The 576,716-nt window shown below is 44.0% G+C and overlaps 3 protein-coding genes across 11 annotated transcripts in view; 1 reads left to right on the top strand and 2 right to left on the bottom strand.

Annotated features, from left to right (window-relative positions):
* slco5a1 (solute carrier organic anion transporter family member 5A1) overlaps positions 1-201,689 on the top strand; it is a 212,685-nt gene extending 10,996 nt beyond the window's left edge. For both annotated transcript variants that reach the window (XM_068031976.1, XM_068031975.1), the window contains 8 exons: positions 105,723-105,855; positions 121,855-122,072; positions 161,928-162,092; positions 172,714-172,912; positions 175,645-175,804; positions 182,154-182,395; positions 191,944-192,008; positions 199,955-201,689. In XM_068031976.1, coding sequence (XP_067888077.1) covers positions 105,723-105,855; positions 121,855-122,072; positions 161,928-162,092; positions 172,714-172,912; positions 175,645-175,804; positions 182,154-182,395; positions 191,944-192,008; positions 199,955-200,412 — 1,640 coding nt within the window. In that variant the 3' untranslated portion in view covers positions 200,413-201,689. The remainder of the gene's footprint in view (positions 1-105,722; positions 105,856-121,854; positions 122,073-161,927; positions 162,093-172,713; positions 172,913-175,644; positions 175,805-182,153; positions 182,396-191,943; positions 192,009-199,954) is intronic.
* Positions 201,690-216,837: 15,148 nt separating this feature from the next.
* sulf1 (sulfatase 1) lies at positions 216,838-570,141 on the bottom strand. 8 transcript variants are annotated; one of them, XM_068031971.1, is made up of 21 exons: positions 570,043-570,141; positions 443,993-444,236; positions 402,307-402,546; positions 392,646-392,797; positions 370,448-370,617; positions 337,851-338,001; positions 337,149-337,324; positions 332,957-333,085; positions 330,868-330,924; positions 309,157-309,286; positions 264,154-264,364; positions 253,083-253,326; positions 249,888-249,984; positions 249,156-249,250; positions 247,068-247,142; positions 245,460-245,632; positions 241,479-241,621; positions 236,390-236,513; positions 233,435-233,468; positions 230,503-230,556; positions 219,057-219,175 (listed from the first exon to the last, which is right to left on the bottom strand). In XM_068031971.1, exons 2-21 carry the CDS (start codon positions 444,162-444,164, stop codon positions 219,145-219,147), a joined length of 2,658 nt encoding a protein of 885 aa, XP_067888072.1. In that variant the 5' UTR covers positions 444,165-444,236; positions 570,043-570,141; the 3' UTR covers positions 219,057-219,144. The 8 variants fall into 8 exon arrangements, with proteins under 8 accessions (XP_067888067.1, XP_067888068.1, XP_067888069.1 ...); XM_068031972.1 differs by lacking the exon at positions 230,503-230,556 and having other exon boundaries at positions 219,057-219,178; XM_068031973.1 differs by lacking the exon at positions 230,503-230,556.
* On the bottom strand, positions 517,534-520,468 carry spice1 (spindle and centriole associated protein 1). The gene has a single exon (XM_068031965.1). The coding sequence runs from the start codon at positions 520,385-520,387 to the stop codon at positions 517,805-517,807; it is 2,583 nt and encodes an 860-aa protein (XP_067888066.1). The 5' UTR covers positions 520,388-520,468; the 3' UTR covers positions 517,534-517,804.
* Positions 570,142-576,716: the final 6,575 nt, after the last annotated feature.

The following is a 576,716-nucleotide window of genomic DNA, read 5'->3' as shown; positions in this document are numbered from 1 at the left end:
AGGGCTCATAACACCTGTCAGGAACCCATGTGCAGATGCTGAGGTGGGATACAATCATAGCCAAGTATTCACTAGAACCCTAATGAGAAAATTGTCAACATGCACAAGCAATGCATCTGCTGCTTGGATAGGTCAGAATGTGTCCTGTTGTACAGCCCCCAGAGAATCTCTTGGATCATCGTTTTGTGCTGAATGCTCCACAAGTTTGCCATGCAAAGTGGCCAACCCATGGAGTCACCTGCAGAGGAAGACTTGGAGGTGGAGGGGCATGAAGAACAGGAAGACACAAAGGATGATGAGAAGGAGCAAGGTTCCTGTCAGCCGCAAGAGCTCTTGAACAGCACTTCATCGAGTAGTATTCAGCTAAATAATTCCTATTTCCTGCAACAATATTCATTCCCTATGTCAGTCTGACTACGTCCACTATCCTTAGGACGGCACTTAACACAAACACCAGTTTGGAACTTTCAGTCAAATCATGTTGCCTGGTCAACAGATAATCCCCAAACAAACCCTGCACCCCAAGAAATCTGTAAACAACTGCAATTGACAATAAATATTAACACATTAACTGGTGATTGCCCTGGTGCCTGACTTTAGTCTTATTCTGGTACACTTATGAGGTGCATCTCTGGTGACTTCAGCATGGAAGTGGAAGGCTGCTGAGCTTCTGAGGGCACTTGAGCTGGCTGTGGTTGGCACCCTTGAGAAACTTGGACCTGACAGGTTTTGGCTATGGACTTCAGCATCATGCAGGGGTTGGAGAGGGAACAGGCTTGCTGTCATTCTGAGAGGGGGTCATTGCCACTTGCATGGGGCTGCGCATAGCAGTTGCACTGATCTGTAGGTGAGCAGACTGCAGGAGGGCTGTGATAGCACAAAAGCTTTCATTTAACTCAGGAAGCTTGAGATTTTGGAGACTAGATTCTGAACGGCTGAGCTATCTGGCAGGGGACTCAGCACCCGTCTGTGGCTCCTTTCTCTGGTCATCTCCTCCATCCAGACTTCCGTGGCACTGTCTGAAAAACAAGGGGCTTTAGCAGCATCTGCACTTCTGTCATTCACCATTCATGAAAGGTACTTCCCCTATAAGAAGCACAGCTTGCCGTTAAATTGTGGGAGCCCTACCGAATATCCTACCCCTGCCAATCGGTGAGCTGCCAATTACAAGCACGAGTAATGCAAACAGCTCCCTCTCTTTGGAAATGAAGCATGCAGCTCAAAGTGGTAAATGCATCATGCCAATGGATTTGGACAGGCATAGCAGATGCTTTGCCCACTTTGTGCCCGTTTGGGTGACTTGAAAATCATGTCCTTCTGTCCTTTCAGCAAAGAATCTGGTGCATTAAGATTAATGGACAGAAAATCGTGGCAGTGTAACATTGGGCTCTTCTAGGGCACCTAGAACATGGAAAGAACATATTATAAAATGCCAGCAGTAAGACACCCTTGAAACAACACTTCACCTGGCAAAAGTGTGCTATGCTGCAGTAGTCCAGAGTATGCCTATGTGTGAGTAAGTGAATGTAGAGGTAAAAAGGATGATATCTGCCATGGGTTTGAATATGTACATAGAACATAGAACATTACGGCGCAGTACAGGCCCTTCGGCCATCGATGTTGCGCCGACCTGTGAAACCATCTGACCTACACTATTCCATTTTCATCCATATGTCTATCCAATGACCACTTAAATGCCCTTAAAGTTGGCGAGTCTACTACTGTTGCAGGCAGGGCGTTCCACGCCCCTACTACTCTCTGAGTAAAGAAACTACCTCTGACATCTGTCCTATATCTATCACCCCTCAACTTAAAGCTATGTCCCCTCGTGTTTGCCATCACCATCCGAGGAAAAAGACTCTCACTATCCACCCTATCTAACCCTCTGATTATCTTATATGTCTCTATTAAGTCACCTCTCCTCCTCCTTCTCTCTAACGAAAACAACCTCAAGTCCCTCAGCCTTTCCTCGTAAGACCTTCCCTCCATACCAGGCAACATCCTAGTAAATCTCCTCTGCACCCTTTCCAAAGCTTCCACATCCTTCCTATAATGCGGTGACCAGAACTGCACGCAATACTCCAGGTGCGGCCGCACTAGAGTTTTGTACAGCTGCAGCATGACCTCGTGAATCCGAAACTCGATCCCCCTACTAATAAAAGCTAACACACCATATGCCTTCTTAACAGCCCTATTAACCTGGGTGGCAACTTTCAGGGATTTATGTACCTGGACACCAAGATCTCTCTGCTCATCTACACTACCAAGAATCTTCCCATTAGCCCAGTGCTCTGCATTCCTGTTACTCCTTCCAAAGTGAATCACCTCACACTTTTCCGCATTAAACTCCATTTGCCATCTCTCAGCCCAGCTCTGCAGCCTATCTATGTCCCTCTGTACCCTACAACATCCTTCGGCACTATCCACAACTCCACCGACCTTCGTGTCATCCGCAAATTTACTAACCCACCCTTCTACACCCTCATCCAGGTCATTTATAAAAATGACAAACAGCAGTGGCCCCAAAACAGATCCTTGCGGTACACCACTAGTAACTAAACTCCAGGATGAACATTTGCCATCAACCACCACCCTCTGTCTTCTTTCAGCTAGCCAATTTCTGATCCAAAGCACTAAATCACCTTCAATCCCATACTTCCGTATTTTCTGCAATAGCCTACCGTGGGGAACCTTATCAAACGCCTTACTGAAATCCATATACACCACATCCACGGCTTTACCCTCATCCACCTGTTTGGTCACCTTCTCAAAAAACTCAATAAGGTTTGTGAGGCACGACCTACCCTTCACAAAACCGTGCTGACTATCTCTAATGAACTTATTCTTTTCAAGATGATTATAAATCCTATCTCTTATAAACTTTTACAACATTTTACCCACAACCGAAGTAAGGCTCACAGGTCTATAATTACCAGGGCTGTCTCTACTCCCCTTCTTGAACAAGGGGACAACATTTGCTATCCTCCAGTCTTCCGGCACTATTCCTGTCGACAATGACGACATAAAGATCAAGGTCAAAGGCTCTGCAATCTCCTCCCTGGCTTCCCAGAGAATCCTAGGATAAATCCCATCTGGCCCAGGGGACTTCTCTATTTTCACACTTTCCAAAATTGCTAACACCTCCTCCTTGTGAACCTCAATCCCATCTAGCCGAGTAGTCTGAATCTCAGTATTCTCCTCGACAACATTTTCTTTCTCTACTGTAAATACTGACGAAAAATATTCATTTAACGCTTCCCCTATCTCCTCTGATTCCACACACAACTTCCCACTACTATCCTTGATTGGCCCTAATCTAACGTCTGACCTCTTTGTTCCCTGCTCTCTTCTTTGCCTTCAAGTCCTGCTACCTGCTTTGTGTAGTTTTTTCCTGAAAGCGCAAAGAAAATAGATATATGGTAGAATGATGAATCTGAGAAACAATGTGTTGCCTAATTACCCTGTCCAACACCATCTTGTGTGTAAATGAAAATACAACATGTAGGGATGTTGTATTGATGTTTGTTGCTTGCCACATTTAGTGGCCCACAGAACTAATGTGTTAGCATGGCAACAATACAGAGCGCTCTATGCGTTTGTAAAGTAGCTGAATATTCAGACTATTCAATCACATGGGCCATCACAACTGATCCTGTTCCTTGCTCAGCAGCCATGCATGCGTACTGGCACTAGGTGGAGCCATGGTTCATTGTTACCTTCCCCGAACATACGCATTGCGGTTAATTGCAACAACTCGGACCGGGGTTAAACCTAAACTTTCTTTGCTTGTATGGCTCAACTACTCACTGGATAAACCTCCTATTGGCAGAGGACTGCCCAAAAATTTTATCAGGAAAAATTATCATGATATCTAAGGTGGCCTGAGAAAGCAATCACAGAGGGTTGTGATCAGAAAAAACAGGTGACATCTGTAAAATACTAGTAATTAGGAAGGTTAAGTGACATTATTATTGGTCACAAGCATTTGACTTGTGTGTAGTTCTAGTCCTTTGCACTAAATCCTTTGATAGGGCCTGAGGGGAAAGTGGGATTCAGTGCTATTGGCAGCCTATGCCAAAATCAAACACACTTGGTTACTTTTTCATAGTTTCAAAGCATAAACAGCAGTACTTGTTTAGATTATGCTATCTCTTTGAGAGCAAATCTACTTTTTGAAGGGGGAAGCTGCATAATTTTAAAGTTTTTTGGTGGATGAAAGCAGCTTAATTCTTAGATTGTTTGAGTAGCACTTTGTAGCACTGAAAGGAATAGATTTTCCCCTGGACACTCCAGGCACTTGAACTTAGCTAAAACAATTGCAGAGAGAACACACACTGTCATGTGGCATTCAGCTTTCCATCCTAGCAATTTAGGGGGTGAAATTGTGAAGCACAGGCCTTGTGCCAGAAACACATTGAAAATCGATTTCCTAGAGTTTTCTGACTCATCAGGGCTGGGATGCAGAGCTACTAAAATATATTTAAATTAAGGCAGGACTTTCCTGCCCCAAAAATCATTGCTATGCGCCAGTATATATTCTGTGACTTTCAAGCTGTGTCTTTGCCCTACCTGCTTATCTAGCTACATTGTATTCTGAAACTCTTGGCCCACAATTGCTTGTTCCAGTGGACTCTTAAGGGGCAATTTTAATCTAACCCACCCATCGAGAAACGGATAGGATCGGGTGTAACAGTGGTTTTTCACTCCGTCTGATTTTACTTTCAACTGTGCATAAAACTGGCATTCCACCTGATCCCATCAATTTCCTGACTGGGGGACTTAGTTTAAAATGGCCCCACACTGTAACTGGATTCTACCGGAACTGAAGAGGCCCTAAAACTGCCCAAAAGTTAAAATTAATAGTCATCATTCACTTTTACTTTGTTTGCTGATGGAAGTCTGCCTTGGTGAAACAGGAGGTAGTTGAGGCACTGGATGGGCTCAAAATTGATAAAGAGGAGGTATCAGATAGCCTGGCTGTACTTAAAGTTGATAAGTCACCAGGACCAGATGAGATGCGTCCAAGGATACTTAAGGAAGTAAGGATTGAAATTGCTGAGGCACTGTCTGTAATCTTCCAATCCGATACATAGATACAGGTGTGGTGGCAGAGGACTGGAGAATTGCAAACATTACACCCTTGTTCAAAAAAGCGGGAAGGACAAGCCCAGCAACTGCAGGCCAGTAAGTTTAACCTGGTGGTGGGAGAGCTTTCAGAAATGATAATTCGGGACAAAATAAATAGTCACTTGGGCAAATGCAGATTAATTAAGGAAAGCCAACACAGATTTGTTAAGGGTAAATCGTGTTCAACTAACTTGCTTGATTTTTTTGATGAGGTAACAGAGAGGGTTGATGTTGGTTATGCAGTTGATGTGGTGTACATGCACTTCCAAGAGGCATTTGATAAAGTGCCACATAACAGGCTTGTCAGCAATGTTAGAGCCCATGGAATAAAAGGGATCGTAGCAGCATGGATATGAAATTAGCTGAGTTACAGGAAACAGAGTAGTTGTGAATGGTTGTTTTTCGGACTGGAGGAAAGATATAGTGGGGTTCCCCAGGAGTCAGTGTTGGGAACCCTGCTTTTCTTGATATATATGAATGACCTAGACTTGGGTGTACAGAGCACAATTTCAAAATTTGTGGATGATGCAAAACTTAGAAGTATTGTGAACTGTAAGGAGGTTAGTGATAAACAGGTTAGTGAGGACATAGACAGGCTAGTGGAATGGGCAGACATGTGGCAGATGAAATTTAATGCAAAAAAGTGTGAAGTGATTCATTTTGGTAGGAAGAATGAGGAGAGGCAATATAAATTAAAGGGTACAATTTTAAAGGGGGTGCAGGAGTAGAGGGACCTGGGGATAAATGTGCACAAATCATTGAAAGTTGCAGGACAGGTTGAAAAAGCAGTTAATAAAGCATATAGAATCCCAGTAGGAGCACAGAATACAAAAACAAGGGTGTTATAATAAACCTGTACAAAACACTGGATTGGCCTCAACTAGAATATAGTGTCCAATTCTGGGCACCACATTTTCCGAAGGATGTGAAGGCATTAGAGAGGGTGCAGAAAAGATTCATGAGAATGATTCCAGGGATGAGGAACTTCAGTTACATGGATAAGTTGGAGAAGCTGGGTCTGTTCTCCTTGGAGGAGAAGATTAAAAAGAGATTTGATAGAGGTGTTTAAAATCATGAGGGGTCTGGACAGAGTGGAGAGGGAGAAACTGTTCCCATTGGCTGAAGGATCCAGAACCTGAGGACACTGATTTAAGGTGATTGGCAACATGACAAAAAACGTTTTTTATGCGGTGAGTGGTTAAGATCTGGAATGCACTGCCTGAGAGTGTGGTGGAGGCCTCCAAAAGAGATGGGATAATTATCTGAAGAGAAAAACTTTGCAGGGCTATGGGGAAAAGGCTGGGGAGTGGGACTAGGTGATCTGCTCTTGCACAGAGCTGGCACAGACATGACAGGCCGAATGGCCTCCTTCTGTGCTGTAACCATTCTATGTTTCTACGTTGGTGCATTGTTGTATGATTCTCCCTGAGAAACATTTACATTGGTCACCTGGACATCAGCAATTGAATGCTAATCCATCTGCTCCCAGATGCTGCAGTTCATGTACAAATTGTTGAGCCTGTATACTGGCTACAATCATGGCACTGCTACATTAAATAAATCTGTCTTTCTTACGTGTGTGGCAATGCTGGCACAAAAACCACACAACTACGTGGGAGTGGAATTTCAGCTCTATTGTTTTGCTGTAGACCGAAGCCTATTATTAATCGGGTCAAAGCAGTTTCACTTTTTTAACTGAGATACCAAATTTCTAACTATTGAACTGAGGAGGTAGATCAAGAAGTAGTGATTGGGTGACTCCAGGATTGCAGTTGGAAAGTGTGAAGATTGGAAGATGAGCCACAGGCTGAATGAGAGTGGTAAGGGCTTCATTGTTTTGAGTTCCTGGGAAAGAATGAGACTGACATAGGATGCCAGTCTCCACGTCTGTGTGTCTGGATGTTAAGTGCCAGCAAGCTACTTGACATCACGTCTGAGCCCAAGTGTTTCTTCACCCAACATCTAAATATGTGGACTTCCAGCAAGGGCCACTGAATAGTGCTGCAGGAACAATAATGCTGATCAGCTTTTCCATCCCTACTTGCCGATTTTGAGACCATTTGTAGCAACACTCTGTTCCCCAAATCAGGAATAGTAAATTCAACAACTGCTTGCATTTATATAGCGTCTTCAACATAGTAAAGACCTCAAGAAAGATTTAATGGAGATAATCAGAGGCATGGTCAAAGTAGAAGGGGGTTGATTTGGATACCGCTGAAAACAGGCATGGGGATTGTGATGCAGCACGTCAACTTGGTGCTGCTTCTCATTTTAATGATTTCTGCATGCAACCAGTGCTACTTGCACTGTTCGTTGGCCACATGCATCAGCAGGGGCCCATTATTAACTTATGCTCCTTAAAGCTAGCCTGAAACTCTTAAAGGGGAGGTGCATTGTGTCCAGAACAGGTGTTGGGAATTGTTGTGCAGCTGAATCTGACCTGGGAAGGAGTGAAGATGGCTGACCGTGGGAGAACTCGGGTACCCAGGTTTTCGGACACTGCACTGGTGGTCTTAGTGGAGGTGGTGGAAAGGATGAGAGATGCCCTGGATCCTCAGGGGGCCGGTGACCCTCCGGACACACAATTAGAAGGCAGTGGGAACAGATATCTACGGAGATCAATACTAGGGGTTTAACAGCAAGGACCTGGATGCAATGCCACAAGAAGTTTAATGACCTCACACAAGTGGGTAAAATCAGTGAATGCATCTTCAAATGCCATATCCCACCAGCTGCAGCAATAGCCTCACACACTGCACAATTCATCACACAAAGACCTACAAAGAAACTCTCAATCAGGACTCATGCCTGACATTCATCTGCTTCACCTCACCCTCAGACACTTAGCATTGTTGCAAGCCTCACACTCACAGCTCACACACATTGCCAGCTATTCAACTATGACACTCAAACATATTGCACAATACTCAATGACACACATCCCTCTCTCTTGCAGAGAAGATGGCGCACAACCTGAGGCAACAGGGATTAGCCAGTGGGGGAGAGGTGCACCTGCACATTTTAACCCTGTGGAGGAGATGGTGCTGTCCATTATCCGAAGGGCTGTTGCTGAGGCAACAGGCATCTACGGGGCTGAAGCCATTGAAGATGGTGGTATCCTCATACCTAATCCTCCTCCTCACATCCCACTTCTCCCTCATCCCACAATCTCCTCTGATTTACAAACTGCTGATGGTGTATGCATGTACTTCTTACTTTCTCATCTTCCCTCACCACAACCCAACCCTTGTCCTTTTTTCATTACTGATAACCAAGAGCTGTAGCCTGTCCAGGCAGTGCAGAAAGGGCAATAAGACAGTCATGAAGGCACACCATCACTCGACTTCACAGTTGCCGCCACCAGCTCAGATACTGATACTGTATGTAATTGAGGAAAGCTTAGAGGGGGGAATCTGCATGTGGTGAGACACTGGGCACGAGTGTGCTGCAACCAGGGCAGGGGGAAGGTAGCATAGGTGCCAGCTTACTGGAGGACAAGGCCACACACAAGTTCTGCTGCAGAGAACTCAGAACTTTGATGGGTCAGGCAACAGAAGAAGACTTATGGGTGTACACAACTAAATGCTTGGTACACTGGAAAGCCTGCCAGAAAGCCTGCAGAGAGTATGGGGGAGGAGCAGGAGTCCAGCATTAATTTGGCACAGGGTTTTGCGCAGAGCTTGGAACTAGCTCATCCTTTCCAACATAGAATGGGTGGCTACCTCCATCAATGCACCTGTAGAGCCAACCAAGAGGCAAGATTTGATGACCTATTTCTCAGCTCCCATTGCAGCATGAGCAGCATCCACCCAGCATCTGAGTGCTACAGTGCAAGCTTGGACTGTTGTCATGCAATCTCAGCTTGCAGCCAGGGACGATCAGACTGCTGGCATCATGGCTTTGGATACCAGTGTGTAAAGGGACTTCCAGGGCGTCACAGCACTCCAGCGATCCATCCTCCAACAGATCAGCTTCCTAAAGTCTCCTGCTGAGAACCCTTCTCCCCTTCCTCTTCTAGCAGCTTGTCCTGCTCTGCATGACCTCTGTTCATTCTCCCAGTCATGCACAGTGCCAAAAGGAAGCCCTATTGGACCACCCATGTCTGGAAACAACTGATTTGTATATAAGCATTTAAGCCATCAAAACAGTACTTCAGTACCTAGCAGACCACTCGCTGTAAATTATTGAAACTTATACAGTTACAGAAAAGCAACCTAACTGAGTAAAATTGCTTTATGTATAGAGTTTAGGAATAAAAAAGGGACAGCCACGTTGCTAGGTGTTTATTATAGACCCCCAGATAGTCAGTGGGAAATTGAGGAGCAAATATGTGCGCAATTCGCAGAGGTGTGTAAAAATAATAGGGTAATTATATTAGGTAATTTCAACTTTCCCAACATTAATTGGGATAGTCATCGTGTTAAGGGCTCAGATGGAGTGGAGTTCTTAAAATGTATACAGGAGAACATTTTAGTTCAATATGTAGAGGATCCAACAAGGGAGGGTGCAGTGCTGGACCTAATTCTGGGGAATGAAGCCTGACAGGTGGTTGATGTGTTGGTGGGGGAGTATTTTGGTGATAGTGACCATAACATGGTACAGTTTAAGCTTGTTATGGAGAAAGAAATAGACAAGTTGCAAAAGAAGGTTTTGGATTGGGGGAGAGCAAATTTTAGTAAAATAAAGCAGGATCTGGCCAAGGTAGATTGGAAAGAGTTACTTGTCGGGAAATCTACAGAAGAGCAGTGGGGGGCATTCAAAAAGGAAATGGGGAGGGTACAGGCCCAACATGTTCCCTCTAGGGTAATAGGTAGGAGCAACAAGCCCAGAGAACCATGGATGACCAGAAACATTCAGGGTACAATGAGAAGGAAAAGAGAGGCTTTTAGCAAATACAAGGAGAGCAAATCAATGGAAACATTAGTGGAATACAGAAAATAGGAAGGAGCTTAAGAAAGCAATTAGGAGAGCAAAAAGGGGATATGAAAATGCTCTGGCTGGTAAAAGTAGGGAAAATCCCAAGATATTCTATAAGTATATCAATGGGAAGAGGATAACCAGGCAAAGTGTAGGACCCATTAGGGACCAAGGGGGAAATTTGTGGGTGGAGCCAGAGGACATTGGTAGGGTGTTGAATGAATACTTCACATCTGTCTTCACCCAAGAGAATGAGGATGTAGATATGGAACTTAGAGAGAGGGACTGTGAGGTTCTTGAGCAAATTGTCATAGGGAGTGACAAGGTATTGGAGGTTTTGGAAGGCTTAAAAGTGGACAAATCTCCAGGTCCGGACGATTTGTGTCCCAGGATGCTGTGGGAGGCGAGGGTGAAGATTGCAGGGGCTCTGACCCAAATTTTTAATTCCTCTCTGGCCACGGAGGAGGTGCCAGAGGACTGGAGAACAGCTAATGTGGTCCCACTATTTAAGAAAGGTTGTGGAGATAAGCCAGGAAACTATAGACCAGTGAGTCTCACGTCAGTGGTAGGGAAACTATTGAAGAAAATTCTGAAGGAGAGAATCTATCTCTAATTGGAGAGGCAAAATTTGATTAGGAATAGTCAGCATGGCTTTGTCAGAGGGAGGTCATGCCTAACAAATTTGATTGAATTTTTTGAGCATGTGACCAGGTGTGTAGATGAGGGTAGTGCAGTTGATGTAGTTTACATGGATTTCAGCAAAGCCTTTGACAAGGTCCCACATGGGAGACTTATCAAGAAAGCAAATGCACATGGGATACAGGGTAACTTGATAAGGTGGATTCAAAATTGGCTTAGCTGTAGGAGACAGAGAGTGATGACAGACGGCTGTTTTAGTGACTGGAAGCCAGTGTCCAGTAGCGTACCACAGGGATCTGTGCTGGGTCCCCTATTGTTTGTCATTTATATAAATGACATAGATGACTATGTGGGCTGTAGGATCAGTAAGTTTGCGATGACACAAAGATTGGCCGAGTGGTTAACAGTGAGGTGGAGTGTCTTCGGTTACAGGAAGATACAGACGGGATGGTCAAATGGGCAGAAAAGTGGCAGATGGAATTTAACGCTGAAAAGTGTGAGGTGATCCACTTTGGAAGGAGTAATGTGACACGGAAGTATTCAATGAATGGCCTGACACTGGGAAGTTCTGAGGAACAAAGGGTCCTTGGCGTGTTTGTCCATAGATCTCTGAAGGCAGAAGGGCAGGTTAATAGGGTGGTGAAAAAGGCATATGGGACACTTGCCCTTATCAATCGAGGCACAGATTACAAAAGCAGGGAGGTCATGTTGGAGTTGTACAGAACTTTGGTAAGGCCACAGCTGGAGTATTGTGTGCAATTCTGGTCGCCACATTATAGGAAGGATGTGATTGCATTGGAGGGGGTGAAGAGGCGATTCACCAGGATATTGCCTGGGATGGAATATTTAAGCTATGAAGAGAGGTTGGATAGGCTTGGGTTGTTTTCGCTGGAGCAGAGAAGACTGAGGGGTGACCTGATCGAGGTGTACAAGATTATGAGGGGCATGGACAGAGTGGATAGGGAGCAGCTGTTCCCCTTAGTTGAAGGGTCAGTTACGAGGGGTCACAAGTTTAAGGTGAGGGGTGTGAGGTTTAAGGGGGATTTGAGGAAGAACTTTTTTACCCAGAGGGTGGTAACGGTCTGGAATGCCCTGCCTGGGAGGGTGGTAAAGGCGGGTTGCCTCACATCCTTTAAAAAGTATCTGGATGAGCACTTGGCACGTCATAACATTCAAGGCTATGGGCCAAGTGCTGGCAAATGGGATTAGGTAGACAGGTCAGGTGTCTTTAATGCATCGATGCAGACTCGATGGGCCGAAGGGCCTCTTCTGCACTGTATTATTCTGTGATTCTGTGATCAACCGCCAGAAGAAATAATCCAGCAACTAACTTGTAGGTAGTTCATGATCCCTTTAAATTGCACTAGTGCCGGAGGCAAGGTTGTCGTTCATGCTATTTAACAGTGAGCTTAAGAGAAGGTGCAGGCTGATGTGGGCTGCTGCAAATTGGCAGCACTGGTGCACTGATTGATGTTATGATCTGCCTGCTCTGTATACTTCCGGTGGACATTAGGGACACATGCGCTAGCCCCTTTACCAATATGGTGCCTGGGACACTTTGCATCAGAAGTGTGCATGCTTCATTTTGGGACCTTAATGGGTGCTACCGTGCCCAATTTCACCCCCACAAAGATTTTAATGAGGAATATGACGATGCAAAGAGAGGTAGCAAGTTGGAGAGGTGCAGGAAGGGAGTTCCAGAGTGGGGTCCAAAATACTGAAGGGTTGGATGTAAACCAGTCCAGAGCTGGAAGAGTTAGAGGGTTGGGCTGGAGGAAGCTGCAGAGGTAGAATGGTGTAAAGTCATGGAGGGTGTTGTAGACAATGACAAGGACTTCAAATCAGTGCATTGTGGGTAATCAACGGTAGGAATTGTAGGGAAGCAGAACTTAAGATGGGATTTGACATTGGTAGGATAGTTTTGAATGGGTTGGAGTTTGTGCAGTGCAGAGCTTGGAACACAGTGAGGATAGTTTTGAGAAACCCAGCATGGAGAAAACAAAGGTGACTTCAGTACTTGTGAACCAGTAGTTCATTTAAGCTGCAAATTTAGAAACCTCATAATCTGTATGTCTCAATGCCACATTAAATGGTGCATTTAACCATCGAGTCGCTGGGGTGGTGGGGGCGAGTGCAGCTTTTATACAAGAATTCTGGGGTGGATTTGAACTCTGGATGTAGATTTGGAAAGAACGTGTTCTGATGCACTAGCTATCTTGTTCTGGTCCATCCAAGTTATTGGGTTTACAAATACAATTTTTCTTTGTTTTCATGAAGGAAGTGATTGAAGGATTTTTATGGTCACTTGATAGTAGCATATGTCATATAGTAGGTGGGTACTGAGAACCAACTGTTTCAACTTGCCAACTCAGAAACAAACACAAATTGCATTGTGATGCAGTACTATAACTCTTCGAACCACCTTCGAATGACTTGCTGTTTGACCTAACTAACTCTCTATAGCATAATAATAGCCAATTCTTTCCTGCTATTTTACAGCTTGTCTAATTCTTAGGTGTAAAAGAGTTAGAAATAATATGAAAGGCCGCATTTAGTTCAGTAGGAATTAGCAGAATAGTTGTAACACTCAAAAAGGAGAAAATAATTAAAGATTTGATTTTCTCCAAAGACTGATATGGTAAGTTATTAAGTTAGCTATACATGCAAATCTTAATACTTGAATTTATATGCCATTAATGTTTTTCATGTAAAGCTCACAAAAAACTAAATGGAACATTCTTAATTTATGTTTCCTTTATTTTTAATTTACTATCTATGCTCCAAAGGAATAACATCAATAAAAAGGTGCAGATGAGCCAATGGGACTTATGCTATTTCAGGAATAGTTCAGTTCATTTTATCTTGTTGCTGTCGTATCATTCAGAGATGTACAATAGGAAGGTTAGAATTGCACAATGACTTTCTTGTTGTTCAGTAAGTAAATGCACACCAAGTGTCTCATTAATCCATGCAGAACAAGAAGGTCCCTTGTTCAATCCATGGTCTGTGTTGAGATAGCTGTTTTCTGTCAAGTCAGGTGTTGGGACGTCTATAATTGGCTGGGCTAGAGAGTGGTAAATCTCAGCCAGGAAAATGTTGCTCCTGATTGTCCGGCAGTCTTTGCTGAAATGTATGAATGAATGGAGGACAGAATTGGGCTTTTCTGTGATGTTTTGTAAAGTCAATTTGTCCATGAAAATCAAGCCTAGTTTTTCCGCAAGGTATTATAACTCTCATCAGCAGTGAGCTCAAAAATTGGCGGCCCACCCATGCAGGCCACACACCAAAGAGCCATCGTGATCTTAAGCGGGGTGCCTCATTTAAATAGCCTGGGCGGCCCGCGCCCTCTAATCTCGTGGAGGGGGCTGCTGTCTGTCCCCGGCGATGGTGTCAGCTGCCTGTGCGCAGGCTCTGGTGCCGTTTTTAAAGGGTAGCCAGACCTGCCGGCACATTTAAATTTTTAAAGGCAGACCCCAATATTAAATAAATGCATTTCTAATGCCCCTTTCCCACCCACTATAGCAATTACAATAACTATTTCCCCTTTCCCCCCAAAGAACACTTTCCTTTAACATCTGACCTTTACCCCTCCAAACTGCACAAAGTTTACAGTTCAACCCTTCCTACCATCCCCTACACCATTACATTTAATTGACCCCATTCCACCTTCCCCCACACTGAAAAGCTTTCCTCCTTCCTCCTCCCCACCAATGTGGCACCTCCTTTCCCCGGATGGGGATTTGAAGGTGCGGGAGTGCCAGCCGCTGAGCTGAAGATCATGGCGGGCCCTCAAGATTGCAGGTAAGTGTATGTTAATTCATTCATTTTATTGATTTAAAAATGTTAATTGTGGTCCCGTTGCCCAGCGGGGGGGCCACCATGGTGCCTCGCCGCCGCTGGGAGGATCGGGCTGGGCCCTCACGGCATCGAGGTCCATGGCGGCCTCATCCGGAACCATCTTCAGGTCCTCCCCGACACGGAACCCACGCCTGGCAGAACAAGAAGAATAGAAACTTGGGTAAGTTGTAATGTAGGGCTACTTTCATCTATGGAACTGCACCTTAGTGCTGGTAAGGGGTGAGAAAAGATAAAAATGGAAATGCACAATGAAGGAAAATCTATGATAAAGTTAGAGACTAACAGCAAATATATATTTATATATAATTAAAACTTTGCATACACATGGACCTCTTGTCCAATTTGCTGTTGTGACAAATTTTGGTCATGCTTTTATTACCAATTATTATAATTGAAACTGCCTATGTAACCATTTAAATAGGAATTTCAATTGAGGCCAAACTAGTGTCTTATACAAGGTCAACATAACTTCCTTGCTCTGGTACTCTATGCCCCTATTAATAAAGCACAGGATACTGTATACTTTATTAACCGCTCTCTCAACCTGTCCTGCCACTTTCAATGACTTATGCGCATGTACAGCTAGATCCCTCTGCTCCTGCACCCCCTTTAGAATTCTACCCATTATTCTATATTGTCTCTCCATGTTCTTCCTACCAAAATGAATCACTTCACATTCCTCTGCATTGAACTTCATCTGCCACCTGTCTACCCATTCCACCAACTTGTTAATGTCCTTTTGAAGTTCGATACGATCCTCCTCACAATTCACAATGCTTCCAAGTTTCATATCATCTGCAAACTTTGAAATTGTGCCTTATACACCAAGGTCTAGGTCATTAATATATATCAGGAAAAGCAAGAGTCCCAACACTGATCCCTGGGGAAGTCCACTACAAATCCTCCTCCAGCCTGAAAAACATCCATTAATCACTACTCTTTGTTTCCTGTCACTTAGCCAATTTTGTATCCATGTCCCTTTTATTCCATGAGCTACAAGTTTTCTCACAAGTCTGTTGTGTGGCACTGTATCAAACTCCTTTTGAAAGTCCATGTACACCACATCAACAGCATTGCCCTCATCAACCCTCTCTGTTACCTCCTCAAAAAACTCCAGCAAGTTAGTTAAACATGATTTTCCCTTAAAAAATCCAGGCTGGCTTTCCTTAATTAACTCGCATTTCTCCATGTGACTATTGATTTTGTCCTGAATTATTTTTTCTAGAAGTTTTCCCACCACCAGACTGACTGGCCTGTAGTTCCTGGACTTATCTTTACACCCTTTTTTGAACAAGGGTGTAACCTTTGCAATTCTCCAATCCTCTGGCACCACTGCCAAGTCAGGAATTATGGTCATTGCCTTTGCGATTTCCACCCTCACTTCCCTCAGTATCCTTGGATGCATCTCATCTGGTCCTGGTGTTTTATCCACTTTAAGTACAGACAGCCTATCTAATACTTCCTCTTTTTCAATTTTAAACCCCTCTAGTGTCTGACGTACCTCCTGTTTCAACATTGGGCACTGCTCAGGCAGAAAGGAGAGAGCGAGGGCATTTAAAATTTTTTAAAAATTTAAAAAATAAAGAGGCCCGATGTGGGTTGGGCCATTGGAGTGAAGGGGAAACCTCTCCGGAGGATTTGTTTCAGCATGGGTGTAGTATTTCATCCCTATGGCCCTGTCATTGGGCATGGAGCCTCCGGCTCTGATGGCCCCCTGGCTAGTCCTCTAGCTTGATGGTAATAGTAGGGTGAGGGATATGAGGTTACAGATTGTCGTGGAATACAATTCTGGTGCTGCTGATGACCCATAGCGCCTCATGGATGTCCAGTGTTGAACTGCTAGAACTGATCTGAATCTATCGCATTTAGCACAGTGCTAGTGCCACACAACATGATGAAAGGTGTCCTCGGTGTGAAGACAGGACTTGGTCTCCACAAGGACTGTCTAATGGCTACTCCTACCAATACTGTCACTGCCTGCCGCAAGCTCAGTCTTTCAGGTATGTGCTTCAGGACTCGGCCAGCTCGGTCAGCAGTGGTGCTACCGTGCTACACTTGGTGAAGGACATTGAAATTCCCTACCCAGAATATATTCTGTGCCCTTGTTACCTTCAGTGCTTCTTCCAAGTGGTGTACAACATGGGGTACTGATTCATCAGCTGAAGGTGAACAGTAGGTGATAATCATCAGGAGGTTTCCTTGCCCATGTTTGACCTGAAGCCATGAGACTTTAGAGTCTAGAGTCAATATTGAGGATTCCAGGGCATCTCCTTTCCAATTGTATACTACTGTGCCACCACCTCTGGTGGGTCTGTCCTGCTAGTGCAACAAGACATAATGAGAGCTTATGTTGGAGGAGACTGGGACATTGGCTGAAAGGTATGATTCTGTGAGTGTGACTATGTCAGGCTGTTGATTCACTAGTCTGTGGGACAGCTCTCTCACTTTTGGCACAAGTTCTCAGTTGTTAGTGAGGAGGACCCTGCATGTTTGATTGGCTGGGTGTGCTTTCATTGTATCCGAATCAGATCCTAGGTGGATGCCGGGTGGTCAGTCCGGTTTTATTCTTATGCTTTTTTGTAGAAGTTAGGTAGGCTGATTCAGAGGGCAATTAAGAGTCAACCGCATTGCTGTGGTTCTGGAGTCACATGTTGGCCAGCCCAAGTAAGGATGGCAGATTTCCTTCTTTAAAAGGACATTAGTGAATCAGATGGAATTTTGCAACAATCTGGTAGTTTCATGGCCATCCTTACTGATACTAGCTCTTTCATTCTAGATTTATTTAATTAATTAACTGAATTTAAAATGGCCAGATGCTGTGGTAGGATTTGAACTCATGTTGCCAGATCCTTAGTCCAGGCCTCTGGATTATTAGTCCAGGATACTAGCACGATACTAGCATACCTGATTTATGAGCAGATTGAGATGTCAGCTCATCTACTGGCAGAACAAAATGGCAACCCAGGAGCCAGCAATTTGCATCTAGAGGAAGACAGGAAAACTGTAATGTTTGGCCTGGACAATCTGGTTTTAGAGTGAGTTATACAAACCTTTCTCAAATATTATCAGGAGTGTAATGGATAAATTCACCAGAAGGTGTTTGAGAAGTTAGTGTCTGCTGTAATATAAATAGAGTCTGACACAATGGCATAAATATAGGCCTAATTTCCCAGGGTCCTCAGTCTTCTTGAGCTAACCAAGGTGTGAGGCCGAAGCCTAACACTCAGCCGAAGCTGAGCTTCAGGAACCTTCCCTTCTGTCCTTCAAAGACTAACTATTTCCCTCCCAAGCTCCTGTTTATATACTTTATTTCTAGGGACTGGTAGTTCACCCTATGTCAATCACTTGTTCGAACCCTTCTAATCAATGAAGACAAGACAGGTACCCGAGGTGTCAGGGCCGTCACCTCCCCCTTGCCCATCACTTCAGCTCAAGGTCAAATGTTAGTTTTCATTAGACACTTGTACAGATAAGAGGGTACACAGGCACTAGAAGACTCCCTCATATCATCTTAGGAATGTCTATGGTGTCTGGTGGCTTCTATAAGACCCCCTTGGGAATGATATGCTCTTCTCCCCTTATCTTGTTTATACCAGTGATGACCCTGGTGTTCGGAACTGCTTCTCTGTCCCTTTTGAGAGAGAAAGGAAAACAGCTGCTCTGTGGGTCTGTTTCATATTATGCCGACTGTTTCTGTAAGAATTCTATATTACTCTGAGAAGTATTATTTCTTAAAGGATCCCATTTCTTACATTGGGACCAACTGGTTTGTGTAGAATCCTTGAAGTCAGGACAAATCTGACTGCACATGGCACACCATTCCCTGTCTACTTTAGCAACTTCAGGCAACCTCTCCTACATTTGCAGTAAGAGCCAGTAGAAATCAATCAGCAAATAACCTAAAAGTAATTGATGATCCTTTTAAATAGCTTTACATATTCTTTTAAATAGGTGGTCTTTTCAGCTGCTGAACACATGTTCAGCTGGGTGTGTTTAAGAGCTGGTGTTAGCTGAAACGTTCCAAAATGGCTATGCTGGTGTCACATCAATGTACAATCTGCCTACTCTGCATAATTACGGCAGACACTTCCTCTTTGCACGTTAACGCCCTCGCCAAAATGGTATCCGATGCCTCCAGTACCAGAAGTGTGCACGTGTACCATGGAAGCCATTTTTGAGTCAAAATGCACCAAAAAATTGGGTGCTAGGCTAGGGAGCTGCATTTCACAATGCTAATATGTGAATGTTTACTGGGATGTTTTTAATGAGTTTCCATTGTTTCAAATGCTGTGGATGTATGCTGTGGCTCATTTTTATTACACTTTCCCAGCAAATGGATATCCTTTAAGTTTAACCTCTTGCAATCTGAATTAATTTAATGTTGCCATTTTATTATAAATCACACTAAAAACCATCTGTATCCAAGTAGTCAGAAATACTAAGAAGTGAATAATGATAAGCCTGGTACTTCGGAGATTGACTATTCAGGGTTTTAAGTTTTTATGAACATTAGCTGATCTGTATTTGTGTTGCACAGTCAAGTGATGTGCTGCCTTGTAAAGAAATGTGTGATGCACTACATGCAAAGTTTATTGTGGAGAACATGTATGTACTGGAATCTTGTCTGCAATATTTGGAACAAATAATAAATCAGAGAGATCAGGTGACTGCTACAGGTGCTGTACAGCTGTTGTTAATACACACAGAAAACGTCAAGTCTGAGACCACAGTTAAATTACAATGATTATGGTAATTATTATAATATACAAACAAAATGACTCTTAAAAATCTTGAGTTAGAGTTTTGGCTTTGGTTGCACTTGATGAAATGGGCACAAATTGAACCAGTGCAGTTGGGCAGCATTTTAAAATGTGCTATTTTTAAAAACTGTTCCTTTAAAAAATATTCCTTGACATATTTAAGAGTGGTAACTTGGTGCAGTTTGATTAATTCCGTTGAAAATGGGTTTATCACAAGGAGAGAAGCATTTTTAATCTGTGAGTAACCCAACTGGAAATTGCTTAAAAAAAATACAGAATCATTTTCCAGTTATGTTAGGGTACAGTAGTCAGTTTCTTCATAAATTAAAAAATATTATATTCAAAAGCTTTTAAAACATTCCTATTAATCTCCTTGCTCCCAGAAGTTCCAGTTTAATTTTTAGAGCCCCCTTCAAGGCTCGCAACATTGCAATTAGCAGAAACCTTAATGGTGATTAATTCACCTTGGGGGTATGGCTAGTTTTGTGGGTGGGGCCTGCTTCTAGACCAATTTTTTTAAACTAGTGCAAGTTGTGCTCAATCTAATACTCACGTAAAATTCTGTGATCTCTTGCGCTGATTACGCTGATTTCAGGCAAATTGTGCCGAGCAAACCAGTGCAACCAATGGAAATTCAAGGCCCTCGTTTTTGTTACAAAAGAGTTCAAGTCAATTCTAATGTTAAAACCAGAAAAATCTCTCTATATATATTTATATTTTGTAGGATGTTTTTGTGAGTTTCCTGGAAAAATATGTTGCGGAACCAAACTAAGGATAAAGCTATTTTAGATCTAGTATTGTGCAATAAGGCAGGGTTAATTAGTAATCTCATATAAAAGATCTGCTGGAAAAAATTATCATAATACAGTTGAATTCCATATTAAGTTTGAAAGCAGCATACCCCCAAGTCCCAACCAAGAATCTTAAACTTAAACAAAGCCAATTACATGAGGGGAGAGCTGGCTAAGGTTGATTGGGTAAACAGGCTAAAAGATGAGAAACACTTAAAGAAACAATTCAGCAAAAATACATTCCATTAAAAAAAACAAAAGCTGAGCAAGAATGATCTATCCCTGGCTTACTAGGGAAGTTAAGGATAGTATTAGATGAAAAGAAGAGGCTTATAATGTTGCAAAGAATAGTAGTATGCCTGAGGATTGGCAGTGTCTTAGAAGAAAAATATTATATCAAAGGGTGACCAAAAAGTTAAAAAAGGAAAAAAAAATACAAGAGTAAACAAGCCAGGAATATAAAAACGGATTTTAAGAGCTTTTATAAGTATATACGAAGGAAGAGAGTAGCTAAACTAAACATTGGTCTCTTAGAGACAGGAGAAATTATCATGGGGAAGGAGGAAATGGCAGAGACGTTGAATAAATAGTTTGTGTCTGTCATCACAGCAGAAGGCACAAATTACATACCAGAAATAGAGGGTAGCCAAGGGGCTAATAAGAGTGAGGAACTTAAGGTAATTAATATCAGCAGAGAAAAAATATTGCAGAAACTTAAGGGACTAAAATATGATAAATCCTCAGGACCTCATCACCTCAAGTTTTTTGAGGATGTAACTAGTGAGGTAGATAAAGGGGCACCAGTAGATGTAGAGCCCTTGGATTTCCAAAAGGCATTCGATAAGGTGCAACACAAATGGTTATACACAAGATAAAGGCTCATGGAATTGGGATAATATATTAGCATGGATGGAGGATTGGATACTGCACAGGAAGCAAAGAGTATGGATAAAAGAGGCATTTTCAAGTTGGCAGGCTATAACTAGTGGAGTGCCGCAAATGCTGGGGCCTCAACTATTTACAATCTACATTGATGACTTAGACCAAGAGATCGAGAGTAATGTATCTAGGTTTGTTGATGATACAAAGCTATGTGGGAATGTTAGCTGTGAGGAGGACACAAAGAGGCTGCAAAGAAATATAGACAGTTTAAGTGAGTTGTTATGGTCAAGTGAGGAGGGGGTGAAGGGCTTCCCTCTTTTCCCTCTTCTTGTTGACCACACCAAGTTTAATTCTGTCTTAAAGTGGATGTATTGGTTACAGTAGGTGTTTGATTACTTACTTGCTATGATCATAGCAAGCACCAATCGGACATGTTTTCTTGAGTTTAACAAAGAAAGAGGTTAACTTTATTGTACCTAAACCAAACTACTGAAAATAATAAACTATGCACTTTCACTCATACACACACACACACTAGATGTTTACACACGCACAAATAGCATACAGAGTGGGGAAAAGTAGATTGGTTGAGTTAGAGTCCACAGAAAAAAAGGGTATACAGTCTGTGGGGTTTGGTGGTTCAGCTGACTTCCAGCTGAATTCGGTGGTGCTGAGGCTTTTAGTTTGAAGAGGTAGATGAATGGTTCGGTGGGTCTCTTGGAGACATCGATGTGGAAGATTTCCTCCAACGGGGTTTCTGATTGAAGCTGAAGTATGCAAAGGTGGTCAGTCAACAGGCAGGATTTGAAGCTTTCAAGCTGGAATGGAGAGAGAGAGAGGGAGGCTCCCCCACTTGGGTCTGCATGTGTCAGAGTTTAGAAGCTTCTCCTTGCTGCTGTAGAGAAACACAAGCTTAAAACCACAGATGGGGACGGGCTTGTCACATGACAGTCACTCAGTGATTTAAACATAACAGTTAGCAATATTTCTCCTCGCTAAAAGAAAAAGAACAAACTTCCTGGGTCTTGGTTCTTGCTGGGGAATGAGCAGACATTTTGTCTCCCTCTTCACATGCCTTGCAATGTAGGATATTGTGTTGCAAAATAGGTGGCCATCTTAAGCTGCTAGCAAAGTCATCTTCTATCTGTTCTTTTTTAAATGTCTTTGAAAAAAATACAAATTCAGATCTCCAGTCAGTGGATTAAAGAAAATTATCATTCAACAAAGCAAGTTGGCATGACACAGCGGACAACTAGGTAGCAGATGCAGTATAATGTGGGGAAGTGTGAGGTTATTCACTTTGGTAGGAACAACAGAAAAGCAGAATATTTTTTAAAAGGCATGATACTTGTAACTATTGATGTCTCTGGGGCACTTGGGTGCACTCGTACTAGGAACACAAAGTTAGCATGCACCACCCTCCACCACAAAGTTAGCATGCACGTCCCTCCACCACCGACGCACAGTAGCAGCAGTGTGTGCCATCTACAAGATGCACTGCAGCAATGCACCAAGGCTCCTTAGACAGCACCTTCCAAACCCGCGACCTCTACCAACTAGAAGCTCAAGGGCAGCACATACATGGGAACACCACCACCTGCAAGTTCCCCTCAAAGTCACACACCATCCTGACTTGGAACTATATCGCCGTTCTTTCACTGTCGCTGGGTCAAAATCCTGGAACTCCCTTCCTAACAGCACTGTGGGTGTACCTACCCCACATGGACTGCAGCGGTTCAAGAAGGCAGCTCACCACCACCTTCTCAAGGGCAATTAGGGATGGGCAATAAATGCTGGCCTGGCCAGCGACGCCCACATCCCATGAATGAATTAAAAAAAAAGGTGCAGTAAGAAATTAGGAAGGCAAATGGCATGTTGGTTTTTATTGCAAGGGGATTGGAGTACAAAAATAAGGAAGACTTGCTACAATTGTATGGGGCTTTGGTGAGACTACACCTGCAGTACTGTGTGCAGTTTTGGTCTAATTTTTAAGGAAGGATATACTTGCATTGCAGACGGTACAGTCAAGGTTCACTAGGTAGGTTGCTGGGATGAGAGAGTTGCTGTATGATGAGAGGATGAGTAAATTGGGCCTATATTCTCTGGAATTTAGAAGAATATGAGGTAATCTCATTGAAGCATAATAGATTCTGAAGGGGCTTGTCAGGATAGACACTGAGAGGTTGTTTCCCCTGGCTGGGGAATCTAGAACATGGAAACAGAGACTCAGGATAGGGGGCCGATCATTTAGGACTGAGATGAGGAGAAATTTCTTCACTCAAAGAGTTGTAAATCTTTGGAATTCTCTACTCCAGAGGGTTGTGGATGCTTCATCGTTGAGTATATTTAATGCTAAGATAGACAAAGTTTTGGTCTCTGAGGGAATCAAGGGATAATGGAGAGCAGGCAGAAAAACGGAGTTGAGGCAGAAGATTGGCCATGATCGTATTAAATGGTGGAGCAAGCTCAAGGAACGGTATGGTTTACTCCTGCTCCTACTTCTTGTGTTTTTATGTTTTATTACAGTTTGCAATGGTTGCTTTATTTCCAGGTAACGAACTTTTATTCTTGCTGGGTAAATGTTCAGTAATTAAGTAAAAATTAATAGTTCTACAGAGTGGGCCTTGTCATTAGTAGTGCAGAGTGCACCTTGACAACCCATTGTTAACAAAAAATACAAAACTAAATGAAAGAACCAATGAACTTTACAGTATAGTTATATCTATCTATCTATCTATCTATCTATCTATCTATCTATCTATCTATCTATCTATCTATCTAAAAAAAGAAAAAAGAAAGAACAACTAAAAATGAAAGTAAAATGGGGGGCTGTCATGCTCTGAAATTATTGAACTCAATGTTCAGTCCGGCAGGCTGTAGTGTGCCTAATCGGTAAATGAGATGCTGTTCCTCGAGCTTGCGTTGATGTTCACTGGAACACTGCAGCAATCCCAGGACAGAGATGTGAGCATGAGAGCAGGGGGGAGTGTTGAAATGGCAAGCAACCGGAAGCTCAGGGTCCTGCTTGCGGACTGAGCGGAGGTGTTCCGCAAAGCGGTCACCCAGTCTGCGCTTGGTCTCCAATGTAGAGGAGACCAGATTGTGAGCAGCGAATATAGTATACTACATTGAAAGAAGTACAAGTAAATCGCTGCTTCATCTGAAAGGAGTGTTTGGGGCCTGGGATAGTGAGGAGAGAGGAGGTAAATGGGCAGGTATTACACCTCCTGCGATTGCAGGTGAAGGTGCCATGGGACGGGGACGAGGTGGTGGGGGTAATGGAGGAGTGGACCAGGGTGTCGCGGAGGGAACGATCCCTTCGGAATGCTGACAGGGGAAGGGAGGGGAAGATGCGTTTGGTAGTGACATCATGCTGGAGGTGGCGGAAATGGCGGAGGATGATCCTTTGGATATGGAGGCTGATGGGGTGGAAAGTGAGGACAAGGGGAACCCTGTCACGGTTCTGGGAGGGAGGGGAAGGGTTGAAGGCAGAGGTACGGGAAATGGGCCGGACACGGTTGAGGGCCCTGTCAACAATAGTGGGGGGGAATCCTCGGTTGAGGAAAAAGGTCATACCAGAAGCACCGTCATGGAAGGTAGCATCATCAGAGCAGATGCGTCGAAGACGGAGAAACTGGGAGAATGGATTGGAGTCCTCACAGGAGGTAGGGTGTGAAGAAGTGTAGTCGAGGTAGCTGTGGGAGTCGGTGGGCTTATAATGGATATTAGTAGACAACCTATCCCCAGAGATGGAGACAGAGAAGTCGAGGAAGGGAAGGGAAGTGTCAGAGATGGACCATGTAAAGGTGAGAGAAGGGTGGAAATTGGAAGCAAAGTTGATAAAGTTTTCCAGTTCGGGGCGGGAGCAGGAAACGGCACCGATACAGTCATCAATGTACCGGAAAAAGAGTTGGGGGAGGGGGCCTGAGTAGGACTGGAACAAAGAATGCTCGACATATCCCACAAAAAGACAGGCATAACTAGGACCTATGCGGGTACCCATAGCGACACCTTTTACTTGAAGGAAGTGCGTGGAGTTGAAGGAGAAGTTGTTCAATGTGAGAACAAGTTCAGCCAGGCGGAGGAGGTGGTGGTGGATGGGGACTGGTTGGGCCTCTGTTCCAGGAAGAAGCGGAGAGCCCTCAAACCATCCTGGTGGGGGATGGAGGTATAGAGCGATTGGACGTCCATAGTGAAGAGGAGGCGGTTGGGACCAGGAAACTGGAAATTGTCAAAATGACGTAGGACGTCAGAAGAGTCACGGATGTAGGTGGGAAGAGACTGGACCAGCGGAGAAAAGATAGAGTCAAGATAGGAAGAAATAAGTTCAGTGGGGCAGGAGTAGGCTGACACAATGGGTCTGCCGGGACAGTTCCGTTTGTGGATTTTGGGAAGGAGGTAGAAGCGGGCTGTCCGGGGTTGCGGGACTATGAGGTTGGAAGCTGTAGGGGGAAGATCTCCAGAGGAGATGAGGTCAGTGACAGTCCTTTGGATGGTGGCTTGATGTTCGGTGGTGGGGTCATGGTCCAGAGGGAGGTAGGAAGAAGTGTCTGTGAGCTGATGTTCAATTCTCTGTTCATTTATTCAGTTTCATTGCAAATATATTCATTAGGATTCACTCATAACAAAGCCAGTCAAACTCATTAAATTTACTTGCAGGGAACATTAACTGGTCCTCATGCTTGGCATGCTAGCTCATAGATTGTGAAAGGGCTTTGGAAGATTCCAGGTCGACTATTACTACATGCTTCTTATTACTTCAGAGATGTAGCAATAATTAGTTATAGAATTAGTTATAGAAACAGTCACAGAAATGAGGGAGAAACAAAGAGGTAGATTTAATCTGAAATGTGTTATTTGTTTCTGCATTTATTTAGCAGAAAGCTTGCAGAACAAAAGAGAAAAATATTGACCTTTGACGTAAACATTTTCAGATTGATTTCTGTGCAAACAGCTTCTCTCTGTTTGGTCTTGAGAAAAGGTAACAGAACACTTCTGCCTTAAAAAAAAAGGAAAGTTCTGGAATGTGTTGGAGGGTCCTGGCAGGGCCAAAGCTAGTGGTATATTGGTCAGAGAGAAGGATAAGAGGTAAAAGCATGCTTAGGATGTACCTGAGGGGCATGTCAGACCATGTTGTTCTGCAGCCCTCCTCTAAGTGCTAGCAACTACTTGCCTTTGTATTAGCGTTTATATTGCAGACTCAATCCAACCTTCCTCAAAGGCTCCCAGACTCACAATACATTCAGATTCTGCTGCCTCCCATCTTGGATCTTCCTCCCAGCCCTGCCAGACTCTAGAACAACCTTCTCCCATGGAATGTTCTCCCTTGCTTCCAGATTCCAAGGTACTCTGGTCAGTATTTACAGATCCTGGATTCTCTCATCCCAGTGCTCCTACACTCCTGTACCACATTCCAGCTTCTCTTGATTCCAGGACTGCTCTCACTGCTGCATACCCAACCCCTTTGCTCTTATAATTAGGAATCCCTCAGAATGCTCCTAAATCTTGGACCTTTTTCCTTGCTCTCAGACCTAGGGGCCACCCTCCCCGTGCTCTTTGACTCCAGCATCCTAGTTGCAGCACTTTCACAGCCTACGTACCCATTTACACTGCTAACAGAACATGACGTCTCATCTCAGTACACTCTGATCCCCAGTACTATCATGCTCAGGATCTCTCCCACCCCTGAGTTCTAACAAACAGTCAACCTCCTCAGTTTTCTGTACACTGAAAGCCCCCTCCCTTATGGTGCAACCTTCTGCAACCTTCCACTCTCAATGCTGACAGATCCTGTTAACTCCCCTAGTGTTCCGAGGCCCTGGGAGACCAACCGCCCCCACATGACCTCCACCCACCCCCCGCTCCCACAAAGAACAAAGAACAAAGAACAGTACAGCACAGGAACAGGCCATTCGGCCCTCCAAGCCTGCACCGATCTTGATGCCTGCCTAAACTAACACCTTCTGCACTTCCGGGGCCCATATCCCTCTATTCCCTTCCTATTCATATATTTGTCAAGATGTCTCTTAAACGTTGCTATCGTATCTGCTTCCACCACCTCCCCTGGCAGCAAGTTCCAGGCACTCACCACCCTCTGTGTAAAAAACTTGCCTCGCACATCCCCTCTAAACTTTGCCTCTCTCACCTTAAACCTATGTCCCCTAGTAACTGACTCTTCCACCCTGGGAAAAAGCTTCTGACTACCCACTCTGTCCATGCCGCTCATAACTTTGTAAACCTCTATCATGTCGCCCCTCCACCTCCGTCGTTCCAGTGAAAACAATCCGAGTTTTTCCAACCTCTCCTCATAGCTCCAGACCAGGCAACATCCTGGTAAACCTCCTCTGTACCCTCTCCAAAGCCTCCACGTCCTTCTGGTAGTGTGGCGACCAGAATTGCACGCAATCCTTCTGGTAGTGTGGCGACCAGAATTGCTACTGGACCACATTGCTACTGGACCCCAGGAATCATCCAGTAAATCAAATCCCACATTCCAACTCCACTGCCACCAAACCAGAGGTTCCCCCTCCACAGCATTGCCATACCTCAGAAGCTTCCCCCATCCTACCAAAGCCCAGCACTCTGCATAGCTGCTGCTATCAAATATTGCTGCAAAGAATGGCACCATTCGTGCATTCTGGGGCATATTTTCACTGAGGCTGTGCAGTGTCCTTAGGTTTTCCTCTCAATGCTCTTCAGTGAGATACTACTGAATTTTCCTTCGTCATCATTGTCCAGTTCCACTATCTCCTCTCATTTCCTTGTGGATCACCCAGTGTCCACTCCTTGCCTAAACTGTCTGTACCACACTGTCTATCTGGGCCAGTGAGTGGGACTAAGAAAGTGAATGACCTTTTGGGTGACCTTTTTGAACTGTCACTGCTGCTCCATGTCCCGCCATTAGGTTACATTCTTTATCTATGCCTTTCTTGCTCCCAACTCTCGTAGAAAGAGAAAACAATGAGAAATGCAGTTTTGTACTGTCTCTTTTTCTTACTGCCCTATTCATGTCATGATTGTCTCACAGTATGAATTTCAGAAATTAAAATCTTTCTTTATTGTTTAACATAGGCACTATTATTGCACAAACAACTGTGGGCGTGGGACCTTCCATGTCTCCTTTCCCTATCAACACTGCTGAGTTGGGTCCCAGTACACCCATTGCATCCTCCTCCTGCTGGGTTGATAGATGAATGTCTGTAGTTTTCTCGAGTCGCTTGTCATTCGTGGGAATTATGTGCCAATTTTCCCTACATGAGAACAGAAAGCATTTAATTTTCAGACACAGACTGGTTTATTTCACGACTGTTGCAGGTCTCATATTACTTCTCTGATGGAGTTCCCAAAGAGAAAATTATGCCTTAAATACCACGCTTGCATTGCAGGATATGCCAGTGATATAATTTTATTGTTTCATTTGAAAGTGTCTGTTGAGTTCATTGAGTTCACAGGGTTATACCATCATGTTTGCTGCTGCACTTTTAGAATTAATATCAATTTGCAGTCTAAAAAGTTTAAAATCTAGATGAATGACAGCTTGCTCCCATCACATGCACTTTTGCTGAGCTTGTGGTCATTAAATTTCTTCCTACACTAGTGACCTGGGGGTTAGAGAGTTGCCACTCACTGACTGTGCCATCTCATTCCATGTGATTCTAGCTACTGTGTTGATAGGTCTCTTCCCACTCACTCCAAAAATCCACAATTGCTTTGCTCTTGTACCTTGTTTCTGTAAGCAGATGATTAATATCGCTTTTTAAACGAGTTTGCAGCTCTCCTGTTAGTAGTTCTTATTGAAACAATTTCTTCTCCTTGCTTCAAGAAGTTGGCCTGAAAATTATATTTGGGAGAGGGCAGAGGAAGTAGTCCAGCTTCAAATCTTGTGGTCACATCCTTGAGGACTACTTCCTCTGCCCTCTCCCAAATATAATTCTCAGGCCAACTTCTTGAAGTGCTGTAGTCATGTTGTGTAAGTATATCCACAGTGATATTTGGTGGGGATTTCCAGGATTTTGGCCCAGTCACAATGAAGGAGCAGTCAGAGTGATGTGTGACTTGGAGGGGACCTTGCTGGTGATGATGTTCTCATGAGCCTGCTGCTCTTGCTCTTCCAGGTGGTAGAGGTCGCAGGCTAGAAAGGTCCTGTCGAAGAAGCCTTGGTAAGTTGCCTCATCCTCTCGATGGCGTTATATAGGTGAATACTGGGCAGTGCGAGTTAACTCTGGAAGGCCAGAGATGTAGGATCCACTTACAGGAATGACCAGTACTACAGAACCTGAGAGACCATCTACAGCAGATATGAAATTTGTTACAATTGTCTGAGTAAACTGGATCTGTTAAAGGGCAGCTAGCAACTTCCTATGAAGTTGAAGCCTTTTAGAAGGCTCAAAGCCAGTTGGTGGTAATTGATAGATTTTAAAACTCAAGTATGATATTAATAAATATAAACATTTCAGAATGTAGCCTGAATACAGACGTTAAAAAAAAGATATCAATTGCAAGTGTAAATCTTAGGAATCATTGTAACAGATGGTCTAATGGAAGTGTGGGACAAAAAAACAGCTTGTCCGGGGGAGGAGGGATAGGAAATATTTTCAGGAAGCCAGTAGTTAAGATTTAGAGAAAGTAAAAATACACAGGAGGGAAGGAAATAGATTTTTCTTATTCTCTTTTTCTAATACATTATTTTGCCAGTTTGCCTTCTCTGCTGCAATGAACTGATACCTATAGAGGGTCCGCTTCCTTGTAAAAGTTCAATGCCCCGTATTTGCAGGGAGGCGGGGAGGGTACAGGGCAGGTGAAAAACGACTGAAGATCCACAAGGTTGAGGACACAGAGATTCTACCAAACGTAATGCCTTATTATCGTTTTATTATCATTTTTTTCTTCTATTTCCCACCTGGCAGCTGGCCAAATTGACAGCCCTTGGGATGGTTCCCAGCAGTCGAGAAGGGGAAGTTTGGCATTTGCGGCTTGGGCGGGGGAAAATGGCCACAATTGTGTCATGGAGAGGTCAGTGATCAGGGCTTGGTGTGGGGGAGGGGGAGAGAAATTATTGTGGAAGGGGGGAAAGTCTGTGATTGGCCTTTGGTGCTGGTGGATTGGCCATGATCAATTGGAGGGAGAGATACTGCAGGAGCCTGATTTGAATACATTAATGAATTGTCCTGCCTCTCCATGATGAGACACCTAGATGTCATGAAGTCCGCTGTTGTACAAACAGCAAAAAATACTTCCACGATGGTTCGGAGATATATTCCCCGTTTTTTTCATTTTTCCCTCTGCTATCCGTTGTGGGCTTGAATATCAAGGTCAGTTCCTCTTGGCAGGAAAACAGCAAACTCTGTTATACTCCAGGACTTTATCTTCACACTGGGCTGGATTTAGTGGAAGTGGTAGGGGTCTCACCACCAGGGCCGAAAGCGGGGAGCGACCTGGTGGTCTCCTCACGTGGTGGCAGGCCCACCTGCCACTGGTAAAATGCCAGCAGAGGTGGGAAGAGGCCCTTAATTGGCCACTTAAGTGGCTCAATTGGGCTCCAGGCAGGTGGGCTGTCTGCCAGCTTTTTTGCTGCTGGCAAAATGGCGTGGCAGGGGAAGACATTAGGCATGCCACCTGATGCCTTTCCTTGTTATTTTGCCAGCCTTTCCCTCCCTCCCAGCCCATTCACAAGGGCTGGTAAAATTCAGGCCATTGTTTCTGAGCCATATTTAAAACAACTGCTTAAATTCTCTGTAAAATTTGACCACCGTCTGAGTAGACTGCTGAAGGTTACTATGTGATGAGAGGTTATAAGTGAGCAGATCAATATTGTGCATAAAGGGGAAATGTGTAAAAGATAGATCTAGCTTATGAAGCTTCAAAGGGTGTTGCCTCTCGGGGTCTTATCATGCATTGCCTGTGTAAGATAACAATTCCAAACAAAATTGATGGACACTGCATCCAATAATATTCAATCTTCTAATCTGTTCGTTAAAATTTACATTAATAAAAGTACCTTTTTTTGTTGAAAATGCTGTTGTTTCTTTTTGATTACCTTTCTAAAGTAACTACAGCTAATGGTATTTGTTGGAATCAGTAATTATCACTCCTGAGTAGGAAAGAAAATGGACTTCTCTGTAATTTTCCTTTTGCAAGCTCATCAGTCATTATAGGGAGCTTGTTATATGGATTTGTGTGAAGCCCTGGCAGATAGTTGTTAGTGGAAGGCACAATTTCAATTTATTGTGAACACCTGAGCACATTAATTCTTTTCTGGAAAGTTGATTTTGCTATTGATTTTAGTTAAATACAATACATTGCAGGATTTAGTTCTTTTGTTGGATTTTTGTACCCTATTTATGTGCAATTATGGACAAATAATTCAACAGTTAAAGCTTATTGACACAGAACTGAATGTTAGGCAGTGTCATGCAGGCCCCCACCTGCCAAGAATGAGGCATATTAATTTTGCCACATGAACTTTGATTTTTAAACTTTCACTAGAGTAAAGAAAGAACTTGCTTTTAAAAAAAACGCCAGACCCTTGACTGGAGGTACATTTGCATAGTGACAGACAGTACTTGGAAAGGATGAGGGGGCCACTCACTGCTCCAATTGAATCCACAATGGACTTTTGATTACCAGACATTGAAGATGGAGAAGCTAGCATTCCAGGTTGACTGCTAAGATGTTCCCAAAGCACAAAAGAGACCTTGTCAAACCAGTCAGTCATGTGACCACCTGCTGGCCAACTAGGGGAGTTTTAAATTGGAGAAACAGTGTTTGAGGACAGAAAGCTGTTTGCTCCTGGACTAGAAAAGACCTCTCTCCTGTCTGCTCTCATCTTGTTCTCACCAGTTTCAGAATCCATTGAAGACATAGGAACCCTGAGAGAGAAAAGTCTCCTACAGTGAACAAGGTTTTAGAAGAATACTGGGCCCCAACAAAAAGCAAGCTCTACCTACAAGCAAGGTCTACAGCGAGCTTGAAGCACAGTAACAAAAACCTCTCTTCAGAGATTGCCTCATACATCTCCACTATTTTTCTTCCGCTCTTTTCTGTCTCTATTTGCATGTGCATATCGCGTATGAATGCGAGCGTGGGGCGCGGCATGTATCCGTAGGCATTAACCGAATTAGAGTTTAAGTTTAAGTTTTAATAAATTTCACTTTTCTTCTTTAAACCTAAGAAAGCCTGTTTGTGCTCATTCCTTCGCCTTATAATTGGAAAGTGGTGAAGATTCACCAAGGGGGAGCTCAAAATGCAGTGTGTTTAAAAATTAAATCCTGTTACAGTAAAACCAGGTGAAGGCTGAAAGAGACCCCTAGACACCTTTCTCAGCTGTTTGTAACAGTAGTAAATTATTTAATTATGACATATCTCAAGCTTGTGAAAGGACGTAAATTATGGAATTCTTTTCAACTTTGGCATACTCATCTCTTGGGAATCTCCAAAATATCCAATGACTTACTGTACTTGTGTTTTAAAAGATGCATAGAGTATTTAGAAGCTTTTTACCAATTTTGGAGTTGTTAATAGATTCAGTTTATAAATGCTCTATTCATTCAGCTTCGTACTATGAGTAATGATGTGAAATCAACATAGATCATTGTTATGGACAGGTAGGAAATGATAAAAAGTAAAACTGTTCTGATGAAAGGTCACTGACCTGAAACACTAACTTTGCTTCTGTCTCCACAGATGCTGCCAGATGCTGAGTATTTGCAGCACTTTTTGGTTTTATTTTAGGAAATGATAGGGGTGGTCTCCCTTTTCATCTTTCAACTGACCATAGACAGTGTTTTTATTAGAATTATGTTTTAATCCCTTGAGCATTTTAGTGATCAATAAACACAAATGGCAGGTTTTCTCTTAGGTTAAAAGCAAGATAAATAAAAAAACGTGAAAATTTGGAACTTCACGCACACACAAGCACACACTTGCAAACACACCACCTTCTCAAGGGCAAATGTGGATGGGCAATACATGCTGGCCTAGCCAGCGATGCCCACAACCCTCGAATGAAAAAAAAAACACAAGATAGAAATTAAAGCATAGCATGCATTCAGGTCTGGTGTTTTTTTAAAAAGAGTTCAGTGTGAAACCTTGTTTGTTTTCCTGGGAGGAAAAGTTAAATGGTGCAGGCCTATTCTTCCTTTTCTCCTGGTTCATGGAGTCAAGCTTCGGAGAGTTTCAGGTGGACGGATGCTTGGCTGCAGAATTCTTTTGTTAAATCTCAGTTACAGTCTGAAGACAAAGATCTTGTTTCAATTTCTCAGATGGGGAGCTTTCAAAGGTCACCTTTTCGTTTCTACCCCTTGGTAGTTTTTAAGATGGTATTCGGCAGGGTCTCCTTCTTGGCTGGAATAGATCTTTCTCAGCCTTCTGGCTGACTGGCTTTCCGTCTTCTGCTGTGCTGTGCTCTGTATTACTGTACAGAAGAGTCTCTTTTTTTAAAAGAAAAAAAACCTTATCAGGCTTGGTTCCTGTGCTCTCCCTCGTGTTTTCATTCAATGTCTCCAATTCTTTGGCCATTATTAGACAATGGTGTTTGAATGTTGCTCATCTTGTTAAAGTGTTTTTTGGTCATGCCTATTATCCAGAATATGGGTCTGGAGACGCTGTGTCTGCAAAGATCATTGTTAGTCTAACCGGTTAAAAAGGTAGCCATTAACATGGAATAGGCCCATTACCATTTCTAGTGCTTTTTTCAAGGCTGGTCCAGACGTCACGATGGTTTCAGTCTCCAGCAGTTACTATGTATATTCACAGTACAGGGGAGGTCACCTGACTTCTTACTCCATTTTGTTTGGTAACAAAGGTGTGTTCATTTTTTGGGATGTTAATTCATCAGTTCATTTTTTATATAGTTCATAATTGCTTCTTGCATGAACGTGGCATCATGGCAAGGTTCCCTGAGTCATCATTTGGATTGAACATTAGATTTGTGCATACATATGTATTTTCTTTTAAAGGCGATAGTCTCTGTCAAATAGAATCTGATGTGTTTATGAACATAAAAATGTAATCCCATAATTGACAGAAGTAGTGGAGTCACGAATTTTGGTTTCCACCTGACAATATTGGAGTAAAAAATAAAACTGAGAAGTACAAAGGAAACATATTTTCATGTTTGACGCAGAGTAGTTGTGCTGCTATGCTGTCAGGGACAATGCACTAAATGTGGGCTGACTGCAGCTGTGGATTCCCATGTTTTGGCATTCTGATTCTGTCAGCAGGCAGTGCGAGGGACAGTGACAGACATGATAAGATCATTATTGTGCTGGACAATCCAACTGATTTGAAAGGAGATTGGACCAACTGGTTTAGGATTTTTCTAAAACAATTCTATAAATAATAAAGAGAAAATGAAATAAAAGTACTTATAGAAAATTGAGAGCAGAATATACCATAATTTAAAATATAGGAATAATGCAAATAAAACATCTTGCACCTTCAATTTAAAATATGACTGCTTGTATTCATGTTCTTAAAGGATGAATTAAATGATAATTTTTACACTATGTGCATTATGTTAAATGCTGTGATGTCTGATGTATGGATTACTTATACTACAGTGGACATCACTGCAGGAGTTCCTCAGGACCGTGTCCTAAGCTCAACCCTTAGATGCTTCATCAATGCTCTTCTCTCCATAATAATGTCAGAAGCGGGGATGTTTGCTGATGTTTGAACCATGTTCATTCATAAATCCTTGCATACTGAAGCAATCCGTGCTCCTGTGCAGCAAGACCCGGACAACCTTCAGGCAAGGGCTGATGAGTGGCAGGCAGTATTCCTGCCAGGCAATGAGCATCTCCAAAAAGAGGTCAAACCACCTCCCCTTAAGATTTAATGGCATTACCATTATCAAATCCCCAACTATCAACATCCTGGGGGTTACCACTGACCAGAAACTTATCTGGACCAGCCACATAAATACTGTGGCTACAAGAGCAAGTCAGAGGCTAGGAATTTTTGTGGTCAGTATCTTACCTCCTGACTCCCCAAAGCCTGTCCACACTCTACAAGGCACAAGTCAGGAGTGTGATGGAATACTCTCCACTTGCCTGGATGAGTGCAGCTCCAACCAAATTTAAGAATCTCAACACCATCCAGGAGAAAGCAGCCCACTTGTTTGACACCCCATCCAGCACTTTAAACATTGGCTGCATTTGCTGACAATGCAACCACTAGGTGGCGCAGAACTAGCACGTGCACAAATGCAGCCTTTTCCACTGAAACGTCACTGTCTGCAATGTTCAGGCAACTGCCAGGATTAAAGATGGCGCTGCTCAATTTATCACAGTAAAACAACATCAACCCGAAAATCCCCTCAATGGCTGCCATCGCCGCCTCCATCCCACCCCCAATAGTCCCCTGCTCCCTCTTGCCATTGCATTTCTTTCCATCGGTCCCCCTTGGTTGATTGTTCCCTGCTCGTTGCTTCCTGCCGCGCCCCCCCCGCCCCCCAATCACCCCGTTCTTTGGTCACTCGCTCCCTGTTCCCCCCACTGCCAGATGCTAGCTCCAGGCCACGCCACGTCCCTCCTCTCGGCCACTCGAACCCACGTTTGATCGTTCTCCGTGCGCCACCCGAAGAAGCAAGGCGGGCTGCGAGGGGTGACGGGGCGACATAGGAGTGAGTGGCCGAGAGGAGGCAAGCGGCATGGCCTAGAGCTAGTGGCTGGGTGGGGGGAAGGGGGGAGCGAGCAGCTGCAGAGTGGGGTGGTGAGGGGAGCGGGAAGCGAGGAGCGGGGAAAAGTCGGCTAAGGGGAATGGGGAGAGCAGTGACGAGGTCTGGAGCGAGCAGCTGAGGGGGGGAAGCATTGAGGCCTGGAGAGAGCGGCCGAGGGGGGGAGAGCTGGCAGTGAGGCAGGAGAGAGTAGCTGAGTGGAGGGAAGTGGGCGGGGGGGGCGGAGCGAGAGGCAGGGATCGAGCTCCAGCCTCAAAGTGTCCCATTCAGCCGCTCAATGACATTGGTGTTACACAAAGACTTTTTCCTGCGCATGTGCCAATTAGTCCTGGCAAGATGTAGGCTGTGCATGTGCAGCATCTCACTGAGAGCAGGAGACCGTTTGTACATGTGCGCAGCTTGGGGCGCTCTGATGACATCGGCGGGCCGCTGCATTGTCAGGAGTTGCTTTGTTAAACATTCACTCCTTCCACCACCGGCACATTGTGGCAGCAGTATGTACCATGTACTAGATGCATTGCAGAAACTCGCCAAGACTTCTTTGACAGCATCTCCCAATCCTGCGACCTCTACCACCTAGAAGGACATGAGCTGCAGAGGAATGGGAACATCACCACTTGCAAATTTCCCTCCAATTCACACACCACCCTGACTTGAAAATATATTACTGTTCCTTCATTGTCACCGGATCAAAACCCTGGAACTCCCTACCTAATAACACTGTGGAAGTGCCTTCACCATACGGGCTGCAACAGTTGAAAAAGGTGGCTCACCATCACCTTCTCAAAGGCAATTAGGGATGGCCAATAAATACTGGCCTTGGCAATAATGCAAGCATCCCATGAACTATTAAAATAAAACAGCTTTCCAGACATGAATTTATTGTATTTGTTTTTAGACAGCAGCTTTACAGCAACAGCCAATTAAACTATTGATGAAAGCAAACTATGAGACAATGCCCAGCACATACTGTGACTCAGGCAATACATTTATAAGTAGCAGTATACTACTGTATATACAAGTGTCAGTTTGCCTCACTTGAATCACTCTGATTTCTGAGTCAAAAGTCAAATCCAACTGGAGCATATAATGGAAAATGGGGTTAGAATAGATAGGTGCTTGATGGCCGTCTCGGACACGATAGGCCGAAGGACTTGTTTCTGTGCTGTATAACTCTATAATCTAGACAATTCATTGCACTATGTAGGGAGTGCTAAATCATTATTGGGGGAGTGCAGTGCCATTACCTGGGAGTACTACATCACTCCCCCATACTCCCCAGTGATGAAGTAGCACTCCCTGAGTAATGATGTATGTTACGACCAGGTGAGAAAGATGTCTAGGGGTCTGTTACTATCTTCACCTGGTCTTATTGTAACAGGGTTTAATTTTAAACACACTGCTTTTGAGCTCCCTTTTTTGTGAATCCTTGTTCACAGCTTTCTAATTATAAGACAAAGAAACCAATTCACACAGGCTTTCTGAGGTTTAAAAAAGAAAGATGAAATTTTATTAAAACTTAAACTTAAACTGTAATATTTATAATGCCTACGGATATACGATGCACCCACACTAGCATGCACACATGATATACACATGCAGATAGGGACAGAAAAGAGGAAAAAAGATAAAGTGGAACAGTTTGAAACAATATCTTGTTACTGTTTTTCGAGCGCACCGTAGTCCTGATTGAAGATATGGTCTGGCATTTCGTTGGGGCCCAGTATTCTTCTTAAACCTTGTTCACGTAGGAGACTTTTCTCTCTTTGAGTTTACGTGTCTTCAGTAGTTTCCGAAGCTGGTGAGAGCGAGATGAGGGCAGACAGGAGAGGAGGTAATTCTTGCTTCAGTTCCAGGAGCACACGGCGTTCTGAGTTCAATTTCTATTTTTTCAGTTTAAAACACTCCTAGTTGGCTAGCAGGTGGTCACGTGACTGATTGGTTTGACCAGGTCTCTCCTGTGTATTGGGGTGGGGACTGGTTCCTTTGTTTCAACACTGTCTGTTACTATACAAATGTCCTTCCAGCCAGGGGCTTGCAATTTTAAATTTTAATGTTCATGTGGCGAAATCATGTGTGCTTCGTCTTGGCAGGTGGGGGGTTTGCCTGACATGTAGTACTCCACAGTGATGATATAACACTCCCAGAGGTTCCTCCAGGGATACAGACCAAGTGCTGGAAAATAGGATTAGACTGGGTGGTTCGTTTCTCGGTAGGCACAGACTCGATGGGCAGAGTGGCCTCCTTCTGTGCCATAAATTTTTTTCACATTTTCTAAATATTCTAAATATCTGAAGAGGAGGAATTTGCAGGGATGTGGGGAGAGGGCAGGGGAGTGGCACGATTAGAATTGCTCCGTAGGAGGGCCAGCATGGACATGATGGATCCAATGGCCTTCTTCTGTGATCTAATGATTCTACAATTCTATGATTCTATTCGATGATTACTAGGGAGTTTTTAAAAATTCATTCATGGGATGTGGGCGTCGCTGGCCAGTGCAACATCATCACAGGGAAGTACAACATCATTACTCTGGGAGTGCTACATAATGAGTAGGAGAGTGTTACCTTGTCAGAGGTACATTTCATTGAATGAGATGTTAAACTGAGGCCTTGTCTACTTATTCAAGTGATGATAAAAGGTCTTATGTTGCTAATGAAAGAAGAACAGGGAATTCTCCTGGTATCCTGAGCAATTTCCTTCCCTCAGCTACTGTAATAAAAAATTTAACTGGTCATTCAGCTCTTCTGTTGCTTGTAGGACCTGTGCTGTGCTGAATTTTCGGGGGCCCCCGAAGTTGGGAACGGAGGCGGGCGGTCCATAAAAATACCAACGCCGAGGGGGCATGTCAATTTCAAGATGCTGTTCCTGGCGCCGACAATAATCACCAGGACAGGAATCCCACTCTCCTCCTAATTCAGTCCAATTAAAACTGTTTAAAAGCTGTTTAAGAGCTTGTCAGGGTTTGAGGTTTACATTTTTAAAGGGGTGCATGGGTTACCCGGGCCTCAGAAACAGGTTAGCTGAAGGGGAGCGGGTAAAGAGTGGAGAGTCTGTCATGGCTGCCCCAGGGCATCACCCAGGCCCCATAAGAGGATCAGCAGGGCAATGGGGTACTGGGCACTTCATAAGGATGTGCCCTTGGCGCTGCACAGGTGACAGGGATACTGGGTACTCAGTGACCGGGCTTTGAATGGGGTCGGCACTCCTGTAGCATCATGGGGCAGAAGAGCAGGGGGCAACGCTGCCAAAGACAATTGGGAGGCCACCTACCTAGAAGGAAGGCTCCAGCTGGCAATGGGGGCATGACTGTCAGATTTTGGGCCCAGTGGCGATGAGAGGAAACACCCTCCGCAGGAAGGGTGGAACACTGAGCATCAGGAGGGCACAGGAGAGGAAAAAAGGGCAGGAAGGCAATGGAGGCTAATCCTTCAATACAGGATCTGCTGCTAAAGACAGAGATACCTGGAGATGACCGAAACCCGGTGCTGCAGGAGACTGTGACTCTCCAGGCAGATGGTCACAGACAGCTGTGCCCTTGTCGCCAAAGACCTCACATCTCGTAGCCCTGGTTGCCATGCCCTGCCAGTGGACAGCAAAGTCACTGTGGCCTTGAGCTTCTTTGCTTCTGGCTCTTTCCAAGGATCAACTACCAAGGTTAGTGGCATCTCAAAAATGGCTGCACACCACTGCATCTGATGCCCTCTTTGCCAGAACTGGACAGCATGTTCATTTAACGAAAGACACTGCCTCGCAGGGACAGAGGGAATTGGGTTTCGCCTCCATCGCTGGATTCCCCCAGGTGCAGGGCATCACTGATTGCACCGCTGTCACCATCAAGGCACTGAGCGACCAGCCAGTGAGATTCATCAACAAGATGGGCTTCCATTCCCTCAATGTCCAACTGGTCTGCGACCACAAGACGAGTTTCCTCCATGTTTGCGCTCTCTTTCCTGGCAGCTGCTATGACTACTTCATCCTCTGCCAGTCCAGGCTGCTTCGGATCTTCACTCCAACCCCAAAGTGCATGGATGGATCGTAGGGGACAAGAGATATCCCTTGAAAAGATGATTACTCACCTCTCTACAGGAGCCCCAGACAAATGCACAGAGGCGACACAATCAATGCCACCTGCTAAGTAGAACAACCAATGAGCTGACCATTGGGCTTCTGAAGAAGCGATTCCGGTGCCTGAACCAGTCGGATGGCACCCTCCAGTACCTTCCTGCAAAGGTCTTGGTCATTGTGGTGGTCTGCTGCACTCTCCATTACATGGCCTTCCAGAGTGGTGTAGACCTTGAGGACTATGAGGCCCTGGAAAGTGACAGATCATCAAGGGAGGATCAGGAGGTGAGAGAGGAAGAGGAAGAGGAGGTGGAAGGAGATGATGCTGAACACAGAGGTGACCCAGCTGCATGATAAAGTGGCCTCCTCCTGCCACCCTCCAGGAAGAGGACCTCCCTCCTCTTCCTCACAGCCTCAAGCATTAGATCCAGGTCTGGATGGAGCGAGGGGCAGCCCTGCCCCCGGTGCCAGGCCTACGGCTCTTCTGTGACATCTCACTTCCCTCTGGGGCTGTGGAAGGCTTTGACACAATTATCAGATCTCTCCCTTAGGACAAGCAGCAGCCTCAGTGATGTCTGACATGAGAGTCGAAATCAGTCCCACTCTTCATCTGACCCACCTCCGTTCCCACCCCCACTGGCTCCAAGTGGATAGGAAAGCCGTCTCCATACCAATTAAGGGCTTCCTCATGTGAACATCTTAACTTTAATCAGTTTCCCCCAGAGGCTGGTTTCTGACCCGAAAACAAACCCAGCTCCTGTTTCCCGCCTCCATGTCAAAAACTCAGCCTTCTATATTTGATTAAATGACAACAGTGAAATTTATTTTTAAGTTAATCCATTGATTGTAAAGCACTTGAGGATATAATAAGGCAAGTGTGAAGGGGTTAATAAATGCAGGTCACAGGGTGTTGATAGGTGTGGTCCAAATTCCTTAGAAATCATTGGAGGTCATTTTCACCATCACTGGTGGTGAAAAACTGGCAGTTTGGGCATGGCTGCTCTTTACACAGCCCACAGTATTTTCCTTTTCGCTGATTTCAATAGAAAGGAGAATTGGGTGGGATGTTTATCAGTTGGTGGGTCTGATACTGCTAGTGTTACGGACAGGTGAGAGATGATAGGGATGGTTCCCCTTTTCCCCCTCTTGACTTACTGAAGACAGCGATTTTTTTAAAAGGTGATTTTTAGCACCTCCTAGAGCCTGCTGGGAGGTCACCAGGGTTTACTCTGGGCGGCAGGCCCACCCGCCACTGGTAAAATACCAGCAGAGGTGGGAAGAGCCCGTTAATTGGCCACTGAAGTGGCTCAATTGGGCTCCGGGCAGGCGGGCCATCTGCCAGCTTTCTTGCTACTGGCAGGAAGACGTTGGGCAGGCCACCCGATGATTTCCTTTTCCGTTTTCCCAGCCTTCCCACCTTCCAGCCCATCCCCAAAGGCCTGGTAAAATTCAGCCCATTGTTTCTGAGTCACATTTAAGATAACTGCTTTAATTCTCTGTAACATCTGACCATCATCTAAGTAGACTTCTAAAGGTTACTTTGTGATGAGGGGTTATAAGTGAGCAGATCAATATTGTACATAAAAGGGAAATGTGTAAAGGATAGATCTGGCTTGTGGAGCTTCAAAAGGTGTTGTACTCTGAATCTTACTATACGCATTGCCTATGTAAGATAACAATTCCAAACAAAATTGAGGGACACTGCATCCAATAATATATTTTAGCCCCTGAGTGCTTAATTATTAAGAACAGACAAATGATAGGTTTCCTCATAAGTTTAAAAAGGAAGATTAATGTTTATTATTACAACTCCGAAAATATAAGCAACAACACCCACTCTCACACTCATACAATTACACGCACACTCAAGGAAAGATAGAGATTATAAAGATAACATGTGTTAGGTCTGATGATTTGTAAAGAGTTCTTTGTTAAACTTGCTTTTCCCGGGGTGAAAACTTGAAATAGTGCAGGCCAGTAATCTTTTCCCTTGTTCACTGAAGAAAGACTTGGAAGGTTCAGGAAGACAGATGCGCTGTGCAGACTGCTCTTGTTATATTCCAGCCAAAGATCAATGGTGAAGTCCTGGTATGAATTCTCAGGTAGGGAGTTTGAGGCCAAACCTCCAGTCCCTGCCTACGTGTAGTTTAAAGATGGTGATTTTAGGCAGGGTCCTTCCTCTTCACTGGAATAGATGGAATCCTCAATTTTGAACTAATAACTGAACTAACCAACACTGATTCTGCTCTGAATGTTCCAGAGCATGCTGCCATAATCCTTTCTCCTGATTGGTCAGTTTGAATCCAGGCCACTTTGGCACACGTTCATTATGTAGTTTATAATTTCTCCTTGCGTGAGCGTGATACCAGTCTTACCCCCCCAGCCCACCCACCGCCCCCCACATGCTGAAAATGAAAACCGGCTGTATTGTATCTGTGCTTGCTGTCCATTCCTGAACACCCCTTTCTCAACCAAATCATACAATGTGTTCAGGCCCCTTAAAAGGAATTCCCATTCACATTACTTTGTATTAATTTAAAGGGCAGCTGCAAACAAAAATCATGCAGGTGGGGGGTGGGGGGAAGAAGGAAGAAGCCAAAATGCAAAATTGGTGGATTAGCCATCAAAACTTATTAATGTATGGAGCAAAATGCAGTGGAATGCAATTGCAAACAAATTAAAAGAGAAACATTTGGAACCATAACTCAAACTGATATTCTTTCAAGAAGCCAACAACAGCAGGCCAGTGCAACTATTTTGAAATACACATGAAAACAATTGGGGCAGTAACTACTGTCGGAAAGAATGGGGTACAATGAGATACCATGGAAAAGAGTACATCACTCCTTTAAGGCTTATACTTAAAATGCTGGCTTATGCTTTATTAATAGAGACCCTATTTTGGGAGAATTACGTATTGTATCATTTATCATTATACAGGTGTATCCATCTGTTTACTTGAACAACATAAATGATGCAATGCATGATCTGCAAATTAGTAATCAGACTGCTCCTCTTGGTAATTTGTTGTAATTCTTTTTGACATTGTTGGTAATCAGAGGATTGATTAAGAAAACATACAGTTAGCAACTTTGATTGAACCTGCTTATGCATAGAATCGTGGAATCATAAAATGGTTACAGCAATTTTGGCTCGTTGTGTGAGTGCTGGCTCTGCAAGAGCAACTCAGCCAGTCCCACTCCCCTGCCTTTCCCCATAACCCTGTAATTTTTTGCTCTTCAGATGCTTATCCAATTCCCTTTTGAATAGCATGATTGAATCTGCCTCCATCACACTCTCAGGCAGTGCATTCCAGATCGGAACCACTTGTTGCCTAAAATGGTTTTTCCTCATGTTGCTATTGGTTTTATGCCAATGACATTAAATCAGTGTCCTCTGGTTCTTGACACTTCTGTCAATGAGAACAGTTTTTCCCCATCTACTCTGTCTAGACCCCACATGACTTTGAACACCCTATCAAATTTCCTTGCAACCCTGAGGAGAACAACTCACCTTCTCCAATCTATCCATATAACTGAAGTCCTTCATCTCTGGAACCATTCTCATAAATCTTTTCTGCACCCTCTCTAAGCCTTCACATCCTTCCTAGTGTGGGGCCCAGAATTGGCTGAACTAGTTATTTTATAAAGATTCATCACGACTTCCTTGCTTTTGTACTCTGCCTCTATTTATAAAGCCCAGCATCCCATATATACCTTTGTACCAACTTTCTCAACCTGTCCCGCCACATTCAATAATGGGCTGAATTTTCCCTGTCCTGTGGAGACATGTTTGGAGGTGGAACCAGGAGCAAAACACCAGCGTGATCCTGCCTCTGAGTGATCTTGCTGGAGATGGGGTCTAGTCGGCACCGGCTAACTGCCCAGCAATGGTGAGTAGCTAATTAGGCTCAATTAAGTCCCCACATGGGAGCAAGTTGGTTAATGCGCCAGGATATTCCTGAAGGCAGACGTCCACCGCCCACCCTCGTCCCCAACACTCCTGCTGAAGCTGAAGCCCAGGAGTCTTGAGTCAGCCTCCCGTTGGCAGGCCAGCAGGCCATCGAGGCCTCCTTTAAATCCACCACCCCCCCAACCCCCAACCTGGAGGGCTCCTCCTCCGCACTGACAGCTCTGGCCACGCTTATTTTCTACAGCTTTATTTTACAGAGGCCTTCTCCATCTTGAGATACCCTCACGTTCTCCTATCTACATTGGCAGCGCCCATCTCTCACAGTGGGGCTACCAGCCAGACATCGCTGTGGGCCCTCAGATTGGGCATCCCAGTTCCCTGGTCTGTCCGTTGTCCTTAAATGGACAGGGCTCCCAGAGGTGGCTTCTTAATTGGCTACTTCCAGCAAGTTTGCAACTGATGTCCCACCACGGTCCGTTCCTGATTCCCGACCCTGATGTCAGGATTGCGAACTAACTGGGAAATTTCAGCCTGATTTGTGCACATATAACTCCAGGTCACTTACAATTGTACACTTTATTTTATATTGCCTCTCCATGTTCTTCCTACTAAAATGTATCACTTCACATTTCACTGCATTAAATTTCATCTGCTATGTGTCCACCCATACCACCAGCCTGTCCATGTACTCATGTAAACTATTATTATCCCCCTCACAGTTCGCAATCAGTCTGTATTCCAAGTTTTGTGTCATCTGCAAATTTTGAAGTTGTGCCCTGTACACTCAAGTCTAGGGGCTGGATTTTAAATGCTCGCCGCCAATCTCGACAATGAGCTTCAAAGATGGCGGTCCGCCCGTGCGGACCGCTCGTTGCAGAGCCGCCGCACTATTCAATGCAGCAGCTCATTTAAATGGCCAGAGCGGACTGCCCACCCTGATGACATGGAGGGGGCGAGCTGTCCGTCCCCAGCAATGGCATCAGCAGCCTTTGACCAGGAGCCAACACCATTTTTAAAGGGCTTCAAGCCCTTACATTTTGTTTAAATATTTGAAGGAATAGGCATTTTAGATTTAATTTAAAATCTTAAAGAAATGTTTCGATCCCCTTTCCCATTCAGTTCATTTCTTGCCCTCACCCTCACCAACATACTTCCTGTGTACCTGACCTTCCCCCCTCCAAAGTTCATTAACTTTTAGGTTCTAAATGTTTTCCAAGCACCAAGATTAAACCAACTGGCTTGCAGTTGCTGGGTTTTTCCTAACACCCTTTTTTAACAAGGGTGTAACTTTTGCAATCTCCAGTCCTCAGGCACCTTCCCAGTATCTAAGGAGGATTGGAAGATTATGGCCATCACCTCTGCAATTTCCACTGTTACGACCAGGTGAGAAGGGGTCTAGGGGTTCCCTCTTAGCCTTTGCCTGGTTTAACTGTAACAGGGTTTAATTTTAGAAACACCATGTTTTAGCTCCCGCTCAGTGAATCCTTGTTCACTACTCCAATTATAAGGCAAAGAAATCAGACAGGTTTCCTTAGATTTAAACAAGAAAGGTGGAAGTTTATCAATCTTAAATCTAATCCAGTTAACGACTACGAATATGTGACGCAACCACGCTAGCATGCATACACGATAAAGCACACGCAGGTAGAGACAGAAAACGTAGAAAAGAATAAAGGGGAAAAGTTCGAGGCAATATCGGGATTATAATTACAGTCCTTTAAGTTCAATGACGAGTATTTGGTTGCTGGAAAGTGCTGCTGTTCGTTGGGCCCAGTTGACGCTTCAACTTGTTTCGGTGTCGGAGTCTTTCCTCTCTTGAGGTTTACGTGTCTTCCGTGGGTCCGGTGGCTTGGGAGAAAGTGAGAGAGACAGCCAGGAGAGAAGTTTCCTTGTTCCAGCTTCAGTTGCAAACTGCCCTCTGAAATCAAACTGTCCTGTGTCTCATTCAAAGCCTGGACCAGCCGGTTAGCCATGTGACCAGTCCTGTCTTTGTGCATTGTATCATCTTAGCAGTCCCTAGAATGCTCTTCCTTACACCTTCAATGTCTAGTGATCAAAATCCATTTGGATCAATTGGATCAGGGAGTAGTCCTTTGTCTCCACAAGCACCATCTCTTAGTATGCAAATGTCCTCCAGTCAAAGGTTTGGTGATCTCTTTAATAAGTCATTTTTTCCAGCAATTTAAAATCAATGTTCATATGATGAAATTAATATGCCTCATTCTTGGCAGGTGTGGGGGTCTGCATGACACCACCCTTACTTCCCTCAGTATCATCAGATGCATCCAATCCAGTCCTGGTGATTTATCAACTTTAAGTGCAGCTAGCCTTTCCAATACCTCCTGTTTATCAATTTTTAGCCAATCCAGTATCTCAACTACCTCCTCTTCAATTATGACTTTGGCAGCATCTTCTTTCTTGGTAAAGACATATGCAAAGTACTCATTTAGTACATCAGCCGTGCCCTCTGTCTCCATGTCTAGATCCCCTTTTTGGCCTCAACCCTCCTTTTACCACCTTTTTACTCCTTATATACCTGTAGACGACTTTTGGATTCCATTTTATGTTAGCTGCCGGTCTCCTCTCATACTGTCTCTTTGCATCTTTTATTTCCTTTTTCACTTCCCCTCTAACCTGTTTATATTCAACCTGGTTCTCACTTGTATGATCAACCGGTTATCTGTCATACGCATCCTTTTACTGCTTCATCTTACTCTCTATCTCTTTTGTCAACCGGTGAGCTAAGTCTTTGGTTGTCTTACCTTTCCCCATTGTGGGAATGTACCTCGATTATACCCAAACCATCTCCTCTTTAAAAGCGGCTCATTTTTCTGTTACAGTTTTGCCTGTCAATCTTTGATTCCAATTTACCTGGACAGATCTGTTCTGATCCCACTGAAATTGGCTCACCTCCAATTAAATATTTTTACTCTAGATTTCTCCTTGTTCTTTTCCATCACTAATCCAAACCTTATGATACTATGATCACTGTTTCTAAATGTCCCCTGCTGACACTTGATCAACTTGACCCACCTCATTCCCAGAACCAGATCCTGCAATGCCTCCTTCCTCATTGGGCCAGAAATGTATTGATCAAGAAATTTCTCTTGAACACTCTTCAGAAACTATTCTCCCACTCTGCCCTTTGCACTGTTATTATCCCAGTTTGTATCAGGCACTGGAACCCCGGAACAGAGATAGGTGAGGTGGGGCCATGGGGGCCAGTCCGGAAGGCCCTGGCAAGAGGAGGTGGTGTCGAGAGGGTGATTTTGTAGTCCAAGTAGAGGAGTCTCCTGGAGGGTGAAGTGATTCTCAACGGGGGTCCTTCATGGGCTACAGATTGCCCATGGAGAAGGGACCTGCCACCGCACCCGCCCCCCCACCCCCAAGCTTGCCTTTTACAAGACGCTCTCCCTGCATGGCGAGGCCCCCCTGCCACTGGCAAGATCCCAGTGGTGGCAGGAAGAGGCCCTTAATTGGTCATTAATAGGCCTCTTAAGGGCCTTAATTGGCCTCTAGGTGGGAAGGCTGTCATCGGCCTATCCCGTTCCCAGTAAGATCGCTTAGTGACAGGAGGCGACGGGCCCTCCGCCCCCTGCCACCGTCGTGATTCTCCATGGCCCTCCATCTCCAGCCCCGCCTCAGAGTGGCCCATAAAATCCAGTCCATTTTCCATGGCAAAAACACATTGATTACAGACAGTAAAGGGAAGGGAACTGGGGTTTCAGTTCTCCCTTAGTTCTGTCCGTAACAGTCGTCACAATGAGGATAGTGAGCATCCTTGCCGATTAGCTGGAGGGAGATGGGGCAGTGAGCGTCTGTCCAGATCCATATCGGTAAATCTCACAGCCAGCAAAGTTCAGGTAGACGAGGTGGTACCAGTCTACAGAAGAGATTGGCATGAGGAAGTGTAGGCCAGATCTCATCACTACCCAGGCACAGGGGTCTACCTCCTGAAATTCGACAATTCTTATTCACTGTGGAGGTCAAAATCCATTTATTACAGAGTATACCAGGTAAAACCAAGCTTGCCCATGCTTGGTAAAAGCTTTTTTTTTGTTTTCTTTTGTAAACTTTAATTTGCACATTGTGCATTGAAATAATTATCTCCGTCTGTATCAGCCTGAGGTGTGGTCAGAAGAGTGAAACCTTCTCTAAGGTGGAGAAAAATTCATTTGGCCTGCTTTCAGGCTCAAAGTGTTTGCCACACTTGCAGCATGCACCAGAAGTTAGAGGCCTGAGACTCTTCCGAAATTGGGCTTTGGATTTCAGTTGGATAAATCATCTGAGCTGCGGGCACCTTTTGGACCTCCTGAGGCTGCTTACTGTTCTTTTTTGGACCAATTTGAGTCAGCTATGGTACCAACAGCGGTGCTCAGATAGGACCATGAACGGGATGGGACACACCTCTGCACATCTGCTCCTCCTAGCTCCACATTAAGTAAGTTAAAAAGAAAAAAATGTACCTTTCTCTTGGTGGTTTCTAGCAGTTAGCAAAGGGAACTGGAAAAAATGAGTAGAGCATGGCCGGTGTAATCGGAGGGGTCCTTAAACAGGCATTAGACCACTCATTAGCATATGGAAAGAGCACAATGGTTGTTTAAGGCGGCCACCAGGGATGGCTGAGCCAATATGACTTTGGATGTATTTCAGGCACCCAAGGGGCATGAGATATCGCCCCACAAAACTGAACCTTTTTGGCCTCATTTCACACCTGAGAAATAGGTGAAATGAGATTCAATTTCAACCCCAATTAGTATTAAGGTACAGTCAGATGTGAACCTCCCTCTAGATGTGAACCTCCCTCTAAAGTCATAGAGTCATAGAGTCGTACAGCATAGAAACAGACCCTTCAGCCCACCGTGTCCATGCCGACCATAATGCCTATCTATACTAATCCCACCTGCCTGCATTAATTCCATATCCCTCTATGCCTTGCTCATTCAAGTACCTGTCCAGATGCCTCATAAATGTCGCTACTGTTCCTGCCTCCACCTCCTCGGGCAGCTCATTCCAGATACCCACTATTCTTTGAGTGAAAAATTTACCCCTTTGATCCCCTTTAAACCTCCTCCCTCTCACCTTAAATCTATGCCCTCTAGTTTTAGTCACCCTACCATGGGAAACAGACTCTGGCTATCTACCCTATCTACGCCTCTCATAATTTTATATACCTCTATCACGTCCCCTCTCAGCCTCCTTCGCTCCAGGGAAAACAGACCCAGCCTGTCCAATCTCTCTTTATAACTCAAGCCATCCAAACCAGGCAACATCCTTGTGAATCCTTTCTGCACCTTCTCTAGCTTGATCACATCTTTCCTGTAGTGCGGCGACCAGAACTGCACACAGTACTCCAAATGCGGCCTAACCAACGTTATGTACAACTGTAACATGACGTCCCAACTCTTGTACTCAATGCCTCAGCCGATGAAGGCAAGCATGCCATACGCCTTCTTCACCACCCTGTCTACCTGTGTTGCCACTTTCAGGGAACTATGTACTTGCACCCCAAGATCTCTCTGCTCAACAACACTCCCCTGGGCCCTGCCATTCACTGTATATGTCCTGCCCTGGTTTAACTTCCCAAAATGCATCACTTTGCACTTGTCTGCGTTAAATTCCATTTGCCAATCCCTTGCCCACTTTCCCAGTTTATCTATATCCTGTTGTAACCTTAGACAACCTTCTTCACTGTCCACTATACCACCAATTTTGGTGTCATCTGCAAACTTACTAATCATGCCCCCTACATTCACATCCAAGTCATTAATATATGTGACAAACAACAGAGGGCCCAGCACCGATCCCTGCGGCACACCACTGGTCATCGGCCTCCATTCTGAAAAACAACCCTCCACTTTTCAACACACCATTAACATATTGTTTGCCTTTGCTCCGTGACCTTTTGGTCAGCTATGTGGCCTGGTCCAATCTGCACCTTCTCCTTTGTTATCTCTTGCCCAACCCCCACCTCACTTGTTTATAATCTGTGACTTTTCTAATATTTGTCAGTTCCGAAGAAGGGTCACTGACCCGAAACGTTAACTCTGCTTCTCTTTCCACAGATGCTGCCAGACCTGCTGAGTGAATCCAGCATTTCTTGTTTTTGCCTCCACTACCACCCTTTGCCTCCGATCACCAAGCCAATTTTGTATCCAATTTGCTCTAGATGTCAACCTCCCTCTAGATAAGTCTAATTGACAGACAGGATAGCAGAGGTGCCTTTGTTGTTAGCTGAAAAGGTCTTAATTTTCATCTTTTGAATTTGATCAATATTGTGGTTCCAAGACCAAAATTTGACCTGAAAGTTAATCTCTTCTTATTGGTAAGCAATAAGAACACAGCTTTTTCCTACATATTTACATGTTCAAATAACAACAGTTCCCCTTAAAGCTGAATTTTTGGATCAATATTCCACTTTCACTAATGACTCAGATTTATGCACTCATAAAATATGTATTTAGTAATCTGATGAGAACTCATTTAAGAAAATCCATACATGTTTGACTTGGAAGGGAATGTTGATACAGCTTTTTGTTTGCATTGTGTAATTCATCAGAATTTGATTTTCAAATTGGTTAATGCAAGCTGAAGTCATACTGAGGCAAAACATTAAAATGGCAACAACACATTTCACAGAAGAAAATTGTTAATGATGGAGTTGTACTCTTGAGAACATCTGCTTGGAGTGGCACTCAGTTGACACAGGGCTAATGATTCATGTGTAGCATCTGGAGATATTTCTGATTGCACTAACCAGTACAATCACACTATATATTAGAGAATCTCCTAAAACTGTGATCTTTCTGTTCAGTACATTTTATTATTCTAGCTGGCCTCAGGCTCATTTATGAAGAAAGTACAATGCACGGCTCCATTCAATTGTAGTATTCGCTAGATTTCCATTGTTTGTGGACAATGTTCTACGCTGCATTTTGTTTGCGGTTCTATTGTTTTTGAGTATAGCTGTAATTTTGCTGCAAAGTTCATGACCAAGGTCAAGTGTAATTCTTCATTTTACACTGAAAGCTATAGATTTCAGCCATTTTGTCTTTCTCTTTGGGCTGCCTTGGGCTTTTTCTTTGTGCAATCTAAGTTGGTCTGTCTCTTTTGTCACCCCATGGACTTATTCTAGTGCATTTTCCTTTCTTTAATATTTCCTTTATTTCTTTTGTCCCTCCCATATCCACTGAATGATAGTAACAGTGGTTTGCTTGGAAAATTTGCAGCTGCCTCCATATCACAACTGTCCCCTCTGCCTCCTCTGTAATCATCTGATTTCTGTTTCTGTGGATTGCTGTCTGTATTCCTCCCAGATTCTACTTCTGTTGGCTGGGCCTCTGCCTTTCCTATGATCTCTCTTCTGGGACTTCTCTGCAATCCTTACAGTGTCTTGCCTCCTTTCCCAACAATATTAAAGGGCCTTTATTTATGTGGGTCTTTTAAGTCTATACTGATGTATCCTGGTTGGTACTTTTGATCTGTGGAAAGTGGAGAAAAGCAAGAAAATTAAGAAGGAAAACAGATTCTGAAATTGGGATTTTACATTTTTCTGAATGTTGAATACCTACTTGAAGCTTAGTGGAAATATATTCCTTTAGTTCCCCAGGGATGGATCTTTACTTCATTACTATACCTGAATCACATCAGCGAGCTTTCTAAATGATCAGACACTGGTGATACAATCACAGTGATGCAATCACAATCTGTCTCTAATGTTGAAAAATGAAATGGTAAATGAAGGTATTTCTCACTAGATACGGTAGACAACAGCCTGTTTAATGCTAAACACAAACCAAGCAGACACTGACTCTTTTTTCATTCCAAGGTTTTGCCAGAGATCTTCAGATAATCAGCATAAATAGCTTTAACCTTGAGAATGTTAAATCTATTTCAAAAAATGCAGATATGTTACATATGATCCTGCTTCAGTAATCATATCAAGTTTATCAGCAAGATGCCGGCAAATATAATAGCTTGTAAGAGTGCATTAGATCCTCGAGAATAAGTGGCACAGTAGATTAGAAAACTTTCATTTCCCTTCTGGTACCCCGGCTCAGATCTAACCCAGATAATTAAATGCAAGCTTCTTCTCTCTGCCAGCTGTAAGGGTCCTATGTGAAATTAATAAGGCTACATCCCAAAGTTACCCATAATTTGCTACCAACTGGCAGTCTTACTCAAGCAAGGCATAAGAATGGCTTGTGTTGGGCATGTCATGCTGGTGCTGTAGAAGGATGGGGTTCAGGCATACTGGCCAAAGTAGATGGAGCTTTATGATATATCTGATACATTAGACATTCAGTTGGAAACCAGAATATTCCAAAATTTGCCATGCAGTCTGGCTCCTAATTGCCAGTAAAACTATAACTGGAAATAAACTTGATGCCTTTTGAAGCATTGGTAAATTCATGTTATTTTGAGTATATGATGTTTGATAATCATTTCAAATGCAGGACAGTCCGAAGTGTGGTTTCTGCATTACTCCAAAATACATTTTGCTCAAATTGGAGTTGTTTCTAATTAGACAGTGAAAGATTGGGCTGGATCTTAAGAACCCGGCGCCTATCTCAACGGTGAGCTGAAAAAATGGTGGAAAGAGCCGCCGCAATCTCCCGTGTGGCCATTTTTAAGAGGCAGCCAGCCCTGCCGGCACATTTAAATTTGAAAAGATACATTCCCCCCAAAATTTATCAAGTAAGTTTTAACACCCCTTTCCCACCCCCAATAACAATTACATTAACTATTTTCCCTCTCCCCCTACAAAAACACTTACCTTTTAAATCTGAACTTCTCCTGCCCCAACCAGACTGCACAAAGTTTAAAGTTCACCCCTTCCCACCATCCCCTACACCCATTATGTTTATTTGACCCCATTCCCTCCCCCCACCCCCCCACCCCGCACTGAAAATCTTAACTCTTCCCCCTCCCCACCAGTGTCATGCCAGCTTTCCCGAGACGGGGAACTGAAGGCGCAAGAGTGCCATCCACCGCACTGAGGATCGCAGCGGGCCCGAAAGATTAAAGGTAAGTGTATTAAATTAATTCATCCCATTCATTTAAATATTGTAATTCAGTTCCTGTCGCCCAGCGGCTGGGGGAGGGTGGGGGCCACCATGGAGCCTCGCTGCCACCGGGAGGATCGGGCCGGGCAGCATCAGCTTCCGTGGTGGGTCTCTGCTAGAAATATCTTCTGCCACCCCCCTCTCCCCGCCCCCTGCCACGAAGCCCAACATCATGGGCTTGGTAAATGCCAGTCCCTTGGATGCCTTTTATCCAGAGATATATCTTCTGCACTTAGTCCCTGCTGGAACATTGGAACCATTTTCAGGTAGGGAGCCCAATTTACTAATGGACAGGTTTAGCTGTGGCTTTTTAGCTCAGCCACAGCATTAGCATGCCACCTCCAAGTTGCCTGACTAATTAGGGAGGGTGGGCAGGATGACACGTCCATACTGTCAAAAGAAGGATTTCTAATTAAAGGGACCACGGCATGGGTTACAAGGGATCACCAACACTTGGATTTTTGAGGCTGTAGCAACCACAGGAATGGAGAGGCTACTCCCCGAGTCTCTCACTCGTACCTGGAGATCCTGCTGTGGGATCTGAGTGGCCTTAGTCTTTTTTCCCCATGGTTTTGCTTTTGGACTGCAGCTGTTCATCATTCTGACATTCACACCTCCTCCAGACACATCTTTTGTTTCTTTACTTCTCCCATTACCACTCCCTTTGGCTCTGCCTCATCAACAACTCTTTTGTCATTTAATCTCTCCTGTCTTCCGCCCTATCACAGACCTTTGCTTTTGTTCTTTTACCGACCCTCCACCTATTACATTTCTACCTTTTCCCAGTTCTGATGAATGGTTATTGACCGAAAACATTAACTCTATTTCTCTCTGCACAGTTACTGCCTGACCTGCTGAGTATTTTCGGCATTTTTGGTTTTTTATCTCAAAATAATCCTCATCCTATTGCCCTCTTGCACCCATGCCTCACAGTCACCCTCCACAAATGTTGTCCTCACCTCCTCACCACACAAGCCATTACAAAAACTCGCACCCCTCTGCTTTCTCTCCTTGCAGGAGGAGAGATCACACAACTTGGTGAGAGGCAGAGACCCCAGGGGCGGTTGCCTTACAGTGACAGGCACCTTGTCAGCTACCGCAATGCATCCCTATATGCTCCACTGGGTAAGAAGACTTGTTCCAGGAGGCTTTTTTAAAAATTTGTTCATGGGATGTGGGTGTCACTGGCTAAGCCAGCATTTATTGCCCATCCCTAACTGCCCTTGAAGTGAATGGCTTGCTAGGCCATTTCAGAGGGCATTTAAGAGTCAACCACATTGCTGTGGGTCTGGAATCACATGTAGGCCAGGCAGGTACGGACGTCAGATTTCCTTCCCTAAAGGACATTAGTGAACTAGATGGGTTTTTATAACAATCGACAATGGTTTCAAAGTCACCATTAGGCTAGCTTTTTAATTCCAGATATATTAATTGAATTCAAATTTCACCATCTGCTGTGGTGGGATTCGAACCCATGTCCCCAAAGCATTAGCCTGGGCCTCTGGATTACTAGTCTAGTGACATTATCACTACATCATTGCCTCCCCTAAGATGTCAGCAGTGACCTGCGTGAGAGCTTGAGCCTCCTGAGGTACTTTTGCTCAGACATATCGGGAGAGCTGATCCTCTGCCTATAGAACCTGTGTTGCAAGTCTCACCTCCTTCCAGTTGGATCTCTGTGTCCAACCCCTCTATACTGTGGAGTGGCATATGGCTGAGGAGAAGGTAGCTGGTGTTGCTGCTGCTCCTGCTGCTGCTGGCGGTGGTGTGGCTTCTGCTCTTGCCCCTCAGAAGAGGTGGAAGATGGAGCTGCATAAGCTGCTCCATATCGTAGTGAAGCTGACAGCAGGAAAGTCCAGCTGAAGGCGAGTGAAGTGCTGAACAGGTGAAGAAGTTCCAAGAAGTTACCAATCCCCTGTCAAACAGTGAAAGCATTTTCTGAGAGAAGAAGTGCTTTGAACAACAGTCACTCAGTAACCATGGCTGGGCCCCTTCAGTGTAACTGATCAAAGCCTTCCCAGCCTGTCAGTTTCACTGAAGAAGCTCTTTCCATTGTGCACTCACCTCATTCACCCTGGCAAGTTGCTGACAGGTTGGGAAATAGGTACCCTGGCTAGGAAATCCAGAAACAAGGGTTACAGCAGGTCTTAATTGGATTTTAATTACCTTAACTTACCTGACAGATCCAAGGGATTCCCCACTCACCTTCAATCCGCCCCGCAGAAACCCGGGAGAGGGTGGGATGATGTCGGGATCCTGACCTGTTGTCAATTTCTGGGGATTTAACTCCCTACATGCATGTAAACCTGCCTCCTCTTGCCTGCAAAACTTTCATCCTTAGTCTTAACCCTATTTTTTATTATTCTAACCCCAAGTTTATGCTGCTTGTCTTTTACCCAAGCAGTGAGCTTGAACTCATGAAAAGCTCCTAATGATCTGCCAGTCTGAAGAGATGTTGTTAAAATTGTTTTGCAGATTCCTCTTTAGCCTGATTTGGGCTTCCTGTGCCTCGTTTTACCATAGCACTGTACCAGTTATGGCCTCTTCAGTGGGATAGATATCTCTGTTGCACTTCTATAGGCACAGGATGCCCACTCCAAATATTTGAATGGCCCTGTCCCTGGGGTTGAGGCAGATTAATGGCTCTCCACGACAGTAGTTGCATGTCCCACCCTACCACAATATAAATATCAAAGTATCTTCAGAAAGTAGATGATAAGAATATATCCTTCTTACAGAAATAATCTTACTTGTTACCTTTTTCTTCTACTGCTGTTGGTTTACCCTGTCCTATCAACAGTTCCACAGCATTTTTTGATGGTCCTGCATCACATATTTTTTTCGGTTTCTCATAGCAATAGCAGATGTTCCTTTGTGTCTTGGCTCATTGACTCACAGTTTTGTGACAGCTCTTGTTCATTTTGTGCTATTTCCTCTGACTTTGCTTATGGTCTAGAATGACAGTCATACATGGGTTGTAAAGGTCCAGGTCACAAATAGGATAAACTCAGTAATCCAATCTACACCATACTAATCTCTCATGATGCCACACAGGTGCACATAGAGGCTATTCTACTGAAGAATACTGCTCTAATCCAGAAAGTCAGGTGGTGAAGGATAGGACTGGAGCCAATATTTACACACTTTTATAAGCATTTGTTTTCAGAGATACACATTACCAACATGTACTTCCTCACCCAGCAGTCACAGTTTCAGTCTGTTCCTTTTTATCGGGGCACAAGTGAATCCTCAGTTAATGCCCATCACTTGCATACAATTAAATACAATTAATATACAAGTAACATGTACTTACATTTTCATGAATGGTTTTAACAGGGTAACATCGTCATCAGAGGGCAATATGGCATTTAAAGTATAAAACATATGCTATAGCCTACTATATAAAATACAGTTTCCATTATTTTATTTAGAAATCTTGGGAGAAATTAATATATCAGGATATCTGGGTTGTTTGATTATCCTTTCAGAGAAAGAAAGTTTTGCTATGTGAAAGTTTTGATGGTCTTCCAGAAGACATTAAGCTTATCATTAAGTCTTCCACCACTCACCATTCATTCAATGGTTTATCTCATCTCCTGCAGGCATAAGTTAAACATACTCAAATAAGCTGTGAGATATGACAGCAATATCAAACTCACAATCAGATCCAACTCTCGCTTGAAGGGATTCAGTGCATCAGAGTCCACCACACAAGGAAGCAGCCTGTTCCACAGGTTCACTATTCTCTAGAAAAGTAACACTTCCTGATATCAAACCTAGTTCTGGCCTTAATTTAAAATTGTGACTGCTGGTCCTCTCTAACCTACTGAGTTGAAGCAAGTTGTTTTCACAAACACAATGGGCTGGATTTTAAAGCCTCTCCGCTGCCAGTAACGGTGGCGGGGGTGGGGGGTGGGCAATGAAGATTGCAATGGAGGAGGCCCGCCACTGACCCTGACAGCGGCAGGCCCCATACCGATCTTAGCGGCGGCGGTGAGGCCTTGTGGCGGCCGCCCTGCTGCTAGACAATGGGACCTGCATTAAAATATGTTAATGCCTACTTACCATGCAGGCCACAATAATTCAGCCACCACGTTACATTCTTTATTCGGGCGGCCAGCAATGCTGCACCTTCAAATCCCCGTCCGGAGAAACGAGGCGTGACACCTGTGGGGAGGGAGGAGGAGATAGTTTTCTCTCTGCGGGAGGGTGGGAGCGGGGTCAGAACGCTGCGGATTAGTTGGGGGGGGTGATAGAAAGGGATAAAGGACAAAGGTTCTGAACTTTGGTGGGGGAAAGGTCAAATTTTCAAGGTAGGTATTCCGGGGGGAAATGGGCAGGAATGTTGTGATATGCCATTGTTGGAGGGGAAGGGGGTGGGAGAATGCATGGAAAGATTATTTTATTTATTTTTACAAAACTCTACAGTAACTGGCTCTTTAAATTTCAAATGCTCATTGAGGGCTGTAAACCCTTTAAGAATGGCGCCAGATGCTGTTGCTGGCAATGGCTCACCTGCCCCCTCCATGTGATCGGGTGGGGAGGGGGGAGGCGGCAGTCGCCCCCTGACATGGTAATGAGCCGTCGCGTTTGGAATCACAGCGGCTCCGCGATGTTGTCCCCGTGTGTGCGGGCTGCATTTTCTACGACGCCACCTACCTCGGCGGCAGAGTCTTAAAATGCAGCCCAATGTATTCCCTTAATCATTTTATAAATATTGCTCAAATCACCCCTTCACTAAAATACAAAGTCCCAGCTGTTGGAGCCTATATTTACAACCAAGATGCTTCAAACTGGGAATTAATCTGGGAATTGTTCCTCCTCTGCATCCTTTCCAAAGCCTCAATATCACCCACCATGTGAGGAGACCAAAACTGGACGTCGTTTTCCAGTGTATTCTAACTGAGAACCGATCAAGATTTTGTACAAGGGCAAATAATATGCTTTGTTTTACAGTGAATTGTCTTATAAGTACACTCCAGCACCCTATTTGCTTTTGCCATTAAAATTCACAACATTGTTCATGAAGCTTTAGCAATGTAAATACTAGATACCCCAGACGCGAAGAGCTGAATGGCCTACTCCTGTTGCTATTTCTCATGTTCTTGAGTCCCCAGCACGTCTAGGCCTGCACATCTATTTCTTCATTGCTATATCATAGTCTTCATGACTATATCACGTTCTTCAGATTAATATTTGAAATGCATACATATAAGTTTTTGGATGTGGTGCACAATTAGAGGCAATTTTCCTGTCCTCTGCCACTTGGGAATAATGGGCTGAGCTGTTTCTACTGAAGGTCTAATGTAGGCATACAAATGAGATGGGAGGATGTTCCCAGCTTCCTGGTTCATTTTCCTGGGACTCCTCCTCCCACTCAGTGCCCCAGCATAGGGGTTCCCAGTGACAACTGGTGTTACCCGAAGGTGATGAAGGGTCAACGGGGGTCCAGAAGAAGGCCAAATATGGGAAAATGAGCATTTTAATTTTCTCCACTTCCACGATGCTTAAGACAAATGGGGCCTTTTAACCCTGATCTTCACCTATAGAAGAGCCTGCTGTCAGCAGCTGAGTGGCATGCAGTTGTTTTCAAAATAACTTCCCCGTCCTACTGACACTACGCACAGGTTAGAAAATAAAGTGCTACTGGGTCTGTCCAAAAGCAGCCCACTTTGGGTGCTCTGTTCCTATCCAGTACTAGAAGGCAGAAAGAAAATCTCCCCGATAACTTTAACACCAGATCCAATATTTTTCTCCCACTAATTGACGTAACTCTTCACTCTCCTAATCTCTAGTAGGACACACCAGTTGTCTTCTCCCTTGAAAATTCCACAAAGTAACACATTGCTCTCTGGCATTTCCAACAGTAATGTGCAATAGTTGCCAATCTTGCAACATCACTGCAGCCAGTACTATGTCCAGCTGTAACATCTTCTCCAAGCCTACTCTTTGCATTGCTGTGTTATAAGTTGCCTTTTGCTTGCTCCATTTTCTACTGCTAATTTGACAAGTCACTGAACTAGAAATTGGATCAAACCAAAAAAAAATCCTTGATGTATTCTCCATCCATAATAGATTTTCCTTTCTGACGAAATAATAAAATCAGCCTTAGTTGCAGTCATTCCTTTCACAGATCACACAAATGCACTGCTTTGTTTGCTAAAAGTGGCAAAAGCTTTTCACATGGCTTCCTGCTTTTTCAGCTCTGTCTTTCAACAAATCTAATGCAACCTCAAAGTGTTTACGGTAGAGTTGTTCATTTTTACACAAGAAAACACACCAAGCAAAATCATTCCTAGCATCAAAAGCAATGTTCTGAATCCAGGGTTCTTGAAACTTTCAAAGATCTATATTTTGTTTCCTCTGAGATATTTGCGGTCAACGAAACGATAATGGACGTTTGCTGTAAAAACAGACAGGAACCAGGATGTAGCATTACAAAGAATAAGCAACCTGCGCAAAGGATTGGGAGAGAAAGATAGTATTAGAGTAAGAAATAGTAAGGTATTAGGTGGGGTCAGACTAAGAGGAAATATAGTAAAATCTAATTCAGTTTACAGTGCACAGAGCATGGTGAATAAGGTTGGTGAGCTGCAGGCGCAAATAGCCACAAGGGAATAGTATGTTGGTGATAATGGAAACCTCGCTCAAAAAGGGGCAGGAATGGGTACTAAATATCCATGGATACAAGGTGTTCAGGAAAAATAAGGGAGGAAAGAAAAGAGGAAGGGTGGCAGTATTGATTAAGGAGAATATTACAGTGTTGGAGAGAGTGGATGTCTTGGAGCAGTCAAGGACAGAACCTATTTGGTTAGAGTTAAGAAACAATAGTGGTGTCATTACGCTACTGGGTGTATTCATAGGCCACCAACCAGTGGGAAAGATATAGAGGAGCAAATTTGCAGGGCAATTACAGAGATGTAATAAATATAGTGATAATGGTAGACTTTAAATATCCTAATATAAACTTTGATAGCATTAGTATAAAGGGTAGAGAGGGAGAAGAGTTTCTGAAGTGTGTTCAGGAGGATTTTCTTGTGCAGTATGTTTCTGACCCAATGAGGAAGGAGGCATTGCTGGATCTGATTCTGGGGAATGAGTTAGGTCAAGTGGATCAGGCAACATACCATTCTGGAATCATGTCTGTGGCCACAGAAACATCTGTCTGTTCCTCTAACTATAGAATTCCCTATCACTATTGCTTTTCTGTTCTTACTCCTGGCCTCCTGTACAGCTGAGCCACCTGTGGTGCCATGGATTTGGCTTTGGCTGCACTCCCCAGAGTAACCATCAACCCCACCAATATTCAGAATTGAATACTTGTTGGAGAGCAAGATGCACTCAGGGGACTCCTGTACTATCTGCCTGGTCCTGCTTTATTGTCTGACAGTCACCCACTCCCTCTCTGCCTGCACACCCTTAAACTGCAGGGTGACCCCCTCTAGAAGCATATTATCCGTGAAGCTCTCAGTCTCGTGGATGCACTGCAGTGACTCCAGCTGCCGCCAAAGTCTCTTAAACGGAGAACGACTGCAGAATTCCGAGGTGCAGAGGGATCTAGGTGTTCTAGTGCATGAGTCACAAAACGTTAGTATGCAGGTACAGCAAGTCATAAAGAAGGCTATTGGAATGCTATCCTTTATTACGAGAGGAGTTGAAAATAAAAGTAAGGATATTATGCTTCAGTTATATAGGACATTGGTGAGACCACCTCTGAAATGCTGTGTGCAGTTTTGGTCTCCTTATTTAATGAAGGATGTAAATGCGTTAGAGACGATTCAGAGGAGTTTACTAGATTGATACCTGGAATGAGCGGGTTGTCTTATGAGGGAAGATTGGACAGACTGGGCTTATTTTCACTGGAGTTTCGAAGAGTGAGGGGAGACTTGATTGAAGTTTATAAGATCCTGAACAGTCTTGACAAGGTGGAATGGAAAAGATATTTCCTCTTGTGGGTGAGTCCAGAACTAGGGGGCGCTGTTTTAAAATTAGGGGTCACCTTTTTAGGACAGAGAGGAAGAGAAATGTTTTCTCTCAGAGAGTTGTGCTTTGGAACTCTCTGCCTCAGAAGGTGGTGGAGGCAGGGTCGTTGAATATTTTTAAGGCAGAGGTAGATAGATTTTTGTTAGGCAAGGGAATCAATGGTTATCGGGGGTAGTTGGGAGTGTGGAATTCGAGACACAAACAGATCAGCCACGATCTTATTGAATGGCGGAGCAGGCTCAAGGGGCCGAATGGCCTACTTCTGCTCCTAATCCATATGTTCATATATCAAGTGTCAGTAGGGAAATATTTAGGGAACAGCGATCCTATTAAAGTTTTTATTAGCTATTGAAAAAGACAAAACTCGAGCAAAAATATTTAATTGGAGGAGGGCCAATTTCAGTGGCTTGAGAACAGATATATCTCGGATAAATTTGAATGAAAGATTGGCCGGAAAGTTTGTAATGGAACAATGGGCTGCCTTTAAAAAAGAGATGGTTCGGGTACAGTCGAGGTACATACCCACATGGGGAAAAGGTAGGGCAACAAATGGCAGAGATCGCTGGATGATAAAAGAGATAGAGAATAAGATGAAGCAGAAAAAGGGTGTGTATAACAGATGTCAGGTTGATAATAAAAGTAAGAAGCAGGTTGACTGTACAAAATTCAGAGGGGAAGTGAAAAAGGAAATAAGAGAGGCAACAAAAAGGGGAATCTAAAAGTCTTCTATAAGTATACAAATAGGAAATGTGTAGCAAGATGAGGTGTGGGGCCAATTAGGGACCAAAAATGGGGCCTATGCATGGAGGTTGAGGGCATGGCTGAGATACTAAATGAGTACTTTACATCTGTCTTTACTAAGGAAGAATATGTTGACAAAGTCATAGTGAAAGAGAAGGTAGTTGGGACACTAGACGGGCTAAAAACTGATAAACAGAATATTTTAGAAAGGCTGACTGTACTTAAAGTTGCTAAGTCACCAGGACTGGATCGGATGCATCCGTGGATGCTCAGGGAAGTAAGGGTGGCAATTGCAGAACTACTGACCATAATCTTCCAATCCTCCCTAGATACTGGAATGGTGCTTGAGGACTGGAGAATTGCAAATGTTACACTTTTGTTCAAAAAAGCTGATAAGTATAAAGCCAGCAACTACAGGCCAGTCAGTTCAACCTCGATGGTGGGAAAACTTTTAGAAATGATAATCCGGGACAAAATTAACAGTCACTTGGCCAAGGATGGATTAATTAAGGAAAGCCAGCGTGGATTTGTTAAAGGCAAATCATGTTTAACTAACTTGATTGAGTTTTTTGATGAGGTAACAGAGAGCATTGATGAGAGTAATCAGTAAGCAGTTGATGTGGCATATATCGACTTTCAAAAGGCATTTGATAAAGTGCCACATAATAGGCTTTTCAGCAAAGTTGAGGCCCATGGAATGAAAGGGACAGTGGAGGCATGGATATGAAGTTGGCTGAGTGACAGGAAATAGAGAATAGTGATAAATGGTTGTTTTTCAGATTGGTGTAAAGTATACAGTGGTGTTCACCAGGGGTCAGTACTAGAACCACTGCTTTTCTTGATATATATATTAATGACATAGAACTTAGGTACACAGGGCACAATTTCAAGATTTGCAGATGACAGAAAACTTTGAAGTATTGTGAACTGTGAGGAGGATAGGTCCTATCAAGAGGACATAGACAGGCTGGTGGAATGGGTGAACACATGGCAGATAAAATTCAATGCAGAAAAATATAAAGTGATATATTTTGGTAGGAAGAATGAGGAGATGCAACATAAACTAAAGGGTACAATTCTAAAGGGGTTGCAGGGACAGAGAGACCTTGGGGTATATGTGCACAAATTGTTGAAGGTGGCAGGGCAGGTTGAGATAGTGGTTAAAAAAGCATATAGGATCCTGGGCTTTGTAAATCGAGGCATGGAGTAAAAAAGCAAGGAGATTATGATGAATCTCTATAAAACACAGGTTGAGTCTCAACTGGAGTGTCCAGATCTTGGCACTATACCTTATGAAGGATGTGAAGGTTTTAGAGAGGGTGCAGAAAGGTTTTACAAGAATGATTCCAAGGATGAGGGACTTCAGTTACGTGGATGGATTGGAGAAGCTTGGCTTGTTCCTTTTAGAGAAGAAACCATTGAGGGATTATGAGGGGTCTAGACAGAGTAGATAGAAACTGTTCCCTTTGGCGGAAGGGTCAAGAACCAGAGAACACAAATTTCAGGTGATTATGACCTGAATGCACTGCCTTCGAGGGTAGTGGAGGAAGGTTTGATTGTGGCTTTCAAAAGGAGAAACAAAAGGATAGCACCTGAAGAAAAGAATTTGCAGGGTTATGAGCAGAGGGCAGGGAGGTGGGCCTAACTGAATTGCCCTTGCCGAGAGCTGGCCTGGACTGTGCTTTAACCATTCTGTGATTCAGTCAGACTTTTTGGTTATCAGCAGATGTCATGTTACCACTTTTGTTTGCAGCTTTGACCACCCTACCTAAAAACACATGGTGGTGGATTAGAGAAGAGCAATAAGGGGAATTCATTAGTTTGGCTACAGCTAGAAGTACTGCGTCCAGTTCTGGTCACCATATTACAGGAAGGATGCGATCGCACTAGGGAGGATGCAGAGCAAATGTATGAGGAAGTTGCCAGGAATGGAGAATTTTGGCTATGAGGAAAGATTGGATAGGCTGGAAATGTTTTCCTTAAAACACAGGAGGCTGAGGCAAGATTTAATTGAGGTATATAAAATTATGAGGGGGTCTCGATAGAGTGGATAGGAAGGAACCTCTCTTAGCAGAGAGTTTAATAACTAAGGGTCATAGATTTAATGTAATGGGTAGAAGGATTAGTGGGGAGTTGAGGAGAATTTGTTTCACCCAGAGGGTGGTGGGGGTCTGGAACTCTCTGCCTGACAGGGTGGAAGAGGCAGAAACCTCATCACATTAAGAAGTTCTTGTATATGCACTGAAGGTGGGATTAGATTGGACAGATTGTTTTAGCCACTGCTGATATGATGGGCCAAATGGCTTCCTTTTGTTCTGTAAATTTCTATGCTTCTATGATTCCAGAAAATAGAGCTCAAAGAGAGATATTTGCAGAATTAAATATATTTAATGAGTAAAGAGGAGATTGAGAAAAATGATCCATGTTTTGAAATATTTAATATTTAATGCCAAATGGCCTACTCCTGCTCCTATTTTCTATGTTTCTGTGTTTGAATGAATTATATAAAGAACAAAAGAACTTTTGTTTATATACTGCCTTTCATAACTTCAGAAAGTTCCAAAGTGTTACACAGTCAATTAAGCACTTTTTGAAACTGTTGATTCTCAGCTTATTACGTGTGCTTCTTTGGTTATATGCAGGAAGTAGATATCTTACCCCGTGTATATAGGAGGTACATGGTATAATCCTTCTGGATTCTTTTATCAAGAGTGGCCATTTTGTTTTGAGGGCATTTTTATTGTGAGACTATCTGATTAATTTTGGTTTTAGTTTCTGACGCAGCAGTTAGTATTATAGTTTCTAGGGGTTATTTAACAATGACTACGTGACTGGTTCATGGAGGATGATTGTAGTAACTTAAAGTAGCCTAAATCTTCTATGCTTGAAATGATACTATGCCTACTCCCTAGTCACAGACCTGCCCGCTGTGTTGTAGGTAAAACAAACAGACTCTGCACAAGCTCAACATTGTAGTTCCAGATGAATCAAACTGCATATTCCCACATCTTCTCTAAGAGTAACACATTTTTGTTGTATGGTGCAAGAAAAGAAATTGGCTGCTAGTGCTCAGGCTCATAGTTATGTGCCTGGATGTTTACTGCAGTCTGACATTGAAACCAGTTAATAATTTGATACTTACTTAGCGCTTTATGTGAACAAAACTTTCAAATACAGAACATTACTGTCTTTAATATTTGAGACGAAGTAACTTTTTATGTGACGGTCTGTTGTGTTTCCTTTATTTATATTGTTTATTGCAAATTATTTATTTCCCTTCCTTATTCGGTCACTCTGCCATGTGTAGTTCTCTATTCAAGAGGATAAACAGCAGGCCGATCAATTCTTCTGCATTCAAGGGCAAATTCATACCTGAGATCCCAAATTTCTGTCTGAGGATTACAGTCGCCTGTTTTGCATGTTTTGATTGTCTCAGTAATTTCTGAAGGTGCAGATATGCTGGCATCTACAGCAGTAGTGAAAATCCTCTATTAAAATGATAGACCTTAATTAGTCCATTAAATGTTGGTGATTTTAGCAGACAAACCCAAAACAAATTTGGATGACATTCTTTTTTCAGGTTTGCACTTGCTGCTGTTCAATATTCAGTGTATTAACATCTAATCTGTACTAATGCTTTGTCTTTCAACACACCATTAATATATTGTTTGCCTTTGCTCCGTGACCTTTTGGTCAGCTATGTGGCCTGGTCCAATCTAGACCTCCTTTGTTATCTCTTGCCCCACCCCCACCTCACTTGCTTATAACCTGTGACTTTTCTAATATTTGTCAGTTCCGAAGCAGGGTCACTGACCCGAAACGTTAACTCTGCTTCTCTTTTCACAGATGCTGCCAGCCCTGCTGAGTGGTTCCAGCATTTCTTGTTTTTATTGTATGACATTCTGTTGTCTGCTATTTTAATGCAGGCATTAAATTGTTTATTTTAAATGAATTAACACCTCTGCCTAAGTAGCAGATAACAAATTGTTGTTGAACATTCATCCATGAACATTGGCAACAAGAAATTGATAGACAGAAAATCACAGGCTGCTGAGAGTGCAAAATTGGCTGATAGAACTCCACTTTTAAAATGCAGTGCTGAGGCAGGAGAGTTGCTATGAAAATGGAGCATTCTTTAGCAATGGGTGCATTTGCTGAGCACCCCTGGTTGGATTGGCGCAACATTTTGGCTGTCATGGAGTAGATTTGAACTTTCGCCGCAGGTGGTACTTTCGGCATTGTGGATTGGCCACCCGTTGTACACCCGGCAGAGGTTTCCTTTCCACTGACTTCAGTGGCCTAACCATTTCCGTTAGTTTGCTGCCTGGCAGTGAAAGTTCAGTTCTACCCCCAAGGATTCTGAAGCATTAGCTTCTGCTCAAAATAAAAGAAAATTATTTTATATCAAACTAATTGAAGGAATCTATGCACCAATTTGGAGCAGCATTTTGTGATAAATGTTCCCTATTCATAAAGTTCAAATATCTCTTTATGTAATGTTCAGCTGCAAGAAGATAAGGTTAACCTTGTGGTCTCATCCTTTCCTGTGCCTGGTGAAACAGGATTATTTCTGTAACATTACTCCTCATGATATTACAGCTTTTGGGAGAAGAAAGTAATTTACAGTCAATGTTCAAGGGCATTGGAACATGGGGAATGATGCCAGTCACTGAGAGAACAAATGCCACTGGTGGGAAAATATCTGCCAACCCTGAGAGTGGGAATATAAATTAATAAAGGAAAGAACTGGTGAGAATCAAGAATTTGGAACAAAGGAACAAGAGTAGGCCATTCGGCACCTTCAGCCCATTCAATTATTTCATGGTTGATATGTGTCTAAACTCCTTATTTCAAAAAATAATAAAATGAAAAGAATAACGGTAACTTAACATCAATGAGCTCAAAATATACCACTTTTTGTCCCAAAGGTGTAAACATTTACAGATGTAGAAAAGAGATATTTTGTTGAGTTAACACTTGAAGTTAACCTTCCAATACAGGGCTGGGTTGTTTCTGAGTGTTTTCAAGGCAGAATGAGGTAGCGATGCATAATGCTGAATCCTCACATAGCAACGGTGATGACTCTTTTCCATTGACTGTGACAACAGCTGCAGGAAGCAACCACCCAATTACATGTGGGCATCATAAAATTCAATGCAAATTATGCCAAGCATCAGATTTCTTAAAGTTTATGCTGTCCAACACTGAGTGATCATTTATTGCTTATGAGGAGTCCAGAATAGCTAGCCATCAGCTGACACACAGAAGTCAATTTAAAGGACCGTTGAAATAAAACTTTGCAGCGCCCTCATTTTGTTGCTTCTGTACCATTTGCATTAGTTTATTTTCTTCCCCTGCAGAATTCTGTTTCAGTTTCACCTTGTGCTCTAGGGTTTCAGGGTTTATCATTTGATGCATTCTACAGAGCAGGCAATGAGATTTCACTTGGAAGTACCTAACTCTTTCTTTCTAGGAGGAAGGAGAGCTGGTTGAGGAGGGAGAGAGCTCTTGAGCATCACTGGAGGCATCTGACCCCAAGCTGCTGGTATCCTGACACATGCTTGTACTGCTCAAGGCACTTTTCATTTAAGCTACGTCCAAGACTCTATGGAGACTACATTTCACTCAGGAAACCATCAGGAAATTATGCCACAGTTATGGACCACTTCCACTACAGGCATCGTCACGCCAGTATCTCTAAAGATTGATAATATCTGAATTTCTACTCTATAAAGTCAGTGAGCTGTGTGGGGATTGGTGGAGGTAACACTGACTGCCCGGTCCCACCTTCTCACACTCTACTTGAGTCCTTCCTTTCATTCCCTCAGTCTTAGATAATTGCTTTCTTTCTTTTAAATAATAGACTATGATAACTTTTTTTTATATTGCCAAGGAGTGCACTTGCTGAATCATCAAGTTTCTGTGGTAACGAAGCAGAGGAATATTATTTCTACTGTCTAGGTTGGGGTCAGCAACCCGCGGCTTCGGACCCGCATGCGGCTCTTTAACATTTCATTTGCAGCTTCCAACCTTATCCAATCGGAATGCATTATCATGAAAAAAGACTAAACAAATCAAGCCAAGAAAATGACAAATCAAAGAACCAGACAGTGTCATGCCAACGTGCTATGTTGAATGATAATTTTCTTTAATCCACTGACTGGAAAACTGAATTTATATTTTTTTTAAAGAAATTTAAAAAGGAACAGATAAAAGATAACTTTGTGAGCAGCTTAAGCGGGCCACCTAATTTGCAACACTGTATCCTACATTGCAAAGCCTGTGAGGTGGAGACGAAATGTCTGCTCATCCCAGCAAGAACCAAAGTTTAAGGGAACTGCCTTTTCTTTTTAGCAAGAAGAAATGCACTGCTAACTAGCATGCTTGAGTCACTGGATGACTGGTGACATGTGAGAAGCCCCACCCCATCTGTGGTTTTAAGCTGGTGTTTCTCTGCCTCGGTTGAGAAGTATCTGTACTCTGACACGTGCAGACGCAAGTGGGAGTCCCCCCCCCTCCCCTCTCTCTGTCTCCCCATTTCAGCTTGCAAGCTTTGAACCCTGCCTGCTGACTGATCACCTCTGCATATTCAGGTTACAATCAGAAACCCCTTTGGAGTAAATCATCCGTACTTCTGTCTCCAAGAGATCCACCAAATCAGTCATTTATCTCTTCAAACTAAAAGCCTCAGGACCATCAAATTCAGCTAGAAGCCAGGGGAATCATCAAACTGCACAGACTGTATACCCCTTTTTTCTATGGACTTTCTATCAATCAATCTACCCTTCCTCACTCTGTAACCTATTTGTGTGTGTGAACCTCTAGGGTGTATGAGTGAAAATTGGTGCATAGCTTATTATTTTAATTAGTTCAGTTTAGGTACAATAAAGTTAACCTCCTTCTTTGTTAAATTCAAGAAAAGCTGTCCAATTGGTTCTTGTTATGATCAAAGCAAGTAAGTAATCAAACACCTTGGCCAGTACATCCACTTTAAAAAATAATTAAACCTGTTGTGGTCAAACAAGGAGAGGGAAAAGAGGGAAGCCCTTCGATCCCTCCTCGCCTGACTGTAACAACAGCAACACAATGTTCCGTATTGAGTTATTCATTTGTTTAATCAAAAATTTAGGTTCTACGCTGTTGGGCTTCGGAACAGCATTTTTAGGGATTATTTTAGAAAATATATGGCAATTGTGGTCTGAAAAAGATAAATTAAAAGTTCAAACCGCCCTTAACAGTGCAGTCTCCTAGTTGTTGACAGTTTATTTCATGATTCAATTCAGATTGCTACCAAGCCAAACAGGACTCGTGTATGTCTGATATGGGATGAAATGTTTCATGTTGACAAAAAATTGAATTCTTTCTGGCAATTGTTAGCAAAGCTCAAAACAGTTGCTGAAAAATATCCATCTAGAAGTGAAAGAAAACATGCAGTTATAATTCTCCAGATAAGAGATGATAAAGCCAAAGGCAAATTTAAGATTTGGGTAACATCAAGATTCGAGTTTGAAAACAAAAATAATGTTTTTTTTACCTATTTTACCTCGTAGAAACTGGATTTTTGCCCGACCTATATACAAGGTTTAAATCACATGAAATTCAGGAGTAACTGCGATCATTCTTATAAGCACAGAGAGAAGTCAAAGCAAATGACTTTTTTACAGCATCAAATAAGTGCATAATGTTCTTTAGATTCTCAATAAACAGTTTTTTTCCTCTTAAGACATGCTTATGCTTTTACTCCGTTCTTTATTTTTTTTTGTCTTGCAGCTCCTGCTAGTTTTTACTTTAGGCAAATGTTTTAAAAAGGGTTCTTCAGGTAATAAAGGTTGCTGGGTCTACGTCATATGATACACTTTCTTTTGTAGCATTGGAATAAATATGCTAACATCAACTGCAACTTTCAACTAACTTTTTTTTTCAATAGCAAATCTTAGACTTCTTTCTATTTGTCTTCCAACAGGAATAGCAGGGCTGAACTTGGACAGCCTAGTAATGAGTTAGAATAGGTCTTCAAATACTATAGCCCGAATTTGAGCCACAATGTACAGCTAACTCTAGGGTCTGCTGTGGTTGTGTATCTTATTCCTCATTGGTTATCCTTCACATATATCAGGATTAGTTTAGGTCATCAAATAAGAAACAAATAAGAACATCACTGCAGGAGTTCCTCAGGATAGTGTCCTCGGCCCAACTATCTTCAGCTGCTTCATCAATGACCTTCCCTACATCATAAGGTTAGAAGTGGGGATGTTCACTGATGATTACACAGTGTTCAGTTCCATTTGTAACTTCTCAGATAATGAAGCAGTCTGTGTCAGCATGCAGCAAGACCTGGACAACATTCAAGCTTGGGCTGATAAGTGGCAAGTAACATTCATGCCACACAGGAAATTCCCTGTGGTGGGGAGGGGGTCTTGGATTGAGCTCTCTTCCTCTCCCAAAGGCATTTATTATGGCTGGCCATTGGTTGGCACTCTCTGGCAAGTTTCCAAGTAGCTAATCTTAATACCTGAGTGTTGGCAGGCTACCAAAATGTTGGAGTATCACAGCCAAGCCTGACCCTGTGCACTTTCCAGCAGGATTCTATGTAATATTATGCTAGATAGTAGTCAGTAGTGTGAAACGTAGCTTGCTAGCCCAGTAGAGTGCGGCCAGTTGTACTGCCAATACTGCTGCACTACTATCTTCTATCATTTGTGCCGTGTGTCTTTGTCATCCACAATTGCTAAGGTTTGAAATCCTAAAAATGGTTTACCAGAAAGAATGAATTGTAATAGGGAAACTGAAATATTTAAAGGTGGGGTGACTTTTTTGGCATGCTGGCTAGGACTGCTAACCTGCTTACACTATGGCAAGGCGCCTCAGTGAAATCCCTCCCTGAGATGGGCACACCATTGGCGCTATAAATGGTGCTGGTGCTGAGCTGATATATGTAATTATCCTTGACCTTGGAACATGGGCAGACAGAAGTACACTCATGAGGTGAGTAGAAGTTCTGCCTTGGCCAATATCTATCCACTAAGGACGGCTCCAGAGATTTCTAGGTTCAGCTCTTCATTGATTTTAAGGCACATTTTACTGAAGTTTCACCAATTATTTTAGTGGATAATTTAGGACTGAAATATTAGACCATACTACTGGCAAATGCAAATCTTATTTTACTAACAAAATTCTTTTCCCATAGCCCTGCAATTTTATCTTTTAATGTATTGTTACGACCCGGTGAGAAAGAGGTCTAGGGTTTCCTTTCAGCCTTCACCTGGTCCTACCGTAACAGGGTTTAACTTTAAACACACCATGTTTTTAGCTCCCCCTCAGTGAATCCTTGTTCACCACTTTCCAATTATATGGCAAAGAAACCAGCACAAACAAGTTTTCTTAGGGTTAAAGAATAGACGGTTGAAAGTCATTAAACTTAAACTCTAATTCGGTTGACATCTACGGATACACGACGCACCCACGCTAGCATGCATACACAATACGCACATGCAAATAGAGACAGAAAAGAGCAGAAGAAATGAAGTGGAAAAAGTTTGAGGCAATATCTGAAGAGTTTTTGTTGCGGTTCTTCGAGCTCACTGTAAAGTCCTTGATTGTCGGTAGATCTTGCTTTTCATTGGGGCCCTGTTTTCTTCTTAAACCTTGTTCGCTGTAAGAGACTTTTCTATCTTGGGGTTCACGTGTCTTCAGTGGATTCTGAGGCTTGTGAGAAAGAGATGGGAGCAGACAGGATAAATCTTCTCAGTCCAGGAGCAAACAGTCTTTCTCAGTTCAAACTCTGTGGCTAGTTCAAAAGACTGTGGAACAGCCAGTTAGTTGTGTGACCAGCTGGTCCAACCAGTCCTGGATTGTACCACCTTAGCAGTCTCTGGAATGCTCCTGTTACACACAATACTTGGTGATCAAGGTCCATTGTGGGTTGAATGTGTCAGAGAACAGTCCTTTGACCTTCCAAGCACTGTCTGTTAATAGGCAAATGTCTTTTCCAGCCATAGCCAATCTGTTTAACAAGTCATTTCCTTGCTCCAGCAACAGTTTAAAATCAACGTTCATGACAAAATTAAGGTGCCTCATTCTTGGCAGGTGGGGGCCTAGCATGACAGCATATATTCAATATGCTTTTCAAAGCTGCCATTAAATCTGCTTCCTTAAACCTTTAAAGCAATTCATTCCAGACCATAACAATTCGGAATCACAGCTCCCCTCTGGTTCTATTGCTAATTACCTTAAATCTGTGTGCTCTGATTACTGACCTTCCCTACCAGTGAAAATAATTTCTCCTTACTCTGCCAAAACCCCTTATAATTTTGAACACATAATACTACGTTATGTAACATTGCATAGTATTTACAGTATAGAAACAGCCCATTCGGCCCACCTGGCCTATGTGGTATTTATGCTCCACAGGGACATTCTCACTTTACTTCATCTTAGCCTATTAACATATCAAGTTAGTACTCCTCTATCAAACATTGCATTTATTAAATCTCCCCTTAATCTTCTCTGCTCTAAGAAAAACAATCCCAGCTTCTTGAATCTGAAGTCCCTCATCCCTGGTATTATTCTAGTTAATCCCTCTGCACCCTCTCCAAGGCCTCCTAAAATCTGGTGCCCAGAATAGACACAATACTTCAGTTGAGGCCTAACCGGCAATTCAGAACTGTTCAGCATAACTTCCTTGCTTTCCTAGTCTGTGGCTCTGACTTTTACAGGGAAAAATCTGGAAATGTCCAAAATGCAGAGATCCTGTTGAATTTAACAGCAGCACCTCTTGACCATTCTTGTGCTTCATCTCCCACCTGGCAGCTGGCCAGATTGACAGGCTGGCTGGCTGCCAGGCGGGAACATCAGCAGTAGAAGGCTGCAGCCATGAACAGACCCCGGCAACCAAGAGAGATCATGGATTGGTGGGACTGTGGTGGAAGAGTAGGACCAGCAATTGAGAGGAAGGGCAGATTGGGAGAGATGGCAGGGTTGGTTGCAGAAGATTATCTTGAGGGGCTGGGGTATGCAGTCCTGCTTCGCGTGGCCCACATAATCTAAAAAACACTTAGCTTCTTGATCAGCTGGGTTCCCAAGCGTTAGGAAACATGACCAGCCAGCATTCAATTTAAATGGCTGCCAAAATATGACGAACAGAGCCTTGTTAACATAATGACAAACCCACCTCTCCAGAGTGGGTTACTCAGTCACCCCCAAACATGCCGTGGTTAAAACAGAAACAGGTTCGTTGACAGCAGGTTGGGGTTGGGCTTCACATATTTGACAATTTAACTCCCCCCACTCCCCAATGCTCTGCTGCTCATCGTGGGACAGGGGTTGGGGTTAAAATTCCCCCGTGTCTCTATGAAGCCATATGCTTTTTTAACAGCCTTATTGACTTGTGCTGTCACCCTCTAAGATTTGTGAATGTGAGCACTCAGTTCTGTTGCTGCACCCCTCTAAAATTGTACCATTGTTCTGCATTTTCCGTTAAATGTTACTACATTTTGCTCCATGCATCAGTTTGTTTTAATTCACTATTTTTATATGTTTTTTGTCCTGTCACTAATTGATCATTCTTGTCTGCTGCTTCTATTTAAATAGCACCAGACTAAGTGGTGAGTATGGCAATTCCTTTGGGGTTAATCATGCTGCATGGTCCCAACGATAAAGATGAGTTCATGAGAGGCCAATGAATTAAACTACAGCAACACCTGAGGCATTTTGTCTGCATTTGTCGCAACACTTTATAGAATCCACCATATCTTTTCTGAACATGTCAGAGCATTATTGACTTTACTGCCTCATAAGGGCAGTTTCCAGCCAGGAAATCAGTTTGGTTTCATATGGCAGCAATTTCAACCTTTGACCAATGATGGTAATCCAGAGTTAGCATCCTGTTATCTAATTTCATGAAGGCAGCCTAGAACTATTGTCTTGAATGTAACACTTCCATCCAAGTGTGGTTCAAATTTATTGCGACCTTTTGAACTTGTGCATCCACATCTGTAAATTCCTCCAATTGAAGGCAGCTACTGTTATAGCACTGGTGTCAGAAGAGTGAATGCATTCCTCCAAATTTTGGTGGTTGACCAGCCTTATCTCAATTGCCATGAAGACAGATCAGTTCAAAAGCCAATGCAAAAGTTCTTCTCAAATTAGTTTTTATATTTTATCTCTTAAGATTACCTCCTGTATAGAATGAATGAAAAGTACACTTCTGAAATATAACACAAGCTCCAAGTGTACTCAGAGGAGAGAACAAAACCTATTTTTAAATTGAAACAGTAGTTTGTTCAGATACTATCACTAAACAGATTTGTTAAATGGTTAGTGGAATATCTCTAGGATTGTTGCCATTCGTTGAAGTGAAGATTATAAAAGCAAAATACTGCAGATGCTGGAAATCTGAAATAAAAACAAGAAATGCTGGAAATACTCAGCAGGCCTGGCAGCATCTGTGGAGAGAGAAGCACAGTTAACGTTTCAGGTCAGTGATCTTTCATCAGAACTGGCAAAGGTTAGAAATGTAATAGGTTTTAATCAAATAAAGCAGGGGTGGGGCAAGAGATAACAAAAGTGAAGGTGTTGGTAGGACAGGGTCACAGAGAATAACTGACCAGAAGGTCAGGGAGCAAAGGCAAACTGTATGTTAATGGTGTATTGAAAGACAAAGTGTTAGTGCAGAGAGGGTGTTAATGGACAGAAAAAGAAACAGCCCTGGCCCCAAGCACAAACATGAAAAAACCAGTGGGCAGGCACATGGTAAGAAAAATTAATGATGAAACAAACTAAAATAAAATAAAAAGAAAAAAAACCTGAAAATAAAAAGGGTGGACCGTCATGCTCTGAAATTATTGAACTCAATGTTCAGTCTGGCAGGCTGTAGCATGCCTAATCGATAAATGAGATGCTGTTCCTCGAGCTTGCGTTGATGTTCACTGGAACACTGCAGCAAGCCCAGGACAGATATGTGGGCATGAGAGCAGGGGGGTGTGTTGAAATGGCCAGCAACTGGAAGCTCGGGGTCATGCCTTCAGACTGAGCGGAGGTATTCCGCAAAGCGGTCACCCAATCTGCGTTTGGTTTCCCCAATGTAGAGGAGACAACATTGTGAGCAGCGAATACATTATACTAAATTGAAAGAAGTACAAGTAAATCGCTGCTTCACCTGAAAGGAGTGTTTGGGGCCATGGATAGTGAGGAGAGAGGAGGTAAAAGTGCAGGTATTACACCTCCAGCGATTGCATGGGAAAGTGCCATGGGAAGCGGACAAGGTGTTGGGGGTAATGGAAGAGTGGACCAGGGTGTCGTGGAGGGAATGATCCCTTCGGAATGCTGACTGCGGAGGGGAGGGCAAGTGTGTTTGGTAGTGGCATCATGCTGGACATGGCGGAAATAGCGGAGAATGAATCTTTGGATGTGGAGGCTGGTGGGGTGGAAAGTGAGGACAAGGGGAAACCTGTCGCAGTTTTGGGAGGGAGGGAAGGGGTGAGGGTAGAGGTGCGGGAAATGGGCCGGACATGGTTGACAAGGGCCCTGTCAACCACAGTGGTTGGGAATCATTGGTTGAGGAAAAAGGAAGACATATCAGGAGTGCTGTTGTGGAAGGTTGCATCATCAGAGCAGATGCGTTGGAGACGGAGAAACTGGGAGAATGGAATGGAGTCCTTACAGGAGGCAGGGTGTGAAGAAGTGTAGTCGAGGTAGCTGTGGGAGTCGGTGGGCTTATAATGAATATTAGTAGACAGTGAAGATTATGCCTGCAGCCGGAGTGTGGATGTTCAGCAAAGTGGTCACCTCAACATAGTGAGACCGTATTATGAGTAGCAACTACAGCCTACTACTTTGGAGGAAAGACATGTAAACCATTGTTGCACATGGGAAAAAGTCTGAGGCTCTGGCTATTACTATTTTACAGCTGTTATCATGTAGTGAAAAAGTGCCTGAGACAAGAAGCTGATAGTGGGGTGATGGAAGAGTTGCAGCATTCCCACTGGAATGCAGAGAGAGGGGAATCGCTTGGTGCCAGCAATATAGCATTGATGGCCAAAAAGAATGTGATGGCTGCAGAATTTAGTGGAGTAGAAGGTGAGAACCAGAGTAAAAAAAAAGGCGTAGATTTTTATGGAGCCTTATCGAGCATCTCAGAAATGTCTCTGTACAATTTGCACTCTAATGGTGAATAGGATTCAATTTATACACTGGAACTTATCTGTAATCTGTTAAATAGAAATGAAATAATAAGTTAGTAGCCAGAAATGTTACCATGTGTTTGCTTAGGGTTCAACTCCCAAGCCCAAGTTTTTTGACATGGGTGCAGATTAGACCCGAATGGCAAATGGAAGGCTTTAGACAATCTCAAATGGAGGTGAGTTGTTTGAAAACAATTCTCCACGGTTAGCTTATTTGCATTATTTCAGGTTCAGTTTTGGACAAATACGGGGACCAAGTTAATGGTGGAAGTGGAAAATTGCATTGTGTGAAATTTAAAGGGATGAGTTCAATTAAAGTGGAGTGCCAAAATAGTGGCACAACAAGTCTGAAGACTTGGAAAGGTACAGAAGTCAGCTCAACCCATTAGTAGCCTTTTCCAAGGTTGAAGCGGACAAAGAGGTGATGAGTCAAAAATGAAGGGATTGGAAACCCAAGGTGCAGGCAAATGATTATGCTGTTCAGCACTTGAGCCCTTACAAACATTGGAACAGGAGTAGGCCGTTCAGTTCCTCAAGCCTGTTGCACCATTCAGTTAGATCATGGTTGATCTGTACCTCTACACCATTTACCTGCTTGTGTACCATATTGCTTAGACCCTCTGTTTTATGGTTATTGAAGTAGAGGTGGTACTGCATGAGATTGGGGCTGGATTTTGTTCTCCTCCCGACATTGGGCTTTGTAGCGGGGGGGAGCGGAGCCGGAAGATCAGAGTGGCTTGCCAAGGAACCCGACGCCGGGATTGCAGGGCCTGATCCTCCTGGCAGCAGGGAAGCTCTGTGGTGGGCCCTGCGTTGCTCTGCGATATTTAAATTATCTGTTTGCATTAATTAAAATCGAATCCACAGCAATCTTACCTGCAATTCCAAATCTTCAGCGTGACAGGTGGCACTCACGCGGCTTCACTGTCCTGTCCAGGGAAAGCTGGCGCCATCGAGGTGAGGAAGAGGGGAACTGTGCATTTGTTTTGTATTTGGGGGAGAAGGAATGGGGTGAACTCTGCATTTTTAGTGTAGTTGGGGGTGGGGGGGAAACAGCGTGAACTCTGCATTTTAACTGTAGTGGGGTGGGGGAAGGGGTGAAGTCTGCACTTAGTGCAGTTGTGGTGAGAAGGGGTCAACTCTGCATTGATAGTGTTGTTGAGGGGGATGGGGCAAATATACATTTTTGGTGTAGCTTGGGTAGGGGAACGGAGGCAACTCTGCAATTTGTTCACAGGGCTGGTAGCCCTTTAAAAATGGCGCCAGCACCTGCACAGAAACAGTTGATGCCATTGACGGCGTCGCCGAGTCTGCCCCCACTGCAGTACCGGGGGGGCGGGGTGGGTGGGTGGCAGCCACCCTGCATATGATAATGAACCACCACACTCAAGATCGCGGAGGCGTGGCGACACGCGGCTGTTGGGGGAGACGACTTACCAGGGGTAGGCAATGGGATACAGGTCTCTGGCGCAGAGTCTGTCCCTGTTGCTCAGAAGGGAAGGGGGAAGAGGAGCAGAGCATTAGTCATTGGGGACTCCATAGTTAGGGGAACAGATAGGAGGTTTTGTGGGAACGAGAGAGACTCACGGTTGGTGTGTTGCCTCCCAGGTGCCAGGGTACGTGATGTCTCGGATCGTGTTTTTGGGATCCTCAAGGGGGAGGGGGAGCAGCCCCAAGTCGTGGTACACATAGGCACCAACGACATCGGTAGGAAGACAGATGGGGATTTAAGGCAGAAATTCAGGGAGCTAGGGTGGAAGCTTAGAGCGAGAACAAACAGAGTTGTTATCTCTGGGTTGTTGCCCGTGCCACGTGCTAGCGAAGTGAGGAATAGGGAGAGAGAGGAGTTGAACACGTGGCTGCAGGGATGGTGTAGGAGGGAGGGTTTTGGTTTCCTGGATAATTGGGGCTCTTTCTGGGGTAGGTGGGACCTCTACAAACAGGATGGTCTTCACCTGAACCAGAGGGGTACCAATATCCTGGGTGGGAGATTTGCTAGTGCTCTTCGGGGGGGTTTAAACTAATTCAGCAGGGGGATGGGAATCTAAATTGTAGTTCCAGTGTGCAGGATGTTGAGAGTAGTGAGGTCAGGGATAAGGTTATAAGGACACAAGAGGGCACTGGCAAGCAAGAGCTTGGTTTAAAATGTGCCTACTTCAACACCAGGAGCATCCGGAATAAGGTGGGTGAGCTTGCAGTATGGGTTGGTACCTGGGATCTCGATGTTGTGGCCATTTCAGAGACATGGGTAGAGCAGGGACAGGAATGGATGTTGCGGGTTCCGGGATTTAGATGTTTCACTAAGAACAGAGAAGAGGGTAAAAGAGGGGGGGGTGTGGCATTGTTAATCAAGGAAAGTATTACAGCGGCAGAAAGGACGTTTGAGGACTCGTCTACTGAGGTAGTCTGGGCCGAGGTTAGAAACAGGAGAGGAGAGGTCACCCTGTTGGGAGTTTTCTATAGACCTCCGAATAGTTCCAGAGATGTAGAGGAAAGGATAACAAAGATGATTTTTGACAGGAGCGAGAGTAACAGGGTAGTGGTTATGGGGGACTTTAACTTTCCAAATATTGACTGGAAATACTATAGTTCGAGTACTTTAGATGGGTCTGTTTTTGTCCAGTGTGAGCAGGAGGGTTTTCTGACACAGTATGTAGACAGGCCAACCAGGGGCGATGCCACATTGGATTTGGTACTGGGTAATGAACCCGGCCAGGTGTTAGATTTAGAAGTTGGTGAGCACTTTGGTGATAGTGATCACAATTCGGTTAGGTTTACCTTAGCGATGGGCAGGGACAGGCATATACAGCAGGGCAAGAATTATAGCTGGGGGAAAGGAAATTATGATGCGATTAGGTAAGATTTAGGATGCGTAGGATGGGGAAGGAAACTGCAGGGGATGGGCACAATCGAAATGTGGAGCTTATTCAAGGAGCAGCTACTGCGTGTCCTTGATAAGTATGTACCTGTCAGGCAGGGAGGAAGTTGTCGAGCGAGGGAGCCGTGGTTTACTAAAGAAGTTGAAGAGCTTGTCAAGAGGAAGAAGAAGGCTTATGTTAGGATGAGACGTGAAGGCTCAGTTAGGGCGCTTGAGAGCTACAAGCTAGCCAGGAAGGATCTAAAGGGAGAGATAAGAAGAGCAAGGAGAGGACACGAGAAGTCATTGGCGGATAGGATCAAAGAAAACCCTAAGGCTTTCTATAGGTATATCAGGAATAAAAGAATGACTAGAGATAGGTTAGGGCCAATCAAGGATAGTAGTGGGAAGTTGTGTGTGGAATCGGAGGAGATAGGGGAAGGGTTAAATGAATATTTTTCGTCAGTATTTACAGTGGAGAAAGAAAATGTTGTCGAGGAGAATACTGAGATACAGACTACTAGGCTAGATGGGATTGAGGTTCACAAGGAGGAGGTGTTAGCAATTTTGGAAAGTGTGAAAATAGATAAGTCCCCTGGGCCAGATGGGATTTATCCTAGGATTCTCTGGGAAGCCAGGGAGGAGATTGCAGAGCCTTTGTCCTTGATTTTTATGTCGTCATTGTCGACAGGAATAGTGCCGGAAGACTGGAGGATAGCAAATGTTGTCCCCTTGTTCAAGAAGGGGAGTAGAGACAGCCCTGGTAATTATAGACCTGTGAGCCTTACCTCGGTTGTGGGTAAAATGTTGGAAAAGGTTATAAGAGATAGGATTTATAATCATCTTGAAAAGAATAAGTACATTAGAGATAGTCAGCACGGTTTTGTGAAGGGTAGGTCGTGCCTCATAAACCTTATTGAGTTTTTTGAGAAGGTGACCAAACAGGTGGATGAGGGTAAAGCCGTGGATGTGGTGTATATGGATTTCAGTAAGGCGTTTGATAAAGTTCCCCACGGTAGGCTATTGCAGAAAATACAGAAGTATGGGATTGAAGGTGAATTAGTGCTTTGGATCAGAAATTGGCTAGCTGAAAGAAGACAGAGGGTGGTGGTTGATGGTAAATGTTCATCTTGGAGTATATTTTCTAGTGGTGTACCGCAAGGATCTGTTTTGGGGCCACTGCTGTTTGTCATTTTTATAAATGACCTGGATGAGGGTGTAGAAGGGTGGGTTAGTAAATTTGCGGATGACACGAAGGTCGGTGGAGTTGTGGATAGTGCCGAAGGATGTTGTAAGTTACAGAGGGACATAGATAGGCTGCAGAGCTGGGCTGAGAGATGGCAAATGGAGTTTAATGCGGAAAAGTGTGAGGTGATTCACTTTGGAAGGAGTAACAGGATTGCAGAATACTGGGCTAATGGGAAGATTCTTGGTAGTGTAGATGAGCAGAGAGATCTTGGTGTCCAGGTACATAAATCCCTGAAAGTTGCCACCCAGGTTAATAGAGCTGTTAAGAAGGCATATGGTGTGTTAGCTTTTATTAGTAGGGGGATCGAGTTTAGGAGCCACGAGGTCATGCTGCAGCTGTACAGAACTCAGGTGCGGCTGCACCTGGAGTATTGCGTGCAGTTCTGGTCACCGCATTTTAGGAAGGATGTGGAAGCTTTGGAAAAGGTGCAGAGGAGATTTACCAGGATGTTGCCTGGTATGGAGGGAAGGTCTTACGAGGAAAGGCTGAGGGACTTGAGGTTGTTTTCGTTAGAGAGAAGGAGGAGAAGAGGTGACTTAATAGTGACATATAAGATAATCAGAGGGTTGGACAGGGTGGATAGTGAGAGCCTTTTTCCTCGGATGGTGATGGCAAACACGAGGGGACATAGCTTTAAGTTGAGGGGTGATAGATATAGGACAGATGTCAGAGGTAGTTTCTTTACACAGAGAGTAGTAGGGGCGTGGAACGCCCTGCCTGCAACAGTAGTAGACTCGCCAACTTTAAGGGCATTTAAGTGGTCATTGGATAGACATATGGATGAAAATGGAATAGTGTAGGTCAGATGGTTTCACAGGTTGGCGCAACATCGAGGGCTGAAGGGCCTGTACTGCGCTGTAATGTTCTATGTTCTATGTTCATGCATGCCGGCGACCATTTTCTACGCATGCTGCCACTCCCTGCGATGGGACCACAAGATTCAGCCCTTAGTGTGAGGAGTGTTGCCATCTGTCCCACATCATGCCACCATCCCCATTACTTCATGTGTGCAAGGAAGCGGAGCCAATTTTCAGGCCACAGTTCACACTGTCTTTGGAGGTGCCAGTCCTATTTTGTGGTAACTGCAGGAATCCTTCCACAGTTGACACAACTTTATTAACATGGAAAAGGACAAAGATAAAACAGGAGTAAAAGTTCTAAATTGGGGGAAGGCAAATTTTAAGAAACTGAGAGGTGACCTGGCGAAAGTGAACTGGATACAGCTACTTGAAGGAAAATCAGTGGCAAACCAGTGGGAGGCCTTCAAAAGCGAGATACTACAGGCTCAGTGTAGGCATGTCCCCACAAAAATAAATGGTTGTACTGCCAAATGTAGAGCCCCCAGGTTATCTAGATGCTTACAGGGTAAATTAAAGCAGAAGAAGAAAGCTTATGACGATCACAAAAATCTTAATACTTTAGAAAGCTGAGAGGAGTATAGAAAGTGCGGGGGTGAAGTAAAAAAGGAAAGTAGAAAAGCAAAGAGAGGACATGAAAATTTATGAGCAGATAAAATTAAACAAAACCCAAAGATGTTTTATCAGTACATTAAGAGCAAGAGGATAACTAAGGAAAGGGTAGGGCCTATCAGAGATGTACAAGGTAACTTATACATGGATGCAGAAGATGTGGGCAGGGTTCTTAATGATTTTTTTGTCTCTGTCTTCACAAAGGAGAGGGTTGATGTAGACATTGTAGTTAAAGAGGAGGAGTGTGAAATATTAGATACAATAAGCATAATGAGAGAGGAAGTACTAGAGGGTCTGACATCCTTGAAAATGGATAAATCGCCAGGGCCAGATGGAATGCATCCCAAATTGTTAAAGGAAGCCAGGGAGGAAATAGCAGATGCTTTGAGGATCATCTTCAAATCCTCACTAGATACAGGAGACATACCAGACGATTGGACATCTGCGAATATTGTACCATTGTTTCAAAAGGGTGCGAGGGATCAGTCAAATAGTTATAGGCCGGTCAGTCTGACCTCGGTGGCGGGTAAATTGTTAGAATCTATTATGAAGGACAGGATGAACTGCCACTTAGAAAGGCATGGATTAATCAGGGATAGTCAGCGTGGATTCGTTAAGGGAAGGTCATGTCTTACTAACTTAATTGAGTTTTTTTAGGAAGTAACAAGAAGGATTGATGCGGGAAGTGCAGAGGATGTGGTCTACATGGATTTTAATAAGGCATTTGACAAGGTCCCACATGACAGATGGCAGACTGGTCAGTAAAATGAAAGCCGTGGGATACAGGGGAATGTGGCAGGCTGGATCCAGAATTGACTCAGGGCCAGGAAACAAAGGGTAGTAGTCGACAGATGTTTTTGTGAATGGAAAGCTGTTTCCAGTGGTGTTCCACAGGGCTCTGTGTTGGGCTCCTTGCTGTTTGTGGTATGTATTAATGATTTGGACTTAAATGTGGGGGGCATGATTGGGAAATTTGCTGATGACACAAAATTTGGCTGTGTATTTGATAGTGAAGAGGATAGCCGTAGCAGAAAAGTGGCAAATGTAATTCAATCCTGAGAAGTGTGAGGTAATGCATTTGGGGAGGGCAAGTAAAGTGAGGGAATACACAATAAACGGGAGGATATTGAGAGAGGTAGAAGAAGCGAGAGACCTTGGAGTACATGTCCACAGGTCCCTGAAGGTGGCAGGACAGGTAGATAGGGTGGTGAAGAAGGCATATGGAATGCTTTCCTTTATTGGCCGAGGTTTAGAATTCAAAAGCAGGGGTGTAGTACTGGAACTGCATAAAACGCTGGTTAGGTCTCAGTTGGAGTATTGTGTACAGTTCTGGCCACCGCATTACAGAAAGCACATAATTGCTCTGGAGAGAGTACAGAGGAGATGTTGCCAGGGCTTGAAAGTTGCAGCTATGAGGAAAGATTGGGAAGGCTCGGGTTGTTTTCCTTAGAACAGAGGAGGCTGAGGGGTGACTTAACTGAGGTATACAAAGGAAGACAAATGTGGGTCCCTTATAGTCAGAAACAGGAGAATTTATAATGGGGAACAAAGAAATGGCAGACCAATTAAATACATACTTTGGTTCTGTCTTCACAAAGGAGAACACAAATTACCTCCCAGAAATGTTGGGGAACATGGGGTCTAGTGAGAAGGAGGAACTGTATGAAATCAGTATTAGTAGGGAAATGGTGTTAGGGAAATTGATGGGATTGAAGGTCAATAAATCCCCAGGGCCTGATAATCTACATCCCAGAGTACTTAAGGAAGTGGCCCTTGAAATAGTATATGCATTGCTGGTCATTTTTCAAAATTCTATAGACTCTGGAACAGTTCCAGCAGATTGGAGGGTAGCTAATGTAACCCTACTATTTAAAAAAGGAGGCAGAGAGAAAACAAGGAATTATAGACCGGTTAGCCTGACATCAGTAGTGGGGAAAATGCTAGAGTCCATTATAAAAGATGTAATAGCAGAGCACTTGGAAAACAATGACATGATCAGACAAAGTCAACATGGATTTATGAAAGGGAAATCATACTTGACAAATCTACTGCAATTTTTTGAGGATGTAACTAGTATAATAGATAAGGGAGAAACAGTGGATGTGGTGTATTTGGATTTTCAGAAGGCTTTCGATAAGGTCCCACATAAGAGATTAGTGTGCAATATTAAAGCACATTGGATTGGGGGTAAGGTACTGACATGGATAGAGAACTGGTTGGCAGACAGGAAACAAAGAGTAGGAATTAAGGGGTCTTTTTCTGAGTGGCAGGCAGTGACTAGTGGGGTACTGCAGGGATCAGTGCTTGGACCCCAGCTATTCACAATATATATTAATGAAATAGATGAGGGAATTAAATGTAATATATCCAAGTTTGCAGATGACACAAAGCTGGGTGGGAGTGTGAGCTGTGAGGAGGATGCAGAGAAGCTCTAGTGTGATTTGGACAGGTTGAGTGAGTGAGCAAATACATTCCAGATGCAGTATAATGTGGATAAATGTGAGGTTATCCACTTTGGTGTCAAAAACAGAAAGGCAGATTATTATCTGAATGGCAATAGATTGGGAAAGGGGGAGGTGAAGTGAGACCTGGGTGTCCTTGTGCACCAGTCACTGAAAGTAAGCATGCAGGTGCAGCAGGCAGTTAAGAAGGCAAATGGGATGTTGGCCTTCATAGTGAGAGGATTTGAGTACAGGAGCAAGGATGTCTTGCTGCAAATATATAAGGCCTTGGTGAGACCACATCTGGAGTACTGTGTGCAGTTTTGGTCTCCTTTTCTGAGGAAGGATGTTCTTGCTATGGATGGAGTGCAGCAAAGATTCACCAGACTGATTCTTGGGATGGCAGGACTGACATATGAAGAGAGATTGGGTCAATTAGGCTTGTATTCGCTAGAGTTTAGAAGAATGAGAGGGGATCTCATAGAAACCTACAAAATTCTAACAGGACTGGACAGACTAGATGCAGGAAGGATGTTCCCGATGGCGAGGGAGTCCAGGACCAGGGGTCACAGTCTAATGACAAGGGGTAAGCCATTTAGGACTGAGATGAGGAGGGATTTCTTCACCCAGAGAGTGGTGAACCTGTGGAATTCTCTACCACAGAAAGCAGTTGAGGCCAAATCATTAAATATATTCAAGAAAGAGTTAGAAATAGTTCTTAGGGCTAAAGGGATCAAGGGATACGGGGAGAAAGCAGGAGCAGGGTACTGAGTTTGGATGATCAGCCATGATCATATTGAATGGCGGAGCAAGGTCGAAGGGCCGAATGGCCTATTCCTACTCCTATTTTCCATGTTTCTATGTATACAAAATTATGAGGGGCCTGGATAGAGTAGACCGGAAGTACCTGTTTCCCAAGCGAAGAGGTCAATTACCAAGGGGTACAGATTTAAGGTGATTGGTAGAAGGATTAGAGGGGACATGAGGAAAAACCTTTTCACCCAGAGGGTAGCGGGTGTCTGGAATTCACTGCCAGGAATGGTGGCGGAGGCCAAAACCTTCAATTCTTTTAAAAGGTACCTGGACATGCACCTGAAGTGCTGTAACCGGCAAGGCTATGGACCAGGTGCTGGAAGGTGGGATCAGATTCAGTGGCTAGTTTTTTCAGCTGGCACAGACACGACGGGCTGAATGGCCTCCTTCTATGCCATAATTTTTCTATGGTTCTATGGACACTATGGAAAGAGCGCCCCATAGTCATTGTCAGGTGAGTGTCACAGGCCCTATATGTACAGTTGTCGGCATCATGGTAGATGCCACCTGTTGATCATCCTGGCATGTCTTTATCATGCATGATCACTGAAAGCTTGACATGCTATGATTAGTACTATTCTGAGAAAGCATCTAACATTACTGATAGTTAAGCATTCACAGATCTCAGTTGTATCATTGAGTTTACATACAATTACAATCCATCTGCCCATATTTGGATTGATTTTGTACACCAGCCATTATTTCCACAGAAAATCTGGAAGTGACATTGATTAGCTAAGAGCTGGTGGAATGGATTCCCACTCAATTTTCTTCTCCAACCTGCCTGGCTGGGTTATGCTAATTCACCGGAACAACTGATAAGGAAATTCAGGGCCTTAGCTTTGGGAAACTTTGCACAGAATGTTTTGTCTGCCAGGTTTAAAATAGTAGGGAGGGCAAGGAGTTATTGATTGTTTTTAAGCAATGTTGGGACAATTCTAATTTTCTTCTACCATAGTGGATATTGTAGTGTATTGGGAATTTGACTCCAGCAATGGATGCAATTCGTGTCAATAGGGGAATGTGATACTGCCTGTTCAGGTGAAGATGCCTGTAATAGGTGACAAAACGAACAGTCATGTATATTTCCGATATCCTGCTCAAATTCTGGTTCTCCTTTTTCTGTCTGAGGCAACAACAACCTTTTTGCCCTCTGGTGTTGGTCTTGGCTAAGTGGTAGCGCTCATGCCTCTGAGTTAGAAGGTTGTGTGTTCAAGTGTTACTCCAGAGAGACAAAATCTAGGCTGACACTCCAATGCAGTACTGAGAGTGTGCTGCTCTGTAGGAGATGCTGTCCTTTAGATGAGATGTCAAACCTAGGACCTGTCTGCTTTCTCAGGTAGATGTAAAGGATCCCATGGCACTATTCAAAGAGGAACAGGAGCGTTTTCCCTGGTGTGCTGGTCAATATTTATCCCTCAAACATCACCGCCGCAACAGATTGACAGGTCATCATCTCATTGCTGTTTGTGGGACCTTGCTGTACACAAACTGACTGCCACATTTATTATATTACAACAGTGACTACACTTAAAAAGTACTTCATTGGCTTTAAAGTATTTTGGAATGTTCTGAGGTTGTGAAAGGTGCTAAAAAGATGCATTTTTCTTTCTTGGCATTGCTGCTGCTCAGGTCTTTGTGGATTTGTAGTATCAATTCTAATTTCTTTGTACTTTTCTAGAAACAGGATGCTGGATTTTAAGTTGTAGGTACATGCAGCTTTTGATAGCTGGCCAAACCACTGACACAACTTCCAGCTGACTTTGGCTATTCAGAAGTTTTATTGTGTCCTCTTCTACTTGAGATCCTGGTGCTGCAGAAGGATTTTGCAGCTGTGCTGTTTGGAGAAAAGCTCTTAAGAGCCATCTTCAAGCTTGCGCTAAAACGCTTGCAACAATGTCTGCAAAAGCTCTGTTTTTTATTTTTGATTTCACCTAATTAATTTTGGCCCCTTTAATTTTGGAATTATACCACTATTGCTGTGTTTGGCCACTCCTGCTTGCGTAGTTACCTAGTAGTGTTTAATGTGGCTTTACACCTAGTTTACATCTCCTGAATTAATGCACTTCAAAGTAAATTTATATTTTACGCTACTTGCATAAATGCTATTCAGCTTCTGTATATAGAACATCTGCAAATCTGAGAAAGGTTTGCTGATTGAGTTCAAGGATACCACAAGGAGGCCTCTACAAGCTGCAAATGTTTCTGTTGTCCTATTATTATCACCAGAACACAAACTAGAGGAAACTGTTATAATCAGGTGTAGGAGGGGTCGCAACCTTCCTCTTGTTTGTCCGCAACAGATTTCATTCTTTTTTAAAAACAGTGGATGTGCTTACCATTTCAATGAATGTTTTACCTTTTACCTTTGTTGTGATAGTAAAGAACCAATCGAACATGTTTTCTTGAGTTCAAACAAGAAAGAGGTGAGTTTATTATACTTTAAAAAATCTGAACCTGATCTTGATAAAATAATAAAACTATACTGCACTTTCACTCAGACACGCACATGGGAATCACACACACAAATAGAGTACAAAGTGATAAGAAATAGCTTGGTTTGGATTAGAGTCTATAGCAAGTAAAAAGTAATATACAGTCTGTGGGGGTTGGGTAATTCCGTTGTCTTCCGGCTGAAGTTGTGATCTTGAAGTCTTTGGCTGGTAGAAGTGCACTTTGTGGCTGGCCCACCTGGCTCAGGGTTTTCTTGAAGACAAAACTGTAGGTGACTTTCTTCCCCTGGGGTTTCTGACTGTAGTAATCTGTAAGCTTGGATAGTCCACAGTCGCAGACGGTTTTCAAACTTGCGATGTTATCTGGAGAGAGAAAGAGCGAGAGAAAGAGCAAGACACACACACTGCTCCACTGGGGTTCTGCATGGTTAGCACTTGAAGCCTGTCTGCTTCAAAGTCTCAGGAACTTGTCTGCTGTGTGTAACAAAACTCCCAGTTTACCTGGGGAGACTGTCACATGGTTTTCTTAATCCCCTTTGTTTTTAATGAGGTGCAAAGTCTAAAACCCAAACCTGTCTCAGGCGGTATTGTCGGTGTTTCCCCCTTGGAGGGATGTATCCACTCATGAATGCTTTGATGGCTTTGAATATCCTGCTAATGAGGGTGATATGGATAATCTACTGAGTTAGTCAAAGCAATGTCCTGGATGGGATTCTTGTTAGACATGTGTCTCCAATTTGATATCCTGGAATGTGAGGTATTTTAGATGCAATACAAACAAGAAATGCTGGAACCACTCAGCAGGTCTGGCAGCATCTGTGGAAAGAGAAGCAGAGTTAACGTTTCGGGTCAGTGACACTTCTTCGGAAGAAGGGTCACTGACCCGAAACGTTAACTCTGCTTCTCTTTCCACAGATGCTGCCAGACCTGCTGCGTGGTTCCAGCATTTTTTGTTTGTATTTCAGAATTCCAGCATCCTCAGTATTTTGCTTTTATTTTAGATGCAAATTGTGGTGGCCTTCTTGACTGTCAGCTTGTTAAAAGTTAACTGTAGGATCCCAGCTCCTTTTATAAAAGTTTAATGTAGGTTTCCAACTGATGAATTAAAAATCCTCATTTGATACAGCATGTTTTCTTGACAAAACTAACAAAAATATTCACATAATCACAAACAAAGATTTTAATAATACAAGTGTGATCCATTGAAAATTGCTTCAGTGTTTCAATTTATAATCTATTAATGTTTTTTGTGATATGATAAGGGAATCCTTTACAAGGTTTGAACCATAATCAGCATCAAACTTTTTCAGTTTAGTTATAGTAAGGTCAAATGTAGAATAAAGTTTACAATAGTCAAACTCAGCGAGGTGTCTTAACCCTGATCTTAAAAGAGCACTTGCTACTGCACCAATGTGATTTTTTCTGTTCTTCCACCTTCATTTGACCTCCAGATGCAAACAGAAACTTTTGTCATTCTGCAAAATCAAGTGTTGTCCCACTATCGCCTGAATTGTTCAGCTTGGTTCTGATTTATTGTGCTTCAGCACTTCATGATGTTTTTTCATTTTCAAGCTATATTTGACTCACATAACACCTGCATATGCTGTCGACATTATTGGACAACGTTTTGCAGTGTGAGCTCAAGAGCAATCCAGAGCAAGAAAAGGTCATTCAACCCAGTTAACCACTCCATCCAGAGTCCAGGTATATTAATGTCGTAGACTTCCCTCCCATACCAACTGCTGATCCCCTACTTTGAGGAAAATTAAGTTGCTTTCCTGACCTCCCATGAAAAAAAAGAAGCATTCTTTTTAAATATCACAATCCTTCTTCTATTAGCACTGATCGAGCACCTTTATAAAAGTGGCAAATAACCAGGAGTCTGTTGCGCTTATTAACAATCCTGTGGAAAAAAAGAGGTCTTTAAATCTCTAACCCTATTTGAGGCTTGTGAATTATATACATGTTCCCTTTAGTCCTATGCTTGTTGTCCACAATTAATAGCTCCATTAACTTGCACTTCATCTCTATTTTAATTATTTTTAAAACTGATGTGCCCTCAGTCTTCTTTCCTCTAGCAAAAATATGTTTAATTGCTGGATCTGCCTTCATAAGTGTGATCTGGAATGATCCTAGTCACTTTTCTCTGAATCTTTGCCAATGCATTTATATCTTTTTGAGATACGGTGGTCAAAGCTGCACGCAGTGCTCAAGAACTGGCCTCACCCTTCTTCAGTACAATGTCATAACTTGCACTGACTTGTAGTCCAGTGATCTCCAGATAGATTCCAATACCTGATCTGTATTATTAATAACTGCCTCACACTGATCAGATGATCAATGATTGCTTCTAAATTCTTCTCTTAATGTATACAGTTTCATATATATTTGTTTACTGGCAAGAAAAAACATAAGGAATATTAATTAATCAGTTGGAAACTTACATTAAACTTTTGATGGAAAAGATCCTGCAGTTAACCTTTTAAAAATTGGCAGCCAAGATGGCCACTGCAATTTGCATCTGAAACACCTTTTTACATTCCAAGGCCCAACAAGAGACAGAGGTCTGAGGAGCATGAACCCAGAACAATGGCTTGCTCTAAGTGATTGAATTACCTAAGATTGCTTCATTAGCACAGCATTCAAGTCAAGCCTAACATCTTGACTTTGAAACAGCAAACCTCTCCAAGTATAAATATTGGCATCTTGGGGCCTGGGAAGCCAATTCTGAACCTTGAATCTCATTAGAAGGTTCCAGAGAATACACTGAGGCAGTCATGTGACCATCTGTCCATCTCTGTGAGAGCTGGGAGTTTCCTTGAACAAAGAGAGTCAAGCCAGTAACTCAGACTGTGCAGCAGCAGAAAGGCTGTGTGCCTCCCTCTCTCTCTGTCTTTCTCCACCCCCCAGATAACACCACAAGTTTGAAAATCGTCTGCTACTGCAGACCCTCCAAGCCTACAAATTGCTATAGACAGATACCAGGGGAAGAGAGCCACCAGCAAATCTGCCTCCAAAAAAGCCCTGGGCCAAGCAGGCCAGCCACAAAGTACACTTTGACTAACCAAAGACTTCAAGAATACAGTTTCAGCCAGAAGGCCACCGAATCATCCAACCTCACAGTGTATTTAATTTCCATTTATGCTGGACTCTATAATCCAACCACAAAATCTACTTTTCACTCTGTAATCTATTTGTATGTGTGTGATTCTCGTGTGAATGTATGTATGAATGTTTAGCGTTTTAAAAAAAAATCGGCTTTAGATTGTTATGTATAATAAACTCACCTCTTGTTTAAACTCAAGAAAACCTGTCCAATTGATTCTTTCACGATCACATTAAAGGTAAAAGTTAAAACACTCACAGAGGTGGTAAGCACAACCACTGTTTAAAAAAGGAATAAACCCTGTTGCAGTCAAATAAATGGAAGGGCAAGAGGGAAGCCTATGTCCCCTCCTCACCTGGCCGTAACATTACTTTTAATTTACTCTACCTGATTATCTACATCATTAGTCCATATCTACTCATTACTTGCCCACAGAGCTGTGCATCATCAGAAAATGCAATACTATTACAACAGACTCCCTTTCCTATATCATTTAAAAAATTCTAAGTATCAGAGATCCCATAATAAATCCAAAGTGATTCCTGACAACGCAGCTGGCCACTGACGTCATCAGGCTGCGCCAAGGTGCGCACATGCGCAGACGGTCCCTTGCTCTCTGTGCGTGCGCCACGTTCCGACTTGCCAGGACTGGTTAGAGCATGCGCCGATGACGTCATCGCGTGACGTGTGCCTCTTCGGGCAATGCGCTTGGTCGGCCTATGCGCATGCGCTTTACACGTACAGAATGCAACGCTAATGGGTATTTACCCATGCGTCAAGCTCCGCTCTCCCCCCCTCCCGCTGCTCTCTTGGGCCGCTCCGCTCCCACCCCTCGCTGCTCTCTCCGGCCGCTCCGTTCTTTCAGCTGCTCCGCTCCCCGTCGCTGCTCTTTCCGGCCGCTCCGCTCCCCCACCACCACCCCCCCCCCACGTCCCCGGCCCGCTCCGCTCCCCCCTGGCCCCGGTCCGCTCGCTCACTCGCTCTCTCACTCCTGCCATTGTGTGCTGCCATGTGTTTAGGTTAGGTTGCCTTCGTGTGATTATTTGAGCATCACCATCTTTAGTCTTGGCAGCTGCCTGAAGTCATGGACTGTGACGTTTTAGTGGCACATGTTGCATTTACGCATGTGCCACTGCAGCGCCACCTAGTGGTAGCATTGTCAGCAAATGCAGCCTAATAAATCTCTGTGGAACTCCATTGATTACCTTTCCCCAAGCAGAGCATTTTCCATTTCGTGTGAAGCCTAGTCCAAACTCAAGACCTTAATCTGACTGATGCATTTGGCTCAAAGGTTGACCTGGCTGACTTCAGTTCCTTCTGGCGTAAGGAGACCACAAGTTCCACATTGTTGCAGAAGCTGCCCCACCCTCTACCAGGTCATATAGGGAGTATGTGTTAATAGGGAATGTCCTTATGTAAACTTCAATAAAGATGTGCTGTTTACGACATGTCCCATTTTGGCTTGCACAGTCAGGGAGGAGTGTCAGTCTCTGGTACTCAAACAGATTTTTCCAATATTCACCTGAATTCTGCTGAATTTTCAATTTTATTTCCCTTATTGAACCCTAGCCAATGCTAACTCCAGTTGTGATACCAGAGCATTTAAGTTTTAGGTTAGTTCTTAAGTGATTCCTTTATATCCATTGGCATATTTTTCAGTATTGTTACCTTGGTTTCGGCTTTGGTTTGGATCCAAGTTCACTCTGATGCTGAGATTCTGCAAGAAATAGTCATGATTTCTGAGCCTACCCATTGGTACCAAACGTCCTACAGGAATCTAAGTCAAGCTTTACCTTTGGACAGATTTTATGAATTCACACTCATAACATGGAGCTGCCCATGTATATTATAATGTTGACAGAAAATCCTGCGAGACTTAATGCTCTCTGAGGCTGCATTCCCAAAATAGAGCCCTGCACATGAAGCACTCTACCGAGAGATTCAGTATGTAAAACCCACCCTCTTATGCCAATATAAGAATAGCTTTCTAAATTTGATTCAATTTATTCCTGCCACAGCATCAGATCAAGTAGGGTTGACTTATAATAGTTTGATTCCAGTGCCATCAGACTGTAGGGTCACTTAGTTTCACCTGACGTGTGAGATCATTTCGTTTAATTTCAGGTTGGTGCCTATTTTCCAGATTTGTAGACAGACTCTCCACATTTTTCTGAGGAGAAATGATAGTATAGAGAAGGCAGAAGGGAGTGGTCTGCTTTTCCAGGAGTTGCCTGAGCCAACAGTTTCTCTATCCAGGTATGCAGCTGACTCAATGTGTATTTTTTTTTGATGAGCACAGTACAATATTGGTTCTCAGAAGAGGGTTCAATTACAAACACATGCATGTTCCAGAAAGTTATTGACTTTGTCTGGATCTTCAAACATTTGCTTACCCACTGTTTTTTTCAGGTTTTTTTTTCAGGTTTGCACTTGCTGCTGTTCAATATTCAGTGTATTTACACCTAATCTGTACTAATGCTTTGTCTTTCAACACACCATTAACACATTGTTTGCCTTTGCTCCGTGACCTTTTGGTCAGCTATGTGGCCTGGTCCAATCTGCACCTTCTCCTTTGTTATCTCTTGCCCCACCCCCACCTCACTTGCTTATAATCTGTGACTTTTCTAATATTTGTCAGTTCCGAAGAAGGGTCACTGACCCGAAACGTTAACTCTGCTTCTCTTTCCACAGATGCTGCCAGACCTGCTGAGTGATTCCAGCATTTCTTGTTTTTGTTTCAGATTTCCAGCATCCGCAGTATTTTGCTTTTATTGCTTTGGGGAAATGGGTTCAAATCCCACCACAGCAGAAGGTGGAATTTGAATTCAATTAATAAATCTGGAATTAAAAGCTAGTCTAATGATGGCCGTGAAACCATTGTCGATTGTTGTAAAAACCCATCTGATTCACTAATGTCCTTTAGGGAAGGAAATCTGATGTCCTTAGCTGGTCTGGCCTACATGTGACTCCAGACCCACAACAATGTGGTTGACTCTTAACTGCCCTCTGAAATGGCCTAGCAAGCCACTCAGTTGTATCTAACCGCTAGCATTGTGGGTGTACCTACCCCACATAGACTGCAGCGGTTCAAGAAGGCAGCTCACCACCACATTCTCAAGGGCAATTAGGGATGGGCAATAAATGCTGGCCTGGCCAGCGATGCCCACATCCCATGAATGAATAAAAAAAAAGCCCCTGATAAAATGTTGGAAAGCAAAGTTGCCTAGAAGGCAGCAGGCTACAATAATCTTCAGTTTCCTGGATGAATGTACTGCAAGATTCTCTTTGGTCAGTAAATGCACCAGAATCCTGTTATAACATCTTGATGGCTTGGTCTACCAAGACCTGAGCAGCTGCATGTGCTTCATTGTATCTCTCTTTAGGTCTTGTCTGTTGGTGGTCCAAATGATCTTATGAGCCAGAGCGAAATAAATTAAACCAATATTCAGTCAATTTGCTGTGCCAACATACATTATATGCCACAACCACCAAGCAAGAGTCCACAGCATGGCTAAATAGGGCAACGGTGCAACATCAATAATATATGGGCAATTAGCATTTATCATGCTTTTCAGGTGCTGCAAATACGTTATGAAGCCAACAAGTCATTTACTTAATTTTCTGGGTCTTAATTAGCTTTGAATTCCAGATGTGCAGGCCCTTAACACCACAAGCATTTTGCAATTAAATAATGGTCACTGTACACAAAGGGCACACAGCAGAATGCAGGCCGAGGTGTCTGATAGTACAGATCAATTGCACCCCAGGATGCATTTATGCTATGATGCATAGAATCACAGGAATGGCTCATAGTTTGCTAAATATTGTTTTTTTTTTAAGTTGAGGGATGTCATTGCTGGTTAAAAGTTATTCATTTTTTTTATCACCCACTGCTAGCATCATTTCTGATGAAAGGTCACAGACCTGAAACATTAACTCTGTTTCTCTCCCACAGATGCTGCCAAACCTGCTGAGTATTTCCAGTATTTTCTGTGGCAATATAAATGCAAGCTGTTGTTGTTAAGACAGTGTTTATACTCCATACAAACTTCCTCCCACCCTGCTCCAAATTCCTCTATTCCCTTCTCCCTTGTGTTTTCATCAATCCTCCTCCTTAAATGCATCAGTGCTATCCGCTTCAACTGCTCCATTTAGCAGTGAATTCCACATCCTCACCACTCTCCTACACAAAGAAATTCCTTCTAAATTCTTTACCTGAGTTTACAAGCTATCTTACATATATTCCCTGTGTTCTAGATTCACCCACAAGTCGAAATAGTTTCTCCACATCCACCCTATTAAACCCCTGCATAATTTTAAAGACCTCTATCAAGCCTTCTCTTAATCTTCTTTGTTCCAGAGAATAGATCCCAGCCCGCTCAATCTTACCTGATAGTTGTATCCTTTCAATCTGGTAACGCCTTTGTAAATCTTTTCTGCATTTTCTCCAGTGTTTCAATATCCTTTTTGTAGAATGGTGGGCAGAACTGAACACAATGTGTGATTTATTCAAGGTTCTATATAAATTTCAAACTAACTCTGTGCTTTTGTATTCTCGTCCTCTAGAAATGAATCTCAGCATTTTCTTTGCAATCTTTATGACCGTAGCAACTTGCGTTATTACTTTGTGATTTATGTATCTGTATTCCCAGGTCTCTTTGCTCCTCCACCCTATTTAGTTTCATACCTTCCAAGGAATAAGTGGTCTCCTTATTCCTCCTTCCAAAATGAACCTCACACTCTGCAATATAGAATTTAATTTGCTATTTATTCACCCAATCTGTAAGCCTTTTTATGTCTTTCTATATTTTGGTGCAGTCTTCCACTTTATTAGCTACACCCCCAATTTTGCATCAGCTGCAAATTTTGACTCAATGGGGTGAAGTTTAATTTCCAAAAATGGGTGCATTGGGAGTCGGGTGAAATGCCAAAATTAAAAAAATTTCAAACCCACCCACTTCCAGGTTTGACGGATTTGAGAGATGAGGAAGGCATCCAACCCACTCCCAGGAGGAAGGTTGGTCATTTAGCTATTATAATGAGGCTGGGAGCCTCACATTTAACTTCCCCGACAGGTTTAATCCTGGCAAGCTTGGTGTCCTAGGTCTCTGAAAACCTGGCAGCTCAATGGAGGCGAGAACAATTTGGAGGAAAAGATAAGTGCCTTTACAGCACTGCTGTGGGCCTGGAGAAGCAGGAGTGCTTCCTCCCAACCTTCCAAGCTATCTACTTCCCTGGGATCTCTCCCCCTCCCCCATCCCCCTCTCATGTGGTCAGGGATTGGACAATCCCCCACCATGCTCCCACTAGCAGCTGCGGGCTCCTTACCTGCAGCTGTGCCTGCTTCAGAGTGCTCCCCACCTGACTGGAAGCCAATCATGCTGACTTCCGGGTAGGGATCCTGTCAAAAAAAATATGCACACTGTGTTTTTAAAACTCTACAGCGTGCGTGGAAACTCTGCCCCCTGCTTGGAAAACCAGCCCCTGTCAATATTGGACCCCATACCTCCAGCGATCACCCTAGAAGCCACTCTGTACCCACCTTCCCTCACCCTGGATCTCTACAACATGAACTTACGTGCTGTTCTGCTGTAACGTTCCATGCCTGACAGGGAGCCAAGCTTGTAAATCAGGCTGGCATCCTGGCAGTTATCCTGTTTAAAAAAAAAGCACCTATGCTGTAGAGTCAAAACTCCTAATCAGTACTCCTTACCCCTCTCTTGGAGATTTCACCCTAGTAAACATCAGAGCCTAAGTCTCTACAATATGATCTACATTTGTGACAACTACTGTCATATTGATACAGAAACTTCTGTTTGGCATGTGTGGGGGAAAAACCTGTTTGCAGCACTACGCAAACTGCGTTGACTCCTTGGGGCAGGCACCGCTGCTGGCCGCTACCGGCACAGCCTACATGGCATGCTTCAATGATATCAATGGATGGATAATCACAGGCCGGGTTACACAGTTTTGTGAAATGTGCTCTTTGGTGCTCTACTCCAGAAAGCCAGGTGGTGAAGGATAGAACTGGAGCCTAATCTTTACGCACTTTTTAAGCTTTTATTTATTGAGACACACATTACAAATAAGCACCTCCAAAACCCAACAACTGCAGTTTCAGTCTGCTCCTATATATAGGAATCCTCAGTGAATGCTCACCACCTGAATACAATTAAATACTCAATTATACATAATTAACACTATGCACAGAGGAATTTTTATCTCATAGTAATCTCAGTGTAGCATTGATAATTACATTCAGTTTGCACTATTTACAGGAGGGTACATATTTTTAATTTGCCAAGTCATGGGTATGAGGCACATGATGCGTGCTTTATTGTTCTGACATTTCAGCAGCTGATTCCATTATGTACTCATACAGAAAGATGACAATCTTTGGAAACTGGCTAAAATGACATACTCCACAGCACTGCCTCATCAAATGAATTATGTAATATTTATTTTGCTACTTACATTATTATGTACAATTTTTTCATTTGTCCCGCCCCCACGCTTCTCCTGAAGACTTGCCTGTATCCAGCCATTTGGATACTGGCAGACCTTTAGTACTTTGCCGAAATGGTCAGTGTTCCTGTGTGAGCCTGGGCCGTGAGTGCTTTAGCTGTAGAGGCATTTTACAACCAAGCAAGATTTTGACCTCAGATGGCACCCACACAGGGTTAGTTTTAGCAAGCATCTCTGCATAGTGATCAGGAATGAGAATTTTTCTCTTATGTAGCCCAGGGATCCTATTGCCATTTCCAGCACATTCATCTCTTGACTTACTATTCACTGACCCAGCTGTATTCACTGCACCTCATTATATTTAATTAGCTCCTTTCAGAATTAAGTAGAGCTACACAAATGTGCTTAAAAATAAGAAGTCAGCATACCTCACACGATTGCTCTGTCAGTGGAGACTCATCTGTCAGAAGCAATTAAGGTTAGGATTCAAAAGTTCATTTTACCATTCTGTGGAATTTATAATGGAATACTGAATTAAAGCTGTACTGTCCCTCTCTCTGGACCATTTGTAGACCTATATTCAATTCATTTCTCTGGTAAGTGGAGACTAGAATATGGTCTCTAAATACAGGGTTGACATCCAGTGGGATACTCACATCCAGACAGTGACCACACTGTTCAGCGGTAATTACTTCCTGTTCTGAGTCAGCAGGATTGGGTCTAGACCTCACTGCAAGCAGGCTGAAGGATGTCCAGTTGGGGCACTTGTGTCCGATGAGTTTATGTGCCTGGACATCCTCCTACCCCTTCAGCGCAAAGAGCAGTCTTGATTGCAGCCCACCTAGGAGAAGGCACTCCAAAGATTAGCTCTCAGTGAGACTGTTTATTTTAGAATGATTAAGGACTGTTTTTTTCTTAACTATACTTTCTGGTGAAATGTGCAGACACATGGCAGATGGAATTTAATGCAGATAAGTGTGAAGTGATGCATTTTGGAAGGAAAAATGAGGAGAGGGAATATAAAAATGGTGACTTCAAAGGGGTGCAGAAACGGAGACACCTGGGGGGTTTCAGTACACAAATCTTTGAAGGCGGCAGGACAGGTTGTTAAAAAAGCATATGATATCCATGGCTTTATAAATAGAAGTATAGAGTACAAAAGCAAGAATGTTTTGCTAAACCTCAGCTGGAGCATTGTGACCAATTCTGGCACCACACTTTAGGAAGGATGTCATAGAGAGGGCGTAGAGGAGATTTACTTCAGGGATTTCAGTTATGTGGAGAAGCTGGGATTGTTCTCCTTAGAGCAGAAAAGGCAGATTTAATGGAGGTGATTAAAATTATGAAGGGTTTTGATACATTGAACAAGAAGAAACTGTTTCCACTGTCAAGGGTTTGTTAACCAGAGGACACAGTTTGAAGGTAATTGGCAAAAGAACCAGAGAGGAGATGAGTTTTTTTTTACATGGCTAGTTGTGATCTGGAATCACTAAAAGGATGGTGGAATCCGATTCAATAATAACTTTCAAATGGGAATTGGATAAATTCTTGAAGGGGGAAAAATTAATAGGGTTATGGCGAAAGAAAAAATGAATGGGACGAATTGGATAGCTTTGCCAAAGAGCTGTCACAGGCATGATGGGCTGATTGGCTTCCTTCTGTGCTAGATGATTCTACTTTCAGATGTGGCTAGATGTTTTCAACTGGCTTGACTGCTAATAACAATGAGAAAGGTGTTGGGTTGAATTAAACTGTTTTCATGCCTAGCTGCTTGTTTGTTGTATCTGACAGGAGATCACTGCCTCTGTGTAAGCTACAGCTTCTCATTTTCCTGGCAGAGAGTGACATAATGGAAGACAAGTGATAGCTGAAAGAACTATGTAAAAACATTCATAATTAACATACTGTGACTAATATATTAACTACTTTAAGTTATATCCATCTCAGACTCTTCAGTCCTTATTCTCCATCTAACTGAGATTTTAAAGTGCTCAACTACAAATCCAGTGTTGCATTTCGGGAAACTCTGCGACACGGCAGCACCAAAATAAAAGGCGTAGCAACACTTTAGTAAAATACAAGACTATGCTGAAGAAATAGGTACACAGTTTCTCCACCCCCACAGCCCCCACTCTGCAAAAACCCTATTTTTAGTTCCTTCTCTCTTAAAAGTATTGAGTGGTGCGGGATTGTGGTTTCACAGGTGCCATCCAGCCTTTGGTACCTTATTGTTATGACCAGGTGAGAAAAGGGTCTAGGGGTTCCCTCTCAGCCTTTTCCTGGTTTGACCATACCAGGGTTTAATTTTGAAAACACCGTGTTTTTAGCTTCCCCTCAGTGAATCCTTGTTCACTGCTCTCCAATTGTAATGGCAAAGAAATCAGCCAGGCAGGTTTTCTTAGATTTAAACAAGAAAAGTGTAAGTTTATTAACCTTAAAACTCTAACTCGGTTAAAACTACTAAAAATATGCACCGCGACCATGCTAGCATGCATATGCAATAAACACACATGCAGATAGAGACAGAAAAGGAGAAAGAATTAAGGGGAAAGGTTTGAAGCAATAGCTGGAGTTCATTTAGTGTCTTTTGAGTTCGTTGTAAAATCTTTGATTGCAGTTAAATCTTTCCGTCTCATTGGGGCCCAGTACACACTTTCAAACTTGTTTTGATGGTTTTCTGTCTTGGCTTAGTTTCTTCCGTGGGACCCTGTCTTTGCGTGAGAGGGAGAGAGTCAGGGAGAGATGCTCTTTCTTCAAGTTCAGTTGCAGTCTGACCCAAACTGTTCTGTGAGCACTATTCAAAACTCCAAGTTGGCCAGCAGGTTAGTCATGTGACTAACCCCTTATTTGGAACAACTGCTCCTGTGGTTTGTGGATTGTCCATCTTAGCAGACACCCTCACTTGGAGGGGGAGGGGGATTGGAATGCTGGCTTTTTACACATTCAGTGTCTGGTGATCAAAATCCATTTGGGTTAATTGAATCAGGGAGCAGTTCCATTGTCTTCTCCAGGCAGCTGTCTCTTAGAATGCAAATGTTTCCAGCCACTGTCCTTTTAGAATGCAGGTGCCGCCATGTTTTCAGTCCAGTAAGAGTTTAAAATTAATGTTCCATATGACGAAATTAATATGCCACATTCTTGGCAGGTGTGGTTTTCCTCACACTTACCCATGTGCTTGCTGTTCAAGTGTCAGCCTAGATGATGGTACTAATAATACAATGGCAGACACCAATATTGTCAGATTGCAAGCTTACAACGTACCCGAGGACAAATATATTTTATACACAAATTTTAGGGCTTCCACTGAGTACCTGCGGCGGGCACCCTTCTCCGTAGGTGTTAAAATAGAACTGCAGTACTTACTAAGCGGTAGGATATACTTTTCACCTCCAGCCACGTTCAGAAAGGCACCTCAGCTGCCCAAGAAGACAACACATTAAAATAGCTGCAAGGCAACAAATGAGGAACACCTATACCTTTTGGATTTTAACTCCTAATCTGCCTGGTATCCAATAGGCAGAGGAATTAAAATTCATAGGAATATAATAACAGGAGTAGTTCATTCAGCTCCTCAGCCTATTCTGTCACTCAATTAGATCATGGCTGATCTGTTCCTTAACTCTATTTAGATACCTTTGCTTCGTTTCTTTTGAGACCTTAGCAAAGAGAAATCTGAAAATTTCAACTGACCCAGCATTCATAGCTCTTTGGGGGAGTGAGTTCCAGATTTCCACGACCCTTTGTGTGAAAAAGTGCTTCCCAATTTCAATCTTAAACGGTTTAGCTTGAATTTCTTTGTCAGATGCAAAGGCCTCACGTTGAACTTCATCTGCCATAGTTTTACCCACTGCGACTATCTGTCTATCCCCCTTTGTAAGTTAGAGCCTGATTTTCCTTCCAGGCTCAGGAAATGGATGTTGGGACTTTTTCCTGATCCCAATCCCGACCCCGGGGGAGATGTAGTCACAGGCCTCGATTTTCACGTAGGCGACCAGTAACCCATAGGTCAAAGTTCCCTGAGGCAGTGCAGTGTCATGGGTTGAGAATGAAGGTGTCCATCCAGCTCATGTGCGCCACCATGGCTCAGGGCTATCAGCAAAAGTGCTCCTCCATTGAGACAGTGGCCAACCTCATGGAGAGCCATATGCGGCAGCTGTTGGAGTGCATGCAGGAACTGTGCACTGATGTTCACAGGATGCATACCACACTCTGTAGCATGGACCAGTCAGTAATGCTGATTGCACAGAGATGGTTGGAGGGGATGCCACTTGTGCCCCAACTGGTGGTCTCCTCCAGCCATTCAGAATGCCAGCCAAGGGATGAGGCAGTCACCAAGCAGGATGAGGGTATCACACCTCATGGTGTGCCATCATAATTGTTGGCCTCCATGCCTCTCTGACTGAGGGATCATCTGTATAGCAGGGTCGTGTGACAGAGGCTGTCCTGCATTGACACGGGTGCAGCAGCCTCTGGAGGTCTCCCCACTGGCACCTCCATGACGAGGACGACTGCCACGAGCATCTCAGCTGCAACCAGTGACAAGTGAGCAGGCTGCCTCCAGCTCATCTGAGGCCACAAGAGGAGGTGGCTGAGAAAGGAGGCCACCACATCAGGCAGAACACTGACTGGGTCACTGGGGTGTCTCCTATCTGTTACTGTTCTCTTAGTTTTCAACATCATGTAAATATTGATACATGATACCAGAAATGTGAGCTTCCTTTTATTAATTGTGGGACAAGAAAAGAGGGGTGAAGTGGTGAAGGGGAGCAAGGGTCCTTGAATGGAGACAGTGAAACCTCTGAACAGATGTTCATCCTTCATTGGCGGTAACAGTGGATCTATTCCAGGCTGCGCCTTCAACGGAAGTGTTCCCACTGGTAACTCAAAGTCAGTTCCAGACCATGTTGTCTTCCTGTGTTAGAGGAGCTCAGCTAAAAAGTGCCAGGATCCTGGCACATCCCTGACGTTGATGGCATCCTGACGAAATCCTTGAGTCCCACGCTGGGGCCGGCCACCTCCTTGTGCAGCGGGGCACCTCGGTGTTCTGCAAGTTCCTCCTTCTCTCCTTCCTTCTTCTCTTGCATCTCCTCATTCTTGGATAAGCCGTGTCGACCTAGCACATCAGCTTCTTCAAGGCCCACAGCTCTCTGGAAAAGCATATAATGGAGAGTGCAGCAGACCACCACAATGCACGAGACCCTTTCAGGTGTATACTGCAGGACAGCATTCGGTGGGTCCAGGCAGTGGAACCACATCTTCAGAAGCTTGATAGCCGGTTCAATAGTGGTCCTCGTGAGCAGATGGCTTCGTTGTAGCACCTCTGCGCCTCTGTCTCGGGTCTCGTAAAGGGGTGAGTAGCGATCTCTTCAAAATATATGCCTTGACCCCTAAAATCAAACCACGTATTGTGCGGGATGGAATGAAGAGCTGCAGCAGCCTGGACTGCTGGAGGATGAAGGAGTCATGGCAGCTACCAGTAAAGTGAGCGCTCTTGTTGTGGTCGCAGACTAGTTGAACGTTGAGGGTGTGGAAATCCTTCCTATTGATGAATCTACTGGCCAGTCCCTGGATGCCGTGATGGTTGCAATCGATGATGCCCTGCACCTGGAGGTGAAACCCAGTGCCATTTGTGCCTGTGGGACCCCATCTGTCTAGAATTGAATGTACTGTCCAGCTCTTACCAATAGGGTATCAGTAACCTACGAGATGCAGTGGTGTGCAGCCATTTGCGAGATGCCAACAAGGTCCACAGATGATCCTTGGCAGGAGCCAGAAGTGAAGAAATTCAAAGTCACGGTGACTTTGAAGGCTACTGGCAGGGCATGTCGAGATGCGCTGCGAGGTGTAATATCTTCCGCGACTAGGGCACAAATCTCTGTGACCATCTCCAGGTAGCTCTGCCTTCAGCAGTAGATCCTATGCTGAGTGTATGGCCTCTTTTGTCTTTCTGCCCTTGTCCCTCTCCTCTGCCTTTCTCATATCTGGGCCTCTGCCCTTCTTGCTGAGGATGTTGCTCCTCATCGCCACTAGATCCAAAATCTGAGAATCGTGCTCCCATTGTCAACTGCTGCCGTCCTTGCACTCAGGTGACCTCCCATTTGAGTGTGGAAGCCTGATCCCCCTCCTCCTCTTATGCCCCCATGATGCCAGCATGGTGACGACCCACTGCACTACCTGAGCACTTGCAGAACACTCTCCCCTTAACTGTGCAGACTTGAAGGCATCTGATTAACAATGGCTGAGTCACCCTCTGAGCCGTTCTCTCTTTTATGCACCCACCTAATTTTTTGGAGTCGCCATGACTGCCTCCCTGCTGTGTTGCTGTCTCTATGCACCAGGCCTGCCCCTGACCTAGCGTGCAGTCTATGCACCCCCACCAAAATGTCAACATGTTCATCTCTGTGGATTGAGCGGGTTCTTGGGGCCGGCCTCCCCCTGCCCTGATTAAAGTTGCTGGCAGCGGGAATGGCGCCACTATTTTCATCATCCGCCCGCCTCTGTTTCCGTCCCTGGTGGGACCTAAATATCCAGCCCCTTATTGCTGTCAAGGCAAAGCTCAGTGATAGGGAGTAATTTTGTCTCTGCAATAGTGTCAAAAGATTGATAGTTGACTTCAATGTTATTAAAATTTAGCAGAGATGTAAAATGGGCTGCCAACTTGCTATCATCTGCTTTACACTATAGTGTCAAATGTGTGTAAAAGAGAGAGAGAGAGAGAGACAGCTTCTTAAATCTTTGAGCTCAGTGGTGTGTCCCATCCAAGCTATCAATCACTGAGAATTCCAGGTTGGGTCTATCCTTAGAACTGTGGAAAAACAAAATACTTTTGATTGTTTAATTAACCCAGAATGGCATCTATCACGTGCTTGTCCATAATGGGCCATTTCAGTTCATTGATCATTGAAGTGTTCTCATGACCTGAAATCCACATAGGTAAGCAGCATCAATGCCAATGTCTTGATGGACAAGTTTTGACACCCTCTGTGGATATCTAACATTTCAGAACACCATAGTTGACCTGCCTTGCTTATTGAGAAAAAATGCTGACTTTTAGATATTAGAAATGTTATAAATTGAAAAAATCTTAGTTCAGGTAATACAAGAAAGATCTTAATTGTTACAGTGTCCAACATCAGGTCCTTGTACTTCCACCTTCACAACATTGTACTCCTTTGTCCATTTCATCTCTTTTTCACTGAAACATTGATCCATTCTTTTCTTATCTAATGAGTTAACATTTTGAATGCAATCCTTGTTAACTTCTCAAATTCCTCCTCCTATGTTTTTATGATCTGGAATGCATTGCTTGAAAGGGGAAGTAGATTCAATCGTAACTTTCAAAAGGGAATTAGATAAGTATTTGAAAGGGAAAATAATTTCAGGGTCATGGGTAAAGAACAGGGGAATAGGGCTAATTGGTTAGCTGTTTCAAAGAGAATAAGGCAGGGATATTTCCCTCAGTGGACAGGAGCCATCCGCCGACTGAAAAGTTGGTGGCGAACCCGCTTCCGCCTGGCCTGGGGATCCGACCCACATTTTGTGGTTCCCCGGCCTTTAATTGTTCTGAGGCGGGACTTCCACCCACTTGAGGCAGGAAGCCCCACATAATGGAGCTGCCGGCCAATCAGCGGTCCAGCAGCTCTGTGCCACCGGGAGCAGTGGCCACTGCTGGGACCGCAGCCCAGCTTCGCGAAGAAGATGTCGGGGAGCCCAGAGAACAAAGGTAAGTTTTTGTTGCCTCGCCAGGGGTGATCAGTCAGGCCCCAGCGAGGCAAGGGTGGTCAATTGAGGGGACGGGGGTGGGGGGGGGGTGCGTGTTGGGTGTTGCAGGTGGTTGGGGCAGCGGAGGCGGTGCTTTATTGGGCACAGGGTGCGCGATCATGAGGGACCCCCCCAGGCCATCAGAAAGCCGCCTGTTTTGTCAGGCGGCTTCTCCCGCGCTTGGTCCGCCTTACCAGTCAATGGTAAAATTCCTGCGGAGGCCCTTAAGTAGCCGTTAGATGGCCACTTAAAGGCTGTGATTAGCCTGGGGTGGACGGGCCGTTTTTCACCGCCACCCTGCGTAAAGTGGTGGTAGAGGCAAGAGCAGGTTGGGAAGGGCCGCCCCGAGCCTCCTGCTCCATTTTACGCCCCCCCCACCCCCGCCACCTTCCCACTCTTTGGGGGGGGCGTAAAATTCCAGCCCATTTGATTCTATGAAATCAAAGCACTCTCAAAATCACACCAGTATAAAAGTAGTTGCTGTATAATTGTTTCACTTGCTGTTTCACAATAATTTTTTGAGTTAATGATAGCTGTTAATAAATCCTCTTCTAAAAATATAAAACTTGCATTTACATTACACCTTTTATATCCTCAAAACGTTAAGAAACACTTTACAGCCAATTAAGTACTCTTGAAGATTCATCTCTGTTGTTTTATAGGATAATGTAGCAGCCAATTTGCACACAGCAAGGTCCCACAAACACCCGTGAGATAAATGACTACATAATCTGTTGCAGTGTCATTAGTTGAGCAATAAATGTCTGCCAGGCCACCAGGAGAATTCCCTGCCCTTTTTTAAATAGTGCCATGAGATCATTTAGACCTATGTAAGTGGGCAGACAGGGCCTTGGTTTAAATGGCTGAAAACTTCAACTTCACTGGGAATGTAAAACAGGTGATATTGGATCGGTGCCCATTATACATTCCAGCTGTTTTCTTTTCCTTGCATTGACTTCAATGGAAAAGAAAATCAGGCAGTTGAATTAGAAGATGCAGCAAACAATTCCACAATGAGTTGGACAAAATATGTAAGTGGGCAGGGAAATGGCAGATGAAATTTAATGCAGCCCAAGTGTTAGTGCTGCTTATAGGAAGACATTCACACGGCATGAATGGTGTTGAAAAAGCTGAACGAGATCTAGCAATCTTAGTAGCCGTGATGCTAAACATGTCCAATCTGATGTCGCCTGTTTTATGGCCCCAACAAAGTTGAAAGAACCACCCAATGTCTCATCTGATAGACGACATCTCCAAAACTGCAGCACTCCCTCAGTACTGCACAAAAGTGGCAACCTGGATTATTAAATCCTGGAGTATGGCATGAATCGACAGCCATCTGGCTGAAGAAATAGTACTACTACTGAGCTAATTTAACACTCTGAAAGGTTATCTCCAGTGCAATATATAATGAAACTAACACATCGCCATTGTACACAGATTAATTTGGACTTTCTCTTTGTGCAAGTTGTTTGCAGTAATTTACTCAATCTATTATCTCTGCTTTCCAGCCGTCATGTATGTAATGGGAGCACTAGGCCCTGCAGCAGGATATCTTCTAGGGGGAGTATTGATTGGCTTCTACGTAGATCCCAGGACCATAGTTCAGATTGACCAGAGTGACCCACGCTTTATCGGAAATTGGTAAGAAAAGTGAACGACTTTAATTGTCATATATCACTTTGACTGCACTTTTTTCCCCATGTACTTTCTGTGCCATAAAGAGATCCATATTTTACCATGTGTATTTGGTGATAAATGCATATCCAGGACAACATGAAAGACTTAGTAGTCTTACTTCCATTCCATGTAAAAGAATGGAATTGATAATCAGCAGTAACCTTGAGGATTATCTGTACAACAATAATGTGGTAAACATTGGGCTGGATTTTACCAGCCCATTGGAGAAAGGCTGGGAGACAGGAGGAATGGTAAAAGTGAAGTGGAAAACATCGTCTGGGAAGCCCGACGCCGTCACGTCATGACCGGATATTACAAAAGGCAGCCAGGCTGGTGGGAGCAGATCGCGCTGGAGTGAGGTGGGAAGGTAAGTAAGCCTGTTAAACAGGTAATTAACAAAACTTTTACCAGGTTGTTCTAATTTTTTGACAGGTGCACAGGAACAACAGCGCTTCAGAACCTCGCCTGTTATAATGAGACAGAGGCTTAGCGGGAGATCAGTGTTGGCTGCAGTTGGTAGCCATTGTGAGCAGGGGCTTGGCAGGGAGGGTGGAGCTGGTTGGACAGCAGAAGTAGCACTCAGGAACAGGGGCTAACTTGCCTAGCACAGCAGGAGCATTCTGCTTGAGTGCCCTCTCAGATTTGGCACCTGTATCTATGGAGCAAGGTTGGGGGAGAGGGTGAGAGGCCCAGAGAACTAAGCATAGCTATTTGCCATGGGCCTCATTCACTCAGGCATCGAGACCTCCAGTGAGGAGGAGTATCAGAGAGGGATAGAGCTGCAGCCACAGGCAGTGGGGCAGCAGGAACCAGAGAGGCACTAGGATCAGGAGTCTGTAAAGGGGCAGGGAGGAGGAGGGTGCAGATGGGTACGCAACCAGCAACTTGCGCACGACAAACCCCGCCCCGACCGAAAGGGTCTATCGTCGGAGGCTCAACTTCCTACAAATGTCGGAGAGGCTGTGTCACAGCAGACTGCACCTCTCCAGAGAGGTCGTGACCGAGCTGCATGTCATGATGGCAGATGAACTGAGCCCTATTGGGCGGGGCTGGCACCCAATGCCTGTCACGTTGAAGTTCACTGTGGTGCTGAATTTCTATGCCTCAGGATCATTCCAGGGATCTTTCGGAATATCTATGGGATCTCTCAGTCTGTGGCTCATCACTGAATCAAGATGGTCACCAATGACACGTTCAAGATGGCCAGCCAGTATGTGTGCTTTGCACCGATCCAGACAGTTAGGCTGAGAGGGCTATAGGATTCTGAGTCATTGCTAGATTCTCCCAGGTGCAGGGTGTCATCGACTGCACACATGTGGCCATCAAGGCTCCCACACACCAGGCAGCAGCTTTCATCAACAGGAAGGGTTACCATTCACTCAATGTACAACTGATCTGTGACCACTGCAAATGAATCTTTCAGGTGTGTGCAAAGTTCCCAGGAAACTGCCACATCGCCTACATACTAAGGCAGTCTCAGGTGCCCGACCTTTTTAGGCCCCCTGCGACCTTCAACAATGGATACTGGGTGACAAGGGCACCCACTGAAAAGATGGCTGCTGACACCTATGAGGAACAAAAGCACAGATGCAGAGGAGTGATACAACAGCTGCCATGGGACAATTCGAGCAACCATTGAGCAGGCCATAAACCTTCTGAGGAGAAGGCTCAGATGCCAGGATAGATCTGGTGGAGCCCTTCAATATACCCCAGCAATGGTCTCATGTATCGTGGTGATGTGTTGTGCTGTGCTCAACCTGGTGCTATAGAGGGGAGAAGCTTTGAATAATGAGGACATCCTGCAGCGCGATGCCTCCTCTGATGATGAGGATATCAAGGGGGGATGGTGACCAGGTGCAATGGGATGAAGATCCCGAGAGACCGCAGGCAAGGCGGGATGAGAGACATGCAAGGGAAGCTTGCGCACAGTGTTAAATTTAGGCACGTTTCACATGAGCCTTATTTACACACCCAGTCAACCCAATAAATCTTCCAGCTTCTGCAGGCATTGTCGTGTCCCTTACCATTTTCCTGCAGCCATCATAACAAACAACATGCTGTGCTCCTTATTATCACATCCTTTGTGGTAGCCAGCAAACCTGTTAATAGCCCAGTAGTGTTTAAAGAACTAAACGATTCTTTCAGTGGTGCACAACATCACATTTCATTTCAGACAAGTACACATCAAGGTGACATCTAACATCAGGATCTAACAGGCTTTTTCACGCGCTCGTACTTGGTGCTCCCCCTGTGCTGTCAGCTAAGGTGGAGGCTGGCTGCTGACCTTTCAGCTCTGTGGCTTTCAATGACAGTAGCGGGTGTCCTCTAGCTGTTTGAGGCCCGGGGGGTGGGGGGGGGGGGGGGGTGGTTGGTGGCAGCATATTGAGGGCCTTCTCCACAGGTGCAGGAGTCCTCTTTGTCTTGCGGCTTTGTGAGACGCTGGTGTCACCGTCAGACGGGCTAAGGGGCTACAGTCCAAACCAGAAATGCCCCAAGAGGAGCCCTGAGATGCATTAGGCTGCCGCTCCTCCATCCTTTCAGGGCACATTCAGCTTTGCCTGCTCACTTGAGGAGTCCAAGGACCTGGCGATGGCCCAGGAATCTCAGCCCCCTCTTGCCCAACCATTGCTCCACAGAGCTCATGGAGGTGGCAACGATTTGCAGGTCCGTGTGCATCTCTGGTATGCACCGCGTGAAATGCTGGATATGGCTCTCCATGAGGGTCACCAGTCTCTCGATGGAGGAAGCATGCATGTACATGCCAGAGTCATGCCAGCACTCATGGCCTGAATGGACTCCTCCATCATCCACAAATGGGTGCACATAGCCTCTGGACTCTCCACCAGATGTTCCCTTACTCCACGCTGCAGCTCCAGCACCTGCCGCCTTGTGGATGACTCCAGAGACATGTGATCATTCTGAAGCTGAGCATCGCCAGGCCCTCCCACAGTCCTCCAAGTGTGAGTGACCTCGGCTGTGACTACATCTGTCAGCTGCTTGGGTGCGTCTGTGCTGTGCTTACCAAATTGTGACCCCATTACTAATCATGAGCGAATACCCACCGACGTAACAGTAACTTCGCTGGCGGAGGGTGTGGGAGAATGATGTGACGGTGCACCCTCTGAGGTCTCCTCCTCCTCCTCGGAGGTGGAGGGGCTCTCTCTTAGGCTCAGTGGCAGGGCACTCTTTTCTGTGACCTGCAAGAGAGATAATACTGTTGAGAGGACGATGCGCTTTCCAACACATCCTTCTAACTACTCATCATCTAGATCTCTATGCGAGCGGTGGTGCACAGATGGGCACCTTGCCATGATTTTTTAAAATTCATTTCATGGGATGTAGGCATCGCTGGACAGGCCAGCATTTATTGCCCATCCCTAATTGCCCATGAGAAGGTGGTGGTGAGCTGCCTTCTTGAACGACTGCGGTCCATGTGAGGTAGGTACACCCACAGTGCTGTTAGGAAGGGAGTTCCAGGATTTTGACCCAGCGACAGTGAAGAAACGGTGATATAGTTCCAAGTCAGGATGGTGCGTGGCTTGGAGGGGAACTTGCAGGCAGTGGAGTTCCCATGCAACTGGTACCCTTGTCCTTCTAGTTGGTAGAGGTCGCGGGTTTGGAAGGTGCTGCCTGAGTATCCTTGGTGCGTTGTTGCAGTGCATCTTGTAGATGGTACACACTGCTGCCACTGTGCGTTGGTGGTGGAGGGAGTGAATGTTTGTGGAAGGGGTGTCAATCAAGCGGGCTACTTTGTCCTGGATGGTGTCTAGCTTCTTAAGTGTTGTTGGAGCTGCACCCATCCAGGCAAGTGGAGAGTATTCCATCACACTCCTGACTTGTGCATTTGGGGAGTCAGGAGGTGAGTTACTCGCCACAGGATTCCTAGCCTCTGACCTGCTCTTGTAGCCACGGTATTTATATGGCTACTCCAGTTCAGTTTCTGGTCAATGGTAGCCCCTAAGATGTTGATAGTGGGGGATTCAGCGATTGTAATGCCATTGAATGTCATGGGGAGATGGTTAGATTCTCTCTTGTTGGAGATGGTCATTGCCTGGCACTTGTGTGGCACGAATGTCACTTGCCACTTATCAGCCCAAGCCTGGATATTGTCCAGGTGTCGCTGCATTTCTACACAGACTGCTTCAGTATCTGAGGAGTCGCAAATGGTGCTGAACATTGTGCAATCATCAGCGAACATCCCCACTTCTTACCTTATGATTGAAGGAAGGTCATTATGAAGCAGCTGAAGGTGGTTGGGCCTAGGAACTCCTGCAGTGATGTCTTGGAGCTGAGATGATTGACCTCCAACAACCACAACCATCTTCCTTTGCACTAGGTACAATTTGAACCAGCGGAGAGTTTTTCCCCGATTCCCATTGACTCCAGTTTTGCCAGGGCTCCTTGATACCATACTCAGTCAAATGCTGCCTTGATGTCAAGAGCAGTCACTCTCACCTCACCTCTTGAGTTCAGCTCTTTTGTCCATGTTTGAACTAAGGCTGTCATGAGGTTAGGTGCTGAGTGCTTGCCAGAGGGTCTCTCACATCCTTCCATTAGGTTGTTCACTCTCTCGGGGCTCCACACCTGTCTCACTATCCACAATAGCCTGTCCTGCCACCTTCCAACCAGCTCCAGCACCTCTTCCTCCTTTGGAGTGAGGATGGCCATGTAGGGCATGCTGTCTCCAGTCCTGGACATTTCCCGAGCATTATGAGCTGCCTTCTGCACACACATGCATACCCATTCTTCGTCACTCATCAAAGAAAGGCACAACTCCTGTATTGGTGGACACCTGACTGTCCAACATGGTGCTACAGGCAAGCCTGCAGAATGTGGCCATTGAGCACTGACTGTGTAGGAGTCACTTCTGCCCGGAAGGTGTCCTTCACAGAGATAGTGAAATGCATCTGACAGCCAATGCTGATGCCTGGGCATCGCCACTGACAGGATGGGCACTCCTTTCTCCTATTTCTTACTCATTTTCAGTCACATTTAAACATGTGAGCTTAATGTTATGTGCTGCACTCACCTTGACAGATCTCATTGGGTCGTTGATCCTTTTTCGACAATTCAGCTCGGTATGAGGGACTACCCACAGCTGATGACCTCCTCTGCAACCTCTATCCAGGTCTGCTTGGTCTGCGGTACCGGTCTCCTCCTGCCACCTTGGAGGAGCAGGACTTCCCTTCATTCCCTTACAGCCTGGAGGAGTATCTCCAGAGTTCTTGTCGAATCTTGGGGCAACACTTGATCGAGCTGCGGCTATTTCTTGGACATGCACTCTTGCCAGAGCTCTGTCAACACTCCCTCCATGCTGCTGCATTTTCCTGTGGTGCTGCCTGGCTTTTAAAGTTGGCTCCAGTGATTGAAGCTCCGGAACTTTCCCCTGCTCGCCCTTTCTCACTGGACGCTTACCCCGCCTGCTGGCCCTTAATTGGCCGTGCCTGATATAATTGCAAATGAAACCCCGTCCCCACCCAAGTGGCCTCGCCACCCACTTTTGGCCCCAGCGGCAGGAGTTGCTGCCTTCATGTTAAATCCTGCTCATTGATTCAGAAAAGGAGGATACTCTCTGACCAACCTCCTTGAATTCGTCAAGAAAATGAGAACCCAAATGGAATAGGGTAATCCCTATGACAGATGTATCTTAACTCCCAAAAGGCTTTTGACAAGGTTCCACAAAAAAACAGTTAATTAACCTCAGGGTAGATTCAGGGTAAATGCTGAGAATGGTTAAGAAACTGGTTGAAGGGTATGAAGTAACAAGTAATCGTTAGCGACGTTATATCAGAGTGGTTGGGAAAGTGCTGGTTTGGGTACCTCAGGGCTCACTGTTGGGACCATTACCATTCTTAATTTACATAAATGGCCTGGATTCAGAAACCTAATGCAAAATGGTTAAATGTACATGTGATACCAAATTAGGAAGGGCAATTGTTTTTGAAAGAGACATCTCAATAATTGCACTAATGCTGGCAGGTTGGCCTAGTGAAAGCCACTGTGGTTTCACCATGCTGGCCTTCGGTTAAAATTGCATTCGGGACTTGTCATCGCAGCCCAGTCTGCATGCTAAAAGGACAGCTCTGCCTTCTGGAAGGTGTCTCTCTCTGACCTGCTCAAAAGAGCAACTTACGTTTGCAACTCACGGGAAGATAGCAGGATCAGTGAGCGCAAGTTATTGGGTCCATTTTAACTGCCTGTTTGCCTCGTCTCTGCTGGTGGGGGGCGGTGGGGGGGAGGGCAAAGTTAAAATTTGCCCGATAGTTTCTACTTTAATTGGAGGCAACTCCTAATATAAGGAACTCTAACTTTTGTTGCACCTCTTTTCCTTCTTGTGGGATTACACCCAAAGGTCTCCTGCTGAGAGTTTTAGCTGCCAATTTTTCTTTCCTGTTTGTCTGGTTTAGTTCCTGCTGAATGTGGATGTCTAAAAGGTGTCATCGGCCAAGCCTGTAGGGGATTCTGCTCTCTTCAAACAACCCAATACAGTGTTCATGCACAACAATGCAAGGATGCTTGACTGACAAAGTGTAAATGAGAAGATATTTACAAGAAATATTGTGTGATTAGCATTACTCATTAGCTGCACACTAATTAAATGGAACCCTTTCTGGTTAATAAAACTGAAGGGTTATCAAATAGGACCTTCAATGCTACGCTAGTACAATCAATGCACCCTGTGCCACGAGGAATCCTGCTAGTCTACAAAACTAGCCACTCTGTGTGCTTTGCAGGATGCATTAAGAACATAATAAATTGAGGTGCTCGCCTGAGCAGAGCATCTGTTGCTCTCTCAGTACAATATCACAGCTGTTGTAATCGAGGTTGCCTGAGGCTGCTTGGATTCAGGGCTGCATTAATTATAACAGCCACTGACAAGGCTGAGATCTTTGTTGAACTGGTTTGAAAGTCTGAGGCCAACATCTTGTAGAATTCCCCAACAGCCTTTGGAAAGTAAGTGCAGCCTTCTCATGCACATTGATTGGAGAAGTTTTGGTCTGACCTCTGAGGTCATTAAATCCTGTTGAATTGGTATCTGCAGCTCAGCTGGAGAAACTTTTCATAGTTATCTCACTCATGGACACTACATTGACTTTCACATTTAAAACAGTGTTGTTTCCTAGGTGTCGTACAGGAATGAAAATAGAGAGGCCCAATGAACCATCCCTACCTGTGTCTATTTCGAGGTCTGAAATCACTGTTGAATCCTGGTTGTGGCAGACAGTTTTAGATATCTCACTGCCGCATTTCCCTCCATTTACTGCTGAGAAACAATCCAAAAAAAGGAGACAAGTTCAGCCCACTGTCGCCAGTCTCTGGGTTGCAATCCACTTTTGAGAATATATTGAGACAATTGAGTTGGGCTGGTCATGTAGCCAGAATGCCTGATAATCGCTTACCAAAGCCAATCTTCTATGGAGAGATTGATTCTGGGGTGTGCTGTCATGGTGGTCAAAGGAAGCGCGACAAGGACACTCTGAAGGCTTTGCTTAAGAGTTTTGCTATTGACCTCCAGTTCTGGGAGAAGCTCGCCCAGGATCGCTGCACCTGGCACAACCAAATAAAAAAGGCCTCCTTCAAAAGCATGTCAGAGGCAGAGAGAAAATGCAAGGAGAGGAAATCCCAAGCCAGCAGCTCATCCAAAACTCAACTGTCTGCAGTATCCTGCCCTATTTGCAGCAGAACCTTCCAGGCACAGATTGGCCTTAGCCGTCATCTGCGTACCCACTGGAACCCTACCAAACACCCCAGATGATGGACGTGATCGTCTTCGCCTAGAAGGACGAATAACTATTTCTTACTGATTATTAACGTCCCTCTTCAAATTTAGCTGTGGATTTCAACTGCGCTAATATGGACAGTGTAGATTTTATCCCTAGTTATTGCATAGAAGCAAAAAGGAATTCTACAAAAAAACAGGCCAATGGCACAAATTATACATCACAATAGAATATTTCAGTAAAATTACACCCAGAATCTCTATAATTTAAAAAATGAACTAAAACTCCTCATTATCCCAAACTCACTTGCTATTTCGTTTTCAAACACCAGCAATTCTGCAAATGTTTTGTCAAAAATGCATAAATAAAGCCAGTTAATGCCTTCACATCAGGAAATGTCCTCCTTATATTAAAAATAGCAGCTGCAATCAGTCTTGAAATTTTTTTCATATTAGCTAACAGTTGGATATGTCTGTGTAGCTATAGAGTCATAGCGGCACAGAAGGAGGCCATTCGACCCATTGAGTTCATGCTGGCTCTCTGCAGAACAAACCAATCAGTCCCATTTCCCAGCTTTATTCCAATACCCTGTAAGTTTATTTTCCGCAAGTGCCCATCCAATTTCCTTTTGAAATCAATCACTGTCTCTGCTTCCACCACCCTAGTAGGCAGTGATTTCCAAGTCATTACTACTCGCTGCGTAAAAAAATTCTTCCTCACATACTCCTTGCGTCTCTTGCCCAAAGCCTTAAATCTGTGTAATCTAATCCTTGTACCATCAGCTAATGGGAACAGCTACCCTATTTAAACCGGTCAGAATCTTGTACACCTCTATCAAATCTCCATTCAATCTCCTTTGCTGCAAGGAGAACAACCCCAGCTTCTCCAAATTAACCTTGCAGCTAAAATCTCTCATCCCTGGCACCATTCTGGTAAATCTCCTCTGCACTCTGTCAAGGACCCTCAAATCCTTCCGAAAGTGTGGTGACCAGATCTGGACACAATACTCTAGTGTGGCCTAACCAATGCTTTATAAAGGTTCAGCATAACTTCCTGCCTTTGTACTCAATATTTCCATTTATGAAGCCAAAGATCCCATATGCTTTGCTAATTATTCTCTCAATGTGTTCTGCCACTTTTAAAAATCGATGCACATGAACCCCCAGGTCTCTCTGTCCCTGTACATTCTTTAGAACTATACTATTTAGTCTATATTGCCTCTCTCTATCCCTTTCACCAAAATACATGACCTCAGAATCACAGAATCATTACAGCACAGAAGGAGGCCATTTGGCCCATTGTATCTGCACTGGCTCTCTGAAAGAGCAATTCCCTCAGTTCCATTCCCCTGCCTTCTCCCCATAACCCTGCACAATCTTCCTTTTCATATAACTGTCTAATTCCCTTTTGAATACTTCAATTGAACCTGCTTCCACCACGTTCTCAGGCAGCACATTCCAGACCTTAACCACTCGTTGCGTGAAAAAGTTTTTCCTCATGTCACTTTTGCTTCTCTTACCAAATACTTTAAATCTGTGCCCTCTCATTCTTGATCCTTTCAGGAGTGGGAACAGTTTCTCTCCATCTATTCTGTCCAGACCCCTCATGATTTTGAATACCTCTATCAAATCACCTCTCAGCCTTCACTTCTCCAAGAAAAACAGTCCTAACTTCTCTAATCTATCATCATAACTGAAATTCCTCATCCCTGGAACCATTTTCGTGTATCTTTTCTGTACTCTCTCCAATGCCCTCATGTCGTTCCTCAAGTGTGGCACCCAGAATTGGATGCAATACTCCAGCTGAGGCTGAACTTATGTCTTATACAGGTTCAACATAACTTCCTTGCCCTGTACTCTATGCCCCTATTAATAAAGTCCAGGATACTGTACGCTTTATTAACTGCTCTCTCAACCTGTCCTGCCACCTTCAATGACTTATGCACATATACACCCAAGTCTCTCTGCTCCTGCACCCACTTTAGAATTGTACCCTTTATTCTATATTGTCTCTCCATGTTCTTCCTACCAAAATGAATCACTTCACATTCCTCTGCATTGAACTTCATCTGCCACCTGTCTGCCCATCCCACCAACTTGTCTATGTCCTTTTGAAATACTATACTATCCTCCTTACAGTTCATAATACTTCCAAGTTTCGTATCATTTGCAAACTTTGAAATTGTGACTTATACACCAAGGTCTAGGTCATTAATATATATCAGGAAAAGCAAGAGTCCCAACACTGATCCCTGGGGAACTCCACTACAAACCTTCCTCCAGCCCGAAAAACATCCAGTAACCACTACTCTTTGTTTCCTGTCACTCAGCCAATTTCGTATCCATGTTGCTATCGTCCCTTTTATTCCATGAGCTACAAGTTTGCTCACAAGTCTGTTGTGTGGCACTGTATGAAAGTCCATGTACACCATATCAACAGCATTGCCCTCATCAACCCTCTCTGTTACCTCCTCAAAAAACTCCAACAAGTTAGTTAAACATGATTTTCCCTTAAGAAATCCATGCTGGCTTTCCTCAATTAACTCACATTTGTCCATGTGACTATTGATTTTGTCCCAAATTATTTTTTCTAGAAGTTTTCCCACCACCCAAGTGAAACTGACTGGCCTGAAATTGCTGGACTTATCTTTACACCATTTTTTGAACAAGGGTGTAATTTTTGCAATTCTCCAGTCCTCTTGCACCACCCCCGAGCCTAAGGAAGATTGAAAAATTATGGCCAATGCCTCTGCGATTTCCACCCTCACTTCCCTTAGTATCTTTGGATGCATCTCATCCGGCCCTGGTGTTTTATCCACTTTAGGTACAGACAGCCTATCTAATACTTCTTCTTTATCAATTTTAAACCCCTCTAGTGTCTGACTTAACTTCTCTTTCAACATTGCTTGGGTTGCATCTTCTTCCTTGGTAAAGACATATGCCCTCTGTCTCCATTTGTAAATCCCCTTTTTGGTCACCTATCGGCTCCACTGCTCCTTTTACCACCTTTTACTATTTATATGCTTATAGAAAACTTTGGGATTTCCTTTAATACTAGTTGCCTGTCTCTTTTCATGGTCTCTCTTTGCTTCTCTTATTTGCTTTTTCACTTCCCTTCTTTCTATATTCAGCCTGGTTCTCAATAGTATTTTCTACCTGGTTTCTGTCATAAGCACACATTTTTCTTCTTTACCTTAATCTCTACCTCTTTTTTCATCCAGGGAGCTCTGGATTTGTTTGCCTTACTTTTCCCCTTCGAGGGAACATAGCTTGACTGTGTCCGAACTATCTCTTCTTTGAAGGTAGCCCATGGTTCATCTACCAGTTTTCCTGCCAGCTTTTGACTCCAATTTATTCGCCCTGGCTCCATTCTTACCCCACTGAAGGCCTTCCCCCAGTTAATTATTCTTACCCTGGATTGCTCTTTGTCCTTTTCCATCATCAGCTTAAACCTTATGATACAATGATCACTGTCTCCTAAATGCTCTCTGACAGATACTTGATCCATTTGGATTTGGTACTGGGTAATGAACCTGGCCAGGTGTTAGATTTAGATGTAGGTGAGCACTTTGGTGATAGTGATCACAATTCGGTTAGGCTTACCTTAGCGATGGGCAGGGACAGGTATATACCGCAGGGCAAGAATTATAGCTGGGGGAAAGGAAATTATGATGCGATTAGGCAAGATTTAGGATGTGTAGGATGGGGAAGGAAACTGCAGGGGATGGGCACAATCGAAATGTGGAGCTTATTCAAGGAGCAGCTACTGCGTGTCCTTGATAAGTATGTACCTGTCAGGCAGGGAGGAAGTTGTCGAGCGAGGGAGCCGTGGTTTACTAAAGAAGTTGAAGTGCTTGTCAAGAGGAAGAAGAAGGCTAATGTTTGATAAGGTTCCCCACGGTAGGCTATTGCAGAAAATACGGAAGTATGGGGTTGAAGGTGATTTAGAGCTTTGGATCAGAAATTGGCTAGCTGAAAGAAGACAGAGGGTGGTAGTTGATGGCAAATGTTCATCCTGGATTTCAGTTACTAGTGGTGTACCGCAAGGATCTGTTTTGGGGCCACTGCTGTTTGTCATTTTTATAAATGACCTGGAAGAGGGTGTAGAAGGGTGGGTTAGTAAATTTGCGGATGACACGAAGGTCGGTGGAGTTGTGGATAGTGCCGAAGAATGTTGTAGGGTACAGAGGGACATAGATAGGCTGCAGAGCTGGGCTGAGAGATGGCGAATGGAGTTTAATGCGGAAAATTGTGACGTGATTCACTTTGGAAGGAGTAACAGGAATGCAGAGTACTGGGCTAATGGGAAGATTCTTGGTAGTGTAGATGAACAGAGAGATCTTGGTGTCCAGGTACATAAATCCCTGAAAGTTGCTACCCAGGTTAATAGGGCTGTTAAGAAGGCATATGGTGTGTTAGCTTTTATTAGTAGGGGGATCGAGTTTCGGAGCCATGAGGTCATGCTGCAGCTGTACAAAACTCTGGTGAGACCGCACCTGGAGTATTGCGTGCAGTTCTGGTCACCGCATTATAGGAAGGATGTGGAAGCTTTGGAAAGGGTGCAGAGGAGATTTACTAGGATGTTGCCTGGTATGGAGGGAAGGTCTTACGAGGAAAGGCTGAGGGACTTGAGGTTGTTTTCGTTGGAGAGAAGGAGGAGGAGAGGTGACTTAATAGAGACATATAAGATAATCAGAGGGTTAGATAGGGTGGATAGTGAGAGTCTTTTTCCTCAGATGGTGATGGCAAACACGAGGGGACATAGCTTTAAGTTGAGGGGTGATAGATATAGGACAGATGTCAGAGGTAGTTTCTTTACTCAGAGAGTAGTAGGGGCGTGGAACGCCCTGCCTGCAACAGTAGTAGACTCACCAACTTTAAGGGCATTTAAGTGGTCATTGGATAGACATATGGATGAAAATGGAATAGTGTAGGTCAGATGGTTTCACAGGTCTACACAACATCGAGGGCCGAAGGGCCTGTACTGCGCTGTAATGTTCTAATTCTAATTCTAATTCTAATTCTAATTCTAAAAACTTCCAGCAACCTTTGTGTCGTCCGCAAACATACCAATCAGACCAGCTACATTTTCCTCCAAATCATGCAAGGTCAGGTTGCTACCATGAAAGATCAGACTGCTCCAATCATGACTGTTTTCAAAAGGCTTTGTCTGGTGTCACAGTAGACCCAATCTTTCCTCTATCAGCCTACTAATGTTGCTGAGGCTCTGTTGGGTGGATGGCAGTGGCTCCATGGAGCATGAACCTGTTGACCTCTCTTAGGGTGACAGCACTAGTCCTCCCACCCCTGCCACTCCACTAGTGCCCTTGCTGTGCCACCACATACGGCTGCCTTTCACACCAAGATGCTGCAGTCTGAAGACGGGCCTTCTAGGCCCAGAGTTGCTCAAGGTTATTCTCCAAGACTTCCAGCAGCCATGCTGCAGTCACTAGGGCAGCACTGCATAGAAGCACAAAGACAGGCAAAGGCACATGGAAGACAGACACCAAGGGAATGCACAAGGGTGATTAATTTAAGTTTGTATGCAATATGGCATGATATAATTTATAACTTTGACTTGGAATGTGTATTTTGTCTTTGCCAAGAGAATGATGTGATGGCCAGTGACAGAGGAAAGCTAAGGAGTGTGGGACTGTTGGTGATGAGGAATGATGTTCCTCATCCTCCTCTTGTTCCTCCCCTTCCCTCTTCTAGCAGCTTGTCCTGCTCTGCATGGCCTCTGTTCATTCTCCCGTTCATGCTCGATTCCACAAGAGAGGCTGACTGGTGCACCCATGTCTGGGAGCAACTAGTTTGCACAGAAGCCTTGAAATCAACAAAAAGTAATTCAGCACCTTTCACACCGTGTACACCTTTGCAACTTGAAACAACTACAGAAATCACAAATAACATGCAGAATTGTAGCAACAGTCAGAAGAAATAAACCACCAACTAACCTATAAATAGTTGATTCTTTTAAATAGCACTGGTGGAAGGTCCTTCATGCTGCCTAACATGTGTTCCGCTGTATGATGTTAAGAGAGGCTGTCAGATGGTGCATGGAGTCCCAAAATGGCAGTGCTGGCGTCAAATCAGTGTTGCAAGCTGATTGACATTATAATCTGCCTGCTCTGCATACTTCCAGTAGACGTTAACAATATGTGCACTAACCACCTTACCACAGTGGTGTCTGGTGCAATTTGCATCAGAGTTGTGCACGCATGCTGCAGACGCCAATTTGGAACCTTAATAGCATTCTTAGCACCCAAAAAATGGGCGCTAAAAAGTCTAATTTTTCCCTTACAGTATTTTCTTATCTGTATCGTGTTGCTATAATGGGTTATAGACAAGGGTGACCAGGGTGACTGCAACAACTACCGTGGAATCTCCCTGCTCAGCATAGTGGGGAAAGTCTTCGCTCGAGTCACTTGAAACAGGCTCCAGAAGCTGGCTGAGCATCTCTACCCTGAGGCACAATGTGGCTTTTGAGCAGAGAGATCCACCATTGACATGCTGTTCTCCCTTCGCCAACTACAGGAGAAATGCCGTGAACAACAGATGCCCCTCTACGTTGCTTTCATTGATCTCACCAAAGCCTTTGACCTCGTCAGCAGACGTGGTCTCTTCAGACTACTAGAAAAGATCAGATGTCCACCAAAGCTACTAAGTATCATCACCTCATTCCATGACAATATGAAAGGCACAATTCAGCATAGCGGTGCCTCATCAGACCCCTTTCCTATCCTGAGTGGCGTGAAACAGGGCTGTGTTCTCGCAACTACACTGCTTGGGATCTTCTTCTCCCTGCTGCTCTCACATGCGTTCAAGTCTTCAGAAGAAGGAATTTTCCTCCACACAAGATCAGATGGCAGGTTGTTCAACCTTGCCCGTCTAAGAGCGAAGACCAAAGTACGGAAAGTCCTCATCAGGGAACTCATCTTTGCTGACGATGCTGCATTAACGTCGCACACTGAAGAGTGTCTGCAGAGACTCAGCAACAGGATTGTGGCTGCCTGCAATGAATTTGGCCTAACCATCAGCCTCAGGAAAATGAACATCATGGGACAGGACGTCAGAAATGCTCCATCCATCAATATCGGTGACCACACTCTGGAAGTGGTTCAAGAGTTCACCTACCTAGGCTCAACTATCACCAGTAACCTGTCTCTCGATGCAGAAATCAACAAGCACATGGGAAAGGCTTCCACTGCTATGTCCAGACTGGCCAAGAGAGTGTCGGAAAATGGCGCACTGACACGGAAAACAAAAGTCCGAGTGTGTCAAACCTGTGTCCTCAGTACCTTGCTGTACGGCAGCGAGGCCTGGACAACGTATGTCAGCCAAGAGCGACGTCTCAATTCATTCTATCTTCGCTGCCTCTGGAGAATCCTTGGCATCAGGTGGCAGGACTGTATCTCCAACGCAGAAGTCTTCGAGGCAGCCAACATCCCCAGCGTATACCACCCTATTGAGCCAGCGGCACTTGAGATGGCTTGGCCATGTGAGCCGCATGGAAGATGGTAGGATCCCCAAGGACACATTGTACAGCGAGCTCGTCACTGGTATCAGACCCACCGGCCGTCCATGTCTCCGCTTTAAAGATGTCTGCAAACGCGACATGAAGTCCTGTGACATTGATCACAAGTCATGGGAGTCAGTTGCCAGTGATCGCCAGAGCTGGCAGGCAGCCATAAAGGTGGGGCTAAAGTGTGGCGAGTCGAAGAGACTTAACAGTTGGCAGGAAAAAAGACAGAAGCGCAAGGGGAGAGCCAACTGTGTAACAGCCCCGACAACCAATTTTATCTGCAGCGCCTGTGGAAGAGTCTGTCACTCTAGAATTGGCCTTTATAGCCACTCCAGGCGCTGCTTCACAAACCACTGACCACCTCCAGGTGTTTACCCATTGTCTGTCGAGACAAGGAGGCCAAAGAAAGAAGGATCCTGTTGCTATAATGTATCATTTACGGAACTTATTGTATCTTTGGTTTTTTGGGGGAGGGAGATTATCTTTTACCTACTTTTGACCTAGCCCATTCTATATTTATTATGTCGGTTTGAGCTTTATGTGTTTTGAGATAATAACATTTTCCCATTCTTATGTTATTAATTAAATTCTAGATCCAACACGATATTTATTGAACAATTGATTTGTGTCTCACAACAATCCAAAAACAAATTCTCATCATGTTTTTGCCTTCTATTTTCTTCTTCTTCCTCGCCGTACCCCAAAAATAATCTTGCAGGTGGAGTGGATTTTTGCTTTGTGCAATTGCCATGCTCTTAGTTATTGTGCCAATGTTCACTTTCCCCCAAAAACTACCACCTCGACAGAAGAAGAAAAAGAAAATGGGTTCAGGTGATTTGAGTAACGATGATGAGATGATGAAAGAGAAATCTGACAACAGAGAACATAGAAAGAGCACTGTTACTTCATCTATGGGCTTTGGAAAGGACATTAAAGGTGGGTGTACTCGGCATGTTATTTTGTGCAATTATCAAAACAATTTTAGCTTAATTGGGTTGTATTCTTTTAAGTGACAATCATATGCATATCTTTCATTAAACATATCTAGTAATTAATTTATTATAAAGATGTCTATAGTAGCAGGAGTTAGTGCAATAATTTTATATCATGATGTAACTAAATTACTAATTATTGAATAAATATTAGCTGTTTAACATACTCTTATAATGAAAAGTCACTAATTATAGCTTAAAATTGGCTGTTTAATATCCTGCAGCAATTAAAACACAGATTATTGCATAACTAATAGCTTATCAGATGTTGCTGTAGGCGATGTAAGCTGACCTCTAATCAGCAGGGACTCATATTTATGAGACTTACTATTTAAGTATAGGCATTTTTCAAAAGAAATGGCAGTGCAAAAATCCCTCACAAATTAAATGAAGAAAAGTGCATCTGTGACAAACATAACTGGGTTTGATTCACAGGTAAGAAAGACAAATGCTTCGCAATCTCCACTGGCGTGAATAATCTTTGTCATGTGAAGTTAAGCCCATTAATACACCACTATAGGCATCGCATTTGTGTTATACTGTACTATGTCACACAGAGGGTGGTGAATATGTGGAATAGACTGCAGAGGGAGACAGTTAGGGGTGGCACAGTGGCGCAGTGGTTAGCACCGCAGCCTTACAGATCCGGCGCCCCGGGTTCAATTCTGGGTCTCCACTGCCTGTGTGGAGTTTGCAAGTTCTCCCTGTGTCTGCGTGGGTTTTCTCCGGGTGCTCCGGTTTCCTCCCACAAGCCAAAAAGACTTGCAGGTTGATAGGTAAATTGGCCATTATAAATTGCCCCTATGATAGGTTTCTTTCTTTTTTTTCTTTTGGGCCTCCTTATCTCGAGAGACAATGGATACGCGCCTGGAGGTGGTCAGTGGTTTGTGAAGCAGCGCCTGGAGTGGCTATACAGGCCAATTCTGGAGTGACAGGCTCTTCCACAGGTGCTGCAGAGAAATTTGTGTGTTGGGGCTGTTGCACAGTTGGCTCTCCCCTTGCGCCTCTGTCTTTTTTCCTGCCAACTACTAAGTCTCTTCGACTCGCCACAATTTAGCCCTGTCTTTATGGCTGCCCGCCATAAGACGTCTGCAAACGCGACATGAAATGATAGGTAGGTGGTAGGGAAATATAGGGACAGGTGGGGATGTGGTAGGAATATGGGGTTAGTGTAGGATTAGTATAAATGGGTGGTGGATGGTCGGCACAGACTCGGTGGGCCGAATGGCCTGTTTTAGTACTGTATCTCTAAACTAAACTAAACTAGAGGCAAATTATGTTGGCAAATTCAAGAGGGAGTTGGTGAGACAGGACAAGTGATTGTGTGATGTAAGAGTTGTACTGTAATATAGTATTTTTTGATCTTTGGGACCAGTCACATGTACTGCAATAATCTTTTCTTATCCTGTACATTTGTGTTCCCAGGAACATTTCAGTGTGTAAAAATGTGCTGTAAAAATGAATTTTTAGGACATTCATTGATTTTGAAACATCCATAGAAGACAGAGCACATTTTTTGAATGTCTGAAGCCAGCATCTCCACGATTCTATGTATAATCACCACTGGAAATTTGTGTGTATGAAGTCTCCATTACTGCACGAGACATTAACTGCTGAACTCTCAGGTTTACTATAACTCCAGAAATTACTGTCAAGACCTAAAAATTCCAAGACCACAAAAAACTTATGGTTTTTTTTCCTAAATGTTTCTCACTGTATTTCTTTTAAACTTTCCAGTCTCTCTTTCACCCTTTCCTTACTCTCTCCTGAGTTTCTTTTCCCCCCTCCTCCTTTCTTGGCCTCGATTTCTCTCTCTGCCTCAAATACCTCATTCTCTTTTGTTTCTCCCATGATGTTCCTTTGCTTCCATTCTCTTTCACCCATTCATCTCTCTTTCTTGCAGATTTTTTTTTTATTAGCTCCTTCTTTATTTTTCCTTTTTTCTGCATGAGAATGTCCTCATACAAGTTACAATGTTGCTTTCACAGGTAATGCTATAACATAAACAAGGTATGTGAAAAATATGTTTGCCAGAGTAATCATAGAATCATGGAATGATACAGCACAAAAGGAGGCCACTCCGCCCATCGTGCCTGTGTCAGCTCTTTGGTAGACGTATCTAATTAGTCCTACTTCTGTACTCTTTCCTTATAGCTCTGTAAATTTATTTATAATCATAGAATGGTTACAGCACAGAAGGAGGCCATTCGGCCCATCATCTCTGTGCTTGCTCTCTGCCAGAGCAACTCACTTAGTCCCACTCCCCCCACCCTTTCCCCGCAGGCTTGTAAATTTTTTCTCCAGATAATTATCCAGTCCCCTTTTGAAGGTCTCGCTTGACTCTGCCTCCACCACACTCTCAGGCAGTGCATTCCAGATCCTCGATGTGTAAAAAGATTTTCCTCATGTCGCTGTTGCTTCTTTTGCCAATCACCTTAAATCAGTGTGCTCTGGTTCTGGATCCTTCGGCCAACAGGAACAGTTTCTCCCTATCTTCTCTATTCAGACCCCTCATGATTTTGAAGACCTCTATCAAATTTCCTCTTAATCTTCTCATTTCCAAGGAGAACAGATCCAGCTTCTCCAATCTATCCATGTAACTGAAGTTCCTCAACCCTGGAACCATTCTCGTGAATCTTTTCTACACTCTCTCTAATGCCCTAAAATCCTTCCTGAAGTGTGGTGTCCAGAACTGGACACAATGGACTGGATTTTATGGGCCCCCTTGAGGCAGGCTCTGAGCAGGCCTCCCCCTCCCTGACCCCACTTCCCAATGCCAGGTCCCTCATTCAGGCACTAAGTGCCTTTTAAAAAGGGACCCCCCACACCGCCACCACACCCCACCCCCGCCACGCCCCAAGCCGGGAAGCGGTCTGCATGGTTTTTCGTGTCGTGCTTTGCATGTAGTGCTGGGGGCTGTCCGCTGCACAGCTAATTGGGGTTAATTGCCCAGTTAAGGATCACAGCCTTCCCACCCCGGACTAAATTTTGGCGGAGGCTGGATGGTGGCAGGAACCCCCCACCCCCTCCCGCCACCATCATTTATGCTCTCCCCACTTCAAACACACCACGGAGGAGAGCATTAAATGCCCCTCCCCCATATGTTTTGTTAGTAGCCTTCTCAACTTGTCTTGCCACCTTCAAAAGTTGATATATGTACACCTTCAGGTCTCTCTGTTCCTGCGTCCCTTTAAAATTGTACCATTGTAATATTGTATTTGTAATAGATGACATTTTAGCTTTCAGCCTAACTTTGTAAAGCTTGTGGATTTTTTTGCATTTTTTTGCTTAAAATGTTTCCCAGAAGCACAGATCATTGCAAACACAACGTTGGAGAGCTACTAAATATTACAACATTTTGTATTGCTGTGAAGTTTTCAATCTATATTTCACAAAATGTTACATGTTGGATATCTGCAAATGAATATTTCAAATGTAATAAGCTGTTGCTATGCCTAAGTAATTTACCATTTATTTCAATTGAAATTCTTTCATAAAATCTATTTTCAAACGTATGTAAACAATGAACGGATTTGAAATTTCATAAAATGCAGGGAGTGTACATGCATTTCTCCACATACTTCCCATGAAGGGAGGACTCAGTTTTTAATATTATCTCCTTTCCTGGGAGGGATAGCCCAATTTATCACATTTCCTGATGATTAGATTGAAATCAGGAACACACCACGTGAGGAATCAGAGAGGGGAGCAGCATTCTCCCGTTCCATGGCACAGCGACTTAGAAATTATTCTGGTTGCTACTGGAGAGATTTCCTGTGGTCGCTATGTGTAGCAAAATTGTAAAGGAGTTCTAAAAGATTTAGAAGATATAATGGTCAGAAGAAGCCTTCTTGCTGCATTTCTGTTGTTACATTTGTTTATATTGCACACGGGTCTCCTCTCATTTCATCTATCTCATCTCAGCCATTCAGCATATCTTTCTATTCCCTTATCTCTCATGTACTTTACATAGGATTATATTACACTGGATATACGGCACAGAAACAGTCCATGCTGTTATTTATGCTCCACTCAAGCCTCCTCTCATCTTTCCTCATCTAAATCTATCATTGTAACCATCTATGCTCTTCTCCCTCATATGCTAATCTAACTTCCCCTTAAATATATCTATACTACTCCCTGTGGTAGCGAGCCCCACATTCTCACCACTCTTTGGGTAAAGAAATTTCTTCTGAATTCCCTATCGGATTTCTTGGTGACAATTTTATATTGATAGCCTCTAGTTATGCTCTTCCCACAAGTGGAAACATTCTCTTTGTATGCACTTTATCAAAACCTTTCATAATTTTAAAGACCTCTATGAGGTTGCCCTCAGCCTTCTTGTTTAAGAGAAGAGACCCAGCCTGTCAATTCTTTCCTAATATTTATAGTTTAGTCTAGTTCCTTTTTGAAAACATCTAAGCTATTTGCCTCAACCGCTTCCTGTGGTAGTAAGTTCTACATTCTAACCACTTTCTGAGGAAAGAAATGTCTCCTTATTTCCCTGTTGGATTTATAACGACCTTGCATTCAGGGCCCTAGTTTTGAATTCTCCCACAAATGGAAACATTGGGCTAGATTTTTAAATCCCGCTGGGGATGGGAGCAGGCGCGCGCGCAATTTGATAATTGCATTCTTGGAGGTTGGAACTGGGTCTCGCCGAAACTGGAACGCGAAGCCATTTTCAAAGGGAGACTGGGAGGGAGGGAACAGCAATGCCGCACGCCTCCAATTAACCACCTGTTGAGCTCATTGTGGAGCTCATTAACAGTGGAGCTGTCAGCTGTAGTTTGGGATTTTCAAAGGAAGGTCTTGGGGAGAACGCCATGTTGGGAACACAGCAAGGTTTAGAAAACCTGAACAATGTGGAGGACCATGAGGGCTATGGGAAGAGCTGATTAAAATAATGCAAAAATCCAAAATAAAGGTCAGCTGCTCTAAAAGTGCACTGCTGGAGTTGTAAGACTTGCTTTTCTCAATGGTAAGTGGTAGGAATCTGGAGAGGGACATGACGCCACTGGCATCACTGGGGCAGCTGGGGTTGGCAGGGGAAGGCCTGGTGAATACACAAAGTGCAGCAGAGGGAATTCAGATGGGAACAGGCTACTCTGACATTAGTCAGAGCAGCCAGGATGAGCTTCAGCAAATGCAACCTTCTGGACAACAGGAGGCCAGAGGAGCACAGTGGGCAGCTGCAAGGGGAAGAAGGTGTTACCCAACACAACGTTTCTATCGTCCAAGAGTCAGCTACCTGCAAATAACAGAATGCCAGTGCCGTAGGAGGCTGCGCCTATCCAGGCAGATGGTCTTGGACATATGTGCTTTGATCCACAATGACCTGAAGCCTCGCAGACCCCAGGGCAATCCCTAACCTGCAGCTGTCAAAGTCTCCCTCACCCTGAATTTCTATGCAACTGGGTCATTCCAGGGATCAGCTGTGGACCCAGGTGGCATCTTGCAGTCGGCAGCTCATCATGCCACTGGCAGGTCACCGATGCCATATTCAGGAGGGTGGGGGCTTACATCCACTTTGACACAGATGCGTCTGCGCAGGCGCAGAGAGCATTAGCTTTCGCCTCTATCGCTGGATTCCCCAGTGCAGGGCATCATCAATTGCGCCCATGTGGCTGTTAAGGCACCCAGTGATCTGCCAATGAGATTTATCAACTGGAAGGGCTTCCACTCTCTCAATGTCCAACTGGTCATTGACTACAACAAGAGCTTCCTCTATGTGTGCGCTCGCTTTCCTGGCAGCTACCAGTCCAGGCTGCCTCGGAACTTCACTCCAACCCCAAAGTACATGGATGGATCCAAGGTGACATAGGATACCCCCTGAAGAGATGGCCCCTGACCCCTCTACGGGAGTCCCAGATAGAGGCACTGAGGTGATACAACAAATGCCACCTGCTCAGCAGGCCAACCATTGAACAGGCCACTGGGCTTCTGAAGAAACAACTCTGGTGCCTGGTCTGGTTGGGTGGCACCCTCAAATACCCACCAGCAAGGGTCTCTGTCATTGTGGTGGTCTCCTGTGCTGTCCATAACATGGTCCTCCAGAGAGGTGTGGATCTTGAACAGTCAGGAGGTAGAGGGAGATAACATTGAATAGAAAGGTGCCCCTGCTGCATGACAAGGTGGCCTCCATCTGCCATCCTACAGGAAGAGGACCTTCCTCCTCTCTCTCACACCCTCCAGCATTAGATCCAGGTTGGCATTAATGAAGCAAGGGTCTGCCCTGCCCCTAGTGCCAGGCCTCCAGCTCCCCTGTGACATCTCACTTCCTGCTGGCACAGTTAAGGGCAGATTTCTACCTCAGGACAACCAGCAGCCTCAGTGACGGCTGCCATGGGGTGTCTACGTGACACTTCATGTGACCCACCTCCATCCCTGGCCCCACTGGCTATAAGTGGAGTGGAAACCTGTCTTCATTCCAATTAAGGATTCACCCATTTGAGAATCTGAACCTGAATCAGCTTCCCACCAGAAGCAGATTTCTGACTGCAAAACCAACCTGGCTCCTCGTTCTACCTCTGTAACAAAAACCCAGCATATTGTCTCTACTGTCCAACTCATTCATAATTTTAAAACCTCTATCAGGTCACCTTTCAGTCTTCTGTTTTCTAAAGAAAAAAGCCCCATACTGTTCAATCATTCCCAATAGCTGTAATCTCTCAATTCTGGTATCACCTTTGTAAATCTTTTTTGCACCCCCTCCAATGTTTCTCTGTCCTTTTTATGGAATGGAGCACAGATTGTGCACAGTACTCTAAGTGTGACCTGACCAGGTCCTTTACAAGTTTAACATAACTTCACTACTTTTGAATTCTATACCCCTGGAAGAAAAATCTCAGTGTTTTGTTTGTATTTTTAATTCTTTTGTTGACCTGCGATGCTGATTTTAATGATTTGTTGACCTAGATCCCCTTTGCATTCCATCCCATTCAGTTTTTTATATTCTAACTAGTTGGTGATGTTTCTATTTTTCCAACCAAAGTTCATTTGCCATATAATGGTCCAGTCTGCAAGTTTTCTAATGTCTTCAGTGTGAAGTTGCTTTCTTCAGTGTTAGCTACATCCCCAGTTTGGTATCATCTGCAAATTTTGATAGTGTGACTTGTTCCTAATTCCAAAACGTTAACATAAATTATGAGTAACAGTGGTCCTACACTTATGTTTATGGATCACAGCTTTCTACGTTCCTCCAATCTGAATAACTACCCTGCTACCCTTTACCACTACTCTCTGCTTTCTATTTTTAACTCATTTTCTATCCCTTCAACTCTTTTTCCCCGACTCCACCTTCGTTATGAGCCTACTGTGTGGTAACTTACTGAAGGCTAAAATAAAAGCAAAATACTGCAGATGCTGGAAATCTGAAATAAAAACAAGAAATGCTGGAAATACTCAGCAGGTCTGGCAGCATCTGTGGAGAGAGAAGCAAAGTTAATGTTTCAGGTCAGTGACCTTTCATCAGAACTTATTGAAGGCCTTTTGAAAATCCAAGCATATGACATCTACTGCATTACGTTTGTCCACTCTTTCCAACTGGGGAAGCAGAGTTTCAGCATCAACTGAAGAGTGTGAGAACCTGAATGAACTGAGGCCGAGGCAGAGAGTATCATAATCAACTGTTGCTTGCAGTTTTAGAGAGGAGCCAGGGAGTGCTCTTCTTGCTAATTTTGGTAACGGTCTCTTTTAAGGTCCACCAGTTTGGCTATTGTACACCTGAGAAAACGGAGAACCTGATGCACTCAGTTGTGCTGCAGTTTGGCAAAGGGGCCTGAATTAGGCCCCTGATTTGCATAGGCAGTGGGCCTATCGCTGTTTTAGCTAGGCATGCTGATTGACTAAGGGCACCCTAACCAATATTGTACTGTGGATTTCTGGCACAAATGTAGGGCTGGATTTTACCAAGCCCACGACGTTGGGCTCCATTTAGGGAGATGGAGGGGGCGACTGGAAGATGGTCATGGCAGAAGCCAGCCACAGAGCTCAACGCTGGGAGGGCCTGGTCCGATCCTCCCCATGGCGTGCGGCTCCGTGGCAGCCACCTCCCCCCCACCCCCCCCACCCCCACTCCCCATATGCATCTACATATTTAAATCAATTAAGTGATTAAATTTAAATGAATTTACTCGCAATCTTCGGGGCCCACCACGATCCTCAGTGCAGCGGCTGGCACTCTCATGCCTTCAGCTCCATGTCTGGTTAAAGCCAGTGGTGACACTGGTGGGGAGGGGGAGGAGTTAAGATTTTCAGTGCAGTGGGGAGGGACAGGGTCAAATAAACGTAATGGGTGTAGGGGATGGCGGGAAGGGGTGAACTTTAAACTTTGTGCAGTCGGGGTGGGGGGAGGTCAGATTTAAAAAGTAAGTGTTTTGGGGGGGGTGGGAAGGACAAATAGTTAATGTAATTGTAATTGGGGTAGGATAGAGGCGTTAGGAATTTATTTGATAAATTTTTTGGGGGGGTTGGATCTTTAAAAATTTAAATATGCCAGCAGGGCTGGCTGCCCTTTCAAAATGGTGCCGGCACCTTGCACAGGCAGCTGATGTCATTGCTGGCGTTGGACAGCTCACCCCCTCCATGTGATTGAGGGGTGGGGCGGGCCACCCCGGCTGTTTAAGTAAGCTGCTGCACAGGAAATCGCAGTGGCACTTAGGCGTGAGATTGCCGCTGGTAGCAACGGTGGGCTCTTAAAATCCAGCCCATAGTGTACACACGTCACACGCCATATTGGCCCATTCAGCACCTGTTTCTTGCCTGTAAGATGAACATGACACAATTGAATTTCTAGGCTTTTGTGTTGCTTTATGGCACAAAGCAGCCTAGTTACCAGGAGCTACAGCAGAACATTTATGTATATAAGCTGTTCAGTTTCTGCAGAAATTAGCTAGATCAGTCTACATATTATATATATATATACTGTATATGATTTAATATGTTATGTCCCATCAGTTTTCATAAGATTTTCCCATTAATGTGACAACTTGTGATGCTGAAGTTCCATATTTTGACCAGCATGTGTTACTGCGGAGGCTGCAATATTTGAACAAGGGCAAAATACTGCAGATGCTGGAAATCTGAAATAAAAACAGAAAATGCTGGAAATACTCGGCAGGTCAGGCAACATCTGTATGGAAAGAAACAGAGTTAACGTTTCAGGTCGATGATCTTTCATCAGAACTGGGAAAAATTATAGATGTACCAGACTTTAAACAAGTGAAAGAGGGGAGATTGGAAAAAAGATCAAAACGGAATGTTTGTGATAGGGTGGAAGACAGGAGAGATTAAGTAACAAAAGGGTCAATGATGAAAAGCAAAAGGGAGTGGTAATGGGACAAGTAAAGAAACAAAGATGTGTCTAGTGGAGATGTGAATGGCAGAATCATGAAGAGCTGCTGTCCAAAAGCAAAAAACAAAAAAAATGAGGGAAGAAAAAAGGGGGCAGAGGTTAAAATCTTAAATTGTTGACCTCAGTGTTAACTCTGGAAGACTGGAAAGTGCCTAATCAAAAGATGAGGTGCTGTTTCTCAAGCTTGTATTGAGCTTCATTGGAACACTACAGGAAGCCAAGAACAGAAAGCCAGAGTTGGAGCGAGTTGGAGAATTAAAATGACTGTAAGCTTGGGGTCATTCTTGCGGACTGAATGGAGGTGTTCAAAATGGTCACGCAATATGCATTTGGTCTCCCCAATGTAGAGGAGACCACATTGTGAGCAGCAAATACAGTAGACTAAATTGAAGAAGCGCACGTAAATCACTGTTTCACCTGCAAGGAGTGTTTGGGGCCTCGAGCAGTGAGAAGGGAGGAAGTAAAAGGGCAGATTTGTATTATCTGTGCTTGTGTGGAAAGGTGTCGTGGGAAGGGGAGGGGGTATTGGGGGTGATTGAGGAGTGGACCAGGTGGATGATGGAATCCTTGGTTGAGGAAAAAGGAAGATATATTGGAAATGCTGGTAGGGAAAATTGTATCGTCAAAATAGATGCAATGGAAACGGAGAAATTGGAAGAATGTGAAGCAGGGTGTGAGGAAGTGTAGTGAAAGTAGCTGTGGACGTCATTGGGCTTATAGTGAATATTGGTTGACAGCCTATCCCCAGAAATGGAGACAGAGATGTCGAGGAAGAGAAGGGAAGAGTCAGAGATGGACCACGTGAAGGAGAGAAGGGTGGAAATTGGAATAAACATTAACGAAATTTTCCAGTTCAGGGTGAAAGCAGGAAACAGCACAGATACAATCATTAATGAACTGGAAAAAAGAGGTGATGCAGGGGGCCTGAGTAGGACTGGAACTAAGAATGTTTCACGTATCCCACAAAAAAGTAGGTGTAGCTAGGACCCATGTGAGTTCCCATAAAAATCTTTTATTTGGAGGAAGTGAGTGGAGTTGAAGGAGAAGTTGCTCAGTGTGAGAACAAGTTCAGCCAGGCGGAAGAGGATGGTGGTGAATGGGGACTTGTTTGACCTCTGTTCAAGGAAGAAGTGGAGAACCCTCAGACTGTCCTGATGGGGGATGGAGATGTAGAGAGATTGGACATCCAGAGTGAAGAGGAGGCAGTTAGGGCCAGGAAACTGGAAACTGTTAAAGTGACAGAGGGCATTGTAGGTGGGAAGAGTCTGGACAAGAGGAGAAAAAATAGAATCGAGATTCGAAGAAATCAATTCAGCAGGGCAGCAACAAGCTGAAACGATGGGTCTACCAGGGCAGTGCTGTTAATGGATCTTGGGAAGGAGGTAGAAGCAGACTTTTCAGGGTTGGGGGACTATGAGGTTGGAGGCCTGAAGGGGAGATATCCAGAGGAGATGAGATTTGTCGCTCTGCAGGGAAAAAATTGATCAGCTTCTACTTCCTTCTCTGATGCCATTTTGTTTTTTTTAACTACTCAGGTATATTAATATTTAATAACTTTTTAAGCTTTAATCATTTTTTAATCAAGAGTTGTTGTCTGATGCTCCTTACTTACAAATCATTTTCCACCATTTCCACCACCTCCAGGGCAATCCCAGCAAACACATCTTCCCTTCCCTTCCCAACTGTCCAAAGGGACTGTTCTCTCTGACACATCCTGGTTCACTCTTCCATTACCTCTACCATCTGCTGTCATTCCCCTGATAACCTGCCCACTCACCTCCTTCCACACAACTGGCCAGGGCCCCAAGCACTCCTTCTGTTTGGGAGAACATTTACAAAGAAGTATACTTTATTTGCAACTCACAATATGGTGTCCTGTATGTTGGGGAAACCAAATGCAGATTATGTACTTGCTTTACCGAACACATCTGTCCTTAACCTTTTAGTGTAAGCTCACGGGAACAGCACTTCATCTTTCTCAGAGACATTTTGCAGCCCTCTGGCCTTAACATTGACTTTAACAACTTCAGACCTGAACTATACTTACATTTTTCTCCAACAGTAGCTGCTGGCAAAGTGAGATGGCCATGTAGGCATTTCCAATATTGGGGTGGTAGGAGCGGTGGCTGCTGCTGAACAGGAAGCAGGTTGTTACTTGGGGTGGGGGCACTCCCTTCAGATCACTACGTTGACCTGCTCTTTTGTTCCACCAGACTCCCAGACCACTGGAGGCTGCTCTGCCTTTCTCTTTTGACCTGCCTCCTTTTCTAACTACTCCCCCACAAACCAATCATTCACTCTGCATGTCACCTATATATCTTTTATTTGATTTCTCTCATTTTGCCCTCTTTTGTCTCTTGCTAATATCATTTCCGCCATTTAACTATTTCCTGTTCCCTGTCCAAGCACTTCACAAGTCATTCTATTTTCATTCCTATGTGTTTTCCCCTTCCCCCTTACCCTTACTCTGTTCCCTTTACAATGCTGCTCATCTGTGATATCTTCCAGTCCTGAGGAAGGGCCTTGGACCTGAAACATCAGCTGACTGATTTCTGTTTCTCTGCAGGTGCTGCGCAACCTCCTCAGTATTTCCAGCTTTTACCTTAGGAATGTGATTTATCAAATTCAGAAGACATTACTTAATGTCCTGGTCTAAATTCAACCACTGTGGCAATTTTAAACATTGAAATATGTAAAGGGAATTGCTTAAGTTGTAGATAAGTCATATTTGCTTCTGGTGAACTCAGGCATTTACTTTTGGGCCTCCTTATCTCGAGAGACAATGGATACGCGCCTGGAGGTGGTCAGTGGTTTGTGAAGCAGCGCCTGGAGTGGCTATAAAGGCCAATTCTGGAGTGACAGGCTCTTCCACAGGTGCTGCAGAGAAATTTGTTTGTTGGGGCTGTTGCACAGTTGGCTCTCCCCTTGCGCCTCTGTCTTTTTTCCTGCCAACTACTAAGTCTCTTCGACTCGCCACAATTTAGCCCTGTCTTTATGGCTGCCCGCCAGCTCTGGCGAATGCTGGCAACTGACTCCCACGACTTGTGATCAATGTCACACGATTTCATGTCGCGTTTGCAGACGTCTTTATAACGGAGACATGGACGGCCGGTGGGTCTGATACCAGTGGCGAGCTCGCTGTACAATGTGTCTTTGGGGATCCTGCCATCTTCCATGCGGCTCACATGGCCAAGCCATCTCAAGCGCCGCTGACTCAGTAGTGTGTATAAGCTGGGGATGTTGGCCGCTTCAAGGACTTCTGTGTTGGAGATATAGTCCTGCCACCTGATGCCAAGTATTCTCCGAAGGCAGCGAAGATGGAATGAATTGAGACGTCGCTCTTGGCTGGCATACGTTGTCCAGGCCTCGCTGCCGTAGAGCAAGGTACTGAGGACACAGGCCTGATACACTCGGACTTTTGTGTTCCGTGTCAGTGCGCCATTTTCCCACACTCTCTTGGCCAGTCTGAACATAGCAGTGGAAGCCTTACCCATGCGCTTGTTGATTTCTGCATCTAGAGACAGGTTACTGGTGATAGTTGAGCCTAGGTAGGTGAACTCTTGAACCACTTCCAGAGCGTGGTCGCCAATATTGATGGATGGAGCATTTCTGACATCCTGCCCCATGATGTTCGTTTTCTTGAGGCTGATGGTTAGGCCAAATTCATTGCAGGCAGACGCAAACCTGTCGATGAGACTCTGCAGGCATTCTTCAGTGTGAGATGTTAAAGCAGCATCGTCAGCAAAGAGGAGTTCTCTGATGAGGACTTTCCGTACTTTGGACTTCGCTCTTAGACGGGCAAGGTTGAACAACCTGCCCCCTGATCTTGTGTGGAGGAAAATTCCTTCTTCAGAGGATTTGAACGCATGTGAAAGCAGCAGGGAGAAGAAAATCCCAAAAAGTGTGGGTGCGAGAACACAGCCCTGTTTCACACCACTCAGGATAGGAAAGGGCTCTGATGAGGAGCCACCATGTTGAATTGTGCCTTTCATATTGTCATGGAATGAGGTGATGATACTTAATAGCTTTGGTGGACATCCGATCTTTTCTAGTAGTCTGAAGAGACCACGTCTGCTGACGAGGTCAAAGGCTTTGGTGAGATCAATGAAAGCAATGTAGAGGGGCATCTGTTGTTCACGGCATTTCTCCTGTATCTGACGAAGGGAGAACAGCATGTCAATAGTCGATCTCTCTGCACGAAAGCCACACTGTGCCTCAGGGTAGACGCGCTCGGCCAGCTTCTGGAGCCTGTTCAGAGCGACTCGAGCAAAGACTTTCCCCACTATGCTGAGCAGGGAGATTCCACGGTAGTTGTTGCAGTCACCGCGGTCACCTTTGTTTTTATAGAGGGTGATGATGTTGGCATCGCGCATGTCCTGGGGTACTGCTCCCTCGTCCCAGCACAGGCATAGCAGTTCATGTAGTGCTGAGAGTATAGCAGGCTTGGCACTCTTGATTATTTCAGGGGTAATGCTGTCCTTCCCAGGGGCTTTTCCGCTGGCTAGGGAATCAATGGCATCACTGAGTTCCGATTTGGTTGGCTGTATGTCCAGCTCATCCATGACTGGTAGAGGCTGGGCTGCATTGAGGGCAGTCTCAGTGACAGCATTCTCCCTGGAGTACAGTTCTAGGTAGTGCTCAACCCAGCGGTCCATCTGTTTGCGTTGGTCAGTGATTATGTCCCCCGATTTAGATTTGAGGGGGGTAATCTTCTTGATGGTTGGCCCAAGAGCTCTCTTCATGCCATCATACATTCCTCTGATGTTTCCGGTGTCTGAGGCCAGCTGAATATGACTGCATAGGTGTTGCCAGTAGTCGTTTGCGCAACGCCTAGCTGTTCTTTGTGCAGTAAATTGCTTAAGTTGTAGATAAGTCATATTTGCTTCTGGTGAACTCAGGCATAGTGGCCCCAATATTAACGTAAAGGCAGATTCCGAGCAGGACAAAGGGAAATGCATGCACGAAACCAGGAATTAAATTCAGAGCATTGAAATCTATGATTTCAAATTGATTGAGGGAATGAATTTTGACTTCCGGGTGTCCGTGAACATGATGCACACCCGCATGATTTCATCTGAAGTCCACTGTTTAATGGTCTAAAGCAGAAATAGAATTTAGAGGAGCCAGGAGATGTTTAGAATGGATGCACAGAGAACAAGGGCAGCCCCCCAGATTTAATGACACATCCCTGGAATTACTGCTGGGTGCAGTCTGGAGCAGGAGGGACATACTTTTCCCCAGCAATGGGAAGAAGAAAATTGCATCGCTTACCAAGGAGGTGTGGTTGGAGGTTGCTGAGGAGATGAGCAGCAGCATCATTGTGCCCAGGTTTTGGATGCAGTGCAGGAAACAGGTTAAAGACCTAACCAGGTGAGGAAAAGTGAGTACATTTGCTGATTCACCTACTTCTTGTGGCTTAAGCCCCTGCTTTCTTTTACTCTGTCTTGTCAAGAATTGTCCATCACATCATTCCTCACAACATGTATCCAGCCACCACTACTACTCACTCCAATCCTTACACAATGGGATGCATCCATCAGGTGTGTACCTCACCTTCAGTCACAGGTCTGTTCTTTCACCAATTGTAGGAGAAGAGAGTGCAAAACACAAGGGAGAGGCCAGGACGTGGGTTGCTATAAATAGTCTGGCTCACAGGTGCAGTGGAGGTCATGGAGATAAGTGGCACATGTGCGTCCCACTGAATAGGAGATGGAGAAACTTGGAACTCACTGGTGCCAGAATTAAAAGTATCTCTGCCACACGTACGCTGACTTTATTTCATCAGTGACTGAACTATGAATATGGTGAATGTCCAGATTGTTACTTTGCCATGACTAAATCATATCCCATTCTTTTGTCTGTCTGTCAGAGCCTTCACACATACAGCATGTGTTGCTCAAGATGCATGAGGACAACTTCTCAGAGGACCTCATTCCTTGTGCAACTTCTCAGAGGACCTCATTCCTTGTGCATTGTCACAAGACATACAGCCATGCATCAGCACAAATACTCGTACTTCAGCAACTCCAGTTAGACAGTTAGTTGGATTTTCACCTGGAGATTCATAATTCACGAGTGAGGACAAGCAGATACGAGTGGCACGAACAGCTGTGGAGAATCAGCATCAGGGGATGCAGACCTGTCCAAGCTCTGCTCAGCTGGACACAGAGGTGGAACTCTGGGGACCATCATTGAGCAGGAGAATGCTAGAGGCACATCAGCAACTTTGCAAGATACTGACAGGTGTGCCATGCACACTGTCCACAAAAGCAGAGATGATGGAGGAGAGGTGCAGGTAATTGTGAAAATGTCTGCCATGGGGAGAGTGAGTCCTCAATGGATCTACCTGCACAGTTTTCAAATGAGTTCATGCAGGCCATGACCATTGCTGTGCAGATTTTGGATGCCAACATGTCTGCCACCCTAACAGGCACCAATATTTTATCCCCATTTCTAGTCATCTTGGTTGGTGTAAGACAAAATATTATTTGTCAAACCACACATATGGAGCTCGATTTAGTGCGGCCATTGAGGCTGAGATTGCAGGCAGGGGGAACCAAAGAATCGCAATGCAGTCACCCACCTGGAAATACGGCGTTGTGACATCAGTTCCAGATTTTGTCAGTGACGGCACGATGACAGCATTCTCACCGCAACATGACGGGTCACTATTTCATCTGCTGATTTAAATGTATTTTAATATCATTAAAAGTGATTTTATATCCGATGGCTGATTCTGTGAATGACAGGCGACACTAACGTGCCTCCGCTTTCATGACCAGTGAAACCTGGCAGCACAAAGGCGAGAGGACTCTTTGAAGTGACGGGTAGGCAGTCTTGAGCAGTGCTGCAAAGGGGAAGAGGGGGGTTTGGAGGCCATTGTGGGAGCGCGTTGCTGGGTGGCTCTGCAAAGGGGTGAAATCTGCGTTTGGGCGTGGTGGTTGTGGGGGATCAGTATGGGGTAGGCAAACAGCTCTCTGGTGCGTCTGTGTGATCATACAGCTGGAACAGAGGTTGGGCCTTTATTTAGGCAGGGATCTGATGTCAACGAGCAACACGCTGACATAATTTGCACATCCTCATGTACCAAGGCAGGATGTCAAACGTATAGAGCTACGAGCGAAGGAGGCAGCAGAGAACCTCACAATGAATCATTTACAGCCATCCTGGTGGCCATTCACAGAGAGTGAAATAATGCCTGAGCTCTTTCCATTTGTCGTCCATGTCTTATGTGTGGATGGACAATGTGCACTAGTACCCACGGGAGAGCATCTGTTAACGAAGGGTGAGATCTACATCTCACAAATAAGGCATAATGGCGCATGGTTTTCAAACAAGAAAGCCTAAAGATTTCAATGAAGCATCTTTTAATTATTTAACAAAAAAGGTATAATATACAGCCCGTGAATCCCAGCATGTTGCTATATGCTCTTTTTAATCTGTTTGCGGGAGTTCCTATGTGATGTGATCCCGGCAGCAGCAGCTGGGCTGGAAGCAGGCTGCTGATCAGGCTGCCCCTTGCCTGTGATGAATTTGGCGGGAATCCTCCGGCTGCCTGAGGCCTGGAAAGCCCCGGCTGACTGGAGTTGTCCTGGACTGGTGCAGGACTCTCCTCAGGCGTCGTAGCTGCTGGAGCTGGGCTCACTGGTGGAGGGGCCGAGGAGTGGTTGTCACATTCAGAACGCCCTGAGTTGAGCCCTCAGATGTGGCTGTCAGCCTCTCCTTCTCCCTTTGAAGTCTTGCTTGAACCTCCCTGTTCGCCAGAGAAGGACCAGGAGCAGCAGAATCATCTGGGTTCCTGTTCCATCTCTCGCCTTGCCACTACTGCATTGCACTCATGGCCAAGGCGATGGTGTGCAGGCCAGCATGGATCTGGGAGCTCTGGTTCTCCATGAGGGTCGCCAACCTGTCGATGGAGGAAGCCATGTGCTCACACACCTGAGTTATGGCTGCTATCATGGCATAGATGAATATCTGCAGCACATCACACCTGCATAGCCAGGCACCACTCTTCCTGGAACAGCAAAATGTTTCTAGGGTTCTGCAGACTCCTTCCTTCCCTCTAATAATGTCCTTGGGTGGTTTGCAAACCTGTGGTGTGTGTTATCTTCCAATAAGTCTATAGTGTCTACTTTAAATATATCCATCAGTTTTACATCAGTAGATTACAACAGTATTGCTATTATCACAGGAATCAGTCCAAAATAATATAACTATGATTGCAGGATTCCTGACAAAATACACCAATCCCAATCGTCATTACGTACCCTAATCCATATTTCCATTTAATGTCTAAATTTTCATTTATTTGCCCAACATAAAATTTGGTATCCAATTGTTTCTGTATCATTTAATCCCTGTTTGGATCTGAATTAAATGGAAATTCCACCAGACATACTATGGGCTGAATTTAATGAGCGACAGGTCTGGAAAAGGGGCCATTCCTGTGCGTCAAGTGTGCAGCCATTTAACATAATGGAGGCGCTGGTTTCCCCCATTCACGTGGTGGGGGCGGGAGGCGAGACGCCAATTCGGTGCTGGCGGATCAGGTGCTGGCGCCATCTTTAAAAGCCTGTCAGCCCTGCAATCATTCCTGCCTTGCAGTTAGTAGAAGCTTTATGTATTATGAAGCACAGAAATTCACAGCACTGTTTCCTACAACACCCAACCTCCCTAGGAAGAGTGGACAGGATGGCAGAGGGTAGATAAGGGTGGCCCCACGCTTCAGTGATGCCTCCCTGCAGATTCTCCTCCAGGCTGCAAGGGAAAGGTGGGCGGTTCTCTTTCCTAGCGATGGCAAGAAGTCCTCCCGCCTGACCAAGCAAGTCTGGGTGGAGATCACAGAGGAGGTCAGCAGCCGTGGGGTCACCCGACACAACTGGGTCCAGTGCAGAAAGAGGGTGAATGACTTCCTGTGTGCAGTCAAGGTGAGTGCTACATTCCAGTGCTCTTTTTGGGGTGTTATGACCAGGTGAGCATGGGGTCTAGGGCTCCCCTCTCAGCCTTTTCCTGGTTTGGCCATAACAGGGTATAATTTTTAAAACACCATTTTTAGCTCCCCCTCAGTGAGTCATTTATCGCTGCTCTCTAATTGCAATTGCAAAGAAATCAACCAGACAGGTTTTCTTAGATTTAAACAAGAAAGGTGTAAGTTTATTAACCTTAAAACTCTAACTCAGTTAAACTACTAAAATTATGCGACACAACCACACCAGCATGCATACACGATAAACACACACACAAATAGAGACAGAGGAGGAGAAAGAATTAAAGGCGGGGCAAGGTTTGAAATAATAACTGAAGTTCAGTTACCGGTTTTGGATGGATGTAAAGTCTTTGATTGCAGTTATGTCTTGCAGTTCTCGTTGGGGCCCAGTGCACACTTTCAAACTTGTTTCGCTGGTCTTCTGTCTTGAAGCTTAAGTTACTTCCGTGGGTCCCTGGAACTTCACGTGAGAGAGAGAGAGACAGAGAGAGAGGTGCTCTCTGCTTGAAGTTCACTTGCAGTCTCTTCCCAAGCTGTTCTATGTAAGACACAATTCAAAAAACCCCCTGGTTGGCCAGCAGATTTGTCATGTGACTAGATCCTTGTTCAGAGCAGCCTCGCCAGCGAGATTTGTGGATCCCTTCAAGCTCACAGACACTCTCAGTGTAGGTGGGGGTGGGGTGTGGTAGTGGATGCTGGCTCAATGACTCTTAATGTCTTGATCATTACTATGGATAAAATCTATCTGGCTAATTGAAACAGGGAATACTCCCATTGTCTTCTTCATGCAACTGTCTTTTAGAATGCAAATGTGCTACCATGTTTTCAGCCATTGTTGTGGTCTTTTTAAACAAGTTAATTCAAGTCCAGCAACAGTTCAAAAATAATGTTCCATATGATGAAATTAATGTCTCATTTTTGGCAGGTGTAGTTTCCGTCACAAGGGTTTGCATGTTACTACGTGGCAGGGTGTGTGACATGGTGAGGGTGCCACTACCAGCATGATGACAGAGAGGTTACAGCCTCATTATGACAGATGCATGACTGCATCTAGGCCACACTCCACCTTCAATCATAACTCACCTTCAGTAAATCTCATGACAGCATGGATCATCATGAGATACATCAAACCCCCAGTTGGAGACAAGGGGCCCATACTAGCAGAACTGGCATGGTTTGTACTTATGCCAAATGATAATTTCTCCATCCTCACTCTTGCAGGAGAACAGGGCCCATAACAGGAGAGAGGTGGCCAGGACTGGTGGAGGGGTCAGGGGTCAGCAATGTGTCCATACATGGACAGCAGTGTCCGTGGTAAAAATTTTGAGGTCTGTGAGTGCTAATTTCAGGGATGAGAAATTTCCCATTGGCTTCTTCTTTCAGCGTTGTCCGACTTTTAAAAAATCGCAGCCATCAGGTGCTTAGCACAGAGACAATGCTCCCAAACTTCGGACAAGCACTTGGTTTTCCAGCAGGTTCCAATATTTTTTAAAAAGCCTGCTGAAAACCAAGAATTTGTCCAGGTTTCAGAAGCGCAGTCTCTGCTCTAAGCAGCTGACAGGTGTGAGACTGATAGCTGCGACCTTTTAAAAAAACTGACTGCCCACAAAGTTGCTCAGCAGAGAGTTCTCGCTCCCTGCAACTGTCAGCGAGAGAGAGGAGGAGAGAGAGGGGGGAGACAGAGAGGGGGAGAGGGAGGGTGGGGAGAGGGAGAGAGAGAGAGGCGGCAGAGAGAGAGGGCAGTGAGAGAGAGAGGAGCAGTGAGAGAGAGAGGGGCAGTGAGAGAGAGGGGAGCAGTGAGAGAGATAGGGGCAGAGTGAGAGGGAGTGGGGCAGAGTGAGAGAGAGGGGGGCAGAGTGAGAGAGAGAGGGGGCAGAGTGAGAGAGAGAGGGGGGGGGACAAAGAGAGAGAGGGGGACCAGAAAGAGAGAGAGAGAGGGGAGGCAGAGAGAGAAGGGACGGGGGGCATAATGAGAAGGGGAGTGAGAGAGAGGGGGCAGTGAGAGAGAGAATGAGGGCAGATAGAGAGTGAGAGAGGCAGAGAGAGAGGGCAGAGTGAGAGAGAGGGCAGAGTGAGAGAGAGGGCAGAGTGAGAGAGGGGGCAGAGAGAGAGAGGAGGTAGAGAGAGAGAGGAGGTAGAGAGAGAGAGGGGACAGAGAGAGAGAGAGAGAGAGCGAGAGGGCAGAGAGAGAGAGAGAAGGGACAGAGAGAGAAAGAGGGGACAGAGAGAGCGAGGGGGATGGCACAGGGAGAGGGGACAACACAGAGAGGGGAAGATGACATGGTGAAAGGGAACAACACAAGAGAGGGGGGAACATAGGGGGACCCAGAGAGGGAGGGGGAGAGAGAGACACAGAGAGACAGACAAGCAGACAGAGAGAGAGAGAGAGAGGTGGGAGAGAGAGCGATCAAGGTCACTCCTGACAGATGGACATCTATCCGGAATACTCTACATCGCAACAGTAAGTCTGCAGGTAAACATTGACTACTTGTGCAAGTCAGGTATCTCACTAAATCACTATTCAGCATAGTGACCAGAAAGTAAGTCAATAAATTCATCTTCTCATTTAAAGTTTCTTCACAAAAATCCATCTTTGTTGTCATTTTGATTAAAAGTAAGATAAATTTTTAATGCCTTTCAGATTCCAAAATTGTCTCACCAGCTCCCCACATGAAGATTTTGGACACCCCTGCTTCAAGCCTTTAACCTTGTCTTTTAAAATAACATAGCAGCTAGGTTATTTTAAACCGCAAGTTTAAAGGCTTGTGTTATGTAAACTCATTTTAAAATGGCAAAAGACACTTAGGGAATGTCTCGATTCCTACGCTGTGGCACGCATTTCTTTCACCTGAGACACAGGCTCAGTGACATGTTGAAAGTATCTGGACTTTTACTTCTATATAAATGTTGCAATTTCGGTGCTAGCCACTCGGAATCACATTGTTTCAGAACTTGTATTGAGAGGAGAACAGGAAAGAAAATCCAAGGAATCTCCAGAAGTCAGCATTATAAGTTACTCATGAATACAACAGTGTGGTGTAATGGGGCTGAGTGATAATGGCAAAAACAGGATGCCGCTGACCCGTATGCAATAGTTAATAAATACAATGTAATGGACAGATTTAATAAACCTTAATCTATGATGAACTGTCTACGATTCCTTAACAAAATCTATGCTGCATTTGCAATTTAAAAATCAGTTGGGGAAGTCATAGGGCTGAATTATACCAGGCCCCCAACATCGAGGGTCATGGCGGGGGGGGGTGGGGTGCAGGTGTGGAAATTACCTCCAGGAGAGGCCCACCATGGGCCTTGATACCAGGAAGACCCCGCCCCATTTTACCGGCGGTGGCAAGGCCTTGTGGCGGCATCCCCCACCAGCCCCCCCCTCCCCCCTGGCTGCTTGGAGCCAGGGATATTAACGTATGTTAATTAAATCAAATGAATGAATAAATACTTACCTTTTCATGCCGGCCATCCTGCTGCGATATTCCAGCCAGTTGCCTGAACTTTCGTGCTATCCAAGATGGAAAAATTCAGCCCATAGTAAAAATTTATTATGTTTCAATGGCCATGTTAGAAACAGTCATTAACTGATTTTTTTTGGCTACAAATTGGATTAAAGGACATGTTTTACAAGTCTGTCAAAGATTGGTAATTGTAATGTGTATCATTTACTATCCAGTTTGAGGGCTGATAACCTGAGTGGCCAATGTCATTTGAAAGTTGTCTATATCCTATAATTACATTGCGTTAATAGTGCACCTTTGCTAACAGGTAATAGATTTGACTTGGTCATAAATTGGTTAGGCTGGAGTACAATCTTACAGATAGTGACTAAACATTTTGTAACTGATAATACATGCAGTAACAACCACTCAACTTTTTGCAGAAAAACTTTTTGTTAATAATTATCTTGTCAGAGCTGAATCAGAATCGGCAATGATAGACTGAGATATCGACATGTAAATTTAAGAGAATTGCTTTATTGGAAGAACTGCAGGGCGCTCTTTATTTGTAATTGTGTTTATCTAATTTTGTCACTAGCTTTGGTGAGCAGACATTTCATCCATGAGAGATTCTGTTGTTTCTGTACTTTCGAATCCAGGACCTAGTTTACCAGCTTGTCAAGATGAATAAACTAATCTTGGCTACCTTGATTAATCTCTCTGTCCCTTCCTGTCCCACTCTGCTTTTCTGTTTTACATGACTCTTCTGAAGTACTATCTGCTTCATCCTATAAATTTCTTCTGATTTGGAGATCACTGCCCTTTTGTTGGATGTCCTGTCTTCCGCCACCTATTACAAGCATTTGGAGAAGTTGCACAAACATTGACCATCAGGGGTTAAATTGTCTTGTGACAAAAGCAGTGTGGAAATGGTCCATCTTCCTATTGCTGAGTTTTCTACAGCTTCACTTCAATAACAATCCTCTCCTTGAGTTTAATGGTTTATTGGATGAATTTGCACTCCAGACACAGTGTGAATCCATAGTGGTCATCCAATAAGGTCCCTCTACCACCCTGTGACATGGTGTAGCTAGCTGTATTTTGTCAACAAAAGTAATTCACATTGGCATTGCATTCTGTTTTGCTTGTTAGCTAGCTAATACGGTTGTGCTTCTCTCCATTGATGTTTGTATGATTACTTTAGAGGGAGAAATGTTTTTTAAATTGGACTGTGTTTTGATGGCATTAGATTGGCTATATGCTTTATATCCAGATTAACTGCTCCCATGTCTGTGGCTGAGTCAATAATTTTGTCAAATGTCTGTGGTGCAACATGTCGGTGCCTATCCTTGGGAGGGATTCCTAACATTCGTTCTCTAAGCCAGGCCAAGGAAGAGGCTTTAGATCTGGCAGGGAGCCAGGGCGGACGTGCAAGATCTGACGGGGAGACTGAAGTCCCTGCAAGGGAGAGTGATTATTGCCATTTATCAAAATATTCATGAGTTACGGAGAATCCCATCAGGCATGTTTGACATTACGGGATATGTGCAGCCTGACCCACACATGTGGGTTTTTGTTCTCTCATGCGGCTCGGCGTTGCAGGTGACTGCAGCCACAAAGGGACAGCTGTCAACCTCTGAGGACGAGGACCACTCAGAGGATGCACCATCCCATGACTCTCCTGCACCTTCCACCAGTGCAGATACTTTCATCTCAGTGGGTAATCGATCGGCATTAGAATCAGGGCCAAAGGCTGGTGAGACCACCACACACATGCCCGAACAGCTGGCTGAGGCGGAGATAGCTGAGGCCTCCAACAGTCAGAGGACTGTGGGTGTCCAGGCACATGCTGAGCCTTAGGCTGATGTCGAGCCTCAGGCTGATGACAGCACAAGGCTGGAGTTGCAGAGAGAGCTAAGGCAACATTTGGCAGAGATGCCAGAGGCCATGAGCGGATGATGGAGGAGTCCATCCATACTATGACTGCTGTCATGTCCCAGGCATATGAGAGCACGGTTTCCTCCATTGAGAAGTTGGCAACCCTCATGAAGAGCCAGATCCCACAGATGCGCAAGGACTGACACAATATCGCCTTGGCCATGAACTCAGCGCAGCAGTGAGAATGACCAGGAGCCTGGAGACTTCTCCTGCTTCTCGTCCTTCTCTGGTGAGCAGGGAGGTTCCAGTGAGCCTTGAAAGGGAGGAGGAGAGGCTGTCCTCCACATCTGGGGGTTCCCCTCTGGCCTTTTCGAGTGTGGACACTGGCTCTCAGCCCCTCCGCCAGCGAGCCCAGCTCCAGCAGCTGTGATGCCTAAGGAGAATCTTGCGCCAGTGCAGGAAACACAGACAGCCGGAGCTCTCCAGGCCTCACAGGCCGAGGGACATCCTGATCAGCAGCCTGCCTCCAGCACAGCTGCTAGTGCATGGGTCACACCTTGTAGGAGCCCCTGCAAACGTATGAAGAAAAGCACCTGGACACACTTGGGGATTCACGGGTGTTGCATATATGTTCTTTAGATTTAAATTAAACACTCTTTTGTGTCAATAATTAGCCATGGTGTGAAACCCATTTTCCATCATGCCTTAATCGTGAGCTTCGGACTTCCACCCTACCTCTTAGTGCAATGCCAATGTGACGACAGCCCTCATTATCATAGCAATGTGACTGCAGACCTCATTAACATATGTTCTCCCATGAGCACCAGCGCACATTGCAGCTGGTCGGTATTCAGGGAACACAGATGGAAAGGAGGTGGAAGACTACATGCATGAAGGTGAGTCTTTATTGGATTCTCAGTGAGTGGATGTCAGGGTGGCTGAAAGCAGGTCATTGAGGTTGTCTTCTGCCTCTTTTATATGTCACTCACTATGTCTGGCCTCCATCGCCGTGTTCTCATCATCGATTGCTACTTGCCCCATCTCTCCTCTGTGTCCTCCTTGTCAGAGGAGTGTCACTCAGGCATATCTTCCTCATGTAAGACCTCCTCTCACTGCAGTGCTAGATTGAGCAGAGCACAGCAGACCACCATGATGCACGAGACTCTCGCCAGGGCATACTGCAATGCTCCACCAGATTGAACAAGGTAGCGGAATCTCATCTTCAGCAGCCAATGCCCTGCTCAATAGTCACTCGGGTGAAGCCGTGGCAGGTGTTGTATCTCTCCTCCGCAGCATTGTGAGGGTTCCTCACAGGCATCAGAAGCCATGTCTTCAATGGGCATGTCCCAGAGAATCCACCCCGAATGCGAGTGGAGAGATTGAAAAGCTGAGGCACCCGGGACTGTCGTATGTAGGCATCGTGGCTACTTCCCGGGTAGCGGGCACATACCTGCAGAAAATGGTTTCGGAGGTCACAGACCAGTTGAACGTTGATTGAATGAAAGCCCTTCTTGTTGATGAAGGTGGCTGGCTGGTCCATGGGAGCCTTGATGGCCACATGCGTGCAATCTATTACACCTTGCGCCTGTGGAAATCCAGATATCGCCCCAAATCCAATGGCCCTCTCAGCCTGTCAGGGTCAGTCTGATAGCATGCATAGTCGTCAACCCTCTTGAACTCCTTAATGCAGCCATGGCCTGTGGCCTGGGAGACCCCACACATGTCCCAGTGGATCCTTGAAAAGATCCAGATGTGTAGAAGTTTAGTGCCACAGTAATCTTTAGGACCACTGGCATAGAGTTACCCCCAAATCTCAGAGGACGCAAATTGTCCTGCAGAGGGCCACATACATTGATGACGGCTTCCCTGGAGAGCCATAGTCTTCACTGACAGCGTCACTCGGACAGCTGATGCGAATCCTGTAGACTCTTTGGCGCATGTGGACCCTTCTTGGCCTGGCCAGCTGCTGCTGCTCTCGTCGTGGACTTTCAGGATCAGGCACAACTGCCTCTTGGGCCCACCTCCATGGGACGTGCCTCAACACATCAGGGTATATAAAACACAGGGTATATAAGACCCATGCCAGGTAACCTGGGGCGTTCGAATCGCTTCAGATGCAGAGACGACCCTGCCTTGGCAGCTATGCTTATCACTATTTGCTCGGCGGAATGTCTGATGTACCTCAAAACTCAAACTTACTGATGGGCCACCATCTTTTCCAGCAGTGTGAGCCACCACAGAGTAACACAACAGTTATGAACCTCTATAATGCCCACCCACACCCAACCTAACCCCTCGCAGAGTCCCCTATATACACAACCCCTTTGCAGAACCCCCGCTACACACAAGCCCCTTGCAGAACTCCTGATACACAGAACACCTGCAGAGCTCACATCAACAGAGTGACAATGGCCTCAGAACCCCCCGCTTCCCCTATGCTGCAATGGTCAGGATACCTCTCTCCTCGGTGCCGCCAGCTTTTAATGGTTGCAAAGCTGAAGGCATGTAAGTGCGGCACGCCATTCACAAAATCACCGTCCAATCATTAAATCGCAGATAATTCCATTTAAATTCATGTCAAACAGCATTTCAGCAATTTTAAATAGGTTCCCATCACATCAGGGCATCAATTCCACCTGGGCACTTCCCGCCTCTGACAAAATTGGGAACTTACATAACGAAGCCGGATATCAGGGCGGACTGCTGCGCTGCAATTCTCCATCCCCCCATGCCACCATACCTTCCTTAAATGGCCACACAAAATTCAGCCCCACCTGTGCGATCATTTGTTCTTAACAGTGTTTGTTGTTCGGATAATATCCCACTTATTCCTGCCTACTTATTCTTTTAAACAGTCCCTTTAATTACTTGCACTTTAGGTCAATTCAGCTGATTTTCTTTCCAAATTGCACATAGTAAAACAACAACATCAACCACAACAACTTATATTTATATAGCACCTTTAACATAATTAAATGTCTCAATGCACTTCACAGGACAGTTATAAAACAAAATGACACTGAGTCACATAAGGAGATATTGGGCTTGATTTTCCAATTCGGGCCCCGTGCTGCATCTGCATCACTCACATGACACTATCTTTAAATGTAAATGCCCTAATGGGGCTGCAGGCGAGCTCGGTGCCCAATTAGCAGCACCAAGTGGTACCAGGAGGCGGGAACTGCCCGCAGAGTACAAGTGGCAAAGGCAGATGGCAGTCGTAATGGGCCTGCCGCTGCCTTGCAGAACAGAGCCGGCAGCACTGCGGAGGGCCAAATGGGAGGTGATGCACACACTGTACCACCTCTCAGAACCAGACCTGCAGCCTCAGAGCAGGGTGAGGACTGTTTCTGCTGGATTACGGGGTTTAATTCCGATATCTGATTTAATCTCAGGGCAATGCCAATATCACACTGTGTCAAATAACCAACTGGTTTATTTGAAGCACATTAACATTAACTATAAAGGTCTTATAAATTGCAACACATGTCTTAACAGCAGCCTGTGTCCTGTGAGGCAGATCCAAGCTGTGTCTTCTGGAAGCTTCTGCTCTCTCTAGCGCCCCCCCAGAGGCTTAAGCAATCAAACCAGTGAACAGACCAAAACCATCAAACTCTGATCAATCGAACATTACAAGGACAGCACTGACAGTGACTGTGAAGGTGACCGTGACCTTGAATTTTTTCATGAGTAGACCTTTCCAGGCTGGAACAAGCAACCTAGCTAACATCTCCCAGTTTGCCATCCATTGCTACAGCCAAGAGGTGACAGAGGCTCTGTATGCCAGGAGAGGGGACTTCATTGTCCTCTCTAAGAAGAGGGAGAAGTAGGAGGAGGAGGCACATGGCCTCGCCAGAAGAGCCGGCTTCGCTATGGTACAGATGCCATCGACTATCTGCAGGAGCGGCAGAGTGGTGCAGTGGTTAGCACCGCAGCCTCACAGCTCCAGTGACCCGGGTTCAGTTCTGGGTACTGCCTGTGCGGAGTTTGCAAGTTCTCCCTGTGACCGCGTGGGTTTCCGCCGGGTGCTCCAGTTTCCTCCCACAGCCAAAGACTTGGTTGATAGGTAAATTGGCCATTGTAAATTGTCCTTAGTATAGGTAGGTGGTAGGGGAATTGAGGGAAGGTGGGGATATGGTAGGGAATATGGGATTGAAGTAGGATTAATATAAATGTGTGGTTGATGGTTGGCACAGACTCAGGGGCGGAAGGGCCTGTTTCAGTGCTGTATCTCTCTATGACTGCCCACGCATGACTTTCTGTGTGCTTCAATTCAATGGTGAGATGTATCAAAATTGCAAAGATTACCACTCACTCACTGCGCAATTGGTATGCGACCATGCCCAGCACATCATGCTGGTGAATGCCTGCTATCCTGGCAGCAGTCATGATTCATTCATCCTGTGCCACTCTGCTAGTGTGGCAATCTTTCAGCTTCCATGTCAAACCAGAAGGAGGCTACTCAGTAACAAGTGACCTGGCTAATGATTCTCCTCTGCATTCCAACCACAGTGAGACCAGCAGCCATAAAATGACAGTCATGCTGCCATGAGGAGTGTCATCAAGCAAGCTATTGAGTGCTGAAGCAGCAGTTCCATGGCCTTGACCATTCTGGAGGAGCCCTCTAGTACTCGCCAGAATGTGTGTCCTGATTCATGGTGGTCTGTTGCATCCTCCACAATATGGCCATGATGAGGGCACAGCCCTTGCCACCACAGATTTGGCAAGTAGCTCAAAAGGAGGAAGAAGGGGGAAAACAGCCAGCACATCCACTGTCGGTGGTGCATCATACTCTGGTTCCCATGGAGAAAACCCCAGATCCCTGTTGCTCAACAGTTCCACACATTACCAGCAACAATTCCATACCAACTCTATCCAACAACAAATCCAATACTCAGTACAAAACTCAATTATTCATCCGTGTGCTTTTCCTTAATGCCTGTTTTGTGGGTCCCTTTGCCTGTCCTCATGCCCCTATACAGTGCTACCCCAGCGGCTACTGCATGGCTGGTGGAAGGCTGATGACTTTGAGTTGGGGAGACTGCAGATAGCCTTACAGGATTCCCTCGAGCAGCTCTGGGCCTTGAGGGCCTGGCTTCTGACAGCATCACTTCAGAAAGGGCAGCAGCAGTCTGGACTGGCTGTCTGTCAGGCAACAGCAAGTACACTGGTGGAGTGGCAGTTGTGGGAGCATGGAAATGGCCATCCTGAGAGGGGTCAACAGGTTCAAGCTCCCTGGCACCACTGCCATTCCCTGAGTCTCAAGCTATCCAATGAATCTGTTACAGCACAGATTGTTGGACTGCTGCAAGACCCTGCAAGCTCCTTTGAGCACTGGTGTTTGCGGCCACTATGGCAGCAGTCTGAGCCTGCATGGCAACAAACTGGGCTTGCATGGCAACAGGCAGAGATTTCATGATCTCAGTCTGAGCTTCCACTGCAGCACTCAGATGTTGAGTGGTTCTGCTTGTGCTACAATGGAAGTTAAGGCATTAGTCATCTGACACTGCATGATGGTTGCATTTGCAAATGTTCTCATGAAGTTGGCCACCACTTCCACACTGGAAAAGATGAACTCCAAGCTTTGCACAAAATCCTGTGCCAAGTTGGAGCTGGACTCCTCCATGCTGCTTGACAGTGACAGCAGGCTCTCTGGCAGGTCTGCCAATGCACCAAACATTTCTGTGTGCATGCCCATCAGCCTTTTCCTGTGCACTGCACCATCAAAGTCCTCATCTGCGTCCTCTGCAACAAAACCTGTGTGTGATCTCGCCCTCTGGGGAGTTGGCACACGCGCAATCCTTTCCTTCTGGTGTGACTGCAGGCCATCATGCCCGATGACTTATCATGTGCAGATTCCACCTCAATGCCACTGTTTAAAGTATGCACGGTGCCAGTATCTGAGCTGATGTCTGTGAGTGTGTGATAGAGTGACAGGGTTTCTTCCTGCTCAGTCACTTCTTCATCTAGCCCTTCAGCCTCCTGCACCACTGACTGGGAAACTCAAGCGATGCATGTTTACACCATCTGCAGATTGTCATAGAGTTTACGGCACAGAAGGCAGCCATTCGGCCCTTTGAGTCAGTGCCGGATCTCCATAAAGCAATCCAGTCAGTCCCATTCCCCCAGTCTATCCCAGTAGCCCTGCAAGTTTATTCCCTTCAAGTGCCCATCCAATTTGCTTTTGAAATCATTGATTGTCTCTGTTTCCATCACCTTTGTAGGCAGCGAGTTCTAGGTCATTACCACTCGCATGTAAAAAAACATCTCACTCACATTCCCCCCTTCATCTCTTGCCCAAAACCTTCAATCTGTGTCCCCAAGTCCGTGTACCATCAGTTAAGGGGAACAATTTTTCTTTCTCTACCTTATCCAAACCTGTCATAATCTTGTACACCTCTATTAAATCTCCCCTCAATCTTTGCTCCAAGGAGAACAACCCCAGCTTCTACAACCTAACCTTGTAGCTAAAATCCCTCATCCCTGGAACCATTCTAGTAAATCTCTAGGACCCTCATATGCTTTCTAAAGTATGGTGACCAAAACTGGATGCAATACTCTAGTTGTGGTCTAACCACTTACTTCAACTTGCTGTTTTCTGTCCTTAAGCCAATTTTTTTTTATCCAATTGGACACTGACCTTCCTATTCCATGAGCCTCAATTTTGTTAACCAACTTTTTAAGTGCTACTTTGTCAAATGCTTTGTAAAAATCGAAATAGACAACATCCGTTGCATTTCCTTCATCCAACTTCTCTGTTTTTCATCAAAAAATGCAGTTAGATTGGTTAAGCCTTTTACAAATCCGTACTGACTATCCTTAATTAGCTCAAACCTCTCCAATTATCTGTTGATTTTTCCCCTAATTATTGTTTCTAAAACCTTACCCACTACTGATGTTAAACTAACTGGCCTTAGTTTCTAGGATTGTCCTTACACCCTTTCTTGAATAAGGGTGTCACATTTGCCACTCTCCAATCCTCTGACACCTCCCCTGTATCGAGGGAAGATTGGAAGATTATGACAAGCTGTCACACTATCTCCACCCCCACTTCCTTTAGCAACCTGGGATGCAAACCATCTGGACCAGGTGACTTGTCCACTCTAAGTATAGCCAGCCTTTCCAGTACCTCCTGCTTATCAATTTTCACCCCATTCATTACCTCTGCCATCTCCGCTTCTACTGACATTTTGTCAACATCCTCTTCCTTAGTAAACATCAATACAAAGTCTTCTTCTCTTCTTTGGCCTCCTTATCTTGAGAGACAATGGACAAGCGCCTGGAGGTGGTCAGGGTGTGCAGAGCAGCGCCCGGAGTGGCTACAAAGGCCAACTCCAGAGTGACAGGCTCCTCCAAAGGCGCCGCAGAAAAATTTGTTTGTCGGGGCTGTTACACAGTTGGCTCTCCCCTTGCGCCCCTGTCTTTTTTCCTGCCAACTGCCAAGTCTCCTCGACTCGCCACGCTTCAGCCCTGCCTTTATGGCTGCCTGCCAGCTCTGGCGAATGCTGGCAACTGACTCCCACGACTTGTGATCAATGTCACAGGACTTCATGTCACGTTTGCAGACGTCTTTAAAGCGGAGACATGGACAGCCGGTGGGTCTGATAACAATGGCGACCTCGCTGTACATGTGTCTTTGGGGATCCTGCCATCTTCCACGCGGCTCACATGGTCAAGCCATATCAAGCGCCGCCGACCCAGCAGTGTGTACAAGCCGGGCACGTCGGCCGCCTCGAGGACCTCCATGTTGGAGACACGGTCCTGCCACCTGATGCCAAGTATTCTCCAGAGGCAGCGAAGATGGAATGAATTGAGACGTCGCTCTTGGCTGACTACGTTGTCCAGGCCTCGCTGCCATAGAGCAAGGTACTGAGGACACAGGCTTGACACACACGGACTTTTGTGTTCCGTGTCAGTGCGCCATTTTCCCACACTCTCTTGGCCAGTCTGGACATAGCAGTGGAAGCCTTTCCCATGCGCTTGTTGATTTCTGCATCCAGAGACAGGCCACTGGTGACAGTTGATCCTAGGTAGGTGAACTCTTGAACCACTTCCAGAGCGTGGTCGCCAATATTGATGGATGGAGCATTACTGACATCCTGTCCCATGATGTTCGTTTTCTTGAGGCTGATGGCCAGGCCAAATCCATTACAGGCAGCCGCAAACCTGTCGATGAGACTCTGCAGGCATTCTTCAGTGTGAGATGTTAAAGCAGCATCGTCAGCAAAGAGGAGTTCCCTGATGAGGACCCTCCGTACCCTGGACCTCGCTCCCAGACGGGCAAGGTTGAACAACCTGCCCCCTGATCTTGTGTGGAGGAAAATTCCATCTTCAGAAGACTTGAACACATGTGAGAGCAGCAGGGCGAAGAAAATCCCAATAAGTGTGGGTGCGAGAACACAGCCCTGTTTCACGCCACTCAGGATAGGAAAGGGGTCTGATGAGGTGCTGCCATGTTGAATTGTGCCTTTCATATTGTCATGGAATGAGGTGATGATACTTAGTAGCTTTGGTGGACATCCAATCTTTTCTAGTAGTCTGAAGAGACCATGTCTGCTGACGAAGTCAAAGGCTTTGGTGAGATAAATGAAAGCAATGTAGAGGGGCATCTGTTGTTCGCGGCATTTCTCCTGTATCTGACGAAGGGAGAACAGCATGTCAACGGTCGATCTCTCTGCACGAAAGCCACACTGTGCCTCAGGGTAGACGCGCTCGGCCAGCTTCTGGAGCCTGTTTAAGGCGACACGAGCAAAGACTTTCCCCACTATGCTGAGCAGGGAGATTCCACGGTAGTTGTTGCAGTCACCGCGGTCACCTTTGTTTTTATAGACGGTGATGATATTGGCATCGCGCATGTCCTGAGGTACTGCTCCCTCATACCAGCACAGGCATAGCAGTTCATGTAGTGCTGAGAGTATAGCAGGCTTGGCACTCTTGATTATTTCAGGGGTAATGCTGTCCTTCCCAGGGGCTTTTCCGCTGGCTAGAGAATCAATGGCATCACTGAGTTCTGATTTTGTTGGCTGTATGTCCAGCTCATCCATGACTGGTAGAGAGAGGCTGGGCTGCATTGAGGGCTGCAATACAAAGTACTTATTAAGTATTTTAGCCTTGCCTTGCGCCTCTGAGCATATGTTGCCCTCTTTGTCCCAATAGGCCCCATCCCACCTCTTATTACCTGCTTACTAGTTGCATGTCAGTGGAAGATTTTTTGGTTCCCTTATATGTTAACTGCCATTCTATTCTGATATTCTCTCTTTGCCAGTCTTATTTTCCTCTTCACTTCCCCTCTCAACTTACTGTATTTGACCTGGTTCTTACTTGAAGAATTCACCTGGCATGCATCATACACCCTCTTTTAGTGTTTCATCATATTCTCTATCTCCCTCCTCATCCAAGGAGCCCTGGCTTTGGTTCCCCTACCTTTTGCTCCTTGTTGGAATGCACCTAGCCTGTACCTGAAGCATCTCCTCCTTAAAGATCTCCCATTCTTCCATTATAGATTTTCCTGTCAGTCTTTGGTTCCAGTTTACCCTGGTGAGATCCCTTCTCATCCCATTGAAATTAACCTGCTACCAATTTAGACGTTCTACTTTAGATTGTAAATCATAACAGATTGTGGAATGAGGGTGAAATGGGATATGAAAAGGTGCATTAAGCAGGAACATACCATCATTCTGGATGGGTTCAGCACCACAGCTGGCCAGGGCTTCAGTGACAGCCGCTTCAGTTATTCCCAGCACCACCTCCTCCATGGAGATCAGCACATGCAGCCCTGCCTGCTCCCCGCCGGTTAGCTGCTGCTGCTGCTGTTGCTGCTGCTACCTATGATGGGCCACCTTGTCCTGCAAAAGAGAAGAAAGTGATTCAGTGAGTGTGGTGCAATGTGTTTTGGTGATGTGCTTGCCATAGTTGACTAGCTGACAGTGTGTGCAAGTTGTGAGATGTGCAGCTTCCAGCAGTACTAAGTGTGAGAATGAGGTGAAGCATATGAATGTGAGCTGTGGTTGATAGATATGGTTGGTAGGTGAGTGAAAGTGCGGGTGGGGGGAGAGTGTTGCTGTTGAATGGAGCAGTGTGTGAAGCTAGTGGAGCAGTTGGTAGGACCTGCCATGTGAGGATGCATTCACTGACCTTGACCACTTGTGTGAAGTCACTAAACTTGAACTTCTTTGTACTGCATCCAGATCCTCAGGGTTAGACTGCTGACATGGATGGTTATGGTTACCTCCTCCCACTGCATTCTCAGTACTCATCCCCTGAGGGAAGTGATCCTCTCTCCTTCTGTCCACCTCCTGCATTAAGGTCTCCAGAATTGCATCCAAGATCCTTGGGGCAAGCTCTCTTACCTGATGTGCTATTTCTGTAGCTTCCTCTTTGTCTTCTATTCTTCATTGAGCTGTTTCACCCCCTGCTGTAGCCAAAATGCACCTCACTTTTAAAAGGTGTAGGCTGGCTTTAAGTAGTGCAGACTAACTTTAAGTGGTGCTAGCCTCTTGTACTTGAGCCCCCTGCTGAGTGCTGCCTGCATCACTTTGAATGGTGGGTGGCAATCGAACATCACGATCCCTGCACCCGATTTCGGGGACCATCCTATTTAGCTCCCTCTGTGCTGTTTGTCACAACAGGTGATATTGATCTGTATTAGATTAGATTAGAGATACAGCACTGACACAGGCCCTTCGGCCCACCGAGTTTGTGCCAAACATCAACCACCCATTTATACTAATCCTACCCGAATCCCATATTCCTACCAAACATCCCCACCTGTCCCTATATTTCCCTACCACCTACCTATACTAGTGACAATTTATAATGGCCAATTTACCTATCAACCTGCAAGTCTTTTGGCTTGTGGGAGGAAACCGGAGCACCCGGAGAAAACCCACGCAGACACAGGGAGAACTTGCAAACTCCACACAGGCAGTACCCGGAATCGAACCCAGGTCCCTGGAGCTGTGAGTTATTTATTTTTTGCAGCAGCAGTAGCAATAAATCAAAATTGAGTCCTTAATCAAAGTAACAGCACAGTTTAATCTATTACATATTAAAAATACTGAGAGGTTGCAACTTTCTAATGGTCACTTTATGTGCTCCAATATGTACACTGGTGCTCAACTAAAGTTGTGTAACAGTCCCACCATACTTATCCTGAATATCCACCTTCTTCAACATTGAAGCAGATTTAGGCTTACTGAATTAATTTAAAAATAAGTAGCTGGCTTTAACCTGTGATTTAAACTCCCAAATAGTGTAAATAAACTTGTAGGTAGCATAGCAGAGGTAAAAATCTTAGAATCATTTCAGAAACTATTGTACGTTGCAGTGGGGTGAGTTTAGGACCTCTCTAGAGGAATGAATCAAGATGGGCCAAATGGTTTTCCTCATCCATAATTGGTTTCTAATCTTTGTTAGCAATTAAAAGGATGGTGCAATTCGAGCCAATAGCATACCAGCTGTCTCCCAATGAATAATGAATAGTAAAGATTTTCTCAGAAAGAGCACTGCAGCATGGTGATTGTGGTATTGGACTAGCAAAGTAGAAGTTGACCATGGAAAATTGTGAAATTGAATTCAATTAACCTGGTAATTTGCGAGCTGGCACCAGTAAAATGACTATGAAAGCTTCTGGATTTCAGTGTATAGCCCAACAGATTCACTAGTGTCCATCAAGCAAAGAAGCCTGCCTTTTCTAGCCAGTCTGGCCTAGATGTGCCTCCAGTCCCACACTGGAGGTTGATTCGTAATACCTGCTGAATTGACCAAACAAGCCACTCAATTGTAAACAACTGCAACAAAGTTCAAACCCAGGAATTATAATCGGACTTAGAGCAAGTTGTGTCAAAGTTTCAAGGAAAGTCTAAATGAAATTATTGGTTCTGCAGCTTTCATAACAGTGAAACCCAGGATGGCTGAAGTGACAACTCCCTTTGTGGTTTATCAAAGAACCTCTGTGCATTACCTCAAATTAAAATAAGCTGAGATGTATCAAGAAGGGAAGCAGTTGGGTTTGACCCATTGGGCAATATTCTGCAGTAATATATATGTTTGCTTTGATGTTAGTAACTGCATTAGCTAAGTGTATGCACAAATTCTAAAACTGTGTTTTCACATATGTGTTTGTTTCCCATGGTGCCACAGAGTAGTTAATCTGTAAAACAGAGTGGTACAACAAGGTGCTTTTTTATCTCAGGAGGTGAGTGACTCACCAAAGCCTTTCCACCACCTACAAGGCACAAGTCAGAAGGGTAATGGAATACTCTCCACTTGTCTGGATGAGTGCAGTTCCAAAAACTCAAGAAGCTTAACACCATCCAGGACAGAGCAGTCCATTTGATCGGCACCCCATCCACCACCTTAAACATTCACTTCCTCCACCACTTCTGCAACTTGGCTGCAGTGTGTACCATCTACAAGATGGATTTCAGCAACTCACCAAGGCTTCTTCACCATCACCTCCTAAACACACAACCTCTACCACCTAGAAGGACAAGGGCAGCAGGCACATGAAACACCACCTGCAAGTTCTCCTCCAAGTCACACACCATTCTGGCTTGGAAATAGATTGCCATTTCTTTGTTATCACTGGGTCAAAATTCTGGAACATCCTAGCTAACAGCCCTGTGGCAGTACATACACTACACAAACTGCGTTGGTCCAAGAATGTGGATCACCACCACCTTCACGTGGGCAATTAAGGATGGACAATAAATGCTGACCTTGCCGACGTGCCCACATCTCATGAATGAATAAATAAAATTTTAAAAATCTTTGTTCTTAACAATGAGAAGAATGAATGCCATCTATCTCATACAGTGAAAGTATCGTGCAATATTTAGGTCACATCCACAAACCCTTACCAAAGGGATTTGTTTAAGTTACACGTCGCAAAAAATCATTCCAGCATCCATCTTTTCTGTTGCTCATAAATTTAAAATGAACACGATCCCTCTTGTGTGACAGTGTTGTGAGCTGCTTTGTGTAAACCTGTTATCAAAGATGGTTCATTAATTAATAAGCTGCATTTTATATTTTTGCCAGCTAATAGGTAGATTTTTTCCATGCAATGTGATAGATTAATGTGTAAAGAATTAGTTTTAGACATGTTATATTGAAAGACACCTGCAAGACAGCTACAAATAAGCTTCACATTCACAGCAAATGCTGCCATTTAGATGTGGTTGTAAAGAAGGACATGTATTTGGTGGAACTCTGACTTGTACTCTGCTTGTATGATCTTAAGCTGGCAGGTTTGCCTTCTTCCTACATTAGGAAGATGATCTATGGTATTTGTAGGATAATACATTAAAAGGAAATACTTTGTACACACTTTTAAGTGTCATATTCACATTGTGTTATCTTTCATATATCATATCTTGGTCTAGTGTTAATTGGGATTTTCTGTTTGGACTTTTGCATTTTAGTATACCTAAATTGTTAATTAGGTATACATATGTGCTTGAAACATAATATGGTGGCCCCAGTATTTATAGGGAGGTGGTGAACGTGCAGGAAAGGCTGCAGACAGCGGAAGAACTCGGCAAGGTTGATGATGCAGAGGTTCTGCTGAACCTCACAGCAGGACCTCATCAACCTTTTTCGGATCTATTTCCCACCCAACAGCCAGCCAAATTGACAGCCTGGCCGGTGGTTAGGAGAGAAAACCAGCAGCAGCAGGCCACAGCCAGGGATCCTAGGGGACGGTGCCTGGCAATCTGGTCAACTATCATGGCAGGGGGGCGGTTTAAGAGAGCACACCTTGGCCAGAGGGGAGAGGTCGGCGATTGCAGAAGTGGGGGAAAGAGAGATTGCAATGGGCAGAGGGGATGCCGAAGGTTTTCTTGAGGGCTCTGTGGGGAGCACTCCTACTTCTACTGGATAACAATCAGAACTGGAAAAGGCAATGCCCTTGTGGAGCCAGCAGCTCCCATCTCCCTTTCACAGCTGCATTTCCTGACCCTTGGGAAACCTGTGCAGCAAAAGTTAATTTTAATTCGGGCTCCCACTTGTACTATGCAAATGAAGTTTTCCAGCTCTCCACATGGAAGCCATGAAACCTGCCACTGCAAAAGCGCCAATGTGCGTGGCAGGTTCGGTTGTATTTCACCCATTTGACGGTTTAACACCAGCCCCTGGCCGCCTCCCTCCTGCCTTTGGGGGTGGGGTGGGCGGGGTTAATATTGAGGCTAATTGTCCAATAGAACAGTCGTTCTATTGGTGAAAACAATTCAATTGTTTGTCTTTGATTGGACTAAAAACAGGGTGGGTAGATTTCTGAGTTGTTCATTTATCAATGTGTGACTGAGTCTTCTGTGAGGAAAAGTCAGATAGCCACTTGGGCACAGAGTGTGCAGCACTAGGAGGGAACTGTAGTGCAGGTATGAGATCTCTTAAAAGGACAGACATTGGCAGGATTCTATAGGCCCTCCGCTGAAATAGGCGGCAGCGAAAAAAATGCCGGCCCAAACACACGGGGCGCACGTCGCGGAGCCGCTGTGATTCCAAATACGGCAGCTCATTACCATGGCCGGGGCAGCCGTCCCCCCTAATGACTTGGAGGGGATGGGTGAGCCGTCCCCGGCAATGGTGTCCAGCACCACTGGCGCAGGCACTGGCGCCATTTTTAAAGGGCTTGGCTCTCTAAATGACAGGTTGAATTTTTAAAACGCCAGTCCATTAGAAAATAATCGAAAAACTCTTTCCACTCCCTCTCCCACCCCTCTCAATGCCTTACATTTAATGCCTTGCCCACTCACCCCCCAAAATACTTACCTTGACTACGTGACCTTCTCCCCAAAGTTCATTTACTCTAGCCCTCAACCCCTTACCATCATCCCCTAACCAATCCAAAGTGTTTGACCCTGCTCCCCACCTCCTGCACTCAGAAAATCACCTCCCCCCACCCTCCCCACAGGTGTTGCACCTCGTTTCCCCAAACGGGGATTCGAAGGCGCGGCTGTGCCAGCCACCAGAATGAAGATCTGTGTGGCAAATCAGGAGGCAACGGGACCTTCATTAATTCAGGTAGGTTAATTTATTTACATATGGAAATCGTGGTCCCGTCGCCGAGCAGCGGGGGGCCGCGTCGAGGCCTCTCTGCCTCCTTTGAGATTGGGCCGGGCCCTGCCAGTGTCAGGATCAGTGGCAGGCCTCATCCGCAGCGATCTTCATGCCTCCCCCGCCACCGTTCCCAAATTTCAGCCCAATGGAAACCATGTCAATTTGATTTGTATTATCAATAATGTTTCAATGGCGTATATTCTACTGCTCGTTGACTAGTTGCCTAAAACATTGAACCCTATCTGTTTAATGTAAAAGGTATTCTGCTCATTAAATAGCATTTTAATTTACACCATACGTTGTACTCTTCAGCTGAGCACAAATTATTTTTGAGGAATTATGTCAATTGCTTAAATAGAGGTACTAGCATATACTGAATGTTTGAACTGCAGAAACTGCTTTGCGTTTATCTATGCTCTGCTAAAATCCATGCCCAATATCAAATATTGTCACAGCAACCACACTGTCATCAGTGAACAGTAAACATAAATTGTTCAGTTAGAACAGTTGATACACAAGTGTGGCAATATTACAGAACTGATGATTTTCATACAAGATGCTATGTCATCTTGAACCTTGGTAAGTCTACTTCACTCTGGTCTATTTTTTGACTTATTCTAAGCTCTAAACTTGACCCGTTATGTTTGTTGATATCCATATTAATGAAAATGTACCCATTATTTAGACAATGTGGAGGCCCGACTTAACAAGCTTATGATTGCCTACTCATGATATCTGACTGATTCTGTCTGTTGATTAAGTATATTTACTGTGTTCCCTGCGTGTTTTATCTGTTGTTAGTTGGTTTAGTTGGTTTGAACGAGATATTCTTTAGAAAGGAATTCCACAGAATTGTATGGTAAAGTACAAACATTCCACCTGTTCTGAGAACAGTGCACACATTGCTTTGCTCACATTTGCCATCTGTGTTAAGAAGAAATACAGACATTGCCATTTACAATGTGTGAATGGGCTGCTTTACATTAGCTGTAAAGTTTCTTGGTGTCTCTAGGTGCTCCTCTCCATTGTGTTTTATTCATGGTGAAAGTGTTTCTCTTGTCATTTTTATAGACATTCCCAAAGCTGCTGTCAGGATCTTGAGCAACATGACATTCCTGTTTGTGAGTTTGTCATACACAGCAGAAAGTGCCATCGTCACCGCTTTTATTACCTTCATTCCCAAGTTCATTGAATCTCAGTTTGGCATCCCAGCATCTAATGCAAGCATTTACACTGGTAAGATGTGTACATTAACCTTATGGGTTGCAAAGTTACTTTTAGCAACAAGAAATATGGATTTTACTCACCCACGGATCAGATTAAAATGGTTGAATTATGGACCCATACCTCACATGTAACCAAATAGGTCAGGTTGTTCTGTCCCTGTACCTGGTGTATATGATCAGGTGTGGAGGTTTACATGCCCATAAGGAAGCCTATCCAGTTTTCCATCCATTGATTTAAATGGACAGAAAGTGAAGGTGGCTCTCTTGCAGAGGCTTGATCCTCCCTGACAAATTTTCCTCTATTCACTGTGCTCAGGCAGAAGAAAATGAAAATCTGCCCCGATATCTTGGAAATAATTTTAGAAGTTTATTGTAGGTATCTTTATTACTAGAACATTAAACCAAATATTTAGAGGAAAATGTTAACCGCTAAAGGTGCTCTGATGAGATTTGTAAATAATAGCAGTTATGATATATCTTCTAACTTACTGAGCTGTTTACATCAAAAAGAAAAATTGAATGAAAAATTTGCACAGGGAGGGTAACAGGAGATCACGCTGGAAGTGATCAAGTTTTCCCCTGTCTAGTTTTCCTTTTATCCTGAAAGAGTGTGATTCCATGCAAGCTTGCTGACTGGCAATTCCTTATGGATAAGCCTACCTGGACTGTGAATACCAGTCAGCTATTTGACCAAAGCAAACATCATATCTGAGCCTGAATCTGTCTTCACTTGACATCCACATAGATACACTTTCCCATATGAGTCACTGGATAGCTATCAGGAGCAAGAACTTTTTGCTGATTTTCTTTCCCCTCTGCCTCAGGCCAGGGCCATTGAGGCCAAATATAGCAGACCCATGATCAGCCCATTCAGTTTCATACCAGGTGGTGCACTTACCTCCTGACCCATCAACTGAGCTAGAGAGGTTATGTCACCAGAAATGTTTGCAGATGTGCCAACAGAGGCTAAATGTAGCGTATGTAGAAACTCAATGGAGTAATTTCTAAAGATTATGGGGACAATTACTAGTTTTTTCAGCATTTTACATTTTTCATAAGATCCCATTGATTACCCTTGTCCGATAGCTTTACCAAATGCTGTAAGAAGGTTGAATAAGGCAGTTACAAATGAGGTCTTAGAAAATTAAATTTCACAGTTATAGATTGGTTTTAGTAAACGTTTAAACTGAAATATTGTGACAATATCCAATGCATTTTTGAAGAATCTGAGTTCTGCTGATTGCTTACAGCTCAAATTAATTTTAATTAATTTTAGTTGAAGTTTGCATAGCTGTAATCATTATAGGTGACTGCATAAACCATACTCATTCGCTATTTGATATAACTTATATACTAGTACGATAGTGTGCTACGTCTTTCCCAGGTGCGGCAACACAATACACATAGTATAAATATAATTTGTTCATCATCTTTCAGCAGGCTTTTAGTATGAGGTTTATCTATTATGTTGGCTTTTGTAAATAGCCAACTTGTGAAGATAACTCTGGTTTGGTAAAGAACACCAATCTCATCCTTGTCTTTTTCAAGAATTTTTCTATTTTAATATAAACACGAGGTTAGATTTACCACCCCCTTCTCTTGTCACTGTCTCAGATTGAACCAGACCGTTTGTAACCTCAACATCCTATTTGGCCTTGAGCTGAACTTCCAACCCCGTATTTTCTCCATTATGTTACGACTGAGGTTGGAGAAATGCACTGTCATTCTCTAGTTCCAAGTCCCCACAGGTTACAACATATGTTTAAATGTTTTACTCAATTACCAATATGGTCAATTATATACTTTATCTATTTTAGTTTCAGAACAAAAATCCAACCAGTTCTCTTTATTGAATAAGTCTTGTTTCATAATAAATCAATAATTTTGTTTATTAAAGATGCAAAGCTTTAACACACAGTTTGAAAAATGAAAGAAAAAACATATCTCCTTCTGAAATAAACTAACATAGACATACCAGTTAAAGAGAAAAAAATAAAGTGAAAAAACTGGTTCTGCAGAGATCAACTTGAAGAAAAATACTTTGGCCGTGTTATTGTCAATTCTTGAAGAAAAGGGATAAGATATGAAATGTTCCAGATGGCTCTTTAGTCTAGCATCCAGATACACGGAGACTGCTGTCACTGGGATATTTCTGGAGCAATTCTTTTCAGGCGACATTGAGGATTATCTGGCAGATGTTTCTGGAAAATCATTGCATCAGGGGTTTCAGCTATCACACAGGATTCTCAGGGTTTCTAAAGAGATGAAACAAGATGAGTTGTTGCTTCTCTGTCTTAGCAGGCTTACACCCCAATTGAACTCCAAACAATATCCAAAAACACAAGCAAAACTCCTGAGCCATAAACCCAAACATGTGACTTCTCTGTAAACAACTCCAATAGCCAGCAAGGCTCCTTTATGTTGATTTAACTGCATTGTCTCTTCCAGTAAGTGTTTGTTTTTAAACAAAGTCCCAAGTGTCCTTCCAGTGACTTTTATTAAAAAAAAACAAGTCCAGCATCTCTTCAGGTATTTTCTAGTCTTTTAAACAGGAGTCCTCAAAAAATATTAATAATGGCAGCACCTTCATAACAATTACCAAGACCACCTATTTTCACCTTCTTAATGTCATGCATCTCCACCCCTCCCTGAGCCCATCTTCTCCTGTAAGCTTCATCCATGCTTTTGTTACTTATTCCAATGCTCGCCTGACTCCCAACTTGCACTCTCCATAAACTTCAGTTCATCCAAAACTCTGCTGCTTGTAACATAACCCACACCAAGTTCCACTCACGCATCACTCACTACTCACTCATAAATACTGACTATTGATCCACAAATATCTTGATTTTAAAATTCTTATCTTTGTGTTCACACTCCTTCATGACTTTGCCGGCCCCTATCTTTGTAGCTTTCTTCAGCCCTACAACTCTGCAAGTACTCTACATTCCTCCAACTGTAGTTTCTTGTACGTCCCTCACTCCATTTGCCCCACTATTGGTGGTCGTGCCTTCAGTTGTCTAGGCTCAAAGCTCTGTAATTGTTCCTTAAACTTCTCTGAATCTCCACCGCTCTCTCCTTAAAACATATCTCTTTGACCAAGCTTTTAGGCACCCATCCTAATGTCTCCTTCTTTGGCTCTGTGTCTCGTTTTGTCTGATTACACTCTTGTGGTGATTATATTAAAGGTGCTATAAAAATTCAAGTTGTTATTAGGATGTCGGAGTGGAAATGGACTCATAGCCCAAAGTAGAGTTGTTTCCCATCCTAAGCTGCAAGAGAAAATTGTTATTTTAAATCTGTAGAGAGCACCAAGACCATTTTAGACACTTGATCTTGTAAGAATGTTTAATAAAAATAATAATTTTATTGGCCATTGACTGCATATATTCTCAAGTGGAATATATTTGGCAGGTGCACGACCGAAGTTTTAGTTCCTGCCACTGCACCGTTCTGAACTGCAAGTCATGAATCATGCCAAATAGAATGAATTCCATTTTCTTGTCATCCGATATGAAACTATATAGCAGAGCTCAACAGTCATAACAGTTGCCAGGGGTTGTTGCCAAGGGTAACAGAAGAAATAAACTGGGACAGAACTTCAATTGGGAAAACTCACCAACAGAAAAATAAATGGAAAAACACTTTTTAAGGATGGCTGAAACATTTTGTGACTGATCATTCACTCATATGTAAATATTTATGTATAAAAGTTATGGGCTAAAAATTGGTCTGCTGTGTTCTTTAGCTGTGAGGGGCACGACTCACTGCTTATTGTTGTGGAGGTGGGCAGCACGCAAACTTGATACTGCTTTCTTATTTGTACCATTGGTGCAAGCAGGGCGCAAGCTGCTCGCTACCTGAACAGTCAGGAGGGGGCCAAACAGCATTCACACAGAGCACATGGTACGGAGGCCTGCTCCTCTTAAAGGCAGTCCTCCCCTCTTAAAGGGGAACTGCAGTTAGTGGAAGAGAGCTGCTGCTGGCTGCATGTAGGGGCTGCACAAATGGAGCACCAGGGAAGAGAGAGGGCTCATAGGGTCACGGATGCGGCGCTGGAGGCCTTAGTACTGGAGATGGATAGGAGCAGAGAGGCCATGTTTCTGCAGAGGGCCAGGAGGCCCTCAAAGACTACGCTGCAAAGGGATTGGGAGCAGGTGGCCAGGAAGGTCAACTCCCGACGTCTGGACCCGAGGACACAAAAGGTCTAATGACCTCAAATGGGTGATCAAAGTCAGGGAATGCATGTTCACATGACATTATCTACTCACCGCTCCACCCACCTGTCACACTACTCAATGTACTGCATTCCCATCACTCAACCATTAGCAGTCACTGACCCTCAGGATTCACACCTAACATCCAGATACCCCACTCCAGCTTCACACACATTGCAGAGATGCCAGACTGACTCCTAGCTCCTGCTGTTTCTACATACAAACATAAAGGGATCAAAGGGTATGGGGCGAAAGTGGGAACAGGCTACTGAGTTGGATGATCAGCCATGATCATAATGAATGGCGGAGCAGGCTCGAAGGGCCGACTGGCCTACTCCTGCTCCTATTTTCTATGTTTCTATACATCCTGCTATTCAGCTGATGCAGGCACAACAACCAGACACAGTGCTACACAATCATTGACAGTCTTGCTTCTTTCTTGTAGGACAAGGTCACCCGATAACTGCTGGTAGCGGAGCAGAACCTGAACCCTGTGGAGGACATATTTCTCCACATCATAGGGCAGCTGCAATAGAGCCGGTGGCATCTGCTGAGAACATTGAGTGTGATAGTGTGTTCCTGCCTTATAGCCTTTCTCAACTCCCAGTTCACCCTCATCCTGCTATCTGACATGATGAAAAAGCTGCAGATGATGTGACCCTGGACCTTTTGCTTTCCAACCCACTGCACTTTCCTCAAACAACTTTCCATTTTCTGATTTCCTGCTTCTAGATTCCCAAGAACTGCCACCTGCCCAGCCACAGCTGCCCCACGAGGAGGAGAATGAGAGCAACAGCACAGCACTGATGAAGAGACTCTGTCACTTGATTTGACACTCACAGACACCAGCTCAGATACTGGCACTGCACATACCTTAAAGGCAGTTTAGAGTTGGAATCTGCGCTTAGTGAGTCACCAGCAGCAAGTGGCCTGCAACCAGGCAAGGGAGAAAGGATAGTTGTGTGGCAGCTCACTGGGTGACGAGTTCTGCTGCAGGGGTCTCAGATGAGGATCTCAATGGGCAGCATACAGGACTGCACTGATGAGCATGCTCACCGAGGTGCTGGATGCATTGGCTGCCCTGCCAGTCAGCCTCCTGTCACTGTTCAGGAGTATGGAGGAGTCCAGCTCCAACTTGGCAGAGGGCATCATGTAGAGCTTCCCCTCTCCACAACTGTTGCTCCATTTCCCTGTTGTGCTGCAGACCCAGAGGTACTGCATTTGCAGCTCCCATATCTGTTGCAGCCTTTGTATGGACAGATTATCAGATCCTCAGCCCTCCATGTGAGGATACAGAAACACACCCTGCCAAATCCAGGACCTCACCTCCAAAAGCACTTCACAGTACTTCCAGAGCCTTTGTAAAAGCAAAGTTATTCTAAATTACAAAAGCAAATTACTGCAAATGCTGGAAATCTGAAATAAAAACAGAAAATGCTGGAAATCTTAAATGACCTTGCCTGCAAGTTGGGTACCTGGCCCTTTAAATAATACTAGTGGTGGGTCCTTCTTGCAGCTGAACTCATGTTCTTTGGTGAGTGACAGTGAATATGTTAACTGGATCTGTGTGGTCCAAGTTTGTAATTAGTGTATAAAATCAGCTGGTACAGCTGTTTGACATGATGACAGCACCAATGAGGAGGCTTCTGGCACATGTAGGGCCAGAATGGGATGTCATGCAGGCCATGTCAGAAGTGGCTGGAGGCACTGTGTGCCTCACTCAGAGGGTCTCCAATTTCTGTAGTATTGTCTGTAGTGGCGCAAACCTCACACCCAAGATGTTTTGCTTTTACATTACAAATCTTTACATGATACAAAATCTGTGTTGCCTGGTTGTAAAGCCCTGACTGAGTAGGATGACAAACATGCTTCAAAATAAGTAGAGCTCTGGCTGAAAGCTGTCTGTCAGTGCTGACCATCTCTTGCATAGAGATTAAAAGATGAATCAAGAAGTTAGTGCAGCAAAATATTGGATGACAGGAATTTGCTGATCACATCCATCATGTTATAATGCAATTTCACAGGAGGAAATTATTTATTAGATACCAAGCTCTCACAAGTTGCACTGCATTGTCGGAAATCCTCAACCTTTTCTATCTTTTCCTGTGAAAGGATATACACTTGCCTGCCTCCAAAATCACTGTGATTTTTGAGGTTAATAAATTGAGCTGGGCCAGGTTACTCGTATAGTAAACTGGAGAATGGATCAGCCCCAAAATTGTTAGCAATCCACCTTCAATATTCAATTAAACATTTGAAGGGTGTGGGAAAAGCTGGGATGTGGGACTAAATTGGATAGGTCTTTCAAGGAGCGAGCAAAGGCGTGATGGGCCGAATGGCTTCCTCTTGTGCTGTAAACGTCTATGATTCTATGGGCCGAATTCCCCCTACCATGCTGTGGAGATTTAAGTCCACAGCATGTCAGTGACATCCGTGATCCTTTCCCTGCCCAGAGGTCCTGCGTGATTGACAGCTGCGCCTTCACTTGGGTTGGGAGCGGGTCCATGACTTTTGCAGCAGCAGGTAAGTCTGTGCTGGGACCAGGGTTCGCTGGATGATTGGGGCAGGGTGGTCGTTTTGATTGGAAAGGGCTTTGATTGGGGATGGGGTGGGTTTCAGGCAATTGGGGGAGCAGGGAGTGATTGGGGGTGGGGGAACGATGGTGTTGGACAGAGGGAGCTGCCAATCTCACGGTGGGGGGCAGGTCAAATCCTGAGGGAGGGAAGGCCTTGTGGTAGGGGAGAATCGGAGGCCTCGAGAAGGGATAGGGCCTAGTGGGGGTAGGGTATTGAGGCCTGGCAGGGGGCTATGCTGGAGATTGGAGCCTGGTAGGATGGGGTGGGGAGGAGGTAAGAGGCCTCGGTCGAGAATCATTTGGGGGCGGGGTGCCTGATCATGAAGCCTCCTCCAGCAAGTACCAGGATCCAGGAGGTAGGTGTGAAGGCACTGACCTCCTGAATCCACAAGGCCTTGCTTTGAGGAAGCTGCTGAGCTCCCTAGTAGTTTGGGAAACCTGGCCAGCGGCAGTAAAAGATCAAAAGTGCTGGAAACTGAAGCTCACAGCCTCATTATTATATTTAACGTTGCAATTTGCTTCTTGGTTGGGTTGGTTACAAAAGCAGGGATGTAATGCTAAAACTGTACAAAGCACTGGTTAGGCCACAGCTGGAGTTTTATGTACAGTTCTGGTCATCACATTACAGGAAGGACATAATTGCTCTGAAGAGAGTACAGCTGAGATTTTCAAGAATGTTGCCAGGGCTCGAAAATTGCAGCTATGAGGAAAGATTGGACAGGCTATATTTGTTTTCCTTAGTATAGAGGAGGCTGAGGAGTGACTTAATTGAGGTGTACAAAATATGAGGGGCCTAGATAGAGTAGCCAGGAAGGACCTGTTTTCCCCCAGCGGAGTGATCAATTACCAGGGGCACAGATTTATGGTGATTGGAGAAAGATTGGAGGGGACATGAGGAAAAACTTTTTAATCGAGAGGGTGGTGGGTGTCTGGAATTCACTGCCCGGATCGGTGGTGGAGGCAGAAACCCTCAATTCATTTAAAAGGTACCTGGACATGCACCTGAAGTGCTGTAACCTGCAAGGCTACGAACCAGGTGCTGGAAGGTGAGACTAGATTGGACGGCTATTTTTTCAGTTGGCACAGGCACGATGGGCTGAATGGCCTTTTTCTGTGTCTTATCTTTTTTATGGTTCTGTGGTTGTCCATCCAACTTCTGGTTTCAGTTAAAGTCAACAATAGGTGGGTTGGAGGTGGGTCGGAAAACAGATTTATCTGACTTTAAACCCCCAACCGACCCAAACACGCCAATAATTCAACTTAACGGACTGGATTTGATTTTGGCAACAGGCATCCTGGCGATGGTTTGGAGGACGGGGGTGGTGGGGGGGGTGCACCCACCTGGGCCCTTTATCAGATCCCCAGCTGAATTCAACAGGAGAAAGGCAATTAACTGGCCACCGTCGGGGCTGCCGCCCCTTTAAGGGACAAGAACCTGCTCCGAGCTGCCAGCCAATTACAGAGTAGGCAGCTCAGCAGTACCATTGAGACCTTTGGCCACTGCTGGTACTGCAGGAGGCCTGGAGCAGGGAAGATGGAGGAGGTCCTGGGATCAAGGTAAGTAGGGTTGGGTCACAGGGGCCGGTCAGGCAGTCCCTTGCGAGGGGGTGGGGGGTGGTTGGTAAGACCAAGGGGGGGCGTCTTTCTACAGGGTAGCCATTGCCATTGGGGGGGGGCCCTTCATGGGCCAAGGATTGCCCCTAGAGGAGGTACTCCCCCCTTACCCAAGCCTGCTAAGAGGCTGCCAGGTCTCACCTGGCACTGTCTGCAAGTGGCACTGGGCCCCTCTGACATTGGCTAAATGCCAGCGGTGGTGGGAGGTAGCCCTTAATGGGCCACTTAAGTGGTTTAACTGGCCTCCCAGCAGACTTCCTGTCTGCCATGGTGCCTGATGCAGACAAAATAGCATGGGGACAGGACAACATCGGTCATGGCACCTGATGCCACCCCACCATCCCCCACCCACTTCCCAACCCATCTCCAAGGGCGGGATAAAATTCAGCCCAATGTCTTTGTTTTTTCTGCCTAATGAGCATATTTTAGGCAGTATATATATTATACTATATATAGTATAGTATATTATACATGTAAGTCACTGTGCCATATTAATTTGCAGGTAATTTTTCCCATTTAGCCCTGCCAATTCCCTAGATTCAGCTGTCTTTTTCATGTGAGAGTGAAACATTCCAACTCACAGGCCACTTCACGGGCTCTGTTGTTCCTTCTCTTTGATCCAGACTATCTCTAAAACCACTTGAGTTGTGTGGGAATCTGCCTAGATTTCCTTTGATGGATGAGCCAGCTGTAACTAACTGAAACAAGAAGCCAGAGTTCCAATGTCAGGGATACAACCAGGGTCTCTGTCCTGTGTAGTAGTTTGCCCTCATCACAATTGGCTATAAAGCACTTTGGAATGTCCTGAGCTTTTGGAAGGCGCTATAGAAATGCAAGTCTTGCCTTGTCAAGCTATAATTACACTATCTGGTGAATGGTGACATTGTGCTCTATCTATGAACTTCTTCAGAAATTCCAGCTAAATTAATTCCTTAGTATGTAATTTTTAGTTTCAAATTTTGGGCTTTTCTTCATTTACTTAACATTAATTCTCATTTTAAAAACATTTTGATGCCTTTATAGAGTGTTTCACCCTCCTTTGTGATCACTCATCCTAGCTATCGCTGCTTGCCTGCATTCATATTTCCTGACAAACCCGATAGTCCGAACTATATGCTACAGCGCTTGGGATTTTTAAAAATATAATTTTAAATGGAAAATAAGTCAGCTCCCTGGAAACATAGGCTTTTTTGCTGCCTCGCCTCCACAGAATCATTCCTGACGATACCAGAAATTCCTGCTGACTCCATAACCCGAATGGGGCAGGCTGACTCAAAGACCAAACTTTCAGTCATGGCTCCAAAACTCTTCCTTCCATAGTCAGTGTTTGTTTTCCTTAGGCTTATAGGCATATTTGTGAAGCACCTTTGGTCATTTTAATATTTAAAATAGTGCTATACAAACTGAAACAAGATGGGTCTTTCTCTCTGACCCAGAGGGAACGTGCAGAAGCAGATTTTATTTCAGTTCTTTAGGCACAGGTACCATACAGTAACGTTGGAAGATAGCTATTGCTATTCAAATTTTCAAAATGGCATTCCTAGGAAATCTGGAGTTCAACTTAAGAACTGGGTGAAATAAAATGTGACAGAAATTCATTCAAGAATGGAAAGGCAATAAATTCAAGCCAACATGAGTCTTTGAAAGGCAGATAAAATAAAAGTTCTCTTCTTTCACATTGCGTGGTTTGTTGTAGAAACTCTCAAGGTGGGAATTTTGAATTGGATAGTGTATTGGTTAGATGACATGAAACAAAGAGGAATAATTGAGTAACTGTAACCAGCACAATACCTTAATATTTGTCCTGGGACCCTTGCTATGTACATTTCTTGTGAATATGGTTATTGGTCTAGTCCGCAGATGATACTAAATTGTGTGGGAAGGTTGTTGTAAGGAAATGCAGAGCTTAAAGAGATCTACAGGTTTAATTTGGGAATGGTAATAAGAGGAGGCAGGATAAAAGGGAGGAAATAAAAATGAGGAAAATATCGATAAAATGCTGAATGATCTCATCCACCTTGCTATTCCAACATTTAAGCATTGCAGGCACTTAATGTGCACATAAGAGTACATATTTTTTTATAAACTGTCTGGGATGAAATGCAGTAAACTATGGTACTAGCAAACATAAATCACTCATGCTTAGAGTTTTAGAGTTGCTTTATGAAGTGTGTTTTTTTTGTTCAGTAAATCATTTGTAAGCTACTGGTCTGATTTAATTCCAGGTGTGATCATTGTTCCCAGTGCTGGTGTTGGCATTATCCTAGGGGGCTACATTATTAAAAAGCTCAAGCTTGGTGCCCGAGAATCAGCTAAGCTTGCTATGATCTGCAGCGGGGTTTCTTTGTTGTGCTTCTCTACACTCTTCATTGTTGGCTGTGAAAGCATTAACCTTGGGGGCATTAATATACCATACACCACAGGGTAAGAATGATCTTACTTTATGTTTTGGCCTTCTGTTTTGTGGTTGTAATGTTGTACTGCCTTGTGAGGGTGAAATTGGTCTTCAGCGGTAGTGCAAAATAAGTGGTAGTAAATTGAGAGGCAGATTTACACCACAACTCAATTTTCTTTTCTGTTGAGTTCAAACAAAAAGAAAATTGGGCACAATGCAAAACGAGTTGCCAATTCACTATCACCGAAGACCAGTTTCACCCTCTATGTGACCAAAACAGATCACATAATAGTGGTTATATAGCATCAAATATGTAAAGTGCTTTTATAATTATAATGGTAGATTCAAATTGAATTACAGATTTTGGGCTATTTTTGTTAAAATGCTATGGTGTGATGTAGAGAATTGGCAGTGCTTTATTCCACGGTTGTTGCACCTTCATTGTAACAAGATTATTTTGCAAAATGGCATCAGCTGATGAATGATTTCACATTCTGGCAAATGTTGAGTCCTTATTAAAACAATGAAATCCTGTGTTCTGAATGACGCTGTTCCTAGAACAGAAGAAGTAGGAGCAGGAGTAGGCAATTAATCCCCTTGAGTCTGTACCGCAATTCAATAAGATCATAGCTGATCATCTACCTCAACCTTCCTGCTCTATCTTAATGTCCCTTGATTTCCTATTAAATAAAAATACCTAAGTCCATTTAATGGCTTAATTCATTTTTAAATATTGGCAGAAATAAACAAAATTTTGCTCCTAATATTGGGCAGATCAACAGCTAGATTTGAAGACCCACAGAGAACTCTGGTCTAATTATATTTTCCATTTTTGGGATAATTTATACCAGAATGGATAATGGTAGGTTTTAGAGTAGCTCAAAGGTGGGCCGTTTACACCCAGTATTCTGTGGTCAGCTCATTAGCATAGCTCAGGTTGCAGATTCAATGAAGGTATACAATATTAGATTTAGTAATGAGCTGGATTTAGTTATCAACTTAATGGTGCATGAACATTTATCTAGTAGCAATCATAATATGATCAAGTTCAATGTAGTGTTTGAAAGGAAGAATGCAAAATAGCTACTAAGGATGGATTTTAAAAGCCTGCCGCCGCATACGGCAGCGGGCGAGAAAATGGCGGCCCTCATGTGGCCACGGGAATCTACCGCATAACGACTCATTTAAATACCCGGTTTGGCCCGCCACCCCAATCTCTTGGAGGGAGCGGGCTCTCCAATGCTGGCAATGGCGTCAGCTGCCTGTGTTTGCCAGTGAATTTAAATTTTAAAAGTCAAACCCCTGCCCTGACTGTTGCAATTAAAATTCTATCACCCCTTTCCCACCCCCCAATACCAATAACATTAAGTATTTGCCCTTCCCCCCCCAAAAACACTTACCTTTGAAATATGACCTTCCCCAACCCATACTGTACAAAGTTTAAAGTTCACCCCTTCCCACCATCCCCTACACTAGTGCTGATAAGTTGACCCCATTCCCCCCCCCCATACTAAAAATCTTAATTTCCCTCCCCCCCACCCACCAGCATCATGTGTTTTCCCAAACGGGAAATGAAGGTGAGGGTGTGCCGGCTGCCACACTGAAGATTGCAGCAGGCCTGTACGATCCCAGGTAAGTTTATTTAAATGTATTCATGGTGCTCATTTCACTATGCAAAGCCGAGTCCCATTGTCCAGCGGCGGAGGGGCTGCCACGGAGCCTCGCCGCCACCGGGAAGATCAGGCCCGGCCCTCCTGGTGTTGAGCTCCATGATGGGCCTCTGCTGGAATCATTTTCTACCACTCCCCTACCATGGAGCTCGGCACCGGGAGTCTTAGGAATCTTAGCCCTAAGATTCTAGATTTAGGTAAGACTGACCTTAATAGGATGAGACAGAGACTGTCCACAGTGAACTGGGCAAATCTGTAAATTGTAAAATGACAGAAGAACTGCAGGAGGTGTTCAAAAAAGTATTTAATATGATGCAGCTGTATGTGCCAGAAAAGACAGCCAAGGACAACTGAAGAGACATCATTAAACTAAAAGACAAAGTACACAAAACTGCAAAATATAGCACAGATACTGGTGAATATGAAAGATACAAAGAACAGCAAAGGGTGACAAAACAGATAGTAAGAGCTGCAAGAAAGAAACCTGCAGGGGATATCAAAATCAATGCAATATATGTTTACAATTGCATTAGGAAAAAGAGGGTAGTTGGAGAAATGTGGCCCCTGCAAAAAAACAATAATGGTGATATTGTCAATGAAAATCAGGAAATGGCGAACATGCTGAATAATTACTTTGCATTGGTATTTACATTAGAAGAAGAGATAAGCATGGCAAACTTCCCAAGGAAACTATACTGAGTCAGGGACTCACCAAAATTAACATAAGCAAAATAACAATAACGAAGAAAATAATGGCACTAAAGAATGATAAATCCCCAGGCTTGGGTGGTTTTACTCCCAGGGGTTTAAGGAAGTAGGTGAGAACATTGCAGATGTCCTAATTATAATTTTCCAAAGTTTTCTCAATTCAGGAACTGCTCCTTTAGATTAATGGAATAATTAACTGCCACCTATAAACCCGGGGCTTAGATTCACATGCCCATCACTAATGTCTGCCTAAACCCATCTCCCGTCAGCACAAAAAAAGTCTTGATTACTATCGTTGTATTTGAAAGGCAGAATGAGATAGCAAGCTCAGTGTTTTTGTAGATGAAAGATGGCTGAGACAGCTCTTTTTGTTTTCCTTTCAGCCCTTCGCTTACAATGGCACACAGAAATCTAACAGGTGGCTGCAATGTTAACTGTGCATGCAGAATCCATGAGTATGAGCCTGTCTGTGGATCAGATGGGATCACATACTTCAGTCCTTGCTTGGCTGGCTGCTCAAATGTTGTCAATGAAAGCACAGGGGTGAGTAACTTTTACCACACAGCTGTGAACGTAAAAATAAGATTCCCATACACTGACAGAGTATCACTGAGGGTAATTTTGATTTTGTGTGAGAATGTAAAATGGGTGAATTTCATTGACATTAAAGCTACAAAGTATCACTAAACCATCAAAGTAAAATTATAGCAAGAATTCAATGGATACCAATTTCTAAACATTGCTATGATAAAGGATGGGTGCAACACTTACACTGAGACACTATAAATCGTTATAATACAGAAGTAAAGACTGCAGCAAATATCGTTACAGCAATAACTTTGACTTCCTCTGATTTTTTAAGAAAGATGAGAGAGTGAAACCAGGAATTATAGACTTGTTTGCTAAGATCTCTTGTGAGAAATTTTGCAAATTTATTATTAAAGAAGGGGGAACAGTTCACTTGGAAAATCACAATGTAATTAGACAGAGTCAACACGAATTTCGGAAGATGGTAACATAAGACTTAGGAGCAGGAGTAGGCCATTTGGCTCTTCGAGCCTGCTCTGTCACTTGATAAAATTATGGCTGACCTGGTTGTGGTCTCGACTCCACTTTCCTTTCTGCTTCCCATAACCCTTGACTCCCTTGTCTATCAAAAATCTATCTATAATTTATGGAAGGCAAATCGTATTTGACAAATCTATTAGAGTTTTTTGAGGCTATAACTAGCAGGGTAGATAAAGTGGAACCAGTGAATGTAGTATATTTGGATTTTCAGAAGGCATTTGGTAAGGCGTCACGCAAGAGGTTATTAGACAAGATTAGTGCTCGGAATTAGGGTAATATATTTACATGGAATGAGGATCAGTTAACAGACAGAAAACAGAGCAGAAATAAACAGTTTATTTTCAGAATGGCGGGGTGTAACTAGTGGAGTGGCATAAGGACCAGTGCTTGGGCCTAAGCTATTTACAATCTATATTAATGACTATCGGGTCCTGCTCTCATCTGCTAAGACTGCTCACTATTCCAGAATCATCCTGGAATGCAAAGGTAAACCCTGGCTTCTTTTCTCTACTGCAAATTGGCTTTTTAAATCCCTCTCCCCTGCCCCCCCCCCTCACCCTCATCTCCAATAGTAAGTACAAGAAGCTCATGGATTTTTTGTCACTGAGATCAAGACCTGATTTTGATCAGCTGTCTTTGCTGTGTCCCTCCCTTCCACGTGCCCAATTGGCCAGACTTCCTATAATGCTCCCCAATGCCCTAGCCATGAATTCATATCATTCTCTACTTTCTCTCCTATCTCCCCTCATGCCCTCTCTGAGCTCACGTTGTCCATGAGACCCACCTACTGCTCCCTCGATCCTATTCCCACTAAACTGCTGATCAGCCAACTTCCGCTCCGGGTCTCCAGGTTAGCTGATATTGTAATTGCTTCTGTCTCTTCAGATGTTGTCCCTCTATCCTTTAAATCTGCCATCATCACCCCTCTCTACAAAAAAACAACACTTGATCCCTTTGTCCTTGCAAACTACCGCCCCATCTCTAACCTCCCTTTTCTCTCCAAAGCCCTTGAACGTGTTGTCGCCTCCCAAATCCGTTCCCATCTTTCCTGGAACTTCATGTTTGAATCCCTCCAATCAGGTTTCCACCCCTGCCACAGTACCAAAACAGCTCTCATCAAAGTCACAAGTGACATCCTATTTGACAGTGACAAAGGTAAAGGGCTGAATTTTACCAACACTCCGACGTCGGGGTTCGTGGCAGAGGAGCTGGAAAATGCTTCCGGGTGAGGCCTGCCACGGAACTTGACTCGGGGAAGGCCTGACCCCATATTGCCGGCGGTGGTGAGGCCTCATGGTGGCCGCCCCCACCCCCCACCCCCCGCCGCTTGGCGACGGTAGCCCAATTTACATAAGTAAAATAATTTACATGCCTGAATTAATGACTGTTGCACTCCCGCCGTTCGTCCTGGAGCAATATTGGTGCTGGTGGCTGGCACTTCCACTTTTCACTTTATTTTTTCTTCTACTTTTTTCTGTCTCTATTTGCATGAGTGTATCGTGTATGCATGCTAGCTTGGGCGCATCGTGTATCTGTAGGCGTCAACCGAATTAGAGTTTAAGTTCAAGTTTAATAAATTTCAACTTTTCTTCTTTAAACTGAAAAAAACTTGTTTGTGCTGGTTTCTTTGCTTTATAATTGGAAAGCAGGGAACAAGGATTCACCAAGTGAGAGCTAAAAACAGTGTGTTTAAAATAAAGGCTGCGTTTGCTGACAACGCTACCACTAGGTGGCGCTGCAGTGGCACATGTGCAAATACATGTGGAGCGGTCGGAGAGAGCAGTGAGGGGGGGAGGGGAGCGGTCGGAGAGAGCAGTGAGGGGGGGGGGGGCGGAGCAGCCAAAAGAGCGGAGCGGCTGGGGAGAGATGTGAGGGGGGGAGTGGAGCTTAATGCATGGGTGAACACGTTAGCTTTGCATTGCTGTACGCGTAAAGCGCATGCGCAGAGGCTGACCAGGCACGTTGCCTGAAGATGCACACGTCACGCGACGACGTCATCAGTGCGTGTGCTAACCAGTCCTGGCAAGTCGGAACGCAGCGCACGCACAGAGAGCAGGAGCCCGTCTGTGAAAGTGCACACCTTGGTGCAGCCTCAAGACGTCAGTGACTGGCTGCGTTGTCAGGAATCACTTTGTAAAATAAAACCCTGTTATGGTAAGACCAGGTGAAGGCTGAGAGGGACCCCTAGACACCTCTCTCACTGGGTCGTAACGGAAATTTGGTGGGGAGGGGGCAACAGGTAAGTTTTTCAGGATGGTGGGCATCATTGGTGGGAAGGGGTAAAAATTAAAGTTTATAAACTTTGTGGGGGGGGGGAAGGTCAGTTGGGCAGGGGAAGTGTTTTGTGTGGGAAGTGGTCAAGTAATTGATTTTATGGTTATGGCGGGGTGTGGGAGAAGGGCAATTTAAATGGATCTAAATTTTTTATTGCATTTACCTTTAAAAATTTTAATTGAATGGAAGGGCTCGAAGTCCATTAAAAATGGTGTCAGCACCTGCGCAAAGGTGCTGGCGCCATTGCTGGGGACAGACAGCCCACCCCCTCCATGTCATTGGGGTGGGCAGTCCGCCACGGTCATTTAAATAAGCTGCTGCTCTGAATATCACGACGGCTCCGCGATGTGCGGTCCACATGGGCGTACTGCCATTGTTTACGTCCACTACCGATTTCGGTGGCGGAAATGTAAACTGTAGCCCATACTTTCCTTTCTCATCCTTCTCAAACTGTCTGCAGCCTTTGACACGGTTGACCACACCATCCTTCTCCCACGCCTCTCCACTGTTGTCCAGCTGGGTAGGACTGCTCTCACCTGGTTCCATTCTTAACTGTCGAATCATACCTAGAGAATCACTTGCAATGGCTTCTCTTCCTACTCTGCACCGATACCTCTGGTCTCTTTCCGCTCCTGCACTGTTACCTCTGGTGTTCTGCAAGGATCTATCCTTGGACCCCTCCTGTTTCTTATCTACATGCTGCCCCTGGGCAGCATCATTTGAAAACACAGCATTAGATTTCACAAGTAGTCTGACAACACTCGGCTGTACCCACCACCTCTCTCGACTCCTTCACTGTTGCTAAATTATCAGACTCCTTATCTGATATCCAGTACTGGATGAGCAGAAATTTCCTCCAATTAAATATTGGAAAGACTGAAGCCATTGTTTTTGGTTCCACTCCCAACTCCATTCCCTAGATACCAACTCTATCCCTCTCCCTGGTAACAGTCTGAGATTTAAAAGTCTGTTCGCAACCTTGGTGTCACATTTGACCCCGAGATGATCTTCCGACCTCATTTTTGTGCCATCACTGAGACCGCCTATTTCTACCTCAGTAACATTGCCTGACTTTGCCCCGACTCAGTTCATCTGCTGCTGAAAACCTCATTCATGCCTTCATTACCTCTTGACTATTCCAACGCCCTCCTGGCTGGTCTCCCACATTCTACTCTTTGTAAACTTGACGTCATCCAGAACGTTGCTGCCCATGTCCTAATTCACACCAAGTCCCGTTCCCCTGTAACGCCTGTGTTCACTGACTTACATTGGCTCCCAGTCAAGCAGCGTCTTGATTTTATAATTTTCATCCTTATTTTCAAATCCCTCCATGGCCTCACCCTCCCTCCATGGCCTCACTCTCCCTATCTCTGTAATCTTCTGCAACCCCACAACCCTCCTTGATATCTGCGCTCGTCTAATTCTGGCCTGTTGTGCATCCCTGATTTTAATCGCTCCACCATTGGTGGCTGTGCCTTCAGTTGCCTATGCCCCAAGCTCTGGAATTCCCTCCTTACACCTCTCCACCTCTCCATCTTGCTTCCCTCCTTTAAGACATTCCTTAAAACCTACACCTTTGACTAAGCTTTTGGTCATCTGACCTAATATTTCCTTTTGTGACTCGGTGTCAAACTTTGTTTCATAATGCTCTTGTGAAACGCTTTGGGATGGTTCATTACCTTAAAGGTGCTATATAAATATAAGTTGTTGTTTTTGTAAATGAGGGGACTGAGTGTAATATATCCAAGTTTGCTGATGATTCTAAATTAAGCTGTGGGGAGGATGCAAAGAGGCTGCAAAGGGGTATAGATCGGTTAAGTGAATGGACAGAAAGTGGCAGATGAAATATAATGTGGGGAAATGTGAAATTATCAACTTTGATAGGAAGAATAAAAAAGCAGAATATTTTTAAAAGGAGAGAGACTAGAAAGTGTTCACGTACATGAATCTTAGAAAGTTAACATGCAGGTGCAGCAAACAATTAGGAAGGCAAATGGTATGTTAGCTTTTATTGGAAGGGGGTTGAGTATTAGAATAGCGTAGAATTGGACAGGGTTTTGGTGAAGCAACACCTGGAGTTCTGTGTACAGTTTTGGTCTCCTTACTTACGTGGGGAAATTGATGGGATTGAAGGCCGATAAATGCCCAGGGCCTGATGGTCTGCATCCCAGAGTACTTAAGGAAGTGGCCCTAGAAATAGTGGATGCATTGGTGGTCATCTTCCAAGATTCTATAGACTCTGGAACAGTTCCTACAGATTGGACGGTTGCTAATGTAACCCCACTATTTAAAAAGGGAGGTAGAGAGAAAGCAGGGAATTATAGACCAGTCAGCTGGATGTCAGTAGTGGGGAAAATTCTAGAGTCCATTATCAAAGATTTTATAGCAGAGCACTTAGAGAACAGTGGTAGAATCGGGCAGAGTCAGCATTGATTTATGAAAGGGAAATCATACTTGACAAATACTTGAGGTCAAAACATTGAATGTTTTCAAGAAGGAGTTAGATATAGCTCTTGGGTCTAAAGGGATCAAAGGATATGGGGCAAAAGCGGGAACAGGCTACTGAGTTGGATGATCAGCCATGATCATAATGAATGGCGAAGCAGGCTCAAAAGGCCAAATGACCTACTCCTGCTCCTATTTTCTATGTTTCTATGAAGGATATAGTTGCTTTAGAGGGGGGTGCAACAAAGTTCACTAAATTGATTCCTGGGATGTGAGGGCTTTCCCGTGGAGAGAGATTGAGTAGAACGTGCCTATATGAAATGTACAAAATTCTTAGAGGGCTTGGCAGGGTAGATGCTGAGAGGTTGTTTTCCCTGCCTGGAGAATCTAGAACTAGGGATCGTGGTCACAGAATAAGGGGTCAATCATTTAGGACTGAGATGGGGAGAAATTTCTTCACTTGAAGGGTTGCGAATCTTTGGTACAGGCTTGAGGGGCTGAATGCCCTACTGCTGTTCCTATATTCTCAAAATCACTATTGAGCACAAGTCTGCAGAAATGTATATTTTTAAATCCTCAATCTAGCAATTTTATGTCAGTGTCCAGTTCAAAGGTTGGCATTGACCTAAGAACTCATATGCTATCCTTTTTATACTGCAGAAACCTTTCTTACTTTGCTCTCTGAACTATAACGGGATATTGGTTTCCTGCTATCTGGAGATCCTGTCAGGTGGATCTGTGAAAGTACTGCCTTTAGTTTATTCAGTGATGTAAAGGGGAATAACTACTGACACAATGTAAAAGAGTTAACTACTCACCGGTGCAGTGTAAAGGGGAATAAATATTAACTGATGGAGTGTAACAGTGGATATCCCACCAGTAATAGAGATTTTATTTTGCATCGGAATAATGTCAAAAGTTTCTATTATTTTCTTAAGAAGATGGTCGACTGATGTAGATGCATTTTGTAGGAAAGGAGTTGAATGATATAATACAACAGCTGTATTAGGAGTGCAATAGCTGACTCATGATTTCTTAAAGTGACTAAAAGTAGACTTTAATTTCAAGCAGTGCTCCTTCCTAAGCATCAAATATATTTTTACAGATGAGGAACTACACTGACTGTGCCTGTGTTCAAAGCCGGCAGGTGATAACCCCGCCTACAGTCGGACAGAGAAATCAGCTCCGATTGGTTATTGTGAAAACGTATTTGAACGAGAATGGCTATGCAGTTTCTGGCAAGTGTGAGCGGACGTGCAATACACTGATCCCTTTTCTGATATTCCTGTTCATCGTCACGCTAATTACAGCTTGTGCACAGCCATCAGTAATCATAGTAACACTCAGGTAAGAGCCTACTACAGCCAAATGGAGCCAACTAGGCATGTCATTTCAGGAGGTACTGGAAAACTATTCAGCAATACTTCTCATTTATTATTACATAATGTCTTGGTGCAGTTTTTGGTGCTGATCATGTGACAGTCATTTAATGATGTCGTTATGTGACACAAAGCAAGCAGCATCCATTTTGAAAATTCCTGAAGTAAATATTCTAAGACTAATTTTAAATATAATGACCAAGCTGTGTGTCTCTCTGTTCAGATCGATCTCATCTACTAGCATTTGCTACTGACTGCAGTGTCATGAAGCAAGGACATAAGAACAACAATTACTGTGTGCCACTCAATGTATCCATGGCACTGGCCCTGTTAAAAATTGCTGTCACTGAGATTTCATTCTTAACCATTAATTTTGTTTTAAAGAGTGACCCAGGACTTATACAGGGGCAAGTATTTCCCATTCCTAGTAATTGCCTAACACTAAGGTTGCTACAATCTACAGGCCATTGCTCCTTTAGTGAATTATGTCCATGAATTTCCTTGAAGTTTCTCCCGCTGGTGTAACTCCACCAGAAGTGCCGTGGAAACTTTGTTTATGTATGCCATGAGTATGTCCCATTCATTCCCAAGTATAAGTATTACTTGGTCCATGTGATATCCTTGTCTGGTTTAGATCACCTGAGGTTGAGTGGGGTGGGATGATTGCCATGTCAGAGAGGAACTTTACAGAGTCTTTTTCTCTTATTGGCCCCTGTTTTTTTCTGGGTTTTTTCTCGTTTACATGCTGTGAGGGTGGATGTGAGGTGGTGGGTCAGGAGGGATTGAGGTGTGGGAAAGGAAAAACTTTTTTAGCTTGATGGTTCAGCCATTATGGTGTGGGGCAGGCTCGTCTTTTCCTGCCTGTCATTTTCGTATGTTATATATATGACTAACATGTTGATACATCCATACAATGCATGCTAATTGGCTCAGATCTTACATTTCTGGACAAGCAACGAATCAAAAACACTGTTCATTTTCTTTCAAAATATAATCATCTCCTTAAAAATATTTTTTAAACTCCTGCAGAAAGAATATTGGTTCCCTACCAAATGTTCCTAAAAGTAACATTTATGGAACAATAATTATAAGCAATTCAACGGTTTTGAAAAAAAAACATGAAACATATCCATAATTATACCCATTCCATCTTCTAGTTTCTACAACAATTTCCCCTTGCTCAGGCACTTCAGGCTTGTCTTCTGCTTTGTTCAGGAACTTTCAGCGTTACCTCACTCCTGATATTTTTTTCTGCTCGATGGATGCACGTGCTTGATGACCTATAGGCAGGTGTATTTTACCCCCCACCCCCCCACAGGAGCAGGCTGGTGGGGGCGGGGCCATAAAATTGAGTGGGAGGCGGAGGGTGCCATTCCCAATGCCTTCCCACCCACCCCCGCTACAATTTTACGAGGGACAGCGGCGGTGAGAAATGGCCCACCCGCCCCAGGCCAATCAAGGCCCTTAAGTGGCCAATTAACTGCCACTTAAGGGCCTCCTCCTCCTTCCGCTGGTATTTTGGCAGCTGAGGACCCCAGGAGGCCGCCAAGTAAAACCTGGTGGCCTCTTTGTGGGCTGGGAGAGGGGGGCCCTCCTGATCAGGCACCCTATGCCCCACAGAGGGCCCACCCCACGGCACAGCCACCCCAACTACAAAACACTCCCCCGCACCACCCCCAACTGATCCCCCCCCGTGCCTTGCTGGGGCCTGGCCGATTGTCCCCGGCGAGGCCCCACCTTGTTTCTGGGGCCGGTGTCCCTCTTGTTGCTGAGGCTGAGTGCAGTCTCAGCCGTGGCCACCACTCCCTGTGGCGCTGCTGGGACTGAGAGCTACCGGTCTGCTGATTGGCTGGCAGCTCTCGGAGGCGGGACTTCTTGCCTCAGAGGGGCGGAAGTCCTGCCCAGGCCAATTAAGGGCCTGGGGGGCGTAAAATCCTGGTGTGGCTCCCCAGGCCCAGTGGAGGCGGGCTTGCCCCCAACATTTTGGCCAGTGGGCGGGGCCTCCTGCTTAATGTAAAATTCTGGCCATAATTTCAGTTTAACTGGGCTCCACACATACCTGCAACAGCAGTGCTTCTCAGTAACAGTTGTTGTTCTGCCCTGTGATCTTTCTTATAGTCTCAGCAGTGGCAACAAGTGGAACAAAGCAGAGATACAGAAGAGAAAGAGGGACACAGTTCTTGTTTTTTTTTGTCCATTAGCAGTACCACAATATTATCTCTATAGTATAAATACATTGCACTGCTTGCTACCAGGCAGTAAACATTTTTTAAAAATCCAGCACCTCAACCTAAGCACTAACTTCGAATGATGTGATAAACATTAGCCAATACAACAGGGGGCAGAGGCAAGCACCCCATCTGAATAAATATGACCAGTCCAATGGAGTATCATCTAGCTGATCTATAAAAGGCTGTAGTAATTGTGTTTTTTTTTTTGGTTATTTATTAAAGTTGTGCATCTTTGAGAAGCAGCAGGAGTTTGGGGGTGTTAGGATTCCATCTTCAATCTCTATGGGTTATTGAAAGAAGACTAATCCTTAACAAAGTGATTTCTGACAACCTCGCGGCCAAGCTGACGTTATCAGAGTGCGCAAAGCTGCACACATGCACAGCTACATCTTGCCAGGACTAAGTAGTGCATGCACGGGATGACGTCACTGCGCAGCACCAACATCATTGAGTATCCGCGCCTAGTCCATCTTTGCGCATGCGCAATACAGCATCATCGGGTATCCAGCCCCCCACTGGGCTGGAGGAAGCAGCTGAATGGGAGACTATGCGGTTGGAGCTCTCTCCCCGAGCCGCTCGCTCTGCACCTCGCTGCTCCCCTCCTCTCCACTCCCCTGGCCAATTGTTCCTGGTTTCACGCCACTCCGCTCTCCGGTGGTTCGCTCGCCACTTCACCACCCCCACCCCCCCACCACCCTCCAGCCGCTAGCTCCAAGCTGCGCCGCTTCCCTTCTCTCGGCCACTTGCTCCTATGTCGCCCTGTCACTCCTTGCATCTACGGGCGGTGCGTTGAGACCACTCAAACATGGAAGCGAATGCCCGAGAGGAGGGAAGTGGCGCGGCTTGGAGCTAGCGGCTGGGGGCGGGGGTGGTTGGTGGTGAAGAGGGGAGTGAGCGACTGGAGAGTGGGTGCTGAGGTGCGGGGAACAATCGATCAGGGGGAGCAGTGAGGTCTGGAATGAGTGGCTGAGGGGAGGAAGCGGCCAGTGGGAAGGGGGAGAAAGCAAGTTGCTGAGGGGCGAGAGCGGGCGTTGGGGTGGGAGCGAGAGGCGTTCAGGTGAAATCGGTCCTGGTCAGTCATATAACTGAATCACAATAAAGAATTGCCAGCACATTTTATACTCTGCCCGATTGCACAGAATCACAGAGTAATACAGTGCAGAAGAGGCCCTTCGGCGCGTCGGGTCTGCACCGATGCATTAAAGACACCTGACCTGTCTACCTAATCCCATTTGCCAGCAGTTTGCCCATAGCCTTGAATGTTATGACGTGCCAAGTGCTCATCCAGGTACTTTTTAAAGGATGTGAGGCAACCTGCATCTACCACCCTCCCAGGCAGGGCATTCCAGACCGTCACCACCCTCTGGGTAAAAAAGTTCTTCCTCAAGTCCCCCTTAAACCTCCCGCCCCTCACCTTAAACTTGTGACCCCTCGTAACTGACTCTTCAACTAAGGGGAACAGCTGCTCCCTATCCACCCTGTCCATGCCCCTCATAATCTTGTACACCTCGATCAGGTCACCCCAGTCTTTTCTGCTCCAGTGAAAACAACCCAAGCCTATCCAACCTCTCTTCATAGCTTAAATGTTCTATCCCAGGCAACATGCTGGTGAATCGCCTCTGCACCCCCTACAATGCAATCACATCCTTCCTATAATGTGGCGACCAGAATTGCACACAGTACTCCAGCTGTGGCCTTACCAAAGTTCTGTACAACTCCAACATGAACTCCCTGCTTTTGTAATCTATGCCTCAATTGATAAAGGCAAGTGTCCCATATGCCTTTTTCACCACCCTATTAACCTGCCCTTTTGCCTTCAGAGATCTATGGACAAACACGCCAAAGTCCCTTTGTTCCTCGGAACTTCCCAGTGTCAGGCCATTCATTGAATACTTCCGTGTCACATTACTCCTTCCAAAGTGGATCACCTCACACTTTTCAGCGTTAAATTCCATCTGCCACTTTTCTGCCCATTTGACCATCCCGTCTATATCTTCCTGTAACCTAGGATACTCCACCTCACTGTTAACCACTCGGCCAAACTTTGTGTCAGCCGCGAACTTACTGATCCTACCCCCCACATAGTCATCTACGTCGTTTATATAAATGACAAACAATAGGGGACCCAGCACAGATCCCTGTGGTACGCCACTGGACACTGGCTTCCAGTCACTAAAACAACCATCTGTCATCACTCTCTGTCTCCTACAGCTAAGCCAATTTTGAATCCACCTTATCAAGTTACCTTGTATCCCATGTGCATTTGCTTTCTTGATAAGTCTCCCATGTGGGACCTTGTCAAAGGCTTTGCTGAAATCCATATAAACTACATCAACTGCACTACCCTCATCTACACACCTGGTCACATGCTCAAAAAATTCAATCAAATTTGTTAGGCATATACTCCCTCTGACAAAGCCATGCTGACTATTCCTAATCAAATTTTGCCTCTCCAAATCGAGATAGATTCTCTCCTTCAGAATTTTCTTCAATAGTTTCCCTACCACTGACATGAGACTCACTGGTCTGTAGTTCCCTGGCTTATCTCTACGACCTTTCTTAAATAATGGGACCACATTAGCTGTTCTCCAGTCCTCTGGCACCTCCCCTGTGGCCAGAGAGGAATTAAAAATTAGGGTCAGAGCCCCTGCAATCTCCACCCTCGCCTCCCACAGCATCCTGGGACACAAATTGTCCGGACCTGGAGATTTGTCCACTTTTAAGCCTACCAAAACCTCCAATACCTTGTCACTCCCTATGACAAATATGCTCAAGAACCTCATGGTCTCTCTCTCTAAGTTCCATATCTACATCCTCATTCTCTTGGGTGAAGACAGATGTGAAGTATTCATTCAACACCCTACCAATGTCCTCTGGCTCCACCCACAAATTTCCCCCTTGGTCCCTAATGGGTCCTACTCTTTCCCTGGTTATCCTCTTCCCATTGATATTCTTATAGAATATCTTGGGATTTTCCCTACTTTTACCAGCCAGAGCTTTCTCATATCCCCTCTTTGCTCTCCTAATTGCTTTCTTAAGCTCCATCCTACACTTTCTGTACTTCACTAATGCTTCCATTGATTTGCTCTCCCATGTATTTGCTAAAAGTCTCTCTTTTCCTTCTCATCATACCCTGAATGTTTCTGGTCATCCATGGTTCTCTGGGCTTGTTGCTCCTACCTATTACCCTAGAGGGAACATGTTGGGCCTGTACCCTCCCCATTTCCTTTTTGAATGCCCCCCACTGCTCTTCTGTAGATTTCCCGACAAGTAACTCTTTCCAGTCTACCTTGGCCAGATCCTGCCTTATTTTACTAAAATTCGCTCTCCCCCAATCCAAAACCTTTTTTTGCAACTTGTCTATTTCTTTCTCCATAACAAGCTTAAATTGTACCATGTTATGGTCACTATCACCAAAATACTCCCCCACCAACACATCAACCACCTGTCAGGCTTTATTCCCCAGTATAGGTCCAGCACTGCACCCTCCCTTGTTGGATCCTCTACATATTGAGCTAAAAAGTTCTCCTGCATACATTTTAAGAACTCCACTCCATCTAAGCCCTTAACACGATGACTATCCCAATTAATGTTGGGAAAGTTGAAATCACCTAATATAATTACCCTATTATTTTTACACACCTCTGCAAATTGCGCACATATTTGCTCCTCAATTTTCCGCTGACTATCTGTGGGTCTATAATAAACACCTAGCAATGTGGCTGTCCCTTTTTTATTCCTAAACTCTATCCATAATGGAAATGCAATCATAAAATTCCTTTTGCATTTAATAGGATTACTGGGATATTAAATGGATATGAGGATTAGTTAGTATCCTATAACTACATAGTAGCATATTACTGGGCTTCCATCCAACTTAATGTAAGGTTAGTTTGCTGGAACGATCTAGCCATAAGCATTTCCTGTGATTAATTGAGCAGCGCCATCTTTAATCCTGGAAGCTGTCTGAACGTTGCAGACACTGACGTTCCAGTTGAAGAGCCTGCATTTGTGCACGCGCAAGTACCGTGCCACCTAGTGGTTGCGTTGTCAGCAAACGCAGCCAATCCTTTATGGTGCTCTGAATTAGGAATAGACCAGCAGTGCTATATGGGACTCAAGCAAGTGATTCAGATGAGGTGCTCATGAGTGCTATCCAAGAGAATGGTCGAATGTTTGCACAATCAGTGCATTTAATCTAATTCAGATTTAAGAATCTTAAGAAGGGACATGTGCAATTATTTAAATCATAGTGGACACCAGCCACTTGCTGCTGCCGTCTGTCTTCAAATTTTGCATAATCTAATTGGAGCAAATGATTTATTCTCACTCAGAAACCTGCAGTACTGAAATTCATGGGATTTGTCAAAGGATATCATACTGCCCCAAATTGAATATTCTCATTGTCATACTTGATGCAAGGATCTCCTATATATCTGACACTGAAGACAGGAATAAGATGTAAACCCAGTTCATGTATAATTTTCCATGCGACAGAAAACTCATTTAACCCGTAGATTTCACAAGAGTTTAAAATGTAAAAAAAAAAGGGCCCAGATTTTGAGGTCAATGTGAAGTAATGGCGCTCGTCACTGAACTCGAAGAAAGCTACCTGCAAAAATCTAGTAATCTCTGTGGCACAGAGTTCCCTTTTCCCTCAAGCAGTTTAAATCTGATGCCAAGTCAAGAGGATCTCCAGATGTACAGCAGCAGTGATATCAAAAAGCCGGGTAAGCGGCCAAACGCAAAATAAATGATTTATAGTTGGATTAAGATAGAAGCTAAAACAAAAATAAACAAACTTTAAACAAAATATTATTTTAAAAAATGTGGATTTTTTATCATAATGAAGAAATGTGACATTCTCCAAACATAAAATAAGCTTTTCAGGGCCAGTGAGGGTGTTTAGCAGTAATTATGAAGTTAGTATGCCTCATTAAAGAAGGTGTAACTTTCTTTCAATGCTTTTTACAGCGAGGCTAATAGTGTAAGAGTGGAAGTTTTCATGAGTTCATAGATCTCCCATTAATTGCAGTCTCGGGACCTCAACAGTGCACCCTCTGAAAAACGTAGAATCACTGACAGAAACCTCTAGACTTCAAACTCCTGAAGTTAGTTTTAGTGGCACAATGACAGTGAATGGTGACAATTTTACTGTCATTCCCACTGCAAAATCTGGGCCTACATGTCTCCTTTAAGTATTAAAAATTATGCAGTCTTTATTGGGTGTAGAATTGTTTAGTGATCAACCACAGGTTATCTGTAAACGTGAATCACTACACAACCCTCATTTACTCTTCCCTTTAAATGTCTTCCTTCTGTATTCTCAGCTGCTTACTATGAAATTCACAATAGAATTAGAGAACAATTTAATGAAAGAAGCATAGCACAAAGAAATAAAACCACAGAAACCTCATGTTGAGGAAAGAGCAGCTTAGTCACCAACAAGAGCACAGCAGCCACAGCTAATAAGAATATACTGAAATAGCTGAAATACAACACGTCCACGAGTTCCTGATCTACCACAGCTTCCAGCTACAGCACAGTGGCTGAATGCATAAGTTATGTGGCACGTACTATAAATAACAGCTGAGAACGCTGTCATTTTGGCTTTGATGACATTTATAAACCTCACTTGTGATCTTGATTTCACCTGAAAGCCTCTGTTATGAAATTACAGCAAGCTATTTATTATTCACTATATCAACAGGCAGTCAGAATTCTCAACGTGCTTAATCTTCCAGTTGGCCACCCATGGTAGCATACTGGTAATATTACTGGGTGAGTAATCCAGAGAACATGAGTTCAAATCCCACAGGAGCAGTTTGATGTTCTGGATTTAGTTTAGGAAATATAGAAATAAAAAGCTGTTATCAGTTTAAAACAAAAGTGACTATGAACCTGTTGGATTGTTGTTAAAAACCCACTGGTTTGCTACTGTTCTCTCGGGAAGGAAACCTTCTGTCTTTACCCAGTCTGATCTATGTGTGATGCTCGTCCCATACCCATACGGTTGACTTTTAACTGCCTAGTGACCCACTCAGTTGTATCAAACTGCTCTAGAAGAATGCCCAGCACCGCACAAGTCACCTAGGGGTGGCTTTCCCAGTGATACCCTCATCCTGAGAATGAATATTTTAAAAAATCGTTTCACTTGATATATGCCACTAATTTCTTTTTTTTTAACGGGGATGTCAGTAAATATTATAATTGCTATTTGGAGCATCTAATTTTGTAATTTCTAATCTGGTATGCCACTTGGGCACAATTACATTTGGTTCAATTTGGTTCTGTACTCACTGCCACATTGTTACTATCTGATAGTTAATCACATTCACCAGCTGTAAATCAATGTTTGGACACATTTTCGTCACAGACTGCAATGAAGGGAGATAAATAGGAAAATGAGTTATTTTGCTCACACATAGGGCATAATAGGTATCAATCAGCCCTGGGGTTATCTAATATTCAGTGAGTAAATGACATTTTTAATAAAATCTAGTCTACTACATCTGTGTCTTTACTTTCAACATGTCCAGGGGTTTAGCAACATATTATGTTCCTTCTATTTTTCCGGGGAAATGGAGAAGGACTAAAGCATTAGTAAAGCACTGTGCAACAAGCACATACGTATATACGAATTAGGAGCAGGAGTAGACCATTCGGCCCCTCGAGCCTGCTCCGCCATTTGATAAGATAATGGCCGATCTGATTGTGGCCTCAACTCTACTTTCCTGTCTATCCCTTATACCCTTTAATCCCATGTCAATGTATAATCTGTCTAACTCAGCTTTAAAAATATTGAATGATCCAGCCTCTACTGCTCTCTGGAAAAGACAATTCCACAGATTAACGACCCTCTGAGAGAAAATAAATTCTCCTCATCTCTGTCTTAAATGGGAGACCCCTTATTTTTAAAGTGTGTCCTCTAGTTCTAGTCTTCCCCACAAGAGGAAACATCCTCTCAGCATCCACCTTGTCAAATCCCCCAAGTAGTGAGGCAATATCACCTCTCCAACCCCATCCTCAGCTATAAAAGGGAATGGTGGAGACCTAGGAACTGGTCATCTGCCCTCCTTATTAGCAGAAAATTGGTGGAAGAAAGGAGTTACTTTAAAAAGTGGAGGAGAAATATGTAATTATTTTTTTAAAGTCTTTTGTCATGACCACCAGTGGTGGGCTGTGTGGTGAAATGAGGATTAGAGACAGGCTTACAAAATAACGTCCCTGTGCCCACAACACAAGTTGAACAAATTAAATTAAATTAAATATTTTTGTATTTTAGATCTGTAGAAGATCAGGAGAGACCTTTTGCACTGGGTATGCAATTTGTTCTCTTACGAACGCTTGGTAAGTGACTAGCTTCTTGTATCATCTGCTAATGAATACTTAGTAAAGTTACATACATTTAAAAAAATTTTAAAACACGTTTTGACTGAAACAGTGGAACACCATATGTTTAAGTTCTACAAGAGCAGGCTTTGGGTCTGGTTCACTGGTTATTCTGGCAGATTTTCTAATTAATAGAGCCACATTGACAGAGGTTGGGAAGGCCCGAGTCATTATAGACCCATTAAGCTAAAAAAAGGAAACAGTTGTATTTATACGCGACTGTTGTTATGTAGGCATATGGTCCATCTGTAAATATTGTTTCAGTACCATCATATTTTTGGACTACTATGGGATGACCTTCTGCGCGGTTTTCTCACTTGTTCACAAGCTTTGCTGGAGGGGCCACAGAACTCCATGTAAATGGAAATCCACCTTCCCTATGTCTCTGGCCAGATGGGGTAAAATTTCAAAACCAAACAGAAGCAAAGAAAGGTCTAGCTGACACTTTCACTATTGCTTCATGCATAGAAGTAATTGATTCTTCCTATTCAATTTATGGCCATCAGCAATTATATTCAATTACAGAATTGGAACTTTTGAGCATGCATTTGTTTATTAAGTCCATAAAGGTAGGTTTTCATTTGTTCTTCAGGTGTAAAGAAGAAAGAAAGATATTGTATTTCTGTAGAGCCTTTCATAACCTCAGGATGCCCCAAAGTGCTTTACAGCCAATTAAGTACTTTTGAAGTGTAGTCACAGTTGTAATGTAGAAAACATGGCAGTCAATTTACACACAAGGTCCCAAAAACAGCAATGTGATAATGACCAGATAATCTGTTTTAGTGAAGACGATTGAGGGATAAATATTGGCCAGGACACTTGGAGAACTCCCCTGATCATCTTCAAATAGTGCCATGGAATGTTTTGGTAGGTTTCCGACTTGGCCTTCTAGACGTTAATTGCTGGGCGGCAGGGCACAGAGAGGGAAATTAAGTTGGGAAGACTGCACATCTTTAACAGAGGCTGCCCAGTTTTGCACCCGCTAAGCCAACTGAAAGAAATATCAGGTACCTTGAAAGTGTGTGATCCTCTGCGTTTGATTTTCCTCCCTGCACTCCAGATGATGTTTTACGCCCAGGTGGTAAAGTCGAAAACCTACCCCGTAGAGTTTAATTATTTTGATTTACAGGTCTGTTTCTGAAATTAACAGTTCTGTGTTTAACTATCTTCAGTTATGTGGATAAACTGAGAAACTCAGATTCTTCTCCTTAGAGTAGAGAAGGTTCAGGGGAGATATGATTTTGAACGGTTTCGACAGAGTAAATAAGCAGAACTTGTGTCCAGTGGCAGAAGGGCCAGTAACCAGAGGACACAGAAAAAGGTAATTGGTAAAAGAGCCAAGTGCCCTCATAGAATTGGCCACCACTTCCACGTTGGAAAGAATGGGTTCCAAGCTCTGTGCAAAGCCCTCTGCCAAATTGGTGCCAGACTCCTCCATACTCTTTAACACTGACCACAGGCTTGCTGGTAGGCCTGCCAATACACCAAAGATCTCAGGAATCATAACCATCAGCCTTCTTCTGTCGGCCACCCCATCAAAGTCCTCATTCAGTCCTCTGCAGCAGAACTTGTGTGCAGCTTCACCCTCTGGAAAATGCGCTACCCTTGTTCCCTACCATGGCTGCAGCCACTCTTGCCTGGTGTCTCACCACCTGCAGATTCCGCCTCTAAGCTACCCTGTAAAGTACATGTGGTGTCAGTATCTGAGCTGGTGGCTGTGAGTGTGGGAGTGAGTCACTGTCTTCCTGCTTTTCCACCATTGCCTGGCCAGGTTGAAGTTCTTGTAAATCAGAAGATATTGTGGTAGGAGGGGAAATAGGATGTGAGAAGAAGGATTAGATATGAGCATACTGTCATCTTTGTCTCCCTACTGGCCATGGCAGTCATGGCTGCTGCACTGATGGAGAACATCATCTCCTTCATTGGGATGTTAACATGCAGCTGTGCCTGTCCCCTGCCGGTTAGGTGCTGCTTCTTCTGGTTATGCAACACCTTGTCCTGCAAAAGAGAGAGGGAGGCGTGTCAATGAGTGTGGTGCAATGCGTTTGGCTGATGTGACTATCATGGTTGTATAGTTGGAAGTGTGTGCTATGAGATGTGGGTGTGAGCCTTCTAGCTGTGTGTGAGGGTAAAGTGAAGCTATGGATGTCAGGTATGAGTCGTGATTGATAGAAATTGTTGAAAGGTGAGTGGTGGGGGTGTGTGGTGAATTGAGCAGTGTCTGAGACTAGTAGTGCAGTTGATGGGACATAGCATTTGAAGATGTATTTACTGACCTATACCACTCGTGTGACGTCACTGAACTTCTTGCGACACTGTATCCAGATTTTCGGAGATAGGCTTATGGCATTGACCACAATAGCTATCTGCTCCCACAGCTTTCGCAAAGTTTCTCTAGAGGGCTTCCTGGCCCCTTATGGATAGAGAACCACCTTTCTCCTCCTGTCACCCCATCCACCAAGTGCAGCATCATAGAACCTCAGAGCATGCATTCTGCCCTGTTGTGCTATAATTCAGTGTTCTTCTTGCTGCAACCAGTTCTAGTACCTGCTCCAGTCAGAATGTACCTCCACTTTACGAGCTCCAGGCTAACTCTAAGTGGTGCTAGTGTCACACAAAATTGGGCCCCTTGCTGTGATATGCAGCCATTCAACAGCATGTTTAGTGCTGGCTGTAAGCAACTGTCATGCAAATCGGCAAGTAACACAATGTTTGCATTTTCGGACCCTGTCCAATTTCGTGGCCAAAGCTTCTGTAATCTCACTTGCTGCTGAGTAGAAACTACAAGGTACAAATCATCCATGTGTTTGTGTACTACGACAGTGCCATCATCTGTCAAACAAATGCTACTGCATCCTATGTCAGGGATTTTCTTCATTCATTCAGGGATCTGGGCGTCACTGTTATTGCCCATTCCTGATTGCCCTTGAGAAGATGGTGGTAAGCCGCTTTCTTGAACCGCTGCAGTCTGTGGAGTGAAGGTACTCCCACACTGCTGTCAGGGAGGATGTTCCAAGATTTTGACCCAGTGATGATAAAGGAACAAACTGGATGTGGCAGGACTGCAGATCTTAGATTTGATCCGTTGGTTGTGGGATGGCTTTGCTCTGTCTATCACATACTGCTTCCACAGTTTGATCCCCTGCTTGATGGTAATGGTAGACTGGGGATATGCCAGGCCATGAGGTTACAGATTGTGGCTGAATACAGTTCTGCTACTGATGGCCCACAGTGCCTCATGGAGGCCCAGTTTTGCTTTGCTAGATCAGTTTGAAATCTATCCCATTTAACATGATGGAGGGTATCCTCAATGTGAAGACGGGACTCAAACTCGGAGGACTGTGGGAGGGCCTGGCAATGCTCAGCTTCAGACTGATGATATGCCTCTGGACTGGGTGGCACAGTGGCGCAGTGGTTATCACTGCAGCTTCACAGCTCCAGGGACCCGGGTTCGATTCTGGGTACTGCCTGTGCAGAGTTTGCAAGTTCGCTCTGTGACCGTGTGGGTTTTCACCGGGTGCTCCGGTTTCCTCCCATAGGCAAAGACTTGCAGGTGATAGGTAAATTGGCCATTGTAAATTGTAGGTGGTAGGGAATATGGGATTACTGTAGGGTTAGTATAAATGGGTGGTTGTTGGTTGGCACAGACTCGGTGGGCCGAAGGGCCTGTTTCAGTGCTGTATCTCTAAATAAGTAAAAAAAAACATGTCCAATTGAGGATGGTGTGTGATTTGGAGGGCAACTTGGATGTGGTGGTGTTCCCAGGTGCTTGCTGCCCTTGTTCTCCTGGGTGGTAGAGATTATGGGTTTGAGGAAGAGCTGTCGAAGAAGCCTTCAGGAGTTGCTGCAGTGCATCTTGCAGATGGTACACACTGCAACCACACTGCACTGGTGGTGGAGGGAGTGAATGTTTGTAGATGGGGTGCCAATCATGCAGACTGCTTTGTCTTGGATGGTGTCGAGCTTCTTGAGTGTTGTTGGAGCTGCACCCATCCAGCCAAGTGGAGAGTATTCCATTACACTCTTGACTTGTGCTTTGTAGCTGCTGCAAAGTTTTTGGGGAGTCAGGAGGTGAGTCACTCACTGCAAAATAAAGGCCTGCTTGGGTCTGCAAATGAGACCCGACCTGAGCCTGACAGAACCCCATCCGACCCCGAGCCCAACCTGGCCCGAGTGCTTCCATTTTTTCCCCGCGCCCGACCCGACCCAACCAACTTACCTTCCGTTTTTCATTTTGTTCCTTACCTGCACAAGCTTAAAATAACTGTAGCAAAACCATCTATAAAGTCCAAAAAGTAAATTAACATTAAAGTCACTTACCTGAGGTGGTGATAGAGTGTGTCTGATCTGGTCCGGTCCGACCCGACCCGAGCCTGAATGCCGGACCCGAAAGTGCGACCTGACCCGACCCGAACCTGACACATGTCGATGGGTCCTGTCGGGTTCGGGTCAGGTAGCAGGCCTTTACTGCAGAGTACCCAGCCTCTGACCTGCTCTTGTAGTATTTAAGCAGCTGGTTCATTTAAGTTTCTGGTTATTGGTGACCCTCAGGCTGTGGATGGTAATGTCATTGAATGCCAAGAGGAGGTAGTTAGACTATCTCATTAGAGATGGTCATTGTCTGGCACTTTATGGCATGAATGTTACTTACCACTTATCAGCCCAAGCCTAGATGTTGTCCAGGTCTTGCTGCGTGCAGCCACATACTGCTTCATTATCTGAGGAGTTGCAATTGGGACTGAACACTATGCAATCATCAGCGAACATCCCCACTGCTGACCTTATGATGGAGGGAACATAAGAACATAAGAAATAGTAGCCATATGGCTCCTCCAGTCTGCTCCGCCATTCAATAAGATCATGACTGATTTTCCATTTCAACTCCATTTTCTCACACTATCCTTTGATTCCCTTGGTGTCCAAGAAAAAATTATTGATGTAGCCGCTGAAGATGGTTGGGTCCAGCCACTGCCCGAGGAACTCTTGCAACAATGTTCTGGTACTCAGATGATTGGCCTCCAACGACAACCACCATCTTCCTTTGTGCTAGGTTTGACCAGCTAGGTCCACCAGCCAGTGGAGAGTTTTCTTCCTGATTCCCGTTGAATTTATTTTTACTGGAGCTCCTTGGTTCCACATTCAGTCAAATGCTGCCTTGATGTCAAGGGCAGTCATTCTCACCTCACCTCTGGAATTCAGCTCTTTTACATGCATGGACCAAGGCTTTAATGAGGTCTGGAGCAGAGCGGTCCTAGCGGAACCCAAACTAAGCATCAGTGAACAGGCTGTTGGTAAGTGCCACTTAATAGCACTGATGGGGTGGTAATTGACTGGATTGGAATTGTCCTTTTTTTGTGGAAAGGGCATACCTGGTCAATTTTCCATTTTATCGTATAGATGCCAGTGTTGTAGCTGTGCTGGAAAAGCTTGGCTAGAGGAGTGGCTAGTTCTGAGGTACATACTACAGCTATGATGTTGAGGCAGCCCATAGCCTTTGCTGAATCCAATGTTCTCACCCATTTCTTTATATCACGTGGAGTGAATTGAATTGGCTGAAGAACAGCTTCTTTGTTGGTGGGGACCTCAGGAAGAAGCTGAGCTGGATCATCCACATGGCACTTCTGGCTGAAGATGGTATAATCATTTAAACTACTTGATTTTAAATATTATTTAAAAGATTGATAATATTTGAAAATATTGAAAATATTAGTAGAACTCTTGTGACCCTTCCCAGATCTGGATCATTTCCTCCTGATAAGTTCTACATATTTAACTTGCTGCATAATGTTAGTCACCAGGTGCATGAACTGATTTGTGTTTTCAGTGTTAAGTCTGGATAGTTGTGACCGACTTTAATAGCCATATATGAATATTAGTGTGGCTTATTTGGCAGCAATCTTGCTTCTGTGTCAGAAGACTGTGGTTCCAGCCCCAATCAGGATGTGAAGGCCTGATCCAGTCTGACAGTCCAATGCAGTCTGAGGGACTGCTGAATTGTGGGGGATGCTATCCATCACATGAAACATAAAGCAGAGGGTATTCAAGATCCAACAGCAGTATTTGAAGAGGAACAGAGAACAGGGTGTGAGCAACATTCCTCCCTTAACCAAATACCATCAAAAAAATATTATTTGTCACATTGCTATTTGTTAGACTTTACTGGCGCAGGCCTGCACTTCAAAAACAATTCCTCGAGTGAAGTATTTTGAGATGTTTTTATAAAGGCCCTATATATGAATGTAATTATTCTTAAAGAATAACTTGTGGAAGAGTTGCTTTGAGCACAGCAGCCAGCAGTTGTTTTTCTGAGGCTGCAGCTATTTATATATCTTTAATGACACATTCTATTACCATGACAGCATAATTTTTGATATGGCTCCCAGCTCCTTAAAATTAATTTGCACTTGGTTGTCCTATCCTGATATTAAAAATTGCGCAAAAAAAAGCAAAGCTTTGAACATTTCAGTACCCAGACTATAAACAAACATTTACCAGTCATTTTTTAAAAACATTACTTTATATTTTGGCATGGCGTATTTAAAGTTTTAGAGCATACATATAGGGCACGCAATTCAGATTTGTAGTGCCGGGTGAGACGATGCTACAGGGGTGGGAGACCCTCCAAGCGGTGAATGACACTCAATTGCATTTCAATCAGTATGTAAAAGATTTAAATGATGATGCCATCGCATCGGGCGTCAGTGTCAGCACGGTACTTCCCCACCTCCGACAAAATCGGAAAAGAGCGTTACGGCGCCGGGTTCCATGGCGGATGGCTCCGCAGGGATTCTCCAGCCCCCCACGTCAATGATCCCACCTTCAACAGGAGCATAACATTCAGCCAAACATTTTAGGTCAATGACCTTTTATCAGAACTGGGAAAAGTTTGAGATGTAAAACGTTTTAAGCAAGTGAAAGGGGGGGAGGGTGGAAAAAGAACAAAAGAAAAGGTCTGTGGTAGGGTAGAAGACAGGAGAGATTAAATGTCAAAAGAGTTGGTGGTGTAGAGCCAAAGGGAGTGGTAATGGGAAAAGAAAAGAAATGTGTATAGAGGAGGATGGCAGAAGGATGAACAGCTGACATCCGAAAGCAACAGCCAGAGAAAAACAAGAGTAAAACTGAAACCTAAAAAGAAAAAGGAAACAAAATGGAGGAAGAGACTGAACAGAGGTGTTCCACAAAGCGGTCACCCAATCTGTGTTTGGTTTCCCCAATGTGAAGCAGATCACATTGTGAACACATGCCTTTTTACCTCCTCCCTACTGAACATCCAAGGCCCCAAAACCTCCTTCCAAATGAAATGAGACTCTGAAAGTAGCAGTGTCAGCAGCCACATACTGAAGAATGCAATTCAGTCCCTTTCAGTTTCGTGAAGTTATAACTTATTGGTTTCTGCACAGGGCATTTATGGAAGTCTGCCCCTCAAATTAGCATGCTAATTGTTTCAATGCACTTACAGTTTGTCAATGTGTAGTGCTTTGGTTGTATAATTATTGTCTAATTATATGCATCAAAATGGCTCAGGATAGATTGAAAGCTCCTTTGTGATTCGGATATGATCTACTTTTCTAACAAGGGGGTCGATTAGCTCAGTTGACCAGACAGCTAGAGTGTGATGCCAAAATACACCAACAGCATGGGTTCAATCACCGTATTGGCTGTGGTAGTTCATGGAGGCCTGCCTCCTTGCCATGCCCCACACTTGCGGAGTGGTGATCCTCAAGCTATACGTTACCAGCTGTTCCCCTAATGGGGAGAGATGCTTATGGTCCTTTGGGACTTTGGCTACAACAACAACAACTTTTCTAACATCATTTAGGTATATGCATTATGTAAATGTTTTTTTTAAAATAAATTCCACAACATACATGATATGAATGTAAGTTTTTTTGCTCCCCTTACAGCTTACATTCCAACTCCAATCTACTTCGGGGCTGTGATTGACACAACCTGCATGCTTTGGCAACAGGAATGTGGTGTTATTGGCTCCTGCTGGGAATACGATGTCACTTCATTCAGATTCGTCTACTTTGGACTGGCAGCAGGCCTCAAGTTTGTCGGCTTTATTTTTATCTTTGCAGCCTGGTACTCAATTAAACATAAAGAAGACCACTTGCAAAGGTGGAGACGTCGAGCCTCACCCATAAGCACGGTCAGTGAGCTGATCAGTAATCCAGGGACTCAGCATAACTATGCACAGACTCGATCATGTCCTACCTTTCAAACAAGGGCTGAACACAGTGAACACCTAACAAGGTCTGGACCGGTCCAGCACGTAGCACAGAAATTTCCTGGAACGTTCCAGGAAGCAGTAAAATTCATAGCCAAGAACACACTGGACGATATGACAGTTGACATTTAGGTGAATTTATATATATGCCGCCTTAGGGATTTAGTTGTCAAACACAAATACTGATGGTTGTTTTGAAGGTTAGTTCTTTGACAAAAGCGCCCTTTGGGAAGTTTCTCCAGGTAAACAACAAAACCTGTGCCTTTTTAATTTAAAATAGTGACATACACTGACTAATAGAAACAAATATAACAACCACAGCATGCTAGAGGGCTGGATACCTCAAAAGATTTGAATTCTCAGATACCTTGTATCATTTTTAATCTTATGGAGTGACCATTTGCACTCATGCTTTGAGTCAATTTAAAGTTGGTATTTGGAGGGATAAAAAACAGAGGTGAACAAGCAGGGAGATGAAAATAGCATCAATGTAAGTGAGACATTTTGTTTTGACAAGCTTCCATATAATTTTTAATGAAATGCTATTCTTATCTGTTCTAGGTGATGTGTTAGAAATCTCTGCTGTTCAAGCTGCGAGCTGTTACAAGATCCACTGGGGGTAGATTTTTAACTTGGTGCTGGGGCGTAAAACTGCCATGAAGATGAGCAACTCATGTTCAAACCTGCCTGCCTGTCAGCTCCATGGTGCTTTCTAAAAAGGGCAGCCAGTCTTGTGCCAGATGACAAGTTGAAAATCTACCCCATTGTTTCTGACTTGGGCCTAATAAATGATGCGCAAATACCACTTAAATTATGACATCTTGTAAAAGTTAAACAAAAAAATTGCAAATGCTGGAAACTTGAAAAAACATTATCAGATTTTGACAGACCAGCTTTGTATTTGCAATATTTTCTGTTCTTATTTCCGATATCTGTAACATTGATATGCCTGGATCTTGTGCCTTTGCCACAGAGAGGGTGGGCAGTAGGCTTAAATGCCAGATCTTGTCAATGCCCACCTTTGGCAGCCTCGTAGAAGATGGTGGTAATGACCCAGTTCTGAAAAGCAGCACCTATGCTCAGAATAGGGTGCCAAACCTGTAAACTCCAACACTAAGCATTATTGGGGCAACAATCAGTACTGCTATGGCCACACAATGCTGGAAATATTCGGAAAAGGTTGGGAAAAGAACTTGCAGATGCTGCAGATAAGAAGAAAAAAATCTCTAAGTGCTGCAAACTAGAAATTAAAACAGGGAATGTTGGAAGTAGACAGCATATTTTTCAGCATCTGTGAAGAGGAAAGAGAGAGAAACTTTTCAGGTGTGAGCTTTTCTGGTTCTGAAATAATAATTTATCTTTCTCTTTCAGATCCCAACTGACCTGTTGTTCATTTTGGGCATCTTTCTGTGTTTTTTATAAGTGGATATTTTGTGATCTATGGAAAACCAGTTGGTTACTTTGTGTGGAACAAAATGAAGGATGCTAACTGCAGAATTAAATGAAAATGGGTTCAGGCTGTTAAACTGTAGCTAATCTACTCTGCTTTGCCCATGTGTGTAATCTGTCTCATTGATGCCAGCCTGGCACTGAGACTTGTTAGGTACAAATAGAAACCCTGGAACCAAATTTCCTCCACTGTTCCAGTAGATTTCTGTGGCAAATCTGGTGGATGAGCTTGGAAAATACACTGGGTTCAGTTGCCCTTGTAAAGGAGGAAGCCTCCTCTTGTCTCTAACATGGCCAGCCATGTCAGAAGAAGCAAGGACTCCATACACTTGGGCCCTGATATTTACATAGAGCCGGGAAGAGAGTGTGATGGAGGTTGGAGAATTTTCGGACGAGGATCCTAGAAGGATGGGTTTCCTGCACCTCCTGCCAAATTTAAATTTTTTCAACAGTTTTCCCAGCCAATAGGCTGGCTGCTTGTGGGGCGGGATTGGTGGGGGGGGGGTGCGGGTGCGGGAGGGTAGTGGCAAAGGTCAGGTGTGGCTGACATTGCTGGGGTGGGGCTGTTGAGATGAATCAGACATTATCAGGGAGATATGGATAGCATAGCTGGGGAGGGAGGGTGTTGGAGCGAATTGGACGTTGTTGGTGGGGGTGGGGGGTGCGGGTAACGGGGGGTGGTGGTAAGGCCATACTCTGCTCTTTTTGGCCTACAGGCAATTCACTAATTGTACGTACCTCACAGATTCGGCTGTTAACGCATCTTTTTACCTGCTGGGAATTCTGACCTGCATGCGTTAAAAATAAGAATTGAGTAAAAATGGAGACACATACCCTCCTTAAATGATTTTAATGACTGACCTGCCTCCTGAGAGCAGATTGGCTGCCTATCCCTCCTGCTGGCCCATCTCTGTTAAAAGTGGGTCGGCAGGATGGAGTTGGGTTCGAGAATTTTAAATTTTTTACCTTCCTACCTGCTCGTCACCCACCCATTCTTGTGGACAAAAACTCCCCCCATGCGTCTCTACTTCTAGCATAACAATGAAGGCAATCTCCTGAAGGCTGGAATTGGAGGCCCAGGTCAGAGACAGTGCCTGGCCACCCAAAGGTAGACAGAGTTTAAAAGTTTGAGGATAGACCCACATACACAAGGTGCCATGAGGGTAATACATAAGGTCTACAGGCTTGATGGTTGCCAGGCACTGGAGTTCCCAGCCATTGCTGTAGGTAAAAGTTGCTCTTTAACATATTCTAACGCAGCACCAGCTAGCTTCATACAAATCCTTCCACTAACCCTGAAAACTCTATGGGGGTAGGGGGCTGCTAAAAGGCTCCCTGTGGGAAATTGAACATCATGGTGCATATCTGGCAGGATTACATTCTGTGCATTTTCACAGCCCATGAGCTGGAATTGCTTTCAGCTTATTTTCAGGCCTGGAATGGTGACTCACACACAATGCTCATCACCAACCAGGCCTTATTAGCATTATTTGGGTGAGCTGTCAGCATTTGTCGTACAGGCAGCTCACCCATTTTAAAAGATGTATTTCAGGCCACTTGCCCAAAGGTTAGTCCCAGGATGGCATATTGGAGTCACAATGGGGTGTTGGGTGGGGTGGGGGTGGATTTGCCAATTGGGATACTGTGGAGTGAGGGAGGTACCCCTGCTCCTCCTGGCTCCTCAGGAACTTTGTTTTTAAAAACTCATCATTTGTCAACAGTCGCTGAAGAATCCAGAGTGGAGCAAGTCCAATTCCTACTCTGCTCTGCAATGTCCTATTTCCCACAGGGAGCCTAAAACAGGTGTTGGGCCTCTCATTTACAGATGTAAGGGCTCTAACACATGTTTTAGGTGGCCTGAAAATGGTTCAATCCAATATCGGGCCAGACCTTGGTCCCTGAAATTGGCCATTGTGGTACCAGTTTTCTGTTTATAAAAAAGGTGCAACACCATTCTATTCCTTCCCCCATGTTTCTTGAAAAAATACTGGATGGTCATATAGCCACATCAGTGATGAACTGTCCAGAATATTTTCACTGTGATCATTAACAGGTTTGAAGTATTTTCTCAGCTAAATTAAATGTTTTTTTATTTCTTAGAAGTATTTGCCATTTTTTTTGTTAGCTTGAGTAATGTGCTGATGCATTTTAATACAATTCACATTGTAGCGCAATGTGTTTGTAAACAAACAAGGAAAAGGTTTGCCATGAATCATGTTATGAAGTCAGTGTTTCTTTAAACAGAAAAATGTGAGATCAGAACTTACTGTTAACTAATATGTGTTTTAATGCTTTAATATTACAAGCAACAGAATGACAAATGGGTAATCAATGGTCCTAGAAATGCCTATTGGCTATTTTAACAGATGAGCATTTAACATGTCAAATTTCATCCCTTTGATCACTATTTTAACACAGGTGTTAATGTGTTTATCTTAACTTGTTTAACATCTCTGACAGATGAATGTCATAAGAGCATGTTAAGGATTCATCAGCTGATATTGCCATAGCAATTTCTCAGCTTAGATCAGGATCAACTTGGTTTTGGTCAGTTATTACTGAGTTACATATCCAAGGTACCTATCAAAAGGGTGCACAGCAATATATCTTACAACTGTATTAAAAGCAAACACTGAGGTGAAATGTATTGATTTTCAGAAGTGAGTTCAAAGCAAAGGTAAAAGTTTGCAAGAACTGGTATACAAGTTGCTTTTGGTCTCTTTGCAGCTATTTCATTTAGGACTCTGCAGTCACTCTTGAAGTACTGTTCACTGGTAATTATATATAACCACCTTGTTTGCTAGGTTTTGTTACTTAGCAATGGTGTCTTGATAATTTTTAACTTCAACTCAGAGCAAATAGAATAGGATTTAATAAGAACTCCTTAATGCACTTAATAGCAGAGAAAACAATTGGATTGGAACATCTAGTATATTTCCAAAGTTTTTTTTTATAATTGCAACTCTTTTTTGTTATAAAGACATAACTGATGCAGGAAAACTTTGAAATACTTGAATATTGAAGCACAATATTGCATGCATGTTTACTACTATTTCATCTGCATGCACTTTTTACGTTTGCTTTCCTTTAGGACGGGAAGCTGCCTGGACAGGTCTCATGCAGTATTACACAGATTATAATTTATCCAACACAAATTGTCTCAAATTATTTAACGTACCTGTAGATTAATAATTCAATTGTACACTGTCACACTGATATAGTTTCTAAAGGCTGGAGATGTTTTTCACACTTCTACACTTTAGATCTAATAGGTACTGTTGAGGTTAGTTGAATGTAGTTTAGGGAGCCCACAGTTGAAACTGTACAGTAAAAGACACCGAGTGAGATGAAAATGTATTTAACGATTGCTGAAACTGGTAATTGGAGCTGCTCTTATACTTGCAGCTCATCCTGTATTACCGATAGCCCTTCCAGCATCAATTTTTAAAATTATTTTTTCCTTGCCCACCTTTCACTGCTTCTCTCTGCTCTCAATTCTACAAAGTCCCATTTGCCTCTCTTTTATTTCTTGTATGTTTCAACATCTAAATGATCTAAATCTGACCTGTTCCTTTGAGTTTAAAAATATTTTAAATAAGAATGTGATAAATTGAATATGAGGTCGAGACGTGTGTGTAGTATTTTGACCCATAACACAGCCTGTCACTCAGGGCAACGTACTCATGACATACATCGCACATTACACCCTCTCCAGACAGCATATTCTACATGCTATGTTCAACAGCAGCTCTTTTGTATAAATATTGTAGTTCAACAACAAGGTAATAAACAAAAAACAATGACATAAATAGATTTAATAGCAAATCCCTTTACTGCTCTGTTTTTCCTGTTTGGAGAATAAAATGTCACTGATCTGAAATTCTCGGAAATTGATTTGATCATTAGTATATATTTATCCAGGTTGAATGAGTGATGGTTTAAAGGATGATAAATTTCTAAATATAGTGCAACTCCACTTTTGAGCTTAGTTTTAAACTGTAAGACTGGGTAATTGGCACTGAGGAAAAGTGGCTGCTGAAGGCAGGTGATTATCACTTCCGATATCTATTAATACAAGTAATACTGTATTTTAAATAGCTCACTTAAATTTAGTTAGGATCACTTCATGCTTGTGATTTTTAGAAAGGCGGGCTGAGAATAAGAAAGATGTGTTAGTATACTTTATATAGAGAGCAATTCTTGGCCTATAGCCATGGCCTGCAATATATGCCTAGGATTAACTGTGCCAGAATTCCATAGTATCTTGTTCCACAAACATAAATTCGGTTATTTTTTAGCTACCTGCTTGTTTTTGGCAATTTTTCTTTGCCAATGTTATATCGGCCCCGCTATCCAGAAGGTGGCGACTCCTTGCTGAGATTTAATGGGTGCTTGTTCCTCTCAGGTATCTCACCCAATTATTCTTGCATGAGTATTGACAGTGAATGTTGGCAGTTATTCAACCAGCAGAGCCCACAGCTGAGCTCAATCCATCCTGACTGAACATGTCCTGCAGGGGTCACTGGATAGAACCTGGGACCTGTGACCCGGAACTCGGCAGGTTATTCACCTCCCTCACCCAAAGCATTGTAGCACCTTTACTGCTGTCCTGGATAAACTCAGCTAACCAAGCACACACCATATGCCTCAGCTACTCACTGGATTAAAGGCAAGAGGAATAAAAGTCGTAAAGGTTCATTGAGTGCAGATAAATTAAATTCTTATACAATTTTTGGAGTGGGCATTTTTAAGCAACCACATACCTCTATCAGGAGCAGCAACATCCTCCTTCCACAGGTGGGAGCATTCAATGGGAACAGGAGTTGACTTGTACTTTTCAGAACAGTGTTAAAAACAATCGCATCAATTGTACTGGATGTATATGCGGTATGCTTGTGATAAACAAAGAAATGGGTAGTGACTGATTGTTTTAAGTCCTTTTGTTTTTGGAGTATACTGTAGTCAGTTTTGAGTTTTCTAAACAATTGGTTTATTGATTCTGTATTTATTTCAAATGACTGTATTGTAAAGCCTTTAATTCTTCCTTTTGTTATCAGGAACATCTGTAAACATCATGTTCATTAACAACCTGTTTACAATAAATACTTGATATGTTGTCAATAATAAAAGAAAAACCTATCCTGGTAGTGTAATATTATTCCATGTTTAATTGGAGTATCTTGAATTAAAGAACTGAAAACTTGGGAAGATCTTAAGTCGAGTTTTATGCATGTCACACCAATGATTAACATGCTGTGTGCTTTGAATCTGAGTACAGTTGGAAAGCCTGATATTACATTTAAAGCTGTTTTCCAGCCACCAACTTCTGGAAACTCACCAAGATGTATTCCTCTTAAAGATCCCATGGCACTATTTCAAAGAAAAGCAAGTGAGTTCTTCCCGGTGGCCTGGCCAATATTTAACTCTTAACCATTATTGGTAAAACAGATTATCTGGTCATTACAACATTGTTAGTTATGGGAGCTTGCTGAGCACAAATTGGCTGCTGTGTTTCTTACATTACAACAATGACTACACTTCAAAAGTTCTTCATTGGTTGTAAAGTGCTTTGAGAGACCCTGAGGTCATGAAAGGTGCCGTATAATGCAAGTCTTTTTTTTTCTTTTTTGTGGTTTATAGAATCTGTTAAAGCAATGAATCAGAGATAAATTGTTGATCCAGCTTAAATTGCCATGGTGATTCAGGCCAGAGATGGCAGAACCCCCCGGGAATCAACATAAATGGTCGTTCATTCTGATTCCAAGTGGGTTCTTTTTACAGCAGGAGAACAGCAGAATTCCCGTGGAATTTCAGATCCCAGTTGTCCTGGCGAATGATATGGACCAACCAACACTACCAAAAGTAAATAAACTGGCCATTCATTTCATTGCTCTTTGTTGAATCTTACTGCAGATAAAATGTCTACTGTGTTTGCTTACATAACAATAGTCACTACCTCACAGTAATTAACAGTATGGAAAGCACTTTGGGACATTTCTGAGAGATGTGTTAAGGTGCTTTACAAGTTCAGGTCTTTATTTTCTTTCTTCTAGGGACCCACCCAATTCACAAGGGATGAGGAAGACCATTCAGCCCATTTCAGTTCTTGTCAGGATTCTTGCACGCAACAAAAAACCCCAGTACCCTAACTAATCAAATCTTGCATTTTCAAAGACATTAAATCATAACCTTTTCTCTTTTTGTACCTATGCAATGATATCAACTGATACACATTAGATTTGGCATATCTAACTGTATTTATCCTGTTATGACTAAGGCAGGAGTAATGCACTGTTAATTCAGTCCCACTACTCCACAGGTCATGGCATATCAAATGAAGTTTTCCACCTACTGGAAATTAGCCAAATTAAACACTGTATTTATTCCCCAGAATAAACCAAACCAAACCAGGTTTCTTTAAACAACAACAAATTAACTATTTATCAATAAACCAATTTTAAACGATAATGAGATAAATCAATATGTATGAACAGGGTCCAGCCAGATTTGGCCACTCCAAGCATATAAAAAAAAACAAGCACATTAAAAAAAGAAATGCATCTCAGAGAAGTCCGCTACCTGAGGTGGGATCAGAGGTGTCATGAAAGTCTGATGCTCAATATAGTATTGCTGCACTGCTGGTTTGTACTGAGGCACTAGCCTAAAATGGCTATAATTGCTCAACATCTGACTTCTAAATGTGTAAGCATTTCAGGATTAGCTCAAATTCCTTAAACAAGGGCTCACATACCTCCCAGTGATTCTGTATCAATGTATGGAGAGCAGCTTTTCCTATACCAGTGTTTTTGGAAAATGACCCATTCCTTGATTTCCTACCAGGAATAGATCAGAATTGCTAAACCTCTACAACAATAATAGAATGAGATTGAAAATTATAGAGATAACTACAGATGGAAGGGATCAAATATTTTATGGGAGATGTTAATACTTTACTGCTGCAGCGAAGGGCAGGTGCATGTGCAGACTAGCAGGCGAGGTTAATAATAGAGATGTGCGGAAACATCAAAATACTGGAATTAGATTTGAATAGTTTGAATTTCATGGGCAGTAGGAGGAGGAGGCTTTATGAACTGGGCATCAAGCCAACTTCCAGGGTGACTATACCTTGCACTACGTTCTCTAGACATTATTGTAAGGGACATATGTAGTGTTCTCCAGTTTGCTGGCCACCAATGCCTCAAGGAGGCCACAGATGCATTAGCTAGCTCATAATTACTGTTCATAGTTGAGATAGAGTTTATAGCACTGCCCCTTCTTATTAGCTAGCCAACAGTGTGAGAGAATTTTGCCACTTTTAGCCACAAAATGAAAACAGCAGTATTGTGGGTAAAGCTGCAGTTATGCATTTTCTCCATGATCTTTAACAACGTAAGTTTGTCCATGAATAATATGCCAACAGCAATTTCTAGACTATTATGTTAGTGAATGGCAGCAGCCTGCGGTGCTTTTCTGGAGCCAGGAGAAGAACTCCTGCTCCTTCCGACCTCACAAAAATACAAATATAAAAATGTATGTAGCTGTTTCCTGAAGGGTCTGCATTGGTCCCTTTAAGGAACTCTGTTTCGGCAGCTCAATGGCGGTACACATGGGCAAAGGATGCATGGGTGAGCACCCCAAGCACAAGCTCGAAATTGGGCCTTGAGCCTCATGAACACTTTCTGTGTGAGCTGCCAGTGCCTGTCATAACAGCACAAGCTACTTGCACATTTGAAGAGAATGAATGTTGCACCACCTGCCTTGTCAGCCGTGGCCCAAAGCTTAAGTCCCAGGAGGTTGCTGGAGGGGGAAAAGGGTGGAGTGGGGCACGCGATTGTCAACACCAATAGAGTGGAGGGAGCACTCTGCTTCTTCTGGCTCCACAGGGAAATTTTGCAGCATTTTGCATTTAAAAAAAGTTTCCTTTAGTTGGGGTGGCTATATAAGAATCTTGAGATGGGCAAGCCCAGTTCTAGCTTGCTCATTGTTGCCCAATTTCTGTGATGGGACCAAAAACAGGTGTTTTAGGCCCTTCATTTTCATATGTAAGGTACCTAAAGTCTGTTTTAGGTGGCCACCAAGAGTGCTTGAAAAATTGTCTAACCGAATTTTGTGTCAGTTGTTTTTCAGGTATTCTTGGGAATTAGGCCTTGTTGTTCCCGCTTTACGCCTGTAAAATGGGTACAATGAGGTCCATTCTCTACCCCTACATGTACTTCATTGGTGTTTGAAACAGAACAAATGTATGAAAACTAGACAAATTGTGTAAAATTAAAAACAGAAAATGCTGGAAATACATGCTAGGTTCAGCAGGGTCCATAATGAGAAAAGAGAGGCTATGACATTTTAGGTATGTGCTCTTTATCAGAACTCAGGAGAGTGCAACCCTGTAACAGACTGTCATATCCTATTTTTTCTCACTATAAATGTTAACTGACCCGTTGTGAATTTTCAGCATTTTCTGTTTCAAATTTGATTTCTATGTTTTTAAATTTTTTTTTGAATTGCTTGAGGTAACTCTTGTACAGAAGAAATATAAAAATACGAATTACAAAACCAATTGCAAGTGAATCATTGGATGGAATCTTCTCACGTTAGTCCCTGTCGGTCTAGAACCTGACTCACTGATTTGCATGCCCGGCCATTGCTCTTTCCCAGAGCAAACTAATTATCATCTCCCTCCGGGCCCCCCCAACCAATTCAGGAAGGTGAGATAATGTGTCCATTCTATCAAAGGAAGGATTTCTAATGAAAGGGACCCTGACATGGGTTGCAAGGGCTTACCAGCACTTGGATTTTTGAGGCTGCTGCTACCACAGGAATGTAAGTGTGGGACCCTTAGAGTATGAGACTGGGGAATTAATAACAGGGAACAGGCAAATGGCAGATAATTTAAACCAATATTTTGCATCGGTCTTCATGGTGGAGGACACTATAAACATTCCAACAATAATAGATGAGCAAGGTGTAAATAGGAGGGACGCACTTGTAACAATCTCTGTCATGAGGGAAAAGATGTTTGACAAGCTGATGTGTTTAAAGGCAGACAAGTCGCCAGGACCTGATGGCCTGCATCCAAGGGTTTTAAAAGAAGTGGCTGCAGAGATAGTAGAGGCATTGGTCATAATATATCAAAACTCACTGGATTCCAATAGGGTACTAGCGGATTAGAAAAACACTAACGTGATGCCCCTATTCAAGAAAGGAGGGAGACAGAAACCAGGAAACTATAGACCAGTTAGCTTAACATCAGTCATTGAGAAAATGCTAGAGTCCATTATTAAGGAAGAAATAGCAGGACATTTAGCAAAACAATGCAATCAAACAGAGTCAACATGGTTTTATGAATGGGAAATCATGTTTGACAAATTTGTTAGAGTTCTTTGAGGATATAAGAAGCAGAGTGAATAAAGGGGAATTGGTAGATATAGTGTATTTGGATTTTCAGAAGGCGTTTGATAAGGTGCCACATGAACGTTTATTGCACAAAATAAGAGCTCAGGGTATTGGGGGTAATGTGTTGGCATGGATTGAGGATTGGCTAATTCACAGAAGACAGAGAGTCCGGATTGATGGGTCTTTTTCAGGTTGGAAAGCCGTAACTAGTGGGGTGCCACAAGGTTTGGTCCTAGGGCCTGAACTATTTACTATCTGTATTAATGACTTGGAGGCAGGGACAGAGTGTAGAGTATCCAAATTTGCTGATGATACAAAAATAGGTGGGAATTGGTAGGAAGAATAAAAAGGCAGATTATTATTTAGATGGAGAAAGACTACAAGATACTGCAGTACAGAAGGGTCTGGGTGTTTTTGTACATGAAACACAAAAAGTTAGCATGCAGGTGCAGCAAGTAATTAGGAAGGCAAATGGAATTTTGGCCTTTATTGCTTGGGGGTTAGAGTTTAAAAATAGGGAAGTCTTGTTCCAACTGTACAGGGTGTTGGTGAGGCCACACCTGGAGTACTGCGTACAGTTTTGGTCCCCGTATTTGAGGAAGGATATGCTAGCATTGGAGGCAGTTCAGAAAAGGTTCACTAGGTTGATTCCTGGGATGAAGGGGTTGTCTTATCAAGAATAGCTAAACAAGTTAGGCCTTTATTCATTGGAGTTTAGAAGAATGAGAGGTGATCTTATTGAAACATATAAGTTTCTAAGGGGTCTTGACAGGGTAGATGTTGAGAATATGTTTCCACTGGTGGGGGAATCTCGAACTAGGGGACATAGTTACAGATTAAGGGGTCACGCATTTAAAACTGAGATACAAAGGAATTTCTTCTCTCAGAGGGGGGTGAATCTCTGGAATTCTCTATCTCAGAGAGTTGTGGAGGCTAGGTCACTAAATGTATTTAAGGAAGAGGTAGATAAGATTTTTGAAATCTCGGGGTCGAGGGTTATGCGGAGCAGGCCCAAAAGAGGAGTTGAGGCCTGGGACAGATCAGCCATCATCTTATTGATTGGCGGGGCAGGCTTGAGGGGCTGAATGGCCTACTCCTGCTCCTATTTCTTATGTTCTTATTTTCTAATGAAGAGGAGACCTGGGAAGGCTGCTCTCTGAGTCTCTAACTCTTTCCTGGAGGTCCTTCTGCGGGATCTGAGCCGCTAAGGTGAAGTGGCCCTCCAGTGATAGGCACCTTGTTGGCCATTGGCGATGTGTGCCCACCTGGTCCCCTTTGAAGGAGGTTTTGTTCAAGAAGGCTGCAGATGTCAGCAGCAACCTGCTACGAGAGCCTGATTGTCCTGAGGTACTGGTGCTCAGACATGTTGAGAGAGCTGATCCCCTGCCTGTAGACCCTGTGTTGGAAGCGGGGGGGGGGAGGGGGTGGGGGGGGGTGGTCTCACCTCCTTCCAGCTGTATCTCGGTGCCAATCCCATCTGGCATGTGGAGGGACATGTGGCTGAGGAGAAGGAAGCTGGTGCTGTGGTTGGGTTTGCTTCTGCTGCTGCTGATAGTGGTGGTGTTGCTTCTGCTCTTGCACCTCAGTAGAGGTGGAAGGTGGAGCTGCATAAGCTGCTCCCATGCTGTGGTGAAGGCTGGCAGCAGGGAAGTGCAACTGAAGGTGAGTGAAGTGCTGGACAGGTGACATGCCTTCCAAGAAGTTGGCAATCAGCTATCAAGCAGTGATATCACTCTCTGAGAGAAGTAGTGCTTTGAACAGCAGTCTCCAAATGACCATGGCTGAAGCTCTTCAGTGTAACTGATCAAAGCCATACCAGCTTGTCAGTTTCACTGAAGTAGCTCTTTCTGCTGTGTACTCGCCTTGGTGACTTTGGCGAGGTGCAGACACAGCATGGAACCCGTGCGCTGTTGAGAAAGAAGGAATTCATGGTTAAAAAGGTTGTTTAATCACCTCGATTGCTTTCTCACTGGACCCAAGGGGGTTCTCCATAGACTCGGAACCTGTCCCGGGGAAAACCGAAAGAGAGCAGGATGATATCAGGATCCGGACCCGATGTCAATTTTGGGACTTTCCCACCATGCAGTGACCAGAACACTGGGCTGGGAAAATTATTCCTACAGTTTTTCACAGAATCACAGAATAATACAGTGCAGAAGAGGCCCTTCGGCCCATCCAGTCTGCACCAATACATTAAAACACCTGACCTGTCTACCTAATCCCATTTGCCAGCACTTGGCCCATAGCCTTGAATGTTATGATGTGCCAAGTGCTCATCCAGGTACTTTTTAAAGGATGTGAGGCAACCTTTCTCTACCACCCTCCCAGGCAGGGCATTCCAGACCATCACCCCCCTCTGGGTAAAAAAGTTCTTCCTCAAATCCCCCTTAAACCTCCCGCCCCTCACCTTAAACTTGTGACCCCTCGTAACTGACCCTTCAACTAAGGGGAACAGCTGCTCCCTATCCACCCTGTCCATGCCCCTCATAATCTTGTACACCTCGATCAGGTCACCCCTCAGTCTTCTCTGCTCCAGTGAAAACAACCCAAGCCTATCCAACCTCTCTCCATAGCTTAAATGTTCCATCCCAGGCAACATCCTGGTGAATCGCCTCTGCACCCCCTCCAATGTAATCACATTCGTCCTATAATGTGGCGACCAGAATTGCACACAGTACTCCAGCTGTGGCCTTACCAAAGTTCTGTACAACTCCAACATGAACTCCCTGCTTTTGTAATCTATGCCTCGATTGATAAAGGCAAGTGTCCCATATGCCTTTTTCACCACCCGATTAACCTGCCCTTCAGCCTTCAGAGATCTATGGACAAACACGCCAAGGTTCCTTTGTTCCTCTGAACTTCCCAGTGTCAGGTCATTCATTGAATACTTCCGTGTCACATTACTCCTTCCAAAGTGTATCACCTCACACTTTTCAGCGTTAAATTCCATCTGCCACTTTTCTGCCCATTTGACCATCCCGTCTCAATCTTCCTGTAACCTAAGACACTCCACCTCACTGTTAACCACTCGGCCAAACTTTGTGTCATCCGCGAACTTACTGATCCTACCCCCCACATAGTCATCTATGTCGTTTCTATAAATGACAAACAATAGGGGACCCAGCACAGATCCCTGTGGTATGCCACTGGACACTGGCTTCCAGTCACTAAAACAGCCATCTGTCATCACTCTCTGTCTCCTACAGCTAAGCCAATTTTGAATCCACCTTATCAAGTTACCTTGTATCCCATGTGCATTTGCTTTCTTGATAAGTCTCCCATGTGGGACCTTGTCAAAGCCTTTGCTGAAATCCATGTAAACTACATCAACTGCACTGCCCTCATCTACACACCTGGTCACGTGATCAAAAAATTCAATCAAATTTGTTAGGCATGACCTCCCTCTGACAAAGCCATGCTGACTATTCCTAATCAAATTTTGCCTCTCCAAGTGGTGATAGCTTCTCTCCTTCAGAAATTTCTCCAATAGTTTCCCTACCATTGACGTGAGACTCACTGGTCTGTAGTTCCCTGGCTTATCTCTACAACCTTTCTTAAATAGCTGTTCTCCAGTCCTCTGGCACCTCCTCCCTGGCCAGAGAGGAATTAAAAATTAGGGTCAGAGCCCTTCCACCCTCGCCTCCCACAGCATCCTGGGACACAACTCGTCCGGACCTGGAGATCTGTCCACTTTTAAGCCTTCCAAAACCTATGACAATTTGCTCAAGAACCTCATGGTCTCTCTCTCTGAATTCCATATCTACATCCTCATTCTCTTGGGTGAAGACAGATGTGAAGTATTCATTCAACACCCTACCAATGTCCTCTGGCTCCACCCACAAATTTCCCCCTTGGTCCCTAATGGGTCCTACTCTTTCCCTGGTTATCCTCTTCCCATTGATATACTTATAGAATATCTTGGGATTTTCCCTTCTTTTACCAGCCAGAGCTTTCTCATATCCCCTCTTTGCTCTCCTAATTGCTTTCTTAAGCTTCATCCTACACTTTCTGTACTCCACTAATGCTTCCATTGATTTGCTCTCCTTGTATTTGCTAAAAGCCTCTCTTTTCCTTCTCATCATACCCTGAATGTTTCTGGTCATCCATGGTTCTCTGGGCTTGTTGCTCCTACCTATTACCCTAGAGGGAACATGTTGGGCCTGGACCCTCCCTATTTCCTTTTTGAATGCCCCCCACTGCTCTTCTGTAGATTTAGTTTAGTTTTAGTTTAGAGATACAGCACTGAAACAGGCCCTTCGGCCCACCGAGTCTGTGCCGACCATCAACCACCCATTTATACTAATCCAACACTAATTCCATATTCCTACCACATCCCTACCTGTCCCTATATTTCCCTACCACCTACCTATACTAGGGGCAATTTATAACAGCCAATTAACCTATCAACCTGCAAGTCTTTGGCATGTGGGAGGAAACCGGAGAACCCGGAGGAAACCCACGCAGAGACAGGGAGAACTTGCAAACTCCACACAGACAGTACCCATAATTGAACCAGGGTCGCTGGAGCTGTGAGGCGGCAGTGCTAACCACTGCGCCACTCTTTCTAGTCTACCTTGGCCAGATCCTGTCTTATTTTACTAAAATTTGCTCTCCCCCAATCCAAAATCTTTTTTTGCAACTTGTCTATTTCTTTCTCCATAACAAGCTTAAATTGTACTATGTTATGGTCACTATCACCAAAATCGTCCCCCACCAACACATCAACCACCTGTCCGGCTTTATTCCTCAGAATTAGGTCCAGCACTGCACCCTCCCTTGTTGGATCCTCTACATATTGAGCTAAAAAGTTCTCCTGTATACATTTTAAGAACTCCACTCCATCTAAGCCCTTAACACGATGACTATCCTAATTAATGTTGGGAAAGTTGAAATCACCTAATATAATTACCCTATTATTTTTACACACCTCTGCAAATTGCGCACATATTTGCTCCTCAATTTCCCGCTGACTATCTGGGGGTCTATAATAAACACCTAGCAATGTGGCTGTCCCTTTTTTATTCCTAAATCCTAAACTCTACCCATAAAGCTTCATTTGATGCCCCCTCCAAGATATCATCTCTCCTTACTGCAGTAACTGACTCCTTATCTGATTTGGATTAATTTTTCCATGTTCTTACCCAAACCGCTATCAACAGATACATGTTAATCCACAAGTGTTGTAGGAAATATAATGGCTATGTGGGAGCAACAGCGGCAGTGATCTGAATGATTGACTTAAGACACATCATATTTTATGTGCATGACGCTCAGCTTCTAATTGTCACTGAAATGAAAAATCTGGAATCCATTGGCTGCTATTAAATTGTGCCATCATCGAGGCAAAAATTGTTCCTGATTACCATTTCTAGCAAAATGTATAGGGTAATTATAACATTGGGTGATAGTGTAAAATGTGCAATATTGGATGAAACATCCTTTATCTGCCTCACCCCATTTCTTTCCCATTGAAATCAATGGAAGGAAGAATCAGACGGGGCGTACAGCAGGCGGTTAATTTGGTATCACCCATTTTACATTATCAGACAAAGTTAAAATTACTCCCTCTATTTTTTAGACTGCTTTGGGACTTTGATAGAAATAATGAATATGGGGACCATCTAACACATAATAACCTAATCTTTAAGTCATTGCAGGGTACTTATAATCACACATACACTGTTGTGAACTTCACTGAGTTTTTAATTTGGTTTTGACACCTTTTGTTGGTATTTATTAATGACAATTACATTCTCACAGAAAGATTAAGCATTGTGGTTTAATCACTGCAAGTTTATCCAGAAACAAGCAACAGGTAATTACCAGTAACTATACGGCCAGTGTAGATTACAGACACAAATAACACACTGATACAAATTTGACCCTTTGAAGAAAATATCATGAACTGCACTAGTCTGATGTCTCTAACCTATCCACATGTATTACATTGGCTTCAAAAAGAATGGCGTTATCATATAATATAAAAAGAAAACATCTGTGACCACTGTAAAACCTACACAGATTATACAAACCTTCATGCTAATAAATCTAGGAATTGTGCTAAACGAGGCTTTTAAACTAAAAACAGATTTATCAAAACAGTTACACATCAAGTAAATTGTAAGTATTTTTACCTACTCTTTAATCTTAAAGGGGCATCATATTCATGAAAAAGTGCTTGCAAACCTATTACTAATGTGTCTGTCATAGTGCCCTAAATCTCATTAGAAGTGCATCATTATGACACTTGCACTCAATGCTGTCAAAGTAAACATGACAGATGATTCTTCCTGCTCTTCCAACAAATCAAATTTGCAAAACGTTTTCACAAAGACAATATCCCTTTAATATCAAGTCCCATTATGTGTGCATGTGTGCCAAGTAACAAGAAAAAGTAATGAAGCTTTGACTTCATCTTGTTCCTTCATTAAAAAATTCAAAACAGGCCAAGGTAAAAATGCAAGGGCAAAAAAAGGACAACCCTAAAATATTTGAGAAAAAAAACTGATAAGTGACAGCACATTACAGCATGAAGAACACAGAATAACATTTCCTTTACACATTACAGCTAAAATGATCAGCTGGAAAAACTTACTGAGCCAATGCTCTGCACTGTTAATACATCCACATTTGGCAGCCAAATTCTGCAAATATTTTGTGAAGAATTCTGAAAGTGCAAAATATTTTGTAAGAAGAAAACACTGCTGTACTCAAAGAATGTCTATGGTGGTGAATTGTGAAGGTGTACGACAAGGGCTTTTTGGAATGGAAAGGTCACAATCTTGAGACCCTGTATAGGACAGGCTGAAGCAGCTAAATTGCTGCATACTGAACAGCCAATGGAAAGCTTGGAGAATTTCTTGCAACACTTTGGGAAATGTCTATCCCAATTACATAACACTGAACACTTAAATATATATTTATATATAGAGAGCTGTAAAACATTACAATTATAAGAGGAATATATGCTTCTTGTTCCCTCATTCCTCACCATGCTAATAAAATAAAATTATGTGATATTTCTGCCATGGCTGCTGTTATGAAATGTATCTCCAATGGAAATGGAATGTGCTTTGCTTTGACCTCACAATGTAAGCTGTGAAAAATGAAGCTGTTATGACTAGTTGTCCAAATAAAAATTAATGGGTTTTGAGTTAATGAAAGGAGGGAGGGGACAAGGCACTGCCTTCTGTACTGAAATTCTCTTGGATTCCCTCTCCACTCTTCTGGGGCTCTTCTGAAAGCTGAACATTTGCTGATTTCTCATTGTTGCTGTCGCTGGTTTCATGAGGAACTGTGAAAGCTTTATTATAAAATTGACCAACAGAACTAGCAGGAAGATATGTTTGATCTTCAGATATGTCCACTTTCTCCTCCTCTACTTCATTCTGGTTGCTGGGTGATGGAAGCATGCCACTTTGCTGCAGAAAGAAGCTGTTTCTGGTCTCAATCTCTGACAGGCCATTTCCACTGAAACCTTGATCATTTTCCAGCTCCATCCACTCTTTTATCAACTCTTGTGTCCAATTATGTCTCCACCATTCAGAATTTGAAAAATGCTTAGCAGGAATATGATTGTAATTTATCACTTCCTCCTTTGGGCTGTCACCACTTGTAAAGGCTGTGCTTGCAGTTGTACTCCTGGAGTCTATAAGTACAGCAGGTTGTGCTATTTTCACCTCCCATACAGTCATGCCACTAGATTCATCCTCTGGCTCAGTAGAGAACACATTTCTCGAAATCGGCAATGCAGTAGATGCCATGTCCAGTGCTGTGGTGTCAATGGTCAACAAATCAAGAGTCCCGCCCTTATTTAATGCAATGGGCTCAGAAGTTTTAATGTGTCCAGAAAAAGTCTTCAGCAGTGCAAACATTCTATCTACATCCTTCCAGTAATTAGTCCAGTCTCCAAGGCTAAGGCTATAATTATGCCTGTGTTCAAACAAGCTTTCATCCACACTGTACAAATTTTCAAGTCCTTCCCAGTTGATATTTTCTGTGAAGTTTGGCAGTTTGATTGGATTAGCCTTCCCATCCATCCCATAGCTGTCCTCTGCTGGCAGAAACAAGTGAAGATTATTTTCACATATGGTGCACACCCACAGTTGCTGAAGCACTGCGTTTGCATGCAAACATGCACCTGCTCCAATAACAACTGGTTATTTAAAGCAAAATTAGAGATAGCACATACCACTAAACAAAGACTTTAAAAATGCTGTTCTGTAATTTACATCTCTATTATATCCTATATTCTCCCTCCCTATAGTCATGCTTTTGTGTATCATGTCAATCAGCACAGCAAAACCTATTCTGTTTAGTTATCAAAAGCCTGGAACCCAAAACCAACCTGGTGACAAAATGTTGTTGTTTCTTTTAAAGGTTGGCTATTTTGAAACTGGACTTTATGCTGTACATGAAGTGATTAAAATGCATTCAAACAAAACCTTCCAGATTTCAGGGAAATATTCTGTTTGTAAGAACATTAAAAGGAAAAAGAAATTCAGTTAATCTGCTCACTGTTTCTGAAGTCAATGCAAAAGGTTGATCAGGCCATGCTCAAATTACACCTCCTCTGGATCCATCTCTTGTTTCCATGTTTGTCCCATTGTCATCTCCTTTTGCCTTACACCATCATTATTTTTTGTCATTTAATCACTGCTGTCCTCCACCCAATTATAGACTTTTTATCTTTCCTCCCCTTGTCCTCACACCAGCACCCCCACCCCTCCCCCAACTACCCCCCACTTTCCCCTGGCTCTGTACTTGCTCAAAAGCTGTTAATCTCTGTTATCTTCCACTTCTGTTTAAAGGTCACAGACATGAAATGTTAACCTTGTTTCTCTCTCCACAGATGCTGCCTGATCTGCTGAGCATTTCCAGCATTTTGTTTCATTTCAGATTTCCAGCAACCACAGTGTTTTGCTTTTGCTTCATTCTCAAATCTTTGGCACTAAGCAATCCAAACCAAAGATCTATTTCTCTGTTGAATCAGGAATCAGTTCATTTATTTGAACTAGATCTGAGCCAATTGCACTGAGTGCTTGTCTATCAGTAGCATGTGGGGTAATTTTCACTTTGAGTATGGCCAGAAAACTGGCAGTTGCAGATCTGCCACCCCTGACACATCCTGCCTGATCTTCCTTTCCAATGGACGGGGTGTATAAAATGTAGCCAATCTGCAATTGCCAGCATTCCACCTGCACTCAAAATGAACAAGTGTTTTATCATTGGCTTCTGCATCATGGAAAAAGATTGGGGTAGATTTTCAATGTGCCACCAGCAGTAACACTGACATTGAGGATCATTATAGAAACACCTCAATTTTAATTTCTGTTTGAAGGATTTTGGACTTTTCAATATGGACTTTTAATACCAGTTTTTAAGGAAAGCTAAAAGGGTGTGCTCGACACCCTAGATTACTTGCTTAAAGATCAAAATTTGATTAACAACAAAGAACTGTCAAACAACTGTCAAACTTGACTGAAATCAGAAGGCATGCTGGGGAGCATGACTAAGCTCAAAAGGTATCATGGAAATTATCATTGCTTCAGATTGTTGAAGACTAATTGCTGTGCTCAAGAGACAAGCTGTACTTTAGGGGAGATAAGGACAAGGTTAGAAATAAAGCAAACCATAACCAGGACAGCTGGCTTCTCAAGCCATAAGAGAAAGAAAGGGGGGGGGAAACAGGAGCAAGCTGTTTTACTGCATCAGAGATTAAAAAAAACAGCCAGTTTAATATGATTGCCAGGAGACAGATCCAGAAGCAGTTCAAAGAAGACATCAATGAATTAACCCCTTAGTCCCCGGAAGCTGAAGAATTGCTCATTCTGAGTTTTGAATTGTACTCCTGGATAAGCTTGTAAGCATCTCTACCTTTAAAACTGTTATGTTTTAATGCCAATAAAACAAATTATTTAGAGAACTGTTTCAGCCTTGATTGATTCTTAGCTCTCATACCTGAAAGCGTGAGAATAAAACCCTTCACATTGATTTCAATATGAATGAAAATCGGACAGTTTCTATAACAGGCAGCCAATCCACGTTGCTAGTTTTGTGCCTGGTTGAAATAGCCTATGGTTTCCATATTATATTTATAAGAAACTTGCTTATGATTTTGTTACATATTGCACACAGTAAATCTTCCTTCATGTCTTAAACACAAAAGGGTTAATTTTGATTGCTGTTGCCTGGTATTGGCAGGGCATTAATGGCTTCATAGTAGCTTTCCCAGCCTGTTAATATTGGTGATGTGGGTGGCTCTATTTTGAAAAGGGCCAACTGCCCAGTGTCCAAAGTGCTTGCTTGTATCAGGCCACAGGCCCATTTTAATATGGAAATCGGGGTTCTATGATGCAATTTGGAGCCCAATTGCCACTTTAGGTTGGAACTGGTCAGAGCCTGTGCAGTGCATATTCTGAGCAGTTCCATGGGCAGTGGAGTTGAAGAGGCTTACTAAAGATAAGGGTCAAATTATTTTTGTGGTTTCCTGGTGAAGCACTGCTCCTCTGGGGCCCACAAAAAATAATCTGGGCTGCTGGTGCCCTTGGACCCCCACCCTCTGTGATCATGAACCCTCCACCATAACCATCTTGTTGGGGCGGCATTGGCTTGCTTTTGAGGCTTTAATCTGCCAAGCTGCATTGGGATGTCTGCTTGATGCCCCATTGCTGCTCTCCAAAGTTTAATGAGGCCAGGGCCTTAAAATCCTAGGGAGTACTTCACCCCCGGAACAGGCAGCTGACCAATGTCTGCACTCCACCAGTAACCCAAAAGTCAACATTAACTCCATTGAAGAAGGGTTCCGAAGAAGGGTCACTGACCCGAAACGTTAACTCTGCTTCTCTTTCCACAGATGCTGCCAGACCTGCTGAGTGATTCCAGTATTTCTTGTTTTTGTTTCAGATTTCCAGCATCCGCAGTATTTTGCTTTTATTTTAGTGTTTAACTCCATTGAGTTTCTTAAAGCCATATTTTATGCTATTTACAAAATATGCTATAAATAAAAGCAAACTAAGAAAACCATGTCACTTGGAGGGAAAAATATAGAAATATAATGATTGGCAGTGTGTGAGATCCTGTTAGGTGAACTGCATGGCCTGTGAGAGTTAGGAAGATGGTTAAAGCTGAAAATCAAAAGCAAATCCAAAGAAAATCAACAAAAAGCAAGCAGGACAAATGACCCTTAGTCTTGCTTTGGACAATCCAGGTGGCTGGATAGATTTCTCCTTAGGAAAAGAAGGCAATGAAAGATGACTAATGGTAAAAAGTGAAGGGCAAACAGAAAAGCAATACAGCAGCAGCAACACGATGAACCTACACACTAAAAAAAAGGTTTATTAGTGAAATGGCAAATGTACAATGAGAGAAAGTGAAGTAAATCTGTCAGTAGGAATGAGCTGTAATTTACTAACATGAACTGATTTATCCTCTAGTATTGACACCTAGAAATATAGAAGCCCAGAAACGACCATCATAGTTCATCTCACCGTGTGTGTGCTGTGAAACTTCCATTAAACTGGGATCAATATTATCTTTCTATTGACTGCTGTCAGGAACAAGACCCAAAACTGGAGATATATGTAATATTATTGGAGAAGTGCAATAGCTGCCTTGAAAGATAAGGTCAGGTTTGTCAAGTTTTATTTACTTTGACTTCTTTTAGTGATCCCCTGCTAAAATACAACAAAATTTTCTGAGACCACGGGTAGAATTTTACGGGCCCCAGATGGTGGGCTGGGAGGTGGAGGGGGCTGGTAAAATAGTGGGAAGCCACGTTGGGACGGCTCCTCGACACAGTCCCCCTGCTGGGGCATTTTTCCCAGTGGCGGGACCGGATGAAGAGCAGCTGCCTTCTCCAAGGAGGTGGGCAGCTGATTTCCATTGTCAAAGGCCCAATTAAAGGTCATTTCATGGAGCTGCCAGCATTTTGCCAGTAGCAGGTAGAGCAACCCCCCCCCCCCCCCACTTCTCCCCCACCACGTAGGGAGGCTGGCAGCTTAATGGAGGTGTCCTCCATGTGGCAGCCTGGGGGAGGAGCTGGAGGCTCAATGGCCCAAAGAGGATTCGTGAGCAGGGAAGGCAGCCCCCAACAATGTCAATCACTCTGCAGGGATTTCCTCTTTGACCATTTTTTTCTATACTTACCTGTCTGAGTGCCAGAGGTCTCCTGCCTGCCTCAGCAGTGACCACCTCTCCCGGTGGGACTACTGAGGTTTCAGAGCTGCAGGCCCTCTGATTGGGCCCAGCAACAACAGGAACCTGCCCGCCATCCTTAATTGCCAGCAAGTTCAGGCTCGGGACCCACTTTTCGCCCTGACATCGGGGTCCCGAAGCTCACAGTAAATTTAGGCCCCCATGCAGCAAATGGTTTATAGGAAAATGTGGATGCACTGCCTGTGATTATGCAATTCACAGAAATCAACAGATGACGAATTGTGGGCAGCGCACCTGGAATTTTCTGATAAGAAAGCAAAAACATTTCTGTCATTTTCAGAACATCAGGATGTCCCAAAGCACTTTATAGTTAATGAAGCACTTTTGAAGTGCATTCAATGTTTTATTATTCGTTCATGGATATGAGCATCACTGGCAAGGCCAGGATTTATTGCCCATGCCTAGTTGTCGATGAGAAGGTGGTCGTGGGTCTTCTTGAACCGCTGTAGTCCATCTGGTGCAGGTACTCCCACAGTGCTGTTAGGGAGAGAGTTCCAGGAATTTGACCCAGTGACAGTGCAGGAACTGTGATATAGTTCCATGTCAGGATGGTGTGTGACTTGGAGGGGAACTTGCAGGTGGTGGTGTTCCCACGTGTCTGCTGACCTTGTCCTTCTAGGTGGTACAGGTCTCGGGTTTGGAAGGTGCTGTCTAAGGAGCCTTGATGAATTGCTGCAGTGCATCTTGCAGATGGTACACACTGCTGCCACTGTGCATTGGTGGTGGAGGGAGTGAATGTTTGTGGATGGGATGCCAATCAAGCGGGCTGCTTTGTCCTGGACGGTGTCGAGCGTCGAGTGTTTTTGGAGCTGCACCCATCCAGGCAAGTGCAGAGTATTCCATCACACTGCTGACTTGTGCCTTTTAGATAATGGACAGGCTTTGGGGAGTCAGGAGGTGAGTTACTCGCCGCAAAATTCCCAGCCTCTGACCTGCTCTTGTCGCCACAGTATTTATATAGCTGGTCCAGTTAAGTTTCTGATCAGGATGTTGTTAATGGGGTATTCAGCGATGGTAATGCCATTGCACATCAAGGGACTATGGTTAGATTCTCTCTTGTTGGAGATGGTCATTGCCTGGCAATTGTGTGGTGCGAATGTTACTTGCCACTCATAAAACCAAGCCCGAATGTTGTTCAGGTCTTGGTGTATGTGGGTACGGACTGCTTCAGTATCTGAAGAGTTGCGAATGGTATTGGACACTGTGGATTCAACAACAAACATCCCCACCTCTAATCTTATAATGGAGGGATGGTCATTGATGAAGCAACTGAGGATGGTTGGGCCTAGGACACTACCCTGAGGAATCCTGCAGCGATGTCCTGGGACTGAGTTGATTGATCTCCAACAATCATAACCATCTTCCTTTATGCTAGGTATGACTCCAACCATTGGAGAGGTTTCTCCCTGATTCCCATTGATTTCAGTTTTGCTAGGGCTCCTTGATGTCACACTCGGTCAAATGCTGACTTGATGTCAAAGGCAATCACTCTCACCTCACTTCTAGAATTCAGCTCTTTTGTCCATGTTTGGGCCAAGGCTATAATGAGGTCAGGAACTGAGTGGCCCTGGCGAAACCCAAACTGAGCATCAGTGAGCAGGTTATTGCTGACTAAGTGCTGCTTGTTAGCACTGTCGGCGACACCTTCCATCACTTTACTGATGATTGAGAGCAGACTGATGGGGCAGTAATTGGCCAGATTGGATTTGTCCTGCTTTTTGTGGACATACCTGGGCAATTTTATACATCGTTAGGTATATGCTAGTGTTGTAGCTGTACTGGAACAGCTTCGCTGAGGTTGAGAACTCAGAAGGATGCTAAGATGGATCATCCACTTAGCAATTTTGACTGAAGATGATTGCAAATGCTTCAGCCTTGACTTTTGCAATGATACGTTGGGCTCTCCCATCATTGAGGATGGTGATATCTTTGGCACCTTCTCCTCCAGTTAGTTGTTTAATTGTCCACCACCATTCTCAAGACTGGATATGGCAGGACTGCAGAGTTTTGATCTGATCCGCTGGTTTTGGAATTGCTTAGCTCTGTCTCCAGCATGCTGCTTCTGCTGTTTAGCATGCATGTAGTCCTGTGTTGCAGCTTCACCAGGTTGGCACCTCATTTTGATGTATGGCTGGTACTGTTCCTGGCATGTTCTCCTACATTGTTCATTGAACTGGGGTTGGTCCCCTGACTTGATGGTAATAGCAGAGTCAGGGTTATGCCGGACTATGAGATTACATATTGTGGTTGAATACAATTCTGCTGCTACTGATGGCCCATAGCACCTCATGGATGTCCAGTTACAGCTGTTAGATCTGTTCTGAATCTATCCCGTTTAGCATAGTCTTAGTGCCACACAATGCAAAAGAGGGTGTTCTCAGTGTGAATAGAGGACTTTGTCTCCACAAGGACTGTGTGGTGGTCACTCCTACCAATACTGTCATGGACAGATGCATCTGCAATAGGTGGACTGGTGAGGACGGCATCAGGTAGGTTTTTCCCTCGTCAACTCTTTCACCACCTATACCGGCCCAATCTGGCAAGTAAGTCCTTCAGGACTAGGCCAGTAGCGCTGCTCCTGAGCCACTCTTGGCAATGAACATTGAGGCCCCCAAACCAGAGTACATTTTGTGCCCTTGCTACTTTCAGTGCTTCTTTCAATTGGTGTTCAAGATAGAGGAGTATTGATTCATCAGCTGAGGGAAGGGAGTAGGTGGTAATCAGCAGGAGGTTTCCTTGCCCATGTTTGACCTGATGTCATGAGACTTCAGGTCGGAGTCAATGTTGAGGACTCCCAGGGCACTCCTGGGGCTGGTGATGGAGGATGTTGTTACGCAGGAAATGGAGCAGTTAATTTGTGCATAGTAGGCTTTCACAAACACCAACGGCCTAATCATATGTTTTAGTGATGTTGTTTGAGGACTAAATCTTGGCCTGGGCAGCTCTTCTTTCAAATAGGCCATATGATCATTTACATCCACTCGAGAGGGCAGATGGGGCTATCAGTTTAATGTCTCATCTGAAAGGCAGCGTCTGCAACAGTGCAGCATTCAGTACTGCACTGAAGTGTCAGCCTAGATTCAATGTTCAAATCTCTGGATTGGAATTTCAACTCACAATATACTGACTCAGAAGCACAAGTGCTACCACTGAGCCACAGCTGACAAAGGTTCCTTCCTCAAATGATGTACCTGAGGTCAGGGAAATCAGTGATCGGTGATTGTGGGGGGCGGTGGGGGGAGGGGGGAAGGGACAGTGGGTAAGCAGAGGCACAGGCCTGTGGCAGAATGGGAGTGTCTGTTCACAAATTACAAAATTCAAACAAAGGCATATTTTTAAAACATCGAATTACTCTGTGGGATATAAGCATCTACCTGTTTAAAATGAATGGGTAAATGCCTCTGCTAAAATAGAAGAGAAAGTAACTTTCAATAAGCATGTTGGGGGTTCATATTAGTGTATCCCATGGTGGAATATCAGGGCATGTATGTACCTGACTGTTAGATTACAATTAGCTATATTTTAATTAATAACGTGCAAAGAACTGAACATTGGATGTAAAACTAGCAGACATTACAGGAAAGAGCAGGAGGTTTGAATTTAATGGGCTGATTGAGAGGTACTTATTGCCTGCAGATTTATTTCAGTTATCACATGTTCAACACTGGGGCAATTTTATTTCCAAAACTGACTCAAGTCATAATTTAAAAAAATTTATTTTTAAACGTAAGGGCTCAAACCCCTCGAACCTTCTTCCATTCTCCTGTTGCATCTCTAGTGGGAATGCGGTGGAATCGCTGAAAAAGAGTTTGTGACCTGGATACGCCAGCTCACGGCCTTGTACAGGGGCAGAGCTCCAGTGGTCCTGCTCAAGGTTACCAGTGCAGAAAGGGGACGGCTGGAGGCAGGGACTCCCAGGCTCAGGAGCTTACATATGTGTAGTCAGGCAGAAATGGCTGACTAACTAAATGCATACTTTGGTTCTGTCTTCACAAAGGAGGACACAAAATATCATACCAGAAATGTTGGGGAACACAGGGCTTAGTGAGAGAGAGGAACTGAAGGAAATAAGTATGAGTAGAGGAATGGTGTTAGGTAAATTGATAGGATTGAAAGCCGATAAATCCCCAGGGCCTGATGGTATGCATCCCAGAGTACTTAAGGAAGTGGCCCTAGAAATAGTGAATGCATTGGTGGTCATCTTCCAAGATTCTATAGACTCTGGAACAGTTCCTACAGATTGGAGGGTAGCTAATGTAACCCCACTATTTAAAAAGGGAGGTAGAAAGAAAGCAGGGAATTATAGACCAGTCAGCTGGATGTCGGTAGTGGGGAAAATTCTACAATCTATTATCAAAGATTTTATAACAGAGCACTTAGAGAACAGTGGTAGAATTGGGCAGAGTCAGCATGGATTTACAAAAGGTATATCATGCTTGACAAATCTACTAGAATTCTTCGAGGATGTAACTAGTAGAGTTGATGAGGGGGAGCCAGTGGATGTGGTTTATTTGGACTTTCAGAAGGCTTTCCACAAAGTCCCACATAAGAGATTAGCATGTAAAATTAAAGCGCATGGGATTGGGGGTTGTGTATTGCGATAGATAGAAAATTGGTTGGCAGACAGGAAACAAAGAGTAGGGATAAATCGGTCTTTTTCCGAATGGCAGGCAGTGACTAGTGGGGTACCACAGGGATCGGTGCTAGGACCGCAGCTATTTAGTTGTGAGGAGGATGCAGAGAGGCTTCAGGGTGATTTGGACAAGTTGAGTGAGTGGGCTAATGCATGGCAGGTGCAGTATAATGTGATTAAATGTGAGGTTATCCACTTTGGTAGCAAAAACAGGAAGGCAGATTATTATCTGAACGGCTATAAACTGAGAGAGGGGAATATGCAGCGAGACCTGGGTGTTCTCGTACACCAGTCACTGAAGGTAAGCATGCAGGTGCAACAGGCAGTAAAAAAAGGCAAATGGCATATTGGCCTTCATAGCGAGAGGATTCGAGTAACAGGAGCAGGGATGTCTAGCTGCAATTGTACAGGGCCTTGGTGAGGCCACACCTGGAATATTGTGTGCAGTTTTGGTCTCCTTATCTGAGGAAGGATGTTCTTGTTATAGAGGGAGTGCAGCGAAGGTTTACCAGACTGATTCCTGGGATGGCAGGACTGACATATGAGGAGAGATTGAGTCCGTTCGGATGAAATTCGCTGGAGTTCAGAAGAGTGAGGTGGAATCTCATCGAAACCTATAAAATTCTAACAGGATTTGATAGGGTAGATGCAGGAAGGATGTTCCCAAGTGTGGGGGAGTCCAGAACCAGGGGTCATAGTCTAAGGGTACGGGGTAAACCTTTCAGGGCTGAGATGAGGAGAAATATCTTCACCCAGAGAGTGGTGAGCCTGTGGAATTCGCTACCACAGAAAGCAGTTGAGGCCAAAACATTGTATGTTTTCAAGAAAGAGTTAGATATAGCTCTTGAGTCTAACGGGATCAAAGGGCATGGGGCGAAAGCGGGAACAGGTGACTGAGTTGGACGATCAGCCATGATCATAATGAATGGCAGAGCAGGCTCAAAGGGCCGAATGGCCTACTCCTGCTCCTATTTTCTATGTTTCTATGTTGGACATTAAGGGCCAGGAGGGCACTTGTGCTTTCTTACTGGGGTGGCCTTGGCAACACCTCCCCATCAGATCTACGGAATGTGCTGCTAATGGCCTGGGTGCCTGCTTGCGATATTTAAATTGGATGAACTTGCCAACTTTGGCAGGGTTGCTGCCATTTTGACTGAAATCAAAGGCACCAGTATTTATTTAACCATTTTGTTCTTGGGAAAAAAAAAATTCCCATATTTTTTGGATCTGTTTGTAGGACGTATTATTTCCCTACTCAAACTTTTTCCTCCAGCCATTTGTCTGTAAACGGCAGCTGGAGATGTTGTGGAATGGGCTTTGATGATGCAGTCATCACTGTTTCCCTGGGAAGGAGCCTAGTCTCCATTTATTGCATCACTCTGCCAGCAGATGTGAGAAAGTCCAGGACTGAACCAGTGGGCTGTATTTTATGAGCCCCGAGGGACGGGAATAGAGGCGAAGAGGCCCATAAAACTGGGTTGGATGAGGGGGGGGGGAGGGGCGGGGGGAGAGTGCCAGTCAGTTTCCCGACACCTTCCAATTTAGTCCAGGGCAGTGAAGGACGAGAATGGCCTTCAAGCCCCAGGCCAATTGAGCCCCTGAAATGGGCAATTAATGGCCACTTAAGGGCTTCTGCCCACCTCTACTTCAATTTCGCTGAAGGCAGAGGGACCTGCCACTGTGGGGAGACACCACCAGGCGGCCTCTTTGTAGGGTTTTGAGTTTGGGGTGGGGGAGGGGGAAGGGGGGGGGTGGGGGGGTTCCTCCTGCAGTACCGACAGTGGCCACTGCACCCACTGGTGCTGCTGATAGTGCAAAGCTGCCAGCCTTCCAATTGGCTGGGGAGGGCTGAGGCAGGGTCGCCCCCCCCCCTCACCCACCCCAGGACCCCTGTCGCCAGAACAAAATTCAGCCCAGGTGTTTGTCAATACAGCCATTCCATTTCTCCTCCAGACAATTACCCTCTGCTCCCCTCCCTCCCCTCCCTCATCAGAAAACAAACCTGACAGCATAAAAAACCATGAAGAGTCTTGATAACAGAAACAGGCAGTCCTGACTGCAGAGTATATGGAATTTGGCATAAAGCAAATAAAAAGACAAGTCCTTATTTCTGAGGATGGAAAAACTGTTGAACGAGACAAGACCCGGTAGAATATTTTGTTCATTGTCACAGCAATGTACACCCGAAAGCACCCTGAAAGCATACTCATGTTGTGTACTTTAACAAAGATGTCCTTGTCCATGCAGCATGATGTCAAAAGTAGTCAAATCCTTGCAATCCCAATTGTCAAATTACAGCCACAGACACTTCTGTGAAATTGTTCCTTTGCTAACAATATCACAATAAAAAATATTTTGCAGCCGATATATTTTAGGAGGGAAGTGAAGATAAAAGAGTTACAGCCACAAATTGAAGAAACAGGGATGCATGTGAATCGAAAACTTACAAGTTAAGTTGCTACCACCACCTTAACAGTGATCTCTTCCCTATTGGATGAATGAATACTAATGAATAGCTTTTAGTCACTCACAAGGACTTGAAGCTAGGCCTCCTCAACTTTGGCCACTTTCGATGCTGCTGTAGCCTGGCAACCAGGTAGCAGGAACAAAAAGAGGCAAATATCAATCAGTTAGATTTTAAAAAGGTTAAATTAGGTACATACATCATTTTCTGAATCTCCATGTAAATATCTCGATTTATTAAATGTAATTCTATACAAGATATAAGATAATTTCATCAGATAATAAAATCTTTATTTTTCTCTTGCTATCTGTTTGAAAAGTCTTGCATATAGTGCACTTACTTCCTGTAAGTGTCATTCTTTGTAAGTAACACCATGAGAACCTAGTCTTTTAAATTTTTCTCCCACTTTAAGACCTCTATGCACTACATTCCATTTTGCTACTATGAGTGCAAATGGATGTCCTTCCCTCAGGCCTATATCAATTCCTTTATGACTCCAGTTCCCAGAGTCAGTGACATGTGCCCAATATGCTTGAGCTATCAATGGAGAAGCTTTTAGCCTCCACTCAGTACTTCCCAGAACAGTCCTGTCAAGAGAGGATACTACAGATACACACTCACATTGTTGTTCTTTGGCACCAATGAAGGTTTGTATTTTTCAGAATTAATACAATTTAGTAAATTCGTAATAGATTTTAGAAGGTGTCTGCAAGATTGGAAAGGCAATGTGAAGCTTGCCAATTATAATAGACAAAAGGTTAACAAAATAACTTACAAATATGCTGAAAGTTTAATTCAGGTTCCAAAGCTTTCATGAACATTGTTTAGTTTGAATTATTAATTATTGAAAACATCTGACATTAATAATAGAAAATGCTTTTGAATCAGAATTACTCTGATTTGCCTACTGGTCCACAGTCCACGTAAGCAAAAATACTAATTAGTCTGGATATTACCATCTTTAGTCCAGGATGGGGGGGCCACAGATTATGATTTGGTAGAATTTAAAACCCCCAGTTAATGGATATAGAGGACACTTTACAGAACATTTAACTGCAATTACAAAATTTATATTTGCAGAGTTTTTATTAGATTGCTTTTTTAAAAATATCAACTACGTTTATAGCTTGGTTGTAGAATTTCACCAACATATTGGGGTAGAGTTTCCATTTTGGGAACAATAGGTAACCTGGGCACAATTGCACTCAAAGGGCTGAATTTTACCAGCCCCTCAATGCCGCGGGTTGTGGTGGGTAGCCAGTAAAATTCTGCGGGGAGAGGCTCGCCTCGACCTCCGGCATCGAGAAGGGCCTGCTGCATATTAACGGCGGCTAGGGGACCTCGGTGTGGCCCCTCCCCCGCCATATGGCGGTGGGCTCTTCATCTAAATATTTAAATGCACAATAATGATATGTAAATGAACTTACCTGCAGGTGGCGGCCATCCCACGCAGATTTTACGGCCGCCGTTCATAATTCGCGCGCCTTTGGAACTCCGTATGGAGTTCCGAGGCAAGATCCTAATGGAGAGGGGGGAGGAATAAAATTTTCGGGGTGGGAGAACGGGGAAAACACTGTTTATTGGCTGTGGAGATGATGGGAAGGGGCTGAAGGGCAGAAGTTAGAAGGTTGGAGGGGAAAGTTCGGGTAGGGAAAAAGGCAAGTTTTTAAAATATCTGGCAATGAAATGATCATTGAGGGGGTTGGGGAAGGGCCTCCCTGTCATTTTTATTTGTTAATGAAAAATAAACGCATACCGTACCTTTAAAAATTAAAATGATTTCTAATGGCTTAAAGCCCTTTAAAAATGGCGCCGGCACCTATGCGGTGGTGCTGGACACCATTGCCGGGAACGTAGCGGCCGCCCATTATGACATAGAAGGATCGGCCGCTCTGCCCTCTCTATTTAAATCAGTCCCCCACATAATATCGCAGGGGCTGTGTGGAGGCACTTCCATGTCAGAAGGCCGCAAAACCACAAAAGTAAAGTCTTCCGTCAACCAGCACAATCGGGCGGTGTTTTAGAATGTAATGGTAATTTCTTTTTCTTTTTTTTTAGTCAATTTATTAGTAAAAAAAAAAATCAGCATTATATTTAAGATTAGTAGCTTGGTCCAATTTTATTAGGACAGCTGAAAATGAGTTTAGCACAAAAAATCAGCATTCTCCACTGCCTGTGAGTAACCTGATGTTAAATAACTGAAAATGACTTAAAAAAAAACTATGCAGAACAATGGTGTATAGTAGTCAATTTCTTAGTAAATTAATTTTTTTTAGTATTTAAAATTTTTAGAAGGTACTTATTAGTGCCCTTGCACCTAAAAAAATGCTTGATTCTAAAAGCCTCCTCAAAGGCCTGCAAACAGGTGCAATTGGTGAAAACTCGCAATGGTGATTAAATCGATCTGGGGGTGTGGTGAGTTTTGTGAGTGGGGGAAGGCTTCCAACGCGATGTTTTTAAACTTGCGCAAAAGATTGTGGAAACTGGATTTGCGTTGTGCATAACTTAAGCTTGAAATTCCTTGATCTTTTTGGGAAAATTGCCAATGCAACCTAGCAGAGGTTCTAACGGACTAGGTATTCAGTTCTTCAATTATCAAGTGTCAGTGTGTGTGTGTGTGTGTGATCTGTGTAAGTGTGTAAATAGACATGAGTATATTTTCAAGTGTGCATGTGTGAGACAGTGATGGGGAGAATTATAGGAATCAAACAATTTCTTTTCAGTTTGAAATCATTTTCATCTTCAAGAAGCAGCAACTCAACTGGGGGATCGCAACAAATGCAAATTATTAGGACTGCCATGGTACCCAAAGAGCAGAGTTAAGTAAAACAGGTGATCTGAAATAAGATTTAGCTGTTATTTGTTAAAAGATGAGTTGTCATGCACCAAAGAATGCTGAGTTCAATGCACAAAAAAACGAAAAAAAAAAGCTTCAATGGGCCAGCTCATGCAATTGGTTGGAAAGAAAGTTGTTTTAAGAGAATAAAAAGTATGGATACCTGTGCTGATCAAAGCTTCCTCCATCTTTATTTCCTGATTAGGAAAATACAAGAGTAATTTTTGTTAATGTTTTTAGAACGGTAAATTATTCACAATGTAATCTGTCCATGCATTACCTGAAGAAAAATGTAATATGGTTAAAATAGAGAGAAAAAGTAACCTTTGACACAAGAATTAATCAAGACAACATGGCTAGGAAACCCAGAATAATAGAGAATAAACAGCAGTCTCGTATCATTGCAAACTAGCTTAATTAGGAAGTTAAGCTTCTATACACACTTTATTAGGCAGTGAAAATTTTTAATAGGCTACAGGGATAGATTTTGACTTTGTGCAAAGTCTAAAATGGATGATAGCAAATCAGCAGCCTGTTTCACATCTTCCCCGCATTTTATTCCCTTTGGCTTCAACAGAAATAGAAATTGGGCGAGATGTAAAACAGGCTGACAGTTCACTATCGCCCATTTTACAGTTTTGCATGAAGTCAAAATTATCCCTTATGACACTAAGTACCTGATCTTATATTCAATGTTAGCTTCTGAACAGTAACTGTTCAGAACAGTAACTGTTTGTATTATTACATTAACTTTATATTTCACTGTTGTCACTTCCTTAGAATTCTGTAATTAATTTTAAAACTGAATTTCTGCTGTGTGGCTCTGTGAAAGTATCATTTTTATTCTCAATTCCCAGAAAGGAATGATCACCAACACATCTTCTACAAACGGTGTAATTAACCCCCACAAATTAGTGACTACATGTTTACTTTCTCAAAGCTACAGTATGTACCTCCTCACATACAAAAGCAGTACTAATAAGTCAACCTTCTTCATTTACATTTATTTTCCCTGTTCTATGTACAAGTTACATACAGGAAAACAGATACAGGAAAAAAGTCAGTTCAAGTTGGGTGTGCAGCCCACATGTACGATAATAACAATTACTTTTCTTGAGAGGATAGTTCATGTTTTGGAGAGAGTGGTCTCTTTGAGGAAAATGTTTTACATGTATACCAAAATATTAAATTTGAGTGATCATTTTGTCAAGATTGCACTTCAGAAATCCTTCAAGACTGGCTTATCACAGATCTGATCTAAAATCTATAATCTGTGTCCAGATTGGTTGTAAAAGATGAGCTTTTTGTGTTTCTAGGGTTGATGCTGAGAGCATTCATTCAGGCAGATGCATTGATATGTCAAAGACATGGTCATGTTAATCTTTGATTAGCTGGAAACAAGTCTTCAAAATCAGATTTACGATAAAAGAAAACAATATTTTGGAACTTGCTTCCCCCGTCCAAAATGGACAAAGGAGGCCACAAAAAGATATAGAAAGTTTCAAATTCGAGAGGATGAAATTAGGTTAGATAGAAATAAGTAAAATTAGACTAAAAACAATAAAAATATGAAAAGTGAAAATGGGGTGGAAGACTTCAAGAGATTGAAAAGAAACACAGGAATGGAATGGAATAGAAACATTAAAAAATTTAGGTTTCTTTACTAAAAGTTGCTTTTTATATTTTTAGTTTTGCAGTTTGGGGTTATAGTAAAGACAAAGCTTTTCTAGACATTTGAGTAGCTTTATTGTAGTAACACAATATAATTAATTAATGATTGCATTTATATAGCACCTATCATGTCAAAACGTCTCACAGCAATTTACATAATGAGTTACTTTTTTCCTGAAGTGCAGGGATTGTTGTCATGTTGTCAAACTATAGCTGTCATTCTGTGCTGGAAATAACTCATGAGCAGCCATGAGATAAATAATCAGGAATGTTGGGCAGGGCACCATCAGAATTTTCTAATCTTCTTCGAATATTGACATCAGAATGCTAAAGCTCACCTGATGCACCAGGACAGCAGGTGGAATCTCAGTTTAACATTGCATGCACCAAAAATGCAGCACCCCCTCAGTATTGCACTGGAGACCTAGCTTAGATTATGTGCTCAACCCCCTGGAGCAGGCGAATCAAACCCACAACCATCTGACCTGAGTGAGAGTACTGTCAAGCTGACAAAAACTTAGCTTTTGAAATTGCATTGTGCGATATTAATGTACGAAGAAACCTCCTTTGACTGCTATTTTAACAGAGGTATCGTTCCATTTTAAAATATGATACATTCTTCACAACACTGATAATCATAATGAACCCATTTTAAATAAATTTGTTAATACCTTGTTAAAATAGGAAGTGTACAATAATATCAGTAAAATTTCAAAGCTCTGCCAGTTGTTTTCCTGTAACAGTAGCTGTCTCTGGACTTGCTGGCAGTATAAGGGTTACAAATAAAGGCTTTCAGCACTTCAGTGAGTTACTCTTAATCAAAGAAGTAAACATAAAATTAAAACTCGTGCTTGTTTTCATTTTTAACTGAAAATATTAAAAAGGAATGTATGGATGGTGGTTCTGTAGTCATTAGTTATCTATAATTATACTAGTTCAGCTTTCGATAATGATCAGCATTAAAAAAAAGAGGAGTAAGTTAGCAATTGAATATGAAAATGAAAGCATTTTCATGACAGACAGGAAATGAGTGGGCTTAATATACCAAATAAACTTGGTGGTCTGCCCTGTTGAATCCCATTTGACAACATGCTCTATACTGGACTCCCAAAAGAGGAACTGTTTCGTGAAAATGTAAACTTTATGGCACTTTTAACTAAAACATATTGCAGAATTTTGATCCATTTTGATCTGAATCTGCAATTTTTCATGAAGATTTCATTTGAAAAAGTGAGGAACAATGGGAACAAATTAAGTTTCACTGATACAAGGAATGCCATTCTAGGAAAATGACACAAACCAAATCCTGTGCTGACAAATGTGGACAATGATAGCAGAAATTCAATTTTATTTTACAATTTTCTGTTACAGTTAAGTGAAGACTGCCAGTGCAGAGAGCTGAGGAGAATCACTCTATCCTTTGTCATCTGAAAACCACAATGATTACCTGTTTCCACACCCTTAGCCCGTGGAGTGCACTGCTTGTGTCCTTGGCAACTTCTCAGCTCCATTAACTGTATGTGCAATTGATTAAGAATTTCCCGTTCAACCATGTGTACTGTATTAGTCAGCTGAAATCATAAAATCAAAATAGAGATCACCCTTCCCTTTTTATGGGGGAAGCCTTTGGATGATGCACTTCACAACAATATTGTGCGGAACACTAAAAAAGAACCAAGAACCTAATTGTTGAGTTTAGATAGGAGGATGCTTATTTCATTAAGCCGTTGGTGATAAAATTCAGAGTACAAGTAAGACCGAGCATAGACTGCAGCAGCAGGTAAAGGACACATTACAGTACTTCAAGAATAGCAAGCATCTATGAAACTAACTTTATACCAACCAGAGTGATGAAATGAAAAGTCTGTTCTCTCTAACAGCTGTAATGAACTTATGTGAAATAGGTTTGGGCAACCTCAACTTGTAAAAGCATAAAACAGTAAACTGTAAAAAGAGGCTTTTTGAATCATCAGCTGCTACAAAGTGAAGACTTCCATTCCAGGGATGGGATTTACCATTTTCGGCTCCAATAGGCCCAGGCAGAATTATTCCCACAAGCCCACTCAGTTCAATCTTCTGGGTAAAGGGCCACTATGTATTCATGATTGGTTCCTGCCTGCAAGCAGGAGCCCCACCAGTGACCCCCAGGGTGACCAAAGCAATGCAGTGGGATTGCCGTTGCAGGACCAGAATAGGCAGGAGGAAAGAATAAAAGGGCTAAAAAGTCCCTAAGACTGTATCAATTCTTTTTTACTGAAGGTCTCAGGTGAGACTGAGGCCATCATCAGATAAGTAATCAACACAAAATGGAGGGTAGAGTCTTATACTAGGTTCTCACCCTTCATTTACAACACTTGGGGCATTACTGCTGCTACACAGGCCTATAACCTGCCCCCAGAGGCAAATGGGAGAGAAACATGCGAGGAATCCAGGCCCTAACTACCCCAGCCAGCGTTTACACGCCACGGGCAGAAATGCAACAGCCATTAGTGGTCACAGTGAGGATGGGGAAAGGGAAATTAAGGTCACAGTGGAGAGCTGGCAATAGCCCTCACTGCCTGATTTTTCCTACTGTTTCCATATCATCTCACCCGTTGCTCTGTTGGTTTTGAAGCCAGCTTCATATATGCCAACATGCTATGTATTTCTTAAGTGGCATTTCTGTGGTCTAAATATGGCAACAACTATCTGTTCCATGGAGTATTAGATCATCTAGGTCTATGGTTATCCCCCTAAGATTAATTTGCATCTTGGACCAGATTTTTATAAAGTAACTTCTTTAAAAGAGTTAACAGTGTAGTAACAGTAATTACATAGTATTTACAGCACAGAAACAGGCCATTTGGCCCAATGGATCTATGTTAGCATTTATGCTTCACACGAGCCTCTTCCCCCTTACTTCATCTCACCCTATCAACATATCCTTCCATTCCTTGTTCGCTCACATATTTATCTCACTTCCCCTTAAATGCATCTATACTAATTACCAGTGCCGAGTATTTTTAGTGATGTAGTAACTTATTTACTTGACTCATTCATCACTCCGAGGGTAGGGGTGGGGGGGGGTTCTCAATTTGCAGATGATATCAAACTCAGAAGGACGGTTTTGTCTGAGGATTCCCAAATAGGTTGGGAATAGCAAAATAGGTTAGAAAAATATACAAATACATATATTCCATAAATGGTGTTAAAATAGCTAAGCATGAAGGTGAAAGAGATCCTGTGTCTTCGATAACTCAGTGCTAAACATGATGAATCACTGTGAAGCAGCCAATCAACCAAGCAAATAGAATGCTGAACTATATAGATTAAAACAGTCGAGTATACGTAAAAGGAGGTCATGCTTAAAATATACTTTGGACAGTCTTGACTACTGAGTTTAGCTCTAGTCACTGAGAGACAAAGGTACATTCAAATCATGGAGTCAGTTCAGAGAACAGCCAATAGGCCATTGCGTAGAATCAGCATTATAAGCAAAGACCAGAGGAACTTGGCCTTTTCAGCATCGAAAGGAAGATAGTAAATGGTATACTAAAGGTAAATTTGAAATACTACTTAAAAATAAAAGATGATACTCGGGCACAGCTTCAAATTAGGTAATGGTAAATTAAGAACTGTTAGCATCATGTTCACGAATAATCATCAATATATAGGATGGATCTCTGGATAGAGTAGTGGAGGCAAAATCATTGTAATTATTTAAAGAATTGGATCTCATGATGGGGACTATAGTGGCCTGAAATTCTGTACTTCTTGGGGAGGGGGGAGAAAGTCTGCTAGTCTGACAAAAGAGGTTGAAATTTGGATTGTAAATCAGATATATCAGTTACAACCATTCTAAGATTTAAGCTAAATTTCAATGGTAGGGAGCAGTTGCTGGCAGCAGATGTGCCTACTCCCAAAATTGACTATTTATGCAAATAATAGGATAATGAGGACAAAAGCTGTTGTCCCAGAAATTCTGCCACTTATGCCAAAATTGCACCCAGCTTAAGCCTGAGAAAACCTGCATGATTTATCAAACCAGGAAGTGGTTAGATTCACAGGCTTTGAATCATCATAAATTTTGTCTGAAATATTAGCTTTGACAGAGCTAAGAAAGCAAGCAGTCTTTCAGTATCTTCAGGCAAGGAATTTTTTTTCCTACTTTTGTGTCATGAAGCCCTTATCAGGGGATTGACTAAGCTCATTTCCATATATATATATAGAGGAAATATGAGAGGCATGCAGGATAGGACTACACCAAAGAAGATGAAGACTAACTAGTAGGTACCCTTCCACCAGAGTCTACAAACAATACCAATCACTGGAGAATGTATCAGAACAGATCGCTTAAGGAGGCAACGATTCTTTGCAATGATTCTTGCTAACACTGTGCTATTGCTCATCTCTTGGGATTGAGGAGGCCGTTGTCTCAGGTTAATAGTAGATTCATGGGGAACATGGTCGCATATCCTCGATTTAAGCAGGAATCTGAAGGGATGGCTAGAAAGAACACATGAGCTGTCATTAAGAGAGGAGATGGAATCATGACGGTGGATGCTAGTCATGTCACTTATGCTGTCTGTAGATCTGAGTACCAACCGATCAGTGGGAAGCAGAGCTGATGGTATCAGTTACATCCTGCAGTTCCTGAGAGGTGGTGCCCTGAATCTCTTTAAAGCTTATTGCCATCATTCCCTCCAATAGTTCTCCAAGGCTTGAAGGCCAGTGGTCAAAGCATCCACATTGAACTGATATGGAGCCCTCTCTATCAGGATGAGGAGGGGACAGATGCAGCTGTTGTTTCCTTTGTCATTTGTTCCAGGTTGTGCCACATTATGTTAAATCCTTCTCAGACATTGGTAGTGAGGATGACATTAGACTCTGGCATGACCCCTGCCATTTACCAGAATGATACCTGGACTCCAAGGGCTAAATTATGAGGAGAGATTATGTGAACTAGTGTTGTATTCTCTGAAATTTAGAAGGTTAAGGTGTGATTTGGTCGAAGTTTTCAAGATATTGAGGGGAATAGATAGGGTAGATAGAGAAAAACTATGTTCGCTGGTTGGGGAATCTAGGACTGGGGGCATAGTATAAAAACTAGAGACAGACCTTTCAGGAGTGAAACAAGGAAAAACGCAATGGGTGGTAGAATTTTGGAATGTTCTTCCGCAAACCGCAACTGATGCTAGTTCAATTGTAAATTTTAAAGCTGAGCTTGATAGATTTTTGTTATCCAAAGGTATTAAGGGATATCGGGCACAGAGTTACAGAACGAACATACGAATTAGGAGTAGGAGTAGGCCACTTGGCCCCTCGAGCTTGCACTGCCATTCAACAGGATCATGGCTGATTTGATTGTAACCTCAACTCCACATTCCTGCCTATCCCCAATAACCTTTCACCCCCTTTTGAGGAAGAGAGTTCCAAAGACTCACGACCTGCTGAGAGAAAAAACTTCTCCTCATCGCTGTCTTTAATGGGCGACCCTTTATTTTTAAACAGTGACCCCTAGTTCTAGATTCTCCCACAAGAGGAAACATCCTTTCCACATCCACCTTGTCAAGACCCTTCAGAATCTTATAGGTTCAATCAAGTCACCTCTTCCTCTTCTAAACTCCAGGTTTAGACCTCTAGGTTGCAAATCAGCCAGAATCTCACTGAATGGTGGAACAGGCTCAAGGGGCTAAATGGCCTATTCCTGTTCCTATGTTCTCATCTGTCTCAGGCCCCTGAGATGGTGCTCAGTACCTCCAACCAGTATCATTCTTTACATAACATGATCCCAGAGACCTGAATCTACAGGCTCCCCTCTCCACTGTAATATATTTCTTTCATGGTTGACTCCCCTGGCACTCTGAGGGTAATGAATGAAGGAGTGCCAGAGAATGCAAGGAAGGGCTTGGGGGAGCAGGTAGCTAACCGTGGCAACTCTGGTGAAGTTGTTAAACTTCTTCCTGCACTGCAAACCAGTTCTGGGATTCAAGGAGATGGAACACACTGCCACAGCCAACTGCATAATACATCTTTTGATGAGCCTGTGGCCCTGAACTCTAACAGCCCATTCCTCCTGCTCTCTATTTCTGAGTCTCTAAAGCTTACTTCTCTTTTTTTGGCCCTTGCTGTCATTCTTCTCTCCCAGGTTTACTGCACCCCCTGGAGCTGCCATTACCCCTTTACGAACCCTCAGGTTATACATCCACCTCTCCTCCACCCTATACAACCACCTTACTTGGGGCCTCACAGTTACTGGACGGAGTTTTCTGTCCTTCCCAGCCACCCCCTCTAATTTTTCTGAGAGGTTGCAGGCTGGATTTAGACAGCCTACACATCTTTTGGTGTATTAAATATCTGACCTGCATTGAAGGCAGGATCAGTGCCAGGATATCATGGTTGGTGCACATCCTGCCCCACTTCTGACAGTGCACTGGCACCACTGGAACTTGAGGGCTTAGGCTTATAAACAGAAGAAAGGGGTAAACTTCCACATCTGTACCTGTCTTGTGATTATTGCAATTTTTGATTTCACTGAACAAAAAAAATCTCCTTACTTGATATGGATCACTGTTCATGTCAAAATATTCAAGGAAACCCGTGGCAAATTCACAGAAGAGGATGTTGTGAGTCTCATTGATGGTTCGCAAACACCAATAAGTGTTATTGTTAGAACTTGTGCAAGCACAGAAGGATCCTACTGTAATGAAAGGTAAAAGCCTTTGTCAGGTTAATGTCTAAACAAGAACACAGTATTTCCAACTTCAGTGGGGGCACAAAATAGACAGTAGTGGATTTGCTGCCTGTTGTACCCTTACACGATTTTTCTTTCCATTGAGGGTGGAATGTATAATGGATGCTCAATCCACTAGCACCCACCCACGAAGTGTACATCCATTGAAGTTAAATGTTACCTCCAATACAAGTTCCACAAGAGAAATTTACTGTTGCACAGACGTCCTGCAAGTTCACTGCCATTAGGATCTTTTTAAAAATCAAACATTTATAAACAATTGTGATTCATATATTTTTTTAAATTACAGCAACATGTACAGATGAAATTGACTAAGTGATCAGGACTGACTTAAAGGAGCCACGAAGACCAACCACTAGGAAGCTGAATTGAAAGGACTTTTTCTACATGAAAATGTGTTTGCAAAACCAATTTTTGCTTATGTGCAAACATACAAGATGTCTTGCCCTGACACATTTCCTTCGGAAACCCTGCCACAAAGGAATACCTAGGCCCTCCTTTTTAATGTGCACAGGTTACCACAGCAAAGTGTGATCCAAAATGCTTCATTGTATTTGTAAAGAGGAGAGGGCACAGTGATATGATCTGATGGCCCGAAGTTGTCATGTTGCATCTAATGCACTAATGCAGAGTGAAAGTTGCCAATAGCCCACAGCACATTGCTGTAGGATAACTTTGGAAGCAGGCTGCCTAAAAACACCCCAGCATACTAGGGATACCAACTCTAGTTGGATGTATCCCTGGAGGTTTCATCACAAAGCTTCTTGTTGCCAACTGCTCTGCTCAATCAAGCAGCCTTTCTTCTCCATCAGTTATATTTTTATAAGTTATAGATAAAAGTGTTCAAAGAAAATGTCAAAAATATTCATTTTTTTATGCTCTAATGGTAGTGCAGGTAGATAAAATTAAAATAAGGACAATAATATTTTGGGCTTTATAAACAGAGCCACAGAATGCAAAAGGAAGGTTTGTGAATTTGTACAAGATAATTATTAGGGCACAGTTATAGAGCTTTGGGAGCCCCATTATAGAAACAATCAAAGCCATAGAGAGTGTACATTGTGGATTCAGCAGGGTGATACCAGGGATGAGAAACTGCAGTTAGAAAGAATGGAACATGGAAAGAGGAGTAGACCATTCGGCCCCTTGAGCCTGTTCCATCATTCAGTTAGCTCATGGCTCATCTGTACCTCAACTTCATTGTAGCATAAATCCCATGATATCCCTAGCTAATAAAAATCTATCAACCTTCAATTAATGCAGCATCTGCAGCCATTTGAGAAAATTGAGTTCCAGATTTCTACTCCCCTTGGTATGAAGACATACTTCCTGATTTCACTCCGAAATGGCCTAATACTGATTTTAAGATAATACCTTAAGAAAGGTTTGGAGTACTGAGTCTACACTACTGGAGCAGAGAAGACTAAGGAGATTTAATAGAGATTTTTAAAATGATATAGGATTTTCATAGAGTGAAAAGGGAGAGATTATTTCCTCTGATTGGGGACTCAGCAATGAAAGGCCATGAACTTAAAATTGCCACGAAGAAGAGTGAGAAGGGAGGTCACAACAACAACTTACATTTACAATGTAATAACGTGATAAAACAACCCAAGGCATTTCACAGGAGTGTTATAAAGGAAAATTAGACAATATTAGGGCAGATGGCCAAAGCTTGGTCACAGAGATAGGTTTTAGGAGCAAGGTAAAGGAGGAAAGAGAGAGTTAGAGAGGGAATTCCAGAGCTTAGGGCCTTGGCAGCTGAAGGCACGGCTACCAGTCATGGAGTAATTAAAATCTGGGAAGCATAATGAGGCCAGAATTAGAGGGCACAGATAGCTCAGAGGGTTGTGGGGCTGAAGGAGATTACAGAGATAGGGAGGGGCGAGGCCATGGAGGGATTTTAAAACAAGAATGAGAATTTTAAAATCAAGGCATTGCTTGATTGGGAGCCAATGTAGGTCAGCGAGCCTGAGGTGATAGGTGAACGAGACTTGGTGTGAGTAAGAACACGGGCTGCAGAGTTTTGGATGAACTCAAGTTTACAGAGGGAAGAATGTGGGAGACCAGCCAGGAGTGCATTGGAAAAGTCAAGTCTAGAGGTAACAAAGGCATGAATGAGGGTTTCAGCAGCAAATGAGCTGAGGTAGGGGCGAAGTCAGGCGATGCTAGAGAGGTGAAAATAGGCAGTCTTAGTGATGGTGCAAGTATTTGGTTGGAAGCTCATCTCAGCGTCAAATATGACACCAAGGTTGCGAACAGCCTGGTTTAGTCTCTGACAGTTGCCAGGGAGAGGGATGGAGTTGATAGCTAGGGAACAGAATTTGGAATGGGAAGCAAAGACAATGGCTTCAATCTTCTAAAGAAGGGTCACTGACCTGAAACGTTAACTCTGCTTCTCTCTCCACAGACACTACCAGACCTGCTGAGTATTTCCAGCATTTCTTGTTTTTATTTAAAATTCTCATCCTTGTTTTCAAATTCCTCCATGGTCTCACCCCTCCCTATCTGTGTAATCTCCTCCAGCTCTACAACCCTCCGAGACAGCTGCATTCCTCCAATCCTGGCCTCGAGAGTATACCGATTTTAATCACTCCATCACTGGCTGCTGTGCCTTCAGCTGCCAAGGCCCTAAGCTCTGGAATTCTCTCCTTAAACCTCTCCGTGTCTCTATCTCGCTCTTCACCTTTAAGACACTCCTTTGGCCAAGCTTTAGGTCACCTAATGTGACTTGGTAACAAAGTTTTGTTTGATAATGCTTCTGTGAAGTGCCTTAGGATGTTTTATTATGTCAAAGGTGTTATATCAATGCAGGTTGTTGTTGTTGAGGCAGAGACCATTGTACCTTTAAGGAAGGAATAGATAAATATTTGAAGCTGAGGATATTTTGACTACAGGGAGACAGCAAAGCAATGGGACTAGTTTTGGCTTGCTGCAGCAAAGAGCTGAATGGCCACCTTCGGTACTGTAAATTTCAATGCTCGTATGTGTAGAATCAAGGATGGCTGTGGCAAGGAATGACGTCGCAATTCAGTGGTGTTCAGATAGACTGAATCCAAAAGAGCAAAGATGCTGGTTTACAAACATTTCAATTTTATAATTATATCACTATCATTACTATCTAAAATTAAGTGAAACACATACTAACATCAGTTAAAAAGCAGTGTTAAAATAACTTTGAAAACTAGTCCCAGTATTCTCTGCATTCATTTTAATGATTCCATAAACATAGCTTTTGTAAACACACTTACAGATTTGTTAAAACTAATGCAGAGAAGAAAATATCTGGATATAAAAGGCGACTTTAGGTTATTGCTGTTGTAGAATTTATTGGAGGGTACAACATAAGGACTGAAGATGTAGTCACTCTCTGGGTAACAACAGCCAAGTACTCATCTATTGATCGCTTATTTATGCTATTTAAACATTAATGCATTTACAGACAGCAAGGAAGAGTCCTGTGCGCTGTCCATTTCCTCAAAACAAACACTGGAGTGGTCACATTGGCATTGTCAGTTTCGAGTATCTATAGTCTTGTGTCAGAGCAGATTGGCCCGCTAAAGACTGACTATGCCTCTGTTTAATATTTTGATGCGTATTTCTAAACCACAGCAAATATCTAGCAGAGACAGTCAATTAAATCAGAGACCAATTCAGGGATAGTGCCATCGATGTGTGGGCAGAGTGTATTGGGGATCCCCTCCAACTTCCCTCTCCTTTTTCTATGTTTCTATGTTTCTTTAAGAGCCTAGCAACATATCATACACAAACAAAATCTGCTTACAGTTCCAGTAAGGTGGTGTCTGCCAGTGCTCATTATTGTGTGTGAAGCAGGTGAGGCCAGGCAGGCTGCAGCCATCTCCCTTTCTCATACGCCTCTTTATTTTACGATCTTTCTTCTTTCTCCGATTCTCCTTGAACAGTTGCAGCTTACTGTCTACCTCCTGAGCCACTTCCCTGAAAAGGTCAGGTAATGGAGTTATAGTCCTATTAGTTATTTGATAATGTGAATGACATTTATGGAGTGTGAAGTAGCGTACATAACATTAAACTTCTCTAATAATGCGATGGTTCCAGTTCACATCTCTTCAGTACACGTTGTCTTGAGCAATATGCACAATGTTCCTTCTGACATTTAAACCCTGATTTTAACAAGAGGCATGAGTGCAGCGTGCAGGAACCAGAGTGAATGGGAAGCACCAACGATGGTGGCAGCACAAGGCCCTGGTGATTTTAATTCCCAGGCCTCGTTACCATGGTCGAGAGTAGATGCCTGTCTGATTCTGATGGGAATAACTAGGTGTTTGCGATTGGGGTGGGGGCAAGTGGAGGCCAAGAGAAGCCTGGTGCAGGGCTGGTCCAAAATTTCCTTGTGGAGAAGAGCATTCTTGCTCCTCTTGGTCAACAAAGAAACCTAAAAAATAATTAATTTTATTAACTTACCTGGGGCTCTTCTGACCATCTTCATGTTTGTCATCATTGGTGGATCTGGCACTGAGCAGCAAGGAGCAGCATGCCCATCAGAGGGCTGGGAAGGTAAGGCTTGAAAATATTTTGATGAGTTCCTTATGCGTCAGAAGGAGTAGGAGTGCTTCTCCAGGCCCCATGAGGAAATCTTGGGACTCCCATCCCATGTTCCCATGGATCCCCATGGCAGTCTCTAGCTCTGCTGCCACCTGTCAGCCTCCCCATCAGGCCTGCTGGGATCGAGTGGAAGTTGGACCTGAACAATGTTAATGATACTGAAGAGTTAAAATTGGCTAGGCCTCATGTCAGTGAGATGTTAGCCCCACAATGACCTCTCGCCTTGAGTTAAAATTGGGACTATTGAAGCTGAAAGGGAACCAGGCGGGTTGGTGAATTTTCACCTCTGGAACTGCATTCAAATTAAGTCCAAGGTGATGTGCTTTCTCTATGGCTTTAAGAGCCCTATTTCCAATGAACTTGAGCAGCCTGAACAATGTTCCTTGGTGGCCATGAGTCTAGCACAAAATCTTTCATAACTTTGCAAAACCTAGCACCGCATGCGGAAATGTTTACAAGAATGCCTGATATTTGAAAAGGCAATGAGATACTGATACAAAGGGTTGTCCCTCTTTGTATTTTGGGTTGAGGCTGGATATAAATTTAATCTGTGTCTGCCCAATGCATGTACAAGTTTAACATTGCTTATTGCTGACACTGGATACAAAAAATTGGTTCCATTCTCCAGTCTTGCCACTGTTCAAAAACATATAGGAACTGCAGTAGGGAACAATGATAACATATTGCGATTTAACTCATTTTTATAAGGTTGGAAACATTGAGAAGAGGTGTTTTCCGCTGATGTGACTATCTCTTGTAAAACTCGAATCACCACAAAGCCCTGCTCCTGGAACAGACTGTCACCTACCTGAAGGGATGTAGATGGTTGTTCTTGTTCTTCAGTTTCCCTTGGTTTCTCATTCCTTTATCTCTACTAAAATAACTACATTGAATAGAAGTAAAGGAGGATCATCATTTGTGATAATTGTATCTCATCAGAGTTAAAAATGCTACAGTGAGATAAGCTCAGAGGAGAAGCAAGTTAATGCTTCCATATTAATTCTGATTTCAGTACCATGAGAAAGTTGGACAGAAGACATAACCCACTCATTTCAGTTTCAGCAGCTGTTAAATATATCCCATATTTTTTTCAAACCCTTTGAACCAAAATACTTTGTCACAGAGCAGGAGGATAATGGTTGGATCTCATGAGTTCCCAGTCTTGGCCATGACCTTCAGGAGGTTTGCCTCCTGCAGACAAGCAGTCCTGGGGAAATGTTCAATTAGTGAGTAACTTAGCCAGGCGGCAACCCTGACATGAGGAAAGCAATTGCAGGAGAGGGCCACACAGAGGGGCTGGAAGTGCATGGAAGATTGTCATGCTGCCAGGAGGAGCTCCTGTGTAGCCCCACTAAAATATTGACAAAACTTTAAAAAATGATTTTTCTGAGCAGCCAGCAGTGATCACTTTAATGACTGCTGGTTCAGCCGTTCAATGCTCATTTCCACTAGATACGGGGGGGGGGGGGGGGGGTAAGGGAGGGGGGGGGGTGTCGGTTAGCTCAGTTTGCTAGACGGTTAGAGTGTGATGTAGAAAGATGCCAAGTGTGGGTTCAATACCCGTACTGGCTGTGGTAGTTCATAGAGGCCTGCCTCCTAGCCTTGCCCCACACTTGGAATGGTGACTCTCTAAAGGGGAGAGATACCTATGGTCCTTTGGAACTACAGCTAGAACAGCTCGATATACCAGGTGCTCCACTCATCCAGTGGAAAGCCAAAGTTACATTGTGGCCCTAAATAAAACATAGGAGTCTGATTTGCAATTTATAAGTAGGCTTTGTCCTGTTCCGGCAGGTACACTGCTTGGCTGTTCCCTAGCACGTTCTGTGGACAGCTGTTGTGAATGGGCAGTAACTGCACCATCATTTTTGGCCTGTTAGCACCCCATTCCCATCTGAAAACAGGGACAAAAATCAACCACAACAGTCTTATGCAACTACTTGTGATGACCTGAACTGGTAGTCACTGACCTGGGATTTTTACTGAGCCCCCCACTTAATTGGCATGGAGACAGGTTCCCTGTCCAATTAAGGGTGGCTGGTGGGCTCTCAAAGCTGGAGGGCCAATCAGAGGCTTTCCAGTTTGAGAGCAGCAGCCGGATGCAGTAAAGGGTAAGTAACTGAGAGGGCACTTCAACATGGGAGTGCCCTCTCATCAATCCTTTAAAAAATGTAAATAAAATGTAGAAAAGGCAATCAGTCCACCACTATAATAAAAGCAAAATACTGCAGATGCTGGAAATCTGAAATAAAAACAAGAAATGCTGGAAATACTCAGCAGGTCTGGCAGCATCTGTGGAGAGAGAAGCAGAGTTAACGTTTCAGGTCTGAAATGCTGCCAGACCTGCTAAGTATTTCCAGCATTTCTTGTTTTTATAATCAGGCCGCCACTGTTGGTGGTGGGGAGTGGAGAGGGAGGGGCGAGAGGAGAGGGGGGGGGTTGTATTTCCTTGTACAGGGTGGCTTTTGGTTGCACCCACACCCACACAGGCAGGGATGGCCTGTAGACCTGCCTGGAACGCTGGCACCCTGGCCTGCTGCTGTGTGCCCACTTCCAGGCAACTGAACTGCCTCCCCTGTTGCATTGGGAAATTGGAGGCAACTAGAAAATCCCAGTCGGCTTCCTGTCAGTGCCCTTAACGATGCTCTTAATGAGCCTAATTAGCTGCCCACCTTGTGGGGGTAGGCAGCCTTGTCGGGCCCCAAACCCACCTCCCCTAAGATGGCTGGTGTCCCGTCTGCCTCCATTACCGACGTCAGCAGGGCCTGAAAATTCTCCGTGCATCTTCCTCTGCTTTGCACTCAGGAAATGAGTGTTGCCCAGGAGTAAGGCAGAGGGAAATTGCCCTTAAGATTAAAAGGAGTGGCTGTTCATGTAGCACGTTAAAGATACAGACCTTTTCCTGTTGCAGTCACATTCCTCAGGCTTTTTTCTTTTTAGGTGGCCTCTCACTTCTCTCAGATTCTTTATTTTGTCTTGAAGAGCTTCAATCTACAATTGAGAGACAAAAAACCTTTTATTTTCCAGTTTCAAAATCACTGAAATAACTTGATTTCACTAATTATGGTGGGAGTTATTTTCAGGTCAACAATGTTGTCTGATTTTTCCTCCCGATATATATTTCCACAGGTTTCTGCTGGAGCAGTGACACTTTAGTACTAATGTGGGAGTTTTATGTCGATCAGGAGAAGATCCATTATAATTGCCACTGGCTCTTAATTTTCTAACATGGATACTGGAATGGTGTTAAATTTAAATTTAGATTTCAACCTGCCCATCCCACCATCCCAGCCAACAATCGAGATGGTTTTTCTAAAAATGCCTTCCAAAAATACCCAGAGTTTTGTTCTCAGAGGAGCTCCGTCTGTACTCCGCCACAGCAACAAACAAGGCTGATTAAAATTCATTTTACAAAAGTATAAAAAGCTCCAGCCTATACTTTAGAACTGAACAAAGACATCCATCTGTTCAATAACTGTCAGTGTAATTCAGAAATTTGATGGCATTCCTCTCGTGGGAAATTTTCATGTCAATTTCTGCCTTTCCACTGGAATGGGAAATCACAGTGACCAGAAATCTCACCTGTCATTGATAACATTAGCTTTCTGCCGTTTGGAAAATATCTCACCTCTTTGTCTATGTAGCTCTTGTGGTCCTTCCATGCTCTAGCTGACTGATACAGCTCTTTCTCACAATGCACTGTGTCATTGGCAAGAATGAAACACCTTTAGGAAAGAAATAAGTAAAGAAAATAAACGAGCACATCAGGGATAGAGACCAGCAAATTCTGTGGGTCAAACCAGAGGTTCTTTAAAAGGCTCAAACAAGAATGTTCAGGGCATGTTATCAATATCTCCAAGGTAGTGCTGCACTGGAAAACTAGAGGCTGGATTTTTTAAAGCCCACTGGGGGTGGGAGCGGGTGCATGCACGATGTGAAGATCGCGTTCTCAAAGGTCGGCACTGGGTCCCACCGCCTCCGGAATGCAAAGACATTTTTAAAAGGACACCAGGAGGGAGGGAGGGAACAGCAATCCCACATGCCTCCGATTAATCACCTGTTGAGCTCATTGTGGAGCTCAATAACAAGCTTGTCAGCAGCAGTTTGAGATTTTCAAAGGAAGGCCATGGGAAGAATGCCATGTCTGGAACACAGAAACGTTTTGAAGACGGGAATAATGTGGAGGGCCATGAGGAATGCGGGAAGGGCTGATTAACATAATGCAGAGGTCCAAAATAAAGCTCAGCTGCTTCAAAGGTGCCACAGAGTAGTCATTGCTGGAGCTGTAAGACTTGCTTTTTTCGGTGGTGAGTGGTGGGAATCTGGAGAGGGACGTGAGCCCGCTGGCATCACTGAGGCAGCTGACATTGGCAGGGGAAGGCCTGGCAAATGCACAAAGCCCAGCGGAGGGCATTCAGATGGGAACAGGCTACTTTAACATTGGACAGAGCTACCAGGATGACCTTCAGTAGATTCAAACTCCTGGACAGCAGGAGGCCAGAGCAGCACAGTAGGGGGCAGCAAGGGGAAGAGGGCACTACCCTAGACTTCTGGGCTGAATTTAGTTGAGCCGGCAGGGGTCCCGACGCCGGGCTGAAAAGGCAAGGGGAACTTTGCTTTGGCCCTGCGGAGCCCCATGGGCACAATTCAAAGGTGCCCGGGAAATTAACTGCCGGGCACCGGCATTCCTGTCCCTTTAAGAACAGGGACCCTGCCTCCCAGAGCTACCGGCCAATCAGAAGGGGCAACTCAGAGGGCTGGCAGCTCAGTAGTACCAGCAGCGCCACCAGGAGTGGCGGTCATTGACGGTACTACACCAGACCTTGGACCCCGGCCGAGCGCAGGAACGCTGGACCCAAGGGGACCCAAGGTAAGTGAGATGGGGTCACCGGGGCCAGTCCGGCAGGCCACAGAGAGTGGGGGGGGGGGGGGGTGGTGCGGGAGAGAGTGGACTTTGAGAGTGGGGGGGGGGGGGGGGGGGTGGCGGGTTAGCGGAGGGGTGGCCTTTGCTGTCGGCCCCCTCAAGCCCACAGAGAGGTCACTTGTTTTATTTGGCGACCACCCTGCGTGGCAGAGGCCTCCCCATTGCTGGTTTAAGTCCAGCAGTGGGAAGAAGCCCTTAAGTGACTATTAATTGGCCAGTTAGGGATCTCAATTGACCTCTGAGCAGGAAGGCCAACTTTGGCCTATCCTGCCCCCGACTTAATTGCAGTGCAACAGCCCCCAGTCCCCCACTTTCCAACGTAATTCTATGGGACCCCTGCCTCCCAACCTGTCCCCCGGGAGCCCATTAAATTCCCCCAGATCGGGTCTACCACCCATGAGTCAGATACCTGCAAATGACAGAGCGTCAGTGCCATAGCAGGCTGCACCTATCCAGGAGCAGATGGACATTTGTGCTCTGATCTGCAATGACCTGAGGCTTCACGGCCCACAGGGGCCCCCCTTACCTGCAGCCATTAAGGTAATTGTCGCCCTTAATTTCTATGCAACCAGGTCATTCCAGGGATCAGCTGCAGCCTTAGGTGGCATCTCGCAGATGGCAACTCATCACACCATCAGGCAGGTCACAGATGGCATATTCAGGAGGGCAGGGGACTACTTCCACTTTGACAGAGATGGGCCTGCGCAGGGACAGAGGGCAGTGGGTTTCGCCACCATCACTAGATTCCCCCAGGTGCAGGGCATCATCACATGCACCCATGTGGCCGTCAAGGTACCAGCGACCAGCCAGTGAGATCCAACAACAGGAAGGGCTTCCACTGCCTCAACGTTCAACTGGTCTGTGACCATAACAAGAGCTTCCTCCATGTTTGCGCTCACTTTCCTGGCAGCTGCCATGACTCCTTCATCCTCTGCCAGTCCAGGCTACCTCGGATCTTCACTCCAACCCCAAACTGCATGGAAGGATCCAAGGGGACAAGGGAAATCTCTTGAAGAGATGGCTAGGGAGCCCCGGACAGAGGGGCAGAGGTGATACAACCAATGTCACCTGCTCAGCAGGCCAACCATTGAACAGTCCATCGGGCTTCTGAAGAAGCGATTCTGGTAACTGGATCGGTCAGGTGACACCCTCCAATACCTTCCTGCAAGTGTCTTGGTCATTATGATGGTCTGCTGCATTCTCCATAACATGGTCCTTCAGAGAGGTGTAGACCTTGAGGACAGTGAGGCGCTGGAAGGAGACAGCTCATCGAGAGAGGAGCAGGAGGTAAGGGAGGAGGAGGAAGAGGGGTGGAGAGTGATAACACAGAACAGAGGAATGCCCCTGCTGCACCACGAGGTGGCCTCCTCCTGCCATCCTTTGGGAAGAGAACCTGGTTCCTCTCCTTCACGGCATCCAGCATTAGATCCAGGTGGGCATTGATGAAGCGAGGGTCTGCCCTGCCCCTAGTGCCAGGCCTCCAGCTCCCCTGTGACATCTCACTTCCCGCTGGCACAGTTAAGGGCAGATTTCTACCTCAGGACAACCAGCAGCCTCAGCGATGGCTGCCATAGGATGTCTACATGAGTCTCACACTTCATGTGACCCACCTCCATTCCCAGCCTCAGTGGCTCTAAGTGGAGAGAAAACCTGTCTTTTTTTCATTCTTTAATGGGATGTGGGCCTCGCTGGCTAGGCCAGCATTTATTATCTATATTGTCCCATCCCAATTAAGGGCTTACCCATTTGAAAATATGAACCTGAATCAGTTTCCCACTGGAGCTGGGTTTCTAACCCAAAACCAGACCCGGCTCTTGTTTCCCATCTCTGTAATAAAAATCCAGCCCTAGATTTCTAATCTTATAGAACAGAAATGTTTAGCGAGTAAGCCAGACTTACTTGTGTGTGACCTTGACTGAATCTAGCAGTGATTCCTCAGCCTTACTGCCGTCCTCAGCAATCATTTCATTGTCCTCATCTCCCTCTTCAGTTGGGCTTTCCTCTCGGTAATAGCCTGTGCTAATATTTTTAGCCATCAGTGACTTGAGTTCTTTAATTTCCAGGTCAATATCATAAATCTCACCTTCTAATTCGACTGAAATGGAGCGGATTGGTCGAGTGTGAAGGAAACGATGTTTAAATTCTGTTCAGAAGGGAAAGTACACTTTAATACAGCTGCCACTAATTACATAAACACAACTCAGGACGGAATTGTGAAAACAGGCAACTCTTTTAAAAACACAATGTTTGCTTGCTGCCTCACACTGGCATGGCTACCTTCAGTGCGGATATCATCTGCTCAAATCACTATTTGGAGAGAAGTTGGGTCTGCAGACACCAGATGTAGAAAATGCCAAAAGCAGGCCACAGAGTCATCATTTACAGAAACCTGCTGTTACTTGTTAGTTGGGAAATCCAGGCCCATGGCGTGGTCACCATTCCTTAAAATTTATTTTGCCCAGTTCTTTCCACCTCTTCAACTCTGACTGAAAGATGTTGCCTCGCGTCACATGACTTTTTCATGTCTAATGATTGTGGCGGAGTTAAAATGAGAGCTGAGGCTGAACTCATATTCTTGAATCTGTGCTGAGAGCCCAATGTGCTTTTGGAAGGGCTTCTGCGTGGGTCAGCAGTCACTATTCAATACATGGTGCTATGAACTTGGGTACAACCAGAGGATTTACAGTAACTGTAGACTTACTGATCAGCAACTGATGGGCAGAGCACCTCTGCCTGCAGAAAAGCAGTGGAAGTAATATTTTATGCTTTCTTTGGCCAATTGACTGTCTGACATACATGTCACTGTGCTGAAAACTGCTTTTATATTATGCAAGAAGTATCTATTTCCATTCTTGCTACAGCAATGAAATATTACAAGGAGCAAGGCAACATTCCCAGGATTTCTTGATTTTAAATACATCTACAACTCAGTTGATGGTGTAGAGTGTGAAATTATTGCTTTGTTTGGCATTCGGCCATACAGAGGTGCAGCACCCTGGTTAGACCCCGATCTATGGTGAGTTCGTTGATCCTCACTGCACTAGTTGTAAGGGTGTTCCAATGGGTGGGGAGAGGGATTGAATCAGCCAGGTTTCCCAATCCTGATCAGTAGCCAATGACTCATGATGGAAAGTGCACTTGTGGACAATGGGCTCAACTTTGATGCATTTCATTTGATACTCACCACCAAGGTTGATGCTTGAATAATGAAGAGTGAAGTGCTGGAGAGCTGCAGTTACCATGGAAACTGCACTCAGCAAGATTTCTTAAGAGCGAAAGCAAGAAAGTCGGGAGGGAGGGAATCTTTCTTCTTGAATATTGTTAAGATTTCCATCAAAGTGAAGAAAATTATATCACACTTCCACATTATTGTGTTACAGTGAAGCAGTGACATTAGCATCTGACTTATTTCTCCCTTTTTACTATGTGAACATGAAAACCCACACATTCTGTCTTTGCAAATATCTGTTGGCTTCTGCAGTCACAGTGGACCAAGGGCAATCCCAGCCTGCAGTGGGAATCAGGGCTATCCCAGCTTGAGTTGGAATCAGAGCTATCCCAGCCTGCAGTGGGAGGCAGGGCTATCCCAGACAATAGTGGGAATCAGAGCTATCCCAGCCTGCAGTGGGAGGCAGGGCTATCCCAGACTATAGTGGGAATCATAGCTATCCCAGCCTGCAGTGGGAGGCAGGGTTATCCCAGACTATAGTGGGAATCAGAGCTGTCCCAGCCTGCAGTGGGAGGCAGGGCTATCCCAGCCTGCAGTGGGAATCATAGCTATCCCAGCCTGCAGTGGGAGGCAGGGCTATCCCAGTCTATAGTGGGAATCGGGCTTATCCCAACTACAGGGGAGGCGCTGGCATAGTGGTAAGGTCACGAGACTTGTAACCCAGAGCCCCAGGCTAATGCTCTGGGGACATGGGGACAAGAGTTCAAATCCCACTATGGCAGATGATAGAATTTGAATTCAATGAATAAATCTGGAATTAAAAAGCTAGTCTAGTGATGACCAATAAACCATAGTCGATTGCTGTAAAAACCCATCTGGTTCACTAATGTCCTTTACGGAAGAAAATTTGTCATCCTTATCTGGCTGACTTGTGACTCCAGACCCACAGCAATGTGGTTGACTCTTAAATGCCCTCTGAAATGTCCTAGCAAGCCACTCAGTTGTTTCAAATTGCTACAAAGTCTAAGAAATGGAATCAAACAGGACAGCCCACTTGGCATCGACCGAGGAAACAGAAACGACAATGGCAAACCTAGCCTTGTCGATCCTGCTAGGTCCTCCTTACTAACATCTGGGGGCTTCTGCCAGAATACGGAGAGCTGTCTCACAAACTAGTCAAGCAAAAGCCTGACATAGTCATAATCACGGAATCATATCTTACAATGGGTTAGTATAAATGGGTGGTTGTTGGTCGGCACAGACTCGGTGGGCCAAAGGGCCTGTTTCAGTGCTGTATCTCTAACTTAATAAATAAATGTCCCAGGCACAGTGGTTAGCACCGCAGCCTCACAGCTCCAGCGACCCGGGTTCAGTTCTGGGTACTGCCTGTGTGGAGTTTACAAGTTCTCCCTGTGACCGCGTGGGTTTCCGCCAGGTGCTCCGGTTTCCTCCCACAGCCAAAGACTTGCAGGTTGATAGGTAAATTGGCCATTGTAAATTGCCCCTAGTGTAGGTAGGTGGTAGGAGAATTGTGGGGATGTGGTAGAGAATATGGAGTTAATGTAGGATTAGTATAAAATGGGTGGTTGATGGTCGGCACAGACTCGGTGGGCCGAAGGGCCTGTTTCAGTGCTGTATGACTCTATGACATCACCATCCTACCAGAGGTGGCAGCACAGTGGTATACAGGTGGGAAGGAGTTGCCCTGGGAGTCCTCAACATTGACTCCAGAACTCATGAAGTCTCATGGCATCAGGTCAAACATGGGCAAGGAAATCTCCTGCTGATTAACACATACCACCTCCACCACCACCGCCCCCCACCCCCCCCACCCCCCACCTCGGCTGATGAATCAGTGCTTCTCCATGTTGAACACCCATTCGAAGAAGCACTGAGGGTAGCAAGGGCACTGTACTCTGCGTGGGGGACTTCAATGTCCATCACCAACAGTGACTCGGTAGCACCACTACTGACTGAGCTGGCCGAGTCCTAAAGGACACAGCTGCTAGACTGGGTCTGTGGCAGGTGGTGAGGGAACCAACAAGAGGGAAAAACCTACTTGACCTTGTCCTCACCAATCTACCTGTCGCAGATGTATCTGCCCATTAGAGTATTGGTAGGAGTGACCACTGCACAGTCCTTGTCGAGACAAAATCCTGCCCTCACATTGAGGTACCCACCATTGTGTTGTGTGGCACTACCACTGTGCAAAACAGGACAGATATTAAACAGAGCTAGCAATGCAAAATGGGCATCCATGAGAGGCTGTGGGCCATCAGCAGCAGTACAATTGTACTCAGCCATAATCTGTAACCTCATAGCCTGGCTTATCCCCACTCTACCATTACCATCAAGCCAGGGGACTAAGCCTGGTTCAATGAAGAGTGTTGGAGGGCATGTCAGGAACAGCATCAGGCATACCTAAAAATGAGGTGTCAGCCTGATGAAGGTACAACCCAGGACTACTTGCATGCCAAACAGCAGGAGCAGCATGCAATAGACAGGGCTAAACGATCTCACAACCAATGGATCAGATCTAAGCTCATGAATGGTGGTGGACAATTAAACAACTAACAGGAGGAGGAGGGTCCACAAATATCCCCATCCTCAATGATAGGGGAGCCCAGCACATCAGTGCAAAACAGAAGGCTGAAACATGTGCATCCATCTTCAGCCAGAAATGCCGAGTGGATGATCCATTTCGGCCTCCTCCTGAGGTCCCCAGCATCACAGATGCCAATCTTCAGCCAATCCGATTCGCTCCACGTGATATCAAGAAACAGCTGAAGGCACTGGATACCTCAAGGCTATGGGCCTTGACAACATTCCGGTAATAGTACTGAAGACTTATGCCCCAGAACAGGCTGCACCCATAGCCATGCTGTTCCCGTACAGCTGCAACATTGGCATTTACTCGGCAATGTGGAAAATTGCCCAGGCATGTCCTATACGTAAAAAGCAGGACAAATGCAACCTGGCCAATTACCGCCCCCTCAGTCTACTCTCGATCATCAGCAAAGAGATGGAAGGTGTCGTCGATAGTGCGATCAAGTGGCACTTGCTCAGCAATAGCCTGCTCATTGATGCTCAGTTTGGGTTCCACCACGGCCGCTCAACTCTTGACCTCATTACATTTTTGGTCCAAACATGGACAAAAGAGCTGAACTCCAGAGGTGAGGTGAGAGTGACTGCCCTTGACATCAAGGCAGCATTTGACCAAGTATGGCATCAAGGAGCTCTAGCAAAACTGGAGTCAATGGGAACCGGGGGAAAACTCTCCATTGGTTGGAGTCATACCTAGCACAATGGAAGATAGTTGTGGTTGTTGGACGTCAATCATCTCAGTCGCAGGACATCACTGCAGGAGTTGCTCAAGGTAGTGTGATGAAATGCTGTGGCTTCAGGTGCTTCATCAATGACTTTCCCTCTATCCTAAGGTCAGAAGTGGGGATGTTCGCTGATGATTGCACAATGTTCAGTACCATTCGTGACTCCTCAAATATTGAAGCAGCCTGTGTCCTTATGCAGCAAGACCTGGACAATATCCAGGCTTGGGCTGATAAGTGGCAAGTAACTTTCGCACCACAGAAGTGCCAGGCAATGACCATATCAAACAAGAGAGAATCTAACCATCAACCCTTAATGTTCAATGGCATTACCAAGGCTAAATCTCCCACTATCAACATCCTAAGAGTTACCATTGACCAGAAACTGAACTGAACCAACCACATAAATGCTGTGGCTACAAGAGCAGGTCAGCAGCTGGGAATTCTGTGGCGAGTAACTCACCTCCTGTCTTCCCAATGCTTGTCCACCATCTACAAGGCACAAGTCAGGAGTGTGATGGAATACTTTCCAGTTGCCTGGATGAGTGCAGCTCCAACAACACTCAAGAGGAACAACACCATCCAGGACAAAGCAGCCTGCTTGATTGGCACCCCATCCACAAACATTCACACTCTCCACCACCGATACACAGTGGCAGCAGTGTGTACCATCTACAAGATGCACTACAGCAACGCACCAAGGCTCCTTAGACAGCACCTTCCAAATCCGCGACCTCTACCACTTACAAGGACAAGGTCAGCAGATGCCTGGGGAACACCACCATCGGCATTTCCCCTCCAAGCCACACACCATCCTGACTTGGAACTATATCACCTTTCCTTCACTGCCGCTGGGTGAAAATCCTGGAACTCCCTTCCTAACAGCATTGTGGGTGTACCTGCACCAGATGGATTGCAGCAGTTCGAGAAGGCAGCTCACCACCATCTTCTCAACGACAATTATGGATGGTCAATAAATGTTGACCTTGCCAGCGATGCCCACATCCCATGAATGAATATCCCAGTCTGCAATGGGAATCGGGCCTATCCCAGCCTGCAGTGGGAATCGGGGTTATTGCATTCTGCAGTGGGAGTCGGAGCTATCCCAGTCTGCAGTGGTAATCAGGATTATTCCAGTCTCTCATGGGAATGGGACTATCCTAGTCTGCAATGGGAGTCAGGAATATCCCAGTTTGCAATGGGAGTCAACAACAACTAATATCTAAATAACACCGTTAACATATTAAATGTTGTAAGGCACTTCACAGGATCATTATGAAATAAAATATAACACTGAGCCACATCAAAAGATATTACTTCAGAAGACCAAAAGCTTGGTCAAAGATATAGGCTGGAATTTTGTTGGTGTGGCTGGGCCTCAGAAGAAAGGCCGAAACCCAGGGGCAACCCCGCGTCGGCCATTTGTGGGACCCCAGCCGCACTAGTCTGATAACTAATGGCTCCCATTCCTTGAAAGGACGGGCGCCCACTCCCGGGAGGGCTGGCAATTCAGCAGCGCCACTGAGAGCAGTGACCACTGCTGGGACTGCACCTGGAAATGAGGACGCCATGGGAGTAGGCCACCTTCCCAACCAGGTAACTGGGGTTTGGGGGGGTGCCAGGACCAGTCAGGCAGGCCCTGGCGAGGTCGGGGAGGGGGGCGGTTGGTGGGCCACAGAGTGCCCGATTAGAAGAGCTGTCCCAAGTACACTAGGTGGTCTCCCCATGTGGTAGAGAGCCCACCTGCAGCTGATAAAATGCCAGCGGTGGTTAGTTGACCACTGGGTGAGTGGGCCATCCTCCACCTTCCCCACCACTGATGAAATGAATGATAACGGGAGGACCCAGCCTTTGCTTGACATTGTACAGCCCCACATGCCTCCCAGCCTATCACCAGAGGGCTGGTAAAATCCAGCCCGTAGGTTTTAAGGAATGTCTTAAATGAGGAAAGTGAGGTAGAAAGGCAGAGAGTTGTAAGAGAGAATTCCAGAGCTAAGGGCCTGGGCAGCTGAAGGCACAACCGCCAACTGTGGAGTGCTTAAGTTTGGGAATGCTCAAGAGACCAGAATTAGATGAATACAGATAATTCGGAGTGTTGTAGGGCTGAAGGAGATTACAGAGATAGGGAGGGGCAAGGCCATGGAGGAATCTGAAAGCAAGGATGAAAATTTTAAAATAAAAACATTGCTTGAATGGGAGCCAATGTTGGTCAGTGAGCACAGGGGTGATAGGTGAATGAGACTTGGTGTGAGTTAAGACACAGGCAGCAGAGTTTTAGATGACCTCAAATTAAGAGAGGGTAGAATGTTGGAGAGCAGCCAGGAGTGCATTGGAATAGTCAAGTCTAGAGATAACAAAGGCATGAATGAGGGTTTCAGCAGCAGATGAGCTGAGACAGGGGCAAAGTCAGGAATGTTACGGAACTGGTAATAGGCGGTCTTAGTGATGGTGCAAATATGTGTTTGGAAGCTCATCTCAGGGTCAAATGTTTCATGCAGGTAACGAACAGACTGGTTTAGTCTCTGACAGTTGCCAGGGAGAGGGATGGAGTTGGTAGCTAGGGAACAGAATTTAGAACGGGAACCAAAGACATTCAACCAGGTCAGGAGTCAGGATTATTACAGCTCTCAGCATGAGTCAGGGTTATCCCAGTCTGCAGTGGAAGTCAGGATTGTCCCAGTCTGCAGTGGGAGTCAGGGTTATCCCAGTCTGCAGTGGGAGTCAGGATTATCCCAGTCTGCAGTGAGAGTCAGGATTGTCCCAGTCTGCAGTGGGAGTCAGGGTTATCCCAGTCTGCAGTGCGAGTCAGGGTTATCCCAGTCTGCAGTGCGAGTCAGGGTTGTCCCAGTCTACAGTGGGAGTCAGGGTTATCCCAGTCTACAGTGGGAGTCAGGGTTATCCCAGTCTGCAGTGGGAGTCAGGATTGTCCCAGTCTGCAGTGCGAGTCAGGGTTATCCCAGTCTGCAGTGGGAGTCAGGGTTATCCCAGTCTGCAGTGCGAGTCAGGGTTATCCCAGTCTGCAGTGAGAGTCAGGATTGTCCCAGTCTGCAGTGGGAGTCAGGGTTATCCCAGTCTGCAGTGAGAGTCAGTATTGTCCCAGTCTGCAGTGAGAGTCAGGATTGTCCCAGTCTGCAGTGCAAGTCAGGATTGTCCCAGTCTGCAGTGGGAGTCAGGGTTATCCCAGTCTGCAGTGGGAGTCAGGGTTATCCCAGTCTGCAGTGGGAGTCAGGGTTATCCCAGTCTGCAGTGCGAGTCAGGGTTATCCCAGTCTGCAGTGCGAGTCAGGGTTGTCCCAGTCTACAGTGGGAGTCAGGGTTATCCCAGTCTACAGTGGGAGTCAGGGTTATCCCAGTCTGCAGTGGGAGTCAGGATTGTCCCAGTCTGCAGTGCGAGTCAGGGTTATCCCAGTCTGCAGTGGGAGTCAGGGTTATCCCAGTCTGCAGTGCGAGTCAGGGTTATCCCAGTCTGCAGTGAGAGTCAGGATTGTCCCAGTCTGCAGTGGGAGTCAGGGTTATCCCAGTCTGCAGTGAGAGTCAGTATTGTCCCAGTCTGCAGTGAGAGTCAGGATTGTCCCAGTCTGCAGTGCAAGTCAGGATTGTCCCAGTCTGCAGTGGGAGTCAGGGTTATCCCAGTCTGCAGTGGGAGTCAGGGTTATCCCAGTCTGCAGTGAGAGTCAGGATTGTCCCAGTCTGCAGTGGGAGTCAGGGTTATCCCAGTCTGCAGTGCGAGTCAGGGTTATCCCAGTCTGCAGTGCGAGTCAGGGTTGTCCCAGTCTACAGTGGGAGTCAGGGTTATCCCAGTCTACAGTGGGAGTCAGGGTTATCCCAGTCTGCAGTGGGAGTCAGGATTGTCCCAGTCTGCAGTGCGAGTCAGGGTTATCCCAGTCTGCAGTGGGAGTCAGGGTTATCCCAGTCTGCAGTGCGAGTCAGGGTTATCCCAGTCTGCAGTGAGAGTCAGGATTGTCCCAGTCTGCAGTGGGAGTCAGGGTTATCCCAGTCTGCAGTGAGAGTCAGGATTGTCCCAGTCTGCAGTGAGAGTCAGGATTGTCCCAGTCTGCAGTGCGAGTCAGGATTGTCCCAGTCTGCAGTGGGAGTCAGGGTTATCCCAGTCTGCAGTGGGAGTCAGGATTGTCCCAGTCTGCAGTGAGAGTCAGGATTGTCCCAGTCTGCAGTGAGAGTCAGGATTGTCCCAGTCTGCAGTGAGAGTCAGGATTGTCCCAGTCTGCAGTGCGAGTCAGGATTGTCCCAGTCTGCAGTGGGAGTCAGGGTTATCCCAGTCTGCAGTGGGAGTCAGGGTTATCCCAGTCTGCAGCGGGAGTCAGGATTGTCCCAGTCTACAGTGGGAGTCAGGGTTATCCCAGTCTACAGTGGGAGTCAGGGTTATCCCAGTCTGCAGTGGGAGTCAGGGTTATCCCAGTCTGCAGTGGGAGTCAGTGTTATCCCAGTCTACAGTGGGAGTCAGGGTTATCCCAGTCTGCAGTGGGAGTCAGGATTGTCCCAGTCTACAGTGGGAGTCAGTGTTATCCCAGTCTGCAGTGGGAGTCAGGGTTATCCCAGTCTGCAGTGGGAGTCAGGGTTATCCCAGTCTACAGTGGGAGTCAGGGTTATCCCAGTCTGCAGTGGGAGTCAGGATTGTCCCAGTCTACAGTGGGAGTCAGTGTTATCCCAGTCTGCAGTGGGAGTCAGGGTTATCCCAGTCTGCAGTGAGAGTCAGGATTGTCCCAGTCTGCAGTGCGAGTTAGGGTTATCCCAGTCTGAAACTAAAACTGTTTTTTTTACATCTTAAAATGGACTGATTTCAAAGCATGGTAGAAATTGGGGTAGCCCCAGTGTAACATGAAGACCAGTGATTCTCAGACACATTAAAAGAACCAGGAAAATGGCAGAAAGCAAAATATATGAATAATTATCAGAAACTAAGGAGTGGAACAGAATAAAAGAAAAGAATATTAGGAAAGGAGGACAAAGGAAAGCAAAGGAGCAGCTGATCGAGACATTACATCAAACACTACAAGAAAGGGTTAAATAGAAGGTTGCAGTAACGCTGGGAATCTCTACAATACAGACAGTGGCCGACCATAACGTCTGCTCTTGGAATAGTTCCAGTGTCACAAGTTCACTTCAGCCATTTGCTCGGTGCTCAGGTGCAGGCCTGAGGTGGCTTTATTGGGGTTGGTAATCTACTGTCGTGCTCACATGAAACAAAATAGAAAAGGAAGGGAAAAAAGAATAGTTTAATATAAAAGTAAATTAAAAATAAACATTAGAGAAATGTAAATTAAGAGAATCAGCAGAAGAAAGTCATTGCACAACAGAATCACAGAATTGTTACAGTGCAAGAGGAGGTCATTCGGCCCATCATATCCACACTGGCTCTCCAAAAGAGCAATTCCCTCAGTTCCATTCCCCTGCCTTCTCCCCATAACCCAGCACATTCTTCCTTTTCATATAACTGTCCAATTCCCTTTTGAATGCTTCAATTGAACCTGCCTCCACCATGTTTTTCAGGCAGCGCATTCCAGACCTTAACCACTCTCTAGGTGAAGACGTTCTTCCTCATGTCATTTTTGTTTCTCTTACCAAATACTTTAAATCTGTGCCCTCTCGTTCTCGATCCTTTCACAAGAGGGAACAGTTTCTCTCTATCTACTATGTCCAGACACCTCATGATTTTGAATACCAGTATCAAATCAACAGATGCAAAGTAACACAAACATCAGAAAAGAACAATCAGTAAGCGAGAACAGCAAAGTAAACCTTCACCAGCGCAAGCAGTAAGCTACCAATATTACAATCTCTGATTTTTTGAAACCTATATTCACGTGATTAAAACACACATAAAAGGAAAGGATAGGAAATGTTATTGTCTACTTGCTATTGTGTCACCACTGGATTTCACAAAGAAATATACAAGAAATACAATACAGAAACACAATATAGAATGAAAGTACAGGGAAAAAGCAGGATCTACAGTTTAAGTCTGATCACGGCATGGAGCAGTGTTAACACTATTCGGAGCTAGTAGGAAAACTATAATAACAATAAGAAATGCTGGAAATACTCAGCAGGTCTGGCAGCATCTGTGAAGAGAGAAGCAGAATTAAAGTTTCAGGTCAGTGACACTGACCTGAAATGTTAATTCTGCTTCTCTCTGCACAGATGCTGCCAGACCTGCTGAGTATTTCCAGCATTTCTTGTCTTTATTTCAGATTGCCAGCATTGGCAGCATTTTGCTTTTATTTTAGGAAGACTACATCCTGAGTTTGTTAAATTCAGCACAAGGTTCTATACTGTGTGAAGAATTTAGTTATCTTTTTAATCTTTATCTCTCCCCTAGATTCTACCATTTAGTCTCATCCAATTCTCATTCAGCTCTTAAATCTAAATGGTTACAGTGACAGTGAAGGCAGTAAACCACTAGATGGCACCAAAGGACTATTTCCAAAGAGATACTCAGTGGGTTGCCCCATACTCACTGTGAGTAGTGTGGATCCTGAGGAATTGTCTTTGGTTCCGTCTCTCAGATTGACTCATCCTGTAGCTACTGTCTGAGCAGTCACACTCCTTACTGCCATAGGTCTGAGTGCGCAGACTTCTACTTTTCTTGCTGCCAGTAGGTACTTTGGTTGACCCTTTGCACTTGTGGAGTCGAAGCTTGCCTGCAGCGTCTTCAACACACTGCCATTTCTGATAAATGAAAGCAAGAGGTTAAAACCCCCATTTATCACACAAAAGAACTAACATTAATCATCACATAATCAATTTTAAATGCTTTGCATCTTATTTGCATTTCTTTTTAATACTAATTAGGATGTAAGAAAGAAAAAGCTTGCATTTATATACTGCCTCTCAGGATCTCAAAGCACTTTACAGCCCATGAGGTACTTTGGAAGGTTGGTTACTGTTATAATGGAGGAACGTAGGCCCTGGAATGACACAGTGAGATATTAATGTACAAATGCTTATTACTCATTTAAAGTAGGTGGGTTAACACCATTGAATAACCAAGAAAAAAAGTTTGGCAGTGTTCAAGGGTATGATTTCAATGCAAGGAATATAGCAAATAAAGCAGATGAGCTGAGGGCACAGATAGACATGTAGTAGTATGATATCATAGCTAATACAGAAACATGGCTTAAGGAGGAACAGAAGGGCTTTCAGATGTGATAGGGAGGGGGATAAGAAAGGATGGGGAGTGGCAATTTTGGTCAAAGAAACTATTACAGCTGTGAGGAGGGATAATATGCTGGAAGGTTCATTAAATTAGGCTATATGGATTGAGCTAAGGAACAAAAGTGGGGCAATCACACTGCTGGGAGTGTACTATAGACGCCCAAACTGTCAGAGGGAGATAGAAGAGCAGATATGTGGGCAAATCTCTGAGAGGTGCAAGAAAAATAGGGCAGTAATAGTAGGGGATTTTAACTACCCCAATATTAACTGGGATAGTTTTAGTGGGAAAGGAATTGAGGGAACAGAATTCTTGAGGTGCATTCAGGAGAACATTTTTGCCCAGTATGTAGCAAGTCCAACAAGAGAGGGTGCAGTTTTAGACTTAATTTTAGGAAATGAAGATGGCCAGGTGGAAGGGGTGACAGTGGGAGATCATTTTTGTGGTAGTGATCATAATTCAGTCAGTTTTAACATAATTATGGAAAAGGACAGGGATAGAACAGGAGTTAGAGTTCTTAATTGGGGCAAGGCCAATTTTACTAAACTGAGGAGTGATTTCGCGAAAGTGGACTGGAAACAGCTACTTGAAGGTAAATCAGTGTCAGAGCAATGGGAGGCATTCAAAGGGGAGATTCAAGGGGTTCAGGGTAAACATGTTCCCACAAAGAAAAAGGGTGAGACAGCAAAATCTAGAGCCCCATGGATGTCAAGGAGCCTACAGGGTAAGATAAGGCAGAAAAGGAAAGCTTATGTCAGACACCAAGAACTCAATACTACAGAAAGCTGAGAGGAGTATAAAAAGTAGAGGGGTGAAATCAAAATGGAAATTAGGAAAGCAAAGAGAGGGCATGAAAGAATATTGGTAAGCAAAATCAAGGTAAACCCAAAGATTTCTGCGCCTTTGGCGATGATCTTTGCGAATTCACTGTCCACTGGAGTAGTACCGGATGATTGGAGGGTGGCAAATGTTGTTCCCTTGTTCAAGAAAGGGAATAAGGATAACCCTGGAAATTATAGACCAGTCAGTCTTACGTCGGTAGTGGGCAAATTATTGGAGAGGGTTCTGAGAGACAGGATTTATGATTATTTGGAAAAGCGGAATTCTTTGAAGATGTGACAAAACACATTGATGAAGGAAGAGCAGTGGATGTGGTGTATATGGATTTTAGCAAGGCGTTTGATAAGATTCCCCATGGTAGGCTCATTCAGAAAGTAAGGAGGCATGGGATTCAGGGAAAGTTGGCTGTCTGGATACAAAAATGGCTGGCCCATAGGAGTCAGAGGGTGGTAGTAGATGGAAAGTATTCAGCATGGAGCTCGGTGACCAGTGGTGTTCCACAAGGATCTGTTCTGGGACCTCTGCTCTTTGTGATTTTTATAAATGACTTGGATGAGGAAGTGGACGGCTGGGTTAGTAAGTTTGCCGATGACACGAAGTTTGCTGGAGTTGTGGATAGTGTGGAAGGCTGTTGTAGGTTGCAACGGGACATTGACAGGATGCAGAGCTGGGCTGAGAAGTGGCAGATGGAGTTCAACCTGGAAAAATGTGAAGTGATTCATTTTGGAAGGTCGAATTTGAATGCGGACTACAGGCTTAAAGACAGGATTCTTGGTAGTGTGGAGGAACAGAGGGATCTTGGGGTCCATGTCCATAGATCGCTCAAAGTTGCCACCCAAGTTGATAGTGTTGTTAAGAAGGCATATGGTGTGTTGGCTTTCATTAACAGGGGGATTGAGTTTAAGAGCTGCGAGGTTATGCTGCAGCTCTATAAAGCCCTGGTTCGACCACACTTGGAATATTGTGTTCAGTTCTGGTCGCCTCATTATAGGAAGGATGTGGAAGCTTTAGAGAGGGTGCAGAGGAGATTTACCAGGATGCTGCCTAGACTGGAGGGCATGTCCTACGAAGAAAGATTGAGGGAGCTCGGGCTTTTCTCATTTGAGCGAAGAAGGATGAGAGGTGACTTGATAGAGGGGTACAAGATGATGATAGCCAGAGACTTTTTCCCAGGGTGGAAAGGGCTATCACCAGGGGGCATAATTTTAAGGTGACTGGAGGAAGGTTTCGGGGAGATGTCAGAGGTAGGTTCTTTAAACAGAGAGTGGTGGGTGCGTGGAATGCACTGCCAGCGGTGGTAGTAGAAGCAGATACATTAGGGGCATTTAAGCGACTTTTGGATAGGTACATGGATGATAGTAGAATGAAGGGTAGGTAGTTAGTTTGATCTTAGAGTAGGTTAACGGTTCGGCACAACATCGTGGGCCAAAGGGCCTGTACTGTGCTGTACTGTTCTATGTTCTATGTTTTATCAATACATTAAGAGTAAGAGTATAACTAGGGAGAGAGTCGGGCCCATAAAAGACCAAAAAGGTAACCTATGTGTAGGGGTGGAAGATGTGGTATTGTTCTTCATGAATACTTTGCATCTGTCTTCACAAAAGAGGGGGACGATGCAGATATTGTAGTTAAGGAGGAGGAATGTGAAGCATTGGATGTGATAAACATAAGGAGAGAGGAAGTACCCGGATGAAACATACCCCAGGCTGTTAAAAAAAGTAAAAGAGGAAATAGCAGAAGGTCTGACCATAATTTTCCAGTCCTCACTGGATACAGGTGTGGTGCCGGAGGATTGGAGAACAGCTAATGTTGTATCTCTGTTTAAAAAGGGACTGAGGGATTGACTGAAGAATTACAGGCCAGTCAGTCTAACCTCAGTAGTGGGCAAATTATTAGAATCTATTCCGAGAGATAGGATAAACTGTCACTTAGAAAGGCACAGGTTAATCAAGGATAGTCAGCATGGATTTGTTAAGGGAAGATCTTGTTTGACCAACTTGATTGAATTTTTTGATCAAGTAACAAGGAAGATAGATGAGGGTAGTGCAGTTGATGTGGTCTGCATGGATTTTAGCAAGCTTTTGACAAAGTCTCACACGGCAGACTGGTTAAAAAAAAAAATCCCATGGGATCCAGGGAAATGCAGTAAGGTGGATACAAAATTGGCTCAGTGACAGGAAACAAAGGGTAATTGTTGACGGCTGTTTCAGCGACTGGAGGGCTGTTTCCAGTGGCATTCCGCAGGGCTCAGTACTGGGTCCCCTACTTTTTGTGGTATATATTAATGATTTGGACATAAATATAGGGGGCATGATCAAGAAGTTTGCGTATGACACAAAGATTGGCCGTGTGGTAGATAGCGAGGAAGATAGCTGTAGGCTGCAGAAAGATATTGATGGTCTGGTCAGATGGGCAGAAAAGTGGCAAATGGAATTCAACCTGGAGAAGTGTGAGGTGATGCATTTGGGGAGGTCAAACAAGGCAAAGGAATACATGATTAATGGGAAAATACTGAGAAGTGTAGAGGAAGTGAGGGACCTTGGAGCGAATGTCCACAGATCCCTGAAGGTAGCAGGACAGGTCGATAAGGTAGTTAGGAAGGCATATGGAATCCTTTCCTTTATTAGCCGAGGTACAGAATATAAGAGCAGGGAGGTTATGCTGGAACTGTTTAACTGATTGGTTTGGCCATACCTTGAGTACTGTGTGCAGCTCTGGTCACCTCATTACAGAAAGGATGTAATTGCACTAGAGAGGGTACAGAGGAGATTTACAAGGATGTTGCCAGGATTGGAAAAATGCAGCTATGAGGAAAGATTGGATAGGCTGGGGTTGTTCTCCTTGGAACAGAGAAGGCTGAGGAGAGATCTGATTGAAGTGTACAAAATTGTGAGGGGCCTGGATAGAGTGGAGGTGAAGGGTCTATTCAGTTTAGCAGAGAGGTCAGTGACTGGGGGGATAGATTTAAAGTGATTGGTAGAAAAATTAGAGGGGAGATGAGGAAAAATGTTTTCACCCAGAAGGTGGGAGGGTCTGGAACTCACTGCCTGAAAGGGTAGTTGAGGCAGAAACCCTCAACTCATTCAAAAGGAGTCTGGATATGCACTTCAAATGCCGTAATCTGTAGGGCTATGGACCAAATGCTGGAAGGTGGGATTAGAAGGGGTGGATCGTTTCTCGGCTGGCACAGACACGATAGGCCAAGTGGCCTCTTTCTGTGTCTTAAACTTTCCATGATTCTAAGGAAGGAATTTCAAACAAATCACAGAATTGTTACAGTGCAGGAGACCATTCGGCCCATCGAGTCTGCACTAGCTCTCCAAAAGAGCGATTTACTCAGTTAAAGATGTGTTCAGTGTTTGAATGTCACAGTGTAATTTTGGGGCCCTGGAATTGACACTGAACAATCCATGGTTAAATAAAATGCATGTTTGATGGAAAGTGGGCACCGCTATCGTACAGACAGAACATTGTCTAAATCCCTCATTTAGAATGTCAGTACCACACATCGGTACGCACTGTTCTTTGTACTTAAACAACTTCAGCATTGTACACATCTGTCCACTGGAGTCCAGGTAAACCAACAGTGATGCTGAAAGCCATCTACTTCTAACAGCCAGCTGCAACACTTGACTGCCCAGCTATTGTTCAGCAATGCTACATGCATGTGTACTTTCTCGCCAAACTCATGTAGGATAATGAGAATTCCAAGACTGAGTGTATCCATTCTTGATGTTATCTTCTGCTTCAGCAAAATAACCATACTTTAAAGTTCAGAAAGTATTGTTTAATTATTTTTGTCAGAAATATGTAATTTTTTTTTATCAGACACCTCTACCTGTGCTTGATTCCAGTATGACATCAGGCCAACACTTTCTATTCAATAGATATCAAATAGCAGCATAGGAACAGGAGTAGGCCATTCAGCCAGGGCAGCCTGGTCTGCCATTCAATTAGATCATGGCTGATCATCTACCTCAATGCCACTTTCCCACGCTATCCCTATATCCCTTGATGTCATTAGTATCCAGATATCTATTGATTTCTGTCTTGAACATGCTCAATGATTGAGCTTCCACATCCCTCTGGGGTAGAGAATTCCGAAGATTCACCACCCTCTGAGTGAAGAAACTTTCCTCATCTCAGTCTTAAATGGCCTAACCCTTATTCTGAAATTGTGTCCCCTGATTCTAGACTCACCAGCTAGGGGAAACATCCCATCTACATCTCCCCTGTCACACCCTATAAGAATTTTGTAAGTTTCAATGAGATCACCTCTTATTCTTCAAAACTCTAGAGAATACAGGCCCACTTTCTGCAATCTCTCCTCATAAGACAATCCCACCATCCCAGGGATTAGTCTGGTGAGCCTCCCTCTATGGCAAGTATATCCTCCTTAGATAAGGAGACCAAAACTGTGCACAATACTCCACAATACTCCAAACCCCTTGCGATGAAGACCAACATACCATTTGCCTTCCTTATTGATTATTGCACCTGCATACTAGGTTTTAATGACTCATGAACAAGGACACCCAGGTCCCTTTGACATCAACACTTCCCAACCTCTCACCATTTAAGAAATATTCTGTCTTTTTGTTTTTTCTACAAAAGTGGATAACGTCACGCTTATTCACATTATATTTCATCTGCCATGTTCTTGCCCATTCACTTAGCCTGTCCAAGTCTGCTTGAAGCCTCCTTGCATCTTCTTCACAACTTACATTCCCACCGAGTTTTGTGTCATCAGCAAATTCGGAAATATTACAATTGGTCCCCCCATCTAAATCATTTATATAGATTGTGAACAGCTGTGGCCCCAGCACTGATCCTTGCAGTACCCCAAGAGTAACAGCCTGCCATCCTGAGAATGACCCTTTGATTCCTACTCTCTGCTTTCTGTCTGTTAACCAATTCTCAATCCATTGCAGTATATTACCCCCAATCCCGTGTGCTCTAATTTTATTTACTAACCTGTGTGGGACCTTATCAAAAGCCTTCTGAAGGTCCAAATACACATATCTATGCTACAATTAACATCATTAGAAAACTCCAACAAGCTTGTCAAACATGATTTCCCTTTCACAAATCCATGTTGACTCTGCTCAATTTTACCATTATTTTCTAAGTGTCCATTATCACATCCTCTATAATAGATTCTAACATTTTCCCTACTACTGACATCAAACTAACAGGTCTGTAGTTCTCCATTCTCCCTCTCCCTCCCTTCTTAAATAGTGGGGTTACTTTTGCTACTTTCCAGTCTGCAGGAACCTTTCCAGAATCTATAGAATTTTGAAAGATAACCACCAATGCATCCACTATCTCTGTAGCCAACTGCTTCAATACTCTGGGTTGTAGCTCATCTGGTCCAGGAGATTTATCAACTTTCAATCCAGTTAACTTTTCAAGTACTACCTCTTTATTAATACTAATTTCTTTCAGTTCCTCATTTTCACAAGTCCCTTGGTTGCCTAGTATTTCTAGGAGATTTTCTGTATCTTTTCCGTGAAGATAGACACAAAGTAATTGTTTCATTGGAGGTTGAGGGAATACATGGAACCATGGAGTATCCCAGGTTATTGTGGTACAAATGATCCTCAAGTTTATCCTTGATAATCAATTCCATTATTTTAATGCTGCTGTTCAATTTGGACATTGCATTGATAGCAAAAAAGACTTGCATTTATATAGCACCTTTCACAAATTCAGAATGTCCAAAGTGCTTTCAGCTAATGAAGTGCTTTCTGAAGTGTAGTCACTGTTGTAATATAGGACTCCAGCACTGAGGGAATAAGCCACTGGCAGCTCCCCAGTGTCCAGTAGCTCCCTCATAAAGAATGTTAAGGCCTTGCATCTTCTCTCTAATTTTTCTTAACACACTGGGGTAATTACCTCGATCCCTGAGGATTCATTGGTTTTCAGCCCTTTAAGCCTGTCTAGGACTTCCATATAGCAAAGCTATTAATTTTGCTTCAGTTTTTACTGCTTCAGGTATGTTGTTCATACCTTTCCTTGTGAATATATGGAGCAAGTAATCATTAAGAATGTCTACTGTGTAAGCACTTAGGTTTGGCTCAGTGGTAATACTCTCAGTTCAGGGTCAAAAGGCTGTGGGATCAAGCCCCACTTCAGCACCCAAGTATATAATCTAAGCTAAAACAGTGTTGTAACAGAACAAGTGTTCAAGTAGAGGAGGTGTGCTGGCTTTCAAATAAGATGCTAAACTGAGCCATTTTTGTGGGTTTAAGGATCCCATGGCACTATTTGAAGAAGAGCAAATGAGTTCTCCCAGTGTCCTGGCCAATATTCATCCTTCAAACAACATCACAAAAATAAATTATCTGGTCATTTATCGCATTGCTGTTTGTGAGATCTTCCTGTGTACAAATTAGCTGCTTTATTTCCCTACATTTCAATAATGACTACACTTCAACAATATTTCATTGGCTGTCACGCACTTTGGGGAATTCTGAGATTGCGAAAGGTGATATATAAATACAGGGTTCTTTGCTTCTTCCATGCTCATTCTGCTTCCAGATGGTTAGCATTGCAGCTCTTTGACTACTTTACTATTGAAGTGCTGAACGAAGTTACTGTTGTTTTGCCTGTCCCAGCTATGTTTTTTCTAGGTATCTATTTGCCCCTCAGGTTATGCTATGAATGTGCTTATGCATGTTCTTATATTCATCCTAGTAAACCCTCTCCCTGCAGAAATTGTAGATATAATTTTTATTTTTCTTTCATCTTTGATGTGTTTACTGATATATTTAGCATGTTTAGCCTGAGCTTGTTGATTGAAAGTATGTACTTGTCCTACCTATTCAGTATTAATCCTTTAAAGTTTTGTACTTCTCAACTTTTTAAAAATTCTTTCATGGGAAGTCGGCACCACTGGCCAGGCCAGCATTTATTGCCCATCCCTAATTGCCCTTGAGAAGGTGGTGGTGAGCCGCCTTCCTGAACCTCTGCACTCCATGTGAGGTAGGTACACCCACAGTGCTGTTAGGAAGGGAGTTCCAGGATTTTTACCCAGCAACAGTGAAGTAACGGCGATATAGTTCCAGGTCAGGATGGTGTGTGACTTGGAGGGGAACTTGCAGGTGGTGGTGTTCCCATGCATCTGCTGCCCTTGTCTTTCTAGGTGGCAGAGGTCGCGGGTTTGGAAGGAGCTGTCCAAGAAGCCTTGGTGCATTGCTGCAGTGCATCTTGCAGATAGTACACACTGCTGCCACTGTGGGCCGGTGGTGGAGGGAGTGAATGTTCATGGATATGGGTGCCAATCAAGCAGGCTGCTTTGTTCTGGATGGTGTCGAGCTTCTTGAATGTTGTTGGAGCAGCACCTATCCAGGCAAGTGGACAGTATATCATCACATTCCTGACTTGTGATGGTGGACAGGCATTGGGGAGGCAGTTCAATTTCTGGTCAATGAATCCCCCCACCATCAACATCCTGGGCGTTATCGTTGACCAAAAACTGAACTCGAACAGCCATATAAATACTGTGGCTACAAGAGCAGGTCAGAGGCTGGGAATTCTGTAGCAAGTAACTCACCTGTTGACCCACAGAATGATGATGGGTGGCGAGGGGGGGGCAGGGATGGAAGGTCCGTTGCTGCCCCGTCGCTAAGCAATTTTCCTGGGGGCGGGATAGGCTGATGACAGCCTTCCCACGCAGAAGCCAACTGAGGCCCTTAAGTAGCCTATTAATAACCACTTAAGGGCTTCTTCCCCCAGCCGCTGGGATTTAACAAGCGGCGGGGTGGGGGGGGGGGGGCGGGGCTGAGGAGGATGTGGCCTCCGCCACACAGGGAGGGCACCTTATAAAACAAGGCACCCTCCCTCTGGGCTTGTGGGGGGAATCCCTCCTCCATGGGCAATCTGTGGCCTACGAAGGGCCCCAGCTGGGAAACAATGCACTTCTCAGGACCCTCCTCCCCCTGGACATTATGTCCACTCCCTCAACCCCCCTCGCTGGGGCCTTCTGGCCTGGCCCTGTCGACCCCGCCTCATTTACATGAGGTCTGGGGTTCTAGCACTGGGCCTGGGCCCAAGGCCTCTGCTGCACCGGCAGTGGCCACCGCTCCCAGAGATGCTGCCTATACTGCTGAGCTGCCAGCCTGTTGATTGGCCAGCAGCTCTTGGAGATCCTGGTGCCAGAAACGTCGTCTCTGTAACAATGGAGGATTGTGCCAGGGGTGGGGGTGGGTGCGAAAAGGCTGAAGTAGGGATCCCCCCAGCATCGTTTCGGCCCAGCACCAGAAGCCCCGCCTCCTCCACAAAATCCAGCCCTAGGGATGCTCAATAAATGCTGGCCTTGCTAATAATGCCCACATCCCAAGAATGAATTTTTAAAGCGAGGTAATACATGGGGAGAAATGGCGTCCTCAATAGAGAAACACAGGCACACTTTGGAGCAGTTGTCAGCTTCACTCAGTGATAGCCCTCCTGCCTCTGAGTGAGAAGGTTGTGGGATCAAGCCCTACCCCAGGACTTAGCCCTGTAGTATAGACTGACATTAGAGTGCAATACTAAGAGAGTGCTTCATTGTCAGCGTTGTGTTTCTTGGATAAAATGTTGAACTGAGGCCCTGTCTGCTTGTTTAAATGATCCAAGGACATTGTTCAAAAAGGAAGTCTTTTTGGTTTCCTGCCCAATGTTCATTCTTTAGTCAATACCACCAAAATCAGATTAACCAATCATTCATCTCATTTGCTGTTTTCGGAATTTTGCTGTGCAAAGCTAAGTAATCATTACCTACAAAGCTCTTTAGGCTGTCGTGAGATTATCATAAAAATATATTTACTCAACAGAAGGAACACAGTGTAGCAGTGATGGTTATTTATAACAACTGGTCTTCATATGTTGAGTTCAAACTGCCAAAGGATGTACATCATCACACAGAACTGATGAGCAGCACAGGCTACAGTATCTTTCCTTGTTTAGTGATCATTTACCATTTAAAGTATCACTCTTCTGCAGCAGCTATTTAATAATTTAGGGGGAATTATTCAGTGCTTGACCGCAGAATACCTGTGAAATGTTAATGGCAGGATGTCAAGGAGTGGGGGGATTTGTTTAGCCTCCTTATGACTAATAGTAAATGGTGGGAAATTCTTCAAGTTCTGTCACAGCCATCCATCTTTTCATTTTATATTTATAGGCCTCCATTTTTAATGGCAATATATCACTGAGACGTTCAAAGTTCTGTCTAAAGAATCAGTGTAGTGGACTGATTAAATTTCAAACGTGGAGTGAGTGTGGCTGAATGGACAGATGATGTGTCTGACTGTAACTGCACAACAGGAATGACTGGAGGAGACTGAAAGAATGACAGCTATGCTGGATTTCCCTGACAGACCGTTGTGTTGTGTGCCACACAGCCACAGGTTAAGAACTGTGCATTTATGTATCATGCTCACAGCCACTAATTTATTATTTTTTGTCTGCTACAATCTGAACTACTGTGGTGTGCAATAAAGGAGAGTGGCAGCAAGGCTTTTTAATGCAAACTGTGTCAACTAGCCTGTATTTTAGTTACTGTTGGCACACTGTTATTTATAAGTATAATTTTAACAAAATCAGTTAATGTACATAGTTTTCCATTTGAGGATAAATTTTGCTAGGCTTCACTCCTGGTACTTAGCCTCAGTTAATGGGAATGTGGCTCAGAGTATGAGGCAGGGAGGACTGAGTGACTGATTGGCGGCACTCCTGATTTTCCTGTGATTAATTTTAGTGGGTAGAAAATCAGGAATGCCATATGCTTTATTATGGATATTTTAAAAGACAAAATTATGTGTTCTGGTTATCTAGAGCAGATGTTTTTAGGCTGTTGGTTGACTAGGAAAGATGAGTCCCTGATGACTGTTGGCATATCTCCATTACTGATCTGAGGCTCATGCCGTTAAGTCCTTTGCAATAAAGTGTTGTACTTCTGATTCTGTTAACCTTCCTTTGAATATCTTGTTGGAAACTGGGACCAGACAAAAAACTTCAGGTGCTCAACTGTAAATTGCAGTGATGACATTGTAAATGTTAATCCTCTTGTATGTGAAGGTCATCACACATCAAGGACATGGAGCTCTGGCAGTTTATGCCAACAGACAGCTGCTATAGGAAATTGTTTGAGAAGAATGAGCCCACACAAAATATGCAGGCAGTATGGAGATGATTCTGTTGTTGCATATAAAATGGAGTGCGGGAGAAACAGCAGGCATCCAGAGCAGTCAGCGTGTGACCCAATTCATTTTAGTTCGGGGTCCTCATTATATTGTACTTGGCCAGCATGAAATGCACTTCCCTATCGGCAACTCACTGATCTGGAGGCGGAGAATTGGAAAGGGGTGGCCGAATGCAAAAGGCCTGGAGTAGCACCAGAAAGGTGGGGCGGGGGGGGGAGTGGGAGGGTGTTGGGGAGGGGGATGGTAGGTGCATCAGGAATGAAAACAAACAACAGGCAACAATTTTGCAGAACTAAGCAGCAAGTACATTAAATTTGAATGCCTGTAAGCTCAAAAGCCAAAGGCTGCAATAAAAATGCATTCTAAACCTTCAGCAAACTCACTCCTGGGATTATTTTTTTATGTAACTTGCTCTGGGGCACCTATTCTTGTTGATGTAACTCACTCTTGTGTATCTATTTCCCTTTATATTACTCACTCATGCTTATTGTCTTTATGTAAATCACCTTAGAGCAGCTATTGTTTATGGAATGCAATATACAAAAGGGATTGGGAAAAAACTGTCTAGTCCATCAAGCTAACCCCGTCTAGACCTGGCGTACAATTCAAGCTAACCCCGTCTAGACCTGGTGTACAATCCATCAAGCTACCCCGTCTAGACCTGGCATAGTCACATACACTCTCAATCTGAACTCCCTTCCCCCACCACCACAATCAGATAATATCCTGGATGAGGTAGAATACCAGAAGGAAAAATATCCTCTTTATACAACTCTCTCCCAGGTACCTATCATTCTTTATATAAGTCACTCCCAGTTTTCCATTGCTGTTGATATCTATTAAGGTGCATTTACGCAATAGCTATAGTATTGTGGTGAATCTTGTAGCTATATAGCCTGATTGCAACCTGAGTCTGGAGCCTGGCCTCAATTGGTGACACCACAGTGAAGCAGAGAGAATGTAATATATGTCAAAAATGGTGGGCTGAATTTTACCAGGCCGCTGACATCGGGGTCGTTGTGGGGGTGGGGCTAGGAAATTCTACCGGGAGAGGCCTGCCATGGGCCTCGAGGCTGGGAAGGTCCGCCCCATCTTACCAGCGGTGGTGAGGCCTCGGGGTGGCCGCCCTGCCGTGCAGCGCAGAAACCTTAATTTAAATATGTTAATAAAGTTTAATGAATGAATAAATACTTACCTTGCTGCGATGGCCATCCCACGCCGATATTCCAGTCGGTGGCTGGAAGTGCCGCACATTCAGATCTCCATTCGGAGATCCGAGGTGTAACACTGGTGGGGAGGAGGGAGGAATGAAATTTCAGAGTGGGGGGAGCGGGGAAAATTCTTACTCTTGGTTGAGGGGATAATGGGAAAGGGTTGAACGGCAAAGGTGATGAAGTTCGAGGGGGGAAGCTCAGGTTGGGAAGAAAAGTTTTATTTGGGGGGAGAGGGCCATAAATAAATTGTGTGGTCATTGGGGGAGGGGGGGGTGGGGAAGAGGGACTCCAATCTTTTATTAAATGTTTTCATCTCAATGTACCATCCATTCCTCTTTTAAAATGGTAATGACCTGTAAGGGCTTGAAGGCCTTTAAAAATGTCGCTGGACGCCACTGCCGGGGACAGAGTGCCAGCCCCCTCTACATCATTGGATGTGAGCAGTCCGCCCCCTCCATGTTAATTAGCCACCGTGCGAAATATCATGGCGGCTCTGCGGCGCACATCTCGCGTGTGCACCGCGCCATCTTGGTAGCTCACTGCCGAGCTATAAAAATTCAGCCAGGTGAGTGGTCTCTGATTCTAATGGTACAGTACTCGTGGGCATTGATACGAACAGAACAATACGTGACACATTGACAATAGCAGTATGGCACTCAGTTTACATGATAATCCCTGATTGACACCTTCTTCGTGCAGGTGCATGCCCTAATTTCAAACGTTTGAGGTATCAGGCCTCCAAGATCAATTGTGGCATAGGTCTTTCACACCACGTAGAAACTTCGAATTGAACATTGGGCAGAGGCCAAAATTGTCTGTAGCTGGTAATGTCTGCCAGCAAACCCACTCTTAATCTAAAAAGCAGCTAAAATTGTCCGCTGATCAGCCCCCATCTTGACAGCCTTGCCAGCAATGCCCACATCCCAAGAATGAATAAAAAATTGCTCTCATGCCCTGTCCCATCCCTTTTGTTGTTCCATCTCCCCTCGCATTCCCTTCCTCTCCCACCTCCCTTCCTACATCTTTTCCTCCCATCCCTCCAAACTCCTGCTTTCCCTCTTTTCCCCTCTCTTCCAACTCTGCTTGTGCCTCCCTTCCTCAGCCCCCTTCTCTCCTCTTACTCTACTCCCCTACCCTCTTTTTCCACCCCGTTCCTCTTCTCATCTTCCAATCCCCTGTCTCTTTGTTGTGTTCCCCCATCCTATAATCTCCTTTCTGCTGTCTCTGCTTCTCCTCTCACTCCATCCTCCTAATCCAACCTCATTCGTATTCCTCCAATCTTCTCCTCCTCTCTCTCTCATCCTGTTCTCTTTCTTTTTATTCTTTCATGGGATGTGGGTGTCGCTGGCAAGGCCAGCATTTGTTGCCCATCCGTAATTGCCCTTGACAACTGCTAGGCCATTTCTGAGGGTGGTTAAGAGTCAACAACATTGCTATGGGTCTGGAGTCACATGTAGGTCAGACCAGGTAAGGACGGCAGATTTCCTTCCCTAAAGGACATTCGTGAATCAGATGGGTTTTTACAACAATCAATGATAGTTTCGTGGCACCATTACTGAGACTAGCTTTCAATTCCAGATTTCCTAAATTAATTACTTGAGTTTGTTAATTAATTGAATTTAAATTCTACCAGCTGCCATGGTGGGATTTGAACCCATGTCCCCAGGGCATTAGCCTGGATCTCTGGATTACGACGCCACCATCTCCCATTCTGCTGCTGCTCTAAACCATCCCTTAGTCTGACTGTGCTCTTCTCTGCTCATCTCCAGCTCTTGCTATTCCTCCTTTCCTTTATCCTGCCCCTCCTTTTCCCCATCCTAATTCTCCTCTGCTTCCTTCCCTCCTTTCCCCCTACTGCACTCTCCCTCCTCTTAGATATTTATTACTCTCAATGTAAGCCACGCACGGGTATCAATCACTAAAGCACTGGAAAGAATAACTTCTTTTCATTCGTTGCATTTACTAAATGAACTACTAAGCATTAAAGCTGAATATAATCAGATATGACTGATCAGAATGCTTTGAAAAGTTATGATTTGTAGCCTACATAGGGAAAGAAAAGTAAGTCTTTTTGCTGTCAGACAAGTAATTCTATGTGAAATTTTAATTATAGATATTGAACCAAAATACGTTTTCTTTGGCCTTGACTAGCATAAAACCCAAGGTGTTGAATCGGATGCAGTTATTCTATTTTTGAAATTGGATTAAGTGATTTATTATGCATGTTTTACTCCATGCTTTTAAATTTCACTTTACAGCCTTTCACATGTCTTAGCAGTAAGTATTTCCAAACCTATAATCCTTTCTTAGCACAAATATCGTGCAACTTAAACTCATTAATCATAGTCAATGGGAAATGGCAAAAGCCATAACACACTCCATCACATTAGAGAATTGACAACACTGGGATGTTAATGTACTTTGTTTCTTTCCTAAATTATATACCATACGACAAGCAGCTTTCAGTCCTGGCTCAGATTCTTTATTGTGGTTAGCTCCCATCCGGTGAGGGCTGTGCATTATTTTTGCCCTTTATTCTCAGGTGATCTCAAAGTGTCTGTAAGCAGTAATGCATAAATTTTATCTTTAAAAACTGCCTGCAGCAGGGGAGCCAACACCACATTGGGAACCACAAGTATCAGCAGTGTGTTCGTCAGTGGCTTTTTAAGGCCGCCACCATTTTTGCATCTGACTTCTGGGTTTCCCAACCAATTAGGGTGGGTGGGTGTCATGACAACACGTATCAGTTTACTTCAGCTCCTATACTTAAAGAGAGCCTGTGAGGATCAGGATTGAAGCATTGTAAAAATGGCATGACAGAGTCAGGAACTTCACAGATGGAGGCTCAACATGGAAAGGCAGTTCTCAGATATGTGCTTTGACATCATGCTCTGGGCTGTAAGGGCCCACATAGACATTCTGTTCCCTGCACATAAGGGAAAGAAGGCAGCCTCAGAGAATAAGCAGGCGTGGCTGGTCAGCAGCAGGAATATACTGCTTCACTCCTGTATATGCTGCTGCAAAACATTCAATGACCTGCTCAGAACAGGAAAGGTGAGTGGCATGGCACATTCAAGTAAAAATTCCCTCACTCTGCTTTCCTCAGCCTTCTCCTGTACATCACTCCTCAGACCAACACATCTTGCTGGTGCACCCATCCCTCTCTGTCGAGGCACCTCCTCACATCCCGACCTAACCAGCCACCACTGACACTCAGCCTCATCTTATTGCGATGTCACACCCGTCCCTCCAGTGACCCTCCACAAATCTTGTCCTTCCATCCCCCCCAAAAATTCCACTTCTCACACTCATAGGTCTCTTCATTCTCTCCTTACAGGAGAACAGAGCACAGAACAGTGGGGAGCGGCAGAAAACCAGAGATGGCCAACCAGTCATCTCCACTTTGAGAACTGCAGAGGAGGAGGTGCTGGAGATAAGCTCAGTCTCCTCATGCCTGGCCAATGGTGACATAATTAAATATAACACAGCCACGTGGCGAAATCACTCACTCATAGGGCTGAATTTTACTAGCTCCTCGACGCTGTGGGTCATGGTGGGGGGGCGTAAAATACTAGTGGGAGTGGTCCCTCTCGAACCACAATGCCGAGAAGGCCCCCCCCCAGATATTAGTGGCGGCGGCGGGGCATCGGTGCAGCCCCCTCCCCCCCCACCACTTGGTGGAAAGGCCTTTGGGGCTTTCATTAAAATACTGAAATGAGTAAAATTAAATGCAAATGAACTTACCTGCCGCCGCCGGCTGTCCCACGCCTATTTTACAGCCAACTGGCTGCAACTCGCACGCCTTCGGAACTCTGTTGCAGTTCCAAGGCGAAGCAATGGTGGGGAGGGGGAGGAATAAAATTATCAGAGTGGGAAGGGGGAGCGGGGAAACTATTCCTATTGGTTGTGCGGATGGTGGAAAGGGTTTGAGGGTCAAAGATACTGCAGTTTGGGGGGGAAGTTCAGAATTTCATAAAGTATTTTTGGGGGGTTAGGTCAATTTATGTGTTTGGGACTCAGTGGTGGGGTGAGAGAGGGAATTCAATGTTCAATTGAAAGTTTATTAATTTTTTTAAGCTCACCAGCAGCTTTAAATATTTAAATATATCCCGAAGGGCTTGAAGCCCTTTAAAAGTGGCGGACGCTCCACCTCCTCCATTTAAATCCGCCCCCGCACGCAATATTGCAGCGGCGGTGCAGCGGCACGTCCCTGTCAGATGGCCGCTGCCTTCACAGTGCGCTGCACTCTGATAAAATTCAGCCCATAGTGACCTGATATCAGCAGCCACTGAAATATGATGAACTGCACAATGATGACTGAGAACCCTCTCACCTTGTCAGTTCTAATTTGTAGAGGGACAAAAGGGAATTGTCTTGGATAGGGCTAAATAGGGCTAGTAGTAGAGTATATTAATGATCTTAAACCAAGTACTGTAGTGGAGATAGGAATAATGGGATACTTCATCAATGTCTGTCCTGGGACTGCGAATTCAGGAACCTGATAATAAAAGCCTAGTAGTCTGTGTAAACATGTTATTCGGTGGGAACGGGATAAAGAGATGTGAAGGCCAGACAGTCACCAAGTAACTAGCAGACGCAAGGCCGGGAACTGAGATAGCAGGGAACATCTTCTAGGCTGGTATTGTCCATTGATCAGTTTACTAACCACATGATGCATGTCATGAATTAAAGTGATTAATGATTGATGGTTGTCATAGAATTGCATAGTAAAACTAGGATGTTAAGAACTATAAATATGTGCTGCAAACTCTGTATTGCTGAGAAGTTCTTTGGGTTACCAAAAGCTTCTCCCTTGCATATGCTTGAATAAACATCTTTGCTTGCTTAAATCCCACAGACTCAAGAATGGTCAGTTTAATTCCACAACATAATTCATATCTTTATTCTCCCACTGGTCCTGCAGTATCCCTCAGGAGCAGGTGCCAGAGGAGACCTCAGAGCAGGTCACTCACTCGGAAGAAGCACCATCACATGACTCATGTGCACCCTTCACCAGCGCAGACACACACAGCTCGGTGGGCTGCCAAGGCGGTTAGTTAGGTTGTCACATAATGAATCGCACATCACAAGCGAGCAGGAGAAGGTGTTGGGAGATAGGTACGGCAGTGGAGAATCCCAGTCAGAGGGCACAAGACCATCTAAGCTCTGCTCAGCTGGCTGCAAATGCTGAGCCTCAGAGATTGTGGACAAACATAATTATTCTGGATCAACAGCAACAGAAAATGTGTGAGGCTCTGTCAGCCTTTCCAGAGGCAGTGCATAATTTGAGAGAGATTTGAGGAATTTATCTCTTGCATAAGTGCCATAATCTGTCAGCCCTCTGCATTGATGTCTACGTCCATGGACAGAATGGCCAACTGTATGGAGCATCAGACAGCAGGCAACTGAGTGCATGCTGGTCCTCATCAATGGCCTGCACACTCATACTGCCACCTTACACAGGATGGAGGAAAGCCTCCCCTTGGCCAGTCAACATCTCACTGAAGTGCAGCAAAGTGCTCTCCAGCTCTTGGCTAGCAGGGAAGCATGTGTGGACCATGTGAGGGAAGATGGAGAAAAGGCACATGGAAGTGGAGACTGTGTTCAAAGCGTTTCCACTTCTCACCCTTTGCACCTCCCCACCTCCCAGCCCCCAGTCCCATATTCTGCTTCCTGTCTCAATGGCCAAGTCTGCCCCTGCACAGAGCAGGGAAATGAGCAGCTTGCCTCTAGCTCTGCTGAATGCATAGGAATTGCACCACGTAAGAGTAATAGGAAAAGGAAGAGAAAGGATTTGTAGTTGCACAACGGTATTTATTTGGGTGTTTTAATACTGTGTTACATGGTCATTTTTCTGTTCAATATTTATGAACCATAAACTTTTTTTCAAAGTTCCATTATCCTGTCCTCCCCATTTTTGTCTGCCGCCTGCCAAGTGGCGGTCAGCTTGAAGAAAATGATTTGACAAAAGTAAAAGATGAGTGTCTGTGAGAGGGATGGATTGTTGATTGTGGGACTGCTTTGTGCTGGAGGCTGGTGGAGGAAGCACAGTGGGTTCAGAATTGGAGTGCCTGTCAGATGCACTGCCTCAGATTAGCTGAAGTGTACCCGAATCAGTTTATCCTGGGCATCCCTGGCAGCTAAGTGGACGGCTACAGGTGCCCTCACCACATCAGGCTCCTCCACTTCCTGCTCTGAAGATGTAGAGCTGCCATTACCTTCCTCCTTCTGCAGCTCCAGTCCTCAAGGCTGTGTAATATTGTGCAAGTTGCAGCACACCACTATCATGCAGGGAACTCTTGCTGGTGCATACTGAAGGGCACGCCCAAATCTCTCCAGGCACCTGAATCACTTCTACAGCATCCCGATGGCTTACTCAATGACGATTCTTGTGCTCATGTGGTTCAGTTGTACCTTTCCTTGGTGTCATCAGCCATATCCTTAGGGTTTAACACTTGTCTCCAAGGAGTCATCCAATTGCTGTACTTGGAGGTGCAAATATCTCTGGAAGACTTGGCAGGTTGACTCCTTCTGGGTAATCTGAGGGTGCCTTGATTGCCACATTTGTGAAATCTATGATTTCCCAGACCTGTGGGACTCCAGCTACAGCAGAAAATCTGAAAGCCCTCTCATTCTGACTGACCTCATCAGCAGCGAAATGCACATAAGTGCTGGCCCTGGCAAACATGGCACCCATCACCTGTGAGATGCTCTAATGGGCAACTGATTGTGAGATTCGACAAATTTCATTAGCAGATCCCTGGGAGGATCCAGAGGCAAAGAAACGAAGGATGCCCCCTTGGTCCACTTGGCAGATCTTCCAGGAGGATGGAAATGTCAGTAACCAGCTGATGGGAAAGTTTCAGCCTCCTGAGGCACAAGGCGCTCAGTCATATCCAGAAAGCTAATCCTTTGCCTGTATACCCTGTGTTGGGGGTATCACCTCCTGTGAGCTGGAGCTCTGTGCTCATCCCCTCTGTCCTATGGAACAGCAGGTGGCTGAGGGGAAGGCCATTACTGCTACTGCTGGAGGTGTTGCTCCTGCTGGTGCTGCTCTTACTCTTACTTGTTGTTGCTGCCGCTGCTCCTCTTATTCCTTATCAGAGGTCCAAGGTAGAATGGCATAAGTGGCTCCCAGGCTGTTCCGAAGGTTGACAGCTGGGAATTGCAGATCAAAGGCAAAAAACTCCAAAGCAGCAGAAATGACTTCCGAAGTCTTGGAAATCACTTCAAAGGCAGTGAAAGCACACTTTCTGAACAAGACCTGTGAGCAAAAGCCTTTCACTTAGGTGAGGGAACAGCTGTCTTTTTTATTCTTTCATGGGATGTGGGCAGCGCTGGCAAGGGCAGCATTTGTTGCCTATCCATAATTGCCCGAAAGAAAGTGGTGGTGAGCTGTCTTCTTGAACCATTGCAGCCCTTGGGGTGTAGTTACACCAACAGCGCTGTTAGGAAGGGAGTTCCAGGATTTTGAGCCAGCAACAGTGAAGGAACAACAATATTGTTCCAAGTCAGGATGGTGTGTGACTTGGAGGGGAACTTGCAGATGACGCTGTTCATCATCCGCTGCTCTTGTCCTTCTAGGTGGTAGAGGACAGGGTTGGAAGATACTGTCAAAGGAGGCGTGGTGAGTTGCCGCAGTGCATCTTGTAGATGGTACACACTGCTGCCACTGTGCATCAGTGGTGGAGGGAGTGAATGTTGGAGGTGTGGTTAGGAAGCCAATCAGCCAGGCTGCTTTGTCCTGGATGGCGTCAAGCTTCCTCAGAGTGTTGTTGCAGCCGCACTCATCCAGGCAAGTGGAGAGCATTCCATCACACTCCTGACTTGTGTCTTGTGGACAGGCTTTGGAGAGTCAGAAGGTGAGTTACTCTCCACAGAATTCCCAGTCTCTGACCTGATTTTGTAGCCATTATATCTGAGTGTTTAAAGCTGTCAGTTGCCTGTCAGTTACTCAGCCCTGTCAATCCCCACTGTCCTCTTGCCTTGTGCAACCTGGCAAGTTCCAGGAAGCCCAGGAAAGCGGTGCACAAAGTTAAAAATATAATTCTTGGCTAAAAATGCAGTTAATGATCACTATATAAATGTTTAATGTTTAACATTTTTAATGTTTAATATTTAAATGTCAGACCCACCTATCCCATGGGGGTTTCCTGCCCACTGAACAACACACTTGGGTTAAAGGTGAAAGTTGGTGGGTTTCTGCCAGCTTTCTATCATGCCAGCAGTTTCTGGTGTTATCCTGCTGCTCACACAGAAACTCACCCACGCGGCAGGATAAAATGTCCCCCAAAATGTCTAACTAACAGCAACATATGTCAAGAAATGCTTCACTGGATTAAATTTAATTACCAAGAAAATATTTAATAAGAATATTTAATAAGAAGTCCTAGGCCCAACCATCTTCAGCTGCTTCATCAATGACCTTCCTTCAATCATAAGGTAAGAAGTGGGGATGTTCGCTGATGATTGCACAATGTTCAGCACCATTCGCGACTCCTCAGATACTGAAGCAGTCTGTGTAGAAATGCAGCGACACCTGGACAATATCCAGGCTTGGGCTGATAAGTGGCAAGTAACATTCGTGCCACACAAGTGCCAGGCAATGACCATCTCCAACAAGAGAGAATCCAACCATCTCCCCATGAAATTCAATGGCATTACAATCGCTGAATCCCCCACTATCAACATCCTAGGGGCTACCATTGACTAGAAACTGAACTGGAGTAGCCATAAATACCGTGGCTACAAGAGTAGGTCAGAGGCTCGGAATCCTGAGGCGAGTAACGCACCTCCTGACTCTCCAAAGCCTGTCCACCATCTACAAGGCACAAATCAGGAGTGTGATGGAATATTCTCCACTTGCCTGGATGGGTGCAGCTCCAACAACACTCAAGAAGCTCGACACCATCCAGGACAAAGCAGCCCGCTTGATTGGCACCCCATCTACAAACATTCACTCCCTCCAACACCGACACACAGTGGCAGCAGTGTGTACCATCTGCAAGATGCACTGCAGCAATGCACCAAGGCTCCTTAGACAGCACCTTCCAAACCCGCGACCTCTACCAACTAGAAGGACAAGGGCAGCAAATACATGGGAACACCACCACCTGCAAGTTCCTCTCCAAGTCACACACCATCCTGACTTGGAACGATATCGTCGTTCCTTCACTGTCGCTGGGTCAAAATCCTGGAACTCCCTTCCTAACAGCACTGTGGGTATTCCTACCTCATATGGACTGCAGCGGTTCAAGAAGGTAGCTCACCACCACCTTCTCCAGGGCAATTAGGGATGGGCAATAAATGCTGGCCTGGCCAGCATCGCCCACATCCCATGAATGAATGAAAAAAAGATAATGCTGATCTGTACTGACTGATTCAATGTTGCTATGTAATTTTTTTTTGCACTTTTATTTTGGCAATCTAACTTTCCCCTTCAAAATCAATGAACACCATTCTTTTCATTTCCTTTTTTTCCACTGGTTGCACTATATTGAGAAAAGTACAATTCTGTTCTATTTGAATAATACCATCTTGCTTTCTTAAAAGGCACTGTAGTCCTGCCGAAGAGACCTGCACATTATTTTACCAAGTTTATAAATATAATTTCAGCTTAAATCTTTCAGACCCTTGCAAGGTGGCAGAAGTGTGGCAGAGTGGAATTTTCACCCATCGCTTTAGCCTCTCCATGCCCCATCCCAAATCCTGAGGGTGGGGTTAGTTAAATATGCAGGATAGGTGCTCGCTGCCTATAGAAACAGAGCACAGGTACTCACCGTGCTTTTCTGTTGGATACTTGGAGCAGCACCCTACCACGCTGAGAGAGGGAGCCTCAGATTGGGCTGAAGAAAAACATTCTTTTTTTCACTCAGCCTCTCTGGTCCCCCTTTCAACAAGAATCTTTCCAGGATCGATTACCAGTTGCCTTCTCCACTGTTGGCCCCACTTAATGCCCAGAATGGGAATTATGGAATACAGGAAGCAGAGTAGGTCCTTCAGTCCCTCGAGCTTGATTTCCCCATTTAATTGTATCATGACTGATCTGTACCTCAAATCCATTTATCCACCTTTTTCCATATTCGTCGATACCCTTTCCAAACAAAAATCTGTCAATCTCTGTCTTGAAAATGTTAATTGAACCAGCATCCACAGCTTTCCAGGAGAGAAAGTTTAAGATTTCCACTGCCTGTTGTGTGAAAAATGCTGATTTTGGCCTATCTCTAGTTATAAGATTGTGCCTCCTTAGTTTAGCGATACAGCACTGAAACAGGCCCTTCGGCCCACCGAGTCTGTGTCGACCATCAACCACCCATTTATACTAATCCTACACTAATTCCATATTCCTACCACATCCCCACCTGTCCCTATATTTCCCTACCACCACCTATACTAGGCGCAATTTATAACGGCCAATTTACCTATCAACCTGCAAGTCTTTGGCATATGGGAGGAAACCGGAGCACCCGGAGGAAACCCACGCAGACACAGGGAAAACTTGCAAACTTCACACAGGCAGTACCCAGAATTGAACCCGGGTCGCTGGAGCTGTGAGGCTGCGGTGCTAACCACTGCGCCACTGTGCTGGATGCTTCCATCAGGGTTAATGGTTTCTCTACCCTATCAAATCCCTTCATAGTTTGAAACACCTCAATCAGCTTTTCTCTCTACCTTCTAAATGCAAGGAAATACAAGACAACTTTATGCAACTAATAATTTAACCTAAACTGCTCGCAGTACTCCAGATGAAGTGTGACTACGTTAACTGAAGCATAACTTCCTCCCCTTTGTATTCCAGCCCCAGTTGAGATAAAGGTCAACATTCTATTTGTCTTTTTGATGACTTTTTGTATCTGTGCACTAGTTTTTAGGACCTTATGTACCTCGACTCCCAAATCCATTTGCTCCTCCACAGTTTCTACTCCCTTGTCACATATTCTGATTTGTCATTTTTGGATCCAAAGTGAATGTCTTCACATTTCCTCTCAATGAAGCCCATCTGCCATTGTTTCGATCACTCACATAATATGTTCTTCTGTAACTTCCTGCTCCCAACACACAACTTAACTCTGCCGCTTAACTTAATGTCATCACAAATTTGGATATACAATTTTCTATTCCCTCATCCAAATCCTCAATATATTTATTAAAAAACTAAGGTACGGAGAACACTGCTTATTACATCCTAGCAATAAAAATACATTCTGCATTTCTGCTTTCTGTCTCCTGCCTCCCAGCCAATTACCAACCAATAACTTAATTAGTATTCTTAGGTACCTTCTAATGTAAAGTTCTGTCTCAAAGCCATCGGTATTTTCAACAGACCTGCAAGGTCTATTACAGGTAGAATTTCCAAGCTAGCCTGCACCATCACCCCCATCCCCACACCCCACAAACTGTTGAAGTTCTATGGCTGGGGTATGTAGAAGAAGCAACTGCCCTTCCTGGATTGGGATGTTAGGGGTAACTTTAGAGGCGTATAAACCTGGTGGGTCTGGTTTCAACTCCAAGTCATGCATCCCCTTATATCAATACTCAGTTAGAATTTTGGCCCGCCCCTAAGCAACCTGGAGGCTCCAATTGGAGTAACATTTTCCAGGCTGTTCCAGAAAGAAGATTCTGCCCAAAAAATCATTGCAAGTCAGTGAGCAATGGGTTAACTAACATCATTAGGTGCCCTTTCACTTGAAGGCCTCTCTCAAAACCAAATCAATTTCGAAAGATGATTACAGATAAGGAAAGAGATTTAGTCCATCTTTATTCATCCATCCAGAAAGATTCTAGAGTCCCCTCCATTGCAGCTACTGCCCAAGACTCAACTCATTTAAAAGGTACCTGGACATGCACCTGAAGTGCTGTAACCTGCAAGGCTATGGACCAGGTGCTGGAAGGTGGGATTAGATTGGGTGGCTAGTTTTTTCAGCTGGCGCAGACACGATGGGCTGAATGGCCTCCTTCTGTGCCATAACTTTTCTATGGGCCTATGGTTGTATGATTCTAAGACTAATTTCACCTCCTAGGGAACATCATCATGACTCTCCTCTGTACTGCCTCTGTCTCAATGAATAGAACTGGACACAATGCTCAACGTGCACTCTGCCCACAGCACTATATAGTGTGGTCACAATTTCCTCTGGTTTGTACTCTGCTATCATGGCTATATAGTTCAACATTCTATTAGCTTTGTTATTCACTGCTCTTCATTGATTTAATGTGTTCAGCATGAGTCTCAGCAAACTCCTAAATCTTTTCTGATTTTGTCCTTGGTTATTTAAATGGGGGTATGTATGCCACTTTTTTTTCCTTCCTGCATTTGTTTTCCTTAAATTTCATGTGCCCACTTATATATTTTATCCAATTCATTCTGTAATTTCTAGCCTGCCTCCTCCTATTCCACTGAATCTCCTAGTTTGGTATCATCTGCAAATTTGACTGTTTTCCATTGAGTTTCTGAATCTATGTTGTTTCCATAAATTAGAAGCAGCAGTGGTCCAACGCTGAGCTCCCCAACTCTGACATAATCCCTCTAATGAACACTCCATTTAGTACTGTGTTACACCAACATATATGTTTTACGACTTCACTTAGGTGAACTTCCTGAAAAAAACGAGGCCAGCCTTGTATGTTTGTATAATATTTAAAGAGGCGTTATCACCTCACTAGGGAGTATGCAGGTTGGCTCAGTTACTGAAACATCCAGTTCCGAACATTCCTCTATAATGGTGTTGGTGTTGGCTGCTGGGAGAATTTTGTACTGCAACAGCTGTTACACCTGCTGAATTACAATCTTTAACAAAATGTTTTGTATTTTATGATTTTTCATAACTAGAATACTTTTAGTAGTTGATGTGATTAGTACTGGAATTATATTCTTGAAGCATCAATCTCATCATTGCCCTCTTTCCGCTTCTTGTGCTAAACATTGATCCACACCATGTTTGGGTGCGAGAGGTATGATTCGCGGTCTGCCTGCGCCCATTGTTGTGGAGGTAGGCAGCACACAAACTTGGTGGAGCTTCCTCATTTACCTGATTGGACCATTGGCCTGAGTAGGGCCCAAGCCATTGGCTGCCTGAGCGCTCAGCAGGGGCCAAGCAGCATTCACAGAGAGTACAGGATACAGGCAGTCTGCTGCTCTTAAAGGGAACTGCGATCATTGGAAGGAAGCTTCGACTGGCTATCTGTACTGCCACTGGCTGCAAGTAGAAGCTGCACAAATGCAGCACCAGGGAAGAGAGAGGACTCCTAGGGTCACAGATTCGGCACTGGAGGCCTTAGCGGTGGAAGGGGACAGGAGGAGAGAGATCATGTTTCCATGAGAGGGCTAGAAGGCCCTCAAGGACCACCCTCCAAAGGGAATGGTAGCAGGTGACCAAGGCCAATGCCAAGAATCTGGACCTGAGGACCTGGCAGCAATGCCACAAGATGTTTAAAGACCTAATGTGGGTGCTTAATGTCAGTGAATGCATCTTCACAAGACACCTCCTACCCACTGCATCACTAACCTCTCACACTGCTCAATACACCACACCCTCATCATTCATTCATCAGCATTCCCTTGTACTCAGGACTCATGCCTAACTGTCATGAAGACCCCCATCTGCCAAAAATGAGGTATATTAATTTCATCATATGAACATTATGTTAAACTGTTGCTGGAGTGAAGAAATGACTTGTTTAAAGAGATCACCAGACATTTGGCTGGAGGACATTTACATACTAAGAGACGGTGCTTGTGGAGACTCCCTGGTCCAAACCCAAATGGAGTTTGATCACCAGACACTGAAGGTGTAGAAAGCTTGCATTCCAGGGTCTGCTAACTTGGAGAATCCAAAAATGGTTAAAACAGCTGGTCACATGACTAACCTGCTGGCCAACTTGGAGTTTTGAATTGTGCTCACAGGACAGTTTGAAGACAGACTGCAGATTGCAACTGAACCTGGAACAAGAGAGCCTCTCTCCTGGCTGGCTCTCTCTCACTTTCTCACAAACCTCTGGACTCACTGAAGTCACTTAAACCTCAAGAGAGGAAAGACTCCTACATTGAAACAAGTTAAAGCGTGCACTGGGCCCCAACGAACAGCAAAACTTAGCAGCAACCAAAGACTCCACATTGAACTCACAGGACTGTAAATACAACCAGCTATTGCCTCAAATGTTTCCCCTTTATTCTTTGACTTTTTCTTTCTCTAACTTTATCGCGTATACATGCTAGTGTGGTCGCGTCGCATATTCGTCGTTGTTAACCGGATTAGAGTTTAAACTGTCTGATTGATTTTTTTGCCTTACAATTGGAAAGTGGTGAACAAGGATTCACTGAGGGGGAGCTAAAACATTGTGTTTTTAAAATTAAACCCTGTTACAGTTAAACCAGGCAAAGGCTGAGAGGGGACCCCTTTCACGTCGTAACACTAACATTCAGGTACTCCAGCTTACACTAACGCACATTTCAATGATACCACCCTCATGCCCAGCTCCCGCTGCTTCCACTTACCTTCAGCTATTCATCTATGGCGGGCACATCACCTAAACACAGTGCATCACAACTACTAACATTCTGCCCTCTCTCTTGCAGGACAAGGTCGTCCATAACAGCCAGGAGCAGAGCAGAACCAGTGGGGACAAGATGCCTGCATTTCCTGAACCCTATAGAGGAGACAGTTCTCCACATCATGGGGTTGACTGCAACAGAGCCAGTGGCGTCCACTGAGAACATTGAGGATGACGGCATCTTACTGCCTCATGCCCCTTTTCAACTCCCAGATGACCCTCATCCTGCTATCTGACATGATGAGCAAATTGCAGATGGTGTGACCATGGACCTTTTGCTTTCCAACCCATTCCCCTTCCCTCAGCCCAACCTTCGCCTTTCTGATTTCCTGCTTTCAGACACCCAAGAACGACTGCCAGCCCAAACACAGCAGCCCCAGGAGGAGGGGAGAGAGGAACAGCAAGGATGAAGAGGCCCCGTGACTTGATCTGACACTCACAGCTATCCACTAAGACACTGGCACTGCACATATAGAGTACAGAGTTGAGATCTGCACGTGGTGTGTCACCGGGCACAAGTGGGCTGTAGCCAGGCCAGGGTGAAAAACTAGTTCACACTGGCGGGTGAGACTGCAGACAAGTTCTGCTGCAGAGGACTCAGATGAGGTCAGAGGGATCAGCATGGGAATGGGGCAGAGAATTAAAATAACAGGCAACCAGAAGCTTGGGGTCATGCTTGCAGACTGAATGGAGGTGTTCTGAAAAGCAGGTCACCAAATCTGCGTTTGGTCACCCCAAAATAGAGGAGACTGCACGTGAGCAGTGAACATGGCATACAAAATTGAAAGAAGTACAAGAAAAATACTGTGTCATACAGAAGGAATGTTTGGAGTTTTGGATGGTGGGAAGAGAGAAGGTAAAAGGTTAGGTGTTGCATCTCCTGTGCTTGCATGGGATGGTGCCCTGGGAAGGAGAGGGGATGTTGAGGGTAATTAAGGAGTTGACCAGGGTATCACGAAGGGAATAGTCCCTCCAAAATGATGAAAAGGGAGAAGATGTGTTTCGGGCTGGAGATGGTGGAAATGGCAGAGGATGATTCGTTGAATGTGCAGGCTGTTGGGGTGGAAGGTGATAACAAGGGGAATTCTATCCTGATTCTGGGAGAGATGGAAAGAGGTGGGAGCAGAAGTACAGGAAATGGAACAGGCATAGTCGAGCGCCCTGTCAACCACAGTGGGAGGGACTCCTCAGTTGAGGAAAAAGGAAGACATAGGTTACAGGGTGGTGCCAGAGGACTGGAGGATTGTAAAAGTTACACCCTTGTTCAAAAAGGATATAAGAACAAAGCCAGCAATTACAGGCTAGTCAGTTCAACCTCAGTGGTGGGAAAGCTTTTAGAAACGATAATTTGGGTCAAAATTAACAGTCACTTGGACAAATGTGGATTAATTAAGGAAAGCCAGCATGGATTTGTTACAGGAAAATCAGGCTTAACTAACTTGCTTGAGTTTTTTGATGAGGTAACAGAGAGGGTTAATCAGGGTCATGTGGTTGGTGTGGTGCACCTGTACTTCCAAAAGGCATTTGATAAAGTGCCACATACCAGGCTTGTCGGCAAAGTTAATGCCCATGGAATAAAAGGGACAATGGCAGCAATGGGTACGAAGTTGGCTTAGTGACAGGAAACTGAAGGAAGTGGTGAACAGTTGTTTCTTGGACTGGACGAAGATATATAGTGGAGTTCCCCAGGGGTCGGTGTTAGGACCACTTATTATATATTAATGACCTCGACTTTGGTGTACAGGGCGCAGTTTCAAAATCTGTGGATGACACAAACTTGGAAGTGTTGTAAAACTTGAGGAGGATAGTGATAAATTTCAGCAAGACTTAGACAGGCTGATGGCATGGGCAGACAAGTGGCAGATGAAATTTAATGCAGAAATGTGTGAAGTGATTCATTTTGGTAGGAAGAATGAGAAGAGGCAATATAAAATAAAGTTTACAATTCTAAACGGGGTCCAGGAGCAGCAGGACCTGGGGATATATGTGCGCAAATCATTGAAGGTGGCAAGGCAGGTTGAGAAAGCCATTAATAAAGCATACGGGATCCTGGGATTTATAAATAGGAGCATAGAGTACAAAAACAAGGAAGTTATGATGAATCTGTATAAAACACTGGCTTTGCCTCAACTGGAGTACTGTGTCCATTTCGGGGCAGCACACTTCAGGAAGGCTGTGCAGGCATTAGAGAAGGTGCAGGAAAGATTCACAAAAATGGTTCCAGGGATGAAGAACTTCAGTTACGCAGATAGATTAGAGAAGCTGGGACTGTTTTCCTTGGAAAAGAGAAGGCTGAGAGGTGATTTGATAGAGGTATTCAAAATCATGAGAGGTCTGGACAGGGTACATAGAGAGAAACTGTTCCCACTCGTGAAAGGATCGAGAACGAGAGGGCACAGATTTAAAGTATTTGGTAAGAGAAGCAAAAGTGACATCAGGAAAAACTTTTTCACACAGCGAGTGGTTAAGTTCTGGAATGCGCTGCCTGAGAGTGTGGTGGAGGCAGGTTCAATGGAAGCATTCAAAAGGGAATTAGACAGTTATATGAAAAGGAAGAATGTGCAGGGTTATGGGAAGAAGGCAGGGGAATGGAACTGAGGGCCTCCTTCTGCACTGTAATGATTCTGTGATTCTGTGATCCTGCTCCCTTTGGCAGAAGGGTCGAGAACCAGAGGGCACCATATTAAGGTGATTGGCGAAAGGAGCAACTGCGACATGAGGAAAAACTTTTTTATGTAGCGAGTGGTTAGGAATGCAACGGCTGAGAGTGTGGTGGAGGCAGACTGAATCGAGGGCTTCAAAAGAGAATTGGATAATTATCTGAAGCAAAAATATTTGCAGGCTTACAGAAAAAAGGTGGGGAAGTGGGACTAGGTGAGTTGCTCTTCCAGAGAGCTGGCACAGACACAACAGACTGAGCGGCCTCCTTCTGAGCTGCAACCATTCTATGATTATATGATTCTAGATCGGAATCACTGGTATGGAAGGTAGAATCATCAGAACAGATACGAAGGAGATGGAGAAATTGGGAGAATGGAATGAGAGACCTTACAGGAAGCAGGGTGGGAGGAAGTCGAGTCACGGTAGCTGTGGGAGCCAACGAACTTATAAGTGGATATTGGTTGATAGTCTATCCCAGAAATGGAGACAGGGAAGTTGAGAAAAGGAAGGGAAGAGTCAGAGATGGATCATGTGAAGGCGATGGAAGGGTGAAAATTGGAAGCACATTTGATGACATTTTCCAGTTCACAGTGAGAGCAGGAAACGGTACCAATACAGTCATCAATGTACCAGAAAAAGAGGTAGCAGAGAGGATCTGAGTAGAACTGGAACAAATAATGTTCCACATATCCCATGAAAAGGCAGACATAGCTTGGATCCAAATGGGTTCCCATAGAAACACCTGTTCTTTCGAGGAAGTGAATGGAGTCAAAGGAGAAGTTGTTCAAAGTGAGAACAAGTTCATCCAGGTACAGGAGGTGATCGATGGGGTCTGGTTGGGCCTCCGTTCAAGGAAGCAGTGAAGAACCCTCAGGCATTCCTGGTGGGGAATGGAGGTGCACAGGGACTGGACTTTTATGGTGAAAAGGAGATGGCAGGAAACTGGAAACTGCTGAAGTGATGGAGGGTGTCAGAAGAGTCACAGATGTAAGTAGCAAGAGACTGGACTAGGGGAGAAAAAAATGCAGTCAAGGTAGGAAGAAATCATGTCATGGGGTAAGAACAGGCTGAAACAGGACAATCCTGTTTGTGGATCTTGAGAAGGAAATAGAAGTGCGCTGTTCAGGATAGGGAACTGAGGTTCAATGCCATGCAGGCAATGAGGTTAATAACAGTCTTGGAAATGATGGCTTGATGTTTGGTGGTGGGGTCATGGTTCGGGGAGGGTGTAGAGGGTGGTAAGAGGAGATGTTACCGAGCTGGCATTCAGCCTGCGCTAGCACCACCCTCATCAGCAGGTTTAAGGACAATGTTAGGGTTGGACCTGAGAGGACGGAGTGCATCAGTTTAGAGGGAGGCTGGTTAGAGTGAGTGAGAGGAGCAGAGAAATTGAGATGGCTGCTGTCACATTGGAACTTCTCAATGAAAAGATCTGGAGAGGGTAAGAGGCCCGAGGGAGGTGTCCAGTTGGAAATAGAATTCTGAAGATGGGACAAAGGGGAAGACTCCTGGCCAAAGAAGTGGTGCAGAGACGGAAATGACAGAAGAAGAGCTCAATGCCATGCCAAGCTTGAAATTCATTGAGATGAGGGCGTAAGTGGATGAAGCTGAGACCATTGCTGAGGACTAGTTGTTTGGGTACAGAAAGGAGAGGAAATGCAGCAAGAGGTGAGTCAGAGCAAAGTGAAGGGGAAGAAGGATCTGGAGGGGCGCTGGTATCCAAGAGCATTCCAGGTGTTGATCACCTTGTGCGTAGAAACGATTCTCGACACCAGTCCTGAGCTTGCCTTTTACCAGTTGGTACCTTTGCCCCATTGTTCTGTAGTCATGGTTTAACTCAATAATTCTCAGAATTAACCCTTTCTATGATAGATTTTTAGCTTACTGACTAACCATAAATCTGACGTTGTGAAAACCAGGAGGTTTGTATAACTGGCGGCTGATCTGGAACCTGGAACCTGCAGAAGTCATTGGTCACTGGCGGGTAGGTGTGCCAAAGCTTGCATATTGGTGTATACAACCAGTATAGCTTAGCTGCATGCTCCTTTCACTGGAATGCCTTTTCTCATCTTTTAACCATTGTTTACTGCATTCGGAGCATACCCAAACTAATCTTCATCACTAACTTAACCTTCACTTGCTTATGGTCTCCTTAACTCCCATGAAAGTTGGTACTGGAACAATTCCTTTTCATATGCTCTCATTTTTCATCTATTCTTGTTCTGCTGATGTCCTGCACAACGGGTCTATAATGCCGTAATAATGGACTTTTTCACATTGCGATTCCCTCACACCCATTCACAATAGACTTTGAAGGCAAAAAATGCAATCTCAGTGCAAAAGTTAGGGAGTTGTGCCAGGTATTCATTGCAAAGGAAAAATATAAAAGATAGGGGAAATGGTTCTGTGCATGTCTTTCTCATCAATTTCTATATAAAGAAGTTTCTTACGTGAACATTATTTTTCCAGGGTGAACAAAGGGAACTAAAGTATTGCAAACAGCATATATCAATCCTGTGACACAAGGACTTGCACAGAGTTGAGTACAACATTACAGTGCTACAGAGAACCACAGCAGAGCAATACTTTGGGGATAATCCTTTTATAATGGAAGTATTCAGGCAGTTTTTACAGTTAAACACATGGGTGCTTGTAGGTCATGGAAAGGAATGTAATAAAGTAGGCTATTGTGGATTGGTGCAAAAAAAGTGCTTTCAGTCAGGCATTATCACTTGTTTTACTAGATTACAACAGAATTTGACTACCTTTGGGGTTGATTTATGTTGGTCTCTGTGAACTGGGAACCTCCTAACATAGGCTATGACTTCTGAACTGTAAATTTATTATTGAAACTGATATAAGGTGGTTATTAAAGCCAGGAACACTTGTATTTCAACCTCCGATTTGCAGACGTGCAAAATTGACAGTATGGGGCTGATTTCCATTGCCTTTACCCAGCCGTAAAGAATAGTTACTTTAAGTGTGATTGCAGTGCACTAGTTGCCGACCGATTCCTGTTTCAGTTAAGGCTGCCACCATTTTCAATGGGTCCCTTACGTGGGAAGTACAGGTGTCTGCCTGTTTCAGGTGCGAGACTACTTTCAATATGCACTGCGCACAATCCACCCATTGATAGCAGACATCGAATGACCTAACCAGCCATCCTTAAAGGGACTGCTGCAAGCCAACCAGAGAAAACCTGTACAAGTTGTTTTAGAGGTTATGTGGGGTCAGGAGGAACATCAATGGACTATCAGAACATAGGGTGCGAAGAAAGGAGTGAGTGCACAAAATTATGGAGTTGGAAGAGAAACAAAAGAATTTGTGGTTCATGATGGAACCTATGATGTGGCAAGAAACAAAATTGAGATCCTGCAGAGGGAATTTCAGCAATTTGCAGATCGATTGAAGAGCAGCATGTGGGAGCCAATAATATCAGATTACTCCTAGGTGCTAGCCCTTGTCAGTATAGGAATAGTAAGACAAGGGAGTTAAATGAATGTTTGGAAAGATGGGGTAAGGATGGGTTCATAATTCAGAGACAATGGGACCAATTCTGGGGCAGCAGCAGTCTAGGATGGATGGACTTCATCTGAACAAGGCTAGTGTTCTCAATGGGACAGCCACCAACAGTGGAGTGATTAAAATCAGGTAAGCTGCAGAGGCCAGAATTCTATGAGTGCAGATCTCTCGGAGGGTTGTGGGGCTGGAGGAGATTACAGAGGTAGGGAAGGACGAGGCCATGGAGGGATTTGAAAACAAGGATGAGAATTTTAAAATCAAGATGTTGCTTGACCAGGAGCCAATGTAGGTCAGTGAGCAAAAGGGTAATAGGAGAACAGGACATGGGCAGCAGAGTTTTGGATGGTTTTGTGTTTACAGAGGGTAGAATGTGGGAGACCAGTCAGCAGTGTGTTGAAATAGAGAAGTCTAGAGGTAACAAAGGTATGAATGAAGGTTTCAGCAGCAGGGTCAAAGTCGGGCGATGTTATGGAGGCGGAAATAGCTGGCCTCAGTGATGGCATGAATATGTGGTCAGAAGCTCATCTCGGACAAATGCGACGCCAAAGTTACAAACAGACTGGTTTAGTCTCTGACTGTTGCCAGGGAGAGGAATAGAGTAGGTCGCTAAGGAGTGGAGTTTGGAGCGGGAACTGAATACAATGGCTTTAGTCTGCCCGGGAGGAAATTTCTGTTCATCCAGTACTGGATGTCAGATAAGCAGTCTGATAATTTAGCAACAGTGGAGGAGTTGAGAGAGGTGGTGGTGAGGTAGAGCTGGGTGTCGTCAGTGTACATGTGGAAACTGACATTGTGTTTTCAGATGATATCACTGAGGGGCATCATGTAAATAGGAAATAGGAGGGGAGCCATTTCTGTACTGTAGCAGGGACAGAAACCCAATTGGAGGTATTCAAAAATGGTGATCCAGGAAAGATGGGCACAGATTATGGAGGCAACAACACATTCAAAGTCTTTGGTGAGCAAAGGGAGAGATGCAGCGGTAGTTTGTAACACTAGAGGTGTCAAGGTTTGTTTTTTTTTGCGAAGAGGGGTGATGATGGCACATTAGAAGGAGAAGGGGACAGTAACTGATGAGAGAGAACCATTAATAACATCAGCTAACATGGGGGCCAGGAAGGGAAGTTGGGTGGTCAAAAAAGTAAGATTGCCAGAGATGGGAGCTTTGAGTTGCATGCAGATGAATGCACATAATATTGACACTACAATTGGTGAGTTAGAGGTATCAATTGCTGGGGGCAGGGTTATATAATAATTCTAATAGAGATATGGTTTAGACTGGAGCAGAGCCGAGAGGTGAACATTCTAGTTACAAAACATTCGGGAGAGATTCAAGACAAATGTAGGTCCCTTACAGTCAGATACAGGGAAATTTATTATGGGGAATAAAGAAATGGCTGACCAACTAAATGCATACTTTGGTTCTGTCTTCACAAAGGAGGACACAAATATCATACCAGAAATGTTGGGGAACACAGGGTTTAGTGAGAGAGAGGACTGAAGGAAATCAGTATTAGTAGAGGAATGGTGTTGGGGAAATTGATGGGATTGAAGGCCGATAAATCCCCAGGGCCTGATGGTATGCATCCCAGAGTACTTAAGGAAGCGGCCCGAGAAATAGTGGATGCATTGGTGGTCATCTTCCAAGATTCTATAGACTCTGGAACAGTTTCTACAGATTGGAGGGTAGCAAATGTAACCCCTCCATTTAAAAAGGGAGGTAGAGAGAAAGCAGGGAATTATGGACCAGTCAGCCAGACGTCGGTAGTGGGGAAAATTCTAGAGTCCACTATTAAAGATTTTATAGCAGAGCACTTCGAGAACAGTGGTAGAATCGGGCAGAGTCAGCATGGATTTACGAAAGGGAAATCATGCTTGACAAATGTACTAGAATTCTTCGAGGATATAACTAGTAGAGTTGATGAGGGGGAGCCAGTGGATGTGGTTTATTTGGACTTTCAGAAGACTTTTGACAAAGTCCCACCTAAGAGATTAGCATGTAAAATTAAAGCGCATGGGATTAGGGGTAGTGTATTGCGATGGATAGAAAATTGGCTGGAGGACAGGAAACAAAGAGTAGGGATAAATGGGTCTTTTTCCAAATGGCAGGCAGTAACTAGTGGGGTACCGCAGGGATCAGTGCTAGGACCCCAGCTATTCACAATATACATTAATTATTTAGAAGAGGGAACTAAAGTTAATATCTCCAAATTTGCAGATGACACAAAACTGGGTGGGAGGGTGAGTTGTGAGGAGGATGCAGAGAGGCTTCAGGGTGATTTGGACAAGTTGAGTGAGTGGTCTAATGCATGGCAGATGCAGTGCAATGTGGATAAATGTGAGGTTATCCACTTTGGTAGCAAAAACAGGAAGGTAGATTATTATATGAACGGCTATAAACTGAGAGAGGGGAGTATGCAGCGAGACCTGTGTGTTCTCATACACCAGTCGCTGAAGGTAAGCATGCAGGTCCAACAGGCGGTAAAAAAGGTAAGTTGTATGTTGACCTTCATAGCGACAGGATTCGAGTACAGGAGCAGGGATGTCTTGCTGCAATTATACAGGGCCTTGGTGAGGCCACATCTCGAATATTGTGTGCAGTTTTGGTCTCCTTATCTGAGGAAGGATGTTCTTGCTATAGAGGGAGTGCAGCGAAGGTTTACCAGACTGATTCCTGGGATGGTGGGACTGGCGTATGAGGAGAGATTGAGTCGGTTAGGATTATAGTCGCTGGAGTTCAGAGGAGTGAGGGGGGATCTCATAGAAACCCATAAAATTCTAACAGGACTTGACAGGGTAGATGCAGGAAGGATGGTAAACCTTTCAGGACTGAGATGAGGAGGAATTTCTTCACCCAGAGAGTGGTGAGCTTGTGGAATTTGCTACCACAGAAAGCAGTTGAGGCCAAAATATTGTACGTTTTCAAGAAGGAGTTAGATATAGCTCTTGGGTCTAACAGGATCAAAGGGTATGGGGAGAAAGCGGGAACAGGCTACTGAGTTGGATGATCAGCCATGATCATAATGAATGGTGGAGCAGGCTCGAAGGACCAAATGGCCTACTCCTGCTCCTATTTTCTATGTTTCTATGTAGTAGGAAAATAGACGGTGAGGGAAGGTGGCCATATTAATCAAAGTTTCCATTAGCGGACTAGAGCATAGGACTGCTATAGGGCATGATATAAAAACTGAATCTACTTGGTTAAAGTTAGAGAATAGAATATAACTGTTACTCTATTGGAAGTATATTATATATCCCTGACCAATGCAAAAGAGGAAGACATTGGTAGACAAATGGCAGAAAAAAAAATCAATGAACAACAGCATCTTAAATAATGGGTGAGCTTAACTATCCAAAGATAGACTGGGAAAAGAACGATGGAAATGACAAAGAAAGAACAGGAGCCTAGGAAACTAGGAACATGGGAAGTAGGAGCAAGAGTAGGCCATGCGGCCCCTCGAGCCTGGTCCGCCATTCAACTAGATCATGGTTGACCTTCTACCTCAATGCCATTTTCTGGCACTATCTCCATATCCCTTGATATCTTTCATATCTAGAAATCTATCAATCTCTGTCCTGAACATGCTCAGTGACTGAGACTCCCCAGCTCTCTAGGGAGAGAATTCCAAAGATTCACCACCCTCTGAGTGAAGAAATTCCTCCTCATCTCAGTCCTAAATGGCCTACCACTTATTCTGAGTCTGTGTCCCCTGCTTCTAGATCCCCCAGCCAGGGGAAACATCCTTCCTGCATCAAACCCGTCAGGCCCTGTAAGAATTTTGTATGCTTCAATGAGATCACCTCTCATTCTTCTAAACTCTAGGGAATACAGGCCCTGTCTCCTCAATCTCTCCTCATAGGACAATCTCACTAACCCAGGAATCAGTCTGGTGAAACTTTGTTGCACTCCCTCTATGGCAAGTATATCCTTCCTTAGGTAAGGAGACCAAAACCGTACACAATACTCCAGGTGAGGTCTCACCAAGGGTCTATACAATTGCAGCAAGACTTCTTTACTCCTGTACTCAAATTCTCTTGCAATAAAGGCCAACATACCATTTTCCTTCCTAATTGCTTGCTGCACCTGCCTGTTAGCTTTCAGTGACTTATGAACAAGGACACCCAGGTCCCTTTGGACATCAACGTTTCCCAATATCACATCATTTAAGAAATACTCTGCATTTCTGTTTTTCCTACCAACGTGGATAACTTCACAATTTTCCACATTATATTTCATCTGCCATGTTCTTGCCCACTCACCTAGCCTGTCTAAATCCCCTTGAAGACTCTTTGCATCCTCCTCACAACTCATGTTCCCACCTAGTTTTGCATCATCTGCAAACTTGGAAATATTATATTTGGTCCCCACATCCAAATCATTGATATAGATTGTAAATAGTTGGAGCCCAAGCACTGATCCCAAGCCCCACTCGTCACAACCTGCCAACCTGAGAATGACCTATTTATTCCTACTCTGTTTTCTGTTCATTAACTAATTCTCAATCCACGCCAGTATATTACCCCCAATCCCATGTGCTCTAATTTTGCTAACTTCTTGTGTGGGACCTTATCGAAAGCCTTCTGAAAGTCCAAATACACCACATCTACTGGTTCCTCCTTATCTATTTTGCTAGTTACATCTCCAAAAAACTCGAACAGATTTGTCAAACATGATTTCCCTTTCATAAATCCACGTTGACTCTGCCCAATCCTACCATTATTTTCTAAGTGTCCAGTTATCACATCCTTTATTACAGATTCTAACATTTTCCCTCCTACTGATGTCAGGCCAACAGGTCTGTGTTTCCCCATTTTTTTCTCTGCCTCCTTTCTTAAATAGTGGGGTTACATTTGCTACCTTCCAATTTTTAGGAATCACTCCAGAATCTACAGAATTTTGGAAGATGATCACCAACGCATCCACTATCTCTATAGCTATCTCTTTCAACACTCTGGGATGTAGATCATTAGGTCCAGGGGATTTATCAACTTTCAGTCCCATTAATTTCTCCAGCACTACTTTTTTTTACTAATACTAATTTCTTTCAGTTCCTCATTCTCGCCAGTTCCTTGGGGAAGTTTTTTGTATCTTCCTCTGTGAAGACAGACACAAAGTATTTATTTAGTTTCTCTGCCATTTCCTTATTCCCCTGTCTCTGCTTGTAATGGACCCATATTTGTCTTTGCTAATCTTTTCCTTTTTACATACCTATAGAAGCTTTTGCAGTCCATTTTTATGTTTCTTGCTAGTTTACTTTCATATTCTATTTTCTCTTTCTTTATCAGTTTCTTGGTTCTCCTTTGCTGAATTCTGAAATGCTCCCAATCCTCAGGCTTACTACTTTTTTTGGGCAACTTTAGAAGCCTCTTCCTTTGATCCCATAAGATCTTTAACTTCTCTTGTTAGCCATGGTTGGATAATATTTCCTGCTGGGGTTTTGTGCCTCAAAGGAATGTCAATTTGTTGCAAACCATGTATTAATTCTTTAAATGCTGGCCATTACCAGTCTACCATCATATCTTCTAATGTAGTTTTCCAATCTACCACAGCAAATTTGCCCCTTATATCTTCATAGCTTCCTTTGTTTAGATTTAAAACCTTAGTTTTGGATTGAAATACATCACTTGCAAACTTAAAGTAAAATTCTATCATATTATGGTCACTCTTCCTTAAAGGCTTTTTTACAGTGACATTATTAATTAGCCCTTTCTCATTGCACAATACAACATCTAAAATAGCCCATTCTCTAGGGGCTTCTACAACATATGCAACATAAGAACACATGCAGGTCCACTGTATGTTATAGGACCACAATTTGGATATTGTTTTTATTTGTTCGTGGGATGTGGGCAGTGCTGGCAAGGAAAGCATTTATTGTCCATCCGTAACTGCCCTTGAGAAGATACTGGTGAGCCGCCTTCTTGAATGACTGCAGTCCATGTGGTGTAGATACACCCACAGTGCTGTTAGGAAGGGAGTTCCAGGATTTTGTCCAAGTGACAGTGAAAGAACAGCGATACAATTCCAAGTCAGGATGGTGAGTGACTTGGAGAGGAATTTGCAGGTGGTGGTCTTCCCATGTATCTGCTGCCCTTGTTCTTCTAGGTGGTAGAGGTTGCGAGTTCGGAAGATGCTGTTGAACGAGCCTTGGCAAATTGCTGCAGTGCATCTTGCAGATGGTACACACTGTTGCCATTGTGTGCCTGTGGTGGAGGGAGTTAATGTTTAAGGTTCTGGATGGGGTGTCTATCAAGCAGGCTGCTTTGTCCTGGATGGTGTTGAGCTTTTTGTGTGTTGTTGGAGCTGTACTCAAACAGGCAGATGGGGAGTATTCCAATACAAAGAACAAAGAACAGTACAGCACAGGAACAGGCCATTCGGTCCTCCAAGCCTGCGCCGATCTTGATGCCTGCCTAAACTAAAACCTTCTGCACTTCCGGGGTCCGTATCCCTCTATTCCCATCCTATTCATGTATTTGTCAAGATGCCTCTTAAACGTCTCTATGGTACCTGCTTCCACCACCTCCCTCGGCAACAAGTTCCAGGCACTCACCACCCTCTGTGTAAAGAACTTGCCAAGCACATCCCCTCTAAACTTTGCCCCTCTCACCTTAAACCTATGTCCCCTAGTAACTGACTCTTTCACCCTGGGAAAAAGCTTCTGACAATCCACTCTGTCCATGCCACTTATAACTTTGTAAACCTCTATCATGTCACCCCTCCACCTCCGTCGTTCCAGTGAAAACAATCCGAGTTTATCCAACCTCTCCTCATAGCTAATGCCCTCCAGACCAGGCAACATCCTGTTAAACCTCTTCTGTACGCTCTCCAAAGCCTCCACATTCTTCTGGTAGTGTGGCGACCAGAATTGCACGCAATATTCTAAGTGTGGCCTAACTAAAGTTCTGTACAGCTGCAGCATGACTTGCCTATTTTTATACTCTATGCCCCGACCGATGAAGGAAAGCATGCCGTATGCCTTCTTGACTACCTTATCCACCTGCGTTGCCACTTTCAGTGACCTGTGGACCTGTACGCCCAGATCTCTATGCCTGTCAATACTCCTAAGGGTTCTGCCATTTACTGTATACTTCCCACCTGCATTAGACCTTCCAAAATGCATTACCTCACATTTGTCCGAATTAAACTCCATCTGCCATTTCTCCGCCCAAGTCTCCAACCGATCTATATCCTGCTGTATCCTCTGACAATCCTCATCACTGTCCGCAACTCCACCAACCTTTGTGTCGTCCGCAAACTTACTAATCAGACCAGCTACATTTTCCTCCAAATCATTTATATATACTACAAACAGCAAAGGTCCCAGCACTGATCCCTGTGGAACACCACTAGTCACATCCCTCCATTCAGAAAAGCACCCTTCCACTGCTACCCTCTGTCTTCTATGACCGAGCCAGTTCTGTATCCATCTTGCCAGCTCCCCTCTGATCCCATGTGACTTCACCTTTTGTATCAGTCTGCCATGAGGGACCTTGTCAAAGGCTTTACTGAAGTCCATATAGATAACATCCACTGCCCTTCCTTCATCAATCATCTTTGTCACTTCCTCAAAAAACTCAATCAAATTAGTGAAACACGACCTCTCCTTCACAAAACCATGCTGCCTCTCGCTAATAAGTCCATTTGTTTCCAAATGGGAGTAAATCCTGTCCCGAAGAATCCTCTCTAATAATTTCCCTACCACTGACGTAAGGCTCACCGGCCTATAATTTCCTGGATTATTCTTGCTACCTTTCTTAAACAAAGGAACAACATTGGCTACTCTCCAGTCCTCTGGGACCTCACCTGTAGCCAATGAGGATGCAAAGATTTCTGTCAAGGCCCCAGCAATTTCTTCCCTTGCCTCCCTCAGTATTCTGACTTGTTCCATAAAGATGGTGGATAGGCTTTGGGGAGTAAGGAGGTGTGTCACTCACCACCGTGTTCCCAGTCTCTGATCTACTCTTGTAGCCATAGTGTTTATATGGCTGGTACAGTTAACTTTCTGGTCAATGGTAACCACCAGCATGTTGATGATGGGGGATTCAGCGATTTTAATGTCGTTAAATGTCAAGGGGAGATGGTTACATTCTCTAATGTTGGAGATGGTCATTGCCTGGCACCTGTGTGGCACAAATATTACTTGCCACTTATCAGCCCAAGTGAATGTTGTCCAGGTCTTACTGCATGTGGGCACAGTTTGTTTCAGTATCTAAGGAGTTGTGCATGGTACTGAACACTGTGCAATAATCAGAAAAAACATCTCCACTTCTGGTTAATGATCTTTCATCAGAACAGGGAAAAGTCAGAAATGTAATAGATTTTAAGCAAATTAAATGGGGAGGGTGGAAAAAGAACAAAAGGGGAAGGTGATTACTGCCAATTTTGGTGAGGATCCAAAAGCAAAGAGATAATGCTAACCATTAGAAATCATTACTAAGGCCGCAGCTAGAATATCATGCTCAGCTTTGGAAGTCTTACTTTGGGAAAGAAGTCAAGGTCATGAAGGGAGAACAGAAGAGATTCACTATGACAATACCAGGATCCAAGGCTTTAGTTGTGAGGAGAGGCTCGAGAACATGGGGTCTCTTTTCATTCAAACAGAGAAATATAAGAGAAAATCTAAAAGGTGTTTAAAATTATGTGGCAAATGGAGAAAAACTATTCCCAATGGTTGACAAGTCATGAACTAGAATGCATACAAATAATATGATTCATACAACGGCTTGTTAAGACACGGGGCTGGATTTGGTGCCCATCCCAATGGCGGGTTTTGTGACAGGGGGTGCATCCAGCGAGCGGGGAGGACACCTTGAAAATGAGGCCCCCTGTCTGCGGGCTTGTGGGGGGGGGGGGGGTCCCTCCTTCATGGGCAATTTGTGGCCCACGGAGGACCTCCATCGGGAACCAATTCTGTCTCTGGGAACCCCCTCCCACTGGACCAAATGCCCATCCACCCCATCTCCACCACCCCCACCTCACCGTTGCCTTCCAGACCGCCCCTGGCGACCCCGCCTCACCTACCTCTTCTCTGGGGTTCCAGTGCTGGGCCTCAGTCTGAGGCCTCTGCAGTATCGGCAGTGGCCACTGCTCCCAGTGGCGCTGCTGATAGTGCTGAGCTGCCGGCCCTGTGATTGGCTGGCAGCTCTTGAAGGCGGGATCCCTGTCCCGATAAAGTCTTTAAACTTTGTCCCAGTAAACCGGAGGATCGCTCCGGGGGTCTGAAAAAATGCAGAGGCAGGGTTCTGCCCGACTTTTCGGCCCGGTTTCAGGAGACCCACCTCCTACACAAAATCCTGGCCATGGAATGCCCTACCAGAAACAGTCATGGAAAACTTTTAATAGGCAAGTGAATAAATGAAAAAGAAAAATTCAATAAAGTATGGGAAAGGACAGGGTCATTGGTAGACTGGGTAGAAAAGCATAAGTCAAACAACATTGGCAGGTATTCTAATATTTTTTGTCAATCAAAGGATAAGCCTTGTTTAAATAGAGTGTGAGAAACAACTGGACCAAAGATTAAAAGGACTGGATATATCTCTACAAATACATCAACAGAACTAAATTATGACAGTTCTGAATTCTTGAAATAAATGGTCCATTATTCTGGACATATTAAAATCTGACATCTACATAGCTTAGAACAGCACATTCAGTTCAAAGAATTTACACCAAATATATTATCCTTTATATCTTCAATTCATGTTCAAATGATAAGCACCATGCTGAGCTCTAGATGTATCTGAACTGAGCCCAGATTGAGTTTTCTGACAGTGAAATTGAAATTGTTTGTAAGAGAATTAACAACCCGGTTGTTGAAGGAGGTGGTGTTGAGTTGAACAATCAGATTAGGCCTGTTTAATACTTCGAATGTGGGTAGCTTGGCAGGAGGAGGACTAGCAGGACAATTAAAGGGACAGAAAGAAAACAGAATGTGTGTGTGTGTTGAATGTATGTATGGGTCAGTTGAAGGAGGAATGTTGGCCCAGGCACTGGGAGAACTCCCTGTTTTTATTTAATAAGTGCCACAGAATCTTGCGGCTGAATTTAGTGAGGCCGTTGAGAGCAGGAATGGAGGCATGGGCACTGGAGAATAGCATCGGATGTTTCCACCCAAAACTCTGGCGTCATGATGTTGGTTCCAGATTTAGTCAGCGGAGGGGTCACCGTCCCGATGCGATGGGGGTGAAATTTAAATTGTAGAACAGATAGCTATAATATATTTGCATGCAATTGATACTAATTCAATGGTGGGCTGAGAATTAAGTTGACGACGGGCATCCCTTATGTGCCTTTGGATCCCTGGCCTTTGAAAGGTGGCAGCACCAAGAGGGAGAGTAGTGGACAGGTGGAGAGGAGGGAGCGGAGGCCATTGTTGACATGCAGTGCTGTGCACTCTGCACGGGTGGGCATAGCAATGGATGCAAGGGTCGTGTTGTCATTGTACGGGATCATTCTGCACGGGTAGACATTATATTGGGTGCAAGAGTTTGGTGAGCTATATCTCATGTGCGCTGCAATCAGCACCTTGGAGCTCACCTCTGTTGTGCAATATGATGAGCCCTGTGCCTCCATTATGTAAAGTGGACGCCCACCGCATAATCAAGGTCGGCTGGCTGCACGCGTCACAGGTGGCAACTGCACCCGCTTCCGGGTTCACCGCCAGGACCTGCGACAAGAACAGTAAGTTCAGCCCTTGATGTCCACCTCAGTTGACAGAGTGCAGGGCCTTGGTTTTACACCTCATCTGGGGAAAAAAAATGAAGCCCTCCCACAATATTGCACTGAAGTCTCAACCTGGATTACATGCTCAAGTTTATCATGGGATAAACAAAATCCCTTCATAGGAATCATTCTCAAAGAATACAACACAATTATATTTTTGGATGTGGAATAATTTTTACAGCAAGTCTTCAAAGGTGTTGGCCCTTGAGAGTCATGACTGTTTTACGTTCAGCTTGCAGCTGGCTGTGCAACATCTGTGCTTCGGGGATTGGTGGCGATAGCACAGTGTAATTGCAGCTATAATTAAGTTTACATCCTGTCCTTTGTAGTTAATTCTTTTGTGTTAAACAACTTCAAGCTTTGACAAATTGACAAACAACGGGCTGTAGCTGTGCAATTCTTGTAATCATCGAGCAACTGGCATAAAACAGTGCAGCTTCAAAAGAGGCCAACAAACTGAATTGAACCATTGCTGCTGATATCCTGTTATGTTTTGGGTCTCCAAAGCAACTTAATACATTTAGTTTGTTGCCAGTATTAAGCAATAGCATTAGAACCCCATGTGGAAAAAAATACCTAATTTATGGTTAAGCTTAGTTGTGCTCATTTACCTGCCCAGGTTGTTCACAGGCTGTCTGGTACTTTGCCTGTTGGCACACTTCTTTTACCCTTTCATATTTAGGTAGGTAATTGGTTTGTTGAGCATCACCAGCTCCTTCTTCCTTCTTACGGAGCAGTTTGCTGGAAAAAAAGGAGCAACAACATTTTTTAGTAAATTGGAGGAATATGTGGCTTTCAATACGCCTTACTCTGAGCACTGTTCAGTTACAATAGTGCAGTGTGCTTTCAACTGCTTGTTTTCAGAGTTGTGAGGTTTCTTCAAAAGCTGTGCTATGTTTGCTTGCAAAGGAGCATTTAGCAATAAATATCACAGCAACTTTTACCCCTCTTCAGTGTATTGACTGCTACAAATTCTAATGTGTACTGTTAATAAAATCACTCACTGCTATATTTACTCCAACACATAATCCAGGTCAGAAAGTGAACTGCCACCCACCAGTCTGCACATTCAACAGCTCATCATCTGCCATTTCCACCACCTCCAACATGATGCCACCACCAAACACATAACTTGAATATATTTCCTCCTATCTCCTCCCACTTTCCATAAGGACTCTATTCAGTTCTCCCAGTTTCTTAGTCACAATTGTTCTGATGATGCCACTTCCAATACCAGTGCTTCTGATGTGCCTTCCTTTTTCCTCAGCCAAGGATTGTCCCCAACTGTGGTTGGCAGGGCCCTCGACTGTGTCAGTTCCATTTCTCGCATGTCTGCTCTCATCCTTTCTCTTCCCTCCCGGAATCAGGATAGGGTTCACCTTGTCCTCTTCTACCCCAGCAGCCTCCACATTCAATCGATCAGCCTCTGCCGTTTCCACCACCTCCAGCGCGATGCCACCACCAAACACATCTTCCCCTCCCCTCCTCTTTCAGCATTCCAAAGGGACCTTCCCCTCTGCAACACACTGCCCACTTTTCTATCACCCCCAACACCCTGTCCCCTTCCCACGACACCTTTCCATGAAAGCACAGGAGATGCAACAACTGTTTCTTTACCTCCTCCCTCCTGCTATCCAGGGCCCCAAACTTTCCTGCCAGATGAAAGTGATTTACTTGCACTTCTTTTAATTTTGTATACTATATTCGCTGCTCACAATATGGTCTCCTCTAAATTGGAGAAACAAAATGCAGGTTGGGTGGCAGGTTTGCAGAACACTGCCATTCAGTTTGCAAGTGGCACAGTGGCGCAGTGGTTAGCCTCACAGCTCCAGGGACCCGGGTTCAATTCTGGGTATTGCCTGTGTGGAGTTTGCAAGTTCTCCTTGTGACCGTATGGGTTTTCGCCGGGTGCTCCGGTTTCCTCCCACCGCCAAAGACTTGCAGGTGATAGGTAAATTAGCCATTGTAAATTGCACCTAGTGTAGGTAGGTGGTAGGGAATATGGGATTACTGTAGGGTTAGTATAAATGGGTGGTTGTTGGTCGGCACAGACTCGGTGGGGCGAAGGGCCTGTTTCAGTGCTGTATCTCTAAATAAAAAAAAAATAAATAAGTGTGGCCCCAAGCTTCTAGTTGGTGTCATTTTAATTCTCCCTCACACTCCCATTCTGACCTCTCTTTCATCAGCCTCCTACACTGTTCCAATGAAACTCAATAGCACCTCAGCTTTCACTTAGGCACTTTACAGCCTTCCAGAATCAACATTGAGTTTCAGGGATCATAACCTCTGCCCCATTTTCTTTGAATGCCAACTGTCGATGATGATTCTGCTAATTCCATTTACATCCCATCTAGACCCATCTTTTTCTCTACTTATCCCACTACCACCTCCTTTTGCCTTGCACCATCCCTCCTGTCATTTAATCTCTTCTGCCTTTCATCCTATCACAGACCTTCCCTGTTGTTCTACCCACCCCCCCACCCCCTTTCCCTGCCTCAGTACTTGCTTCAAACCTGTTACATCGCTAACTTTCTTCAGTTCTAATGAAAGGTAATTGACCTGAAACATTGGGCCAGATTTTCAAATGCCAGCAGGTTCGGGACCAGGTGCGGACGCAATTTAAAAGTTGTGGTCCCGAAGGTCACCTCAGAAACCTGATACTTCCAGGACAGTCTGCAATTTTCAATGTGAGGGCAAGGGGAGGGGACGGGGAAGCTTCTCGCCTCCAATTAAAGGCCCATTCAGCTCATCGAGGAGCTTGTTAATGGGCAGGCGGATCCGCACTGTAATTTGGAAACGGGCAAGGTGCCAGAAGATTGGAGGTCTCCAAACGTTATACCATTGTTTAAAAAGGGTGCTAGGGATAGGCCAAAGAATAATAGGCCAGTCAGTCTGATCTCGGTGGTGGGGAAATTATTGAATCAATTCTGAGAGACAGGATAAACTGCCACTTAGCAAAGCACACATTAATCAGGGATAGTCAGCATGGATTTGTTAAGGGAAGGTCATGTCTTATTAACTTGACTGAATTTTTTGAGGAACTAACAAGGAGGATTGATGAGGGTAATGTAGTAGATGTGGTCTACATGGATTTTAGTAAGGCATTTAACAAGGTCCCGCATGGCAGACTGGTCAGAAAAACGAAAGCCCATCAGATACAGGGGAATGTGTCAGGATGGATCCAAAATTAGCTCAGTGACAGGAAACAAAGGGTAGTAGTTGATGGATGTTTTTGCGAATGGAAAGTGGTTTCCACTGGTGTTCCACAGGGCTCAGTGTTGGGTCCCTTGCTGTTTGTGGTATATATTAATGATTTGGACTTAAATGTGGGAGGCATGATTGGGAAATTTTCAGATGACACAAAAATTAGCTGTGTAGTTGATAGTGAAGAGGGTAGCCGTAGAGTACAGAATGATATCAATGGTTTGGTTGAGTGAATGGAAAAGTGGCAAATGGAATTCAATCCGGAGAAGTGTGAAGTAATGCATTTGGGGAGGGCAAACAAAGCGAGGGAATACACCATAATCAGGAGGATACTGAGAGGGGTAGAAGAAGTGAGAGATCTTGGAGTGCATGTCCACAGGTCCCTGAAGGTGGCAGGACAGGTATATAGAGTGGTGAAGAAGGTATATGGAATGCTTTCCTCTATTGGCCGAGGTATAGAATACAAAAGCAGGGATGTAATGCTGGAACTGTATAAAATGCTGGTTAGGCTACAGCTGGAGTATAGCGTACAGTTCTGGTCACCACATTACAGGAAGGACATAATTGCTCTGGAGAGAGTACAGAGGAGATTTACAAGAATGTTGCCGGAGCTTGAAAGTAGTAGCTATGAGGAAAGATTAGATAGGCTAGAGTTGTTTTCCCTAGCAGAGAGGTCAATTACCAGGAGGCACAGATTTAAGGTTATTGGTAGAAGGATTAGAGGTGACATGGAATTCACTGCCAGGAACGGTGATGGAGGCAGAAATCCTCAACTCATTTAAAAGGTACCTGGACATGCACCTGAAGCGCTGTAACCTGCAAGGCTATGGACCAGCTGCTGGAAACTGGGATTAGATTGGGCAGCTAGATTTTTTGGCCGGCGCAGACATGACAGGCTGAATGGCCTCCTTCTGTGACATAACTTTTCTATGGTTCTATGAGTCTGATCAGTCTGGTGCACAATAGTGAACAGCTGTCAGACTAACAGCAGGCAGAGGGAAAACTTTATTGTTGGAAGATGAAATGTTTTGGGCCCACAGTTATCTTGCGTGGGGCCAAGCAAAGGACATTTTATTTATTTTGGAAGCGCTGCCTCACCTCCTTATTCTGCTGGCCTCCAAGGAGCTGCCTGCTCTGTTTGGTAAGGCAGTGGCTGGCACCATCATGACTGCCGCCTGCCTTTGCTGCTCATGCTCTGCAGGCAGCTCCCGCCTCCTGCAGATGCTCAGTGCCACTAATTGGGCGCCAAGCTCGACTTTTGCCCAATTGGGGCATTAACACTTAAAGCTCGTGTTGAGTTAGCGATACAACTGAGGCACGGGGTCAGGATGTTGGTTTCCCAACTCTGTTTTGAAAATTCATCCCATTAACTCTGATTCTCTCTCCACAGATGCTGTCAGACCTGCTGAAGATTTCCAGCAGTTTCTATTTTTTTTCAGGAATGGAATCATTTCCTGCAGACAAAATGAGGAATTATTTAATGCTCCCTCTTACTTTATCCCTTATTGTACTCCAAACACTGGGCTTGAGAATCTGCTGCTCGTTTACTGTGCTTCTGCAGTAATTTTGGTAAGATTAAACCAGAAGGACCAGATATTAAATTGGGACCCAGATACAAGCTACCTCTGGCCTAATGGTGAAGTTACTGTAAGGTCTGTTTGTGCTGTGGCCTTCGTCTGCCCAAACATGGTAATCTGGCTTTGTGTCCAAGTCTGGGAGGGCATGGTTGGTACAGTTCCAGGGCCCTTGGTCTTCAAATGGATCAGATGGAGGGTCAGCATAGGTAAATGGTGACCCTGTGACAGTTGTGAGGTCTGTACGGAGATCCAGGCCAGAATTAAAGCCTCTATCCAGAAAATGAGTCAGTGGTATTTTTTTTGAATTTGTAGAGACATGTTATTCTTAATGGACTTAACCCAATATATTAGTCACAGTCTCATTACAATGTTATCCTGTTTGCCTTGTCAGTTCTTTTAAAATTTTTATTGATTTGTGCAAAATTTCCCACCTTCTTTGAGTCATATACATAATTTGCACGAATTCTGTGAGGATCTTTGACAGTTATGAACAATTAACCAGCGCTAAACATGAATAACATTAATTGTGTTGTTTTTCTATTCATAGCACTGTGAAATTGGATAGAGAAAGTAACACGAGAAACTATTAGTGAGGATAGTATTGGACCAATAGCCTCACAACACTCACTAGTGCTGATTTTGATCCCGTTACTGCACTGTTTTTGGCAAGAATGGGGCGGTAGTGAGACCAAAAATCTCTGTGCAGGTACTTACTGCCTCACTCCAAATGATGGCTGGGCCACTGCAGATTCGGAATTGGTCAAGAAATAGTCATCCGGTGCACTCATTTGATAGAGGCAAGAGCTTATTAGTTTATTTAAATGGGGTATGATGATGTACATAGGATCTGGATGCAATTTTACTGCTCCAACAAGTGGCATGCATTGTGCAAGCCTTGCCTAGAGGAATTCAACATACAGCAGCCTAGGCAATAATCCCTGAAGCGATCACTGAAGCTGCTTTGAAAATGCTCCAGGCAAGTTCTTTTAATACAAAAACAAGAAATGCTGGATTCACTCAGCAGGTCTGGCAGCATCTGTGGAAAGAGAAGCAGAGTTAACGTTTCGGGTCAGTGACCCTTCTTCGGAAGTTCCGAAGAAGGGTCACTGACCCGAAACGTTAACTCTGCTTCTCTTTCCACAGATGCTGCCAGACCTGCTGAGTGAATCCAGCATTTCTTGTTTTTGTTTCAGATTTCCAGCATCCGCAGTATTTTGCTTTTAGTTCTTTTAATAGTTTATGTAGGTCCAGGAAGATTTTGAATACTACTCCTGACCTCACTAAAATGGTCTTGCTCACTTCTGTAACCTCCGTAGCCTCCCTATGACTGCTGCCCACCTTTCTGAACCCCTCCCCTGAAATTAAATACTGCTGCCTCGGCTCTGCGTAGGAACTGTCAGATTTCCTGCCCCCTGCCTTAATCACTGGATGCTCCAAAGGCACAGGCAGTTTGCCAAGTCTATTTTATTGAGTCCCCACTATGAACAATGTTTATCAAGCAGGGGAATTGTTCCACCCACTGCCCACCCGTTCAATGGTGTCGGGTCACACTCACACAAGAATGGTGGAGCCCTGGAGGGCCAAGTCATCTATTGAATTATAGCCCAGCACAATACCCTACCTTCTGGAGCCATGGGGAAAAAATATGTTTCTTTTAATTGGTGAATGTACTTCATTTCTAGATTAAAGTACTGACACACTTGTGTTGGTGCAGCAATACTTTTCAAAACCAATCCCAGAGAAACTAAAGCTAGGTCTACAAAGCTGAAATTATGTAGTTAACTTTCAAAGTCATCTGTCAGAAACATGCCAGCTGATGGATGCACATTGCCCGTGTCTCACTAATATAAGTACACAGATGTAAAGATAGTTTTCTGTCAGTAAGATATATGTATTCTTTCTCCTTGTTAATATAATTGGCACAAGTTTCAAGTGATAGCTTCCAGTCTTCAGGTAGGAAGAGTATGTGGAATTACAGAGACTGGGGGAAAAAAATCAATATCTATTACAGTGGTGAGACCAACGCTTAGTGTTACTTTCCTGGGGCAGGATGCGAATCAGTGTTCAGCTGTCTTTTAAGATAGCGTATCTCAGTTAGTCTTAGTGGAATATGTCAACTTTCAGAAACTCGAGAGCTGATCACAATTAAGCCTTTGGCCTTTAGATGCATATTTTGATTTGTGAGGTTGCTAAAATGCTCAATGATGAGGCAGGAGTCTGGAAAGTTGATATGTAGGATAAAACGGATGGTTTCAAATTTGCTGCTGGCTAAGAAAAAGCAATTTCTCACACCTCACGGTATGTTTTCCTAATTACTAAAGGCGGTTCATTCTAATTAAGCAAACAATTAAACAAAAGAATAAATAGAATTATAATAAGCAGCAGTAGAACAAAACTACAATAAATATTTAAGAGCATCATTTTTATATTTAGACACAGAGTCCTAACTAATGTTAATACTTTCTCTGTTATTTCTCTTGTCTTCTGCGTGTTCGTAATGAAACAATGAGTATAGAGCGCACCAAAGCTGCAGAAGACTTCTAATAGAGTTCTAGTTCTACTATGTGACTGAAATGAATTAACACAGGCAGCTGAAGGAACACATCACTGAAACAATTAGTCAATTAGGGGCGGCACAGTGGCGCAGTGGTTAGCACCGCAGCCTCACAGCTCCAGCGACCCGGGTTCAATTCTGGGTACTGCCTGTGTGGAGTTTGCAAGTTCTCCCTGTGTCTGTGTGGGTTTCCTCCGGGTGCTCCGGTTTCCTCCCATATGCTAAAGACTTGCAGGTTGCTAGGTTAATTGGCCATTATAAACTGCCCCTAGTATAGGTAGGTGGTAGGGAAATATAGGGACAGGTGGGGATGTGGTAGGAATATGGGATTAGTGTAGGATTAGTATAGATGGGTGGTTGATGGTCGGCACAGACTCGGTGGGCCGAAGGGCCTGTTTCAGTGCTGTATCTCTAAAAAAAAAAATTCTGCTGATTCTGATTTCCTGTCCGTATACTTCCATCGTGCCTCAGCAACTTATTAATTGACTTTACCAACTCCATTAGCACTCACCACTCCTGAAGGGAAAAAAACTATATAAATTCATTTTAAAAAGGATGTTAAAGTTAATGAAAATTATTTGGCACCAATTTTCTAAAAGGGAAATTAAGGCTAATGCTTGATGTTTCAGATTAATTGTTATTTTGTTAACCTTCTGATTGATGTCACCTTTTTGTCCCAATTTGTTTCCCTTTGCTGGTCCTCCTCAGCCAGTGCCTATGTTGCTGGCTAACCAGACAAGGAATTAAAATGGAATAATAAATTATGGAGCACTTAATCAAATCAGTGTGTGAAGGGAATTCCTAATGACAGCTACTGATAGCCTCCAGTGAGCTAAGCAGTAATCACTTTTTATTACAAAAGCAAAACACTGCGGATGCTGGAAATCTGAAATGAAAACAGAAAATGCTGGAAATACTCAGCAGGTCAGGCAGCATCTGGGGAGAAAGAAACAGAGTTCTGATTTCTGATGAAAGGTCACAGACCTGAAATATTAACTCTGCTTCTCTTTCCACAGATGCTGCAGAATATTTCCAGCAATTTTTGTTTTTACTATCACTTTTTATGATCTTGCTAATGACGAGGCATGTGGAGGTGTTAAAAGATTTATATGCAACCATCAAGCTCCCTTTTTACATGGTGATTTTGTTAAAAGCAATTCAAGCATGGCTGAGAGAGTGGGCAATTTGATGTTAAATAGCTGCATTCAATTCCTGGTATAAAACAAAGATTGCATAGAATTCATGTATATTGCCAAGACGTTATGATTAAAATAAAAAGGATTTTTTTTTGCATGAAAAAAAAACACATTGTCCGTGAAAGAAATCAGTGCGGCAGAAAAAACTAAGGACTTGAGTTTTCTCTTGCCCCTCCATCCAAGAGCAATTTGGGTGGAAAAGAGATCTGAACCCAACTGTACTTCTAGGTGCAGGTTACTAGCAGGCCCTGAGTGTCCCCTGGCACAGGAACACCCATTGGAATAGGTGTGAATCATATATCAAGGGAGAAAAGTTGACTGCAGCTGCAGAGCTGAGAGACCTGCTGCAGTGGTAATGGCCACTGGCTCCATGACCTTGTAGGAAAAATGTCCCATGAACTGTGTCCTCAAGATGGAGTCAGTAATCAAACTGAGTGCTACAAAAGGGACAAAGTTAATTAAACCATGAAGACTTAGACTAACACAACATTCCTTGCCAGGAATAGAAAATAAGCTGTTAAGACTACAATCCTGAAGATAGGTCATGAAGGCAGACACAAAGATGTCTTGCCTTATCTGAATATATGTGCCAGCACTTTGTTAGTAATGGACTAAAGAAGCTAGGGAGTAAAGAAGCAATCTGGCATGTCAAAGTGCTGGTGCTTCATTGATTTGGAGGTCATCAGAGGTACCAACAACTGTGTGAGATGATGGACACCAGATGGGGTGAACTTGAATAACAGATGTGTTCGTCAGATAAGTCAACAGAATTCAGGAGTTTCTTTGGAAATTAAGGATATCTAAAATGGTGTGTTTGATATTCAGATTTCAGTCCCAATACTTCAGTCCTTAATTTATTTCTAGTTCTTGTAGTAACATAGAAACATAGAAAATAGGAGCAAGAGTAGGCCATTCGGCCCTTTGAGGCGGCTCTGCCATTCATTATGATCATGGCTGATCATCCAACTCAGTAACCTGTTCCCGCTTTCGCCCTATACCCTTTGATCCCTTTAGACTCAAGAGCTATATCTAACTCCTTCTTGAAAACATACAATGTTTTGGCCTCAAATGCTTTCTGTGGTAGCGAATTCCACAGGCTCACCAATCTCTGGGTGAAGAAATTTCTCCTCATCTCAGTCCGGAAAGGTTTACTCCGTATCCTTAGACTATGATCCCTGGTTCTGGACTCCCCACCATCAGGAACATCATTCCTGCATCTACCCTGTCAAGTCCTGTTAGAATTTTATAGGTTTCTATGAGATCCCCCCTCACTCTTCTGAACTCCAGCGAATATAATCCTAACCGACTCAATCTCTCCTCATACGTCAGTCCCGCCATCCCAGGAATCAGTCTGGTAAACCTTCGCTGCACTCCCTCTATAGCAAGAACATCCTTCCTCAGATAAGGAGACCAAAACTGCACACAATATTCCAGGTGTGGCCTCACCAAGGTCCTGTACAATTGCAGATAGACATCCCTGCTCCTGTTACTCGAATTCTCTCGCTATGAAGGCCAATATACCATTTGCCTTTTTTTACTGCCTGTTGCACCTGCATGCTTACCTTCAGCGACTGGTGTACGAGAACACCCAGGTCTCGCTGCATATTCCCCTCTCTCAGTTTATAGCCATTCAGGTAATAATCTGCCTTCCTGTTTTTGCTACCAAAGTGGATAACCTCACATTTATCCACATTGTACTGCATCTGCCATGCATTAGCCCACTCACTCAACTTGTCCAAATCACCCTGAAGCCTCTTTGCATCCTCCTCACAACTCACACTCCCATCCAGTTTTGTGTCATCTGCAAATTTGTAGTATACGATGTAGGAGCATTTTATGTAATGTATGTAGATGTGTGTTTCTGTAAAACAGGTAAGTACATCACCAAGAGAGAGAGAAGTTATTACAGTTAAGATTGTATGACTTATACCAGCCAGATAAGAACATGCCATTTAAGTATACAATATTCCTGAAGCTAAAGGGAGGTGAGATTTAAGCCAGTTAATCCATATAAAGCTATCAGCATGGATGGTGAAATTACCCAGGAGCACAGGATCCAGAGGAATAGGCAACACCTCTACAGTTAGAAGTTCATCACTGATGTCAACACCATCAAGAACACAAGAATTAGGAACAGGAGTAGGTCATTCGGCCTCTTGAGTCTGCTCTGGCATTCGATAAGATCATGGCTGATCTCATTGTGGCCTCAACTCCACTTTCCTGTCTGCCCCGATAACCCTAGGCTCCCTTGTCACTCAACAATTTATCAAAATCAGCCTTGAATATATTCAATGACTCAGCCTCCACTGCTCTCTGGGGAAGAGAATTCCACAGACTAACGACCCTTTGAGAGAAAAAAAAACTCTCCTTATCTCCATCTTAATTGGGAGACCCCTAATTTTTAAATTGTGTCCCGTAGACCACAAGGGGAGTCTCAGCATCCACCCTGTCAAGTCCCCTCAGGATCTTACATGTTTCAGTGGGATCACCTCTCATTCTTCTGAACTCCAATGAGTACAGGCCCAACCTGCTCAACCTTTCCTCATAAAATAATCCCTTCACCCCAGGAATCAGTTGAGTGAACCTTCTCTGAAGTGCTTCTAATGAAATTATATCCTTTCTTAAGTAAGGAGACCAAAACTGTACACAGTACTCCAGATGTGGTCCAAGGTCCTGGACAGCTGTAGTAACACTTCCCTACTTTTATACTCGACTCCCATTGCAATAAACACCAACATTCCATTTGCCTTCCGAATCACTTGTTGTATCTGCATACTAACCTTTGGCGATTCATGTACCAGGATACCCTGATCCCTCTGTAGAGTTCTGCAGTCTCTCTCCATTCAAATAATATACCGTTTTTCTATTTTTTTTATTCGTTTGGGGGATGTGGGCATCACTGGCTAGGCGAGCATTTATTGCCCATCTCTAATTGCCCTTGAGAAGGTGGTGGTGAGCTGCCTTCTTGAACCGCTGCAGTCCATTTGGGGTAGGTACACAAACAATGCTGTTAGGAAGGGATTTCCAGGAATTTGACCCAGCGACAGTGAACGAATGGTGATATAGTTCCAAGTCAGGATGGTGTGTGGCTTGGAGGGGAACTTGAAGGTTGTGGCGTTCCCATGCATCTGCTGCCCTCGTTCTTCTAGATGGTAGAGGTTGCGAATTTGGAAGGTGCTGTTGAAGGAGCCTTGGTGAGTTGCTGCAGCGCATCTTGTAGATAGTGCACACTGCTGCCACTGTGCATTGGTGGTGGAGGGAATGAATGTTGCTGGAACTGCACTCATCCAGGCAAGTGGAGAGAATTCCATCACACTCCTGACTTGTGCCTTGTAGATGGTGGACAGGCATTGGAGGGTCAGGTGGTGAGTTACTCGCCGCATAATTCCCTGCTCTTGTAGCCATGGTATTTATATGGCTACTCCAGTTCAGTTTCTGGTCAATGGTGACCCCCAGGATGCTGATAGTGGGGGATTCATCGATGGTAATGCCATTGAACATCAAGGGGAGAAGGTTAAATTCTCTCTTGATTGAGATGGTCATTGCCTGGCACTTGTGTGGCATGAATGTTACTTGTCACTTATCAGCCCAAGCCTGGATGCTGTCCAGGTCTTGCTGCATATGGACATGGGCTGTTTCAGTGTCTGAGGAGTCTCGAATGGTGCTGAACATTGTGCAATCATCAGTGAACATGCCCACTTCTAACCTTATGATGGAGGGAAGGTCATTGATGAAGCAGCTGAAGATGGTTGGGCCAAGGACACTACCCTGAGGAACTCCTGCAGTTATGTCCTAGATGACTGACCTCCAACAACCACAACCGTCCTCCTTTGTGCTAGGTATGACTCCAACCCTGATTCCCATTGACTCCAGTTCTGCTAGGACTCCTTGATGCCATACTCAGTCAAATGCTGCCTTGATGTCAAGGGCAGTCATTCTCACCTCACCTCTGGAGTTCAGCTCTTTTGTCCACATTTGAACCAAGGCTATAACGAGGTCAGGAGCTGAGTGGCCCTGGTGGAATGCAAATTGAGCATCACTGAGCAGGTTATTGCTAAGCAAGTGCCGCTTGATCGCACTGTTAATGACCCTTTCTATTACTTTGCTGATGATTGAGAGTAGACTGATAGGGCAGTAATTGGTCGGGTCGGATTTATCCTCCTATTTGTGCACAGGACATACCTGGGCAATTTTCCACATTGCCGGGTAGATGCCAGAATTGTAGCTGTACTGGAACAGCTTGGCTGGGGGCGTGGCTAGTTCTGGAGCACAAGTCCTCTGTACTATTGCCGGAATGTTGTCAGGGCCCATAGCCTTTGCAGTATCCACTACCTTCAGTTGTTTCTTGATATCACATGGATTGAATCGGATTGGCTGAAGACTGGCATCTGTGATGCTGGGGACCTCAGAAGGAGGTGGAGATGGATCATCCATTCAGCACTTCTGGCTGAAGATGGATGCAAATGCTTCAGCCTTGTCATTTACACTGATGTGCTGGGCTCCGTCATCATTAAGGATGGGGATATTTGCAGAGCTTCATCCTCGTGTTAGTTGTTTAATTGTCCACCACCAGTCACGACTGGATGTGGCAGGACTGCAGAGCTTTGATCCGATCTGTTGGTTGTGGGATCGCTTCGCATCTAGCTATTGCATGCTTCTTCTGCTGTTTGACATGCAAGTAGTCCTGTGTTGTAGCTTCACCAGGCTGACACTTCATTTTGAGGTATGCCGGGTGCTGTTTCTGACATGCCCTCCTGCACTCTTCATTGAACCAGGGTTGGTCCCCTGGCTTGATGGTAATTGTAGAGTGGGGATATGCTGGGCTATGAGGTTACAGATTGTGGTTGAATACAATTCTGCTGCTCCTGATGGCCCACAGTGCCTCATGGATGCCCAGTTTTGAGTTGTTAGATCTGTTTAAAATATATCCCATTTAGCACGGTGGTAGTGTCACACAACACGATGCTGGGTACCCTCAGTGTGAACATGAGACTTTGGCTCCATGAGGACTGCGCGGTGGTAACTCCTACCAATACTGTCATGGACAGATGCATCCGCGGCAGGCAGATTGGTGAGGACGAGGTCGACTATGTTTTTCCCTCTTGTTGGCTCCCTCACCACCTGCCGCAGACCCAGTCTAGCAGCTATGTCCTTTAGGACTCGGGCAACTCAGTCAGTAGTGGTGCTACCGAGCCACTCTTGGTGATGGACATTAAAGACCCCCGCCCAGAGTACATTCAGTGCCCTTGCTACCCTCAGTGCTTCTTCCAATTGGTATCCAACATATTGGTATCCAGCAATGATTCAGCAGCTGAGGGGGGCGGAGGGTAGGTGAAGCCTGGCTCAGATATAAAATTAAAATCCGACCCGGGCCTGACCGAACCACAGCCAACTTGAACCCAACTGGAGCCCGAGCCCTTTAATTTTTTTTCGCGCCTGACCCAACCCAACACAACACAAATCTCCGTCATCTGCTCTGGCAGCAGGCTATTCCTGCAGCTGGAGTTGTGGGGAATCATAGGTAAGCCTCATCCTGTGACTTTCCAGGAGCAGTGTCCAGTCAACCCGACCCGAGCCCGAATGGTGGACTCGGAAGTTCGACCCGACCCGAACTCGACACATGTAGTCGGGTCTTGTCAGGTTTGGGTCAGGTAGCCAGGCTTTAGGGGGGCGGGCGGTAGGTGGTAATCAGCAGGAGGTTTCCTTGCCCATGTTTGACCTGGTGCCATGAGGCTTCATGGGGTCCGGAGTCAATGTTGAGGACTCCCAGGGCATCTCCCTCCCGACTATATATCACTATGCCACCTCTGGTGGGTCTGTCCTGCCAGTGGGACAGGGATGGCGATGGTGGTGTCTGCGACAACGTCTGCAAAGTACGATTCCGTGAGTATGACTATGTCAGGCTGTTGCTTGACTAGTCTGTGGGACAGTTCTCCCAATTTTGGCACAAGCCCCCAGATGTTAGTAAGGAGGACTTTGCAGGGTCAACAGGGCCGGGTTTGCCGTTGTCGTTTCCGGTGCCGAAGTTGATGCCGGGTGGTCCGTCCAGTTTCATTCCTTTTCTTAGACTTTGTAGCGGTTAGATACAATTGAGTAGCTTGCTAGACCATTTCACAGGGCATTTAAGAGTCAACCACATTGCTGTGGGTCTGGAGTCACATGTAGGCTGGACCAGGTAAGGATGGCAGATTTCCTTCCCTAAAGGACATAAGTGAATCAGATGGGTTTGACAATGGTTTCATGATCGCCACTGGACCAGCTTTTTAAGTCCAGATTTATTAATTGAATTCGAATCCCATCACTTGTTGTGGTGGGATTCGAACCCATGTCCCCCAGAGCATTGGCCTGAGGCTCTGGGTTACTAGTCGAGTGACATTACCACTATACCACCACCTCCCCTAGTCTTACTCCAAAAGTGGACAAGTTCACATTTTCCCACATTGTACTCCATCTGTCAAATTTTTGCCCACTCACTTAACCGACCTAAATCCCTTTGTAGACTCTTTACGTCCTCTTGACAACTTACATTCCTACATATCTTTGTGTCATCAGCAAATTTAGCTACCACACATTCAGTCTCTTCATCCAAGTAATTTATTTGGATTGTAAATAGTTGAGGCCCCAGCATTGATCCCTGTGGCACTCCACTAGCTGCAGCTTACCAACCTGAAAATGACCCATTTATCCTGACTCTCTGTTTCCTGTTAGCGAACCAATCCTCTATCCATCCTCATGTTACCCCCTATACCATAAGCTCTTATTTTGTGTAATAACCTTTGATGTAACACCTTACTGAATCCTCTAACAGCAGGCAAGGCAACCAGTTAATTTGTGCCAGTTTATAAGGCTGAGGTTATTTAAGTTCTGGAAAAATTGCGAATTACAAGTTATATAAGGGATAATTTTCTTTGGCTACTTTAGGCACTAAAGAACCTCTGAGGCGGACAAGATGGGGTCTTAAGCTGAAATGTTGGTTCAGCTTGTGTTTAGCGAAAGATGGCATCTTGGTAAAGGAGTTGAAGCTAAGCACAGCTAGCCAGAGGATCATTAAGGAACTGATTGCCACTTAAATGGGAACCGGAGCTACGGATCAGTGGATGGGGTAGCTGTTGAACAGGCAGATACCGAGTGCAGAGAGTCTGTGAGGAAGGTTAGACAGGGGACAGGGCAAAGTTGCAGCCAGTATGATGGGTTGAAGTGTGTCTATTTTAACACAAGAAGTGTCAGGAATAAGGGTGATGAACTTAGAGCATGGATCAGTACTTGGAGCTACGATGTTGTGGCCATTACAGAGACGTGGATATCACAGGGGCAGGAATAGATATTGGATGTTCCGGGGTTTAGATGTTTCAAAAGGAATAGGGAGGGAGGTAAAAGAGGTGGGGGAGTGGCATTGCTAATCAGGGATAGTATCACAGCTGCAGAAAGGGAGGTCGTCGAGGATGGTTTGTCTACTGAGTCATTATGGGTGGAAGTCTGAAACAGGAAAGGAGCAGTCACTTTGTTGGGAGTTTTCTATAGACCTCCCAATAGCAACAGAGACATGGAGGAACAGATTGGGAGGCAGATTTTGGAATGGTGCAGAAGTAACAGGGTTGTTGTCATAGGTGACTTCAACTTCCCTAATATTGATTGGAACCTCCTTAGTGCAAATAGTTTGGATGGAGCAGTTTTTGTCAGGTGTGTCCAGGAAGGTTTCCTGACTCAATATGTAGATAGGCCGACTAGAGAGGAGACTTGGTGCTTGGCAACGAACCAGGCCAGGTGGCAGATCTATCAGTGGGAGAGCATTTCGGTGATAGTGATCACAACTCCCTGACCTTTACTATAGTCATGGAGAGGGACAGGAGCAGACGGGATGGGAAAATATTTAATTGGAGGAGGGGGAATTACAATGCTATTAGGCAGGAACTGGGGAGCATAAATTGGGATCAGATGTTCTCAGGGAAATGCACGACAGAAATGTGGAGGTTGTTTAGGGAGCACTTGCTGCGACTGCTGGATAGGTTTGTCCCGATGAGGCAGGGAAGGGATGGTAGGGTGAAGGAACCTTGGATGACAAGAGATGTGGAACAGCTAGTCAAGAGGAAGAAGGAAGCTTACTTAAGGTTGAGGAAGCAAGGATCAGACAGGGCTCTAGAGGGTTACAAGGTAGCCAGGAAGGAACTGAAGAATGGACTTAGGAGAGCTAGAAGGGGAAATGAAAAAGTCTTGGCGGGTAGGATTAAGGAAAATCCCAAGGCGTTCTACACTTATGTGAGCAACAAGAGGATGGCCAGAGTGAGGATCGGGCCGATCAGGGATAGTGGAGGGAACTTGTGCCTGGAGTCGGAGGAGGTAGGGGAGGTCCTAAATGAATACTTTGCTTCAGTATTCACTAGTGAGAGGGACCTGGTCGTTTGTGAGGACAGCGTAGAACAAGCTGATATGCTCGAACAGGTTGAGGTTTAGAGGGAGGATGTGCTGGAAATTTGAATGATATGAGGACAGATAAGTCCCCAGGGCCAGACGGGATATACCCAAGGATATTACGGGAAGCAAGGGAAGAGATTGCTGCGCCTTTGGCGATGATCTTTGCGTCTTCACTGTCCACTGGAGTAGTACCAGATGATTGGAGGGTGGCAAATGTTGTTCCCTTGTTCAAGAAAGGGAATAGGGATAACCCTGGGAATTATAGACCAGTCAGTCTTACGTCGGTAGTGGGAAAATTATTGGAGAGGATTGTGAGAGACAGGATTTATGATTATTTGGAAAAGCATAGTTTGATTAGAGACAGTCAGCATGGCTTTGTAAGGGGCAGGTCATGCCTCACAAGCCTTATTGAATTCTTTGAAGATGTGACAAAACACATTGATGAAGGAAGAGCAGTGGATGTGGTGTATATGGATTTTAGCAAGGCGTTTGATAAGATTCCCTATGGTAGGCTCATTCAGAAAGTAAGGAGGCATGGGATTCAGGGAAAGTTGGCTGTCTGGATACAAAATTGGCTGGCCCAAAGAAGTCAGAGGGTGGTAGTAGATGGAAAGTATTCAGCATGGAGCTCGGTGACCAGTGGTGTTCCACAAGGATCTGTTCTGGGACCTCTGCTCTTTGTGATTTTTATAAATGACTTGGATGAAGAAGTGGAAGATTGGGTTAGCAAGTTTGCCGATGACACGAAGGTTGCTGGAGTTGTGGATGGTGTGGAAGGCTGTTGTAGGTTGCAACAGGACATTGACAGGATGCAGAGCTGGGCTGAGAAGTGGCAGATGGAGTTCAATCTGGAAAAGTGTGAAGTGATTCATTTTGGAAGGTCGAATTTGAATGCGGAGTACAGGCTTAAAGACAGGATTCTTGGTAGTGTGGAGGAACAGAGGGATCTTGGGGTCCATGTCCATAGATCGCTCAAAGTTGCCACCCAAGTTGATAGGGTTGTTAAGAAGGCATATGGTGTGTTGGCTTTCATTAACAGGGGGATTGAGTTTAAGAGCCGCGAGGTTATGCTGCAGCTCTATAAGGCCCTGGTTCGACCACACTTGGAATATTGTGTTCAGTTCTGGTCGCCTCATTATAGGAAGGATGTGGAAGCTTTAGAGAGAGTGCAGAGGAGATTTACCAGGATGCTGCCTGGACTGGAGGACATGTCCTACGAAGAAAGATTGAGGGAGCTAGGGCTTTTCTCATTGGAGCGAAGAAGGATGAGAGGTGACTTGATAGAGGGGTACAAGATGATGAGAGGCATAGATAGAGTGGATAGCCAGAGACTTTTCCCCAGGGTGGAAAGGGCTATCACCAGGGGGCATAATTTTAAGGTGATTGGAGGAAGTTTTCGGGGAGATGTCAGAGGTAGGTTCTTTACACAGAGAGTGGTGGGTACATGAAATGCGCTGCCAGCGGTGGTAGGAGAAGCAGATACATTAGGGGCATTTAAGCGACTCTTGGATAGGTACATGGATGATAGTAGAATGAAGGGTAGGTAGTTAGTTTGATCTTAGAGTAGGTTAAAGGTTCGGCACAACATCGTGGGCCGAAGGGCCTGTACTGTGCTGTACTGTTCTATGTTCTATGTTCTATGTTCTATTAAATGGCATACAGGTGCTCACTGAGAAGGCTGCATGGCATTTTGGTGGCAAGCACTTTACCTAATGCCCTCTCCAAGCAGTGACCATCTGATTCGGAGTAAACAAGTCATTGCAGAGGATTTTGAGTGTTACTTAAAGGTCTATTGCCTTTTACTGTTTACTTGCTGCTGGAGGTTTGAAGAGGACCTTTAAAACAAATCGGGAGAGTTTCTGGGACACTTTGTCAAGACTTTACCAATACTCTATCAACATTTATTCCAGAAATTCACTGAGTACTTCAACTAAAAAGAGTGCTGTGCCACGCGACCTCATTGTACATCTTTACAGGAGTCACCATGACAAAGGCAGTGCTTGGTCATGGGCAACCTGCTCGGGATCCACTTTGGTCTTCAGGAGCAATGGCGCAATGACATGAGGTCAGGCAGGGTAACACAAGTTTCTGCAGGAGAGGAGGACAGGAGAGTGAGGTGGCCTTTTCTCCCCTGCAGTTACAGGACATCACTCCTCCTCTGGACCTTCTCCACCAAGACCTCCAATGCTGTGCCTGAAACCTGTGCACCCTCTCACTCAGTCCTTAAATCATCCTAAGACCTGCCACTGTGTGTCAGTCAGCCCACTCCACACCTTCAATCGAAGTTGGTGAGTAGAGTTCACATATACTGCTCCATGAAAATTGCTTCTATTCAGTGCTTGACCTGAAAGTGGCTCTGTTTTAGCACCTCCAAGCAATTAGAACCAAAATTGTATGCTAAAACCAGACTTTCAAACAGGTTAATCTTAACAGGAATTATACAACCTTGTCCTTAAGAGCACCCATTTAGTGCCTGTTTTACCCTTTCACCAAAATAAGCCCCTAAAAACTTTAATCAAGACTGACTCTGGCTCAGCTTTTAACTCAGTGGGTAGGATCGGTGTATGGGGGACCAAGGCCGGAATTTTTCGTTGGGTGGGAGGCCCCGCGCACTGGCCATAAAAGTCAGTGGTGAGTCTGCCTCCACCGGGCCTGGGGAGCCAGGCCGGGATTTTCCGCTCCCCAGGCCCTTAATTGGTCTTGGGCGGGACTTCCACTCCTTGAGGCAGGAAGTCCTGCCTAATGGAGCTGCTGGCCAATCAGCGGGCCGGCGTCTCTTAGTCCCAGCAGTGCCACTGGGAGCGGTGGCGACTGCTGAGACTACACCTAGCCATCACAAGCAAAGTGACGGATGGTCCTGGAAGACAGGTACGTTTTTAGGGCCTTGCCGGGGACAATCGGCCAGGCCCCGGGGAGGCAAGGGGGGTTGGTTAGGAGGGCGGGGAGAGTGTTGTGTGTTGGGGGCGGTTGAGGCTTTGGGGGAGGCCCTACGTGGGGCACAGGTTGCCCAATCAGGAGGGACCCCCCCCCACCAGCCCACAAGAAGGCCTCCTGATAAAATTGGAGCGGGGGCGGGAGGGGGTGGGGAACGGCACCCCACCCTCGCCTCCCACTAAGTTCAAAGCCCCCCCGCCACCAGCCCCCTTGTTTGAGGGCCATAAAATTCCGGCCCATTATGGCACATCTAGAAATTGGGAAATAAGTAAGGCCCAGCTGATTTTAACTGCTTGGCAATGTTAGAATTTTTCACATCTGTCTCCCGCCTAAAGATGACAGGCATGAGCGGGAATTGGGGTGGGAGCTGGACACAGCTGGGTGAGAGACTCAAGGGAATGGTTTCCGGCATGAGGTGGGTGCTGGGAGGCAGAGTGAGGCGGATATGGTGCCAATGTCGATCTGGGCTAGTCGAGGCACGTGCACTGCTGCTCCTCTTAGCCCCTAGGAATTCTTCCAAAAATTGATAAACTGAATTTACCTTGGCCTCTTCTGGCCACCCTGCTGCCTTCCACTAGGTTTCTCTGCTCGTTTTTCCACCAGGCAGGCCTCCTCCATCCAAATTCTAGTAAAAATAGCCTTCTGGAGCAGATGGCATCATCAGACAGTGATTTTTACATTTCCTTTCAGCCCCTACCTACCCATAGTGGCAGTCATGACTAACTTGAAAGTCAATGAAAATTAAATGACATCTGGTGGGAAGTCGACTCACCCAATGTTAACCCCTCCTTACGCACAGTTCCCAGGGGGAAGAAGGGTTAAAATCGACCCCGCTAATGCTTTTAACTTGTCAGCTATGTAAGGTGTCTCATTTTAAAGAAAGTTCATCAATTTATTTCAATCTCTGGCACTGACTCAACTATAGTCAGCAAGCAGGTAATGCTGAATTACTGTAACTGAATTAATTTGCCTTTGTAACCTCTGTTCCTTATTTTGTTAATTAATTCAGTCTATTTAATGTCTAAGTCCTGTCAACTATGATTTGAAGGTGAATAAACAATTGTTGGTGCAAAACTTTGTTATCTGACTTCTTTGATAACTGGCAGGAAAGAATTAATTAATTCACTCTGTAGTTGTGTGGATCCAAATTTTTTAGATTAGATTAGATTAGAGATACAGCACTGAAACAGGCCCTTCGGCCCACCGAGTCTGTGCCGAACATCAACCACCCATTTATACTAATCGTACACTAATCCCATATTCCTACCAAACATCCCCACCTGTCCCTATATTTCCCTACCACCTACCTATACTAGTGACAATTTATAATGGCCAATTTACCTATCAACCTGCAAGTCTTTTGGCTTGTGGGAGGAAACCGGAGCACCCGGAGAAAACCCACGCAGACACAGGGAGAACTTGCAAACTCCACACAGGCAGTACCCGGAATTGAACCCGGGTCCCTGGAGCTGTGAGGCTGCGGTGCTAACCACTGCGCCACTGTGCCGCCCAAATGGGAGGTTGGTGGAATAAAGGCAAATATAATCCAAACTGGTTAATGCAAGACAGTTTGGAGAGCCACATTTGGCCATCATTCACTCACAAGCATAGGCGAGAACTGGGAATTCCTCGTAGTTCTTTCCATTCTGTTGCCGTAACTTAACCAGTAAACAGAGACCAGCTGCACTTCTAGCAAACTTACAGCAGTGGAGCAGGAAATTCGGAGCCTGGGTGTTAAACTACTGGAGGCTGCTTGATAAGGAGATAAGGTGGAAGGGTTAAGGATTCTTATGGTGCCATTACTGAATATTCTTCTCAAGATATCAACCCCAGTGTTCTTGCCATCTGCATGTCTGTAGGCGGAAAGCCAAGAACATGCAACAGGACATGTTTGTGCTTCAGTCCCACCTCACTAATATGTCACTTGAATACTTCCACCTGTCCCAGGAATGGAGTTATGCCTGCTTTTAAAAATCTAATGCAATTTTCTTGCTGACATGGCTTCTTTAATGATAAATACTGTTATGTTTTAGAGCTTATTAATACATTATCTGCATTAACAATAACTTCTAACACTCAGTGATTGTTTCTCCTCTCAAGGAACTTACAATGGTATAGGCGTATGACATTCTACATACTCTGCAATCACAAAATTACAAAATTTAGAGTGTGAGCTCTTTGGGAGAGTCAATTCCTTAACAGGAAATGCAGTAAGATTTATTTGTATTCACATCTGTGCAACACTACAAGAAAAATATAATAACTATCAGGTTTAATACATTTGGAAGTTGGGAAATCATGTAAGAGTTTCTATTTTTTGTGTAAAAACGTGACAAAAATAATTTTGGAGTCAAAAGTGCAATGCTTATCAGCATGTATTTCCTTGTGAAGGCGGAACAACCATACATAATTATTGTATTATATTCTTAAAGCACTGTAACTTACCCTCTCTCAATAAGGAATGTGTCACGCCAAATCCTGGCCTTCTTATTTGAACGGAATCTGGAAGAAAAGACATGCTGGATGTTGAGACACTAAGGGCAGGATTTTGTTCTGCCCTTGGAGACGGCACAGAGACGGTGGGGGGGGAGGGAGGGGGAAAACAAAATGGCAGGGTGCACCCTTCCCATAGTCGCCCAGGCCCCCAGCTATTTTGTACAAGGCGGGGAAGGTCGAAGACAGCCTACCCAACCCAGGTCAATTGAGGCCCTTAAGTGGCCAATTAATAGTCACGAAGGGCCTCCTTCCGCCTCCACTTCAATTTAATAGAAGGTGGAGGGGCCCGCTGCCACAGGGAGACACCGCCAAGTAAAGCCGCAGCCGCTGAGCAGGGTCGGGGGTCCCTCCTTTGGGGGCAATTCAGGGTCCCTGAAGGGTCCCTCTCGCGGTGATGGCAACTCTCCCAGTAAGACCCCTCAACCCCACCCTCACTAACATCCCCCCCCCCACCACCCTGTCGCCAGGGCCTGCCTGAATGGCTCAGCGACCCCGACCCCATTTACCTCTCCCCGGGTCTCCTCCAGTCATCAGCTCCCATTGGCACTGCTGGTACTGCAAAGCTGTCGGCCTTCTGATTGACCGGCAGCTCCAGAGGTGGGAGCTCATCCCTGACTGCGGCAGTTAATTGCCTGCCTGGCATTAAATAGCAACGGGGATCCGATGGAGGTCCGAGGCAGGGTGTCCCCCTCCTTCCAGCCTGCCCCTGGGACCCCCATTGCCAGAATAAAATCCGACCCTAATTTACCTATGCCACTAAATGAGCAACACATCTGGATGTCTCCTTAGCTAGTAGAGAATGCCAGTAGGTGTCTACACCACTAAGAGTGCATCTTGGGCGGGACCAAGGAGGCTAGAAATTTTCATGTAGGTCATTGCTCCAGAAATATGATATACTGAGGCTCATTGGCTCCCTTTGTAAGGGCACAGAAAATATTCTATTCACCTGATACACCATGTTCTCGTTCTTTGTTGCCATACCAACTATTTTACAATTATATTCAATTGCCATCCACTGCCACAGTTTCTCAAAAGGTTTGGGTCCTTCCAAACTTGCAGATGACACAAAATCTGGAAGTATAGTGAACTGTGAGAAGGATAGTGATAGATTTCAAGAGAATGTAGACAGACTGCTGGAATGACTGGACACATGGCAGATGAAATTTAATGAAGAGAAGTGCAAAGTGATACATTTTGGTAGGGAGAACTAAGAGAGGCAATATAAACTAGATGGTACTATTCTAAAGGAGGTGCAGAAACTAAAAGACCTGGGGGTACATGTGCACAAATCATTGAAGGTGGAATGGCAGGTTGGGAAGATTCTTAAAAAGGCACAAGGGATCTTGGGTTTTCTAAATAGGGGCATAGTGCAGAAAAGTAAGGAAGTTATGATGAATCTTTATGAAATACTGGTTTGGCCTCAACTGGAGTACTGTGTCCAATTCAGGCCATCACACTTTAGGAAGGATGTGAACGCTTTAGAGAGGGTGCAGAAAAGATTTATGAGAGTGGTTCCAGGGATGAGGGACTTATGTGGATAGATTGGAGAAGCTGGGGTTGTTCTCCTTAGAGAAGGTCGAGAGGAGATTTGATAGAGATGTTCAAAATCATGAGGGGTCTGGACAGAGTAGATCGAGAGAAACTGTTCCCATTGGAGGAAAGGTCAAAAACCAGAGATCACAAATTTAAAGTGATTTGCGAAAGAAACAAAGGCAACATGAGAAAAAATGTTTTTACACAGCAAATGGTTATGATTTGGAATGCACTGCCTGGAAGGGTGGTGGAGGCAGATTCAACTGTAGCTTTCAAAAGGGAACTGGGTAAGTACCTGAAGAGAAAAAAGTTGCAGTGCTAGGGGGAAAGGGCGAGGGAGTGGGACTAGCTAAATTGCACTTGCAGAGAACCGTGTGGGCTCGATGGGCCGAATGACCTCCTTCTGTAACCATTCTATGATTCTGAATCTGGTTGCATTGTTCTGTATTATTCTTCTCTGGCTGCCAGTTTATTATCAAAACCTTCCTGCATTGTTTTGGCCCACCTGTTTCTTGGTTTCTCCGATTCCAATAGTTTCAGGATAGACTTGCCATCCATATCTAGTGGGATATCAAGGCCTGCAATATCCAAGATAGTGGGAGCGAGATCGATATTCAGAACCAGCTGAGGAATACTGTTGAAATAAGCGCAACCACAATTAATGGAACAGAGAAAGTTAAAAAATTTACCTAAACATGTCTAAGTGCTACCTCATAGACTTAGAAGGCAAAGAAAAATGACTTAAACTAAATGAAAGAAAGCTAACTGTGCTCAAATCAAGAGTTGAGAGGAAGCAAGAATTATCAAAACTGTTGAATTCTGTTTGATTTTTGAATATTAAAAACTTGCGTTGAAATGGAATCATAATATTTACAGCACAGATAGAGACTATTTGGTATTTATGTCTGTGCTGTTTGAGTTACTCAGCTGAAACAATCTACAACAGTTAAATTTTCCTATCATTTCCCACACCCTTTTGTACTCTGCCTTTTCAAGTAAGTATCCAAATTCCCTTTTAAATACTGTTAGATGGGCAGATTTCCTTATGCCTTCCCCCTTCCCTGGGCTGGAATGAAACAACGCACCTGAAATGTCAAGCTTTTGTTCAGCCCGGGATTGTTGCATTTTCTTGTCCCAAACCAATTCAGGCCCCACCTCCCAGCCTAGAACCAGCAGTAGGGTGCAGGGAAATCAGATGCATCTGCCTGTCAGGCATCTTAACTTCTGTGAGGCTTAACATTTACTGCAATACCCTCCTGAACCCTCCAATCAGCAGAGATCCAGGGTGACATTGGGCACCCAGCCAATGAACAAATCAAAGAATTCGCTAAGAGCCCAGGAATGTCCCATCACCCCCTCATCAATATTATGGTATTGACACTGTGGCTTCTGCACATGCAGGCCAAGCAATGAGACCCCAGGAAAGCCCTGGACAAGCACTGATCTGGTTGCCACCCCTTCTTCCTAACCCTTGCACTGAGGAACACAGCATTGGTGCAAGGATCAGGAAATTAGCTTTAAAGATTGTACCTCACTGTCCACTTGTAGTAAAGCATTTCAACCTCCAAAAATCACATTTGAAAACTTTTCTCTAATTTCCCTTCTGTTGTTCTGGTTAATAATACTGAGTTTTTTTCCTTAGTTACTGGTTCGCCAACTAGTGAGAACTATCTTTCACTATTTGCTCTTTCAATAAAACTGTGTTTCTTTGGCTGAATCATGTCTTTTAATAAGGACACCCTTCCTCTCTTGTTTCCTTCTCTACCCATCTGAAAATACTGCAACTGGAACTACATCATTCCTAGTCACACCAAAGGTTCTGCCAAGGTTACAACATCATATCCCTCTTAATTTGTGTCTCCAGTTATCTAACTTTATTTCTAATGCTTTGTGATGGAATATACAATGCAGCCCTTACAATTTGTGCCCTAGGAATTTTTTAATTATCCAATCATTTGAAATGAAGCATGGTAAAAGATGTAGGCGAGTATAAATACAGTGCCACAAAAATTTGAATTATCAAAGAATTTGAATTAAGAGAAGATTGTAAACACTGCTGCCCTCACACATTTGTATTCCCCACTACCTTCTTTCCATACATTTTTTCTTATTCTTTCATTATCTTCCTTATTTTCCTATATGCTGTAGGATTTCTCTTTATTTCCCTTTTAACTGCTTTAGACTGGGCAGCCTCTCACTATACTTACCCTTTATCGTCTCCCCCAAATGCTCTAAAATATACCTCTCTCTCCGTATCAGTTCAAATCCTTGTTTAGTTGATGGAAAGCAATTCACGGCTGATCACAGCTAGGACATTACATTTGCTCTTAATATCTTGGGCTAAGGTGAGGAGTTTTCAGCTGGGGTTCCCACTCATGATTACTGTCTATTGACCCCCGTTCGCAAGTACTTGTGGACATGTGTATGGATTGGGCTCAGATGTGATGTCCATCATTGAGTAGTCTTCTGACTCTGTCTAGGTTCACAAATAATGGATGGCCCACTGGACAAGATACTGGACGGCTACCAGCCCTCACAGAATCATACCACAGCAAGAGTCACCACCTTCAGAAGAGGGTGCAGAAAACTGAGGGAAAAACAATACTTCAGTGTGGGTGGTATAACACAGCTGTGGGAACACAAATTTTAACGGAAGGAAAGTCACAGGCTGAAGGTGTGCTATTTCACATTATGCACCCCTGAGGTGTGACAGGATCATAGAAGCTGAATTCGTACCTCAATAAATCTAACTACAAAGGGGCAAGAAATGAGGGAAAAAAATCTGCTTTTAGAATTCATACTTATCAAAAGGTCTGGTGTGTGATCGCTTCTCATTACTATGAGCTGCATCACCTCTCTTCTCCCCCTGCATCTCCCAACAGGTTGATGACAGCTTTGTTTGGCACCTACAGATAGCAATGGTTGACCCAAGTGGCACTACTGTGGCTGCAGGAAATTCACTGCTAAATCCATAATTGTGAATTGCACATGGTGATGGAAATTTTAATGATCCTGTTTTAAAACATTCCTAATTTTATGAATAAACTATAAGTGGCCCTCCTGTGTGGCCTCCTCTGAAACAGCAGCCAATAGTGATTCTGTTCCTTGTCACGTGACTACATTTTACCAACAGTACAGAAATTGAAATTCAGGCCTAAATGAGTAGGATACTTTGATGGTGCCAATGATTCAATACTGATTCTGTTTTCTAGTTATGAAGTCTCCATACAGCAATGCTACACTGATTGCTTTGTTACTTTCCTGTTCATTTGTATTCCAGAGTTTGCTGTTGTTAGACTATTCCCATACAATGTATCATATTGGTATTTTTCAAATCCATTTTAAAGTAGAAAATTATTGCTTGCTGGTGTGTTTTTGGTCAGATGATCATAGCTTTTGAATTCTGTTACCTGATCACTCTAATTTTCTTTTTGGCCAATTTTCTCCCCTTCTCAAATGAAGGTGCTGACTTCTGCTGGAGTGCTGATCAGCAACAGCTGATTGCCCTCTGATATCTTGTTAAAGTATCAGTGATTTCAATGTGCTTCGTGTGTGATTACACATCAGCATTGTTTTCTTTCATTAGTCGTGAATGTTTTGCCAATTTTACTTATTGTGTGCCTTTTTGTGTTTGCGAAGTGTGCCCAGGAGCCTCGTGATTCAAATCTATTTTTTATCATATAGAATTTGCAAGTGGTACCTCCTTTGTTCTAGTTTTCTCACAAGGTGCATTTTGCAAGATCATGTTTACAACATGACATTTACATTGGACTGAATTTTCCCAGCCAAATGGCGATGGGCTGGGAGGTGGGAGGGCTGATAATATGGCGGGAAAGGCATTGGGAGGGGAGACCAACATCTTCCCGGCGCCATGACATATTACCAGGGGTGGGTACCTCAGTGGCGCAGCCACCCACCAGATGGCCAATTGAGCTATCTAAGTGGTCAATTAAGGGCCAGTTCCCGTCCCTGTCGGCAATTTGCCTGCGTTGCGAGGGCCCGCCACCATGTGGGGAGACCGCCAGCTAAATCCTGCCAGTGGGTTCCCAGGGGAGCCGTCCTTAATGGGTGCTCCATGGCCTATAAAGGTGCCCCCTGGTGACAATGGCTACTGCTGCAGCTGAGGCCCACCACTAGCATATGATACCGCTTCCCTGACCCCAATCGCCAGGGCCTGCCTGCCTGGCCCCAGCTTCCTGAAAGAAACTCACTGATCTTCGAGGGCACCTCGGCATTAAGGTGGCCTCTCTAATGCTGCAGCCTCAGTATAGGCCATCGCTAGCAGTGGCACTGCCAAGGTTGTCAAGCTGCTGGCCCTCTGGTTGGGCTGGCAGCTGTGGGAAGCTGGCTGCCATCCTGAATTAGACGGCAGTCCTGGCTGCGACCACTTAATTGGCTGTAAAATGCTACCCCCAGACTATGGCCACCTGCCGGCGTGCAGTCAGCTCTCACTTTCAGCCCCAGTGGCGACACTTGATCGCCACTGGCAAGATTCAGCCTGTTGTGTTATGTTTCTAATAAATTTGACTGCCATATTCATTACTCAGTGACGTTACTGTACCTTAAACAATATTAAAGTCTGACTGTTGACTGTGGAAAGCACAAGGTGCTCGGTTATAGACTGCCTAGATATATAAATAAAATGGAATTCTCAACTATTCCCAGTAAACTTGAAAATTCTAGAAATAATCCCTTACATTGACCCTGGTTCCACATTTGGTCCACGAACAAAGAAAGGAACCCGGATATCAAAGTCATATGGCATTGATTTTCCCTTTACCAGTCCAAATTGCCCAATGTGGTAACCGTGATCTGCAGTGTAGATGACATAGGTATTGTCCAGTTCCCCAGTCTCTGCAAGCATCTGAAATATCTGAAGCATAATACAAGTTATTTTATTGTTTTAACTAGTTGTAAAGTAGCAAGGAAAATATTTTCATGAAAATTGTTATTCTGTAATATTATTCTTTACCAAGCTGGTGCCAAAATATTTAAACCCGTCTATTTTAATAGCATCCTGTTTTTGTGGTATGCTGCCACAGTAAAGTTTCCTATAGGTAAGATGTTTTCCCTGGTTGGGGAGTCTAGAACCAGGGAACACAATTTCAAAATAAGGGGGAAGCCACTTAGGACCGAGATGAGGAGAAATTGCTTTACTCATAGGGTGTGAATCTTTGGAATTCTCTACCCCAGAGGGCTGCGGAAGCTCAGTCATTGAGTATGTTTAAAGCAGAGATTGACATATTTCTAAATACCAATGACATAAAGGGATATGTGTGGGAAAAAGGCATTGAAGTGGATGATCAGCCATGATCGTATTGAATGGCAGAGCAGGCTCGATGGGCTGAATGGCCTACTCCTGCTCCTATATTCCTAAATGTTTCAGTCATGCTACTTACCCTGTCAACAGAGTCGTCCACTGACATAAGTGTCTGCAACCTCTTTCTCTGAAGAATGTTGGTGAACTCCATATGGATAGGCCTCATTGCCCCTGTGAACTGCATAATCCAGTGCTTATCCATGTTTGGAGCGTAGTTATAGCTAGGTGTACTGGAGATAACAAAATAAAAAAAGTTCAACATAATTTGCTTGGAATTTTTTCCATTTATCAATTTACTGCTTTGATAATCAAACATGATCTTCCCTCTAATGACCTATATGCTTCTAAAAGCGTAGGGCAAGATAAGGACATCTGGGGGACTGTGCTCCATGATTTAGTAGTGGACCAACACCCCACTGCTCCTTCCCCCTCAGAAAACTACATTAATAAAACTTTGAGAGGGTGCAATGTGCTATAGGAGAGCTCCTTTTCATTCCTTTCTCCAAGATGACCATGGCCAGAATAACAAACCTTTACAGGATATTCTGTGGAAAAAATTACTCTATGTATAGACAGACCACCTGTAATTATTTAAGCCTCTCATAATTGCATGGTGCAATTTGTCAAGAAAACCCCATATGCCAAATGAGAAATATTAATTTCATCAGTTAGAAACTTACATTAGACTTTTAATGGAAAAATTCCTACAGTTGACTTACAAAAAAACAGGCAACCAAGATGGCCAGCATAATTTGCATCTGAAACACCTTTTCATATTCAAAAGATCCATCTGGAGCGAGAGGTTTGAGCAGCATGGACTCAGGACTTGATCTAAGTGACTGAATTACCTATAATGGCTTCATTAGCACAACAATCAAGGCAAGCCTAACATATTGACTTTGAAAGAGCAAGCCACCTCCAAGTGCAAATTGGCATCCTGGGGCATGTGGAGCCAATTCCTAACCTTGAATTTCACTAGAAGGTTCCAGAAAACCTGAAGCAGCCATGTCTGTCCATCTCAGGGGGAAGCTCGTTTTGTGTCCTTTGGAGAAGATGACAAGCAGTAACTGAGTCTGCAGCAGCATAGAAAGCTGCGTGCTTCCCTTTCTCTGTCCTTTTCTCTTCCCAGAAAACATCAAGTTTGAAAACCGTCTACAACTGTGGACCCTCCAAGCCTACAGACTGCTACAGCCAGAGACCAGGGGAAGAGAGCCAACTACAATTCTGCCTTAAAGAAACCCCTGAGCAAAGCAGGCCAACCACAAAGTGCACTTTGACCAGCAAGGACTTCAAGAATACAGTTTCAGTCAGAGGACTACCGGATCATCCACTTCACAGACTGTGTATTTAAATTCCATTTATTCTGGACTTTAATCCAACCAGCAAATCTATTTTTCCCTCTGTAATTTATTTGTGTGTGTGTGATTCTCGTGTGAATGTGTGCGTGAATGTATGGTGTATTTTTTAGTACTTTTAAATCGGGGTTAGGCTGTTAAGTATAATAAACTTACCTCTTTCTTGTTTAAACTCAAGAAAGCCTGTCAAATTGGTTCTTTCACAATCACATTAAAGGAAAAGGTAAAAAATTCACTGAGGTGGTAAGCACAACCATTGTTTAAAACAGGAATAAACCCTGTTGCAGTCAAACAAGAGGAAGGGTGAGAGGGGACCACTTCCTCACCGGGCCATAACAAATTCCACTGTAAACAAAGTGTTCATAGTGACCTTCTAAACATTACAACACTGAGCACACCTCTTCATTCACTCCAGCACAATTACAATGAGATTTTAATGAAAATGTTTTGCTGAATCTTTTTTTATTTGTTAATAAAGACATGGCACAATAACATCAATTACATTACACTCTTTCACTGTTATTATAAAAATGATGCACTACTTTTCCCCCTCCCCAATCAACCAAAGGTTTGGGAAACATTTTTTCAACCAACTAAATAGTGTTTCAATCTTTGAAAATTTGAAAGGAATGAGTTTTTATTGCCCTAGTAGAGGGTACAGAGGAGCATATGAATTGCTGGATGTAAAAAAAACCAGATCCATCTAATATCCAGATAGTCCTATGATAGAACAATAATGGGATAGTTGACTAATCATAGTAACAAATCTCTATCAATTAGTTCAACAATAAACCAGATATGAGGTGAGGAAAAGCCCCAGTGGTGGAAAGTTTTGGGAACATAGATCCAAAGTCACCTTTTCCTCCAAGTATGTTAGGGTAAGAAGGAGTTCAAGAAATAGCACTACAGGAACCACACTCTGAAAAGACCAATATGTGCAGAGTAGAAACATCAGCAAAATAATGGATGGGTTGAATCATGAGAAAAATTTGATATAAGAGAAGAAACAGAGAAGTTAGAGCCCTGAAGAACCTGAGTTAATGATAACAGAGACAAAAGCTTTCAAAAAGAACAGTTAGTGTTGTGGGACGACCTTAACAGCAGACCGCCTTGAGAAGCATAAGTGAAGGTCACCAGAGGAAGTGATGTGGCTCATGCGGTAACTGTTTGTATGTATATATTCTAGTTAAGTTGTAATAAAAACCCATGTTTTCTTTGGATATTACCTGTAGTCCTGTGAGTCTTACAATAGTTCACATATCAAAAGAACATAGAGGCAATGTTTGGGATTTATGTTTTCTGAAGACCATCAAATATTACATCAAGGCAATGTTTGATTTTTTTTTCTGAAGAACACACGAAGAGAGAACAAAGAATAGCCGATTGCCTACCTGGAGTTGCTGAAGCTCCTAGAGAGAGTAGCTGGCAGGAGACCCCACACAGTGCAGCGAGCTAGGCTACAGACAAGACTTTGGGAAGTGTTGAAACTCTGTGAGTACAGTCGGAAATTTGCCAGAAGATCAGAACTTTCAGCTGGTCTACCAGTAGGTCAAAAAATTTGAAAAGCAGTAGCCGAGGTCATTAATGTTTAGTTTTCCCAGTTTTTTTTTGCTTTGTGGGTAGGGCCTAGCCAAAAGAGAGGGAAGAACTCGACAGTGCCACTGGAGGTCCACAACACAGTGAGAAAGCCTAGTTGTGACAGCTGCTGGTACTGCAATCTGCCACCCTCTCAAAACACTTAGTTTTTAAAAAAGCTCAGTTAAAAAAAAAACGAGTTGTGCAAACAGAAATCAGCTGTGGTGTCTCATGCTTGCTGAAAACTAATTTGTCTAAACAAGAAAAAAGTACCAGTGAAAAAGAAAACCCGTAAAAGGTCCTATATTTATAAAAAATCAGGATCATTAAGACAAGGGCTTTCAGATATCCAGTTATAAATTGGAAGGCATCCAACATAGCGTCTGAATTTAAACTGTTTCAACAACGAATGGAACTGTGTTTCTTCGATCAGAAAGTGAGTGAGCCAAAGAAACGAGCTATCAAGATTAAGATTGCACTGCGCAACGAGGGCCTGCAACAGATCAATGCAACAGGATTGTCAGCTGAGGATCAGAAGGACCCTAACAAGCTATGGACATTCCTGGAGCAACAACTCAAGGTAAAGGTAAATTTCCAAGTACATAGGCTTCAGCTTATGACCTACTGGCAAAGGCAAGATGAGTCCATTGACCAGTTTGTTGCAAGGTGCCGAGACAAAGCTCAAGAATGCGACTTTGCAGATATTGAGTTGTCAGAATGGCTTATAGAGCTATTAATCGCATCAACTGCACCAGAAGCCTTTCAAAAAATCTGCTAGAAAAGAAGGAAGGCCACACGATAGATGTACTACTTAATGATGGAAAGAAATTTGAAGCCATCATGTCTGGGCACCATCAGTTACAAGCGTTGGGAGTGGCTATGACAATTGTTATGGTAACCAAGGCTCAGAAGTCTGCTAAGCCTTGTGGCAAATGTGGCCTGACTCACCCAATTTGCAGTTGTCTGCCATACCAGGACTAGTGCAAAGCTTGTGGCATGCGAGGACATTGGGCAAGGCAGTGCAGAAGGTTAGGCTCAGATACTACACACAGGAATGGTAGCAGATAACACACAGAGAGATCTGCAAGACAGGATGGCAACTGCAACAAAACTTATGCCAACACACAACAAAAGTCCAAGAAGGTACATCAGATCAGCAGAGAGACAGATTGCCATGAAGGATGAAGAATGCACTCGTGAACAGTGAGCAAGCATTTCACAGTTAATTTGGATCAACATGTTAATGCTATTAAGCAATCTGAGGCATTTGCCATGATTGGGTTTATAAGTCCTTGGAAGAGCGGCAAGCACAAGCTCAGAGTGAAAATCAACACAGGGGTTAGTGCAAACATCCTCCCCATCTGTCTACTGAAGGACATGTATCTAAAAAAATGGGAATCTATGATGCAACCCACAACACTAGGCTGATAATGGTTCTATAATCAAGCGCATTGGAACAATAACCTTACAGTGCAGCTATGGGAGCTCCAAATGGCTACTGCAAATGTGTTATATTGTAGACACAACTGGACCAGCTGTCGCAGAACTTCCAGTATGCTGTGATTTATGAATTGTCACAATACATGAATTTGTGAACACACTGAAGATGGTAGGAAATATCCAAGTCGAGCAGATCAGGTTGATCCATGTAAAGGACGACACAAAGGCTGGCAGTCTTGAGACGAAGAGGCGATATGATAGGGAATCTCTACTCAGGCTTCAGTGCATTGCAGCAAGTACCCAGATGCCAGAGGGTTTGCCGGTGATTGGTGATGTTGCCAAGCTTTCTAAACAAGAGAAGTTGAAGGCATCGTATGGTAGTCAAGCAGGGCCAGCGTAGCTTGATTGCGAGTAAGACAGAAGGTCCGAGTCCTCAATCATGCGTCAGGAACTTGGTATCCTGCAGAGGTTGCACAGACATGCGACTAGCCCAGATCATACGAGATGCAGACACCCAATGATGCGATTCACCATTGGGTGTCTGCATCTCGTATGATGGAACTGAAGTTAACTTAGAGAGCTGTATGACAACACTACATGTGACAACCCTGTGGCATCGCGGACACGCTCAAAGACAAAGTCTGAAGATGAACGTACAGACGCTACGAGCACAGAGGAAGAACATGCTAACCAGAATTCTGAGTCATCAGAGTCTCAGAGGAGTTGTCAAGAGGAGCTCAGCTCTGAGAAGAGGTTAATCAGAACAAGATCGGGATGAATAAGCAAACCCCCTCTACATTTTAGAAAGTGTTAAATTTACTCACTTGTAAATAACGATTTGTTTTCATCATGTATCGTTATTCCGAACCACAACATCACTGTACATTGTACATATATTTTTATCTTTGGAGAAAAGGGGGATGTTGTGGCACAACCTTAAGAGCGGACCACCTTAAGAAGCTGTAAGTGAAGGTCACCGGAGGAAATGACGGCATGTCACACATGACCAGGGAGTTGTGGGTGTAGCCTGATAGAGTGAGGCCCGTGCAGTAACTGTATATATATGTTCTAGTTAAGCTATAATAAAAACCCATGTTTTCTTCGGACATTACTTGTAGTCCTGTGAGTCTTATAATAGTTCACATTGTTACGACCAAGGTGGGAGGAGTGCACTGTTAATTCAGTCCCACTTCTCCACCGGTCACAGCATGTCAATAAATTTTCCCACTTACCAAAACAGTTAATTAGATATGCTATTTGTCACCAGAAAAAAGCACACCAACCAGGTTTCTTTAATAAACAACAAAATTAACCACTTATTAATAAAACCAAGTCTTAACCAATAATGAAATAAATATATATGTATAAATTGCGATATTAAAGCTCCTTATTTTTTCCTAGCCCTCACATGCACATACATTCAAAAACCGGTTAACTGGGAAAAAAAGGATTTTGGTTTACAACTGTTTCACAGGAATAAAAGGAATAAAAAAACTTAGAATGCCATGATCTGGAAGGAGGTTCTTTGGTTTGGCGAGGTGTCCCAAAGTCAAATAGTTGGATGCCACTCAAAATCTTTCCAGGCAAGGTTGATGAACAGTCTGTGATGGGTAGGCGTTCAAAGAACTTCAATGGTAGAAGGCTTTACATAAGTCTTCCATCGGGGGCGCAGCAACAGGTGTCAGTTCTCACATTCAATGCAAAAGTCCTTTTCTCCTGCAAATTCAGGGTTTCTTCAAATATGCAGGAGACAACAGTACCACTTTATACAAGCTTTTGCTTTTCAAGAGCAAGGATTCTTTTCAGAGAGTTAATACTTTTCTGGTTCTTCTTCTGATTGCCAGGCAGGTCAAAATCAAATTCCAATTGCCTGCTTCAGTCCAAACCCACTGGCTTTTAAACAGTTCAAAAATGAAACCAAAACCTTCCAGAAACAAGTCACATGTAAAGTCATAAATTCTCCCTTGTCACACAAAAGGTTGCTCTGAAGTCAAACCCCCTCCTGGTTTTCTTTAAATTACCTGGTTTCCAGTATTTATTTACTGGTCAAAACCAGGAACCTGCCTTCCTTCCAGAAGCATCCATAAAGTTCAGCTATCTCCAGTTGTAAAAATATAGAATCCCAGGTTTTAATACAAAAATGGAAATCCTTGTAACAACATATCAAAGCAACAAGTAATATGACAGTAAGAACAAATTAAGAGCCAGCTATGGACACTGTTTTGCTAGAACACAATATGTTGATAACTTGTTTAGAAGTGCACTGTGCCACACCCTGTCCAAAACAGTGATAGATTACTCAAGATAGTGTCATGCTAGGTCCCCACCTTCCCAGAATGAGGCACATTAATTTTGTCATGAACATTTATTTTAAACTGTTACTGGAGCGAGGAAATAACTTGTTAAACGATCAGCCGTGGCTGGAAGAGACATTTGCAAATTAACAGATGGTGCTTGTGTAGACAAAGGGCCATTCCCTGACACATTCAACCCCACAACGGATGTTGATCACCAGACAGTGAGGGGATGGGGAAGTGCATTCCAGGGCCTGCTGGGATGATGCAATCTACAGGGGCCAGGAATGGTTGGACCAGCTGGTCCCATGAGTAACTGGCTGTTCTAGGGGTCTTTTGAAGTAGCCACAGAGAGTTTGAATTCAGAAAGACTGTTTTCTCCTGGAGTGAGAAGATTTCTCCTGTCTGCTCACATTTCTTTCTCACAAGCCTCTGAATCCAGTGAAGACACATGAACCCTGAGAGAAAAGTCTCCTACAATGAACAAGGTTTTAGAAGAATAAGCACGAAAGCAAGATCTACCTACAATCAAGGACTCGACAGTAATAACAACTTTTCAGATATTGCCTCAAACTTTTTCCACTTTATTTCTTCTGCTCCTTTCTGTCTCTATTTGCATGTATGTTTCCCATATGCATGCTAGCATGGGTGCGTCGTGTAAATATAGGCGTCAACTGAATTAGAGTTTGAGTTTAAGTTTAATAAATTTCAACTTTTCTTCTTCAAACCTAAGAAAACTTGTTTTGCGGGCTTCTTTGCCTTATAATTGGAAAATAGTGAACAAGATTTCACCAAAGGGGAGCTAAAAACACCGTGTATTTAAAATTAAACCCTGTTACGGTAAGACCTGGTGAAGGCTGAGAGGGACCCCTAGACACCTTCCTCGCTGGGTCTTAACAACAGAGTTCACAAACACCATTTCCCAGGTGTACAACCTAGGCAACAGGCACATGAGCAGACAGCCATGCCAAAACAATGTTCATGATTGCCATTAGAACAGACCAGCTCTCACTTCATTTAGGGACTCCTATTTTGCAGAACTCAGATCAAAATCAGTCAAAGTATCATTACTACTAAAATATACTTCCAAAATATCTGCACATAATTGAAATAAAATAAGAATTAACAAAAAATTAATTCCTAAAAGTATTTCAGAATAAATTTGTCACAATATAACCTTTTAATATTGATCTAAAGATAAAATTAAAGTGTTTTTTCAAAGCACTTTTATCAAGTTTATCATATTTGGAAAGACATGAAACAGCACAGGCATCATTGCATTTCCATTGCCAACTGCTGCTATTAATAGTATTTTAAATGTTAATTTAATAACAATTAAGACTTATTTTTGGACAAAGAGAATATCAAGAAGCTCAACGTAAAACTGATGCAGCTACTGATAGCTCAGAGTTTTCTCTACATACTGTTATAAGAACTGAAACTGCCTGAAAATGCCAGATTTTGGTACTGACACCCTTTTAATGCCAGCTGGTACAGTCTGCAGTGCCACATGCCAGTTATTAATCTTCTGTTGTTGCCAGCGTATGAGTGCAACCCATGAAATAAGGTCATATTCAACCCCTAAATCCAACTTCTGGATCACAAGGATTCTTCCTTGAAACTACGTTGGGTGAATGTTCCTCCTGTCTCAAAGCTATTAATACAAACAGAAAACAAGGGCAACCAACTGAAATCATTTCAAAATAGGTGAAGGGAATGCAAAAATATAAAAGACAATAACCAGAGCACCATATATGATGATATCCAAAAATGTAATGATCATCACACTGCATCTATTTAATAACATTATGGTCCTTCATGTAGGAAGTAACAACTGACAGTCTAAATGTATTTACTGTACGAAAATGAAAGAAACATTTGGTTTAAAATTACTTTTGATTGATATTTTTCTTTTTCTTGGATTGAACTACACATTACAAGAATCATTAAATGCTATAAAGTATAGGCTGATTTCCAGTCCTTCAGGTTTCTTTTCAGTATCCAATACTGTGAGTATTTTTCACTGGCATGGACTGTGGCATTTGTAACAGATCCCCATACACCTTCAGAATCAGCAATTTATTATTCATGTCTGCTAAGGTTCATTAAATGGCGCATAAAAATAATGACCTGCCATCACAATACATTTGAAAACTCCAAACTAACATCTCCCACATGCTGCAGAATAAATATCTTAGCTTCAAATGATAAACAGCAGTGGATAAATGATTGGTGGCATGCCGCATTGCGGATTCCTGTACCCATTTTAAATTATACCTAAGCTCATCCAGCCTTAACCTGCTAGCTAGTAAGAACCCATGAAGCTCAAGTATATTGAAAAATGGGAGTGAAATAAATTTTAATCTCACTTGTAACCGAATTTAACCAGTGTTTTTACTTCTAAACGTTAATACATGAATGTTGTCACGATTGGTGCAGCAATGAAATTACAGAAACAATTAATAAAAATTAGAACAATTTTAAAAGGCTGGTACATTTGCTGTCAACAAAGTGCAGGACAGGTCACATGACCCATAACAACTCATGCACTAGAATCCACATCCATGTCTACTAGATCTAAAACTAATTAACCTGTCTACATGGAAATGAGACAGCTTATCATTCATGATGCAAGCAAGACACAAAAATGACAAAAACAAAGACACTCTCAGATTCTACATCTCCAGCTACCCTTCACTACAATGGAGTGTGAACAGGCTTCATATTATCATAACGGGCCATCAAAAGTTATCGTACAGCCCATCAGGAACTGAAACCTAAAGTCACATGGGCAAAACTAACACTTAATGCGTTTACCTTTAAAGGTAAATCACTTTGAAGAACAAAGGGGTCTTTCCAATTCAGTCATCAAGTCATCAACATCAGCCTGGTCTCTCTCCAACCACACGGTCAACATTGAAAGCCATCTTGAATTCCAAAACAAGACCGAGAGAGAGAGAGTCAGAGCGAGTTCCAGCTAACATTTGAACCCTGCTAAAACAAGTTGAAAGCCAACGATAGCGGAGAAAAGAGAGTGCCTTTGAAACAACTCCTCCACCTGTGAACCTTGAACTAAGAATATCAGCGCCTTTTTTAAACTGAAATGAACTGCAAAAAGTCTTCAGCAACCCGGCGAACACATGACACCAGCAGAAGGCCTGCAACATTAAAACATACCTTCCAAGAGTATCTCACAGGTTTTCCTGAAACAACAGAATTTTACACCTTGAACTCTTAACACTTCTTACCCTTTCCCTTCTTTCTATCTTTTCTTGTGTCTGCCTGTGAGAGTGAATGCATGCGTGGGTGGTGTTGCTAACATTCCGGGTGCTGATTATTGTTCAACAACTACTTAATTTTCTGTTTTAAACTCACGAGAAAACTTGCCACTGTCTGATTATTTGGCAAATAAAACACGGGCTGAAACACTAATTTAAACAAAAGCACTGTCTGTGGTCAGTTGGGAGGTGAAGAGTGGAAACCAGCCACACCATCACCCACCTGGCCATAACAAGTGAAGGCTCTGAGCCAGGATTTTTGGAACATTAAGATTAAATGAGAGATTTGGAAATGGGAGAAAAATTGACATTTAAAACTGAGATATTAAACAAACAGGTTTTCTTGTATTATTCTTTTTTTCTCTACGGTGTTAAAAACAAAAGAAATGGTCACATTTAATGCTAGTGAGGTTTTAGAGCAGGGAAAAATATCCCATGACAAATTAAATCAATTACATATTGAAGATTTAAAACCCCCTAGCTACCCAGGTGGGAGACACTTTCAACCAAAAGGCAAAGAAACCTGAAATAGTGAAGAGTTTAGCTAGCTATTTTAAATATACCCTGAACCAGAAGAAGAAAGCATGGAATCAAAGTCTGAAAAAGTAGCCCCAGCTAGAATTCAGTTGCAAAGAGAAGAGATGCAGATGCAGTTGAAAAACCAGGAACTGCAACTGCAGAAAGAAAAAAGTAGTTTCAACTTCAAAAGGAAAGAAAGGAGAGTTTCAGCTGAGATGTGAGGAAATCTGAGTTAGAAAGGCTGCAAACACAAGATGAGAATGCCACCAGCAATTCAAACAGAATTCTCAACTCAGAACAGAACCTTGACATTACGAGACATTCAAGACTAGTGCCAAAATTTAATGAGGAGCAGGTTGAGTCTCATTTCACCTCATTTGAAAAAATAGCTAATAGACTAAAGTGGCCAAAAGAACATTGGACTATCCTCCTGCAAGGTGAATTCGTGGATAGAACTTGTGAAACTTTTTCTCTGTTATCAAAAGAGAGTTTTTCTGACGATGAACAAACTAAAATAACAATCTTAAATGCATATGAGCTAGTACGTGAAGCCTACCTACAGAAATTTAGAAACATTAGGGACAGCATTTTACATGTCCTCCGCCGATGTAAACTTATGGTGGCCCGTCTGTGCGGACCTCACGTCGCAGAGCCCCCGTGATATTAAATGCCGCTGCTCATTTAAATGACCGGGGTGGACCGCCCACCCACCACCCTACCCTCCTGCAATCTGAACAACCCCTGAAATCCAGACCCCTCCCACGATCCAGAACCCCCTGTGATCTGGCCCACACTTCCCTGTGATTGGGACCCTCCCGGTGATTGGGACCCCTTGCCCACCCCCCCCCCTCCATGATCTCTCTCACTCCTCCAATACACCTACCTGCTCTCATTGGCATTGGCCCTGAAATGCCTCGAGGCCGTCAAGTAGGCTGCCTGTGGCAGGGAATGCCACTTAAAGTAGCCCTGCAGTTAAATTCTAAGGACATTTGGGAAACCTGTTCTTTCAGATTTCCCAATCACACAACAGCACCCCTGCAGAGCAGTCACCTCCAGGCTAAAATCCAGGCCTCTCTCTGTCTTGTCTTTGAACCTTCAAGTACATCATCCTTTTCCAGTGCTGTAACTGTATCTTTGATCAATACTGCCACCCCCTCCTTTTTTTTCTTCTCTATCTTTCCTGAATACACTGTAGCCAGGAATATTAAGTGCCCATTCCTCCCATACTAACATATGTGTATTATGGCCCAGGTCCTGAGAGTGCATCAGGGTCAAGGGTTATCAGGTGTCAGAAGTTCTGAAACAGAAGTTAGTTGAACAAAGAACAAAGAACAGTACAGCACAGGAACAGGACATTTGGCCCTCCAAGCCTGCGCCGATCTTGATGCCTGCCTAAACTAAAACCTTCTGCACTTCCGGGGACCGTATCCCTATATTCCCATCCTATTCATGTATTTGTCAAGATGCCTCTTAAACGTCATTATCGTACCTGCTTCCACCACCTCCCCCGGCAGCAAGTTCCAGGCACTCACCACCCTCTGAGTAAAGAACTTGCCTCGCACATCCCCTCTAAACTTTGCCCCTCTCACCTTAAACCTATGTCCCCTAGTAACTGACTCTTCCACCCTGGGAAAAAGCTTCTGACAATCCACTCTGTCCATGCTGCTCATAACTTTGTAAACCTCTATCATGTCACCCCTCCACCTCCGTCGTTCCAGTGAAAACAATCCGAGTTTATCCAACCTCTCCTCATAGCTAATGCCCTCCAGACCAGGCAACATCCTGGTAAACCTCTTCTGTACCCTCTCCAAAGCCTCCACGTCCTTCTGGTAGTGTGGTGACCAGAATTGCACGCAATATTCTGAGTGTGGCCTAACTAAAGTTCTGTACAGCTGCAGCATGACTTGCCAAATGTTATACTCTATGCCCCGACCGATGAAGGCAAGCATGCCGTATGCCTTCTTGACTACCTTATCCACCTGCGTTGCCACTTTCAGTGACCTGTGGACCTGAACGCCCAGATCTCTCTGCCTGTCAATACTCCTAAGGGTTCTGCCATTTACTGTATACTTCCCACTTTAAATTGACTTTAAATTGTCCCATTGCTGATGATTGGGGGGAGCAAAAGTCACCTTATCCATGATCACTGTATCCTTATGAGGAGAGCGCCATGGAGATTCTGGCCTTTGGGACAATAGAGGGGTGAAGCGGGGTGGAAGGGGATGTTCGATCCTTATCCCAAGCTCATGGTTGGTATAATCCTTGATTTTTCAATCTTTCATTTCCTACTCACTCCTCTGTTTCCTTTCCTCTCACGGAGGCACACAGTACTGTGTGGTATACTGGAACTTCTTATCATGTAAGCACTGTTTCCAGAGTGACATACTGTCAACATTCTAAAATGTGCTCACTTTCTGCTCTTTCAGGAATCCAGTAGGAGGTGGCACAGCCCAATGTATGGATTCAACCTAAGCATCTCACCCTGCATCACCCATTCCTATTGTGATGAACATCAGCATAGATGCATCTACTCTGCAGGGGTCAGTTATTGAGTTCCTGGAAGACAAATCAATGAAGAGACTATGCAAAGCAGTTCACAGAGTCACAGAATTGTTACAGGGAAGAAGGAGGCCATTCGGCCCATCATGTCTGCACCGGCTCTCCGAAACAGCAATTCACTTAGTGCCATTCCCCCACCTTCTCCCCGTAACCCTGCACATTCTTCCTTTTCATATAACTGTCTAATTCCTTTTTGAATGCTTCAATTGAACCTGTCTCCACTGCACTCTCAGGCAGTGCATTCCAGACCTTAACCACTCGCTGCGTGAAATGGTTTTTCCTCATGTCACTTTTGCTACTCTTACCAAATACTTTAAATCTGTGCCCTCTCGTTCTCAATCCTTTCACGAGTGGGAACAGTTTCTCTCTATCAGATTGTGACTGAGTTAAACTCAGGCACCACTAATCCAGTGACCAACACGGATATCTTGTGACACAAAGTGTGACGGAACACATGGCCAAGTGCAGGAAACGGTGGAGCGTGGAATAACAGGGTCAGTGGGCAACATCAGTAATGTTGGTCACTCGGAAGGCAAGACTATGCAGTTCTATGTCGATTATCAAAATGTGAATGGCTTTTCAGAAGCTGACATTTCTCACGAGGAGGAGATCTTTAAGAAGATAGGAGGCATCTAGTATCTGTTGACCCTAGACTTGGAAAAAGGCAATTAGCTAGTACCACTAAGCACTAAGCTCCAGTCGTTCTCCATGTTTGCTACATCATAAGGGCTACTATAAGTTTACAGTCATGCTTATCAGAATTAAGAATGCATCCACCATGTTCTAGCAACTGGTGGGTTCTAGTCTGACAAGGGCTGAGAATGATGTCCAGACAAACATTGATGATATCAACCATTGCATTTTTAATGGGATGAACATCTCATCCAAGTCACTAAAATACTACCCCAGTTGAGTAAAATAGGATTGAATTTTTAGACCTAAAAGAGTAACATAGGAATGGCTGAGATACTGTACTTCGGCTAATGTAAGGGTGAGGGTGGGAGGGGCAGGAGGAACAAAGTCCTGATTGTGTGAAGGTGGATGCCATTGCACACTGGTGCTGCCCCATGACTAAAACATAGGACATTCCTCAGGTTGTGCAGCTTGCATCACAGATTTATTCCGAACTATAGCAACATAACCTACCTTTAACTGATTTGATGTAGAAGATGGAGGCTGACAACGTGATATGGTTGCTGAAATGTTTGGTAAAAGACCCAGAGGCGAGGTGAAGAGAAGCTGCTTTTAAACAGCGAGTTCTTATGATCTGGAATGCACTGCCTGAAAAGCTGGCGAAAGCATCTTCAATTATAACTTTCAAAAGGGAATGAGTAAATTCTTGAAAGGGAAACATTTGCAGGGCTATGGGGAATGAGCAGGGTAGTGGGATTAATTGGATGATTCCAAGAGCTGGTACAGGCATGATGGGCTGAATGGCCTCCTTCTGAGCTGTTCCATTCTATGGTTCGATGATAAATCTAAAGATGCGTTTTGTGAAACCCGTGCTTGTCCAAAGTAAGTCTGAGCTTTCCTGGTCCACTCCAATGATACTGTGCAGAACCAGGTAAACGAGCATGGATACCTGAGTTGCAGGTTATTACCATCAGAAATGGCTTACTCAGCAATTGAAAAAGAATAATTAAGTGCCACCTGGGTTCTGCAGAAGCTACAACTGCACTTCCACACAACTGTATTTAATGTATACTCCGACCACAAATCCTTTGTATTGGCACATTCAAGGCTCGGACTTTGCGGTCAGTGGAGGACAAACAATGCCAGACATTCATTGTACCTACATTTCCAACAGACTTCCAATGGCTTTTGCACTGGAACTTGTGGTTATGAGAAAGCCATTTTGGCACACTGCCCTCTACAGAGGATCTGAGACCTGTGTGAACAGGGCAATCAACTGTGTATCTCCTTAACCAATCAGACTGAAGAATCTTTATTGAGACATGCCGAGTCTGAACCAGGAACTGTGGCCCGAAATTTTCGGGCCTTTTGGGGACGGGCTAGGAGGCGAGAGGTCTGGCAAAATGGCGCAGGAAGACATCAGAGGGGGTGCCCGACGTCTTCCCACTGCCATGCCATTTTGCCAGCGGTGGTAAAATTGGCAGATTGGCCGCTGCCATGAGGCCAATTGAGCCATTTAAATGGCCAATTAAGGGCCACTTCCCATGTCTGCGAGCATTTTGCCCACGTCGGGAGGGCCTGCTGCTGTGTGGGGAGACTGCCGGATAAAGCCTTCCTGGGGGAGGGCCCTCCTTTATGGGCACTCCATGACCCCCGGCACGCAATGGCCGCCCTTGTGGCGGAATTCACCGAAAGCCTCCGCCCCACCCCCCCACTCCCATCACCAGCCCCGATCACCGCATCCCCCAACCCCACATTGCTTTCAAGGTCGCCCAGACATTGAGGTGCCTTCCCCCTGCTGTTGCAGCCTCAGCAATAACCACTGCTAGCGATGACGCTGCTAAGCTGCTTACCCTCTAATTGGCTGGCAGCTCTTGGAGGCGAGCGGTTGTCCTTAATTGGATGGCAGACCCAGTGGCCGCCGGCAGTAAAATTCTACTTCGGGTCCCACCACCTGCCAAAGTGGGGTTGCCTCCTGCTTTCAGCCGTGACAGTGAGACTTCTGGCCTCTGCAAAATCCAGCCCTATAAGTTAGACTATTTAATTCAACATAAAATCATGTACGGAAAATTAAATAAAAAAGGGGGAATAAATTTGGGATTAAGAGAGAGATAAAAGAGACAAAAAGGAAAAGTAAAAAAAAAACTTACATTTTTTTAAACATCCAAGAATAATTAAAATCTGAAGGATGAAACTCCACTTTTGTAGAAGTTAATTCTCACTATCGGAGAGTTTGTTTGGTCATAATTAAGATTTATCATTGTAGTAAAAATTTATTTACACTAGCAGGGAGAAGCCCTAACTTTTTCTGGTACGTTTAGTGGGTATCTATCTCATTACAAGACGGGGCTAAAGTGTGGCGAGTCAAAGAGACTTAGTAGTTGGCAGGAAAAAAGACAGAGGCGCAAGGGGAGAGCCAACTGTGTAACAGCCCCGACAAACAAATTTCTCTGCAGCACCTGTGGAAGAGCCTGTCACTCTAGAATTGGCCTTTATAGCCACTCCAGGCGCTGCTTCACAAACCACTGACCACCTCCAGGCACTTATCCATTGTCTCTCGAGATAAGGAGGCCAAAGAAGACTGTAGAATCTACCATTTGTTATTATTACTATTTACTTATTCTTTTACTATTTATTAAATTTATCAATTAAAGTCTACGGACAGAATTTTACGTTGGGCGGGAGACCGCACCCACTGGCCGAAAAGTTGGAACGAGCCTGCCTTTGCCCGGTCCTGGGGAGCCAGGCTGGGATTTTGCGCTCCCCAGGCCCTTAATTGGACTTGGGTAGGACTTACACCTCCTTGAGGCAGGAAGTCCCGTCTAATGGAGCTGCCAGCCAATCAGCGGGCCAGCAGCTCTTAGACCCAGCAGCGCCACCGGGAGCAGCGGCCACTGCTGGGACTGGACCCAGCCAACAAAAGCAAGAGGGACGATGGTCCCGGAACCAAGGTAAGTTTTTGGGGCCTCGTCAGGGACAATCGGCCAGGCTCCAGCAAGGCAAGGGGGGTAGTGTTGTCCAGTGGGGGCAGTTGGGCTGTGGGGGGAAGCCCTCTGTGGGGCACAGGGTGCCCGATCATGAGGCCCCCTGCCCAGCCCACAAGGAGGCCTGGCAGTGTTCTGGGGCCTTGCTGGATGAGGCCCTTAAGTGGCAGTTAATTGGCCACTTAAGGGCCTTGATTGGCCTGGGGTGGGTGGGCCGTTTCTTGCCACTGCCACCCTGCATAAAATTGCAACGGGGGCCGGAAGGCATCGGGAATGCCCCTCCCCGCCCCCCAGTCAATTTTATGGCCCTCCTCGCCACCCCCCCCACTCCCCCCGCAACAGCCCGTTCATGTACGGGGCCGTAAAACTCCGGCCTACATCACAGTCCAGTGTATTCTGCTGTCTTCTGAAGGTAAGGAAGATCATGAGAGGGAACATGAATAAAACCAGTAAGCTGAAGTAAAGTAAAAAGTGTTCTCCTTTTGATCACTGGGCATATAACAAATTTACATGGATATCTGTGCACAAAAAAGAACTCACTGGGAAGTAAGGGCTCCTCTACAGGAGGGTCTGAGACACTGAAACCAAACAAACTAGAGTGAAAAATAACTCAAAAAATGTTCCATGACAGTCATTGATTGAAACATAATAACTGCAGCTAAGTCAGAATTCTTAATTAAATATTCCTGAACATAAAACTTTTAGGAGAGGGAGGAGATGTAGCAGTATGAAATTGTGGCAATATCATTGCACTGGAACATAAGAAGAGGAATAGGAAATTCAGCTGCCTGTCCACCATTCAATTAAGTCATAGCTGATCTCTACCTCAATTCTATTTACCTGCCTTTTCTCCACTTACCTGTAAAAATCTATCAATCGCAGTCTTGCAAATGTTAATTGACCTAGCATCCACAGCCTTTTGCGAGAGTTGCAGATTTCTACTATCCTTTGTGTGAATTCAAATAGAAAAGCAGTTAAATAGAATCCCTTTGGATTGAGTTGAGGAATAGTAAAGGATCAGTTATATCAGTGAAGGTATTATAGACTACTCAACAATGGAAAGGAAATTGAGAATGAAAGCAGTAAACAAATTAGAAAGATGCGTATCAGCAATAGACTTATAATCATAGATTTTAGTTATCCACAAATAGACTGGGATAGGGAAAATGTTTGTGATGAGAGAAGGAATTTATTTTGACATCTATTCAGTACTGTTTTCTCAGTCAGTATGTTGCTACTCCATCAACGAAATTAGTAAGGGCACTGTTGATTGTCATTACAAAATATCACATCCTCTGACTGAATATAAGTGACATGACCAGTGATCTGCTTTTGTATGTAAAAGATTGTCCATTGTCCATCACACTACGGGTGTCACACATTCATATTTATGTGTCACACAATATAAAAAAGAAAGCCAGTCCAACCTCTATTTGATCTGACAAACTGCTAAGAGCAATCAGCCTTTAACAGGCTTTAGGAAAGCATGGATATTATGCATTGTGGCCTTAAAGTGGCATACCAATTTATACACAGCTGTAGTTTAGAGGTCAATGATATATTATGCGGTTCATGATACCATATTCCTATTCTTATAAAACAGCATATCCTCCAATCTACTGTGAGTAACACCATGGGACATACGAACATACGAATTAGGAGCAGGAGTAGGCCATTCGGCCCCTCGAGCCTGCTCCGCCATTCAACAAGATTATGGCTTCTGATTGTAACCTCAACTCCACATTCCCGCCTACCCCCAATAACCTTTCACCCTCTTATCAAGAATCTATCTACCTCTGCCTTAAAAATATTCGAAGACTCTGCTTCCATCGCCTTTTGATGAAGAGAGTTCCAAAGATTCACGACCCTCTGAGAGAAATAATTTCTCCTCACCTCAGTTTTAAATGGGTGGCCCCTTATTTTTAAACAGTGACCCCTAGTTCTAGATTCTCCCACAAGGGGAAACATCCTTTCTACATCCACCCTGTCAGGACCCCTCAGGATCTTATATGTTTCAATCAAGTCACCTTATACTCTCCTAAGGTTTCCAGTTTTGATGAAGGGTCTACGCCTGAAATATTAATCCATCTTTTCTCTTTTTAAATGCTATGGAGCTGCTGCATACTTACAGCACTTATATTTAACTTTAGATTTACGGTATTACCTTTTTATCTCTACGATCAATTGTCTGGTTGCTCTTCATTTAAAATCAATGATGGCCTCACAGAAGGTCTAAATCTGCCAGGTATATCACCACAACATCATAGTAAATGTATCTGCACATGACTGGCAGTGGAATTTCAGTTAATGGTGGACATGTGAAATGTTCATGTTTCACACTATAAGCATTTTGACATGCAGCAACAAAAATGTGTATTTATATAGTGCCATTAACATAGTAAAATGTCCCAAGGCACTTCCCTAGAGCATTATCAGACCAAGTTTGACACCAAGCCACATGCCTGCCCCTCTTCCGCGGTTACGTTCGCGCCCGGGTGTCCCTGGAGAAGGAGCATGCGGTGTCCGCCGGTACGCTTGAGGCCTTCCGCGACCGGTGGTCACCGCAGGGACTGGAGTGCATTGTCGACGCCGAAAATGGCATTTTAATTTGAGTTTTTGTTTATTTCTGTTTTTAATAAAATTATTTTAAAAATATAAGTGTGTATATAAAGGGGGCCTGAGGAATAAAGGCCCCCTCGACATAAAATATATAAAAGGGGCCTGGGGTATAAAGGCCACCTTGGAAAAAAAAAAGAATAGGTGACCAAATGCTTGGTCAAACCGGAAGGTTTTCAAGTACAACAAAGGAGGAGAGAGGGGTAGAGAGGCATAGAGGGTTATTTAGGAAATTCCAGAGCATAGGGACTAGGCAGATGAAGGCAGTTATGGCAATGGTGCAGCAATGAAAATTGGAATGTGCAAGAGGCCAGAATTAATGGAATGCAGGGATCTCAGATGGCTCTAGGGTGTTACAGAGATAGGGAGGGGAGAGGGCATGGGGGGATTTGAACACAAGCATGAGAATTTGAAAATCCACATGTTGCTGGACTGGGAGCCACTGTAGATCAGTGAGCATAAGGGTGATGCAATAGAATTAAAGCTCCTGCCTTCAAAGTTGGGATGAATTTTGTAAGAGCATTGTGAGGTTTCTCTCTAGATAGATGATCTCACCCTTGATGGTGAAGGATAATTGCACAGCATAAAATTTATTGGCCAATTTGTGATTTTACTATATTATGTACTGGTTCCAACATGCTAAATAAGCTTAGTTGTTGTTCTAGCCATAGAACCGAAGGGCCATAGGCATCTCCCCCCATTAGAAAGACAGTTGGTGATGAGGGTCACCACTCCTCAAGTGTGTGGCAAGGCGAGGAAGCAGGCCTCCATGAACTACCACAGCCGGTATAGGGATTGAACCTATGCTGCTAACATCTTTCTGCATCATACACAAGCCGTCTAGCCAACTGAGCTAACCAACCCCCCAAATAAGATTAGTGACAACAAATAAAAATACAGAGAGAGGAGTTTTGTAATTGAACATGCATATAATACAAAGTCCAAAAATAATAATTGCTAATGGATTTATATTTGTAGTAGATCAGTCACTGCAGTATCATCACAGCACAGCAGAACATTTCAGTTTTATATTACATTATGAGCATACTGCAATTATTATAATTTAGTGATCAAATTATACAATGCATATTTAAAAACCGTTCACCAAGGAAAGCTGATGCTCTAAACTAACAAAGCCAATATTACTGTACTTCTGTGGACTGGGTAGTTAGGTTTTCACAGGCTGTAATATTTTGCTAAGACAGGGCACTTTCTCATAACAGACGATTAATGGTTTTTGCTATAGAAACCAGCTATTCACTCATTCCATAAAAGGAAAAATTCTTCTTGCCCTTTCTCGATCTCCAGCATTGTCAACCTAATGAACTCTTGACCCAACCAGCCATACACTTAAAAGAACTTCTCAAACTGTATTGTGAAACCTAGGAACAGTTTGCTACTAAGACGCTCAGAATTTTTGGGGTCACCTGCAACAGGCAGAAAGGAGGAGCACCTGACACCTTCATAGGTCTTCTATGTAAAGATTAATAGGACCAGTCTTTTGAGTTGAAAACTGTAGTATAGGCCCGTCAATGCCATGCAAATGCTTTTGACTGCAGCTCAGCTTGCAGAAGGCTGCTACTCTGACTCTGAGGGTATGCTGACGGCTTATTAAATTCTGAAGTCACTTTAGGGTTTCAGCATTCCTTATCTGTGTGACGTGATAAGAAGTCCCTCCTGAGGTTTAACCCCTGTCCTTTCACTAATAACAATGCAATGTCCCAGTGCGTTATTGTTAATATTTGTATGGAATGGTACTGGTAACCATGGAAGTGCATTTTTTTGACTGTTATCACGTTTCAATGGAGATTGGAAGGGTATTAAAATGTAGCTTGAACCTTTTGGGAAACATGGGATAATACTGTCAACTGAACACACACACTAAAGTTTCACAATTAATAACTTCAGCTCTCTGTGTGAGGCACCACTCTAAATAAAACCTCTCGCAACAAACCTGTGGGAAGTAGCATACAGCCCCAGAAAATATATTTCTTTAAATAATACAAATATGCATGAGTGGGATGCGTGGGGAAGGGCAGGGTGTATCGTTAATCTCAAATTACATGCCACAGCTCTGCAATGCCTGTCCAGCCAAAGGTACCGTCTTCTTTCTCTATTACTCCAATGCTTTTCTTTGTGGATCATTGAATTAACAGCCAGATACCGAAATTTTTTAAATCCACAGATTCAAATTGCCAGATGATTCTAAAATGAGTTAGATTGAAATCATAATCATCCACCAAAAATTTTTGTTTTAAGGTCAATTCCTACCTACATGTCTTATTTGAAGGGTAGAGGCAAATTCTTTAAATATTTTAAGAACAACAGCAAATGCAAGCATCATCTTCCCTGTATTTGAAAGCTTCAACTAGCTCCTTTTCATGGTCCACTGTCACAAAGCAGAGCTCCTTTTTGTTTTACAAACTAAAGTGACTGAGAATGTGAATAATTTCTTCATATTGGCACAAATTTGAAGTTACATGTCACACATTGCCCTGACACACCTTAATCAGGTCAATTCCATGCCCACCTGTGTACCAGCAAACCATCCCGGCCTCTTCTGACCTTTGGCTCTACCTGACCATTTGATTTGAGAAAAAAGATCCATAAACAAGCACTTGTGATTTAATCTTAAAATATATAGCTGATACAAGTGACCAAGCTCTTCCGACCTTTTGTTGGGTGTGACATCCTCTTCAATGTGTTTAAGGTATTACACAAATGTTTATTTAAGTGCTTTTAATCACATTGCTCAACCACTTCAAGTACTTCGATATTTTCATTAAATTGCCATTTTAAAATGAAGGCCTCCCTTTAAAAAAAATAATGTAATTAGTTTTTAAATGTTCCACTGTGTTGCGAAAGGAGGATAGGATTATGCCACAGATATGTATGGAATTTAGAAGCTACTCTCCAGCTTTCTTTGGAACTTTTTGTTTCTCCATGACATTTGCACCAGCGGACATTCCACCGAGACTAGACAAGATGTCAATATTGTGCCTTTTTAAAGTGAAATGTTTGCGGATATATAGTCATGGAAAACATTACAGGACTACCAGTGTTTGGCATTCTTTCTATTATTCACAATTATAATACAAAACAGCTGCTACAGGCTATGTGTTTTTATGTAAAACAAGGATCTGAGTAATTGTCAGATCAATGTGTTATACAAGATAAAATTAGACTATATTAAGCTATTTTAAACAGTAGGGCTGTAAAATGTATAAAAGATGAAACGGGGGATTGGGTATCTTGCTGACCTTTCATCCCTGGGCCTTGGTTTGAGTCCATTGTGGACTGATGACATGAGGTTTCCTCTCTCCTGCCAGCTGTAAGTTTTTATGTGAGATGAATTGGACAGTCTTAAGCCACTTTCTACTGGCATAAAACTATCTATGAAAAGCACAAATTGCCAATCTGACTCAGACAAGCCAACAGTAATGCAGGAAGTGGACAAATTTACAGCGGTGCAGAAAGAGATGCTCTTTTGAGGTTGGAATTAAAACACTAAAGCTGTTAGGACAGAGTATCAGGAGTGTTTTCCAGAACCTAATCATGCTATGTATGACCTGGGAAGACTTTATGCTCACAGTGGATTCAAAAAGAAGTGTTTCGCTCCTCAGCAGTGACAGATTTCACCTTGTTAATTGGAAAGAAAAATCATCAAAACCATCAATATAATGTCCCCAAAATTCCTTGGGTCTTGGTGACACCATAACTGTACCCACCAGTGCCTATTCCACTGGAGTTTGCAGAGCCAGCATGAGGGCAGATAACTTATTTAGGGCAGGTGGATACAGCACTACAAGCTCATTCCCCAGTTCCCTTATGCCCCATGTGGCTAGAAAATCTTTCAACACTGAGTGGAGGTGCCCAGACTCTGTCCCTTTCAGTCTCCTTGGTAAGTGGGCTGATCAAGATGAGTTTTTTTAAATGTCCCTTCCTTTGGTCAATTCTCCCTGGTGGGTCCCACTTTCATTTGCCTAGAGGCTGGTAATCTTCAACTCCCTTGGTGTACCAGCCTGTGGAGATTACCCTGGGTCTCGACTGAGCCAGGCAAGTGGGAATCTCTCGGTAAATGGAGACCCCACCCCTTCCTCTTTCCTCCTTACAAGCTTTACCTTATAAGAAGTGTGTGGAGATCCATCTTGTACAAGACATGCCAGAAACTCCTGAAAATGGCACTACTGTTTTCCAAAGTTATGGCAGGAAACCGTTGGAACCCCAAGATTTTCAGGACAAATATTTTTAGATAAATCATTTAAAGTGGGAATTGTTCCTTCTGTAAAATTGTTCGGAAAGCCTTTCCTCTCTGCTGTGACAAAAACACCTCTGAGCTTTAAAAGATAAAAGGGCTGTATTTCCTCCACAAAAGTGGAGGCCCAGGAAAATAAGGCAGGAGGCACGAAAATATCCCTCCTCCTCACAGGCATGGCCTATTAATGCTAGTGCCTGCACAAAGCATAAGCAGTCGGCTCACCCTTGGGATAAAGCCTGAAGATACAGGAGCAATGCAAAGTTTGAATGGTCTCTGCCCCATTATTCTCCTCTTTGCACCCAGGAAACAAGCATGATCCAACATAAGCAGAGGAAGATCATCTCAAAGTAGTACATGGCAAAGAAAATCAAGTAATCAAGACATTCCCAGGTTTCAAAGTGAGATTCATAGTGAAAAAGCTGATGGTACATTTATTTTTACGAAGCAGATGAGACAGTAAATTTTGCGAGGCCCTGCAGCACTCACAAGGCCTCATACACAGCCAGCACACATTGGAAAATCACAAGTAGCACACTTGCGATTTTACGATGTGTGATGGCTGTGTGCAAAACTCTGCTGGTGGCAACAGGCCTTGCAAAATTTACCCTGATGTATCATTTGGTTTACATTAACTTTAAGTTAGTTTCTAAACATTCAATTGACCTCCAAATGGCCAATCACTGTAAACCCAATCACAAACAGATTAGAAAACAGCTTGACTCAGTGCCGTAGGCTGTGCAAGTTCTTTATCTGTTGGAATAGGGAATATTTCTGGCACTTATATATCAAATTTAATAACGCTATAAAACAAGTAATGTAGCACCAGTGGAATAACTTTAAAACCAAGCCTGCACAAATAATGTATATGGGACTGTGATTCAGAGTTTCCTTGTTGGTCATGTATGAGATAGAACTGATGTTAATCTATCTAGTTTTTTTCCTTTCCTAGGCGTAATCATCAGATTAGAATATTACAAAAATACATTTGCCTCTGGAAGAGAAAAGGCTCTGCCAAAATAGAGAAGATGGCGGCAAGTCTATCATGTAGGAGTTTGGTTGCAATGAATGATGTCCCTTTTTATTGGTCCAATTCAATGTTTTGAGTCCTGACTGAGCAGGAATTCTTGTTGTGTTTGAGAGAATAGGCCATTTTTATTTTTTCCCAGTTTTCTTCTCTCCTCTCCTAAAGGCACTGGTTCTATTGGGGTATGAATCATTAGGTGATGGCAAATCACCAAAGCAGAAATTCTTCATGTCTCACCCTACGGCATGGATGTCATTAGGCTGTTTGACTATGGAAGGGATCACAACTGAGTCTGATCCATCATCCATGCACTGTTTCGCAAAGGTCACTGATTAGTGATCCAGAGCAGAAATCCAACTGCTGTTTTTTCCCCTCCCTAGGCCAGGGATGCTAAAAATGACATCTACGATGCCAACAACAACTTGCACTGATATAGTACCGTTAACAAATAAGAATGTCCCAAAGTACTTCAGGGAGGTGTCATCAAAAAATGGACACAAAGGCATTTGCGGTCACTATTTAAAAATAAGGGGTCGTCCATTTAAGATGGAGATGAGGAGAAACAGAGGGTTGTGAGTCTTTGGAACTCTCTTCCTCAAAAGGCAGTAGAAGCAGAGTCTTTAAATATTTTTAAGGCAGAGGTAGATAGAGTCTTGATAAGCAAGGGGGTGAAAGGTTATCGGGGTAGGCGAGAACACGGAGTTGAGGTTACAAACAGATCAGCCATGATCTTATTGAATGGCGGTGCAGGCTCGAGGAACTGAGTGGCCTACTCCTAGTTCGTATGTTTGTATATTAAATATGTTAGCAACAGGCCAGGGACTCATCCTAGGACAATCAAGGAAGGAGGATGGAAGAATGAAAGGAAGGATTGAACATAAAGTAACATAACATGGGGTGAGCAGAGAGGCTGGCGGAGTGAGTCTTAGGCTCATCACATCTCCCTGGCCATTTTAACTCCTGGACTCATTAACATACTCCAGGCTCAATTTCTGCCCAAATCCAGTGTGAATGATGTGACGCTGGTAGGCAGCCATCGGTGAGAATGGCAGGAGGCCGCTCATAGGAATCAGTGTTAGCAGTCATGTAAGTCATAAGAAATAAGATCATAAGAAATAGGAGCAGCAGAAGGCCATTCGACCCCTGGAGTCTGCTCCGCCATTCAATAAGATCATGCTTGATCTGATTGTGGCCTTAACTCCACTTTCCTGCTGTCCCCCCCCCCCCTCCCCCCCACAACCCTTGACTCCCTTGCAGGTCAAAAAGCTGTCTAACTCAGTCTTGATTATATTCAATGACTCAGCCTCTTCTGCTCTCTGGGGAATTCCAATAGTTCACGACCCTCTGGGAGAAGAAATTCCTCCTCATCTCCATCTTAAATGGGAGACCCCTTATTTTGAAACAATGCCCCCTAGTTCTAGATTCCCCCACAAGAGAAAATATCCTTGCAGCATCTACCCCGTCAAGCCCCTTTAGAATCTTATATGTTTCAATAAGATCACCTCTCAATCTATTTGGGGCGGCACAGTGGCGCAGTGGTTAGCACCGCAGCCTCACAGCTCCAGGGACCCGGGTTCGATTCCGGGTACTGCCTGTGTGGAGTTTGCAAGTTCTCCCTGTGTCTGCGTGGGTTTTCTCCGGGTGCTCCGGTTTCCTCCCACAAGCCAAAAGACTTGCAGGTTGATAGGTAAATTGGCCATTATAAATTGTCACTAGTGTAGGTAGGTGGTAGGGAAATATAGGGACAGGTGGGGATGTTTGGTAGGAATATGGGGTTAGTGTAGGATTAGTATAAATGGGTGGTTGATGTTCGGCACAGACTCGGTGGGCTGAAGGGCCTGTTTCAGTGCTGTATCTCTAATCAAATCTAATCTAATCTAATCATTTCGTATAGGCCCAACCCGCCCAACCTTTCTTCATAAGACAAATCCCTCATCTTAGGAATCAGCCTAGTGAATCATCTCTGAACTGCTTCCAATGCACGTATATCCCTCCTTAAGTAAAGCGAACAAAACTGTACACAGTACTCTAGGTGTGGTCTCACCAATGCTCCGTACAGTTGTAGCAAGACTTCCCTACTTTTATACTCCATCCCCCTTGCAATAAATGCCAACATTCCATTTGCCTTCCTAATTAACCTTTTTGCTAACCTTTTGTGATTCACGTGCAAGGACACCCAGATCCCTCTGTACCACAGCATTCTGCAGTCTCTCTCCATTTAAATAATATTCTGTTTTTCTATTCTTCCCACCAAAGTGGACAACCTCACAATTTCCCACATTATACTCCATCTGTCAAATTTTTGCTCACTCACATAACCGATCTATATCTCTTTGGAGACACTTTGTGTCCTCCTCACAACTTGCCTTCCTAACTATCATCCACAAATTTGACTACAATACACTTGGTCCCTCATCAAAGTCATTAATATAGATCAAAAATAGTTGAGGCCCCAGCTCTGAACCCTGTGGTACTCCACTAGTTACAGTTTTCCAACCTAAAAATGCCCCATTTAACCCAACTCTCTGTTTCCTGTTAGTTAGCCAATCCTCTATCCATGCTAATATATTACACGTCGGGAGGGTTGGTCAGTGGGAGAAGCCTGAGCCAGGGGAGGCCCTAGGTTTAGTTGTGGTGCCGCTAAGCACTTCTGCTAAGGCTAAACCCTGCACTTCTGCTAAGTATGATCAGACCTACAGGCTAACATCTTTAATAACAATACTTGGTTTTTGTCTGTCTGGACCGTTTTAATTGGTTGGTGGGTTGATTTGCTGGGTGGAGCCTGATACACACAGAGACACATGGGGCACACGGAGGACTGGACTGCATGGTGCACCTACAGCTGCCAACAGTGGAAGGCAAGGATGTGATGTGAGATACTTATTTACGCAGACAGGGATATAATTGGTATCAGGGGGTGTATTATCTCTAGACAAATTTAGCATACTGGGATCATGTAGTCTTGCCTACAGTGTAAAGAACCCAAAATGCTTCAATACCATTTTTGAGTGTTAAAACCATTTTAATTTGTTCCCACTACTTATATAATCAGTGAGACACCCATAACCACACACCCTTCACCACAGTTTCTCCAGACTTAAAGGACAAAACCTATAATTGTACTACTGTTAGAACATAGAACATAGAACATTACAGCGCAGTACAGGCCCTTCAGCCCTCGATGTTGCGCCGACCTGTGAAACCATCTGACCTACACTATTCCATTTTCATCCATATGTCTATCCAATGACCACTTAAATGCCCTTAAAGTTGGCGAGTCTACTACTGTTGCAGGCAGGGCGTTCCATGCCCCTACTACTCTCTGTGTAAAGAAACTACCTCTGACATCTGTCCTATATCTATCACCCCTCAACTTAAAGCTATGTCCCCTCGTGTTTGCCATCACCATCCGAGGAAAAAGGCTCTCACTATCCACCCTGTCCAACCCTCTGATTATCTGATATGTCTCTATTAAGTCACCTCTTCTCCTCCTTCTCTCTAATGAAAACAACCTCAAGTCCCTCAGCCCTTTCCTCGTAAGACCTTCCCTCCATACCAGGCAACATCCTAGTAAATCTCCTCTGCACCTTTTCCAAAGCTTCCACATCCTTCCTATAATGCGGTGACCATAACTGCACGCAATACTCCAGGTGCGGCCGCACCAGAGTTCTGTACAGCTGCAGCATGACCTCGTGGCTCCTAAACTCGATCCCCCTACTAATAAAAGCTAACACACCATATGCCTTCTTAACAGCTCTATTAACCTGGGTGGCAACTTTCAGGGATTTATGTACCTGGACACCAAGATCTCTCTGCTCATCTACACTACCAAGAATCTTCCCATTAGCCCAGTATTCTGCAATCCTGTTACTCCTTCCGAAGTGAATCACCTCACACTTTTCTGCATTAAACTCCATTTGCCATCTCTCAGCCCAGCTCTGCAGCCTATCTATGTCCCTCTGTACCCTACAACATCCTTCGGCACTATCCACAACTCCACCGACCTTCGTGTCATCCGCAAATTTACTAACCCACCCTTCTACACCCTCATCCAGGTCATTTATAATAATGACAAACAGCAGTGGCCCCAAAACAGATCCTTGCGGTACACCACTAGAAACTATACTCCAAGATGAACATTTACCATCAACCACCACCCTCTGTCTTCTTTCAGCTAGCCAATTTCTGATCCAAAGCACTAATTCACCTTCAATCCCATACTTCTGTATTTTCTGCACAAGCCTACCGTGGGGAACTTTATCAAACGCCTTACTGAAATCCATATAGACCACATCCACGGCTTTACCCTCATCCACCTGTTTGGTCACCTTGTCAAAAAACTCAATAAGATTTGTGAGGCACGACCTACCCTTCACAAAACCGTGCTGACTATCTCTAATGAACTTATTCTTTTCAAGATGATTATAAATCCTGTCTCTTATAACCTTTTCCAACATTTTACCCACAACCGAAGTAAGGCTCACAGGTCTATAATTACCAGGGCTGTCTCTACTCCCCTTCCTGAACAAGGGGACAACATTTGCTATCCTCCAGTCTTCCGGCACTATTCCTGTCGACAATGACGACATAAAAATCAAGGACAAAGGCTCTGCAATCTCCTCCCTGGCTTCCCAGAGAATCCTAGGATAAATCCCATCTGGCCCAGGGGACTTATCTATTTTCACACTTTCCAAAATTGCTAACACCTCCTCCTTGTGAACCTCAATCCCATCTAGCCTAGTAGTCTGTATCTCAGTATTCCCCTCGACAACATTTTCTTTCTCCACTGTAAATACTGATGAAAAATATTCATTTAACACTTCCCCTATCTCCTCCGATTCCACACACAACTTCCCACTACTATCCTTGATTGGCCCTAACCTATCTCTAGTCATTCTTTTATTCCTGATATACCTATAGAAAGCCTTAGGGTTTTCTTTGATCCTATCCGCCAATGACTTCTCGTGTCCTCTCCTTGCTCTTCTTATCTCTCCCTTTAGATCCCTCCTGGCTAGCTTGTAACTCTCAAGCGCCCTAACTGAGCCTTCACGTCTCATCCTAACATAAGCCTTCTTCTTCCTCTTGACAAGCTCTTCAACTTCTTTAGTAAACCACGGCTCCCTCGCTCGACAACTTCCTCCCTGCCTGACAGGTACATACTTATCAAGGACATGCAGTAGCTGCTCCTTGAATAAGCTCCACATTTCGATTGTGCCCATCCCCTGCAGTTTCCTTCCCCATCCTACGCATCCTAGATCTTGCCTAATCGCATCATGTTGTACCATTCAAGTGAATAAACTTTTAAATATCCATTGTCAGGCTATGTTGAAATCCTAAGGACCTATGTATGAGATTTTATAGCTATTGTGTGCTTTGGTTTGTGGTAATCCTGGTAGGACAGATGGTTTCCATGAGGGATGTGATGGAATTGATGGGAGGGATGGAGATGGCATGAGAGGGATGGCATAGTGTTACGACCAAGACGGGAGTAATGCACTGTTAATACAGTCCCACCACTCCACAGGTCATAGCATATCAAATAGAGTTTCCCACCTACTGAAGACTAGCCAAATTAAACACTGTATCTTTTCCCCAGAATAAAGCACACCAAACCAGGTTTCTTTAAACAACAACAACATTAACTATTTATTAGAAAAGAAATACTAGGTCTTAACTGCTAATGAGATTAATCTATATATATCAGAAAACTCCTTAATTCCTTAACCCTCATGCACACACACATACATTCAAAAAGAAATAGTTAACCGGTTTCAAAAGGGTGTTTTACATTACAACTGTTTCTTAGGAATAATAAAAAATAGTGGAGGTTCACATTCGCCGCAGGCTTGGAGGGCCGAATGGCCTGTTCCTGTGCTGTACTGTTCTTTGTTCTTTGTTTGTTCTGGTAGGATGTGTTCAGTATGGTGAGGTGTCCCAGAGTCGAATAGTTAAATGCCACTCAAAGTCTCTCTAGGCGAGGTTGATGAACAATCTGTGATGGGTAGGTGTTCATGGCAATTTAACTGCAGCAGGCATCACATAGGTCGTCCATCAGGGATATAGCAACAGGTCTGCTTGGGTTTTGAAGCAGCAGTCGAGCAGTAGAAGAATTCTTCAGATTTCAGGGTTTTCTTAGAATACAGGAGGCAGCAGGAATCTCACTGGATGCAGAAATTCTTCAGCAACTGGAAGCAACAGAAATCTGCTACCTTTCAAATACAGGATTCCTTTTCAAGAGATGCGAGTCTCCTTTACAGAGAGAGGTAGCACTTTTCTGGTCTTTCTCTCTTGCAATGAGCAGGTCAAGCAAAGATTTCAAATGCCTCTCTTTGCCCAATCTACAGGCTTTCAAAGGATCCAAAGTGAAAAAAGAACCTTCCTGAACATGGTCACATGTCCAGCCACAGTGTCTCTCCCTGATTCAAAAGCTGCACTGAAGAAAGGTCAAACCCCTGTGTTTTCCTTGAAACTGCTGACCTTCCTGTCCTTTTACAAGTTTAATTTCCTTTCAAAACACCCATAAAGTTCAACTCTTTGTTCTGAACTTCCTTTCAAAACATTGCAGGAATTCCAATTATTTTTGCAGGTGTCTTTCACTGAGCAAAATCCTTCTTTAATTTTGAAACACATAGAAGTCCAAGATTTTAGTACAAAAATAAAACCTTTTGTGACAAGAGGAAGGATTGGATTTGGATGGCGGCAATGGCATGAGAGGGATGGCATGGGAAGGATGGAATAGCATGGGGTGGGTGAAGTGATGGAATAGAATAAGGGTGGCAAAATGGCAATGACAATTATTTGATATAACCTATTATTTGAAAGTTGTTTATTCTTTGTGCTCTAAATGAAGATTCAGTATATTTGAAAAAGTTTTAGAAACGCTGTCAGGTGAATGACAAGAATACATCAGCGTTGTTTCTGTGGACAAAGAAGATGATAACAGTCTATACCCTCCAGAGTTTCGACACAGTCTAACTCCAAAAGGCATGTCGCCGCACAGACTTAGACCCAAGAAAGCAGCGGTTATAATGTTGTTACAAAACTTGAATCCTAAACAAGGACTTTGTCATGGAACAAGACTGGTAGTTAGGAAACTGTTTTTTCAAAGATAGGTTCTGAAAATATAACAGGCAGATATCAAGGAAGTCGAGTGTTTATTCCTCGAATAATATTCAGCCCATCAGATGTAAACCTGCCTTTCCATCTCAGGAAAAAGCAGTTCCCAATTAGACTTTCATATTCTATGATTATAAACAAGTCAAAAGGCCAGAATCTTGACAAAATGTGTATTTATATTTCTGGGCCTGTTTTTACACATGGACAGCTTTATGTAGCTTTTTCCAGAGTGAGAAGTTTTGATTCTGTTAAAATCTTTGATGAAAGAATTAACCAGCAATCCTGCATTTAAAGAAGTACTGTTGCAATAAAGATACTAATTTCACCGCAAATGTTTTGTGGGCCTCTGCTTTATTGAAGAATAAGCAATTTAAGGGAATGGGCTCTGTTTTAAGGGCTTCATTGAATTTAATCTTGTTTTTTTGTGCTATCAGCTGAAGAATTGGACTTTCCTTTAAAGGGCAGCCAATGTCAGCATCATTTGCACTAAGGTAGAAAGAGCACTTATAGATGCAGAGTAAATCTCTTTCAACTCTGCCACAAGAATGCACTTCTATCCTTCAGAAAACCATCTCCTATTGTACAATTGTAACATTTTTCCATTTGCAAAGCAGCCATCCATTAGTCTCCCCAAATTAGACTTCAAATTTAATGCAAAATTAGGAGTAGCTTTGTGGTGTAGGGCTGTGCATTCTGGGAACTGGATTGAGATTTTCTGAGCTCATCCTACCAATTTGGGTTTGACTCAAACCAGCTTCCAGAATTGTGAGACCAGCACCTGAAATGTGGTTCAGGTCCAACCTGAATGTGCCTGATAAAAAGAGATCTATTTCAATATGTTGCAATTTAACCTTTTGCTCATCCATTACTGTATATAAATATTAATGAAAGAGCAATACATTATATATATTCCTTGTTTAGTTTCTTGCAGGATAAATGCCACGAGCCAGAACATCTATCTCTTCTATAAATAACACCAGACAATGCATAGTTTTGCTGTTCCAAAACTAAGAGCTTTTACTCACATATGCTGTGAGGCATTGGGGAAGAGCTCCGAAAACTGTGGTGCAGAATCCTCAGGGCCATGGGGTGCAGCGTGACTGATGACCATGAGCACAGGCCTGTGCGGATATATCTTCTTGGATATGCGGAAGTAATTGACACTGTCATTGGTTATCACATCTGTAAAATAATCCTGAAAAGGAAAACCCCAAGTATTCTAAATCCTTTTTGTTTTCACAGCAGAAAATACAATTTTAAATGAGTACAGCAGGTTCTTTAGAAATCCAAAACACTTGTCCTAAGGTCAAGTGCTCACGGGTTGAGGGCTGCAACTTTATGAAACAATATAGAAGATTGTGACGTTTAATTTCCTTTAACAAAGACAAAATTCTCTGTTGTGGAATATTATTTGAATTTTATTTCAGAGAACTGAGCACAGACAGAAGAAAATGGAATAGCATTTACCTGTGATAGGATAGAAAATATAACTGGTACAAAGGAGAGTCAGTACTCCAAAGGTTACTGGAAAACTAAAATTGATCTATCAATGAATTAATATCAGAACCAAAGGTTGTCAAATTCCTGCCTTTGGAATTGTTGAAATCACTCATTGCTCTCCAAAGCATTGCCCACAGAGAGTCAAGAACAGCTGCAATATTTAGGCCAAGCAAGATTAGAGTTTGGGGATAGTGGAGAAAGTAGATGGGAGAGGGAAGGGAAGGAGAAAGCATGGGAGAGGAATGAAAGGGAGAGGGGAAGAGAGAGAGAAAAAGGAGATTGAGGCTGGGAGAAGATGCAGAGAGGAAGAGTGGAGAGGAGAAACAGGAAGAAGAAAGGAGAGGGAGATATGAGGAGGCGAATGAGGGAAGGACATTTACCAGGGTACAGATTTGGACGACTGCTAACGTTGTACCTTTGTTTAAAAGGGGAGCAAGGGATAGACCGAATAATGACAGGCCACTCAGTCTATCCTCAATAGTGGGCAAATTATTTGAATCAATTCTGAGAGACAGGCTAAACTGTCACTTAGAAAGGCATGAATTAATCAAGGATAGTCAGCATGGATTTGTTAAGGGAAGATTGTGTCTGACCAACTTGATTGAGTTTTCTGAGGAGGTAACAAGGAAGAGTGATGAGAGTATTGCAGTCGATGTGGTCTACATGGATTTTAGCAAGGCTTTTGACAAGGTCCCACATGGTAGACTGGTTAAAAAAAAAACCATGGGATCCAGGGGAATGTAGCAAGCTGGATACAAAATTGGCTCAGTGGCAGGAAACAAAGGGTAATTGTTGACTGGTATTTCCAATGGGGTTCTGCAGGGTTCAGTACTAGGTCCCTTGCTTTTTGTGGTACATATCAATGACTTGGACTTAAATGTAGGAGGCATGATCAAGAAGTTTGCAGACAACACAAAAATTGGCCACGTGGTTGATAGTAAGGAGGGATGATGTTGACTGCAGGAAGATATCAATGGACTGGTCAGATGGACAGAAAAGTGGCAAATGAAATTCAACCCAGAGAAGTGTGAGGTAATACATTTGGGGAGCTCAAACAAGCCAAAGGAATACACAATAAATCTGAGGATACTGAGAAGTGTAGAGGAAACGAGGGACCTTGGAGTGAATGTCCACAGATCCCTGAAGGACAGATCAATAAAGGTGGTTAAGAAGGCATATAGAATCCTTCCCTTTATTAGCCAAGGTACAGAATATTAGATCAGGGAGGTTATGTTAGAGCTATATAAAACGCTAGTTGGCCACAACTTGAGTACTGTGTGCAGTTCTGATCACCTCATTACAGAAAAGATGTAATTGCACTAGAGAGGGTACAGAGGAGATTTACGAGGATGTTGCCAGGACTGGAAAATTGCAGCAATGAGGAAAGATTGGATAGGCTGGAGTTGTTTTCCATGGAACACAGGAGGATGAGGGGAGATTTGATTGAGGTGTACAAGGTTGTGAGGGGCCTTGATAGAGTGGATGGGAAGGACCTATTTCCCTTAGCAGAGGGGTCAGTGACTCAGGGGCATAGATTTAAAGTTATTGGTAGAAGGTTTAGAGGGGAGAGGAGGAAAAAATCTTTTCACCCAGAGGATTTTGAAGCTCTCTGCCTGAAAGGGAAGTAGTAGCAGAAATCCTCAACTCGTTTTAAAGGTGTCTGGATATGCACCTGAAGTTCCATAACCTCCAAGGATACGGACCAAGTACTGGAAAATGGGATTAGGCTGGGTGGTTTGTTTTTCGGAACGCGCAGACTCCATAGGCAGAGCAGCCTCCTTCTGTGCCATAAATATTTCTACATTTTCTAAATATTCTAAATATCTGAAGAAGAGGAATGTGCAGGGATGTGGGGAGAGGGCAGGGGGAGTGGCACGATGTGAATAGCTCCTTAGGAGGGCCAGCACAGGCATGATGGCCTTCATCTGTGCTGTAACGATTCTATGATTCAGAGGGAAGGAGAAAGGGGAAAGCGGAGAGGCAGAAGGAGGGGTAGAGGGCAAAGGAACGTCAGGAAAACTATCTTAATATTGGCAAACTCTCTCAATGGGCAAATGGCAAACTATCTCAGAAGAGCAGGAGATGGGGGGCACCTGGTGACCTATCTCAATGGAGAAAATTTCAATTCTTCCAGCAGAACATTGATCTTCTTGGATGCAGTGTCAGATGGGCATATTCTAGGGCAGTTGTGCAAAATATCCTTGGCGGGAGGAAAGCTTCTAAGGAGAGTTTCAATGGGAGGCTCAGACGTGGGTCAGAAAGAGATGTTCAGCAGAATGGAAAGATGGTCAAAATTTACAATTTGAAGAACAAACAGGCTATCTGATGAATCCCCTGAGGCCACACAATTTATGATTTGCACAGGTTTGCCTGCTCCTGTTTTTAGGGCATTTACTGGACCTATTCTGCTTAAACAAAGACATCATTGGGTTAAATCTTGATATAGGGAGTGAATCATTGATATGTTTGTTCAAAAGCAGAGCACAAGCAAACACCCAATTATATTGGAACACTCCATCAGAGTGCTGCTTACCAGCACAAAATGTATGACTGGTACACAGGAACACTTTTAGAATGCATTATCCCATAGATATCAGGTCACGTGAGGGTATTCCACATATTTTGAAATAGAGACCCACTGAGGGAATTTAATAACTAACAGATACTGAGTAATGCACCCTTACTCAAGTGCAAGTAAGTTGTACTATCGTCCGATTTTCATGTCCTGCTGCTCTGTTTCCATTTAAAAACGGGCGGTAGTGAGAGTAAGGTCAAGGGAGCAGGAGGTGGATCTCTTGTTAAGATGAGCTCAGAGAGGTCATGAGGGGAGATTGGAGAGAAATTAGAGGGAAACGGAAGGATCAACTTGTCGAATGTTGTCCACATGATCTGATTTTTGGGTGGACCTTGAGTTAGGTGGCCAGAGCTCCCATCAGAAATAGCTGGAGACCTCATGAATGTAAATCAGGATCAGATGAAATAGCCACAATCTTTGACACAATCTGAGGCTATTTTGAGCATTTTTAAAGGGATCCTTAGCTGCCGTCAGGGAAAGCTGGCACTTAGTGTTACTTCAGTTGCTGTGGTTTTAATGCCTTATAGATTTCCAATAATTACTCTCTTTGCTACTGTCGGAACACAAACATTTTCCCTGTCACTATAAGCAACTGCTCCCCTGTATTCTCGACACTATCATCTCTTCCCTTTAAGGTGCTACTGCAACCCCCTCATAATCTGTTACCCTGCCAGATTTCTCCCCCCAGATCAGCGAGCTGCTTTTAGGCAGTAGCTCACTGGATTCACTGAAGAGAGGCCCATCCACGAAAATGGCATATGTGCAACTCCGACTCATTCAGGGTGGGTGGAGTGCACGCCCCATTCACCATCTAATACTGCACAGGAAAATTGCCCTATGCATCTACTCTTTTATGTGCACATGAATGAGCCTGTGTGCATTTTTTATGCTCACCTCCCAAACCCACATCAACCTTTGTCCCTAGAAAAATTCTCCCCCAAGTCACTTGCATGACCTTCCAAATTCCCAACTGTCAACTGTTGGCTCCCATTCACCACAACATTTCTGCAGCTACCAATCCACTCAATCACACTCTCGCCTCCACCTTTGATGCCTTTGTCCCCATTAAAACCATTACTCTCTGCCACTTGGTGATTTCCGTCCAAGGGCTGCAGGCTTGAATATTTATAGCGACAACTGGTTTAGCCAGACGTGGTGGCCCACATAAAAAACGCTATCGGGACATGTTGTCCTCTGCCAAACTGATCACTATTCCAGGATCCTCCTGAAATTCAAAGATAACCCCCGGCTTCTCTTTTCCACTGCAAACCAACTCCTTAAACTCCTCTCCCCTGCCTTCTCCACGCTCACCTCCAACAAGTGTGAGGAGCTCACGGGTTTCTTTGTTACTAAACTTGAGACCATCCATTCAGCTGCCTCTGCCGCTTCCCTCCGTTCACCAGCCCAACAGGCCAAACTTCCCTTGAGGTTCTCCCCAATATAACCATGACCTCGCATCTTGCTCTAGTTTCTCTCCAATCTCCCATCATGCCCTCTCTGAGCTCACTTACCAAGAGATCCACCTCCTGCTCCCTTGACCTTACTCTCACTAAACTGCTGACCACCCAACTTCTGTTCCTGGCCTCCATGTTAGCTGATATTGTTTATGGTTCTCTCTCCTTAGATAATGTTTCCCTCTTCAAATCTGCCATCGTTACCATTCTTCTATAAAGAAACCTTTAATCCCTCTGTCTTTACAAAATACTGCGCCAATTCCAACCTCCATTTCCTCTCCAAAGTTCTTGCATGTGTTGTTGCCTCCCAAATTTGTGCTCATCTTTCTCACAACTCCATGTTTGAATACCTTCAATTAGGTTTCTGTCCCCGCCACTACTGAAACAGCCCTTATTAAAGTCGCAAATGACATTCTATGCGACTGTGGTAAACTATCCTTCCTCATTCTTCTCAATCCCTCTGCAGCCTTTGACACAGTTAACTCCATTCTCCTCCAACACCTTTCCTCCATTGTCCAGCTTTGTGGGACCACACTCGCCTGGTTTCGTTCCTATCTATCCAGTTGTAGCCAGAGAACAACCAGCAATGGTTTCTCTTTTCTCTTCCCATACCATTACTGCTGGAGTGCCCTAGGGATTTATCCTTGGCCCCTCTCCTTTCTGATCTACATGCTGCTGTTCAGTGATATTATCCTAAAACACATCATGGTCCAGATGTATGCAGATGACACCCAGCTGTACCTCACCTCCTTCTATATTGAGTCTTCCACTGTTTCTGATTTGTCAGACTGCTTGAGCAACATCTAGTACTGGATGAACACAAATTTCCTCCAACTAAATGTTGGAGCCATTTTCATCAGTCCCTGCCACAAACTCTGTTCTCTAGCCATCAGGGATAGACACCGACATGTTGCATCTCGGACACTTGCCAAAATTATTGACTCAGCCATGGACATGGGTACAATTAAGCTGTATATAAAGTGTATAGCCAAGCTAATGCCATCAAAACACATTTCTCCCCATAAATAAAGTAGCTGAGCATACAAACACCAATGGAGAGCAGCACAACTGTATTCGCTAGCTAGCAAAATAGTATGCAATGCCAATGCGAACTACTTTAGTTAACAGAATACAGCAAGCTACATCATGTCACGGGACGGTAGAGTGACCTTATTGGATGACCTCCATGGATTCACACTGTGTGAGGAGTGCAGATTCATCCAATACACCATGAAACTCAGACAGGATCGTTATCATGGTTAGTTAGGTGAGGCAGTAGAAAAATCAGCAGTAGGAAGATGGACCATTTCTCACACTGCTGTTGCCACAAGACAATTTAACTCATGATGGTCTCTGTTTGTGCAACTTCTCCACCTGCTTGTAATATGTATCTGAAGACAGGGCAGCTAACAAAAGGGCAGTGATCTACAAATCAAGAGAATTTTATAGGATGAAGCTTGAGAGTTACAAGCTAGCCAGGAAAGATCTAAAGGGAGAGCTAAGAAGAGCAAGGAGAGGACACGAGAAGTCATTGGCAGATAGGACCCTAAGGCTTTCTATAGGTATATCAGGAATAAAAGAATGACTAGAGTTAGATTAGGGCCAATCAAGGATAGTAGTGGGAAGTTGTGTGTGGAATCAGAGGAGATATGGGAAGCGTTAAATGAATATTTTTCGTCAGTATTTACAGTAGAGAAAGAAAATGTTGTCGAGGAGAATACTGAGATTCAGACAACTAGGCTAGATGGGATTGAGGTTCACAAGGAGGAGGTGTTAGCAATTTTGGAAAGTGTGAAAATAGATAAGTCCCCTGGGCCAGATGGGATTTATCCTAGGATTCTCTGGGAAGCTAGGGAGGAGATTGCAGAGCCTTTGTCCTTGATCTTTATGTCGTCATTGTCGACAGGAATAGTGCCGGAAGACTGGAGGATAGCAAATGTTGTCCCCTTGTTCAAGAAGGGGAGTAGAGACAGCCCTGGTAATTATAGACCTGTGAGCCTTACTTCGGTTGTGGGTAAAATGTTGGAAAAGGTTATAAGAGACAGGATTTATAATCATCTTGAAAAGAATAAGTTCATTAGCGATAGTCAGCACGGTTTTGTGAAGGGTAGGTCGTGCCTCACAAACCTTATTGAGTTTTTCGAGAAGGTGACCAAACAGGTGGATGAGGGTAAAGCAGTGGATGTGGTGTATATGGATTTCAGTAAGGCGTTTGATAAAGTTCCCCACGGTAGGCTATTGCAGAAAATACGGAAGTATGGGGTTGAAGGTGATTTAGAGCTTTGGATCAGAAATTGGCTAGCTGAAAGAAGACAGAGGGTGGTGGTTGATGGCAAATGTTCATCCTGGAGTTTAGTTACTAGTGGTGTACCGCAAGGATCTGTTTTGGGGCCACTGCTGTTTGTCATTTTTATAAATGACCTGGAAGAGGGTGTAGAAGGGTGGGTTAGTAAATTTGCGGATGACACGAAGGTCGGTGGAGTTGTGGATAGTGCCGAAGGATGTTGTAGGGTACAGAGGGACATAGATAGGCTGCAGAGCTGGGCTGAGAGATGGCAAATGGAGTTTAATGCGGAAAAGTGTGAGGTAATTCACTTTGGAAGGAGGAACAGGAATGCAGAGTACTGGGCTAATGGGAAGATTCTTGGTAGTGTAGATGAACAGAGAGATCTTGGTGTCCAGGTACATAAATCCCTGAAAGTTGGTACCCAGGTTAATAGGGCTGTTAAGAAGGCATATGGTGTGTTAGCTTTTATTAGTAGGGGGATCGAGTTTCGGAGCCATGAGGTCATGCTGCAGCTGTACAAAACTCTGGTGAGACCGCACCTGGAGTATTGCGTGCAGTTCTGGTCACCGCATTATAGGAAGGATGTGGCAGCTTTGGAAAGGGTGCAGAGGAGATTTACTAGGATGTTGCCTGGTATGGAGGGAAGGTCTTACGAGGAAAGGCTGAGGGACTTGAGGTTGTTTTCGTTGGAGAGAAGGAGGAGGAGAGGTGACTTAATAGAGACATATAAGATAATCAGTGGGTTAGATAGGGTGGATAGTGAGAGTCTTTTTCCTCGGATGGTAATGGCAAACACGAGGGGACATAGCTTTAAGTTGAGGGGTGATAGATATAGGACAGATGTTAGAGGTAGTTTCTTTACTCAGAGATTAGTAGGGGCGTGGAACGCCCTGCCTGCAACAGTAGTAGACTCGCCAACTTTAAGGGCATTTAAGTGGTCATTGGATAGACATATGGATGAAAATGGAATAGTGTAGGTCAGATGGTTTCACAGGTCGGCGCAACATCGAGGGCTGAAGGGCCTGTACTGCGCTGTAATGTTCTAAAAAAGTACTTCAGAAGAGTATGGAAAACAGAAAAGCACAGTGGGACAGGAAGGGACAGATTAACGGTAGGGAAGCAAGACTAGTTTATTCATCTTGATAGGCTGTGAAACCAGGTCCTGGATTCTACAATACAGAAACAACAGAATCTCTCATGGACAAAATATAATTTGCTCAACAGAGCTAGTGACAAAATTAGATAAACACAATTACAAATAAAGAGCGCCCTTCAATTCCTCAAATAAAGTGATTCTCTTAAATTCACTTATGTCTATATCTCATTCTATCACTGCCAATTCCGATTCAGCTCTGGTAATTATTAACAAAAAGCTTTTCTGCAAAAGGTTGAGCGGTTGTTACTGCATGTATTATTCAGTTACAAAATGTTTACTCACTATCTGTAAGACCATACTCCACACTAACCAATTTATGTTCATGCCAAATATTTTACCTGTTAGCAAAGATGCACTTATAATGTAATTATATGATACAGACAACTTTCATATGACATTGGTCACTCAGGTTATCTGCCCTCAAACTGGATAGCAAATGATGCACATTGCAGTTACTGGTCTTTGACATATTTAGCTGCTAGGTAGCTGCTACATAGCCGCTAGGCTATTTTGAAACACAAGGCTAAAGATTTGAAGCAGGGGAGTCCAACCTTTTCACGTAGGGGCCACATTATAATTTTGGCCTTACATAAGGGCCCCGTGAGACAATTTTAGAAAGATAAACGCATTAAAAATTTATCTTACTATTAATCAAAACAACAACAAATGTGCATTTGTGTCAAGAAGATTTAAATGAGGAGATGAATTTATTGACTTACTTTCTCTTCACAATGTTGGTCACTGATTCAGTGAGATACCTGGCATTTTTTGCTTGCATAGGTAGTCAATAGCTGCTCGCACATTTGTTGTCGTGATGTGGAGTATTCCGGATAGATGTCCATCTGTCAGGAATGATCTTGATCGTGCTCTCTCCCTCTTTTCTCTCTCTCTGTCTCTCTCCCCCTCCCTCTTTGTGTTCTCCCTCTCTGTGGTTCCCACCCATGCAATCTCTCCCTCTCTCGGCCCCTCTCTCTCCCTCTCACTCTGTCCACCCCCCTCTCTCTGCCCCTTTCTCTCTCTGCCCCCCTCTCTTTGTCTCTGCCCCCACTCTCTTTCTCTCTGCCCCTCTCTGCCCTCCTCTCTCTGCACCACACTCTCTCTGCCCCCTCTTTCTGCTCCCTTCTCTCTCTGCCCCCTCAATGTGCCCCATCTCTCTCTCTCGCTCTCTGCCCTCCTCTCTCTCTCTCTCTGCCCTCCTCTCTGCACCCCCCCTCTCTCTCTGCACTCTGTCTCTCTCTGGCCCCCTTGACCCCTTTCTCCCTCTGCCCCTTTTCTCTCTCTGCTCCCCTCTCTCTGCCCCCTCTCTCTATCTCTCTCTCTGCCCTCTTTCTCTCTCTCTCTGTCACTCTCTGCCCCCCCCCACCCCGCCCGCACCCCCTGACAGTTGCAGAGCACGGGAACGCGCAGTAGAGCTGTTTTGTAATTGGTCAGTTTTTTTTAAAATCGCAGCTGTCACTTTCACATTGACAGGTAATTGAGCAGAAACAGTGCTTCCAATTCAGACAAGTTTGGGCTTTTTCAGGCGGGTTCCGATTTTTTTTAAAAGCCTGCTGGAAAAGCCCGAACTTGTCTGAATTGGAAGCACTGGTTCTTCTCAAGCATCTGACAGTGTGAAAGTGATGGCTGCAATTTTTTTAAAAGTTGGACTGGTTTGGAAGAAGAAAGCAACACGAAATGTTGCATCCCTGAAATTACCAGTCTGGACACCAAGATCTGTTGCCACGGACACTGGTGTCCATGTATGGACACGTTGCTGACCCCTGCCAGCCATCAACTCCATCCCTCTCCTTGTCCTGTATGGTGTCGAGCTTCTTGAGTGTTGTTGAAGCTGCACTCATCCAGGCAAGTGGAGGCTGTTCCATCACACTCCTGATTGTGCCTTGTAGATGTTGGACAGGCTTTGGGGAGTTTCTTGGTGAGTTTCTTGCTACAGAATTCCCAGCCTCTGACCTGCTCTTGTAGTCACAGTATTTATATGGCTGATCCAGTTACGTTTTTGGTCAAATGATGAGCTCCAGGATGATGTTGGTGGAGGTCCAACATTGTTAATGGCACTGAATATCAAGGGGGCATGGTTAGACTCTGTCTAGTTGGAGATGACCATTGCCTGGCATTTAAGCTGTGCAAATGTTACTTAACACATATCAGCTCAAGTCTGAATATTGTCCCGGTCTTGCTGCATCTGGACATGGTATCTGAGGAGTTGCGAATGGAACTGAACACAGCGCAATCATCAACGATCATCCCCACTTCTGACTTTATGATGGAGGGAAGGTCATTGATGAAGCAGTTGAAGATGGTTGGATCTAGGACACTCCCCTGAGGAACTCCTGCAGCGATGTCCTCGGGCTGAGTTGATTGGGCTCCAACAACCACAATCACTTTCCTTTATGCTCGCAATGACTGCAGCCAATAGAGAGTTTCCCCCGATTCCGTTGACTTTAATTTTATTAGGGCTCCTTGATGCCAGACTCGGTCAAATGCTGCCCTGATGTCAAAGGCAGTCACTCTCACCTCACGGCACAGTGGCGCAGTGGTTAGCACTGCAGCCTCACAGCTGCAGGGACCCGGGTTCGATTCTGGGTACTGCCTGTGTGGAGTTTGCAAGTTCTCCCTGTGTCTGCGTGGGTTTTCTCCGGGTGCTCCGGTTTCCTCCCACAAGCCAAAAGACTTGCAGGTTGGTAGGTAAATTGGCCATTATAAATTGTCACTAGTATCGGTAGGTGGTAGGGAAATATAGGGACAGGTGGGGATGTTTGGTAGGAATATGGGATTAGTGTAGGATTAGTATAAATGGGTGGTTGATGGTCGGCACAGACTCGGTGGGCCGAAGGGCCTGTTTCAGTGCTGTATCTCTAATCTAATCTAATCTCACCTCTGGAATTCAGCTCTTCTATCTATCTTTTGTGGTAGCAAGTTCGAATTACTCTCTGGATAATGAAGTTTCTCCTAAATTCCTTATTTGATTATATTTATGGCCCCTAATTTTGAACTACACCGGAAGTGGATATATCTTCTCTACATCTACCTGTCAAAGCCCTCCCTAATTTTAAAGACATCTATTAGGTCATCTCTCAGTCCTCTCTTTTCTAGAGAAAAGAGCTCCATTATTCCAATAAGGATGCCAAGAAACCTAATGCTGAAGGTAAAAGAGAACTTGGGTTTTCGTAAACTTGGCACTAAAACCCCAGATGCTAAATCTCTGTGCAGCAGCAAACAACAAGGCAAGTACAAGACGAACTATATAGCCAAAAGAGTTGAATACAAGCCAGAGGACTTAATGTTTAAAAACTGGATTCCTGAAGTTAAAGCAGAGAACAGCTATGAGGATGATCCCTTGCATCAGAGGACTGAGTCATGACAGGAGAAACTTAAACTATTCCGTCTTAAAAGCAGGCAGTTCAGAGATACATGCTAACGATGCAAAAATAAGCTAAATCTAAAATGTTACTTCAAATTATATTGTGACAGTAGGACAAACTAGTGAAAAACACATTGAACATTATTATCAAGTAAATCTACCTGATACAGAAAGTGATCAGTACCTTAAATGGTCTTCCGGACAGTGGAACAGTAACCCTGGAACTATTGAAGGAACAGAAACAGATGGAGGGAAGGTCATTGATGAATTGATGAGCTAGGATTGTTGAAATGTCCTGCTTCTGGTATCTTTACAACCAGCCTCTCACTCAACAATGTCACAGATACTAGGGTCAATTTTCCCTGTTCTCACCAGGCAGCAGCAGCAGATTGGTTCCTGTCTTTTACCCCGCTTGATTGCCTTATTTTCCTTTCCCTTGACTTCAATGTAGAATGTAAAAAAAGATGACCGGCCCATTGTTATCCATTCGTTGTCTGGTGGGAACAGTTAAAATCGACACCACTGCCTCATTGGAGTGATATTTCTGTGATGATAGCGGCAGTTATGGAATGGAATGCTGTTCTAAATCTGACAGTCTTTGAACAGTCATAGATTTTATTCCACAATGGGATTGCCAGCGAAGGTAGGGCAGGTGGAGATTTCATCTTCCTGATGGTCTTGGCATTGATCCCTCACGCATTATCTGAGGCCTTAAGTTAAAGATTTTCAGCAGGGTCCCAGCAGTATTTCCATCTGTACTTGGGAGCTTGCCATTGGGAAGGGGCCTGTAATCATAATCTGGGGTAAAATGCAGATCTGACAGGATTCTACCACTTCTTCGTCCTATCAGAAACCCTAGCATTTTGATGAGAGGCCTATAACAAACTCACGTGCAAATTAGTGGATATATAATACAATTTGCATGAAATCTCAGTTGCCCCCTTGGCAATGTTGGCTGTCACAAATACCTGTGAGTCCCAGGCCTCCCACATTGCTATGGTTGTGGAGGGGTGCATTTTAAATATTCAAGTGCTGGCTTTGATTATGCAATCGATCACAGCATAATCAGCTTTATTGCTGAACATAGTGGAAGAAACCAACACAAAAATTTTTAGAAATATTTCCTGTATCTGCCAGAGCCCCACAGGTCTGCTAAAGCTGTGACAAGGCAACAGCGTAAAATGACTCCCACACCTGCTGGGCCAGGTACGAGAGCTGTACAAAGCTTTGGGGCAATTGCCCAAAATATTTAATTTGGCTTACCCCAGTAATTTGAACTGGGTCAGAGACAAAGTCAGAGGATGTCTGAAAGTTTTTCTCACTCCGCCCCAAGAATTTCAGCCTCCTCATCTCCGAAAGGGGTGAGGGGGGGGGTGCGGTGGTGGTGCAGGGCATAGTGGCTGAACAGACTTTGTGGTCTTTTGAAAGGTTTTCATATTGTCTGATCTGGCAATCAATTGGTTGCATGACTGTCCCTCTCCACCACTTCGAATCCTAGCAGTACAAAAGTGTGTCAGGTATGGGCAAAACTTTGCTGTTCCACTGAATACAAATTCTAACTTAGCTGCCTGCTGATAAACCCAACAGTGGTAACATAATTTTGCCCTTGATCTTAAATCCAGAGCTGCATTTGACTTAAAACAATTTCCATCTGTGGGAAACATTGCCAAAGTGTAAGAGAATTAGTGAAACCAAAACTGTCAACAGCAGTACCATCAATAAGATTTAGACAACTTCTGGCCAAAACTCCCCTATGACAGAGAAGTTCAGAAGAAAATGAGAAGGTTCACGTGGCAACTGTTTTATTCAGTGACTGGGGAATTCAAGGCAAAAGCTATAATTGATTAACTTTGAGAATTGCCTCAGCTTTTAAAATCTGCAGCATGTTTGAACTGGATTTACGCAGTTTTGAACGTTTGTTATGAAGCCTGGACAAAAGGGTCAATATTTTCACAATGCTGAGAATGAAAGGGCTGAAGTTTTCCGTATACCAGCAAGTCCCACTGCCGGGCCCAAAAGCAGGAAGTGACCCCACTTTGGCAGGTGGCAGGCCCTGGCATACTGCTGCCGGCAGCCAATTAACAGCCCGCGTCCGGGGTCGCTGTCTAATTAAAGTGGCCATTGCTGAGGCTGCAACTCCAGGGAGGGGTGCCTCAATGGCAGGGCGTCCTTGAAGAGAGTTGAGGTATGTTGGGAAATGCTGGGACCAGGCTGGCAGGCCCTCATGATCGGGGTGGAGGCGGGGTTTGGATGGGGTTGTGGAGCACTGGCAGCGTTGTTGCCGTGAGGGCAGCCATTGCCGCTGGGGCCCCTTCATGGGCCATGGAGTGCCCATAAAGGAGGGTCCACCCCCAGAGCCCATTGGGAGGCTGCCAGTTTCTCTAGGCAGTCTCCCCATGTGGTGGACCCTCCTGACGCACAAGAAATTCCTGCGGAGACAGGAAGTAGCCCTTAAATGGCCACTTAAGTGGTTCAATTGGCCACCCGACAGGCGGCCAAGCCGCCAACCATCCTGCCGCTGGCAATATGGCATAGCAGCAGGAAGATGTCGGGCTCCCTTCCTGATGCCTTCCCCCATCATATTACCAGCCATCCCGCCTCCCAACCTGTCTCCAATGGGCCAGGAAATTTCAGCCCAAAATGTCTCAAAGCTGCTTAGTTGCCCTGTTGTTTGACAAGACAACTGACCAAGTTAGTAAAGAGAAAGGGGAACATAAATATTGGGGTTGGTGCCTGCATGTGTCTATTGATAAAACATGTTAGATGGAAAGAATAATAATTTGAAATGTTGTTAAGGGGCTGGCCATCAAAGTGCCAATGTTCAGGCCATGGAGAGGGGCACACACTGAATTCCCAATCTGAGCTTCACTTGGTAAGGGAGTGCTGAATGTAGGAGAGGGGTGGACAGAAAAGTGGACAGGGGTTTTCACCAGGCTGTCCCCTTGTGTCTCCTGGTGACCAAGTGGCATAGGCAATGCTTGGCCACTGAGCTTCCCTCTTGGCAACGGAACAAATAACTAGAAAAGCAGCTGCAAAAGAATAAAAAATGTGAGGCAGGTGCATCCCCTTCAAGGAAGAGTAAACAGTGTCACACAAAAATTATTATGTTAGATAAAGAGCTATGAAAAAATGAACAATGTGGAAAGTGCTTTGCAAAAACTGTGTTCAATTCCTCAAAGGTTATACAGTAATTTCATGTGTTTACACTCTAGGAGCACATTATTGAGATTTCAGTTGGGAGTGTGCCCCTCAATGACTTTTCGGCCAATAATTTTACTGGGCATAAGACCTTGAGGTGAGGCACCCAAATTCCTGCCATGGACTCCTGGTGGGGAAGACTCTGCACTAAGAGCACAAACTCGTAAAATTTCCCCAACGTATATGTTCTTAGAATTGAACCTAGCAAAAACTTCCTGCAGTGAGTAGCTAACACTATTCCAGTGTAATAATGTTTAATTTTTCCAGATTCAGCGACCAGAAGGTAACAGGAATGTTGAATTCAAAAATGTAATCCTAAATTAGCACCGACAGAATCTCCATATCAAAAGCATGGACGGCATGTGGTACATGGCAACAGTCTGTTTACTGTACTCTCAAAGAGCATAAGCCATAGAACATTGTCTTCATCAGAAGTAAAGGCCACTTTCTTGGCTATTCATCACTCACCCTGGTGCCTTACATAAGCATCAGTGAAAAAAAACTGCTGAAGAAATCCTTGTAATTTAAAGCACTCACAGGCATGTTTAATCAAATGTTCTAGATACAAAGTGCAGCACAGCTGCAAAGGCACAGCCTGAGGCTAGACTCCATGTCACACATCAATGTTAGTACAAGCCAACCAGCTGTGTCCTTTCTCCCTCAATACCAGGATTTCAGCAGGTAATGGGCTTCTGGAAATTAATATTGTAATTATGCTCTGCAGAGAGAGCAATTTAAGGTTATTGTTTAACATTAATGACGAGCCCAAATGGGGATCACTTCATTCTTTTAAGGTTTTCTTTTGACTATGCCAGTACTGGAATGACAGTCTGGTTTAAATAAGTGATTTGTGTTTCAAAACATGGTTTCTAGCAACAGTCTGCAGGCTAAGTACAGTGATTTATACAATACTAACAACTAATGGAAACCAAATGTTTTTGTGCTCCAAATTTTTAGGTCTTAAGTTTCTCTTTTTTTAAACAATGAATAATACAAACCTACGAGTGATTGCAAGACATTAATGTCATTAAAAGGTCCAGGTAATGTTACAAAAGCCATCACCTGAGTACTAAGATTAGATTACAAACTTCAAATCACTCCCTTGTGTCTGGTATTCTTATGATTGTTCAGTTTTTATTTTACGTGTTGATATTTGGTCCTTTCTGTGCCAGTTCTAGTGGTGTGATTGCCACTGTACCATATGTCCTTAATGCATTAGGGGAGGTGGTGGCATAGTGGTAATGTCACTAAACTAATAATTCAGATGCCAAGGTTAAAGCTCTGTGGACATGGGTTCAAATCCCCCACAGTAGATGGTAAAATATGAATTCAATTATAAAATCTGGAATTTTTTTTAAAAAGCTAGTCTGATGGTGACCATTGTCGATTGTTGTAAAAGCCCATCTGGTTCACCAATGTCCTTTAGGGAAGGAAATATGCTGTCCTTACCTGGTCTGGCCTACATGTGACTCCAGCCACCACAGGAATGTGGTTGACTTTTAACTGCCCTCTCCGTTGTATTAAAAAACTGCTACAATGTGTAAGAAAAGGAATGAAACCGGACGGACCCACCAACATCGACCGAGGCACTGAAACGACAACGGCAAACCCAGCCCTGTCAACCCTTCAAAGTACTCCTTACTATCATCTGTGGGCTTGTGCCAAAATTGGGAGAGCTGTCCCACAAACTAGTCAAGCTATAGCTTGACATAGTCATATTCATAGAATCATACCTTACAGACAATGTCTCTGACACCATCCCTGGGTATGTCCTGTCCCACCAATGGTGGCATAGTGGTATACAGTCAGGACAACATTGACTCCGGATCCCATAACGTCTCAGGACATCAAGGGCAAGGAAATCTCCTGCTGATTCACACCTACTGCCACCACCTGCACCAGCCCACAAACCCTCCACCCTCGGCTAATGACTCAATGCTTCTCCATGTTGAACACAATTGGAAGAAGCACGAAGGGTAGCAAGGGCACAAAATGTACTCTGGGTGGGGGACTTCAATGTCCATCACCAAGAGTGGCTTGGTAGCACCACTACTGGCCGAGTCCTAAAGGACATAGCTGCTAGACTGGGTCTGTGGCAGTGGTGAGGTAAAAAGCTATTTGACCTTGCCCTCATCAATCTATCTGTTGCAGATGCATCTGTCCATGACAGTATTGGTAGGAGTGATCAGTGCACAGTCCTTGTGCAGGCAAAGTCCTGTATTCACATTGAGGATACCCTCCATTGTGTTGTGTGGCACTACCACCGTGCTAAATGGGATAGATTTCAAACAGATCTAGCAACTCAAAACTGGGCATCCATGAGGCACTGTGGGCCATCAGCAGCTGCAGAATTGAATTCAAGCACAATCTGGAACCTCATAGCCTGGCATATCCCCCACTCTACAATTACCATCAAGCCGGGGAACTAACCCTGGTTCAATGAAGAGTGCAGGAGGGCGTGCCAGGAGCAGCACTGTGTATAACTAAAATGGGATGTCAGCCTGGTGAAGTTACAACACAGGACTCCTTGCACGCCAAACAGCGGAAGCAGCAGGTGATAGAGAGGGCTAAGCGATCCCACAACCAACGGATAACATCTAAGCTCTTCCACATCCAGTTGTGAATGGTGGTGAACAATTAAACAACTGACAGGAGGAGGAGGCTCCACAAATATCCCCATCCTCAACAATGGGGGAGCCCAGCACATTAATGCAAAAGATAAGGCTGAAGCCTTTGCATCCATCTTCAGCCAGACGTGCTGGGTGGATGATCCATCTCGGCTTCCTCTTGAGATCCCCAGCATCACAGATGTCAGTCTTCAGCCAATCCGATTCACTTCACATGATATCAAGAAACGGCTGAAGGCACTGGATACTGCAAAGGCTATGGGCCCTGGCAACATTCCGGCAATAGTACTGAAGACTTGTGCTCCAGAACTAGCCATGTCCCTAGCCAAACTATTCCAGTACAGCTGCAACACTGGCATCTACCCAGCAATGTGGAAAATTGCCCAGGTATGTCCTGTACACAAAAATCAGGACAAATCCAACACGGCTAATCCCGTCCCGTCAGTCTACTCTTGATTATCAGTAAAATGATGGAAAGGATTGTCTTCAGTGCTATCAAGTGGTACTTGCTCAGCAATAACCGGCTTGGTGATGCTCAATTTGGGTTCCGCCAGCGTCACTCAGCTCCTGACCTCATTACAGCCTTTGTCCAAGCATGGACAAAAGAGCTGAACTCCAGAGACGAGGTGAGAGTGACTGCCCTTGACATCAAGGCAGCATTCGACCGAGTATGGCATCTAAGAGTCCAAGCAAAACAGGAATCCATTGAAAACGCTCCGCTGGTTGGAGTCAAATCCAGCACAAAGGAAGATGGTTGTGGCTTTGGAGGTCAATCATCTCAGCTCCAGATCATCACAGCAGAAGTGCCTCAGGGTAGTGTCCTAGGCCCAACCATCTTCAGCTGCTTCATCAATGACCTTCCTGCAATCATAAGGTCAGAAGTGGTGATGTTCGCTGATGATTGCACAATGTTCAGCACCATTCACGACTCGTCAGATAATGAAGCAGTCCATGTCCATATGCAGCAAGACCTGGACAATATCCAGGCTTGGGCCGATAAGTGGCAAGTAACATTCTTGCCACACAAGTGCCAGGCAATGACCATCAAACAAGAGAGAATCTAACCATCTCCCCTTGATGTTCAATGGCATTACCATCATTGAATCCCCTACTATCAACATCCGAGGGGCTACCATTGACCAGAAACTGAACTGCAGTAGCCATATAAATACCGTGGCTACAAGAGCAGGTCAGAGGCTGGGAATCCTGCGGTGAGTAACTCACCTCCTGACTCCCTAAAGCCTGTCCACCATCTACAAGGCACAAGTCAGGAGTGTGATGGAATACTCTCCACTTGCCTGGATGGGTGCAGCTCCAACAACACACAAGAAGCTCAACGCCATCCAGGACAAAGCAGCCCACCTGATTGGCATCCCATCCACCACCTTCAACATTCACTCCCTTCACTGCCAGCGCACAGTGGCAGCAGTGTATGCTATTTACAAGATGCACCGCAGCAACCTACCAAGACTCCTTCAACCAGCACCTTCCAAACCTCTTCCATCTAGAAGGACAAAGGCAGCAGATACCTGGGAGTTTGAAGGTGGGGAGAGCATTTAATTGGGTGGGATGTGGGCAGGTGGGGACCCCATCACCTTCCCGCCTTGGACTTAATTGGGTGGAGTCAGAAAGGTGATGGAGTCCCCACCAGCCCCCATCCCACCCAATTAAATGCTCTCCGCACCTTCAAACTCGCCGGAGGGAAGAGCATGCAATCCAGCAAGGTATGTCACCTGCTGCACTCACAACTCGAGCCTTGAACCGGGGCATGGACCGCACTGTCTGTGGTTCTCAAGGTCACCCTGGCTTTTAAACTTTATGTAACAGGCTCCTTTTAAGCTACATCTGGTGGCATCAGAGACATCTTTCAGTTTGCAGTTCACTGCTGTATCAGAGAAGTGACTGAGACTTTCTACACCAAGAGAAACACCTGCATCTTGTTTCCCATGGACAGAATGAAGCAGGACGATGGAGCACTTGGCTTCACATGCATGGCACGCTTCCCCAAGGCCCAAGGCGCCATAGACGGCACTCGCATTGCCTTGCATGCTCTCCATCACCAGCCAAGCATCTTTCTCAATAAAAAGGGATACCAGTCCCTCAACATCTAGCTGACTTGTGACCACAGGTCTGTGCTCAGGTTCTTGGTAACAGTCATGATGCATTCATCTTGAGCCAGTCCTCATGCCGCCATTATTCCAACCAGGCCATCAGGTTACAGGCTGACTACTGGGCGACAATGGCTATCCTCTTGAGACTTGGCTCATAACACCTGACATGAACATGGGCATGGCTGACCTACAATGAGAGTAAGTAACTGAGCAGACAGTTGATATATTCAAGTAATGTTTCCACTGCCTGGACCATTCCAGGGATCATTGCAGTATTTATGATTGTCTGTTGCACACGCCATGATTTTTCCATCATGTGGGGCCAGCCCTTACCACCAGCTGGGAAACGAAAATTGCAACAGGAGGAGGAGCAGCATTCACTACCAGTGCCTCTAGCTGCCAGAACACTCAAACATCAGCTCATTGAATAGTGCTGCATCTGGACCATCTCTCTCATCCCAGTACACCAACTGTCCTGTGATCCTTATCATAACTGTCCTCACTACCACTATTCAATTGCCTTCCTTCAGTCCAGCCTTATGGGCCTTGCCCTCACTTCACACCAACACCAACACCAAAACCAGAATGAAAAACAAATTTACCTAACAATTGTACTCCATATATATCTAGTAGTTAACAGAAATAATCATAAATCTCCTTTGTGCAAGCACTTAGGGCTCTGTGCTCGTTCTGTGCTCATTTAATTATCCTAGTGCTCCTTACAAAGTGTATCCTAGTGGCTACAGCTTGAGAGGTGAGAGCTTCCATTGAGGACACTTCAGATTGCTCTGAAGGATGAACCTGAGCAGCTCTGGTCCTTGAGGGTCTGGCTGCAAACTACAACATCTTGGCATGGGTTGGGGCTGCCTGGTCCAGTTGGCTGTGTACCACTAAAAGGGCACTGGCAGAGTGGGTGGCAGGGGAGCCTGCAGGCTGTCAACCCAGAGAGAAGATTACAGGTGTCTTTCCCATGAAGCCAAAACACTCTCCTGGGACTGTGCCTTAGCACTGCTATGGCTCTGTGCAAGAACAAGGTGTAGAGTGATGTGACGTTCTGGATTTCCTTGGAACAATGGCCCCAGAACTAAGATGTCAGTGGTCTGAGCATCCATGGCAGCAGTGTTAGCTGGAGCTGACCACTTAGGTCCATGCTGGACAGAATGATCTCCATGCTCTGTGCAAAGCCTCGATTCCAGTTGGAGCTGCACTCTTTCATGTTTTGAACCCTTGTGTGTAAGCTTGCTGGAAGTCTGTCTGGTGCACCTAGAATTTCCTGGTGTACACGCAGGTAGCCTGGGCCCTCAAAGTCAGCATCTGAGTCCTCTGCAGCAGAGCTTGTATGTGATCTCCCCTTCCAACCTGCTGGTACCTCAGGCATACTAACCCTAGCGCCTGCTCACTTGTGGCTGTGATTCACACACGAAGACCCGTTGTCTGGCCCAGCTTCTAAACTACAGATAGTGCCAATCTCTCAGCTGCTACTTGCTATGGTCAGATCGAATAGCCATGCATCTTCAGGAAGGTTGGCCTCCTCTTACAATCATAGAATCATACAGCACAGAAGGATTCAGCACATCGTGCCTGTGCCAGCTATTTGAAGTGGCAGAGGTGTCTCCACATTTTTAAACCAAGGAGAAAGACAAAGGCTGCTCACCTAAAACAGGCAAGGTGTGCAGCCCAAAATTGAATATTTTCATCAGACAAGCTTCCAGCAGCTCGCCCTGGATATTTCAATGAATCCTGAAGACAATTTCTAACAATCATCAGCTCTCTGGTTTTGGGCGCAAAGATCGTACCCTGCACTCGTGACCCACATTAAAAACAGCCTAAAAGAATTTCTAGGCCAAAGTTTCTGGCAAACCTTTTTTGCAAAGACAATTCTTCCCTAAGGCATTATTTTAAAATCGTGATTCAAAAGTTAACAGTTATCATTATAAATCAAATCATTTTATGTTAAGTAGCACTCGTTATCCTGAACATCACCCGGTGAATCATGATGCAAAGTGTGACTCACACAAGGCCAGCATCAGTCTTATCTGTGATGCCCTCCATAATCAAACAGCCTATTAACATTCATTGTTGGTTCATTCATATTTTGGATGCACTACTGGGAGATTGTCATCCCCATCGAATTGAAAACCAGCATTAGTCAGCACCTTCTGGATCAAAAGGGAGAAAAACTAGGAAGAAAGTTTTTTGGACAAAAATACATGAAAACTTATAATTGTCCTAAAAATGTCAAGGTGATTTCTATGGAGATGTGCTGAATACAGATGGGACCTCCAATTTGCAGGAGTAAGCTATTCTGAAATAGGCAAGTCACGTAGGCTAATAGCCACATCATCCTCAGAAAGAGACTAAGGAAGAATATCATAGCTCTAGATGGACACTACTGGTACCTGTCATTGCTCTTACAGCACACTCTTTACGGTGAGTTTTATTTTCCCACAATTAAATGGAAAATGCTTTTAACAATGGACCCCCAGTCTGTGCCATGCCTCTGCAGGCACTTTGTCCAATGGAAACATTCAATTTTTGGCAGCATGCCTTTGCCTGTTTTAGTGAACGCCCCTTGTTGTTGTCATAGATTTTTATATTTAGCAACACAGTATCAAGTAGAAAAAATAAAAAACGCTGCTTGCTTTGTTTCACACCTCACCAACAGTGCAGGCGATTGCACACAGAAGAACCTGCAGCAAAAGCAAATTAAGCAAATGCTTTGAATTAAAACATTTTTCAACACAGATTAAAGATCTCAGATTATTGCGTTACATATGTGCTATTTAAAATGTCTTTAATGAACCTCTCTTTCCACCTGGAAATTTTAAAGTTTCTAATATTTTCACTGGGAATCTGAGGCTGCTTTGACTGAAGGGGGGAAGCAAAACACATTCATTAAAATGAATATTACATTAAGAACAAAAGTAACATTTACAAGCAAATGAAACAGATACCTTGGAATAATCAAATCCATGCTTCTCCTTAAAGCCATTTCGACTGAGGGTGTAGTTATAGAAACGGGAATTCTTTATAAGTCCAACCCACTCTCGCCATCCTGGTGGGATATAGCTGCCATTATATTCATTGAGGTATTTTCCAAAGAAAGCTGGAGGAAATCAAAATGGAGGTCAGTCCAAATTGAAATTACTTTTAAAAAACAGCTGAAACAATAGTACTAGGTGTTTCACATCCCTTGTGACTTCTCTTTCTTTATTTGTCCATTGTTGAGGTAATTATTGGCACTTCTCAGCACAGTGCTCTATGGGATTCTGGAAGGTGCTGAGTGGTGCACTGCCATGGAGCTGCCAGTAAAATGAGGTTGTAATTGGCTGCTATTGACTGGGTGTGCAACGCTGCAAGAGCATCACAAGTCTTACCAGCGTTAACCTTCTCTAGACATGTCCTAATATTCCATTTCTCATTTAATTGCATAGCTTTAGGATCAAAAAACTTCATACAAATAACTGGACAAGCTAATTAAATGAACCAGATGGTGAATATCATCATTACCCCATATTTCCTCACTACATCTTTTCAAGCTGGCATCTCACTGGAAGAGTCCTTACTTCGGCAGTACGCAAAGAATTGAGGATGATGGGGAATATTCAAATTCAAGATAACGGCCTATAAAGTGATTTAAAAATTTAATCCCTGCAAGTAGTTCAATGATGTCTCTGATTCATCATATACTGAACAGCTTCTTCACTGCTGGATGTCTCTTTACTTCTTACGAAACACAGCCAAAAAAAGTGACCGCCAAGTACATTTTTTAAATTCATGTGGAGCCTGTGGGATCAGGAATGCTGCTCCCAGCTCCACGGCACTCCTGATAGCCACCACCAGCTGCAATTGGCCCCTTGCTTGCTGTCCTCTCCCCAGTTTCAGTACATACCTGAGGGCCTCTGTAGATGAGGCCAACGGCCCAAAGTTCATTTCAGAGCTGGGCAAGCTGCCTGCAGAGGGACAACAAGTTCTGGCAGCTCACCTAAAGTATTGAAATGAGGCCCGAAGCCCAATTTTGGGACAGCCTCAGATCTCCCGGTTGGGGTGCACACTGACTTCACAGCACCAATTTTTACCGCCTTGACTGTAGAACTAGTGCGAACAAATTTGGGTACCTACGAAATGAATGTAGCAAATCACTAAGATATTTTGATAGAATATCTCTCCCCCATGGACTCTACTACTGAGAAGAACAAGAACAGCAATGTCTTGGAAACACCAGCATCTCCAAGTCACATGCCACCCTGACTTGTACATATATTCTTGTTCCTTTACTGTCACTAGATCACTATCCTGAAGTTCCCTAATATCATTGTGGGATCATCATCATCATAAGACTGCAGTGATTCAAGAAGAAGGTCCACCACCATCTTCTCAGGACAACTAGGGATAGTCAATAAATGCAGTGTTGCCAGCATTCTCCATATAATGAGAACAAATACATTTTTTGGCTGAACTATACGGCAGCCAGACAGTACATTCTCAGAGGATAATGATCTCAGTATAAAACGATCTCCAGATTATGCATTATTCAAATAAACCATTACTGGAATTTAATTTCCACGGCACACTACTTTTAGTGCACTTTAATAAGTTTGCATAAGTTCCTATATGCACTATTTTATTGCAGTTATTAACCCATTCAAAAAAGCACAGGCTGAACTGATGTGAACTCATCAACTGGTGTGCTAGAAATAGCAGAGTGGAAATTCAATCCAGCTGTTAAAAGTAATCATGCAAACAAATATTTTGCTTACACAGATTGTGCAAATGCAAATAGATTGGTTCCAGAGATTCATGTGCAATTAAATTAATTTGAAAGAAACATCACAATAAGTGAGTCTCCCAGAACTACAAATTGCTCGGTTCAGTGGTTGTGCAAAAACCCGCTAAATTCACCCAGTTAAATGCTCGTGAGTTCAACTGGAGCACTTGGTGGGAATGCAATGCTTGAGTTACTTTTTGTTTGAAAAGAACGATAATACGAAATGCCACAAAGGCATGGATGAGGGTTTCAGCAGCAGATGCACTGTGCGAGGAATGTTATGGAGATGGAAGTAGACAATTTTTTTGATGAAGAGAATATCATCAGCATACATGCGGCAGCTGACCCCACATCTGTAGATGTTGTCATTGAGGGTTGTAGGTAATGGAAAGGAGGGAGCAGAGATCCTTGGGGATTCTGAAGGTGATGGGTGAAGGATTAGAAAGAAAAAACATTTTTGAAGGTACTCTGGATACACTTGGAGGGTTAAGAGTAGAGCCCAGTGAGGTCTGTCCTACTCAGCTGGACACTGCAGAAAAGGCACTGAAGAATGATGATGAGGTTGGTCATACAAAGGCTGTAGATTAAGCAGACAAGGAAAAATAATGTACCACAATTGCAGGGAATGTTGAGCGTGCCTTTGGTTTAGGTCCTTTTCACGGTGGAAACCTGACTGGAGAGATTCAAACAGGGAATTGTGAGGAAAATTGCCACAGATCTGAGTGGTGACAATTCAAAGACTTAGAGGAGGGGGCAGTAGTTTTCAAGAACAAAGGAGATGAGGTACGTTTTTGAGGAGGGATATGATGTCAGCAGTTTTGAATGTGAGAAAACAATGGGCTGAAATTTATACTCCCGCCAGTTTGGCAGCAGGCAAAAACACTGGCAGCTCATATCGTGGAGCCGCCATGATATTAAGCGCAGCGACTCATTTAAATAGCCGGGGCCGCCCAACTTCCCCCCCCCCAACACACCGCACTGAGAAACTTACCTCCTCAACCCTCCTAACCAGCGTTCTGCCTCATTTCCCTGGACGGGGATTCGAAGACGTGGGAGTGCCGGCCAGCGGCACGAAGATTGCACCGGGACAGACGGCGGGAGCATAAGTGTAATTAATTCATTGATTTTAATTTATTTAACTATTTAAATGGTGGTTCTGTCACCGAGCAGTGCGGGGGTGAGGGGGGGTGCGCGCTGCTGCCGCCATGAAGCCTCATCGCAGCCAGCAATATCGGGCCAGGCCCCCACAGTGTCAGTGTGCGCGGCGGCCCTCTCCTGAAGGCATTTTCCGCCCCCCTGCCATGACCCCCAACATCAGGGAGTCTATAAAAGTCAGCCCACTGTCTGAGGAGAGGGAAGCATTTACAAAATCAGCTAATACTGAGATCAGGAAGGGAAATTGGGTTGTCTGCAGTTTAGTGAGAATAGGGTCAAGGGAGGAGGTGGTGATCTGCATACAAGAAATGAGCTTAGTGCACACATGGGGAGATAGCAGAGAAACTAGAGAAAGATGTAGTCTCAAGAGTAGGTTAGGAAAGAATTTGGGGGTGGGTTGGCTTGGTGGGCTAGACAAAGGGAAGTAAGCAACTGACCTAGTTAAACTGATAGTCTTTACCTTAGTGACAAAGAAGTCCATGAGCTTTTTTTTTATTCTTTCAAGGGATGTGGATGTCGTTGAGAAGGCCAGCATTTGTTGTCCATCCGTAATTTCCCTTGACAACTGAGTGGCTTGGTAGGCCATTTCAGAGGGCAGTTAAGAGTCAACCACATTGCTGCGGGTCTGAAATCACATGTAGGCCAGACCAGGTAAGGATGGCAGATTTCTTTCCCCAAAGGACATTAGTGAACAAGATGGGTTTTATGACAATCGATTATAATTTCATGGCACCACTACTGAGACTAGCTTTCAACTTTGTCACACTTTTTGGAGGTTAGAATGGAGAACTGAGGTGAAGGACAGTGGGTTGGTAGTGAAGAGAACGAGAATGGGGCAAAAGATATAAAAAAATATAGACTTGCATTTATATAGCGCATTTCATGATCTCAGGACATCCCAAAGTGTTTTACAACCAATGAAGTACTTTTGAAGTGTAGTCACTGTTGTAATATAGGAAATATTTCAAGGGTAATCTTTCAGAATGATGGTAGAGTAGTGGGCTGTTTTGGCAGAGGAGAGTTTGGTTTAGCAGAGCTTGATGTGACCAAGCTAGATCTGAGAATGGATGGCTAAGCCTGTTGTTTGCCAGATATGCTCACATTTGCATCTCTTGGACTTGAGGGAACATAGGTGAAGGTGATATTCGGGAAACAACTAGGATGGGAGACAGTGAGATTTTGCTGGGAACAGAACACCAAAGGAAGAGGTGAGAGAGTGGTTCAGAAAATCAACAGCTACAGATGTATTATGGTAGAATCATAGAATAGTACAGCACAGAAGTCTGAGAAGGAGGGGTTGTTGCCATGGGGGCATTGCATTGGGGGTGGCCATTGCCACTGGGTGCCTCTCCCTGAGCCACAGAGTACCCGATTAGAAGGGCACCCCACACGAGCCTGCAGGGAGGCCACCAGGGTTCACCAGGTGGTCTCCCCACATGGCAGAGGGCCCACCCACTGCTGGTAAAATGCCAACATTGGCAGGAAGAGGCCATTAATTTCGGTAGGAGTAACAGTAAAAAGGATTATTACTTGAATGGTAAAAAGTTGCAGCATGCTGCCATGCAGAGGGTCCTGGGTGTCCTTGTGCATGAATCGCAGAAGGTTGGTCTGCAGGTACAGCAAGTAATTAGGAAGGCAAATGGAATTTTGTCCTTCATTGCTAAAGGGATTGAGTTTAAAAGCAGAGAGGTTATGTTGCAGTTGTATAAGGTACTGGTGAGGCCGCACCTGGAGTACTGTGTGCAGTTTTGGTCTCCTTACTTGAGAAAGGATATACTGGCACTGGAGAGGGTGCAGAGGAGGTTCACTAGGTTGATTCCGGAGTTGAGGGGGTTGGCTTATGAGGAGAGACTGAGTAGATTGGGATTATATTCATTGGAGTTCAGAAGAATGAGGGGGGATCTTATAGAAACATATAAAATCATGAAGGGAATAGATAAGAAACAAGTAGAGAGGATGTTTCCACCGGCAGGTGAAGCTAGGACAAGAGGGCATAGCCTCAAGATTAGAGGGAGCAGATTTAAGACTGAATTAAGAAGGAACTTCTTCACCCAGAGGGTTGTTAATTTATGGAATTCCTTGCCCAGTGAAGTAGTTGACGCTTCTTCAGTAAACGTTTTTAAGGCTAAGGTAGATATCTTTTTGAACAATAAAGGAATTAAGGGATACGGTCAGAGTGCGGGTAAGTGGATCTGAGTCCACGAAAAGGTCAGCCATGATCTTATTGAATGGCAGAGCAGGCTCGAGGGGCCGGACGGCCTACTCCTGCTCCTAGTTCTTATGATTAATTGGCCACTTTAGTGGCACAATTGGCCTCTAGTCAGGAGGGCCATTCTCCACCTTCCCTGCTGCTGGCAGAATACCATGGCAGCAGGAAAGCAATGGTCTCTTCACCCCTGACTTCCCCCGCCCACCCACCCCCACCTCCAAGCTCATCTCTAGAGGTCTGGTAAAATCTAGCAAGTAGCTTTGGGGAGTTTTCTTTCCAAGGGCATATACAGAAAGAAGTAGGGTTAGCGGGGATGGGGGCAATGAATGGTGGGAGATATAAGGAAGTGTTTGGAGGTGTCCTTGTCAATAAACAAGATGATGGGCCATGGGAGTAGAGAGGACCCAGGAGATGGCAAGGTAAAGGTTAAATAAAGAAAGATCGGATGCTTGACTGATGAAGCTCATAAATTATTCAAGGTACTGCAGCCTGTAATGGTGGCAAAGCAAGCAAGAAAATATTTTGCTGATAATACAACTGCTCTGTGATTTAATATAAGCAACTTATATTTAAAAAAAAGCTATTGGCTACCCTGAATGGTGTGGTGGGGAACTGTATTGCCTCGTGTGGTACTGAACCAAAGTTCCCAGTTTTGATTGTTTAATCTGCTGAGTTACTTGGTCTAGGCTAATGGCACTTCAGTTTACTCGAATGGCCATAAACTGGGGGGAAAATATCACCAAATGTTCCGGCTCCTGTGATTCGTGTTGGGAAATGTTCATGCATGAAAATGATACCATATTCAGTTGTGTCATCATTCCTAGTCAAACAGCCTCTCATTACTCACTATTTAGGCTGTACTGGATGACTAGGCTCTTGGGTGAGGTACCAGTGGCTTAATGATGCCCGGACAATAATAGTACAGCATGCGTCATTGCCTTCAAGACAGGAAAAGAAAAAGCCAGTAAAACTAAAGGCTCTTGGTGTAGCGAACAATCCCAGTGCTGGAATGAGTAGGCCCAAGGCCCAGCAGATATTGGGCCCCATTTATATCAGACCAGCAATTTGCAGAAGCCTGCCAATGCCTGCTGCGTTCAGAACAAACCAATTTGGTAAAGAATGCATCAAATAGACATTCAGTCCCTGATTTGCAAAGGGCCGAACATCTGCTTCAGGCAAGGGCTCTTGATGCCTCTTTACGATGCCTATACCAATATACTGCATTTCCATGGAATGAGCATGCACCCCAGCAGACTGGATACTTTGACTCTTGTATTATGACTGTAAAATGGGCATAGCATCATCAAATCTCTAGGCCATTATATTTTAATCAATTAATTCTAAAGAAGACTTTGTAGAATTCATGTCATTATCAATAGTCTTGGTAATGTGAGTATTTGGAATATTACACAGATCAAACTATGCTGCTTTATCTTCATTCAGAGGGTTCCCATCAGGTTTTGCTGAATTTTAATGACAGTACTGTAACTCAAATAATCCTTTACAATGAATCTCCTTTGTATGTTGTCAAGTTAATTTATTTGTACAGCCCTTCACAGATCCCTGACTGTGCTAACGCACGCTAAATGAGCTCTGACCAGTGTGCAGTATGCTAATTGCTTCACTTCAATTGTTGCCTGGTGCCTTTGTATAAATCCCAAAGTTCTATTAACTTTACAGCTAATTCCACCAATATTAATTTTCTATGCCAACCCCTATGAAGCTTCAACACCTAAATCTGTGTGGTGTACAATGGCTGCTGTAATACCACTCTATTGAATATTCATGGCGAAATGCTTCCAAATCCTTTTATATCTTGAATTCTTTACAAGATTAAAATTCATCACCTCATGCTCAAATAGATTGCACATCATCCTCCTTTAACGAAAACTATCAAGCATGTTCTTTTGAATAAAGAACAACTTTTCCGATATTTAATCCCAATTTCAAAGGGAAAATAACCTATTGATTACCCTCCTTATAATCCTAAATATCATAAAAGGAGATGTCCATTCACTTCCTGGTGTATCAAATGTCATGCAGGCCCCCACCTGCCAAGAATGAGGCACATTAATTTCGCCACATGAACATAGATTTTTAAACTGTTACTGGAGTAAAGAAAGAACTTGTTTTTTTAAAAAAAACAGACCCTTGACTGGAAAGATATTTGCACAGTAACAGACAGTACTTGGAAAGGACAAAGGGGCTACTCCCTGCTCCAATTTAATCCACAATGGACTTTTGATTACCAGACGTTGAGGGTGGAGGAGCTCGCAATCCAGGTTGACTGCTAAGATGGCCGAATACACAAACGGATATGGTCACACCTCCCCTAGCCACATGACTAACCTGCTGGGCAACCTGAGTTTTTGAATTTGAACTTGCCACAGAAAGCTCTTTGCTCCTGGACTGAGAACATCTCTCTCCTGTCTGCTCTCATCTCTGTCCCATGGAACTGAAGATTAATTGAAGACACATGAACTCCAAAAGAGAAAAGTCTCCTACAGTGAACAAGGTTTAAGAAGAATAGCAGGCCCCAACGAAAAGCAAGACTACCTACAATCAAGGACTCTACAGCAAGCTCGAAGCACAGTAACAAGCCCCCTTCAGAGATTGCCTCAAACTTTTTCACTTTATTTTTCTTCTGCTCTTTTCTGTCTCTATTTGCATGTGCGTATCGCGTATGCATGTTAGCGTGGGGCGCGGCGTGTATCCGTAGGTGTTAACCGAATCAGAGTTTAAGTTTTAATAAATTTCATTTTCTTCTTTAAACCTGAGAAAGCCTGTTTGTGCTCATTTCTTTGCCTTATCATTAGAAAGTGGTGAACAAGGATTCACCAAGGGGGAGCTCAAAACATGGTGTGTTTAAAAATTAAATTCTGTTACATTAAAGCCAGGTGAAGGTTGAAAGAGACCCCAAGACACCTTTCTCACCTGGTCGTAACACACAACTTTGTTGAGCTCCTGTACTTTCAGTGCAGAACAAACAATTTTGATTGAGGAGGGCATGTGATTCTCCCATCCTCACTCCTGCCTATGTTCCAACTGTTGTCTGCTGCCTTCAAGGACTGCCCTGGGAATATATGCTGCTTATAGGTCTAGTGGTACCTACAGCTGCAGTTCTGGGCAACAAATGGGCCCCATTAAGGAAGAACTGAATAGTGTTATTTGATTCGAGGTCTGCCAGGATGGGGGTTAAAGTTTTAATTCTGAGTGTCTGCTGCACTTGGCTATTCTGCTTGATTGTATATGGACTTCCCTATTATGCTGCCGTAGGCAGGCCCCCACCCCAATATATTAATTACCCATCCTTGGGATTTGAGACAGGGTCATAGAGAGGCCAAAGTGGGAGTCAGAACTTCAACACTGCTGCACTGACGACTACAAAATGGCACTGCCAGAATTTCTACGCTTGTGACTCTTATTATCTCCCTGAGGAGTTAGATAAGTAACCTTCTTCTGCAAATATATAACTGCATGATATCACTGTTAGATTATTCACCTGTTCACGATATTTTAATACATGCTCTTGATATCTTAAACTAAAAACAAGTTCTCGTGTGTTGTTCTACTGATTTTGAAGACTGAAGTAAGATCTTATGGAGGTATAAGATAGTTCAATACCTAAATAGCAATTACCAAGCAGGGGTTGTGTTTCATTTTTCCAGGTATGTTACTGAAAGCTTACCTTGTGATCAAAAGGCAAAGATAGACACTTCCAAAAGCATAGGGAGTTTCAGATTTACCCATGTGAGTGATCTAAGATATGAGGGCTAAAATGATCCAGGCAAAGAAGATATAATAAACTCCAAAGATATAGCAATAGCTTAAGACAAGACACTTTGCGTAGTTCTGCTTGGGATACCAGAAATGTGGTGGGACGTAGTCTAGGTTAGAGTATTGGAAGTAGTGTTTTGGATGAGTTGGAATTCATGAAAGGCAACGTGCATTGAGTGGGAATCACAAGTAAAAGAGAAAGTATCTTCTTTCATAATAATTGTAATTATGGAATAACTAAGTAGGTTATATATGTTCCCTTTCTCCGAAAAGCAACATATTTTAATCAAACATAATAGAGGAGCATAAATGATTAATCTTGGGCTCTAAATATAAAAATTGCCCTCTATTTCAGATGACAAAATGAAAGTGTAAAATGAACAAAATAAAGACGTATGAGGATAAAAACTTATATGTCGCTAGGGATTAGTCATAGTGAATTTGCTGGTTATGTAACACTTCAATTCAGTGTTAGCATGGATCTTTCATCATCTGATCGATCATAATCTTCCCCTTGAAGCCCACGTCTTTAGAATAGTTTCAAAAGATCATCACGTGTTATCCATTCTATTTCTTTAATTAAATGATCGGTACACTCAATACACTTAGCCATATTATTTGTTTTCAGCACTAAAAATATTACTATATACTGAAATCATTAAGAACAAAAGTACTCTGCTAGCAAAATACCGATGATGTTACAAACCTGTTCTGTAGCCTGTGTTGTTCAGATACACTGCGAACGTGCGTGTTTCATGCATCGCCTGCCAGGAAGGTGAGGAGCAGTTCTCGTTGTTTGTGTAAGTATTGTGGTTATGGACATATTTTCCTGTTAACATGGAAGATCGGGAAGGACAGCACATTGGAGTTGTTACAAAGGCATTGGTGAAGTGTGCGCCACCTTGCTCCATGAGCCTTCTGGTTTTATTCATCACCTGCAGTGAACCTAAAAAGTGAAACAGTCAGTAAGACAGTAATGGAAAGATCCAGTCCTTACCAATCAGTTAGTATCACTCTTCAGTTGATTATGGTACCTATATGTTTGCAATGAATATAAATATTCAGAAGAAAGAATAAAAAAAAAACTTGCATTCATGTAGCACCTCTCACAACCTCAGGACATCCCAAAGCACTTTACAGCCAATAATGCACTTTTGAAGTGTAGTCACTGTTAGGTAGGAAACGCAACAGTCAATTAGTGTCAAGCCCAAGCAGCAATGAGATAATGACCAGATAATGGTTGCAAAATTCGGTTGGATAGTGGTGCATTTTTGAAGCTATATTCAGGTGTAAAATTGTGTGTGTGCCCCACACGTGCTCTTCTGGTGTGGGCTATGCTGGATGTTATTTTGGGTAGGTCATTAGTGCAGGTGCTGGGAGTGTAATGCTGATTTCACTCTAGTGGTGCCATTTTCAAACTCAATGCTCCAGCTAACACTCTCTCAATCTCCTACAGCTGAATATGCATTCAGCAGCAGGAAGGGCTGCCACCAGTGCCATTTAAAGGGATCATCAACCACTTTCAGGTTACTTGCTGGCTGATTTCTATTGGCTGCTGCTGAGTTAGAAGAAGTGTTTGTTCTGCTACTTAAAGTTGGTGAAGTTTACAGGGAGTGGCGTGGCATGTGATTAAGGCCTTGATTTTCACTTTAAGGGTTCTGGTCAGACGATTTGTTCCTAGTCATGGGAGGTGTAGTTTCTCGCCCCCTTGGCCTGCAGCAAAACAGGGAGAATGAACAGAGATAACACAGAAGAGGATAAGCTGCTTAAACAGGGTGGAGGTAGAGGAGAAGAGCTCTTAGCTGGAAGCTGTATCCACCCAGAAAATCCCCTATCTCAACCTCAGTGAGGAACAGTGTGTGCGATGTCTCCATTTCATTAAGAGGTGCTCACTGACATCTACCACCTGTTGCAAGCAGACTTATAGCCTCATAAGAAAATGCTGGAAATCTGAAATTAAGGATATTATTGCTATAGAGGGAGTGCAACAAAGGTTCACCAGACTTGTTCCCCAATATGTGGGACTGTCCTATGAATAGAGATTGGGGAAATTGGGTTTGTATTCTCCAGAGTTTCAAAGAATGAGAGGTGATCGAAACCCACAAAATATTTAAAGGGATAGACAGAGTAGATGCAGGTAAGGTGTTTCCCCTGGTTGGGGAGTCTAGAACCATGGGACACAATTTCAAAATAAAGGGGAAGCCACTTAGGACTGAGATGAGGAAAAACTTCTTTATTCAGAGGGTTGTGAATCTTTGGAATTCTCTACTCCAGAGGGCTGTGGAAACTCAGTCATTGAGTGTATTTAAAGTAGAGATTGACAGATTTCTAAATACCAATGACATAAAGGGATATGGGAATAGTGTGGAAAAAAGACATTGAAGTGGATGATCAGCCATGATCGTATTGAATGGCAGAGCAGACTCGATGGGCTGAATGGCCTATTCCTGCTCCTATGTTCCTCTGAAAAAACACTGGAAATACTCAGCAGGTCAGGCATTAGCTGCGCAGAGAGAATTAAGTCAATATTTGAGTTAATATTTCAGGTCGAAGACTTTTCATCATAGTCAGGAACAGAGGTGGGGGTGACGACCAAAAATACATTTTTGGGGAGGCGAGTTCAGGATCTGGGGAGGCCATGCACCCCAATAAGGCAGGCAGGCAATTAGGTTCATTAACAACCTTATTGAAGGTAAGTTTAGGAGGCCGACTAGGATTTTCCAGTCGGCCTCCAGTTTCCCAATGCGATGGGGATCAGATCAACTACCTGGAGATGGGTATCCAGTGACAGGCTGGGGTGCCAGCATCCTTGCTGGGCTAAGAGCCCTCCTTCCCTGCCTGCCTAGCTGGGGGTACTGCTAAAGGCCACCCTGTAAAGAGGATTTCTCTCCCCAGTGGTAGCCTTGCTGCCTTTTCTGTTTTTTATTTAAAGTTTTTCAAAAGTGGTTCAGCGGGAACCTTCTTGTTGAGGTGCCCTCCCAGTTACTTACCTTGTACTGCAGCCAGGTGCTCCCCTGAAGCTGGACAGCCTCTGATTGACCCTCCAGCTTCGAGTGTGTGCCCACCGCCGTTAATTCAACAGGAAACCTGTCTCCATGCCAATTAAGGGTTCACCCATATGTAAACCTTCACCTTAATCAGTTTCCCCTAGTTTTCTGACTGGAAAACAAACCCGGCTCCTGTTTCCTGCCTCTGGGGTGAAAAATCAGCCCAAAAAACATTTCCAGAGGAGGTCTGAATGGCAGAAAGGTCAGCAGCTGTCATCCGAAAGCAAAAACAAGAGACAAATGACAGTAAAACTGAAATCTGAAAAAGAAAAAGGAAACAAAATGGGGGCACAGGTTACGGTCTGAGATTCTTGAACTCAACGTTGAGTCCAGAAGGCTGTGAAGGGCCTTATCAAAAGATGAGGTGCCCCGTTGAGCTTCATTGGAACACTCGCAGGAGGCCGAGGACAGAGAGGTCAATGTGAGAGCAAGGTGGAGAATTAAACTCCTGCACAACCTCACCATCATGAGCCCCTGCCCTTGCCACCAGTACATGGCAAGCAGCTAAGGACAAACAGGAAGAAGAGGAGAAAGAGGAACAGAGGAAGTATCCACTTCTTCTCGTTTCCGGGCAAACTGTCTGTGATCAGCTCATCTGACTGTGACACCAGTGGTCGCAACCCCAATTCCCCACTCCTGAACAGTCACACTTCATGTTCCCTCTGTTACTGACCATCATAGTGCCCTCTTGACAGAAATGCTGAAATAAAAACTACAATGAAACAAACATTTCAAAGCAACTTTATCAATCAAAGCATCCAATATCCCATACAAAATTCAACTAATCACCCTTGTGCATTCCCTAAGTGCCTATCTTCCCTGTGGCTTTGCCTGTCCTAATGCTCCAATGCAATGCTACCCCAGTGGCTGCAGCATGACTGGTGGAAGGCTGCTAACTTTCAGTGAGGGAGACTGCAGATGGCCTTGTAGGATGCCCTCATGCAGCTCTGGACCTAGAAGGCCCACCTTGGAACTGCACCACTTTGGCATGGACAGTAGCAGTCTGGGCTGGCTGGATGACAGGCACCAGTAAGGGCAATGGTGGAGTGGCAGTGATGGGAGGATGAATGCTGTCATCCTGAGAGAGAACAGCATGTTTGAGCTCCACGGAGCCGCTGGCACTCCCCTGGGACGGTGCCTCAGGAATTCTAGCAATGTGTTGGAGGACGATTGTTGGACTGCTGTGAAAGCCTGCATTCCCTTTAAGCACTGGTATCCACAGCCATGATGGCAGCAATGTGAGCATGAGTGGCAGCGAGCTGAGCTTAGGCAACAAATTGAGCTTGCAGGAGCTTCTGCTGCAGCACCCAGATGTTGGGTGGCTTCTGCTTGTGCTGCAATGGAAGCTGAGGTATTGGTCATCTAGATGCTGCGTCATCATTGAGTCCACAAGTACGGTAATGGAGTTGGCCACCACTTCCTTGCTGGAAAGAATAGGCTCCAAACTCTGCAGAAAGCCATGTGTAAGGTTGGTTCCAGACTCCTCCATGCTCCTTGACAGTGACCGCAGCCTTTCTGGGCAGGTCTGCTAATGCACCAAGCATTTCTGTGTGCATTATCATCAGCTTTCTTCTGTACAACAACCCGACTAAGTCCTCTTCTGAGTCCACATCAGCAGAACTCGTGTTCCAACTATCTTCCGGCAAGCTGCCACCTGGGCTACCCTATCCACCTGCCCTGGCTGCAGGTCACTCTCTCACCACATGCAAATTCCTATCCACTAAAGTATCTGGTGTTGATGGCTGGATGTGTGGGAGTGAGTGACTATGTTTCTTCAACATCACTGACTTCTGCTCTTCCACTTGTTGCTCTCCCACCTCTGCTGGACCAGTTTGCAGTTCTTGGGTATCTGAAAGGAGAAAGGCAAAAGGGTAGGGTCGAAGTAAGGGGAGGGGGAGGTGAAAGCAAGAGGTGCATGCTTATACCATGTGCAGCTTGTAAATCAAAAGAGATTGTGGGATAAGGGGGAAGTGGAATGTGCGAAGCAGACTTAAACATTAGCATAATACCATCATTCGATGCTTCCACCCCTGTGAAGTCATTGAACTTCTTGCAGCATTTACATCCAGATCCTCAGGGCTGCACTACTGGCATTAACTGCGATGTCTATCTGCACCCTCTTCCTTCACAGTGTCTGTCTGGAGGGCTTCCTGGTTTCCTGTGGATAGAGGATCTCTCTCTTCCTGTCCAACTCCTATACCAAGGCCTACAGTGCTGTGTCGGACAGCCTTGGAGCCTGTTCTTTGCTATGTTGTGCCATTTTTCAAAGTTCCTCCTGCTCAGACATTTTTCCCCAGCCACTTCCAGTGCCTGCTGCAGCCAGAGTACATCTCCATTTTAAATGCAGGCTGGCTTTAAGTGGTGTTAGCATCTTATGATTTTGTATCCCCTGCTCAGGTGTGCAGCCTCACAACAGTGTGCTTAGCGTTGGCTGCACGCTATAACCATTGTAATGCTGCCTGCCATGGGTTAATCGCACTTTACAATACCTGCGCCCGTCTTCGCGCCTTATTGAATTTCACAGCAAATATGTTTTGGTGATGTTGGTTTAGAGATAAATATTGGCCAGGACACCAGACAGAACTCTCCTGCATATTTTGTGCAAGCAGCTGATGCCTGTAAACGCTTCTGACCCAAACTCATCCTGTGAAGCAGCTGCAAATATTATGCTTTATTTAAAATAAAACACATTCTATAAAACATTTTTTACTCAATACAAGTTTGTGTTTGACACATATTTGTTCTCTTGTTGGGAAAGATTTCCTCCCAATACTTTTACGATTTCACCAGAAATAGCGAACATCGGAAACCTTCCCTGTTAGATATGCAGTTCCACTAACACAAAGTAACCCCTTTGAATTTAGATTCATTGTAAAACATGAGCCTGCAATCTTGGCCTATTCGTTGTGTGTGGCATTTCTTTATGAATAACAAACAGTCACTCTGGGAATCTTTACTTTAACATAATAAGAAAGAATGATGTGAAAAGTAAACCAAGCCTTTTCAGAGTCACCCATGGTTCTGTGTAAGTCTGAAAGACATTCAGACTTCAGCAGCAACTTCAGACTGTTTTACCATCTAGAGGCAGACAGTCCAAAATAATCACAAATGCAATTTATTCATTTTTCCCAGGCTACTCAAACCTTTTGCAGGCTTTTATTTGTAACTATAGGCCCGTTTACACTGAGAAGAGTCGATCAGCATGAAAGCTCCATTAACACTCTACGGAAAATGCTTCCATGTATAAACGTCTTTTGGATTGCTAATACTGGTATAAACACATATAGAAAGCATGTATGCTTGGAGCCGTCAGAAGGTGGCTTTGAGGAATTGCAAAGAATTCCTTGCAATAAGGCTGTTTTGCCTGTCCCACAAATCCAAACTTTAAATATAATAGCTCAGAATGGTGCACCATTAGCTTGTGATATGGCTGCTTATGATTATACATGCACAGGGTGATCCCAGGACAGGACACTTCAATAATTCAATGCAGGTAAATTAAGGTAAATAGTACAAATATGGCAGGAGTTAAACTACATGTGATTCCAGATGTGATCTGTTACATGTTGCTTAAAAACAAATTGGGAAAAAAATCTGATTTGGATCCAGTTTGCATAGAATCATAGAAATTTACAGCATGGTAGCAGGCCCATTGTGTCTGCGCCAGCTGACAAGGAGCCATCCAGCCTCATCTCACTTTCTAGGTCCATTGCCTTGGAGGTTACAGAACTTCAAGTACATATTCAAGTACTTTTTTAAATGTTACAAGGATTTCTGCCTCTGCCACTCTTTCAGGCAGTGAGTTCCAGATCACGACCACCCTCTGGATGAAAAACCTTCCCCTCGAAACCCCTTTAAACCTCTTACATCTTTCTCTAATTCTACAGCCCCTGGTTATGGAGCCCCCAACCAAGGGGAATAGGGTCTTCATATCCACTCTCTCCAGATCCTTCATAATGTTATACACTTCGATTAGGTCTCCCCACAGCCTCCTCTGTTCCAAAGAAAACAACCCCATCCTATCTAATCTTTCCTCATAACTAAAATTCTCCAGTGCAGGCAACAGCCTCGTAAATCTCCTCTGTACCCTTTCTAGTATAATCACATCTTTCCTATAGTGCGGTGTCCAGAGCTGCATGCAGTACTCCAGCTGTGGCCTAACCAATGTTTTATACAGTTCCAGCATAACCTCCCTGCTCTATATTCTATGTCTCAGCTAATAGAGAACACTGTCAGTGTTCCTGATGACCTTATCTATCTGTCCAGCCACCTTCAGGGATCTGTGGACATGCACTCCAAGGTCCTTCTGTTTCTATACTTCTCAGTATCCCACCATTTATTGTGTATTCCATTGCCTTGGTAACCTTCCCCAAATGCATTAACTCACACTTCTCCAGATTGAACTCCATTTGCCACTGTTCCGCCCACCTGACTAGTCCATTGATATCTTCCTGCAGTCTACAGCTTTCTTCATTATCAACCACATGGCCACTTTTTGTATCATTCCCAAATTGCTTAATCATATCCCTACATTCAAGTCCAACTCATTGATATAAACCACAAAAAGCAAGGGTCCTAGTGCTGAACCCTGCAGACCTCACTTGGAACAGCCTTCCTGTCACACAAACACCCATTGATCATTACGCTTTGCTTCCTGCCTCTGAGCCAGTTTTAGATCCAACTTGCTACTTTTGCCTTGGATCCCATGGGCTTTTACTTTCGTGACCACTCTGCCATGTGGGGCCCTATCAAAAGCCTTGCTAATATCCATATAGACTACATCAAATGCATGACCCTCATCGACCTTCCTTGCTACCTCCTCAAAAAATTCAATCATGTTGGTCAGACACGACCTTCCCTTAACTCCCTTAACAAATCTGTGCTGACTGTCTTTGATTAATCCATGTCTTCCTGAATAAAGATTTAACCTGTCACTCAGAATTTTTTCCAATAATTTTCCCATCACCGAGGTGAGGCTGACTGGACTCTAATTACTCAGTCTATCCCTTTCTCCCTTTTTAAACAATGCTACTGCGTTAGCTGTCCTCCAGTCCTCTGGCACCACAACTGTAGACAGAGGGGATTGGAAAATGATGGTCAGAGCCTCCGCTATTTCTTCTCTTGCTTCCCTGAATAGCCTTGGAGACATTTCATCCGGGCCTGGGGATTTATTCACTTTCAAAGATTTTAACACTTCCTCTCTCACTATGTTAATTTCACCTAATATTTCACACTCCTCCTCCCTGATTGCAATATCTGTATCATGCCTTTCTTTTGTGCAAATAGATTCAAAGTATTCATTAAGAACCATACCCATAGAATCATTGAATCATAGAAAGTTTAAGGCACAGAAAGAGGCCACTTGGCTCATCGTGTCTGTGCCAGCTGAAAAATGATCCACCTATCCTAATCCCATTTTACAGCATTTGGTCCGTAGTTGTGTAGATTACGGCACTTGAGGTGCCTATCCAGACTCCTTTTGAATGAGTTGAGGATCTCTGCCTCAACTACCCTTTCAAGCAGTGAGTTCCTGACCCCCACCACCCTCTGGGTGAAAAGTTTTTCCTCATCTCCCCTCTATTTTTTCTACCAATCACTTTAAATCAATGCTTCCTCGTCACTGACCTCTTTGCTAAGGTAAATAGACCCTTCACCTCCACTCTATCCAGGCCCCTCATGATTTTGGACATCTCAATCAAATCTCGTCTCAGCCTTCTCTGTTCCAAGGAGAACAACCCCAGCCAATCCAATCTTTCCTCATAGCTATATTTTTCTGATCTTGGCAACATCCTCGTAAATCTCCTCTGTACCCTCTCTAGTGCTTAGAGTCATAGAGTTGTACAGCATAGAAACAGGCCCTTCGGCCCACCGCGTCCATGCCGACCATAATGCCTATCTATACTAATCCCACCTGCCTGCATTAATTCCATATCCCTCTATGCCTTTCTCATTCAAGTATCTGTACAGATGCCTCTTAAATGTTGCTACTGTTCCTGCCTCCACCACCTCCTCTGGCAGCTCATTCCAGATACCCACTATTCTTTGTGTGAAAAATTTACCCCTTTGATCCCCTTTAAACCACCTCCCTCTCACCTTACATCGATGTCCTCTAGTTTTAGTTACCCCTACCATGGGAAACAGACTCTGGCTATCTACCCTATCTATGCCTCTCAGAATTTTATATACCTCTATTATGTCCCCTCTCAGCCTCCTTCGCTCCAGGGAAAACAGACCCAGCCTATCCAATCTCTCTTTATAACTGAAGCCCTCCAAACCAGGCAATATCCTTGTGAATCTTTTCTGCACCCTCTCCAGCTTAATCACATCTTTCATGTAGTGCGGCGACCAGAACTGCACACAGTACTCCAAATGCAGCCTAACCAACGTGATGTACATCTGTAACATGACGTCCCAACTCTTGTACTCAATGCCTTGGCCGATGAAGGCAAGCATGCCATACGCCTTCTTCACCACCCTGTCTATTTGTGTTGCCACTTTCAGAGAACTATGTACTTGCACCCCAAGGTCTCTCTGCTCAACAACACTCCCCAGGGCCCTGCCATTCACTGTATATGTCCTGAGCTGGTTTAACTTCCCAAAATGCATCACTTCGCACTGCAATTACATCCTTTCTGTAATGAGGTGAACAGAACTGCATACAATACTCAAGTTGTGGCCTAACCAATGAGTTATATAGTTCCAGCATAACCTCCTCTTATAGTCTATACCTCGGCTATTAAAGGAAAGGATTCCATATGCCTTCTTAACCACCTTATTGACCAGTCCTGCTACCTTCAGAGATCTATGGACATTCACACCAAGGTCCCTCACTTCCTCTACACTTTTCAGTATTTTCCCATTTATTGTGTATTCCTTTGCCTTATTTGACCTTCCCAAATGCATCACCTCACACTTCTCCAGGTTGAATTCCATTTGCCACTTTTCTGTCCATCTGTCCAGACCATCAATATCTTCCTACAGCTATCCTCCTCGCTATCTACCACACGGCCAAAATTTGTGTCGTCTGCAAACTTTTTTTTCATGCCCCCTACATTTATGTCCAAATTGCTCATTTATACCATAAAAAGCAGGGGAGCCAGTACTGAGCCCTGTGGAACGCCACTGGAAACAGCCCTCCAGTCACTAAAACACTCATCAACAATTACACTTTGTTTCCTGCCACTGAGCCAAATTTTGTAACCAACTTGCTGCATTTCCCTGGATCCCATGGGATTTTTTTTTAACCAGCTTGCCATATGGGACCGTGTCAAAAGCCTTGCTAAAATCCATGTAGACCACATCAACTGCACTACCCTCATCTATCGTCCTTGTTAGTTCTTCAAAAAATTCAATCAAGTTGGTCAAACAAGATCTTCCTTTAACAAATCCATGCTATCCTTGATGAATCTGTGCCTCTCTAAGTGACAGTTTATCCTGTCTCTCAGAATAGATTCCAATAATTTGCCCAATACTGAGGCTAGACTGACTGGCCTGTAATTATTCTGTCTATCCTTCGCTCCCTTTTTAAACAGAGGTACAACGTTAGCAGTTCTCCAATCCTCCGGCACCACACCTGTATCCAGTGAGGACTGGAAAATGATGGTCAGACCTTCTGCTATTTCCTCTCTTGCTTCTTTTAACAGCCTATTGTACATTTCATCTGGCCCTGGTGATTTATCAACATTCAAGGATGCTAATCCCATTAATACTTCCTCTCTCCCTATGTTTATCACATCCAATACTTCACATTCCTCCTCTTTAACTACAATATCTGCATCGTCCCCGTCTTTTGTGAAGACAGACGCAAAGTATTCATTAAGAACCATACCAACATCTTCCACCCCTACACATAGGTTGCCTTTTTGGTCTTTTATGGGCCCTACTCTTTCCTTAGTTATCCTCTTATGCTTAATGTATTGATAAAACATCTTTGAGTTCACCTTGATTTTGTTTGCCAATATTCTTTCATGCCCTCTCTTTGTTTTCCTTATTTCGTTTTTGATTTCACCCCTCCACTTTCTATATACCTCTTGGTATTCTGTAGGATTGAGTTCTCGGTGTCTGACATAAACGTTCCTTTTCTGCCTTATCTTACACTGCAGGCTCCTTGACATACACGGGACTTTAGATTTGGCCATCTCACCCTTTTTCTTTGTGGGAACATGCTTACTCTGAAGCCCTTGAATCTCCCCTTTGAATACTGTTCTGACACTGATTAACCTTCAAGTAGCTGTTTCCAGTCCACTTTCGCTAAATCACTCCTCAGTTAAGTAAAATTGGCCTTGTCCCAATTGAGAATTGTAACCTCTGTTCTATCTCTGTCCTTTTCCATAATTATGTTAAAACTGACTGAATTATGACCACTACCACCAAAATGCTCTCCCACTGCCACTCCTTCCACCTGCCCTCTTCATTTCCTAAAACTAAGTCTAAAATAATGCCCTCTCTTGTTGGACTTGCTACATATTGGCCAAAAGAGTTCTCCTGAATGCACCTCAAGAATTCTGCTCCCTCAATTCCTTTCACTCTCAAACTATCCCAGTTAATATTGGGGTAGTTAAAATCTCCTACTATTACTGCCCTATTGTTCTGGCACTTCTCAGAGATTTGCCTACATATCTGCTCTTCTTTCTCCCTCTGACAGTTTGGGAGTCAATAATACACTCCTAGCAGTGTGATTGCCCCTTTTTTGTTCTTTATCTCAATCCATATGGCCTCATTTGATGAACCTTCCAACATATCATCCCTCCTCACAGCTGTAATAGTTTCCTTGACCAAAATTGCCACTGCCCCTCCATTCGTACCCCCTCCCTATCGTGTCTGAAAACCTTGTAACCAGGAATGCTGAGCTGCCATTCCTGTCCCTCCTTAAGCCATGTTTCTGTAATAGCTATGACATCATACTGCCACGTGTCTATCTGTGCCCTCAGCTCATCTGCTTTATTTGCTATACTCCTTGCATTGAAATAGATACCCTTGAGCACTGCCAAACTCTTTTTTATTTTCTAACCTTTGTTTCCTCTGTCTTACAGACTCATCCATTAATTTTCTGCCTTCCATTTTAATTTCTCATTTTGTCCCAACTGAGTCTACCCTCAGGTACCCATCCCCCTTCCAAACTAGTTTAAACTTTCCCCAATAGCACTAGCAAAACGTCCCGCAAGGAACTCAGTCCCGGCTCTGTTCAGGTGCAACCTCTCCTGCTTGTACAGGTCCCATCTTCCCCAGATCAGGTCCCAATGTCCCAGGAATCTAAAGGTCTCCCTCCTGCACCATCTTACCAGCCACGCATTCATCTGTCTTATCCTTCTATTTCTGCAGTCACTTGCGCGTGGCACTGGGAGTAATCCAGAGATTACTTGCTTGCTTGCTAATTTCTTACCTAGCTCCCTAAATTCTGACTGCAGGACCACATTCCTCTTTCTACCTATGTCGTTGGTTCCAATGTGGACCACGACTGCTGACTGTTCACCCTCCCCTTTCAGGATGTTCTGCAGCTGCTCAGTGACATCCTTGACCCTGGCACCAGGAAGGCAACACACCATCCTGGATTCACGTCTGCGGCCACAGAAACGCTTGTCTGTTCCCCTGACTATTGAATCACATATCACTATAGCTTTTCCAGTCTTTCCTGTAGCCCTCTATGCAGTTGAGCCCCTGTGGTGCCATGGACTTGGCTCTGGCTGCACTCCCCAGGTGAAGCATCACTGTCCTCAGTATTCAGAACTGAATACCTGTTAGAGAGTGAGATGCATTCAGGGGTCTCCTGCACTACCTGCCTGATTCTTTTTGACTGTCTGGTGGTCACCCATTCCCTATCTCTCTGCATACTCTTAAGCTGTGGGGTGTCCACATCTATAAACATGCTATCCAAATAGCTCTCATCCTTTTGAATGCACCGCAGTGTCGCCAGCTGCTGCTCAAGTTCCAAAAGCCAGAGCTCAAGCTGCCGCAATTGACAACACTTCCTGCACAAATGGTTCTCCAGGATACATCCTGGAAGCATCCTCGAGCTCCCACATAGCACAGGAGGTGCACTCTTGAGGTTGAAGCACCCCTGCCATTTCTTTATTAGTTGACCCTTTGCCACCTACACACACAGGTTACCTTTATGGTCTCTAATAGGCCCTAATCTTTCTTTAGTTATCATCTTGCTCTTTATGTATTTACAAAAAATCTTTGGGTTTTCCTTGATTTTACTTGCCAATATTTTTTCATGCCCTCTCTTTGCTTCCCTAATTTCCTTTTCCTACAACTGTAATCATTGTGAATTTCGTGCCTTTGGAATAAATGAGGCGTATTTTGAGGCTTAAACTTGGAATTCTGCCGGTCTGTATGCTGATGAGCTCCATAGCATGAACCAGGAAATCTGAGATCAATGAAACAGTGGTAATAAAAAACATGATTGAGAACATTTAATGGATGCTAATAGTCTTCATGTAAAGAATATACAGGCTGCAACATAGAGTTAACACAAAGCAACAGGTCCTGCCTCACAAAACTATTAGAATTATTTGAGGAAGTAACTAAGTAAGTGGACACAGGGAATCCAGAGCATATTATCTACTTGGATTTTCAGAAGGTATTTGATAAAGTTCCATAGATGAGGCTTTTTGTGAAGATTTCAGTTTCTGAAATTAATGGGAACAGGGCTAATTGGATTGAAAACTCACTGAGTAATAGAAAACAAAAGGTGATAATATATAGATTAAATGCCTTTTAGAGGCAAGTGCATAGTATGGGTTCACAAGGGTACATCTGAGCTCCTTGTATTTCATATTATATATAAAATGAAAGAAAATACTTCCGACAATTTTAGGACATTTACTGTTAATGACAAACATAATAGAAGTTTTTAGCATTCAAAGGGATTTAGGCCAAACAAATTGATATGTTAAGAAATACATCTTAATGTGGATAAATGCAAGATTATGCACAGAAGAAGGAGAAATACCCACTCCCCATTTTGTAGATTATTGGTCAGGCTATTTTAGAATGCCATGTGTAGTTTTGGGCACCTGACTGTCAAAAGGCAACTGATGTATTGGAGAAGGCTCAGAGAACATAGGAGTGCAAATAACAATTCTGGAGCATAGGGCTTCAAGTTATCAAGAAAAAAATCACATAACTTAACTTTGCTTTGAACATCTGTTCAGAGAAACATGTTCGTGGACCACCTCCAAGCATCTGATTTTCCTTATCTACCTAGAACTAATAGTAGGGAATTACAACCAGACTTCAGCTGGCAGCGGCAATGACCCACTTTGCAGTTTGCACATTACGGCTGCAGATGAAGATGAGTTAGAAGCTAGTCTTGGGCTCTGCCATTGACTCAATTAATAAAGGCAATGTGTAACTGAGATACTTCAGCCAGACAGCCCTAGTTTCCAGTCTGTGTTAAACCAGTTTATCATAACTGAGTCACAATAGGATGCTACAATTGGACTCAATGCCCTTGGGCCAGGAAGAGGAATGTCATCTACAGTTCCCAAACTAGGTGACATTTTTTTTATTAATTCATGGGATATGGGTGTCACTGGCAAGGCCAGCATTTATTACCCATCCCTAACGGCCCTTGAAAAGGTGATAATGAGCTGCCTTCTTGAACTACTGCAGTCCATGTGGCATAGGTACTCCCATGGTGCCGTTAGAGAGGGAGTTCCAGGATTTTGGCCAAGCAACGATGAAAGAATTGTGAGATATTTCCATGTCAGGAAAGTGTGTTACTTGGAGGTGAACTTGCAGGTGGTGGTGTTCCCATGTGCTGGCTACCCTTGTTCCTCAAGGTGGCAGAGGTCGCAGGTTTGGACGGTGCTGTCGAAGAAGCCTTCACGCATTGCTGCAGTGAATCTTGTAGATGGTACATATCAAACACCCTGCTTTGTCCTGGATGGTGTGCAGCTTCTTGAGTGTCTTTCGAGTTGCACTCATCCAGCCAAGTGCAGAGTGTTCCATCACACTCCTGCCTTGTGTCTTGTCAATGGTGGACAGGCTCTGGGGAGTCAGGAGGTGAGTCACTCACCACAGAAGCTCTAGCTTCTGACCTGCTCTTGAAGCCACAGTATTTATGTGGCTGGTTTAGTTAAATTTCTGGTCAATAGTAACCCCCCAGGATGTTGATGGCAGCAGATTCAGTCATGGTAGTCCAATTGAATGCAAGAGGAGGTGATTCGACTCTCTCTGTTCAGAGATGGTCATTACCTGGCACTTGTGTGACTCAAATATTACTTGTCACATCAACTCAAGCCTGAATGTTCTCCAGGTCTTGCTGTAGGCGGGCTTCTTTTTCTGAGGTGTTACGAATGAGACTGAGCACTATGCAATCATCACTGAACATCTCCACTTGTAACCTCATGATAAAGCATCTGAAAATGGTTGGACCAAGGACACTATACTGATAAATTCCTGCTTTGATGTCCTGGGGCTGTGATGATTGACCTCCAACAACCACAACCATCTTCCTTTGTTCTAGGTATGTCTCCAACCAGTGCAGAGTTTTCTCCCTGATTCTCATTGACTTCAATTTTGCTAGGGCTCCTTGATGCCATACTCAGTCAAATGCTGCCTTGATGTCAAGGGCAGTCACTCTCACCTCACCTCTGGAATTCAGCTCTTTTTTCTATGATTCGACCAAGACTGTAATGAGGTCAGGAGCTGAGTGACCCTGGCAGAACCCAAACTCAGCATCGGTGAGCAGGTGATTGGCGGGTTAAATACTGCTTGATAGCTCTCTCAACAACAATTTCCATTGCTTTGCTCATACAGTCATAGAGTTATACAGCACAGAAACAGGCCCTTCGGCCCATTGTGTCTGTGCCGGCCATCAAGTACCTAACTAATCTAGTCCCATTTTCCAGCACTTGGCCCATAGCCTTGTATACTATGGTGTTTCACGTGATCATCTAAATACTTCTTAAATATTGTGAGGGTTCCTGCCTCTACCAACCCTTCAGGCAGTGCGTTCCAGAGACCAACCACCCTCTGGGTGAAAATTGTTTTCCTCAAATCTCCTCTAAACCTCCTGCCCCTTACCTTAAATCTATGCCCCCTGGTTATTGACACCTCCACTAAGGGAAAAAGTCTCTTCCTATCTAACCTATCAATGCCCCTCATAATTTTGTATACCTCAATCATGTCCCCCCTCATCCTTCTCTGTTCTAAGGAAAACAACCCCAGCCTTTTCAGTCTCTCTTTATAGCTGATATGCTCCAGCCCAGGCAACATCCTGGTGAATCTCTTCTGCACCCTCTCCAGTGCAATCACATCCTTCCTATAGTGTGGTGCCCAGAACTGTACACAGTACTCCTAACTAGCATTTTATACAGCTCCATCATAACCTCCCTGCTCTTATATTCTATGTCTCAGCTAATAAAGGCAAGTATCCCTTATGCCTTCCTAACCACCTTATCTACCTGTGCTGCTGCCTTCAGTGATCTATGGACAAGTACACCAAGGTCCCTCTGACCTTCTGTACTTCCTAGGGTCCTACCATCCATTGTCTATTCCCTTGCCTTGTTAGTCCTCCCAAAATGCATCATGTCACACTTCTCAGGATTAAAATTCATTTGCCACAGCTCCGCCCATCTTACCAGTCCATCTATATCGTCCTGTAATCTAAGGCTTTCCTCCTCACTATTTACGACACCACCAATTTTCGTGTCATCTGCGAACTTACTTATCATACCTCTGATATTCATGTCTAAATCATTAATGTACACTACAAACAGCAAGGGTCCCAGCACAGATCCCTGTGGTACAACACTGGTCACAGGCTTCCACTTGCAAAAACAACTCTCGACCATTACCCTCTGTTTCCTGCCACTAAGTCAAGCCAATGATCAAGAGTAGGCCGGGACAGTAATTGGCTGGATTGGAACAGGACATAGCTGGGCCATTTTCCACTTTGTCAGGTAAACTGCAATTTATAGCTATACTACAACAACTTTGCTAAAGGCGTGGCTATTTCTGGAACATATTTCTTCAGCACTACAGCTAGGATGTTGTCGGGCCCATAGCCTTTCTGTATCCAGTGCTCTCAGCTGTTTCTTGATATCATGTGGAGTGAATCGAATTGGCTGAAGACTGGCACCTGTAACAGTGGGAACCTCAAGTGGAGGCTGAAATGGAACATCCACTCAGTAAAGCCTGGCTACCTGAACCGAACCCGACGAGACCCGACTACATGTGTTGGGTTCAGGTTGGGTCGGGTCGAAATTCCGAGTCCAGCATTCGGGCTTGGGTCGGGTCGGGCTGAACACTGCTTCTGGGAGGTCACGGGATCAGGCTTACCCATGATTCCCCACAACTCCAGATGTAGGAATAGCCTGCTGCCGGAACAGATGTAGGAGATTCGTGTCGGGTCAGGTCGGGCGCAAAAAATAATTAAAGGGTTCAGACTCAGGTCGGGTTCAGGTTGGCTGTGGTCAGGTTGGGCCCAGGTCAGGTTTCAATTTTATACCCGAGCTAGGCTTTACCACTCGGCACTTCTGCCTGAAGATGGTTGTGAATGCGTCAGCCATGTCTTTTGCACTCATGTGCTGGGTTCCGCCACATTGAGGATGGGGATGTCCATGGCGCCTCCTCCACCTGTTAGTTCTTTAATTGTCCACCACCATTCATGACTGGATGTGGCAGGACTGCAGAGCTTAGATCTGAGCCATTGCTTCTGCAATCTCTTCACTCTATCTATAGCATACTGCTTCCACTGTTTAGCATACATGTTGTCCTGTGCTGTAGTTTCAGCAGGTTGGTATCTCATTTTTAGGTTCATCTGGTGCTGGTCCTGGCATGCTGTTCTGCATTCCTCATTGAACTAGGGTTGATTCCCTGGCTTGGTGGTAATGGTAGAGTAGGGGATATGCCGGGCCATAAAGTTACAGATTGTGGTTGAATACAATTCTGCTGCTGCTGATGGTCCACTGCACCTCATGGATGCCCAGTTCTGAACTGCTAGATCTGTTCAAATCTATCCCATTTAGCAAAGTGGTAGTGCCATGCAAAACGATGGATTGTGTCCTCAGTATGAAGATGGGACTTTGTCTCCACAGGGACTATGCGTTGGCCACTGCTACCTATACTGTCATGGATTAATGCATCTACGTCAGGTAGATTGGTGAGGACAAGTCAGGTAGCTTTTTCCCTCATGTTGGCTCTCTCACCAGCTGCCACAGATCCAGTCAGGCAGCTATGTACTTCAGGACTAGCCAGCTCGGTCAGTAGTGGTACTACGAAGCCATTGGTGATGGACATTGAAGTCCCCCACCTGGAGTACATTCTGTGCCTTTGCTGTCCTCAGTACTTCTTCCAAGTGGCTAAGCCATTTCAGAGGGCAGTTAAGGGTCAATAACATCTCTGGTGGGTTTAGGGTAAAATATAAGCCAGACAGGGTAAGGATGGCAGATTTCCTTCCCTAAAAAACATTAGTGAACCGGATGGATTTTTACAACAATCTGGTAGTTTCAAGATCCCAATTACTGATATTAACTTTTTATTCCAGATTTATTTAATAAACTGAATTAAACTCCCCAGCTGCACTGATGGGTTTTGAACTCATATCTTCAGATCACTAGTTTAGGACTCTGAGTTACTAGCCCAGTAATATAACCATGATACTCCTGTACTGCGGCCACTGCTGGAACTATTATGTATGAGAAGGCCAGATAAGGGCAGGATTGGGCATTACTCTGATCCTCCCTGTAGTTGTATAGCCTATGAAAACTTGCTGTCTCGTGTTACACACGGAGAAAATTGAAGGGGGAGAAAGCTAATATGATTCTTTCAATCACTGTACAGTGGTGAAGTCTTGCCATTATCACAGCAGTCCCTAGATCACTATATAAATCAAACACAAGCTCCAGGTGTTGTCCAGTGAGTAGGTGAGCCATACAGGCCTGGAATGTCTCAAATTTAATCTCCAGTATGTGCTGTCTTGCCTGATCTGAGCCAAACTGCTGTCAGGGTGCTACGATTAACTTCACTGTCCCTGAGTTAGGGAGAAGAAAAATTGGTCGAGAGTTTATACTCCGTCGAATCATATTCAAACAGGGGTTAACGCTTTATGAGTAATGGGGAAGGGAGAAATTTTTTTGAGAAAAAAAGTCAAATTCCTTCCCTAGTAAAACAGATTAATCCTTACACTGCAACACCACTCAGCAAAACTGATTATTAGCAACTCACACTTATATAGTGCCTTTATGATAATCACAGAATCCCAGAATTGTTACAGTGCAGAAGGAGGCCATTCAGTCCATCGTGTCCGCACTGGCTCTCTGAAAGAGCAACTCCCTCAGTTCCATTCCCCTGTCTTCCCCCCGTAACCCTGCACATTCTTCCTTTTCATATAACAGTCTAATTCCCTTTTGAATGCTTCAATTAAACCTGCTTCCACCAAACTCTCAGGCAGTGCATTCCAGACCTTAACCACTCTCTGCATGAAAAATTTTTTCCTCATGTCGCTTTTGCTTCTCTTACCAAATACTTTAAATCTGTGCCCTCTCGTTCTCAATACTTTCACGAGTGGGAACATTTTCTCTCTATCTACTCTGTCTAGACCCCTCATGATTTTGAATACCTCTATCAAATCACCTCTCAGCCTTCTCTGCTCCAAGGAAATTAGTCCTAACTTCTCCAATCTATTTTCATAACTGAAATTCCTCATCCCTGGAACCATGCTCGTGAATCTTTTTTGCACTCTTTCCAATGCCCTCATGTCTTTTCTAAAGTGTGGCATCCAGAACGGGATGCAGTACTCCAGCAGAGGCCAAACTAATGTCTTCCATGAGTTCAACATAACTTCCTTGCTCTTGTACCCCTATTAATAAAGCCCAGGATACTGTATGCATTATTAACTGCTCTCTCAATGACTTATGCACATATACACCCAGGTCCCTCTGCTCCTGCACTCTCTTTAGAATTGGACCCTCTATTCTATATTGTCTCTCCATGTTCTTCCTACCAAAATGAATCACTTCACATTTCTCTGCATTGAACTTCATCTGCCACCTGTGTGTCCATTTCACCAACTTGTCTACATGGAAACATAGAAAATAGGAGGAGTAGGCCATTCGGCCCTTCGAGCCTGCTCCGCCATTCATTATGATCATGGCTGATCATCCAACTCAGTAGCCTGGGGAGGCGGTGGCGTACTGGTATTGTCGCTGGACTAGTAACCCAGAGGCCCAGGTATTGCTCTGGGGACATGGGTTCGAATCCCACCACAGCAAAAGGTGGAATTTGAATTCAATTAATAAATCTGGAATTTAAATCTAGTCTAATGATGGCCATGAAACCATTGTCGATTGTTGTAAAAACCCATCTAGTTCACTAATGTCCTTTAGGGAGGAAATCTGCTGTCCTTACCTGGTCTGGCCTACATGTGACTCCAGATCCACAGCAATGTGGTTGACTCTTACATGCCCTCAAAATGGCCTAGCAAGCCACTCAGTTCAAGGGCAATTAGGGATGGGCAATAAATGCTGGCCTGGCCTGCGATGCCCACATCCCATGAAAGAATTTTTAAAAAAGCCTGTTCCCGCTTTCGCCCCATTCCCTTTAGACCTCAGAGCTATATCTAACTCCTTCTTGAAAACATACAGTGTTTTGGCCTCAACTGCTTTCTGTGGTAGCGAATTCCTCAGGCTCACCACTCTCTGGGTGAAGAAATTTCTCCTCATCTCAGTCCTGAAAGGTTTACCCCATGCCCTTAGGCTATGACCCCTGGTTCTGGACTCCCCCACCATCGGGAACATCCTTCCTGCATCTACCCTGTCACGTCCTGTTAGAATTTTAGCAAGAACATCCTTCCTCAGATAAGGAGACCGAAACTGCACACAATATTCAAGGTGTGGCCTCACCAAGGCCCTGTATAATTGCAGCAAGACATCCCTGCTCCTGTACTTGAATCCTCACGCTATGAAGGTCAACATACCATTTGCCTTTTTTACCGCCTGTTGCACCTGCATGCTTACCTTCAGTGACTGGTGTACGAGAACACCCAGGTCTCGTTGCATATTCCCCGCTCTCAGTTTATAGCCATTCAGATAATAATCTGCCTTCCTGTTTTTGCTACCAAAGTGGATAACCTCACATTTATCCACATTACACTGCAACTGCCATGCATGAGCCCACTCACTCAACTTGTCCAAATCACTCTGAAGCCACTCTGCATCCTCCTCACAACTCACCCTCCCACCCAGTTTTGTGTCATCTGCAAATTTGGAGATATCATTAATGTATACTGTGAATAGCTGGGTTCCTAGCACCGATCCCTGCAGTAACCCACTACTCAGTGGCTGCCATTCAGAAAAAGACCCATTTATCCCTACTCTTTGTTTCCTGTCTGCCAACCAATTTTCTATCTATCGCAATACACTACCTGCAATCAAATGCACTTTAATTTTACATGCTAATCTCTTATGTGGGACTTTGTCGAAAGTCTTCTGAAAGTCCAAATAAACCACATCCACTGGCTCCCCCTCATTAACTCTACTAGTTACATCCTCGAAGAATTCTCGTAGATTTGTCAAACATGATTTCCCTTTCGTAAATCCATGCTGACTCTGCCCGATTCTACCACTGTTCTCGAAGTGCTCTGCTATAAAATCTTTGATAATGGACTCTAGAATTTTCCCCACTACCGACGTCAGGCTGACTGGTCCATAATCCCCTGCTTTCTCTCTACCTCCCTTTTTAAATAGTGGGGTTACATTAGCAACCGTCCAATCTGTAGGAACTGTTCCAGAGTCTATAGAATCTTGGAAGATGACCACCAATGCATCCATTATTTCTAGGGCCACTTCCTTAAGTACTCTGGGATGCATACCATCAGGCCCTGGGGATTTATCAGCCTTCAATCCCATCAATTTCCCCAACACCATTTCTCTACTAATACTGATTTCTTTCAGTTTCTCTCTCTCACTAAGCCCTGTGTTCCCCAACATTTTGTATGATATTTGTGTCCTCTTTTGTGAAGACAGAACCAAAGTATGCATTTAGTTGGTCAACCATTTCTTTGTTCCCCATAATAAATTCCCCTGTTTCTGACTGTAAGGGACCTACATTTGTCTTCACCAATCTTTTTCTCTTCACGTACCTATAGAAACTTTTACAGTCAGTTTTTATGTTCCCCGCAAGCTTGCTCTCGTACTCTATTTTCCCCTGCTTAATCAATTCCTTGGTACTCCTTTGTGAATTCTAAACTTATCCCAATCCTCAGGTCTGTTGTTTTTCCTGGCAAATTTATATGCCTCTTCCTTGGATCTAATGCTATCTCTAATTTCCCTTGTAAGCCATGCTTTGGCTACCTTTCCTGTTTTACTTTTGTGCCAGACAGGGATAAACAATTGTTGTAGTTCGTCCATGCGCTCTTTAAATGTTTGCCATTGCCTATCCACCGTCATCCCTTTAAGTAACATTTCCCAATCCGGCGTGGCCAACTCACGCCTCATACCTTCGTAGTTTCCTTTCCTAAGATTCAGGACTCTTGTCTCAGAATCAACTACATCACTCTCCATCTTGATGAAGAATTCTATCATATTATGGTCACTCATCCCCAAGGGGTCTCACACCACTAGATTGTCAATTATTCCTCTCTCATTACACAATACCCAGTCTAGGATGGCCTGTTCTCTAGTTGGTTCTTCAACATATTGGTCCAGAAAACCATCCTGTATACACTCCAAGAATTCCTCCTCTACGGCATTGTGACTAATTTGATTTGCCCAATCTATATACAGATTAAAGTCACCCATAATTACAGATGTTCCTTTATCGCATGCATCTCTAATTTCCTGTTTAATACCATTCCTAACATCACCACTACAGTTTGGAGCCTATATACAACCCCCACTAACGTTTTTTGCCCTTTAGTGTTTCTCAGCTCTATTCATACAGATTCCACATCGTCAGAGCTGATATCTTTCCTCACTATTGCGTTAATTTCCTCTTTAACCAGCAATCCAACTCCATCGCCTTTTGCTTTTTGTCTGTCCTTCCTAAATACTGAATATCCCTGGATGTTCATTTCCCATCCCTGGTCACCTTGCAGCCATGTCTCCGTAATCCCGACTATATCATACCTGTTTATATCTATTTGCGTGATTAATTCATCCACTTTATTGCGAATGCTCTGCGCATTAAGGCACAAAGCCTTAAGGCTTGTCTTTTTAACATTATCTGTCCCCTTCCCACTATTTTTCACTGTGGCCCTGTTTGATTCTGGCCCTTGATTTCTCTGCCTATCATAGAACATAGAAAATACAGCACAGAACAGGCCCTTCGGCCCACGATGTTGTGCCGATCCTTTGTCCTCTGTCAAGGACAATTTAATCTATACCCCATCATTCTCCTTTATCCATATACCTATCTAAAAGCCGTTTGAAAGTCCCTAAAGTTTCTGACTCAACAACTTCCCCAGGCAAGGCATTCCATGCCCCGACCACTCTCTGGGTAAAGAACCTTCCCCTGACATCCCCCTTATATCTCCCACCCTTCACCTTAAATTTATGACCCCTTGTAACGCTTTGCTCCACCCGGGGAAAAAGTTTCTGACTGTCTACCCTATCTATTCCCCTGATCATCTTATAAACCTCTATCATGTCACCCCTCATCCTTCTCCGTTCTAATGAGAAGAGGCCTAGAATGTTCAGCCTTTCCTCGTAAGACTTATTCTCCATTCCAGGCAACATCCTGGTAAATCTCCTCTGCACCCTCTCCAAGGCTTCCACATCCTTCCTAAAATGAGGCGACCAGAACTGCACACAGTACTCCAAATGAGGCCTTACCAAGGTCCTGTACAGCTGCATCATCACCTCACGGCTCTTAAATTCAATCCCTCTGCTAATGAACGCTAACACCCCATATGCCTTCTTCACAGCCCTATCCACTTGAGTTGCAACTTTCAACGATCTGTGCACATAGACCCCAAGGTCTCTCTGCTCCTCCACATGCCCAAGAACCCTACCGTTAACCCAGTATTTTGCATTCGTGTTTGTCCTTCCAAAATGGACGACCTCACACTTTTCAGGGTTAAACTCCATCTGCCACTTTTCAGCCCAGCACTGCAACCTATCCAAGTCCCTTTGCAGACGACAATAGCCCTCCTCGGTATCCACAACTCCACCAACCTTTGTATCATCTGCAAATTTACTGACCCACCCTTCGACTTCCTCATCCAAGTCGTTAATAAAAATCACAAACAGGAGAGGACCCAGAACTGATCCCTGTGGCACGCCACTGGTAACTGGGCTCCAGGCTGAGTATTTACCATCTAAGACCACTCTCTGCCTTCTATCAGTTAGCCAATTCTTAATCCAACTGGCCACATTCCCCACTATCCCATGCCTCCTGACTTTCTCCATAAGTCTACCATGGGGGACCTTATCAAATGCCTTACTAAAATCCATGTACACCACATCCACTGGTTTACCCTCATCCACTTGCTTGGTCACCTGCTCAAAGAATTCAATCAGGCTTGTGAGGCAAGACCTACCCCTCACAAAACCGTGCTGACTGTCCCGAATCAAGCAGTGTCTTTCCAGATGCTCAGAAATCCTATCCCTCAGCACCTTTTCCATCAACTTGCCTACCACCGAAGTAAGACTAACTGGCCTGTAATTCCCAGGGTTGTTCCTATTCCCTTTCTTGAACAGGGGCACAACATTTGCCACCCTCCAATCACCTGGTACCACCCCCGTCAGCAGAGAAGATGAAAAGATCATTGCCAGCGGCTCTGCAATTTCATCCCTTGCTTCCCATAACATCCTTGGATATACCCCGTCAGGCCCGGGAGACTTGTCTATCTTCAAGTTATTCAAAAACCCCAACACATCTTCCCTCCTAACGAGCACTTCCTCGAGCTTACCAGTCTGCTTCCCACCGTCCTCTTCAGTAATACACCCCTTCTCATTCGTAAATACCGAAGAGAAGTACTCATTCAAAACCTCACTTATCTCTTCCGGCTCAACACACAGTCTCCCGCTATTGTCCTTGACCGGACCTACGGTCCCCCTAGTCATCCTCATATTTCTGACATACGCGTAAAAGGCCTTGGGGTTTTCTTTTATCCTACCCGCCAAGCATTTTTCATGCCCTCTCTTAGCTCTCCTAATCCCTTTCTTCAGATCCTTCCTGGCCATCTTGTATCCCTCCAGAGCTATGCCTGTGCCCTTTTTCCTCAACTTTATATACGCATCCTTCTTCTTCCTAACAAGACTCTCAACCTCTCTTGTCAACCACGGTTCCCTCACATGACCATCCCTTCCCTGTCTGACAGGGACATGCTTATCAATGGCCCCTACTATCTGCTCCTTGAAAAAGTTCCACATTTCGACCGTGCCCTTCCCTGCCAGCATAAGCTCCCAACTTATGCTCCTCAGTTCCTGCCTGACAGCATCATATCTACCCTTCCCCCAATTGTAAACCTTGCCCTGTTGCACATACCTATCCCTCTCCATTACCACAGTGAATGCTACAGAATTGTGATCACTATCTCCAAAGTGCTCGCCCACCAACAGCTCTATCACTTGCCCTGGTTCATTACCTAGTACCAAATCCAATATTGCCTCCCCTCTGGTCGGGCAGTCTACATACTGAGTCAGAAAAGCTTCCTGGACATACTGCACAAACACTACCCCATCCAAACTATTCGATCTAAAGAGTTGCCAATCAATATTTGGGAAGTTGAAATCCCCCATAATTACTACCCTGTGACTTCTGCTCCTTTCCAAAATCTGTTTCCCAATCTGCTCTTCCACCTCCCTGCTGCTATTGGGGGGCCTATAGAAAACTCCCATCAAGGTGACTGCTCCTTTCCTGTTCCTGACCTCAACCCACAGTGCCTCAGTCGGCAGATCCTCCTCGAAAATTCTTTCAGCAGTTGTTACACTATTTCTAACTAACAATGCCACCCCCCCACCTCTTTTACCACCATTCCTAATCTTATGAAAACATCTATAACCAGGTACCTCCAAAAACCATTCCTCCCCCTCACCTATCCACGTTTCAGTGATGGCCACAACATCGTAGTCCCAAGTGCCCATCCACGCCTTCAATTCACTCACCTTATTCCTGATGCTTCTTGCGTTGAAGTATACGCACTTTAACCCTTCTCCGTGCCCATCTGTCCTCTGCGACAGTGCTACCTTCCCCAATACCTCACTACACTCTTTGTCTTTCTGAGTGGACCCACTGGTCCCTGGATTACAAGTCCGGTTCCCATCCCCCTCCCAAACTAGTTTAAACCCTCCCGAACAGTACTAGCAAACCTCCCTCCCAGGATATTGGTGCCCCTCTGGTTCAGATGCAGCCCGTCCTGTTTGAACAGGTCCCATCTTCCCCAGAATGCAGTCCAATTATCCAAGAACTGGAAGCCCTCCCTCCTACACCATTCCTGCAGCCACGTGTTCAGCTGTGCTCTCTCCCTATTCCTAGCCTCACTATCACGTGGCGCCGGCAACAAACCAGAGATAACAACTCTGTCCGTCCGAGCTTTCAGCTTCCAGCCTAACTCCCTAAACTCACTTCTAACATCTGTGCCACCCTTCCTTCCTACGTCGTTGGTGCCAATGTGCACCACGACCTCTGGCTGCTCCCCCTCCCCTTTAAGGATCCTGAAGACGCGATCACAAACATCACGGACCCTGGCACCAGGGAGGCAACAAACCATCCGTGCGTCTCGCCTGCGCCCACAGAACCGCCTGTCCGTACTCCTCACCATCGAGTCCCCGATGACTAGTGCTCTCCCATTCTCCCTCCTTCCCTTCTGAGCCACAGTGCAGGACCCCGTGCCAGAGGCCCGGTCACTGCAGCCTGCCCCCGATAGGCCGTCCCCCCCAACAGTATCTAAAACTGTATACTTGTTGTTGAGGGGAACGACCACAGGAGATCCCTGCACTGACCTCTTCCCACCTCTAACTGTTACCCAGCTGCCTTTGATTTGTGGAGTAGCGACCTCCGTGTAGCTTCTATCTATCAACCCCTCAGCTTCCCGAATGATCCTCAGTTCATCCAGCTCCAGCTCCAATTCCCTAACACGGTCTGATAGGAGCTGGAGACGGATGCACTTCCAGCAGGTGAAGTCGGCAGGGCCACCGGAGGTTTCCCTCACCTCGAACATTCTGCAGGAGGAGCAATACACTACACTGGCTGCCATTTCTTTTATTCAATTACCCCTTAGTTAAGTACAACTATAGATATTAACAAAAACAGTAAATAGCTTACCTGCTCAGTCCTTTTTGGTTATTTCCCTTACTGTCTTTTTTTTTTGTCTTTGATTCCCCATCCTCTGACTCCTTGCAAAGGTTCCCACCCCCCTGCCATTTTAGTTTAAACCCTCCCCAACCACTCTAGCAAATACTCCCCCTGGGACATCTATGTCCTTTTGGAGTTCTACACTATCCTTCTCACAGTTCACAATGCTTCCAAGTTTCGTATCATCTGCAAACTTTGAAATTGTGCCCTGTACACCAAGGTCTAGGTCATTAATATATATCAGGGAAAGCAAAGGTCCCATTACTGACCCCTGGGGAACTCCACTACAAACCTTCCTCCAGCCCGAAAAACATCCATTAACCACTACTCTTTGTTTCCTGCCACTCAGCCAACTCCATAACCATGTTGCTACCGTCCCTTTTATTCCATGAGCTATAACGTTGCTCACAAATCTGTGGTGTGGCACTGTATCAAACGCCTTTGATAGTCCATGTACACCACAGCAACAGCATTGCCCTCATCAAACCTCCCTGTTACCTCCTTTAAAAACTCCAGCAAGTTAGCTAAACATGATATTCCCTTAAGAAATCCATGCTGGTTTTCCTCAATTCACCCGCATTTGTTCATGTGACTATTAATTTTGTCCTGAATTATTTTTCCTAGATCTTTCCCCACCACCGAAGTTAAACTGACTGGCCTGTAGTTGCTGGGCTTATCTTTACACCCTTTCTTTTAATGAAAAATCCCAAGGTACATCACAAGAGTGGGGCTACTGAGCAGGAGTTAAGAAAAGAATTAGGAAAATGAGGAGGTTAAGGAGGTAGATTTTGAGGAGGCTTTTAAACGTGGGTTCACCAGTGCAAAGGAAATGCTTAAATTATGGAAAATGGGCTTACCCTCAGCACTGCTGCTCAGTGAACCCTCTGCTGGCTCCTGATGAGAAAAACGTTGTAAAGGGAGAGTTTGTTGTTGTTCAGCTTATTTCTGAATCATTCATGCAATGGTAACTACATTTGCAGAAGTCCCTTCTGTTTATATCATCAAATAACTCTACAGGGACCAGGTTAAGAGATAAATGGGAAATTGTTGAAAGTTCGTTGTTGGTAAACATAGGTGGAACAAAAACCACTCTGAAAATATAATGACTATAATACAAATGATCAGCAATATATCTACTTTCCACAGCAAGTAGACTTGAACAACTGGATAGCTGCAGCCTCTCCCTTCCGACTTAGTACAAAGTGCTGTTTTCACTGTTGTTAAAGAATCTAACCTTTCTGGTGAGAGTGTTGGTTAACTGCATATAAGCTGATCAGAGGTTTGCAGCAAGCACAATTGAATTGTTTGGGCTGATGTTGGAAATTCCACTGGAGTGGCCACAAAAACATAAGCATGGACCTTTACTAAGAAAACAGTCTTTATATTCTGAAGGAGCACAGAGGGGGGAGACGATGTTAGGATAGCTATTTGGCCAATATTGGACTTTCAGAGATGCTCATGGAAATCAGGAAACACAAGTAATAAGGCCAATAAAGTCCAGTAAATCTTTGTTTATAAATCAGAGAAGATCTCAGCAGCCACACAACAATAGTAAAGAATTACATATGCTATCTAAACACAAATTCTGGCAACTCCCAAAGGGTTAAACCAGAAACTGTTAAATTTGTCTTCTGTCTTTGCAGATGCTAACTGACATACAATGTATTCCCAGATTTTATAGTTTATGTTACAACAAATGTATGTGTTACAGGAACATTAAGGCTTTAAATGGGCCATTTTCAGGCAGTGACAGTTCTTGCAACCACATTATATCTGTCGCAGTAAACCATTTACAATGTGGTTTGGCATCTTTATCTTAGTTTATGTTAAAGCAGAACAAAAAATAATATATTATTACCAGATGTTACTGGCAATGATTGATGTAATTGTGAGCAATTACATTGTATCATTCTCCTTTCTTACATAACCAGACAAATTGACTTTCAAGATACTATGCTAGAGAATGGCCCTTTGATTATCCACTCACATAAAACTGTGACAATATTTCATTTTAAGTGAATTTACTACAACAGGAAACAAAATCCTAAGAGCAATAATGACAATAGTTTAAATCAAAGATCCAAGTTCCACAGTAAAATGTTAATCTCGCCATTGCTCTGTAACCTTTGACCTATACAACAAACTATGACTCTATTTGCAGAGGAAGTAAGCATTTTGCATTTTTTACAGTTATATACTGCTTCTAAAAGACTACTAGATAAGATTGGATGTCCACCAAAGCTACTAAGTATCATCACCTCATTTCATGACAATATGAAAGGCACAATTCAACATGGTGGCTCCTCATCAGACCCCTTTCCTATCCTGAGTGGCGTGAAACAGGGCTGTGTTCTCGCACCCACACTTTTTGGGATTTTTTTCTCCCTGCTGCTCTCACATGCGTTCAAGTCTTCAGAAGAAGGAATTTTCCTCCACACAAGATCAGGGGGCAGGTTGTTCGACCTTGCCCGTCAAAGAGCGACGTCCAAAGTACGGAAAGTCTTCATCAGGGAACTCCTCTTTGCTGACGATGCTGCTTTAACATCTCACACTGAAGAGTGTCTGCAGACAGGTTTGCGGCTGCCTGCACCGAATTTGGCCTAACCATCAGCCTCAAGAAAACGAACATCATGGGACAGGACGTCAGAAATGCTCCATCCATCAATATTGGCGACCACGCTCTGGAAGTGGTTCAAGAGTTCACCTACCTAGGCTCAACTATCACCAGTAACCTGTCTCTCGATGCAGAAATCAACAAGCGCATGGGAAAGGCTTCCACTGCTATGTCCAGACTGGCCAAGAGAGTGTGGGAAAATGGCGCACTGACACAGAACACAAATGTCCGAGTGTATCAAGCCTGTGTCCTCAGTACCTTGCTCTATGGCAGCGAGGCCTGGACAACGTATGTCAGCCAAGAGCGACATCTCAATTCATTCCATCTTCGCTGCCTCCGGAGAATACTTGGCATCAGGTGGCAGGACCGTATCTCCAACACAGAAGTCCTCGAGGCGGCCAACACCCCCAGCTTATACACACTACTGAGTCAGCGGCGCTTGAGATGGCTTGGCCATGTGAGCCGCATGGAAGATGGCAGGATCCCCAAAGACACGTTGTTTAGCGAGTTCGCCACTGGTATCAGACCCACCGGCCGTCCATGTCTCCGCTTTAAAGACGTCTGCAAACGCGACATGAAGTCCTGTGACATTGATCACAAGTTGTGGGAGTCAGTTGCCAGCGTTCGCCAGAGCTGGCGGGCAGCCATAAAGGCGGGGCTAAAGTGTGGCGAGTTGAAGAGACTTAGCAGTTGACAGGAAAGAAGAGAGAAGCGCAAGGGGAGAGCCAACTGTGTAACAGCCCCGACAAACAAATTTTTCTGCAGCACCTGTGGAAGAGCCTCTCACTCTAGAATTGGCCTTTATAGCCACTCCAGGCGCTGCTCCACACACCACTGACCACCTCCAGGCACTTACCCATTGTCTCTCAAGATAAGGAGGCCAAAGAAGATACTGCTTCTAAAACAAAAATGGTGGTGTGATTTCACTGTGTTCAATCTTGTAAAATGTTCAGCTGTAGCTCCTGCCCTTTTAAATTCCAGATATGTTTTCTGCTATTTCATCAAGAATGAAGAGTCTGTTGCTACATATGCACTGTCGGAACTGCAGGTTGCACAACCTTTTAACCACCCTTTTAGGTGAATTGCTGGACCCCTGAATTCAAGCAGCTGTATAAGTGATTTTAAGAATTTTTGATTTGGGGAACTATTATAAATGCTTCTGTGACCCTCTTGTACCATTACTCACAAAATGATGCTAGCAAATGAATTACCAAACTCTGCACAGACCAACTTCATGCTGTGGTTAACTCAAGTGCTGCTTCTATAAATATTTTTATCTGCATCTGCCTTCAGTTGGAAGGATCCTTGCCTGCATGTGTAACAAGGGATTTTCCCACAACCCATAATGGTTTATATTCTAAATAATGCCTGTTCTTTCTTCATTGTGTAGGTTGAAGATTGAAATCTTCAGGTTGAAGGCCCAGGAATCATAAATATCAGTAATGTTGGTTTTGAAAACATTCACAAGTATATTAGACAGACGTGTACTAACAAGACACTCCCAGTAATATCCATCATAAGACAGTAAATGGGCTCAGGCTGGGAATGCATAGTGATGACTGACAGAATAGGAGGCCTACGTGCAAAAGCATGTCACAGCAGAGTGAACCAATGATATTATCAACCAGCCCATATGTTGAGGCATAACAGAACTGCACCAATGCCGTTGTCTCATTGGTTAATATTCAGAATGATTAAAAAGAATTTAGGATGCTAGGGTTGGCATGTAATGATTCTGTCCAACTTTTAAAATGCTACTTTCAAAATGTTTGTTGGTAACCTTGGTGCCAATGATATCACTGAATTCCTAAAAATCCCTCAGAGTCCCCAGACCCCGGTTTGAAAACCACTGCTCTTTGAGACCCAATGAAATTTGGAACTAGTAATTGTGTTCCATTGGCACAACACCTCAAGGAAATGTTTTCAGGCTGCCTAAGTTCCTGCAAGAGATGTTATATCTGCTGTAGTAGAAACTTTTCACTATTTAACTCTTGGGATATGCAGACTCTATCTGGCCGCCTATGGGTGCAATTTCTGGACTGATGACAGACTACACATTTCCAAACCCAGTTTCCCTACATCAGAGCTCTTCTGAAAATAGCTATATTTTTGAGACCATTCTTCACTTTTGTCCGAATAATCCAATTTTATATTAATGGCGGTTCGGTTTACCCGTTTTTCTCAGGCAGAATGAAACCAGTTTATAATTGCTCTACATTATAGACCAGTTTCACCTTGCTGAGTAGGACGGTTAAGCTTTGCCTGTATTAACACAAAACAGATTGTTAACATGCATTCAGCTTTGTACAATTTGTGCCAGGACATATTCAGTCCGATATACTTAATACCTCTTCCACAGGTGCTGCAGAGAAATTTGTTTGTCGGGGCTGTTACACAGTTGGCTCTCCCCTTGTGCCTCTGTCTTTTTTCCTGCCAACTACTAAGTCTCTTTGACTCGCCACACTTTAGCCCCGTCTTTATGGCTGCCCGCCAGCTCTGGCGAACGCTGGCAACTGACTCCCACGACTTGTGATCAATGTCACAGGATTTCATGTCGCGTTTGCTGACGTCTTTTAAGCGGAGACATGGACGGCCGGTGGGTCTGATACCAGTGGCGAGCTCGCTGTACAATGTGTCTTTGGGGATCCTGCCATCTTCCATGCGGCTCACATGGCCAAGCCATCTCAAGCGCCGCTGACTCAGTAGTGTGTATAAGCTGGGCAAGTTGGCCGCCTCAAGGACAAGTCGCTTGGACAAGTGTGGATTAATTAAGGAAAGCCAGCACAGATTTGTTAAAGGAAAATCGTGTTTAACTAACTTGCTTGAGTTTTTTGATGAGGTAATAGAAAGGGTTGATGAGGGTCATGCAGTTGCTGAGGTCATAAAGTCATTTAGAAACATAGAGTAATTTACGGCACAGAAGGAGGCCATTTGGTTCATCGACTCCATGCTGGTATATATGGTGTATATGGATTTCCAAAAGGCATTACATAAAACATCACATAATAGGCTTGCCAACAAGGTTAATGTCCTTGAAATAAAAGAATACAAAATTTGCTGAGTGACAGGAAAGAGAGTAGCGGTGAACCTTCCTAGAGGAAGGTATAGAGTGGTGTTCCACAGGGGTTGGTAGTAGGACCACTGCTCTTCTTGATATATTAATGACTTATTCTTAGATATACAGGGACAATTTCAAAATGTGAAGATGACACAAAACTTGGAACAGGTGGCAGATGAAAGTTAATGCAGAGAAGTGTGTTTTTATAGGAAGAACATGGAGAGGCAATATAAACTAAAGAGTACACCTCTAAAGGGGATGCAGGCGCACAAATTGTTGAAAGTAGTAGGGCAGATTAGGAAGGTTCTTAAAAAGTCATAAGGGATCCTGGGCTTTATAAATAGAGACAGAGGGCAGAGGCTTCCCAGTCTCACAGAGGCGGGATTGGAGCAACGGGACCGATAGTAATATTTGAAAATAGCGTGTCGGGGAGGCAACCCAACACGTTCCCGCCTCAGGTGGTCTTGCTGGAGGCGGGGTCAACGTGACTGCGGCTACCCGTCTGACAGTGGTGGGTAGCCAATTACGCCACTTTAGGGACTAATTGTGGGCAAGATGCTGCGTCGCCAGGATCTTCCCGACATCAGATGGGTTCCTTGCTGAGGCTGAAGCCCGGCAGGTACCTGGAGGCAGCCTCCCGGTGGGCAAGGCAGGGCAGAGGGCCATCGCTGCCTCCTTTCAATCCCCCCCATCACGCAGCCATGGGGATCAGAGGACCACAGCCACGGCCACAAACAATCCTGTAGAGGGGCTCCTGCTCCACAATGATGGTATGACAACTGTGGCCATTTATAATTTTTTTAATTTGCAAAGACATCAGATAATGTCTCCATCTTGAAACACCCTTGTGGTCCTCTACCTGTAATAACAGCACCCACCTCTCCTGGTGGGGCTGCTGGCCGTCCACAGCTTCAGGCCCTCTGATTGGGCCTGCCACCTTGGAAACCCATCCACTGTCCTCAGTTGGACAGCAAACACGGCCTCTTAATTGTCTAATCTCCTGGAAGATTGCAACATTGTGTGGCCAGCCGACACCATCGGGGTCAGGACCCACTTTTGGCAGAAAAATTTCAGAGGTGATAGGAAACCATCCATAGAGTACAAAAGCAAGAACGTTATGATGAACTTTTATAAAACACTGGTTCGGCTTCAACTGGAGAATTGTGTCCAATTCTGGGCATCACGCTTCAGGAAGGATGTGAAGGCTTCAGAGAGTGGTTCCAGGGATGAAAGACTTCAGTTACCTGGATAGACTGGAGAAGCTGGGGTTGTTCTCTTTCAAGAAGAGAAGGTTGAGAGGAGAATTGATCGAAGTGTTCAAAATCATCAGCAGTCTAGACAGAGCAGATGAAGAGAAATTGTTCCCATTGGCAGAAGGGTCGAGAAGGTGATTGGCAAAAGAACCATGAGGAAAACCTTTTTCATGCAGCGCGTGGTTAGGATCTGGAATGCACCGCCTGAGAGTGTGGTGCTGGCAGATTCAGTTGTGGCTTTGAAAAGGGAATTGGATAATTATCTGGCGAGAAAATATTTGCTGGGCTACAAGGAAAAGGCAGGGGAGTTTTTTTTATTTGTTCTTGGGATGTGGGTGGCAGTGGTAGGACAGCATTTATTGCCCATTCCCTAATTGCCCTTGAGAAGGTGGTGGGGAGCTGCCTTCTTGAACCGCTGTAGTCAATGTGGGGTAGGTATATCCACAGTGCTGTTAGGAAGGGAGTTCCAGGATTAGCCCGCTGTGTAAAAAAGCTTTTCTATGTGTTGCCTTTGATTCTTTTGCCAATCACTTTAAATATGTCTTCTGGTTAGAATCATAGAAAGGTATAGCACAGTTGGAGGCTACGCAGCCCGTCGCCTCTGTGCCGGCTCTGTGTAAGAGCAACTCAGTTAGACACATTCCCACAACCAACGGATCAGATTAAGCTCTGCAGTTCTGCCACATCCAGCCGTGAATGGTGGTGGACAATTAAACAACTAACTGGAGGTGCTGGCTCCACAAATATCCCCATCCTCAATGATGGGGAAGCCCAGCACACCAGTGCAAAAGAGGAGACTAAAGCATTTGCAACAATCTTCAGCCAGAAGTGCTGAGTGGATGATCCATCTCGGCCTCCTCCTGAAGTCCCCAGCATCACAGATGCCAGTCTTCAGCCAATTCGATTCACTCCACGTAATATCAAGAAACAACTAAAGGCACGGGCAATATAGGGCTGGGACGTCCTGGCATCGGGGTGCATGGCGGCCCTCTCTCGGAGGCATTTTCTGCAACCCCCAACCTCACCCGCCACGAAACCTGATGTCGGGGGGTCTGTAAAATCCAGCCCAGCGAGTGGTTAGGATCTGGAATGCACTACCGCTGAAATGGTTGTGAATGCATATTCAATCGTGTCTTTCAAAAGGGAACTGGATAAGCACCTGAAAGGGAAAACACTTGCAGGGCTACGGGAAATGGGCAGGGAAATGGGACTCGCTGAGTTGCTCTTGTAGAGGGCCGGAAAATGGCCTCCATCTGTGCTGTAACCATTCGATGATTCTATGACTCTAGAGGTTAGCACATTAAACTCCTTAATGCCACGCACTTAAGAGGCATGGGGCCATATATTTCTCTATAGTGTTATAAGAATAACTGCACATATCACTATAAATAATATCCTTTAATGTTATTCAGCCACTATTTTTAATTTAAAACACCGTCTGCCCAATTGTACATTTTATGTGTGACAATGAATCATAAATTCTTTCAGAATGGCAGGCATAGATCCAGCTTTGCTGGTATTGCAAAATTAGGGCAATGTGCTCAAGTTCTTGTGGTCAGGGCTGAACCCACACATTCTGAGCCAGGATGCGTTACACCAAGCTGACAATGCCATTGAGTTAAGCTGGTAATGTCAGACCATCCGGATCACCCTGCTATTAAAGCTCCACACCATACCACCATATTGATCTCTGAGGTAAGATTATTCTGCACCAGCCACTGTGTCTGCTGTAGTTCAAAGTTTTACAAAGCAAACTTGTTCAATGTAGGTAAATTTGTAGCACTTACAATTATATCATCACACCACCCTTCAAGATCTTGAAAAAAAATGTTGCTTCTATAAGAAGGAGGTTTCTTTCAGGTTGCAGTTGGGTGTAAATTTGAATAAAAGATGATCATACGACCTACTAATTTGGAAACAATGTGATGCTCATTTACAAAAAAGATGGCAGAACAGACCAAGACAATTATAGGCCTATTTGCTTTTTATTAGTAATGGGTACAACGTTAAAACTGATTGTTAGAAATAAACATGGAATCACCTATATAATAGCAATCCAGCAAAACATAGTCAACACAGCATCAGGAGGAGTAGATCCTGCCTGACCAGCCTGCTTGACGTTTTTTGAGAAAGTGATATCCAAAGTGGAATGGTGGAAAGCCTCATTTCATTCTGCCAGCAAGCTGCCACTGAAGCTCAGAGTGGTAGGAGATTCCAAAAAAAGCTGAAGATTGGCGATGGGCTGGGAGGTGGGAGGGCAGGCAAAGTGGCAGGAAAAGGCATTAGGAGGGGATCCTGACATCTTCTCACTAAACCTGGCTCTGGCATAAAATTAAAACTTGACCCCAGCCAACCTGAACCCTTCAATTTTTTTTCATGCCCGACCCGACCCAAAAATATCAAACGTGTTATTAGTACAGAAAAAAAATCACATCAAACATAGATTAAAAAAACCATACAAACAAAACCCGAACACAGCCAACCTGACCTGACCCGAGCCCAAATGCTGGACACAGAATATAGACCCGACACATCGTCGGGTTCGGGTCAGGTAGCCAGGCTTTACTTCTCACTGCCATGCCATATTGCCAGCGGTGGGAAACTTGTCAGCTCGGCCATCTGCTGGGCAGCTATCGAGCCATTTAAGTGGCCAATTAAGGGTCACTTCCGTCTTCGCGTGCATTTTGTCAGTCCTCCCAGTGGGTTCTGGCGGGGGGCCCCTCCTTGACAGACACTCCATGACCCACGGAGGGACCCTACTGGGTGGCAATGGCCACCCTCGTCGCAACAGTCCGACCTGTTGGCAGGTGCCACCCTGCCACCCCAATCACCAGGGCCTGGCAGCCAAGCCATGGTGTCCCCGATCCCATCTCACCTGTCTTTGAGAGTGCAGCACCATTGAGACGCCATCTCCCTGAAGCTGCAGATTCAGCAGTGGGCACCACTAGCAGTGGCACTGCTGAGGCTGCTGATTGGGCCGGCAGCTCTTGGCGGTGGGCTGCTGTCGTTAATTGGACAGTGTCCCCAGCGGAGGCCTCTTAATTGGCCACTGTCACAAATTTGCTGCCCTGGGTCCCACCGCTCACTGAAATGGGGTCGCCTCCCATTTTCGGCTCTGGCGGGTGGGACATCCAGGTAAATAGCAAATTTCAATCCATGATGTTGCGTGGTGAGTTGAGGTAATACTGAATGGAGTGTCTCAGGGATTGGTGCTGGGATCCCCACTGATTCTAATTTACATTAATGACTTGAATTCAGAAGATCAATGCAAGCCAGGCAAATTTGCAGATGGTACCAAATTGGAGTGCACATGCAATTGAATCTGAAGAGGCAGCCAAGAAACTACTAACTGAGTTGTCTAAAATCGACAAGTAGACAGACTATATTGATTAAATTCAATATAAATAAGTGAAATATACTGCATGTAGGAAAAAATTATGGTTGACATGCATGCTGTATAAATGATGTTGAATGATCTAAGAGTGAAGCTGAAAGAGATTAAGGAAGTGAGGTGGGAGGATGCAAGTGGACCACTTAAGATGTCCATGCAGCTTGCCAAAGTGAGCAGCCAAAAATCCAGCAGTTCCATCAGTGAGCCGAGCTGGAAGTTGCTGTTGTGATATTGTTTTAATGGAATAAGTAAATACTGAGTGTGCATCATCACTGCAGGAAGTGATGTCATACAGTATGTGACACAGGAGTAGGAGCTGTGTTGATCCCTAGTAAGATGTGCATGTAGAGCTCTCCTTTAACTTGTATATAATCTTGTGAGTCTTCACTAAAAGAAAAACCCAAAGTATTTGTTACTATTCATCAGTGCATGATTGGCAAGTTTGGGCGAAGAACCCAGTAGCACAACAGTTACCAGTCAAAAAGGGTCAGGTGAAGGGTCTAGTGGGGAAGCTTTTCCCACTCTTACCAGCTCTAAAAAAAAATTCCCAGGTCATTTCTGGAGTGGTCTGCTGTGGCATCCTTTAAGGACCACTAGTTAGGCTGCTCACCATCTCTTACAAATGGGCGAACCATGCATGGGACGGAAGAGAAGTCACTGCTGAAAATGCATGGTATATTTTTGGATAAGTAGGAATAGAATCATGTGATGGCAGGCCACAGAGCTGGACAACAAAGAGATGTTGGAGTGGCATGGTCAACTGTGTTGAATGCCATGGAGAAGTCAAGAGAAATGATACATGTAAATCATGCAATTTGTATCTGTTCAAAAGTAGTTTAGCTCCTCCCTCAGCTTTGCAGTCAACCAAACTAAACTTGAAATATTTGTATTGAGCTAAGTTTGAGACAAAGTACTGGTTGTTGGTGCCTTATTTAACTCCCTTTGCATTTTGACAGGATTTTTGTTATAAGGGCTGATGGTTTGTTATGGATAGACAAGCTCAGATGGACCAAACGGCTTTCCTCCTCTTATCTTGTGATCTTGTATTAAATCACATTTTCACTTTCACAAGTGGCTGAGACAGAGAGAATTAAGAGGGGAGTTTATGCAGGGAACACATATCAGGAATTCAGATTGTTATGCCCAGTAAAGACATAACATATTCCTAACTTTTAAGATACAAATTTTATTTAATATGGACTCTTTGAAATTTATTTTTCCTTTAAAAAAAAGTGAACAATGTGCTGCAAAGAAGGCCGCTGAAGGTCAGATGAGCTGGCTTGTGTATTCATAAACTGCCTCAATGTCTCAAAAGAACAAATTGGTACATTCCAGAGTAAGAAGTGTTAACTACACCCATCCCAAAACTGCCAAGAGTCATTCCTGAATTGAATGGGTTTCTTCTGAGACAAAGAAGGTGTGAAGTAGCCACATCATAACAGAATGGTACTCATCCAGACATTAATAGATAGCCATGGATTTCACATCCTGGTCCATTGTGTAGTCACACCAGTGGAGAAGGCCATATGTCAACTAACAGAAACTCCAATTTGATGCATTTTAACCACAAAAGGCAGCCCTCTGAAGACAGAGGAGAGGTCACAACAACATCACAGAAAACAATCCAGCCAGGGGCTGTGGAAGGATCCAGCCAGGCAAGAAGAAGAAAACCTGCTACTAATTCTACATTTCAATTTGCTGCAGCAGAGAACTGAAAGTAACCACCATCTCCAATCTGAAATCTCAACCACCAAAAATCTACAACACCTCAACAAGTCCAAAACTAAAAACATCCAGGCCCGCCCCTTTAAAACAGACTGACCTTCCAAGACAATTCAACACATTTACCATCAACCACGAACACCTAGCTCACTATGAACTACATCCTACCATTTTCTCTCTATCTATCTATTCTTGTGTATGTGCGGGTGAATGAATGTGAGTGTGAGTGAGGTTACGTCCATTTGGGGAATCATGTAAAAATAGTTATCTTTTGTTTATCCCATGAGAAAACTGGTCATTTGCTTGTTTATTTGACCCTAAAAAACACTCAGGGGGCTAACTCATCACTTTTAAACAAAACGTGATTGCGGTCAGTTGGGAGGTGAATAGTGGGAACCACCAACACCCCTTACTAATATACTGCAGATGCTGGAAATCTGAAATAAAAACAAGAAATGCTGGAAATACTCAGCAGGTCTGGCAGCATCTGCGGAGTGAGAAGCAGAGTTAACATTTCAGGTCAGTAACCTTTCATCAGAACTTCATCACACCCCTTACTACCTGTCTGTAACAAGATGTGGAGGTCATTAGGCCACACAGGATTTTCAATTCACACAAAGTCCTCTGGGTCTACTGACCTGGGAGTGCATATTGCTAATTGACCTCAGCACATGATTTGCATTTCGGCATGCAGAGTTCCAAACTGAGTGCAGATTTGTTAAGTCTACCTTTATGTCCGGCATGTATGTGTTTCTATAAATACTTAGGCAAGTGTATAAATACATACTTACCAAAGTATTTGAGAGGTGTAGATGGACACATCAAACAGATGAGATATAAGAATGAGCAAAGGCTAGCTAGGGATGTAATACCACAATTTATATCAACAAGGCCCAGACTAGCTCAGAATTGCATGAACCCTTGTAATACATGCCAGTGACCCTTGTTCTCATGTGCTTCAACTTGCCCACAATTAGAAGCATCCTACAACATTCATCAAGCTGTGCTTCGCAAGCTGATCAACCAGTGGGATACCCTGTATATTAAGAGTGTTATGACCAGGTGAGAAAGGTGTCTAGGGGTCCCTCTCAGCCTTCACCTGGTCTTACTGTAATGGGGTTTAATTTTAAACACACTGTGTTTTTAGCTCCCCCTTGCTGAATCCTTGTTCACTGCTTTCCAATTATAAGGCAAAGAAACCAGCACAAACAGGTTGTATTAGGTTTAAAGAAGAAAAGTTTAAATTTATCAAACTTGAACTCTAATTCGGTTGACTCCTATGGATACACGGCCCACACTAGCATGCATATGCGATACACACATGCAAATAGAGACAGAAAAGAGCAGAAGAAAAAAATAAAGTGGAAAAGTTTGAGGCAATATCTTAAGAGGTTTTGTTACGGTTCTTTGAGCTTGATTATAGGTAGATTGTAGGTAGATCTTGCTTTTCATTGGGGCACAGTATTCTTCTTAAACCTTGTTAGCTGTCGGAGACCTTTCTCTCTTGGGGAGCATGTGTCTTCAGTGGATTCAGAGGCTTGTGAGAAAGAAATGGGAGCAGACAGGAGAGATCTTCTCAATCCAGGAGCAAACACTCTTTCTGAGTTCAAACTCTCTGTGGCCAGTTCAAAAGAAAACCTTGGAACAGCCAGTTAGTCATGTGACCAGCTGGTCTAACCAATCCTGGCCCTTGTGGATTGTATCCTCCTTAGCAGGCCCTAGAATGCGCTTCCTCACCTTTGATGTCTGTTAGTATGTAAATGTTTTTTTCCAGCCACGGCTGATCTGTTTAACAAGTCATTTCCTCGCTCCAGCAACAGTTAAAAATCAATGTTCATGACAAAATTGCTGTGTCTCATTCTTGGCAGGTTGGGGCCTAGCATGACAAAAGGTTGTATGAGATATTTGGATATTTGAACTACCCATATGTACACACAGATATATGAGCTATTATTTTAACAGCAATTTATCTTTATATATCAACATATGGAAAAAACAATCAATCTTTCAGAGCTCGAATCAGTGCTGACAGCTTTCCAATGTCAGGAGTAAAGCATCAAACTCCCAGTGCTGCTGGGCATGATAATGTCAATATAACAAGAGCCGTGTCAGTGTACAGACAGAATGTCATGCTTAAAAACTATAAATTGGCACACGTATGGATCAATGTCAAGCTTGATGGGTTTGTACTTCAGGGACTTCATGAATACCTCAATCAGAAAACATGTACAGTGTGTGAGTATATGACTATAACCAGTCTGGATATTTTATATAGATCTATTTTGTTACAAGATGTGCATGGGGCTGAGTTAGTTTCTATGTGTGAATCAAATTGAAAAATTCATGAAAAAAATTAAGATGTCTATTTTAACTGTTTCTCCAGGATGGAAACAGGCAGCATTGGTTCAAACACCCATTTTACACCCTGTCTGATTTTCCTTTCCAGTGCTGGTTAAAACTGAGCCTTAGGTTTCTTCTAGGCTCCCCTGATGACTTACTGGGGGTAATTTTGATTTTGTGCAATGGTATAAAATGGCTAATAGCAAATTGACAGCCCACTTTACATCTCTCCCGATTTTTATTTTGATTGGATGATTTCAACGGAAATAAAAATCAGGAGAGATATTCACTATCACTAATTTACATTATTGCATAAATCAAAATTATCCCTACTGAGTCTAGCCAATGAATAAATAAGGCATACACAATTGAATGTCTCAGGTTCAGTCCCTGGTTTGTACTGGCTTAGTTAATGTCAGTCAAGGTGGCAGGTGGAATGCTAGTGTTAGCCTCAATGCCTCTAGGTTAAGGAATATAAATCAGCTACTGTTTCTGCTCCTGATCACTTTCCAGTGTCTGCTGATGGCACTACACATTGAGATATTAGGCGAAGATGAGATCAGAGTTAGCTGTAGTGCCCCCTACAGTTAAACGACCTGGCAATATTAATTGCCAATGTTCACATATTAATATCAGAAGGCACCTGGCAGCCGTAGATGCCTGTCTGCAGGAAAGGAGAAGGGAAAAAATTGGCAAACAAATAAAATTAAAGCATCCTTACCAAGCTCCACATCTTGGTCATCCGTGATGATAAGAATAATGTTGGGTCTGATGTTTCTTCGATCACGCTGCACACGTCCTTTAAACCGCTGTGGTTTTAAGCTTGAACCAAGGGCTCCCATCAATTCAGCACTCAGCACAACCGAAAGCAGAATAAGTGGCGAGAGTTTCATTATGTCAGCTTGCTTGAGATCACAATAAGGAAATAAGAGCAGCTTTGGTCTCACCACCTCTTACCAAGTGATCTGTAATTAAAATGGAACAATTTAGAAGAGTCATATTGAATAATATGAAACTTATGAACCATATAAAGAGGTAAATAGCTTGTTAAAATTAAGACATTTTCTGGAGTTTGAGCGCTTTTTAACCACAAAAGAGTTGCCCTTGAAAGTGAAAATTATATCAAAGAACAGCTTTGATGTGAAAGTCTGTATAACCAAATTAAACCACCATCATAAACAATGAACAGGACTAAACATTGCAAAATGCCTTTTCCAGAAAATCTTTACCAGGTTACAGTGTCACTGAAACATAGCAACAACCAGTAGAGCTATACCAGAGAATTTACTTACACCCAAGACCAAAATAAAGCCAGGAAATAGGTTACATATGTTTTAAATTAATTAACCAAAATATTCATAATGATTCACTGAACAATTCTCTTTTTTTATCCAAACACCTCAAAAATGTATCACTTTTATGAATCTATAGCTATGGTTATGATCTTACAATGAAGTATTTAATAAGCTGTGATAACTAAAATCTTCAGCAAGTTTTTGATATTCAGAACCTGGCTTTGCACCTGCACAACACCAATCTTTTCACTTCTTTCATGGTTCCAGTCCTATCACGCGATGGTGAACATTCTGAAACTACCTTTCCCACAAGAAACACATCAAGTGACAATGATCGTCTCTCTCCACATTACTGAAACCTTCAACTGTACATCACCCAGCAACAATCCAGTCAATGTGAACTCACAGTACAATGAACTTTTGCTGAAGTCCTGTCATTTGAAGGTACGTGCAGACTCTGCACACATATATGCACACTCGCAAATATACACATGCAATAATCACCTTCCACCATTCAAAGAACCTTACTTCTATGAATCGTAATATGCGCAGGAGGGGGAAAAGGAGCTGATGTAGTCACAGATCCATCTGCCTCAGAATTGATTGATGGGGTCTAAGACCAAAGGTAACTTACTTCACTTTGACATTTCCTGCATTCAGCTGTCACGCTGGCAGCTTTACACATTTAAGAATTCACTTGGATTGAAAACTGAATACATGTATAGTTCAAAGTGATTAGTGACTTACTAAAAGACTATTTAACAAAGGCATTTAAGGCAAGCACGCACATTTATACCACTTCTGTTCAAAGGGCAAAAGTCCATTATAATTTAACGTTTGCAAGCATAGTAATTAGGAGATGACACATGAATCTCACTATCAAATAGTCTAATGAACATTAAATGAGTTTCATCCAAAGACCGGGTTCTCACACCTGGGATTTTGCCCTTGTTCTCTAGTGTGAATAGCTGCTATTACAGCAGCCAGCATTGAGAGATCAAAGCTACTGAAATAAAAGGAACAGAAAACATACAGCTTGTACCAAAGATACTATTAATAAAAAAAATGAAGCCAGCACATATGTAGTTGCAGCAGAGCCCATTACCGAAATGACCTGATTCATTAAGACAGCAAAAGAAAAATCTTTCCACCTTCGTGGATTCTCCATTACCTTTAGTTCTTTTTAACGGAACTTCAAACCCCTGGAAGCTTTACAGGAGGAGGTCTGTAAAGATTCTGGAAATCTGGAACGCATTATTACGGCTGCATTACTAAGTAGCACTGCATGCAGTAGCTATTGCAGGGCTGATCACTGCCCATTCTACAAGCTTCAGTGGTCAAGCCAACTGCTTTGCACTTAATGGATAAGTGATTGATGCTAGTTGCTTTTATACGGTATAGCTACCACTCGAGTAATCAACACAGCAGTCGGGCTAAGAGCACAACCGTGTTCTAAAAGTCTTTAAATTCATAAAGGAAGGGATAAAAATCAATTAAATGTTTTTTTAAAAATTCAACATGTTATCTCTTAACACGGAGAGTGGGTGTTAAATTCTCCATCTAATGTAGCTATCTGTCCGAAAGTACTGTCGGTGGATCCCGCACAACCACTTCAAAGTGTTAAAGCATTTACTTGATGGCTTATGATAATATTTAAAAGCATGCAGACACTGCTACTGCACATTTTCCTTCTGTAAGAGTTATACAATGGCTGCATCCAAGGCAACATTAGCATTTACTCGTGTAAAAGACAATTGCAAAAACTCCCACTTAACACAGCTCTACAATAACACAAAGAAGTATTTTCAGCATAAATGTGAACTGCAAAAAAAGGCCCGGCAACTATCAGCACAATGCACACAGATTTCCAAGATGCTGAGAAAACTAAGTATAAGATTCTTCAATAAAACTTACTCTAAAAAAAAACAGGCTTCTGGAAATGAAAACATTGTGTTGCTATGCTCACTGGGCCTCACTGCCTGCATTTAGTGATGTAGAGCAAACTTTGCAAACACTGTTGACCCAACTACTGCAGTTATTCAGACTGCATTGAGTAAACACTGGCACCAATGACTTTAAATAAACCCCCACAGTATGTAATTGCAAATGCCAGACAAACATACCTCAGTGACAATGTGAAAGAAAAGAACATCATTGCCAAAGCAACTGACTTTAGGCTTTCTAATTCAGCTGTACAGTTGTGCAGCCTGAAGCATCATTTTTGAGCTGGAGGAGAACCAGAGATACCTGGGATCAAGTTGATCGGTATCACTCATCTTCAAGCATGGACAATTCTCCATTTACTGCTGACCTTTTCAAACCTGACATCCCCACACAGACTTGTTCCTGCTGCAGTAGGAACTAAAGCTGCAGAATTAATACTGACAAAAGTGTTGTGCTCGTCTTCAAGGACAAGAATGACAGTATTTTTGTGCAGGATGCTATCAGACAGCCTTCTGGCACTTCACAAATCTCTGAAACCCTTAAATGACACCAGAAACACTGACAGCATGTCAAACAATGGCCTTGCCGCTAGAAAATTTACTCCAAACTCAAGTCAGTGATGGACAGCTAACAGTAATTCAACAATCTGAGGTAATTCTGCCATCACTGCACTATAATTATTTACTGCAGTCTCATCCAAATAATATACCTAGTTACCAAATCTGTTCACAAACCTTAGCAACCACCAGGATTACTGTCCTACTTCACATACAATGGTATTTTATTGTGATACGCTCCTATTTTTCCAAAACTATTTTTAATACTTTTTAGAAACGCTTTAATCATCCTTTGTTCTTTGAAACTTATATGTCAAGCTATTGGATAAAAACTTATTGCACTTTTAATAGGAAATTCCCCATTGACTGTAGCAGTAAAACCCTACATATATAAACACCCTTCCTGTGAAATATCTAGTACTGCTTAAAGCTAATATTTTGTACTTTAAAGGGGCACAGACTTCATGAAAAATATTTGGAATACCCGTTTTTGTTGTTGTTTGAGGACTGAGAACAATGTGCATAATTTTAGTTGTGATGACATCAGTCGCATAGTTGAACAATGAAACTGGGATTTTTTTGTTGTATCTAGTGCAGTACCACACCTTGTATTGCACCATTTTTTGTGGAGTCAGGTTACCTAGATTGCTGATTATATGATATGTAATGTCCACTGCTGCCTGGATGGTCTGCTGAAATCTGGAGAAAAGCTTAAATTTCATTACTTCATTAGCAATTGAGGTCAAAAATGGCACTGCTGGTGTCAAATCAGTGTTACTCGCTGACTGACGGCACAATCTGCCTACTGTGCATACTTCTGGTGCACACTTGCAACACCTGCGCTACCGGCCTCACCAAAATCCCAACCGCGTGAGGTGCACTGAAAGTGTTCACAAACGCCATGGAAGCGATATTGCACCCAAAATGGCATCCATAGTGCCAAAAATGCTGGTGCTACAGAGCCAAAATTTGCAGCTCATGACTCAGCATAACACAATGGGATGAACAAACGTTTATATTTCTGATTCATTTTTGTGCAACATCAAGGATCCTAAGTGGTGGAGTTGTTGCGTTGTTGGGTTTGTATTAGTAGCATTGTAGGGTGATCTCGAGAAAGTCTTAGACTCTGGTAAAGGTTAACTAACAACTTTTTATTATTTACAGATACTATATACTCTCCGCAAGCCACCTCTGCTAACATCCTTCGTGCTGCTACACCTTCTTCTTCTCAAACCTATCTCATGTGACTGTTACATCATTGCTCCTACAGTGGGAGGAGTCTCTCTCACTGTCTTCAGTATTAACCCTTTACATGCTTATACTACAGAGTTGAGGCTTATCCCATACAGCTAGAGGAAATATAGCTAGATGGGCAAGACAAAGCAGAAAAAGAAAGCTTATGATGGTCACAAAAAACTTAATACTTTAGAAAGCCTAGAGGAGTATAGAAAGTGCAGGGGTGAAGTAAAAAAGGATATTAGGAAATCAAAGAGAGGACATGAAAAATAATTGGCAGGTAAAATCAATAAAAAACCAAAGATGTTTTATCAGTACATTAAGAGCGAGAGGATAACTAAGGAAAGGGTAGGGCCTATCAGAGATGTACATGGGAATTTAAGCTTGGGTGCAGAAGATGTGGGCAGGGTTCTTAATGAGTTTTTTGTCTCTATCTTCACAAAGGAGAGGGATGATGCAGACATTGTAGTAAAATAGGATGAGTGTGAAATATTAGATACGATAAGCATAATGAGAGAGGAAGTACTAGAGGGTCTGACATCCTTGAAAGTGGATAAATCACCAGGGCCGGATGGATTGTATCCCAGGAAGCCAGGGAGGAAATAGCAGATGCTCTGAGGATCATCTTCAAATCATCACTAGATACAGTCGAGGTACCAGAGGATTGGAGGTCTGCGAACATTGTACCATTGTTTAAAAGGGGTGCAAGGGATAGGCCAAATAATTATAGGCCGATCAGTCTGACCTCGGTGGTGGGAAAATTATTAGAATCAATTCTGAGAGATAGGATAAACTGCCAATTAGAAAAGCACAGATTAATCAGGGATAGTCAGCATGGATTTGTTAAGGGAAGGGTTTTTAAAATTTGTTTTGTGGGATGTGGGTGTCACTGGCATGGTCTGCATTTATTGCCCATCCCTAATTGTCCTTGAACTGAGCGGCTTGCTAGGCCATTTTAAGAGTCAACCACATTGCTGGAGGTCTACAGTCACATGTAGGCCAGAACAAGTAAGGAGAGCAGATTTCCTTCCTTACAGGACATTAGTGAGCCAGATGGGCTTTTACAACAATTGACAATGGTTTCATGGTCACCATTAGATTAGCCTTTTTTAATTCCAGATCTATTAATTGAATTCACATTTCACCATCTGCCATGGTGGGATTTGAACCACAATCCCCATTAGCCAGTGCTCTGGATTACTAGTCTAGTAGTGACATTATCACTATGCCACTGCAGTGTATGTGATCTATATGGATTTTAGTAAGGCACTTGACAAGGTCCCACATGGCGGACTGGTCAGAAAAATAAAAGCCCCATGGGATACAGGGGAATGGGGCAAATTGGATGCAAAATTGGCTCAGTGACAGGAAACAAAGGGTAATGGTCGACAGATGTTTTTGCGAATGGAAGGTGGTTTCCAGTGGTGTTCCACAGGACTCACTGTTGGGTCCTTTGCTGTTTGTAGCATATATTAATGATTTGGACTTAAATGTAGGAAGCATGATTGGGAAATTTGCAGATGAAACAAAAATTGGCTGTGTAATTGCTAGTGAAGAGGATAGCTGTAGACTCTAAAATTATATCAATGGTTTGGTTGAGTGGGTGGAAAAGTGGCAAATGGAAGTCAATCTGGAGAAATATGAGATAATGCATTTGGGGAGGGCAAACAAAGCAAGGAATACACAATAAACGGGACAATATTGAGAGGGGTAGAAGAAGTGAGAAACCTTGGAGTGCATGTCCACAGGTCCCTGAATGTGGCAGGACAGGACAGATAGAGTGGTGAAGAAGGCATATGGAATGCTTTCCTTTATTAGCCGAGGTATACAATACAAAAGCAGGGATGTACTGCTGGAACTGTATCGAACGCTGGTTAGGCCACAGCTGGAGTATAGCGGACAGTTCTGGTCACCACATTACAGGAAGGACATAATTGCTCTGGAGAGAGTACAGAAGAGCTTTACAAGAATATTACTCAAGTAATATAAATAGTCAATATCATAGCCAGCCATATAAAATGTAAATTTCTGTGACCTTGATGTTAATTTCATCTTTAGTGAATTGTGGCGGTAGCTTCAGTTGTGGATATGTTGTATGGAGATATTGTATGTTCATCATATGTATGACATAGCTACTATTATGTCATGTGATGCTGCTTTATCAGTGAAATGTATAGAAGATAATAAATGCTTCTAATAACATTCTGTGCAATTACAACAATTTTACTCTTTAGTTACTGGCTGCTGATACTCTGTAGTTACAGTAATGTATGATAATGCCTTCAATGAATGACTGATAATTGTGACATGTTCACTGCAAGTTTATTGTTTGATAATGCATAATTAGATGCCAGGACATTGTTTCGGTGAAGTACATGGTATAAAAGAGAATGGAAGAGTTATGACAGAGAGGATTCAAGTGATATAAATGATAAGAGCTAAATTTGAGTAGCCTGTTCATTGTCTAAACCTTCAAATTAGATTACAATAATTTCTGCCCAGCATCCTGTATATTATAAACCTTGCATTAGCCACTGGCAATTCTTCCAATGTTTGGGCTATGACATTTGACCATCATTTATTATTTTAGATGGTGAATTGAAAATAGAGTTCAAGATCCTCCATATATGACTCCTAGCAGGCGGGAGGCGGTGGCGTAGTGATATTGTCACTGAACTAGTAACCCAGAGTCCCAGGGTATTATTCTGGGGACTACGGTTTGAATCCCACCAAGGCAGAAGGTGGAATTTTAATTCAATTAATAAATCTGGAATTAGAAGCTAATCTAATGATGTCCATGAATCGATTGTCATATAAACCCATCGGGTTCACTAATACCCTTTAGGGAAGGAATCTGGTCTGGCTTGGACTTACCTAGACCCTCAGCAATGTGGTTGATTCTGAAATGGACTAGCAAACCACTCAGTTGGATCAAACCACTACAAATCGGACAGACTACCTGCTATCGACCTAGGCATTGGAAATGACAACAGCAAACCCAGCCCTGTCGACCCTGCAAGGTCCTCCTTATTAACATCTGGGGGCTTGTGCCAAAATTGGGACAGCTGTCCCACAGACTAGTTAAGCAACAGCCTGACATAGTCATACTCATGGAATCATACCTTACAATGCCTCAGACACTGCCATCACAATCCCTGTGTATGTCCTGTCCCACAAGCAGGACACACCCAGCAGAGGTGGCAGCACAGTGGTATACAGTGGGGGGGATGTTGCTCTGGGAGTCCTCAACATTGACTCTGGACCCCATGAAGTCTCATGCCATCAGGTCGAACATGGCAAAGAAACCTCCAGCTGATGCCTCCCTATTGCTGATGAATCAGTACTCCTCCACATTGAACAACACTTGGAGGAAGCAAGGGTACAGAATGTACTCTGGGTGGGGGACTTCATTGTCCATCACCAGGAGTGGCTCAGGCTGGCCGAGTCCTAAAGGACAAAGTTGCGAGACTGAGTCTGCGGCAGGTGGTGAGGGAAAAACCTACTTGGCCTCATTCTCACCAATCTGTTCGTCACAGATGCATCTGTCCATGACAGTATTGGTAGGAATGACAACCGCACAGTCCTTGTGGAGTTGAAGTCCTGTCTTCACATTGAGGACACTCTCCATCGTGTTGTGTGGCACCACCACCGTGCTAAATGGGATAGATTTCAAACAGATCTAGCACCACAAAACTGGGCATCCATAAAGTGCCGTGGGGCAGCAGCAGAATCGTACTCAACCACAATCTGTAACCTTGTGACCTGGTATATACCCACTCTACCATTACCATCAAGCCAGGGGACCAACCCTGGTTCAATGAAGAGTGTAGGAAGGCATGCCAGGAGCAGCACCAAGCATACCTCAAAATGAGGTGTCACCCTGGTGAAGCTACAACCCAGGACTACTTGATACCAAGTAGCATGCAATAGACAGAGCTAAGCAATCCCACAACCAACAGATCAGATCTAAGCTCTGGAGTCCTGCTACATTCAGTCGTGAATGGTGGTGGACAATTAAACAACTAACTGGAGGAGCTGGCTCCACAAATATCCTTAGCCTTAATGCTGGGGGAGCCCAGCACATCAGTGCAAAAGATAAGGCTGAAACATTTGCAACAATCTTCAGCCAGAAGCGCCAAGTAGATGATCCATCTTGGCCCCCTCCTGAAGTCCCCAGCATCACAGTTGCCAGACTTCAGCCAATTCGATTCACTCTGTGTGATATGAAGAAATGACCAAAGGTACTGGATACTGCAAAGGCAATGGGCCCTGGCAACAGTCCAGCAATAGTACTGTGCTCCAGAACTTGCTGCGCCCCTAGCCAAGCTGTTCCAGTACAGCTACAATAAATACGGTGGCTACAAGAGCAGGTCAGAGACTGGGAATTCTGCAACGAGTAACCCACCTCCTGACTCCCCAGTACCTGTCCACCACCTACAAAGCAAAGTCAAGAGTATGATGGAATACTCTCCACTTGCCTGGATGAGTGTGGATCCAACAACACTCAGGAAGCTCGACACCATCAAGGACAAAGCAGCCTGCTTGATCGTCACCCCATCCACCATTTTAAACATTCACTTTCTCCACTACCGATGCACAGTGGCAGCAGTGTGTACCATATACAAGATGCACTGCATCAACTCAGCAAGCCTCCTTCGACAGCATCTTCCAAACTTGCGGTCTCTTCCACCTCGAAGGACACTGTGGGTGTACTCGCACCAGATGGACTGCTGCATTTAAAAAAGGCAGCTCACCACCACCTGCTCAAGGGCAATTAGGGATGGGCAACAAATACTGGCCTTGCCAGTGACACCCACATCCCATGAATGAATAAATAAAAAAGCTGGGGTTTGTAAGGGATAATTTTATTCTGTTGCCTGCAAAATATTATTTTGTTGGCAGCATGTGTACTGGCAGGTCCCTACAATCAATTCACAGGTTCACAGACCAGGCATGAGAGTGTGATAGATGTGACAGCCCTCCTCCAATCAATTGCAAGATTGTGTTCTATTGATCTGACTGGCTAGGTGAGCACCACACTCCACCCCCCCCCCCCCACACCCCCCCCCCCCCCCCCCCACCCTGCCCGGACAATTCCACATTGCTCCATGCCGGTCCCTCCTGCAGTTCAGTGCTTGGCTGAAGAAGAAGACCTGATGGAAGAGAACTTCGCTGTCAGTCTTGGGTATTTGACATAACTACTCCCCTGCTAGACCAAACCTCCAAGGATTCAATCTCTGGTCAGACTATACCTCATATACTGTGTTCAGTTCTGGTCACCAAGACAGAAGGGCAGCATTCAAGTCTTGGAGAAAGTGCAGAGAAGAACCAGGCTGATTTCTACTCTGAGACATCTTAGGTATGAAGAAAAACGACAGAAAATTGGGCTATTTACATTGAAAGTAGACATACAACAGGTGAAGTTACTCAAGTAACTTGAGGGTGATGGTAGAGGGTTGTTTTTGCGATTGGAAGCCTGTGACCAGTGGGGTACCGCAGGGATCGGTGCTGGGACCCTTACTGTTTGTAGTGTACATTAATGATTTAGACATTAATATAGGAGGTATGATCAGTAAGTTCGCAGATGACACGACAATTGGTGGTGTCACAGATAGTGAGGAGGAAAGTCTTAGGCTACAGGACGATATAGATGGGCTGGTAAGATGGGTGGAGCAGTGGCAAATGGAGTTTAATCCTGAGAAGTGTGAGATGATGCATTTAGGGAGGTCTAACAAGGCAATGGAATATACAATATATGGTAGGACCCTAGAGAGTACAGAGGGTCAGAGGGACCTTGGGGTGCTTGTCCATAGATCACTGAAGGCAGCAGCACAGGTAGATAAGGTGGTTAGGAAGGCATATAGGATACTTGCCTTTATTTGCTGAGGCATAGAACATAAGAGCAGGGAGGTTACGATGGAGCTGTATAAAATGCTGGTTAGGCCACAGCTGGAGTACTGTGTACAGTTCTGGGCACCACACTATAGGAAGGATGTGACTGCACTGGAGAGGTGCAGAGGAAATTCACCAGGATGTTGCCTGGGCTGGAGCATTTCAGTTATGAAGACAGACTGGATAGGCTGGGGTTGTTTTCCTTGGAGCGGAGTAGGCTGAGGGGGGACTTGATTGAGGTATACAAAATTATGAGGGGCATTGATAGGAGAGATAGGAAGAAACTTTTTCCCTTAGCGGAGAGGTCAATAACTAGGGGGCATAGATTTAAGGTAAGGGGCAGGAGGTTTAGAGGGGAGTTGAGGAAGAAATTTTTCACCTAGAGGGTGGTTGGAATCTGGAACACACTGCCTCAAGAGGTAGAGGCAGGAACACTCGTGACATTCAAGAAGCATTTAGATGAGCACTTGAAATGCCATAACATACAAGGCTACAGGCCAAGTGCGGGGAAATGGAATGAGTTAGGACGGGTGCTTGATGGTCGGCGCAGGTGCGTTGGGCTGAAGGGCCTGTTTCTGTGCTGTAAAACTCTATGACTCTAAGTATATAAGATAATTGAGGGAATTGGGAACGTTAATTGGGAATACTACTTTAAATTAAATTGTAAGAATAGAACAAGTGGCCACAGCTTCAAATTAATAAACGGCACATTTAGGATTGATAACAGGAAATTTATCTTCACACAGTGACCAACATATGGTATAGACTTGTGGAGTTGAAAATCATCAAGGAATTTAAGAAATAATTAGATGCTGCAATGAGGGTCATTCTGGACGGAGGAATTAAGATGGGCGGAAAGGCCTTCTTCACCTATAATTATCATGTGATATGAAGTTTTGAACCTTCAATACCATGTGATTTTTTTAACTTTGTGATTTGATTTGATTTGACTGCAACAACAACGTGTATTTATATAGTGCCTTTAATTTAGTAAAACATCCTAAGGTGCTTCACAGGACTAGTATCAAGCAAAATTTGACATTAAGCCACATAGGGAAATATTAAGGCAGATGACCAAAAGTTTGGACAAAGAGGTAAATTCTAAGGAGCATCTTAAGGGAGGAAAGAGATGTAGAGAGGCAGAGAAGTTGAAGGAGGGAATTCCAGAGCTTAGGGCCTACCCAGCTGAAGTCTTGGTCACCAATGGTAGAGCAATTAAATCGGGGATGCTCAAGAAGCCGGAATTAGATAACTACAGGTATCTTGGAGGGTTGTAGGGCTGGAGGAGATTACAGAGATAGGGAGGGGGCGAGGCCATGGAGGGATTTGAAAGTAAGGATGAGTGCTTTAAAATTGAGCTGTTGCTTAATCGGGAGCCAATGTAGGTCAGACAGCAAAGGAGTGATGGATGAATGGGATTTGGTGTGTGTACGACATGGTCAGCAGAGATTTGGATGCCCTCAAGTTTATGGAGGTAGAATGTGGGAGGTCGGCCAGGAGTGCATTGGAATAATCAAGTTTAGATGTAACAAAGACCTGGAGGAGGGTTGCAGCAGCAGATGAGCTGAGGTAGGACTGGAGTTGGGCACTGTTGTGGGCTGGAGTTGGGCAATATTGCAGAGACAAATAGGCAGTCTTGGTGATGGTCTGGATATGTGACAGGAAGCTCATCTGCGGGTGAAATATGACACCAAGGTTGCAAACAGTCTGGTTCAGCCTTAGACAGTTGCCAGGGAGAGGGAGGAAGTCGCTGGCTAGGGAACAGTGTTTGTGTGGGGACCGAAGACAATGGCTTTCGTCTTCCCAATATTTAAGGTGGACGAAATTTCTACTCATCCCATATTCAATGTCAGACAAGCAGTTTGGCAATTTAGAAACAGTGGAGTGGTCAAGAGATGTGATGAGGTAGAGCTGTCAACATAAATGTGGAAACAAACCTAGTGTTTCAGATGATGTCACAGTGGGGTATCATTTTAGATAAACAAAAATAAGGGCTTGCATGAATATAAAACCTTTTATGACCACAAGGCGTCCTTAAGAGTTTTACAGCCAAAGATGAGAAATAGGAGGGGGCCAAGGGTAGATCACTGGGGACACCAGAGGTAATGGTGCGGCAGTGGGAAGAGAAACTATTGCACATTATTCACTGGCTATGATTAGATAGTTAAGAATGGATCCAGGCAAGTATAGTGCCAGCTGGACGACGGTGGAAAGATTGGATAGGCTGGGTTTGTTTTCTTTGGAACAGAGGAGGCTGAGGGGAGATTTAATTGAGATGTATAAAATTATGAGGGCCTAGATAGAGTGGATAGGAAGGACCTGTTTTCATTATCAGAGAGGTCAATAACCAGGGGCAAAGATTTAAAGTAATTGATGGAAGGATAAAAGGTGAGTTGAGGAGTAATTGTTTTCACCCCCAGAGAGTGGTGAGTGTCTGGAACTTACTGCCTGAAAGGATGGTAGAGGCAGAAACCCTCTTTGCATTTTAAAAAAAGCATCTGGATATGCATTTGAGGTGCTGTAACCTGCAGGCTACGGATCATGAACTGAAAGGTAGGATTAGACTAGATCGCTTTTTTTAGCCGGCATGAACACATTGGGATGAATGGCCTCCTTCTATATTTCTATTTCTATTCAGGGATGACATTTGTGACTTTGATAAGGCCATTTTAATACTGTGGCAGAACAGAAACTTGATTGGAGGGATTCAAACATGGAGGTCTGGAAAAGATGGGCATGGATTTGGCACATGTTCAAAGACTTTAGAGAGGAAAGGGAGGTTGGAGATGGAGTGGTAGTTTGCAACGATGGAGGGGGTCAAACCTTTTTTCAGGAGAGGAGTGATTACAGCAGATTTGAAGGAGGGAGACAGTACCTGAGGAGAGAGAACCATTAACAATATCAGCTAGTAGTTGGGTGGCTAGCAGTCTAATGGGAATAGGGTCAAGTGAGCAGGGGGTGGGTCTCATGGACAAGAGGAGCTTGGAGAGGTCATGGGATGAGATAGGAGCTAGGGGAAATGAGGGAAGCAGCAGAGGCAGCTGATCGGTTGGTGCCAATCTTAGTGACAAAAAAGTACATGAAGTCCTCGTGAATGTGCGGGAGACAGGGGAGAGGGGTTTAAGAAGCTGGTTTGGAGTGAGCAGTTTTGGCAGAGGACAGCAGGACCCAATAGTTGTTTATGTGGTCCAGCCAGATCTGACAGTGAAAGGTTAAACCAGTTTTCCGCCATATCCTTTCAAGTCACTCCTTGTTTGAATCCCTCCAATCAGGTTTCTGTCTTGGGCCACAGTACTGAAATGGCATTATCAAAGTCACAAATGACATCCAATGTGATTGTCAGAATGAAAAACCAACCCTCCTCATCCTTCTCGACCTGTTTGCAGCCTTTGACAGGGTTCTCCAGACTTAAGGGAATGGAGATGAGGGTTGTACACGGTGAATGGTCAGGCTGAGAAAGAGTAATGGCTCTAATGGGGACCAGGGCATCAAAGGTGGTGGGTAAGGGTGTTATCTTTTAATCTGCTGCTTTCTTTTTGCTGCTGCTTTTGATTGATGATGGAAAATTATGCAGAACCTCACAAAATGTTAGATGTGAGATTTTAATAGTATAGGAATTCTCAGAACATCAGGATTATGGCTTTACAGAATATCTGGCATTCTTGAAGAGTAAATCAGATAAAAATTCAGAATCTTTTATGAAACATTTGATATTTCAGCCCACATTTTCTTTATGGTATCACAGTCCTGTTCTGAATTCACAGCAGCTTCCTCAAGTCATCATAAAACAGTTTACGTATTTAAGAATTATTGTAGTGAACATTGGTCATTGGTGTGACATAGTTTTAGCAACACACTAGTATAAGATGAACAGTATAGCTACATTTTAATTTTGTGAAAGTCACACGAGGAAATAGATATGAACAAGGCTACTTAATGAAGTCCACTTATAAGGAATTGGTAATCGAAGTATGCATGAATAGAACTGCATGTTGAAATCCATGTGCACGAGGAACCGTGCATTGAAGCACGCATGGCTGGAGCTGCATATCACAGTACACAGGTAAGGAAGCCTACATCCATAGAGTTGGTCCTTTCAATAGACATGAACAGAGGTGTGCATTGAAGTGAGCAAAGAATTACACACAGAAGTACACATACACAGAGCTGTATTTTGCCTAAGGGATATGTGCAGCCAGGGCAAAATAATTCCCCATTGTCCACTTGCCCTGCTCTAAAAATAGCACTGGAATCAAGCCACTGCATGCAATGTAACTGCACTATAAAATACTAAAATAAAGTTAACAGTTTTCCAAAAATCACTGACTAATTTTCTTTTTGTACCTATTTAGTGACCTTAGGACACTTTAAAAATATTTCTCAGCTAAGGATTACCTGCAAATTAATTGCGCATTATGAGACCTCCCTCACCAGTCTAATCTGTAAATGTTGCATGACAAGAAATACTCATCTCCACATAGGCTGACCAGATAATTGGATAATTCATGAGTAATAGAGTTAAAACAGCCAACCCTGTAAATTACTATTTGTTTAAATAGTAGACTGAGTCCTGTGTAACTCTGAGTTGAACTTCAAATCTTATATTCTATTTATCACCAAGGCCATCTAATTTCACCTCTGAAACATTATTCATTTCTGCCCTTAGCTTTTTTGACTTCTATCTTCTTCAGTCACATCCCCTAACCCAGCATTGGTCAGCATTCATTTTCAGCTCCATGAAGCACTTTTAAGACATTTTATTATTTTAAAGATGCTATATAAATGGAAGTTATTATTATGAACTGCACTTCCACAAATTGCTGCATTTCCAGTTCCATTTCTCCAAGTGATGCTGTAATCTCAGCAATCATTAGTCTTTACTTTAGCAACTCCTGAAGCTATTGCTTTTCTGTCAATAAAGCTAACAAAAAACAAACACCACTCCAACCAATCTGTTTAATCATATAATTGAAAATTGTTTTAAGTTATTTAAGTTTTCTTTGAAGAAAACAACATTAGGTATCTTGTTATACACATAAGAATAAAACCAGGGGCCATAAGGATATGATTTTGAACTAGGAATGTCATCAGTTGCCACATTTGGAGATTATTACAGTGATAGTGCCACTAGCTATAATGAGAATAATTAGTGTATCTTTGTGGTACAGTCCACCTCCCTGTAACACACCATTTCAGAGACAGCCATAAAGCTCATTATAATGAAGGATGAATGAACTGTGACAAGGGTCCATTGATTTCAATCACCAACTGCGTAGAGCCATATGGGAGGAGAAAGTTGTACTATCCACTGATCAGCGAGAGGACAGACCCGATGGTAACAGTTAGATGCTGCACAGCTGGAGAGATGGTGCCTCAAGGCTCTCTGAAGTCAGTTTCCAAAGTTCTTTCCAAGTGGTCTCAAGGCCAATGGGCAAAGCCACATCAAATGAACTGACTGGACTGGAGGCATCTCTTTCGGGAAACAGATGCAGTTGTTTCTGGTCCCACAACCCATTTCAGATTGTGCTGCACTGTGTCGAATTCTTCTCAGATATTGGCACTGAGTTTGACTTTGGCCTATGCCATGACCCTTGCCATCTACCTCAGCTCTTCCAAAATGGTTCTCAATGATATGAGTGTGATGTGCACCCAACATCTTTTTTTTCAATCAGAACCTCAGAGATCTGAATCTACAGGCTCAGGAGCCAGAGGCTGACTGCTACTGAGCCTCTCTTCTCCATTGTCAGATCTCACTTTCACCTCTGACTGTTCTGACACTCTGAGGGTAACAAATGAAGGACTTCAAAGAAGAGTTTGGCAAGTAAGTTGTTTACCGAAGCTGCTCTGGTGAAGTTTTTAAACAGCACTGCAAAGCAGTCCTGGGATTCAAGCCGGTGACACCCAATGCCACAGTGCCTAATGTATATTTGCTGGGTTTTCAGCCCCCAACCTCAAACAGCCTAATCCTAGTGCTCTGTATCTCCCTTAGGATTACCTCTTTTAAGCATCAGCAGATTTTATATCCTAAGGCTGCACCTCTCCGTCAGCTATTTTCCATTCCCCCGACCATTCAGGGCCTATCTCCCATTACTTCCTTAGTTTTGAACTTGCAATTTACAGCAAGTCACAACCTAATGACAGGTGGAAGTCCTGCCCCACTTCAATTCTGGTAGCATAATGATGCCATCTAAGTTTCAGGCCCCAAGACTTTCTCCCTAAGCAGCAGAAAAGAACATACCAGTAAATTTAATCCAGTATAAAGATTACTGAAAATAGCATATTTGTTAATGTTTGTGTCAAACAGTTCTGCAAAGGGGACAGGTTCTAAACCTCGATGAATAAAGTCTGCTATGATTCAATAAAAACTCAAAATTTCAAATACCTCATAACAGAAAAGTATATTTGTGAGGAAAAATCTGCCTAGTTATTAGAAACTGAAGCTTCGTCAAAGGATTAATCACTGATTAAATTCTTAAACTTCCATTTATTACTAATTTTTACATCATGTCATGCTAGGCTCCAACCTGCCAAGAATGAGACACATTGATTTTGTCACGAGCATTGATTTTAAACTGTTACTGGAGTGAAGAAAGGACTTGTTAAACAGATCAGCCATGGCTGCAAAATACATTTGCATATTAACAGACAGCATTTGGAAGGACAAAGCAGCCATTCCCTGACATTCAGCCCACAATGGACATGTGATCACCAGATGTTGAAGGTGGGGAAGCTCGCATTCCAAATTGACTGCTAAGATGGCCGAATACACAAATGGGCATAGTCTAACCAGCTAGTCACATGACTAACCTAATGGGCAACCTGAGTTTTTTGAATTTGTACAGTTTGGGCAGAAAGATGTTTGCACCTGGTCTGAGAAGATCTCTCCTGTTTGCTCCCATCTCTTTCTCACAATCCTCTGAATCCACTGAAGACACATGAACCCCAAGAGAGTAAAGTCTCCTACAGTGACCAAGGTTTAAGAAGAATACTGGACCCCAACGAAAAGCAAGATCTACCGACAATCAAGGACTCTACAGTGAGCTCGAAGACCCGTAACATCAACTCTTCAGATATTGCCTCAAACTTTCCACTTTATTTTTCTTCTGCTCTTTTCTGTCTCTACTTGCATGTGTATATCATGTATGCATGCTAGCATGGGGCGCGGCATGTATCCGTAGGCAGTAACCGAATTAGAGTTTAAGTTTAATAAATTTCAACTTTTCTTCTTTAAACCTGAAAAAGCCTGTTTGTCCTGCTTTCTTTGCCTTATAATTGGAAAGCGTTGAGCAAGGATTCAAAGAACAAACAAAGAACAAAGAACAGTACAGCACAGGAACAGGCCATTTGGCCCTCCAAGCCTGCGCCGATCTTGATGCCTGCCTAAACTAACACCTTCTGCACTTCCGGGGTCCGTATCCCTCTATTCCCATCCTATTCATGTATTTGTCAAGATGCCTCTTAAATGTCTCTATGGTACCTGCTTCCACCACCTCTCCCGGCAACAAGTTCCAGACACTCACCACCCTCTGTGTAAAGAACTTGCCTCGCACATCCCCTCTAAACTTTGCCCCTCTCACCTTAAGCCTATGTTTCCTAGTAACTGACTCTTCCACCCTGGGAAAAAGCTTCTGACTATCCACTCTGCCCATGCCACTTATAACTTTGTAAACCTCTATCATGTCGCCCTTCCACTTCCGTCGTTCCAGTGAAAACAATCCGAGTTTACCCAGCTCTCCTCATAGCTAATGCCCTCCAGACCAGGCAACATCCTGGTAAACCTCTTCTGTACCCTCTCCAAAGCCTCCACGTCCTTCTGGTAGTGTGGCGACCAGCATTGCACACAATATTCTAAGTGTGGCCTAACTAAAGTTCTGTACAGCTGCAGCATGACTTGCCAATTTTTGTACTCTATGCCCCGACCGATGAAGGCAAGCATGCCATATGCCTTCTTGACTACCTTATCCACCTGCATTGCCACTTTCAGTGACCTGTGGACCTGTACGTCCAGATCTCTCTGCCTGTCAATACTCCTAAGAGTTCTGCCATTTACTGTGTACTCCCCACCTGCATTAGACTTTCCAAAATGCATTATCTCACATTTGTCCGGATTAAACTCCATCTGCCATTTCTCCGCCCAAGTCTTCAACCGATCTATATCCTGCTGTATCCTCTGACAATCCTCATCACTGTCCCCAACTCCACCAACCTTTGTGTCGTCCACAAACTTACTAATCAGACCAGCTACATTTTCCTCCAAATCATTTATATATACTACAAACAGCAAAGGTCCCAGCACTTATCCCTGCGGAACACCACTAGATACACCCTTCCACTGCTACCCTCTGTCTTCTATGACCGAGCCAGTTCTGTATCCATCGTGCCAGCTCACCTCTGATCCCGTGTGACTTCACCTTTTGTACCAGTCTGCCATGAGGGACCTTGTCAAAGGCTTTACTGAAGTCCATATAGATAACATCCACTGCCCTTCCTTCATCAATCATCCTCGTCACTTCCTCAAAAAACTCAATCAAATTAGTGAGACACGACCTCCCCTTCACAAAACTATGCCGCCTCTTGCTAATAAGTCCATTTGTTTCCAAATGGGAGTAAATCCTGTCCCGAAGAATCCTCTCTAATAATTTCCCTACCACTGATGTAAGGCTCACCGGCCTATAATTTCCTGGATTATCCTTGCTACCCTTCTTAAACAAAGGAACAACATTGGCTATTCTCCAGTCCTCTGGGACCTCACCTGTAGCCAATGAGGATGCAAAGATTTCTGTCAAGGCCCCAGTAATTTCTTCCCTTGCCTCCCTCAGTATTCTGGGGTAGATCCCATTAGGCCCTGGGATTCACCAAGGGGGAGCTTAAAAATACAGTGTGTTTAAAATTAAACCCTGTTACAGTAAGACCAGGTGAAGGCTGAAAGGGACCCCAGATCCCTTTCTCACCTGGCCGTAACAATGTAATTACTTTCTCTCAGGAAACTACATTTCAAAGAGAAGTGTCATATTATGGAGATGAATATAATGAAACCAAATGTGGAAAAGGATCTATTCACAAAACAGTCCACCAGAGACTGTCTGAGCAATGCTTATTGCAAACTATTTTAAATCCCTCTTTCCTGCTAAAACTATCTATACAGTGTCTAGTATATGTGGGCAGGAGACATGAAAAGGACTGAAACTTGGAATGATTGAACATTCCACACAATTTGCTATGTTTCAATACAATATCTGGGAATTATTAGAAAGTTTTCAAAATGGCATTCACCTCTAATGACATTCTAGGGCTTTAATGTTATTTGCAGTTATGGTGACTGCGCTAATGCCTAAAGTGAAATATACGGCATTATAATTGCAATGTGCAAGTGCCGATTCCTCATCCCTACAACTTTCTCCTGTTCTCCCCTGGAGATGATGACTTTTGCTGCAGTATGGTTCCATTCACGCTAGTTGCTCCCTGGATTCCGTACAAAGTGTCTAACCTGCACATATGACACATTCAACCCACAATGGATTTTGATCATCAGACATTGAAGTTGTAAGGAAGAGCATTCCAGAGATTTCTAAGGTGATACAATCCACAAAAGCCAAGACTGGTTAAACCAGCTGGTCACATGACTAACTGGCTGGTCCAGGGTTTTTTGAACTAGATACAGAGTTTTTGAACTCAGAGAAAGACTGTTTGCTCCTGGAGTGAGAAGACCTTTCCTGTCTGCTCCCATCTCTTTCTCATAAGCCTTTCGACCCACAGAGGACACATGAACCGTAGGAGAGAAAAGTCTCTTACATCGAACAAGGTTTAAGAAGAATATGGGCCCGAATGAAAAGCAAGACTAATGTACAATCAAGAACTCTACAGTGAGCTCAAAGAACAGTAACCAAAACCATCTTCAGATATTGCCTCAAACTTTTCCACTTTATTTCTTCTTTTCTTTTCTGTCTCTATCTGCATGTGTGTATCGCGTATGCATGCTAGCGTGGGCGCGTCATGTATCCATAGGCGTTAACCGAATTAGAGTTTAAGTTTAATAAAGTTCAACCTTTTTTCTTTAAACCTAAGAAAATCTGTTTGGCTAGTTTCTTTGCCTTATAATTGGAAGTTAGTGAACAAGGTTTCACTAAGGGAGAGCTAAAAAATGGTGTGTTTCAAATTAAACCCTGTTATGAAAAGACCAGGTGAAGCCTGAGAGGGAACCCTAGACCCCTTTCTCACCGGGTTGTAACAGAGCCCTTGCTGATTCTTCCCCTCCGAAGCCAGAGGTGCTCAGTACAATTGTTGCCCCCAAATTGACTTCCTGGTGATTAATCCTGGTTTTTGTTTTCACACTGGGTAATGTATTTACCAATTAAGCCATTCGATGATCTTTGGCGTTTTCAGGAACCTTGCTGGAACTGTCTTTGCAGTAACTTTGAATTTGAGTAGTGTTCCACGTGAAAGCATCCGCTCTTTTGGATTAGGTACCAGGAGTGCATTGCCAGTGCAAACTAGTGTAATGAAACAGAATGTCATGAAATAACTGGAAAATAGTGAATCATATGAAAGTCTGTCTCATCAACTTCTGAGTCTGCTGCTGGCCTGTGCGAGGCCCCCTCAGATCATCATTCAAGGGAAACTTGATGCATATGTGAGGGAAAAAGGAATAAAAGGGAGACATGAGCAATATGGGAAGAGGTAATTAGAGTGGGAGGAGGCTGACGTGAGGTATAAACACGGGTATAGGTCATTTGGGCTGAAATGCCTGTTTCTGTGTTGTCTATTCTATATAGTTTTATGAATGATAATACCATACCAACTTACTCCAATTGAAACTTTGAACATTCCCTCAAGATATGCAAAACTCAACAAATCCCCTGTGTAGCTTTTCAATATAATGGCTTCTCATTAGATCAAATGTATACAAATAATTTAGCAGGATCTGTTTAAATGAACACTTATTATTATAAATGAATCACAATTTGAATCAGTGTACATAAGCCCTGCAGCAAAGTGATTTTGTTATAAAGCAGCTCTGCGGTACCCCTGTGAAGGTCTCTCTTGGATGATGAGTTTCATCTTTCCACACACTGATCAAGGTTAGATGCAGTTGAAAATGCTAACTGCCTCATTGGAAATGATGGGAATGTGTTTCTGATTCGGCCCAAATGTACTGTTTAATAGATTCAATCAAAAACAATAAATATTTTATCTCAACTTTAGCTCACTCACACCTCCTGAGTCAGAAAGTCAAGGTTTTCAAGCCCCATTCTAGAGACTTGAGTATAAGATCTAGACTGACACTTTATTATAGTGTGCAGGGAATGCTACACTGTCAGAGGTGAGTTTTACAGATGAATTGTTAAACTGAGGTCCTGCTTGCTCTCGCAGCTGGGATTAAAAGGTCCAGGGCAATATTCAAAAAAGCAGAGAGGAGGATCTGTCAGGGGTCTGAACATAATTTAATCCTCAACCAATACTAAGGGAAGTTTTTCTGATCATTTACTTCATTGCTAGTTATGGGCTCTTGCTGTGCAGAAATTGGCTGTTGCGTTTGCCTATATTACAACAGTGACTATGGCCGGAATTTTATGCCCCTCCAAAGAGCGGGCTGGTGACAGTGGGGGTGGGGCGTAAAATGGAACAAGAGGCATAGCGGGCCCTTCCCGACATGCTCCCACCTCCGCCGCCATTTTACGTGGGGCGGCAGCGGTGAGAAATGGCCCACCCACCCAGGCCAATCAAGGCCCTTAAGTGGCCAGTTAACAACCCACCGCTACAGGAATTTTACCATTGGCAGGCAGGTGGCCTAAGCCTGAGAAAAGCTACCTGTAAAAGGTAGGAGGCCTTCTGATGGCCTGGGAGGGGGGGGGGGGGAACCCTCCCGATCAGGCACCATGTGCCTAGGAAGGCCGCCTCCAATGTCCCAACCACCCCCAACGCCCCACACACCCTCGCGCCCCAATCGACCCCTCTTGCCTCACCGGGGCCCAACCAATCACCCTCGATGAGGCCCCAAAAACTTACATCTTTTCCGTCCTCTCCATCATCTTGATCAGTTACTAGGGGACATAGGTTTAAGGTGAGAGGGGCAAAGTTTAGAGGGGATGTGCGAGGCAAGGGGCGGCACAGTGGCGCAGTGGTTAGCACCGCAGCCTCACAGCTCCAGCGACCCGGGTTCAATTCCGGGTACTGCCTGTGTGGAGTTTGCAAGTTCTCCCTGTGTCTGCGTGGGTTTCCTCCGGGTGCTCCGGTTTCCTCCCACATGCCAAAGACTTGCAGGTTGATAGGTTAATTGGCCATTAGAAATTGCCCCTAGTATAGGTAGGTGGTAGGGAAATATAGGGACAGGTGGGGATGTGGTAGGAATATGGAATTAGTGTAGGATTAGTATAAAATGGGTGGTTGATGGTCGGCACAGACTCGGTGGGCCGAAGGGCCTGTTTCAGTGCTGTATCTCTAAAAAAAAGTTCTTTACACAGAGGGTGGTGAGTGCCTGGAACTTGTTGCCGGGGGAGGTGGTGGAAGCAGGTACCATAGAGACGTTTAAGAGGCATCTTGACAAATACATGAATAGGATGGGAATAGAGGGATACGGACCCTGGAAGTGCAGAAGGTTTTAGTTTAGGCAGGCATCAAGATCGGCGCAGGCTTGGAGGGCCGAATGGCCTGTTCCTGTGCTGTACTGTTCTTTGTTCTTGGTTGCAGTCCCAGCAGTGGCCAATGCTCCCGGTGGCGCTACTGGGACTAAGAGCTGCCGGCCCGTTAATTTGTAGGCAGCTCCATTCGGCGGGACTTCCTGCCTCAATGAGTTGGAAGTCCCGCCTAAGACCAAATAAGGGCCTGGGGACCATAAAATCCGGTCTGGATTTCCAGGCCTGGCGGAGGCGGGATCGCCACTGACTTTTCCATTGATGGATGGCTCCAGTACGACAAGTGCAAAATTCCAGCATATGCTTCAAAAGTGGCTGTAAAGCTTTGGGACATCTTGAGGCCATCAAAAGTGTTATATAAATTCACATTCTTTCATTCTTTAACTACAATTCAGACAGAAAGCAAGATGCCTTATGGCTGATCCAGTGCTTTTGCTAATTTAACATAAATTTAGTTAGTTTGGATGTATATTTCAGCAATTTTGCAAATATGCTCAGTTCAAAATGAAACTAACCCACAACTGTTATTTGCCATTTAATGTTTGTATTTAGGGTCTTTAATGAATTTTATTTCAACAAAGGATCAAGCCACCTCCCTATAATAATAAAAGCAAAATACTGAAGATGCTGAAAATCTGAAATAAAAACAAGAAATTCTGGAAATGCTCAGCAGGTCTGGCAGAATGTGTGGAGAGAGAAGCAGAGATAACGTTTCAGGTCGGTGACTCTTCATCAGAACTGAAACTTCTGTACTTTGGGCGGGTCTTGGTGCAGGGGCCAGTAAAATGCTATGGGGAGAGGTCCACCTTGACCCACGACGTCGAGAAGGGCCTGCCGCATATTATCGGCAGTGGCGGGACCTCGGTGCGGCTCCCTGCCGCACGGCAGTGGCACCATAATCAATACATGGTAATGATTACTTACCTTTGCTAACTATGTAGCCCGTCACCTCTCCACCGACACTGCCAGATTTTCTGTTGAACGGGCGGCCGTCACATGTCGTCCCGTTGACTATCCGAAAAGCCGACGGGTCCTCAGAGGCAGAAGTTGACGCCAGCGAAGGTAAGTTCTGTTATTCAGGGGTCTCGCTCTGCATTATGGAAGGGAGGAGGGAGGGGGATACACAGGGGTCTCACTCTGAAAGGGAGGGGGTCTGTGTTACTGGTACCGTGTACCCATCCCTCCGTTAACAGAATACGCTCTGTGTTTGTGAGAGGGCAATGGCACACTAGGCACCCTGTGTGTGGGGAGGGTGCCAGAAAGGGCAGGAGCATTAAGGTTTTATGGATGATGGGGCAATCGATTCAGCTGGTAGGATCTTGATGTGGTCATGCTGTGCAACTCTGAGTGTTGGCCATGATGTGCAATGCCATGACACGCCACAGAGTTGATCCAGGAAAGCAGCTGATGTACCCGTCAACACCAATCCATTGCTTGTTAGGAAGCTTCGAATACATGCCTGGTTCAATTTTATTTATCATATGTCTCATCCTACATTGTGTGATCCTCTGCACATGAGGATCCGTACGCGCCAGAGGGAATACCGACATGCAGGTGCGAGCCACGTAGAGGCCCCCAGTCATCAGCAGCCCGAAGGGGCACCTGCCATTACGGTTGCCGTGATCTACAGGCCCCACATGACATGCCATCGGATGTCAGAGCACCAGTGTCAGAGGCGATTGCGCATGTAGAGAGGATGGCGACACGTCTCTGTGCCCTGCTCAAGGATGACCTGCAGCCCATGGGCTCCTGTGGACATCCCATGCCTTTGTTCCTCATAGTCACAGCGGTTCTCACGCCTGATGCCTCTGCAGCCTTTTAGGGGTGCACTGGAGATCTTAGTGGGGTCACACAGTCAGCAGTGCACCGCTGCATCAGGGAGGTCACCAATGCCCTGCACCGGAGGGCCAGTGAGTATGTCCACCTCAGGACGGACTCTCTCTGCCAGGCCCAGAGGGCCATTGGTTCTGGCACCATTGCCAGAGAACCATAGGTTGTAATGTTTATAGACTGCACTCATGTGGCCATCAGGCCTACTGCCAAGCTACCACCTGCAGACGTCACCATTAAAGGAGCCCTCCTCAATCTAGGTGAAGCTGGTATGTGAACACCGCAGGTGATTGCAGCGAACGTGTGACCGCTTCTCAGGCAGCTGCCGTGACACCCGAGTCTTGCGCCAGTCCCCGCTGCCACCGCTGTTCACTGAACTGACTCAGATGGAGAGGTGGCTTCTTGGAGATAAGGGCTATCCTTTGCAGACATGGCTCCCAACACCAGTGAGAGACTTCACCACTGCTGCAGAGGAGAGATACGATGCCAGCCACTGATCTACATGAGCCACCATTGAGCAGGAGATCGGCATGCTGAAAGAGCGCCTCCAATGCCTGGATTGATAGGGTGATGCCCTGTACAACGGGCTGAAAAGGCCAGCTCCTTTCTTTGCTGCTCTGCAAAACTATGCACCCAATAGGGGCCAGGCCTGGCCTGATGAGGAGAGACATCAGAATTCCTCCTTGGACTATGAGGACGCTGGGACCTACAACATGAAAAACACATGGGAGGGCAGATGGCACCCAGGCTCTGCACGCAAGGCTAGAGGTGACCTAGGGACGTACGGAAGTGGCTTATCAGACAAAGACTGTCTGCTCCATAAGAACCGACAGGAGCTCTGCAAGCCACACATCACCCTTGCTCACCTCTCTGTCCTGGGATTGCTGCAGTGTTCCAGTGAACATCAACGCAAGCTCTAGGAACAGCATCTCATTTACCAATTAGGCACACTACAGCCTGCCGGACTGAACGTTGAGTTCAATAATTTCAGAGCATGACAGGCCTTCCATTTTACTTTTATTTTTAGTTATTCTTTCTTTTTTCATATTTGTTTGTGTTTATTTTATTTTATCTTAGTTTGTTCAGTTTGCCTACCCACTGTTTTTTCATGTTTGTGCTTGTGGCTGTTCAGTTTTCAGTCCATTAACATCCTATCTGTACTAATGCTTTGTCTTTCAACACACCGTTAACATGTTGTTTGCCTTTGCTCCATGACCTTCTGGTCAGTTATTCTCTGTGACCTTGTTCTATCTGCACCTTCTCATTTGTTATCTCTTGCCCCACTCCCGCTTTACTTGCTTAAAACCTTTCACATTTTTAATATCTACTAGTTCTGAAGAAGGGTCACTGACCTGAAACATTAACTCTGCTTCTCTCTCCACAGATGCTGCCAGACCTGCTGAGTATTTCCAGCATTTCTTGCTTTTATTACCCTGTGCACCAGTCTACACGTGTAACATCCCTGTGTAAACCTTTAGAGGCAGCAGCTGACTGAGCCAATATCCATGTCACTGAGTCCGTGGAGATGCTCATGAGTAATGCTCGCATGGCAATGATGTTATTGCATACTTTGGCTCTTCTGAAGGGCCAACGGTGCAAAGGGATGTGACATTGGTGCTACATGCTGGCACACATCATCCGCACAGAGAAAAGGACACATATGTTGGTGGAACATTTAGTGAAAGAAGAAGTTACATTGCTGTGGCACCCGTGCATTCCCAGTTGTGTCAGTGTGCTCTCGGTAAACCTCTATAATACCTTTTATGGTCTATTTAAGTCTCACGTCCTGGGATGTGCAAAATTAAGATTATTCACCCAGGTGCGGCACACCTACAAGAAGGAATGTTACACTTGAGTGGGAGAAGAGGATCGCAACTTCACAGGACACTGGGACACAGCAGGGTAAGTATGTGGCAGCAAAGCGGAAAGTGCTGGGGTAACTCAGCAGGTCAGGCAGCATCTGTGGAGAGAGAAGCAGAGTTAATTTTCAGGTCTGTGAACTTGGACAAGTTAACTCTGCTTCTCTTTTCACAGATGCTGCCTGACCTGCTGAGTTTACCAGCACTTTCTGCTTTGCTGCCAGATTGACAGCAGCCCCACTCTCCAGCAGTCAGGTAAGTATTCTTTGACAGCTGTCAGGAAGCAGGTGCTGGAGGGCTTAAAATAGGGCCCCAGCACCTGCTGCACATCTGTAAAAAACTCTCTCACTGCACCAAATGTCCCACCTCTCTCCACGTAATATGGGTAGGGCGACTTGGCGCCGTGATTCTAGTGAGCCCCCGCGATTAATAGCACGGGGGCTCGGAGGCGGGCAGCGAATGCGGGCACGCCACCGAGTTTAAGGGCACCATCGTCCGCGGTGGTGCCACAATAAAATTCAGCCCTTTATATATAATCCAGCATAATATTCCTGAGCCATAAATGTTTATACCAATTTCTTGAAACAAGTATATAAGCACTGTGCATAATTCTACTACTGGTTTAAATTGTCTGAATTGGTAATAATCATCATTATATTCCCTCAATAAATGAACCATTTATGGAGAGAATAGGGCAAGCTTGGAGTGGCATTTTATAGCTCATTTTTTAAAATATTTGTGGTTCCACAATGCTATATTTAGTATAACCCTTCTACTCTACACCTGATAGCAACCAGCACATATAATATTGAGTTGCATAGCTCAACATACTGAGTTTCTGACCTCATTGATCAAAGTACTAATATTTCAGCCTGAGGCAGCTAAATTAAATTATTATTTATTTCAGGGGTTTTCAAAATGGCTATAGTCACTTCTGGAAAGAAACATCACTTAACGAGAATGGTTCCAGGGATGAGGAACTTCAGTTATGAAGATAGATTGGAGAAGTTAGGACTGTTTCCCTTGGAGAAGGGAAGGCTGAGAGGTGATTTGATAGAAGTATTCAAAATCATGAGGGGTCTGGACAGAGTAGATAGAGAGAAACTGTTCCCACTTGTGAAATGATCGTGAATGAGAGGACATAGATTTAAAGTATTTGGTAAGAGAAGCAAAAGTGACATGAGGAAAAACTTTTTCACGCAGCGAGTGGTTAAGATCTGGAATGCGCTGCCTGAGAACGTGGTGGAGGCAGGTTCAATTGAAGCATTCAAAAGGGAATTAGACAGTTATATGAAAAGTAAGAATGTGCAGGGTTATGGGGAGAAGGCAGAGGAATGGAATTGAGGGAATTGCTCTTTTGGAGAGCCAGTGTGGACACGATGGGCTGAATGGCCCCCTTCTGCACTGTAATGATTCTGTGATTCCATGATTACATAGTTAATCCAAACTCTAAGCTCATTGTAATTCGTAAAATTACATTTTAAAACACTTAAAAATGGTTTGTAGGTTTACAAAAATCAAGATAGAACATAGAACATAGAAAAATACAGCACAGAACAGGCCCTTCGGCCCACGATGTTGTGCCGATCCTTTGTCCTCTGTCAAGGACAATTTAATCTATACCCCATCATTCTCCTTTATCCATATACCTATCTAAAAGCCGTATAGAACATATGCAAATTATTTGAATAGAATGCACAATGAAAATAATAGACTTCATCTTAAAGGGACAGACCCTTCTTCAGGTCACTGACCTGAAATGTTAACTCTGTTTCTCTCTCCACAGATGCTGCCAGACCTGCTGAGTATTTCCAGCATTTCTTGTTTTTATTTCAGATTTCCAGCATCTGCAGTATTTTGCTTTTATTTTAGCACATAATTTAGTGGTATACTGTTGCTGTTGGTGGCACACAGTGCTTCATATATGCCCAGTTGTGGGCTGCTAGATCTGTCCTTAGTGTATCCCAATTAGCATGGTGGTAGACTCATCCACAGGATTGCGGCTGCATGCAACGAATTTGGCCTAATCATCAGCCTCAAGAAAATGAACATCATGGGACACGACGTCAGAATGCTCCATCCATCAATATCGGCGACCACGCTCTGGAAGTGGTTCAAGAGTTCACCTACCTAGGCTCAGCTATCACCAGTAACCTGTCTCTCGATGCAGAAATCAATAAGCGCATGGGAAAGGCGTCCGCTGCTCTGTCCCGACTGGCCAAGAGGGCGTGGGAAAATGGCGCACTGACACGGAACACAAAAGTCCGAGTGTATCAAGCCTGTGTCCTCAGTACCTTGCTCTACTGGAGCGAGGCCTGGACAACGTATGTCAGCCAAGAGTGATGTCTCAATTCATTCCATCTTCGCTGCCTCCGGAGAATCCTTGGCATCAGGTGGCAGGACTGTATCTCCAACACAGAAGTCCTTGAGGTGGCCAACATCTCCAGCATATAAACCCTACTGAGCCAGCGGGCGCTTGAGATGGCTTGGCCATGTGAGCTGCATGAAGAATGGCAGGATCCCCAAGGACACATTGTACAGCGAGCTCGTCACTGGTATCAGACCCACCAGCCATCCTTGTCTCCGCTTTAAAGACGTCTGCAAACGTGACATGAAGTCCTGTGACATTGATCACAAGTCGTGGGAGTCAGTTGCCAGCGATCACCAGAGCTGGCGGGCAGCCATAAAGGTGGGGCTAAAGTGTGGAGAGTCAAAGAGACTTAGCAGTTGGCAGGAAAAAAGACAGAAGCGCAAGAGGAGAGCCAACTGTGTAACAGCCCTGACAACCAATTTTATCTGCAGAACCTGTGGAAGTGTCTGTCACTCTAGAATTGGCCTTTATAGCCACTCCAGGCGCTGCTTCACAAACCACTGACCACCTCCAGGCGCTTACCCATTGTCTCTCGAGACAAGGAGACCAAAGAAGAAGAAGAAGAAGTGCCACACTACATAATAAGTGATGTCCTCATGGTGAAGACAAGGCTTTGTCATACAAGGACTATGTGGTGATCACTTCTGCTAATGCTATCATGGACATATGTCTGCAACAGATCGGTTGCGGAGGATAAGAGCAAGTGAGTTACTTCTGTATATTGATTCAGCCTGGTACTACAGTGCCAATCTTGGTGGTGCACATTGAAGTTCCTGTGCCCTTTCTTTCCCCGTAGCTTCTTCCAAGTGAAGTTCAACATGGTTCATCAGTTGAGGGAAGATGGCAGGTGGTGATCAACAGAGGTTTCTTTGGCCTTCTTTGACCTGAAGCCATGAGACTTCATATTGTCCAGAGTCGATGTTGCGGATCCCCGGGCCATTCCCACCTGATTGTTAATACTGTACCCTTACCTCTGTTGGGCTTTAGCCTGAGGTGAGACAAGACCAATGTTCCCTTTAAAATTTAGTTGTTGTGCATGCCCTGTTTATTTCAGTGCGCTGTCCCTTTAAATTTTTTTGCATGACGGCACACACATGTTATTTATCACAGAGCAAGGTCTGTGCAGTACATTTCAGTCTGCTTGTGGCAACGCACCAGCACAAGTGCAGCTTAGCAGGAACATTGGACAGGACATACTCGGGGATGCTGGTGTAAGAGTCTGGGATGATGGCTGCAATGATTCCCGTGTACAATTATGTCAGGCTGTGGGACAACTCCCCCCACTTGAGCAATAGCCCCAAACTGCTGGTGAGGATGACTTTGCATGATTGACACTACCTTTGCCAATAGGATGCCTGGAATATTGCAAAAGGGCCAACTAATTTTCTTCTTATTAGTGAACTTTGTAGTGATTGTTTACAACGGAGTCCTTTACTAGGTCACTTCAGAGAGCATAATGAGTTAACCATATAGTTTACCACAAAGTCTAGAGCATGTAGGGATGGCAGGTTGGTTTCTCCAAAAGGACATTAATGAAGCAGTTGAGTTTTTATAACAATCCAGAAGCTTTCATGGTTATTTTCCTGGTGGCAGCCCACAAATTTAATTTCACAATTTGCCATGGTGAGATTTCAACTCATTACTAATTTACTAATTACTAATCTAGCACCATAATCGCTTTATCCTATCCATTTTTCTGTTGATGTAATGATCCCAGAGTTCAATTGGCACAATTAGTGATTATTATACCAAGTGCCACTGTAATGCAATTTACACACTCTACTGGACTAATCTGTTATAACCTGGCACTCAAGTACAAACTACAGCAAAAATTAACAATAATAGCTAAAAAGTAAATACATTAAACAGAGTTCAGAAAACTATCCTCTAAGGCTTTGCATTTTTGCATTGAGAATAGAGAAATAATATTAGAAAAGATTTATGAAATCCTTACTGATACTGTGAAAAATACAACTCTTCATTTTCCTGGGGGCTGAATTGTACATTGTCAGGCTTGAAAGAAATGAAAAATGTTCCACTGCTACGTTAATCTCTCATTAATGCTCAGAGTGGCCATCTGAAACTATCATATCCAACCAAAGGTCAGCTCAGCACTACAAAACTAAACAACTATCATATCTCGACACAGCGGGAATTTCATTAGATTTCCTATATAAAGAAAACAGTTAAGCATGTTTACTAAAGTGTAAGTCTCATAAAAATCAAGCTAGGGAACACTGATCAATTTTCTGTATTGAATTCATGCTGTGCCATGGATTGATGCATTGCTATGGAATTGTTTGACTGCTGTTTTAATGAGAATGTAACACAATCAAATTAAATGAGTTAATATCTTGATTATAAATAGCGTTTGTATGCTAATATCACTTACATAGTCCAATCTCATCTTATTTATTGTTGCATTCGTTACCCTTTGCCCCTGTGCTTGCTAACCTGCATGGTTCCCATTACCCCCATATCCCCTATTTAGATTTCTCATCTTCCTGTTCAAATCCATTCAGGGTCTTGCCCTCTCTATATCTGTATCCTTCCCTAGCCCCATTAAACCTCCATGAAATCTGGTTTCCACCACCTCCAGCCTCTTGCAATGTCCATCCTTTCATCCCACCATTCAGGGCTATGCCTTTCACTATCTAGCCCCAAGCTCTGGAATTCCCTCCCCAAACATTTCTGCCTTGCAACATCCCTCTCTTCCTTTAAGCCCCTCCTTAAAACTCACCTTTTTGACCAAGTTTTTGCCACTTTCCTAATATCTGTTTCTTTGGCTTGGCACCAATTCTTTCTGATGAAGCACTTTGGGACATTTTTCTATATTTAAGGTGCTATATAAATGTAAGTAGTTGTTGTTGCTTGTACTCCTTTACACTTACCACATTTTAATTCTAGGAAAGTTACTTCAGTAATTTCCGTGATGTACAATACAAGTAAGATTACATGAGGGTAACCTACAGATGGTGTGTCCCATTCATGAGAATGTCAAGTTCAGGTTTTGATGCAAACTGGTTTGGATTTTGCCTCTATTCTACCTTTACCTCACTATCATTGCTTGTAAGAGTATGGGGACAGATTTAATCAGAAGAAATGGTAGGCAGTCCAACCCAGACAGTCGAAATGTCAAATCTGTAGAGCCTTTACATGACATTTGTGTCTGCAAAATTTTTCCATTTTGGTTTCCATCACAGGATTTGCCATTGCAACTGTTTTATAGCACATGCTAGATTTTTTTACACTATTTTCCTTCCATGGAGATTTTGCAGGTACTATACACAGCACAAAAGTACTTCTAACAAGCACAAAATTGGAAGATTTGCCCAGAGATACCATAGACAGAAAATGCCACATTGGTGAAGTGAGGAGTGCTCTTCTGAGGTTGATGTTGAAGCTCAATGTTCAGCCAGAGTGAAGGAGCTTTACTCTGCATTAACTGTGGTACACCTGATCTGGAAGTTCCTCAAGCTGATATTGGAGGCTAGATTTTCCTCCACTTTCCCAACATTTACTCAAAAATGCCAGCAGGGAAGAGAGTCTACTTCCCTCTTTACCCCTGCTGTATCTTGGGATTGATGTAAAGGTGGTGGTAGCCCCTAGTGTAGTAGTAGTAAGCACCCTAAATTGCAGGATGGAAGGAGAAGGCCTAGTAGTAGTCTCCTCGCCCTCCATATCAGCCCAATGCAAATACCTCGAAAGGCCTTGGTTTCAGCACTGTCAAAACTTTGCAGCCTGCAGGAGGTTCGTATACTTCATAACAAATGACCTCTGACCCAGCAAAATGAGTTGGGATTACAGCAGGGCCATAGTCATCAGTTGAAGTTCTGCCCAACATGCCAATAAAGGGAAAATTAATCCCAGGACGTCAAAAATAGGAAAGTACTTAATTTCCCAACCATAAGAATCCTCTACTGAAGAGCACAAAAATTCATCAAATTGAAATAACAACAGAGCAGAACGCAAACTGATAAAGCAGTTGCAAGAGAACGGTAACAACAGTTTCCCAACCTTGGACAGATTCGGGGTTTTCCGACTTTTTTATAAAAAGGCCGCTGGAAAACCCGGAATCTGTCCAAAGTTGGGAAACCGCTATTCCCACTCCCAGCACCTGTCAGAGAGAGAGGGGGGCAGAGAGAGACAGGAGGGCGGGGCAAAGAGAGAGAGAGAGGGGCAGAGAGAGAGAGGGGGGCAGAGCGACAGTGCAGAGAGGGAGAAAGGGGGAGTAGAGAGGAATAGAGGGGGTAGAGAGAGAGAGAGGAGGCCGAGAGAGAGTGGCAGAGAGAGAGGAGCAGAGAGAGAAGGAGAGAAGGCACTGAGACAGTGCATAGAAGGAGAAAGGGGGGGCAGAAAGGAATAGGGGGTAGAGAGAGAGAGGGGGGCAGAGAGACAGTGCAGAGAGGGAGAAAGGGGGAGCAGAGAGGAATAGAGGGGGTAGAGAGAGAGAGAGGAGGCTGAGAGAGAGAGTGGCAGAGAGAGAGGGGCAGAGAGAGAGAGAAGGGGGCAGAGAGACAGTGCAGAGAGGGAGAAAGGGGAGGGCAGACAGGAATAGAGGGGTAGAGAGAGAGGGGGGTAGAGAGAGAGGGGGGCAGAGAGACAGTGCAGTGAGGGAGAAAGTGGGGGGCAGAAAGGAATAGAGGGGTAGAGAGAGAGAGAGAGGGGGGCAGAGAGAGAGAGGGCAGAGAGACAGTGCAGAGAGGGAGAAAGGGGGGCAGAGAGGGAGAGAGGGGGGAAACAGAGAGAGACAGGGGAGGCAGAGGGGCAAAGAGAGAGGGGGAAAAGAGAGAGAGCGGCAGAAAGAGATGGGGGCAGAGAGAGAGGGGCAAAGAGAGGCAGAGAGAGAGAGGGAGGCAGAGAGAGAGAGGGGCAAAGAGAGAGAGCGGGCAGAGAGAGAGGAGGGACAGAGAGATGGGGGGACAGAGAAATGGGGGAAAGAAAAAGAAAAGGGGGCAGAGAGAGAGAAAGAAGAGGGACACAGAGAGCGAGGATGACACAGAGAGGGGGGAACAACACAGAGAGGGGGGAACACAGGGAGAGTCAGAAAGAGAGAGTCAGAGAGAGAGAGTTGAAGAGAGAGTGATCAAGATCACTCCTGACAGATGGACATCTATCCGGAATACTCCGCATTACTACAAGAAGTGTGCGGACAAACATGGACTGCTTGAGTAAGCAAAATAATGCCAGGTATCTCACTAAATCAGTGTCGAACATAGTGATGAGAAAGTAAGTCAATAAATTAATATTCTCATTTAAAGCTTCTTCACAAAAATGTACATTTGTTGTTTTGATTAACAGCAAGATAAATTTGTAATGCCTTTATTTTTCTGAAATTGTCTCACTGGCCCCCAATGTAAGAGAAAAATTGTAATGTGTTCCCCCGCGCAAAAAGGTTGGACAACCCTGTGATAAAGCATCCTCGATGACGGCTCTGGGACACAGTTAGGCTGCCTCTTTCAAATAATTTTACAATAATTTTCAGACTTTATGTTATACAAAAACAGCATCTAGTTCCCTAGTTAAAGTAAATTACCAAATCTGCTGTATATTCTCTCGGCCATGCGTCTGAGGCAGGTGGTGCCCATGCTTCTGACAGGCAAATGATGAGATTTGTATTAATAATGTATATTATCACTAAGTATACACTGAAAATGGAAGAAGAACCCTCCTTCCCCAACACCACCCACCCCTCCGTCACCCCCCCCCCCCCCCCCACCTCTGGATATCTCTTTAACCAATCAAAGCAATTAGTGTTTTAGTCATTTTATACATGAGAAGTGCATTAGAAACCCTATATGTTAAAATGTATCCTTTCTGGCTGAAGCTTACGATAATTAATACCACGTGCTGCATAGTATGTTTCGGCAAATATTTATTGATGGACATGGTACAGCAAAGTAACCGTTCCAAATTTTGGATAAACACCATCAATGGGAGACTTCTGTGTAAACAAAAATGCTGTGGTAAAAGAAGAGCCCTAATATGCTTGTTTTCAGCTTTCCATACAGCTGCAATACTGTGTACAGTTCTGGGCACCACACTATAGGAAGGATGTGATTGCACTGGAGAGGGTGCAGAGGAGATTCCCCAGGATGTTGCCTGGGCTGGAGCATTTCAGCTATGCAGAGAGACTGAAAAGGCTATGGTTATTTTCCTTAGAACAGAGAAGGCTGAGGGGGGACCTGATTGAGGTATACAAAATTATGAGGGGCATAGATAGGTTAGATAGGAAGAAACTTTTTCCCTTAGCGGAGGGATCAATAACCAGGGGGCATAGATTTAAGATAAGGGGCAGGAGGTTTAGAGGGGATTTGAGGAAAACAATTTTCACCCAGAGGGTGGTTGCAACCTGGAACGCACTGCCTGAAGGGGTGGTAGAGGCAGGAACACTCACAACATTTAAGAAGTATTTAGATGATAACTTGAAATGCCATAGCATACAAGGCTACGGGCCAAGTGCTGGAAAATGGGATTAGGATAGTTAAGTGCTTGATGGCTGGCACAGACACAATGGGTCGAAGGGTCTGTTTCTGTGCTGTATAACTCTATGACTCTAAGGACTTTTTCCACTTCCAGTACATGCATAACAATGATATGCAATCCCACTGCAGATTGCTATTCACTGACTCCTGATGGAAAGTACATGTGAATGTTTGGTAAATAAAGGATATTCCCTTAAGTGTTCCACTTTCTGAATATATTATAATTACCACTTGTTATTGGGTTCGGCAAAGTTTTCCCTATTTTTCAAACAGGGATGCAATTGAGGCTCCCTTAAAGGTGCAAGTCTAAATGCAATATTCAGTAAAGCACAAAGGCACAGAGACCAGAAAATTCCAAACTGTGCTGGGCTAGCTGATCTTTACCAGGGCACAAAAGCCCTCAGCTAAATGATGCTGCTGTAAAATGCAGCTCTCAAGCATCACTACTGAATCACCTATGTGCATGTCCCAGTCACTGAAACTAGCACTTAGTGCTTCAACATAAGGGACTGGGGTAAGTAATCCAGAGTACCTATTCCAAGTGGATAGCCAGAAAGCACATATGTTTGAAGGTGAAGACAGGTATGAGCTTAGCAAATTCCAGCATCAGTCAAAAAGTCTGCCAACACTCATAATAAAGGCTCACACCTAAAAAATGGGCATTTAGTTGATGCACTGGAGGATGTTGGCACTATACCCTGACATGAGTCGGTGTCTCCAAGTGAGCAGGGAAGAAAAATTAAACAAAAATGGAAAGTATATTTTGCTCAGATGCCTCTCTAAAAATCAGTCTTTTAATACCCCCATGATTTTTCTCCCAGGTTGCTATCAGCAGTTTTCAGGAGATTAATTTTTAATTCCTGGAGATTCTAGGACAATCCTGAACGGTTGGCAACCATATCCCCACAGCATGGAGCATATGATTCATCTTAGCTGCTAACTCTTTCTTCTGTTTTCCCATGCAGAGAAACATCTAGGGCTGAATTTTAAGGGAACAACATGGATGGGTGTGGAGGTATGGGGGCACATAAAATTAGAACGGGACATGTTGGACAGGAAGTGCAATGTCATGACGTCCCATAGAGATTCAATCAAGTCTAAGTGACAGTTTATCCTGTCTCATAGAGTCATACAGCATAGAAACCACCGCATCCATGCCGACCATCATGCCTATCTATACTAATCCCACCTGCCTGCATTAATTCCATATCCCTCTATGCCTTTCTCATTCAAGTACCTGTCCAGATGCCTCTTAAATGTTGCTACTGTTCCTGCCTCCACCACCTCCTCAGGCAGCTCATTCCAGATACCCACTATTCTTTGTGTGAAAAATTTACCCCTTTGATCCCCTTTAAACCTCCTCCCTCTCACCTTAAATCTATGCCCTCTAGTTTTAGTCACCCCTACCATGGGAAACAGACTCTGGCTATCTACCCTATCTATGCCGCTCATAATTTTATATACCTCTATCATGTCCCATCCCAATTTTGTCCATGGCAGCAAACATGGAGGACAGAAGTCTGTTACGACTGATGCGGGAAGAGTGCAATGTTTCTTCTAGTTCCATTTTTCCACAGGTCACAGCATATATTTACATTTTTTCCCAGTTACTGATACAGTCAATCATATACTCTATTTTTCCCAGAATAAAACACATTAACCAGGTTTCTTTAATAAACAACAAAATTATCAGTTTATTATAAAACACGTCTTAATCAGTAATGAAGTAAAGCATAAACACACAAATTGAAATTTTAAACACCCTTTTTACCATAGCCTCTCACACACACTCACACACACATATACTGGTTAACCGGAAAAATAAAAGGGATTTTTGTTCAGAGCTCTGTTGCAGACAAAAAAACACTTGGGCTGAATGCTTGCTCATTCTTGAAGATAACAGCAGATGAGATATGTTGTGTTCCAAAACTGGCATACACTCTGGCCTCCGAGTACACGTAGATGGGTCACTGGGATCTTTTGGAACAGTTCTTTTCAGGCGCGGTGAGAATTAATTTAGCAGGCTTTACTTCAAAGACAGGGGATGAGATGAGTTGACACAGTGGACTTCTTTTTTTAGAGAGGTGCAGGAAAGCTGAGCTGGTCTTTTCTTCTTCCTTGGGAATACTCTTCTCCTTCTGCAGGCTTGACTCTTTAAACAATCAGTAAAAATCTGGTTTCTTCCTCCGTGACACTTCTTCAGCAGCAGAAGCTAACTTTATCTCATTGCAGAAGGTAAACACTGACACTACAACCAAAAGCTTGTGAGTCTGCTGCTCTCGCAGGTGCGCTCTGCTGCTCCCGGGCTTGTCCTATCAAGGGGCGCACGACTGTCACTTCTCTGCCCACATCTTCCCCAATTACCAGGGTTTCTGTTCTTATTTTAACTTGAGTCATGTGACAACCAGGAAACACTGTTGCCAAACCAGTTCTTTCAGTGTCCTCTTGATGACCCTGTTAAAAAAAACTGGTCCAACATTTCTTCAGTTTGACTATGAATTCCTCAAAAAATATTTTTTATTATAGAGATACAGCACTGAAACAGGCCCTTTGGCCCACTGAGTCTGTGCCGACCAATAACCACCCATTTATACTAATCCTACATTAATCCCATATTCCCTACCATATCCCCACCACTCTCCTACCGCCTACCTACACTAGGGGCAATTTACGATGGCCAATTTACCTATCAACCTGCAAGTCTTTGGCTGTGGGAGGAAACCGGCACACCCAACAGAAACCCACATGGTCACAGGGAAAACTTGCAAACTCCGCACAGGCAGTACCTAGAATCGAACCCGGGTCACTGGAGCTGTGAGGCTGCGGTGCTAACCACTGTGCTACTGGAGCCGCCCTCACAAAATCATTTTCATAACAGGTCCAACAGCAGCGCAGCGAGTAGGTAATTAAGCCAGTTAAATGGCCAATTGAAAGCGATTTTATGTGTCGGATGCAATTTTATAAACAGCGCACGGGTTTCACGGGGCTTCGGAGGCTCGCCTCCATCGGGGCAGCAGATCATGGCTGTCTGGAAGGGGAGGCTATCAGAAGGGCCTGGAAGGGCGACGAAGGAAGGGCTGAGCTTAGTGTATCAGAAGTGAGGAGACATTTAGCTGCGCTGCAGGGGGACCAATACAAGAGGGCAATGACAAGTGACACTTGGACAAGGGTCACAAGTGTGGACATCAAGAGGGGGACACTGGCAGGGGAAGAATGCCTTTAAGGGCGAAACCACTTATCATGGGTCTCATTCACCCAAGCTTCGGGGATCCCATCAAAGACAAAATGCACCTGAGTGGGAGGGAGGGCCAGGGATCTTCAGCGGCACCACAACGGATTATGAGCCAACAGGAGGACACGGTGGCGTAGTGGCAATATCATTAGACTAGTAATCCAGAGGCCCAGGCTAATGCCCTAGGGACATTGGTTCAAATCCCACCATGGCATCTGGTGGATTTTAAATTCAATTAATTAACAAAAATCTGGAATTGAAAGCTAGTCTCAGTAATGGTGCCATGAAACTATCATTGATTGTTGTAAAAATCCATCTGGTTCACTAATGTCCTTTCGGGAAGGAAATCTGCTGTCCTTACCTGGTCCATACCCAGTATGGGCAACAATGCTGGCCTGTCAGTGACACCCACATCCCATGAAAGAATGAAAAAAAGAGGGACCGCAGCGGCCTCTGGATGTGGCAGAAGGTGAAGAGGAAAGAGAGAGAGAGAGTTGGCTGGGGCAGAAGGAGATACCCTCCAGAAAGTGTGTACAGGTTGAGGCTCAACTACCTGCTGATGTCTGAGAGGCAGTGCCAACAAAGACTCTGCCTCTCCAGGGAGGCCAATCGTGGATTTGTGTGTAATGATGCCTAGTGAGCTGTGCCCCAGGGGACTGGGTGGCAATCCAATGCCAGTGGCCCTGAAGGTCACTGTGGGGCTGAACTTCTATGCCACTGAATCATTCCAGGGATCCACAGGGGACATTGTGGAATATCGCAGTCTGCAGCACATCAGTCAATCAAGGTGGTCACCAAAGCCCTGTTCAGGAGGGTCGGAGACTATGTACGCTTCTGCATCGATTCCAACTCATATGCAGAGAGGGCCGTTGGTTTCAGGGCCATCACTGGATTTCCCCAGGTGTAGGGGGTCATCGACCGCATGCATGTGCCCATCAAGGCTCCTGAACACCAGCCAGGTGCCTTCATCAACAGGAAGGGCTTCCACTCCCTGGATGTACAACCAATCTGCGACCACCATAGATGAATCCTGCAGGTCTGTGCACGCTTCCTGGGAAATTGTCACGATGCCTACATTTTGAGGCAGTCCAGGTGCCTGAACTTTTTCAGCCTCCCTCATGCATTCAGGAGACAAGGGTTATCCACTGAGGACATAGCTGCTGATGCCTGTGAGGAACCCATACGTGGATGCAGACGAGTGGTACAACTCCTGCCATGGGACAATGTGAACTATCATTGAGCAGGCCATTGATCTACTCAAGATGAGATTCAGGTGCCTAGATCGGTCCAGTGGAGCCCTTTAGTATGCCCTGGTGAGGGTCTCCCATGTCGTGTGGTTTGCTGTGCACTGCGCAACCTTGCCATGCAGACAGAGGAACCAATGAGCAAGGAGGAAAGTGAGGAGTGGTCCTGCCTCCTCAGATAATGAGGATGTGGAGTGGGAAGATGGGTGACCTAGCCCAGATGAAGAACCCCAGGGGCAACATGCCATTGGACATGAGAGATGCGCAAGGGAGGTTTGCCCTTATACATTCATTTTCATTTGATCCTTTCCTTTGTACCTTATCCAATTAAGACCTTTCATTATGCAGCCATCTTTTCACATTCCTTCCTTGATGATGCACTGTCTTACTGAACATTCATGCAGAGCTGATCTGGTGAGGCTCTAAAGATGAGCCCTCACAGCACAGCGATCACCTCCAGCTTCTTGCTAGAAGCTGAAATGCAGTGAAGGGCCAAGCCCTTGACAGAGGAAAAAGGGAGGGAGAGCATGCCTAGACGTAAAGATTTATTACAGTCATAATGGAGGCGGACAGTGTAATGATAGACAAACGCTCACCTGTGAAAACCCAGTGATTCTAAGCGCACATCTTAATTTGCTTACATGAATTCCTGCACAGTGCTTCCCCTATGCTGTTAGCTGAGGTGAAGGCTGCCTGCTGGCCACCCTTGGGAGGCCTTGGGCCTGGAGAGCTCTGGCTTGCTGTTGGCCTCCTGCACAGAAGCAGTACTGTCCTCTTTCAGCTGGGATGCTGGATGAACTGGCGACACTGGCAGAGGGGCACAGGAGCTGCTGCCCACACCAAGAGCACCCTGACAGGAGCCCCCAGCTGCAGGAGGCAGCTGCTCCTTCTCCCTATCGGGGCAGACATCTGCCTCCCTGTTGAGCTGAGAGGACAGTAGACTTGGTGGTGACGTCAGGTTCGCTGTCCCCCTCTAGCCGTGCCACTGCTGCCTTGCGCCCATAGTCAGGATGAAGCTATGGAAGTCTCTACGAATATCCAGCAAACACTGAGTGCTCTGCTGGATGTGGCTCTCTATCAGATCTGCCAACCTCTTAATCGAGGAGATCATTCGTGCACCAGTCAGAGACAATGTTGAGGTCAAGGCTTGGATGGACTCGTCCATCGACAGCACTTGGGCATGTATTGCCTCTGGCATCTCTGCCAGATGTTGCCGCACCCATCGCTGCAGTTTCAGCATTTCCCTTGCTGCCGAAACCAGAGGCACGTCATGAGCCTAGGGCTCAGCATCGAGCTGGCCACCCAGAGTCCTCCGACTGTCAGAGGCTTAGGCTGTTACAGCCTCCATCAGCTGCTTGGGTGCGTGTGCGCTGTGCTCACCAGATTCTATGCCCAGATCTAAACTCCCATGCAAACCCACCGAGGTACAAGTATCTGCGCTGGTAGAGGGTGGAGGAGTATGAGGTGCCGATGGACCCTCTGAGGCTCCTTCCTCCCCTTGAGAGGTGGCAGGATCTGCAGCATATTCAACAGGTCTCCAATTTGGCACAGCTTGACCTGCATGATAGAACAAAGACATGTAAGGGGTCAAGGGCCTGCCCTTCCACCATAGCACAGCCCCTACAATGCAGACCCCTCTGTGCACCGGATACCTGATGAGCAGCCTAGTTCATTATTGCAGATACACCATTGTGCCTCATGTAGACCCTACTTACTATCTTGGGAAGGTGCCCCTGTTTCTCCATCCCCAACACTCCCTCCATCCTTCGGTCCGGCCAGCTCCATGGCCTCCTCCATCAGCGTAAGGACATGCAGCAATAGCAGCCCACCTCTGGTCTTCGCCCACTGCCGATGATTATGTTTCATCTTCTTCTACAGACAGAGAGAAAGGAGATGTTGAACCCCTAGCGACAACAATCCAAGCACATAGGCTGCTGGAAGTCTAGTAGCCACTGATGCGGGCACAAAGAGATCTTCTGTGCATGTTTCCTTCCCAGGGATCTCGCGAGATTCAACTATGACAAAGGGCCTGCTTTCAGGGCCACTGTGACAGGCCGCTGACAGACATGTTGAATCCTCTGTCTCATTGCCAACGTCTGGGGGGTAGATCGCTCTCATCTCAACGCAATAACCTACTTTGACAGTTGCAAGGCCCAAGAGGATGAAGAGATAAAATGCTACTTACTTCGCAGCCCAGATAAGGTCATTGAGCTGCTTGCGGCACTGTATCCATGTGTGCGGGGTTAAACCACGGCTGCTGACCTCCTCAGCAATCTGGAGCCAGGCCTGCTTGCTTTGGCTCACCAATCTCCACCTCCCATTCCTTAGGAATAAGATGTTCTTCTTCTCCCTGAGAGCCTGTAGTAGCACATAGAGGGAGGCATCCAGAAAGTGTGGGGCCACATGCGGTCTCCTGTCAGCCACATCTAAGCATGCCATTATGACAAGGTGCGAGAGGCGTGCAGGGGTCTTTTGCTGTCTTCACCTGGTCTTATTGTAACAGGGTTTTATTTTTAAACACACTGTGTTTTGAGCTCCCAATTTGTGAATCCTTGTTCACAGCTTTCCAATTATAAGGCAAAGAAACCAACACACCAGCTTTTCTCAGGTTTAAAGGAGAAAAGTGAAGTTTATTAAAACTTAAACTTAAACTCTAATACGGTTCATGCCTATGGATATGAGACGTGCCCACGCTAGCATGCCCATGCAATATATACATGCAGATAGGGACAGAAAAGAGAAGAGGAAAATATAGTAGAGAGGGGTTTGAGGCAATATCAGAAGAGTTTCTTGATTACTGTGCTTCAAGCTCACTTGATTGTAGGTAGTCTTGCTGTTCGTTAGGGCCCTGTGTTCTTCTTAAACCTTGTTCACAAAGGAGACTTTTCTCTCTTTGAGGTTCATGTGTTTGCACAAGATTCACTTCCGTGGGAAAAAGATGGAGGCAGGCAGGACTGGAGAGGTTCTGCTTCAGTTCCAGGAGCACACGGCTTTCTGATTTCAAACACTCCGTTGGAGGTTCAACTCCCAACAGCCAGCTAGTTATGTGACTAAAACTGGTCTGACCACTTCTTCTGTGTTTGTGGATTCTGCTATCTTATCAGTCAACCTGGAATGCTAGCTCCCCCTATCTTCAACGTATGGTAATCAAAAGTCCATTGTTGGTTGAATGGGTCAGGGCATGGTCCTTCGTCCCTTGTTCCAACTCTGCTGGTTACTCTGCAAAATATCTTTCCAATCAGGGGCTTGCAATGTTAAGTTTTAATGTTCATGTGTCAAAATCATGTGTGCCTCAGTCTTGGCAGGTGGGGGGTTTGCCTGAGAATGCAATATCACCTCCTCCTCTTCCAGGCCTTCCCAATGAATGCAAAGTTCTCCTTGCTAACATCTGGGAGCTTGTGCCAAAGTTGGGAGAGCTGTCCCACAGACTAGTCAAGCAACAGCCTGACATAGTCATACTCACGGAATCATACCTTACAGACAATGTCCCAGACACTGCCATCACCATCCCCAGGTATGTCCTGTCCCACCGGCAGGACAGACCCACCAGAGGTGGTGGCACAGTGGTATACAGTAGGGAGGGAGTTGCCCTGGGAGTCCTCAACATCGACTCCGGACCCCATGAAGTTTCATGGCATCAGGTCAAACATGGGCAAGGTAACCTCCTACTGATTACCACCTACCGCCCTCCCTCAGCTGATGACTCAGTACTCCTCCACTTGGAGGAAGCACTGAGGGTGGCAAGGGCACAAAATGTACTCTGGGTGGGGGACTTCAATGTCCATCACCAAGAGTGGCTCGGTAGCACCACTACTGACCGAGCTGGCCGAGTCCTAAAGGACATAGCTGCTAGACTGGGTCTGCAGCAGGTGGTGGGGGAACCAACACGAGGGAAAAACATACTTGACCTCGTCCTCACCAATCTGCCTGCCGCAGATGCTTCTGTCCATGACAGTATTGGTAGGAGTGACCACCGCACAATCCTTCGGGAGACGAAGTCCCGACTTCACATTGAGGATACCATCCATCGTGTTGTGTGGCACTATCACCGTGCTAAACAGGATAGATTTCGAACAGATCTAGCAATGCAAAACTGGGCATCCATGAGGCACTGTGGGCCATCAGCAGCAGCAGAATTGTACTCAATCACAATCTGTAACCTCATGGCCCGGCATATCCCCCACTCTACCATTACCATCAAGCCAGGAGACCAACCCTGGTTTAATGAAGAGTGCAGGAAGGCATGCCAGGAGCAGCACCAGGCATCCCTAAAAATGAGGTGTCAACCTGGTGAAGCTACAACCCAGGACTACTTGCATGCCAAACTGCATAAGCAGCATGCGATAGACAGAGCTAAGCGATCCCATAACCAACGGATCAGATCTAAGCTCTGCAGTCCTGCCACATCCAGCCGTGAATGGTGGTGGACAATTGAACAACTAACTGGAGGAGGTGGCTCCACAAATATCCCCATCCTCAATGATGGGGGAGCCCAGCACATCAGTGCGAAAGATAAGGCTGAAGCATTTGCAACAATCTTCAGCCAGAAGTGCCGAGTTGATGATCCATCTCAGCTCCCTCCTGAAGTCCCCAGCATCACAGATGCCAGACTTCAGCCAATTCGATTTACTCCGCGTGATATCAAGAAATGATCGAAGGCACTGGATACTGCAAAAGCTATGGACCCTGACAATATTCCGGCAACAGTACTGAAGACCTGTGTTCCAGAACTTGTCGCGTCCCTAGCCAAGCTGTTCCAGTGCAGCTACAACACTGGCATCTGCCCTGCAATGTGGAAAATTGCCCAGGTATGTCCTGTACACAAAAAGCAGGACAAGTCCAACCCGGCCAATTCCCGCCCCATCAGCCGACTCTCAATCATCTGTAAAGTGATGGAAGGTGTCATCAACAGTGCCATCAAGCGGCACTTGCTTAGCAATAACCTGCTCAGTGATGCTCAGTTTGGGTTCTGCCAGGGCCACTCAGCTCCTGACCTCATTACAGCCTTGGTTCAAACATGGACAAAAGAGCTAAACTCAAGAGGTGAGGTAAGAGTGACTGCCCTTGACATCAAGACAGCATTTGACCGAGTATGGCATCAAGGAACCCTAGCAAAACTGAGGTCAATGGGAATCAGGGGCAAAACCCTCCACTGGCTGGAGTCATACCTAGCGCAAAGGAAAATGGTTGTGGTTGTTGGAGGTCAATCATGTGAGCTCCAGGACATCACTGCAGGAGTTCCTCAGGGTAGTGTCCTAGGCCCAACCATCTTCAGCTGCTTCATCAATGACCTTCCTTCAATCATAAGGTCAGAAGTGGGGATGTTCGCTGATGATTGCACAATGTTCAGCACCATTCGTGACTCCTCAGATACTGAAGCAGTCCGTGTAGAAATGCAGCAAGACCTGGACAATATCCAGGCTTGGGCTGATAAGTGGCAAGTAACATTTGCGCCATACAAGTGCCAGGCAATGACCATCTCCAACAAGAGAGAATCTAACATCTCCCCTTGACATTCAACGGCATTACCATCGCTGAATCCCCCACTATCAACATCCTAGGGGCTACCATTGACCAGAAACTGAACTGGAGTAGCCATATAAATACTGTGGTGACAAGAGCAGGTCAGACGCTAGGAATCCTGAGGCGAGTAACTCACCTCCTGACTCCCCAAAGCCTGTCCTCCATCTACAAGGCACAAGTCAGGAGTGTGATGGAATACTCTCCACTTGCCTGGATGGGTGCGGCTCCAACAACATTCAAGAAGCTCGACACCATCCAGGACAAAGCAGCCCGCTTGATTGGCACCCCATCTACAAACATTCACTCCCTCCACCACCGACGCACAGTGGCAGCAGTGTGTACCATCTACAAGATGCACTGCAGCAATGCACCAAGGCTCCTTCAACAGCACCTTCCAAACCCGCGACCTCTACCAACTAGAAGGACAAGGGCAGCAAATACATGGGAACACCACCACCTGCAAGTTCCCATCCTAGTCACACAGCATCCTGACTTGGAACTATATCGCCGTTCCTTCACTGTCGCTGGGTCAAAATCCTGGAACTCCCTTCCTAACAGTACTGTGGGTATACCTACCCCAAATGGACTGCAGCGGTTCAAGAAGGCAGCTCACCACCACCTTCTCAAGGGCAATTAGGGATGGGCAATAAATGCTGGCCTGGCCAGTGACGCCTACATCCCATGAAAAAAATTTTTTAAAATGCTCAATGCAAGACTGGCAGCCCTTTATAAATGGCGCCAAACACTGTCAAGGCGTCATCTGATGCCATGCTCCCCACCTCTGGGACCAACTCCGACCACGAAACTGGTCAGAGGTCACGGCTCATTAGTCTTAATTGGCCGGCTGCCGCCGAATCACGTATGACTGGCCGCTCCAATCCCCAATGTGCCTTGTGCCCGACTTCGTGTCAGACTGTGGGACCAGGGTTCAAAACATAAAATTCAGTCCTTAGTCTTTGCTCCGTGATTCAAAGCAAGAACGGAGTGGAATGCAGGATTGAAATGGTTCCTCCCAACATACAGACCCTATGCACTGGTGCTGGTACCAGAAGTGACAATGTTGCTCCAATTTTTAGGGCTATGCCACTGCTGGTGAAAACTATTTTTTATTAAAAGCCAGATTATAAAAGACACATTGTTGTACCTGACAGGATTGGCAAGAGAACAGTGTCATGCTGTCCTCCTTGATGTATACACAAAGGACAGTATTCTAATTGCTACTGATGTCTTTCCTACATTGAATAACATGACATATAAAAACAATCTAGGCATAAATAAGATCCTCAGGACACAGTTTTGCAATTGAAGGACAGGCAGCATCTAATTAAACAATGCAGTGATATCTGAATAAATTAACATATACAAAAGTCCTGCTCCTCTTCCTTAGAATATGATGATTTCCATTCTGTAATAACAATCGGAGCTGCGAAATCATTCTTCATGTATTATCACATAATCAGCCACTATTTACAGCCATCAGTCACTCTAATAAAAAAAATCAAGACACAATATGAACTCTGAATTAATGCAAGTACAACAGCTTGTCCTTGAGCATTCTCGACTAGCATTTTTATTCTTTGGAACGTTTTGTTCCTTATAATGTTTCTCAATGTTTTTTAATCAGGAGAGCATACAGCTCAGTACATGATCTGTTATTTAGATGTACAAAGCCTTAAATTAACTTCTGTTTTATTTATCAACAAAAATTTGTTATAGTAAGGAACATGTATAATGTAATATCCTATTGTCTAGCAGGAAGTCAGATATTCAGTCAGTTAAGTCAATAAGTCAGTTGGGCAGGTCAATAATCAGAAAAACAGGCAGCCAGACAGACAAGCAGATGATCAGTCATAGTGGTCAGTCAGACAATTGGATGGTCAAGTGGGCAGGCAGACAGACAATCAGTAGGTGGACATACAACCGGTCTATAAGTCAGACAGAAATACAATCAAATGGAAAGTATTACAGATGAATAGACATTCAAACTTTCTGGAAATGGAACACATAAAAATAAGGTACTTTAACAGGCTTGGCTAAACTCTGGATGCATATCTGTTTTTTGAATTAAATGAGCAAACACTGACAAAGAATTTGCCTAAAAGATATAGGAACCTGTCATAAGGAACAGCCATTTCTTTAGTTTTAAGGTATATCCCCAATCAGATCATGTGAGAAGGGAGAAGCTGTGGACAGATAAGAGTTACAGAATTTTAAGTTAATTTCTTCTGTTTTCAAATAAAAATAGAAAATGCTGGAAACACTCAGCAGGTCTGGCAGTATCTGTGGATAGAGACACAGAGTTAACATTTCAGGTCAATTTGAAGATCCTGGTCCCAGAGGTCATCTCCAGAACCCAATGCCTCTGGGACAGTCCGTGAATGTCAGAGCAGAGGGGCGGGAACGAGGAAGCCGCTCACCTCCAATTACAGGCACATTAAGTTCCTTTAGGAGCTCATTAACAGGTCAGGGAAGACGGCACCACAATTTTGGAAGAGGATTCCAGCGAACCTGAACAGTCTGGTGCACATTAGTGCTCACCTGTCAGTTTCATTGCAAGGTAAAGGGAAAGTGTTTTTTTTAATGTTTAAAATTATTGAGAGCCTCGGTATCCCACGCGGGGACATGCACAGTACCTTTGTTTTGGCCATTTCGCCTCCATTCCATTTAATATTTGGTGCTGTCCCTATGAGGAGCTGCCTGCTGTCCTCGGCAAAGCAGCCACTGTTAAACTCCAAAAAACTTGTTATGGAAGGATAATGCTGGAGCCTATCTTTACTCAGTTTCACATTTATTGTACGAGTGTTATGACCGAAAGGAGGAGTGCACTGTTAATTCAGTCCCACTTCTCCACGGGTCACAGCATATCAATAAAGTTTCCCACCGACCGATAAACAGCCAATTACATACTCTATTTGTCCCCTAGAATAAAGCACGCCAACCAGGTTTCTTTAATCAACAACTTTAACTATTTATTCTAAAACAAAGTCTTAACCAATAATGAGATAACTCTATATACGAAAAGCTCCTCATTTCCCTAGCCCTCATGCACACACACATATATTTTTTAAAAACAGTTAACCAGAGAAAAAAGGATTTTGGTTTACAGTGGTTTCATAGGAATAGAAGGAATAATAAAATAACTTAGTTTGTCACATTCTGGCAGGAGGTGTTTCGGTTTGGTGAGGTGTCCCAGAGTCAAATAGTCGGATGCCACTCGAAGTCTCTTCAGGCGAGGTTGATGAACAGTCTGTGATGGGTAGGTGTTCAAGGCAATTCAACTGCAGCAGGCTTCACATAGGTCTTTCATCAGGGGTGCAGCAACAAGTCTTCTTAGGTTTTACAGTAGCAGGATAGCAGTAGAAGATTTCTTCACATTTCAGGATTTCTTAAAACACAGGAGGCAACAGAAACCACACTTGATGCAGGTATTCTTCAGAGACTGGATACAATAGGAATCTGCCACAATTGAACACAGGGTTTCTTCTCAAGAGATGCAGGGTTCCTTTACAGAGAGAGGTAAAACTTTTTCTGGGTCTTCCTCACTGATCTCCAGGCAGGTCAAAAATCAAATTTCAAATGCCTCTTTTTATCCAACTCACTGGCTTTTTAAAAAGTCCAAAGTGAAAGCAAAACCTTCCTGAACATATCACATGCCCAGACATAGAGTCTCCCTTGTCATTCAAAGAGTTGCTCTGAGGAAGTCAAACCCCTTGCTGGTTCCTTGAAATTGCCTGCTTTCCTGAGCTTGTATACAAAGTCAGCTTTCTTTCAAAACATCGAAAAATTTCAGCTATTTGCAGGTCCACTGAAATTTTTTTTTCAGTTTTTTAAAACACACAGCATTCTAAGTTTTTAATACAAAAACAAAAACCTTGTAACAAGAGTAAAAGGATTACAAACATGTCACTCCTCACTCAAACCCTCTACCAGTCTCAGTAAGTGTCTGCTTATCAGTGCTCAAGTAAGACCCCCATTAACACACTCCACCTGCATATAATCAAACAATTGATACACAATTAACAGATTAACAGGGACAGGCCCCTTCATGACTGCCGTTTGCCTTTGTCTCTGGTGCCAGACAGGCAGCTCCAACCTCCTGGAGGTGCTCAGCGCCTTTAATTGGGTGCCGAGCTTGCCTCCTGCCCAATCAGGCCATCAGCATTTAAAAATAGCGTACCGTGAGCAACGCAATGGAGGTGTGGGTTCAGACTCCGGAAATTATACTGGCATCAGGTTCCCCAACCACAGATTGAAAATCAAGCCCATTAACTCTGTTTCTCTCTCCACAGATGCTGCCTGACCTGCTAAGTATTTCAAGAATTTTCTGTTTTTATTTTAGCTTTTCAGCATCTGCAGTATTTTGCTTTTGTTCTTCTGTTTTTTTACCTGACCTGCAGTCCAGATTAAAATGAAATAGTTATCCACAGATGCCTGGATTTGTGGCAGGAAGAAACAAGGATGCCTGTAATCCTCAAGTGCCATAATCTTTAAATTAGAGCTATGCTGTTCAGGGATGATGTCCGCAAGCATTTCTTCATACAAAGGGAAGTGGAAATCTGGAAATCCCAAAAAGCTGTTGAGGTTTGATCAATTGAAAATGTCAAAACTTAGATTGATAATTTTTGTAAGGCATGGATAGTAAAGAATATGGAACTGTGGCGGGTAAATGGAATTGAGATGCAGATCACCCATGCACTAATTGAGTAGTGTAGCAGGCTTCAGGGGCTGAATGGCTCACTCGTATTCCCACGTTACTTACTCATGACCCTCAAGAATAAGCTACGACATTTTTCCAAACTTCTGCTAATCTTCAACCAACTCTGTGCAGGTGAATGGGTTTTGAATGGTTTAAAATTGGGCCCCATACAATGTCTGTATGAATATTCATTCTGTCCCATTTTAGGCCAACATTTTAGGAAAAATACTGTTGCACCTGTTCACAAATTACCTGTAGTTCATTATAGAACCAGAGACGTTTACAATACAGAAGGAGGTCATTCAGCCTATGTATCTGAATAGCTCTTTGCCAGAGCAAGCAAAAACTAATCTCACTGTTTACTCTCTCTGTAAATTTCCATATCTTCCTCATGATCGTATGGTTATTACTTTATTAAAACTCCCTCATTTTAACACAAAGAAGTATCCTATTGATAGGCTTTTCTCTTTCAAAAACTGCCCTCCCCTGGAGAGAAACTGCTTTCTTTTTGGTCAACCAGTCATTGCTTGAGAGGAAAACAGCCAGGAATCTTTCATCATCTTCACCACAATAACATTCAGTTACATTTCCTCTGCGTGTACAGTTGAAGAATGATTCTTTTACTAAATCCTCATTATAAACCAAAGATCCTTACACACAGAAGAAAATGTACTTACTGCATTATTCCCAAAAGTTGTAATGATGTGTTTCAGCAGGCTTTATGCCTTTTCATGTTTTTCTAAACAAATAAAGGTTGGTCAGACTATCCATGAAGATGGTGCCACTTCACGATTTTGTTTAGAACACAATAAGGAATGCTATTAAGACAACATGTTTCCACTGCATTGGATGTTGTGCATGTCTGTACATTTAACTTTCTGTTTTTCTGCCTGTGTCTCTGTATGTGTGTCTTTGTTTATTGGTCTCTGCCTCTTTTACCAGTCTTATTAGTCTTTGTCTATTATACGAATTTTGCTCTCAGTCTGACCTTTTTGCGACTCTCGCTTTTTCTCTCTCCCCCACCTCCCCCCCAGTCTCTTTTGTCCATCTCTGCCTTAAAATCATCAGATCAAAATTCCCTGGAAGCTATAGCTAGGGGTCGAACAAGATTTTGTTCAGATTCGTTTTTCTTAAACTGGAAATTAACTTCAACATCATTTGTTAGAAGCCATAAACAAAACCCATGCCTGAACCCGATGCCATGTTATATGCATAATATTAAGTTAGGCAAATTTAATGATTCACAAGAATTTTATGGTAAAAATTCAGATCTTAATTAAATCTGCTTTGATACTTGTAGAAAATATTATTTTAAACAGTTATGTTTGTTGGATTTTTATCTGATCTATCAGCTATCAGGTCAAAATTGCCAGCTGGGACACAAGCTACATTACCAGAGCATACGTCCACCATTTGCTCCTGTCTCACTTTAATAGCTATCCAGTTATTATCTACAAAGTTTTAAAAAACCTACTCTTTGCACCTTGGACATGAACCCATTCTAAGAAAAATAATTATACCAATTTTCTCCCTTCTCCGTCAAAGGTGCTGATTCTGGCACAGTTCCACAAGAGCTGCCAGCCCTCCAATACTTCAACCAAATAGCTGTTCTTGATGTAGGATCTAAAGAACAAAGGTTATCAGGCTATTCCAGCAATGGGGACATCACAACCAAATCCTATCATCACCTGACACTCACAAACCTCTTTTATTGGTCCTTGCTTAGTTCTGATTCCAGAAGAATGGTTTCTATTAATAAGCTCCTAGCATTTACATTATTAAATACAATTCCTTTATTTTCACTGTTCTGCCAGAACTGTAGACTCAGTTTATCATAGGGTTCAGTAGTGCCAACACCAGGGGTCAACTTACAGGTGCTATTCTTCTGAAATCCAACTTAAATGTAAAGGAGAGTGGCCAGAAATTAAAAGGGTGAGGTTAGTCCAGAGAGGAAGGAGCGGCAGAACCCGAGGGAACTAAGATCAGGAAAGAGGGTAAGGAAATAGAATAATTAAATCGGGTTTTAAACCTTAAGTTTGTTTTTAAAGTCTTAAGTTTTGTTTCTGATAAATTTAGTTAGTAGTCCAATAAATGGAGGCATGGCAGTGCACCTCAGTCCTGTTAGATGCACATCCCGCTCAATATGGCTACTCCAGGACACTTCTCATGTCCTGAGCAACCACATGCACAGAAAATATCATCAGCTAGAGGAACTCAGGCTCGGACTTTGGAGCTTGAGCGGCAGCTGGAGACACTACAGTGCATCCGCGAGGATGAGACTTTCACGGATAGCACGTTTCTAGCAGTTGTTACCCCGACGTTTAAGGGTATGCCGGAGAGGGAACGGGTGACTGCCAGACAGTCAAGCAGGACCAAGTAGGTAGCGGAGGAGTTCCTTTAATGCATCTCAATTCTGAATACTGGTGAGGATCATGGTTCTTTTGGGGAGTGCAACCAGAGACAAGACCATGGCACCATGGATGGCTCAGCTGTACAGGGAGCTGAAGGAAGATTGGGAAAGCAATAGTGATAGGGGATTCTATAATTAAGGGAACAGACAGGTGTTTCGCTGACCACAGACATAATTCTAGGATGGTGCGTTGCCTCCCTGGTGCCAGGGTTTGATTAAACAGAGTGGGAACCCGAGGCACTACGTTGAAAATGAACAGCAGCAGAGAACAGTAGCTGATCATTAAACAGAGCAGGAACCCCAGACACCAGGGATTGAAAAGGAGCAGCAGCAGCAGAGAAGCTGCTGATTAAACAAAGAGGGAACTGCAGGCACCAGGAATTGAGATTTAAAAGTAGAGGCCCAAGAGCAGAACAGAGTGGAGCAGTATAAAAGGATAGGCCTGGGAGTGAAGCGGAGCGGAGCAGCATAGGAGAGGCTGGGGGCAGAGTGGAGCAGATAAAAGGAGAGGCCGGGAGTGGCATAGAGCAGCACTGTGATCGGACTGTGAGTCTGAACCAAATGGGAGGGGAAAAAAACGTGAAGTGACGTCACAGATTAAGGAGTTACATTGGGGGAGTATACTGGTAATCTTTTAATTTAATTTAACTTAATCAGCTATAAAGTAAGATTAGATCAATTAATTAGTATAAAATCTAAAGCCAATTTAAAAATGTATCAGATAACTACAATCAGTGATCAATTGATTAATCAGATCTAGGAGATAAAGTTAAAATTAAATAGCAAGGGATAGTAACATTAAAGGGTTCTGAATTTTTCAGTAAATTAAAATTTGATGTATTTGGATAATAAGAGTTAAGCAAAAACATTTAAGTTAACCTCCCTGGAAAATAAAGTGACACCAGCACAAGGGAAGCAGCTGATTGAGGAGTAGCTGGTGAGTATTTATTTAAGTCTTAATTTATTTCTGTAAGTCAGTTAATAATCTAATAAATAAAGGCATGGCAAGGCACTTCAGTGCCATGGAATGCACATCCTGTGCCATGTGGGAACTCCAGGAGATTCTCGTGTCCTGGACAACTACATGTGCAGGAAGTGCTGTCAGCTGTCAGAGCTTGAGCTCTGGGTTTTAGAGCTTGAGCAACAGCTGGTATCACTACAGTGCACCTGCGAGGCTGAGACATTCGTGGATAGCACATTTCTAGAGGTAGTCACCCCCCCCCCAGGCTAAGGGTGTGTGGGCAGAGAGGGAATATGTCGCTGCCAGGCAATCAAGGAGGACCAGGCAGGTAGTGCAGGAGTCCCCGGAATGCATATCGCTCTCCAAGCGCTATTCAATTCTGAACACTGCTGAGTGTGATGATTCCTCTGGGGAGTGCAGCCAAAGCCAAGTCCAGGCACCATGGCTGGCTCATCTGTATGGTGGGGCAGGAGGAAGATTGGGAAATCAATAGTGTTAGGTAGTTCTACAATTAAGGGAACAGACAGGTATTCCTGCAGCCATGGACATGAAACCAGGATGGTATGTTATCTCCCTGGTGCAAGGGTCAAGGATGTCACTGAGTGGGTGCAGGACATTCTGATGGGGGAGGGTGAACAACCAGCGGTTGTGATCCTTATCAGACCAACGCCATAGGTAAAAAGAGGGATGAAGTCCTGCAGGCAGATTTTACAGAGTTAGGAAATAAACTAGCAATTAAGACTTCAAAGATAGTAATCTCTGGATTACTCCCAGGACCACACACTAGTGAGTATAGAAATAGGAGGATAGGGCAGATGAGTGTATAGCTGGAGAGATACTAGAGGAGAGAGAGCTATAGATTTCTGGGACATTGGCACCAGTTCTTGGGGAGGTGGGACTAATACACGCTGAACGGGTTGCACCACAACAGAGCTGGGACCAATGCCCTGAGAGAGAGGTTTGCTAGTGCTGTTGGGGAGGGTTTAAGATAACTTATCGGGGGTATGGAAACCAGGGTGTAGCATTGGAAAAGAGAAACAAGGTGCACAAAGGATTGGGAGTGACAGGTAGTACTAGAGTAAGAAATAGTAAGGTATTGAATGGGGTCAGAGTAAGAGGGAATGTAATAAGGTCAAAATTAGGTTCACAGTGCATGTATGTGAATGCACTGAGTATGGTAAATAAGGTTGGTGAGCTGCAGGCACAGATAGCCATTTGGGAATATGATGTTGTGGTGATAGCAGAGACTTGGCTCGAAAAAGGGCAGCATTGGGTTCTAGATATTCTCGGATACAAGGTGTTCAAGAAAGATAGGGAAAGAAAGCAAGGAGGAGGGATAGCAGTATTGATTAAGGAGAATAATAAAGTGCTGCAGAGAGTGGATGTCCTGGAGGAGTCAAAGACAGAATCTATTTGGTTAGTGTCATGCCTGCCCCCACCTGCCAAGAATGAGGCACATTAATTTCACCACATGGACATTAAATGTAAATTGTGCTGGGAAGAAGAGAAGGCCTGTTACAAGGGGTTGCCAGGCCCCTGGCTGGAAAGACATTTTTGCATATTAACAGACAGTGTTTGTAGACAAAGGGCCATTGCCTGATAGACACAATACACAGAGCCAAGACATGATCAGACCAGTTGGTCACATGACTAACCTGCTTGGCAACCTGGGGTTTTCTGAATTGTACAGTTTTGATCTGAGAGCCGGAAGAAAGCTCTTTTCTCCTGGACTGAAAAGACCGCATCTGGCTGGCTCGCCAAAGCGTCTCCTGTCTGCTCCCATCCCTTTCTCACTGAACCGAATCCACTGAAGATACATGAACCCCAAGAGAGAAAAGTCTCCTACAGTGAACAAGGTTTAAGAAGAATACTGGGCCCCAACGAAATGCAAGATATACCTACAACCAAAGAATCCACAGTGAGCTCAAAGACCCGTAACAAAATGTCTTCAGATATTGCCTCAAACTTTTCCACTTTATTTCTTCTGCTCTTTCTGTCTCTATCTGCATGTGTGTATCGCGTATGCATGCTAGCATGGGTGCGTTGCATATCCATAGGCATCAACCGAATTAGAGTTTAAGTTTAATAAATTTCAATCTTTCTTCTTTAAACCTAAGAAAACCTGTTTATTTGTGCTGGTTTCTTTTTCTTATAATTGGAAAACGGTGAACAAGGATTCACCAAGGGGGAGCTAAAAACAGTGTGTTTAAAAATAAAGCCCTGTTACAGTAAGACCAGGTGAAGGCTGAAAGGGTACCCTAGACCTCTTTCTTACCTGGTTGTAACAGTTAGAGTTAAGAAACAATAGAGGTACCATTACACTACTGGGTGTATTCGAAAGGCCATCAACTGGTGGGAAAGGTATACAGAAGCAAATTTGCAGGAAAATTACAAAGAGGTGCCAAAAGTATAGAGTAGTGATAATGGAGGACTTTAATTATCCTAACATAGACTGGGATAGTAATAGTGTAAAGGGCAGGGAAGAGATGCTGAAGTGTGTTCAGGATAATTTTCTATATCAATATTTTTCTGGGCCAATGAGCAAGGAGGCATTGCTGGATATGGTTCTGGTGAATGCGGTGGGTCAAGTGAATCAAGTCTCAGTAGAGGAACCTTTAGAGGACCGTGATCATAATATCAGAAGGGTTAGGTTAACTATGGAAAAGGACAAGAAGAAATTAATTGGGGGAGGGCCAATTTCAATGGGGTAGGAACGGATCTGGTCCAGGTCAATTAGAATCAAAGATTGACAGGAAAAACTGTAATGCAACAATGAGCAGTCTTTAAAGAGGAGATCGTTCGGGTATAATTAAGGTACATTCCCATGAGAGGGAAAGGTAGGGCAACCAAAGCCAGAGCTCCCTGGATGATGAAAGAGATAGAGAGTAAGATGAAGCAGAAAAAGGGGAGTATATGACAGATGTCAGTTTGATAAAGAAGTGAAAACCAGGCTGAATATTGAAAGCTCAGAGGGGAAATGAAAATGGAAATAAGAGGGGCAAAGAGAAAGTATGAGAAGAGATTGGCAGCTAACAAAAATGGGAATCCAAAAGTCTTCTATTAGGATATAAACAGTAAAAAGGTAGCAAGAGGAGGGTTGGAGCTGATTACGGACCAAAAAGCTCTATGCATGCAGTCAGAGTGCATGGCTGAGATACTAAATGAATACTTTGCATCTGTCTTTACCAGGAAGATGATACTGCCAAAGTCATCGTGAAAGAGGAGGTAGTTGAGATGTTGAATGAGCTAAAAATTGATAGAGGAGGTATTAGAAAGGCTGGTGGCACTTAAAAGTTTATAAGTCACCAGGACTGGATGGGATGCATCTGAGGAAGTTGAGGGAAATAAGGGAGAAAATTGCAAAGGTACTGGCCATAATCTTCCTCCTTATATATAGGGGTGGTGCCAGAGGACTGGAGAATTGCAAATGTTACACCCTTGTTCAAAAAAGGGCGTAAGGATAAACTCAGCAACTACAGGCCATTCAGTTTAACCTCGGTGGTGGGAAAGCTTTTAGAAATGATAATCTGGGACAAAATTAACAGTCATTTGGACAAGTGTAAATTAATTACGAAAAGCCAACACTATTTGTTAAAGGCAAATCATTTTTAACGAACTTGATTGAGCTTTTTTATGAGGTAACAGAGAAGGTTGATGAGGGTAATGTCGTTGATGTGTTGTATATGAACTTCCAAAAGGCGTTTGATAAAGTGCCATATGATAAGTAAAGTTGAAGCTCATGGAATAAAAGGGATAATAGCAGCATGGATAAGAAGTTGGCTGAGTGACTGGAAACAGAGGGAGGTGGTAAATGGTGTTTTTTTGGAAACTGGAGGAAGGTATACAATGGGGTTCTCCATGGATCAGTACTAAGACCACTGCTTTTCTTGATATATAATAATGACCTCAACTTGGGTATACAGGGCACAATTTCAAAATCTGCAGATGGCACAAAACTTGAAAGGATTGTAAACTGTGAGAATGATAGTGATTGACTTCCAGCAGACATAGACAGGCTGGTGGAATGAGCAGAGAATGGGCAGATGAAATTTAATGCAGAGAAGTGTGAAGTAATTCATTTTGGTCGGAAGAACAAGGAGAAGAAGTATAAAATAAGAATACAATTCTAAAGCGGGATGCCGGAACAGAGGGACCTGGGGGTATATGTGCACAAATCATTGAAGGTGGTAGGGCAAGTTGAGAAAGTAGTTAAAACGGCATACTGAATCCTGGGCTTTACTAATCGAGGCATAGAATACGTAAGCAAGGAAGTTATGATGATCCTGTATAAAACATTGGTTCATCCTCAACTGAAGTTTTGTGTCCAATTCTGGGCACCACACTTAAGGAAGGATGTGAAGGATTTAAGAGAGGGTGTAGAAAAGATTTATGAGAATAGTTCCAAGTTTCAGGACCTCAGTGGATAGATTGGAGAAGCTCTGGTTGTTCTCATTAGAGAAGGTTGAGAGCAGATTTGATAGTTTTGATTTTTGATCTACAAGGGAGTCAAGGCTTATGGGGTGCTGGCAGGAAAGTGGAGTTAAGGCAACAATCAGATCAGCCATGATCTTACTGAATGGCGAAGCAGGCTCACGGGGCTGAATGGTCTACTCCTTCTACTTCTTATACTTTTATAGACAGGTGTTCAAAATCATGAGAGGTCTAGGCAGAGTAGATAGAGAGAAACTGTTCCCATTGGCCGAAGGGTGGAGAATCAGAGGATACAAAATTAAGGTGATAAACAAAAAACCAACAGCGACATGAGAAAAAAACTTTTTACGCAGCGAGTGGTTCGGATCTGGAATGCACTGCCTGAGAGTGTGGTGGAGGCAGATTCAATCGTGGCTTTCAAAATGGAATGAAGAGAAAAAATTTGCAGAGCTACAAGGGAAGGATGGGGGAGTGGGACTTGCTGAGTTACTCTTGCAGAGAGCTTGCATGGTCACGACAAGCCAAATGGCCTCCTTCTGGGCTGTAACCACTCGATGATTCTAACAGGAACCAATATTAACAGCTATATGCATATACCTTTCAGCTAGATTGACGAGATGTTAATCTGAGCTGACTTTCCCCTCTGTCCCCAACCTGAACACTGAAGTCAAGCTCAGCCCAAGATCAGCTAATCCAGCAGAAACCAAGCATAAAACCTAGGAACTTTCAGGTTTAGATAAAAACAAATAGCAACCACTACTATACAGTTAATAACTGGTTAAAATTACCACCTATAAAAAATATAATAGCATTCACATTTTTAAATACCAAACTCCAAAAATGAAAAGCTTTCTAAATCATCACAACAATAAAATCAAGGATAAAAGCAAAATACTGCGGATGCTGGAAATCTGAAACAAAAACAAGAAATGCTGGATTCACTCAGCAGGTCTGGCAGCATCTGTGGAAAGAGAAGCAGAGTTAACGTTTCGGGTCAGTGACCGAAGAAGGGTCACTGACCCGAAACGTTAACTCTGCTTCTCTTTCCACAGATGCTGCCAGACCTGCTGAGTGAATCCAGCATTTCTTGTTTTTGTTGTTGAATAAAATCAAGGAACTGGATTAAAAATGAAAACTTCATTAGCTGATATCAAAATAAGCAGGGATTATTTTTCAAAAGTCCACCTACCCAAATATAAAATTAATAATCAAAGTTAGTATGTATTGTTTCAAGGAAGCATTTCAAATCTGAATTTGTTCGTTAATTAACATGGTAAGTCGTGCAAATAAAATGTCTACTTACTGTGTTGAGTGGTTAGTGCAGCAAGGTTGCTTATTAAAAGTCACTGGAAAACACAAAGCCATCGCAACAGTTTCAATTTCTATCCTCAGTATTGGTTGCTGGAATCAAGCCACAACATGAACTTGAAGCAGCAGTTAACATTGGGTAGGGTACAGCAAATAGTAGGACTGATACAGGAAGGAGACATTTAATACAATTCTTTCTCCTCGGGCTTCAATAATGCGAATACCTCTCATATTCCACAAACCACAAGTGGCCCACAAGGTCGTTAATAATGCTACACTTTACTATCTAGCTGTCATCACAGTGCTCCATACTTTCATTTAGTTTTCACTGCTTTATCAAAGCAGCAATTCCTTGCACAGGCATGACTGCCCCTTTGAATGATTTCTAACTGGAGCCAGTCAACATCATGCTGCTATACAGCTATTACGCGGCTTCCTATTACCTGCACATTTTAAATGCAATCCTATTCCATAGTATCTGCACCCAATTAAGTCAAAGTTAGCTTTTTTGGACATCTGCAATTTAGCACTGTTTATCTGATCCGCTACAGTGGCATATTTCTGAAGTATCCATTTCCTTCCTGTGTACAGAGATTTCCATGGCACAGTGCTTTGAGATTAGCAAATGAGAAAGTGAATCACACTGAACTGAGGTAGGAGTTTTACAAAACTCGTATCAATGTTTTTCTTAAACAACAAATGTGGGCACTTGAAAGAAGGAATCATTGGGGTTAACCTAAATTAAGCAATGTTAAAAAGTCAGATTTGCATTGATCTGACACCCTTATTTCAAGATTCAAATTTAAACTATTTCAGGTTTGGAGGTTACTCTCCCTTTTTCTTGTATATTTCCTATAGCTTACAGCTCCACCCCAGCTAACAGTATTTCTTTATGTCCTATCACAAGGCTTCCTACCCTTGTTGTGAACAGTTGACATGTGTGGCTTGACATACAGTAACAAATGCACAAGTTCTTTGAGCAAATAATTTTATTTTTAATATTTATTTTCAATAGTCTAATAATTTCAAAAAGAAAGCATGTTTCTGTGCCTAATCCCCTGCAGTCTTGTGGTGAGTATATAGGTTAAGTGTCCTTTAATCCAATTAGTCCAATAGGATATCATCACCAGGGAGCAAGGAAGTGGTGCGGATAGATGTCTAATTCATGCTGATCTTGTGGGCACTGATTATGTACTGCTGGTATATAGTAGCTGGCGGCAGAGTGGAGTATACTTATTACATTTGAGTTGTCACATCAAACTTCAAGTTAAAAAGCTGACATCAGGCAGTGTACGAGCTTAAATAGGCATAAAAAACAATTAGCGTAAAAAAAGGAAAACCATGAAAGGGAAAGTGATTAGAATGAAAATACTGTTGAATGATAAAGTATAATTCAGCAATGAGAATGGACTAAAAACCTGTCATATAGCAACATGACAAAAACAGATGAAACTAAAGAAACAAGGCGGGTAAATGTAATTATGACTATTTTCTCCCGTGGTGGATAAATGCAAATAGACTGGTTGGGCTGAATGGCTTGTTTCTGCATTGTAACTTCTATGAGTGCTTGGTAGGGAACATAACAACATAAGAACTAGGAGCAGGAGTAGGCAATTCAGCCCCTCGAGCCTACTCCGCCATTCAATACGATCATGGCTGATCTCATTTCGGCCTCAACTCCACTTTCCTGCCCGTTCTCCATAACCCTTCAACCCATTACTAATTAAAAATCTGTCTATCTCCTCCTTAAATTTACTCAATATCCCAGAATCCACCGCACTCTGGGGTAGTGAATTCCACAGACTCACGACCCTTTGAGAGAAGTAATTTCTCCTCATCTCTGTTTTAAATCTGCTACCCCTTATCCTAAATCTATGACCTCTCGTTCCAGATTGCCCCACAAGAGGAAACATCCTCTCTATGTCTACTTTGTCAATCCCCTTAATCATCTTATATATCTCAATTAGATGGATGAGGCATAAACGGTATTTAGCTCAATGCAGGTCAGAGAACAGAGCAAAATATTAAATCAAAGATTAAGGAATTCACACAAGAACAGATGAGAATATCATTTAGATTAAGATCCAAAGTTATGCAAAAAACTAATTCTAGCATATACAATTATTTTTTGATCAGTCATGCATCTGACATGCATAGAAATCCATTAGAATGCCTCCAAGTCAACTTACTGAAAAACCCAAGAAACATAGTTACAGTTTCATTTCATTTGCTCCATATGGAATGCATACTCTCTCCGACACCCCAAAACCCATATCTAGAGAGCTTAGGTGCATATTGGCAAGGGACATGACTTTGAGTCCCTCAAATGTGTGTAGGAGTCCCGCTGGAGTGTAAGCAGATCAAACTGAATGGTTTACCATCATAGAGGATTGGTAAGCTGCATGTTGCTTGCCCAGCCAGGATTATTGTACCCAATAAGGCACTGGCTTGTTAGATTATCTTGAGTGAATTGGGAAGAATCCCAGTCTCCAGGGACAGGTCCCATTAATCACTTTAGGTCCCATTAATGACCAAACGTGGTTAGCTGGCCAAAGGTCAACAATACCCTGAAATACTGAGGACTTGCCTGGCTCAGATATCAAATACCCAGTCTGCCCTAAAGGTTGACATGATTTCAATCTTTCATTACCAGACATGTCACCTTGGAGTTAATTATTGCTCTCTCTCATACCCCTTTTTTAGATAGTCATTAATTCAGACAACCAACAAGCAAAATGTTGAGCCGTCATGAACAGAAAGCGGGCACTAGAAGCTTCTCACAATTGGCAAGGTGAGTAGTACTATTCACTATAAAATTTGAGAGGCTTTTTTTATTCGTTCATGGGATGTGAGTGTCACTGCTAGGCCAGCATTTATTACCCATCCCTATTTGTCCTTGAGAAACTGAGTGACTTGCTAGGCCATTTCAGAGGACAGTTAAGAGTCAACCACATTGCTGTGGGTCTGGAGTCACATGTAGGGCAGACCAGGTAAGGATGACAGATTTCCTTCCCTAAAGAACATTAGTGAACCAAATGAGTTTTTACAACAATCGACAATGGTTTCATGGTCACCATTAGACTAGCTTTTTAATTCCAGATTTGTATTAATTGTATTCAAATTTCAACATCTGCAATGGTAGGCTTGAACCCATGTCCCCAGAGCATTATCCTGGGCCTCTGGATTACAAGTCTAGTGACATTACCACTACGCCACTGCCTCCCCAAGGTCATGTCTTACTAACTTTCCTTTATGATCAGAAATGGGATGTTCGCTGATGAATGCACAGTGTTCAGTTCCTCTCCTCAGATACTGAAGTTGTCCGTGCCCACATTCAGCAAGACCTGGACAACATCCAGGCTTGGGCTGATAAGTGGCAAGTAACATTTGCGCCACACAAATGCCAGGCAATGGCCATCTACAACAAGAGAGAACCTAACCATCTCCCCTTGCCTTGAATTACATTACCATCGCTGAATCCCCACCATCAACACCCTGGGGTTACCATTGACCAGAAGCTTAACTGGACCAGCCATATAAATAGTGTGGTTACAAGAGCAGGTCAGAGGTTGGGAATTCTGCAGCGAGTAACTCACCTCCTAACTCCCCAAACATGTCCACCATCTACAAGGCACAAGTCAGGAGTGTGATGGAATACTCTTTAACATGCCTGGATGAGTGCAGCTCAAAGAACACTCAAAAAGCTTGACACCATTCAAGCCAAAGCAGCTCACTTGATCAGCACCCCATCCACCAGAAATATTCACTCACTCTACCACTGGTGTATAGTAGCAGCAGTATGTACCATCTATATTTGCACTGCAGCAACTTGCTAAGGCTCTTTCGACAGTATGTTCCAAACCCACAATCATCCTGACTTGAATTATATCACCGTTCCTTCACTGTAGCTGGGTCAAAAACCTGGAACTCCCTAACAGCACTGCAAGGCCTGCAGTGGTTCAAGTAGGCGGTTCACGATCGCCTTCTCAAGGGCAATTATGGATGGGCAACAAATGCTGGCCTTTCCAGTGAAGCGCACATATCAGAAATGAATAAAAACAGAAAAAAAAACCCTGACCCTGGCCTGGTTGCACACATGTCCCATTAAATGGTAGTTCCACCAGCTGGAGGTGCATTGATTCAGCAGCAGTTGTTTGCCTTTCTACAAATCAATAATGGCAAACAGAGAACTCTGGATATATGAACACAGGCTCACAGGTGACTAATTTTATCGGCTGTCATTCCAAGTCTTAATATTTTCTCATCACTTATTTGATGGACATCCACCTTCAAGACAAAGGACCTATATAGGACACCTTGCAACATGCTAGTTACCTTGGTGCACGAAACAATCAAGAACAATGCTGCACACCAAGCTATGGATGAGATATTAAATCGAGGACCAATTTGCCTGCTGCTGGTTTTGGACTGAAGATTCCATGGCACTATTCAAAGAAGAACAGGGAGGTCTCCTAGTCAACCATTTCTATTTTAACCAAAGCCACCAAAAAATAGGTTAACTGGTCATTCATCAGAGTGTGGGACATTTTTATTCGCTTCTGCATCGCCTACCTGGGAGCAATGACTGCAGTTGAATAATTGTTTGCTGATTGTGAACCAATTTAGAATGTCCTGAGAACATGATAAATACACGTTTATTCTCCTTTTAAGTCTCATTATTGAAAAGGGCTTTGTCAAAAAGCTCTGCCGAGCATAAGGTGAACTTTCTTTCCAGTGTGCTCAATGACAAGTCAGAGGAGGCTAGAGACTTCCTTTGACCATTTCCCCTTTTTGTTCAAGCTCCACTCCACAGCACGTAAACTGACCTGGCAGTTCAGTGCAGCAGTGAGGGATGCTGCACTGTCCCAGGTTCTGTCTTTTGGATGAATTGTTAAACCCGAAGCTCTGTGTGCACTCTTAGGTCTCACAGTACTATCAAACAAAAAGCAGAGGATTTCTCCCAATGTCCTGGCCAACGTTTATCCCTCAACCCCCAACACAACCAAAACAGATTATCTGGTCATTTATCTCACTATTATTTGTGAGACCTTGCTGTGTGCAAAGTCACTGCATCACATCAGTAATCACACTTCGGAAATATCCACAGGCTGTATGGAAGGTCATGAAAATCACAATGAGGGTCACGAGACAATAATTTCAGATTAAACAGTCTGTAGAGCAATTGACGGCATCGGGTGCAACGTTCGTTTTACACCCGACCCAGTTTTACTCTCAATGCACAGTTCACTGAATGGGGTGTGAAACCTATGTTCCACCCAGTCGTGTGGATTTCCACCCAGTGGGTCAGGTTAAAATTACGCCCAATATTTTAGTCCTGATAAAAGATAAAGCTGAAGAAAGGGAAGACGCTCAGTCTATGCACCAATAAAAATAGTAACAGACAACTGGTATCCTAAACAAGACAACAATGTTGTACTCTCAGAAACGCTAAAAAAAAGGCATCGAGATGAAAAGCAGTTAATTTGCTAACGGAGGTTATATTCCCCCAAAGACTGCAAGTAACGAGCAATTTATTATCTCAGCTCGGTAATTGATAAACATTTCACATCACTGTGTTGGAAGCTTTTTAATTCCTTTCTGGCTGTAAACAGAGGGAGATAAAACACAAAGACCAACACAAAAACAGTGAATTAGGTTTCTCGAAAAAAAAGCTGCAAAGTATTTGGCAATACTAAGAGGATAGAAGTGCTGGAAGACAATAAGAATTTATCATGTTTAAATCAAGCCACCCACACCGATAAAGGGAAGCATGGTATATCCCAGGGTTGGCTAACATATGGCCCGCTGGCCAGAATCCGGTCCGCCAAAGGTTTCTATTCGGCCCGCAGATGTAAACTGTACCGGGCCGTTCCTCAACCTCGCCAGGGGTCCGTGATTGGAGGTGAGGTGAGAAATTCCCCACTGGCTTCTTCTTTCAGACCAGCTTTTTTAAAAACAATCGCAACTTAGTTTCACAGCTTACTTAAAAAAAAACGCTGGAAAACCCTAAATCTGTCTGAAGTTGGCAAACTGCTGTTCCCGCTGTCATGCAACACCTGTCAGCTGTGAAATTGACGCGCGATTTAAAAAAAAAGCTGACCAACATGCAGTTCCCACCCTCTGCAACAGAAAGAGAGGGGGAAAAGGGGGGGGGGGGGGGGGGGAGAGAGAGAGAGAGAGAGGGGGCAGAGAGAGAGAGAGATGGGGGCAGAGAGAGGGGGGAGAAAGAGAGTGGGAGAGAGAGAGATGGGGCAGAGAGAGAGAGAGAAAAAGGGCCAGAGAGAGAAAGGCGGAGAGAGAGAGAGGGGAGAGAGAGGGACAGAGAGAGAAAGAGAAAAGGGGACAGAAAGAGAAAGGGGAGAGAGAGGGGGGGCGTAGAGAGGAGGGGCAGAGAGAGGGGGGGGACAGAGAGAAAGAGAGAGAGGGGGGGACAGAGAGAGAGAAAGGGGGACAGAGATAGAGAAAGGGGACAGGGAGAGAGACAGAGAGAAAGGGGGCAGAGAGAGAGGGGGCAGAGAGAGATAGAGGGGGGGACAGAGAGAGAAAGGGGGACAGAGAGAGAGAAAGGAGGAGAGGGGGGGGAAGAGAGAGGGACAGAAAGAGAGAGAGAGAGAAAAAAGGTGAGAGAGAAAGGGGGAGAAAGGGAGAGCGCGAAAGGGGACGTAGAGAGAGAGAAAGGGGGAAAGAGAAAGGTGGACAGAGAGAGAGAGAGAAAGGGGACAAAAAGAGAGAGAAAGGGGAATAGAAAGAGAGAAAGGGGGAGAGAGAGAGTGGGGGGGGGGGACAGAGAGAGAAAGGGGACAGATAGAGAGACCAGGACAGAGAGAGCGAGAGAGAGAGAGACCGGGACAGAGACAGCGAGAGAGAGAGAAAAGGGAACAGAAAGAGAGAAAGGGAGACAGGGAGAGAGAGAGAAAGGGAGACAGGGAGAGAGATGGAAAGGGGGGCAGAGAGAGACAGGGGGGAGAGAGACAGGAGGGGGCAGAGAGAGGGGGGGACAGAGAGATTGAGGGGGGCAGAGAGAGAGAAAAAGGGGGACAGGGAGAGATAGAGCGAAAGGGGGCAGAGAGAAAGAGGGGGAGAGAGAGAGAGGGAAAGAGAGAGGGAACAGAGAGAGAGAGGGGGGAAAGAGAAGGGGGACAGAGAGTGGGGACAGAGAGTGGGGACAGAGAGATTGAGGACAACACAGCAGGGACAACACGGGGGGGGGGGGGAGTTACACAGACAGAGAGGGGGTGGGGGAGAGAGAGCCATAAAGATCACTCCTGACAGATGGACATCTATCTGGAATACTCTGCATCGCTACAACAAGTGTCCCAGCAAGCACTGACTACTTGTGCAAGCAAAAAAATGCCAGGTATCTCACTAGATCAGTGTCCAACATAGTGAAGAGAAAGTAAGTCAGTAAATTAGTCTTCTCGTTTAAAGCTTCTTCACAAAAATGTACATTTGTTATTGTATTGATTAATAGTAAGATACATTTTTAATGCCTTTATCGTTCTGAAATTGGCTTACCGGCCCGCTATGTAAGACAAAAATTGTAATATGACCCCCCACGCAAAAAGGTTGGACAACCCTGGTATATCCTTTATTTCGTATTATGCAAAGTTGGCAGGAAAAAAGACATAGGCGCAAGGGGAGAGCCAACTGTGCAACAGCCCCAACAAACAAATTTCTCTGCAGCACCTGTGGAAGAGCCTGTCACTCCAGAATTGGCCTTTATAGCCACTCCAGGCGCTGCTTCACAAACCACTGACCACCTCCAGGCGCGTATCCATTGTCTCTCGAGATAAGGAGGCCCAAAAGAAAGAAAGAAAGAAGATGCAAAGATAAGAACATAGGAACATTAGAAATAAGAGCAGTAGGCCATAAGGCCCCTCGAGCCATTCAATAAGATCATGGCTGATCTTCAACCTCAATGCCACTTTCCCGCCTGATCCCCATATTTCTTGATTCCCTTAGATTCCACGAATCTATTAATCTCAGTCTTGAATATACACAGTGACTGAGCATCCAAAACCCTGTGGGGTAGAGAATTCCAAAGATTCACAACCCTTTGGGAGTGAAGAAATTTTTCATTTCAGTGCTAAATGGCCAACCCCTTATCCTGAGATGTTGCCCTAATTCTAGACTCTCCAGCCATGGGAAACAGCCTCTCAGCATCTACCCTGTAAAGCCCTCTCAGAATTTTATGTTTCATTGAGATCACCTCTCATTCGTCTAAACTCCAGAGAGCTTTGGCCCATTCTACTCAATCTGTCCTCATAGGAAAATTCTCTCATCCCAGGAATCAAGCTAGTGAACCTTGGTTGCACCCCCTCTAAAGGCAATTATATCATTCTTAGGTACTGAGTCCAAAACTGTACACAGTACCCCAGGTGTGGTCTCACTAAAGCCCTGTAACAAGTGCAGCAAGACTTCCTTACTCTTGTACTCCAAGCCCATTGTAATAAAGACCAACATACCATCTGCCTTCCTATTTGCTTGCTGTACCTGCATGCTAACTTTCTGTATCTCTTGTACGAGGACACCCAATTCCCTCTGAATTCTCATGATTTAAAAAAAATCTGTTTTCTATCCTTCCCACCTAAGTGAATAACTTCACATTTCCTCACATGATACTCCAGCTGCCACCTTCTTGCCTTTTCACTTAACCTATCCATGACCCTTTGCAGGTTCTTTGTCTTCCTCACAGCTTATTTTCCTAACTAGTTTTGTATCGTCAGCAAACCTGGATACACTTCGTCCCTTCATCTGTCATTTAGATTGGAAACAGCTGAGGCCCAACACCGATCCTTGCGACACCTGCCTAGTAACAGCCTGACAACCTAAAAATGACCCACTTATTTCTACTCCCCATTTTCTACCTTTTAATCAATCTTCTACTTATGCTAATATAATACCCCCCATGAGCCCTTGTGCAACAAACTTTCATGTGGCACCTTATCAAATGTCTTTTGAAAATCCAAATATATTACTGGTTCCCCTTTATCGACCCTGCTAGTTTCATCTTCAAAAAGCTCTAACAGATTTGTCAAATTCGATTTCCCATCCACAAAACTACGTTGAATCTGCCAAATACTATAAATGTCTAAATGTCCTGTTACCACTTCCTTAATAATGGATTGCAGCTTTTTCACAATACTGATGTCAGACTAACTGCCCTGTATCATAACCAATGCATCCACTATCCCTACAGCCACCTTTTAGAACCCCAAGATATAGGCCAGCAGGTTCAGGGGATTTGTCAGCTTTTTGTCCCATTAATTTCTCCAGTACCTTTTCTTTTTTTATATTCATTCATGGGAAGTCGGCATCACTGGCTATGCCAGCACTTATTGCCCATCCCTAATTGCCCTTGAGAAGGTGGTGGTGAGCTGCCTTCTTGAACCGCTGAAGTCCATGTGGGGTAGGTACACCCACAGTGCTGTTAGGAAGGAAGTTCCAGGATTTTGACCCAACGACAGTGAAGGAACGGCGATATAGTTCCAAGTCAGGATGGTGTGTGACTTAGAGGGGAACTTGCAGGTTGTGATGTTTCCATGCATCTGCAGCTCTTGTCCTTTGAGGTGGTAGAGGTCGCAGGTTTGGAAGGTGCTGTCGATGGAGCCTTGGTGCGTTTCTGCAGTGCATCTTGTAGATGGTACACACTGCTGCCACTGTGCATCGGTGGTGGAGGGAGTGAATGTTTGTGGATGGTCTGCCAATCAAGTGGGCTGCTTTGTCCTGGATGGTGTCGAGCTTTTTGAGTGTTGTTGGAGCTGCACCCATCCAGGCAAGTGGAGAGTATTCCATCACACTCCTGACTTGTGCCTTGTAGATGGTGGACAGGCTTTGGGGAGTCAGGAGGTGAGTTACTCGCCTCAGGATTCCTAGCCTCTGACCTGCTCTTGTAGCCACGGTATTTATATGGCTACTCCAGTTCAGTTTCTGGTCAATGGTAGCCCCTAGGATGTTAATAGTGGGGGATTCAGCGATGATAATGCCATTGAATGTCAAGGGGAGATGGTTAGATTCTCTCCTGTTGGAGATGGCCATTGCCTGGCATTTGTGTGACGCAAATATTACTTGCCACTTATCAGCCCAAGCCTAGATAGTGTCCAGATCTTGCTGCATTTCTACACGGACTGCTTCAGTATTTGAGGAGTTGCGAATGGTGCTGAACATTGTGCAATCATCAGCGAACATCCCCACTTCTGATCTTACGATTGAAGGAAGGTCATTGATGAAGCAGCTGAAGATGGTTGGGCCTAGGACACTACCCTGAGGAACTCCTGCAGTGATGTCCTGGAGCTCAGATGATTGACCTACAACAACCACAGCCATCTTCCTTTGCGTTAGGTATGACTCCAACCAGCAGAGAGTTTTTCCCCTGATTCCCATTGACTCCAGTTTTGCTAGGGCTCCTTGATGCCACACTCGGTCAAATGCTGCCTTGATGTCAAGGGCAGTCACTCTCACCTCATCTCATGTTCAGTTCTTCTGTCCATGTTTGAACCAAGGGTGTAATGAGGTCAGGAGTTGAGTGGCCCTGGCAGAACCCATACTGAGCATCACTGAGCAGGTTATTGCTCAGCAAGTGCTGCTTGATAGCCCTGTTGATGACACCTTCCATCACTTTACTGATGATTGAGAGTCGACTGATGGGGCGGTAATTGGCCGGGTTGGACTTGTCCTGCTTTTTGTGTACAGGACATACCTGGGCAATTTTCCACATTGTCGGGTAGATGCCAGCGTTGTAGCTATACTGGAACAACTTGGCTAGGGGTGCGGAAAGTTCTGGAGCACAGGTCTTCAGTACTATTGCCAGAATATTGTCAGGACCCATAGCCTTTGCAGTATCCAGTGCCTTCAGTCGTTTCTTGATATCACGTGGAGTGAATTGAATTGGCTGAAGTCTGGCATCTGTAATGCTGGGGACTTCAGGAGGGGGCCGAGATGGATCATCAATTCGGCACTTCTGACTGAATACTAATATTATTACTAATATTAATTATTTTAAGTTCTTCACTCTCCTTTCCCCATTGTTTCGGATATGTTTTTGTGTCTTCTACTGTGAAGATTGACATAAAACATTTAACGTCTCTGCCATTTCCTTATTCCTCATAATTCATCCTGTCTCAGCCTCTAAGAGGCACACATTTACTTTCGCCAATCTCTTCAATTTTGCATATTTCTTCCTGGTTTACCTCATATTTCCTTTTATCCTTCTTGATCAATTTTGAAGTCATCCTTTGCTGATTTCTAATACTCTGCCAATCCTCTGACTTACTACTCTTCTTGGCAACATTATAAGCCTCTTCTTTTAATCTATTATCTTTAACCTTAGTTAGCCATGGATGGATCACTTTTCCGTGGACTTTTCTTTTTCCCAATGCTTAATTGTTCAGAATTATGAAATATTTCTTTAAATGTTTGCCAATGCTTCTCTATCATCAAACCTTTTAATCTAATTTTCCAATCTACCATAGCCAATTTACCTCCTCATAACTATGTAATTGGCTTTATTTAAGTTTAATATTCTAGTTTCAGACGCAAGCATGCCACTCTCAAACTCAATGTGAAATTCTATCTATCCAGCTTCTGCCCTGCTCGTCGCCATGGTATTGACCAGGTTTATCCAGTTCAGCTTCTTGTCAATGGCAACTTCCAAGACGTTGATGGTTGTGGGGTTGGTAATGCTGCTGCCAGGGAAAATCATGGGGATATGTGGAGATTTTTCTTGTTTATTATGGGACATAAATGTTTCCTTCTACTTGTCAGCCCATGTCTGAATGTTATCCAGGTCCTATTGAAAACTGGAGCAGGTTTGAATGGATCTTAACAGTGAATTATCAGTGAGTTGTCCCACTCCTGACCTTATGATGGAGGAATTGTCACAGATCAAGCAGCCGACATGACTAGCCCCCGACAACCATCGTCTTTTGTATCAAGTATGACTCCAATAAATGGAGCATTTGTCTGACTCCTATTGAATTAGTTTTCCTTCAGTACGACTCCTTAGTGGCATATTCTGTTGAATGCTGCCTTAGTACTGACATTCATCTTGCGATCAAGGTTATGAAGTAGTTCTGGTAGAAACCACACCAAGCAGTTCATTGGTAAGTTGTTGCTCAATAGCAATATTGATAACTGCTTCCGGCACTTTACCAATGATAGGGAGGAGGTTGCTAGTATGGTAATTTGCCAGTTGTTTCGATCTACTGTTCAAGACAAAGTCCCAATCAAAATATATGATTCTGATTGTGGTGGGAGAAACGCACTGTTGATTCAGTCCCGTCCCTCCACAGATTGCCCAACATATCATTTTAAACTTTACAAATTAACGAAAACCACAGCCAATTTGACCATCCACCAACCCCCGCATGAGGTTAACCAAACCAGGTGCCTTTAGATCAACAAATTGCAGATTTACACTCCTGAAGTGGAATCTTCCAATGTGGAACATTCCAAGGTTGCTTGAAGTCCTCACAGCCGTCTGATGGGCGAAAAAGGTTCTTCAACAGTAGGACAGTCGGTAGTTTATTTTCAGAAGTTGAAGTGATGCTCTTCTTCCAGCGATGAATTCAGCAAACAACAACTTGCAGACACTTTTCAATGGCTTTAGAATTTTTGAGGTATAAAAGATTGTCAGTCTAACTTCCTTTCCTTCAGTTTAAATTATCAGATCTCTGTTCCGTTCATGCTAGTCCAGCTGTCGGTGTCTGTTAGCGGTGTCTCAAAAGCCATTCTTTTCAGCTAGTTTCAAACGTCAATCAGCAACATTGTATCTTTGTCCTTGTTCTCCGAATGGCTGTATCCTACGCCAACGAGAATGCATTCTTTGACTCAGTCCCTGGAACTTGCTGCCTTAAAGCAATACTGATCCTTTTCCAGCCTTAAAGGCACACCACATACTTCCTGGAAAAAACTACAGGATCACAACACAGTTTAGATGCTTCCTGTTTCTTAGTAGATTGAACTTACCTGGGAAATCTTCCACATTGTCAGGTAAATGCCAATGTCATTGCCGTCCTGGAGTAGCTTGACTGAAGCACAAGTTTTCAGCGCCACAATTGCAATGTATCAAGGCACATCGCAGTGCATTGCTCTGTCCAGTGCACTTTGCTGGTTTTTAATTTCACACAGAGTGAATGAAACTGACAAATGTGATAGGGAAACCTCGGGTAGAGGCAGAGTAGAATCATCCACTTGGCATTTTTTGAATAAGACTTTCAATCTTATCTCTTGCAGTCAGAGCTGCACCATGGTTGATGACAGGAATGTTAATTAAGCCTCTTCCTCCTGTTAATTGCTCAATTATTCTTAACTGGATGAAATAGAAATACAGAGATTTGCTTTGATCCATTTGTTGTGGGACTGTCTGGTAGGTCAGGATATCCAAGGTTTGGAATGGAGGAATGTGGGATGTTGGCTGGTAGATATGATTCTGAGAGTACAATTGTGTAAGGTTGTTGCTTTAACTAGTCTGTGGGACAGCTCTTCAACTTGACCACCAACCAACAAAGGCCTGACTGGCTTGAGATTGCTTTTCTCTTACCCAGATACAATGCCAGACTCCTGTCCCTAAAAGACCTAGGGGAAACAATTAGAATTTTACAATAATTAAGAAGCCTTCAAGTATTTTTCTGTCACTAACCCTCATATTTCAAATTTATTGTATTTAATTTCATACCTTGCCATTGAAACATCTGAACTCACAATTTCTGGGTTGATAAGTCAAATACCCAAACCACTAGGCCTCTGTACTTACTACAGGATTTGGGGCTATTATTGTCACACCTCAGGGCCTTCTATCATGCAGATAGATAAGGTAGCAACAGCCAACTCTCAAAGTAAGAGACTCGGATTACTTATGAGAACTGATATACCATATAAAAAACATTTTTTTGTGCAAAATGTGAAAGTTTTATTAGAATAACTAAAATATAATATTGCAATGTACTCTTTCATATTTAAATGTAATAAAAATCATAATTTATAAAATGCCTATCTTAAACATTGATGGCGGTTTGTACTGGGTCAAAAATAGAAGATTGATTTACGGAGCTGACAGCACACACACTGCAATGCCACACCTCGCCACAAACATGATAGTGAATCGACAGTTTGTTTTACACCTCACGTTTATTACCAGAGGTCTATGGAACTGAAAATTGGGCTGATTTGCTAACCCTGTCCTTAATTTTTTTGAACTGCGCAATTAGGAAAACCACAGAAGGACAGGCAAGAAAATACCTCATCCTTTTCGTCCCAAGACAATAGTTTCAATAAGGCTTATATTTTGTCTCTGTGGATCAATAATCAGCACAATTAATGATAATAATTGAAGACATTCACCTGCTGGAGGCTCACAGAAATTTTAAATTACATTTTATCCATTAAAAATAATGCAAAACAAATAAAATACAATATGAAAGCATAAACAAAGAGACAAAATTCTAGAAGCACGTCAGTCAGCATCTGTGCAGAAGACAAGTCGGCCTTTCTGATGCCAACCCTTCAGAACTGCATTTTCTCTTTTTTAGATTTCCAGCATCTACAGTATTTTCCTTTTTACAAAAATGAGAGCTCTTCTGTTAGTTCTCCAATCACTCATATATGAATTTATAATCTCAGCGTTAGAATCACATGGTATGAGTAGACAGTGCAAACCAACCTTCTTCTTTCAATCTTTCTGGCTTCATTCTTTGAGGAACAGGTGCCCTATTTTCGTCACCATTGTCCAGATGTAGTGAGGAACTAGTTGTACTAGCATTATCTGTAGATCTATTTCTGTTTGTTCTGCTGACAGGGGACGGTGTGGTCCCTGTGGAAGAGTCCAATCCATTGGGCAGAGGGATCAACACATCCAGCGTTTTGTTGCCAGTTTCTGTCCATATACCTTCAGGTGGAATAGGAGAAATGGGTGGCGAGGCAGAATCACCAGAAACTTGTCTCTGCTGTTCAATCAACTTCAATAGTTTGCTGCGTGCTTCAGCACTCTGATGGTTGAGCTCAGTGATCCTCTGCTGAAGACTTTCACAAGTGCTGGGAATGGTTTTTTCAATCTGTGGTGCAGAATTAGATAATTTACCCATTTTGAACTGACTAAGATGGGCTTTGAGAGCAGAATTCTGCAACTGTAGCTCAGTAATTTGAGATAACATTGCTTCATGTTTAAGCCACTTGTCCAAAGAAAGGTCTTGACCCCTTTTAACTTCCATATTGTTCTCTTTTGTTCTCAGAATACATGTCGTTGTGTTATTAATAGTTCCTGGTTGTTGCATTTCATGCATTTGAGGCAAATTAGTAACAGGAAAAGTGAGACTCAAGTTCTTCTGTACTTTATTAGCATCCCAAAACTTTGATTGCTGGGTAAGATCTTGGTATTCTTGCAGTTGGTTTTGGTTCTGTGTTCCCAAGTATTCTGTAAAGTCCTTTCCTTCTTTGAGTACACCTGGGGACACTGGAACTTCCTTATGAATTTGTGAGGAATGTGCATCATTTGATTTCAGATATACATTATTAGACAGAGATTTTTCTTGAAACAAATTAATTGTAGTTTGTGATCCAGTAGGTACTTGGCTGTTCCTCTGTCTTGGGGGAGAAAGCAACACAGCAGGGCCAAATAGTTGCTCAGGTAAACTCTGACCTCTTCCAGCTATTTCTAACAGTTTCGCTTTGTACTGATTTGCAAGGGGCTGGATTTTTTCCAGGCTGTCGAAAAGTTTCTCTCCAGTATTTGGTACAGCCCTTAAAATAGGTGCATTTACTTTATCTTGTCTGACAGAGTAAACACAAGAATGTAAAGTCCCACCTTCTGCTGCTGTTTCTTTAACCTCATGAGCATCAATGCTTTGGCTTGGCTTTGGTTTACTTCTTTCTGCTTCTATAGATCCATGCAACATCTGTTTCAGCAAGAACAGCTCTTCATCTGTTTTGATCATATACTGATGCAGGTTAGTCTGCACAGAAATAATTTCATTTTGCATTGTCAGAAATTCTGCAGTCAGTGCATCAATCAGTGCTCGTTGTTCCTTGGATTTTTCGAGAAGTTGCTGCTGGTTTTCTTTCTCCTGCTGCTGCCGAATTTCATTCTCTTTCAGATAGTGGGCCAGTCTGCTTATCAAGCTGACCAGAGAGAAAGTGAAACCTGTCAGACTGTGACCTCTCTGTGGCGACCAGCCTGTGACTTTGCGTCCTGTCTGGCGTTCATATTCCACCATCTCCTGGTCAATATTCTCAATCATTTCCTGCAGTACTTCCAGGCTCAGCTGCTTGTCCTCTTGCCTACTGTCTCCCATGTTTTTGGTAGACACACTGCAATTGTTGTCTTTTGAAATGCCCTTTTTTGAGTTCCCTGAACTAGGATGAAGTACTTGTTGAATTCCCCTTGCGGTTTCGAATTGGGATGAGCCATCCAGTTCCGTATTGCTTTCAGTTCCACTTTGCACTCTTGACTTCACTCTCTGGATTGCAGCAGTAGCATTTAAGCCTGTGTGGTTCCCTGAGGCACAGCTCGGTGTACAGGGAGTCTCTGGGGTCTTTAAACCCAGGGACTGGCTCGATGCTATACTTCCTATGGGCTGAGGAGTTTTCTGTTGCTTCCTATCCGGAAAGCGGCCGTTGCTGTCAATGTTGCTCTGATAGTCCATGGAGACTGGAGCATCTGCTTCTTCCACACTCTCATCCGACAGCTGACGGTCTGACGTTGTGTCGCCGGTTTCATTCAGGGCCTGGGAGTCCATGACTGACTCGCTGAGGAGGGACAGTTGAGTGGGTTGCTCACATCTCGGTGCCACCAGCCCCGCCGACGGCGCCTTCTCGCAGCCCGGAGCCGCCGTCACGTTTGGGAAGCCGGCCTGGCGCCGCGGGGCATCGCCGAACAGGTCCCGGACCAGAGCCAGGGCCCGGTCAGACCTCGCCAACACATCCCGGAGCTGCCGCTGGTCGAGCAGCAGCTCGGTCATCACCAGCGGCTCCTTCCCGGCAGCTTTGCCCCGCCTGTGGCCCGCGGCCCGATGCCGGAGCTCCCACTCAGCCTCCGCCCGGTTCCTGGAGACGCGGTTCTGGTAGCGCCGAGCGAGCTCCTCCGGGCTAGGCCGGTGAACACTCAGGTCGCTGATGGTGTTGTCCCACTCCCTCCTCGGGGCCGGGGCCGTCTTCTTCCTGCGGCTCTTCCCAGCTCCCTGCGAGCAGCCGGAGCGGTTCCACCGGATCAACGACATCCTCTGCTCGCAGGCCCGAGCTCACGGGGAAAGGCCCGAGCGCGTTCCCGCCGCCACCAACTGCCGCGCGTTCCCGCTGCCGCCACCAGCTTCATCCGTTGTGCAAACTGACAATATTCAGTGAGGAAAGTGATAAAAGATCCTCAATTAATCTTTCTATGTTTGAATGAGGGATTTACTTTTTTTTTACTGGAAACTGCTCAGGCAGCATCTGTAGAAGAAAGAACCCAAGGATTACCAATTCGAAAAAGTCATGTCCTAAAATTTTAACTTTTGTTCTTTCTTCCATAGATGCCTCTTTTATTTAAATTAAATAAATCCCATAAGGAGCTACTGGGTTACCCCACTGTCATCAAACCAAAAACTTAACAAAAGTGCCCCCTTTTGAGAGGAGTACAACTAATAGCAAGCACATCATCAAAATGGAAAATTTCTTCCACACCTGCTGTGTTTCCAGCGTTTACTGTTTTTATTTCCGATTTCCAGCACTTGCAGATTTTTGCTTTTTTCTTTATGTTTAAATGTTATGTTGGTTCAAGATTCAGTACAGTGGGAGTGACTGCAAAGTGATTTGTACAATGCTACTAATAAATTACTTGGCATTGCTCAGGGTAAGGCTCAAGCTAGATGGAGTGGATGGGAGGGACCTCTTTCCGTTGGAAGAGAGACCAATTACCATAGGGCATAGAATTAAAGTAGTTGATCGAGAGATTGGAGGGGAGTAATTTTTTCACCCAGAGTGTGGTAGCGGTCTGGAGCTCTCTGCCTGTGGAGGGGTGGTGAGGTGGAAACCCTCATTTGGAGGACACTTGGATATGCACTTGGTGTGCCATGGCCTACAGGTCTGCGGACCAGGAGCAGGAGGGTGGGATTTGGCTGAATGGCTCTTCTTCAGCTGCGCAGACATGATGGGCCAAATGGCCTCTCTCTGTGCTGTAAATATTTCTGTGCCAACTCATGATTATAAGTTCTAAGTAAGGTAACAACAGAGTTAGGTCAGAGCCACCTAGTGATCAGAGCCTGCACTACCTTGTCACAGTTGATAACAACATTGAAGAAATGTTGACATTGCAATTTTGATATAAAAGCATGACCAAAATTGTGACAATTAAAGTTAAACACAGTGTCTTGATACAGTGGCATGAATAGGAAACAAGCTGGTATATTCTATTCCATGGGATTAAACAAAATGCAGCTAGATGTATTAATATTAAGTACCAAAATGTAACTGAGTGTGTTAGTACATTGAGTTATATATGACAGGATTCAGAAATTGATAAATTCAGGTCCTATTTTGTGATAGACTAACATTAAGGTTGAGCCAGGTAGACCAGCAACAACCCACCCTCCACCCTCTCAACTTTACCTAGTGATAATACTAGGCAGATTCCTCACCCAACAGAAAGCAAAAGTATATAAATTTTATAAGAAGGTAGGAGGAAGATGCAAGTAAAGAGCCATTCTATCAGACAATCTGCAGTCCTACTTTGAGTTGTTCCCTACACAAAGACTGGTACTAAATACTATAGATAATTGTGACAGTAGAACATTTTCATCATGTTTTTCTAATTTTTTCAGCTCTTCTGAAAATTGTGGTTAATGATGAAACAAAGGTTCCACCAACTATCTAATGCCTTGTCCAACTAGTCATGTGATTATAGACATTGGGCAGGATTTTCGGGAATGGAGACAGATGGGGCCCAAACCGGCTGGCATGCCGGTTTGCCAACGCTGTTCCCAGAGCCGGCCATTTTGAGGGAAGTGGGTTCGGGCCTTTCAAGGTGCCCTGACCCCACGAAGCAGGCAGCCAATTAGGCTAATTAAAAGCCTTGTTAATGATAGTTAAAGGAGGCAGACTGGGATTTTCCAATCAGTGTTGAGTTTCCCGATGTAATGGGGGGGCAGTTCAGCTGCCGGAGGCAAACACCCAGCAGCAGGCTGGGATGTCAGCGCTCTAGGCAGACCTACAGGCCCTGTCTGCTTACCTGGGTGCAGATGCAGCCTAAAGTCTGCCCTGTAGAGGGATTCCCCTGCCCCCGAAGTGGTGGCCTAGCTACTTTTTTCCATTTTTCACTTGATGTTTTAAAAGGGTTGGTGAGAGGGCGCCTTGATGTTGAAGTGCCCTCTCAGTTATTTACACTTTACTGCAGCCTGCTACTCCTCTGAAGCCGGAAGACGTCTGATTGGCCCTCCAGCCATCCTTAATTGAACAGAGAACCTGTCTCCAGGGCAATTAAGAGAGCGTCCCATTCAAATTCCCACCAGGTGACTTCCTGCCCCCTCCCCGATAGAGGTGGGTTCAGAATCCGAAAACAGTCTCACCTCCTGTTTTCCGCCACAAAGCGAAATTTAGCCCAATGTGTCAGCAGGCTACTCAATTACATGGCATCATGGCTCAGCTTAATTCTTTCCTCATCCAGTAACCACACCCATGCATTTCTGAGTGGTGGACGGGGTTCACAGGACAACAAACAAGAAGGAGATCCATGGTTTTTTTCCTCTCCCCAACATGGAGGCACGAAGGCCAATTGTAACATTCCCATTGTTTTTCCAACTGTGATCATTAACTTCGCAACATTGGGGTTGTGGTGGGGGTGGTGGTGGTGGGGGAGGGGGGGCGGAAAATGCCTCCGGGAGAGGCCCGCCACGGACGTAGATGCTGGGAAGGCCCGGCCCCAAACTGCCACCCTGCCACTTGGCGGCAGCTTCAAAATTTAAATATTTAAATTTTTTAAAAGTAATCATTTAAATACTTACCCGCTCCCGCCCTCGGCCCTGGTGCAATATTCTTGCTGGTGGCTGGCACTCCTGCGCCTTTGAATCTCCCTTTGGAGATCTGAGGCATATCCCTGGTAGGGAGGGGGGAGCAGGTAAGTATTTCAGTGCGGGAGGTGGGTGCAGGGTCAAACTTAAATGATAGGTGTAAGGGTTGGTGGGAAGGGTTAAAGATGAAAGTTTGTGAACTTTGTGGTGGGGGGGGGAAGGGCAGATGCACAAGGTAAATATTTTGGGTGGAGAGGCAAGGAATGAAGTGATTGGTTATTGGTGGGGTGGGATAGGGGCTAAGAAAATTTATTTAATTGTTTTTAATAAAAATCGAACTCACAATTTCTTTAAAAATGCAAATGAAATATAAAGGCCCGAAGCCCTTTAAAAATGGCATTGGCGCCTGTGCGATGGTGCCCATACCCTGCACGTCATCGGTGGGGGGGAGGGGGGGTGGAGGCGGTGGGTGCAGTCCACCCCGGCCACTTAAATGAGCCATCACATTTAATATCGCGGCGTCTCTGTGGCCATTTTTTACGGCCACCCCCGCCGCAACGTAAAATTCAGCCCATTATCTTGGCTTTGAATCTGAAGTCTCCTTGTTTGCGAAGGCCTTTGTCAACCCAATTCTTGAAGATAGGAGCCATTTAGCATTGAATGGTCTGTTTAGCATTTTAATGTGCCTTCCCCAGGACCAGTCCAGATGTGATGATGGGTTTAGTCTCCAACAGTTACTATGTATATTTGCAGTGCAGGAGAGGTCACCTGACCTCTTACTCCATCTTGTCTGCAGTAAAAGTACGTCCATTTTTGAGTTTAGTTCATCAGTTCACTTTTACAGTTCATAATTGCTCCAGTTCACTTTAGTTCATAACTGTTCCTTGTGTGAGTTTGACAAACATTTAAGTCCATAGGACTTCACACAGCCAATGAATTATTTCTGAAATGCAGTCACTTCAGAAAGGAAAAAAAAAGCTGCATTTAGATAACATTTGGGATGTCCCAAAGTATTTTACAGATAATTAAGTACTTTTTCAAGTGTAGTCACTGCTGTAAGAAAAGCAGTAGACAATTTGCGCACAGCAAGTTCCCACAAACAGTAGTGGAATAAATAACCAGGTCATCTCTTTTAGAGATGTTGGTTGAGAGATAAATATTTGCTGGGATATTTAAAATTCTTAAGCGTCAGTGGTGTCTGAGGTCTTACAATATCTCACCTTTCCAGCTAAACCCAAAAATGCAGTAACCACTTTGTGTACTGCAAGGTCCCACAGATTATTGACCAATTAGTCTGTTTTAGTTGAGGGATGAATATTAGCAAAGCTATTGAGCGAGTTCTTTGCTATTCTTTGAATAGTCATGGAATCTTTTATGTCCATCTGAACAAGTAAAAGGGGCTTGGGTTTAACGCCTCATCTAACAGATGGCTTGTTCAACAATGGAGCATACTCTCAGTACTGCATTTACTTTGAAAAACATTGGCGCTCAAAGCAGATCGGCCACATGAATCCTCCAGCTTTGGAAAAACAGAATAGGATGCCAGTTTCATTCTGTTGATTTTTAGAACTGGGGCCCTGAGTACAAAAGCAGCAACTTGCACTTATATAGCACCTTTAACATAGTAAAATGTTCTAAGATGCTCCACAGCAGCATTATCAAACAAAATTTTATTAAGGTCATATTTATGTTATGTTGCCAAAGGTGAAATTCTTGTACGAGGAGATGACAAACGAAAATGAATGTGTCAAAAATGTTTTCACGAATATGGGCTGCATTTTACCACAGGCTTTAGGACCCTGACATCGGGACCAAATGGGGGTCCCCGCACACGACGGCAGCATGCCCATTGATGCAATCTTCCTGGAGGCACGTCCGAATTGGCTGCCTCCGGATTCACTATCCTATTAAGGATGCTGGGCGGGCTCTCAATGCTGCCGGCTCAATCAGAGGGCTGGCAGATCTGGAACCTCGGCAGCCGCACTTGGAGAGGGGGACGCTGCTGAAGCAGGTCAGGGACCGTGAGGGCTTTTCAACATGAAGGTGCCCTCAGAGGTACAGAAACAAGTCAAAAATTAAGAGGGCCGATGCCGTAATGCATTTTGGAGTGGAGGGGAAATCCAACTGCAAGAATCGTTTGGACGGCATTTACGGCCTTTCCTGCCCGCGGCCCCATCATTGGGGCATGGAGCCTCTGGCCTCGATGGCCCCCCTGTCTGCCGCAGGAAGGCCACCTCCACACGCGGTGGGGGCTGCTCCACCAGTGGCAAATGCCGGAAAAGCGACAAAATGTCCCTTAATAGGGGCCATCAGCACCTCTGTGGTGCGGGCAGCCGATCCTGTTTCCCGCCCATCCCTGGGAAACTTCCCCAGCAGTGGGAATATGTCGGGAGCCGTCCCAATGCGGCTCCCCTCTATTTTCTCGGCACCCCCATTTCCAAGCCCATCTCAACGGGGCTGGGAAAATCCAGCCTTATGTGTTTAAGTCCTAATGTGGAGTTTGAACTCATAACCTTCTCACTTAGGCAAGAATGCTGCCAACTGTGCCAAACTGACACCCATCCAAAGGTAGATTTACCATCAAGGGTGCTCTATTGTTGTAGTATTCAAAATTAGCAAGATAGAACTAAATTGTTTATTTTTCTTCCCTCCCTCAATAAAAACGGAATAAAGCAATGAGCTTCAATTGATGTTCATCTTGTCGAAATGATAGTCAAATTATTGACTTTGTTGACAGGTTTTGTAGTGACTTCTTGTAACTTTTTCTAAATCCTGCCAATGTAGACATGTGCTGTGAGCTTAAACATCTATATGCATGCTTTGAAATAAAAACTACAGCCGTTTCCAAGATAAGAGTGGCTGTTTCTTCCAAATCAATTGCCAGAGTACAAAACCTCACAGTTGAAGTTAACCAGCTTCTGATTATTCAGGCTTTAAAAAGTTCCTTACAATTCCCAAATAACCTACACTTAAAACATCAAAGCCCTCAAATCAATTGCCAAACTCTTAAGCATGACTTTCCCATGACTCCAGAGCAGGTCTGCTACTGATGAAGATTTACACTGTGTAAATCAGATCAGCAAACACCAGATTTTTTTTCCCCCCAAACAGCCTGAAAGAATTGCCTGCACTCATTGGTTTTAAATGTTCCTTTATTACTAATCTAATCTCATCCAACTGAATCGCACAGTTTTCTGTTTTAATCAATTCGAACCCCTTTCCATTTCTTTTTGCTAGGTTATTATCGAATCATGCAATGATGAGAAGCAAACTGTCCACCAGTATCCAGAAAATGCACTTTGTAAATGACCACTATGAGTTGTACACAAGCACACTGAGCAACTCCGATTTTGATTGGCGAATCTGTCCCTCTTGCCACCTACTATTCTGTTACACTGCTGCCCCCTCAAACTATGTTTTAAATGGAGGTGAATTCTAAAGATTGAAAAACCTTACTTACTGCTCAATAGCAATCATGGAATTTGTTACACAGAACAATAAATACAGTATTTTTTTTTAAGTAGAAAAAAAAGCTAAATTACACTCCATTGTAGTGTGCAGTGATACCTGACCATGCTTTTATATAATGACATAGGGCTGGATTTTACCTTAGGCGGACGGGAATTTGCCATGGGTCCCCGGGCTTTAGTTGTCCCGAGGCGGGACTTCCACCCACTTGAGGGAGGAGGAGCCGCCTCAGTGAGCTGCCGGCCAATCAGCGGGCCAGCAGCTCTTAGTCCCAGCAGCGCAGCCTAACCGATGCCAGGGAGCCTGGAGGGACGGTAAGTAGGGATTGCACCAGTGGGATCGGTCCTTCCCTGGTGAGTCTGGAGTGGTTGTTTGGGGAAGGGGGCGGCTCTCAATCGGGCAACCTGTGCCTGACTACCATGCCCCCCCCCACCGGGGCATGGAAAGGCCAGCAGCTATCGCTGGGCGGCCTTTCACGTCCCCAGCATGCCCACTTGCCACAGGTAAAATACCCGTGGAGGCGGATGAGGGCCCTTAAGTGACAGTTAACTTGCCACTTAAGGGCCTTGATTGGCCTCGGGCGGGCCGTTTCCCACCCCACCCAATGCTGTAAATTGGCCGGAAGCAGGGCGGGTAGGCCTCCCGGAGCCTCCCGCTCAATTTTACGCTGCCCCCGTGCCACCATCCAATCCGCTGGGGCGGCGTAAAATTCAGCCCATAGAGGGGGAAATTCAATACAAAGGCAGATTGTTTTGCCCCTCTATATAAAGACAGGAGCAGTTGGAAAATGGCAGGGAAGTTGGGGGGGGGGGGGGGTTGTTGGGTGGAATTCCATGACCACCCAATTGACGCCAAAGGCCCACCTGATGCCACGTAAAGGTTTGCCATTAAATTTGTGAGCAACCCGCCAGCCTGAATCTGGCGTAAGGCTATTTAAATATATATACTGGGGTTCTATGTCAGTTGCTGATTGCAAAATTCAGGTATAAGTGAGTGGGGCGTGCACTGTGCTCACTCTACCCTATCTGATCGTTCCGGTGTTGAGTGGCCTAACAGTCCTTCAAGAGATCACTGAAGTTACTCAAAAAAATTCTCATGAAAATTAGAGATTCTTTGGGGTCCAGAAGAAGCAGGAGTATTTCTTTGGGCTCACGAAAAATCCCAGGCCCACTGCTGACCCGTTCAAGCACTGCCCAAGAATCAGCATAGCAGCTAGCCTATTTTCCTCCCAGCCACCACTGGTGAGCTGCAGTGAGGTGCCCATTTGGTACCCACAGCTCAATGACACCATTTAAATGAGGCTCGAATCCAAATTTGATTTGTGCCTTATGCCAGTCACTCTGGTAACTTCCTACTTCTTTTGGTCAGAAGTCACATTTCCAGGCCATATACTGTAGCAGACAATAAAATGACATAGAATCATAACATAACACCAAATCAAGCATTAGCAGTCAAGTAATAAAACATGCATTTTTCTTTTTGGTTATGAATGACAACCAATGAATTTTAATGTAATAATGTTTCCTTCATGAATGGTTCAGTCTGTAATCTTCCTTTGTTGCACATTCCTTGTTTGGTGGTAATGACCTGTGTTTAATTATGTTTTCAACTTTCAGCAGTAAGGTTAAATTTAAGGAAACAAATTTGCATATCTGCACTTCAAGCAAGATGAACATATAAACAAAACTATTCTATCTGTACTTTGATCTCACTAAGAAAGTCGATTCTCTTGAAATTAATGGCAGTGGTGTTAGGTAGTTGTTTAGTATTAGCAATGGGTTTGGAAACATTCTGTATATAAAAAAATTAAATGAGATTCTTCAACTTTTTAGCTGAAACCTGAAGATGTAAATGAGACCTAAATAGAAGTATAATGAACACATTTGCAAGTTGTATGTAAGTAAGTGTGTTCCAGTGAGATTTAAGTTGTTGCATTGACCCCAATATTTACTAGGGTGGGATTTCCAAGCCAGGGTTGGGGAGGGGGAAGTGGAGTTCTGGATGGGAATCCTGCATGTTCGAATTTCCCTGAATGCTATGAAGTTGCAGGCTTGGCTCCCTGTTGGGTGCAGAATTCGGCAGCAGAGGCCATAACCCAGAAACAGTTAGGTTTCCTGCTGCTTAGAGATTGTGGGAGGGGAAGGGATGCATGGTGGGTGGACACAGAGTGGCTTGTAGGCTCGGTGGGGGATTGATCGTAGTGGTTGGACATAAATTGCGGGGGTGGGGGGTGGGTGACTGATCATGGGGGAGGTCAGATCACTAGGACAGAAGCAGGACAGCTTGGAGGACAGGAGGAAGCACTCCTGTTCCTCCTGGCTCACAACAAGTACTGGAAAGGCACTTAGCATCATAGAATGGCCATAGCTCAGAAGGAGGCCATTTGTCCCATTGTGTATGTGCTGGCTGTCTGTACAAGCAACTCACCTAGGCCCACTCCCCAACACCCCACTTTTCTCCTTAGCCCTGCAAGGTTTTCTCTTTAGATAGTTATCCAATTCTCTTTTGAAGGCCTTGATTGAATCTGCCTCCACCACACTCTCAGACAGTCCATTCCATATCCTGACAACTCACTGCGTAAAAATGTTTTTCCTCATGTTGCTGTTGCTTCTTTTGCAAATCACCTTAAATCAGTGTCCTCTGGTTCTGGATCCTTCCACCAATGGGAACAGTTTCTCCTGATCTACTCTGTCCAGACCCCTCATGGTTTTGAATACCTCTATCAAATCTCCTCATAATTTTCTCTTCTCAAGGAGAACAGCTCTAGTTTCTCCAACCTATCCAAGTAACTGAAGTTCCTCATCCCTGGAGCCATTCTCATGAATCTTTTCTGCACCCTCTCTAATGGCTTAATATTCTTCCTAAAGTGTGGTGACCAGAACTGGACACAATACTCCATTCAGTTGAGGCCAAACCAGTGTTATATACACGTTTATCACAACTTCCTTGTTTTTGTACTCTATGCCCTCATTTATAAAGCCCAGGACTCCATATGCTTTATTAAACACTTTCTGAATCTGCCTTGCACCCTTCAATGATTCCTGCACAGGTATCTCTGCTCCTGCACCCACTTTAGAATTGTACCCTTTAATTTATATTGCCCCTCCTCATTCTTCCTACCAAAATGAATCACTTCACACTTTTCTACATTAAATTTCATCCGCCATTTGTCTGCCCATACCATCAGTCTGTCTGTGTCCTCTTGAAGTCTATCATTGTCCTCCTCACTGTTCACAATACTTCCAAGTTTTGTGTTATCTGCAAATTTGAAGTTGTGCCCTGTACACCCAAGTCTAGGTCATTAATATATATCAGGAAAAGCAGGGGTCCTAACAGCAACTCCTGGGGAACCCATTATATACCTTCCTCCAGTCTGAAAAACAATCGTTCTCAACTACTCTCTGTTTCCTGTCACTCAGCCAATTTCCTATCCATGCTCCTCCTGATCCTTTTGTTCCATGGGCTCTAACTTTGCTGACAAGCCTGTTATGTGGCACTTTGTCAAACGCTTTTTGGAAGCCTATAAACACCGCATCAACTGCGCACCCTCATCAACGCTCTCTTTTACTTCATCAAAAAACTCAAGCAAGTTAGTTAAACATTATTTGCCCTTAACAAATCCATGCTTGCTTTCCTTAATTAATCCACATTTGTCCAAGTGACTATTAATTTAGTCCTGAATTATTGTATCAAAAAGCTTTCCCACCACCAAGGTTAAATTGACTGGCCTATAGTTGCTGGGCTTGTCATTACATGCTTTTTGAATGAAGGTGTAACATTTCCAATCCTCCAGTTCTCTGGCACCACCCCTGTATTTAAGTAGGAGTGGAAAATTGTCAGTGCCTCCACAGTTTCCACCCTTACTTCCCTCAGCATCCTTGGATGCATCTCATCCGGTCCTGGTGATTTACCTACTTTAAGTACAGGCAGCCTATCTAATACCCAATCTTTTTTTAGCTCATCCAATGTCTCAACTACCTCCTCTTTCACCATGACCTGGGCAACATTGTTATGATCCCCATGCAGATCACAAACCAAAAGAATCCAATCCAACGACCAACCCCAATTTAAAACAAACAAACAAATAAGATATCACTTTTACAAATTTTACTGTAATACTCAAAACCAACAAAACTTAAACATGAACTAACAGTTAAATCACAGTCAATATATAAAACTTAAGGATTACATGTTAGTTATCAGATGCAACAAAGATACATCTTACAATTCTTTTGGAAAGTCCTCTCAGCAAAGGTAGCACCAATTACAGCCACAAGGTCTTTCAGGTCTTTTCAAGTAGATCTCCAGATCCCATCTTCTAAGATGCCAACACCGATTTCCAATCTATAGCAATTCCCCTGCAATTCGAATTCCACGAATACCATCCCTACCACAACTTCTGTGGTTTCTCACAACAGGTCTGATGGTGTAGCTCCAACAATGTTACCTTAAGTAACTCTTTAAGTCACTGAAAACAGCTGTAACAATTTGTATTTGCTAAGGGCCAGCTCCTAGAAAACAGGTTCCAATTACCGCAGCTTGTCTCTTTAAAACCACAGTTTGCTGCTTTGCTTACACACACTGCGTAGTGATCTTGTAAACTTGTTACATCCCACCTGACCCAAACCCACCCATTTTTGGGGATTAAAATTTCCTTCTAAACTAATGAAAAGAGATTTGCCACTTTTACAAGTTACTGTTTAAAGAGCGGTCCCAAGAACTAACCATTACACAGATTGGTCACACTTCCAAGTTAGAAATGTGGGTACAGTGGAGAGAAATGTTATACTGAAGCAGGTTGTGGTACAGAATTTGATTAACAACCTGTGAAATCCTGTCAATGAAATGAAATTGGGCTTCTATATTATTTTGAATGGAGCAGCTTGTTTCCTCTTGTTCCCGAAACTTTTATTTCACTTTAAAAATATCTAATGGACAATGGAATTAGCAGAGACTAGGGGCATATTTATTGGCCTGACATGTCAGTCGGGGCAAAGTTTACTAGTTGTAACACAGCATTGCCAACACTCAATTTTTGTTTATTAATTTTGCATTTTTTCCAATTTGCATTTTGATAGGGTGAAAGGGAGGGAAAGAGCAGTTTTTCTCACCCCTCTATATATCTATGCATCTCGCATATCAAAACAATGATGTTCAATTAATAAATTATTAATGAACTCAAAGTGTTGGCAAACTGGGAGTTACCTAAAAAATACATTTTTAATGCATTCGTAATGTTGATGGTGGGAAAAGGATTCATGCTGCTTATGTTTCTTTTGGGTGAGATTAGATTAAAGCCAAACAAACACAACGGCATTTAAACCCAATAAGGGCAGGAAACTCTCTAAATCTGTCTGCAATTACTTTGCCTCATCCCTCCTGAGGGGGTTGTTAAGAAAATAACAGCAATCATTATTTTAATAGTTTAGGCCAGTACACCCTGAACCCAGCAAACCCCATCAACGTCTGCTGTCTCTGGATCAAGTACAGTGACAGATGTTATAGGCTCACTCTAAGAATAACATGAAGCATATTATACTCCCAAGCTCACGAAGAGGCTTTGTACAGACGATACTGTTTTTCCCTGAAAGTCTTCCATTTTTTGCATTTCGCGGAGTAAAATTATATCAAAAAAATATGGAAATGATGAAATTATGGATATTGTACTAAGTAATAAAAGAATGTAGGGGGCTCTTTTTCCAAGTAATCATTTTTATACTGAATTACCATCAAGCAGAAAGTAGAAGACATTTACCCACATGAATTCAACAAAAGTCTAACTGCTTGTTATGGTTTTTTGTCTTTTCTACCCTTCACTCTACATTATTTCAATTCTTATATTTTAGATCCATCTCATGGGTGAGTCCCAACTTCCCGTTCTTTTGAGAGTATATATATCTTTTGTGAGTGTATATCTTTGCTTAGGTAAACTTTTAGTAATGTGTTCTAAAACAGTAAACCCCATCTGGTAATTATTCTTAAGTCACAGAAATTTATCCATGCCACCAAGTATTAAGAAAAACAAGTAATTATTGATAAGTAATCTAACAATAATACATTTTCTACTTTCAGGAGAAAGTCCAATATCTAACCTCACTAATGAGAAAAAAAACTCCTAATCTAATGCTATTCTATCTTGTCTGCTTTATCCCTTCCTGTAAAGATTTCAATCTGTTCAACAACCTTTTACCAACTCAGATCCAGCCACCTATATACCCTCTCACTGGTTGCTGCTGTGGCTTGTTTGAAATTTCAGAATGGATTCAAAATTAATGGGCTGTCATACAATTAACTGAACAAATCACACAAGTCTGTCTTTATTCAAGAGTAGCTTGGTTGCTCCCTTCAAGTCCACGGTTCAAAAACTAGTCTGAACTGACTTTTTAACATATGGATAGAATTTGCCTGATACGTGGATGATTTTTTCAAAAACTGCAGCTAGTTCTAAACTTCTTGATACCAAGATTCTATGCTATTTTCAGCCTTTCAATTATGCAAAATGGGGGCATAGTTTTGTTTTCAACAGTAAAATGCAGCAGACACTATTCCCACCAGTTTTCTCCTCTAAAATCAGTCCCCTGAATTACCTAACACATCCTTGGACTTTTTCCACACTGTTTCTGGGATTCTACTGCTGGGAAAATAGGAGCCCTGCCCAGCCATAATGAGGAGCGGGTATGGTATTGCCTATAGACAAGCCTTTCAAGGTCATTCTAATGGAGCAGGAGGAGCAGCAGATGATGGAGGAACGGAGACTAAGCCAACACTTAAAAAGGAATGCACCCCACCTGTGACCGTATCCAATTAGTAGCTGAACCACACAGACTAGTAAGGTCCTAAGTTCAATGCATTATTTATGTTAGACTGACTGAATTTAACATGGGGTGCCTTAGCATTTCTAGGTTTTTTAACTTCTTTCATGGGATGTGGGCATCGCTGGCAAGCTAGCATTTGTTGCCCATCATTAATTGCTCTTGAACTGAGTGGCTTGCCAGGCCATTTCAGAGGGCAGTTATGAGTCAAACTGATGAAAACTGACCAGAGTTTGTAAGAGGTCAAGTCTGTAAGAAGGCCATTTGGCCTATTAAAATTGTACATGCAGTATTTCAACTGATTTAGGTAGCATTCAACTACATTTTGAATACTTATTGTACCAAAAATAGATTTTTTTAGCTTTGGTTTCATACGACTTTTCAAAGGTAACTTTGTATCTACAAAATGCACTGCAGCAACTTGCCAAGGTTCTCTTCAACAGCATATTCCAAACCTGAAACCTCTAACGCCTAGAAGGACAAGGGCAGCAGTCACATGGGACTACCACCTGCAAGCTCCTGCCAAATGTCATGCACAATCCTGATTTGAAAATATATCTACATTTCTTCATCATTGTTGGGTCCAAATCCTGGCATTACCTAACAGCAATGTGGTGTACCTACATTATGCACTCTGCAGCAATTCAATTAGGCAGCTCACCACCACCTTCTCAAGAGCCATTATGGAATGCCTTGCCAGCGATGCCCACATCCCATGAACGAATAGAAAAAAAGTAATCTCTGAAACGTTTGACCAAATTGCAATTTTTCTGTGACAGTCTGTGGATCAACAATCCATGGAACAATCATGAGCAAAGCTTTGTATGCAGAGTTTTAGGGTCCGATTTGAACCCATTCAAAACCCACCACTTGCACAGAATTAAAATTGGGCCCTATGTGTGTACCATCAGTGTCTGTGCATCATTCTGAGAGTTTGATGACTATTTTAAAATAGTTTGTATCTAGTGTTAAGTTTTTGCATGTTAAATTATAGGTGAAATACTCTTTCTAAGTCTGTGTACTATTTTATCTCAAATAGCTCTTGACAGTAGTTTTAGCCTGTATAAAGTGGCCTAACCATTAGGTATTTTCCATTGTTCGAGGTAACAGGTTAATTGGTGGGCATATTTTTCTTCTCCAGCAAGGAATTCGGGTTAATTGCCAGTCCTGGGCTACATTAGCCCAAATTTGACAAAAAATAAAATTGTAGCTTTTAGTTCATTGGATAGTAATGAGAAGCAGAAACCTTGCCGGTTTCCAAAAGGAGAACATGAGACCATGCCAAGGTTCCTGCTTCTCATTATTATTAAATCATCCCGACTAGAAATTGCACATCAATGAATCTATATACAATATCGGGTCAGGACAAGATAAGGCTTTGCTTCGATGCTCTCCACAGTAAACAGTTTGCCAAAACACTCTAGGTTCACCCATGAAGAATTGGTACCAGAGGGTAGCAGCGCCCATAGAACAGCAACCCAGTAAAACCCAGCACTTTTTCTAGAGGGGAAAAGAGGAGGCGGAAAATTGGGGTAAAAGCAAGGTTCCAAACTGTATATAAAAAGCAGAGAGGGCTAATCCAATTTATTTGTAAAATGCATACTTCCATCAGGGCCAACATGTTTCACTGTCTCCAGTGGTATAATGGATGACTTTTAAGGATTCTGCAGCTTAGGCTGTGATGGTTGTAAGCCCATTGGCCATGGCATTGCACTTTGACATGGTGCTTTGTTTGAATGTCCGAATCTATTGAGACTGCCAGTGTTCACTGAGGGGATTTACCCTAAGGACTTGTCAACTGGAATTACGTTCCCTGACAACACAGCCCATGTTGTGAAGGTCACGGGGGTTATGACCACATGTACAGTGTTGTACACTAGAATCTGGCAGTTAGTAGTTTTCTCCATTAAACATACTTCAGCTTCAAATATTCTTGTCTCTTGCAGAAACATCTGAGCATGTTTTCATTTCATAGCAAAAGCATGACTTGAACACCATTTATTTCAGGGGGACTCAACCACTTCTGTGGCAAAAAATACAGTGCTGGGTATCAGATCTTCAGATATCAAAGTTGAAGGACTTTAGTCACGTATACACTGGTCATTAACTAAGACTCCGGAGAAAAAGGATGAAGCTATTTGCAAGCATCTGTGATGTAAACGCAGACACTGTGTCAGCTGTCACATCCCACAGAATATGTACTTCTGTGAATTACAGAAAGATGAAAATGATTTTCTGCCTGATATTAACACGCAAACATTGGTAATGTTCTTTTATGTACAGAATACTGAGTAAAGTTAATATTACAATGTAAAAATAGGGATAAATTGTTACATGATTGTGCATGAGATGTGCAATATTTTGGGAAATCTGTACCATGAAGTAATTTATGAATTTGACAAACATCATTTTACCTTGGGAAACAGGTCACAGACCCAGATGTGTTTTATATATGTGAGTGTGTATACGTGAATGTTTGTTTTTGCAGAGACAGTGAAAAGAGGGTGCTATATATTGCATGTTATGTGCCAAAATAGTATTTACAATCCAGAACCCAAAAAAAGAGTTTTGCATACCTAATTGATTTTATATTGCTTGGGTGAGGTACTACAGTGTGATTGGCAGGGGAGGCGGTGGCGTAGTGGTATTGTCATTGGACTAGTAACCCAGAGACGGCACAGTGGTCAATGTCCCAGACACTGCCATCACCATCCCCAGGTATGTCCTGTCCCACCGGCAGGACAGACCCACCAGAGGTGGTGGCACAGTGGTATACAGTATGGAGGGAGTTGCCCTGCGAGTCCTCAGCATCAACTCTGGACCGCATGAAGTCTCATGGCATCAGGTCAAACATGGACAAGGAAACCTCCTGCTGATTACCACCTATTGCCCTCCCTCAGCTGATGAGTCAGTACTTCTCCATGTTGAACAGCACTTGGAGGAAGCACTGAGGGTGAGGAGAGCACAAAATGTACTCTGGGTGGGGGACTTCAATGTCCATCCCAAGAGTGGCTCGGTAGCACCACTACTGGCCGAGCTGGCCTGCTAGACTGGGTATGCGGCAGGCAGTGAGGGAACCAACAAGAGGGGAAAACATACTTGACCTCGTCCTCATCAATCTGCCTGCCCCGATTCATTTGTCCATGACAGTATTGGTAGGAGTGACCACCGCACAGTCCTTGTGGAGACGAAGTACAGCCTTCACATTGAGGATACTGTCCATCGTGTTGTGTGGCACTACCACCATGCTAAATGGGATAGATTTCGAGCAGATATAGCAATGCAAAACTGGGCATCCATGAGGCGCTGTGGGCCATCAGCAGCAGCAGAATTGTACTCAACCACAATCTGTAACCTCATGGCCCGGCATATCCCCCACCCTACCATTACCATCAAGCCAGGAGACCAACCCTGGTTCAATGAAGAGTGCAGGAGGGCATGCCAGGAGCAGCACCAGGCATACCTCTAAATGAGGTGTCAACCTGGTGAAGCTACAACACAGGACTATCTGCGTGCCACACAAGTGCCAGGCAATGACCATCTCCAACAAGAGAGAATCTAACCATCTCCCCTTGACATTCAACGGCATTACCATCGCTGAATCCCCCACGATCAACATCCTAGGGGCTACCATTGACCAGAAACTGAACTCAGGTAGCCATATAAATATCGTGGCTACAAGAGCAGGTCAGAGGCTAGGAATCCTGTGGCAAGTAACTCACCTCCTGACTCCCCAAAGCCTGTCCACCATCTACAAGGCACAAGTCAGGGGTGTAATGGAATACTCTCCACTTACCTGGATGGGTGCTGCTCCAACAACACTCAAGAAGCTCGACACCATCCAGGACGAAGCAGCCTGCCTGATTGGCACCCCATCTATAAACATTCACTCCCTCCACCACCGATGCACAGTGGCAGCAGTGTGTACCATCTACAAGATGCACTGCAGCAATGCACCAAGGCTCCTTCAACAGCACCTTCCAAACCCGCGACCTCTACCAACTAGAAGGACAAGGGCAGCAAATAGATGGGAACACCACCACCTGCAAGTTCCCCTCCAAGTCTCACACCATCCTGACTTGGAACTATATCGCCGTTCCTTCACTGTCGCTGGGTCAAAATCCTGGAACTCCCTTCCTAACAGCACTGTGGGTATACCTACCCCAAATGGACTGCAGCGGTTCAAGAAGGCAGCTCACCACCACCTTCTCAAGGGCAATTAGGGATGGGCAATAAATGCCAGCCTGGCCAGCACCCCCCACCCCACCCATAAATGAATTTTTAAAAAATTGCAACTCTATACCAACAAGCAGTCAATGTACTTCAGGAGAAGAGGGGAGAGAAAGCACCAAAAAAATGTAAGGCATAAAATGTCTTTCTTTTCGTCACAATTACACTGCAGTCCCGCTCTGTGAGAATAACTTGTAATGGTCTTAAAAGTCAAAGCATTCTTAAATCAATGACTTCAAACCAGTTATGCTACAGTTTATATATTGATTTAATATGAAAAATAAATGTGGAGCCTGCAGTATAACTGGCCTAAAAGAAAGTTAATAAATGTCTTGTAATGCATATTTTTTAACAAAAATTTTTAAAAATGCTTTTATACATCACCTTTCATGACCTCAGGATGCCCCAAAGTGCATTACAGCCTACGAAGTATTTTTGAAGTGCAGTCACTGTTACAACATAGAGACAGACAACAGTCAGTTTCTGGACAACAAGGTCCCACAAAACAGCCATGAAATAATTGACCAGTTAAACTGGCTTTGCTGGTGTTAGAAGGGTAGGACAGCGGGAGAACTATCACCTCCTGCCCTCCATCCATCTTCTTCAAATAATGCCTTTTTTACATCCACCTCAGAGGTTAACATCGCAAAAGACAGTGTAGCATTCCCTCAGGAGTGGGCTGATGTATCAACCAGGATTATGTGCTCAAATCCTGAAGTGGGGTCTGAACTCACAACCTATCAGCCCAGATATAAGAGTGCTGCCACGAACCCAGACTGACATCTTGATGCTAAGGATGTCAAATTACAAGAACAATAAAATGTACAAATTATCCAGATAACAAGCATTAGAATGTCACTAATCCAAATTAGCAATACACTGGGTGTAATGTTTAACCTTGCCACGTGGGCAGTAACCTGATGAAGCAGATTGCCTGCCCATGTATAAGCTGCCCAATTTTCATGCCATTGATTTCAATAGGACTAAACTCAGGAAGGTTCCACAACAGTGAGTGACCTGCTCTACAGATTACGAACCAGGCAACAAAGCTAAAAGTTATGCCAGTGTGCCATGTGCTACATTTTCAGACTACATACTGCAGGTGCAGCAGATTTCAGAGCTGTGAAATTATTTTAAGATGTTGTCAGCCCCGCTATTTCCCTTGTTCTGCAAATTTTGTCAAGGCACTCCAGTCTGATGTGTAAAATAAGGAAAAGCAGTCTTGAATATTTGTGGGCTGTGGTCTTGGCAGCTTTGATGGGATTATGCTGACTATTGACCTATGAAAAATGTGGGAAAATGTGAAGTTGTTCACTTTGGCAGGAAGAGTAAAAAAGCAGAGTATTACTTCAATGGAGAATGACTGCAGAATTCCAAGGTGCAGAGGGATCTAGGCATTCTAGTGCATGAGTCACAAAAAGTTAGTATGCGGGTACGGCAACTAATAAAGAAGGCTAATGGAATGCTGTCCTTTATTACGAGAGGAATTGAAAATAAAAGTAGGGATATTATGCTTCAGTTATACTGGGCATTGGTGAGACCACATCTCGAATACCATGTGCAGTTTTGGTCTCCTTATTTAAGGAAGGATGTAAATGCATTGGAGGCAGTTCAGAGGAGGTTTACTAGATTGATATCTGGAATGAGCGGATCGTCTTATGAGGAAAGGTTGGACATACTGGGCTTGTTTTCACTGGAGTTTAGAAGATTGAGGGGGAGACTTGATTGAAGTATATAAGATCCTGAATGGTCTTGACAAGGTGGATGTGGAAAGGATGTTTCTTCTTGTGGGTGAGTTCAGAACTAGGGGACACTCTTTTAAAATTAGGGGTCGCCCTTTTAGGACTAAGATGAGGAAAAAAAATTTCTCTAAGGGTTGTGCAACTTTGGAACTCTGCCTCAGCAGGTGGTAGAGGTGGAGTCATTGAATATTTTTTAAGACGTAGGTAGATAGATTCTTGTTAGGCAAGGGAATCAAAGATTATCGGGGTAGATGGGAGTGTGGAATTCGAAACACAAACAGATCAGCTGTGATCTTATTGAATGACGGAGCAGGCCCGAGGGGCTGCATGGCCTACTTTTGCTCCTAATTAGTATGTTTGTATGTTCATACGATGCTGACTTCTAGAAGTTTGCAGGGTCAGAGGGAGGCTATCTAATTTAGACGAGACAGACAAATGCCTGCGTCACTGAGCACACCTCCGGTGCTTGCTTGTCCATGAAGCCAGAAAATCTGGCACCTGCCTACTGTTGAGGGGTTATGGCTGCCAAGCTCCTAACCCCCATGGCACTATCCCCACCCCAGCTATGTGCCCTTAGGCCCCTGTGTGATTATCAACAAAAAAATTAAAAGTTATGCTTTTCTTTGGGATCCAGGTTGCTCCTTTTGTCTGAACCTATGATGAGGCTTACCAATGCCAAGTTGGAGATCGATATATCATATAAGGAGGCCATTCAGCCCATTGTGTCTGTGCTGGCTGTTTGAAAGCGCTATTTAATTAGTCCCACTACCCTACTCTTTCCTAGTAACCCTGCAAATTTCTCCCTTTCAAGTATATATCCAATTCCCTTTTGAAAGTTACTATTGAATCCACATCCACCATCTTTTCAGGTAGTACAATCCAAATCATAGCAACTGATCTCCCAGCTCTGCCCCAACTCCACCCCGGATATCATTGGCCTATAAGGAGCAAGCAAATATTCCGCCCTTTAAAAAACAGGCAAGGAAATACCAGAAATGTTGGAGACCAACCACAACTGCGTCTTTGCCATTCTTTGGTCAGTTCTGTCAGTCTCTCAAGACAGTAAGGTTGCCAGCACTTTCAGAATGTCCTTAAGTTTCCAGGCATTGTAGATGAATTTCCTGGGTACTGCTGCAAGCAGCCTACGAGAAAAATTCTGGGGATATTAAAAACATGTTTTTTCATTTTCTTTGAACACTTTTGTTTATTACTTATAAAAAAATATTGGAGGGGGGAGAAAGGCTGTTTGGTTGACACTCAACAAGCATCCAGATATTGGAGTCTTCACTTTCCAATTGCTGTAGGAGGGCAGTGTACCATGATGATGATATGTCAGGCGATCAATGGTCAAGAGTAAGGGCGGGGCAGATGGAGGCTGGAGTTGAAGTGATGAAACCTCCCAGAATACGCTCAACCAGAGTTGCCAACCCTACAACAGAAGTATCTGCCTGAACCCCTGAGGACACACAGGGCCCGCAGTTCTTTCTTCAGACGGCTTTTAAAAAGTTATTGCAATTAAGCACAAGATCTGCCCTGTATTCCAATGACATGGTGTGAATCTTAATTAACATTAAACATTATTTTATCTTAATTTCACATTTATTCATTTTAAACAGGAAAATTTTTCTTCCTTTTGGATTCTTCAAGTTCAATATTTGTAATGTTTTAAAATTCTAGGGGTGGCTCACAAGCAACTTCTAGCAATGGTTACTATATCATGATCAGCAGTGAGAACAATAGCCGATTGTCCTTCCATCACCACCTCCCAGTAACACCCCAACTGTTGCCTATTCCTGAGAGAACTCAACACCAAACAAGGATCTTCCTAGTCCAAGTGGCTGAGTCCCACATTGCGCAGCAAACTTAGCAACTCAACCACTAGAGACCAGCATCAAAATTATTAACAAGGTGGATGCTTACAGCAGTGGCTGACATTTTGAGATGAAGCTGATAATGCAATGTTATCTAGTTCTGCACCAAAGTTCCAGAATAAGCAACAATATGTAGCACATGTGTTTTAAAAATTGTGCATGACTGATATAGTAAATCTGAGAAAGAATCTCGTTGTGCCATTTTATGGTCTAAGCCATTTGCTTGGCTAAACTATAAATAGATTATTTATTGGCAGAGAAATTGGAATTTATTAGAGAATCATAAAGGCAATTATCTAAACAACTGAATAAACCCGCATTTTCTAAAAATAGAGAGCAGCTACCTATTAGCTTCAGATTATTTCCATTCATGGGTATTTGCCACAGGAACAGTAAATATCAAGGTACAGCAGACACTGCAAAAATATGGTTTGTATCAGGTCTCTCATTAGGAAAGTTTATCACTTTACAAATTTTATTTAATAGCACTAATATGATAAACAATGTCAATTACAATGTGAAGAAATTAGTATTAATACTTAATTTTCTTGTGTTCTTTATTAGTGATCTGATATTGTGCATACTCCAGACTGTTTTCTTAATGTTGCTCCCTCTTTTTCGGATCTTTCACAAAGCATTTTCCAAGAGACTCTTATGAAACTATTTATATAACAATATCTTGCCATTATATGGTGCCATTACCATCAAAAAGATTCTGAGGAATACCACAAGTTAAAACAGATAAGGGAATAACACTGTAGTAAGAAGGAACAATTAGGACAGCTGACAGATAGGGTAGGGGAAAAGCATGGAAAGATTTGAAGATTTAATCTTAAATTTAATGTGTTGCAGGATAGGGAACATCTGTAGGTCAGTGAAGACAGAGGTGTCGGGCAAATGGGACTTCATGCAGGACAAACTGAATTTTGGATAAATTGAAGTTTCTGGAGGATGGAAGGCCAGAAAGAACAGCATTGAAATAAAGACAGAAAATGTTGGAAATACTCAGCAGGTTCAGGGAGCATCTGCGGAGAGAGAGAAACAGAGTTAATGCTTCAGGTCATCGACGACCTGAAATGTTAACTCTGTTTCTCTCTCCACTGATGCTGCCTGACCTGCTGAGTATTTCCTGCATTTTCTGTCTATATTTCAGATTTCCAGCATTGAAATAATTAGGTTCGGAAGTGACAGACATGTGAATAAGGGTTTCTGCAGTGAAGGGACTGAGGTAAGGGCAGATATGGACAATGTTGTGAAGGTGACAATAAGTGATCTTGATGATGGATAGGCTGTGGGGTTGGAAGCGTAATTCTAGTTCAGACAGGATGTCAAGGTATCATACAGTGGTGTGGTGTTTATGAAAGGAACCAAAAGCAATGGCTTTAGTCTTTCCATTATTCAGGTAATTGAAGACTTAACCTTGAGCAGTCACCCTGACTGTGCAGAGATGGCCATGCAGTTGAGGGAGGTGATAAGGAGGTAGAGTTGTGTGTTATTAACATACATGTTGAAGCTGATCCCATGGCTCAGGATAATGTCACTGAGGGGTTGCATGTGGAACAGGATAGATTCTTGGGGGCTCCAGAAGAGAAGGTGCCGAGATCGGGGAGAGAAGGCATTGCTGGAGATATGCTGGCTGTATTTGCATAGGTAGGAGTGGAACTATGTAAGCGAATCCCACAGAGCTGCACAACAGAGGAGAAGAAAGATGCAGTCACAGAAACAGTGCAGAGAAGCTGAGGAGGATACAGAGCAATAATGCACCATGGTCATAGTCACAGAAAATATATTTTGTGACTTTGGCCACAGCCTTTTCAGTGCTGTGAGAAAAATGGAAGCTGGACTGGAAGGATTCAAACAGGGGACAAGGCAAACAATAGCCCCGATATTTACAGGAAAGTGGGAAGGGAGAGCAGGGGACGGTTTTGTGGTTGGATGGAACATGGAAGAACAGCTTTCCCTTGACAGAACCTGATTTGAAATCAGTTTCCTGGCTGCAGTCAGCCAGATTAAAAAGCTGGCTAGTTGTCGGGTGGTTAAACCTGCTCCAGGCAAAAGCCGTGGAGCATGGGGTGGGAGGGAGAGATCAGGGGTTCAGCATCGATTAGTGGACCTTGAGGGATCAGTTAGGGTAGGGGAGAAAATTATAGGGGGCCAGAGATGAAGGAGGGGAGAAGATTGCCGGGGAGGTGGGGGCGGGGAGAGGGGGGTGGTGCTGTGGAGAACATGGAGGGGTCCGAGAGGAAATCACAGGCCATGGACGACATCGGGAGGATATCGGAACACGGCAGTTTGGTGGGTGGAAGGAGAGGGATCCGATCACTGAGGAGGTTAACAGATTTGCTTAGGGTCATGTGGGAAGCACACCTGCTTCAACTGGCCCACAAGCACTGTTGGAAAAGCACTTGCCTGTTCCATGTACCAGTCGTCACCTCCCTTCAGCTTCCCAAAGCCCAGGAAACTTGACTGCCAGCGTTAAAGTTGGGACAGAGAAATCTGAGACAGGTAGCCTTATTAAAATATTTAAATGAGGGATCTGCCTTCTAGGAACAGGTAGGTCACCCGCCATCACCCTCACTTCCCCAGTCCTACCTCCACTGAAACCAGACATGGGTGGGTTTGGTTCGCGTATAGAATATTTTTACATTTTTACTTCCCATCCGACCCAAACCCACCTGTTTTGAGAGGTTAAAATTCTCTCCTAAAAGTTTAAGGATCTTAAGAAAGGAGAGTCAGATTAAAGACTGTAGTTGAAGTGCATAGATGGGTTATGGATGAGTTTTAAGAGCTGGAGTCCAGTGCTACAACTGCTGCCTCATATAAATCAATCTCTATAGCAGTGTGCCCCAGCAAGGGCTATCATTAAACAGCTGTAAAAAAAAAAATACTCTGAATATAACCACTGGAATTCAAGCAGCAGTATAGGCCCACGGAACATTTCCTCACATACTGTTCTCAAAGTCTGAAGCAATCACATGTTCCAATGACTAGATCTTAACAAAGCTACATGGTGTGACTTTTGTAAGATGCCAGTGGAATAATTCTACTGACTCACTCCAGACTTTTTCCACACTCAGGCCTGACAACACCATGAATAAGAAAACAAATTAGGCAAGTGAGAGTTTAATTAACATCCTGCTTTATGTTTTGGTTATGGTAGAAAATGAGAGCCAGATCAATGCTCAAATCAGCTATCCGCCATGTAATTCAAAAATCCACCATTTTGGTGGGTTTCCTAAAGTTAGCAGCTGGAAGAAACAATTTAATTTCCCTTTCCGACAGCAGCAAATTGCAGTGGCAGCAGAAGCAAGTCTGTGGTGGCTTGATCATACAACCATTGCCAATCAGATTGACTCTTGTCTTCCTTGAGCTTTCCCACTCTTGCTTCTACCATAGTTAATGTGGTTTATGAGACTCTTGGCTACACCGTGGTTGTTTTTTTATTTGGTCAGCCAATTGTCTGACACATCTGGAAACCCCAACACCACTGCTTTCAGCAAAACTTCCTCCTAGTTTTCAAACTCGCTGGAATCCTCCTTTTTATGGAAAGAAAATACAGCGAGGGGTATGCATTTGTAAAACAGAATTCTGTTACCTGGTTTCAATAAGGCATCTTGAAAGAAGATATTTGGAAGCTCCTAGCATTGACCTCCAAGATCATAAAACTGGCAAGTGCATTGCTGCCTTCCTCCTGACCATAGCATGGTCACACACTGTACCCTGTTGAGCGGTAGCTATGCAGCCATACAATCGATCAGTGGCTTCTTTATTTACTATACTTCGATACTGGCCAAGTTAAATGTTTTTATAAGTCTGCACACCAACTTTACAACCTGGACACTTGCCCATTGTAGAAACTGCCTGAAGGTTTCCCTTTATTTTCAATGGGACGAAAATTGGGAAGGTTGTGCAAAGGCTAGACAACCTGCTCTGCCAGTTTAACACTCATGTGGTAAAGTTGAAAATTACACTCATGCGTACAGATTTTCAGTCTTAAAAGTATTTTTACTTCCTCAATTTGCTAGTATTTGTTGGGTAGAAGAGCCTGAATCAGGCAAGTCCTCCCAAGCCCTTTTGAAACTGTCCTGTATTTTAAAAATAGAGTGCTGCTCTAACCTGAGTATACTGGTTGAGCTGAGTTTGAAAACCCCCATCTATGCATCACTAAGACTGCTTATTTTCACCATCTCAACATTGCCAATGCCCTTCTCACTTCACACTTTTGTCACCTCAGGAGATGCTTTCTGCAATATCCTTCTTTCTGGCCTTCCCGAGATCCACCCTGCCCAAATTCCGATTCATCCAAGATCTGTTGTTCACATCCGATCCCATACCATGTCAGCCTCCGCTGGGTCCATGATATTTCCCAAGCAACCTCATCATGAAATCTCAGTCTACGCTCTACAGTCTTTAGGGGTGAAATTTAAATTCGGTTGTGCGCAAAATTGGCAGGAGCAGATCGGCTGCTTGTTAAACACCTGCCCAACGATCCTTTTCATTGACTTCAATGGGAAGGAAAATCTGGCGTCGTGTATGATTACCCTGTGTTGTAGGCCCCTGCTGAAATTGAACGTCACTCCCATTGACTCCAGCCTCCTCTCCTCTGCACCCCTCATTCTGCCACAGAGGTTACAACACTCTGGGCCTGTACCCTCTGAAACTTCCTCTCTTAACATTTTGACTCGCCACTTCTCTCAGCCTTTGAAAGCCTCCTGAAGGCCCAACTTTTCAACTACATGTTTGGTCAACTCTCCTAATTCTTTTGTTACTACTTGGTTTGTTTGTTCTATGTGAAGCATCTTGGAGTGTTTTACTATATTAAAGGTGCCATATGAATGCAAACTATTGTAAGAAATATGAGAAATTAATAGGAGTAGACCATTTCCTTTTGAGCCTGCTCCACCATTCAATACGATCATGACTGATTTTCCATCTCAACTCCATCTTCCCACACTATCTCCATTTCTTGTATTTATTATATACTTAATGCACTTAAACACTCCTGCTTTAACCCTTTCTCTACTGATTTTTCCAGAGGAATTCATTTTTTGTCCATACTGTTTATGAAATTGTTTTTTTGGGCTGAATTTTAGTTTCAGGATCCCGATCCCAATGCTGGGCTGAATTCCAGGTCGGGTAGCCAGGAATGGCCGTGGCGGGATCCGGAAGGAGATTTTTCAGGAGGCAGCCAATTAAGAGCCCACCTCCGGGAACCAGCCCAATTAAGGATGGTGGGCATGCTCCACAGCCAGGAGGGCCAATGGGAGTGCCTGAGGCTCTGGGCCGCCAGCAGCCCCACTGGAAGAGGCAGGTGCCACCTCTGTAGGTCGGCAATCACGAGGGTGCCTCATGCTGGAGGCACCCTCTGAAGTCTTATAAATTGTATAAATTATACTGTGGCCACAGCTGCCAAGCCATCATTGCGGAAAGAGAACCCCTCCATCGGATGGCCTGCTGCTGCAGCTGTGGCCCCCAACAAGTCTATGTTGGGCTGCTGTGCATGATGCGCCTTTGGCACTCCGCCTCCCACTCCCCGGCATGCTGCTGGGATCGCCACCATTCCATCTACAGGCTCCAGCCACATTGGGGAAGCCCGTCTGCCACCTGGAAAATTCAGTGAAGAGTGCAATCATTTGGCACTTTAATTGGCTACCCACCGCTGGCACCCCGTCTGGTACCGAAAAATTGCTGGCACACCCACCTCTGCCTCGGGATGAAAATTCAGCCCTTTAACTCTCCTGATGGTTCAGTAGATACATGCACTTGGCACCTGAGCACTGGATGATACAGACCAGGATGGTTCCAGGTTCTGTCCCTGCTGTGACAATACTAAGAATGCTACACTGGTCCAAAACATTGGTCAACATTATTGCATCTATTTGCTGTGCAGTGACCTTTGCTGGTTAGTGCGTATGCGGACACTGACTGAGGACAGGATCAAGCTTGACTGTGATGCCTCCCATGCTGAATGGCCCGCCTACATTCACAATCTTGGCATTCAAGTAATGGGAAATTGGATGAGTCTCACCCTGGAAATTTGCATATTATGGCCTCAGCCATAATCCTTTATTTTTTTTTAAACATTTGCCCCCTCCATGGTTTTTGGGAGTGCAGGCTGAGTTTGCACTTGCTCCAGAGAATTCCTGCTGCATTTATGACACCAGTCTGCTGGAACAACCGTAGATTTTCAGGATCACAATATCTGTAGCACTGTCAATTTTCACTGAAAATGATGTCCTCCCTGCTGTTTTTCAACCTGAATAACAGAAATCAGTAGAAACATAGAACAGTTTCTGATCTCAAAGCACAATTCACAAATTCTATGATCATAAGTTGGAAAGTGAGCAGCACAAAACTGAAAAAAGTAAAATACAACAAACACTTCAGGCACGATTCAGTAAAGTAACCTTTCCATTTCACAGGCTCAAAAAGTTGGCACCTAGACGCACTATTGAGTAAAAGCACAGCACAGTTTAATGCCAAGACACACAGATAAGAAGGTCTCAGATTTCATCCTTGGCTTGTGCTGAGTTAGCTGATCTCAGCCACAACACACCACTTTAGCTGCAGCAACTGCTCTTGGCTTCCCTCGGCTGGGGAGGTGGAAAGATAAATTAGTCAGAGTTTTGATTGTTACCTGGTAGGTCCTGGGTGGAAGTGAGTGTGAACCTAGGCTGAGGAAATGATTCGACTTTTTCTGATGTTCCCTCCACCACACCACCTCCCACACTTAATAATGGGATACGTTGCCACTGGCTGTCATAACTCATTTATGAATAATGGACATTTAGGCAAGGTACTGGTGAGTGCCAGGAACTGTGGAATTATAGTGCAACAAGAGTGAATACCTTTTGGACTGGAGGAGAGAAAAGTGGAAACAGGCCTTTCAGCGAACCAGTCTGTGTTGGTGTTTAGCCTCCATGTGAGAAGGTAGTCCCAATCACATTTACCCATTCTGTTCCTTTATCCCTTCATTCACTTATCCAGTCTAATCATAAATGTTGACATAGTTTCTGCCTCAACCATTAACCATAAAAGTGAAATCCACAGCTTCACAATTCTGAGTAAAGAAGTTTCTCCTAAATTTCTTACATTTAATCTTCTAAATCTATTACATTTAATTATTGGCCTTTATTTTAGACCCCTCAACAACTGGAACAGTCTACCTCTATCCATCTCATCCCATTCTTTATTACTTTTATCATAAAGCTCTATAATCTGTGTTCTAAAAAGATTTAGTTCAAGTCTATCTCTGTGAATGTCATCCGTGGCTCAGTTGGTAATATTCTTGCCTTTGAGTCAGAGGTTGTGGGTTCTTGCCCTACTCCAGAGACTTGAGCACAGAATCCAGGCTGATACTTCAGTGCAGCACTGAGGGAGTGCTGCACTGTCCGAGATGCTATCTTTTGGACGAAATGTGAAATCAAGGCCCTGTCTGCTCTCTCAAGTGGATGTAAATGATCCCATGGCAGAATTTCAAAGCAGAACAGGGGAGTTATCCCCAGTGTTCTGACCAATATTTATCCCTCATCCAACTTCAAGAAAAACAGATTATCTGGTCATTATCACATTGCTGTTTGTGGGAGTTTGCGGTGTGCAAATTGGCTGCTGTGTTTCCGACATTGCAACAATGACTACACTTCAAAGGTACTTCATTGGCTATATAGTTCTTTGGGATGTCCTGAGGTTGTGAAAGTTGCTATATAAATGCAAGTTTTTCTTTTTTCTATAATGGCAACCTATTTTGAGGAGCACAATTGATGTCAAATCTAGAGAGTTTCATCCACTTTTGCCTTTTATCGGAGATATTTTTACAGTTCATGTACATATCTATGGCTAAGTTTAGGTTTGCAGGAGAAACTGGAGCTTTTGTAGTTTGAACGCATGTTCTCTCTCAAGTTTTTGAGTTTTTAGTAATTTGGTGACAGGATACAGATAACAGCAGAGAGGCAGCACTTATTGTTCATTTCTCATTGCCCTGAAAGTATTAAGAGTGAATTGCATTCTGTGGAACTGGAGCTGCATGTAGGATAAAAGCAAAATACTGCGGATGCTGGAAATCTGAAACAAAAACAAGAAATGCTGGATTCACTCAGCAGGTCTGGCAGCGGCATTCCTGGAAGAGAAGTGGCAGTGAATTAAACACTAAAATAAAAGCAAAATACTGCATGTAGGATGTTCCCTGAAGGAACCAGTTGGGTTTCATTGTTATTTTTTTCTGGCACTAGCTCAGATTAGATTTATTGAACGTAACTTACCAGGATGGGATTCTGTGTTCAGGACTGCTGGGTTACTAGCTCAGTACCGTAAGCACCAGGCTACTCAACATGTATAGGATTTGCACATTTGATAAAAACTGCCTATGCTATTAAAAACATATTGTGAACTATACAAATACTGATGCTATTGGGGAATAGATCAATCATTTAATATCCAAACCCTACACCACATCAGAATTCTTAATAGAAGGGCACCTGCTTAACTTTCACACTATCTCCAATCAGTTAACTTTTTTCCCGTTGACGCAACTGGAAACTCAGTGCATGTTTAAACAGGTGTCTAGGAACGCCATATGGATTTGTATACTAAAGTGCACAGGAATATTTCAACAGCTTTGTGCTCAGTGCCTCTATTTACGCTCATCAAATTGAAGAATAAAAATTCTGCAGGAAAGGAGCACGAGTTCATTTTGTCACCTAAGGCCAGCTCGAAGTCAGGCATAGTACCAGCCACATTTGCAACCAGACTTTCCAAAGAGCGAGCTGAATTTTGCCAGTCTGTCACGGGTCCCGGCAGCAGTACTGGAAGTGGGTGCTGTCGCTGCGTATCACATGTGCGACCAGCTAACTTCTATCACACGGCAGCGGGCCAATTAACATAACCAGAATGCATCTCTCCTTTAAATAAAAGCAAAATACTGCGGATGCTGGAAATCTGAAATAAAAACAAGAAATGCTGGGACCACTCAGCAGGTCTGGCAGCATCTGTGAAAAGAGAAGCAGAGTTAACGTTTCGGGTCAGTGACCCTTCTTCGGAACCTTGTTCACTGTAGGAGACTTTTCTCTCTTGGGCTTCATGTGTCTTCAGTGGATTGAGAGGTTTGTGAGAAAGAGATGGGAGCAGACAGGAGAGATCTTCTCAGTCCAGGAGCAAACAGACACGCTCAGAGTTCAAACTGTTAGTACAATTCAGAAAAACCCAGGTTGCCAAGCAGGTTAGTCATGGGACTAACTGGTCTGACCACGTCTTGGATTGGATCACCTTAGCAATCTCTGGCATGCTCCTCTTACACACAATACCTGGTGATGAAGGTCCATTGTGGGTTGAATGTGTCAGGGAATGGTCCTTTGTCCTTCCAAGCACTGTCTGTTAATATGCAAATATCTTTTCCAGCCACGGCTGCTCTGTTTAACAAGTCCTTTCTTCACTCCAGTAACTGTTTAAAATCAATGTTCATGACAAAATTAATGTGCCTTATTCTTGGCAGGTGGGGACCTAGCATGACAAGGGCTTCATCAGTAGTCTTTGCTGCCCCTGGATTAGTTTGCAGGACGACATTCAAGATGAATAAATAATGAGCTTACTGTCAGAATGGATGACCTGACCTTGCAGCATATTGATCAATCTTGTTACTCGCAGTACAAAACTTTTTTTTTTAAAAAGGTGCAGATGTTGGAAGTCTGAAGTAGAAACAAAATACTGGAAATACACAGCAGGTCTATCAGCATGCGAAAATTAACATTTCAGTTGGAGACCCAGCCTGAGTTGTTTTGTTAAACCACTCAGTGTCCTTTGCTGAGTGTAGTGTTGTGAAGTGATGACATCAGCAGCTGTCTCTGCTGTTTACTTTAGAATAACATTAAAAATCCATTAATAAGATTTAATAAAACAAATTCTGATACATGGTATCAGGTAAAGGTAAATGTTGTTTGATTTTAGCAATTCTGGTGAAAACGAATAGATTTTGAGGTTTATGTAGTAAGGTAGGGAGAAAAACCAGTCAGGATTTTACCACAGGCCTCAGGACCCCGAGTTCAGGCCGAAATGGGGGTCCTGAACCTGCACTTGCTGGCAATAAGAACTGCTTGGCAATTTTCCCCAGAGGCGGCCTCCTAATCGGCTACCTTCGATCTTGCCAAGGACAGCGGGTGGGGTCCCATCAACATTCAGTTGGTCTGCGACGACCGAAGAAGTTTCCTGCAGGTATGTGCCCTCTTCCCAGGGTCAGCCACAATGCCTACATTCTTAGATAGTCCCAGGTGCCGCAGCTCTTCAGGCCCCGGCTATCCTTCAGGAATGGATTCTCAGGGACACGGGCTACCCATTGAAGGTTTGGCTACCAAGGCCTGTGATGAACCCTCGCATTGCAACAGAGGGGAGGTAAAACACTTACCATGGCTCCAGCTGAGTGACTATTGAGCAGGCGATTTGGATGCTGAGGATGAGATTCCAGTGCCTGGATCGATCCGGTAAAGCCCTGCAGTATGTCCCAGCGAGGGTTTCGCATATCACTGGGGTCTGCTGCACTCTGCACAATCTAGCACTGCAGAGCGGGGAGGCCTTGCGTGAAGAGAACATGATTGATCGCTTTTTCTCCACTGACGAGGAGGATGTGCAGGAGGGTGATGAGCAGGCAGTATTGGATCTTGAACCCCTTGCACCGGACACCAGGCACATTGAGCGACGGACCAAGGAAGCAAGAGACAATCTAATACTTATCTGCTTCCAGCCTCTGATGGCCTCTCAGAGTGAAAGCAATAAAGACTCACCTCAATGTATTCAGTCTGTCACCTCCTTTCTGGGTTTTGGGTTCCGTGCTGAGCACCCAGCAGAACCACACACTGTGGCCCATGGGAGACGCTAACCAAAGGAGGGCTGTGCCGACACAGGCATCCACTAAGCAGGAAGGGTGCAGTCAGCATCTCACAATTAAGGCATGAAAGAATAAGCATTTTCCATGATCAAGAAAATTAATTTCAAAAACAAAACAACTGTATATGAGAAAACAAATGTTAAATGTCAAACACCCGTGAAACACCAAGTGTGTCTAGGTGATTTCCTTGATACATTTTTGAGTACTGCTATGAGGTGTAACCCCTGCCCTAGTAACTGGGTTGGAGGCAGGCTGTTGATCAAGCTGCCTCTTTGCCTGTGATGACTTCAGCGGCTGTCCTCTGGCTGCCTGAGGCCAGGAAGGCCCCAGCTACCTGAAAGTTTCCTACACTGGTGCAGGACTGTCCTCAAGCGTGTAGCTACTGGAGCTGGGCTCACTGTCAGAGGAGTTGAGGAGCCGGTGTCCACACTTGGAACGCTCTGAGGGGAGCCTCCAGCTGTAGAGGTCAGTCTCTCCTCCTGCCTTTCAAGGTTCATGCGAACCTCCCTGCTGACCAGAGAAAGACAAGGAGCTGGAGAAGGCTCCAGGGGCCTAGTCCTTCTTTTGCCTTGCCACTGCTGAGTTGAGCTTATGACCAAGGTGATGGTGTGCAGGTCTGCGCGCATCTGCGGGATCTGGCTATCCGATGAGGGTTGCCAATCTCTCAATGGAGGAAACCATGCGCTCACATGCCTGAGGCATGGCAGCACTCATGACATGGATGGACCCCTCCATCATCTGTTCATGGCTGTGCCTGGTCTCTGGGCATCTCCGCCAGATGTTACCTTAACTCTCTCCGCAACACCAGCATGCCCTGTGCTGTCAATACCAGAGGCTCGTCTCCAACCTGGGGCTCAGCATGGGCCTGGCCACCCATAGTCCTCTGAGTGTCATAGGTTTCGGCTGTCTCAGCCTCAGCCAGCTGCTCGAATGTGTGTGCGGTGCTCTCACCAGATTGTGACCCGAATTCTACAGTCAAGCAGAAACACACCGAGGTGAAAGTATCTGCAGTGGTGGATAGTGCAGGAGAGTCATGGGATGGTGCATCCTCTGACTCCTGATCCTTCTCAGAGTTGGAGTTATGCCACCCTCCTGCTGGAGTCCTCTGGATGCCAACTTGCATGAGAGAACACAAACATGTATGGGTGTGGATGAGCAGATCTCGTCATGCCAGCCTCGCATGATGTGTGTCTCCAGAAGTGATCTATAGGTCAATGGAAGACAATCCACTCTCTCACGCAGAGCCTCCAGTCTCACCATCTACAATTGAGCGGCTGCCCTGAATCCCTGCTAATGCCTATTCCTCAGCTGTGGAGAGAGGCTTGATGTCCGAAATGCCTCCTCCAGTCTCTGATGTCTCCGTCTTGTTATGGGCTCTCTTGTCCTGCAAGTGGAAAGAGGGAAGTTGTCCTACTTTGCAGAGAGATCAACATGACAGTTCTGCTAGTGTCAGCCCCTTGTCCCCTACTGGGGTATCCTATATAGCTCATGCTCCCGTCAGCTCTTAGGGGAGTTAATGGAGGTGAGCTGTGAAAGAGGTGGCCTGTGGCTGAGGCGCAGCCATGCACCTGTCAGAATGAAGTGATGCCTAACCTCCTCTGCCAACACTTTTGTGGGCCTTCCTCCCAATGTCCCACTTCCTCCTATGTAACCACATGCAAATCCTAAATAGGAGTTATGGAGCAGTCACCTTGGCAGAACGAAGGAGGTCATTGACCCTCTTGTGGCACTGGACCCTTGTCCTGGGGGGGGCAGGGGGAGTAACCCCATGGCTGCTGACCTCCTCTGCAATCTCCGTCCAGGTTTACTCAGTCAGGCGGGAGGACTTCTTGCCATCACTGGGGAAGAGGACCTCCCGCCTTTCCCTTATAGCCTCAAGGGAGGCATCGCTAAATCATGAGGCCACCCAGTGTCTTCTTCAGCCACAGTCACTGTAGGTTCACATTCAGCTCCATGCCTATCAGGCTGTAGAGGTAGCAGAATGGGTCCTGGGGCAGCAGAGGGTGCTCAGGAAGGCACTCTTTTAAACCAGGCAGAAGCGAATGTAGGGCTAGCAGGCCTTTAAATATGGTGCCAACACCTGCTCCGGGGTCATCTGATGCCATATTCAACGTCTCAAATCCGCCCCCGGTGTATGATTGGCCCGGCCCCATGACTCCATTATGAGAATTGGCTGCCCATCACATGATCGCAGAGGGTCAGCTGCACACGTGACGAGCGGGGACGGCGCCCATTTCCAGGTCCGCCATCAGGACCCGCGAAAGGCTCATTAAATCCAGCCCATGTGTGTGCAGTCAATACTCCGTGTAGCATTTAGAATCCTGCTACCTTGACAAAACTATAGACTGCTCCTCCTGCTTTTGTCTGCTTAGAGAGAAGACTATGAAGTTCCCTCTCCTTGTGCGCAGAGCCTTTGTGGCCTGACTGATGCAGCGATATACGGCAAGCTGGGAGATGTTGACAGTGTTGCCAGCTGTAACCTAGAAGGGTCCTGAAAGGTAGAAATTGAAGGTGATGGTGACCTTGACGGCTACTGGCAGTGCTGTCCTTGCCCTGCTCTGTGGCTGGAGGTCTGGTTCAAGGAGATGGCACAGTTCAGTGACCATTTCCTTGGTGAAACGTTATCGCCTCAGACACTGCTCCTGGCTGAGGTGAAGGCTGAAGTAGTGCTTTCTGAATACTGTAGGTGGGTAAGGCCTTCTGTTGAGAGCCCTCGTCCCTCTGCCCACAGCTTCTCCTCTCTGCTCGCTGTGCTCCATCTCCCTGTCACTTTGCAGCCCAATTGAGACTGCAACTATAACCCCATGAGGGAGAGCAACCTTTCTGCTCAAAGGCCTTCAAACTCCTCTGAAACCCTTGCAAAGATCCAGCACCACTCCTTTCTGACTCCAACAACTTGTATGTGTTCCTCCAACACCACAGTATTTCCACTAACTCTGCAACACCAAAAGAAAGTCAAAAGCACCTCAGCTGAAAGTCCCATGCTGATGCTTTAAATAGTGTTAGTTGGCGAGGGGAGGGTCCTATGGGCAGTTGGACACATGTTCAGTTATGCCTGTTTAAGAGTGGGCATTAACAACACCTGTGAGTTCCACAATGGCAGTTCAGACGCCAAATCAGTGCTAGATGCTGACTTGTCACAATCTGCCACACTGCATATTCCTGGCATACGCGCATCACACCCGTGTTATCACCGTTCCCAAGATGGCGATCGGTGTGGGTCGTGCCAGAAGTGGATTGACCGCCCTATTTAGCCCTTCCAGGCTCCCGTAGCACGGAAACTAGCGGCACTACAGAGCCCAAGCTTGCAGCCTTACAGTCCAACACAGAACCTAAATTAGTCATGGCAGCAATAAAAGTAGATTTTACTTCATTATGTGGAAGACCCACTTTCTATTCAGTAAAATTAGCTGTCTTTTTTCTTTTCATTGGCTTATTAGCAGCTTTAGTTAGCACTAATCTTTTCCTTTTGTATGGCTGTTTTTTTCTTTATCTGTTCTTTGTGTCTCTTTACTTAATTTGTTTTTTTTTGTATGTGCATATATACTCTTTCCTGAACCAGAATACAATGGCCTGGAAATTGGATTGCGCCCAAATTAAGGCCCGCTCCTGTTGCAATGCACGTACCACACGAGATCGGCAGCAGGATCAGGGCAAATTGATCCACAGGCCATATTAGGATAGTGTCAGCAAGCTGTGGGCCCCATTCGCAGTCCAGAGGCAGATTGCTGGTCACGGGGCGGAGGGAGGGCACAGCAAGATTGGCCAGCTCGGACACAGGCTGAGTCAGAGGGACATGGGTAAGCAGTAGGGCAGCGAGCAGTGGCCGGAAGCTACTTGCAGTTTTAATGTGGAGCCGGGAGGATCACGCCTGCTCTAGCTCTACAATGGTATCTAACTTCACATCTGTCTTTCAGGTGGGCAGCCTCCGGCAGTCCCTTCAATGCAGTAATTCACAGTCCATTTGGGCAAAGCAGCCTGAAACAGGTGTTAGGCCCCTGACTGGCCTATGCAATGTGCCTAATGCCAGTTTCAGGCATGTGACCTGGATGCCTGCTGAGTAGCCCTGACTAATATGGCGAGTGCTGCACTGCCGGTGTGGAATGAGCATATTCGCGCCGCCTGTCATTCTGGACCCATGGAATCCAATTTCTTGGCCACTGCATTTTACTTTTATAAAAGCCCAGGTCAGCTCACTGCTTCATAAACATTGAGCCCGAATACTCACAATCCTGCTGTGCTGTCCCCAGTGCATGGGAATCACATTTCTGCCAATGACCAGCAATCTTGACCCAAACTAGAGTTTGCGGGATTCCATTTCTGGCTACCATCTAGTAACCTGACTGAAATATGATAACATGTATAATGGACTCACACATGTAGAACGCTCATTTAGATGAGATATCAGAGGGCGGTGAGTGCTTGTGGAACTGCACGACCCAGGATATGCAAAGTAAAAACAGAACTAATATTCATGGATGAGCTGGAACAACTGCAGTTATTCATTCTTCATGACTGGACTCAGTAACTCCTGCAAATAGAACTTTCCCCAGTGATGCCAAAAAAAATGTTCACAACCTCAAAAGATGACAATTGTTAACATTAATCCATTGCAACAGTAGAAATTCTGAAAGGAGTACTAAAATTCGCTCTTTAAGGTTTCATTTGATACAATAATGGGTGAGGCTGGGCACAGGCATGTTTTAACAGTTAGGGTTAGGTATAAAACCAAGGTACTATGAAAACATTACTGGCAGCAGTCTAATTGGGATTATCAGACAAAAAAGTGAAAGAGTAAATTAAAGCTACCTTTTTCCCCCATGAGCAAGTTGTCCTTTCGTGCTATTTTGAGATATGGGTTCAGTTCCCCAAATGCAGCAAAACGTGTCCATCAGCTGGCTCAAATCTTAGGTGTTGGCTGTACTACAGCATGTGTACTGTGCCTAAATCTCCATTATAAGCCCTGTTCCCTATTTTGCACAGGGGATCTTGACCTACATAATATTTGATTGGGGATCAGCTTTTAAAAGGTTGCAGCTCACCGTAACTGGGGCAGTTGTGCTAGGAACTAAAAGAATTGTCTTATTTGTTCACAGCTGTGAAATGTTGGCAATATAGTTTAATATTTTGGGATCCTGCTGCAGAAGTTCCACCCAAAGAGCATGGCTTTATTTGGACCATTATTTAAAATCATAAGTGTCAGCTCCGTGGAGGAAGTCAGCACCCAAGTCGTTGCAGTTACCCAGCATGGCAGAAACCTAAGGTAAACTTACCAGCCATCCAATAGATATTATTTGAAGCATTGTGCACAACCACTGCCCTTTCTGTCCAAGCTACATGGCATGCTTCTCGCCAACTGGAGGTGGCCGATGTTAAATTACACACAGATGCTCAGGCTTCTTAAAGGGGCTTCATACAGCAAATCCTTGCAACAAAACTTAGTTGCAAGAATACATATTCATGCACTGACATGTATTGCAGCATGGGCATTTGGTCTCTTTCTGTGCTCCCAACGTCCCTAATTTCTCAAAATTATTTCTTTATTTGCAAGGAAAGGAGGCACATAACAGACAGGAGTAGACCAAAATAGGACGACGGCCAAGAAATCATTTGCCCTTGAATTCCATGAAGAAAAGCTCTGGGACTCACAGCACTGGACTGAAAGTGGAGTGATCCCCCAAACTATGGATTTATACCATCTTTATTATGTTCTTTTTCACTCATTCACTGTCATCACACTTACACTCAAACATAAGACCAGAGCAGAGTATAATTGCTCCTCAGGAGTATATTTAAATGTGAATAATATTTGAAAGGCTGTCAAGCAGTCAGCTTTCCAACATATATTCCTTGCAGTATCAGAAGCACTAAATTTAAATATTAAAATTATATTCTCGCATATAGAAGTTGATTTTGAATTCTGGGCAAGCGACTGGTGGAGGGATTAACGATAAATGTTTACTAAGAGACTGGGAGACCTCGCCTACTCTTCTTTGAATCGTGCAGTGTGATCATTTATGTCCACCTGAGAGAACAGGCAAGGCCTTGCTTTATCATCTCATCTGAAAGAATATTAGGTTGGTTCCTTAATCTGTGCTGAGTTATCTGGCAGGGAGATAGTGGGCCACTATAATAGGGTTCAGTGTCCTGGACTGAGGTGCGAAAAACAATTAAAGATCCCATTTGTGATTCTGTGGGCATAGTGTAACAAAGCAAAAGAAACCGCAGATGCTGGAATTGAAACCAGAAAATGTTGGATCGAGACAAAATCTCCATCATTAGAAAAGAGAAAAGGCAGCTTAATATTTCAGTTGTAGACCCTTCTAAAATATTTTTCACTTTTATTTATGTTGGGTTTAGAACAAAGAACAGTACAGCACAGGAACAGGCCATTTGGCCCTCCAAGCCTGCGCCGATCTTGATGCCTGCCTAAACTAAAACCTTCTGCACTTCCGGGGTCCGTATCCCTCGATTCCCATCCTATTCATGTATTTGTCAAGATGCCTCTTAAACGTCGCTATATTACCCGCTTCCACCACCTCCCCCGGCAGCAAGTTCCACCACCCTCTGTGTAAAGAACTTGCCTCGCACATCCCCTCTAAACTTTGCCCCTCTCACCTTAAACCTATGTCCCCTAGTAACTGACTCTTCCACCCTGGGAAAAAGCTTCTGACTATCCACTCTGTCCATGCCACTCATAACTTTGTAAACCTCTATCATGTCGCCCCTCCATCTCCGTCGTTCCAGTGAAAACAATCCGTGTTTATCCAACCTCTCTTCATAGCTAATGCCTTCCAGACCAGGCAACATCCTGGTAAACCTCTTCTGTACCCTCTCCAAGGCCTCCACGTCCTTCTGGCAGTGTGGCGACCAGAATTGCACGCAATATTCTAAGTGTGGCCAAACTAAAGTTCTGTACAGCTGCAGCATGACTTGCCAATTTTTATACTCTATGCCCCGACCGATGAAGGCAAGCGTGCCGTATGCCTTCTTGACCACCTTATCCACCTGCGTTGCCACTTTCAGGGACCTGTGGACCTGTACGCCCAGATCTCTCTGCCTGTCAATACTCCTAATGGTTCTGCCATTTACTGTATACTTCCCACCTGCATTAGATCTTCCAAAATGCATTACCTCACATTTGTCCGGATTAAACTCCATCTGCCATTTCTCCACCCAAGACTCCAACCGATCTATATCCTGCTGTATCCTCTGACAATCCTCATCACTGTCCGCAACTCCACCAACCTTTGTGTCGTCCGCAAACTTACTAATCAGACCAGCTACATTTTCCTCCAAATCATTTATATATTCTACAAACAGCAAAGGTCCCAGCACTGATCCCTGCGGAACACCACTAGTCACGTCCCTCCATTCAGAAAAGCACCCTTCCACTGCTACCCTCTGTCTTCTATGACCGAGCCAGTTCTGTATCTATCTTGCCAGCTCACCTCTGAATCCATGTGACTTCACCTTTTGTACCAGTCTGCCATGAGGGACCTTGTCAAAGGCTTTACTGAAGTCCATATAGACAACATCCACTGCCCTTCCTTCATCAATCATCTTCATCACTTCCTCAAAAAACTCAGTCAAGTTAGTGAGACACGACCTACCCTTCACAAAACCATGCTGTCTCTCGCTAATAAGTTCATTTAGCTGTGATGTCTGTCAAAGTTGAATAGCTTGTTAAAACAAAGGGCTGGATTTTAGCGTGGGTTTTGGGACCCTGACATCAGGGTTAAAAGCGGGCCCCGAGCCCACACTAGCCGGCAGCGGGACCAGCTTGGCGATTTTACCGTAAGTGGCCCCCTAGTTGGTTGCCTGTGAGCCCGCCATCCAATTAAGGGACCAAAAACAGGTTATCAGTCCTTTGTCACATTATACTGTTCAACTGGTGGTCAAAGAATGATGGAAAAAAATGTTTTAGTCTATTTATTGTTGAATAAAACAAGGGAAGTTTCCTCTATTTATACTTGGTATAAACGTTCACTTGTCTGCACCATATTAGAGGGAAATCGGGCAGGAAGATTCACTTGTACATAGTGGAGCCCACCCAATTGACTGTCCATTTAAATTGACTGGTTTTCCTCCTTTATTTGCTGAACCTAAGCATTCCATGACACCAAATGTAACAGGAGGAAAACCTGCCCCATCCTGCTTCTAGGGCCCAGGATACTGACCAGCAGAGTGTTATTCATAGGTTCTGAAGCTTTATGCTTGTGTTAATATGTGGATATTAGGCCAGATGGCTTGCTTTTGCAGAACTAGGGCTCAGCTTCAGCATGGCTGCATTTTTGGGCTCAGGGCACTGTAGATATTTTTGATGGGGTCTCTGGCCTCTGCTAACAGTCCACCTGAAATGGGCTGGAGGTTGGCTGCAACAGTCATTGGAGGCCTGACAGCATAAATGTTGTCAGTAGCTGCTTTGCGGTCAGTAGAAGATTTCAAAAATTGCACAGGTTTTCCACACTTTTTAAAGCCCTCTAGCTGCCAGTCGCTGATGTCTGGCTTTATTGTGTCACAAATGACAGAAAATATGAGGATTACATAATTCTGTCATTTGAATATCACTGGGAAGACCAAAGTTATTGTCTCCAGGCCTCACCATGAACCCCATTTTGTTGCCACAAATTCCATAGTCTACCCAGTTACTGAGCCGGACTGTTTGTATCCTCAACATCCTCTTGGATCTAAAGCGGAGCTTCTGACTTTATCTCCTCCCTATCATAAAGTCTGGCTACATCTACCTTTAACAACACCTGCCTCCACCCCTACTTCAAATCATCTGCTGCTAAAACCTTCATCCATGTTCTAATCCAGATAGTCACCCATAAGAAATACTATGAAACCAGCTGCACTAGAAAACCCATCAGAAAGATTAGCATATGAAGCATCACTAAAGATGACTAGCTTCATGTTCATTGGGTTACCTAAGAATGGGAACTTAAGTATACCTATCTCCAGATTTAATTTTTGTAATGTTTCATTTGCTCTTAAAATATCCTCTACTTTGCAGTGTTTCATCAAAGTATTTAATTCGAACACATCAAGACTAGCATCTGACCTCATGAGCAAACAGTTGAACTGACCAATCAAACTTTGCAATTACTCTGTCCCTTCTTTAGATATAACATCATCTGTCTGAGATGAGTGAGTACGATTAACTGGGATGGGAGTAACACTTTTTAAATAGGATTGTTGATTTAAAGTTATACCAGACCCACTTTGCTTAATATCTAACCCAACATATTTAAAGTCCCCATATGCCTGACTCACACCTTTAAATTCTACTCTAATCTTATTAGCACATTTCTCAATTTCCTCAGTCCCACCCCATAAGAAATCGTCAACATGTATCATGAAGATGTCTGAAAGTTTTCCTTTATGGTACCAATAAAAATTTGTGGTATCTGATTTTAGTTGAACACAACCTATTTTCAGAAAAACACATCTCACTAAAAAAAGCACACCCTGGAAGCATCATTCAGGCCATAGATGCATTTGTTCAGTTTTCATAGTTTTTCTTCCGTATGCTTAGGCGGTTTCAAAAACACTTCGCTCTGGAAGTATCGACCTGCAGAAATATAGCTTTTATGTCAATTAATCTACTTTCACATGAATATGTGGTCAAAAGAGACATTCTTAAGATTATTTTTCCAGCAATGGGAGAGTCCACTCTAACATAGGTGTCACTCAGTCGCTCTTCAAAACCTCTAGCTACAAGCCTCGCTTTAGCCTTGTAAGTCCCATCTGCAAGGACTTTTTCAGTACAAATCCACCTATGCGGTAAAGCTGGCTGACCCTTATCTGGTACATCAGAATAAACTCCAACTATCTAACTCACTTTGTTTTGCCTCTTATGAGTTTATCCTCAAGTTTACTGGCAGCCACCAAAACTTCATGATCACGACGACTTATGCTTCTAATTCTGTTGCAAGACTGTTCTGTGGCCTTTATTTCACATGTAAAAGTCAATCCATGACTTTAGGCCAAAAAATATTGAATTTTTCCTACATCTTGTGTAAAAGTCGACCTTAACTTTCAGAACGCAGACAGAACACTCTAATCTCGCACTAGTATAAATGCACGAAAGTTCAGCTAGGACCCCCACATTTTTCAATATGGTGCCAAAGAAAAACAACAAATACACAGCGCAGTTTAAACTAAAAGTCATTGCGTGTGCAAAGGCGGCGAATAATTGTGTGGCAGCAAGAGAATTCAAAGTATCAAAGAAGAAATTAGAGAAAGCTTTCCACACAGCTCATGAAGATGCCAAAGAATAAAAGTACCAACGGGGGAAAGTCTAGCAAGTGGCTACAATTAGATGGTAAAGTTGCAGAATGGGTCAGTGAACATCACCAGAATGGATACTTAGTTTCCCGTGCATCCATCCGACTGTAAGCCCCGTTTCCATGGTGGCTATTATTTCATAAATATAAGTTCGAAAATATGACTCCTGCAAAAGTCAACCCCCAAATTTTAACCTCAAAAATTCGACTGTATTACCACTACAAGATCTCCCTCTTGCACTGTCAGAGGTTCTTCCTCCAGTTCGTGATTGTTTTCTGATGCAAGAGTCACTTCCGGACTCACTATCTGTACTTGCACTGTACTTTCTTAATTTCCACTCTTTCACTCCATTCTGCCAGGCCAAGGAACTCACTTCTTGGCCATCATCCTGAATATGCAACCATTTGACTTAGAGATAAAAAGATTGGAAGGCTAATGGTGTGGCTGAAGGAATGGTGTGGGAGGCAGAGGCTTCACTTCATGGATCACAGGCACCAGTACTGGGGAAAGAAGGAGCTGTTCTGTTGGGAGGCTCCACTTAAACAGGGCTGGGACCAGTGTCCTGGGAAAGTAAATTACTAGGGCCTTAGGCAAGGCTTTAAACTAATAAAAGGAGCGGGGAGTGGTGGGAATATTCAGGAAAGGGTAAATTCAAAAGCAGCAAGTGAAATGCCAACACTACAGCAAAGCAGTATTTTGGGTAAAAATAAGTAGAGTGGGTCAGGAAGGGACAGAGAGTAACAAAGGCCTTAGTGACTAATGTGATGCCAGGGAAAATTAAAAAGAGTCAAAGTTAAAGACAATATATCTGAATGCACAAAGTATTCGCAACAAATTAGGTGAATCAACAGTACAAATAGAAATGAATAGGTTTGATCTATTAGCCATTATAGAGACATGGTTGCAAAGTGAAGTGGCCAAGGTTGGGAACTAAACATTCCAGGATACTTAACTTTTAGAAGTGATAAGCAAAATGGAAAAGGAGGTGGGATAGCCCCGAAAATAAAATATGGGATAAAGACAGTGAGAGAAAGGATCTTACATCAGAAAATCAAGAAATAGAATCAGTTTGCGTCGAGCTAAGGAACAGCAAAGGACAGAAAACATTGGTAGGAGTTGTTTATAGGCCCCCAACAATAGTTGTAGTGTAGGGCAGAGTATATATTAGAGTAATCATGGGTCTTTAAACTTCACGTGGATTGGGCAAGACATATTTGCAGTAATAGTGTGGAGGATGGGTTCACAGAATGTATACAAGTTAGTTTTTTAGATCAGTCTGAAAAGGAACCAACTAGGGAACAGGCTATTTTGGATCTACTGTTGTGCAATGAGAAAAAGTTGATTAATAACCTTGTAGTAAAGAGCCCTTTAGGGAAGAGTGTCCATAATACAATAGAATTTTATATTGAGTTTGAAAGTGATTTAGTTAAGTCTGAAACTTGGGGTCTTAAATCTAAACAAACAGGCAGAAGGTAGGAGAGGCAACTTGACTAAGATAGATTGGGAAACTCCATTAAAAGATATGACAGTAGACAAGCAATGGCAAGCTATGACAAGTAGGGTGACCCAATTGTCTATGCAACTTTAAGACAATCTTTTCTTCCTTATTCTTAGCACCTGATGCCATTAATACTTGTCTCCAACTCTGATGAGAATCATCCCATTTTGTTAAGGGGGTACAATAATGTCCTGTCTGGGTAAACTGATTGCCTAATCATGCTCCATGTCAAGTTTCATTTGTGTGTTTTTCACTGAAGGTTTACTCAACAACATAGGTTTCTCACAAGCAACTAAGGATTCCATGACTAACACATTCATCACAGACCTAAAACTCCTTGTAACCAGTATAATTTGTTTGGATTCATCAGCATCATCATCCACTTCATCATGTATCATTTCGACACTTTGTTTTAAGCAGAGATGGTGAAAGGAGTGAATGTTTAAGCTTGTGGATGGGGTGACAATCAAGCGGGCTGCTTTTTGCCTGAGGGTGTTGCGCTTCTTGAGTGTTGCTGGAATGTCGAGTCACAGCTGAAGCATCTCAGAGTCATAGAGAGATACAACACCGAAACAGGCCCTTCGGCCCAACGAGTCCACGCCGACCATCAACCACCCATTTATACTAATCCTACATTAATCCCAATATCCCTCTCACATCCCCACCTTCCCTCAATTCTCCGACTACCTATCTACACTAGGGGCAATTTTTACAATGGCCAATTTACCTATCAACCCGCAAGTCTTTGGCATGTGGGAGGAAACCCATGCGGTCACAGGGAGAACTTGCAAACTCCACACAGGCAGTACCCAAAACCGAACCCGGATCGCTGGAGCTGTGAGGCTGCGGTGCTAGATACTGCGCCACTGTGCCGCCCATTAACAGTTCCTCCAGCTTTCCTGGGTTTCATTCGCCCATTATTATTCCAATTTGCCTTCTGCTGTAATAAACAGATCTGCTAAAGGTGCTTTCATCCTTATTCTGCCTGTCTTTAATCCTTCTGCTGTATTAGCGCATGCATCCAGTAATCGGACTATTTCGAAGTCTGGTAATCTTTGAGTCTTCTATTCTTTGTGTCACCACGGAATGTCTCATTTGTTCCACGAAGGCTGAAGGAAATGATTATTTACCCAGGAATTTTATTAAGGCAGCCAACATCTGATCTAACAGAGCCTCCTTCTCTGAGAACTGAACACCAGTTAGAACCACATGAGACATTTTAATACAATCCAATAATTTAAACACTAGTACCAATCCAGGGATTGCCAAATTGAACTTTGTCAACATTTTATACAATCTGTAATTTAAATTCCATGATATGTTCTTCTAGGGAGTGACCATCTGTTTTCTGAAATCTATCAAATTCTGGCTATGCCTCATAGGCATTTAACAGATCACCTTTCTTGTAGATTTCATTCAGGAACTCTATTAGAAGGTCCAAACCTTCATCACTATCCAACTGATGGGCATCCATCTCACAAACTACTTCTGATTTTACTTCTTGTGGGAAGCGACAACACCAAGGCTGAACCTTTTTCCCCCTTTAATAGGGACGTCACCCATGTTCACATATCCACTTCATTCTTCCACTGGTCATATGGCTGAGACTTTAAAAGCATCGGAGTGCAACCACAATCTGAAAAATTACACTTGCTTCCTGCCATTTTCCACAATGGCCACTAGGATTTTAGTTTTATGTTTGATAACAAAATTTCATAGTTTCCAACCTTCATCTTTAGGCAACCATCCTCTAGTCTAGATAGCCAGGTGGTGAAAGGTAGAACTGGAGTCTAATCTCAACACACTTAAGCTGTTATTTACAGGGAGACACATTACAAACATGCACATCCAAACCCACCAACCACAGTTTCAGTCTGCTCCTATAAATAGGAGCACAAGTGAATGCCCAGATAATGCCCACCATCTGAATACAATTAAACAATTACTATAAAATTAACAATCCCCGCCTTTGCCATTTCACAGACACCACCCTCTGTAAACTTCAGCTCATCAAAAATTATGTTGCCCATCTGCTATCCCACACAAAATCCCATTCACCTATCACTCCTATCTTTGCTAACCAATATTGGCTCCCAGTTCTTCAACACCTTAAAAATAAAATTCTCATCCCAATGTTTAAATCATACAAACATACAAATTAGAAGCAGGAGTAGGCCACTCGGCCATTTGATCCTACTCCGCCATTCAATAAGTTCATGGCTGAACTGATTACTCCACATTTCTACCTACCCCCGACAACCTTCCACCCTCTTGCTTATCAAGAATCTATCTACCTCTGCCTTAAAAATATTCAAAGACTCTGCTTCCACCGCCTTTTGAGGAAGAGAACTCCAAAGACCTCTGAGAGAAAAGATTTCTCCTCATCACTGTCGTAAATAGGTGACCCCTTAATTTTAAACAGTGACCCCTAGTTCTAGATTCTCCCACAAGGGGAAACATCCTTTCCACATCCACCCTGACAAGATCTCTCAGGATCTTATGTTTCAATGAAGTCACCTCTTACTCTTCTAAATTCCAGCGGATACAAGCCTAGTCTGTCCAATCTTTCCTTGTAAGACAACCCGCCCATTCCAGGCATTAGTCTAGTAAACCTTCTCTGTACTGCTTCCAATGCATTTACATCCTTCCTTAAATAAGGAGACCAGTACTGTACACAGTACTGCAGATGTGGTCTTACCAATGCCCTGTATAGCTGAAGCATAACCTCCCTACCTTTGTATTCAATTCCCCTTGCGATAAACGATAACATTCTATTAGCTTTTCTAATTACATGCTGTACCTGCATACTAATCGTTTGTGATTCATGCACTAGGACACCCAGATCCCTCTGCATCTCAGAGCTCTGCTATCTCTCACTATTTAGATAATATGCTTCTTTTTTATTCTTCCTACCAAAGTGGACAATTTCCCACTTTCCCACATTATACTCCATTTGCCAGGTCTTTGCCCACACAATTAACCTATCTACATCCCTTTCTAGCCCCTTTATGTCCTCTTCACAAGTACTTTCCAACCTATCTTTGTATCATCAGCAAATTTAGCAACCATACCTTGAGTCCCTTCATCTAAGACATTTATATAAATAGTAAAAGGTTGAGGCCCCAGCACAGATCCCTGTGGCATCTTGCCAACCAGAAAATGACCCATTTATGCCTACTGTTTCCTGTTAGCTAGCCAGTCTTCTATCCTTGCCAATATGTTACCCTCTACACCATGAGCTTTTATTTTCTGCAATAACCTTTGATGTGGCACCTTATCAAATGCCTTCTGGAAATCTAAGTACAGTACATCCACCAGTTCCCCTTTACCCACAGCACATGTAACTCCCTCAAAGAACTCCAATAAATTGGTTAAACATGATTTCCCTTTAACAAAACCATGTTGACTCAGCCTGATTACCTTGAAATTTTCTAAATGCCCTGCTATAACGTCTTTAATAATAACTTCTAACATTTTCCCTAAGACAGATGTTAAACTAACGAGCCTGTAGTTTCCTGCTTTCTGTCTCCCTCCTTTTTTGAATAAAGGAGTTACATTCGCTATTTTCCAATCTAACGGAACCTTCCCCGAATCTAGGGAATTTTGGAAAATGAAAACTAACGCATCAACTATCTCACTGGGATGTTACTTGTATCCTCAACAGTGAAGACCGATACAAAATATCTGTTCAATTCATCTGCCATCTCCTTATTAATTTTCCAGACTCACTTTCTATAGGACGACTTTGTTAACTTTTTTCTTTTTAAAATATCTATAGGAACTGTTACTATATGTCTTTATATTTCTAGCTAGCTTTCTCCCGTACTCTAATTTTACCTTCCTTATCAATCTTTTAGTCATTGTTTGCTTTTTTTAATATTCTGTCTAATCTTCTGACCTGCCTCATCTTTGCGCAAATATAGGCTTTTTCTTTAAGTTTGATACTATCTTTGTTTCAGTTAATCATGGATAGCGGGTCCCACCCTTGGAATCCCTTTATGGTTTAACCCCTCCCTATCACTGAAAATCCCTCTAACCCTAGAGTCCCACTGCCATTCATCCCCTCATTTCCCAACCCTCCCCCTGCCTCCTCAGAACTCTTGTTCCCCTAATTCTCCAATTTCTCACCCCCTGTGTATCCCCCACCTCCCTTTAGCCCATCACTGGCATTGTGCCTTCAGCCATTTAGATCTCACTAATTCCTCCATCTTTCCAGCTCCCCTTTCTTCTTTAGGACCTTCCTTAAAACCTAACCTCTTTGACCAAGTTTTTGCTCATCTCTCCTCATATTTCCTTCAGTGACCCAGTGTCCATTTATTGATTACATTTCTGTAAAGCACCAAAGCTATAGAAATGCAAGTTGCTATTATTATTATTACACATCACTTTTGGAGGGGCATTGGATGGGTATAAAAATGGGTAGGGTTACATATGAACATACAAACTAGGAACAGGAGTAGGCCACTTGGCCCCTCGAGCCTGTTCCGCCATTCAATAAGACCATGGCTGATCTGATTGTAACCTCAACTCCACATTCTCGCCTACCCCCAATAACATTCACCCCTCTCTTATCCAGAATCTATCTACCTCTGCCCTAAAAATATTCAAAGACTCTGCTTCCACCAGCTTTTGAGGAAGAGAGTTCCAAAGACTCAAGGGTTCTTGCTTCCAACTGTCCCAGTTTAGTTGTGAAATTGACTGGAATAGGGGACAAGGGTCCCAGGATACATTTGAAGGGATTTTTCATGGTGCCTGTGGTGATGGAGAATTCTAAGATGTTTAGTTTATGAACAGCGTTTTAGGGGCAAATTGGAACAAACAAAAAGAAAGACTTGCATTTATCTAGCGCCGTTCATGACCACCGGATGTCTCAAAGCCCCTTAACAGCCAATGAAGTACTTTTGAAATGTAGTCACTGTTGTAATGCAGGAAACACAGCAGTTAATTTTGCACATAGCAAACTCCCACAAACAGCAATGTGATAATGACCAAATATTCGTTTTTGTGATGTTGACTGACGGATAAATATTGCCCAGAACAGCAGGGATTACTCCCCTGGTTTCTTCAAAATATTAGCATGGGATCTTTTACGTCTAGACAATCAGATGGGGCCTCGCTTTAATGTCTCTGGTATCTCTGACAGCGCAGTGCTCCCTCAGTACTACACTGGAGTGCCAGCCTTGATTTTTTCTCTCCAAGCCCTGGAGTGGGGCGTGAACCCAGAAATTTGTGACTCAGTGGGGAGACTGCTACCAACTGAGCCACAGCTAATGCTCCAAAAACAGAAATATAAACTGCTGCCCCTCCTAAGAACTTTGTAATTATTTTGCACGAGATGAAAAATATGAGGAGCGACAATTTATATGCTGTGCAATCATTGAACAGGAAGATTCTCACAAGCATACAACTGAAAAGTCCTGTAAACCCCACTCACTGGTGACAGACATATACCACCAAATGTAAAGACAAATAAATTAATCCAAAGCAGTACAGATAGACTTGATAATCCTGCTAAATTGTCACCTTCTCAAACACCTGCTGATCACTTTAGCAGAGTGCTTTCCTTTTTAACCATCCTATCACTTAAACAAAGACATCAAGGTATCTGTGGAAAACACTTCCATTACACTTCCCCTAAAAGCATTCAGAAGAGAGAAAAATGGAAACACATCCTCTATATTTAGCAGTAAGAATTACTTAAATTCTACACTCAGTGCAGAATTCATGAGGGTACCGATTCTTTCAACTTATACTGTTGTACACTGTAGGCTGAACAAAATGTACTGGGTTTACCACTATTCAAGCTTCATTTGCATTTAGTATATTTCTCAGGTTGATCATTCTGAAACAGCCAACAGCATGGAAAAAATAAACTTTGGTGCAAAGTTAACAAACATTTTCAAAATCATTCTACAATAAAAGCACTCACAAATGACTGTGATCCAGCATCTTTACAACTCTAGTTATTACTTACTGCCTGCATTTCAAATCTGTTATATTTCATGTTGTACTCTTTGTAATTTTCTACGTAACTTTCTAAGGGTTTATGACTACATTGCTCTATCTGAATCTGGCATAAATCTGTTGAAAATAGTTAAAGTTTCATACCTTGTCCCTAGTATTCTCCCGGTCCTTTTTAAGGCCTCGACATGTCAGTAAGTGATTAATGATGAAGTACTTGGTCTTCCATTAAACACAAATATCTTCAATAAGGGAATCTGTATTGACAAATAAACAACATATTAAGAAATACTCGAGATTTTCATTGACTGTATTAAAGGAATACTCTGGCAGATGCTCCTATTTTGTAAAATGTTATTCCTGTAGGTAAAAAAAATGACAGTGAAGACAGCAACAAAAAGGAAACCGGGTGCAAATAGATTGGAAGTATGAAATAATAAAAATAAGGAGTTGTTCAGAAGATCTTCATTTTAACACAATTTGGAAAAACTGCAATTTGGATGAAGTCTCCTTTAAAGAAAACGGGCTATGATTGAGCAATAGAAAATTCTCTCCTATTTTATGCACTGCAATATACCCAACAAGGTTTCTGGCTTAGATTGTGGTATCAAGAAGTACCAGCTAAATATATATTTTTTAAACTTGTTTGTTTGTGTTATGTTATTATGATTTTGCTGTTGATCTGCAGGGTAGACTTGCAGGGCTACAGGGATAGAGCCAGGGAGATGGACTGTCTGCATGGCTCTGTGGAGAGCCAGCATGCACTTGATGGGCCGAATGGCCTCTTTCTGTGCCATATATGACTCTATGGTGGATTCCATCTGTCCAAGATGCCTATTTCTTTGACAGTCTTTGGTGGTAGTATGTGATGATAGGAAGAATGGTGGTGGGACTGTGTATCATTTTTTCCTGCACTGCCGCATTAATGACAGGAAACATAAAATAGGTGCCGCAGAGAGCGCCACAGCCTGAAGGCTACATGTCATCATTGCTCAAACCCAGAGATACACTGAGTTCTCAGCACTGCTGTCTCCTCAGACCTTCTTTGACCAGAAAATGAAAGTCATAAAAACAAGTTTTCAACAGTTGCACGTCTAAAGCTTGCACAGTTGCTTCCCCCTCCATCCTGTGCTCTAAAATTCTTTTTCCAATGTAAATGAGAAAAATTCAGAGGTCTGGGAATCAAAAGCAGTTCAGTTGAAAATCATTATTGCAATGAAAATGGACCATGATTCTAATATTCTAAGTGACTGAACTAGCAGTTTTACAGTGTTGCAAGAGCTGATCACATACTTGATGTAAAGCATACTGCAATTTAATGGTGATTAAACACAGTCCACCAAAACACAGCAAGGGACATTTGTGAAGGTGTGAGGAATATACACATTTATACAGCACAGTCATTCCCTAACAAGTGGTCTAGAAATTGGCAGGTCAGCACAAACTGAGCACAGGAAACAATCCCTGTACTAGTAGAATAAAAGCAAAATACTGCACATGCTGGAAATCTGAAACAAAAACAAAAAGTGCTGTGACAGACCTGAAACATTAACTTTGCTTCTCTTTCCACAGATGCTGCCAGACCTGCTGAGTATTTCCAGCACTTTTTGCTTTTGTCCCTGTACTAGTAAGTTCAAGGCACACTTGATATTTGACCTGAGCCTTACTCCTGCTCCTCCTAGCTCCATATTAAGTATTTTAAAGTAAATATACCTATTTTGGTTATGAACTTCAGTGGTCCCTTTAAGGACTGCTGGTTAAGTTGCACACAGCCCAACTCTGCTGCTTTCAGGGCAGCCCAATTTTGCATATGGCAACTCAATCAGGTGTAGGCCTCCTATTTGCATATGCAAAGGGTTTAACACCTGATTCAGGCATGGACCCTGAATGTCCCATTTTCTGATAAAAGGTGCACTTCCAGTGGCATCATGAGTGTGTGCACCCCACCCATTGGATGCTTAGGTACCTGTTTTGTGCCTGCAAAATGAGTGCGCTGCCATTGAGTTTTTAGGCTGGTATATCCCAATGACAGAGCACAATGGCAACTCTGGAAATATGCACTCTGGTCATCTGAAGAAAAATGGAACATTTAAGATATTCTATGGCCCTGACTGATAATTTCATAGTTAATAAAATCCAGTCTGCAGCAATGTGTGGCATTTCAAAATTCGAGGCACACATGATTATTTCTAGATTTTGGCACAGACAATAAACAGAATTTACCACTAACAATGGGAAATTCCAGGTGCTTAGACACTAATGTGAATGACAGTCATAGATGAGTCGAGCCTGGGGCAATGGTGAGTTATGAGTCTTTAGCTGCTATAGTTCACAGCGACTGATGAGACATCCTGCTTATCTGATTACGTCCTGACATGTTGCTGCAAACTTCAATGGTTTCAATTGCACACTACTATGTACATTTTGGAATTTTTACCCAATTTTCTTCTTCACTGTTGGTTTGGGAAAATAGCTATGGCAGGCACAAAGCGTCAAAATGGCATTGTACAATATTAATAGCATATCAATTAAAATATTTGCATAAAATTCCTGTGAAAACTATATTAATGAAGACATAAATGCATTTATTTTGGACCATTTAATGTCTTTGTTATAATAGCTGGCAGAGGAATTTCAAATGATTGCATTATCCCATTTGTTATTAATGTTACCGTAAAATCAAACATGTGCCAAACAGAAAATTCTTCCCTTGGAGAAATAGAGACATCAGAAGAGGTGTGCTATCACTGCTGCACAAAGCTTTAGGCAGTGCAACAGCCATAGAATCAGCAGGTCCATCTTGACTTTTGGGAGAAGTACAGACAGGCTATCAGAGCAAAGTTTGGCAGAACCCTGTATGAAATGCTGAGGTGGACTGTTGGACATGGGTTAAGGGAGACCATGAGGCGAAGACAACAATGGAGGTGCCTATGATCATCAGGCAGGGGTGAAGTGGAGCATTGAGCCCAGGTTGGGAATCCCCATTAGCTTAAAGTATAGCAACTGGAAAACTGCACAAAAGCTGTTGGGCCAAAGCTCATGAGGGTCACCTGGCCCAGGTTCAGGAGGGCCATCGGGAAAATGTGGGCCTGGTTTTCAGAGCGGTCAGGGCCAAGTTTGGCATGGCCATGGAGATAAAGTTCAGCAGGGTGATTGGGCTGAAGCAGCACAGGGCCATGATTCATCCATGTCTATCAGAAAAATTAGGAGACAGTGGAGTACATACATTATTTTTGTAGGCAGGATGGACAAAGTCAATTTACTCACTTTTACCAAGATGTCTGCCATGCTCCAGCAAATATACTGGTACAGCACCACTCAGTGATAAATATTGTGAAGTGCAGTGAAAACTCTCAACTGCAGATTAAAAGTAGTTGATTAACAGTCACATAATGTTAATGGAAACCCCAATTAAATTGATGAGTCACATAATGTTAGTCTTACACTGTCACCTACAGGTGAAATACGATTAGAATGTTGTGACCACTCACTCTTTGCAATATATAATAGATATATTTTTATATATATGTTCACACATATATTTGTTTTTTCCACAGTCCATCCATCATACTTCAGACACACACTTCAAAGTGTCATATTTCTTACAGATGAGAAACAACCTTAAATATTATGAAAAAAAGTCAAGAATTTCCTCAGATTTTTTTACCTCAGTGAGGAGCCTCTGATTTGCAAACATTTCTCAATTTATAGAGATTACCCTCTAATTAAGCCAAAAATGTTCCTAATAGGAATTTATCTTTAGTTGAATGAGGATTAATGTACTTGCGACTGATGTTCCCTGTAGCATTAAAGAGTTGCACTGGTCCTGTTTAAAAGCTAAATAATATGCTGTACACTACACTCGATTAGGATTTTGTCCTTACACCATAGCAAATGCTCCAGTTTACAGTGAGCAAGGTCATAGGACATCCATCAATATATTAGGAGGGAGTTTCTTGAAGACTGGCACAATTGTAATGGTGCATCTTTGTTGTAGGACCCTGGGTCATTTTTGCCCTCCACTGAAACAGTGCATAGCTTATCATAGCTCTGCCCACCATTAAAATCAAGGGTGATTGTAAATTACCTGAATGGAAACAACTTATATCTCTGAAATAAAACCAATGATGTGGCTTTTGACTCCGGTCTGGGTACAGCAGGCCTCAGTAGTCAGCTAATCTCTGCTACCACTTAGATGGTAAATAATAGGACTGATGGGCTACTGGTGATCTGTTAGTGGTGTGAGTTATTGAATCTAACAGTCCATTCATTGTTGCTTCTCAATTTGACTTAAGTCTTTTTCATATGACCCTGGTGACATATGAAATAAACGAATTTAATTAAGTTTTTGAAATTGACATCTCTGCACTGGTTAACATTCCAATATAATCTTGTTACAGGTGTCTGTCTGATGTCCTGACAATGCTGCCTCTTTCTATTTCAGCACAACTACGTCCGTTTTAAGCAGCGTTGAAATGTATTTTAATGATTTGTAAATGTTTATGTTTATTGTTAAAATATTAATTTGAATGCAAAATCTATTACAATTTAATGCCATGGATTTCATGGTCAGCGGCGAATCAAGATTGCTTGCTGCTGACCTTGAAGAAATCTGCCCACAAAGATCTTGCAATCTCTGTGGCATGAATTTCACCTCTCCTGATGTCAGTTTGAATATGGGGAGAGGTCAAGAGGATCTCCAAGCATCCAGAAACAGTAATGTCATTAAGTAGGAAAAACAGCTAATAACACTGAAGTATTTTCTCACAGTGAACCATAGAGTCATAGCCATTCGGCCCATCAAGTCCATGCCAATTTTCCACAGAGCTATCCAGTCAGTCCCACACCCCTGCTCAACCCCCTTAGCCCTGCAAGTCTATTTCTCACAAGTGGCTATCCAACTTCCCCTTGAAGTCAGTGATTGTCTCCGCTTCCACCACCCTTGTGGGCAGCGAGTTCCAGCTCATTACCACCAGCTGCATAAAAGAAGTTCTTCCTCATATTCCCCCTGCATCTCTTGCCCAAACCTTTCAATCTGTGTCCCCTAGTCCTTGTACCATCAGTTAATAGGAACAGTTTTTTCTTGTCTAACTTAACTAAGCATAACTTAATCTTGTACTCTTCTATTAAATTTCCCCCCAATCTCCTTTGTTCTAAGGAGAACAACCCCAGCTTTTCCAACCTAACCTTGTAACTAAAATCCCACATCCCTGGAACCATTCTGGTAAATCTCCTTTGCATCCTCTCAAGGACCCTCACATCCCTCCTGAAGTATGGAGACCAGAACCGGATGCAATACTCCAGTTAGGGCCTAACCAGAGCTTTATAAAAAGTTCCACATAACTTCCCTGCTTTTGTACTCAATGTCCCTATTTATGAAGCCCAAGATCCCAAATACTTTACTAACCACTCTCTCAATATGTCCTGCCACCTTCAAAGATCAATGCATATGCACCCACAGGTCCCTCTGTTCCTACACACTCTCTAGAACTGTGTCATTAAGTATATTTTGCCTCTGCCTATTCTTTCTGCCAAATGCATCACCTTACACCTGTCAGTATTAAATTCCATCTGCCACTTGTCTTTCCATTCTGCTAGCCTATCTATGTCCTGTTGCAGGTGATTCATATCATCCTCACTTTTGCCGCACCTCCAAGTTTGGTGTCATCGGCAAATTTTGAAATTCTACTTTGTATTCCAAGATCCAAGTCATTTATAGATAGCAACAAAAGCAGTGGTCCTAGCACTAAACCTTGGGGAACATCATTGTCCACCATCCTCCAGTCTAAAAAGCAACCATTTACTACGACTCGCTGTTTTCTGTACTTAAGCCAGTTTTTTTAATCCAATTGGACACTGACCTTCCTGATCCATGAATCTCAATTTTGTTAACCAGTCTTTTATGTGGTATCTTATCAAACACTTTCTTCAAATTCATGTAAACAATTCCCTTCATCAACCTTCTCCATTACTTCATCAAAAAATTCAATTCGATTAGTCAAGCATGATCTGCCTTTTACAAATTCATGCTGGCTATCATTAATTAACTCAAACCTTTCCAAGTGTCTATTGATCATTTTCCCTGATAATTGTTTCCAAAACCTTACCCACCACTGATGCTAAACTAATTGGCCTGCAGTTGTTAGGACAGTCCTTGCACCTTTCTTGAATAAGGGTGTCTCATTTGCCACCTCAAATCCTCTGCCACCTCCCCCGTATCCAGGGAAGGTTGGAAGATTATGGCAAGCCATTTCCACTATCTCCATCCTCACTTCCTTTAGCAACCTGGGATGTCAGCCATCCAGACCAGGTGAATTATGTACCCTAAGCATAGCCAGCCTTTTTAGTACCTCCCCCTCTCAATTTTTACTCTGTCCATTGCCTCTACTCTCTTCACTTCTATTGATATTTTGTCAGATTCCATTTCCTTAGTGAACACTGATACAAAGTACTCATTAAGTGGATTCGCCTTGCCCTGCGCCTCTTTGTCCCTAATAGGCCTCACTCCACCTCTTACTACTCGCTTACTATGGAAGATCAGGAAGTAGGCCAGGAAGTAAAATGCACTGATTATCCTTTGCTTTTAATTACATTCTACAGAGAGTAAAATAAATGATTAGGGCATACAGATAGAATGAAAGTAGAAGCTAAAATATCAGAAACAAACTTTAAAAATATTATATTATAAAATGGTTTTATCAATGGAGAAATTTGACAATCTACAGATATAAAATAAGCTTTTCAGGGCCAGTGAAAGGGTTTAGCAGTAATTATGAACGTAATACGCCATTTAAAATCCAGTTACACCTCATTCAACAAGA

This window comes from Heterodontus francisci, chromosome 5 (genome assembly GCF_036365525.1).
Source record: "Heterodontus francisci isolate sHetFra1 chromosome 5, sHetFra1.hap1, whole genome shotgun sequence".
NCBI lineage: Eukaryota > Metazoa > Chordata > Chondrichthyes > Heterodontiformes > Heterodontidae > Heterodontus > Heterodontus francisci.
Note: the sequence above shows the minus strand (reverse complement) of the source record. Positions and strands in the feature narration are given on the sequence as shown.

Coding starts and splice junctions, on each gene's coding strand:
- sulf1 (XM_068031966.1), bottom strand. CDS start 444,164: ATGAAACTCTCGCCACTTATTCTGCTTTCGGTTGTGCTGAGTGCTGAA. Junction 247,143..249,155: donor TGTGACTGCAACAGGAAAAG/GTCTGTATCTTT, acceptor TATTCAATGTAG/TTATTTTAGTAGAGATAAAG. Junction 219,176..236,389: donor GGCTAAGGGTGTGGAAACAG/GTAATCATTGTG, acceptor TTCTGCCAGCAG/AGGACAGCTATGGGATGGAT.
- spice1 (XM_068031965.1), bottom strand. CDS start 520,387: ATGTCGTTGATCCGGTGGAACCGCTCCGGCTGCTCGCAGGGAGCTGGG.